General features: G+C 45.0%; 1 protein-coding gene across 4 annotated transcripts; it reads left to right on the top strand.

Annotated features, from left to right (window-relative positions):
- The first annotated feature begins 113057 nt into the window (after nt 1-113057).
- On the top strand, nt 113058-477625 carry CCDC9 (coiled-coil domain containing 9). 4 transcript variants are annotated; one of them, XM_069207570.1, is made up of 15 exons: nt 113058-113326; nt 160099-160125; nt 160756-160860; nt 171443-171589; nt 223114-224103; nt 232520-232603; nt 233696-233866; nt 239050-239231; nt 260094-260146; nt 272779-272899; nt 283331-283415; nt 337388-337874; nt 355297-355461; nt 416936-417007; nt 476830-477625. In XM_069207570.1, the coding sequence occupies exons 2-15, from the start codon at nt 160123-160125 to the stop codon at nt 476832-476834; spliced, it is 2670 nt and encodes an 889-aa protein (XP_069063671.1). In that variant the 5' UTR covers nt 113058-113326; nt 160099-160122; the 3' UTR covers nt 476835-477625. The 4 variants fall into 4 exon arrangements, with proteins under 4 accessions (XP_069063671.1, XP_069063673.1, XP_069063674.1 ...); XM_069207572.1 differs by having other exon boundaries at nt 416942-417007; nt 476830-476966; XM_069207571.1 differs by lacking the exon at nt 113058-113326 and adding an exon at nt 141637-141728.
- The last annotated feature ends 99091 nt before the right edge of the window (nt 477626-576716 follow it).

Here is a 576716-nt window from a genome sequence, read left to right as displayed (position 1 = left end):
AATTTGCAGCCCATTTTCCTTAAAGGAAAACGAGTTGCAAAATAAAAAAAATAACGAAACCATTTGGTTTCGGTTTTTCAGAGCAGGCAGTGGTCCATTGGACCACTGCCTGCTCTGAAAAACCCTTTTTGGCAACATTCACAAAGGGGAAGGGGTCCGAATGGCTACCACCAGTGTGACACTGGTGGTAACTGCGAATTGCTTTGTGACCGCATTTGCGGTCACAAAGCAATTTAGCATAGCGATGCGAGTTGCAAATAGGAAGGGGACACACCTTCCTATTTGCGAGTCACATTCACAATTTGTGAGTCGGTACCGACTCGCAAATTGTGAACGAGCATCGCGATCGGCATTTTGCATGGCGCAAACTGCGATTTTCACAGTTTTCACCATGCAAAATGCTTCCTACATCTGGCCCTTAGAGTGTTGTTAGCACCCGCTCTCACTCCTCCTGGAGTTATGGCACAGTCAGTAACATGAATCGTGGGACAGTCAGACAGAGGACATAGGCTCTGACCCAACATCCCTGCCTTAGACAGCATTGTGGTTTTCAAAATTTTCGTGCACGTTTTAGTGACCTGCTTAAACTTTTTCCTGCCTTTTGGAACACTGACAGTCATTTTGGATCTGAGTGTGGCATCACTATAAAAGGTGACCATACCCTGCTTCCCCTGCCAGTGGATCTGAGTGTGGCTCCACAATAATAGGAGACTGCACACTGCCTCAACTGCCGGTAATTGAGGCTCCATAAAGCAAAGCAACAGCACTCCGTGACTAAAGAGACACAAGATTTAAAGGAATTATGGTAAGCTTCTCTTGAAGAAAAATATGTTTTATTAAAAGAAAAAAACTCAGAACACCAAGACTTAGTGAGATTTCTTGGAGAGAGAAAAACACTTTGTTTAAATTTTCCCTGGAGAAAATTAATTTACACTGTTTAAGATAGTGAATGAGCCTACATGGGCTGTGACTCTGATATTTTGTTTGTGAATTATTAGGAAGACAAAGTCTATTTTAAAAAGGATCAAAAGATAACCATGAAAGGTGTACGACAAGAACCAAAGATTAAAAAGACAGATTACAAGCACAAGAGAAAGATTTTATTTTTCATGAATGAAGAGAAGAGCTCACTCACTCATTGCTACACTTGAGACTTCAGATCTTGTAAAGAACCCTAAGTAAAATACTTAGGGCCTGATTTGGATTTCGGCAGATGGGTTACTCCGTCACAATGGTGACAGATATCCCATCTGCCAAAATATAAATCCCATAGGAATTAATGGGATTTAGATTTGGGCAGATGAGATATCCGTCACCGTTGTGATGGAGTATCCTGTCCGCCAAGTTCTAAATCAGGCCCTTAATTCATTATGTTTGGCAAAAGTCTAAGCAGACCAGCATCCAAACGGTCTAGCTGATCATACCTCCTTCCATCACTACTCCAGGAAAAAAGGCAGAGTGTTCATTCTCCACTGCTGGCTTTCAGGCCCATCCATTAGGTGGGTGAGATCCTTAATTATATTTTACTTACCAATTTGAGAACTTATTCCAAAGACCACACTCTAATGAGTATCCACCTTCAACAGGAACTTCTCCCCGGTAGTCACTTCCTAACCCCCTTTCCCTATACTTTTATCCAGATTGCCGTCTGATTTTATCCAAGGCTGCTGCAGGAAGGTACAGGCAACGAGTGGTTGCATTCTGATACTGAGTTTACACAACATCCGAACTGGTTTCTGTCACATACACAATCCTCCCTTACATGTATGCACACAACCTAGTCCACTTGCCTAAATCCACTATTCAATAGAGATTATTTGCTCAGCTATGAATTCATCTCTATAATCTTGGTCATTCAGAAATGTAATGTATTCACTATATACTCCACCTGTCTACCAAGGATATGGAGATGGATTTGCCTCTACTACATCTATATTTTGCTGATATAACATTTTTGCAAGGGCATTTTAATGCATATAATCATTACACATAATGATAAACATATCCCAACAATTACAGCACATCCTATGAGTATCTTCCAGCCCCATTGCTTTATCCAGTCTAATATTTCCATTTCAAAATCTAATCTATGATGTGAATAGACTTCTTTTACTTTTCACAATTCATCCTCTATACCCTCATGATTATTATTGACCTACGCAGAACAACTGTTATACTTTTCATCCTTGGCATGGTGTCCCCTAACTTTTTGCCTCTGTTTCCCAGGTTGTTGATGTGTGCTGGACTCTGTTTTTGCTGTTTGAGTTACTCTGGGCACTTTACCACTGCTACCCAATGCTAAAGTGCAAGTGCTCCTGTATAATGTGTATGGGTAATTGGATTTCCATGATTGGCATATTTGATTTACTGGTAAGTCCCTAGTACAGTGCACTAGAGGTGCCCAGGGCCTGTAAATCAAATGCTACTAGTGGGTCTGCAGCACTGGTTGTGCCACCCACCTTAATAGCCCTGTAAACATGGCTCAGACGTGCCACTGCAGTGTCTGTGTGTGCAGTTTTAAACTGCCAATTCAACTTGGCAAGTGTACCCACCTGCCAGGCCTAAACCTTCCCTTTTCTTACATGTAAGACACCCCTAAGGTAAGCCCTAGATAGCCCTATGGGCAGGATGCAGTGTATGTTCAAGGTAGGGCATTTACTAATGTGTTTTATATGTCCTGACAGTGAAATACTGCCAAATTCGGTTTTCACTGTTGCAAGGCCTATCTCTCTCATAGGTTCACATGGGGCTCCCTTTAAAAATTATTAAAGCGTAGATTCCCTTTGGGAGCAGATAGACATGTGGAGTTTGGGGTCCCCGAGCTCACAATTTAAAAATACATCTTTTAGTAAAGTTGGTTTTAAGATTGTGTGTTTGAAAATGCCACTTTTAGAGAGTGGGCATGTTCTTGCTTAAACCACTCTGTGACTCTGTCTGTTTGTGGATTCCCTGTTGTTTTGCTTTACTTTTGAATGAGCCAAGATATACACACTGAAAGGAGTCGAAAAGATTCTTTCGAATGCACTTCTTAATCTGAAGAAGACATTTATTATAGCTTTTTGCAAGATTGGAAGGTTTGAACAGTAAAAAGTGTACTTTCAAAATATGCAACAACAATGTAAGACCATGTATAAAGAATCTTCAATCTATGAACAGCAGATGTACATGCAAGGATACAAACATTTATATTGATATATAGATATATATTCACACACAATGCAAAGCAAATAATTAATAAACATTTGTCACCGTAGGGCATGTCAGATGCTTCATCTTTCTCATGCCAGCAAGAAGATGACCCCGTTCAACTTCGAGAAAGAGATCTCCACCCTCACGGGACAAATGTCAGGCATTTGACGTCCAATCCAGGAAGAGGTCTCGGAATTCACCGCTACTGAGCAGGGCCATCTTTTTATATCTTAAAGAACCATAGAAAGGGCTTTCTGGAACAAACCCTCCCATACAAAAGAAGTATTAAAAAATGATGGCTGCTAGTTTAGGTAAGCTTTTAAAGAAACACATTGAGAATTGGCCAAAATCCCAAGGCATCCCTCCCAAAGTCAAACCGTTCCCTGCTTGTACTATAAACATCAGTCTGGTACTTTCTTATCGTGCTGACTGCTTACCTCCTACATATTATGTACCAGTCCTAGGTGATAATATGTCCTAGCTCTTTGGTGAGAAAGAAAACACGCAGAAATGGAAAACACATTGCATAACATGTTTGTGCGGAAAAATACTCACATCTTTAACGTGGCGGTGAAGTTAAGCTGAACACAAAATAGAGTCTATGCTGAATACAAAATGGAGCCTATAATCAGTGACCACTAAAGTGACAGTGGGCAGCTAAGCCGGGTGCATAGTGGTGCAACACGACATCAGTGGTCAACACACAAATATCACTACATTCCACCCTTTGACCAGTGAGTCGTGTAGCCTATAGGTTTAAAATCAACTTTTTTTCAGTTTAAACATTGCAAGCAAATTAGGAATACATTGTACACAGCAACATAATGATATAATAAGAACTAATGCTACAAATATTCCACCAAAAACTTTGTGTAATTGTCTGGAATCAGGTAACCATTGAAATAACCAGTCCCACTATCCCTGATCTATATCCTCCTTTACCTCTTTCACTAATGTATATAGGGTATCAATGTGGGCCTGGATAGATTTAGAGTGGTCAGAAAGATTTAAACAACACATGCCTTCAAATTCATTGCAACCATGGTTATGTTTTAGCAAAAGATATTTTATAGCAGCTCTGTTTTGTAATGCAGCTTTCCGGGTACCACGCACATCTAGTAAAACTTCAGATAAAGCAATAGAAGTGGGGTTAATATTTTTAACTATTAGACAAGCTAACTTATTGTTCACCCTGTCTTGTACACAGCTAAACCAGGCACGCCTACAATTGAAAGACTTAAGCTTAGATACTCTGATTGGGATAATAGTTGAATATCTGAATCACAACTTTCATCTAGTTGTGTAGTTTCTCTAGGATAGCGAGTATGTATAGAATTAGATGGAAACATCATGAGTCCCAGGCGTGTAAAAGTATACGGCCCGCCCGTTATGTTAGCTGGAATGTAAGTGAAAGTCAGGTTTCCACATGAAAATAGCCAGCCAGTTGGCAACTTGACATGTTTAATGTGCCTGGCAGCAGTCACTAGATGACGACAAACCATATGATTCGACACATTTTTGCAATGTCTGTCCGTGCGGTAAAAGCACAAAACTCTGTGTTCCCACGGTAAGTTCTGAGAGGTTCAGGTTTTCTTTTCTAAGCTCAATTAAATGCATTTTCCAATGTCACGAGAATTGCAGGACATGTAGTAACACTTGTCACCTGTAGTAATGTTGTAGGTAATTATCTGAGTGAGATTGTCCCATTTTTCATTGGTTGTTTCCTGACAGTCCCTGCAATACTCATAGGCACTAAAGTGGGTTTCAACATCATGTTCTTGAACATCTTTATCACGGTTAGTAACACTGAAAATTTCTAACAAGATGCTTGTTGGGGTTGGTATGGCAATCAAACACGTTGAAAAAACATCCACAGTGCTTCGCATCGCGCCCATGCAGAAGTCAGATCTGTTGCACACGGTTTGCCCAAATGAATCTAAATGTTGTCATTCAGATCCAGTAAAGGTGTTGCATGACGTGGTTGATGAATCAAGTTGAGATTGGGGGTGTTAGGTCTCTCCCGACCCCACATGCACATGCCTAAAAGTAGACCACATGGAACACTCGCGGCAAAAACAAACTGTGGTATGACCTTAAAAGAAACAAGTATGATCATTCTCGAAAATAACATTTATCAGCTGGAATATGTTCCCATTTTTCCTTTCCTGGTTTCATGATCAACAGAACATTATTGGGACCCTTTGCTATAATTTCTGCAGGTTCTGGAGAGACATTTGGGGATTCAACCCACACTTTAGCACCAGGTTTTTTATCAGTGGAACCGAAGCAACCCTTCCCACATACAGTAAGAAGGACTGGGGCAGTTTCTTCCTCACCAATCCTCCATACTCTGGAATTATGACAAGTTGGGCAATTCTGTCTCCAATTTGAATGAATAGGTTAACTTCTCCACTATTTAACAGAATAACTTTGATTTCTCCTTGGTAATCTGCATCATTCACTCCCCCTAAGATCTGAATACCTTTGACGGCCAACCAAGATCTGGGAACAATCAATCCAAAATGCTCGGGGGGAATCTGTACTCCAACACCTGTATCACACAATGCTATGTCTCGGGTTTTAAGTCTGTGAGCTTGTAAAGCATGTAAGTCAAGACCTGCAGATTCGGGTGTGGCTCTGTAAGGAGCTAAGGCTCCAAGTTTTATTTCCCAGTATGTGATGGTATTGGTGGCCACATGTGGTTGTATCTGCAAAGTTGGAGTTAACACTCGCATAACAGGTGTTTCAGCATTTGTTAACGGTATGTTGTTCAGAATCTGGAGGGCTTCATTTAAATGCTCTCTCCAGTTTTTCAAAGTTCCCTCAGATAATTTCTGCAATTAAGCTTTCAGTAAACCATTCATTCTCTCGATCAGTCCTGAGGACTATGGATAATAAGGAATATGATATATCCACTCAATATTGTGCTGAGAACAGTAGTCCTGCACCAATTTGCCTTTGAAGTATGACCCATTGTTACTCTGGACCTGGAGTGGTATTCCATAGTATAACATTACCAAGTCCAAATTTCTGATAGTATTGTGTTGAGTAGCACGTTTGCAACGGACAGCAATCAGGTATCCAGAATTAGTGTCCACTGCGATGCAGGCGTATTGACACCCGCGACTAATTGGTAGTGGTCCAATGTACTCAATTTGCTATATCTGTCCTGGTAACTTTCCTCTCCCCAATTGACCTTTAACTGTTTGTGGGACAGATCTCTGTTGTGTGTGCTGACAAATAGGACATTGCAAAATTACAGTATTTATCAAGTCTAGGGGAATGTGCATCCCTCTAATCTCTGCACACCTGTAAGTGGCTTTTTCTCCCTGGTGTCCACATTTTTGGTGGACCCATTTAGCCATCCCCACCAAGTCAGAATCCGGTATTGCCACTTCTGTCTCTGAAATTTTGGCTTTATCGTCTGCAAGGGAATTGAACCATCGTTCTAATGAGTCAATGGGACAATGAGCATCCACAGGATAAACTGTGAGTTTACTTTGTTCTAACAGTTCCCAAATTTCCTGCCACAACTCTTTGCCCCACATCTCCTTTGAGTGGATAAACCAGTTATGTTCAGGCCATGTGGGAAGCCAAGTGGCTAACCCATTGGCAGTGGACCAAGAATCAGTGTAAATATGACAAGTCCTAGGCAGCTCTTGTTTTAGAGCCTGATGAACGAGTTACTTACCTTCGGTAACGACTTTTCTGGTGGATACATTAGCTACCTGTGGATTCCTCACCTCATGAATACTCCCATGGCGCCAGCATTCGACGGAAATCTTCTTACTAGTCTCTGCACGTCGACGAGGACGTCACTGTCTCGCACGCGACGCCGTCTGACGTCATACAGGCAATAAGAGGTCCTCGACGACGTGCAGACGTCAGTACCAATCATTTTTTACGTGCATGAGAACAACCAGGCAATGCAATGAAAGAGCAAGGCAACATCCATTATATTGTAAAATACACCACATTGTATGAATAACTGTAAATCTTTTTATGTACATATATATATATATATATATAAAACTCTCTCTTTTAAAATATATACACACACCAAGTATATACATAAAGATATATACACATATACACATATATATATATAAATATATTATATATATACATCTATTGCACCCTCAAGGACCAAGAGGAGCGCACTCAAGGATTACTTGGCAAGACCATAAAGGCAACGGGGAGGCGGGTGGGACCGTGAGGAATCCACAGGTAGCTAATGTATCCACCAGAAAAGTCGTTACCGAAGGTAAGTAACTCGTTCTTCTGATGGATACAACTACCTGTGGATTCCTCACCTCATGAATAGAGTCCCAAAGCAGTACCACGCCCGGCGGTGGGTGCCTAAATGGTCAAACCAAGAAATCCTGCAGCACTGACCGTGCAAAATGGCCGTCCCTTCTAACCTCAGAATCTAAACAGTAATGTTTTGCAAAAGTGTGAAGGGACGACCAAGTTGCGGCCTTGCAGATGTCGACCACAGGAACACCTCTGGCTAAGGCCGAAGTGGCCGACTTAGCTCTGGTGGAATGAGCTCTAATGCCCTCAGGAGGATCCTTCTTTGCCAAAGAGTAACATATTTTAATGCAAAGAACAACCCACCTGGATAGTGTTCTCTTGTGGACTGCCTTTCCTCTCCTCTTGCCCACGTATCCAATAAACAGCTGATCCTCCAGCCTGAAATCCCTTGTTCTATCGATAAAGAAGCTCAACGCTCTCTTTGGGTCCAGACGGTGCAGTCTTTCTTCCTCTTTGGAAGGATGAGGCGGAGGATAGAACGTGGACAAAGTAATTGCCTGAGCCAAATGGAAGGGTGAAACAACCTTCGGGAGGAAAGCAGCCTTGGTCCTCAACACCACCTTATCCCCATAAAAAGTTGTATAAGGGGGTTTTACTGATAAGGCCTGCAACTCACTCACTCTCCTTGCTGATGTTATAGCTATCAGGAAGACTGTTTTTAAAACCAAATACCTCAAGGGGCAAGAATGCATAGGTTCAAAAGGGGACCCCATAAGGAAAGTCAGGACTAAGGACAAATCCCATTGCGGCATAACGAATGGCTTTGGAGGATATTGATTTAGAAGACCTTACAAGAATCTGATAACAATAGGGGATTTAAATAAAGATGGTTGGTCTGGAAGACATATGAAGGCTGACAAGGCCGATAAATAACCTTTAATGGTAGCCACTGCACAACCTTTTTGCGCCAGAGATAGAGCAAAAGACAAAATGTCCGATAGATGAGCATGTAAGGGATCAATCTGCCTCTCTCCACACCACGCAACAAATTTAGACCACCTATTAGCGTAGATAGATTTAGTGGAGTGTCGCCTGGCCGCTAATATAACATCCACTACCTCAGGCGGGAGAGAGAAGGAACTCAGGTTGCCCCGTTCAATCTCCAGGCATGTAGGTGCAGACTCTGGAGGTTGGGGTGTAGAACCTGCCCCTGCGACTGTGAGAGGAGGTCTGCCCTGAAAGGGAGACGGAGCGGCGGGCACGTTGAGAGTTGGAGAAGGTCGGAGTACCACACCCTCCTTGGCCAATCCGGAGCTATTAAGATTACTAGAGCCCGGTCTTGGCGAATCTTCCTCAATACTCGAGGAATCAAGGGTATGGGAGGAAACGCGTAAAGCAACTGGCCGCACCAGGTCATTTGAAACGCGTCCCCCAACGCTTCCTGCATCGGATACTGAAGGCTGCAGAACAACGGACAATGCGCGTTCTCTCGAGTGGCGAACAGATCTACCCGAGGAAACCCCCACTTCTGGAAGATTAAACGGACTTGATCTGGATGGAGACGCCACTCGTGGTCTGCCGAGAAGTGGCGACTGAGACTGTCCGCACGCACGTTCAAAACTCCGGCCAGATGGTTTGCTATCAAGCAAATCCGATGGTCCTTTGCCCAGGACCATAGTCGAAGAGCTTCTCTGCAGAGAAGGTACGACCCCACTCCTCCCTGCTTGTTTATGTACCACATCGTGGTAGTATTGTCCGTTAGGACCTGTACCGACTGACCACGAAGGGAAGGGAGGAAGGCCTTGAGAGCCAGACGTACAGCCCGTAACTCTAACAGATTGATGTGAAAAATCTGTTCCTCTGGAGACCAAAGACCTTTGATCTCCAGATCCCCCAGATGAGCTCCCCACCCTAGAGTGGAAGCATCCGTTATGACTGTTGTCACTGGTGGCAACTGCTGGAACGGCTTTCCTTGTGAAAGATTGTTGCTTGCAATCCACCACTTCAAATCCACAGCAGCATCTCTGGAGATCTTGACAGTACCCTCTAGATCCCCTCTGTGTTGAGACCACTGCCTTCGGAGGCACCACTGAAGAGCCCTCATGTGCCAGCGAGCATGCGTGACCAACAGAATGCAGGAGGCAAACAGACCGAGCAGACGAAGGACCTTGAGGACTGGAACTACCGCTCCATTTCGAAACATTGGAACCAAATCCTGAATATCTTGAATCCGCTGAGGCGGAGGAAAGGCCCGACCCAGTGTTGTATCCAGTACTGCCCCTATGAACAGGAGGCGCTGAGAGGGCTCTAGGTGAGATTTGGGCTCGTTCACCGAAAAGCCCAGGTCGAACAACAACTGGGTTGTTGACTGCAGATGACGCAACACAAGCTCCGGGGACTTGGCTTTGATTAACCAATCGTCCAAGTAAGGGAATACTGCTATCTCCTTCCTTCTGAGCTCTGCCGCAACCACCGACATCACCTTCGTGAAGACTCGAGGTGCTGAAGTAAGACCAAACGGAAGGACCGCAAACTGGTAGTGTTGCGATCCCACCACAAACCGGAGATACTTCCTGTGTGACTTGAGTATCGGGATATGAAAGTAAGCATCCTGCAAGTCGACAGACACCATCCAGTCTTCCATGTTCAACGCCAAAAGCACCTGTGCTAGGGTCAGCATCTTGAACTTTTCCTGCTTGAGGAACCAATTCAAGATCCTCAGGTCCAGAATTGGTCTCAAACGACCATCCTTCTTGGGAATCAGGAAATACCTTGAGTAAACTCCTTGACCCCTTTCCTGCTCCGGGACCAACTCCACCGCGCCCTTTAAAAGGAGGACTTCTACCTCCTGTTCTAGCAACAGGAGGTGTTCTTGTGAACAATACGAAGGGCGGGGCGGGATGAGGGGCGGAAACTCCCGAAAGGGAAGGGTGTAGCCTTTTCCCACAACACTGAGAACCCAAGTGTCCGACGTAACAGTCTCCCATTTGGTGAGAAAATGCTGTAATCTTCCCCCTACAGGAGAGGAGTGAGTGGGAAATGGTGGAAGCCTAAGGCTGCTTCCCCTGCTGCACCCCGCCAGAGGATGAGGAAGAGGCAGAGTGCTGCTGAGAAGCTCCCCTGGTGCGGACCCTACCCCTCCCCCTAAAAGATCTATAGGGATGGGAAGAGGCAGGTTGCTGATATCTTCCCCGAAAGGAAGAGGAGGAAGAGCCACGCCCAAATCCACGAAACCTCCTGAAGAATCTGGAAGAGGCCGTGGAAGAAGGAGCTTGGAGTCCCAGCGACTTAGCCGTGGCCCTGCTCTCCTTAAACCGTTCCAAGGCCGAATCAGCCTTAGCCCCAAACAGTTTGTCCCCATCAAACGGGAGATCCAACAATGTGGACTGTACATCTGCCGAAAAGCCCGAGTTACGGAGCCAGGCCTGTCTCCTTTCCACCACAGTTGTGCCCATTGCTCTGGCTACCGAGTCGGTGGTATCCAGTCCCGTCTGGATAATTTGGGTCGCAGCAGCCTGAGCATCAGAGACAAGATCCAAAAGACCCTGGGGAAGCTCTGTAAACGAAGAGGAGATGTCATCCATCAGAGCATGAATATACCTCCCCAGGATACAGGTTGCATTGGTGGCTTTTAAAGCCAGACTGCAGGACGAAAAAATCTTCTTCAACTGCGCCTCCAGCTTTTTTGAATCTCTGTCCCCCGGCACCGTCGGAAAAGAACCAGGCGCTGACTTGGACGAACAGGAGGCCTGCACAACCAAGCTCTCCGGCGTAGGGTGCCTAGATAGGAAACCAGGATCAGTTGGAGCCGTCCGATACCTCCTGGCCACGGCTCTGTGAACTGCTGGGGAAGATGCCGGCTTCTTCCACACCTCTAAAACCGGATCCAGCAGAGCGTCATTAAAAGGTAATAGAGGCTCCGCCGCGGCTGAGGCCGGATGCAACACCTCTGTCAAAAGGTTTTGTTTCGCCTCCACCACCGGCAAAGGCAGGTCCAAAAAACTAGCTGCCTTCCGTACCACTGTATGAAAGGAAGCAGCTTCCTCGGTATATTCCCCCGGGGACGAAAGGTCCCACTCAGGGGAAGTGTCCAGCCCACTGGCCGACTCCAGTCCACGCAGCCCATCACCCGAGTCCTCTAGCTCTCCTTCCTCTAGGGCTCGTTGGTACTCCTGCTCCTCTAGTACCCGGAGAGCACGCCTCCTTGAATGCAGTCGTTGCTCAATCCGCGGAGTCGACAATACCTCCGCCGAAGTCGGAGATCGGCGCCGATCTTCCGAAGCCACCGACGCCGCATCCGGCGCCACAGGTAACTTCGGCGCCGACTGAAGAGCAGATGAAACGGATGGACCCACCGGAGTCACAGGCCGAAATCTCGACGTCGACGGGATGGAAATCCCTGGGGCCAATCCCTCCGAAGCCATCGGAGCGGCCACCGGCGCCGACACTGGCGCCGAGCCCACGTTCCCAAACGGGAGAAAGGGCATAAAGGGTGCCGGCCGAAGAGGCGCAGGATCACCCAAAGAAAAGGCCAAAGGCCCAGCCGGAGCACCCCCTGGAGCCATCTGTTGGAAGATGGCATACATCGCATTCAAGAATGCGGAACTATCGGCTCCAGGGGTGGGAAAAGCCGGATACTGGGGTGCCTGACTCGGAGGCGACCCCGACGCCGGCCTCGGCGTCTGCGCCGGAGAAAACACTTGAGGCTCCAATACCTCAATCACCGACGCCTGTCCAGGCGAAGTTGGAGACGCCGGAGAGAGCAACGGCGTCGAAGGATGCGGCGTCACCGTGGGGCTGACCTCCCATGTCCTCCGGCGCCGATCCGGAGACCTGGAACGAGCCTCCCTTGAATGACGCCGAGATTCTCTACGGCGCCGGGAGTCTCGATGACGCCGATGTCTTGGAGAAGACTTTTTCTTGTGATGCTTCTCCTTTGACTTGGCCATAAACAGCTTCGCCTCGCGTTCTTTAAGGGCCTTCGGATTCATGTGCTGACACGAATCACAAGTTGAGACGTCGTGGTCGGAGCTCAAACACCAAAGGCAATCGGAATGAGGATCCGTCACCGACATCTTGCCTCCACACTCACGACAAGGCTTAAATCCAGACTTTCTCTGCGACATTATTTCCACAGAGAAAGAGTACGCAGCAAGATATACACTGTAACCGCAAGAGTAACAGTTGCTCCCTCGAAGATAACCGTTTCGAATGCACGGAAAAAAGGGAACTGACGTCTGCACGTCGTCGAGGACCTCTTATTGCCTGTATGACGTCAGACGGCGTCGCGTGCGAGACAGTGACGTCCTCGTCGACGTGCAGAGACTAGTAAGAAGATTTCCGTCGAATGCTGGCGCCATGGGAGTATTCATGAGGTGAGGAATCCACAGGTAGTTGTATCCATCAGAAACACAGTATATAATTCTGCATATTGGCTACTTTTTCCGTCTCCTGTGGTGGTCAGTAACGTTCTGGTAACTGGATTGTGTGACACTGCTTTCTAATGCCTTTTGGTACCCACATATTTGGATGAACCATCCGTGAACCATATATGTTTCTTATCCTCAGGGGACAAGGATTCAAATGGCACACCCCATCTTACTGGTGACTCTTTTACCTGTGGTACCTCCTGCACCCTTTCCTCATCTTGTATAGGGGCTTGTGACACCTTTTCATGTAGGGCTGCAGTGCCTGCCGGTCCCACTCGAGCCCTGTCTTGTATGTGCCATTTCCAGCGTATAATGCTAGCCTCTTGTGCACGTCCTATACAGAGAGATTTCGGTGAACTCATCACCCACTGCATAATTGGTATTTCAGGTCTCAGAATTACATTATTACCTAGTGTTATTTGCTCAGTATCTTCTAGAGCCCAATAACAGTCCGAAAGCTGTTTTTCAAAGGAGTATAGCGCTCCCCAGAGTCAGGTAGTTTTCTGGTCCAAAACCCCAGTGGCACCCTCGTCCTTCCCTGTTTTTGCCATATACTCCAATTTGCATATTGTCCCTGAACAGTTACATATAACTCAATGTCTCCCTCCTGCACTGGCCATAAGTCTAAGGCCTGTTGAATTGCTTCCTTTGCCAAATCAAAAGCACGCTGCTGCTCTTCACCCATTCAAACTTGTGCTTCTTCCTTGTCACTTTGTACAGAGGGGCCGAAATCTGACTCAAATGAGGAATATGCTGTCTCCAAAATCCAAACAATCCAATGAATTTCTGTGTTTCCTGCTTAGTGCGTGGTGTGGCAAACTCAAGAATCTTTTGCTTTGCTTGTGGCAACACCTCTCTGTGTCCCTGATTCCACTGAATACCTAGAAACTTCACATTTTGAGATGGTCCTTGTGTCTTTTGGAGATGGTCCTTGTGCCTTATCTGTGTTAATCATCCATCCCTTACTCTGCAAGAGTTCCACTACTTTCTTCAACTGAATCTGCACCTGTTCTTCTGTCTCTCCCTGAATCATCACATCATCAATGTAATGGGTCAGCTGCACACCCGGAATAACAGACGCTTCTTCCAGGTGCTCTGCCACCAGCCGGTGACAGATAGTGGGACTATGTAAGTACCCCATGGGTAAAGATAACATCTTCAATTGCCTGCCGCCATGGGAGAACAAAAATTGCTCTTGGCATTCTGGCGCCAATGGAATAGGGAAAAACGCATTGGCGATGTCGATAGTGGCGTACCATGTCCCTGTATTTTCTGTATCCGTTCAATCAAAGTGATGGTGTCTTGGACCGCGGCTGTCAAAGGAGGTGTATATTTATTCAGCTCACGGTAATCAATGGTCATTCTGTACCACCCGTCAGGTTTACGCACGGGCCATAGAGGATTGTTCCATTCAGTAGTAGTTGGAGCTATTAGACCAGCCTCAATCAAGTCTTTTATGGTTTCACTTATTTCATCATGCCCTCCAGGAATGTGGTACTGTTTCAAATGAATTACCTTAGTTGCCAAGGGCACCTTCAGCGGGGGAATTTTTAAACGACCCACTTTCATGGCAGCCACTGAAATGTATCTTTTTATTTCAAACTGATAGCAACCATCATCCAAATACAAAGTCATTCCTTTTAAAATGTCAATTCCAAGTATGTATTCTAAAAGAGGCACAATCAGCACAGTATATTCTCTTTTTGCTGTTCTCCCTGTTTTCATTTGTACTGTGGTTTGCACAGCGGGGGTCTGCCTTCTCCCCAAGCCTGTGATGGTGTAATGCGGTTCGTTAAACTTCTTAGGGTTTCCATAAATCAAAGAGGCCTCCGCTCCGGTGTCAAATAAGGCACAAACCTTTTGAACATTTTTGCGTTTCCAATGTATTTCTAAATCAACATGAGGTCTGTTATCTCGATGAGCCCAATGCTGTACCGGAGCTTGGGCAGTTTCCTAGTCTGATTTAAACCTGTCAACTTTTGCCCAAGTGAGATCTGGATATATGCTTTCATATTTGCGAGCAGGCTCGCCCCATCTCTGTTCTCAACAGTTAACCAGTCACTGTCCAGGTTTTCCTCACTCTCTCGTGAGGAAATATTGTTCTCCCTTTCCTTTCCTTCCATTGTTATCTGTGACTGACTCTGCGATTCACGCTTGTTATCTTGCTTGCTTATCTTTCTGCTGCTTTCCTTTCTCTCTAAGCCCCTTTTATGGTACATCTCCCACAAGCTTTTGGTATCTATCCCATCAATTTGTTATTTTTTCACACCATCTTTTAGTAGCGCCGTGAACATGTCTTTTCTAGACACTCTGTTGTTATCTGTCAGACCTTGAAGATCTCTCAGGTTTATCCCAAATTCCTAATTCATCTAACTCTCTGACTGCTTCTAGTACATCTTTCAAAGCCTGCCCTGTCTGGTTAATTAATAAAGTCATAATTACTTGCTTATAGGCAGGTGGAGCAAGGGGAATTATTTTGTTTCTTATTGGCACAGTAAGCTGTCCATCTAACAATTGGTGTGCAGTGCCCAAGAAAATGGCAGATTTAATTGCCTCTTCCTTAATTCTTTGCATTGCATCACGTAATGTATACCAGGGTTTCTTATTCGGAGGCCACACTGCATCAGTGGGGTACTTCAAATTATATCCCTCAACAACTGGTTGTAACAAAGTAGTCTGGTGTATTTTTTGAAAACCCCTGAACTGTTCCTGTATTACTGGATCAGAACTTAGAGTACAGAACTTGTGAGAGTCCCCAATATCTAACATAACACCGGAAGCACCAGTTTCAAACAACCTCACAACCCAAGCAAGTAGGGACTCCCCTGTTCTCTGTTTAAAACAATCCATGATGTCATTTACTTCTTGCTGAGTGTAATCTTCTAAAGCATGTAATGTAACTTCTGCTGGATCTTGTGGTGAGTGCTGCAGTTTTCATCTAAAAATTGGTTGCACACGCCCCACTTGTGCTCATGTGGGTCCCCCTGTTCCCTACCTTTTTCACCCTCCTCTTCACTAGAGTTTGACGGCTCACTGCCTGTCGAAACGCTATCTGTCCCAGACGAATCTGGGCACCAATCCAAACCAGCATTAGCAATGACTAAATTAACCTTTTTCTGATTTATCCTTCCTCTACGTTTACGATATTTGTTTTGAGCTATTTTGATCGCAGCTCATTCTGCAATGGTTTGATACGTGTCTGCCTTATCTTGTAATAATTTACTTTGCAAGACAACATATTAGCACTATTCTTTGAATCCACAAGCTGCTTTTCCATTGCTCATTCACCTTTTCTAACTGTTTATATTTTTCATGCATGTTTCTATAGGCAGACAAAAGTATCCACCCTCGTCTGCCAAGAACTGAAAGATCATTCCCTTCAACCAGTACTTTTCCTAAGCAAGACAGAACATCAACTGGCTCTGCTTCATTCAAACATTCGTCCCAACTTTCTGATAAATCAGCTGAATATGAAAATTCACTAGCTAACTCATCATAAGGTGCACGGCACCATCCAGGAATTTGAAAAACACTCTTTTCACACACATTCTTAGAAGCAGATGCCTTAGTCATCCTGCCAAACATATTTTCACTTTTAAATGTACACTTTTGACCTACAAACCCTTCCCTTGCTGACCTACGCCAAAGTGTTTTGCTTTACTTTTGACTGAGCCAAGATATACACACTGAAAGGAGCTGAAAAGATTTTCTGGAATGCACTTCTTAATCTGAAGAAGACATTTATTATAGCTTTTTGCAAGGTTCGTGAAGGAAGGTTTGAACAGTAAAAAGTGTACTTTCAAAATGTGCAACAATAACGTAAGACCATGTATAAAGAATCTTCAATCTATGAACAGCAGATATATACATGCAAGGATACAAACACTTACATTGATATATAGAGATATATTCACACGCAATACAAAACAAATAATTAATAAACATTCTTCACCGTAGGGCCTGTCAGATGCTTCATCTTTTTCATGCCAGCAAGAAGATGACACCGTTCAACTGCGAGAAAGAGATCTCCACCCTCACTGGACAAATGTCAGGCATTTGACGTCCAATCCTGACCGAGGTCTCGGAATTCACCGTTACTGAGCAGGGCCATCTTTTTATATCTTAAACAATCATATAAAGGGTTTTCTGGAAGAAACCCGCCCTTAAAAAATAAGTATTAAAAAATGCTGACTAGTTTAGGTAAGCTTTGAAAGAAACCCATTGAGAATTGGCCAAAATCCCAAGGCATCCCTCCCAAAGTCAAACCGTTCCCTGCTTGTACTATAAACATCAGTCTGGTACATTCTTACCGAGCTGACTGCTTACCTCCTACATATTATGTACCAGTCCAAGGTGATAATATGTCCTAGCTCTTCAGTGAGAAAGAAAACATGCAGAAATGGAAAACACATTGCATAACATTTTTGTAAGGAAAAATACTTGCATCTTTAATGTGGCGGTGAAGCTAAGCTGAACACTAAATGGAGTCTAGGCTGAATACAAAATGGAGTGTATAGTCAGTGACCACTAAAGTGCCAGTGACCAGCTAAGCCAGGTGCAAAGTGGTGCGACACAACATCAGTGGTCAACACACAAATATCACTACACCTCTCTGGGTCAGTTTGACAGTTGGGTTGTTTGCACCTCTCTCTAGACAGTGACACAAAGGGAGCTGGGGTGTAGCCTGCATATCCTGATGAGCCATCTGTGCTAGGAGAGAGGGGAGAAGTGGTCACTTACACCTGAAAGGGCCGTGCCTTCCCTCACACAATGCTGTCTCCAACCCCCTGGTGTGTGTCTGGGGCCTGGCCTGGGCAAGGCAGGGTCCTGTAAACAAGAGAGACTTTCCTTTGAAGTAAGCCTACTTCAAAGGCCAAAATGGGTATAAGAAGAGCACCCAAAACCACAGACTTTAGATCACTTCTGGACATCATGATGAACCTCTGCCTGGAGAAGTGCTGAAGATCTGAGGAGAAGTGTTGCCCTGCCTGTGACTGTGCTTTGTGGAGCTATCCTGCAGTTGCTGCTTCTGCCTGTGCAAGGGGACAAAGACTGGACTTTGTTATGCATTCCTGCTTATGAAGAAATGTTCAAGGGCTTATCCTGAGCTTGCCTCCTGTTGTTGAAGTCTCATGGCCATCAAGGACTTCCCCTCCCAGCACCTGGACTCTCTGCTGAGACTCCTGCTCTGCCAAGTGGTGCCCTATCCAGTTCCTGGGGCCTTGACAGGTGAAGCTAGCAGACCAGGACCGAACATCCATGCACAGACCGCCGTGCGGGGAACATATTGACACACCTTCCAAGGCGCGGCTGAAAAAAGATGCGCCATCGGATTTGCAGCAGAAATCAACGCTAAACCAGCATCATGGCTGGAAAATCAACGTACGTAGCTGGAAGAACAACGCACATTACCCGTTGACAGTGGCTGATAACATCGCAACCCACATTGCGCGGTTTTGCTGATACCGTGCGGCAGGATTTTTGACACAAACCTTGCTGGGTGTGGAAAAATTATGCAACGCTTGCCCAGACCTCAGTGCTGCCCGGATCGACGCATCGCTCGATGCGGGGAGGAAAAACGACACCCGCCGACCCGACCAGAGAAGGAGAAATGACGCACGGTCTCGCTTGCGGGTGAGAAATCAGCGCGCCGCTTACCTTTTTCGAAGCACGCTCACCCGTGTGTGTTATATTGATGCTACCCAGGTACTTTTCAACGCTAACAGTGTTTTTACTGTTTATTAAAGGATTTAAGACTCTGTTTGCTTTTTAATCCATAACTTGACTTGTGTATGTTGGATTTTTGTCGTTTTGGTCTTGTTTTGTTCAGATAAATGTTTTCTATTTTACTAAGCCTGTGTTGTGTCCTTTTGTAGTGTTTTCATTAAGTCACTGTGTGTGTTGGTACAGATACTTTACACCTAGAACTCTGAAGTTAAGCCTGCCTGCTCGTGCCAAGCTCCCAAGGGAGTGAGTGGGGGCTAGCTGAGGGTGATTCTCTGTTACCCTGACTAGAGTGAGGGTCTTTGCTTGGACAGGGGGCAACCTGACTGCCAACCAAAGACCTAATTTCTAACATTGGTGATCAGCTGTTGGGATTGGACTTGTATTTGTACTTGACATACAGTGATTAAGTGTACACTACTGTTTTCAGTGCAGATCACTACATGACTACATACTATTTGTCTTGTGATTTTGCTTTTTCTCTTTTTTGGATTTTTCCCTACTTCCATTTTGTGGTAATCCTTGATTGACTTTTGAACTTCATTGGGAACTTGTTTTCTGCCCTTCGAACTTTGCACTATTAACTCTCCATCATGTCTCAGTCTGCAGATGCATCAGCTGGAGCTGCTTTTGATTTAGGGAAACAGGAGAGTTACACAGTTGCCCAAATGAAACAGTTCCGTAAGGATCTTGCCTGCCCCATTAAGAGCTCCACCAGGAAGGACGAGCTGCAAAAAGCACGGAGGGCCTGGGTGGTAGCCAAGGAAGCTGAGGAGCACACAGGAGATGAGGGTGAGGCAGCCCATCAGGGTGATCAGGAGACCCTGGAGCCTGAAAGAATGGCCCAGGTGTCTGCCAGAAGGAGGAAGGGCAAGGGACGTGGGAAACCAGCCCAGAAGTTCCTACAGTCCAGGAGGAGGCTGAACCTAAGGGGGAGGCCCTGGAGCCTACAGGGGTAACAGGTGGCTGAACTGGTTGAGGTCCCTGAGTTGTCAAGATGGCAGCAGGAAGGGGGCCACCAGGGAAGCATTCTTTGAGGCATAGAAGTCATGCCCTACTCTGGAGGGTTTGCAACAGCAGGCTGCAGACCAGGCATCTGGCAAGGAGCATGGATCACATCTGATTTACTGGGAGGATGGCCTCCTATATAGCGAGCCTAAGGTTCCTGAGCCCGGGTGAGACAGTGTGCTGATGGTACCCCCGTGCTGCAGAGCCTTCCTACTGGCTCTGGCTCATGATGTGCCTTTAGCAGGTCATTTGGGGCAGGACAAGACCTTCGAGAGGCTTATCACCCACTTCTATTGGCCCCAAATGTGCAGGCACTCTGATGCTCATTGTAGGTCTTGCCCAACTTGTCAGGCAAGTGGCAAGAGTGGGAGGAAATGTAAGGCTCCCCTCCAACCTTTTCCTGTTGTCAGTACCCCCTTTGAAAGGGTTGGTATTGACATTGTGGGGCCTCTGGATCCCAAGACAGCCATGGGCAACAGATTTATCCTGTCTTGGTGGACCATGCCACCTGGTACCCAGAAGCCATTCCTTTAAGATCAATCACTGCCCCCGTAGTGGGCCGTGCCTTGATGGGAGTTTTTACCTGTATGGGGTTCCCCAAGGAAGTGGTGTCCGATAGGGGTACCAACTTCATATCAACATATATGAAGTCTCTGTGGAAGGTGTGTGGGGTAACCTACAAGTTCACCACACCTTACCACCCCCAAAGTAACGGTCTGGTTGGGAGATTCAACCGCACCTTGAAAGGCATGATCATGGGCCTGTCAGAGTCCTTGAGGCGGAAGTGGGACGTCCTCTTACCATGCATTCTGTTTGCTTACAGGGATGTGCCTCAAAAGGGACTTGGCTTTAGTACCTCAGAGCTGATCTATGGCCACCCTCTGAGGGGACCGTTAAGTCTGGTGAAGGAAGCTTTGGAAAAAGCTCCTAGTAAACCCCCCCAGGATGTATTCAGCTACATGCTGGCTCTGAGAAACCAGACTGCCCACTTCAGGAGTCTCACACAAGAGAAACTAGAAGCAAGCCAGGAGGATATGAAATGCTGGTGCGACCAGAATGCCACTCTGGTCGAGTTTCAACCTGGAGAAAAAGTGTGGGTGATGGCACCAGTGGAGCCTGGGGGCTCCAGGACAAGTCAACTGAGCCATTTGAGGTTGTGGGGCGCAAGAGTGAAGTCACCTACCTGGTGAACTTGCACACTCCCAGGAACCCTTTAAGGGTCCTGCATGTTAACCGGCTCAAGCCACACTTTGAGCGGACAGAGTTGTCCTACTGACAGATGACATGGTGGACAAGGTGAGTGAGCCTCTTCCTGGCTTCCTGTCTGCAGGAGAGAAGGATGGGTCTGTGGGGGGAGTGAATCTCTCCCCCTCCCTGACTGCTGAGCAGCAGAGGGACTGTCGGCAGGTGTTGGGACAGTTTGCCTGATGTTTTCCTTGATTCCAGGGGTCACACACTTGTGCACACATGATGTGGACACTGGGGAAAGTACACCCATTAAACAAAAGGTTTATAGGGGGACTGACAAGGTCAGGGCTAGCATCAAGGATGAGGTATCCAAGATGTTAACCCTAGGGGTTATTGACCATTCCAGCAGTCCTTAGGGCAGCCCTGTGGTTTTTGTCCCAAAGGCTGCTGCTCCTGGTGCCACTCAGAACTCCGGGTCTGCGTGGACTACCGGGCTCTCACTTCAGTCACTAAAACTGATGTGCACCCCATCCCCCGAGCTGATGAGCTCATAGATCGGTTGGGAGCTGCCAAGTACCTCAGCACATTTGATTTAACGTCTGGGTTCTGGCAGATTGCCTTGACTTAAGGAACCAAGGATAGGTCCGCATTTTCTACCCCAGGTGGGCACTTTCAGTTTAAGGTGATGCCATTTGGGATGAAAAATGCCCCTACCACCTTTCAGAGGTTGGTCAAACAGGTGTTGGCTGGGCTGGATGAGTTCAGTGCCGCCTACCTGAATGACATTGCTGTCGTCAGTTCCACATGGGAGGATCACTTGCAACATCTCTGTAGTGTGTTAGAGGCCCTGCAAAAGGCAGGACTCACTATTAAGGCAAGCAAGTGCCAAATAGGGCAGGGTTCTGTGGTGTACTTGAGACACCAGGTGGGGAGTGGCCAGGTGGCACCCCTACAGCCAAAGATTGATACCATTCTGACGTGGGAGCCCCCCAAGACCCAGACTGAAGTGAGAGCCTTTTTAAGTCTCACAGGATACTATAGGAGGTTTGTCAAGGGGTATGGCACAATTGTTGCTCCCTTGACTGAGTTGACATCCAAAAAGAAGCCCAAAAAAGTGATCTGGACTGAGTCTTGCCAGATGGCTTTTGATGCCCTGAAGCCTGCCATGTGCACAGCACCTGTGCTGAAGGCACCCGACTACTCCAAGGAGTTTGTTGTGCAAACAGATGCCTCAGAGCATGGTATTGGAGTAGTACCCTCACAGCTTAAGGAAGAGGGCTTAGATCAACCTGTAGACTTCATTAGCAGGAGGTTACTTCCCAGGGAATGTAGGTGGAGAGCCACAGAATGTGAAGCTTTTGCTGTGGTCTGGGCACTGAAGAAGCTAAGTCCCTACTTTTTTGGGGACTCACTTCCGGGTTCAGACCGTCCACAGGGCACTCAGATGGTTAATGCAGATGAGGGAGAATCAAAAACTGTTGAGGTGGTCCATTTCCCTACAGGGGATGGACTTTACGGTGGAACACCACCCTGGCACAGAACACGCCAAGGCTGATGGTCTGTCCAGGTTCTTCCGCCTTGGTGATGAGAACTCCCATGAGGTTGGGTAGTTGCTCCCCACTTAGCTGGGGGGGACGCGTGTTAGACTTTTCATCCTTGGCGTGGTCTCCCCTAACTTTTTGCCTCTGTTTCCCAGGTTGTTGATGTGTGCTGGACTCTGTTTTTGCTGTTTTTGTTACCCTGGGCACTTTACCACTACTATACAGTGCTAAAGTGCAAGTGCTTCTGTATAAAGTGTATAGGTAATTGGATTTCCATGATTGGCATATTTGATTTATTGGTAAGTCCCTAGTACAGTGCACTAGAGGTGCCCAGGGCCTGTAAATCAAATGCTACTAGTGGGCCTGCAGCATTGGTTGTGCCACCCACCTTAGTAGCCCTGTAAACATGGCTCAGACCTGCCACTGCAGTGTCTCTGTGTGCAGTTTTAAACTGCCAATTCGACTTGGCAAGTGTACCCCCTTGCCAGGCCTAAACCTTCCCTTTCCTTACATGTAAGACACCCCTAAGGTAGGCCGTATGTAGCCCTAGGGGCAGGGTGCAGTGTGTGTTTAAGGTAGGACATATACTATTGTGTTTAAATGTCCTTACAGTGAAATACTGACAAATTCGTTTTTCACTGTTGCAAGGCCTATCTCTCTCATAGGTTAACATCGGGCTACCTTTTAAAATGATTAAAGTGTAAATTCCTTTTGGGAGCAGATAGACATTTGGAGTTTGGGGTCTCTGAGCTCACAATTTAAAAATACATCTTTTAGTAAAGTTGGTTTTAAGATTGTGTGTTTGAAAATGCCACTTTTAGAAAGTGGGCATTTTCTTGCTTAAACCATTTTGTGACTCTGCCTGTTTGTGGATTCCCTGTCTGGGTCAGTTTGAAAGTTGGGCTGTTTGCACCTCTCTCTAGACAGTGACACAAAGGGAGCTGGGGTGTAGCCTGTATATCCTGATGAGCCATCTGTGCTGGGGGAGGAGTGGTCACTTACACCTGAAAGGGCTGTGCCTGCCCTCACACAACGTAGTCTCCAACCCCCTGGTGTGTGTCTGGGGCATGGCCTGGGCGATGCAGGATTTCACAAACATTAGAGAGACTTTCCTTTGAAGTAAGCCTACTTCAAAGGCCAAAATGGGTATAAGAAGAGCACCCAAAACCACAGACTTTAGATCACTTCTGGACATCAAGAGGAACCTCTGCCTGGAGAAGAGCTGAAGAGTTGAGGAAAAGTGCTGCCTTGCCTGTGGCTGCGTTTTGGAGCTATCCTGCAGTTGCTGCTTCTGCCTGTGCAAGGGGACAAAGACTGGACTTTGTTGTGCATTCCTGCTTGTGAAGAGATCTCCAAGGGCTTGTCCGGAGCTTGCCTCCTGTTGTTGAAGTCTCAGGGCCATCAAAGACTTCCCCGCCCAGCACCTGAACTCTCTGCTGAGACTCCTGCCCTGCCAAGTGGTGCCCTATCCAGTTCCTGGGGCCTCAACAGGTGAAGCTAGCAGACCAGGACCGAAAATCCATACACAGACCGCCGTGCCGGGAACATATCGACGCACCTCCCAAGACGCTGCTGAAAAAAGACGCGCCATTGGATTCGCAGCAGAAATCAATGCTAAACCAGCATCATGGCTGGAAAATCGACGTACGTAGCTGGAAGAACAACGCACAACACCCGTTGACAGTGGCTGATAACGTTGCAACCCACATTGCGCGGTTTTGCTGATACTGTGCAGCAGGATTTTTGACCAAAACCTTGCTGGGCGAGGAAAAATGATGCCACGCCTGCCCAGACCTGAGTGCTGCCCGGATCAAGGCATCGCTCCCCTGCAGGGAGGAAAAACAACACCCGCCGACCCGACCAGAGAAGGAGAAATGATGCATGGTCTCGCTTGCGGGTGAGAAATCGGCGCGCCGCTTACCTTTTTCGAAGCACACTCGCCTGTGTGTGTTGTATTGATGCTACCCAGGTACTTTTCAATGCTAAAAGTGTTTTTACTGTTTACTAAAGGATTTAAGACTCTGTTTGCTTTTCAGTCCATAACTTGACTTGTGTATGTTGGATTTTTGTCGTTTTGGTCTTGTTTTGTTTAGATAAATATTTTCTATTTCTCTAAACTGTGTTGTGTCATTTTGTAGTGTTTTCAATAAGTCACTGTGTGTGTTGGGGTGAGCGGGGGCTAGCTGAGTGTGATTCTCCTTTACCCTGACTAGATTGAGGGTCCTTGCTTGGACAGGGGTCAACCTGACTGCCAACCAAAGACCCCATTTCTAACAACATTCTTTCCCCACAAGTGCACAAATCTGCTTTTTGCGGCTGATATTTAATCTAGTGCTAAATTATTTTTGTAAGACTACCATAAAACTTTGAGTTTGTTTTGTGTTAATATTTTGATATCATATGTAATGATACTTAAAGCTGCATCCCAAAGCAAGGATAACTGTTCTATAGCTTGTAAAGCCATATATATACCCTTAAAGGAGGTATCTGTAATTTGAGATCTTTTTCCACTCCACCCCCCCCCCCACATTATGTATTTTCCCTTTGGGCAGGGTTTCCACCTGTCAAACTTCAAGAATCACACTGCCAAAAAGACAAGTTCCTATCCACTTTGGGGGCAACCATCTACATGTTTGATTGACACACAAATGTTGTATTCTCCTAGGCAATTCCCACTTTGTTTCCAAAAACCTATTTTGACTAATGAGAAGAAAGTGAGCATCAAACATGCAACCATCTTCCTCTTCTTTATTTTGTCCCTGGATTAGCGTCCCATTTGTAGTACGGTTGAAAGCCAGTATTACATTTTTGGTATTGTCACTATTAGCTTGCCCTGCAAAAATTCCAGTTACTCCTATTGCTTGAATTCAAAATATTCCTATTGGTCATGAATGCATTAAAGTCAGCAAAAGCAACTCTGTAACATTAGTGTTGGACCACAAATTCTTTTTCATCCAATCAATAACTTCTTATTCTTGTTTTGTTATGGTATGTCATAGAATTCTTGTTGTTGGTAATTCTTGTCCTTCACTTGTAGCACAAAGCATCACATTCACCAATAAGTTGCTTTCTGCTGCTGTCCAAACTTGTGTAACATCAGTAGAAAAGTATTACCACACCATGATGCTTTTATTCCGCAGGCAGATGTCTATAAAGTAGAAAATACACTGGAGCAGATTTTCCATGAAGCAACAATAGTTTATTTGCCCCCGATCCTTGTGCTACTATTTCCTCCTGCTGATAAGGGTTTCTCGGTCCCCGTGGCAGAACATATAACTTTTGACCTGAAGTCTCTATAGTAGATCTATGGATTTTGTGGAAGGGTTGAGCGGAAGCTGGAGGAGTCCTTGAAGCAACATCGGAAGTGTAAGCAGTGTCGGAGGAGTGTCTCGCAGAGTCGGAAGAACCCTCGAAAGAAGCGACCCAAGAGGAGCCGGAGAGAAGCTGCCCAACTTGCAGCAGCGCCGCAGTAACTTTGGAAGGCAAGCTAAGTGGAGGAAGCTGCAGCAGGTACTGGGTACTGGGTATCAACATGCAGCAGCGTGTGGCAGCGTGATGTCTGGAGGTGGAATCTGGCACAACGAAGGTGCAAGCTCAGCTCCTCGAGGCTCCTGTGGGATTGACCTTTGCCTGCCCATCTGCTTGCCTGCTTTGCCTGCTTTACAGTCACTCTTGGGGGATAAAAGAGAGGAAAAAGAGAAAAAGCAGCAAATTCATTGGCGGTGGCGGTGGTAGCAAGTAAGCTAGAAAGACACAAGACAGACGCGAGAAAGACACTGGGGGGAAGGGGCAAGACGCATCAGTACTCTACAAGGACAGCCATGAATATTGGGGTGTAATTAAGCACTCAAGCTTCCAAGCAAAATAAGACCAAATGTGTAGAGGAACCGACTAGCAGTTTTTGAGGAGCACAGGCTATATTAGACCTGAATGTTTTGAAAGCTCAAGGAGTTGGAGGGGAGAGAGGTTAAGAATAGAGCCAGTTGTGTGTAGTTAGAGCTGCAGCCGCCTCCTGGTGGTGGGACGGATGCGGCTGGTATTAGACTAGTGTGGCTTGCTTCCTGCATGGGTTTGCCCCCCCCTTTGAGTGTTTGAGTGTTTATTTAAGAACTAAGAACTTGGAAAACCTCTACAGTTGGACCTCGGAGTGGAGTGTACTGTGTTTCTACTAAGAATTAGAAGAACTAAAACAACACCCTCTTCATGGACTCCTGAAAAGTTCACTTAAGAATTAAATAGCCTGGCAGATCAGATCTTAGAGTGTGGAATGTGCTTTCGTGAGGAGCATTGTCCTAAGGAGTGGCATATGCAATATCTATACATAATCTCTATATCTATAATATATAGAATATAGTATACAGCATGCCGGCAAGCAAGGCACAATCATGTGGTGGCGTAAAAAAGGGATCAAAAACATGCTCTAAGGCAAAGGAGTTTATGGATGAGCATCCGTCTTTAGGGCTATCGTTTGGAAATCAAGAAGAAGGAGGTGGAGGAAAAGTACTTCAGCCGTCAGGACAGGAGGCTATTCAGAGAGCTAATAGAGTTGATAGGGATAACTATGAGAGACCTTCAGGGAACCCTCTTGGAGCATCAATTAGAGAATTTGTGGGGAGATATTTTTAAAAAAACTCATCACATGTCACAGATGTTAGAGGGGAACAATATGTTTGACTCTAACCAGAGCGAAATTGAACGATCTATGAGGAATGAGTTCCTGATCTCAGACTCTCTACTGATGGAGGACTTGTTTCTGGGGAGGGGGTCAGAGGAGGTTATTGGGCGTAAGGGTTTGTTGGAGCCCAGACAATCTTCATCCCCTTGCCTCCCACCCAAAGCAAGGAATAGTATAAGATCGGAGGAGATGATCCCGTCATACTCGGAAAGGAGGGAGGGTTTTGTAGGGGGGTTAGGGGTGAGTGTTGTCAAGGGTAAAAAACTGAATATACTTTTGCTGTCTTCCCCTTTGGGTAGACAATCTGCATTTGTCTTGGATACTACTGCCGTTCCTGCTGAGGCACTACTGGATGTAATATCCCTAATGCAAAAGACTTTGCAGGCGATCTTAGAAGTGCTGACAGCAAATAATAGTGTGGAGATTTCACCATTCATTGTAGTATCTCCTTTATGGAACTTAGAATGTGATGAGGTAGTAGGATGAGGTGTGAAATGGAATGATGGGAAGAGAGAAGGATCTGAAGGAAGAGAAAGAGTGGCTGGCTCTGTATCTGCTGAAGGTGTTGTGACTTTTTACGAGAATAAAGAGAACTTGAAAAAAGAAGAAGTTGTCTGTGGAGTGGAACTTAACATTGGCGACGAGGACCTGTGCAGGAGACAGGTTGAGGAACACCTTCACTCCTGGATTGTTTGGACAGTTGTGAATACTGATCTTCTAGGAAGCTTCGACAAAAGGTACTCAAAACAATAATATTTGGTATTACCTGAATACATGGGAATTACTTTGCAACTTTCAACTATTGACTTTTAGATCTATGGACTTCAAATTGCTCAAATCCTTTTCGAGTCGTTTATTGCCGTTGTGAATGTGCGCGCGTTGACACGCGCCTATTAATTTCTTGGCATTTAGCTCCCTCGTGCTCAACCGACTATCGGGGGTGCGCGCGCTAAGTAAACACGAAGAACTGCTAATCCATTCACATTTTCAAGAGACCGTGCGCGCGTTGACACGCGTTCATTGATTTTACTTCCATCACGCTTCAATAGCGTTAATTCAAAGAAAAATAAACACGAAGCAGCTGCGCGAGTTAACGCGTACTCTAGGATTTTAAACGAAATAAACATTACCATCAACTGTCTGTGTGTGCCGCGCGAGTGCTACTTTGAAGAAAAGTAAAAAGGAGGATAAACAAATAACGACACACACTGCGCTTGCAGCACATTTAGGAACATTTTATGTGCTCTATCTATCTTTAAAAGAAAATTAGAAAACTGGAATAGTTTTAAACTGAGTAATCCTACCTAGATTTCGATGAGAATCAAGGAATGGAGTTGAAGAGGGACTGAAAAAAAAAAAAAAAAAAAGGAAACTGAAGAGAGACTATTTCATTTGTGCAATGAATGCAGATTAGAGGGAGAAAGTGAAGAAATACTATTCATATTTCTTCATTATCAACTACACTTGTATAACTACTATAAATAAAGTTAAATGTTATTGGAGAATATAACGAATATTTAGTTTTTTTAGATTAGTATTTAGGAAAGAAAAAAAAAAAAAAAAGAAGAAGGGAAAAATGAGTGATCAAAGTATACTAGCGCCACCTCCGTTTCTAGCGACTCCAGGTGATCCACCCATACCTTGGAAACAATGGAAGAAAATTTTCAACACTTATATGTTAGCTATTGGCAGTGATCGATATGCTCCTCCTAGACGCCAAGCTATATTATTGCATCACCTTGGTATTGAAGGTAGAAGGATATATGAAAATCTACCAGAAGTATCGTTAGGAATGGGAGACGGTCAGCCTTCTAACATCTTTGAAATGTCTATGCAGATGTTAGATATACAATTCATCCCAAAAACAAATTTGGTATTACAACGCCATAAGTTTTTTTCAAGAATACAGCAGAAAGACGAAAACATTGCATCTTATGTAGCGAGTTTAAGGGGCCTAGGTCTATCTTGTGAATTTGATCATTTACTTGATTCTCTAATTAGGGATCAACTTGTAAGATGTGCAAGTGATAAAAGAATACGCGAAAAATTGTTATTGAGGGATCCGAACTTGGAAGAAGCAATACAGGTCGCTAAAAGAATGGAGCATGCAGCTGTATGGCTGCAAGAAATGGATGTAAAATCTGCACAAGCTGAACAGGGGATTGTAGCAGAAATAAAGAAGAAAGAAGAACCTCGCGGTGCAATACGATGGAATAAGTCCGATAAGGATGATGATGTTGTTAGAGTGAATAAAATTGAGAAACGGAAAATACAGGAATGGAGAGTAATAAAATGTTATCGATGTGATGCTCCAGGGCATATAGCTTCCAGTAAAATGTGCGCTGCCAGGAATGCTATTTGTCGCAATTGTGGAAAAAGAGGGCATTTTGCCAAAGTTTGCAAATCCAAAGTGGGTACCGATAACAAGATGGTTCAGGAGGTACAAGATATATGCGAAACCATGGAAGATATAATCTTGACGGTCCATGGAGAGTTGATTTCCCACAATTGTGAAGAGATTTCACTTCAAAGAATCAAAAAGGAGAGCACTGAGGCACTTGATAAACCGCATATCCAAGCTATGTTAGATGATGTTCCAGTTAGGTTATTAGTTGACTCAGGAAGCTTATTCACTCTTATTTCAAAAGAAGTGTTTGAGTCTGGATGGTCTAATTCCTTGTGCAAAAATCTATCAACGCCTGATATAAAAGCAGTGGGATATGCAGGAAGGAGAATAGAGATTATAGGAATGTGCTGCATGATGATTTCCTTCAAAGGAAGGATCATTCAGGGGAAGGTATATATCACAGATTCTGGTACAAATCTTCTTGGTTGGCGCCATCAGAAAGATCTTGGTATAATTCTGAATCCTAACGCAAAAGAACCTGTGTCACTCACGGAGGATGTTAATATTGGTGCTGTGACGGAATCTATGGAACATGGTTTAGTTGAGAAATATCCTGAGGTTTTCTCTTCTAAATTAGGACTTTTAAAGGGGTTTGTGCATAAAATTATACTGAAAAAGAATGCTACACCTATGGTGCATAAAGTAACAAATGTCCCAAACTTAATGAGGGAGCCATTGAAACAAGAATTAGAGAAATTATTGAAGGAAGATATTATCGAACCAATTGAATCTTCTGAATGGTTGGCTCCGGTCGTCGTCGCGCCGAAGGAAGATGGGAAGATTCGCTTATGTATTGACCTCAGAGATCTCAACAAGTGCATATGGGTTGACCGACAACCCCTTCCAAATATCACAGAGATGCTATCAGTGAAGGCGATGGGCAATACATTTAGTGTTTTGGACATGTCTTCTGCGTATCACCAAATAAACTTGCATGAGGATTCACGGCATTTAACATCCTTCGTGACACCGCTAGGGGCCTTCAGATATAAGAGGATGCCTTTCGGACTTGCCTCTGCGTCTGCGGTGTTCCAAAGGATAATGGAGCACATTTTTGGGGACATGGGTCGTGTGTTATGTTTCCAAGATGACATATTAATCATAGGAGAAAATTAGTCTGATCATGATCTTTTATTCCATGAAGTAATACATAGGTTGGAAAAGAATGGCTTGACGATTAAGAAGGAGAAGTGTCAGATTCGTAAACGGGAGGTGACATATTTGGGACATACAATAAATGAACATGGGATTAGGCTGAAGAAGAGCATCGTATCTGCAATCAGACATGCCCCTGAACCCGGCTCAAAAGAAGAGTTGAGGTCATTTCTTGGACTTGCAGAGTATTGCTCCAAGTTTGTTAAGAACTTTTCTGAGATTGTTGAACCATTAAGAAAACTGATGAAGAAGGGAGTAGTGTATGAGTGGGATGAAAGTTGTAGGTACTCTTTTCGGGAACTAAAGGATCATATTTCAAAGGTTCCCACGTTGGGGATATTTGATTCATGTGCCAAAACCTTTTTGACAACTGATGCTAGTAATGTAGGTGTTGGTGCTGTGTTAACTCAGGTTAAGGAAGGTGAGGAACGTGTGATTGGATTTGCGTCTAGAAGACTGCAAGGTGCTGAAGTGTCATACTCCGTAATAGAGAGAGAGGCCCTAGCTTGTTGTTGGGGAATAAACCATTTTAAATTTTATTTATGGGGTTTACCCTTTAAATTGAAGACCGATCACAAGCCACTTACCTACATTTTTAAAGGGGGACGTGGGCTGGAGGGAGGTATTACCCCGCGAATTTCTAAATGGTTGTTATCAGTTTTGAGCTACAACTTTACGGTGGAGTTTGTGAAGGGTATTAAGAATGTTATGGCGGACTATTTGTCTAGAGCGCCTGTGAGTGAAGGAGAGTTTTTAGAAGAGGAGTCAAAAGATGTAGTGAACACTATTTTAGGAGACGTGGCTATAACGGCGCAAGAATGGGAACAGGCAGAGGTAAGTGACCCAACTATGCAGGTTGTGAAGGAAAGAGTAGTTAATGGTTGGAGGAATGGTGATGAGCAGGATTGTGACTTAGTAAAGTATTTTAGAATTAGGGATCAACTAAGTATAGTCAGTGGGAGGTTATTAAGGAGGGACCAATTGGTTCCACCTGTTAGTGTACGTAAACACATTATTGAGATTACCCATCAAGGACATCTGGGTAGGGGAACAATGAAAAGGAAGGTAAGGCAAACATTTTGGTGGCCTGAGATGGACAAACAAGTGGAAGAGGCTGTGAGGAATTGTGTGGCATGTACCAACAGTGACAAGACCAAGGTGGTAAGGCATGTACCTTTGGCTCCTATAAAATTTCCTAATGGTCCATGGGAGAAACTGGCTGTGGATTTTATTGGACCTATATCCTGTCTGGGTATGGGGTGTAAATATATTCTGGTGTTAGTGGATTATCACTCTAAATGGTTCATTACTAAGGTGGTTGGGGATGTGAGAACTTCCGTAGTAATAGAGTTCTTTGAGGAGGTATTCATGGAAGAGGGCATACCAAAATACATTGTGTCCGATAACGGGGTGCAATTTACATCATCAGAAATGACTGATTATTTACGAAGAGTTGGAATCACACATGAGAGGGTAGCGCTTTTCCATCCGCAAGCCAATGGTCTAGTGGAGAGGGTAAATCGATTGATTATGGAGAACATACAGCTATCTTTGGCGAATCAACTTCCGTGGAAAAAAGAGTTGAGAAAAATGATGTGGACCTATCGAACGACTCCCCATTCTATAATAGGAGTGTCACCTTTTGTATCATTGAAAGGAAGAGAACCGGGTGTGCTAGAGTGTCCTGTGTGGTTGAAGACAAATAAGAAGGTGGTGGTTGATAGAGAGTCAATAAGAGCAAGGGTTGAAAAAATGCAGGAAAAGGGTGCTACATACTACAACAGGAGGATGTGTGTGAAATCTAGCATTATACGAAGGGGAGATTGGGTGGCAGTAAAGAAGAAAGGTATTGTTCTTAAAGGAGAAAGCAAATTTTATCCTCCTCAACGTGTATTGAATGTAAGGAAAAATGTGGTGGTTTTAGTGAATGGATCTACATGGAACTTGGGGAATGTTTGCAAACTTGATCGTTAAAAATTTCTTAGATGCTCTACATTGTTGTACATAGTTTATTATATTATTCTATTATTCTCTTTTTGATTTATTTGTTCCTATAGTGAAAGGGGGGAGGTGTGTGGAGATTTCACCATTCATTGTAGTATCTCCTTTATGGAACTTAGAATGTGATGAGGTAGTAGGATGAGGTGTGAAATGGAATGATGGGAAGAGAGAAGGATCTGAAGGAAGAGAAAGAGTGGCTGGCTCTGTATCTGCTGAAGGTGTTGTGACTTTTTACGAGAATAAAGAGAACTTGAAAAAAGAAGAAGTTGTCTGTGGAGTGGAACTTAACAAATAGTTTGGGGAAAGTACATAAAAATCAATTACAAGGGATATCAGAGGAGTTGAAATGTATTCATAGTAGTATGCCAGCACCAGTACGTCCTGTATTGAAAAAAAAGGGATCAAGAAACAGATGCCCTCGAACAAAATAAAGAAGGAGGGGAAACAGGTATAATACAGACATTAAATCAACCGTCAGTATATGTTTCCAAACAACCAATGCTGGTGATAAAGAGGAATCGCAGATGGGGGAGAAAGGGATACGTACCCCATAGTTTCCACTATAAACTCCAATGTAGGAAGCGAAGTAAGCAAAGAAACGTTAGGAGCAAAACATCAATAGGGAGAGAGGGAAAGATAGCTCAGGCAGTCCAGGCTAACATCTTAAGGACAGACCGTGGTCAAGGGTGGGAAGTAGTAGCCCTAGAGCAAGGGGTTACATCACAAAAAGTGCCTAGCATACCCTATAGAGAAGTTAGTCAGCGAGGAAAAATAAATAAGGGTAGCCAAGGAGTGGTAACGGAAGAAATGGAAGAAATCGAAGAAAGAGGGGAAAGTAGTGGTAGAGAGAGAGAGAACAACACTAAGAGATTGGTAAGAAGTAGGGGAAGCATAGACTTAGATAACCCAATTTGCCCAGTGAAGAGTACGGTTTCGTTTTCACCTAAAGGCCCTGGGAAAAAGAGGGAGTGGGAGAGTCCTAGTGGAAGTAAATGTAGGTGGATATATTTGGAGCCCTTGGGAAGAGAGATTGGGAGGAAACGGCAAAGGAAGTTAAAACTTTTGAATCGTACCCTCCTTTTAGAAGTTATGGCCTTGTGTCCAAGTCTATGGGAGATTGAGTCAGAAGATATAAAGCAAATAGGATTTATACTAAGCTCGGAGGGGGAAGAGGTGACTAAAGCACTCTTCTACTCTGAATGTATTAGACGATTGGTACTGCAAGCAGAGGCAGAGCTAATGAAGGAGGGTATAAGATTAGTGCAACGAAGTAAGTTAGAGGGTGAGAAACAAAATAGTAGAGTCCTCATGTGCCATGCAGGTCTGCTCCCAAATCAAGTGCAGTGTAATATGCTATATAATAAAAATAGAAGAAGGTGTGTGGATGGAAATAATGGTAGTCTAAGTGTAGCTGTATTTACTGAGTATTATGATCCACAGTGGAGGAATCGTTTTGAGCGCCTTGTAAACTCCTGTGATAATTATGGTAGGGGAGAATTGAGTGATGTGGACTAGGAATTAAGCCCTGCACACAGCCATTTGATCTTTTCCTGGAATCTGGGAGGTTATAAAAAACATTTAAAACAAGATCTATTTAAAGGAGAGTTTGGAAAAGTATGATATAAGGTGTTTCCAGGAAACTTGGTTGTTAGACGAACCTGAACCTGTAGATGGCTTTATGAGGCTTCTTAGGGGAGCAACACGGAAAGGGTTTGAACGCCCATCAGGGGGCCTAATAACTTTAACCTCAACTAAAATAGCGAACAAGTTTACAGAAATAAAAAACAAATGTTGCTGGTTATTGGTAGGCCAAGTAGATCTCTACAATATAATTGGAGGTTCTAGACAGCTTATGATAATTAATGTATATATACAACTGGGGAATATGCACGACTATGACATCCAGCGGGGTCTGTTTGAGGACGATTTGGAATTACTTTGTATTGGTAAACCTGAACCTGTAGATGGCTTTATGAGGCTTCTTAGGGGAGCAACACGGAAAGGGTTTTGAACGCCCATCAGGGGGCCTAATAACTTTAACCTCAACTAAAATAGCGAACAAGTTTACAGAAATAAAAAACAAATGTTGCTGGTTATTGGTAGGCCAAGTAGATCTCTACAATATAATTGGAGGTTCTAGACAGCTTATGATAATTAATGTATATATACAACCGGGGAATATGCACGACTATGACATCCAGCGGGGTCTGTTTGAGGACGATTTGGAATTACTATGTATTGGTAAAGCAGGATATTTGACTCTAATGTTGGGAGATTTTAATCAAAACTTGATCCCAATAGCAGTGACAAACTGTATAAGGTGCTATTGGTAGCTGCACAAATTCCAAATAGCATCTTTCCAAATGTAGAATGTTCCGCCCGTGATCTGCCCTTAGTAAGAACTTTAGGATCCTTAGGAATGTTCTGTTTAAACAGACGTAGGAATACGGATCGTCCGGCAAAACAGACTTTTCGTATAGGCAATCAGGCATGCCCTATTGATTATGCTTTTGTAAATACCTGTTTTTTTGGAGAAGTGCTGAACTTTGAAGTTGAGCATATAGAGGGCAGTGATCATTGGCCTCTCCGTTTAACAATACGGTCAGCCGATAAAATCCCAAAAGAAAGAGAATGGGCATTGATAGTGCTAATTGAGTACCCTCGTATGATAACGACCTGACTTACAGAAAGTAGTTTAGAAGCGCTCAATAAACTTATAGTAAATTATCCAAACCTTAGAATGGAAGAAGATCCCAAAGATAGGTTTAAAGGTTATAATAGGAGTATTGCGTTAATGGTTGACTGCTTAAAAACTAAATTAAAAATACAGCAAGAGGGAAAGATGAAGGGAGAATCATATCAGATTAATAATAGCAAAATATGGTTTAATTGGGAATGCAGGTGCAAAAAGCTAAAGGTGCAAAGATTAGAAAGGGAATATAAGAAAATACCCTCTGCATATACAGAAGAGAAGCTCTGTCAGGCAAAACAAAGTTCTAAAACAATCATAAGACAGAGGAAATGGGTATATATTAATAAAAATTGGGATACAATGATTGAGGTGATAAGAACACGGAATATCAGGGGCTTTTGGCAGTTGGTAAGGGACGGGAAATTGTCAGGAACTATGCGGTGTTTGGTTGGAGAAGAGGATTGGTATAAATATTTGTCTACTGTATACAATGGTACTGATGCTGAGGAAGAATATGGAGCTACTAGGAAGATTAATGAGAACATGAGATTAGCTTTTGTCCCACAAAAAATAAAAGAAACTATTGTAGCACTTAAACTAACCAAAGCGGAAGCCCCAGACAATCTCCCAGCAATAATAATAAAAACAAAAATTGATTGGTGGACTAAATTTTTTCATGCTACGTTTTGTAAAAATTTTTACTACGCCTGTTTTCCAGAGATTTGGAAGGGTGCCATGATAAGACTGATCCACAAAAAGGAGGACCCTACACAACCAAAAAATTACCGCCTGATAAGCCTATTAGACGTAGGTGAAAAGGTATTTACAAATATACTGCTGCGGTTAATTAAAGAATGGGCAGAGGAAAATGATCTGATCCCAGTAGAACAAGGCGGATTTAAAGAAGGGCACTCGACAATTGACCACTGCTTTAGTTTGTGGCCATTAGCAAAAAAATCTATTGAAATTCGAGGAAGCCTGTTTTGCTGCTTTGTTGATTTTCGTGCCGCTTTTGATTTGGTAGATAGAAAATCATTATGGGATATGCTAAAACAGTCAGGGATCAATTTGGATTTATTATTTCTCCTTCAGGGTCTGCACTCACAAAATTGGGCCCAAGTAATTTTAGACATGAGTGGTTCACTTTAAAAAAAGATCCCCATAAAGAATGGTCTTCGCCAAGGTTGTGTGTTGGCCCCAATATTATTCACATTATTTTTGTCAGACTTGCCAAGGTTGTTGAAGGAGGCTAAAGGCCTAAGCCCAAAAATGGACGGCGTGCATGTTTCCTACTTATTATATGCTGATGATCTAGTGATAATGGATATGACGGAGTTAGGGTGACAAAGGAAATTGGAGGTGTTTTACTCCTATTGTCAAAGTAAAAAAATTGTAGTAAATATGGATTAAACGAAAATAATGTCTATAGGGAAAGAGACAAGTGTATTTACGTGTCTTCTAGGTGGAGAAAAAATAGAGAAGGTAAAAAAAGTATAAATATTTAGGCATGTGGTCTGACTCAGATTTGAGATGGAAAGATCATATTGAAGCCCTAAAAAATAAAGCTCAATCATCGGTCTGGGGATTGAAACAATTTAGTAGCTCCAGCTGGTTATTTCTGCTTTTAATGCTATGGTACATCCCCAGTTTCAATATGGGGTAGAAGTTTTAACATTTTCTGGGAAACTAAACTGGGAGACAGAAGAAGGCATTTGCGTAAAGTGTATGCTATCACTGCCTCCCTCAAGTATGTTACAAGCTATAAGAGCAGAATGTCAAATGACGGCATGGACTTAGCAGGGACTGCAGCTGCGCTGAAGTTTTGGCTAAGCATAAGAGATGAGGGGCTTTGTAAGATCGCGAGATTGTATAAAAAAGAAAGTGAGTTATACTGGGCGTTACAAGTGAGAGGACGGTTAGAAAAGATCTGCGTCCTCTTAGGCTTACCCGGCAACCAGTGGTGTGGCGCCCAATTCTGAAACAAAACCTACGAATAATGGTGAAGGAAAGGGCAAGAGAAATAGATCTGAAGTATCTGGAGTGCAAAATTTCAACTCAGGCTATGGTAGGTGGATGGAGGAATCCGGAAAATTTCCCCTATATAGAGGCTCTACCTAACCCAAGATTAAGGGACTCAGTGCTACAGTTCAGCATTGGGTTAAACCCAGGCAATAGGGACCCCAAAGTGAAAGCATTTCTTAAGGATACCCAGGGCCTATGTACATGTGGCTTACAACAGAAATGTAGTACGCAACACCTACTTTTGTATTGTTATTGCCTTTTAGAAGTGCGTAAGAAGTTTTTAAAACCAATTTTTAAGGAAAATAATATAATTAATCGGGATCAAGCGCTAAGGTTACTGATAGACATGAGATTTTTTAATGTAACCTGTGCGCTAGGCCAATTTTTACTTGGATTAAGAGGGGTTTTAACCAGATTTATAGGGTCCGGCATAATGTAGGAAGTAAAGGTGAATAAACTTTTATAAATTGATTATTTTAAAACTACATTGATTGATGGTAATTTTAGAAAATCTACCACGTTACAGCGAGGCGTGAAGTAAAATGCAGAGCACTTTAAATTGGAAATTGCACTTTATGAAATTGTAAGAACTTGAGTCTCATTAGAATTATACGTGGGATAATTTGGCTGGCACTTTGCACTTTGAAGAATTAGTAGGAAAATGAAATTGGTTTAAGGTTAGAATAATTTAATGAATTATGTAAGTAGGGCTGGTCAACAAGAATTAGAATGAATTAAGAATTTCGTATGTGAATGTATTATGTAATAGACATTTTTTTTTTTATACATTTTGTATAATTCATTGTTTATGTTATAGGATTTTTTTTATAATGAATTTTGTATATTCTATTGTTTTTATACTTTTAAGGTTTAAGCCAAATAAAAGAAATGTATGACTGACTGACTGAGATCTATGGATGCATAATGCAATAATGGGGTGAATCTGGCTGAAGTGAACCTCACCTACCAGTGTCTCACTGTCTAATTTTGCATCCGATTGTGCTAGATTTATAATGACATTGGACCATACTCCTGTCTGTATTTCCACACATAAGTCACTACCACCCTCTTGTTTAATCATCCACCCCTCTGTTGAAAGTGTTCAGTTAAACTGATATTGGCTTTCAGTGCCTTTGGGATTGTATGGCAAATTTTTACTTTAACCTTGCCTACAAGTTCATATGGTTTCTCCACCTGCTGATATACTGTGAACCTGGCCAGGCACCCTTCTCTGGATATGACCCATCACAAATCAACTTCATTAGCTATGGTATAAATACATTCTAATCCAAATCCACTCCCTTTCTGTCGTTTGGTCAATGGGTGTGGGTATTTTAGCAGGAAGTTGTTTAGCAGTATTGGAACATGTTCCAATACTCCGCCCCATCCCTCTAACCCTACCCCTGACATCACTTTCTTTATTTGAATTTTCAGTAGCCCATCATTTTGTTCCACAAGAACTGCTGCCTGTGAGTGATAAGGAGTATTTAATGTCCATTTTACTCCTGTTTCTTCTGCCCACAATTGCACTTCATCCACAATGAAATGGGTGCCATTTTCACTTCGGATTTCATCTGGTACACCATATGCTTTCACTAAATATTGCAACATCTTCATGGTAGGAGATTAATTTGCTTGTTGAGATGAAATAGCTTGAACAGTTACGGAATATGAGCCTAATGCCACCATGCAGCATTGCAACACACCCCAAGCTCCAGGTGGCTTAATTAATTTAATCTGCCAGATCCATTGTCTCTCCAAAGCTGACAGGTGCTGGATTTCTCAATGGGGCAGTTGTAGAACTGAACACATTAGCCACATCCATGTTTTAAAGTATTTGCTATCACATGGGTGATAGGCACTCCCTTTTGTTGAGCTCACTCATATGTGCTCTTCCCTCCGAAATGCCCTCTTTTCTTGTGACCTAAAGTGTGTCAGCGTCTGCAACACCAGATGTACTGACTTCTTTACTGTTGTGGCAGCACATGCATCAATTCACACCATTAAGTCTTCGGCATCATTTATAAGGGCAGTGTGTGCATCCACATTCCCCACATCGATTTTTCTGTTTATTTATTTTGATGCTGATTTCCATATTTTGATCTATAGCCTCTCTTCTCCCCAGAATTAGCAGGAATGGATTTAATTTATCAATTGTCCTCGCCTCTAAGTGACCAACCAAGTTACCTGGTCATTGTAGCATTTTCAACTGCCTCAAACCTCTCGGAAGAACTATAATTATAGTGAAACATGTGTCTCTGGTTGCTGTTGCTCATTCCAGGTTGGCCTGGATGGTATTTTACCAATCCAAAGCTGTAATATTGTGCTTGTAGTGGAGAAAGGCTGTTGTCATTTTACAGATCGGCATGAAGGACACAGCGCTAATCCTACGCTTAAAGATTTTGCTGTATAAATTGCAAAATACTTTGTCACTGGGACTGATTTAGAGTGTGGCAGAGGGATTTCTCCATCACAAATGTGATGGATAAGCTGTGCGCCGTAATACAAGTTACATAGGCTATAAAGCAATTGTAATATGGCTGACAGGATATCTGTCACGTTTCTGACGGAGTACCTCCCTCCACCAAACTCTAAATCAGGCCCTTTGTCAATTTCTAGCTTGCGTGGATGGCACTGAGCTAATCCTGTGCTGAAAAACTTTCGAAGAAAAGCAAACATTTGAGATGACCAAAGTTAGCGTGTCACTGGTGTTGTAGGGTGCTCTGTACTGGAGCTGCTCTCCACCTATACTATAGATTTATCCAGAGTTCTTTCTTGTTTTTTGTATAATTTATGTCACTCTAAGCCTGAAAGGGTATTGTTTGGACTTATACTGGGTACTTCCTTGTGTCTGGACAAAGCTAAACCTCTCCGAAGAGCTATAATGATAGCAAAACATGTTTGAATAATTGTTTTTTCTCATTCCAGGTTGGCTTTGATGGTATTTTACCAATCCAAAGCTGTAATGCCGTGCTTGGAGTGGTGAGAAGCTTTTGTCATTTTACAGCTTCGTGTGGATGATACTGTGCTAATCCTATACTTAAACACTTTGCTGTATAAATGACAAAAGACTTTGGCCCTCATTACAACTTTGGCGGGCGGCGGAGGCCGCCCGCCAAAGTTGCGCGTCGTGAATACCGCACCGCGGTCGGAAGACCGCGGCGGGTATTCAGAGTTTTCCCCTGGGCTGGCGGGCGGCCGCCGAAAGGCCGCCCGCCAGCCCAGGGGAAAACGACCTTCCCACCATGAAGCCGGCTCGTAATCGAGCCGGCGGAGTGGGAAGGTGCGACGGGTGCTACTGCACCCGTCGCGTATTTCACTGTCTGCTATGCAGACAGTGAAATACATTTTGGGGCCCTCTTACGGGGGCCCCTGCAGTGCCCATGCCGTTGGCATGGGCACTGCAGGGGCCCCCAGGGGCCCCGCGACTCCCCCTCCCGCCATCCGGTTCCCGGCGGGAGAACCGCCAGGAACTGGATGGCGGGAGGGGGAGTCGGAATCCCCAAGCCTTGGAGGATTCCTTGGGGGCAGCGGGAAACCGGCGGGAGACCGCCGGTTTCCCTTCTCTGACCGCGGCTAAGCCGCCGCGGTCAGAATGCCCCGCGGGGCACCGCCGGCCTGTCGGCGGTGCTCCCTCGTGCCGCGGCCCTGGCGGTTCTATACCGCCAGGGTCGTAATGAGGGCCTTTGTCCATTTCTAGCTTGGTGTGGATGATACTGTGCTAATCCCGTGCTTAATGCCTTTGTTAGAAAAACAGACATTTGAGGTGAGCAAATTTAGAGTGTTGCTGGTGTTGTATGGTGCACGCTGCTGAAGCTGCTCTCCACCTAAACTTGGGAACTTCCCAGATTTCTCTCTTCTTTTTTTGCATAATTTGTGCAACACTCTAAGACTGAATGGGTATTGTTATACTGGTGCTTCCCTGTATCTGGACAAAGGAACATCTCTCTGAAGAGTACCATAAGAGTAATGCAAATCAGTGTGAAGCACTGCTTTGCGTTACTTAGATGTTACTTGGGTGCCATATGGGCATTCCCATGCAGCCACCCATGCTTTTTGATGCAAAACCCTATCTTACAAACAATAATGGACAGGGTTTTGTGCCAAAAGTTAACAACATGAGAAAGCAGGCATTAAAAGGAGAAACGTGTATCACGTCACCATGTACACAATCTAGGCAATTGCTGCAGCAGTCATAAGGCCAATGCCCCATGGGAGTACATCCTCGGACTTGTAGTGTCCTGAGCCCTACAGGGAAATAACCATTACTCTTGCATTTATGTGAAGAAATGCAATGCCAACACCATGACTGGTGAAGCAGGGGTCTTATCACTGCTGGGTGCAATGGAAAAAGGATGATCCAGACACTGTCCAGTGTGAGGTCAAGATGTTACATTTCTTTTGTCAGATGCTGGGACATGCATGCTTTTTGTGTGCCTCACACATCTTGGAACATAATTCCAGCAATTGCTGCAGCAGTCATAAAGCCAATGCCCCATGGGATCACATTGGAAACCCTAACTAAAGTGCAATCTGGGACTTGTAGTATCCTGAAAACTACAGGGGAAGCAAAGGCCTTATCGCTGCTGGGTGCAATGGCAAAGGGATGGTCTAGAGATTGTCCAGTGTGAGGTCAAGGGGTTGCACTTCTTGTGTCGGATGCAGTGACATGCATGCCTTTGTTGTGTGTAGCATCAGTGTAAAGTATTATTTCATGTATCTTGGAGTAAGTGCTGACTTTGGAATACTTGCCTCACACAAAATGGTTCCAACATTTCCAACATTTCCAAGGTCAAACTAATGCATGTCTTCACAACAGTGGCTTGTATATCTCATGCAACATCTAGCTAGCTGAGTCAACTTTGCACATGTGCCAACTGTTGTACAGAACCAGCAGGCAGTCTTGAACTGCCACATGTGGCACATGCCATGTAAATTGGCTGATAGTTTCAGGGATCCTCAAATACATTTACTAACAGCTTAGCAAAGGTCAGAGGCACGAGCTGGTTTTCACATGTGCACCCATTCAAGCATTTATGTGGAATCAGACCTGCTACACATAGATGACATGCAATAGTTTGAGACTATCAGGTCTGCACTTGACAAGTTGACCATAGACACATGACTTTGGGGCAGACAGGCTCATCTAGACTGTGTTCCATCTGCATTTGTAGACTGACTTGTGAATATAACTAGGGAGTGAGGACATGAAATCCTTGGCCCAAATTATTAAGGTAATTTTGAACTTCTGTCTAATCATTCACACATACAGCTTTTATGGCCCTTGTGAATTTGGCCTATATATGTAATCTTGCTTAAGGTTAGGGTTTATTACTACAGAAGGACATACGACCCACAATTGTGACAGATGTCAATGTGTGAGTTATGTCTGGATATCTCAGTGATAGTACACATACATTTGGGATCGAAGTCAGCTGGAATTGGTCAGTGAGATCAAAGGAGAGCAAAGTCAGCAGTTGTTTCTTGAACTCATGTACCTTGCCTTGATTTGGACGACTACATATTATTCTCACTTCCATTTCATTGGACCCGCCTGGCCAGGAAGACTAGTGAGAGGGCCGAGACCGAGAAGAGCTTCTTGGGGACGTTGGTGGGCACAGCCTCTTTCATCTACCAAAGAAGAGGAGGAGGAACCTTTAACATCTACAGGCAGAGGGAGTGCTCCCACCCGGACAGACTCTGAAGGCAATGGCCGGGTGGAGACTGTGGAAACTGTAGGGGGGGCCTTGAACTGGACACCTCTGGCCAGCAGGGGAGAATGTCACCTCTCCCCCGGACAATGAAGAACTGGACCAGCCTGAGGTGTCCCCAGAGCAGGACACATCAACACCTGGGCCTGCCTCTGACCCCTCCCTACAACATGAAGCCCACGGGCCATCCTGCTGCCACACCTGCCACCAGTCCCCCTCCATGAGCCTGCCTCAGTCCCACGAGGAGCTCACAAGTCCCCTCCCATATCACCATCCATGTGTCTCCCTGTAAATCCTCCCACTCTGTTTTCCCCATACATCTTTTACCCCCAGTGTATCTCAGTCCTGTGGGGTGTCAGGTACTCCAACGGACAGTCAGGAAGAGGGCACCACAGCAGAGGATCTTATTGTCGTCAAAATGAGGATAACCAAAATGACATTCGACTGAACATTACCCTTTGACCAGACTTTTCTTTGCTCCTGCAAATAGACTTATTTCCCTGATGTTTCCTGGTGTGTTTTTTTTGTCCAACCACCTCCATGTCCACTGCGCAAACTCAGAGTAATATTTGATTTAGTTTCTTCTTTCCCAAAGGACGATGTTTGTTTACTTCACAAGGATATTTATATGAAAAAGAAAAGTCAAGATGAACTGTGTCATGTAGTTCATTGTCTTTGCTGAACCAACGTATGGGAGTACACATCTAGAGTTCAATAGCTATGCCTTCCACACACAACTGTACACAGAGGGTTCTAGTGATGTCTTCCACTCGTTGTTGACACATATATGGCCTACAGCCACGTTAATCATTTGAACATCATCAACTAATGGCCAAGTCAGTTGTAATGGGGAATATGTAATTTATTTACATAGTGCTGTGCAAGCATATGTTACACCGCTCATGGGGGATTTCGCTTGTGTCTTATTAGTTTTGGTGATGAGAATCTTTGCGATGTGGTGCATTTCCTGGGGTTCTTAGTTGCAGGTGGGTGTGGTTCCTGTCCAGTGTGGTGGTCTGCCTGGACGGGGGATATCTCAGCCTGTACAGTATGGGGGTCTGCCTGGACAGGAAGTGTCTGAGCCTGTACAGTGTGGGGGTCTGCCAGGACAGGGGGTGATGGAGCCTGTCCAGTCTGGGGGTCTTCCTGGATAGGGGGTGTCTGAGCCTGTACAGTGGGGGGGGGGGGCCTGTTTGGACAGGGGGTGTCTGAGCCTGTACAGTGTGGGTGTCTGCCTGTACAGGGGTGTCTGAGCCTGTACAATGTGCGGGCCTGCCTGGACAGGGGGTGTCGGATCCTGTACAGGGAGAGGACGAGTCTGTGCGGTGGAGGGCAGATGCAAGTGGAGTGTTTCTGTCATGGATTGTTGGGGGCCCTGTGCAGGTTGCCTAACAAGGGGTTGGGGTGAGATGGTGCAGGTAGATGTGTTGGCTCCCCTCCATCCATTGACTGTGAAGGATTTTGTATCATCTTGAATATCCCCACCATCATCTTCATAGACTATGCATGGTGTCTTGCAGTCTCTTCCCTCTGTATGGCCATGATGTAATTGAGCTTCTTCTCCACGTCTTGCCAGGATCTATCCACAGTCTCCAACACCTGGTCATTCTGAGCACCAACTGTGCAAGTCAGCCCATGTCCTGCAGTGAGGCAGACATGTCAGACAGTGTAGCCTCATGTAACAAATGTCCTGCCTCACATCTGACGGCTGCTGGAAACAATCTTTGGGGTTTGTAGGGAATGGGCAATCCTTTGGGGTGTAAGATGAGGCACCATGCCAACCACAGCATATGTGGACTTTGTTAGTGAGCGACATGGGCAAAATAGAGTGGTCAGAGAATTGGCCTTCACATCACTTGAAATCAGCCCCTGATTCCTCTACTTCTTCTTCTTCCTCCTCCTGTGCTGTTCTGGCAGCTGACAAGGCAGCTTGGAAGAGGAGTGGGTTCTCCTTTCAGATTGCCCAGTGCCCTTCACTGCTAGATAGTCCTTCCTCCAGACTCAAGTCTTCACCCTTACCACCTGTGAGACAGAGGTTGCAACAAGCTAAATATTTGGCTTTCAACATGCAACACAGGGATTGGGTAAAATTATCTTCATATCAACGGATGTTCCACATGTGACCTGGTGTGTGTACCCCTACACAGGATAGCTCACTGTGGCACTGAGGTGTTCAATGCAGATGTGAAATGCAAAAAAAAAAAAACTCACCAGTTTCAACCACAGGTCTGTGTGGTACTGAGATCCCCATAGATGTCAGCTCCTGGACTGGGCTCCTTGAGTGTGTAGCAGAAGAACTGGGCTGCGATCCAGCAGCTTTGATAAGAAGTAAGACCACGGTTAACGTTCTTCATGTATTATATTTGATTATTCACACCTAACATCAACATCACTGATCTTTTAGGGTACAATTCACACACCAAATACTGGAGTGATGCTAAAATGGCAATATCTGGTAAGCCACTTCCACAAGGATTTGGTTCTTGTTCAAGGGTAGGGGATCAATAGGTTACAACAGTATATGGCACACTTACCTGATGGACGGATGTCAGTGGGTTTGACTGCTGCAGCCAGAATGCCTCCTGAACCCCTGGATGGTGTCATTTGTATCACTGAAGTAGTCCTGGTAGCAGCTATAACATAACAAACGTATCCATTGCAAAGGATGGTGGTGATGATTCCACATGTACATATCATAGGTATGAATCGATGATCTACAAGTTACCGGCTAACATGTATTTGGTGGTTACTGAGAGCTATAGGACAGAAATAACTAGTGTGTCCTGCACTGGCTACCTCTGGACACACCTAGATCTTAATTGGCATCCTGCATCCTATATATGATCTGGTATCTGCTAATTTGAAAAGGAGTCTTCCTGGTTAATCTTTGCACATCAGATTTTGTCTGCACATTGACAAGTACATGTTCGACATACACAATTATCAACCAAGATATGGGTAACATTTATTCACCCCCCCCCCCCCAAACAGGAAAACATTGCTAATTTTGAACTGTGAGGTAAGCTATTTCTGCTGTGCACTTTTCCTTACCTGTGTTTCCAATGTGCGTGTACAACTTCATGGTCTATTTTACCTGACCCTGAATATGGCTATGTACATCACACATCCTGTAGTCCTCTGTTCAGAGGTTCACTTATTTCTGATCATGTTGGCAAAGTGGAATGAACATTACTATAGGTTCCCACATTTTGGTCAAGTGGAAAAGCCGGGCTGATCCCCACCTTTACTGTTTTCACGTTGAGCAGTTCAACCACTAGATTTCTAGGCTTCTCCTCCTCTGCACTCAACTTGCCAGCCACTACCACACTCCCAAAATGCAAGCCTACTGGTATCAGTACACCCCTCACCAACATCATCACTTTAGCTTGATTCCTGGAATTTTATCAGCAAGTATCCATGTCATGAACTTCTAAACAGGTTGTGACTTGGGGACAAAGTTATGAACCACTCAAGGCACCAGAGGGCCACTCTTTGTGCAACTCCAGCTGCACACACCAGTAAATTATGTATATGAGGCCACAGCAAGCCACTTTGCATGGTTTGAAATGGCCTCCTGGAGTGTGTCAAGGCTGAACAAATCAATGTGCTGCCTTTCTCTCCATTGGAATGACACTCCATGAACAATGGGAACACTTATGACAGGTCCCCAGTGTGACAGAGCCATGTATATCTGGAAAGGCACAAACACCTTACACCTTGTGGGGTGAGGCATACTGACTTGTAACATATAGACTTGCAACAGTTATCCACGAAAAAACAACCTACATGAGGGCCCAGATGAACGCTTAGGTATGTACTGTACATATACATTTTTGGTTGACCTATCATGTCAGGATGGTGTGCGGTATACTGTGATAAGCCAAATATGAGTATATAGGGATGAGTGAGGATACTGACATTAGACAAACACCACATACTTCTGACATTTACACCACAGTTTAGGAGCATGAGCATTTTGTGTCTGACATCCACCCATTCCAGATGTCACACCCATACATGTTGCAGAGGTCACTTCAGGCTGTTCCTTTCTAGACAACCTCACAGGGCGTACTATGAGATGTGTGTGTTCAGCTAACATAATAGTTGACACATGATACACAGCATTACCTAGTTCCTTTCACATGAGTTGACTGGTAACAGTGTAGGAGATAAACCCCTTCCCTAACCATATTTACGTACCAGTTTGTGCTGATGGTATGGGCTGTTGTGCTCCGTGACTTTGCATCCCTGATAGTGCAGGGACCTGTGCTCCAGTGTGTGACTGTTCTCTGGCTGTATGTGGCAACAGATGGGAAAGGTTATCAGGCATGACCAAGATATTTGATTATTTGCAACTTGTAACATAACTACACAATTGCATTTACATACCAACCATACCAACAGCAGTCGTAAATGAATGAGGGATATTTTCTTTTGCCATGCACCAGTGTTAAGTGGATGAGGCAGCAGTGATGGGTCACTGTTTGGGACTGAGTTTGTTTTGCTTTGCAATTGCCATCACAAATAATTCTGGTACTTGTAGTGTTATGGACTAGCTGAGACACAGGGGGGTCTAAGTAACCATACAGATTGCACTTACTTGGACAACATTCATGGTCATATTTTTTGAGTATCACAAACATTAGTCATTTGGGCCCATATTTAGGAAAACTTAGCACTGCCTTTTGTGCCATTTTTTCTGACTCACAAGTGGTGCTAACCTAGCACCATATCTATATTTTGTCACTAGAACCGTCTAGTCTAGTTAGCGTCATTGTTTGGGAGCGCCAACCCACCTTGCGCTGTTTAGTGACATTGATATGCAAGGTAAGCGTTCCCTTCCAAAAAATGACGTTAGTCCTCCAGGGCCATATTCACTGCCTGACACAAAAACAACGCATGCTAAGGAACCAGTCCAAAAAAATGAAGCTACGCCTGAGTAGCGTCAAAATTTAACACCTGGTCAGACCAGGCATTAAAATGAGACCCACACACCGCTACATAAGTAAAACACACAGACGGAGCATTGGCAACCCCCGATCAACATGTATCTGTTATTGCTCCAGCTCGGCACACAACATCGACGACAGCAGCGACAACTTGTCCTACCAGCACCACCGCAGCAACCCCAAACACCACCACAGCACCCACAAAGGCAGTGCAGAAGGTGGGAGAGGATATTTTGACACCGCCCAACCATCCTTGCAGTCAAGGAACAAGATGCCATCAGAACCTACTACAGGAACTGCATACACACCCATTCTATAAATGTGCAGGCCATTGTGGACCACTGTGGGCTCTTCACAAACATCCTAGCCAAATATCCCAGCAGCCTCCATGATGCCTACATATTCCGGCACTCCATCATCATTGGTGGGCAATATGGCAATGGGCTGTTCATAGGTAAGCCACCATACCAATCATCACACAGATAACACACCAACCTTGTAGGACAAACAATACATGCACCACACTAAACACAATGGACTGCACCCATGTCCAGCTTGTGCCACCTGCTGCAATGGAACACCTCTACAGGAACGTCAAACACACCCATTCTATAAATGTGCAGGCCATTATGGACCACCATGGGCTTTTCACAAACATCCTAGCCAATTATCCCAGCAGCATCCATGATGCCTACATATTGCGGCACTCCACCATCAACAAGCGGTTACAGGTTGGGCAATATGGTAATGGGCTACTGGTAGGTAAGACACCATACCAATCATTACACAGACAACACGCCAATCTTGTAGGAAAACTATACATACACCACACTAAACACACATGGACAGATGTACAGACAACAATATATATACACATGCCACACTACACCGCATTCATCATCACACACACACACATGCACCCATATGTACATAATACAGGCACAATCTGACTGCCACACCACGTGCAGGACAGGTGGAGCTATGTCCCCTTTGCATAGAGAAGCTAGGCCCAAACCACTACACGTGTCCACTGGTTGACAACTAAATTCAGATCCCACATACATAACACCTAACAAGGAATAGCTCAGCTATCTAAATGACATTGGCCATGTTAATGTAAAGAAAGTCACATATAGACACAGCCCCACATTTGTCATGGTGTAGAAGCCTCCGGCTGCACCGATATCAAATGCCATCCAAGTGTTGCCATCACCAACTACATATTACCAAAACATACCAGACATACCCGTTATGTTCACCTTCACCTGTCTGGTGCATTGTGCTGCATACATAGGAATACAACATCACCAACCATAAAAGGCCATGTGTAGGGATGGAGACCTCACAGTACACCTACAATCATACCTGGTAATTCCACAACTCCCTAGCATGATACCAGAGTATCAACAGGGAACTATGGCAGCTGGACCTCTGACAATGTAATGGGAGAGGCCATAGATGCATGTGAATGAGGAGACTTTGGACTTAGCAGGTCTGGTCATGCGATGCAGGGCATTGCAGAAAAACACATCATTCCCTCTCCTGTCACACAGGTGTCTGAAAACACATGCATACATCATAAAACATACCATACAACTGTGCCACACTGTGCCCATGATCCACATGCAGATACATATGCCAGCCGGCAATTGGCAACAACACTTTGTGCAAGGGAGCTTTTCCAAGGGAAAAGGGGTGGGATTCACATGCTCCACACAGGGCACAACACCTGTGTCATGGCACACAACACACAAAATAGGTTCAAAGTCCCAGAACATTCCAGAACTGCATTGCTGCAGGTCTAAAGTGAAGGGACTGAGGGCCACATGCCAGGAAAGTGGTACAGCATTGACAGCAGTGACACTGTAACTGTCCCCCTTTGCCACACCCTACTGCCACCGTGTGGGTATACAATATATGGTGCACCATGGTGCAGAGTAGGTGTGATAGTGTCAAGATAATGGATGCCATAGATGGACTTTTTAGGAGTACTGACAATATACCTGACCATTTCATGCACAGTACATAGGGACCCATTCAAATCTATGGCGTGCCTCATAACGCCTGCTCTGTGCAGGTTTTGAAAGTAGCTGTGAAAAATCATATCTAGGAACCTTGGAGAATCCTCTACACCAATTTTGCTAGTCCTCTTATTGTGTGACTCTCCCCCTTGTGCACATGATGCTTGGCACAGGCATATTCTGCCACAAAGGTCACTAAGTGTTGCACTGCATGCGTAGTGCCAAATGTAAACATGGTGGCCTGAGTTTGGCCTTGTAGGGCTACCATAGTGTCAATACAAATGATGCAATTGCAAGGAGGTGGTAGGTTCCACTAACATTAGGACATAGCCTCAAATATAGAAAACACAACACATATTTTGCATGGTTGAACTGTCAGTGCAGATTTAATTTGACAATCGTCAGGTCCCTGAGGCACAACCCATGATAGTAATGTCCACCACCACACCAATGCAACCATTCAACAAAACAGGAACACACACAGGGGGTTATTCTAACTTTGGAGGAGTGTTAATCCGTCCCAAAAGTGACGGTAAAGTGACGGATATACCACCAGCCGTATTACGAGTTCCATAGGATATAATGGACTCGTAATACGGCTGGTGGTAAATCCGTCACTTTTCCGTCACTTTTGGGACGGATTAACACCTCCTCCAAAGTTAGAATAACCCCCACAATACCAGATGCAAGTCTGAGTCACCACTCCACCTAAAACTAACATCTGCCATAGCACATAAGAAACCACAAATATGCATGACAGACACATGTTCTCAAATTCCTTTGCAGCCCACCAAGGTTACGACATCCAGCCATGGGTGATGACCCCTTTCGGCAACCTGACAATGAAGGAAGAGCGGGCATACGATGAAGGCCACAGAAGGACACAAAATGTGGTGGAGAGGACATTTGGGTTCCTGAAGTCAAGTTTCAGGTGCCCGCCCTGACAGGAGGAAGCCTATTGTATGCACCACCCCTGGTATGCAAGATGATCATTGCATGTGTAATCTTGCATAACATATGTATTTGGACTAATATCCCCTGGGATGAACTGGTAGATGTTCCCAGTGAGGAGGAGGATGACAATGGTGCAGCACATGTGGAGGGGGAACAACAAAACACTACTGCAGGAGTTCGCTGGAGACAACAAATTGTACTGAACTTTGACACCTAGACACTGTACAACAAAAATCACTCTGTAAATATCATCATTAAATTACTTTGCACCAGATTGTCCGTGGCATACTCATTCTCTGCTTCATATACTATTGGAAAGTTGCTCATACCTCAGAAAACAGGGAAAAAAAGTATGTTGGAACATAGGTTGTGATTTAAGAGGATCTAGCGCCTCCATGCTGCACATCAGCATTACATTACTCAAACTCATGTGGCTCTCAAAGGCCTAGATCCATGCACCAGAAATACTAAGTGGTTTAATGTATGCATTGTGCCAATTCTGACCCCTTACACCACATCATGCTGATGCCAGGCAAGACAAGATGGATGCAAGGGGGCGTACATATGGTAGGGACTGTTTCAAAATGGTGTACTTGAAACTAAGGAACTAAACTGTGTCACATCTCAGGCGGGTAGCTGTAACACCAGCACTGAGCAGGTCTGACAAGGGGGAACACCTTTGTTACCAATGGACCATAATGATCTGGTGTGGGTTAGGGCCCAAAGTATGACCCTAACCCTGCACTGTATGTCAATGGTGTTACTTACTGTGAGCACTATCGGCCCCAACCCTGCTGCATGGTGTGCTGTCTCTCAAATACAGCAAACACATGTTGGCTGTGGAGTGCACTTGGGGTCGCAAGACAAGTGGAGCAGCAATGGGTACTGATCCACTCTCCACACATATGCCCCATAGCAAAGAATGATCAATAAAATGGGAGAATGCACCACCACAGGAATGTGTGGGTAGAATGTAGACTGTAGCACTTCCAATGTACATTCTTAGACACATGTCGCACAGTTGTGTTGTCTTGACATATAATTGCAGTTAATCTGGAAATACATGTACCGGTGAATGGCCTACATAGGAAAGGGTTAGCAATTACCTACAATGGTTGCTTTGTGCCTGCAAGGTAACCCAGTAAATACTGTATCATACAATCACACACAACATATGAAAACATACCTCTCATTTACACTCTCATGTCTGACCAAGAGAAAGGGGCCGACAGGGACCAAAACCCTAAAAAAGTCTTGGTCTCCCACATGCCAATCCGGTTTGGGATGTGCATGTAAGTCTGGCAATGTCCAAACATGTCACAGACCCATCAAAAATTGTATGGGTGAAGAAGGAGACAGAAATGTTGCATGTGGCATTTCACATAATCATAGCTGAGATAACTCCATACACTAACAAGATACACTCATGGTGAAAGTGACATAGGTTGTGGAATGCAGATGTGAGTGCATGCTCATGTACACTAAAGGATGTGGAAGAACAGCTGAGACACTCCCTCAGACACTTGGAGATACAACATGGGGAGGTCACTCTGACACTACACAAGTGCTGTGGCTGGTGTACTGTTGTGTGTGTAAGTCATGTAATCTAGCAAAGCCTGTAGATGGGAGGAGGGATACTATCATGTAGCCAGTAGAAGAAGATGTGTTCATCTACAAAGTACACACGTCTCATCCTGTCCATGTATGATGGGACAATGTTGCAGTAGAAGATGTGTACAAAGGGTAAGCAGCCTAAAGAATGCCAGCAATGAAGGACCACATCAATTCCAAATAAGATATGCCATTACTTTTGGAGAAGGAACACACATAGACCAACACTGACTGTACAACACAACAATGTTACCATGTGATCACCAAACATGTATCCACAGAGGATGTCTAGGTCAGTACATAACCCATTCATGTTTGCAACAACAAGAACAATGCAGTTGCCCATCACATACTATTGTGACAGATGGCATTATCTGTCCCCTGGGTCAGAAAACATAAGCTTGTTACACTAGAGATAAAAGCTCTAACCAACTTTCATATTGAAAATACAAACAATGTATAACCATTTGTGTCAAACCATGCAAAATGATGAGACGTGTCCTACACGAACAAGCAGCCAGTCCCCTGTACATGATAGGGCAAGCCTAACATCAAGTACCCCCAAAGGAAACAAAACATGCCATTACATTTGTGCAGGTGTCTGTGTGCAATGCACTGCTGAAGAGCAATCACGATGAAGGTAGATCCCCGCCTTACACCCACTAACTCCTCTGATGTGGCTGCATTGACTCTTGAAACAGTCAGGGGCCCTTGCTTGTGCACAGTGGACTGATCTGAGTGGAGCACCATCAACCTGCACACAAAGTGCCACAAGAGCAATGATGACTAGAGTGCCAACATTGCCTGACAGCAACCCTGCACTACAGTTGTATGCCATTGTATGTAACAGTCAAAACAAACATGTTTTGGTTGATTGTACGTACCAAGTATGTGCCTTTCACACATATGTCTGAATTCTCAGCACACATGTACCACTTCAATGGTTCATGCCTGGTTTTGTGAATTGGAATATGCACAAAAGTCTGCTTTTCACTAATGAAAATGTATATGCATCACATGATCATACATAGACTTATATGACCTTCAGATATGTTCCCATATAGGGAAACATAGGTGGCACTGATATGAATACACAGCCATGAAACAATGGGCAACATATGTCCTTTCTGGAAGATAGATTTAGAAAGTTTCATATCCCATGAACACACTGCTTTGGCATTCATTACACATATTACACTAACCATCTTTCCACACACATGTCACATACCGACCTTCATTGACACATGTCAGTACACCATCTCCTGCATCATATATGCATGGAGGAGCATATGTTACACATGTAGCATAGCATCATGAACACCGAACCATGCAACACACCACAATGCGGACACACATGTGCTCACATTGCCATGGGTTATGTGAAATCAACCCAGCCATTGTCAACTGCATCCTTTGAGTACAATTTGTCAAGGGTATCATATGCATAAACATGTATTGGACGTAGCCCATCATATCTAAAGTGGTGTTGTCAAACGAAAATTTGGAAATCAGACATGACATTGTGGTACACCCACAAATATGTGTCACATATTTACACCCCTAATACACCTGTGGTAACATGTATGATGACAAAGTCTACCAACACATGCACATTTGCAAACAGTATCAGTCACCACATGTATCACACAGACATACAAACATAAGGTAACACATTCCGATTTTACAGTTACATATATGAATGCACATGCACACACAAATAACCACACCATACTGACTACATACATGCATAGCCCTAGTAACAAGTAATATGAATCTGGGTGCACTGTGAGCCTTTCCAACAAAAATAAACGCATCCCCGTTATGGGTCAACATTTATGATGCGAACAACAGTTCTCCATACATCGCAATTCAATAAAATGACAGCTGGCCCCTGCGTGTGAGTTGCAAGGCAGCAGGTCTTGTCAGCCTTCATGGAAAAAAAAAAAACACTTTCACGTTATGCGTCAAAAAATTTCACACAAACGGCAATTCTCCATATATCACAAATCAAGAAAATGACGCCTGGCCCCTGCGTGTCAATCGCAAGTCAATAGTCCTTATCAGCTTTCATGGAAAAAATACCATGTGTAAAGAAAAACAACGCAAATCAGAAAACAAGACGCACATGCTCAGGAAGTGATGAAACAGGACTTCCTTGCTGCAAACATGGTACAGTGATTTCCCTTTTCTTTATAGTCTTTTTGTCTGTGATTGTGAGAAGGTGTGTGGAGCTAGTGCTGATCAAGCAGTGGTGTTTTATTCAGAGTTTGTGCTGTGTCCTGTTGCGGTCCTGTCAGATTTGTAATTTTGCTAAGTTTTGTGTAGTGTTTTTGTCCTGTCATAGTAATTGTTTTGTCGGGTGTTTGTCTTAGGGTAGCGTAATCTGTTGGCGTATTTGGGGTTAGGTGAGGTAGTGTTTGATTATTTTGGGGCTAATTTATTTACTTTGGAGGGGAACTGCAATATGTCAGGGAAAGGGAGAGGGCAAAGAATGAGTGGAGATGAACTAGGTGTGTCCATCTGGTTGGTCAGGCACTACCTCCCCATGATGTTGAGTATGGGTGGCCGGGTCATCCACTACTCCAACGGAGTCACAGGAGCTGCGGTGGGGCAAGGTGCTCCACCTCCAATGGAGGATCTTTGGTGTCGTGCGGACGGACCACCAACTCAAACACCGTTGGGCAGACCTCATTGCACGAGAGGGAGATCTTCTGGATCACCTGGTGATTCGGATTGGTGGACCAGTTGGTAAGTACCCCTTTTGCATTGCAACATCCTTATTTGCATGTCCATGGCAGGGGGACATATGGTTGACTGCAGCATGTTTTGTCAAGGGTTAGGACAGGAAGTTTAGTGTCTAAAGCAAACAGCATTTAAGAGAAATTAGCTATGCACTGGTTGCACACAAATTGCACATTCCTCTGTGTGTACATTGTGTATAACATATATCTCTTAAAGTGTCCAAAATCAGACACACATGTGCAATGGTGAAAGGGTACATGTTTCCCGTGCACAACAATTACATGTCCATCATGGTCATTACAACTGTGGAAATGGGGTAAGTAAAGCTAAAGTGATGGGAAACATAACGCAGGAGTATTGTCAGTCATGGGTGTGTGTGTGTGTCAAGAGTCATGTATGTGCAGAGTGACATGACAGTTACACAAAGGGAAGCAGGAGTGATTGCCTCATGATGTCTGTGTCTAATTTTTTCAAGGTAATGTTGTCAATGGAGGCAACTACTACCTAACCATATGTCAAATTTTGGCAAGTGCAAGCATTGTGGCAGTGTGAAAGGCTGGTGCCACATGACAGCATAACCAGACCTGAGGAATACAAGCTGTGTATTCCTGCTGTAGGTGGCACCCAAAAAATATAGCCCTAACATCAACTTGGTTACACTGGAGTCAACTTATATTTCTGCCTAAGGCTGGTTGATTGCATGACTGTTCCCTTGTCTTCAAGAAGCAAATTTCCACTTTGCATGTGTAGCATATTCATGTATGGTGTTAAACATGCCAAGTGCAACCATACTGACAGGGTTCTCAACATCAGTGTACTGACATCCATCATGGTGTGCCATATGTTACATGTGGCATGCACATGATGGAGGTTTGTGTTGGTGCAATGTGACTGAAAACAGGACAAGCACCTGAGTGGTTGCCTACTTCTTCACATATTTCAACTACAAGAGTCAAAGCCTTAGCCAATGGCCAGTATCCTGTCACCCTATTGTTATATATATGTATCTGAAACGTACATATATCTGCCATCCAAATCTGAGCATGCTGGATTTTAAACACAGGCCTTCCCTGTATTACCCAGAGTAAGGGACAGGCCTGCGTCTGCGCCTGCACTGGCACATAACTCTGCAGCCAGCACCAATGCAGGCATACTTGGACCACAGTACAAGTGTGTCTATGTTGAGGGGAGTGTCTACTGTATGTGCAGCAAAATATCCCTTCCTGGACATAAACACTTACAATGACGATATGCTACTTCTATGTGTGCTGCAGAATGCACCCTACATAGTAGTGCCGAAACATCCATTATGTTAGTTTGTAAATTTACAGGAAGGAACGCCTACCTGCACATAAGCAAATGTCAATGGCATTTTATCTCTACTGTGTGTGCCTTCAAAAGGTGCACACATATTAGAAGTAAGAAACAAAGAGGTATTAAACAGTCCTCAACTCTTTGCCATGTTAACACCACCCCTGGGTTGTTGTTACTCTTTTGGCGCTGCAGTAAGTACAATGCCTTGAAAATCTGGGGCAGCATCAAAAGCTATGGCTGTTACAATGGGAAGGCCATTGCAACAACCACTGCATGCTCCGCTGACGCAGAATACTGTGTCATGCTGCCCCATATGTACATGGAAGCGTTATGCTAAAAAAAGAGGCATAACAGATCCTTGTACATATGGTGCTGAAAGGCACCACAGGAGTGTCACAGAAAGTGACGCTCTGGTGGTGCCAGGGCCTCTTTAATCTGGCCCTTTGTCTTACAGATAGAAATGTATTGGTTGTCAGTTGTTCATTCCTAACACAAAGTTGACTCGCTTGCTCAACTTAACAAGCTGAATGTGTAACAGTTGTCCATGCTCATAAATGTGCAAAAACTACAAAGCTATGTGTTCCTATCATGCCTTGCAGGTGCACCTCCACCCTACATAATTAGAGAGGTGTCCCAGTCTGAAGCCCCTGATGCATTCAATAAGTGTCACCTTGTGCGTAACATGTGTCATTCCAAAGTTTTGTGTCAGAGGGTATGATGTGTGCAGTGTTGAAATCACATGTGTAACAAATAAGATAACATCATCTGAGTTAGGGTATTGACATCATGTCTGATGCAATGTTAAGGATATAAATTAAGATGATTGTTGCACAAGTGCCAACGTGCACTGCTATGGAATTGTGGTTGTTAGGAAAGGGAAAGCATGCCCACATACACAGTGATGTCAGTCAAGATATGTGTCAGAGGTGCTGTTTATCTCATTAGCATGCCTGTGGCCAACATATTTGCCACAACACATTTTAATGCATTGTGTGCTACAAGTTGCTTTAATTTACTCAAGACATCGTACAGATGGTGTACATATGTTGAGGTCACTAGGGGGCTTATCAAGTGGACACTTGCACCACCAGTGCCTCACTACTCTTCAGAAATTAAGTGAGGCAGTGCCGTGCAAGGAGCCTTACTGTGCTAGGCAACAATCAGTTGAGTACACAATGAGATTTCAACTCTGCTCCAGATGGATGTGGGACATGTCTACGGATTGCAGCAAACAAGATGTGTGCAGATTGACCAACATGATCTACCCATCATGATAATTATGAGTGACCTTGGTCACATAACTTGTGTATAGAATGTGGATGCTGAGTGCATACATGGTACTTAGTAGATGTAAAACATGCATGAGCACAGGTAGTTCAATAAGAAGGAAAACTGTTGCTGCACCCAGTACAGTGCCACTCTTCCTGTGCCCCTTAGGGCACCCATACCACCGCCATGTGTGCGCCGCATAAGAAATTTTGCACACCATGCCACAGAGTAAGTGGCCATAGTTACAAAATCTGTGGACAATGTAGATGTGCTGTTCAGGCTTAGGGCAAATGATATGGGCACTAACCCTGAACGGTACATAGGGGCCCATTGTAAGCAATAGTGTGCCCCCTTGTAACACCTCCTCTGAGCAGGTGTTAACCGAAGGAAACATAAATAATGCATTGGAATTCCATAGAATTCCCTGTGCCATTTTTCCTGCCCCTTACTGGGTGAACACCACCTTGCATCCATGATGCCTGACCAAGGCTTAATGTAGTGCAAGGGGTGTCAAAGTGGTGGAATGCATGCACTGCACTACTTTGTGACTATGGCACAGGGATTTGGGACTTGTTGGGCCACTTGATCCTCACAAGTATGATGACAGAAATGTGGTGCAAGGAGGCACTAGTCCACTTACAGCTGGGCCCTCATGGTAAACAATGGATAACCATTAACCCTGTGACATGAACAAGATACCGTAGATGTCTGGTAGGAAGTTTAGTCTTGATTTGGTAATTGACATTGTTGTGGAATGTCTGGTGGACAGCATGTGTCAGCTGAGGATGCTGTGTACATTTCATGTTTGTTCAACATCTACCCAATGCAGTATTTTATGCCATGTTCTCCTCATGTTTTAGCTGCCACTATGACCCAAGCACAGAAGCTTTCTTTTGATAAGAGGGCAGAGTGTTTACGCCACATCATGGAGGTACAGGTAGGGTACCAGAAGATATCCAGGAGATATTGGCGGAAAAAGTCATTGGGGGCTTGGCTTGCCTTCCCACTTGGGGGACTTCCTAAATAGTCCACAACAGTGCAGAGCACATCAGGCACCACATCAAGGGTCAGGGGTGCCTCAGCTGGTCCAACCCCTTCCACATCAACAACGCCTATGGCAACACAAGCACCACAACAGCCACCTGCAGCAGCCACATCCTCCAATTTTGAGGGGGACATGAGGAGGGACATGGCAGCTGTCATGGCCAGGTTGGACCAAATGGAACAGAACAATGCTCGCAATTTCAAACTCTTTAAATATTGTAAAAAGAAGTTGAAGAAGCTGTAATCCGGTATATGCACAGCCTCCCAGTTCCTTCCCCTCTCTGGTTGTATTTTGTATTTATTTTTAGTGGGTTTTAGGTGGGTAGTGATAGGTTTGGTAACAAAGATTAGGTTACTTGTAGGAAAGAGTAAGTATAGTTGGGGGGTGGGTTTTAGTATTTGTTTTTTGTTTTGGGGGGTTAGGTTGGGGGTTATGTATGGGGCTCTGTTAAAAATAAACCATAAAACAATTTACAAAAAAAAAAATACTTGTTTAGGATATTGATTAAGTTAGTATAGGTGTAGCTTTAGTTAATGTTGTCCTCCTCGTATCCTGTCTCTTAAGGGGGTGAGGGGACAATTTTTAGTGTGTGGTGTTAAATGTATAAGATAAGGGTGGATTAGGATAGATAGCTGTAGGGATAAGTTTAGATAATTTAGTATAGGCTAGCTTAGTGTAGTATAGTGTCTAGTTTAGGTTTTAATAGGTGTTGCTCTTAAGTACCAATAAATCCAGTTAGATGTAGACAAATAGGTGTCCGTGTTGATTGTCTGGGTGTTCTCATGTGTGCACTGGCCAAGTTACGAATACCTTATGGTATGCTTTCTGTATTTTGTTTTTAATTGTTTATTAATGCATAAGATAAACACATACAACTATGTACTACATTTTCGCATAGTGCTTTGGGGGGGAATATCAGTCCAATCGCACATTCTATGCCAATAACAGTTTAAAGACTCCAGTTCCAAGTGCACACATCTGCTCTATCTGAGCGTGCATAAAGAGATAAGGCATCCATGATATTAGATTAGGGCGACCCAACCAACATGACTTCCACAAGCAGACCGATAGAGCGGTGCCCACCCCTACAGAGACAGTGCAGTACATTGCAACACATTAACCAGCAACAGTACACTGTAAGTATAGTAAGCATCGACAGACCAGTGGATAGCGCTACTAATGACCGTTATTCATCCAGTGCAACAGGCAGATCCGGCCGGTGGGGGTGGCACCTAAGGAGGGATCACAGCAGCATCCCAGAACAACACAGAAGCCAGGGGGAGGGGTGGGGGTGGTCACTCACGGCGACTCCCCTTGCGTAGCAAGACTGGAAGCACGCCCTCCCATGATCACCAAAACACACATGCATGCCTCAGGAACCCTCGAACCCAGTACTCCAAGGCTCAACCACGACCAGGGCTCAACAAGCAGGCGCATCAGTCAAAGGACCCTCTCCCTCGCTCTCCTGCACGCCAGTCAACTCATTAATCATGGCACGCCAGAGCTCCAAATCCCAGTCAGCATGATCATCCAATCGAACCCTCCGCAAGAGGCATTCCTCCGCGGTGGCCCATTCAGCTAAATCACTCAGCCAGGTAACATGCCACCGGTGGGGGGGCAGGCTGGCCCAACCGACTGCAATGCGTCTTTTCGCCAATATAAGCCCCAACCGTGCAAATCTACATGCCATTTTACGACCCTTTTTAGGGACTGGGATCAGGGCCAGCAGGCAGTGCTTCATCATCACCTGCACTCTCATGGCCGTCACCTCCCTCAGCGTCTTCACCACTTGATGCCAATAAGGTTGGACAGAGCCACAGACCCATGCCATGTGATCAAATTAAGCCGATGGCTCTCCACAACGGTTACAACTGTCAGGCTTTGAGGGAAATATTCTATTTAAGCGTTGAGGTGTCAGGTATGCTCTTTGTAAGTAATAGAAGTGCGTGAACTTAAACCTAGCATTGCTAGTCGCATCTCGCACCAGAGAACAGGCCCTACTCCATTCCCCATCTGTGAGTGCCGTTCCGAGACTAGTGTGCCATCGGTCTCTAATCCCCTGAGTGCCAGTCAGTCTGTCACCCTTGAGAGCATTTTAAGTTCTGGATAGCAGGCCACGGTCACCTCCAGGATCAAGTATTGACACCAGGAGGCGAGATTCAACTGGCTCCTCCGGAAAAGACGTCCAAATGCCTCTGACTGTCTGCGAGACATTCGCATATTGTAAGAACTGCCTTGGACCTATTCCAAACAAGGATTCTGCCTCATCCCTCGTAATAAACGTGCCATTATGAAATAAGTCACCAGCATTATTGAAACCCCCTGCCCGCCACTATGCAAAATCCATTACCTCAGCAGCCTTAGCAAAAGGTCAGACCCACCACAGGGGAAGCAGGTGCGCGTATGTGGCCTTACGCAGGACCCGCACCACCACCCTCTCCCAAGCTCTCAACACCTGCTCCACCAAATAGGGGGTGCCTTGCGGAACCCCAGAGCCACCCATTGGTATATGTGGGAGGCGCTCCACACAGACAGAACCAGCTAATAAATCCTTCTCCCAATTGGGCGCATCCTCATACCACCGGGCTGCGTACTGTAGCAACCCGGCTAAGTAGTATAAGTATAAGTCTGGCAGTCCCAAGCCACCATCAGCCAGGTCCAATTTCAAAACTTCCATGCGGACTCAACATCTTTTGCCTGCCCAGACTAAGGATAAACGCAATTTATCAAGCTGTCGAATTATCAAAAGAGGGAGCTCACAGAGTGAATTCTGCATAACATATAGGTAGCGAGGCAGCAAGATCATTTTGCTGAGTGCGATTCTACCCATAACCGATAGTGCGAGAGAAGTCCAAAACTGAACAGAGGCACGGAGGCCCTCCAGTACTCTTCCCATGTTTAAATTGAATTGCAATTGCGGCGAGTGCGCAACCCGGATGCCTAAATATGAAAAGGACTCAGGGGGTCATTCCGACCCCGGCGGGAGGCGGGCACCGCCCGCCGGGCGGAGACCGGCAAAAGACCGTACCACGGTCAAATGACCGCGGCAGTCATTTTGACTTTCCTGCTGGGCAGGCGGGCGACCGCCAAAAGGCCGCCCGCCCGCCCAGCGGGAAAGCCCCAGCAACGATGAAGCCGGCTCCGAATGGAGCCGGCGGAGTTGCTGGTGTGCGACGGGTGCAGTGGCACCCGTTACGATTTTCAGTGTCTGCTTTGCAGACACTGAAAATCTTAATGGGGCCCTGTTAGGGGGCCCCTGCAGTGCCCATGCCAGTAGCATGGGCACTGCAGGGGCCCCCAGGGGCCCCACGACACCCGTTCCCGCCAGCCTCTTCCTGGCGGTGTAAACCGCCAGGAACAGGCTGGCGGGAAGGGGGGCGCTTGCAGCGCCGCCGTGGAAGATTCCCTGGGGCAGGGGAAAACCGCTGCGGTCAGAATTGCCCCTGAAGCACCGCCAGCCTGTTGGCGGTGCTTCCTCCGTCCCCGGCCCTGGACCGCCAGGGTCGGAATGAGGCCCTCAGTCTCCCAGGATAGGCCCAATTGGGGCAACTACGATGCCTCTATCACCGACAGACCTGCCATCGGGAATAACACAGTTTTGTGTCTGTTAATGCGGAGGCCCGACACCCGCCCAAAATTATCCATCATTCCCAACAAGAGGGGGTCCACCCGTTCAGGTTCTCTGACGGACACTAGAGCATCATCTGCATACAATGAAATTATGTGCGTTCTCGTCCCCACACGGATGCCCCATCTATCTAAGCCAGTCCATAATTGAATAGCTAGCGGCTCCATGGCCAACGGGAACAGCAGTGGCGACAAGGGGCAACCCTGTTGTGTGCCGCGTTCGATAATAAAGGAATCTGACACAATCGCCCCCGTACGCACCCAGGATAAGAAGACAGGACCAATGTCCATCCTGCGCATCACCTCTCATTGGTAGTCCCAGGACAAGGTGTGAAACACATTCTCCATATCTAGTGCCACTAGCACTGTGGGAAGCTCAGAGCTGTGAGTCTCGTGAAGTATATGCAATAAGCGCAGTATATTCATATGAGTCCCCTCCCCGGCATAAAACCGCATTGACCACCCTGCACTAAATGCGTCACCACTCGACTCAAACGAGAGGCCAAAACTTTAGCTAGTAATTTAACATCAACATTCTGCATGGATAACGGCTTATATGAGCCCGGGTCATCAACCTCCTTTCCTGGCTTTGGCAGCATAACTATTAAAGCTTCTCGCATATGCTCCGGTAGCAGACCCTCACTTCACGCCTCATGGATTATATCCAACAATCGTGGAAGAAGCACAGCAGAATATGTACGATAAAATTCAACTGGTAGCCCGTCCGGACTAGGTGCTTTCCCGGTCGCCATACCATTCAATGTCTCTCCCAAGTCTTCTAATGAAACCTCTCCCTCTAATTCCTCCACCTGGCTGCCGTAAGGCGAGGCAACCGGAGACCATCCAAGTACTCCTGAATCTGGGTCTCGCCCACTCTCCATGGCGAGGTAGAGATAACTCGCAAGTGCTCACGCAGGTGCACATTCACCCTCACCTGCCCTGAAATCCTTTCCCCAGAAGAGCCGCGGAGCATCTGGATAATGGGGGTGGGCCTCTCTCGCCGGAGGAGCCAAGCCAGCATACGCCCGGAGCGGTCTCCTTCCCGGAATAGCCGCTGCCTATAGTTCCGGCGGACATAATTCTCTACTCTATCCCAGAGGTGCACAATTCTACCTCGCACCTCAAGGCAATCTGCCTCCGAAGCGTCGCCACTATCAACTTGGAGCTGTATGGCTGCCAACACTTCCTCCTGCCATGTGAGCTCCCAGTCCAGGCACTGCATTTTACTAAGGCTTTCCCCTCTAATAACTACTTTCAGTGCCTCCCATTCTAAGCCTCGAGTCCCTGCCGTATCCCAATTCGTATGAAAGTATCCAACTAGCACATCCTGGAGATCTTTTTTGTATTCCGGATCACCTAGTAAGTCTGGACGCAACCGCCACAGGGGGATCGCATGTCTGGGCATGTGCGTTTCACACTCCAGAAGGAGGGGGGCATGGTCCAACAAAAACCAGGCCTGGTAGACAACTCGGCGAACGTCCAGAGAGCCATCATTGGCTAGGAGAAACCTATCCAAGTGGCTGTAAGCCCCATGGGTGGGCGTCTACCACGAAAATACTCTAGACGAGGGGTACATTTCTCTCCACACATCTACAAAGTGGAGATTCCTCATAACGTTCCACACATTTGGCAGTCATATTCATTTTCGTATTCATCTTCGGGGGGTCCCTATCTAGCACTCCATCGAGGACGCAATTAAAGTCACCAGCCCACAGGATGGGTAACACAGTATAAGATATTAATTCCTGTTGGAGCTGATGATAGAACCCCGCATCATCAGTGTTAGGGGCGTAGATATTCAACAGACAGATCTCATGGCTATCTAGTGTGCTGTGCAGAAATATGTAACGCCCCTGCACATCTGCTTTTAGGATTTGTAATATAAATGGAGTCCCAGGGGCCACTCAGACAGAAACCACTCTAGCATGGGAGGAATAGGTTGCCGAATATAGCTGCCCCTCCACTTTTTGTACACTTTTTGCGCTTCATTCTCAACTAAATGAGTCTTCTGCAGGAGAGGAATATTTACGCCAAGCCGCCTAAGATACATACGTACTCTATAGCGCTTCACAAAGGAGTTTAACCCTCTAACATTCCACGTAACTATGCGTGTCAAGGTACCCACAATAGTCTAATCCATCCCACACACCCCACCGCATCCCCGGGCCGTCCCCCCCACCCACACGCAGCCCCCACAACACAATCCCCCGGTTCAGCGCATGCGCAACCAGGTATCACGATGCCCCTAAGCAGAAGAACACCCACAGTGCTTACAGTGGCAAATACAGAACTCCAACTCAAACAAGAACCCACGTAAAAGTTCCCCATTCCACCCCGGGTAAACACCTCCCACAACTAGTGTCTGCCCAATCGTGTGTGTACCCCGCTATCACTTCTATAGTCCAGAAGTGGGAGGCGATCACCGTTCCCACTCAATAGCTAGGTTCAAGTTCAGACTATGCTCTGACACTCCGCCCCATGCCAATTGTCCGGCCTGCACACACACTGTACACACAAATATAACCAACAACAACAGGGCGGGTTAGCTCAGTTCCACCACTCCCCAGCAACCCCCGGAACAATCATGAGCCCGGACCCCCTTCACTTCTCATCCAAAGGCAGCCGCAAGAGGAGAGGGGAGGGTCAGAAGGAGAAGGAGGATTCAAGTGGGAAGACCTCAAAGAATCATCCAAAACCAAAGCACGTGGCTCCTACCACAACAGAAGGGCCAATGAAGTATTCAGGTGTCCTCAGGTCCCACATCTGGAGACAGTCTGCCTGCAACACAGGGGGACCCGGAGCGAGAGGACGCCTCCGACGTGACAGTTTGAACCAACAGTTTAGCCGCCTCTCGCTCCTGTCTCTCATGTTCAAGACTCAGGGTGCCGTCCGAACGAACAATCACTCGGCTTCCTCAGCCAGCGCGGTGGCGTCCGGTGCTCCTGCTGGCTGCAGTATGCACCTCTGCTGTCCCTCGGGGTCTCCTGTCACTCTCTCCAACCAAGGAGTCCAGCGTTCCCGCCACATCATTCCGCTCCAACCAGTCCCAAGCCACTTCAGGAAATTGAAAGAAATGCAAGCGACCCGCATGGAGAACTTTCAACTTGGCTGGATACAGCAGCATATAAGTATAACCCAGTTCTTTTAGCTTACGTTTAACACCAGTAAATGATTGTCTCTGGAGCTGCACCATCCTGGTGTAGTCAAGGAAAACACGTATGGTGTGATTTTCAAATGTAGGATCTCCATGTTTGCGCACCTCCTGCAAAATTATATCACGGTCTCTATAGTTAAGGACCTTGGCTATAATGATTTGTGGATGGGCTCCTGGCGGCGGCGCTGCTAAGGCCCTGTGCGCACGTTCCACCACAAATACAGCCATTAAGGGTGCTTCAGGCAACGTTTTATGGATCCAGTCTTCCAGGAAAGCCTCAACATTCGCCCCCTCCACCCCTTCGGGAAAGCCCACTATACAGAGGTTACACCGCCTCGCCCTACCTTTCGCATCTTCGACCCTCACTTCCAGTTTGTGCGTTTTAGCTTCAAGGATGACCACCGAGGCCTTCAGCGTGCCCATCTCAGACTGCAGGCATGTCACTTGATTCTCAGTGGCCACGAGCATTCCGCCACCACTCTTAGATCCGCTCGTAGCAGGTTGACATCAACCGCCATGGCTGCAATCTGAGTTTGCATTGCATGCCGCAAGGACAGCCAGGATTTGCACCCCGGTGGGTTCCGCACCCTTCTCCAAGTGGCTTGGGGGATCTTTTTGTAGCCGTGTATTGGTCCATCCAAGTTTGCTGAGTACCCTTATGCGTTCTATCCTTGCCCATGGTATCCACCTGATGAAGCAGCAGTTACGAAGGAACACACCTAATGCCAGGCTCAATCCTTCCAGGCGCAAGGCAGGCAGTCACGCTCCATATCCTCGCAACCCAACACCGCTCAGTCTCTAACCCCCTGCAGGAGTAGGGTGCCAGCACATGTAGGAGCAGCACAAGCGTCGCACTCGATCCGACGTATCCAATTCACAGATTGCTAGTCTTGCACTCCAGAGCTGGACAACCCAGGATCACTAGTCAGATCACCATCGCAGGGTAGTGTCTCCTCAAAAATCAGTCCAGTGATGACTCCAGCTGCCACTGTATGCCCAATGCAGCGCTGTAAGCCCCAAACGTCCAAGGCCTGAACGACCCCCGCAGGAGGCAAGCAACCGCACTCAACCGCTGCCCCAACCACAGCAACGGGCCTCCAATCCAGCGCGGAGGCCCAACTCCAGCTCTGCATCCACTTTCAGCGGGGGGCGCGGTGCCAAAATCCAATCAACACCTCACTTTGAGGGCCCCCCCTTCAGGATCATCCTCCTCAAAAACACACCGCTCCATTGCCTCATACGGGCAATTTTTGCCGCATTTCAGTTCGCGGCCACCATCTTGGGGTCAGGCGCTCTTCCGTTACACTCCCCTGCTGCCCGATTTCGGCATTTGCCTCCTTTTTATTTCCTCACCCGCTGCTCTCCACATCCTCTCCTCTGCTCCAGAAGACTCCAGGACCCAACTGCCTGGTCCGCGGGGGTCCAGGTTAACAGGATCATGTAGGATTAATTAGCCGGGGTCGGGAGCACTTGTCTTGTGCTGCCGATCGGTCATCTTGCCGGCCACACACCCCCATGCTTTCTGTATTGATTTACGTGTATGCCTATGTGTATCCGCTATTACCAAGGAACTGTATGATTTGGATGCAATCTGACATCAGCTACTCCAAACATGTGTCATCCCCACATCCTGACAATCACATTGTGTCTTTATACAAAATCTTTGACCAGTAAGAATTGAACATCAACTGTCATCTCTGAGGTATGTCACAAATAATATTTGTAAAGTGTAGCACATATTACTTCATCTTATTTGGGGCAGGTATCCTGGCACACTGACAGCAGCCTGTCATTAATCAATTTTGCCTCCACACAAATTAGTTGTACTGGTGCTCTCATCAGGGAAAATTCCAGACACTTGGTTCTGACCCATACATGACATATTTCAACTTGCATGGATATCTGTTCCATACATGCTTTTAAGGCTCTGTCAGTTGGTTGTAGCCCACAACACTATCAGTCACCTTTTTCATGTTAGAGTCCTGTTGTGTAGCTTTGTGTCTGACAATAAGCCACACGTGTAATTAGGCTCTGTTCTCATTGACATAGCTTCACACAATGCATACATTTGGATGAGTTGATGGATCACCTTAAAAGATGACATGATACATGTGAAAATGGAGATTCATTTACATGTACAAGTGTATTTTCCAATGCAGTACAATGTCCAGTTCACAGACCCCATGAGAAATCCTGAGCCATTTGTTGCACATTGAGAGTCCAAGGGTGAGGGACATGTCATGAGACATGGGTAGGAGAAGTGTACATTAGCAAGGAAGTGACCAAATTGACAATAGGTAGGAATTGAGATTATGACAATCTATAGCAGATACGTCAACAGTGGTTGAGTGAAGAGGGGACATTGCCAGCTGTCACAACACTGGCATGATCCTAAGCACAGAACTAAGGAGATACTCTCCATGTGGCACAGACTGGTGCTACCAGGTGGTTTTATGTGTGAATGTTGTTCCTTCTACATCTTCATCCTCTGATGTGTGCGGTGCCTCCTGTGCCATGGGTGGTGCTGTTATTGAAGTTGAGGGGGCTGCACACACATCAGGGGATGGAGATGTGGAATCAAAGGTCCCGACAGCTGTCATTTGTGGGAATACATAAGGCATCACTGCAGCACGGAGAAACTGTTGATTTCTCAACACCGCAGCTACGTCACTGTGGTAGGCAGCCATGTTTTCCCTGAGGGAGGCCACTTCCCGCAGTATGGACTCCAGGGCATGTTCTGTTCCCCCCAGCCTGTTATCTAACATGCTGCTGCCATTTTGGGAGGGCAATTGTTGAAGCCTCTGCCTCATGACGGCAGCTAAGTCAGACAGGGACTGCTGGAGTCCATGTAGCGGGGAATGGGTGTCTCTGTTGGCAGCTGAGTTGCCCTTATTTGGAGTGAGGCACCTCTGCAATCCCTCTAGGCTGCCTGCCATGGTCTCCATCCCAACTCACACCTGCTTGGCCAGCTCCCACAGGACTCCTACCCCAGTCTCTGAAAGGTGATGTCTAGGTCCTCGGCTGTCCAGGGCTGTGGCAGGACTGGTTGGTGCTGTGTGTTGGAAGTTGGATGGTTCATGTGGAGACCCCGCAACGCTATGTGTCCTCCCTGGGACTGTAGGTGGTGTCTGGAAGCAACCTAGGACATCCTGGAGAGTATCTGATGGTCAGCAGCTGGTCATTCATGTCATCTGTAAAACCCAGGACAGGCAGGTGGGCTGGAGGTAAGGCATCATCCTCCGCAATGGGATAGTGAAATGTCAATCTTTGACTGTTGTGGCTATTGACATTGTACATCATTTTCTTGCTACTGGTGGCTCAGTGACATGTTACAGACCCCAAGCCAAGTTGTAGTTGTTAATTATGTGTTGCATTGTGCATCCCAAATGGGGCAACCTTTCAAGGTATTTTGTGCATTGATCCCACACTGCCACATTCCTTGCAGGCCCCTTGCCTCAGCCACTGACACCATGGTAGCACATAATTTGCATTCCTATTCACCATGGTGGACATTCCCACAGTAGTGTAATGAGTGTTGTGACTATTTTGGTGCTTTACTACATTTCCACCATGAATTATGGCACTAGTGTAGCAAAGCACAGGGAGGTCCATTGCTTACAATGCTTGTGTAACTTTGTCATCTGCCTTTAGCAGGCCCCCACACGTGCTAATTGGATGGCACAGTGCAACCTTAATGGATTGTCAGCCTCATTATTTTGACTCTCCCTACATTAGGGACATTTCATTGCATACAGCATATCTGCCACAGACATATGTTGGTGTAAGGATGTACAATGTGGATAAATGCATGCATTTTAAGAGTTTGTTGATGTGGCACGAGGGGGATGGGCAGCTTGGATCCACATTGTCAACTATTTGTATGATGGTACTGCTGCATTACGGGCTAGTGACATTGTGCCCGTAGTGCAAGATTGATGCCACTTGTGCCTGTTCTTATGCATGAAGGTGTCCCTTTATGCACAACATCAACTATTCACACAACAGACAGCCTTGTTACATGGTGAAATTGAAGCTACTTCTACAGCAGCACAAATGATGATCACAAACATGTCCCATATGTTGTATAAGTTCACTTTTGTGCCCACTCCCAAATGGTGCATGGAGGTGTGTGAGAGTTGTTGTTGGGCCACCCTGTGCAAGTTGAGCACCACATGTTGCACACTGAGGCCCTGATTTTTTCTGAAGAGGGGCGCAGCTCGGTGCAGCAGCAAAAATAGTTGCACCACGCTGTGCCACTTTTGAAATGCAAAGATTCACCATATTTACAAGAATATGGCACACACCTGCAGTCCCCCAGCACCTGCACAGATTTCTCTAAACCTCTTTGTTTTGGCAGTCTTACCCCTTTCATGACTTAAGTCAAGCAAACTTTTCCTGGCTACTCCGGATGGAACCATTTTGTCACCCCTCAAAAGAAAACCATACTGTATAGAAAGTTCATCTTTGATCTTGCTGTTGAGTTGAACATTTACCTTAAGAGAGTTCTCCCTAGGCCACCCTTTAATGACCTACTCAATCACTTTCGTTAGCTCAATGTCCTTAGTGAGATCATTTCTCCACTCTCCTTCACTAACATGCTTGCTTTCCGACCAATATACACTTGCAACCAAACATTTATTGTCTTCTTCTTCCTCCTGCACATTCTCATCTAAAACGGGCAACTGAGACAAGCTATCTGCCTTGTAATTTCTCCCCCCTGCTATGTGTTCAATATCAAAATAATCCTCCTATAGATGGAGCTAAGACACACTAGCCTGGCTGTGGCTTTAGTAGAGTTGACGTTGCTGCCACTCAAAATGGACACCAAGAGCTTATGATCCCTAAGTATCAACAACTAGTACCCCAAACATAGAATTTAAATTTTTCAACAGTCTATGTACAGGCAAGCATCTCTTTCTCTGACTGAATATTGCCGTTCATGAACCTTCGAGGTACGGAAAGCAATAGTGTGATCATTGCTATCTCTTCCTTGTAAGGAAATTGCACCCAACCCCACACTAGTGGTATCAACGGTGATACAAATTTTCTTCCTGGGAACATAGGGGGTTAGCAAAGGAGCTTTGCATTAATTTGTTCTTAATGTATGCTCAAACAAATTCTTGACCTTTCCTCAAATAAGTTGTGCATTTTTCTTCAATAACCTGTACATAGATTCAGCTAAAGTGGCAAAATTCTGTATGAACCCCATATACAATGCACACATTCCCATGAATGCCAACAATTGGTCACAACAAGCTAGCTCTGGAGCCTTCTCTATTACCTCTAGTAAACATGGCCTAGGTTTAATTCCACTGCCAGTGATAACATGCCCCACGTTTTCCACACTGCTGATGCCAAATATGCATGTATCCTCCTAAGTCTTTTCTCTTTCATCTTAAAACTCTAAAGGACTCTTTCCAAACATGCAAAATGTTCTTGATCATTCCTACCATAAACTAGTATTTCGTCCTAAAACACCATCATCCCGTTCAAACCACACAATACTTGACTCATCAACCTTTGGAACACCACCACAGCAGATTCCGGACAGAACAGCATTCTTCAAAATTTTAAAATGCCGTTGGGTGTAACATTGCTGTGATTCCTCGGGTAACATCACTTGATGATAAGCTGACATAGGGTTGAGTTTAAAAAAAACATTGCTCCACTTATAGTGGAAACCATGTCATCCATTCTAGGTAATGGATAACCATCTACCCAGATAGCTTTGTTGAGAGAACTTAAATCTGTGCACATTCTCAATTCTTTATTCCTCTTTTATGCAGGCACAATAGGCTAAAGCCACAATGAAGACTGAATTGATTCAATCACTCTTTTTTTACACATCTTCAAAAGTTCAGATAGTTCATGTCTAATACTCAATGGCACATATCGCATATTGTGCTTGACATGTTCAACACCCTCTTTCACTTCAATAATGTGTTCAAAGTCTTTCATCTCCGCCAATTCTTCACCAAACACATCAGCAAATTGTTCCAACAAGTCTGTGGTTTCACCAGAACTGGGTTTTACTTCAATATCACTGAACCACAAAACGTGTTGCATACTTTCAAGTTTCAAAACAATACCTAGACAACCCTGGTGATGCCACAGAAGAATGTCAGGACCATCCACTGAAACCTACATGCTCCCATGTGCAGATATTCCTTGAACACTGATGACAGTTTCAAAATACCTCTCTAGATCGATCTTGGAACCATTGTAACCACTAGGGGTGATATTAGGTGGAAAGAGATCCCAATATATGTTCTTTTTCATTACAGTTGGCAGGGATGTACGGGTCATTTTCGAACTAGAGTCAGTCATAAGAGGAACTATAACACCATCCACACAGAAATCATTAATGGGATCTTTAGATATGGGTACACCCTCTTCATGTACATTCACACACAGCACAAGATTACTCACTTTCTCATTCAACTCATGTTCATTTTGTTCTTCAGATACAATATTAATATCACCATACCTCTCTTCATGTGAGTTGCAACACACTCTAGCAGAATGTCAAACCGCACCAAACTTCATACAACGTCTTTTTTTTTGCTGGGCACATCTTAAAAGAGGCAATATGGCTTCTTGATCCACAATGAAAACATATACCATCAAAACTTTGGCCACTTTTCTTTCTGAGAATAGGTTCTTTGTCACTCTTGCTATTCCTGACCATATACGCAGACTCTTTCTCTTCCTGCAGGTTATTTAAGACTTTGGCAAAAACTTTGAAGACTTCAATGCTGTTGGCAATTTCCAATGCCTCTTCCAAAGTTGGATTTTTGCATGTTAATAATCTTTCTTGGATCTTTCTGTTAAGACACCTTGGGGCATATTCACAAGTCCTTTTCGCCTCCTTGCCCCGCCCTAGCGTCATTTTTGTAATGCTAAGGAGGAGTTAAGGAGGCTCCACTGTGCACCATATTTGCACCATTTTGTAACCTCTTGCACCACAGTATACCTGCGCCAGGTATAATGTATGCAAGGGGGGGGCATTCCCTCGCAGAGATGCCCAAAAAAAATGGCGCAGTAAAATGTACAATATTTCACTGCACCATTTTTTCCATCATTTTTAACGCCTGCTCAGGGCAGGCGTTAAAGTGACGCTCCCATAATAAGCTATAGGCTTTCCTGTGCTTTGCTGGACTAACGCCCTAATTTATGGTGCTAATCCAGCAAAGCACCACAATAGCGTCATAAATTATGAGTTTCAACATGTGCCATGGTGCACTGTATAGTAAATACAGCACTACCATGGTGGCGTTAGAGAGACGCAGGGCGACCCAAGAAAAGTGGCACATGAGAGCTGATGCTCCACTTTCTTGGAAAAATGCCCTCTTCTATCTAATGTATCCCTTATAAGATCTGTAAAACTGCAAAACTCACACTAGGCCGCTAATACTCTAAGTGAGGCCACATATATACGTCAATGGATTCATACGCCTGCTGTTCTCGCAAAAAACATTTATGTCTTCTAACTACCAAGTTGGGTGGTATGGAAAAATGTCTTCCCAATCTTTCAAAAGCTTCCTCATACTCACCGTGTTCATCGTCATCATCGTCTGGATTGAACACTGGTAGATGTTCAAATATTTCTTGACCTTCCAATCCAAGAAAGTGCTACTAACTAAAGCCAATGTTTCCTGTCTGCTTTCAACTTAGAACCCTCAATTGCTCCGAAGTAGACATTGGAAGTTCTAAACCATTCTGGTTCACCAGGAGATTGCAAAAATGTAAGTGGTGGGTTTATCGACTGCATTTTTTAACAAGCACCCTCTGACCATAAAGAAAAAGATGGAAGTGTAACAGTTGCAACACATGGAAAAAATACCCCAAAACGTTGCATAAACCTTAGTACTATGCAAGTTGATTTGAATCTCCAGTAGAAAAGAGTCCTAGGAGCAGTAATCCAAAAACACAATGTTTCAGAACGTAGTATTCAAAGAAGAAAACAAGCCAGTACCTGTATCAACAGTAGTTCGTTGTTGCCCCTTCCCACGTGACAATGCCTAGACAAGTCCCCTTGACGTGATCTCAGCAGAACGTAATGGAAACTGTAGTGTTGGGGGCCCATGAGCAAGTCTGAACGTTGCCAGTCTGATAGCGGGATGAAGACGGATCACAGTATGCGTAGATAATTTACCTTATTCAAGAAATATATGTTGTAGAAGGGGCAACAGCTAAATTAAACATAGCGCACTGGCTGCTTGGCTCTCTAGCGTCCAACTGTTGCGTTCATGGTCTTGGAACCTCCGATTTCACACAGTTCGAAAGTTCGAAAGTTCGAAAGTTCCATTACTACATTCTACGACTACGGTCGCCATACCATTCAATGTCTCTCCCAAGTCTTCTAATGAAACCTCTCCCTCTAATTCCTCCACCTGGCTGCCGTAAGGCGAGGCAACCGGAGACCATCCAAGTACTCCTGAATCTGGGTCTCGCCCACTCTCCATGGCGAGGTAGAGATAACTCGCAAGTGCTCACGCAGGTGCACATTCACTCTCACCTGCCCTGAAATCCTTTCCCCAGAAGAGCCGCGGAGCATCTGGATAATGGGGGTGGGCCTCTCTCGCCGGAGGAGCCAAGCTAGCATACGCCCGGAGTGGTCTCCTTCCCGGAATAGCCGCTGCCTATAGTTCCGGCGGACATAATTCTCTACTCTATCCCAGAGGTGCACAATTCTACCTCGCACCTCAAGGCAATCTGCCTCCGAAGCGTCGCCACTATCAACTTGGAGCTGTATGGCTGCCAACACTCCCTCCTGCCATGTGAGCTCCCAGTCCAGGCACTGCATTTTACTAAGGCTTTCCCCTCTAATAACTACTTTCAGTGCCTCCCATTCTAAGCCTTGAGTCCCTGCCGTATCCCAATTCGTATGAAAGTATCCAACTAGCACATCCTGGAGATCTTTTTTGTATTCCGGATCACCTAGTAAGTCTGGACGCAACCGCCACAGGGGGATCGCAGGTCTGGGCATGTGCGTTTCACACTCCAGAAGGAGGGGGGCATGGTCCAACAAAAACCAGGCCTGGTAGACAACTCGGCGAACGTCCAGAGAGCCATCATTGGCTAGGAGAAACCTATCCAAGTGGCTGTAAGCCCCATGGGTGGGCGTCTACCACGCAAATACTCTAGACGAGGGGTACATTTCTCTCCACACATCTACAAAGTGGAGATTCCTCATAACGTTCCACACATTTGGCAGTCATATTCATTTTCGTATTCATCTTCGGGGGGTCCCTATCTAGCACTCCATCGAGGACGCAATTAAAGTCACCAGCCCACAGGATGGGTAACACAGTATAAGATATTAATTCCTGTTGGAGCTGATGATAGAACCCCGCATCATCAGTGTTAGGGGCGTAGATATTCAACAGACAGATCTCATGGCTATCTAGTGTGCTGTGCAGAAATATGTAACGGCCCTGCACATCTGCTTTTAGGATTTGTAATATAAATGGAGTCCCAGGGGCCACTCAGACAGAAACCACTCTAGCATGGGAGGAATAGGTTGCCGAATATAGCTGCCTCTCCACTTTTTGTACACTTTTTGCGCTTCATTCTCAACTAAATGAGTCTTCTGCAGGAGAGGAATATTTACGCCAAGCCGCCTAAGATACATACATACTCTATAGCGCTTCACAAAGGAGTTTAACCCTCTAACGTTCCACGTAACTATGCGTGTCAAGGTACCCACAATAGTCTAATCCATCCCACACACCCCACCGCATCCCCGGGCTGTCCCCCCCCACCCACACGCAGCCCCCACAACACAATCCCCCGGTTCAGCGCATGCGCAACCAGGTATCACGATGCCCCTAAGCAGAAGAACACCCACAGTGCTTACAGTGGCAAATACAGAACTCCAACTCAAACAAGAACCCACGTAAAAGTTCCCCATTCCACCCCGGGTAAACACCTCCCACAACTAGTGTCTGCCCAATCGTGTGTGTACCCCGCTATCACTTCTATAGTCCAGAAGTGGGAGGCGATCACCGTTCCCACTCAATAGCTAGGTTCAAGTCCAGACTATGCTCTGACACTCCGCCCCATGCCAATTGTCCGGCCTGCACACACACTGTACCCACAAATATAACCAACAACAACAGGGCGGGTTAGCTCAGTTCCACCAGTCCCCAGCAACCCCCGGAACAATCATGAGCCCGGACCCCCTTCACTTCTCATCCAAAGGCAGCCGCAAGAGGAGAGGGGAGGGTCAGAAGGAGAAGGAGGATTCAAGTGGGAAGACCTCAAAGAATCATCCAAAACCAAAGCACGTGGCTCCTACCACAACAGAAGGGCCAATGAAGTATTCAGGTGTCCTCAGGTCCCACATCTGGAGACAGTCTGCCTGCAACACAGGGGGACCCGGAGCGAGAGGACGCCTCAGACGTGACAGTTTGAACCAACAGTTTAGCCTCCTCTCGCTCCTGTCTCTGATGTTCAAGACTCAGGGTGCCGTCCGAACGAACAATCACTCGGCTTCCTCAGCCAGCGCGGTGGGGTCCGGTGCTCCTGCTGGCTGCAGTATGCACCTCTGCTGTCCCTCGGGGTCTCCTGTCACTCTCTCCAACCAAGGAGTCCGGCGTTCCCGCCACATCATTCCGCTCCAACCAGTCCCAAGCCACTTCAGGAAATTGAAAGAAATGCAAGCGACCCGCATGGAGAACTTTCAACTTGGCTGGATACAGCAGCATATAAGTATAACCCAGTTCTTTTAGCTTACGTTTAACACCAGTAAATGATTGTCTCTGGAGCTGCACCATCCTGGTGTAGTCAAGGAAAACACGTATGGTGTGATTTTCAAATGTAGGATCTCCATGTTTGCGCACCTCCTGCAAAATTATATCACGGTCTCTATAGTTAAGGACCTTGGCTATAATGATTTGTGGATGGGCTCCTGGCGGCGGCGCTGCTCAGGCCCTGTGCGCACGTTCCACCACAAATACAGCCATTAAGGGTGCTTCAGGCAACGTTTTATGGATCCAGTCTTCCAGGAAAGCCTCAACATTCGCCCCCTCCACCCCTTCGGGAAAGCCCATTATACGGAGGTTACACCGCCTCGCCCTACCTTTCGCATCTTCGACCCTCACTTCCAGTTTGTGCGTTTTAGCTTCAAGGATGGCCACTGAGGCCTTCAGCGTGCCCATCTCAGACTGCAGGCACGTCACTTGATTCTCAGTGGCCACCGAGCATTCCGCCACCACTCTTAGATCCGCTCGTAGCAGGATGACATCAACCGCCATGGCTGCAATCTGAGTTTGCATTGCATGCCGCAAGGACAGCCAGGATTTGCACCCTGGTGGGTTCCGCACCCTTCTCCAAGTGGCTTGGGGGATCTTTTTGTAGCCGTGTATTGGTCCATCCAAGTTTGCTGAGTACCCTTATGCGTTCTATCCTTGCCCATGGTATCCACCTGATGAAGCAGCAGTTACGAAGGAACACACCTAATGCCAGGCTCAATCCTTCCAGGCGCAAGGCAGGCAGTCACGCTCCATATCCTCGCAACCCAACACCGCTCAGTCTCTAACCCCCTGCAGGAGTAGGGTGCCAGCACATGTAGGAGCAGCACAAGCGTCGCACTCGATCCGACGTATCCAATTCACAGATTGCTAGTCTCGCACTCCAGAGCTGGACAACCCAGGATCACTAGTCAGATCACCATCGCAGGGTAGTGTCTCCTCAAAAATCAGTCCAGCGATGACTCCAGCTGCCACTGTATGCCCAATGCAGCGCTATCAGCCCCAAACGTCCAAGGCCTGAACGACCCCCGCAGGAGGCAAGCAACCGCACTCAACCGCTGCCCCAACCACAGCAACGGGCCTCCAATCCAGCGCGGAGGCCCAACTCCAGCTCTGCATCCACTTTCAGCGGGGGGCGCGGTGCCAAAATCCAATCAACACCTCACTTTGAGGGCCCCCCTTCAGGATCATCCTCCTCAAAAACACACCGCTCCAGTGCATCATACGGGCAATTTTTGCTGCATTTCAGTTCGCGGCCACCATCTTGGGGTCAGGCGCTCTTCCGTTACACTCCCCTGCTGCCCGATTTCGGCATTTGCCTCCTTTTTATTTCCTCACCCGCTGCTCTCCACATCCTCTCCTCCGCTCCAGAAGACTCCAGGACCCAACTGCCTGGTCCGCGGGGGTCCAGGTTAACAGGATCATGTAGGATTAATTAGCCGGGGTCGGGAGCACTTGTCTTGTGCTGCCGATCGGTCATCTTGCCGGCCACACACCCCCATGCTTTCTGTATTGATTTACATGTATGCCTATGTGTATCCGCTATTACCAAGGAACTGTATGATTTGGATGCAATATGACATCAGCTACTCCAAACATGTGTCATCCCCACATCCTGACAATCACATTGTGTCTTTATACAAAATCTTTGACCAGTAAGAATTGAACATCAACTGTCATCTCTGAGGTATGTCACAAATAATATTTGTAAAGTGTAGCACATATTACTTCATCTTATTTGGGGCATGTATCCTGGCACACTGACAGCAGCCTGTCATTAATCAATTTTGCCTCCACACAAATTAGTTGTACTGGTGCTCTCATCAGGGAAAATTCCAGACACTTGGTTCTGACCCATACATGACATATTTCAACTTGCATGGATATCTGTTCCATACATGCTTTTAAGGCTCTGTCAGTTGGTTGTAGCCCACAACACTATCAGTCACCTTTTTCATGTTAGAGTCCTGTTGTGTAGCTTTGTGTCTGACAATAAGCCACACGTGTAATTAGGCTCTGTTCTCATTGACATAGCTTCACACAATGCATACATTTGGATGAGTTGATGGATCACCTTAAAAGATGACATGATACATGTGAAAATGGAGATTCATTTACATGTACAAGTGTATTTTCCAATGCAGTACAATGTCCAGTTCACAGACCCCATGAGAAATCCTGAGCCATTTGTTGCACATTGAGAGTCCAAGGGTGAGGGACATGTCATGAGACATGGGTAGGAGAAGTGTACATTAGCAAGGAAGTGACCAAATTGACAATAGGTAGGAATTGAGATTATGACAATCTATAGCAGATACGTCAACAGTGGTTGAGTGAAGAGGGGACATTGCCAGCTGTCACAACACTGGCATGATCCTAAGCACAGAACTAAGGAGATACTCTCCATGTGGCACAGACTGGTGCTACCAGGTGGTTTTATGTGTGAATGTTGTTCCTTCTACATCTTCATCCTCTGATGTGTGCGGTGCCTCCTGTGCCATGGGTGGTGCTGTTATTGAAGTTGAGGGGGCTGCACACACATCAGGGGATGGAGATGTGGAATCAAAGGTCCCGACAGCTGTCATTTGTGGGAATATATAAGGCATCACTGCAGCAAGGAGAAACTGTTGATTTCTCAACACCGCAGCTACGTCACTGTGGTAGGCAGCCATGTTTTCCCTGAGGGAGGCCACTTCCCGCAGTATGGACTCCAGGGCATGTTCTGTTCCCACCAGCCTGTTATCTAACATGCTGCTGCCACTTTGGGAGGGCAATTGTTGAAGCCTCTGCCTCATGACGGCAGCTAAGTCAGACAGGGACTGCTGGAGTCCATGTAGCGGGGAATGGGTGTCTCTGTTGGCAGCTGAGTTGCCCTTATTTGGAGTGAGGCACCTCTGCAATCCCTCTAGGCTGCCTGCCATGGTCTCCATCCCCACTCACACCTGCTTGGCCAGCTCCCACAGGACTCCTACCCCTGTATCTGAAAGGTGATGTCTAGGTCCTCGGCTGTCCAGGGCTGTGGCAGGACTGGTTGGTGCTGTGTGTTGGAAGTTGGATGGTTCATGTGGAGATCCCGCAACGCTATGTGTCCTCCCTGGGACTGTAGGTGGTGTCTGGAAGCAACCTAGGACATCCTGGAGAGTATCTGATGGTCAGCAGCTGGTCATTCATGTCATCTGTAAAACCCAGGACAGGCAGGTGGGCTGGAGGTAAGGCATCATCCTCCGCAATGGGATAGTGAAATGTCAATCGTTGACTGTTGTGGCTATTGACATTGTACATCATTTTCTTGCTACTGGTGGCTCAGTGACATGTTACAGACCCCAAGCCAAGTTGTAGTTGTTAATTATGTGTTGCATTGTGCATCCCAAATGGGGCAACCTTTCAAGGTATTTTGTGCATTGATCCCACACTGCCACATTCCTTGCAGGCCCCTTGCCTCAGCCACTGACACCATGGTAGCACATAATTTGCATTCCTATTCACCATGGTGGACATTCCCACAGTAGTGTAATGAGTATTGTGACTATTTTGGTGCTTTACTACATTGCCACCATGAATTATGGCACTAGTGCAGCAAAGCACAGGGAGGTCCATTGCTTACAATGCTTGTGTAACTTTGTCATCTGCCTTTAGCAGGCCCCCACACGTGCTAATTGGATGGCACAGTGCAACCTTAATGGATTGTCAGCCTCATTATTTTGGCTCTCCCTACATTAGGGACATTTCATTGCATACAGCATATCTGCCACAGACATATGTTGGTGTAAGGATGTACAATGTGGATAAATGCATGCATTTTAAGAGTTTGTTGATGTGGCACGAGGGGGATGGGCAGCTTGGATCCACATTGTCAACTATTTGTATGATGGTACTGCTGCATTACGGGCTAGTGACATTGTGCCCGTAGTGCAAGATTGATGCCACTTGTGCCTGTTCTTATGCATGAAGGTGTCCCTTTATGCACAACATCAACTATTCACACAACAGACAGCCTTGTTACATGGTGAAATTGAAGCTACTTCTACAGCAGCACAAATGATGATCACAAACATGTCCCATATGTTGTATAAGTTCACTTTTGTGCCCACTCCCAAATGGTGCATGGAGGTGTGTGAGAGTTGTTGTTGGGCCACCCTGTGCAAGTTGAGCACCACATGTTGCACACTGAGGCCCTGATTTTTTCTGAAGAGGGGCGCAGCTCGGTGCAGCAGCAAAAATAGTTGCACCACGCTGCGCCACTTTTGAAATGCAAAGATTCACCATATTTACAAGAATATGGCACACACCTGCAGTCCCCCAGCACCTGCACAGATTTCTCTCAACCTCTTTGTTTTGGCAGTCTTACCCCTTTCATGACTTAAGTCAAGCAAACTTTTCCTGGCTACTCCGGATGGAACCATTTTGTCACCCCTCAAAAGAAAACCATACTTTATAGAAAGTTCATCTTTGATCTTGCTGTAGAGTTGAACATTTACCTTAAGAGAGTTCTCCCTAGGCCACCCTTTAATGACCTACTCAATCACTTTCGTTAGCTCAATGTCCTTAGTGAGATCATTTCTCCACTCTCCTTCACTAACATGCTTGCTTTCCGACCAATATACACTTGCAACCAAACATTTATTGTCTTCTTCTTCCTCCTGCACATTCTCATCTAAAACGGGCAACTGAGACAGGCTATCTGCCTTTTAATTTCTCCCCCCTGCTATGTGTTCAATATCAAAATAATCCTCCTATAGATTGGAGCTAAGACACACTAGCCTGGCTGTGGCTTTCGTAGAGTTGACGTTGCTGCCACTCAAAATGGACACCAAGAGCTTATGATCCCTAAGTATCAACAACTAGTACCCCAAACATAGAATTTAAATTTTTCAACAGTCTATGTACATGCAAGCATCTCTTTCTCAATGACTGAATATTGCCGTTCATGAACCTTCGAGGTACGAAAAGCAATAGTGTGATCATTGCTATCTCTTCCTTGTAAGGAAATTGCACCCAACCCCACACTAGTGGTATCAACGGTGATACAAATTGTCTTCCTGGGAACATAGGGGGTTAGCAAAGGAGCTTTGCATTAATTTGTTCTTAATGTATGCACAAGCAAATTCTTGACCTTTCCTCAAATAAGTTGTGCATTTTTCTTCAATAACCTGTACATAGATTCAGCTTAAGTGGCAAAATTCTGTATGAACCCCATATACAATGCACACATTCCCATGAATGCCAACAATTGGTCACAACAAGCTAGCTCTGGAGCCTTCTCTATTACCTCTAGTAAACATGGCCTAGGTTTAATTCCACTGCCAGTGATAACATGCCCCACGTTTTCCACACTGCTGATGCCAAATATGCATGTATCCTCCTAAGTCTTTTCTCTTTCATCTTAAAACTCTAAAGGACTCTTTCCAAACATGCAAAATGTTCTTGATCATTCCTACCATAAACTAGTACTTCGTCCTAAAACACCATCATCCCGTTCAAACCACACAATACTTGACTCATCAACCTTTGGAATACCACCGCAGCAGATTCCGGACAGAACAGCATTCTTCAAAATTTTAAAATGCCATTGGGTGTAACAATGCTGTGATTCCTCGGCTAACATCACTTGATGATAAGCTGACATAGGGTTGAGTTTAAAAAAAACATTGCTCCACTTATAGTGGAAACCATGTCATCCATTCTAGGTAATGGATAACCATCTACCCAGATAGCTTTGTTGAGAGAACTTAAATCTGTGCACATTCTCAATTCTTTATTCCTCTTTTGTGCAGGCACAATAGGCTAAAGCCACAATGAAGACTGAATTGATTCAATCACTCTTTTTTTACACATCTTCTTCAAAAGTTCAGATAGTTCATGTCTAATACTCAATGGCACATTTCGCATATTGTGCTTGACATGTTCAACACCCTCTTTCACTTCAATAATGTGTTCAAAGTCTTTCATCTCCACCAATTCTTCACCAAACACATCAGCAAATTGTTCCAACAAGTCTGTGGTTTCACCAGAACTGGGTTTTACTTCAATATCACTCAACCACAAAACGTGTTGCATACTTTCAAGTTTCAAAACAATACCTAGACAACCCTGGTGATGCCACAGAAGAATGTCAGGATCATCCACTGAAACCTACATGCTCCCATGTGCAGATCTTCCTTGAACACTGATGACAGTTTCAAAATACCTCTCTAGATCGATCTTGGAGCCATTGTAACCACTAGGGGTGATATTAGGTGGAAAGAGATCCCAATATATGTTCTTTTTCATTACAGTTGGCAGGGATGTACGGGTCATTTTCAAACTAGAGTCAGTCATAAGAGGAACTATAACACCATCCACACAGAAATCATTAATGGGATCTTTAGATATGGGTACACCCTCTTCATGTACATTCACACACAGCACAAGATTACTCACTTTCTCATTCAACTCATGTTCATTTTGTTCTTCAGATACAATATTAATATCACCATACCTCTCTTCATGTGAGTTGCAACACACTCTAGCAGAATGTCAAACCACACCAAACTTCATACAACGTCTTTTTTTTTGCTGGGCACATCTTAAAAGAGGCAATATGGCTTCTTGATCCACAATGAAAACATATACCATCAAAACTTTGGCCACTTTTCTTTCTGAGAATAGGTTCTTTGTCACTCTTGCTATTCCTGACCATACACGCAGACTCTTTCTCTTCCTGCAGGTTATTTAAGACTTTGGCAAAAACTTTGAAGACTTCAATGCTGTTGGCAATTTCCAATGCCTCTTCCAAAGTTGGATTTTTGCATGATAATAATCTTTCTTGGATCTTTCTGTTAAGACACCTTGGGGCATATTCACAAGTCCCTTTCGCCTCCTTGCCCCGGCCTAGCGTCATTTTTGTAATGCTAAGGAGGAGTTAAGGAGGCTCCACTGTGCACCATATTTGCACCACTTTGTAACCTCTTGCACCACAGTATACCTGCGCCAGGTATAATGTATGCAAGGGGGGGCATTCCCTCGCAGAGATGCCCCAAAAAAATGGCGCAGTAAAATGTACAATATTTCACTGCACCATTTTTTCCATCATTTTTAACGCCTGCTCAGGGCAGGCGTTAAAGTGACGCTCCCATAATAAGCTATAGGCTTTCCTGTGCTTTGCTGGACTAACGCCCTAATTTATGGTGCTAATAAAGCAAAGCACCACAATAGCGTCATAAATTATGAGTTTCAACATGTGCCATGGTGCACTGTATAGTAAATACAGCACTACCATGGTGGCGTTAGAGAGACGCAGGGCGACCCAAGAAAAGTGGCACATGAGAGCTGATGCTCCACTTTCTTGGAAAAATGCCCTCTTCTATCTAATGTATCCCTTATAAGATCTGTAAAACTGCAAAACTCACACTAGGCCGCTAATACTCTAAGTGAGGCCACATATATACGTCAATGGATTCATACGCCTGCTGTTCTCGCGAAAAACATTTATGTCTTCTAACTAACAAGTTGGGTGGTATGGAAAAATGTCTTCTCAATCTTTCAAAAGCTTCCTCATACTCACCGTGTTTATCGTCATCATCGTCTGGATTGAACACTGGTAGATGTTCAAATATTTCTTGACCTTCCAATCCAAGAAAGTGCTACTAACTAAAGCCAATGTTTCCTGTCTGCTTTCAACTTAGAACCCTCAATTGCTCCGAAGTAGACATTGGAAGATCTAAACCATTCTGGTTCACCAGGAGATTGCAAAAATGTAAGTGGTGGGTTTATCGACTGCATTTTTTAACAAGCACCCTCTGACCATAAAGAAAAAGATGGAAGTGTAACAGTTGCAACACATGGAAAAAAATACCCCAAAACGTTGCATAAACCTTAGTACTATGCTAGTTGATTCGAATCTCCAGTAGAAAAGAGTCCTAGGAGCAGTAATCCAAAAACACAATGTTTCAGAACGTAGTATTCAAAGAAGAAAACAAGCCAGTACCTGTATCAACAGTAGTTCGTTGTTGCCCCTTCCCACGTGACAATGCCTAGACAAGTCCCCTTGACGTGATCTCAGCAGAACGTAATGGAAACTGTAGTGTTGGGGGCCCATGAGCAAGTCTGAACGTTGCCAGTCTGATAGCGGGATGAAGACGGATCACAGTATGCGTAGATAATTTACCTTATTCAAGAAATATATGTTGTAGAAGGGTCAACAGCTAAATTAAACATAGCGCACTGGCTGCTTGGCTCTCTAACGTCCAACTGTCGCGTTCATGGTCTTGGAACCTCCGATTTCACACAGTTCGAAAGTTCCATTACTACATTGAGCGTGAGCCCACAGTAGCACAAGAGATAACGCATACCTACACCCTTGCTCAGGTTTGTGCAGCGTTGTTTGGTAGTGCTTGAGCAGGATTTTAACAGAAAATATTAAAAAACATTAATGTATTTCGAGTAATGGATTTGCTTAGAAAATGTAATGATCTAGAAAACATTTCCATGCATTTTAAAATGTGCCCACGTGAGTGGTTACCAACGTTCACCAAGTGTACTTATTAATGCCTTATTAATATGAAATGTTGAGTTTTTGTTTGGAAAATGTAGTAGTACATCATAATTAGTGTTATGCATTATGTATTAGCTTTATTAATTGAAAGCCCTAACTTACCGGAGGTCTTGGCCTAGTTGCACGGCCTCATGTCAAACTGTATTTATTAAATGTTTCATAAAATGCCTGCTTAGAAGAGAGCTTGGTGGGCGGCGGTAGCCGGCCGCCAAGCGGGAACCGCCAGAAGACCGTACCGCGGTCAAAAGACCGCGGCGGTCATTCTGGGTTTCCCACTGGACTGGCGGGCGACCGCCGAAAGTCCGCCCGCCAGCCCAGCGGGAAACACCCTTCCCACGAGGACGCCGGCTCAGAATGGAGGCGGCGGAGTGGGAAGGTGCGACGGGTGCAGTTGCACCCGTCGCGAATTTCAGTGTCTGCAAAGCAGACACTGAAATTCTTCGTGGGGCCCTCTTACGGGGGCCCCTGCAGTGCCCATGCCATTGGCATGGGCACTGCAGGGGCCCCCAGGGGCCCCGCGGCACCCCCTACCGCCATCCTGTTCCTGGCGGGAGACCCGCCAGGAACAGGATGGCGGTAGGGGGTGTCAGAATCCCCATGGCGGCGGAGCGCGCTCCGCCACCATGGAGGATTCTCAAGGGCAGCGGGAAGTCGGCGGTACACCGCTGACTTTCCGTTTCTGGCCGCGGCTGAACCGCTGCGGTCAGAATGCCCAGCGGTGCACCGCCAGCCTGTTGGCGGTGCTACCGCCGACCTCCGCCATGGCAGTAATTACCGCCAGGGTCAGAATGACTCCCTAAAGTCTTTTCATGAGAACTGCTTGCTAGATGTTGTTCCTGTTGAAAGAAACATTGTAAATGTAACGTGTAGACTGACTTTCTCAGGCTCAAACGATGGAGACACTGAATGGAGTATAAGCTGCAACAATATTGTTACCTGACAAACTGGATGATGAGGACATTACTAAAAGGACCAATCACAAACATGTGAACTCTTAATTAGCAGAAACTGCAGATTTGAAGTTTTAGTTTTATTGGCCAAAGTAGGAACATGCGATCCCTCAACCAATAGAGAATTGGGAAGTAGTTTTAGAAAATATAACTTAACAGGACTGCAGGGAAAAGAGTTGATTATTACGACACCCACTTGCCATTGTGCATTTGCACAGATTGCAGAGCAGAGTAGTGAGTGACACGTTGGAAGTGGAAGGAGAGGAGCCAGGACCCCGAGGCCAGGACCATGAGGCGATGGGAGCCACAATGCAACGCACCACGGCATCCCGCTCCTGCACCCACCCGCATTATACCCATCCGGGCCTGCTTGGAGGCCCTGACACAGCCCTGACACAGCTTCAGAAATAATGTCAAGAAAAAAAGAAGCGGGAGACCACGAGGGGAGGATCCATGAGGCGCTGGGAGGCGTTGGGAGGCGCTGGAAGGTGCAGGTAGCCAGGAATCGTATTGTGGTGCCCGCAGCGTCCCGTGCCCGCTCACATCCACATCTATCCAGGACCAGTCTGGTTCAGTAAGAGAAGTAAGAGGCAAAGAAGTGACGGGGACAATCCGGAAGGGCAGTGAGACGTTTATGTCTGCGCCCGTTGAATGTAGCAGTCCCACGAGACCCATGAGGTGACAAGATAACACAAGCCACCTTTTGAGTTTTTTTTGGAGCTGCATTGGGACATCCTAAGCCGCACTAAAGCCTTGCATACTCCCTCCCACACAAGTCTCGCCGTGAGGTTGTTGTGAGACTGGCACAAGTACTGACACAAGTACTACCGTACCCCATGCCAGTCTGTGCCCCCGCGCCTACCGCCCAGGTTTCCAGCTATCCAGTGCTATCCAGTGGTTCCCCCAGGAGGGGCAGGTAGTGGATAGCAGGGGGGACAGCAAAAGCACCAAACCCAGAGGGAGCTGAGGGAGGGGCCACGGCGGCAGCAGAAATTGGCAGTATTGGCAGTAGTGGAGAGAGCCACATCAGTGCAGCATGGTGGGGCGTGGTGAGGCGCGGTGCGATGACCTGGCCCTGGTCCACCTGCTGACTTGATTTGACTTGACAACCAAGTGACTAGCATCTAGTGGGCTCACTTTTTCAGTGGCCTTGCCCAGCCCTCTTTGCTCCCCCGGTAATTTGCTAGTCCAGCTAGCCCAGTTGTGGTTAGTGGCTAGTGGCTTCTTCGGCCCTGAGCCCTGAGACTTTCACCTGGACCCAGAAGCACTACTACAAATTTGGAAATCAAGTGCAGGACATGCAAAGGCAAGGAGTCCTGGTAGTACTAAAGTAGAGCCTGGGGACGTAAAGCTCAGAGCCACAGGCCTCAGAGGTGGTGCGGAAGCTGCTGGCATTAGGCAAGTGCAGCTTGCTCCTCTCAGGCGGCCTGCCCTCCCCGGCCCTTACCCAAGAATCCTTTATAGTCTGGAGATTGGAGCTTGGAGTATTCACTGTAAGTGGTAGATATGTAGTATACAGCATACAGCATGACAGCAAGCAAAGCTCGGTCGCGTGGTATGTGTGGCACAAAGAAGGGACCAAAGGCAGCTTGTAGGAGGCCTAGGAGGAGTACTAGGAGGAGGTATCAGAGGTGTAAGCAAAATGGATACACTCTCGCCTTCTTCCCCCTTGGGTAGGAAGTCTGCTCTTGCTTTAGACACCACTGCCGTACCTGCTGAATCCTTACTAGATGTAATGTTCCTAATGAAGAAAACCCTAGAGGCAATTCTAGAGGTACTGATGGCAAATAATGGCTTGGGTAAAGTACATAAAAGTCAATTAGAAGGGATAATGGAGGAGTTGAAACATATTAACAGCAGCATGCCAGCACTGGTACGAGATGTGCTGGAAAAAAGGGATCAAGAAACAGGTACCCCAGATGAAAGTAGAGAAGGGGGATTAGGAGCTATAATAAAGTTATCAAAGCTTCCGTCAGTATATGTTTCTAAACAACCAATGTTGGTCATAAAAAAGAATCGAGGATGGGGGCTGAAGGGATATAGACCCTACAGATTCTATCATAACCCCCAAAGAAGTAGGCAAAGTAAGCAAAGAAACATCAGGAGTAAAACGTCCGCAGAAAGAGGGGGGAAGGTAGTCCAGGTAGCCCAGTGTAAGAAATTAAGGACAATCGAAGGATAAGGATGGGAAGGATGGAAAGGATGACCCAACACAACCAAAAACTACCGCCTAATAAGTTTATTGGACGCAGGTGAAAATGTTTTCACAAAGTTATTACTGGGGCAAATTCAAACATGGGCAGAGATAAATGACTTGATACCGGTAGAGCAAGGCAGCTTCAAAGAAGGTGATTCGGTAATTTGCTAGTCCAACTAGCCCAGTTGTGGTTAGTGGCTAGTGGCTTCTTCGGCCCTGAGCCCTGAGACTTTCACCTGGACCCAGAAGCACTACTACAAATTTGGAAATCAAGTGCAGGACATGCGAAGACAAGGAGTCCTGGGAGTACTAAAGTAGAACCTGGGGAGGTAAAGCTCAGAGCCACAGGCCTCAGAGGTGGTGCGGAAGCTGCTGGTATTAGGCCAGTGCAACTTGCTCCTCTCAGGGGGCCTGCCCTCCCCGGCCCTTACCCAAGAATCCTTTATAGTCTGGAGATTGGAGCTTGGAGTATTCACTGTAAGCGGTAGATATGTAGTATACAGCATACAGCATGCCGGCAAGCAAAGCTCGGTCGCATGGTACGTGTGGCACAAAGAAGGGACCAAAGGCAGCTTCTAAAACAAAGGAAATCATGAATGTGTGTCAGCCTCTGGGGGTAACAGTTAGTAGCCACGAAGGAGTGAATATACTCCAGTTATTGGAACAAGAGGATTCCCAGAGAGATAATGGAGACAATGGCGAAATATGTAATGTAACCCCACTAGGGGCAGCAATTAGAGAACTTGTAGGGAAATATTTTTAAAAGACTCACTACGTGTCACATGTGTCAAAGGGAAATAATATTTTTGATTCTAACCAGAGTGAAATTGAATGATCCATAAGGAATGACTCTCAGACCTCAGACTCACTGCAGATAGACGATTTATTCCTGGGGGGGGGGCAGAGGAGGTTCTCGCTGGACCCTAGGCAATCCTCATATTCATGCCTCTCACCCCAAGTAAGGGATAGCGTTATGCTAGAAGACAGAAAGGAAGATAAGGAAGGCCTTGTAGGAGGCCTAGGAGGAGGTATCAGAGGTGTAAGCAAAATGGATACACTCTCGTCTTCTTCCCCCTTGGGTAGGAAGTCTGCTCTTGCTTTAGACACCACTGCCGTACCTGCTGAATCCTTACTAGATGTAATGTTCCTAATGAAGAAAACCCTTGAGGCAATTCTAGAGGTACTGATGGCAAATAATGGCTTGGGTAAAGTACATAAAAGTCAATTACAAGGGATAACGGAGGAGTTGAAACATATTAACAGCAGCATGCCAGCACTGGTACGACATGTGCTGGAAAAAAGGGATCAAGAAACAGGTACCCCAGTTGAAAGTAGAGAAGGAGGGTTAGGAGCTACACTAAAGTTATCAAAGCTTCCGTCAGTATATGTTTCTAAACAACCAATATTGGTCATAAAAAAGAATCGAGGATGGGGGCTGAAGGGATATAGACCCTAAAGATTCTATCATAACCCCCAAAGAAGGAGGCAAAGTAAGCAAAGAAACATCAGGAGTAAAAGGTCTGCAGAGAGAGGGGGGAAGGTAGTCCAGGTAGTCAAGTATCAGAAATTAAGGACAATCCTAGGACAAGGATGGGAAGGATGGAAAGGATGACCCAACACAACCAAAAAACTACCACCTAATAAGTTTATTGGACGCAGGCGAAAAGGTTTTCACAAAGTTATTACTGGGGCAAATTCAATCCTGGGCAGAGATAAATGACTTGATACCGGTAGAGCAAGGCAGCTTCATAGAAGGTCATTCGACACTCGATCACTGTTTCAGCCTTTGGTCATTAGCAGAAAAATCTATTGAAATGCCAAGAAGTTTATTCTGCTGTTGTTGACTTTCGTGCCGCATTTGATTTGGTGGATAGAAACATGTTATGGGATATGTTAAAACAGTTGGGGGTTGATTCAGACCTATTATTTCTCCTTCAGAGTCTGCATTCACAAAATTGGGCCCAAGAAATTTTAGATACGAGTGGCTCACTTTCAAAGAAGATCCCTATAAGGAATGGCTAATGCCAAGGATGTGTTCTCGCTACATTATTATTTGCAATATTTCTGTCAGACTTACCAGGGTTGTTAAAGGAGGCTAAAAGCCTATGCCCAAAAATGGATGGGGTCCATATTTCCTGCTTACTATATGCGGACGACCTAGTGATAATCGATATGACGGAGCTAGGGCTACAAAGAAAATTGGATGTGTTTAACTCTTACTACTGTCAAAGGAAACAAATTGAGGTAAACATGGATAAAATGACATTAATGACAATAGGGAAAAAGAAAAGTGTACCTACTTTTTGGGAGGAGAAAAAGTAGAAAAGGTTAAAAAGTATAAATATTTAGGCGTGTGGTTTGACTCCGAATTAAGATGGAAAGAGCATATTGAAGCTCTAAAGCAGTGGTTCCCAACCTTTTGATTTCTGTGGACCCCCACTTTAATATTAATGGAACCCAGGGACCCCCACTGAATCATCATGGGAATCCGGGGACCCCCACCTGAGTCATTACTGGAAGCTGGGGACCTAATTTGTCAATATTTGTTAATATTTTTTAATTTTCTAGGCTCTCGCGGACCCCGTGAGAAGGCTTCGAGGACCCACAGGGGTCCCCGGACCACAGGTTGGGAACCACTGCTCTAAAGAATAGTTTTAACATCGGTGTGGGGGTTGAAACAGCTTAGCAGTAAATATGGGGACCATCCCTCTGTCCTGTTGTGTCTGCTTTTAATGCTATGGTACGCTCTCAATTTCAATATGGGGTAGAAGTTTTAACACTGTCTGGGAAATTAAATTGGGAGGCAGAAGAAAGTAAATGTGTAAAATGCATGCTATTGCTGCCTCCCTCAAGCATGATACAAGCTAAAAGGGCGGAATGTCAAATGGCGGCATGAACCTACCAGGGAATGCAGGCTGTGTTGAAATTTTGGTTAAGCCTAAGAGATGAGGGAATCTCTAAGATTGCAAGACTGTGTAAAACTGAAATAAAGACAAGTGAGTTACACCGGGCATCACAAGTGAGAGGACGGTTAGAAAAGATTTGCATCCTCTTAGGTTTATCCGGAAACCAGTGGTGCAGAGGACAAATCCCGAAGCAGGCTCTACGTACAATGGTAAATAAAAGGGCAAGGGAAGTAGATCTGGAGTACCTGGAGAGAAAAGTTTCCACCCAGTTTATAGTAGGTGGATGGAGGAATCCCGGTAATTTCTCTTATATAGAGGCCCTGCCCAACCCAAGACTAAGAGACGCAATGTTACAGTTTAGAGTCGGGTTAGACCCCGGCTACATGGACCCAAAAGCAATAGCCATACTTAAGGATGATCAGGGTCTTTGCTTTTGTTTTTTTAGAAGTGCGAAAGAAGTTTTTAAACAATTATTTTAGGGAATATAATATAAATCGGGATCAATCGCTTAAGTTACTAGTTGATTTAAGATGTTTTAATGTACCGTGTGCACTAGGCCATTAATTGAAATACAAGGGGTTTTAACTGGGCTTATAGGGCCCCGCAAAAATATAGTAAGTGAAGTTGAACAAGAGATGGCACTTTCTCAGACGAATGAAGAGTTTACAAATTGATTGCTTTTAAAAGTATATTGATTGATTGTAATATAGGACATTGGTCTTGTTCTAATGATGTTTAAAGCAAAAGCATTGTCCCTTTATTTAGATTTGTGCCGCATGGAAATTATAGGAACCATGGGTTCATCAGAAATACAGTCGGGTTAAGCGGGTATGCACAACACACTTTGTAAAATTAACAAGAAAATTTAATTTGTATCAGAGGCTAGGAAAATGTATTGATTTATGTAAGGAGGTCATAGTAAATATGAAATGTTATGAATTAAGAATATTGCGTGGGAATACATCATGCAATAGATCAATTTTATGAACTATTGTATAGTTTATTTATGTTTTATACTTTCAAGGTTTTAAGCCAAATAAATAATTTGTACAACAACATTGTGCATTTGACTTTTGCCCACCGCACTTTCCCATTTTCTGCCTGACCGAGAGGTCGTTATGTTATTGACCGTCTTGAGACGTGCTTAACTTTAATGTTTTAAAAACATTGCAATTTTTCTGAACTTTAATGCTGAGACCTGATGCTTTGCTGACAAATCTGATGTCCTGAGGACAAAGACTGTTGCTGTATACTGATCCATTCTGAGGATAGGTATTAACAGAAAATGATGTTTGTTATATCTGCTTGATTTACTTTCTGGGTACCAATCGCACTATTTTTGTAGACCCATAGATGTTTTTCCTGAATTTGTGTGTCTAAATTCTTTCGCATGAAGCCCAACATGCTAATTCTAATCTGGGGTTAGACAGAACTTTCACTAATGAAAATCAAATACTTGGAGTAACGTCTGATGCTTTACTTTGCTGAATCTAAATGTATGTGATATCGTTTGCACAGTTGTTCTTATTAAAATGCACAGTGACTTTGGAATGTATAATTGCTCAAGCTTTGATTAGATTGCGTTTCTTCAGAAGGTTCAGACAGGCGGTATTATTTCTGTATGTCTATCATTTGATTTTGAGATTAATTTATGTGACTTTAGCATTGTTAATATAGGGAAATAAATATTCTAACTTTTACATAAAGGTGTGGTTATTCATGACTGCAAGGTCATGATGTGTGACAATTACTGACTCCTATTGATTATTGATTACTAATGTTACTGAGTGTTGTTGATTATTGATTTGTATGTACTGGATTTATGGTGGGAACATCTTTAAGGGAGTCAAAAGGTTCAGCGACCTATTCGCATCCCCTTGCAAGTTTACTTACCAAGGTCAGGCGCGCCAGCAGTTATGGTAGCAGGCAGATGGTTAGTCTCCTTAAGAGCCCATCATAGATGCCCGGTACAGGTTGAGAGTTCATTATTATTGGGATTTGGATTTATTTTTTAATGATACAGATTGGAGAGAAATTGTGCCCCTACGTTCTGAAATGACTTTCCTAGAATCTTGGAGCCTACCAATGGTGGTTTGAGGATGTTCTCTGCGTTTTAGTGATAAAGTGAATGAATTATGGCTTTTGCACTTGCACAGCTTATGCAAATCATAGGTGAATTGTGATGTTTGTGAGGGTTTTAGGGAGTTTGCGTACTCCAAATGAAATTCTAGAAGGAATGTGTGTACTCCGAAGTATGAGAGTAGGGAAGCTGTTGAGCTTCTCATGTGTGTGGCGCTTTGGGCTCAAACATTGTCCACGTGGTTGTTGATGAACGGACCCTGCATGGTCAGAGACTCTGGAGTATATTGATAAAGTGTATGAGACACTTGGGTTTTGTTGTAATTTGTCTGGTTTAGTAGGTCGATCAGGCATGGTTGATAAGTCAGGGTGTGAGTCAAAAGTGAGTGAACAAAATTTCGACTGAGATTTGGCGAGTCCTATGTGCACCACGACAGACCCCCTGATCAGTTGAAAGTTAAATTTGCGGGTCAAATTTTGCTTGCGAATCTGGAAGACTGAGAAAGAAGGAGTAGCTGTTAAAGCAAAATTCCATCAGTGAAAAATCTGTAAAGTTATTGAAGCAAATGAGTTACCTTTCTTGTAGTAAACCAGCAAATTGGGTTTTTGATTTTGGTTAAGTGCTCGCAATATTTTGCATTAGTCTAGTGTGAATTTGAGTTAGGAGGACGAGCCACGAGACTTTGTCAGCCGCAGTGTGTGAGTGTAACATCATTGGAGCCGGCCTATGATTGGTTGGTTAGAGAGAAGGGTCACTCACAGATTGGCAGCCATCCGTGTAGCGCAATTGGTTGAGAAAAGTAGGAGAAGAATATTCTGGGATTAAAAGTCACTTCCTGATTTAATTTTTGAGCAAGATAAAAGTCGAAAAGATTACATTTTTCAAGGCTTTAAAGAGTGCCTTGAGGGGAGATATTTACATAACAATGAGTATAGGGGAGGTTACACCACCAGAAGGAACACCAGCTGATTTTGTGATGGAAGAGAAGGGTGTCATGCCATGTCTTTGGCTAAAGCAGTGGTGCAAAGTGACAGAAAAGGATGAGAGCTTAGCGTTTCCTGTACATGGGACGTTTAATTTGAGGAGCTTAGAGCATTTGAGGAGGGTGCTGTATGAATTGAAGCCTCTTCCGAGACCAGCACAATTTGAGGCCTTAGCGATCTGGTTGCCATACAGCAACAGAAATTTGAGAGGAGAATGAGAAAAGTACAAAAGACATTAACATAGGCTAGATGGGACAGTGTTCAGAGGATTTGGAGAAACAAGAATTTGCAGAGGATTCAGTTGTTCCCAGCAATTACACATGATGATGAGAAGGAAGGAAGGAAAGCCTCTAAAAAGACTAATAAAAGCCCTTCTGAGAGTAAGAAAAATATGAAGTCTTCGACACATGAGGAAGATTCAGATGATGATGAGTTTCTTACCCAGTTATTGAGAAATCGTCCGCCACCATATGCAGCACATAAGAGTGGTCCAAGTACCAGTGCTGATCCTACAGCACAGGCTAATGGGACAGCGAGTCTGGTGCAGGTTAATTCTGTCCCGAGTCCAATGCAGAGTAGTCTTAATGTATCTACTTCTCCAGTAGTACCTACCCAGGTGCCCCAGCCAAATGTCCAGAGAATTTATCCTGATGTGCCTATTGTGGGGGGTATCACAAATCTAATTGTGCCCACAGAACAGGGTTTTCATGGACCGACGTTGGTTCAGACGGAGCTAACTCCACTCTTGTTGTCGCACGTGCAGCCGCATGTAATGCTGAGGTATTCCCCAATAACAGGGACCCAGACAGATATGTCTGTATTGATGGGTCAAATCATGGGGGTGACACAACCAAGAATTTGATTGTCAGACCAAAACCAGATGCTGTATCGGAACCTATTACTATAGCTGTGCCACTGTTCGAAACCCAGTGCAGGGGGACAGGGCATTCTGAATCAGAATCTAACTAGGGGAGGGCTTATTGAGAATGTCCAAGCTGCTTCCAATATGGGACAGACCTTTGGTAGGTCAAGATCATTGCTGGATTTTAGTCCATTTGGAGTTCCACCAGATACTACTATAGGGTTGGACATTAGTCAGAGCTTGAAATTACTGATACCACAGACCCCAAATACAGTTGTGCAACAGGTACCACCTGTCCAGCCCAGTAATATTTAATTGCAAGGTTTAAATTCTCAGCAGTTGACCGAATGGTTAGACAAATTGAATACCCTGCAGAATGCTCCGAAGGGAGAGGAGTACTTGAATTAAGCTAGATTAAGCAAGGAAGCAGGAGAGCTCCTTGAGGGAACCATGAGGGTAAGGGTTTGTGTAGGGTTTGAGACCTGAAATTAGTCAAATGATTAAGAATCATTTGATTTGCTGGCAAGCAAAGCCGATTGATGAGGTGTTGCAGTATGCAAAATACTGTACTGATGAGATTGAATTGAAACAGAGAAAATTAAAAGAGAAGGTGATGGTGATGCAAATTAAAGCAGCACCGACAGGGATGCAGGGAAATTTTTCACAACAGCAGCTGCAAAAGAGAAGCATAGTATTCCAGAATCAGGTGAGAGGCAGAGGTCGCGGAGGTAATGTGAACTGTGGTCCAGATATAAATACTGTAGTGGTTCAGAATGATGTGCAGGGAATGAAGAAGTTGTTACCTTGTCATCTTTGCAGAGCCGTTGGACATTGGAAACGGGAGTGTCTGTTGATGGTGCGGGAGGGTGTTGTTCAGCAAAGTAATGATGTCAATTCATTCCAAAACATGACAGGACTGAGAATGAGAGGTCCTAATCCAAATTTTCAGAATAATGTGAATCAAATGCAGAATTTTGAGCCCATGCAACAAGTACAAATTCCACGTGTGCAAATGACAGTTGCCACCGATGCAGCAGCAGGTTCACATGGGACCTGGACAGCAACTCCAAATACCTCAAGCCCCAATGGAACAGCAGCAGGTGATGCTTCCTCAACAGGTTACAGGTCAGAGGTCTAGTCAAAGTAATGACACAGTTCATCAATTCCAGTTACACAGTGAGAATGGAACAAATGTTGATTGGATGAGTGAGAGTTTGGATGAAGAAGCATGTGTGCTTGCAGCTTCTTTAGAAGTAGATCAGAGAAGTCCCTACGTAAAGGGAAAAGTCATGCGTCACCGAGTTTCATTCTTGATTGACACGGGAGCTGCACGCTCTACTGTGAGATCTTCTGAAGTTCCGAATTTTCCCCTGTCAGGGAAAACAGTTGGTATTGTGGGAGTAGCAAATCAGCAGTTGACAAACCCAATTACAGATCCAGTATAAGTGAAGATTGGTAATTTCCATGGACTGCAGAAATTTGTAGTCTGCAATTCAAGTCCAGTATCCCTACTGGGAAGGGACTTACTGAGGAAAACCAGGTGCTCAATTACTTGCTCAAATGATGGAATCGAAATTCAGACAAATAGTGATGATGGGGAAGATCCAGTTCCAGAACCCAAGTGTGAAACAACAAATGAGGAATATCCTCTGATTGATTTCTTTCCTATGTTCACAGTAAAAGAGCTTCATCCTGATTTGCAGGGAACGGTTAAAGAGAACGTTTGGGACCTGACAGGGAAAGAAATAGGCTTGATAAAAGGAGTTGAGCCAGTTGAAGTCACTGTAAAGCTGAATGCAGTTTTCCCTTAAATTCCCCAGTACAACATGCCACAGGATGTTCTTGCGAAGATTTTGTTGAGCAGCGGGTTTTGAAAGAAGTGTTGAGAAGCCCATGTAATTCACCAATAATGGGATTGAAAAAGCCCTGCGGGAAAGTTCGAATAGTTCAAGATTTTAGAAAAATAAATGACATTGTGATTAAATGTTGCCCCATGGTGCCAAATCCAGCCGTAATAATGTTTCAGATTCCATACAATGCTGAGTGGTTCACTGTTTCTTTTCTGTGCCTCTTCATGGGGACAGCCAGTTTCTCTTTTGTTTCAAATTCCTGGATCAAGTTTATTGTTGGTGCAGAATTCCTCAAGGGTTTTCAGAGCCACCTTCCATTTTCAATGAGATCTTGAAAAAGAATTTGGAGTTGTTGGAATTACCTTTCCAGTCAACATTAGTGCAGTACATTGATGACTTGCTGCTTGCGTCCAGAACAAGGGACACATGCAAATTCAATACTATTGACTTACTGAATCATTTGGGAAAGAATGGTCATAAGGTATCTCCACTTAAATTGCAGTACTGTCAGAAAGAAGTGAAGTATTTGGGTCACCAGATTGAGAAAGGAATGAGGAAAATATCCAGAGAGAGGGTTACGACCATATTACAGATTAATCCCCCAACCACACAGAGAGATGTGAGGATGTTTGTAGGGATGCTGGGATATTGCCACCAGAGCATCCCAAATTTTTTAGTCATTTCCAGGCCCTTGCAGAAGCTGACACACAAGGAGATTACTGACCCCATAATGTTAGGCCAGGCTGGAATGAAAGCATTCACCAAATTAAGAGAGAGTCTGTGCAAAGCTCCTGCTTTCGGTATGCCTGACTTCACTAAATCTCCCACATTGTTCTGGCATGTGCGTGATGCATGTTCTTTGTCTGTCTTGGCACAGGTCCATAGAGGTGTAAACTGCCCAGCAGCATATTTTCAGCTACTTTGGACCCAGTTAGAGCAGCCTTATCAGGTTGTCTGCGTGCAGTTGCAGCGGTTGGACAGAGCCTCACTCAGTGTGAAGGTATTGTGATGGGACATCCCTTAAAGATAATGGTCCCTCACTCCATTGAGATCCTACTCACTAGGACAAAAACCCAATACTTGACAGGTGCAAGATTAAGCAGATATGAAATCAATATTCTTGGGTCGCCAAATGTGTCATTGAAAAGATGTACAGTGCTGAACCCACCAACTTTACTCCAGAGCGAAAATATTGAAATTGAAAAATTGGAGGATGCTGAGCATGATTGTCTCGAGGTAACTGACTTGTGCACAAAATTGAGACCTGATATTAGAGATACTCGATTGGAAGAAAATGATCAAATTATCTTTGTTGATGGTTCTTGTCTAAGAGACAATACAGGGTCACTGAGAGCAGGATATGCCGTGTGCACAATTGCTGGTATCCTGGAAGCGTCTTGGCTTTGAGAGGTGTATTCTGTACAAGTAGTGAAACTGGAAGCCCTTACTAGAGCATGCCATGTCTCTGCTCAACTGAAAGTTACAATCTATACAGATAGTCAGTACGGATTCGGAATAGTCCATGATTTTGGCCAGTTGTTGTCACAGAGAGGTTTCCTGACCTTTTCTGGTTTACCAACGAGGAATGGCGAAATAATTAAAGAAATATTGCATGCTATTCAAATGCCTGAAAAAAATGCCGTAGTGAAATGCAGTGCACATCTGAAATCCCAAGATAATGTATCCTTGGGAAGTGGATATGCAGATCAAGTCGCAACGTTTTGTGCATTGAACTGTATATCATTCAAAGACAAGTGGGAACTGCTACCTGAAGATGAAACATGTCCAGGTTCTGCACTGAAAGTAATTGATACATTGGAAGAACTGAAAATGTTGCAGAACAATGTTGACAGGAAGGAAAAACTTTCTTGGAGCAAAATGAAATGTGTACAGAGACAAGATGAATTGTGGGTTTCAGAAGAGGGTCAATTGGTTTTGCCTAATAGTATGTTGTCTCAGATGGCTAGGTATTATTATGGTAAGGCACATGTTGGGAGGGATGCAATGATTTGTGCATTCAAACATGATTGGTTCAATCCAAAGTTTAGACAGGTTGCTGAAGCAGTTTGCCATTGTTGCATCATTTGCCAGAAAATGAACGCGGGGAAAGGGACAGTCGTTAATATGAGCCACATTGGAAGAACAGGAGGTCCATTCAGCAGAATGGAAATGGATTTTATTGAAATGCCTGTATGTGGAGGTTTGAGATACATATTGGTGATTGTGTGTGTCTTTAGTCACTAGATTGAAGCCTACCCTACACAAAGGAATGACAGCCTCACAGTAGCGAAGTTACTGCATAGGGAACTGATACCACGTTTCTGGTTTCCAATCTCTTTAGAGTCAGTTAGGGGAAGTCACTTCAACAACAAAGTAATTAAATTACTGTGTGCAGCATTGAACATTGAGCAGAAGTTTCATTGTAGCTACCGCCCAGAAGCATCAGGAGTAGTGGAGCAGATGAATGGTACCCTGAAGTCAAGAATTGCAAAAATGTGTGCGTCTTGGAATCTGAAATGGCCTGACACATTGCCTTTAGTTCTGATGACAATGAGAAACACACCTGACAGGAAGACAGGATTGTCGCCGCATGAGATCCTTATGGGACGAGCCATGAGGTTGCCAGCAGTGCCTGCAAATGCAGTTATCAACATTACAGATGACATGGTGTTGGATGACTGCAAAGGCCTAGCTGATGTGGTTCGCTCTTTCTCTCAGAAGGTGGAGGCAGTCACACTGCTACCGATCCCTGACCCAGGGCACAATCTGAGAGCCGGTGACTGTGTCGTGGTCCGGAAACACGTAAGGAAACGTTTTTGGAGGCTCGTTGGAAGGGACCATACAAGGTGGTTCTAACAACCACCACAGCTGTGAAGTGTGCTAAAGTGCCCAACCTGAATCCGTGCCAGTCACACAAAGAAAGTGGTATGCCCTTCAGAAGAAGAATCAGAGTTGTTGAGAATACCAACAATGACCGGATCAGTCTCAGGGCCTGAAGGAGAACAAAGGGAAACTGAGAGTGAAATTGGGCCCATGGAGGACGGTTCAGTCACTCCTGTGGGAGACGAAGGAGAAGAGCCCCAGGAAGGTGATATTGAGCCTATTTCAATTGAGGCAACAGGAGAGCCTAGTCAGAGGAGGGCTTTCCCAGAAGCACACAAATCTGAGAGACAAACAGAGCAGTTGCCAGACTCTGAGCAAAGAGAAGTTGAGGCAGATCAAAGCCACTGTGATCCAACCTCGTCTGAGTTAGTTGCAGGTCCGTCAAGAGAAAACACCACAGAGCAAGGAGAAGTCACAAGTACAACACTGAAAAGAACCTTGACCAAATGTCCACTGAGAGGAGATAAGTGGCTGGAGTCAAAAGCAAAGAGAAAGGAAATAGTTATTGATTCAACAATCAATGAAGAAGTGGATACAACAAGGAAAGAAGATCTAAGTGAAGGGGAACTGAATGGAAATCGAAAGCTGAAAAGAAAGAGAATTGCAAGTCGAAGGTACGCAGGCTCTGAATGGACGTACGTAACTACAAATGAATGGCAGAAATATTTTTTGTCTTTCTGTTTTGATTGGGACTTTTCAGGTCAATATTTTGGCACTTGAAGGAAGGTGATGAACTGAATGTTGGGAAAATGTTGAGAAAATTATAAGAAAGAAAAGAGACTGTTGAAAGTAACCGGAAAAAGACTTTGGTAACCTGATTTGACTTTTTTGAAACTTGATTTGACAAGCTGCTAAACCGATTTTGACAAAGGATCCTGGAAGTGAGACTGAGAGCTGTAAATAACTGCTAAAGAAAATTTAACATTTTTGTTTTTGATTTTGCTGCCATTTTTATAAATTTCCTCTTCTGCTTTCTGATTATTTACAGATCATGAATAACATTAGCAAGCAAGGTAGGAAGACTAGTTGCTGTAAATACTTGAGCATTGTTTTGGGAATTGTATGTATGATATTGTTCATGATGCTGATTGTAGGTATGACTGTTCTTGACAAGTGTAAAGCCAACATTGCTCCAGCTCTGGAGACAACTACTGCATAAACAGCTTTGGAAAGGCTCAGATTAGATGAGAAATACTTGCATGAGGGTACTAACGCACAAGGAGAACTATTGTCTAATGTTTTCTATTGCTTATTAAGTGAGTATGTTGAGACAATGGATGCAAAGAATTGTTTTGTGTGTACGCAGATTCATTTGACAGTCGAAGAAGGAGTTACCTATCATAGTTTGCCATTAACATATGGGATAACTTGTAGTCTGCGACTAACAAGGCTGTATAACCAAGAGTACATCCAGTATTTTCAATTCAAATCAAGATTTAGGCCCTCATTATAACCGTGGCAGTAAATGCCGCCTACTGTCGTGCTGACGGGCGCCAACATACCGTGACCGTGGCGGTATTCCACTACGGGTATTATGACCCACACTGAGAAATCTGCCACTATACAGACACCCACACAAGTCCGCCACACCAAAGGTCAGTGATAAACTGGCGGTACCAAAACCCACACCGTCATGCCAACAGGAATACGCCCACAGTATCACGATCCACGAATCACCGCAGCGGTCTTTCAACCGTGGTAAACCATTGGTGGTACACACCGCAGCGCTCAAAATACACACACACTTACAAAACTACACCACATTGGACAATTCAAAATACACACACCTGACACACATACCCACACCCACACCCCCACACCACTATAAAACAGACACCCACATTACCCACAAACCCTTAAACGGAAAAAAAAGATTGCTAACAGAGAGAGACACAAGCCAGGAGCATCCACTCAATCTGAGCCACAGAACACCATCACCCATACACCATCCATGCACCTCACACCACACACCCCAACACAGCACCCCACACATAACCCCACACACCCTCACACATACCACTCACACCACATCCATTGCACCCCAAAGACACCCCAGGTTTTCAGAAGAGGAGCTAAGGGTCATGGTGGAGGAAATCATCCGGGTAGAGCCACAGCTATTCAGATCACAGGTGCAGCAGACCTCCATTGCTAGGAAGATAGAGCTATGGCGGAGGATCGTGGACAGGGTCAACGCCGTGGGACAGCATCCAAGAACAAGGGATGACATCAGGAAGAGGTGGATCGACCTACGGGGGAAGGTGCGTTCCGTAGTTGCAAGACACCAAGTAGCTGTACAGAGGACTGGTGGTGGACCACCACCTCCTCCCCCACAACTGACAACATGGGAGGAGCAAGTCTTGGCAATCATGCATCCTGAGGGCCTGGCAGGAGTAGCAGGAGGACTGGACTCTGGTAAGTCAAACCTTTACTACTTTATCCCCCACACCCTACCTGCATGCCATCACAAAATTCTACCCCTACCCTCACACCCATCACTCCACCACCTCACATATACCCCACTATCATAGCCCACCCATCCCAATACCAAGCCCTGCATGCCACACCAATGCATGGACCCCCATCACCGACCTGCATGGACACCTATCACTAAAGCATAGCCAGTAGAGAGAATCACCTAGCCCACAAAATCACAATGCACACAAGGCCAGGCTGACAGGGAAATCACAATCATACAGGGAAACACACTGATGCACAAGATGGCACACGCAGATACACTAACACTGCATTTGCATCCCCACAGGACCCATACTCAATGTCACCGGAGAGTAGGTGCCAGCTACATCCAGTCCCCCCACCCCTGAAGAGGCCCACAGTGACGACAGCAGCTCTGCACTCCTTGATCAGGATGACCAACCTGGCCCATCCGGGACCTCTGGACAGTCGGTTCCCCTACCACAGTCCCAAACCACCACAGAGCCTCCTCCCTCAGGAAACACCACCACAGCACCCACCCAGCGGGCCCATGCCACTGTCCACAGGACACGTCAATCAGCAATGTGTCCACCACTACAGGGACCCCAGGCAACCCCACAAACCCAGGACTAGCATGGACCTGGGGTCAGTGGCAGTGGGCACACTGTTCAGGGGACAAAGGCACAGGACAACAGGGAAACTGGGAGAACTGCTGGCGACAGGGGGAGGACAGGCCCAGGGAACCTACTCTCCAGGAGGCACTCGCCAACATCCTGGGAGCATACCACCATTCCCTGGAGACCATGGGAACGGTACTGGCCAAGTTTCAGGAGACCCAGCGGCTGCAGGAGGAACACTACCTTGGGATCAGGGAGGACTTAAAGTCCAACAACACCACCTTGGTCACCATTGCAGGGGTGCTGGCAGACCTGGCCAACACCATGAGGGACACAGTGGGACACAAACGGGCCCCTGACACTAGCCTGGACGATGAACAGCCCTCCACCTCCACCGGCGCTAGTGGACAGGAGGCACCGCCACAGGACCAACAGGCCACCAGCAACCCACCCCCTGCAGATGGAGAACCACCCCGCAAACTGTCCCTGAGATCCAGGAACAAGACAGAGAACATTGCCAAGACCCCCGCCAGGAAATAAGACCCTCCTGATTGTCACCCTTCTGTTCCACTTTGTCACCCTGTCCACCTTGAACTGCCATTACTCCCCTTCCTATGCCCCATTGAACAATGCACCTGTGAGACCAAGTAACTGAACTCGACCATGGACATTTCTCCACCATCACCGCAGCCCATTGCACAGACCCCTCCACAAATTAGCACTGAAATAAACACCCTGGAATCACAAATCAATCTGGAGTCAGTCTGTACTTTCACAAATGTGTAATTGCAACCTATCTGAAATATAGCAATGTCAATGTTTATTTTCACATACCAATGTTAGACAGTTGTTGGGCAGCAGTAAACATAGCAGAGGTCACAAAGTGGAACCCAGATCTGTGAAATGGAAAGGCAAAGTGAAATGTCAGGGTCCATACACAGAGGTAAAAATGCAGATTTATGCTATGTCCTACAGTAGTATGAGATGTGTTAAGCAGTCTCATCCTCTTACCTGTGTCTCACTGGAAGTATTGCATGATGTTGTTTCGGTTGTCTATATCTTCTTCTTCTGCCTCCTCTTCTTCGCTGTCCACAGGCTCCACAGCTGCCACAAGACCAGCATCAGGCCCATCCTCCCACAGAAAAGGCACCTGGCGTCGCAAAGCCAGGTTGTGCAACACACAGCATGCCACGATTCTCTGGCTCACCTTCTTCGGTAGGTAGTATAGGGAGCCACCTGTCAGATGGAGGCACCGGAATCTGGCCTTCAGGAGGCCGAGGGTGCGCTCTATTATCCTCCTAGTTCGCCCATGTGCCTCTTTGTACTGTTCCTCTGCCCTTGTATTGGGATTCCTCACTGGGGTCAGTAGCAATGACAAGTTGGGGTAACCAGAGTCACCTGCAAATATTGAGGGACAACTGTTAGACATCCTCCAACCCTTAGGGACTCTCCTATACCCAGACACCTATTTAAACTGTGTGGGGACCTTGGGCTCACCTATTAGCCTATTCCTCAAAATGTAAGCGTCATGCACTGAGCCAGGATACTTGGCATTCACATGGGAGATGTACTGGTCTGCCAAACACACCATCTGCACATTCATAGAATGGTAGCTTTTGCGGTTTCTGTACACCTGTTCATTCCTGCGGGGGTGGGGGACAAATGCCACATGTGTTCCATCAATGGCACCAATGATGTTGGGGATATGTCTTAGGGCATAAAAGTCACCTTTCACTGTGGGCAGATCCTCCGTTTAAAGGAAAACGATGTAGCTGCGCATGTGTTTCAGCAGAGCAGATAACACTCTGGACAACACGTTAGAGAACATTGGCTGTGACATCCCTGATGCCATGGCCACTGTTGTTTGAAAGGACCCACTTGCCAGGAAATGGAGCACTGACAGGACCTGCACTAGAGGGGGGATTCTTGTGGGATGGCGGATAGCTGACATCAGGTCTGGCTCCAACTGGGCACACAGTTCCTGGATTGTGGCACGATCAAGTCTGTAAGTGATAATGATGTGTCTGTCTTCCATTGTCGACAGGTCCACCAGGGGTCTGTACACCGGAGGATGCCGCCATCTCATCACCTGCCCCAGCGGACGTGCCCTATGGAGGAGAAGGGTGAGCAGAGGGTCATACACCACATAGGTTTCAAAGGCTGTTTAGCACAATTGTGAAATTATGTCTATGTGAATTGTCTGTCCGTATTCCTGGTCGAAATAGCTGTGACGCAGTTAGTTGGCCTGCCATGTGGCCACCGGAAATGGCAGCTGCCTTACCTGTAAGAAGGGACAAGGGGAAATGAGGTAACTGTGCTGGCGTTCTGCTGCGTTGCGGTAGGCGGTTGAAGACCGCAGCGCAATTCAGCATTGGTTATCATTGGGCCCTATGGGTTCCAGGAGCCAATGACTATGTACGGCGGCGTGACGGTACGCACCGCTGCGGACGTGACCGCCATTTGCTATCTGTTCCCTCACTTGATACCTGATCTTCAACAGAAGAGGACCTACACTGCAAGTGCTGCTGTGACCTGCGTTTGGAAGTGACAACAGCTACAGTGTCTGGGGAAAGGGCTCCTGCCTTCACTGCAGCTGAGTTGGAGATACTGGTGAATGGGGTCCTCCCCCAGTATACGCAACTCTAAGGTCTTCCAGACAAACAGGTGAGTGAACCGTGTGCATGGTGGATGGGACATGATTGTATGGAGTGTTGTGGATGGAAGAGACAGGGGTGGGGGACAGACCAGCATGTGAGGATGGTGAGTGTATGTTTTTCCGGGACAGGGTGGGAGGTTTCTGGCCAATGTGTGAGCAGAACTGTGCGGGGGAGTAACATCATTTTTTACTTCACTATTCCTCTAGGTCAGCTTCCACCAGAAGAAAGGTATTTGGCTTGCCACCGCCAAGGGAGTGTGGACCCTGGGGGTCTACCATAGACGGAGAACCTACTGCCAGAAAAGATGGGAGGACCTGCGCCGCTGGAGAAAGAAGATGGCGGAGGCCAAGCTGGGGATGGCCTCCCAACGCGGAAGGGGTGCCGTCGCACCATGACCCCCCAATGTACCGGATCCTGGCGTTGGCATATCCTGAGTTGGATGGGCGCTTGAGGGCATCACAGCAGCCACAAGGGGGTGAGTACACTCTCATTCAGCTGACTCTGCACGCTTAACGAGGTATCTGGGTGGGGGAGGTGGGCTGTGGGCAGATGCGCAAATGTAGACCCATTAATTTGCAGGCTCAGTCCCACTCCAACGCCAAAGGTGGTAATTGCCCACTACGTTCCAGATGTGCATGAAATGGGTGTAGACAGAGTCCCCCATGGGCATGTGCTTTTCCCCTGCACTGTTAGTGCATGGCTTAGTGCATAGGGCTGCTCCCTGTGTGTTGTGTCTGCCAACGGTAGTGGTGTTGCAGGCATTGACCATGTGTCTCCTCTGTCTTTCCCCACCTTTTTGTTTTGTCACCCTGTCCTTGTGTGCATTAGCATCATCTGGCGGAGGAGCATTGGCACTGTAGATGGAGGGAGCTGCAACCCACATGGCCCAGGAGGGTGAATTTACGGAGTCAGAAGGCACCAGTGGGACTGAGGGCGAGAGGAGCTCCACGAAGGGGACAGGAGCAGACACCAGCGACAGCAACTCCTCCTCTGATGGGAGCTCCCTCGCGGTGGCGGGCACCTCTGTGCCCACCGCAACAACAGGTACAGCCGCCACCCGCCCTACCAGCATCGCCCTCCCAGCAGCCCCTCATCGAGTTTCCTGGACCCGCTCACCCAGGAGGGTGGGCACCTCCTTCACCCCAGGCACCTCAGCCCCGGCCCCAGTCAGCCCTGCTGCCCTCAGTGAGGAGGCTATTGACCTCCTGAGATCCCTCACTGTTGGGCAATCAACCATTTTGAATGCCATCCAGGGTGTTGAGAGGCATTTGCTGCAAACAAATGCATACCTGGAGGGCATTCATTCTGGCGTGGCGGCCCAACAGAGAGCATTTCAGGCTCTGGCCTCAGCACTGATGGCAGCCATTGTCCCTGTGTCCAGCCTCCCCCCTCCAGCTTCCTCTACCCAGACCCAATCCCCTGTACCTCAGCCTATCCCAAGCACACCATCAGACCAGCATGCACACTCAACACACAAGAGTGGACATGGCAAACATAAGCACCACACATCCCACAGGCACTCACAGAAGCACCATCCCCATGCAGACACAGCAACATCCACTGCCTTCACTGTTACCCAGAATCCTTTGCAAACCTCAAACTGTGGCTAAAAAAATACTTTTTCCTCGCATTTCTGTGACACAAAGTTGTGAAATCTGAGAGAAGCCATGAATTTCTTTCCACCCAGCTTTCCCCCAAGTCTCCCAATAAAAATGGTACCTCACTTGTGTGGGTAGTTCTAGCGCCTGCGAAAGGAAATGACCCAAAGTACAACATGGACACATCACATTCTCCCCAAGAAAACAGACCTGTTTTTTGCAAAGTGCCTAGCTGTGGATGTTGGTCTGTAGCTCAGCCTGCATCTAGGGGAAACCTACCAAACCTGTGCATAATTGAAAACTAGACACCTAGGGGAATCCAAGATGGAGTGGCTTGTGGGGCTCTCACTAGGTACTGTTACCCAGAATCCTTTGCAAACCTCAAAATGTGGCTGAAAAAACACTTTTTCCTCACATTTTGGTGACACAAAGTTCTGGAATCTGAGAGGAGCCATGAATGTCCTTCCACCCAGCATTCCCCCAAGTCTCCCAATAGAAATGGTACCTCACTTGTGTGGGTAGACCTAGAGACCGCGAAAGGAAATGCCCCAAAACACAACATGGACACACCACATTCTCCCAAAGAAAACAGACCTGTTTTTTGCAAAGTGCCTAGCTATGGATTTTGGCCTCTAGCTCAGCCGGCACCTAGGGAAACCTACCAAACCTGTGCATAATTGAAAACTAGACACCTAGGGGAATCCAAGATGGGGTGGCTTGTGGGGCTCTCACCAGGTACTGTTACCCTGAATCGTTTGCAAACCTCAAAATTTGGCTAAAAAACACTTTTTCCTCACACTTCAGTGACACAAAGTTCTGGAATCTGAGAGGAGCCACAAATTTCCTTCCACCCACCATACCCCCAAGTCTCCCAATAAAAATGATACCTCACTTGTGTGGGTAGGCCTAGCACCCGCGAAAGGAAATGCCCCAAAACACAACATGGACACATCACATTCTCCCAAAGAAAACAGACCTGTTTTTTGCAAAGTGCCTAGCTGTGGATTTTGGTCTGTAGCTCAGCAGGCACCTAAGGAAATCTACCAAGCCTGCACATATTTGAAAACTAGACATCTAGGATAATCCAAGATGGGGTGGCTTGTGGGGCTCTCCCCAGGTTCTGTTACCTAGAATCCTTTGCAAACCTCAAAATTTGGCTATAAAAAATACTTTTTCCACACATTTTGGTGACACAAAGTTCTGGAATCTGAGAGGAGCCATGAATTTCATTCTACCCAGCATTCCTCCAAGTCTCCCAATACAAATGGTACCTCACTTGTGTGGGTAGGCCTAGCACCCGCGAAAGGAAATGCCCCGAAACACAACATGGACACATCACATTCTCACAAAGAAAACAGACCTGTTTTTTGCAAAGTGCCTAGCTGTGGATTTTGGCCTCTAGCTCAGCCGGCACCTAGGGAAACCAACCAAACCTGCGCATAATTGAAAAGTAGACACCTAGGGAAATCCATGATAGAGTGACTTGTGGGGCTCTCACCAGGTTCTGTTACCCAGAATCCTTTGCAACCCTCAAAATTTGGCTAATAAAACACTTTCCCCTCACATTTCGGTAAAACAAACTTCTGGAATTTGAGAGGAGTCACAAATTTCCTTCCACCCATCATTCCCCCTAGTCTCCCGATAAAAATGATACCTCACTTGTGTGGGTAAGCCTAGCACCCGCGAAAGGAAATGCCCCAAAACACAACATGTGCACATCACATTCTCCCAAAGAAAACAGACCTGTTTTTTGCAAAGTGCCTAGCTGTGGATTTTGGCCTCTAGCTCAGCCGGCACCTAGGGAAACCTACCAAACCTGTGCATAATTGAAACCTAGACACCTAGGGGAATCCAAGATGGGGTGGCTTGTGGGGCTCTCACCAGGTACTGTTACCCTGAATCGTCGGCAAACCTCAAAATTTGACTAAAAAACAATTTTTCCTCACACTTCGGTGACACAAAGTTCTGGAATCTAAGAGGAGCCACAAATTTCCTTCCACCCAGCATTCCCCCAAGTCTCCCAATAAAAATGATACCTCACTTGTGTCGATAGGCCTAGCGCCCGCGAAAGGAAATGTCCCAAAACACAACATGGACACATCACATTCTCCCAAAGAAAACAGACCTGTTTTTTGCAAAGTGCCTAGCTGTGGATTTTGATTTTGACCTCTAGCTCAGCCGGCACCTAGGGAAACCTACCAAACCTGCACATAATTGAAAACTAGACACTTAGGGGAATCCATGGTGGAGTGACTTGTGGGGCTCTCACCAGGTTCTGTTACCCAGAATCCTTTGCAACCCTCAAAATCTGGCTAATAAAACACTTTTCCCTCACATTTCGGTGACACAAAGTTCTGGAATCTGAGAGAAGTCACATATTTCCTTCCACCCAGCATTCCCCCAAGTCTCACAATAAAAATGATACCTCACTTGTGTCGATAGGCCTAGCGCCCGCGAAAGGAAATGCCCCAAAACACAACATGGACACATCACATTCTCCCAAAGAAAACAGACCTGTTTTTTGCAAAGTGCCTAGCTGTGGATTTTGGCCTCTAGCTCAGCCAGCACCTAGGGAAACCTACCATCCTGTGCATAATTGAAAACTAGACACCTAGGGGAATCCGAGATGGGGTGGCTTTTGGGGCTCTCACCAGGTACTGTTACCCAGAATCCTTTGCAAACCTCAAAATTTGGCCAAAAAAACAGTTTTTCCTCACATTTTGGTGAAAGAAAGTTCTGGAATCTGAGAAGAGCCACAAATGTCCTTCCACCCAGCATTCCCCCAAGTCTCCCGATAAAAGTGGTACCTCACTTGTGTGGGTAGGCCTAGTGCCCGCGAAAGGAAATGTCCCAAAACACTGTGTGGACACATCAAAATTATCAAATACATAACGACCTGTTTTTGAAGGGGGGTGGGAGGGGCACCTGCATTTTTTGTCCTGGGCTCAGCAGCAATCTAGGTAAGCCTACCAAACCGAGACATTTCTGAAAACTAGACACCCGATGGAGTCTAGGGAGGTGTGACTTGCGTGGAACCCCCAATGCTTTTTTACCCAGACTCCTCAGCAAACCTCAAATGTAGCTAAAAAAATCACATTTCTCCCACATTTCTGTGTGGGATCACCGCACCGGGACAAATTTCTGACCACCCAAATTTCCCCTCAGTCTCCCTGTGAAAATGATACCTCACTTGTGTAGGTGGGCCAAGTGCCTGTGACAGGGAAGAGCCAAAAACATGTCGAAATTGAGGGGGAACCAAAGTGGGTCCAAAAACATTTTTAGGCTGACAATTGCTGCAGAATTTTTATCGGTGTAGATGAGACAATGCTGGGTGGTAGGATTTTTGTGGATTCCTGCAGATTCCAGAAGGTTCCATCACAAAAATGTGGGAAAAATGTATGATTTCCAGCAAGGTTGTAGGGCATTGTGGGTAAGAAAATGCTGCGGGTGCATGTGAAGTACGCCACCCTGGAATCACCCAGATGTTTAGTTTTCAGATGCGTCTAGGTCTTGTGGATTTTTCCACATGGCAGCGTCCCAAAGTCAAAAAAAGTGCAGCCCTCACCATTCCAAGTGGGACAATTTTGAGAGTTAGCCAAGCTCTCATGGCCCAAATGTAAAACCCAAAACCAAAATAATCAAATGTCCTCTTGCTTGCCGTGGGATAAGATGTTTTAGTGTGCGGAGGGAGAGCTGAAAGACTGTTACCCCCCTCAGTTGGAGTGGGGGCATAACCAGGCCCAAACTGGTTGGTAGCCACCACCCCACTATTTTTTTATTTTTTTTTATTCCCTGGCATCTAGTATGCTTTCTGCCCCTTCCCCCGCCCGGGAGTGAATCCGGGATAATTGCCCCATCTGCCCACTGCAGAACAACTTTGGCCCCATTTATTTGGGGTGGAGGTATGGCCATACTCCCACCCTCTTATTTTGGAAAAAAATCTTCCCTGGTCTCTGGTGGGTTTTCTGCCCCCCTTGGGGGAAGATGGGCCTTACAAAAATAGGCCGATCGACCCCCAGGGGGGCAGGTATGGCCAACAGTAATGTGCCCCCATGGGGAGTGACCCTTGCCCAAGGTGCTGCCCCCCCCAAACAAAACACACACATACACACACACGAATCCCTGGTGCCTAAATGGTTTCTGTACCCCCGGGGGCAGAAATGGCCTAAAATAAATTTAACCCCCAGGGGAGCGACCCTTGTCTACGGGGTCACTCCCCTTGCGTGAAATTGGCGCGAAAAAAAGAAATCCTTGGTGCCTAGTGGTTTCTGCTCCTCTTGGGGGCAGCTCGGACTAATAAAAATGGGCTGGCCTAATAAAAATAGGCCATCCTGCCCCCAAGGGGGGCAGAAATGGCCTACAATAAATTTGCCCCCCCAGGCGAACGACTCTTGCCGAAGGGGTCACCTCTCCTTCCGTGAAATTGACGCAAAAAGAAATCCCTGGTGTCTAGTGGTTTCTACCCCCCTTGAGGGCAGATTGACCTAACAAAAAGAGGCCGATCTGCCCCCAAAGAGGGTAGAAATGGCCTAAAGACAATTTACCCCCCAGGGGAGTGACCCTTGCCTAAGGGGTCGCTCCTCAAATATATAAAAAAAAAGTAAACATAAAAAAATATATATCCCTGGTGTCTGGGGGTTTCGGCCTAATTATAATAGGCTGATCTGCCCCGGGGCAGCAGAGATGGCCTATAAATAAATTGCCCCCCTGGGGAGCGGTCTTTTCCTAAGGGGCTGCTCCCCGTATGCGCAAGTATGAAAAATAAATAATTCCCTGGTGTCCAGTGGTTTCTGACCCCCTTGGGGCCAGTCTGGCCTACTAAAAATAGGCCGATCTGCCCCCAAGGGGGACAGAAATGGCCTTAAAGTAAAATTCCCCGCAAGGAAGCGACCCTTGCCTGACGGGTCGCTCCCCACATACAGAACACAAAAAAAACACAAAAAAATGATCCCTGGTGTCTAGCGGTTTCTGCCCCACGGGGGCAAATCGGCCTAATTATAAAAGGCCGATCTGCCCCCGTGGGGGGCAGAAATGGCCTATAAATAAATTGCCCCCCGGGGAGCGGCCCTTGCCCAAAGGGCCGCTCCCCTTATGCTGTAAACAAAAAAAAACAAAAAAATTCTCTGGTGTCTAGTGGCATTTCTGCTGCCCGATCGCGATCGGGCACAGAAATTCTGAGACAGACATTAAAGGAGAGGAAAGGCTTTTCCTCTCCTTTCCTGCCTCTCTGACCCCTCCACGTGATCAGAGGAGAAATCATCCATCAGCGCGGTGGGGGCAGGCCTCTGATGAGGTCAGCGTGCGATCGCACGCTGACGTCATCAGATGCCACAGGGGGAGCGGGGATGGAAGGGGAAGCGATTCCCCTTCCACCCCTGCCCAGGGGGGCTAGCGCTTCCCCTGTGGGCCTCCGTCTGGATGTAACGGTTACGTCCTGGGCACCCGAGCGGTGCTGCCCAGGACGTAACCGTTACGTCCACAGCACCCGAGGGCTTAAGGAAATACACTTTTTCAAATTTGAAGAATCTTTATTATCTTTTTACATGACGTGTGTTGCAGGGTTTGCATGCCAAACATATTTATGGCTCAGTTTGTGCAGGGGTTCTTAGCTTCAAGCCAGACCCTTGGCTTCTCTCTCACTTGACTATACATGTCAATTTGTTGGCTCACCCCCCTTTTATGCTGAGGCATCCAGTAGAAGGAAATTACATTTATTAAAAGAGGTAATGCATAATATAAAGTAATCTTTGCATTAAAAAAAAAACTCTTATAAGTGCAACACTTGACAGAAATTTTACGCACAAGAATAAACTTTAAAGCCGGTCTTGAACACAACCAAATTGTTAATTAGGGCCTCTCGCTACTCATGCTAACCGCAGACTCAATGCATAATCAAAGTTTCCAAATGTGGTTTGTCCAACAGCACAGGGGCCATTGAGGGAACATTTTTAAAAGTAGGTTAGCACTCTAGTTTTTAGTGGTTAGCTGGCTAATGTTCCCATTACACAGCATTACCGGGGTTTTCTCGCTGGTCCTCTTTCTATGTCTACATTTTTCTGAGCCCGGAGTCCTGTGTGTCAGCTTCCGGTCTTTCAGCATGGTCCGGAAGAGTGTATGCCCCAAGCGGCCTGCTGACGATCGAACAGGAAGATAGAGATAGAGAGAGGGAGGAAGGATTGGAATGGAGGTGTTTAGTTTGAGATAGGCAGCTGCACACATGCTAGGTGGCTGCAAGAAGCGCTGTACCCTTTTTAATTAATTTTTTTCCACAGCGTGTTTATTTTGTCAATTTACTTGGGAGAGGCGTGATTCCGTCTATCCTACAAACTCCATCTGGCGCGGTGAGTCTTGTGGGGTTTTTTTCGGTGTGTTTTTTTAAAGAGTACTTCTCTTGCTATGGGTTACTTACTATCCAATTGATTTACTTGTACCTTCTCTTTTTTTGAGAAGTAAGTTTAGTTAGTAAATACCGGGTGTGTGTAAGGCATTTTTGCCGCTACTTCGTGTCCATATTTTGTAGATATAGCTGTTTACTTTGTGGCGACGGTGCTTATTATTCAAAGGGAAACTGCGCTTGATGTTGCATTTCCTATAATTTGAGATTGAGGTCAAACTTTTTCATATACACCTTTTTACCGACCAGTACTTAAGTATACATTGGCTCAGCGTTCTGCTGTTCATTGCGACAGCCGATTTGACCAGGTTCAAAAGCATCGAGGCTGCATTTGTACATCTTTTAATCTCTTGCATCTGTTACTGTATTTTGCAAAGTTTGTTAAAGTGGCATAAATGAGATGAAATCTTTGCCCTGACAGTGTGAACATTAAAAAAAAACCAAAATAAAAGTAAAAAGTAGAAGCAGTTTGATAGAAGTAGATGTTGGGAGATGGGTTAGCAGACTGTAGCTGTAATGGGGTCACAAGGTAGTGAATGGGTGACGGAGTTGAGCAACAGATCACTAAATAAATGTTACTATGAATTGGTGAGAGAAAATTTGTACGAGACAGGAGAGAGCTGTAATCTAATGAATTAAGGCGGGCAGCAAGGAAATGTATGACTGGTGGGGTAACAGGAGTACAGAGAGATCTTAGAGGGCAAAGTAGTCCAACTGGCACGTTAAGAGGGAGTGGAAAACAGGAGGGGTGACAGGAAAGGACTTGAGATGCATAACAGGTGTGTGACAGGAAGCGTACAATTGAGGTGGACAGGCACAGGGTGTGTACCAAAGATAATACTACGAGAGCATTGCTCACTGGAAGATGAAGGGATGACTGACTGAAGAGCAACCATTTTTAATGTTCGGTACCATAAAAAGAGGGGGACAGACTAAGGAACAATGGGGAGAACAGCAGAGAGAGAGCGATCTGACCCGGGCACCATGAATTTTAGCCGTGGGCAGGGGATTGATGATGAGGGTAGGTGGACAAAGAGGCTGGGATACAATAGAAAGAAGTAACTGGGTAAAAGATGGATGTAAGGGATATGTGACAGTAAGATTTAAGTAATAGATGAAGATATTGTGAAAAAATTACGAGGGCCTTCTATGTTTTGCATGGAAAAACATCTGGTTTCCTGTTGTAACCATTGAAAATATTTTCATCTTCTACAATATTTTAACAGAGTTCTTGAGTATTCTTTCAAAATTATAGTCAGTTCACATTGCAGCAAAGACTGATATATGAACTGAGTGATTGGAGAGAACAGATAACGATGCCCTTTGAACAGGTCAGGTAAACAGGTTGTTACTTGACTTGTACTGTCTCCCGCCTTTAGCACAGACTATCTTCAGGTATGTACTACTTGACTGGTCCCTGTATGTGGAAGAGCACTCTGGTATCCTTTCGTACCTTGATCTGTAATCTTTAGACATACTAATTTGATAATCATTTCTTTGCGTTGTTCTCTCACTTTTTCCATTACACATAAATAAACGTCTGCCCAAGGTATTCCAATGCTGATTTACCAACACAAGCAGTCAGATGATATGGCTCTTGTATCTAGTGACACTGCTTTGTAGCTCCTAGAAGCAGGGACAGATGTCACCCCCACACTTCCTGTGCCTACCAAATAACAACTGATTTGCTGTGGGGACAGTTGTCAGCAACTCCACCCAATGCAATTTCTTTTTTCTTTTTCCACTTTTTTTTTTTTTTTTTGCTTTCTATTTGAAGGTTTTACTTGTTTCAGCCAGTCCATCTAGTCTTTGTCTTTCATGTGGAGCACAGCTGTTTAAGATCTCTGGTTCCCTTTATCCTTGTACAAGAATCTGCCTTTTTTATCCTTTTTGTAAAAGACCATCGTGAGTGTCTGTGTTTCCCTATTCTGTGTTTTCCCGCTTCTCCCAGTAGATTCAGGGTTTGGAAAATCCACTGGCGTTGGCGAATCTTATTTGATCAGGTTGAGCTACTTTTAATACTCAGTTGACAATGAACAGGTGTTCTGTTCAGTTGAAAAGTGTAGGGGAAATCAAAGATGCCTTAAAATCTTGTTCTTATGTCACATATGCTCTGGGTTCACAGACAGAGGTCAAAAGTCAGTTCTTCTTACAATTGATTTTTCTTCTGACTGCAGAGTTCCAGGACTTTGTAAGGTGAACTGTGTGACCTGCTGCTTGGAATTAAAAGGATACAGGGTATCAGGTTTTTCCTAACAAACAACATTTAAATGACAGTCAGCTGTGCAAACAATTCAAAATATATTTCAGTAGTTGGGAAAGCCCCTTTTTATATTTCTGTGTGATGAAATAATATTTTAATAGGATGAAAACAATTAAGAATACTTTAAATGTTGATGTGCAAAGGATACGTTTTCTGAAACCCAATTTTCACAGATTGTTAATACACTATATAGTTTTATCAGTAAAGCTGCCAGTTAGTGGAGAGGGTTTTGGACATGTCTTGGAAAGTTACTGTGGGCAGATGACAATATGTTACACATCATGGTTTAGTAATATATTTATTAAAGTTGAGTGTTCAAACAAACTGAGAAACACTCCTGCCCTGTTGGCAATGTTGTTAGTAAACTAAAACAAGTCCTAGGTTATGTGGGCTAGGTTCTTGTGATGCATGCAGCAAACTTTAGTCTTCTTAATCAAACAAGAGGTTTTTTTGTACTGCAGAAATGCTGAGCTCGCATATTTGAAGGTGCAATCATATGTGAGAATTAAGATAAAGGTGACTCTGTAAACTATTTGCTTAGGATCACACAATTTGAGACCCGTTCACAGGTCAAGTACATTAGTTAGGTCAAGTAGATTATTTAAGATACTCGACCTGCAGGTCTAGTAACATTTTTATGATTTTCCGAGCCATATATTTATTTTCATTATAAAAAAATATAATTTTCCACAATTTTGTTCTTCGAGCAGCTCTTGCATGCGTGTTCATTTTTATATAACTTCCCCTTCAAGCCACTCTCCTGTGCTCTTTAACTCCTTGTTGCATTCTCTTGTTTACTTCCACCCCTTCCCATTGCTCATTCTCTGCTTTGCTTCCTTCACTGTGACCTCAGAGTTACTTCCCCCTATGTCCTTTGTGTTACTTACACCCTCATAGTGTTTCCGATTTTATCGATCCATCTTGGACCATGCTTGGTGCATGAACCTCCAAAATGATGCAGCTAGCATCTAGGCTTTTTAATCCTGTTTACTAGCCATGGTTATGGTGCTGTGAACAGGCCAAAACCACTGACAAAGCCAATAGACCAAAAAGCGAGACATATTTTTTTTTTCTATAGCAAAGCAGGAATTGCCAAGGCTTTTCCCAGCCTCATAGAAAGTGTTTAAGGGTTAAATATGAAAAGAAGAGTGCTTCAGAAGAAATGGGTAGCCTACAATTGAAATTTGTACGGTTGCTAAGCATTCTACAGGGGGATGGCATTGAGCTTTGGTAAAAGAGTAGTTGATTGCAAATGTAACAAATTTATTTACACATTGTTGACATTTACAGCCCTCTACCACCCACTGCTAAAACACTGATGTCTGCAGTCAGCGCTGCATCGAGACACCAGTGCTCAACAGTTTTCTCTCACTTGCTTACCTAACAGTGCACCAGCAGAATGCTTTGGTGTTAAAACAATGGTGACCACCACAGAGTTCTAATAAAGAATTGTATTCCTCTCTTGAATTTGCTAGTGCTTTAGCTTTATCTCTGATTTTCTTGCTATCTTCATGTTGCTACTGGAATGCATATTAGAACACACACACTTAGAATAGAAATAGTATATTTTGATGAACATAACTTGCATCTGCTGGTCTTGATGTTTTGCAATCTAAAAATAGGAGTCATTTTAAAATGGGGATGCTTGCGATACAGGTATACCTACAATGTTCTCAAAGTGGAACAATTTTTGTAAACAACAGTTTCAAGCAAGCACATACTTAATTATTCATTTCACATGTGTAGCTAATTGAAGTGCAAACCAGTAGAATTTAACTGCACCCATGCATTAATGTTTTTGGGGACATGTCCATGCAGCCAAGCATTTTATTGTGTGCTTGGGTATATATGTCCAACTTTTTCAATTTGACCAAACCAGGGTTATTCCCAAAATGCCAGATTTTAAAATTAAAATCTAGTACTGGAAGCAATGTGTTCCCCAGCACAGTTCCTGCTCACCATCAACATGCTCTGCAGTCGGGTATGATATCCCTCTCTTCCCATCACTCATATGCACAACGCCACTGGCTCATTCCCCTTGTTACTTGCAACAGAAATGTACAATGCCACTCGTATCATTCATAGCCTCTTATTTGTTATACCAACCAACCACAGATATTCACAAAAGTAACATCACCCTTTAATCCCTCATATACAACCTTTCACACTACAAACTCACCATACATTCTTGCCTTCTGCATGTACCTCACGTAATGTTTCTCAGTTAAGTTGTTATTCCACTTGCACCAATATCCACTCATTATTTTCCCACAATGTTACACAGCAGCCCTGTTCTTCTGTGGTCACTTAGCACGAGTTTGGAAAGTGACTCCCAAGATTTCACCCTTAGCCTTCAGGCAGTTATAATACTTTACTTGTTATTACTCTGTCACAGCCACTGGGGATAACACTGAACCACTTGACACTACTTACTAGTATCATTCACCCATTTTCAAACTACTAACAGACTCAATCAGCACTATCCTTTCGACACATTAGTCACCCAGACCTTGCCGCACCACCCACCTAATTCACCCCACATCTCCCATGATGAAAGACACTCAATCTCCCACTCACCACCTCATTATTTGTTCACTTTTGACACTGCTCTTTCTCACCAGTTATTCATACCACTAGGCTTTCTACATACAGTTATCATCCACTCATAATTCCACTCTCCCCTTTTGATTTGTATTCACCACTTACTTGGCGGTCCACCTCTTCACTAACAGCCACTCATATCACAACTCGTCTTCACACAGCACAGCATTGCCACAAACAACTATCTGGTTGCAGCTTTGGTATCTGAAGAAATTGATCCCAGCTTTACCAGGCAATTCATAATAAACAGAATCGGAAAAATCGAAACAATTCAGAGAGGAATCTAATAACAGTACTTTGAGTCTATTATAAGACATGCAAATTGTTCACAAATGTAGGCGTGGTACTCGTTCACATCGAACTGGGTCAAGGTTTCCATCCTAAACGTTAGGGGAATTTTAAGTCACCAAAATCTCCTACGTTGACCAGCTCAGCTAGCGCAAACCAATTTGTATTCATCAAACACCTGAAACCAGAAGCCCTGGGGTTTGATCTTCTGCCGAGTTCCTGAACACTTAACTACGTTCCAATAAAAGACAACTCCTCAGATAGGCATGAGATATGCGATTTTTGTATATCAATATTGATGTTTTTAGCGCTCTCAAATATGTAAATAAATATGTTTTTCTAAAATCTTTAAAAAGGGTAAACAGATTTCACTTTCCTGTTTGAACCTTCAGTTTTCAAAAGATATTAAACCAAAACTGCGAGTTGTTTATATCCTGCCCCCTTCTTGTTTGGAAACACTTTGAACACCAGAAGAATGAAGGCCAAGGAGGCATAGATTGTATTCGCCAGCCATATTAAATGTTAGCTATCTAGTTTCTTTCCTTTAAGAAACAGTGATTCCTTTGAAAAGGGTGTCAAAATTAAACCCACTTTCCCCGAATACTTGTTGTTTTATATCCATGCCATTTTCCCATCACAAGATGGCCGATATGTTGAAACGATCTCCAGCAGTGGAGCATGGATTCCCAATTGAAGATGGTTACTTCGCCTTCTGTAAAGGAGTTGTCTGTAGTCCTCGTTCTTTGCCGCTGATTTCTTGAAAGGTTTATGAGTAGTGACGCCCTTGCATCGCTGGAAGTAGTGCTCACATGTGTGCTCTCTTTCTGGAAGAATTGGAAGTATTAAGAAAGGGATCTACAACTGAGTCAGGTAAGCAGAGAAAGGTAGAATTCTGCAGGGATCGCTGCTCACAATTTACTGGTGCTGCAGCAGACATATAGATACAAGGGTCATCTTTTTGGCGCAATGAGCAGAGTTCAGGGGGGGGTGTGTGGGGGTTGGGCGTTCAGAGGAGGTGCACTTGTGTGAGGTGATGTCTGCATGGCAGAAACTGCCGGTTGTCTTATTTAAGGACCCTGACACAAAATGAGGAGTACAGGGAACAAATAAAAGGGCTTTGTAGTAAGAGGGTGACACCTGCACAGGGGGAGGTGGCAAACTGCACTCTGGGAGGGTTACCCCTACGAGTATGCTGTCATCTGTACAGAGCTGATTGGAGCGTTTGATAGGGGAGATTGACGCTGCACAGGTGGTCGGTGGGTCTCTGCTTGCATGCTGTGGAACTATATTTTGTTATTCCTCATAGCAGAAATTATACGTTGTTCACGCATATGTAACTGTCCTGCTGTCTGCTAATTACTGCATTGCCAGATAATTCCATTCAAGCCACTTTTCGATTTGCCTCTTTGTTCTGTTTTTTTCTCTCTCTCTCTTATTTTTATTTTTTTAACATTTTTGCTAAATGCAGTCATTTATTTGACTTTGACCCATTTTCTGTGTGCAGCACTTTACATTCTGACCTTATTTATCGTCTGCAGAGATTTTGAGTTTCTGATTTATAGCGATTAGCCCTGAATTCAATGAAGCTAGCATAGTGTGCCAAATTTCAGTTGCCTGTTAAGAGAGCACTAGTGCTTCATTTGTAAAGAATACTAAGTCGAGGACTTGGAAATTATTGATACCGCGCTTAGAGATCATATGTTTCTTAAGCAAACTTTAAAAATTCAGCTACCGTCGATAGATTACTGCAGCATAAAGGGCGAGCACATCAGCTTTAAAGGGAAAAACAGGAGAGTGTACTGGTCACCCGCCAAAAGATCAACTGTGAAAGTACTTCTTGAAAATCTGGTGAGACATATTGATGCCTGGAGCGGGGACCCGTTAAAACACTTCTCCCAGTTCATGAATTATATCACCCCTAGTGAACAGCCAGAGCGAACTAACCCTCCCCAAATGAAAGTACAGCTTCCCATACTGAAGCTGAATAGAGAAATCAATAAACTGGTAAGGTGGCAGCATGAAGGCGAGTCCAAGGTAAGGAGTAGAAAGATAGCTTTTCTAAGGAGAAAAATAAATCGTTTGAAACTCGCTATCCGAAGGAAGGAGGTCTCTCTTAAGTGGATTGCACTGAGAGAAGCAAATTCTGGGCAATAATTTCTGATGAGTGTGGAAAGCGTAAAACTCCCACTGCTCCGCCAATAGCAGAGGTAGACTGGAGGGAGTATATACTGGCCCTATATGCTGAAAAACAGGTTATGGATTTCTGGAAAGTGGCAAGACCGTTTGTGGAGACAGGTAAGTGGCAATCAGTGACCCGTCCTCCCCGCTCAAGATAGAAAAGATTCCAAGCTCAATGCGGGCTTCCAGGGCCATGGGTTCTGACAAGGTCATGATGTCGCTCATCAAACGAGAGCCTAAATCATGGGCAAGAATCCTCCACCCTCTCTTTCTCGTCTGCTACCTACAATGTAGACTTCCGGACTCCTGGACTGGGGGTATTATACTCCTTTTATATATATAAAAAAAAAAAGTGATAGGTCAGCACCCATAAACTATCGGCAAATTGCCTTGTTGGATGCCTCGGGTAAGATCTTTGCGACGAGTATCCTAAAGCAATTAACTAACCGGGTGGAGGAAAATGCAATCCTCCCTGTGGAACAAGCAGGCTTTAGAAAGGTGCACAACACTTTTAATGACATCTTAATATTGGAAACAACAGTTGAAAAATATGTTCAGATTAGGGGTGGAGCAGTCTGTGCGGCATTCATAGATTACTCTACCGCATTTGACAAGGTGAATATCAAGATCCTGTGGAGGAAACTGCATGAGTTGGGTGTTCCGATTTGTTTGCTGCGTCTGGTTATTGCACTGCACTCTTCTACATGGTGCAAAGTCCTTATGGGAGGAGAGCAGGGGCTATCCTCAAAATTCCCAGCAAAAAATTGACTGATGCAGGGCTGCCTATTGGCGCCACTGCTGTTCTCCTTATATATTTATGATCTCCCTGATATTTTAAGGAAGGCTGAAGGTTATGCGCCTACAGTGGGTGGCCGTTCCAGTGCCTGCCTACTATATGCGGATGATACAGTCGTGTTGGATCTTACCCCAAGGGGCCTAAATCAACACTTGGCCACTCTACACTCCTATTCTGGGCAGCACCACCTGAAAATTAATACCTTTAAGTCTCAAGTGGTATGTTTTTCAGGGAAAAAAGTTGGAAAAAATGTAATTTTTACTGGGCCCTGGGGCAACACAAGTTTGGACGGGTAAATGCTCACTCTTTCCTGGGTAAAATTTTCTCTGCTGCACTTCGTGACCAGGCTCACATTTGTAATAATATCATTAAGGCCCTCTCCCAAGCACAATAATTGGTGGCTTTTTTAATGCAGTTGGGCAGTGCCATTTTTCCCGTTTACTGACCACCTTCCAAGCAAAGATCCCATCCACGCTCCTGTACGCGACAGAATGTATAGATTATGTCAAGTGGGATTTTATCGACAAAATAGAAGGCCCGGATCTTGAGGCGTCTAGCCTCCTGTAATAATTCAGCCTCGGCTGCAGCTTTAAGGCTCGAATTCGGCATCAAGAATGTTTGTGCAGGGTTTGGCGGCGGTGGTCAGGAGGGCACATTGCAAAGCACATAACGTGGAATCTTCACTGAGATACCTGGCTTTTCCAGAAATTTTTAATAGCTTGAGAGAGAAATCCAGGTTTTTTAGAAATTATATTTGTACCATCCGGGTATTAGAGCTAGACCCAGACCTTATCATGGAGATTCCGCATTTAACTCTTAAAAAGACACTGAAGGCGGTGACATGGTCTAAAGGTTTCATAATGGATCATGAGTCTTGCCTCTCAAAGAGAGGCCTTGCTGGTGAAATTAAGTGTGTGTCCTTTAAAGTGGCACAGCCTTACCTGTCATTGAACCTCCCACATGGGGTGAGGTGGTTCTTTATTCTGATTAGACTACATAGAGTGCCACTCAGGGACCTAACCTCTAAATGGGATGGCAACACTAATACCTGTGCTATATGGGGGGTGCAGAATCTCAAGCATATATTTTGTGTATTTCCGGCTCTAACCAGACTTCAGAGAATGTGGCTGAAACCTCTCTATCTCCAGCTAAATATTAAATCTGATATTTAAATCTGCTCCTACCTCATTCCCCTCCCTCTCTCGCATCCCCCTCTCTATCTCCCCTATCTAACCCGTTCACTATCTACCTCCCTCACTCCTCCTATCTACCTATCTCTCTATCTCTCTATCCCACTATCTAATCTCCCTCACTCTCCACCTCCTCCTATCTTCCTATCTCTCTATCTATTTCCCTATCTATTTTCTCTATCTACTTCTCTCTTTCCCCCCCTTCCCGCCACCCCCTCTATTACCTATCTTCCTATCCTCTCACTCTACCTCTCACCCTCACCCACCTCTACAACCCCCCCTCCCCTATCTTCACAACCCTACTCCTATCTTTCTCCCTAATCTCCTAAACCTCCTAACACTCACCCCCCTCCACCCTTAATCCCCCCTCCCCCAGCTCTTCTCACTCTACCTGTCCCCCCCCTTGCGCTTTCCCGCCGCGACCTCCTGCACGCCCCCAGCTCCCATTCGCCCCCAGCTGACCCCTCCCCCTCCTACCTCATATGGCGGCCGCTGCGCGACAGTGGTAGCGACCCTTGACCCAAGGGTAGGTCGCTCCCCCTGCCGCTGCAGCTCCTCCAGCTCCTCCAGGTTCCTGAGTTCCTGAGACCCACCTAACAGTAAGTACCCCAGACCTCCCAGCCCCTCGCTCTTCCCCGCGCTACTCACCCTCTCTCCTGCTCCTGCTTCTTTTCTTCTTCTCTGCTCTTCCTCCTCGCTCCTCGTCTGTAATCTTCTTTTCCCCGTCGTCTTCTCTTCTTCCTCATCTTCTTCTGTGGTCTTCTGCCTTCTGTTCTTCGTTTTCTGTATCTTCTTCTGTGTTCTTCTGTGTTCTTCTGTGTTCTTCTGTGTTCTTCTGTGTTCTTCTGGTCCTGTGGCCTTCTGCCTTCGGCTCTTCTGCCTCCTCCATCTTCTTCTCCCCGCGCCTGCCCTCCTGCTCCTACCTCATCCCCCTCCCTCACTCGCATCCCCCTCTCTATCTCCCCTATCTAACCCGTTCACTATCTACCTCCCTCACTCCTCCTATCTCTTTATCCCACTATCTAATCTCCCTCACTCTCCACCTCCTCCTATCTTCCTATCTCTCTATCTATTTCCCTATCTATCGATTTCTCTATCTATCTATTTTCTCTATCTACTTCTCTATCTTTCCCCCCTTCCCGCCACCCCCTCTATTACCTATCTTCCTATCCTCTCACTCTACCTCTCACCCTCACCCACCTCTACAACCCCCCTCCCCTATCTTCACAACCCTACTCCTATCTTTCTCCCTAATCTCCTAAACCTCCTAACACTCACCCCCCTCCACCCTTAAAACCCCCTCCCCCAGCTCTTCTCACTCTACCTTTCCCCCCCCTCCCTCGCGCTTTCCCGCCGCGACCTCCTGCACGCCCCCGCCCCCCAGCTCCCATTCGCCCCCAGCTGACCCCTCCCCCCCCTCCTACCTCATATGGCGGCCGCTGCGCGACCGTGCTGCTGGCGCGCCAGAGGCGTGCCAAAGGTGAGCCCGTCTGCGCCTGGCCCGCGCCCAGCGCCACGACCCCTGGTCCCAAGCCCCGCTGATCCGCTACGACCCCACCACCCTCCACGCCCTCAACCCAGGACGCTCCAACACCTGCTTCCAAGCTCACCCCAAACGCACCCATGGACCCTTCGCCTGCAATTCCTGCAAACGCATCTTCCACCACGCTTCTACCACGACCACAAGCCCACGCGCCATCAACCACCTCAAGTGCATCCTAGTCCACGCTCGCTCCGTCCACAAACGCGCCGTCGAACTCTGGGACCTCCTGGATTCCACAGCACCGGACGTCGCCTTCATCACGGAGACCTGGATGAATGCCTCCTCTGCGCCAGACATCGCCACCGCCATCCCCAAAGGCTACAAGATCTCCAGGAAAGACCGCACCAACCAAGCAGGAGGAGGTATCGCCATCGTCTTCAAAGACTCCATCAGCCGCTGAACACCTGCATTTTCAGATTCGCACCGACCCGAGGACCACCCTCAGAGGATCCCTCGTCTACCGTCCTCCCGGACCACGCGCCCCTTTCAGCGACGCCATCGCCGACTTCATCTCCCCGCACGCCCTCGCCTCACCGGACTACATCCTCCTAGGCGACCTCAACTTCCATCTGGAACAAAACAACGACCCCAACACCACCACCCTGCTCGACAACCTCGGCCTCAAACAACTGGTGAACACCGCCACCCACATCGCCGGACACACGCTCAACCCTATCTTCTCCGCCAGCAAACACGTCTTCTTCAGCCACACCTCCGCCCTACACTGGACCGACCACAGCTGCGTCCACTTCACATTCCGACGCGAGACCCGCCACCTCCGCACTCAACCCATCCCTCATCGACAGTGGAACAAGATCCCTGAAGAGCAATTCTTTTCCGCACTAGCCGCTAACCAACCCACCCTCACCACCGACCCCAACGACGCAGCCCTCAAACTCACAAACTGGATCTCCAACTGCGCAGACAACCTTGCTCCCCTCAAACGCACGCATCGACAGACCAACACCAAAAAAGCTCTCTGGTTTCTCTGACACCCTCAAAGAATCAAAGAAAACTTGTTGCGCCCTTGAGAAAGCCTGGCGCAAGGACCACACCGCTGACAACATGAACGCCCTCAAGAACGCTACCCGCGAACACCACCACCTGATCCGCGCTGCCAAAAGGAACTTCTTCACCGACAGACTGGACAAAAACAGCCACAACAGCAGAGAACTCTTCAGCATCGTCAAGGAGTTCTCCAACCCCAACGCCCTCACAGGATCTGTGCGAATCCCTCGCCACTTTCTTCCATTGCAAGATCAGCGACCTCCACGACAGCTTCGGACACCAGACCCAACCAAACACCACCGAACCCGCACCACCGGCCATCACCCTCAACAACTGGACCCACATCAACACGGAAGAAACCAAATCCATCATGAACTCTATCCACTCCGGCGCCCCTTCGGACCCTTGCCCGCACTTCATCTTTAACAAAGCCGACGACATCATCGCCCCGCACCTCCAGACCGTCATCAACTCTTCTTTTTCTTCTGCTACCTTAGCCGAATGCTGGAAACACGCCAAAGTCAACGCCCTACTAAAGAAACCTACGGCTGACCCGAGCGACCTGAAAAACTTCCGCCCCATCTCTCTTCTGCCTTTCCCAGCGAAAGTAATGGAGAAGACCGTCAACAAACAGCTGACCACCTTCCTGGAAGACAACAACCTGCTCGACCCCTCACAAACCGGATTCCGAGCCAACCACAGCACTGAAACCGCCCTCATCTCAGTCACAGACGACATCAGAACCCTGATGGACAACGGTGAAACAGTCGCCCTCATTCTCCTCGACCTCTCGGCTGCCTTTGACACCGTCTGTCACCGCACCCTAATCACCCGCCTCCGCTCCACCGGGATCCAAGGCCAGGCCCTGGACTGGATCGCCTCCTTCCTCGCAAACCGTTCCCAAAGAGTTTACCTCCCTCCGTTTCGCTCAGAACCCACCGAGATCATCTGCGGCGTACCTCAAGGCTCATCACTCAGCCCGACACTCTTCAATGTCTACATGAGCCCCCTCGCCAACATCGTACGCAAGCACGACATCATCATCACCTCCTACGCCGACGACACCCAACTTATACTCTCCCTCACCAAGGACCCCGCCCGCGCCAAGACCAACCTACAAGAGGGTATGAAGGACGTCGCAGATTGGATGAGGCTCAGCCGCCTAAAGCTGAACTCTGAAAAAACGGAAGTCCTCATCCTCGGCAACACCCCGTCCGCCTGGGACGACTCCTGGTGGCCCTCGGCACCGCACCGACCCCCACAGACCACGCCCGCAACCTCAGCTTCATCTTGGACCCTCTTCTCACCATGACTAAGCAAGTCAACACCGTGTCCTGCGCCTGCTTCCTCCCCCTCCGCATGCTCCGTAAGATCTTCCGCTGGATCCCCGCCGACACCAGAAAAACCGTGACCCACGCCCTCGTCACGAGCCGCCTGGACTACGGCAACACCCTCTACGCCGGGACCACAGCCAAACTCCCAAATCGCCTGCAACGCATTCAGAACGCCTCGGCCCGCCTCATCCTAGACGTACCCCGCAGCAGCCACATCTCTGCAATCCTGAGACACCTGTATTGGCTCCCAGTCAGCAAAAGGATCACCTTCCGACTTCTCACTCACGCACACAAAGCCCTCCACGACAAGGGACCGGAATACCTCAACAGACGCCTCAGCTTCTACGTCCCCACCCGCCACCTGCGCTCCTCTGGCCTCGCACTTGCTGCTGTCCCTCGCATCCGCCGCTCCACGTCGGGTGGGAGATCTTTCTCCTTCCTGGCGGCCAAGACCTGGAACTCCCTCCCCACCAGCCTCAGGATCACCCAGGACCACTCCGCTTTCCGGAGACTCCTAAAGACCTGGCTGTTCGAGCAGCGTTAACCCCCCCTTTTTTCCCCTAGCGCCTTGAGACCCGCACGGGTGAGTAGCGCGCTTTATAAATGTTAATGATTTGATTTGATTTGAATCTGCAAGGGAGGCTTTAGACTCCCTTTTTTTAATCCCCCAAGTGAAATGTTCTGTATAGGAACGTAACATTTTTTTCAAGGTTTTTTAAAGATATATTTTCTTATTGATAAGTGGCACCACGAGGTTTAGTACATTTAAGTTGATAAGCCAGTCGGCGGGAGGGAGGTATTTAAGGTCATGTTCAGAGAAGGCAGTTCGACTGTTCATGAGAAGGGCATAATTTCTTGGTGGTGAGAATTTTTTGTTGTAACCATTGTAAGAGGAGTGAAGAAATGTTTTTGATACAGTATTTAGAAAATTAATTGTAAGGAATGAACTTAGTTTTAGGAATTTGTATTATACATTTTTTTTACTTGTTTTATTGTTTGAATGTGGACCTCTTCGGAGTTCCAAATCATGAAAATAAATTATGCTATGTACCACTGAGTACTAAGTGCCAGGGCCCTTCTCATGTGGCAAGTGCAGTTTGCACCACCCAAAGCCCTCCTAAGTGCAGACCATCACAAACTAGCTGACAGGGTGAAAGATACAGAACTGGCCTTGGAGGAACTGCAACCTGTACACCAAGCCCTCAGGTCCCAGGTTACCCACTTCACTGAACGGCTCCAGAAACTCGAGCATCGCGCTGAGGATGCAGAGGGTCGCAGCTGGCGCAATAATGTGCATATTGGTGGGATGCCGGAGGAAGTGGAGGGGCCTGACGCGGTGACCTATCTGAAATCCTGGCTGCGCTCGCTCATGGGCGAGTGACCCCTCACGCCTTTCTTTGCTTTGGAAAGAGCGCATCCAGCCACGGCTCGTCAGCCAGAAACGGGTAGGCTGCCTCGACCAGTAGCAGCAAAACTCCTACATTATTGAGACTGAGATCTGCCGCTACAAAGAGCCCGCAAAGCGGGCCCGTTTCAAGTGGAGGGCAGTCGGGCTACCCTATTTCTGGACTTCAAAATGGCGGTCCAGTCGAGGCGGGCCACCTTCATGGGGTTGAAATGGGCTCTACGTGAGGATGGGCTCGAGTACTCCTTGATATTCCCCTCTAGGCTGAATAAAAGGCTAGAGGACACCACCCACTTCTTCCAGGAACCAGATGAAGCATGGGCCTAGCTCAAGTCATACCGCGCAGGCACAGAGGCCAAGCGCACGGATCACAGGCCACCATGGCAAGAGAAGGCATACATGGGATCCCATGGACAATCAGCGGGTGACAAAGCCCACACAGCAACAGGCTCGCCAAGGGAAGAAGGCAGCACTTTGGGCAGCGGCCTTCCTAGCGGAGGCGAGAAATTTGTGCGGGGACCTTGAGTCGGGACCCAAACCCTTGGACATGGAAGACTCCTCTGATATAGATTCTGTAGTTAGCGTTCTGGAGGGGCTCCCGCATGTGACACCCCAGACATCGGGTGACATTGCTTGAGATTACAAGGCCCTACCTTCGCCTATGGCCAGCTAACGAAATATTGATGCAGGCTGACCTGGTCTCTGACGGATCGCTCTCATGATCGTGGTGTCTACCCCAGATCATCTGCCGGGCAATCCAATTGGTTAATGACAATACACATGTACATAATAGATTTAATGGTTTAGGCGGGCAGCGGTTGATTGTCTGCTCTTGGGATGGGGAGTTGGGGTTTGTTTGCATTGCCTGTTTTAGCCCGTGGTCACTTTGGAGCACACAGCCCACTGTTGGAGTGCCCTTTCGGGAGGGTGAGGACTATGTGACCTGATGATTTCCTTAGATGGAATGGCTGCTACACACCTCCCCTTTAAAGTAATGTCTTGGAATATCCGGGGCATGGGTTTGAATGCGCAAAGCGCCACAAGATTCTTTCGTACATGAAACTCAGGGTGATACATATTGCCATGTTTCAGGAATCACACCTCATCAGGTAGAAGTAGACCGCCTCCTCAGGTGTTGATGTGGGCAAATGTTCACAACTACATATTCAGCCTTTGCAAGGGGGTGGCAATATGGGTAAAATCTTGGGTACCCTTCGAGGCCTCCACATTAGATGTGGACAAAGAGGGTTGCTATGCATTGGCGGAGAGACTTCTCCATTGCAAACTGTCAGTGCTGGGAAGTGTTTATGCCCCGAACCAAGACCAGATCCAATTTCTGCACTCCTTGTCTACCCAACTAGCGCGATTCACTGATGTTCCATTCCTCATTGGAGGGGACCTTAATGGAGTTTTAGACCCCCTTTTAGACCGATCAACCATACCGCTCCAAGGGGTGGCAACTGTTAGAGTGGCAACGGGTATGTCAACCTGACTGGGATATGGTGGATGTCTGGCGCCTTCAGAACCCTCTTGGTAGGGACTACTCCTATTACTCACCTTTACTGAGTATACACCAGAATAGATCGGATCCTGTGTTCTGCCTCCCTTAGTGGAACGTGAACGCAAGCGGAATACTTAGGCAGGACTATATCTGATCACAGCCCACTGTTGATCTCTGTAAAACTGACAGAGACTCGCCAACCTGTCGCGACATGGCGGTTGCACTCCGCTGTGTTGGAGGACGATGTTTACTGAGAAGCGTTGATCAATAGGTTGACTGAGTACTTGCCAATGAATCCTGGGTCGACATCTAGTAGGGGTGTCGAGTGGGAGGCCCTAAAACTGGTAATACGGGGTCATTGCCTAAGACAGACTGTGGGTATTAGGTGAGGACTTGAACGGGACATCACATGACTAGAGGACGGCCTGCACCGACATGTCATCGACCTGCCGGTACTCCAGAAACATAGGCAAAGTTGCTGGAGACCAGAGAGCAATATAATGTAGCACTGGAACATCTTCAATGTCATGTCCGGGGGACACCTATCACTCGACTGACAACCATGGAAGATGTTACAATATACGCGCCCATCCAGATAAATGATGAATTCACCACCTATAATAGACCTATAATACATCTTTGTATGGTCCCTTACAGGTGGACACGTCTGACAAAAGGGGAGACTTTTTGACCATACTACCGTGGAGTATTCTGTCTGTTATGAATAGGGATCCACTGGGTGTGCGAATATCAGTGGAAGAAGTCAAGGCAGCCATTAAAATGTTAGCGACAGGTAAGGCTCCGGGCACTGACTGCTTACCATCAGAGTTCTGTAAACTGGGCTGTGGATTCCTGGCACCACGGCTTGTAGAGATGTACGCTGAAGCCTATGACACCATGATGTTACCGGCCACGACCAGGGAGGCCATGGTGACCCCCCCCCCCCCCCCCCCCTTACCCAAATCCAAGCAAGATGACAGGAAGGTTACCGATTTCCGGCCCTTGTCCGTGCTTAACACTGATTTCAAGATCCTCAGCAAGGCACTCGCTATGAGATTGTTACCCCACATGAATAACCTCATACAAGTAGATGAGAATGGAGTCATTTCCACCTGTAGCACCTCTAATAACCTCCGTAGACTATACACCCTGCTTTACGATGATCTTCACCCCCTGGATCCGACTTGTGATTGTGTCGGTGGATCTTGAGAGAGCCTCTGCCCTCTGTCATCATTGTTATTTGCTATCGCCATAGAACCATTAGTGGCAAGATATAGGGAAATGGCCCCAGAAAGGGGAAGATGCTGGCGCAGGCAGTTTGACATAGTCTCCCAATACGCGGATGACCTCCTTATTTATCTCAAGAAAGGGCCAGCAACGCTGCCACGGGTGTTTTGACTGTTAGACGACTTTGACTGCACAGGCCTCCAGCTAAACAAAAGGAAGACCTATGTCTTCCAAATGGTCCGTGGAGTGAATCGCCCAGACTCCTGCCACGGAGATGTGATATGGGCAGCTCTCTCATTCCGCTACTTGGGTATTCAGGTCTACCATGAGTTGCAGGATATCCGCGAGGGCATTCAGGGGAGAGCGATTTGAGCACTGCGATCCGCTGTCAATTTCTGGTGCTCCCTCTGCTTGCCTACTGTGGTCCGCATCTCTCTCGTTAAACTTGTGATGCTCCCCAGGCTGCTTTATTATTTTACTAACCGACCCATTGCACTCCCGGCCTCCTGGTTTCACTCCTAGACGTACTCCTTAGGGAATTGTTGTGGAATGGTGGGCGTCAACGGGTGGGCTTGGCCACTCTCCACCTACCCCCTGAGGCTGGGGGGCTTGGGGTCCCTGATTTTGAGCTCTATTTCCTGGCGGCTCAGCTCCAGTGGCTTATGCATTGGCTTAGTGGGGTGGGGTTTCTGGAGTTGGCGGCTGATGAGGGGGACCCCAACCACAATAGACTCTTGGCCAGGATACTTAAACCTAACCTGCGTGGCCGCAAGTTGAGTATATTGTTAACAACGGCCCTGACCAATTGGCGGAGAATACCTAGGAAAACAAAAACTAAGGTATCCTATGTTCCGGCTACCCCACTGGTGGGGATCCCTCACGGTGACCCGCCTTCCTGTATCACAGAAAGACAGCTTAATCACTGGTCGGCTGTAGAAATACATACCTAAGGCGCGGAACATTGCTAGAAAATGCTGGTCCCGTTCGGGGACCTCGTGGCTCAGACCGGATTGCCTCAAGGGCAGTTTCTGACTTATGAGGCGCTTGTGGGGACTATTCAGGACCTCTGGAGCGATGCAGAGGGTGAACCACTTACACACAGGGTTCTACAGACTATGTTGTCCATTGGGGAGGAATCTCATTTGGTCTCCTGCCTATATCAAGTATTGTTGGGAATGGTGCATAGACCACTGGACGCCCTCTGGACCAGGTGGGACACTGACTTATGGACACAAACTAGAGCAAGATTTTAGCGTATGCGCCCTTAGTCTCCCTAAACACACGACTAAAACGGCTAAAGTACATACAGTATAACTATACCCAAATGGCCTATCTTACCCCACATCGACTTAGTCTCATATATGGAGGGGAGGAGATAGGTTGCCTCCGCTGCCTTCTGCCCAACGTAGGATTTGGCCATATGACACAGGGATGCGCACAGCTGCAAGAATTCTGGGATGTGGTCATACAAAGAATTAACCACGTATTGAGCAGACGACCTGAGAACACAATAGAGACATGCTTGTTAGGATTGTTTACCATACCACACCACAAGAAAATTGGTAATAGATTTGTAGACTTGTCACTGGCTAAGCGTAGTGTCAATGGCTTGGAAACCTAACAAGGGACCCAACTTCCTAGCCTGGACAATGGATGTAATGATATGGGGCAGAGCGCAGGAAGGGGCTCTGAGGAGAGAAGAAAGTAGGGGGATGAAGCGCAGGCCGATTGCCTCACTGTGGATGGTGGTAATCGATAGGTGAGAGAGCACAAGTATGAGAGAAGAGTTAGATTCCAGGAGTGACACAGGGAGTGCTGTGATAACCCGGTAGGAGTGGCCTGATGGAAAGGCGCTTCAATAGAAGCCAAAGGTTTAGATGAGGTGGGAGCGTGGACATAGTGATACCCCCCCATCCTCGCCTAGGGGATTACCCCCACGGAGCATCTGGGTGATATTGCATGGAAGATGCAATGTAATTTTAGTGCTGTCACCTGGTTGTTTGAAAAAATATCCATACCACGGGCAAGTTACCAGTTCCTTGTTTCTTTTTTTAAAGTTGATTAGTTTATCACTGCTGGCATGTGCTGACCAGATGAATGGTCGATCTGTGGACCTATATTATATGCTTGCTTATATCTTAAGCCTCACCCAACCATAGTCTCTAATATGTTATCCTGGACATTTTACCCTCACTGGACACCCTACTAGAGGGGTGCTATCATAAAGGGATAGTGAGAGTGCAACTGATGATACTCTTGGATCAGAATGCTATAAGCCCTGAGTACAGTTGCTTAACTTACTTCTAAATGTATGCACTGGTTGAAAAAGTTGAACCGCGCTTTGATCACTTACTTTGAAATGCCAATAAAATAAAATAAAAAGGAGTATCTGAGAGAACACTACTGCCATGAGCAGTTGACCTACTTTTGGAGCCTACCCATTGTTGCTTTGTCTGAATCCTTTCCTAGGTGGGATGGGTGGCTTCCAGACAGTTCGCCACTTCCATGTTAGTGTCGTTTCATTCAGTGCCTGGAATGTAAAATATGTAAGAATTGTTTCATTCAAAAAACAGATTGCATAAAATTCACTTTTCAAGCAACCTCTTTAGTGTTGAATTTAGCTTTTTGAATGTTCATGCACTCGGCTATACCAGACGAGGATTACCTTTTCCACGAAGGCTTACGAGCAGCATGAAAGGAAGTTACACATCTGCTGGGAGTGATGTGATTAACAGTGAGGTTGCACAACATTGGTAATGATGGGTGGCAAATAGAGAAGCTGGTATAGCTAGAACTGCTTTTTGAGAAACTATTTATTAGCAGTGGTGCTTCAAATGGAGCGGTATTCACTAATACCAGTATCTGCACTTTTCAAATTACTCCTCTTGCATACCGTACCACCTTCTTAGAAAACGAAGAGTACTGGTGCCTGAAGGCTGTTAGCAGTGCAGATGTGATGCTGCACAGTTAAACTGTCCTAGAAGTCTTACTTTCACCTTCTCAAACTGGCCGTGCTGAACAACAAGTCGGACTATGTTTAGCTGGGTAGAAGATGCAGACTGCCACACACACCTTCTGCTTTGTCTCGCACTGTCCTCTTATACCACTTATTCTTTGACATGGCCAGTTGTTTTTCTATATCATTACTTTGCAGCCCCAGTTCAGTTGGCTTGTCCCTGCCCAACTGACACCCGAACCCTCAAACAGCAGGGCTTCTCTAGTCAAAAGCAAATCAGAGCAAGTATGAGGCCTGACGTAGGCCCTGCCTGTCGCTCACATAACATTGTCTGAGCCTCAACCTTCCTAGAAATCTGCCCAGCTCCCTGTGTGGTGACCTTTCAAGGTCTTATTTATTACTACACCTCTCGCCCCTAATCCAATTCTCAGACCCTGTTGTCTGGCATAGATGGCAAATCAGTGGACTCTGCTGTTCCTCTCATCCATCTGCTGATTTATCAAACTGATTGGACTTTCAAGCTACAGTCACTAACTGCTGCAGGACCTAGATGAACACAAGAAGAAAGCCTTCTCGTAAGCAAGAGGAGACCTATGCATAGTTGTTACTATTGTCCTATGCATAGCTGATACTATTGTCTGTTTTTTTGTTTTTTGTTTGGGGGGCGGGGTGGGCTTTTTTTAGGGCCTCTGAGAAAAGTATCCAAACCATAAATCTTTACAGAGCTATACCCTCAGTAGACCATTAGATATGAAACAAGTAATAGGAATATCAATCAACTCTTTAACTTTATTATTGTGTTATTATTTATTTCTATTTTTCGATTCCTTGCTTTATGTACAGGCACACTTCCAATCTTCTCAGTGTTTAAATATTTCATGCAGTCATTTTTGTGCAAGCATTTTAACTGCGTGATGATCACAAACACTTGGGATGTTTTGCACTAAAAGTATTGCACAGAATATTAATGCATTGTTAGTAATAATAACGAGGGGGGTACCACAGTCTGAGCTGGAGCATGACACTTATATGTAAACTCTGTCACGAGCCATCAAGACCAAACCAATAAATGAGATTCAGGCCCATGCAGTTAAAAATAAACATCCATATGCCTCCCAGCACATTGGCCTTATTTGAACATCGCCACCTTAAGGGCAAAATCTTCTGTGGTTGCCCATGATTCCGTGTGAAACTCAGGACCTTGGGCTCTGCAATTCTCTATAGGCCAAAGGAAACCACAGTATTACAGTTAGGTTAATATTGTACGTCCTCCAGGTTAAGTACCCACATATTATTTATTTTTGGTGCTTCTTTTTTTTTTTTCACACTGTCTAGCTACTAATAATCAAAGGCGCATAGCACAGAATTCTTCAGTTGTGTGACATTAAGAATACTTAATGTCACGTAACTGAAGGAAGGAATTGACTATCATTCTCAAAGAGCTGAGTCCAGGTACTCTTGAGTTTATTCCAATGGTGACCTATTTTTGTGACCCTTGAAGGAAAAAGATGTGTGGAATTCTTGGGCTCTTTAAGATTAATTGCTTTATTATTTTTTCTGCAGAAATCCTTTTGTGCTGCGCACTAAGGGCTATATGTACAAACAGGTTGTCATCTGTCTCTCCTCTCATTTGAAGTCGGAGAAAGAAAAGTTAACACCAAGCTCCCTCTGGAGAAGAGCCTGACATTTAACCTCCGTCTTTAAATGCACATTAAGTATGACACAATAGGAATATGAGTTAAAGGACTGTTACAGAAATCAAGTACTGGTGGAAGAATACCATAAATAGGGCTTAGGCAACAGTTGGACAAACTCAAGCTGGATAGCCTAAAACAGAGACAGCAAAAAGAATGCAAACAAATGTGAGTTATGATCCACAAAGCCAATGGTAAGCAACAGGTAGGATGCATACCCAAGGAAGCTTTCCGAATGTCTCTAGGATATTGTTAGCTGCGCTGTCTGATAGGTTTTGACCCAAAAAACCTTATCTTTCTTTATCGTTGTCTTCCAATCTGTTTCAAATGAGGCACACCAGTGTCTAGGACCCTCATTACGAGTGACCTGGTAAATGCTGTAATATTTATTGCATCTGATTCAAATCAGACTCTCCTGGGTCACAATTTATCAGGTGTGAAATATAGAACCCGATTGAGTGTTTGGAGAATAACATGCATATTTTGATGCTTGTCATAACAAACCTTTAATATTAAGGTCAATATTGGAAAAAATTTCATTGATAAATATCACAGGTTCGACTTGCAAATACTTATAACAAAACCCTAAATTGCAATAAGTGCAGGAGCAATGGTTACCCCACACATTGTACTTAAACGGGCTGCTCGTAATGAGGACCTTTACCTGCTAGACGAAGCAGGTATGATTGAAATTGTTCAATACGATTTATATTTTAATAGGGAAACATATGGGCTAGTCTAGTAAATGGCAGGTTGACAGTTTTTTTTCATATACATTTTTTGTGATGTAGTTAGCATTTTTGAATACTAAGAGTGACCTCTGAGGAACAAAGATTCTGACATTATTTGATGATCTGTCTGAGAATACAGCAGCTCCTTGTAAGGTATTTGTGAGAAATTAGCCTCTTTCTAGCATGGTTACCCCCATTTTTGGCCTGTTTGTCAGTGTGTTTTTACTGTCTCACTGTGATCCTGCTAGCCAGGACCCCAGTGCTCATAGTTTGAGACCTATTTGTCAGTGTGTTTTTACTGTCTCACTGAGGTCCTGCTAGCCAGGACCCCAGTGCTCCTAGTTTGTGTCCCATGTGTGTTGTCAGTATGCTTGACTAAGTCACTGAAGTGCCCCCACGTTATCCAGGCCCATTTTCCCAGACTTCGTGAGTGCGGGGTCACTATTAAAAGTGTGCACTACATATAGGTAAATACATATATGTAGCTTCACAGTGATAACTCCGAATATGGCAGTGTGAGGTGTCTAGGAACCGGAAATTGTACCCCTAATATGATTCTGGTATTGGGGGGGCAATTCCATGCACTCTGTGGGCTCCACCATGGACCCCAGTACTGCCATGACAGTCTTACGAGGTTTTCACGGGAGCCCCAGCTGCTGCCACCTCACAGACAGGCTTCTGCGCTCCTGGGGCTTGGGCAGCCCAATCCCAGGAAGGCGGAACAATGCATTTCCTTTGGGTCAGGGGTGTTACACCCTCTCCCTCTGGAAATAGTTGCTAGAGGCATGGGAGGGGTTTCCTCCCAGAACCTCTGGAAGTGCTTTGAAGGGTAATCCAGTTACACCGGTTCAGGGACCCCAAGCCCCTGCTCTGGCACGAAACTGAACAAAGGAAAGGGGAGTTGACCACTCCCCTGTCCATCACCACCCCAAGGGTGGTGCCCAGAGCTCCTCTAAAGAGTCCCTGGATGTTGCCATTTTGGATTCCAAGGTGTTGGAATCCTCTGGGAGCATCTGATTGGCCAGTGCCAGCAGGTGACGTCAGAAACCCCTCCTGATAGGCCCTACCTGGTTAGGTGACCAATCCCCCCTCTGAGGGCTATTTGGGTCTCCTGTGGGTATTTACTCAGATTTGGTTTGCAAGACTCCACCAGGATGCCTCTGCTTCAGCTTTTGACTGTTGGATCAACTGCAGACTGCTCCAGGAACACTGCAACTGCAACAAAGTATCCAAGAAGACTACTGTGACCCTGCAACTTCAGCTCCAGCCAGTAACTGCAACAGTTTCCAGGTTGTGCACGCTCTGAGGGCTGCCTGTTTTCACCCTGCACCAGAAGAACCGAAGGAATCTCCAGTGGAGTGACTGAGTCATTTCCCTGCTTCAGCAGGCAGCTCTCTGCAGCGATGACCGGTACTCTGGGTCCCCTCTCCCGACGATGAGCGTGGATCCTAGAACACAGGTGGTGGACTAAAGTGACCCTGACTGTCAAAGTCCAGCTGTCCAAATTTGGTGGAGGTAAGAGCTTGCCTCCCCGTCCCAGACAGTACCCCTGTGTACTGAGTGTTTTGCAGCTTCTAGGGCTTCTGTGCCCTTCTCCAAGAAATCCTTCATGCACAGCGTATCCCAGGTCCCCAGCACTCTATCCTGTGACGCTCAGCTCTGTGAGTTGTTCTCCAATGGCGTGGGATCCCTTTATGTAGTGCTGCAACACCCTCCATTTGCCACTCCCTTGCCCCATGCTGTGGGACTCCTGTGCATGCTGCCTGGTCTTCTGAGGGCTCTCTGAGTTGCTACGAGCCTCCTCTGTCTCCCACTCCTGAGTAGAGTCAACCAGTCCTTCCTGGGCCCGAGTAGCTCCATTTTTCACAAAACACGACTTTTTCATTTACCCAGGCTTGTTGGCGGAATCCTGTGACGTAAACCAGATTGCATTCATCCAGCCGGCGGGGGACATATTCTGCACCAACCAGGAACCCATATTTGTCTTCTTTGGTGCAATACTGACTTTGTCTTCTCACAGGTGGTTCCTCTTTTGCACCTTCATCCGGGTTAGCAGGGGCTCCTGTTCTCCCTGGACTCTTCAGTGCTTCTTGGACCTGGTCCCCTTCTTCCACAGGTCTTCAGGTCCAGGAATCAATCATTGGTGTCTTGCAGTCTCTTCTAGTTCTTGAATTATCTTCTATCATGACTTCTAGTGTGTTTTAGGAAACTTGCTGTGTTTTACTCCTGCTTTCCTGGGCTCTGGGGTGGGGTATTTTACTTACCTTTGGTGTTTTCTTACACTCCCAGCGCCCCTCTACACACTACACTTGCCTAGGTTGGAAACCGACATTCACATTCCACTGTTTTAGTATGTGGTTTGTGTTGCCCAGAGCTCCTCCGCAGTGTTTCTGGGTTTTGCCATTTTGGATTCCCAGGTGTTGGGATACTCTGGGAGCATCTGATTGGCCAGTGCCAGCAGGCGACATCTTAAACCCCTCCTGATAGGTCCATTCCTGGTTAGGTGACCAATTCCCCTCTGAGGGCCATTTAGGGTCTCTCCTGTGGGTGTTTCCTCAGATTCAGTTTGCAAGACCTCAGCATCCTCTGCTTCAGCTCTTGACCGTTGGATCAACCGCAGACTGCTCCAGGAACACTGTAACTGCAACAAAGTATCCAAGAAGGCTACTGTGATCCTGCAACATCAGCTCCAGTCAGCAACTGCAACAGCTTCCAGGTTGTGCACGCTCTGAGGACTGCCTGTTTTCATCCTACACCAGAAGGACCGAAGGCTACAAGTAAGGCTCCTGGAGAAGATGGCTTTCCTATTGAATTTTATTAGTTTATAAAAACTCAAATAACCACACTGTTGCAAAATGTCTTTAATGAAGCATTAAAAAAAGGACATTTTCTCCAGAATTTGTGAAAGCATGTATCACTATAATTCTTAAACCTGGCAAAGATCCACTAGAATGTTTTAGCTACATACCTATTTCATTGATAAATTCCAATATTAAAATATTGGCAGAAATACTTGCGGCTCGTCTTAATTCAGTTATTACATCACTTATTCATCCATCTCAAGTCGGTTTTGTCCCATCCCGTTCTTCTTCAAATCATCTTCTAACAATTTTACACTTACTTTGGCAAGAAGAAAATGTAATATTGTCCTAGATACAGAAGAAGCTTTCGATAGTGGTGGGATGGGGATATTTATTTCTAATTATGGATAGAATGGGCTTTGAACAGATTTTATCACTTTAACCAGAGGAATGTTTCACTCCCCAACTGCAACAATTACATGCAATGGCTTTACATCTCCCTACTTTCACATTTTTTGTGGTACCAGACAAGGATGTCCACTCTCTCCATTGTTGTTTCTTCTAGCTTTAGAACCATTGGCTATAGCTATCAGACAAAATATCAATATAAAAGGTATTGTAATCCCTACAGGAGAGGTAAAAGCTTTCTATTATGCAGATGATATATTATTGACACTATCAAATCCTGATTCTTCTGCTAATACTTTTTTCTCCCTATTAAATCGCGTTTCGAAGTTTTCTGGGTATAAAATTAATTGGTCTAAATGTGAAGCACTACCAATGAACAATAGTACTACACTAGCTTCCCTAGGTAACTTTCCTTTTACATGGAGATATTCTCAATTTAAATATCTTGGGATTTTACTTAATCCTGGGCTGAAGAATGTAATGATGGATAATTTGAAACCTATGGTGGATAAACTTAAACAGGATTTTATACGATGGTCTCAAATCTTTCATTATGGGGTAGAGAACAAATTATTAAAATGAATACAATTCCAAAATTCAATTATGTGTCCAGCATGCTATCACTACCTGTAGTCTCTACTTTTTTCAAAAACACCTCATCTTTGATATCACGTTTTATTTGGGGAGAAGAAAAACCTTGTCTAAGTAGCTCATAATTATAGTCATCCTCATTAAAAGGAGACTTTAAGACTCCCACAATTGGAAAATTATTGGGTAGCCCAACAATTATCACATTCAACATATGTACTCTGCTAATTGTAATACTCCTTTTTGGGTGAATTTTGAACATTTTTTTTTTTTAAACTACTACCCCATGGCCGTTTTATTATACCAAAAATCCAAATTTTCCCAATTTTCAAACCCAGTTATTTATTCTTCTCAATTAGCATGCAAAAAGCTCATAGAATAATAAAATGCAATGCTTAAATTCATTTAAATGCTCAGATTTGGAATAATTCTATTACCTGCAAGGCTGAAGAGCTTAATTGGTACGTTTGGAAAAATCATAAAATAAACATCCTATTGGATTTATACACACAAAATAATTCCCTGAGATCATTCTTGCAATTGCAAGAAACATATCGTCTTCCAAATTCACAGCTTAATAATTTTATTTTATTGTTCATTTTAAATTCCAAAACAGACTCCTGTATGTATCTTGTAATGCAATAATCTATTGTTCACTATATTCGCATATGGAAAAATTTCAAAGGTACTGCATCTGGTTTATATTCCATATTAATTGATAGATCCTTCTCAATTGAAGCGTCCGATAACTTAAAAACTTGGTGGTCCACACAACTTAATACTACAATGTCGGACAAAGACTGGATTTAACTTTTCGACAATTATAATCAAGGTCTTTGTGATACGAGATTAAAAATAATTACTTTAAAATACGTCATTGTTGGCATTGGTCACTTGTCAAACTTTATTCTGCTAAACTTAGCCCAAATTCTAATTGTTGGAGATGTCAACAACCCAACTGCAATATTGTACACGTTTTATGGGAATGTCCCAAGATTCATCCTTTTTGGACAGAAATAGTAATGAATGGTATTTGAGGACACTACAACCTGATATTGTCTCTCTTTCACCCCAACTGTCCATATTATACGATATCTCTAATTTAAAAAAGATCTCTCTGCAGATTTTCAGATGGTTATCCTCAGCTCTTAGCCTGGCTAAATTTAACCTCTTACGTTTTTGGAAACTTAATGCTTTACCAATGATTCAATCCTGGCTGAAAGATATGTTTGCAGTTGCGCAATATGAAAGAGTGATATTCAAACTGAATGATAATTTAATTTAGTTTGATGCTATTTGGGGTTCTTTTTTAGAATAGTTATATTTTTCTTTTTGTAAATCTCATCTTGTATATTATGATGACCTCTTGAATTTTTCTTTTTGTAGAATGTAGTGAACAAACGGATACCTAATTTTCTTAAAATGTTATTGAATATTACTCTACCTTTGCACAATTAATATTTGAATAGGATTTCTCCCTCTCTCACCTTAATAATTAGTAATTGTGCCCTATTTTGTTTTCTATTATTCAATGTCAAATGAGTATGGAAATTCATTATTGGTACACTTTTAAAAAAAACTATTTGGTGTGTATTTTACTTCAATTAATATGTATTTTATGTATATCTGTTTTCAAAACTAATAAAGAATTGAAACACAAAAAAAAGGACCAAAGGAATCTCCTGTGGAGTGACGGAGCTTCACCAGGCACCTCTCTGCAGCGACGATCGATACTCTGGGTCCCCTCTCCTGACGATGAGCGTGGATCCTAGAACACAGGTGGTGGAATAAAGTGACCTTGACTGTCTAAAGGTCCAACTTTCCAAATTTGGTGGAGGTAAGAGCTTGCCTCCCCCATGCCAGACAGTACCCTGTATACTGAGTGTTTTGCAGCTTCTAGTGCTTCTGTGCGCCTCTCCAAGAAATCCTTCATGAACAGCATAGCCCAGGTCCCCAGCACTCTATCCTGCGATGCTTATCTCCGTGAGTTGTTCTCCGGTGGCGTGGGATCCCTTTGTGTAGTGCTGGAACGGCTGCCATTTGCAACTTCTTTGTCCCCGTGCTGTGGGACTCCTGTGCATGCTGCCTTGTCTTCTGAGGACCCTCTGAGCTGCTGAGAGCCTCCTCTGTCTCCCCCTCCTGGGTAGAGTCGACCTGGACCTTCCGGGCCCGAGCAGCGCCATTTTTCACAAAGTGTGACTTTTGCGTTTACCATGGCTTGTTGGCAGAATCCTGTGACGCAAACCAGACTGCATTCATCCATCCGGCGTGGGACATCTTCTGCACCAACCAGGAACCCGTGTCTGTCTTCTTTGGTGCAATACTGACTTTGTCTTCTCACTGGTGGTTCCTCTTTTGCACTTCCATCTGGGTTAGCAGGGGCTCCTGTTCTCCGTGGACTCATCAGTGCTTCTTGGACTTGGTCCCTTTCTTCCATAGGTCTCGAGGTCCAGGAATCCATCATTGGTGTCTTGCAGTCTCTTCTGGTTCTTGCATTATCTTCTGTCACAACTTCTAGTGTGTTTTAGGAAACTTGCTATGTTTTACTCCTGCTTTCCTGGGCTCTGGGGTTGAGTATTTTACTTACCTTTGGTGTTTTCTTACACTCCCAGCGCCCCTCTACACACTGCACTTGCCTAGGTGGGAAACAGACATTCACATTCCACTATTTTATTATATGGTTTTTGTTGCCCCTAGGTCCATTGCAACCTATTGTGATTTTCACTGTTTGCACTATTTTATGACTGTTTACTTACCTGATTTGGTTACTAGTGTATATTTTACGTGTAATACTTACCTCCTAAGGGAGTATAGCCTCTAAGATATTTTTGGCCTTGTGGCACTGAAATAAAGTACCTTTATTTTTGGTAACAGTGAGTATTGTCTTTCTTGTGTGTAAGTACTATGTGACCACATTGGTATTGCAAGAGCTTTGCATGTCTCCCAGTTCAGCCATGGCTGCTCTGTTACAGCTACCCCTAGATAGCTTAAGCTGATAGACACTGCCTACATTTCACTAATAAGGGATAACTGGACCTGGTATAAGGTGTAAGTACCTTAGGTACCCACTACAAACCGGGCCAGCGTCCTACAGTATTTAATACCATTATTAAAGGAATTTTGTTGCTTTAATAAAGCACTACCCACTGAAGGCTTATTATTTTTATATATGCATTTCACAAGTAATAGTAAAACACTCTTAATCACGTAGCAGAATAAAGGCAACCGTACCAGGTCATGAATAATCGCTCGCATGTATTTCAGGGGTCGAAGACAAAGATTCCCTACATCCTTCATGTTTAGTTCTCTTCCAAAGCCAGCAAAAGCTTATGGCATCTTCAGGCCACAAGAGCGCCCCACTAGGTATTTGGAGCAGGTTATTGCCTTAAGAACGTTTAAATGTAAGTAAGCTGTAGCTTCTTTAGCAACTCATTCTCATTGCATAAGAGAAAAACATTACTTGAAGATGTGCCTTAAGCTGGTGAATTCCATCCCCAAATACATGTACAGTCGATATTCAAACAGATAGTGATACAGTTCTTCTGCTTATGAGGAACACTCCAAACAAATGTTTCACGCTTATACCTGGGCTACATTGGCCCGAGTCCAGGGATTCCATATTTTTACACATTTCTTCTGTACCACACAAGCCTTATACACAAGTTCCTCGAATGAGGTACAGTGATTCATGCTTTTAGTCCACTCAGTCATCTTGCCAGTAACGCAGTACATCTTTCTTCGCTACTAAATAACCTAATGCCACTATGGCTTAAGTGCTGTGAGGTCTTCCATCTGTTGTCACGATGCCCAGTAGAATAATTGTTGGATCTAGTTACAGATGCCTGTCCACAAAACTGGCCAGGGCTTTGTTGAAGACCTGCAGTAACTACACATAGCCTGGCATTCCTAGACAATGTGATTAAAGTTGCCCCGCAAGGAATCTCACTGAAGGCAGCACACCCAATACACCAGAGTCGAGTTAGAGAGTAGTAACATTTATGGAAGTATTTTAAATAAAATGAGGCAAAATCACATTGATATCGTCATCAGCCTAGGTGCCGTTTTATCCTCCGTCCATTCATCATAGTAGGGAGCTCCCAGGTCTGCATCCCATTTTGCCCTGATCGGTAGTAAAGGTTTGGCTGAGTGGATTACAAGGGTATTGGTATTATATACCTTTATTCAAAAATTATAAATACTACAGAAAAATATAAAAGTATAGACAATATGTACATAATAAAAGGAATAAAACAGACCATATACATACAGACCAAAAAAATAATGAAGTATAGGGTTGAAGGACCAGGGTTAAGCAGATTTTAAACATTAACTATTTCCTATGGTGTAAGGCAAGTTTCAGAAATAGCACACACACTAAAGGGGAGCTGAGGGGGTTGAAGAAACAACAATGCAGGCATTCACCATACCAGCACTACTCAGGACAGGAATTAAAAATCTCTTAGTGTAAGAACAATCAAATTTACAGGAGAAGGTCAAATGTAATATCTATGTCTTTTGAAGACTTTCAGTGTGAGCAGCAGTGTTCTCGTCTAAGGGCCAGAGGAAGTGAGGATGTGGGGCAGCTGCACAGGTGGCGAACCATGTCTGCACGCGCCACCACCATTGCAGCTTCAATACACTGCTGTGGTGTGCCATGAGTGTTGAGCCTGGCAGGAGTGCTGCAGTGTGGAAGCTGGCCTCCGGACTAGGAGTCGATATCGGACCTCCAACGGCGTGGTCCAGATTCTGGCCCTGCAATATCTGCCTGTGTTTCAGCTTGCAACTCGGTCTGGGTGCAGTTTAAGAGGTGAGCCGGTTTGTAGGACTGTGGTTGCCTCTTTTTTTTTTTTTTCCCCAACCAGTTTCCCACTACCTGCCATTTGTCTCTTGTTTGTGACCTGCTACAGCCTGGCCTGCGCATATTTCACGTCTCTTGCTCGCCTGTTCCATTTGTTTGCCGGCCCACATCCGATCCCCTCCATGACTACCACACCACACCACTGGATTTGGAGGATGTAGCGAGCAGGCTAAAAGGAGCCAGGGCCAGAGAGGTGGGTTGTGGACAATGAGAGCACTGTTTCCAACAAGTGCTAGGCGCTGGTGGGCTCCACCTCCCAAGAGAAAGCGGGCTGCTTTAGGCCGGTGTGGCTTGCTGGGGTCGGTGGCGGCCCACCATCAGTATAGCTATTGCCTCCTCTCTCTAGCAAACACAGCTGCTGGGCTTTGCAGCAGCTCCCTGACTTCACCAACCTCCAAACCAAGGCAAAACATTCAATTTTCGAATTCTGCGGAGTAACCTCAGTAGAGTGACCTGATTTACTTTGACTGGCTTATTGCTGCTCACATCAACAGGTGGTAAAATTAGTAGGCCCAACCTGCAGGAGCAGATTTAGTTTTGGCAGACCATCTGGTCTCATGGCGACGTGGCCATGTGGATCCGGATTCCTGATTACTGGTCACTCAAGTGACATCATCCAGTATTTACTCAAGTAACTTTACTTGCAGAGAAGCCTACAGAGACCCATGGAGTTGGTGGGGGTGTGCGTTCCACGGCCTTTTGGAGTATTCTGGACTCTCTCCTTGTGTCCTTCCTCTTTGCCTCCTCTGGCACTCCTTGGTTTCGACCTTTGCAGTGGTGCCCTCCCCATCGTGCTGCAGGGGGGTTCGGGTGTTGCTGTTGAGCTGGGTGAGTGCTGTTTGGCAGCAAAGTACGAGTGCACAGGGAGTGGGGGCTGGGGGTTCAGAAGAGGTTGAGGCAGAGTTTGCTATGGGTGGGGTGTCAGCTGGTAGCTCAGGTGTGGCTTGCGGTTTGTAATCTGGTAACAATTTTGGTGCCCGAAGCAGGTGAGTAAAGTTGGTGAAGTTGGCAGCCAGGTTGCAGCAGTTGCATTTTTTTTTTTTTTTTTTTTTACAACTGTCACTGAATGGTGCTGGTACTAGAGCCATCATTGAAGATGCTCTGACACTCAGTGATAATTGCATTAGTATTACTCTTACTCTATTTGCGTAGTACTCTTACTCCTCAACTTACCTTCTTTCTTACGGAGATGGCCATTGGTAACGATCAAGTAGCTGACGTGCCCCTTCCCTCTTCATCGTCACATGGGCTTTTTCATGTCATGAAGCCAAATTGGCCAAAGTTCGCTCCATTCTTCAAATTTAAGTCCGCTTTGTAGATCTTCCTGTGTAACAGAAGTAGGGGTTGTATCTAGGGCAAGTAGCCCTTGTAGTGACCTAGAGATGGGTCCTGTGGACGCTGAGATATTGGTTTTGGTTCCAAACAGACATATTGTGATTGAACTTTGCAAGTGGCTCACCTAATGCACAGGGGCTTGGTCTTAAACCTGTTCCAGTAGATCTTTTGACCTCTCATCGTGGTCAAGATGTGTCTCCAGTCTTAAAAAAAAAAAACACATGTAATATGGAGAATTTTTCCTAGCTGTATGGTGATGAGCCGGGGGGGGGGGGGGGGGGGGGTAGCGTGCCAGGTGTGTTGGCGGACTTTACAGTGTCGGACATAAGTATTTTTAGTGACCAGAATCAGCTCAGGGAGGCATGTTTGAAATTGTCTGCTGTTTCGGGGGGAGAGGCTAACTTGAACCAGGTCTCACAGTGCTTGCCCAGCCACCCTTCTTTGCCTGCTTAGTATAGAGGTACTCCCTTTTTTAAGGGTCTCCTCGTGGAATTCAATGAATTGTGAATCATGTATATCCTCGGGGGTACAAGGTTTTGTGCAGTATGTTAATCAGGAAAGGGGATAGAAAGGTGAGGGAAATGCCTCATCTGAAATTGTTCTCTATTGAGAACGTTTTATCTTCTATTTTATCTTTATTGGAAAGATAGGTCTCTAACTCTGATCATGTATTAGATGTATTGTCTCCAGTTCTTTTGGGGGTCCAGCACCTTACCTTCTCTGATCTATGTCAAACAAAGGGGCAAGAGGTAAAAGTGGTGAAATTGCAGGTCACCCAAGCTAACCTGGTGGTAAATGGCAGATTAAAAGAAATTGGCATTCAGGTGGGTAAGCCTTGCGGTCTTGGGGTTTCTCCCTCTGGGGTAAAAAATGGAGAAACTAGAGACAAACAGGAGGGAGATCATTTGTATTCATTAAAATATTTATTTCAGGGGTGCTGTCATGATGAGCAAGAGGCAAAATCAACGGAGAATCCCTTAAACGTTTTTCTGATTTTTAATAAAGGGGTAAAGTCTTCTGGTGGTGCTCCTCCCCCTCTTGTTTGATCTTTTGTTGATCTTCCTAAGGTGCCCTTTTTACGGGAGCCCCCAGAGGGTGAGGACTATCTTGGGGTGTTACAGGGTAAAATGCTTCAGGGGGAAAAAGAAACAAATCATGAAATGCAGGTCAAACAAATAAGGTTTGCAGGTGTTCCGGACAAGTCCATATCTCTTGATCGGCCAACAAATAATGAAATGTTGAGTAATGATCCATTGCAGGAAACCTGGGTTTGTTCTGATTGTAAGTATGAGAATTATTTTGTTTTCTCTTGTGTAGCAAAACCTTCCGGAAAAAGCCATGTTAGTAGAGGAAACACTATTTTACTTAGCAATGATATCAATTGAAATCCAAAGGTATTTGTTCATCCCTCAAATCTTTGCCTGTGCCTAGATTTACCATTGCTTAACGAAAATGGAGGGTTGTCATCTTATTTTGCTTGTAACATGTATATATTGTCCCCGGGTAAGTCTCAGGATAGCCTGGTCAATTCCATGTTTTCATTTGTTCGTAGCATTAGCCTTCTGCAGGAATTTCCAAATTTCCTTTGGTTATTATTGTAGGGGACTTTAATGTTAAAGTATCAAATTCTGGTTGCATGTTGTTTGGTCATACTGAAATGGATGAGCTGAGACTGTTTTACCTGAAAAAGCTAGAACAGCTAGGCGGGGCTTATGTTTTTTATAAAGCCTGAGATTGGATGAATTTATTCTCTTAAATGGCAGATTTCCTGAATACTCTCCTGCTCTTATACTTTTCATTCCCATTGTAGGCAATCTTTAATTGATTATATGGTAGTGCCCCATCAAGTGTTCAGAGTTTGTACACCCTTAGAGATTTTGGGCACTGACTTAAGTGACCATGGTATCCTTTCAATGTCCATTGATTTAGAGCTTAAGGCCCTCAATTCCTGGAACTCTGGGAAAGATAACATAGTTTATAATATATTTAAAGGGTGCGCTTTATGATCACATGAAAACAAAGAATTTGGGCCATAGTATTGAAATAGCAAGTCTGGGCCATCCTGACCCTGTCTTCTTTTCCAAGAAGCAACTGACATTTGCCCAAACTTTTGGGAGCAAAGATGGAGGCAAAAGAGCCAAATCACCTATTAAGATCTCTTGGGCCATAAAAAAAGGTGAATTGTGAAATAAACTCCCCTGTTAGAAAGCAATTTAAATTTTATTTGATTATGAGGCAGGGGGATATTAAATTAAAATGTAATTTTAGGGAAGATGCTACTTAATTTTAATTCTTGTAAATACGGGGTTTTAACAGGCTAGTACTGCGATTCTAGAGTTCCAGCTGAGGCTATTCCAATATAGGACGATGAGTGGACGCAGTATATCTCACAATTATATGCCTGTAGTTAAAGTAGCAGTGGCGAGTTTGTGTTTGTGTTGAAGTACATTTGTTGGAATTATATGACCCACCAACCTGTAAGGAGATTGAGGGATTCATTAAAGGTGCAAGAACTTCGGGTACTGTGGGCCATGATGAACTCCTGATAGCACTTATTAAACAGTAGATTTCCAAATGGGCTGCTTTTTTATGTCCACTGTTCCAGTGTTGCCGTCTGTCTGGTAATATTCCTTTTTCCTGGAAGGAAAGTGTCATGGTACCCTTCAATAGAAAAGGTCTGAAGGCCTCTCCTACCAGTTTTAGACAAGCTCCCTTGCTGGACGCAATAGGCAAATTATTTGCCAAAAGTATATTACTTCATCTTCAGGACTGGGCATTCGGTAATAACCTCATGCTTGCTGAGGAGGCTCGGTTTTGTAAGAACCGTGGTACCCTTGATAATATAACGGCCTTACAAACCTTAATTAAAAAGTATCCCTTGGTATGCCTATTTACACTGCCTTTATTTATTTTCCCCACAGCGTTCAATGGGGTTGACCAAGGGACACTGTGAAGAAAACTGCATTAGGGATTTGTGCTCATCTTTTGAGGCTAATAATTGCCTTGCACTCCTCTACATAGACTTTGGTCTTGATGGGAGGGGAACCAAGGTCTGTCTAGTAGAGTGATGATGTATAATGGCTTAAAGCTGGGGTGCCAGCTTGCGCTTCTTTTTTTCTTTTTTCTTTCTGCTTTACAATCTCAAGAGTTGCCTCGTAGAGTTGGTCAGATAAAGGGGGATCTGCCTAAATTTGACTTAGTGAATGTTGGTTGTCTTCTTTATGCAGACAATGTTATTTTATTGTATTTAACGCCAATAAGCGTACATAGGCGTCTGAGCTGGTGAAGAATACAGAAGAACACTTTTTAAAAATAAACATTTCTAAGAGTAAAGTTATGCTTTTTAGAACAAGGGGGTGTAAAATTAGTAAAAATTTTAACTGGATCGTTGGGAATGCGATGTTGAAAGTGGTGCAGTTCTAATCTTTTATCGGTGGATTCTTCCGAAGCAAAGATCACATATATCAGTGCAAAAGTAAGTCGCTGCCCCGGGCCTTTGCTATTCACAGACTGTATAAGTGCTGTGGACAAAAAGCTTTTCGCACATATCCTCTGTTTATAAGACACAAATACCACCCTCACGGAGTTACACCTGTGAAGTGATGGACGAGCCGCACTGGTACTTTTTTTGAGAAAATTGAGGGGCGAGGATGTAGTCAAATTTGAAATTCTTGACTTCTCCATCTGCTCTTTGGCTAGAACTTGTGTTACCTTCCACCAATGGGCTTGCTATGGCATCAGTCTGAGGGAGTGGAAAGGTTTACTAGGTAGTGAAATGGGTTCTGTGCCAGCTACATTAAGCACAACATTTTACATAGCCTGAAAGGAAGGAAGTGCACGTTATTCTAATTATATAAAAGCTCTAGAAATGTTCTGTCAGAGTGGGGATGTTCTATTTGCAAAACCTCTCTTTAAAAATGTGATTAAAAAATCGTTGTACATAGTGAGTAGGAAAAGAGATATTTTGCTTTGTTCAAAGCAGGCAGGGAATGAAATTATAATAGTAGCATCTGTTAAAAAAAAAAAAAAAAACAACTGTATCTCCTTTGGAATCTTTTACGTGGTGTATAGAGAATTATCTTGCTATTAAGGTAACATTTGTTTCTGTTGTGAGTTATCACAGGAAAATGGGAAAACATTCCGAGAGATGAGAGGTTTTGTGATCTTTGCCTGAACCATGTTCAAGACTTAAACTATGTGATTTTTTTTTTTGTACGTCCGTCTCTTCTTTTAGCATGTCGTCACTTTTTGAGACCATTCTTTTTGAAGCATAATATAAATTTGATAGCTGAGGCTGGTCAATGTTTATATGCCCCTCAGCTCCCCAACTGAAATTTTTGGCACAAAAATGTTGACATTTTGTATTTTTTGAAAATGTTTTACATTTTGTATATACATGTGTAGTTGTCCTTTGTACTGCACTTGAATTGCAGAGAATTTTAAATGCTATTATGCAATTCCAAGTATTGTAATAGATTTGTCACTTATACAGATTTAGGCCGTTTGATGGCCATGCCTATGGATTTTGTATGTCAGTTTTAAATGGATGAAATAATTTATTTTATTATGGTTTTGATACATATTTTGTGAATGCTTTTAATGTTGAATTAAAGACAAGGATGAATTGTTGGATTCTTTGTGGGTATTTCTGTTGAGTTCCATAACACAAAAAAATGAATTGAATTGTAATAACTCTGTGCAGAGAGGTCATCATAAGAACATATGAAAATAGCTGAAGGGGTCATACTAGCCCAAGTGAAAATATAAATGGCTCCTATAATCCCCAGCCTGAATCCAGTCAAAAAGATATTGTCCCATGTTTTAGACCATATGGCCCAGAACCCAAGAGTAGAATAGCCTAGATGAGACCGCTGACTGAAGGACTAAAAGACCAAAAACTCTGTTTTCCTCAGCCTGTAGCGCCCTGTCTTCTTACAACCCCAAACTCTAGGTCCATGGGTTAATACTAGTAAACATTTGATGTTGTACACTTCTAGGGCTGTGGTAATAGGTTTCCTTCCTGTGGTAGACGCCAAATTAAACAAAAACCTAACGGTGTTAGAAAATCACTGCATTCTCTTGGCCAGGCACAGAGCCCATGGGCCCTGCGACTTGAAAGTTACTCCTGACCAAGAGAAGTCATAAGTTCTTGAGATTGCTTTACCGTGGATAGCCAGGCAGCGGAAATTACGATTTCTAGTGCTGCAGGCTGTTACAAAAGTTTAAGTTAGATTGGTTTCCAAATTTAACTGGGCCATAAAGTCATCAAAGGCATCCAGCAAAGTTTGAGCCAGTTCAAGGTTCTAGATAGCACAACTATGTTGGCGTATAATAAAACAGACTCCACTTTATTCTTAACAATGGCCATATCCCTGTGCTTTCCAATAAATGGTGCTTCTAGCCCATTAATGTACAATAGAAATAACTGTGCCAAAGTCACCAGGACAATTCAAAAGACTCTGCACATTCACAACTTGCTCCATTTCTAACTGAAACTTTTAGGTCACAGTGCAACGCATGTAAGAAAGCAACAATACCGTTAAGGATTAATGATTTGAGTCTGCAAGTCTTTAAAAAAAAAACGTAGGGAACAGTGTGAATGGATAGTAGTGAAGGACATATGAAAAACCTAGAAGGGAGTCCATTTTAAATAGTGCACCGGGGCCGACCATAGTGAGTGGCAGGGACACCCATTCCCTGAGATCATACTTCACTTTTGATGCAGTGGTATTCTGTTTAATTCGCAGTAACGCTGTTGGGAAAGGGCAGTTGTCATGTCAAGGGAACAGAAAATGTCTCAAGACACCAGTAGTCTGGTCTCCCTTGACCTCATCCTCGCATCTCCTCATATCTGGACCATAGTAGTTTTCCTCCATTTCTCCCTAAGTTTTGAGGCATCCCCATAGATGTGCAGAAGTGGATATGTAACTGAACAACTAGGTCCTAAACAACGATAGCCTAGACCACTACTGCGAAACAACTAAAAAGTCTCTACACCGAAGTACTGAACAACTACTGTCTAAACAACGATTTTTCCTGAATAACGATTGCCTGAACAACAAATTTTAAGGTAAGTATTTTTTTTTTTAATGGTTTATTAGTTGTTTAGAATTTTTATATACAAATATGTATATATACATTCTAAACAACTTATATATATTTATATATATTATTTATATATATATATATATATATATATATATATATATAAAATTCTAAACAATATATATATATAATATATATATATTTTAAACAACTAATAAAACATTTAAAAACAAAAAACAATACTTACCTCAAAATTTGTTGTTAAGGCAATCGTTATTCATGCAAAATCGTTGTTTAGACCGATTTTGTTCAGTACTTTGTTGTAGAGACTTTTTAGTTGTTTAGCATAGTGGTTCAGGCAAGTAGTGGTTTAGACCTCGTTCAGGATGTGTCCCGCAGAAGTTCCATCAGGCAGAGAATAGTGGTGTGGGGATGTTGGAGATAGAGTAATATGTCCCCTGCGTGAAGAGAGATTCTAACTTCCTGTCTCCCCTTCCACTCCAAGCTATGCCATTGTGCATCCACTTTTATCAGTTCCATAAGGGGTTCCTTCACGAGGGCAAAAAGCAAAAGAGAAAATGGGCAGCTCTGACTAGTCCCTCTGTCTATAGGGAAGAGGGGGGCAGTATACCATTGACTTTAACCTAGGCCCACAAACCAGTGTAAAGGGTTTCGACCTAGCAGAGGAACTGAGGGCTAAATTGTATCTTACAAAGGGACACCCATTAGAAAAAGCCAGTGTATGGTGTCTAAATCTCAATGTATATCCACAAGGAGTTGGGTGCTATCCTTCAGTAATTCATCCGCACAGGACAGGGCCAGATGTAAATGGTGTAGACAGTCATTGGTGCTACTGTTGCGCATAAAACCATTTTGGTCCGCGCTCCACTTTAGCCAGGTGAGTGGCCATAATCTTGGAAAGGATTTTAGATTAGATATTTATTACTGCTATAGGGTGGTAGGATGCACAGTCCACAGTCAATCTCTCTGTTTTAAGGATGACTCATATGGTTTTCCTCGTAAATCATAGGGCAACGAACAATCAACGTCTGTAGGAGAGGTGCAAGTAGTGAGGTGCATCTCTTGAAAAATTCCAAATGAAAGTCATCGAGGCCAGGGGGTTTATTAGAGGGCATCAATATTATAGCTTGTAATATCTCAGTTGTGGAGAGACAGTGGTCTAAATCAGCTCTTTTCTACTTTAGGAGGGCTTGTACTGGAAGGCTACATATAATGGGGTTATCTGTTGCCAATGAGCATATAGAATACTGTAGTAAGAGGTACATTCGGTTTCTATGGGTAGTGCTTTTCAAACCGTTTCACCAGTAATGGTGTGCAAACCTACTGACACTATTGACATGTGCAAGCAAGTAAATACATTTTCCTGCCTTGTCACCCATCTTGTAAACACTCCCTGGGAGTGAAACCAGCCTAGGTGTCTAGGAGCTTTTGCTTGAAAGCTGTTTGGGCCAGATCGTTGGTGTTAGCAGTATCTACATGCTCAAGGTGAGTTACGTCTTGTTCAAGTCGTAAGAACCTGCCACTTGTTCTCTAGTTTTGCCTCATATATAAGGCAGTGTCCCCTCCAAGCACTCCCTGCCCCGACTGTTCTGAAAGCATCCCAAAGTGTGGCCAGAGAGGAGACTTGTGCCTCATAAAAATCAAAATACTCTGGGAGTCTGTGTCAAATTGAGTGCTCATTATAACATTGAAATCTCCACCAATGACAGTCAGGCCTGGGGTGGAGTTAGGTATAAGCTGGGTGACCGTCTTCAATGTGGGGTCTAGCAACTGAGGGGCGAGCTACATACTGATAAGCTTCCAAATATGACTCTTGTAGATTCCTGTGACCATTAGATAGTGATCCTAGGGACCAGTTGATACATTATGTATAACGGGTGGAAAGGTTTCCCTTAAGAGGATAGCCAACCCTCTGGAGCCCACAGTGTATGAGAGTGGTACACTGAAGTAACCATGCCTGCCCAGACAGGAGCATTTTGTCCCCAGGAAGCTGGTCTCCTGAAACATAAAGACAGCGGGTTGGAATCTTTTAACATACAACATAAACACTCCCCTTCTGAATATCTGTAACACCATTGACGCTCCAGGATATTATACTATAGCCCTTAAGGGGTCCAAAGGCTAGGTCTGGGGGTCATCTGAAGTGGGTGTAGGTCAAACTGTACTTTGTGAGGAGGATTTAACCTCATGGCCCTGCAACTTGATAAAGAGGAGCCAACAGTAAAATATTACATACCAAAGTCCATAATGTGCAGTAACTGAACTACAATCCCTCCCCAACTGTATGCTTCTTCCTATGAAGCATCTGTCGCCCTAACTGCAAAATCCAACACAAGAGACCCAAACAGAACTAAATGGATGGTGTCAACTGTGGAGGAGGCGAGGACAGCCCATAGAGGTGGTGATTTGTGAGACATATCAGATAAGTATAACAGTGCGAGGAAGGTCTAGCAGGCCTCAGCCACTCAGCCTCCTCTACCGCAGCCCTACCTCTACCCCAAAGATACAGGGCTCGGGTGTCTAGGGCTTTGAGGAATTGCGTCCTCTGACTTGTCTTTCCTTCTGTTTCTCCAGATGTGGTGCAGAAGTTGCCAGAAAGCATTGCTCTCTTTCCCTCTGGTCAGTGACCCGAGGCTCTCTCAGGTTTCTTGGAAGAACAGAGATGTATCTTTATAGATAAGTTTAAGGTATGCAGGGAACTGTAGTATGTACTGTATTTTCTTGGCCCTGAGCTTTTCCTTCATAGTCAGAAACTTGTGGCTATGTTGTACTTTAAGGGTATAGCTGGGGAAGAGCATGACATGGGCTGGCCCACAATGGAGTTTACCTAGTTTACTGGCTTGACGTAGTATAACATCTCTGGCCACAAAGTTCAGGAGCCTGGCAATTATTGATCACGAGGGGATGGGAGTGTTTGTTCCTGCAGGCGGCATATTGCCATAGACCTATGTGCTTTATCCACTATGATACAGAACGACAATTCCTCTGCCACGAGACATGACCTCAGCCACTCAGTGTGTTGGGTGGGCTCCTCTTCCCTCGCATTTTCAGCCCTCAACTCCAGATGACAAATCCTACTTTGGAGAGCTTATATTCTGTCTGAAGTGTACAAGCACAGTCTTCTGTGTCAGATTGTCAACCTCTGCCTCCGTATTCAACCGTATTCCAGAGACACAGACGGAGCAGTGATAGTTCAAGACTTATCTCATCAATTTTACCAACAACAGAAGTTCTTGACTCCTGAATGGCTTGCAGTATGGAGGCTGTGGAGTCTGGCAGGGCACTAACTCCAGGTGTTCCCACATCACTGGACTTCTGGTTGTCGAAATTGGAAGTGGGCCCAGTGAAATTATCTATGTTGCCCTGTCCGGGTTGGTTAGAAATCTTGCCTTTGCCCAAAATCGGTGTAAGGTTGTCACAGTGGAAATGAAGAGGTCACAAAATGGGGAAAAGGAGACCGGGGAATATGGTGCCACCAGATAGATTTGGTGTGTGTCCAGCAAGAACGGGGAGACCGCACCCCACTTCTCCCTCCAGATGAAGAGGTTGAGAGGCCCCTGAACCATATTTCCAGAAGGGCAAGTAGAGTCCCAGTTGTATCAGGCCTCTGGAGAAAGAACTCTCCAAGGGTGTGATTGTTTCCTTGGAAATCACCGCAGCGTCCCCACTGCATTGCCTGAGCACCAGGAGCGCACCCCCATCTGCAGGGCATGGGAATGAAGTAGCTGCCGTCAGGGGCTGTGCTGCAATGTGCACAGCACATCAAATGCATATATGGGGTGCGGATTATAAAACGAGTCCACTGAGGCACAACACATCTGCAGATAGGACCCAAACCTCCAGATCCTGCCCGCCACTGATCACAGCGATGTAGCGGCCTACTGCTCCTATAGGAACCAGCCTGTGGTATCAGAACCACCACCAGGCAAGGGGTCCCGGGTACCCCCTCTCAGTGTTGCACGTTCATCATGTCTTCCCTGGAAATGGCCATCGGGGAGCACAGTCTCACACAGTCCCTTGTTGTGGGGGGGATCACTTACTGTTGGTGACATCCCCAGCTCAGATTAGAGGCACTACTGCTTCCCAGGACAGCTTGTCTCATCCGTCAGTATTTCTGACAATTCGCAACCACACAATCGCTTGGGCAGTGGGAAGGGCACAGGCCACGTTCCCTCATCTGGGCCGCTCTCCACTCTAAAGTTGCTTTTTGCGATGACAGGGCTGAGGGCACCTCCAGCCAATGGTCTGGGCGCTCCCAATAAATCGGACCATCAGACGTCGTCAGTCGCTGTTGGAAGAGGCCAGCAGGTTGTCCACTGTGATTGTCACCCAGAATTGCGATGTCACCGCAACCTGGTACCAGGGCCCCAGCAACAAGGTAGTCCCACAATGTTTACAGTTTGGGGAAGACTGGATTAGTTGCGCCAGTGTCTCTACCCTCGGGCGCCAATATGCGGATGGCACAGGACTGTGTGCAGAGCTCAGAATCAAGTGTTCTCTGTCTTCGGCCGCTGTCACACCACCTCAAGCTGATGCATTTTTAATAGATGCTCCCTGGAAGGAACATATACCATAATGTTACCTAGTAATATGGTACTTGGGATACAGAACTACAAACCTAACGTATTGGTATGGTATATGATGGGAACTTTTCTTTCCTTGCGTTAATCATTGACTGTAATATTCACTTAAGTGTAGTACTCTGCCCCTGTAACTTACGTAGGTGGCCGGTCAGTGTGGTGCCGGAGCAGAAATTCCCTTCCACTGTCTGGATATGGTTTGCTGCATCCTGCTTTTCCAATAGAGCCCGTGGGTGAATGGCTGTTTCAATCCTTAGGCACTCTGTCATTCTAGCTTGGATCCTTCATTGATTAAAAACTGATAACGTATGGACTGGTTTCAAAAGGACATGAGATCATCCAGTAATTACCACGTTCTGGACAGTCACTCCTAATGGCATCCATTTCAAACCAGCAATTTCCAATAGAAAACAAGTGTGAACAGCGCAATGACATACTTTCTTAAGATTTGGGATAAACTGTATATCCCAGCTTTGATAAACTAAATCATGTGCCTATCATGTGAGTGGTAAAACAGGTATGTTAGGTGTTTCATGATGGAAAACGTAGAAAAGTAAATGGAGTGAAAGTATTCTGAATCCAGCTGGGTCCTGTCTGGATCTGTCTAGTCATGGTCATTGAATGCCATCTTTACTGTTGGAGTGGGAGGTGGATCTGAGCTGATGGGAGCAAGTGCTTCTGAAGTGGTTGCCCACCTCAATTCCCACCTCCTCCTTTGTTTGTTCAGACCATGGTTTGTGATGTAGCATTTTTCACTGTTTGCAGGAATCCAATGCTCACCAAGGTCGACAGACCTTTTGACCCAGTTAGCAGCGTGGTAGACCCATCAACAAATGTTTTCATTGCCCCAAACAATTTAAACACCATGACCAATGTGGTCACAGAAGGAAAACTCCAATCAGGAATAAAGTTAAAAGATTTATTACAAAAACAAGCTCAAAGTCATGAAGACAATGCACAAAACCAAGTTATAAAGATAAATAATCACCAAGGGTTGTCCAAGGCGTCAGAATAGATTGCGGTGAACTAGCATCACTAAGACTAGGCATTCAAGAAAAATAAGACATAGCATCAATAAGAATATCTGAGACACTGATAAAACGCTTTGCTCAGAATTTACAATCATTAATCAATAAAATTTAGCAGAGTCAATAGTCTTTGGCTGGGCACAGGCCAACCCTACAACTAACCAAATCAGGGAAATAGATGTGGGGGATAAAAAACACATGTGGGCAAACGTAAAAAAATTACAAAAATAATTTGGAAAAAGGTAATCTCGTACTGCAGGTCACTAACTAAGTTTGGCAAAAGATAGGTTAAAAAAAGGAAAGCGTCAGCATCTCAGAAGCCCAGTCACGAGTCTTCTGAAAGGAAAATGTAAATTATCGTTTAATCTAAAAAGGGCATTTTAAAGGTAAGGACAAATGGCAGCGAGGAGGATACCTCTCCAAGGGTTCAACATTGAGGGAATCCTTATCAGCAACCCATCAGGTTCAACAAGCCATCTGCAAGCATCTGAGTCTGCACAGGTCTTCTCAGGAAATTGCTGCAGACTACTCAAGACTAACTATGGCTGCGAAAAGTTTAAATGTCCAGCAGTATTTTAAACTTCACAAAACATTCTGATTCATCAAAGGTATCAGTTCATTTCATGTCATATAAGCATGATCCATTGGGAAATAATCGTATGACTCCTGATTGAAACAGTCCGGTTTCTCTCCTGTGTGAATACAAACAGGGTTGAAACCAGTGTGCAAGCAAACTCAGTCCATGTTCCTGCAATGTACAGCTTTCAAGGACAAAAGAATACATCTTTCTGGGTTGAAACAAGAAGATCCATTACAAAAGATATTTGCTTCTCATGGGAACAAAATCTGAAAGAAGACTTCACTTCAAAAGAATAATTCAACACTTTAACATGACTAGAAAATGCAAGCTTTGCAGGCCTCACTTATGCTAACACAAAATCACAATAATAAATTCATCTAATACATTTTAGTAAAACACGTTCTACGCAAACTTAAAAATTCAACATGAACAGTATTTCATTAATATGAGTAATATATTTCATATAAATTGTAAAGCTTTTTTTACTGCATTCCTTAAGTACAACAGAGAAGTGTATTTTTCTCACTTACACATATTGTAAAACCCATTAATCATTTATTTAAAAAAATTCAATATTGTTTCTGTATACTCTTAGTCTAAAGTCTAAATTAGATTTTAACAGAAACGTTATCCTTCTAACATGATTTAATTCAAAATGCACTAAAGTAGAAGTCAGAAATATACACAATGGCACATATAAACTACGTGTCAGTGTAGCTTTCTACGTTAGTTTTTCACTCTTTTACTTTCATAAACTCAAACTGTCACGTCTTGATGATTTTAGCGACACGAGGGACAGCACTACATTTTAAGCTCTATCAACTGTATTAAGCGGGAAGGCCCAAGCTTGAATGTACTTCAATTCCACCTGCGAAGTGGAAGCAGTACCGTGACTTAGAATAGAATGATAGGGACTGTTTAAACATCAGCACTGAGCGGTGTGAAACTTTTCACAAAAATCTGCACATTGAAATTAGTTCACTGTCAGATATCATTCTGAAAGAGAAAAGTCAGTAATGGTGGTGACCGTTAAAGGCATCAGTTACACCTTTTTAGGGTCGACCTGCGTCACATGCGCTTGCTCATGCGTATCACTTGCGAGACGCTGTAGTAGTTAGAAAAGGGCTCGGAGCCCCGTCCATGTCGCGTCAGTGTCTTTCATTGGTTTGTGGGCTTGCCTTTTAAAATTTGCTTGCTTTCATTAGTGGAAGGCATGCATACGTCATGCCTTTTCCCGTGGTTAGCCCTCCTCATGCGCAGCGAAAAGTACTGAAAACATACGAGGCTTGCTGTTTTCCATCTGCTTGTGGACTTCTTTTTATCTTTTTTCGCAGTGCGATCTCGCTTGGCAGAAGTCGATCGCTTTGCATGACATCAACTCTGTTACATAGTTAATTGCACTTTTGCCGATAGGTTTCACTACGAGTGAACTGCAGCAGCACGATTGCGCTTTTTGTTTTCCATTTAATGTGGCAAGAAAAATCTGGTTGGGAGTTTACAACTGCTAAAAGCTCTAACTCTGAGAAATGCGAGACCCGTTGCATTGCAAATGCTTGTTGATTGTTATGATCAGTGACTTCAGTACCTTAAACTTCAATAGTAAGTTATTTGACATTTTTGTAATAGGTTTAATAATGCAAAGACATCTAGGAACATGTATGCAACTTTGCATTTACATCCACCTGTTTATTTTCCATTCTTTAATAGAATTGCAATGTATAGCATGTGGACATTAAAACTTTTTAATATTGTTTTTACAGGAGATAAGAAATTTAAAAGAAAATATGGTAAGTCATACTTGTTATATAAAACGTAACTATTTGGAGGATTGTAGAAATGATGGACTCCAGCATACCATAGTTCCTGTTTTCAGTGTCTTGTAGATTCTGTTTGCTGTACTTGTGCTACTCCCTTAAATAAATCTGATCATACCAACTTAGTTTTTGGCTTCCAACATCAAACTCCTTCACACTTACAGAGTGTTTTAAAATGTTCACTTTTGCTTTTTTTATGTATAAAAATTTGTTAATCTGCTAGAATTATTTATTTTTCTAAACTGTTGCGGACCCAGGTTAAGAACCTCTAGGTAAGGGTTACTGGCAACTTGGTATGAGAGTGTAAAAATTTGTAAAACTGTTTCAGGGAGAGTGATTTAGGAGTTCCACCTTTAAAATCACTGTCTTTTTTTCAGTAGTTCAGAGGGCATAATCTTTATGTTTAGAGTCCAAGAATATTAATCACATGCTTCGGAAACAGAAATTATTGAATGTTCTCCAAAATGTTTACTGTTCTACATATTTGATGCCACGTTCCATTTCTTTAATGGACCAGTGAAATGCTCATGTGCCTAAATTGCAAATTTCTCTTTCGAGAGCTTTATGTTTGGGATTTGTATTATTATTATTTTTTTATAAAAGTCTTCTGCAGTTGACCTGAAGTCCAAAGAGGAGAAAGATGCTGAACTGGATAAGAGGATCGAAGCACTACGGAAGAAAAATGAGGCCTTGATGAAGAGGTACCAGGTAAAAACAAGTGACATTCTGGAAATACATCTTTTCATTGACTGAAATGGTTGAACTTTACAGAGCCTGTACTGTTCTCTTCTGCATATGGAAATGTAATACATCTTTAAAACTGTGACAAAAGTGTCTTTGAGAATCATACTTTATATAGTCCCTTCCACAGTGAAACATTTTTTTTTAATTGGAAGTTGAATTCCTTTGATGTGGGCCACCATCCTGGGCGCTTCCTCATGCCTGCATGGAGTGACACGCCTCCAACGTTTGTTTGTCAGGTTTTGAATGAAGGAATGTTTATTGATTTCTTTCCGTACCTAATGTTGTTAAGTCAAGTGACAACACTTCTGTTCACCAGTTGTGCAACTCATTGGGGAGGGGAGAGGTAACCAGTGGTAGCAATGGCGGCCTCTAGCTTACCCCGCCACCCCTGACATTTGCAACCCTAGAGCTTAATTGTTAATTTCTGCTGCCGTTTATTCTGAGGGATCAGGATTGTGTTCCTCCAAATGGCCTGCTGTTGCCTGGCCTTTAAGAAGATCGTGTACCTTGCAGTAACTGTTATCGCTGTAGATGTGAGACGACCTCAGGGCATCACAGAGTGCAAGATTGTTACTCTGCTTCTGCTGCACAGGTACACCCTTATGTGTCGATGTGCCACGCATTAGCTTATTCAGCTGCGGCGGGCAGTGCATGGTATGGTGTATGCAGAGGAGTGGTTCTCACTGCTTGAGCAGTGCTGCCATCTCCCCAGGCCTCTGGGCTGCTCCACAGCCTATGCCTGGGCTCTTCTCAAGTGGTTTCTGTCCACCGGTATTATTTCTCAGGTTCCTGCAGCAAATGCCCATCCTTAGTTCCCCCCTGCAGGCACCTCCACTCCAGGTCTGGAGCCATAACCGACAGACCTTGCAGACACTGTTCTTTCAAACTGCAGGTATGGTTGTAGACACAGGGTAGTTTTGGGCACCTGCTTGGGCACATCATCATGCAGAACCCAAATGTGGCACTGGAATGAAGAATCAAAAAATACTGATACAAGTCTATTTCAAACAACTAAACAGTGTCTTTGTTGTTCATGCAGATTTAGTCAATACACACTTTTTAAAAATTGTTAGTAATTTAGTATCGACATTTAAATGTTAAACCAAAATAAGTGGCATTAGTTAACTATCTTTTATGACTCCCAAAAAGCGTGTGTGTTTTCTTCCACTCATTGCTTTGAATGGAAGAGTTCCCACGCAGGGTTCATGTCCTGGATATCTGCTAGGCAGGTACTTGGGCGTCCCTGCACACGTTTGCTAAGCACTACTGCCTGGACAGTCAGGTTCATCAGGGTTGGCTATTTTGGTCGTTCGGTCCTGCAGGACTTCCTAGTATGATCTTGGTTCGCAGCCCACCACCGAGGATGGCATTGCTTGGGTATCTATTCTAAGGTAAGGAATCTGCAACTAGAAGTCTCTATCGGATGTACAAGTTACTTACCTTCGGTAACAAAATATTTGGTAGAGACATATTCTAGTTGCAGATTCCTTACCCCCACCCATCCTCCCCGCTTGCAAACTGATTTCTAGGGACAGGTATTCCCTCTTTCAGGTCCTTAGCTCTGGCGCACCAATCTCAGTGTTCTTAGCGGCTCTGCGCATTGACGTGGAAAGTCGTTGAAAGAAACTAACGTCAATGTGTATTTTCTACGAATGCTGGAGACTAAACCTCTACCACGTTTACCGGCAATGTCCCAGACTGTAGCCTTGACTGAAGCACAGGACGATCAAGAATGCATTATTTAAGAACACAGTGCTGAGCTAAGCTAAACAGTGCGATAGAAGAAATTAAAACAAGACCGTAAAAACTGGTTATTGTAAAATAACAATGCGAAGCTGAATAAAATATATCTAGGTCAGAGTGCACCGCGGCCTAGTATGTTAAACTAACGTGCATGGAGCTATACTTGAAATGGCTACGCAACACTATGTATGGCACCATTAGGTAAGCATAAGAAAGGATGTAGCATTCTTTTGGGAAACAGGCCACTTGCAAGTTTTTTTATCTTGTGATGGAAAGTATCATGGTATGTGCTGTTGTAGGATATATGTCCTTGTAGATGCAGATGCTTGCACGTGTTTTTGCGCTTTACAAAGCGTTATGGTAATTGACTGAGGAAATGGGGGTGGCAGTCAGATTTTCCAGTTCTGGTATTGCAGAGCAGTGGGATAGATTGTGTTTGTAATGCACAAAGTCCGAAGGATCAGAATGACAGGCATGAGTATGTGGCGCCAAATGTTTCCTTCAGGTTTGTCATCTGATATTGCTGACCAGTGTGTGTGTGTTGACATTGTGGTGTCCAGACCATTTTGGGAACCGAAATGCAAGGATCCCGTATAGGCCAGCATCTGCAGCCATTCAAAGGAAGTTGAAAATTGTAGCCTGCCCCATTAATATTTACTAGACAGATCGATTGGTGGCCCTTTATGAATGTATAATTTGCAATATCGAGTATTAGTACAGAGGTCGCATTTTAAACTCCGTGAAAGCAAAATCGGTCAAGGGGGGCATTAAACATTTTCTACCTAATTAACCTTAAATATGCTTACCAATTGTAGTATTGTATCCTCTGTGTTGTATCTCAGTAGTGCTATATTTTATCACATAATATACAATTTACTTTAATCGTGTTTTTATTGTGATGCCATCATGTTTAAGGTCATTGAACATCGCTTCCAGGAGATCCAGGATCATAGATCATATGATGTCACTTCCTGTGATGTTGTTAATGTTAAAGGGTAGATGACATCACTTTCACTACCCCTGGAATATTTGGTGAATCGACACCCATGGTACAACTGATCTTGTAGTGTATTATTTAAATATGAGGATTGGCGTAGACAAAGTATATTTCTTAGCCACACGTCGAAAATTCTACAGAAGTCCCATGCAGCAGGTAGGAAATAGGCTTGGCTGGGTGTGGGTAGCCTTGTTGGTCTGTAAATGACCAAAAACCCATACGTTTGTGGAAATTCCCAAGCTGAAAACAGTGATTTCCCCAACCTGAAACAGATTTGAGATTTACCCTTCTACAACGGGGAGCAGAACAGATGCCCCCAAGATTTCGTTGGGATGTAGTGGGGAAAAGCTGTCTTCATGGGGATTTTTTCCCCTTACAAAAAAAATGTGCGTTTGTAAAGCATGCTACTTTTCCCCATGTGTAATTGTACACTTCATCAGAGGGAAAGTGGGATTCCATTGAATGTGTCGCATTAATTTTACAGTGGTATGCCTGGAACCCTGCATATGGCTCGACTTTAGGTATCCTGTGAAAAATGTTGGCGAATTCCCTAAAATCTGCATCTGTTTATAGGCATACATATACAATTGCAATTTTTTTTTTTAATGCCCCCTGTGGCTCTGCTAAAGAATGCTGATCTTCTCGATTTCCCACCGGAATTTCTGGGGTAGTGGAAGGCAGTAGGAGCAGGTTATTTTACCTAACTTTAATAGTGTGTCCAAAAACAGTGCAATCAATGTTTATGTTGGAACTGTAAAGGAGAAGCTTAAGTGAGGGGACATGAGTGTTTTTTTTCATACTTGAGGTGCCACCAAACTCTGAATACTAATAAAAAATGTCCAAGCTGTAGCAACTGGAAATTTCCCCTGTCCCATTCGGTTGTTGTAGATTTCATCAGCAGCAACAAAAAAAACTTAAGTGTTGGTGTTTTGTCTATGGAGAACAAAAAACGTAAAAGAAGCGCATAAGTGAACACTTCTAAACCACTGTGGGTTCTTTGAGGCTTCAATTTTCTAGTTTGTCTTATTAAGAAGAAGGTAACCAACTAACCTTGTTACTAATAGGAGACGCTTGTCCCTAACCAGTTGATTTTAACACTCCGCCCCATCCCTGAGAAAAATTTCACTCAACCCCACCAAGCATTGAACTTTTCTGGCTCTCGTTGCTGCGGTATTACTTGAAGGTCATCTAATCCTCATGTGGACATAACCAATTTACTTGGGCACAGACATTAGAGTAACAAGTGAGAGAAAGTAAAAGTCATCATAGGAATTCCTGTGCAGGGAAGAGATGTGGTAGAGTGCCCAACTTGACGACCTCAGTGTGATTCCTTCCTCTAATACTTGTGTGATTTGATTCTTGGCAAACCAGCTTATCACCCTGTATCTTAAAGTATACATATGTGGAATCTGAGCATGTATTTGCGTGCAGTATTCTGCTGTATATTTTGCACTGTTAGTATATTGTCCCATTCATCTTCATCACTTCTGTTTGTGCCCATTCTTTTGCCAACTGCCACTCTTGGATCTGCCATGTCACATGGTGCGCTATATGTGACACAATATCGGAACTCTTTTACACAGTCATACAAGGACGATCCAGTACCACATGTTGAGCTAATAACCGCTACATAGAATAGGTTTCCAGCTGCTGTGTTGGGGCTGTGTGTCGCCAGTGCACCGTCAGGTGTTTATATCTCCCCACGACACGGAAACGAGCTCAGAAGCTGTTATTGTATTCTGAAGAGGATAGAGAAAGTTTCATACACATTGTTGGTCGATAAGACATGCCGTTCTCTAGTGCCTCACACTTTTAAATCACTTCTTTCAGTTATTTTAGTTATTAATTTTCTGTGGAACATAATTGACGTGTACAGTTGGCATATTTTGTATCGCAGCATGGTTCAAATATGTTTTTTTTTTCGTGCATAACTCATTTCCTCGTTTGGATGACAACAGCTAATTCAAAAGCCCTCAGGCTGTTAGCAATTCAAAGTGATCTCACTAATATTACCACATTATTTGGGCACCCATCTGATCTATAGATCCTTTCGAGGGCCAGTTCTTGCCCCTTAGGCACTCCTCGTGTAGAGGGCTGGTCTCTAACTCCATTATCTGGCAGGGTTTCTTCTGGCAAAATATTTGCCCAGCTCCACCAGGATCTGTTCTCCTCATGCCCACAATCTTATCTGTGACACGCAGTAATATTCTCTTGGGTGAGAATTTAGTGGGTCTGGCTTGTAGGCTGGACAATATATAAATAATATATAAATAATGTTCCACCAGAATGCTTCACATATTGGGTGTGTCAATGCCATATATAGGAAGTCACTGATTCTTACCTGGAATCTGGCTCAATTTGGATACTGTAGCATATCTGTTATCCATACTCATTTAGGGGTGAACTAAACCCTGTGTAAATATTTCAGCAGTACACATTGTAATCTGCTGCATAGGACTAAGCTACTGAGTGCAAGTACTGAACCCTCCAATCAGCATCGTGTAACAGTGATAGATCCTCCTCCAGTTGTGCCCCAAGTGGTGAAGTTGATGAGGGGGTACTGGACATAAGGCTGTTGTGCTGGAACTCACTCGTGCAGTGCGCTGTGCACGTTCAGCCCATTGCACTGCACGAGAACAGCACTCTCGAGTGAGAGCGTTGAGGGGAGGCGGTTCGAGGAGGACGAAGCGAGAGGCAACAGTCTTTCCATCCCCATTATATGTGTGACGTATTTACCTGGAGTTAATTATTAATAAACGGTGAAGAATCCAGTTCCAGTGTGGCCCGTCCTTACAAATTAGCAACGAAGGTGAACGACACACATTCCCGGAACCCCGTGTGCCACTGTGACCTCTACATTTACGCTGCGCAGGAGTTCATTAAGAAGTAACAAGTACACAAGAAGAAGCAAGACGCATCCGTGGTATCAGGACATCACTACAAGAACATAACAGGTATACGGAAGGTAATTGTTATCAATTTGTTACCTCCGTTGCTTGCCGTCTGTTTCTCGCGCGCAATCCTCATTTTTCAATCTGTTGGGGCTGCGCGTGTACAAAGGAAAGACGTCCCGTATTGTGGTGGCGCGTACCGCGCGGCTGTGCATTATGGTTTACATTGCCTAGCAACGCTCAAGACTGCATCCCACGGTGCGGTGACGCATTGATATTTCAGGCTTTCTAGCAACGCCCTGTAAAGCGCTACTGAATGAAACAAAACGATGTGGATGGCCTAAGGAAATTTGGTGAAGTGTATTTATAATGGGGCTATTGCACACCTGATACTATACACTACCAAGTATATTTAGAAACAATTGAAGACAAATCTAAATTGAAGACCAGTATATTCAAAATAATACAAGATTATGGCATCTGTAAACATATATAATTTGTCTCCCCCACAAGCATTTATTCCAGGGTCTGGAGAACCTTTATTAAAATGGGAAGAGTGGTGAGAATATTTTGTCAGTTATATCTCCACATTCGATGATGATGATGAAGAGGAGCTAACGCCAGAAAAGAAAAAGAACATTTTGTTGCATTGCCTAGGTGCGGGTGGCTTAAAAGTGTACAATAAAATAAATAACAAAGTTAGACTTGCAGAAGATGGAAATGTCTACACAAACACATTGGATGATTTGGATAATTATTACAAACCAACTGTATGTGTTGCAGTAGACTGTTACAAATTTTTCAATACGAAACAGGCAAAGGATGAGCCTATAGAAGACTATGTCTCAACATTGAAGAAACTGGCTATCACTTGCCGGTTTGGAGCGTTACATGACGAACTGATAAGAGATCAAATAGTGATGAGAGCGTCTAATGAGCACATTCAGGAACAATTATGGGCGTAGGGAGAAAGACATCTCCAGGAGGTAATTGATATAGTGAAAAGAGCTGAGTTGACAAGGTGTTCAAAAGCTGTTTTGAAGGATGGTAATGACAAAAATACAGAACAGATAGTAGCGAAAGTGAGTGGTAGTAAGTACCCGACTCATGTTTTAACCAAGAAGAGGTATGGAGATCAAACTGCACCGGAAGAGAGAAGTAACCAATTTAATACTGCAAGGAAAAAATGCTATAGATGCAGTAGTGCAAATCATTTGGCAAATGATAAAAGATGCCCAGCAAGGAATTTGAAGTGTGGGAAGTGTGGTGTGATGGGACACTTCCAGAAAGTTTGCCAGAAAAAATCAGAAGGAAAAAAAAAACTTGTACACCAAGAAGATGATGCTCAAACGAGCTCCTCTGATGACACTGATCTGAATATGTGTGTTTTAAGTGTAAATGATGAATGCACATTATATGGGGACACTTGTAGTAATATGAAAAAATGAAACCTATATGTGATGTGTGTATCGGTGGTATTGATATCTCGTTTGTGGCAGATTCAGGTTCACCGTATACCATTATTAACAAAAAAGTGTGGGAAAGAAAATTGGAACATAAGGTGAAGGGTAATTTGGAACGGCCAGATGTATCCCTCAAAACATTTACGGGTGAACCAATTGAAATTATTGGCTACAAAATACTGAATTTTGAGATTTAAGACAGGATGAACAAGGGTAAATTATATGTTTCAGCTACTGGGCCATCGGTTTTGGGGAGGATTGATCAGGGCAAACTGGGCATAACCTTAGATCCTAATAGTTCAGAACCAGTTATGACAATACATTCTAAAGAAGCATGGGGAGAACGTGTTCAAAAATAATTTCCCTCAATTTTCGCAAGGCGCATAGGAAAGCTAAAAGTTTTTTGCCGTAAGATACAGTTAAAGCAAGATGCCAAACCATGTGTACACAAAGTAAGGAACATACCTTTTGCACTTAAAGAAGATGTAAAGAAGCAGTTAGAAGAGTTGTTAAGGGATGACATCATTGAGCTATTGGAATCATCGGAGTGGGTATCACCTTTGGTCGTAGTGAGGAAACCAAATGGAAAACTGAGATTGTGTGTTGCCTTGCGCGAGCTTAATAACAACATACTAATTGACCAGTTTCCATTACCTAGAATTAATGAAATGTTGGCACTCCCGAAAGGTGTAAAGTGGTTTTCAACTATTGATCTTTCTGCTGCTTACCATCAAGTTTGCTTACACCCTGATAGCAGGAAATATACTATATTTGTAACACCTTTTGGATGTTATAGATACAAAAGAGTGCCTTTTGGTTTGGCATCGCCAGCTGCGATGTTTCAAAGACTAATGTATGAACTTTTCAAAGGTATAGAGAATGTGTTGATATTTCAAGATGGCATATTAGTGTTGGGGAAAGACAGAGCTGAACATGATAGAAAGATGTTACAAGTGTTGTGTATTTTAAAAGAGAAGGGCTTGACAGCAGAGTTAAGCAAGTGTAAATTTGCGCAGGAACAACTAACCTACTTAGGGAATGTAATCTCTAGAGAAGGAATTAAACCGAAAAGAGAGTTATTAGAGGCAATCAAGGATGCACTACTCCAAAAAACAAGGATGAAGTGAGGGCATTTTTAGGTTTGGTGGAATTTTACGCTAAGTTTGTGAAAAAGCTCACACTTATGAACTGAGACAACTACTTAAGGTGAAAAATAAATTTGAATGGTCCACCTGTCATCAGAAGAGCTTGGAATTTCTCAAAATAAAGTGTGTAGAGCTCCTCCCCCACAGGGTTTTGATCTGGATTTATTAAGCATAATTACTACGGATACTAGTTGTTGAGGGGTAGGTGCGGTAATTACACAAAAGGAGGAGAGTGGTAAGGAGGTGTCCATTGCTTTTGCTTCCTGCTCTCTAACAGCTGCGGAAGAGAAGTACTTGGTTATAGAGCAAGAAGCACTGGCGTGTGCATGGGGTCTAGAGCATTTTAGACAATACGTGTGGGGGAAAAGAGTTATATTGTGCAGTGACCACAAACCCTTAATCAAAGTCTTATCTACAAAGGGGTTATATAATGCTTCCCCAAGATTGGCTCGTATATCAATGAGAATGTTTGATTTCAATTACCAAGTACAGTATGTGCCGGGGATAAAAAAATGTAGTAGCAGATTTTTTAAGTAGGTTACCTTTACCATCTAGAGTTTCTGGAGAAGACATTCGTGATGATTTTCTTATAGCAAATATAGTAGAAGAATTCCCAAGTATATGAAAGGAAGAGTGGTACAGTTCACAAAGTAATGATGAGTTGCAAAGCAAGTTAAGTAAAATGATTTTTCGAAGGATGGCCTTGCAAAAAGAATATTGAGGTAGACTTATTGCCTTATTGGGAAGTGAGAAATGAATTATCAATGGAAGAGGGGTTGATCATGAGGAATGGGATATTGATTCCACCTGAGAAATTACGGGAAAAGCTCCTAGATGTGTGTCATGAGGGGCATTTAGGAATTTCTAAAACTAAACAGAGGGTCAAAAACTGGTATTGGTGGCCAGGGTGTGATTTGGAGATTGAGAGGAAAGTCAGGAATTGTGTGGAATGTGAAGCAAATTACTCGTAAACCTCCACTTCATCCATTGAAAAGCCCCGATATGCCATGGGAAAGACTAGGTGTAGATATTGTAGGGCCCATTCGGGAACATGAAGAACCAGTATATGTTATTGTTTTAATTGATAATTTCACTAAATGGCCAGAATTGGAAATTATACAGAATGCCAAAACCAATAGCATAATTATGTTTTTGGATAGAATTTCCATTAGAGAAGGTTTACCTAAATGTATTGTAAGCGACAATGGAGCACAATTCACAGCAGTGAAATTTAAAGACTATCTGAGGAGGAATGGTATCACACATAAGACCACATCAGTGTACCATCCGGCAGGGAAAGGGGCTGCTGAACGTTTTAATCGTGTGGTCAAAGGTATTATTCAATTGGCAAATAATAATAACCTAATGTGGAAGAAGGAATTGTCTAAAGTGTTGTGGGCATACAGAATTACACCTCTGGAGAGTACAGGGTCCAGTCCATTTGAACTAATGAGGGGTAGAACAGCTGTGTCCAAGGATAATATTGGATGGATGCGGACGCCGAGGAGGAGTGATTGGCCACCTGATTCAGCAGTACACGTTGTAATCTGGTGCATAGGACTAAGCTACTGAGTGCAAGTATTGAACCCTCCAATCAGCATCGTGTAACAGTACTAGATATTCCTACATTTGTGCCCCAAGCGGTGAAGTTGATGAGGGGGGATTGGATATAAGGCAACATTTTAGCTTCAAGATTTCATCTCGCGCAGGCTGTCCAAGATTAGCCTGGCATCAAGGAGTGTGTAATCAGAGATCGATAACCCTCTTGTACGTTCCTTATTTTGAAGTATGTAAAAAAAAAAAAAAAAAATTGTAGATATCATATTCATCCTGTGGTATGGTGAAGGGCTTAAAAAAAACTATAATCTCCCACATCACCCAGTCGGGATATCTCAATATGAGCCCTCAAGTTGCCTCACACCTACAGGTGTCCCTCCACGGCTGGGTTAGTGCTAATGAACTGAAAGCTGTGCCCCCTCTTCAAGCCCCGCTCTATTTTTCAGTTGTTTTTTTTTAAACGTTTGCGTGTCTGCACCATGTTACTACGTAGAGCGTTGTTGGTCCAAATATTTTTCATTCATAAACACATGTTCTTAATAAACAATTTTGGTGTATTTAGACTTGGACTGATCTTTGCTCCTGCATCATTGTTGTCTGTGATCTACACAGTCTGGCTTTTAAAAATTGAGGATATGCTCAGAAATAACGTCCGCACTTTAGATTCTTGGTGAGAACTACAGCCATTCATGTTTTGTTTAATTCCACCCATACAGTGCTTCGTATTAACAAACATTTTCTTGCACTAAGGAAATAGAGGAAGATCGGAAGAAAGCTGAACAGGAGGGTATTGCTGTGACGACCCCCAGAAAAGTGAAACAGCCAGAGGCCGAGCCAGACAAGAGGCGGAAGGAAAAGGAGAATTTTTCAATCGCTGTTGATCTTGTCAATTCATCGGTAATTTGTTTCTTTTCATGTATTTTAAGTCTCTTTATGTATGCAGATCTAATTCCGATGACGGCTTGGAGCAGCAGTCTGATGGAAAATGTGTGTCCTGCCTCTGTTTATCATATTTAATTTGCCAATCTTGTATTTGGTCAAATGAGTTCTAATCACAACACTTGTAGATGGTCATGTGTGTGCGTTTTATAATTTATGTATTTATTTTTTGTTCAATCATCCTTTGTGGGAATGGTGTTAAAAGGAGTTTAACTGAGGAATCGGCTAATAAGCTGAACAGAATTTAGCACCAGACATATTTTGAGTTGCTGGTGTTAAACCTACAATTACCAGACTATGGCCTTTGGCCTTTCCCCAAAACCCCACTTGCTTGACTGACCTTGAGTCTACAGTTAAATCATGTACCCTCTATCTCTGTGCTTCTCCTCGTGCATATAAAAATCACTACAAACTCCATCCCCGTCTCACCACATATCAAATGTACCTTGCTGCTGTTAGTAGTGTTCCTACATAAAATTCTGAAATTTCTGTGTTATGGTGTATATAGAGAACGCCACAACTTCTGTGGCTACGTCTTCGCTCTTCTCTATATAAATACATAAATAAATGCAAATATTTCAATAAATAACCCAAGAATACATTTATATATTATGAATGTTGTGTGGTGTTATCGTTTTGGTCCAATAGTGATTTGAGGGTTGGATTTGCAAAGATCTTTCTTCACCAAACTTTAACTTAAGTATTCATAGTGACCAAGTCACACACACACAAATTCCCAGTCCCCTTTCATAAAATTAAGATTTGGTGTAATTTTAAGTGTGCAAAGTATAGTGGGATTTTCACATTGTTATATTTAGTGCTGGTACATTAGGATGGGTTTTGTGAGGGGGTGCATTTATAAAGCACATGAATCTCCACAGTGCAGTACATTTGTGAGTATTCACATGCAACTTGCTGGTACAATCCCACTCAGAAGACATGCTTTCTCTTTACTGCTGCCCAAGTATTAAGTGAATTTCCAAAGTGCATATGGAGAGAGTATAAGACAATATTTAAGAGGTGTAAGATAAGGCATTTCTGAGGAAGACCCACAGGTCATGGCTAGAAAACGCCTCTGGCTGCTACTTGGGGCTCCATTCCTGTCCATCATTTTCTGCCAACTATGCCACTGCAGACAGAGACCATCCATATGCACATCACACTGGTTCTTTCTTTAATGCAAATAGAACAGCCCAAATTGACCACTGAATACTTCTCTTAATGGTAACAAAAGCAAACAGAAAGCCGGTTTGGCCTCCGGCACAGTAAGTATGGGAAAACTTTCTGGGTCCCTGTCACACTTATGGTGACTCACTAAGGCAAACATAAAGGTGATCAGTGGAATGGAATGCTTCAAAAATATCTTAGCCAGTAACAATCACTCAGGGTTGCATTCTAGTCCATCATTTTTACCCACTGTGCCACTACAAAGATGGCCGCTGTATGCAAACCAAACCTGGCCCTGCTGTAAACAGACTGCAATGTGCCTTATAGCTTCCCAGTCGTGCAGCACTGCCACAATGATTCAGAGACTAATAAGGGTGCAAAGTCCTTAATATCCAGCTCTCCATAGGCCATATTGACAAACCAGCTGGAACTTCTTGCCTAGACTCTGAGATGTCAAGCTTAAAACTTAAAGAAAGTTTTTTGTTGGGCATGTGCAGGTGGGGTTTGCAGGAGTGGCTGTGACACAGGCAAATATGGGTGGAATAAATGACATCATGACATTAGGCCTGGAACATGCAGCACTCCACGGATTTCAGCACAGACTAGTGTCAGGACTTCAATTCTCACTCACAACCTGCTATACAGGAGCCACACAAATTAATTTCCATCTATGAGCTGGCAAGAACCCCATCTCCCATCCTTCTTTTTTGACCCTTTTTCTGACTGTTTCATACACTGTATACAGGTTCACCAGGATTGCAGCTTTTCTTTTAAACAATGTTGTGATGCCCTTTGTGTGCCCCTTCAGACAACTTGAGGTTGGAATTTGCCTATTGGCTAGTTCATCTCTTTTCTGAATGGACCTTCAAAGCAGTCCATGGGATAGGAGAAGAAGTTGGGGTCATGGTCCAAAAAGAGGCCCCGTTGGCCTGCAAGCATTGTTTGGATACTGAATGAAACCTGGCTAAGCAAAGAACAATCTAATATACTCATGTTAGGTAACAATAATGTTGACTTACTTTAAATAAGATGAAAGCAGTCTTTACTTAGCCTAGTACAATTCTGTACTAGACCTTCAAAATTTAAAATGGCGGATGCAATGAAATATGTGACTTTTGTCACCTGACACCACTCCACAGTCTGTTCTTGGACTCCTGTAGTCTTGCAATATTGTTGAGTATTATTGAATGTTTTGAAGTGGTAATTGATGATCATTTTTGTGAAATGATCTTCCTCGTTACAGCAGAAGACCTACTATGAATTAAAGTATTTTCTTGATTAGGCCACAGTTATTTTCCCCAATTCTCTTTTAATATTTGCATAATCTTTGCCTCCTGTAGTCTTGCAGTATTGAGTATTATCAAATGTTTTGAAGTGGTCAGGAAGGATTAATATTGTGAAATGGTCTTCTTCTCTACAGTATAAGACCTACTGGGAAGTAAAGGATTTTGTCGACTAGGCCAGAGTTCTTTTCCCCAATTCTCTTGTAATACTAGCATGATTTTTATGATGACAGTACGGGATAACTGGAGATGTCCCAAGTGTGTCTTTATAAGAATGGCAACTTTGGTTCCAGTGTCTTTGCTCTTTTGGTATACATAGGCAAATGGGTCCAGCTTGGTAAAAAAAAAAATCTACTTTGAGCTGAGTTACTGTTTGTACTCCCTAGTCTATATTCGGTCAGACCTGTCAGCATCAGTTTTAAATGGTCTGTCACCACATCCCCTCAACAGGTTTTGGGAGATTGGAATCAGCGACGGTCCTCTCACCTGTTCTCTGGGTTTCAACCTTGCTGGTCATTTCAGCTGTCTCTTAATTGATTCCATTTTTTAGTTGGAACCCAAACTGTAGTTTTCTTCAGGGATCTATTTAATCTCTTACCATTTAATGTCTACATAATCCCTTTAGCCTACCTGGCTCACTAAAATGGTTTTGGCCTATTTGTATAAGGAGCTGAAATTCACATTGTGTGAAGATAACTAGGGATATTTACGAGCTAGTATCTGCTTTCTACAGTTAGCTAACCAAGGTTGAATCATGTTGTCTCATGTCAAATGTGGACTAGATGAAGTTGCTTTGTTGAGCTAGTCCCTCTCCTTTCTGCAAATTTTCTCTTTATGTCCACCGTTCTTGGGTTCTAAACTAGTTTAAAAAAAACACTTTGGCTTAAAAACTTTACTTTCTCTGGTGGCTTGTGTCAGTGAAGTGCAAAGAGCTACTACTTTCAGTTACACTCTTTGAAGCGTACCTTACATCTGTTCACATTTTTCTCACAAAGTCCAGATTATCAATGCCTTTGTTTCACCACATCCTGATTGTAACATGATCCTCCTTGGTCACAGAGTACTTAATTCACCAGCTTCAACTAATTCAAAATTGTGCAGCTAGATTGGTGCTGAGATGAGTTGAGGAAATATATAAGCCCAGTGCTGGCCTCCTTACATTGATTGCCTTTTAAATGTATTTGTATGGTCACAGAACCATGTTCTCTTCAGCCTATATTTTGAGCACCCTGGCTCAGTATTTTTTAGGTAACTATATCATTAATGCCACAGAACTAACTTCCTTGCTGTTACTGATGTCCGCTGTCCAACTATTTGAGGTGACATTTTATTTGTAGGTTGCAGCCTACCAGACAGTGCAGCTATCTGGTTTGCTAAAGATATTTTTAGGACTTTCAGAAAATTGACGTAGCAATGCATTGTGCTTGTTGATTACCATTGGCTTTGTGGTATATAACTCAGTTTCTGGCTTTCCATTTGCTGGCTTTATTTGCTTTAGACTTTCCAGGTTTAGTTTGTCTCTCCTGTTTCCTAAACTGTGTTTTCTGTATTCTTCCACAGACTGTCTCTCTCTATTAACAGGCCTTTAGATCTTGTTCTTAGGATATCACATTTTCTGTGCATTCAAAGACCGAGGTTAAATGTCAGGCGCTGTCCTCCAAGGGCGCTTGTTAACTTTTCTTTCCCTGACGTAGTGAGAGGATTTATGTGACAATCTTGCTGAAAACTGGGGGTAGGAAAGAGTTTTTTTGTAGCACATGACAACCTTTAAATGAACTGTATAAATATTGCAGACTATAGCAGGATTATGAATTAAGAATCGAAGCACATTGTTTGTTATTTCTAAAGTGTGTGGGAAAGAAATACTTTAATGTGATCAAAAAGAATCCCTAAACTATGATGAAATGTCCACACATTTTCATCTGCAGTATATAGTTTTATTAATAGAGCTTTAGGTCTGTGCAAATGTAAAGGTAATTTCAGTTGAAAATGTGTTGTCTGTAATGGCATTGTGCTAAAACACCATGAATAGTCAACTCCATGCCACTGCGCCACTCCATGCCACTGCACTCTGCGTCACTTCAGGCTACGCCTCTCTACTCTACCCTGTACCACTCAACTCTGTGCAAATGCACTCTTCGCCACTGCACTCTTCGCCACTACACTCTTCGCCACTCCAGTCGAGGCCACAACAATCTACTTTACGCAGCTTCACTCTGTTACTGTGCTCTATGCCACTCTGCAACACTGCACTCTGTGCCACTACACTCAATGCAAATACAATCTACGCCAATGTACTTCACTCTTTAACTCTCAACTCTATGCCCCTGCACACTACGCCAATCCACTGTACGCCACTCTAATCCACTCTGCACCTCTGCTCTCTGTCATTGCACTCAATACCACTTTACTCTGACACCCCACTCTGTGCCACTCTACATAACTGTAGCTTTCCCTCCTCCACTCTCTCACTTCACTCTACTCTAAAACAATCTATACTACATCACTGCACTCTACCCACTATGCTCCAATCTGCACCACTCCACAAAACTGTATTCTGCTCTTAACAACAGCACATTACGCCAATGCACTCTTCTCTGCATCACTGTACTCTACACCCCTGCTCTCTACGCCACTCTACTCCACTCTGACACCCTACTAGGGTTGTTTAGAAGATCATAGTAATAAATTGAGGTTTTAGGTCGGCCAGGAGCGGTAGAGGAGGGAAGAACTTAGAGAGGGTTATTTTGGAGATCATAGTAGTAGAATGGGTTTGGGATGAGTCAGAGAGTGGGGATAGAGGACAGATTGATAGATGTATAGGGTAATGGAGAGACAGAGTAAAGCTTACAATAGAGTAATTATATTTATTTTCCCTCTTGTACAGTAAGACTAAAGTAAGAGATTTAAAGTTGTGTTGTATAAACATAGACTTTCAAGATTTGCAATATTTTAAATTAATTTATTTGTGTACTTTTCTAACATTATCTTAGCATTCCTCAATTTTCAATGGCGAAATGTTTGCTGATAACATAGTTAAGATAACATTTGCTCATTGTGATAGATAAAAAATAAAAACAGGGATTCATAAGTATCTAATCTAACAACTTATCTAGGAACTATGCTATGAACTATAAATATGTTAAGCATAGAATAATACATGTATATACATACACGTACATACATTGTATACGTGTGTGTGTGTGTATATATATATATATATATATATACACACGTACATATATGTATAAATATATATATATATATATATATATACATTTATCTGAGTAAATATACATTTGTTAAACAGGCTTAAAGAGTATGTATACGTTTTAATATTATGAAATAGTAATTAAACATATTTTGTCAATAAATTCACATATCTAGATATATACATATAATCTGATTATAAATGTTTACCAACACAGGCATATGCAGTCCATTGCTGTTTAGATATGGTGCTTGTAGGAGGCTGGCCTGGCTTGTAGTGGGTACCAGAGGTACTTGCACCTTGTGCCAGGTCCAGTTATCCCTTATTAGTGTAGAAGAGGAGTTTCTAGCAGCTTAGGCTGATAGAAGGTAGCTATGGCAAAGCAGCTTAGGCTGAACTAGGAGACATGTAAAGCTCCTACTATACCACTTATATCATATGCACAATATCATAAGAAAACACAATACACAGAGTTACTAAAAATAAAGGTACTTTATTTTTATGTCAATATGCCAAAAGTATCTCAGTGAGTACCCTCAGTATGAGGATAAGTTATATACACTAGATATATGTACACAAACCAAAATTAGGTAAGTAATAGCAAGAAAAGTAATGTGGATTGCAATAGGAGCACATAGGTATAGGGGCAACACAAACTATATACTCGAAAAGTGGAATGCGAACCACGAATGGACCCCAGACCTATGTGAGCTTGTAGAGGGTTGCTGGGACTGCAAGAAAACAGTGAGGGTTAGAAAAATAGCCCACCCCAAGACCCTGAAAGGTAGGTGTAAGGTGCACCTACTACCACCAGAGAGGACAGAAGTTGTGATAGGGGGATTCTGCAGGAAGAACAAACACCAGCAAGGCAACAACAGTGGATTTCCGGACCTGAGTACCTGTAAGACAAGGGGACCAAGTCCAATAGTCGCGACAGTGTCGAGAGTGGGCAGGAGCCCAGGAAATGCCAGCTGAGGGTGCAAGGAAGCTGCCACCGGGTGGAAGAAGCTTGGAGCTCTGCAAGAAAAAAGAGGTCTAGGGACTTCTCCTTTGGAAGACGGATGTCCCACATCGTGATGAAGCTTGCAGAGGTGTTCCCACGCAGAAAGACCGCAAACAAGCCTTGCTAGCTGCAAGGGTCGCAGTAGAGGTTTTTGGGTGCTGCTGTGGCCCAGGAGGGACCAGAATGTCGCTACTTGGAGGAGGCGACAGAGGGGCGCCCAGGAACTCAGGGAGCCCTCACAGAAGCAGGCAGCACCCGTAGAAGTACCCTAACAGGCACTTGGAAGAAGAGTGAACTGGAGTCCACGTGAAGTCACAAAAGGGAGTCCCACGACGCCGGAGGACAACTCAGAAGGTTGTGCACTGCAGGAAGGAGTGCCGGGGACCCAGGGATGGCTGTGCACGAAGGAAATCCTGGAAGACTGCACAGGAGCCGGAGCAGCTGCAAATCACATGGTACCCAGCAATGCAGTTTAGCGTGGGGAGGCAAGGACTTACAGCCACCAAACTTGGACTGAAGAGTCACTGGACTGTGGGAGTCACTTGGACATGGTTGCTGAGTTCCAGGGACCGCTCTCGTCAGGATGAGAGGGGACCCAGAGGACCAGTGTTGCAGTCTTTTGGTGCCTGCGTTAGCAGGGGGAAGATTCCGTCGACCCATGGGAGATTTCTTCTGAACTTCTGGTGCAGGGTGAAGGCAGGCTACCCCCAGAGCATGCACCACCTGGAAACAGTCGCGAAAGCCGGCAGGATGAGGCGCTACAATGTTGCTGGTAGTCGTCTGGCTACTTTGTTGCGGTTTTTCAGGTGTCCTGAGCATCCAGCGGTTGATCCTTTGGTAGAAGGTGAAGAGGGAGATGCAGAGGAACTCTGATGAGCTCTTGCATTCGTTATCTAAAGAATTCTCCAAAGCAGAGACCCTAAATAGCCAGAAAAGGAGGTTTGGCTACCTAGGAAGGAGGATTGGCTACCAAGAGAGGTAGGAGCCTATCAGAAGGAGCTTCTGACGTCACCTGCTGGCACTGGCCACTCAGAGCAGTCCAGTGTGCCCCCAACACCTCTGTTTCCAAGATGGCAGAGGTCTGGGACACACTGGAGGAGCACTGGGCACCTCCCCTGGGAGGTGCAGGTCAGGGGAGTGGTCACTCCCTTTCCTTTGTCCAGTTTCGCGCCAGAGCAGGGCTGGGGGATCCCTGAACCTGTGTAGACTGGCTTATGCAGAGATGGGCACCATCTGTGCCCATCAAAGCATTTCCAGAGGCTGGGGGAGGCTACTCCCCCCCCCCCCCCCCCCCCCCCAGCCATCACACCTATTTCCAAAGGGAGAGGTCTCTCAGAGGAACTCCTTTGTTCTGCCTTCCTGGGCCAGGGCTGCCTGGACCCCAGGAGGGCAGAAACCTGTCTGAGGTGTTGGCAGCAGCTGCAGTGGAGACCCCGGAAAGGCAGTTTGGCAGTACCCGGGTACTGTGCTAGAGACCCGGGGGATCATGGAATTGTCCCCCCAATACCAGAATGGTATTGGGGTGACAATTCCATGATCCTAGACATGTTACATGGCCATGTTTGGAGTTACCATTGTGACGCTATACATAGGTAGTGACCTATGTATAGTGCACGCGTGTTATGGTGTCCCCGCACTCACAAAGTCCGGGGAATTTGCCCTGAACCAGGTGAAGGTTAGACATATAGGTGACTTAAAAGCTACTTAAGTGCAGTGGTAAATGGCTGTGAAATAACGTGGACGTTATTTCACACAGGCTGCACTGGCAGGCCTGTGTAAGAATTGTCAGAGCTCCCTATGGGTGGCAAAAGAAATGCTGCAGCCCATAGGGATCTCCTGGAACCCGAATACCCCTGGGTACCTCAGTACCATATGCTAGGGAATTATATGGGTGTACCAGTATGCCAATGTGAATTGGTAAATTTAGTCACTAGCCTGTTAGTGACAAATTTGGAAACCAGAGAGAGCATAACCACTGAGGTTCTGGTTAGCAGAGCCTCAGTGAGACAGTTAGGCATCACACAGGGAACACACATAGGCCACAAACTTATGAGCACTGGGGTCCTGGCTAGCAGGGTCCCAGTGACACATAACAAACATACTGACAACATAGTGAAAACCGTATGAGCACTGGGCCCTGGCTAGCGGGATCCCAGTGAGACAGTGAAAACACTCTGACATATACTCATAAACAGGGCAAAAGTGGGGGTAACAAGGCTAGAAAGAGGCTACTTTCTCACAGTGCTTATGAAACAAAGAGCCAACTCTTGAGTAATCTTCTGAAGACAAGATAGTTATCCTGGATCTTATATTTGGGGGTAATGAATTCCATAGTTTGGCCACGTGAACAGAGAAGCATGTACCACCTATAGTCTTTTTCTTGTATGGTGGTGTTTCAAGGGGGAATGACAATTTTGATCTGAGGTCTCTTTCTTGAATGTATTTGGTGGTTTTATTCCTGATGAAGAGCTGTCCTGTTCCATGTATTGTTTTGTGGGTGATACAAAGCAGTTGAAGTTGGATCTTCTGGCAGCCTGTAACCAATGCAGTGCCCTCGAGGCAGCTGAGATGTGGGCTTGTGGCTTTACATGTAGTAGTCTGTCAGCTGGGTTCTAAATGTTTTGTCGTTTTTTTTATAGTAGATGGAGATGATTCATTGTAAAGGCCCTTGGTGTAATCTAGTTTAGATAATACAAGAGAGATAGTAGTCTGGATCTTGTGGGGGAAGATGCAATGCAGAATTTTCAAGATGGTGAGGCTTGATCGCGGTAATTTGTCCACTTGGGCATTCAATTGGTAATTCCAAGATGGACATTGTGATTTTCGCATAATTATAGATTATCTCTGTGTGCCATAATCTGTTGCATAATCAGCAGATTTTTAAAAAAATTGCTCTAAGTTCAAACATCACAACCTTTACTAAATATGCGACATATCGCTGCGCACCGGAAGGCCCTTTGCAGAGATGGACTTGCCACCTTTTTGTTGCTTATTGGTATATTTGGGTGTTAAATTGGTACTAATGAAGTGCACCAAATGCCCAGAGAAAGTTATCAAGTTTAAAACTGACAAAATGAAGTAGCATTACAGCAAAATGTGCTACAATTTGCAGCACAATTTGGCTCTTTTTGCCACATCTTTTGCCACATCTTTTACTCAACCCTGCTGCATAACATTTGGACCTCACCTGCTACATAATTCCAGCAGCCCCGCTGTTAGTTCATTAACACCATTGTCATCGGGCGGGGCAAGAATGTTTCCCTAATCATGGTTCAAAACGAGCCCTTTTAATAAACATGTAACTAAAGCATGAAGTTGTAGTGTACTGTGATTTACAATCAGCACAGTTTACCTTGAAGTAGCTACAAACTTTCCAAGTGACATGCAGGTTTACTGATACAACCATACAGTGTACAAACAGTAATGTTTGGAAATCGAGTTTATGCAAAAATGTCATTTGGACATCGCCAAGTAGTGTTCTGATTTGTTTTGCTCCTATTTAAATCTTTGCATCATACTTCTGAATTACAAAAACGTGGATGTGTAATTCCTGAATCCTATTTTGAAATATTTGTACTATTTATCAAGAAACCATTTAAATGTTGTGTTAGGAAAATAACTTACATCCTACCGCCCTTTTGTTTCACGATTGTCAGAAAGCTCACTTTAAAAAATCATCTAAGAGTAAAAAGAGGGGAAAAAAGTAAACACCATATTTTAGGATAAGATAAGCAGCACTTAGTAGAAAGAAACAGCTATCTGACCTCTGTCCTGGAATAGACACCAAATGTGTCAAGACAAAACAAGATTAAAAAACATAATTGCTCAATGATTTTCTGAATGAACAGAACACCTGTTACTTTCCAGCTCACGTTCACTCATCAGATTGGACCAATAGATCCTAAAAATAGCTCAACCTGATAAAATCTCACTCGCCATTGGGATTGGGCAGTAGATTTTTCAAGACCTGACAAGAATGTGGACTTACTAAATTTAAGAAGGTCCTGAAGACATAGTTGCTAAAATATCATTTCTACTGGTTCTTTCATAGTTCCTTCCCAATTTTAAATATTGTTCGATGTCCCGGTTAATTTCATAGCGCCTTGATACCGTTTAGAGTGAACACAGCACTTTACAAAACCTATTCTAATCATGTGTGTTTAGTTTTCTGCTTGGGTTTTAACGTATTAAAATGCTGGCATGCCAGGTATGTTGAATGGGGAGGTTTGAAGACACAAGCGAAGTACCGCTTTTTTCTCTTTTTTGTTTAGTTTTGTTTGTTTAACAAGTAGCTACTGTTGTCTGTATGCAAGGTGTCATGAATGAATGCAAATCGAAACGGTAGGAGTCTACATATTGTCTACGGCCCTTTTTCTACACTCGACATAGTCTAGTCAGTTATGTTTATTATAAAACGCCACTTCTTTCTGAAGACTTACTTTTAATAATCTGCTGCCACCTAGTGGTTCTGTAAATCAGTGAGTCGTTTTACCTGTATTCGGTAAAAAAAAAAGTCTCCGTTGTACTTAAGTCGTGTATGATTTGCTCGTTCGTTACGAAGTCTTTTGTGTGCAGAGCTTTAATACTATAATTTACGTATTTCGACACCATGGGTGAACTTTCTTCACACGAAGACATGATTTTCCTATTATCTCCGTGTGGTTGCGTTAAATTTGCAAAGAGATTACTTGCCATCGCTTCGGCCTAGTTATAGCATGTATTCGTATATACCACAATGGAAAAAAATTGCATTTGTGCCAGGCATTTACTAGGATTTTGTTAGTGCGAGTTGCCATATACGAGGGAAGTCAGCTCATGCTGGTTTTCCAGCTAAAAGCAATTTTAATGTTCAATTTGTGTTTTACCTTTTATTGACCGTCTATACGCAAGCACTGAGCACCTACCTATGCCTATGAACGTAGCTTAACTGCCTTCCACCAAACAATCTCAGAGTAGGTTTATGAATTCTCACTCACTTAGATTTATATAAATGTATATCAAAATAACCTTTTGTTGATTTTGAGTACTAAAAATGTGAAGATTTTTTTACCATCAGTTAATTTCGTAGATGGAACCTGAGTACCGAGTGTGTGCACTTTATTGGCTCACAAGGCTAGGAATGGATTTTGCTGGGTGGTCGTGAGCATGTAGCTTTACCTCCTAGATCCACAGTCGGTCCCTGTGATGCGAACCTCACCTTTTCTCCATCCGCCTTAAACCCTATCGCCTAGCCTCTTCTTTCCATTCTAAGGCTGCTTCTGAGCCGTGCCCTCTTTACTCCCAGCTATAAGTGAAGGTATGGTGTTAACTCTAGAAGCCATTAACCCCTTCGCTGCCAGGCCTTTTCCCCCCTCCTGTTCCAGGCCTTTTTTTGCCTATTTGGGGCAGTTCCCGCTTAGGCCCTCATAACTTTTTGTCCACATAAGCTAACCAAGCCAAATTTGCGTCCTTTTTTCCAACATCCTAGGGATTCTAGAGGTACCCAGACTTTGTGGGTTCCCCTGAAGGAGGCCAAGAAATTAGCCAAAATACAGTGAAAATTTTGTTTTTTTTAAAAAAAATGGAAAAAGTGGCTGCAGATGAAGGCTTGTGGTTTTCCCCCTGAAAATGGCATCAACAAAGGGTTTGCGGTGCTAAACTCAGCAGCTTCCCAGCTTTCAGGAACAGGCAGACTTGAATCAGAAAACCCAAGTTTTCAACACAATTTTGGCATTTTACTGGGACATACCCCATTTTTGCAATTTTTGTGTGCTTTCAGCCTCCTTCCAGTCAGTGACAGAAATGGGCATGAAACCAATGCTGGATCCCAGAAACCTAAACATTTCTGAAAAGTAGACAAAAATCTGAATTCAGCAAGGGGTCATTTGTGTAGATCCTACAAGGGTTTCCTACAGAAAATAACAACTGAAAAAGAAAAATATTGAAATTGAGGTGAAAAAAACATCAATTATTCTCTACGTTTTACTCTGTAACTTTTCCCTGCAATGTCAGATTATCGAAAGCAATATACCGTTACGTCTGCTGGACTCCTCTGGTTGCGGGGATATATAGGGCTTGTAGGTTCATCAAGAACCCGAGGAACCCAGAGCCAATAAATGAGCTGCACCCTGCAGTGCGTTTTCATTCTATACCGGGTATACAGCAATTCATTTGCTGAAATATAAAGAGTAAAAAATTGCTATCAAGAAAACCTTTGCATTTCCAAAAAGGGCACAAGATAAGGTGTTGAGGAGCAGTGGTTATTTGCACATCTCTGAGTTCCGGGGTTACCATACTAGCATGTGAATTACAGGGCATTTCTCAAATAGATGTCTTTTTTACACACACTCCTACATTTGGAAGGAAAAAATATAGAGAAAGACAAGGGGCAATAACACTTGTTTTGCTAATCTATGTTCCCCCAAGTCTCCCGATAACAATGATACCTCACTTGTGTGGGTAGGCCTAGCGCCCGCGACAGGAAACGCCCCAAAGCGCAACGTGGACACATCCCATTTTTAAAAAAAAAACAGAGGTGATTTTTGCGAAGTGCCTACCTGTAGATTTTGGCCTCTAGCTCAGCCTGCACCTAGGGAAACCTACCAACCCTGTGCATTTTTGAAAACTAGAGACCTAGGGGAATCCAAGATGGGGTGACTTGTGGGGCTCTGACCAGGTTCTGTTACCCAGAATCCTTTGCAAACCTCAAAATTTGGCTAAAAAAAACACCCTTTCCTCTCATTTCGGTGACAGAAAGTTTTGGAATCTGAGAGGAGCCACAAATTTCCTTCCACCCAGCGTTCCCCCAAGTCTCCCGATAAAAATGATACCTCACTTGTGTGGGTGGGCCAGGTGCCTGCAACAGAATAAGGCCCAAAACTTGAAGGGATAGCAGAGCGAGTTTATAAGGGCATATTCTTTTATACATCTTTAGACGGACTCTGCTTTGGGGACCCACATAAGTGAGGTGTCATTTTACTTGGGAGACTGAGGGGAAAACTGGGGAGTAGGAATTTTGTGCTGGAGTGGTGATCCTACTAAGAAAAGTCAGGAAAATATGCTTTTTTAATGCAAATTTTGAGGTTTACAGAGGAGTCTGGGTAAGAAAATGTTGGGGGAGCCACGCAAGCCACACCTCCCTGGACTCCTTGGGGTGTCTAGTTTTAAAAAATGTCTGGGTATTGTAGGTTTCCCTAGATGAAGGCCGCACCCAGGACCATAAACATAGGTGGGCCCTCCTCCCCCCCAAACACAGGTATTTTTGTAATATATCATTTTGATGTGTGCACATACGTCCGTGATGTGCCAAACACTAAAATTGTGAAAAGAAACACACTTAGGTTATGTGAAGAAGACCCCTCACCCACCAACCAAGTTGGTGGCAAGCTTCATCATCGGGGTCCCACCCGAGGCACCTAGCGTGTCACAGGTGTGCTGCGACGCCTGATTACAGCAGAGCAGGTTTTGTCATTTTTAGCACACATACAGGTTGGATTTGGCACGAGGGTGAGTGATGGTTCAGTGGATCAAATTTTATTAACAAGAGATTTCACAAAAATGAAATGCACTGCTAATAACTGAAAGGCAAAAAACTGAACCAATGACTCAGCTCGTGAGCTGTAAAGCCGCGACAAGGCACCAACCGCTTTACAGTCCATTCACACACCTTTCATACATGACACGCACAAGACCATTCACACCGCCAGCCATGGGCCCAGCACATTACAACACTCACATCGACAGACCGCGCCACTCAAGGGCCCATTACTTACATACGCCCACATGCCTGATACAAGAATCACACCAGCTGATGGGAGTATGGACTGCCGTTTGGCTGGCACCGCCAGCCAAGCGCCACCCCAGGGACACCGCCGGCCAAGCGCCACCCCAGGGACACCGCCGGCCAAGCGCCACCCCAGGGACACCGCCGGCCAAGCGCCACCCCAGGGACACCGCCGGCCAAGCGCCACCCCAGGGACACCGCCGGCCAAGCGCCACCCCAGGGACACCGCCGGCCAAGCGCCACCCCAAGGACACCGCCGGCCAAGCGCCACCCCAGGGACACCGCCAGCCAAGCGCCACCCCAGGCACACCGCCAGCCAAGCGCCACCCCAGGCACACCGCCAGCCAAGCGCCACCCCACGCACACCGCCAGCCAAGCGCCACCCCACGCACACCGCCATCACTATTTTTGTTTATAAACAACAAAGAAACCACTAATTATAAAATAAGCACAAAATTACAAACACAAAAGCTCTAACTAAATACATGACAGAGATGCCAACCGTGAAACATATGAAAATATAAAACAGACAGCTTACGCTCACGGTATTTCCCAAAAGTTTTTCCTTGTGTGGTAACTTCTAAAACAGCTACGCACACACAGCCCAGGCTTTGAAGGGCATTCGGGGCAGTACATCCGACTCTCCCTCCGGATTGATCTCCGGGCACATACTCTACATTTCTTTGTGGGCATGTCTTTTTTGGGAGTGGGAGGAATGTGATCTGGAAAGTGCCGATCTTTCAATCTAGCCACATCCTCCACCACTTCTACTCTAGGAACTCTTGCCGGTTCCACCACAATAAGGCTTTCTATCAGAGACTCCTGAAATTTAACAAATGTCATCCTTGACTCAGGTGAACAATCCTTGTATACAATAAAGGCATTAAAAGTTGCCAAATGAAATAAATGTAGGGCCAACTTTTTATACCACACATAAGACTTACGAAGAGCAGTGTAAGGTTCCAACCTCTGATCTACTCTATCAACACCACCCATGTGCCTATTGTAGTCCAAAATGCACGCAGGTTTGCGCACTTCCGCAACCTGACCCCAAACAGCCACAGGGGAAGTACTCTCATCATGGATGGTCGATAGCATGTACACATCCCTCCTGTCTGAAAATTTCAGAGCTAGCAGCTCATTATTCCGCAAGGCACTGCACTGTCCCCTCTCAAGTTTTTTTACAGACAAGCTCCCTTGGATAGCCTTTCCGGTTAGAACGGATTGTGCCACAAGCAACAGTGTCCACCCTAAACAACTGCACTCCAGTGTAGAAATTATCTACATACAAATGGTGACCTTTGTTAAACAGCAAGTTCCCACACAATTTTTTCCCTAACTTCAAAAGTGGCCAGACAACCAGGAGGGTCAATACTGGAATCCCTACCAGTGTAGACCCGGAAATTATACACATATCCTGTACTGCTTTCTGACAGCAGATACAATTTAATCCCATACCGTGCCCTCTTACTAGGAATGTACTGCTTAAAAACTAAACGCCCCTTGAAAAGGACCAAAGACTCGTCCACACTTATCTCTTTGCCTGGAACATAGACCTCTGAAAACCGATCCACAAAATGATCAAGGACAGGCCTAATCTTAAAAAGGCGGTCACAATCAGGGTGATCTCGTGGCAAGGCTAAAGCATTGTCTACAAAATGCAGCATACGAAGAAGAAGCAAATACCGATTACGTGTCATAGTTGCAGGAAATATAGCATTTGCCATCAAGGGACTAGTAGACCAATAAGAAGCCAGTGACGGCTTCCTGATCAACCCCATCAAAAAAGACAAACCTAAAAACCTTTTCATCTCCTCCAGATATGTGGGAACCCACTGAGTAGCTCCAGACTGAGGCTTAAGTCTGGCAGCGTTGTCCTGCAAATATTGCTCTGCATACACATTTGTCTGCTCCACAATCTCTTCCAAAAATACATCGTCCATAAACAAGTGAAAGAAATGGACAGGCAAAAAGTTTTCCATATTAACTCTACACCCTGGGAGACCAGTAAATGCAGGTAACTGTGGCTGCTCCATGTTTGGGGCAATCCAGGTGTCAGGTCTTCTAATGGGAAACCCTTCAGCCCCAGGCTGCTGCACTCTTGGCACATCAATGTCCTCCTCTAACACAGGCCCTTCATCTGCACTGAGAGTAGCTTCCTCATCAGAAGAATACTCTCGGACAGAAAACTCACTTCCAGAATCTCCTGCTTCCTCCTCTGCCTCAGATGCAGAGTCAGTGTCGTAATCATGGCCTGAAGACGACTCAAAGAGCATGCGAACAACCTGCTGAGCGGTCACTTTGCGGCTAGCCATGATCCTAACAACAAATGGATTGCCAACAACAACTAGCACTAAAATAAGTAATAAACAAAGTGTAGCTTTATCACAAAGAGTTATGTACTACAAAAAACTATACCACTCACTTGCCTAAAAAAGCTACTCACCAAGCAACTACTCTGCACAGACACAGCAATCACCAATGATATCCCACTAAAAAGAAAAAAGCAAATTAGACATATGACAACACAAACATCACTGTGCTCAAATCTAAGGACAACGTCAAACACACAATACTGCATTTAGTACACCACCTACAAACATGTCATTCATGCATGTCAACAATACTCCTTTGCAGTAAATTGCTTTCACTTACCTAAAACATGCAACTATGCAAACCGCAGGACAACTACTGCCAAAACCGCAAAGATCCACAGCAAAGGAAGCAAAAGCGTTGAACTAGAAGAAAAAGAAGAAATAAATTGTTATAATCACAAATACAAATACTTTGCCAGTTGACAAACACCCCACCACCAAGAACTTGGAAGTTGTCCCTGGTACCTAAGTGGATCCTGCCCCCCTCGGGGGTAGATGGGCGTAAAAAAATTGGCCAATCTGCCCCCAAGGGGGGCAGAAATGGGCAACACCTCTGTGCCCCCTTTAGGGGGCGACCCTTCCCAAAGGGGGCACCCCCGGCACAACACAAAACAAAACAATAAAATCCCTGCCGGATTGTTGGTTTCTGCCCTCCTTGGGGGCAGATGGGCCTACAAAACTAGGGGCAGAGATGGCCAATACGAACTTTCCCCACTTTAGGGGGGCGACCGTTGCCCAAGGGGTGCCCCCCAACACACACCACACACCACACAGTACCTGGCGCCTAGTGTGCTTCCACCCTCCCGGGGGCCAGATCGTCCAAAAAATGGCTGGTCTGCCATCGGGGGGCCGAAACAGAAAAAAAACATTTCGCCCCCCCCCCCTTGGGGGCAGATCAGCCCAAAAATTGGCAATCTGCCCCCGGGGGGGGGGGGTGGCGAAATACTAAAAAAATAGCCCCCCAGTGGGGTGACCCTTGCCCAAGGGGTCGCCCCCAAAACAAACTTTACAATAAAAATAAAGCTGAAAAAAAGGCGATCTGCCCCCAGGTGGGGGCGACCCTTGCCCAAGGGGTCGCCCCCAAAAGAAACCTAATTGAAAAAATCCCTGGGGTCTAGTGGAGATTCCTGCTCCACGAATCTTGTGAAAACAGGCACAGGGGGGAAGGAAAAACCCTTTCCTTTCCCTCCGTGTCTGTTTTCAACCCCGCCCCCCCCAAAAACGGAAAGGACTCACCTTTTCGGTCCTTTCCTCCTCGCGCGCTGGAAGCAAATGGCTTCCAGCGCGCCTAGCAACACTTGATGACGTTGGCGCGCTGTGCGCGCGCTGACGTCATCAGATTGCCGGGGGGGGGTCGGGGGTGGAAGGGGAAGGTCTTCCCCTTCCATCCCTGCCTTGGGGGGGTGGGGGGGTGCACGGGGGTGCGCGCTAGCGCTCCCCCAAGTTCCCCTGTGCCTTGGACGAGGTGATCTCGTCCAAAGCACAGGGGAACTGTAGCCTTGAACGAGATCATCTCGTCCAAGGCACAGAAGCGGTTAACGGGACCATTTTGAGCTTGCTTAACCTTCACTTTACAGTCATGATGCGCACCAATGTGTCGAATGATAAAGCGAGAGAATTGAAATCACCAACATATAGACCATGATTTTCATAGATTTTTAAATAAAGTTTATCCCGAAGTAATTCAGCCCGACCTAATAGATAAAAGAGCATTAGAAGAATGTGCACATGCACCAGATGGTGCTCCTAGAGAAGCACAAGTCTTTGTTTTAACTCGCTTCTGCTTTTAATGGAAATATAGAAGTGCAGGTACCTACTATTCGGAGTACCCGTTTGCGGTTGAGAAGTGCTGATATTCTCCCATTAAATGTATTGTAGGAGTGCTGAGAAGTGCAGGTACTCTACATTTCAAATTGATGAAGTGCAGGTACTCAGTAGGTTGCATCCAGTGGCACAGTAAGCACAGATCCCACGTCTGGGCACAACCTTCCCACTTACGGCAATTTTAGGAACACAAAAGGATGTGCCACTGTATTCAAGCTAGCCTGTCTGATGAAGGGTGATACCCTGAAAGCAGTCCCAGGATGCTTATTTCCGCTTCAGGGAGGGCCTAGCCTGGCAGTTCGGGGTGGACTGTTCCCATGGGGAACAGGGTCAAGACTGATTTGCATATGGCTGGGTCCAAACTGGGATGGCATGGTGAGCAAAAGAATGATGGATTAAATCCAGATCTGTAACTGGCGGTGAGTGTTTGAAACGTTTCAGCACTCTGTCCATCATCCTTTTTGTGTTGTTAATGTTTAATGAAAGCCATGGAGAAACAGTGCTGTCAGTGAAGCTCTTCAGCTGTTTTTTTGCCACTCCAACACAAAATCAAAGATTTCAGGCAGATTGCAACATTCTTGACTTTACATGCATTTTATGTTTTAATAGCTTATCTGTGTCTAGGGTTTTGTAATCTTGCATTTGTTAAAGTTAAAACAAATGTGCAAACCAATCTCTTGGGCACATTGATCAGTAATAAACACCAAAACCGGTGGCAAACAGTTGCAGTTTAAGATTACCTTCCAGGGAGTTTGCTAACCACCTCATCAGGGATAGTAATCTCTGTATAAAATGCAATTTCAATAACAATTCTCGAGCCACTCATAATTGTTTGGAATTCCTATGCAGTTGGGCATGTTGTGAGGCGGACCTAACACTACTTCACATAAAAAAAGAAAATCTCCAAAAGTCTGTATGACAAGTGGGATTCTAAAGACAGACTTTAAATGTTTCTTCCTCATCTGCAACTGGCATTGCCGTGGTTGTTGAGCAGAAGACATTTTCGATTTCATGTATGATGGTAATGGTTCATTTGGGCTGTGTTGAATGAACGCAGCTCCTTTAATATTTATTTGCTTTTGGAATTGGAAGAAGGTTATTCAAGTTCAGAACAAGGTCAGACTTTTTTTTGTACATTTCAGAAAGTTTTATTGGTTTTAGAAAATGCACAACAAAGTCTTCCAAATGCTAGGAAACCTTTGAGTCCAAATACAACCAGGCATCAATATTGCAGCTGGGTAAACAGTACAAAAATCGCCCAATAAAGCACCACAGAGAAATGTTAGAGAGAAAAATAACAGAAAAGAGGGAGAAAAGGAGAGGACTCGGGAAGGTGGTGTGTGGATTGAGTTAATAAGGTGGAACAGTATTCGCTATAAACAAAAATTAAGAAATATCTAGTGTTTATGGAGGGTTGACTTGATTAAGATAAAAGTTTAGTTTTTTTCAAATCGTTCTGGTGCAGGAGATTGTTGGAGTCTAATATTATCCACCCCGCGTGAAAAATAAGAGTTCCTCCAGGCTTGAAAGAAGTTCTTTTTTTGAACTTTTCTAATTACTGAGTATGGTTTTATAGCCACTTGTAAGGAGGAGGTTTAGAAGATATTTATCTTTCAGGCTTGTTAGTTGTGCATTATGAGAGCCAGAACAAGGTACGGGAAACATAAAGTAGTTTTAATTTGTGGGACATCCACAATAAACTTAACAATTTGTAACCAGAATTGCCAGAGCATGTGACAATAGAAAAACATGTGCGAGATCTCCAGTCATGACATGACAATTCCATCAGCATAACGGATCATCTTTTAAATTCACATTGCACATAAAACGTTGTGGAGTCTAAAACGTTCTATGTAGAAAATGAAATTTGGTTGAAGATATGGAAGGTATGATCTTGAATTTAAAACTCGAAGACCATATGTCTTGCCGTTTAAGAGCGATATTAGCAAAATCAGAATCTCGTTTCCATATGGATTGGATCGGTATCATTAACCAAAAGGACTTTGGAAGAAGGTGGGAGTAAATCCTGGAGATAAAACGACCTCCACGACTCTATGAGGCTATCTGGTCCAAAATAGAAGGAGCAGGAAATGAGAAGTTTAGTAATTGGCTGCCTTTAGAGTGAGAAATCGATAAAATTCCATGTTGTGTAAGTGGTATTTAGATTGAAAATTTACAAATGTCTATGTAGAGTTCTGGGTGGCAAGTACAATCAGGATAAATAGCTAGTGTCCATCTCAGCCAGAAAATATAAGAGCCGCCTAGTTTGATACGATAATTATTCCAAATTGAAGCCAAATTAGAGTTTTTAAGGTTCGTGACTGAATTTGTCAGTAGCTAGAATTACTTTTTTTGATTGGTGAAATATGTCTGCAGAAAGCGGAGGATGCACATTAGAGGAAGTTACAAAGGAAATTAAGGTGGAGCTTTTTTAAAAATCTGGCATTCTTCTTCCACATATATTGGTTGGCATAGATGTGACAGGTGTAGCAATGTAGAACTCTGTTTAAAAAGAAAGGTATTGTGATACAATAAAAAGTCACTATTCTAACACTTCCTAAATTTTTGCTAATTGTACTATTTTCAGGAAATTTTATAACCTCTTGTTATTCCTAAAAATAAAATGATTAAAAAGATTGTCTAGTTTATCAAAAATCTTTTGAAAGAAGGGGCCGAGTGAAGATGATGCCGAGGACGGACGTTCCTGGAACAAGCTCCGTCCCAGCCTCGGATAAATCCTGTGGTGGCATCCGTATGCCTCCCAGTTTGGGCCCCGGGACTGCGGAGAGGCGCTGAGGACCCGCCACGGAGACATTGCAGACGGGGTCGCCCGTCCGGACTTCCTGGTGATCCCAAAACCTGAGGCACCCCTGCCGCTGCGCTGTGCGGAGGACACCTGCTGAGTCCCGGGAGATGTCGGAAGGGTCTCCCGGGAGGTGAAAGCCTGAGTGCACACTTAGCCCCTGCCCGAGATGATCGGACGAGGAGAGGCAGGAGGAGATCAGGAGAGAAGGATGTCCCCAGTGAAGGCAGCGCCGCAAGGAGAGGTGCAGTATGTGGGACGGATGCTGCCCTGGGTTTGTCAGTGAGATCGCGCCAGAGGGACAAAGGGGGAGGCCCCTGGGACCTGAAACCCCAGGGTGGAGTGTGCAGAGGGAGACTGATGCTCTGGGTGAGGGCCTGTGGTGTTGGTAGTGGCGCCAAGGGGTGAGGTGAATTGTGGGACCTTCTCCCCCCTCTACTTCCCGATACTCCAGCGAGGCTTTGGATTCCCCTCCTCCCACCCACTGGTGTGGTGGGACAGTGAGGTGCAGCCCAGCACAGACTGTCCGGGCGCCCCAGTGGCTCTGGACCTGAAACCCAGCCCTGGTCAGACGAGGAGGGGCAGGATCAGAGGAGGCCAGGCGTTGCTGGTAACTGACTCCGATAAAGGCTGTGCCTGGTTAGAGTCTGTGCGCCCCCGCCACACCTCCGGCTTGAAGTCCAGAGAGAATGCGATACTGGAGGGGGTGGCCTGGCCAGACCCTGCTCTTGAACTTCTCAGAGACCGCGTTGGAGGTGATTGAGACTGGTGTGGATGGTGACCCCCTGGATTCGCTGGCGAGATTGTGCTGTGAAGGAAGAGGGCCTTGGGACAGGTCTGAGTGGACGAATCCCTCTGTTTTGAAAGGGGGTGGTGAGCTATAAATGACAGTACGGCGAGAGACAAGGCATTTAAGCCACCTAGACAGGGTGTATGGACCGCTTTACAAGGGTGGTGAACCCGCTGCCACCGGCCATGGAGACTCTGGCGGTGCCTGACAATGCTGCCCTTCCATTGGCAATTCAGTCCTCCAGGGAGGCCCTGGAAATGCGTGGGAGAGGTTCGTTCGGAGGTCTCCCTCTTGCGGCAAGACTCCGGAATGTAGCAGAACGGGTCACCTCAGCAGACGTGGCTATCGGACCTGGAGGACACACTCCAGGACCTCTGTAAGGAAATGGCGGGGACTAGGGTCCTTAACAAGTAGACGGTTGGAAGATTCAGAAAATCGGACCCTCAGGAACAATTTGAGATTTGTGGGTTTCCTGGAAGGAACCGAAGGTGCAAATGCAGGCCGGTTTCTGGATACATGACGAGTCTTGCCGCTAGAGAAGTTCTTGATCTTTTTTGTGACTGAACGTGCCCATCAGGCTTTAGGGGGTGTTTCTCCCCCCCCCCCCCCCGAGCACCTTCCAGGCCAATGATTACCCATTTCTTCAACTTCCAAGATTGGGATATGATTTTAACAGAAGTTTGTAAGCTGTCAGAAGTTAGTCATGAAAATTCAAAAATCCTCATTTTTCTTGACTACTCCAGAGAGGTCCAGAGGCAACAGCACACATATGACTCTGGGAAAGCAAAATTCCATAGCCTACAGTTACAATACATGCTCCTCTTCCGAGCCAAACAGTTATGTCCAGGGGAAAATGTTCTTCTAGTCCCCAGAGGAGGTCTGGGGGTGGCTGGAGGAGCACCTTCAATTGTCTGGGAGGGGTAGCCAGGATGCAGGCAGCAGGCCTGGGGACAACCGGGGCGCAGGATCACGGGACTAGTCGCACCCCACGAGGAGGGGCTGGAGGAGACAAATAGGGGATGGAGACACGCCATGGAGAAAGAGACGATCGACAAAGTGGAGTGGCATCATCCGACTCTGAAGAAAGTCAGGCCACGGTCATCTGGAAGAGTGACAGAGGAGAGCGCTTGGCCCCGTCCATAGAGGGGACGGCATGGACACTGACTGGGGTGACATCTGGGTCTCCTCATCCTTTGGTGGTAGTCCTTAATCAACTAGAAACCGAGGAAGCGGTCCTCTGGGCTGACTGGGGGTGACCAGACTGTGGTAGCAGCACTGTGATAAAGGGCTGAAAGAGAGTGGACTGTCTGCTTTTGTAGCCCCCCTCCTCCCATATATGAGGAGGAGAAGATGGTGGTGTTGGAGTGCTCTCCATACATAACGTAACTTTGCCTGTTTTGAGGGTGAGTCGGGGAGCCTTGTTCTTCGTTGAGGTGACCTGTGAGTTGCAGTTCTGAATTAATGAGGTGGTGAGGATGGATGGGGGCTGCAGACCTCTCGACTCATGAGTTGTTGAATGGGAGTTAGTACTCACAGGGGCCTGTCGGAGGTGGGGTGGTGGGTGAGGTGGAAATTTCTTTTGAAGGGATTTGTTCTTTGCTTGTTTTGGTTGACTGTAGATAAGCCACAGACACATTTGCCTAATAGGTCTCTCCTCACAAACTACTGGAATCTAGGTGTCCCGACCATGTGCCCGGGAGTCCTGGATGGGAGGTCCTCTTCCCGCTTAGTACACAGCTTCTTTGGTTACAATGGCCCCAGCATGTGATTTGGGGCCCCTCCGAATAGAGTGTTGGGTCTTTTCTGTCCTATCATGGAATGTAAATGGACCCGGGGACAGGGTCAAATGCGGTTTGGTGTCTCAATATATAAAGAGACTGCACCGGGGAGGAGGAGTTTTTTTTTTAACAGGAGCCCTGTGTCAATTTCTGGGTAGAGGGCCTTATGTTACGCTGGCACACGCAGACTATACTTCTGGTTCCAGGGGAGTGGTGATATTGATCCGCAAGTTTCCCCCTCCCCCCTTCCGTCTCAAGACAGTCGACAGACCCAGCGGGGAGATACATGGGGGTACTGGGGCTTTGGGGCAGACAAAGTATTGTTTTTAAGTGCTTATGCCCCACTCAGACTTCAGGCTCCTGTGCTGGAGAAGCTAGCAGAGATTCTATTGGAGGCGGTCTCCCGATCCATGCGGTCGGGGTGATTTTAATGATGTAATGGAGATGGAGCAGGATCGCTCTGGGATGTATGAGGGAGCTGACCCACATACTCGCATGTATCGCTTTGCGGCAGCACTAGGACTGTCTGACCTGTGGTGACGTGCCCATCCCACCAATAGGAAATACTCTTACTTTTCTGGGGCCCATTGGGTCTTTTCAAGAATGGATTATATTTTCGCCCCTGCGAGGGAAGTTGGGACTGTCTATCAGGTGGACTATCTGTCCCGGGGTTTATCAGACCATTCTCCTCTGATGGTACAGATTGAAAGAGACAGGCAGGGGGATCCCAAAGATGGAAGCTGGAGATCTGGAACCTGCAGGACCATGAGGTGGCACATGGGCTCCGAGTAGACACTGAACATATTTCCGGAAAAACTTGGTCGGTTAAATCCTCAGTGGTGCACTGGGAGGCATACAAGACAGTGATCCGGGATAGTGCTCAGAACTTAGTGGCACGGAAGAGAAAGAAGGCGTTGGAAACACTGGAAAACTACGAACTGTAACTTCTAGAGTTAGAAGAGGCCTTGGGACAAGTTCCAGCCCCTCCCGCCCTTCGCCAATTGGGGCTAGTTAGGGCTGAGTATAGGGAAACGGCGGAGAAGGAGAGTAGAACTCAGATGCACACCACCCAACACAGGCTTTATGAAACTGGTGGTAAAGCAGGGAAACTTCTGGCTTGGCTGGGTAGGAAGGAAATGGAAGCGAGGTGGGTAGATGAGGTTGAGACCGAGGAGGGAGTTAGGGTTTCCTTGAATAAAAGAATTGTGGAGGCCTTCGATGGCTACTTTCAGGCTCCATACCAAGCCAGTCAGTTGCAGGATCCACACTGGATTAGGGAATACTTACAAGATCTAGTGGTCCCAGGCTCAGAGCTCCTGGAGGCTTTAGATGGGGGTATCACCTTGGAGGAGGTTAAATCGGCCATGACAAGGTTGCGCTCAGGGAAAGTCTTGGGCCCTAATGGGTTCCCAGCGGAGTATTTCAAGAGGCTTGGAGATCTCTTAGCTCTCCATCTCCTTACTATGCTCCTGGAGGCGTCAAGCTAAGGCACACGCCCTCTGGACCTAAGGAAAGACGTAATAGTGGTAATCCATAAGGAAGGATGGCCTAATAGTCCTGTGCTTCATATAGACCGATTTCCCTCCTAAATGTAGATGTGTTGGCCACAGTTCTAGCGACGCGCCTCAAGGGTTGTAAGGAAATGCCTTCTTGGCATGGTTACCCCCTGACTTTTTGCCTTTGCTGATGCTAAGTTTTGATTTGAAAGTGTGCTGAGGCCTGCTAACCAGGCCCCAGCACCAGTGTTCTTTCCCTAACCTGTACTTTTGTTTCCACAATTGGCACACCCTGGCATCCAGGTAAGTCCCTTGTAGCTGGTACCCCTGGTACCAAGGGACCTGATGCCAGGGAAGGTCTCTAAGGGATGCAGCATGTCTTATGCCACCCTGGGGACCCCTCACTCAGCACAGACACTGCTTGCCAGCTTGTGTGTGCTAGTGAGGACAAAACGAGTAAGTCGACATGGCACTCCCCTCAGGGTGCCATGCCAATCTCACACTGCCTATGCAGTATTGATAAGTCACCCCTCTAGCAGGCCTTACAGCCCTAAGTCAGAGTGCACTATACCATAGGTGAGGGCACAAGTGCATGAGCACTGTGCCCCTACAGTGTCTAAGCAAAACCTTAGACATTGTAAGTGCAGGGTAGCCATAAGAGTATATGATCTGGGAGTCTGTCATGCACGAACTCCACAGCACCATAATGGCTACACTGAAAACTGTGAAGTTTGGTATCAAACTTTTCAACACAATAAATGCACACTGATGGCAGTGTACATTTTATTGTAACATACACCCCAGAGGGCACCTTAGAGGTGCCCCCTGAAACCTAAACCGACTATCCGTGTAGGCTGACTAGTTCTAGCAGCCTGCCACACACCAGACATGTTGCTGGTCACATGGGGAGAGTGCCTTTGTCACTCTGTGGCTAGTAACAAAGCCTGTACTGGGTGGAGATGCTTATCACCTCCCCCTGCAGGAACTGTAACACCTGGCGGTGAGCCTCAAAGGCTCACCCCCTTTGTTACAGCACCACAGGGCACTCCAGCTAGTGGAGTTGCCCGCCCCCTCCGGCCACGGCCCCACTTTTGGCGGCAAGGCCGGAGGAGATAATGAGAAAAACAAGGAGGAGTCACTGGCCAGTCAGGACAGCCCCTAAGGTGTCCTGAGCTGAGGTGACTCTAACTTTTAGAAATCCTCCATCTTGCAGATGGAGGATTCCCCCAATAGGGATAGGAATGTGCCCCCCACCCCTCGGGAGGAGGCACAAAGAGGGTGTACCCACCCTCAGGGCTAGTAGCCATTGGCTACTAACCCCCAGACCTAAACACACCCTTAAATTTAGTATTTAAGGGCTCCCCAGAACCTAGGAACTCAGATTCCTGCAACCTAAGAATAAGAGGACTGCTTAATTGAAAAACCTGCAGAGAAGACTGAGACACCAACTGCTTTGGCCCCAGCTCTACCGGCCTGTCTCCCCACTTCTAAAGACACTGCTCCAGCGACACGTTCCCAGGGTCCAGCAACCTCTGAAGCCTCAGAGGACTACCCTGCATCTAGAAGGACCAAGAACTCCCGAGGACAGCGGCTCTGTTCACCAAAGACTGCAACTTTGCAACAAAGCAGCAACTTTGAAACAACACACGTTTCCTGCCGGAAGCGTGAGACTTTGCACTCTGCACCCGACGCCCCCGGCTCGACTTGTGGAGAACAAACGCCACAGGGAGGACTCCCCGGCGACTGTGAGACCGTGAGTAGCCAGAGTTGCCCCCCCTGAGCTCCCACAACGACGCCTGCAGAGGGAATCCGGAGGCTCCCCCTGACCGCGACTGCCTGCTTCCAAGATCCGACGCCTGGTAAAGACTCTGCACCCGCATGAGCGACCCCCCAGGTGGCCCTCTCCCTTGCCCCGGTGGTGGCTACCCCGAGGAGCCCCCCCGCCGTGCCTGCCTGCATCGCTGAAGCGAACCCTTGGTCTCCCATTGAAACCTATTGAAACCCGACGCGTGTTTGCACACTGCACCCGGCCGCCCCCGTACTGCTGAGGGTGTACTTTCTGTGTGGACTTGTGGTCCCCCCCCCCCCCCCCGGTGCCCTACAAAACCCCCCCTGGTCTGCCCTCCGAAGACGCGGGTACTTACCTGCAGGCAGACTGGAACCGTGGCACCCCCTTCTCCATTGAACCCTATGCGTTTTGGGCACCACTTTGACCTCTGCACCTGACCGGCCCTGAGCTGCTGGTGTGGTAACTTTGGGGTTGCTCTGAACCCCCAACGGTGGGCTACCTTGGACCCAAACTTGAACCCCTTAGGTGGTTTACTTACCTGCAAAAACTAACTAACTCTTACTCCCCCCAGGAACTGTTGAAAATTGCACTGTCTAGTTTTAAAATAGCTATATGTGATTTATGTGAAGACTGTATATGCTAATTTGCTAATTCAAAGTTCCTAAAGTACCTACCTGCAATACCTTTCATTTGAAGTATTACATGTAAATCTTGAACCTATGGTTCTTCAAATAAACTAAGAAAATATATGTTTCTATACAAAAACCTATTGGCCTGGAATTGCTTTTTAGTGTGTGTTCCTCATGTATTGCCTGTGTGTGTACAACAAATGCTTAACACTACTCCTTTGATAAGCCTACTGCTCGACCAAACTACCACAAAATAGAGCATTAGAATTATCTCTTTTTGCCACTATCTTACCTCTAAGGGGAACCCTTGGACTCTGTGCATACTATTCCTTACTTTGAAATAGTGCATACAGAGCCGTGTCCTCCTGTGGGGCATACAACACTCATTTGTTGTACATACACACAGGCAATAAATGAGGAACACACACTCAGAGACAATTCCAGGCCAATAGGTTTTTGTATAGAAAAATATATTTTCTTAGTTTATTTTAAGAACCACAGGTTCAAATTCTACATGTAATACTTTGCATGAAAGGTATTGCAGGTAAGTACTTTAGGAACTTTGAATAATCACAATAGCATATATACTTTTCAAATAAAACACATATAGCTATTTTAAAACTAGACAGTGCAATTTTCACAGTTCCTAGGGGAGGTAAGTAATTGTTAGTTCTTGCAGGTAAGTAAACCACCTACGGGGTTCAAGTTTGGGCCATAAAGGCTAACACCCAGTAGAGGCCACTGACAGCTGTCAGTGCCCAGAACCACACCTTTAGCTCTTCACCTACAAGGGAAGGGGCTAAGTTACAGGTTTCTTTGGGTTCAGGGTGCCTGTCTGCGGTATTAGAGTGGGGGGTTACCACATCTTGTAGTAAACACCCTTCTTCCACTCTTTCTTCTGTTAGCTGAGGAGCCACCCACTCAGGCTTAACAGTTGCCTGACTAGCCAGGACTTCTTGTGGGTCAAGTTGGACTGTACCAGTGCCACTTTTGGAGTTCTCCCCTACTGGAGCAGAATCTCCTTGGCTTGCTGGAACCTTGGCTAAAGGTTGTCCACCTTTCCTACTCTGTTTTCTTTTCTTTTTCTTCTGGGGCCTACTTGCAGTTACTGCAGGGGTAGCACCTTCAGAATCCTTGGGAGAGGACTGGACCAGTTCCTCTCTTGGGCTCTGACTAACCTCTGGGTAGTCATTTCCAAGGAGACAATCAAGAGGGGGGGGGGGGGTCTGTACTGACTACCACCCTTCTCCAGCTAAAAGTCCCACCCACTTCTATGGGCACAAAAGCCACAGGCCTATCAGTGACCCTGTCTGGGCTAACTCTTACTCTGGCCATCTCACCTGGGATGTACTGGTTTGAGAACACCAGCCTGTCATGCACAATAGTGTGACTGGCACAAGTGTCTCTCAGGGCAGTGGCTGGGATTCCATTCACCAGTAGGTGGTGGAAGTGTCTACTTCCCTCTGGAATCTCCAACTCACCTGTTGGGCCCTTTTTCCAGTTGAAGGCTATGAAGACCTCCTCATCTGAGGAGTCATTCCCAATGGCTACACTGGTCACCCGTGGGATTTTGCTAGGGGGTTTGTTTTTGGGACAAGAAGTGTCCTTGGTGTGGTGCCCTGTCTGTCTACAGTTATGGCACCATGCCTTAGTGGCATCCCAGTTCTTACCCTGGTACCCACCTTTGTTTTGGGTTGTGTCTCGGGGCCCACCCACCTGGTCTGGTTTTTGGGGGCCTACAGAGGACTCTTTTTCTTTGTTTCTACTGTCACACACTTTCTCCTGGGGAGGCTTTGTAACCCCTTTCTTTTGGTCACCCCCAGTGGAAGTTTTGGTTACCCTAGTCTTGACCCAGTGGTCCCCCTTCTTTCCCACTTGTTGGGGAGAAATTGGTCCTAGGTCTACCAGATACTGATGCAACTTTTCATTGAAGCAGTTACTTAAAATGTGTTCTTTCATAAACAAATTATAAAGGCCAACATAGTCATGCACTTCATTTCCAGTTACCCAACCATCCAGTGTTTTCACTGAGTAGTCTACAAAATCAACCCAGGTCTGGCTCGAGGTTTTTTGAGCCCCCCTGAATCTAATCCTATACTCAGTGGAGAATCCAAAGCCCTCAATCAGGGTTCCCTTCATGAGGTCATAAGATTCTGCATCTTTTCCAGAGAGTGTGAGGAGTCTATCCCTACACTTTCCAGTGAACATTTCCCAAAGGAGAGCACCCCAGTGAGATTTGTTTACTTTTCTGGTTACACAAGCCCTCTCAAAAGCTGCGAACCATTTGGTGATGTCATCAACATCTTCATATTTGGTCACAATCCCTTTAGGGATTTTTAACATGTCAGGAGAATCTCTGACCCTAGTTATGTTGCTGCCACCATTGATGGGACCTAGGCCCATCTCTTGTCTTTCCCTTTCTATGGCTAGGATCTGTCTTTCCAAAGCCAATCTTGTGGCCATCCTGGCTAACTGGATGTCCTCTTCACTGGAGTTATCCTCAGTGATTTCAGATGTGCTGGTCCCTCCTGTGAGGGAAACAGCATCTCTGACTAGTATATTTGGAGTCAGGGCTTGAGCAGCCCTGTTCTCCCTAAGTAGGACTGGAGGGTGGGAATTTTCCTCCAAGTCACTATCTTCATCCTCTGTGTTGCCATCCTCAGAGGGGTTGGCTTTTTCAAACTCTGCCAAAAGCTCCTGGAGCTGTAGTTTGGAAGGTCTGGAGCCTATTGTAATTGTCTTTATTTTGCAGAGTGACCTTAGCTCCCTCATCTTAAGATGGAGGTAAGGTGTAAGGAAATGCCTCCTTGGCATGGTTGCCCCCTGACTTTTTGCCTTTGCTGATGCTATGTTTACAATTGAAAGTGTGCTGAGGCCTGCTAACCAGGCCCCAGCACCAGTGTTCTTTCCCTAACCTGTACTTTTGTATCCACAATTGGCAGACCCTGGCATCCAGATAAGTCCCTTGTAACTGGTACTTCTAGTACCAAGGGCCCTGATGCCAAGGAAGGTCTCTAAGGGCTGCAGCATGTCTTATGCCACCCTGGAGACCTCTCACTCAGCACAGACACACTGCTTGCCAGCTTGTGTGTGCTAGTGAGAACAAAACGAGTAAGTCGACATGGCACTCCCCTCAGGGTGCCATGCCAGCCTCTCACTGCCTATGCAGTATAGGTAAGACACCCCTCTAGCAGGCCTTACAGCCCTAAGGCAGGGTGCACTATACCATAGGTGAGGGTACCAGTGCATGAGCATGGTACCCCTACAGTGTCTAACCAAAACCTTAGACATTGTAAGTGCAGGGTAGCCATAAGAGTATATGGTCTGGGAGTTTGTCAAACACGAACTCCACAGCACCATAATGGCTACACTGAAAACTGGGAAGTTTGGTATCAAACTTCTCAGCACAATAAATGCACACTGATGCCATTGTACATTTTATTGTAAAATACACCCCAGAGGGCACCTTAGAGGTGCCCCCTGAAACTTAACCGACTATCTGTGTAGGCTGACTAGTTTTAGCAGCCTGCCACAAACCGAGACATGTTGCTGGCCCCATGGGGAGAGTGCCTTTGTCACTCTGAGGCCAGTAACAAAGCCTGCACTGGGTGGAGATGCTAACACCTCCCCCAGGCAGGAATTGTCACACCTGGCGGTGAGCCTCAAAGGCTCACCTCCTTTGTGCCAACCCAGCAGGACACTCCAGCTAGTGGAGTTGCCCGCCCCCTCCGGCCAGGCCCCACTTTTGGCGGCAAGGCCGGAGAAAATAATGAGAAAAACAAGGAGGAGTCACTGGCCAGTCAGGACAGCCCCTAAGGTGTCCTGAGCTGAGGTGACTCTGACTTTTAGAAATCCTCCATCTTGCAGATGGAGGATTCCCCCAATAGGGTTAGGATTGTGACCCCCTCCCCTTGGGAGGAGGCACAACGAGGGTGTACCCACCCTCAGGGCTAGTAGCCATTGGCTACTAACCCCCCAGACCTAAACACGCCCTTAAATTTAGTATTTAAGGGCTACCCTGAACCCTAGAAAATTAGATTCCTGCAACTACAAGAAGAAGGACTGCCTAGCTGAAAACCCCTGCAGCGGAAGACCAGAAGACGACAACTGCCTTGGCTCCAGAAACTCACCGGCCTGTCTCCTGCCTTCCAAAGATCCTGCTCCAGCGACGCCTTCCAAAGGGACCAGCGACCTCGACCTCCTCTGAGGACTGCCCCTGCTTCGAAAAGACAAGAAACTCCCGAGGACAGCGGACCTGCTCCAAGAAAAGCTGCAACTTTGTTTCCAGCAGCTTTAAAGAACCCTGCAAGCTCCCCGCAAGAAGCGTGAGACTTGCAACACTGCACCCGGCGACCCCGACTCGGCTGGTGGAGATCCGACACCTCAGGAGGGACCCCAGGACTACTCTGATACTGTGAGTACCAAAACCTGTCCCCCCTGAGCCCCCACAGCGCCGCCTGCAGAGGGAATCCCGAGGCTTCCCCTGACCGCGACTCTTTGAACCTAAAGTCCCGACGCCTGGGAGAGACCCTGCACCCGCAGCCCCCAGGACCTGAAGGACCGGACTTTCACTGGAGAAGTGACCCCCAGGAGTCCCTCTCCCTTACCCAAGTGGAGGTTTCCCCGAGGAATCCCCCCCTTGCCTGCCTGCAGCGCTGAAGAGATCCCGAGATCTCTCATAGACTAACATTGCGAACCCGACGCCTGTTTCTACACTGCACCCGGCCGCCCCCGCGCTGCTGAGGGTGAAATTTCTGTGTGGGCTTGTGTCCCCCCCGGTGCCCTACAAAACCCCCCTGGTCTGCCCTCCGAAGACGCGGGTACTTACCTGCAAGCAGACCGGAACCGGGGCACCCCCTTCTCTCCATTCTAGCCTATGTGTTTTGGGCACCACTTTGAACTCTGCACCTGACCGGCCCTGAGCTGCTGGTGTGGTGACTTTGGGGTTGCTCTGAACCCCCAACGGTGGGCTACCTTGGACCAAGAACTGAGCCCTGTAAGTGTCTTACTTACCTGGTTAACCTAACAAATACTTACCTCCCCTAGGAACTGTGAAAATTGCACTAAGTGTCCACTTTTAAAACAGCTATTTGTCAATAACTTGAAAAGTATACATGCAATTTTGATGATTTGAAGTTCCTAAAGTACTTACCTGCAATACCTTTCGAATGAGATATTACATGTAAAATTTGAACCTGTGGTTCTTAAAATAAACTAAGAAAAGATATTTTTCTATACAAAAACCTATTGGCTGGATTTGTCTCTGAGTGTGTGTACCTCATTTATTGTCTATGTGTACGTACAACAAATGCTTAACACTACTCCTTGGATAAGCCTACTGCTCGACCACACTACCACAAAATAGAGCATTAGTATTATCTATTTTTACCACTATTTTACCTCTAAGGGGAACCCTTGGACTCTGTGCATGCTATTCCTTACTTTGAAATAGCACATACAGAGCCAACTTCCTACATTGGTGGATCAGCGGTGGGGTACAAGACTTTGCATTTGCTGGACTACTCAGCCAATACCTGATCACACGACAAATTCAAAAATTGTCATTAGAAATTGATTTTTGCAATTTGAAAAGTTTTCTAAATTCTTAAAAGACCTGCTAGGGCCTTGTGTTAGATCCTGTTTAGCATTTCTTTTAGAGTTTAAAAGTTTGTAAAAGTTTGAATTAGATTCTAGAACCAGTTGTAGATTCTTAAAAAGTATTCCAACTTTTAGAAGCAAAATGTCTAGCACAGATGTGACTGTGGTGGAACTCGACACCACACCTTACCTCCATCTTAAGATGAGGGAGCTAAGGTCACTCTGTAAAATAAAGAAAATAACAATGGGCCCCAAACCTACCAAAATACAGCTCCAGGAGCTTTTGGCAGAGTTTGAAAAGGCCAACCCCTCTGAGGGTGGCAACTCAGAGGAAGAGGATAGTGACTTGGAGGAAAATTCCCCCCTACCAGTCCTATCTAGGGAGAACAGGGTCCCTCAAACCCTGACTCCTAAAATAATAGTCAGAGATGCTGGTTCCCTCACAGGAGAGACCAACACCTCTGAAATCACTGAGGATAGCCCCAGTGAAGAGGACATCCAGTTAGCCAGGATGGCCAAAAGATTGGCTTTGGAAAGACAGATCCTAGCCATAGAGAGGGAAAGACAAGAGATGGGCCTAGGACCCATCAATGGTGGCAGCAACATAAATCGGGTCAGAGATTCTCCTGACATGTTGAAAATCCCTAAAGGGATTGTAACTAAATATGAAGATGGTGATGACATCACCAAATGGTTCACAGCTTTTGAGAGGGCTTGTGTAACCAGAAAAGTGAACAGATCTCACTGGGGTGCTCTCCTTTGGGAAATGTTCACAGGAAAGTGTAGGGATAGACTCCTCACACTCTCTGGACAAGATGCAGAATCTTATGACCTCATGAAGGGTACCCTGATTGAGGGCTTTGGATTCTCCACTGAGGAGTACAGGATTAGGTTCAGGGGGGCTCAAAAATCCTCGAGCCAGACCTGGGTTGACTTTGTTGACTACTCAGTGAAAACACTAGATGGTTGGATTCAAGGCAGTGGTGTAAGTAATTATGATGGGCTGTACAATTTATTTGTGAAAGAACACCTGTTAAGTAATTGTTTCAATGATAAACTGCATCAGCATCTGGTAGACCTAGGACCAATTTCTCCCCAAGAATTGGGAAAGAAGGCGGACCATTGGGTCAAGACAAGGGTGTCCAAGACTTCAACAGGGGGTGACCAAAAGAAAGGGGTCACAAAGACTCCCCAGGGGAAGGGTGATGAGACAACCAAAACTAAAAATAGTAAAGAGTCTTCTACAGGCCCCCAAAAACCTGCACAGGAGGGTGGGCCCAGAGCCTCTTCACAAAACAATGGGTACAAGGGTAAAAACTTTGATCCCAAAAAGGCCTGGTGTCATAGCTGTAAACAGCATGGACACCAAACTGGAGACAAGGCCTGTCCCAAGAAAGGTTCCACTCCAAACTCCCATCCAGGTAACACTGGTATGGCTAGTCTCCAAGTGGGATCAACAGTGTGCCCAGAGCAAATCAGGGTCCACACTGAAGCTACTCTAGTTTCTGAGGGTGGGGTGGATTTAGCCACACTAGCTGTCTGGCCGCCTAACATGCAAAAATACAGACAGCAACTCTTAATTAATGGGACTAGAATAGAGGGCCTGAGGGATACAGGTGCCAGTGTCACCATGGTGACAGAGAAACTGGTTTTCCCTGGCCAATACCTGACTGGAAAAACTTACACAGTCACCAACGCTGACAATCAGAGAAAAGTACATCCCATGGCAATGGTTACTTTAGAATGGGGAGGGGTCAATGGCCTGAAACAGGTGGTGGTCTCCTCAAATATCCCAGTGGACTGTCTGCTTGGAAATGACCTGGAGTCCTCAGCATGGGCTGAGGTAGAGCTAAAAACCCATGCAGCAATGCTGGGTATCCCTGAACTGGTGTGTGTGAAAACAAGAGCACAATGCAAGGCACAGGGTGAACAAGTAGAGCTGGAGTCTGGAAGAATGGCCCAGCCTACCAAGAGAACAGGAAAGTCAGTTGGGAAACCAACTGCAACACAGCAAAAGAAAGGGAACCTCTCTTCTCAGGAAGAAGTTCTGCCCTCTGAGGGAACTGAGCCTTTGGAGCTTGAACCTTATCAGGTTGAGCTCTTAGGCCCAGGGGGACCCTCAAGGGAGGAGCTGTGTAAGGGACAAGAAACCTGTCCCTCTCTTGAAGGCCTTAGGCAGCAAGCTGCTGAAGAGTCCAAAGGCAAGAAAAATGGAACGCATAGGGTCTATTGGGAGGATGGACTCCTGTACACTGAGGCCAGAGACCCCAAACCTGGTGCCACTAGGAGAGTGGTAGTGCCTCAGCTGTTCAGGAAGTTCATCCTAACATTGGCCCATGACATTCCCCTTGCTGGACATTTGGGACAAACCAAGACGTGGGAGAGGTTAGTCAACCACTTCTACTGGCCCAATATGTCCAACATGGTTAAGGAGTTTTGCCTCTCCTGCCCCACCTGTCAAGCCAGTGGTAAGACAGGTGGGCATCCAAAGGCCCCCCTCATTCCACTTCCAGTGGTGGGGGTTCCCTTTGAAAGAGTGGGTGTGGACATAGTTGGTCCACTAGAACCTCCCACAGCCTCAGGAAATATGTATATCCTGGTAGTAGTGGATCATGCTACCAGGTATCCTGAAGCTATTCCCCTTAGGTCGACTACTGCCCCTGCAGTAGCCAAGGCCCTCATTGGTATCTTTACCAGAGTGGGTTTCCCTAAGGAGGTGGTGTCTGACAGAGGTACCAACTTCATGTCAGCATACCTAAAGCACATGTGGAATGAGTGTGGGGTGACTTATAAATTCACTACACCATACCATCCACAAACTAATGGCTTAGTTGAGAGATTCAACAAGACATTAAAGGGCATGATCATGGGGCTCCCAGAAAAACTCAAAAGGAGATGGGATGTCCTCTTGCCATGCCTGCTTTTCGCTTACAGAGAGGTGCCACAGAAGGGAGTAGGATTCTCACCCTTTGAACTTCTGTTTGGTCATCCTGTAAGGGGACCACTTGCCCTTGTTAAAGAAGGCTGGGAGAGACCTCTCCATGAGCCTAAACAGGACATAGTGGACTATGTACTTGGCCTTCGCTCTAGAATGGCAGAGTACATGGAAAAGGCAACCAAAAACCTTGAGGCCAGCCAACAGCTCCAGAAGTTTTGGTATGACCAAAAGGCTGCACTGGTTGAGTTCCAACCAGGGCAGAAAGTCTGGGTTCTGGAGCCTGTGGCTCCCAGGGCACTCCAGGACAAATGGAGTGGCCCTTACCCAGTACTAGAGAGGAAGAGTCAGGTCACCTACTTGGTGGACCTGGGCACAAGCAGGAGCCCCAAGAGGGTGATCCATGTAAACCGCCTTAAGCTCTTCCACGACAGGGCTGATGTCAATCTGTTGATGGTAACAGATGAGGATCAGGAGGCAGAGAGTGAACCTCTCCCTGATCTTCTGTCATCAGACCCAAAAGATGGTACAGTAGATGGAGTGATCTACTCAGACACCCTCTCTGGCCAACAGCAAGCTGATTGTAGGAGAGTCCTACAACAGTTTCCTGAACTCTTCTCCTTAACCCCTGGTCAGACACACCTGTGTACCCATGATGTGGACACAGGAGACAGCATGCCTGTCAAGAACAAAATCTTTAGACAGTCTGACCATGTTAAGGAAAGCATCAAGGTGGAAGTCCACAAGATGCTGGAATTGGGAGTAATTGAGCGCTCTGACAGCCCCTGGGCTAGCCCAGTGGTCTTAGTCCCCAAACCTCACACCAAAGATGGAAAGAAAGAGATGAGGTTTTGTGTGGACTACAGAGGGCTCAATTCTGTCACCAAGACAGATGCCCATCCAATTCCAAGAGCTGATGAGCTCATTGATAAATTAGGTGCTGCCAAATTTCTAAGTACCTTTGACTTGACAGCAGGGTACTGGCAAATAAAAATGGCACCTGGAGCAAAAGAAAAGACAGCATTCTCCACACCTGATGGGCATTATCAGTTTACTGTTATGCCCTTTGGTTTAAAGAATGCCCCTGCCACCTTCCAAAGGTTGGTGAATCAAGTCCTTGCTGGCTTGGAGTCCTTTAGCACAGCTTATCTTGATGATATTGCTGTCTTTAGCTCCACCTGGCAGGATCACCTGGTCCACCTGAGGAAGGTTTTGAAGGCTCTGCAATCTGCAGGCCTCTCTATCAAGGCATCCAAATGCCAGATAGGGCAGGGAACTGTGGTTTACTTGGGACACCTTGTAGGTGGAGGCCAAGTTCAGCCACTCCAACCCAAGATCCAGACTATTCTGGACTGGGTAGCTCCAAAAACCCAGACTCAAGTCAGGGCATTCCTTGGCTTGACTGGATATTACAGGAGGTTTGTGAAGGGATATGGATCCATTGTGACAGCCCTCACTGAACTCACCTCCAAGAAAATGCCCAAGAAAGTGAACTGGACTGTGGAATGCCAACAGGCTTTTGACACCCTGAAACAAGCAATGTGCTCAGCACCAGTTCTAAAAGCTCCAGATTATTCTAAGCAGTTCATTGTGCAGACTGATGCCTCTGAACATGGGATAGGGGCAGTTTTGTCCCAAACAAATGATGATGGCCTTGACCAGCCTGTTGCTTTCATTAGCAGGAGGTTACTCCCCAGGGAGCAGCGTTGGAGTGCCATTGAGAGGGAGGCCTTTGCTGTGGTTTGGTCCCTGAAGAAGCTGAGACCATACCTCTTTGGGACTCACTTCCTAGTTCAAACTGACCACAGACCTCTCAAATGGCTGATGCAAATGAAAGGTGAAAATCCTAAACTGTTGAGGTGGTCCATCTCCCTACAGGGAATGGACTTTATAGTGGAACACAGACCTGGGACTGCCCATGCCAATGCAGATGGCCTTTCCAGGTTCTTCCACTTAGAAAATGAAGACTCTCTTGGGAAAGGTTAGTCTCATCCTCTTTCGTTTGGGGGGGGGGTTGTGTAAGGAAATGCCTCCTTGGCATGGTTGCCCCCTGACTTTTTGCCTTTGCTGATGCTATGTTTACAATTGAAAGTGTGCTGAGGCCTGCTAACCAGGCCCCAGCACCAGTGTTCTTTCCCTAACCTGTACTTTTGTATCCACAATTGGCAGACCCTGGCATCCAGATAAGTCCCTTGTAACTGGTACTTCTAGTACCAAGGGCCCTGATGCCAAGGAAGGTCTCTAAGGGCTGCAGCATGTCTTATGCCACCCTGGAGACCTCTCACTCAGCACAGACACACTGCTTGCCAGCTTGTGTGTGCTAGTGAGAACAAAACGAGTAAGTCGACATGGCACTCCCCTCAGGGTGCCATGCCAGCCTCTCACTGCCTATGCAGTATAGGTAAGACACCCCTCTAGCAGGCCTTACAGCCCTAAGGCAGGGTGCACTATACCATAGGTGAGGGTACCAGTGCATGAGCATGGTACCCCTACAGTGTCTAACCAAAACCTTAGACATTGTAAGTGCAGGGTAGCCATAAGAGTATATGGTCTGGGAGTTTGTCAAACACGAACTCCACAGCACCATAATGGCTACACTGAAAACTGGGAAGTTTGGTATCAAACTTCTCAGCACAATAAATGCACACTGATGCCATTGTACATTTTATTGTAAAATACACCCCAGAGGGCACCTTAGAGGTGCCCCCTGAAACTTAACCGACTATCTGTGTAGGCTGACTAGTTTTAGCAGCCTGCCACAAACCGAGACATGTTGCTGGCCCCATGGGGAGAGTGCCTTTGTCACTCTGAGGCCAGTAACAAAGCCTGCACTGGGTGGAGATGCTAACACCTCCCCCAGGCAGGAATTGTCACACCTGGCGGTGAGCCTCAAAGGCTCACCTCCTTTGTGCCAACCCAGCAGGACACTCCAGCTAGTGGAGTTGCCCGCCCCCTCCGGCCAGGCCCCACTTTTGGCGGCAAGGCCGGAGAAAATAATGAGAAAAACAAGGAGGAGTCACTGGCCAGTCAGGACAGCCCCTAAGGTGTCCTGAGCTGAGGTGACTCTGACTTTTAGAAATCCTCCATCTTGCAGATGGAGGATTCCCCCAATAGGGTTAGGATTGTGACCCCCTCCCCTTGGGAGGAGGCACAACGAGGGTGTACCCACCCTCAGGGCTAGTAGCCATTGGCTACTAACCCCCCAGACCTAAACACGCCCTTAAATTTAGTATTTAAGGGCTACCCTGAACCCTAGAAAATTAGATTCCTGCAACTACAAGAAGAAGGACTGCCTAGCTGAAAACCCCTGCAGCGGAAGACCAGAAGACGACAACTGCCTTGGCTCCAGAAACTCACCGGCCTGTCTCCTGCCTTCCAAAGATCCTGCTCCAGCGACGCCTTCCAAAGGGACCAGCGACCTCGACCTCCTCTGAGGACTGCCCCTGCTTCGAAAAGACAAGAAACTCCCGAGGACAGCGGACCTGCTCCAAGAAAAGCTGCAACTTTGTTTCCAGCAGCTTTAAAGAACCCTGCAAGCTCCCCGCAAGAAGCGTGAGACTTGCAACACTGCACCCGGCGACCCCGACTCGGCTGGTGGAGATCCGACACCTCAGGAGGGACCCCAGGACTACTCTGATACTGTGAGTACCAAAACCTGTCCCCCCTGAGCCCCCACAGCGCCGCCTGCAGAGGGAATCCCGAGGCTTCCCCTGACCGCGACTCTTTGAACCTAAAGTCCCGACGCCTGGGAGAGACCCTGCACCCGCAGCCCCCAGGACCTGAAGGACCGGACTTTCACTGGAGAAGTGACCCCCAGGAGTCCCTCTCCCTTACCCAAGTGGAGGTTTCCCCGAGGAATCCCCCCCTTGCCTGCCTGCAGCGCTGAAGAGATCCCGAGATCTCTCATAGACTAACATTGCGAACCCGACGCCTGTTTCTACACTGCACCCGGCCGCCCCCGCGCTGCTGAGGGTGAAATTTCTGTGTGGGCTTGTGTCCCCCCCGGTGCCCTACAAAACCCCCCTGGTCTGCCCTCCGAAGACGCGGGTACTTACCTGCAAGCAGACCGGAACCGGGGCACCCCCTTCTCTCCATTCTAGCCTATGTGTTTTGGGCACCACTTTGAACTCTGCACCTGACCGGCCCTGAGCTGCTGGTGTGGTGACTTTGGGGTTGCTCTGAACCCCCAACGGTGGGCTACCTTGGACCAAGAACTGAGCCCTGTAAGTGTCTTACTTACCTGGTTAACCTAACAAATACTTACCTCCCCTAGGAACTGTGAAAATTGCACTAAGTGTCCACTTTTAAAACAGCTATTTGTCAATAACTTGAAAAGTATACATGCAATTTTGATGATTTGAAGTTCCTAAAGTACTTACCTGCAATACCTTTCGAATGAGATATTACATGTAAAATTTGAACCTGTGGTTCTTAAAATAAACTAAGAAAAGATATTTTTCTATACAAAAACCTATTGGCTGGATTTGTCTCTGAGTGTGTGTACCTCATTTATTGTCTATGTGTACGTACAACAAATGCTTAACACTACTCCTTGGATAAGCCTACTGCTCGACCACACTACCACAAAATAGAGCATTAGTATTATCTATTTTTACCACTATTTTACCTCTAAGGGGAACCCTTGGACTCTGTGCATGCTATTCCTTACTTTGAAATAGCACATACAGAGCCAACTTCCTACATAAGGTGTGAGGTCGAGTTCCTCCACATTCATCTCTGCACTAGACATTATGCTTCTAAAAGTTGGAATACTTTTTAAGAATCTAAAACTAGTTCTAGAATCTAATTCAAACTTTCACAAAACTTTTAAACTCTAAAAGAAATGCTAAACAGGGACTAACACAAGGCCCTAGCAGGACTTTTAAGAATTTAGAAAAATAGCTCAAATTGCAAAAATCAATTTCTAATGACAATTTTTGGAATTTGTCGTGTGATCAGGTATTGGCTGAGTAGTCCAGCAAATGCAAAGTCTTGTACCCCACCGCTGATCCACCAATGTAGGAAGTTGGCTCTGTATGCGCTATTTCAAAGTAAGGAATAGGATGCACAGAGTCCAAGGGTTCCCCTTAGAGGTAAGATAGTGGCAAAAATAGATAATACTAATGCTCTATTTTGTGGTAGTGTGGTCGAGCAGTAGGCTTATCAAAGGAGTAGTGTTAAGCATTTGTTGTACATACACACAGGCAATAAATGAGGAACACACACTCAGAGACAATTCCAGGCCAATAGGTTTTTGTATAGAAAAATATATTTTCTTAGTTTATTTTAAGAACCACAGGTTCAAATTCTACATGTAATACTTTGCATGAAAGGTATTGCAGGTAAGTACTTTAGGAACTTTGAATAATCACAATAGCATATATACTTTTCAAATAAAACACATATAGCTATTTTAAAACTAGACACTTAGTGCAATTTTCACAGTTCCTAGGGGAGGTAAGTAATTGTTAGTTCTTGCAGGTAAGTAAACCACCTACGGGGTTCAAGTTTGGGTCCAAGGTATCCCACCGTTGGGGGTTCAGAGCAACCCCAAAGTTACCACACCAGCAGCTCAGGGCCGGTCAGGTGCAAAGTTCAAAGTGGTGCCCAAAACACATAGGCTTCAATGGAGAAGGGGGTGCCCCGGTTCCAGTCTGCCAGCAGGTAAGTACCCGCGTCTTCGGAGGGCAGACCAGGGGGGTTTTGTAGGGCACCGGGGGGGGACACAAGTCCACACAGAAAGTACACCCTCAGCAGCACGGGGGCGGACGGGTGCACTGTGCAAACAAGCGTCGGGTTTGTAATAGGAATCAATGGGAGACCAAGGGGTCTCTTCAGCGGTGCAGGCAGGCAAGGGGGGGGGGCTCCTCGGGTAGCCACCACCTGGGCAAGGGAGAGGGCCTCCTGGGGGTCACTCCTGCACTGGGGTGCCGATCCTTCAGGTGCTGGGGGCTGCGGGTGCAGGGTCTTATCCAGCCGTCTGGATTTTAGAGTCAGGCAATCACGTCAGGGGGAGCCTCGGGATTCTCTCTGCAGGCGTCGCTGTGGGGGCTCAGGGGGGACAACTTTGGTTACTCACAGTCTTGGAGTCGCCCGGTGGTCCTCCCTGTAGCGTTGTTTCTCCACCAGTCGAGTCGGGGTCGCCGGGTGCAGTGTTGCAAGTCTCACGCTTCTTGCGGGGATTGCAGGGGTCTTTAAATCTGCTCCTCTGGAAACAAAGTTGCAGTCTTTGTTGAACAGGGCCGCTGTCCTCAGGAGTTTCTTGGTCTTTTGGAAGCAGGGCAGTCCTCTGAGGATTCAGAGGTCGCTGGTCCTGGGGAAAGCGTTGCTGGAGCAGGTTTCTTCTGAGACAGGTCGGTAGGGCTGGGGCCAAAGCAGTTGGTGTCTTCTTCTTCTCTGCAGGGGTTTTTCAGCTCAGCAGTCCTCTTCTTCGTAAGTTGCAGGAATCTGATTTCCTAGGTTCTGGGGAGCCCCTAAATACTGAATTTAGGGGTGTGTTTAGGTCTGGGAGGTCAGTAGCCAATGGCTACTGTCCTTGAGGGTGGGTACACCCTCTTTGTGCCTCCTCCCTGAGGGGAGGGGGGCACATCCCTATTCCTATTGGGGGAATCCTCCTTCTACAAGATGGAGGATTTCGAAAAGTCAGAGTCACCTCAGCTCAGGACACCTTAGGGGCTGTCCTGACTGGCCAGTGACTCCTCCTTGTTTTTCTCATTATCTCTCCTGGACCTGCCGCCAAAAGTGGGGGCTGGGTCCAGGGGGCGGGCATCTCCACTAGCTGGAGTGCCCTGGGGCATTGTAACACGAAGCTTGAGCCTTTGAAGCTCACTGCTAGGTGTGACAGTTCCTGCAGGGGGGAGGTGTGAAGCACCTCCACCCAGAGCAGGCTTTGTTTCTGTCCTCAGAGAGCACAAAGGCTCTCACCGCATGGGGTCAGAAACTCGTCTCTCAGCAGCAGGCTGGCAGAGACCAGTCAGTCCTGCACTGAACAATTGGGTAAAATACAGGGGGCTCTCTAAGGTGCCCTCTGTGTGCATTTTTTTATAAATCCAACACTGGCATCAGTGTGGGTTTATTATTCTGAGAAGTTTGATACCAAACTTCCCAGTATTCAGTGTAGCCATTATGGAGCTGTGGAGTTCGTTTTTGACAGACTCCCAGGCCATATACTCTTATGGCTACCCTGCACTTACAATGTCTAAGGTTTTGCTTAGACACTGTAGGGGCATAGTGCTCATGCACCTATGCCCTCCCCTGTGGTATAGTGCACCCTGCCTTAGGGCTGTAAGGCCTGTTAGAGGGGTGACTTACCTATGCCATAGGCATTGTGAGGTTGGCATGGCACCCTGAGGGGAGTGCCATGTCGACTTAGTCATTTTCTCCCCACCAGCACACACAAGCTGGCAAGCAGTGTGTCTGTGCTGAGTGAGGGGTCCCTAGGGTGGCATAAGACATGCTGCAGCCCTTAGAGACCTTCCCTGGCATCAGGGCCCTTGGTACCAGGGGTACCAGTTACAAGGGACTTACCTGGATGCCAGGGTTGTGCCAATTGTGGAGACAATGGTACATTTTAGGTTAAAGAACACTGGTGCTGGGGCCTGGTTAGCAGGGTCCCAGCACACTTCTCAGTCAAGTCAGCATCAGTATCAGGCAAAAAGTGGGGGGTAACTGCAACAGGAAGCCATTTCTTTACATCCACTCCTTCCCAAGTCAATTAAAATATTAGAGAGAGGGATTTAAATATCTGACACATGAAGCAGTCCTTTTCCATGCTCAAAATGTGGGGAGGGTGACTGGCATCTGCCGGGCTGATATGGAGCGGGGGGGGGTAGGGAGGGATCCCACTTACTTTGATGGTAGGATGGCTATGTTTAAGATGATCCGTCTACCGAAGTTGCTGTATGTCTTACAAAATACATGTTACCGGATCCCACTAGAAATTTTCCGGGCCCTGGAGCAAGACGTAAGGCTTTTTCTGTGGGAGAAGAAACACCAGCGAATTGCACTTAAAACGCTGCAGCGTAATCAATATAGTGGGGGCCTGTCCATGCCAGATGTAGAGGCATACTATTAGGCGACACATCTGATTAATGTTAACAAGTGGAAGTATGCCCCCGGAGACCACCCTACTTTTAGGTTGGAAAGAATGCAGTTGGAGGGGAAATCGTGTCTTAATTACTTATACAGAGGTGGGGGAGTGAGGGTGCTCCCACCTGCTACCCGGTCAGCTCTTGGGGCATGGTCCAGGGTCGCCAGGGTGCTGGGATGGATGCACAGGCCCACCAAGATGATCTCCCTGTGGGAAGGAGGCTGGCTGCCGGAAATCGGTAAATTGACCGGCTGCGAGGCGTGGGATCGCATTGGAATTTCCAACCTAGGAGATGTGTTAGAAGGGGGAGATCTCATGCCCTTTGAATCATTACGGGCTGCATATAGGCTCAACAAGGCGCAGTTCTTCTACTATGCTCGATTGAGACATGCTTGAAGGATGAAGGGCCTCCCGAGGCAGGGAATACTGGAATATAGTCCACTAGAAGGCACTGTTGATGAAACAGTTAAATATTAAAGCTGTCTCTATGGTGTACAGGACCATCAACAAGAATAGGCCTGATACGCTTTGCAGTCTACGCAGTCGGTGGGAGGCTGATTTAGGGGAACTGGAGGACACAGCCTGGGAAGCAGCATTGATGTTTCCACGAGTAGTAGTCATTAGGTCAAGTCTGTGACTAATCCAGTTCAAGATCCTTCATAGTGTTTATTACGACAGACTGCATCTGCACACTATGGGAAGGGCCTAACACCCAAACTGTATCCGATGCCAGGGGCAAATTGGTACCTTTTTACATACCATTTGGAGATGCCCTGTTACACAAGAATACTGGTCAAAGATTGTGGAAGAGTTGCAGGGGGTGGTCTCGTAGCATATCCCGTTAGACCCCAAATTTATTCCACTATGAATCCCCAACAATGTTGATTTGACCCAGGCCAAGCTCATATTCTGTAATCTTGGGTTGGTGGTGGCTAAGAGGTATGTCGCCCGTCTCTGGGGATCAGAGTTGGGCCCCATGGTGAATACACGGAGAAGAGGGACGGATGGATTTATGATGGCAGAAAATGTAATATATACAAACAGAGGCTGCCCACGAAAGTTTGAGAGGCTCTGGGGGCATCTGGATGGCGTACCATTCATTACATGTATAAGGCTGTATAGACTATGGATCCACTGGAGTTAGATTCAGACTGTAAATTATGGACTTTTGCAGGGTGGAGGGACTGGTACCCATGTGATTGATAGGGGAGAGACCAGTTATAGATAAGCTTAAGGATATGTTTGAGTGTCTGTGAGGGGTTTGAGGAGGGCGGGGGGGGACTACTGTTGTTCTTTTCCCTCAACACTGGTGCTGATGTAAAGTGCAGTTCTGTATACTTTCCCTGGATTTGGTAGGCACCTGTTGGAAATCTAATAGAGTTCAACAAAACATTTGAAAATGGAATCAGAGTCCTAGAGATCAAATAGTTAATCATGAGAGTGATCAACATTTTGAGTTTCGAGTCTGCCCCACCAAGATACAATTTTTGGGGACCAGCTTTTTAGGATCTTTGAAGCTTTCTGAAACACAATCACTTTGTTATGTTTCAGGTCGTAATTAAATTCCGTACTAAGGTACTTTATAAATTTAGTTTGCCAAAACAGTCCAGAGGAACCTACGACTCCTCTGTCTCCTAGCATGTTAAAAGCCATCACTTCAGATTAATCTTTATTTGACATATACCCTGATACTCAGGAATAGGAGTCAATAGTCTCTGACAAGGCCTGGATAGATGATTCAGCATACTCAGTGAAAATTAGTATGTCATCTACATAAGAAACTGCTTCAACCGTAAAGGTACTGAATTGAACCCCTGCTAATGTGTCATTATCTTTTATGGCTTGTAGAAGGGGTTCAAGTACTGAAAGAAAAAGTGATGGTGAGGGCGGGCAACTTTGCCTTTTCAGCATCCAGAGCTATCACTACAGTGAGAGAGGTCAGCTGAGCTGCTTTCTCAAAAGCATGGTAATATAGTCTAGTGTTGTCGCCAGAGAGCCTATTTTTAATGAATCACACTTGAGTTCGGTGAATTCATTTCTGCATTTATCTAGACATTTGGGTAGAGTTTGGTGTAGATTTTACAATCTATATTATTCAACACTGTTGGTCTGTCATTTTTTGCGAGAGAGAGATCCTTTACTCCTTTTGGAATTATGGTAATAACCGCTTCAACCGGGGTACCAGTTATTTCACCAGAGGAGGAGAATGAAAGGTAAAAGTCTAATGGAGGGGCATCCAGATCAGACAAAAATAGTTTATAAAAGGATGCTGTGCATCCATCGAGACCTGGTGCCTTGAAGGTTGTTAATTGTTTTTTTAACTGTCCAAATGTCCTTTAAGGAAAGGGGCACGACAAGAGACTCTCCTCATTGGTGATAGTCGCTAGCACATTTAGGAGTTCAGTACATTGATCGGTGTCAAATTGTTTTTTATCATGGTAGAGATCCATGTAGAAGCGTTTACAAATGTCTGCTATCCATTTAGACTTTGTGTGAATTGTACCATCCGAATCTCTTCTACTCTTAATCGAGGGCTTATTTTCCTTAAATTTTAAATAAGCAGCCAACATTTTGCCTGCTCTATTAGCTACATACATGAGACTACGTTTTTTGATTTTGGACCCAGACATCTGCTCTTACTTTCAATAGCCTGTTATAGGAGTACTTGATGTTAGTTAAATTGTTCAGCAATTGCGTATTAGTCACATATTTTCTGAACTGAAGTTCCTCTGATTTTATTGCTTTTTCAAAGGTATTCAGGGAATCATTCGTTTGTTTATTCATAAAGGATGTAATGCTAATAAGTGGGCCTCTGACACTTGCTTTCAGCACTTCCCATTTGGTCTCAGTGGTTGGATTTGCCTCAGACATTTCTAATTTAATTGCCGATTTTTACCTTATGTTTGCTATTTGTAATGATCTCATCAATCAGTCTCCAGAAACTACATTTGGTTGAAGGAGCCACCCATGTAAACAATTGGGTGATACAGAAATAGTCCAAGGTTCAATACTAGTATAGTCAATGTGTTGAGTGTGAGAACTAGAAATCAGCAAGTAGCCATTTCTGGAGTGGTAAGAGTGTAGTTGAGAGAAAAATGTAAAGTCTGGGTGTTGTAGTCTCCGTGCATCTTTTAAATTAAACCTTGAGCATACAGTTTTCAAAGCTGTGCGAGTCTTAGGAGGCCTAAAGGTACGTCTAGAAGATCTGTCAATTGTACAATCCATACGGAGATTGAAATCCCCTCCTCAAAATATCAGACAGTCATCAGGGACAAAAGCCATTTTCGAAGAAAGCTCTTCACAGAAACCGTGTCGGTCTCTATTTGGAGCATAAACATCAATGGCGTAAAAGGATTTCCCCTCTTTACTCATTTCCGAGATAGTCCATCTACCTTCTTTGTTGAATTTGTTAGAGATTATAATGCTATTGGATTTTTTGGCGACTAAAGGCAAGACCTAATTTTTTTTCCCCGAAGCAGGAGAAAAGGCACTTCGCTTATCCATTTATTCTTAAGAGGTCACTTCCCTCTCTTGGAGCTTAGTCTCTTAGAGTAGAATAATATCTTCCTTTAATTTATACAGATAGATGAGTGTCATGTGCTTGTGTAAAAAGGGTAGTGAAGGAGTTTTGGAACAAGGGCTCTAAAGTGAGTGTCAGAAAGCACCAGATAATGAACTTTGCCCCAACATTAGAGAGGGGGTTTACGCTTTATAGCTCAACCAACGATACCAGATCATGAAGTAAACATCTCCAAAAAAGATGAACAGTAAAAGAAAAGGAAAAATTAAAGACATCAGTGTCGAGAAATCCAGAGGCTTCACAAAGGTGAAGACAAGTTTCCACCTAAAACATTGATATGAGGAGATGGGCAAATTATCAAACACCTGCATTCCAAAATCCCTTCCCACCCTCCCCCTTCAAAACTATGGAACACCAGCATGGAAGAGGGAACAAGATACTCCTCCAACACAGGAGAGAGGTTTTTAACAGTGAGTACCCAAAAACCTAGATAACAACAAGGAGTTGTTATAGTAAATGTGCATTTGCAGCCATTTTAAATTTAGCTCAATTCTGCATATCCCTATAGCACCTGCTCAACAGCTCTTAGTAAACAAATTAAAGCCACACAAAATTAGAGTGATCATGCAGTTTAGAAAGCAGTTGATTTATTGATGAGAGTGAAATGAACATGGTTGTCATCAAACATGATCAGACCATATAATGAAACTATGAGCGACTAAAAAAATCTAAGTTACGAATTGTCTTTGCTCAGAGAGGCTTTAGGGTATTAAAAATAACTATCCCTATCAGTCATTAAGATCATCCAGAAACTTTTTCAGTTCTGTATTGGACAGGAAAATACCTGTAGAACCAATTAATGGGACTCCATATTTTGAGATACCTGCAAAAGTAAATTCCAAGTTCCTGGCTCTCAGTCTTGGTTGTAGGGCTAAGAAGGCTTTCCTAGTATCCTCTGGGGCTTTCGAAAAGTTTTAAGAAATGTAAATATTGTGACCTTTCCAAGTGAGATGATTAATTTTCCTCATTTAATTCAAAATTAGTTCCGTTTGTTGAAATCTAAGAGGTTTTCACAAAATAGGTTTTGGCAATTTCTTATTTGGATTGGGATGGGCTAGGGCTCTGTGTGCTCGCCCCAGTTCATAATCATTGTGAAAAAAAGGGCCAGTCATTTGGGGAATCCACAACTCATAAGAGTTTGATACAAGTATGTGAGTCTGAGCCCTCCGAGCCTTCAGGCAGACCAAAAATGTGTAAGTTGCCCCTTCTGTTCCTATCCTCCCAATTCTGCAACTTCTTTGCAAGAGAGCTAGACATGAGACTTGTGAGTTGTTTCACATGCGACGAGTCTGTCTTCTAGATTGGAGATCCGATCCACCGCTACAGTAATTCTGCTTTTGACCTGTTTTACCTTGTTTTTAATTATTGTGCTATCGGCTTGTATATTGTCTGTGTTATTCTTTGTTGAAATAGCCAGTTTGTGTACCTCATTGAGTTTCTTAAGTATTTCCTCCATTGCTAAAGTTGATTCAGATTTGGGCTGTATGGATGAATCAGGAACAGGAGGGCATTACTTTGGTCTTTTTGTGGTAATTTTATGTTCTTTCAAGACATTAGCAGACATTTTGTTTGTCAGACCAGTGATATTATTATACACCAGTATGTATACAGGCTGCTGATGAAGTCTCCAGGACGTTATGAGGGAGACAATTGAGTGCTACCTGTAGACCTATACCATAGCCTCAATTTTGAGAGTACAATGATACTTGCCAATGTAAATAACCGAATGTAAGTGAGAATCAAGCCCAGGTGGTATTGAAATCCCAACCGGTCAGATTGCGTAGGAAATTGTAGCCCTATTCTGAACTGACTCTATTAGTGGTACACCAAAGAATTTAAAGCATCAGGAGTCTCACCCACCTGTGGAACACAAAGAGGTGGAACACAGAGTTAGGGATGGTACTGTGCAGGAATAGGAGATTTACATTATATATATGTTGGGGTATATAGTCCCAGTTAAACCAAGAGTGGCTGAAGGTTGTAGGTTTACAAATGACCTGGCAAAAAGAACTCCATACATTATCAGAAGTCATCTGATGAGTATTGATGTAGAGATCACTCATTTTCTTATGCCACATCATTACATGCTGCCTAGTAGATTACATAGCCCAAGAGTTGCCCAAACTTGAGTAGCTCCCAAGAGCCATAACATGATTTGTTTTTTCTCTTAAGAGTGCTAAGAAACTTAAAAAATAAATTTAAAAAAAAGCAATGGGAAGCCCTCTTGTGACTATCAGCTGTGTGGATCCCTCCTCTCACCATGTCACATGGTCATGTCATTTCATGTCAAAGGTGCGCCAATCCCATGCGTGCAAGAATCTGAGTGTTGATGTCGGCGAGGAGAGCCCTCTGTCCTCTTTCCAATAGCAAACAGAGCAACCGTTGTTAAAAGAAGCCCTCTGACAAGTATTGGGTGTAGAGATCACTCATCCTTGTATATCACATGGTTACGTGCTGTCTAGTAGATTACATAGTCCAAAATAGCCTAAGAGTTAGCCCTAAGTCGAGTAGCTCCCAAGTGCCATAAAATGATTCTTTTTTTTTTTTCTTCAAAAGGACCCGAAAACGTATAAAGAAAAAGCATTGGAAAGCTGTATTGTGCTTCTCAGCAGTGTGGATCACTCCTCTCACTAGGTCACGCTGTTGCATGTCATAGGTGCGCTGATCGCCTATCCCATGTGGACAGGAATCAGTGAGCTGCTGGTGGCGAGAAAGAGCCTGCTGTATATGTAGGTTTAGAGCTGAAGGTCTGTTCAGCATGTGTTTCACCACTGTTTCACCCTCTCTGGGGTGACTCGGGTAATTTGGGTGCTTGTAGGGCTGATGTTTCTCCCATGTTGGAGTGGAGCTGGCGAGCTGCATGGCCGTCTTGGTCCGTGTCTTAGCCACGCCTCCCCAATTGTTTTTTTTGTGTGTGTTTTTAAATGTATTCCTGCATAGTTTTATTTTATTGATTTCAGTTTAGCTGGATTTGAGGATTGTCTGGAGTGAATATTGTCTGCTTAATTAGTTGTTGTTTGTCTATTGCTAGGATTTCCATAGGTTTCACTCTCCCTCCCCTCAACAGTGTATTATTGAAGTGACTTTCAAAGTAAATATCTGATTTGCCGCCTATTTGGTGCCCTAGTTAAACTAACAGTAACAAATTCAGGTCACTTTTTATTATCTGGACTCCTGCACTCCTCCAAAAGGGAACGGGTGTCTTGATTCCTCTGCATAAATAGTTTAGCTATCCATTCTTTCGATACAATGGGTAAACTCATTTACCAACGAGTTTTAGTAGAATATTTCTTTTTTTTAAAGCTTTTATCCTTTGTTTTTTTTTGTTTTTTTGTTTTAAAGCTGATTTCCTTTTTTGTTCTCTTTACAGGAGAAACGTGTAATTAATGAGAAGCGGTCTCCAGTTTCTCCCCGTGATGCACCAAGTGAACCATCGTTTCCTCGCAGTCCCCCTCACAGGAGCCCTGTTGGGACCGGACCGCATCAGTATGGGCGCTCGCCTAATTTAGAGCGATCTGATTTACCCAAATGGGAGGGCTCAGTAGGTTCAGGGGATGGTTTCCAGGGCGAGAGAGGACGCAGGAACAGAGGTGGGAGGAGCAGAGGTGGTGAGAGAGTTACTAGAATGGGTGGTGGTCAGAGGGGAGGCAGGTTCAGCGAGCGGCAGGAGATTGGGGGCAGATTCAGTGAGAGGGAGGCAAGGGGAGACAGGTATAGCAAAAATGAGGAGAAAGGGCACAGGTTTGATGAGAGGGGAAGCAGTGATCCCGAAGAGCGAGTGGGCAGGCTTACTGAGCGGGAAGAAAGAGAAGGTGTTGATGAAGGAGAAGAGCGAAGCAGTAGATTCAGTGAAAGGGAGCTTCGGGGATTCAGGGTAGGCCAGAGGGGTAGTAGATTCACTACAAGGGAGGAGATGGGAGGCCGAGTTGGTGACCAAGGAGGTAGACACACTGACCAAGAGGATTGGGAAGGTGATGAGAGGGTGGTGAAAAGAGCTGGACGTCTTGGGAAACAGGCTGGTCAAAGGGACAGGGGAGGCGAAGGCAGAGGCGGAGGCGGAGGTGGAGGTGGGGGTGGTAGTGCAGTACAGGAGAAAGGCAGTGGAAGTGATGGGTGGGGTAGTGGTGGAGCTGACCACGACGAGTGGGGTGTTGGTGGTGGTGTTGAGTGGGCCAGTGGAAAGGAGAGTAGAGGGAGAGCTGGGAGAGGGAGAGGTCGAGGGCTAGAGGGGAGGGGTGGCACTGCGAGGGCCGGGAAAGGTGGCGATATTGCCTACACAGAACAGAGAGGAGGTGAAATTGTCGGCATTGGATCTGGTGTTGAAGGTGGTGGAGTCGTTGGTCCTGAACGTAAAGTTAAGGTAAATCCTTCAAAGTGGAAAGTGCTTATAGAATGATTTGAACTGTTTTGATTCTTTTCTTGAAAGAAAGAATGTCTTTTAGGAATGGTTCAGCATGTTGGAGATTACATCAGCTAAGGCAAAAGGTTTTGTAGCAGCACTTGCCTTTTGTTTAAAGTACTCCTTTCAATACTTCTAAGTTGTGTGCCATTTTCCAGCTTTGCTAATCATGTGGTTAAGACTCCCTGCTGTCTGTGTCCTTGGTTTTCACTATGTAGTATTCATAAAAAGAATGAAAAAGATTTTCATAAAGACACCTTGCTTTTGTGGTGTGCTGAAATTGTTCCTTTTCAGTGTCCATACAGGCCATCCAGTTCTTTTAGATTTCTGCCTGCCCCTTATTCATTAGTGTCCTGTGCTTACAGCGTCAGCAGTTTTACACTTCCAGTTTACTAGATTGCCCATTCGTTTTGATGGAACTACAACAGGGCATCTATAACAAGTTAAAATGAATTTCAGGTTTTTCGTATCTTTGGCCGGTCTCGAAACATATGAAAATAGTCTGTTTAGATTGTATTCCTCCACTGTATACACGTATTTTTTTGTGTGTATTTGCTTAGTGCTAACTTAAAAGGCAGCACAGAATTGCACATGGTCAATAGCAAACCTGCAAGCAACATGTAATTGGAGGGCTCATTGAGTTTTGAAAGTGGGGGTGGATTGTTACTTCGTGGTGATGTAGGGTTCGTTAAAGATCCTTATTTTCAGATCTTTTCTAAATTGAAGGAGGGTTGGGACAGCGTTGTTGGATACAGGGATACTGTTTCAAATCCTGTCTGCATGAATGAAGCCTGTCTTTGTTTTTTTGCACTTACTTTGTCTCCATCATTCTAATTGTGTCCTTGCTGTTGCCGTGCTGTGAGTGACTGAAGGTGGAGAACTTGTCAAACGGATAAGTGTGAGGTTCCAGTTGCGACTGCTTTGTACGTGATGCAGCAGGTTTTGAATATGGTGGTTGCTGGCAGGTGGAGCCAATGGATCGCATGGACCTTCAGAGAGTGACAGGGAGAGAGATGCCCACAAACATCTAAGCAAGTGTACCCTGGAGGGTTGATTCAGTCCCCTGTTGTTCCCAAGAGCCAGTATGCTATCTCCTTTTTCCTTTTCTTACCCAGCAGATAACAAACTATGTAGCCCGTTGGTGAGATTTCATGTTCTTTGTAGTGAATTCTGATGCTCTTTTCCAGCGTTTTCAATGATTGCAAAAATCTGTCAGTGGTTCTACTTTTTTGCACTGAAAAAAGAATAGGGCATGATTTTTTTTATTGCTTCCAGATAATTTACTTTTTATTAGCCTGTTATACTTTGTGAGTTGTTTTTTTTTAAGTAGATTGGCGTGAGGTAGACTTGTAGATCAGCAAAACACTTCCTTGAATTGCTTAGTAGTGTGTTGAGTAATGTCCCAGCAACAAGTTGCAATCCTCCACATACATCATGCTTTTTGGTTTTCTTAATCTGGTTTCAGCCAGACTCAATGCACACAATACTCTGGTATCTCGAGTACTTTAAGCTTATAATGGTCCCGCCACATAAAACAGGTTAAACACAGATGTTAAATGTTTTGGAACACGCCCATACCACCCGGGAGGATATCCTGATGCCTAGCGAAAGGGATGCTGCCCTGACTATTGCCTATTAAGAGACAGGTTTTCAGTTTTTTTATTTTTTATTATAGAGTTCTAGGACTGCGCTGGCGGATCACATGCAAGGGGGGAGGTTGTTCCAGGATTTAGGAGCTAGGCATGAGAAAGCACGACCAGTGGATCTGGCTGTTCGGATGCATGGGGACATAAGCAAGCAGCAGGCTGGCGGAATAAAAATGTCTGGTAGGGATGTTAAAGCTGAAGTGTTCAGATATGCAGGTCCTTGATTGTGCTGTGTTTTGTAAGTGTGCTGGACATATGTAAGTCATTGAGGTATGTGGACTTGTGGTGGGAGTTTGCTGTGAATGTGGCTGCTATGTTGTGGACAACTGAGTCTCTAGGCGACGTTTGGCGATGCCAACATAAAGGGTGTCATATGAACTCGTGCTCTCTGAGACTGCTGGCTAAAGGGCGGCAGCACCTCTGCGTTGTGACTGAGTCACTTCCACTCCATTTGGCAGCTGTCAACCCAACCCTCCCGGCCCACTAGCAGCACCTCACCAAAACCCAACCAGTAAAGCTAATTTGTGGCAGCCTTGCATGTACTCTGAAAAACCCCTCTGGGAAAATCATGGTGAAACAAGCCTTACCCTTTTCTCACCACATACAAGTCTCTTACACTCACACACATAGGTAAGAAAAGCAATGCAGGACAGTTTTCAATACATTCATTGAAAAGACTGTAATCTATGATAAAATTAATGTGCTGCAATGATTAGAATAATGAGAAATAACTGAATCAGGATTGTGAAGATTAGGGATGTGAATATAAACAACTCCCAACATATTGTCATAACAGGAGTACACAATTCCTACCTAAAAGCCTAATCTACGGTCCCTAAGCGAGAGCATGGCGATGTAAGCCAAATATGTCCATGAGAGGCACACCACCCCGTTAGCTTGTTACAAGGTCAGACCACCAGTCTCCAGATCAGGTTCCGCAGAGACACAAAGGCTGAGCTGTACTGATCATTGGCATGCAGCATGGATGGAAATTCTGGCTGGAACTCCCTCTAATGCCCTTTGTCATACAAAATGTCTTTCTAGGGGGACATGTTTATGTTCATGTACAGAAGACTGATGCAGGTATGTACCTAAGCGCTGGACTATTAAGGCAGTCTTGGGGCCTGCAATACAAAATATTACTCTGTGTGCCTTGCATTCTATTCTTGTGATTCCTTGGAAAAGAACATGATGCAAAGTATGTCATCCATAGCACTGATAATGACGAGAATAGCAACTGCTATTGAAAGTAAAACAGTACCACTAAAGGTTTTAGAAGAATAAAATGAATACAAATAACAGCTTATGGTTTGAGTGTTCAACCGGTCTTAAGCAGAAGCCGTCTGAAGATTGAAGCCATCTAAGGATTTTCCTGACAAGCTTGAGGGTGAGGAAGCAGGAAGAAGCAGTTGAGTTAACCTCTTCAAGATTTGATTACGTTGTTGGTTATCAAGATTTGATAGTTGATAATGATTCATATGTTTCCAACTTGACTCGAGGAGGGTGGGTCGAATTGTGAGGGCCACCATGCTGTAGACCAGATTGAGGAGTCACTATAGTTTTTTTTTTTTTTTTTTATAGCTGTAGCATAGCTATCTCAAAATGTAGGAAAGAATAAGCATTGGCAAAGCCAATAGACCTTTTCTAGAAGAAAGCTATTGTCTTTGTCAGTGTCTTCTAGCCATGGTGTACAGCAGCACCACTACCGTGCCAGCATGGCTGAAAGTAACAACAAAAAAAAGTGCTATAAATTCTCCAGTGCTAGCTTCATCGTAGCTATTTGTAAGGTTTCTTTTTTTTTTTTATTTATTTTTTTTATTGTTGACGGGATGGGAGGCAACATGGATGGAGGAAGGGTGTGTGGGAGGGCATCACAGACAACAGACTGCGGGTGGAAAAGATGCTGTGACGCTGCCAGTGGTGGCCATGTTATGGTGTTTTTTTTATGTTATTGTGGGGTAGAAGGCAACAGGGAGGGGTGGAAAGCAAGAGGAATCAGAGGTGGAAAGCAACACTGAGGTGGAAGCAGGAGGCAACACAGATAACAGAGGTGGGAGGGAGGGAGGGATTGATACTAAGCACATGGACAACAGAGAATGGGGGCCAGCTGAGGGACAACAGAAGGTGGGAGAGGCTGGACCAATCAGCAATAAGGACAACAATGAAAGTATGGATGGCAGCTGGGGTAAGCAACAACATGGACAGGAGTGATAGGAGGGAGGTGGGTGGGTGGGGGACAAGCAACACACAGACAACAGAAAGAGGGAGGGTAAATGGGGCAAGTGACAGGGATGCGGGAGGGTGGGTGGCGTAAGGAACACGAGTGTGGACAGGTGGCAAGTTTACAGGCAAATGAGGGAAGAGGAACACAGAGAGGGAGAAATACATGAGGGAGCCAGTTGAAAAAGACACACGCTAGTAGAGTGTTTAAATACAAAAAAAAAGTGCCTAAAATAATGAGCAGTGGAAGAACACATGTATTGCGTCAATGCTCCAGGGTGGCAGAACGCTTTACATCACACAGTCAATAAAAGGTGCATAGTTGAGAGAAACAGAAAGTCTAGAATGTAATACAATTATGGTGTTTGTCTGTACTACCAATACTTTATTACTAGCCAAAAGAACCCTTCTTTGACAACTTGGAATAACAACAGATTAAGGGGGAAAAACGGTAAGGATCTAAACCCATGACTTGCAGTTTTCATGCAGCTCCTTGATGCTGGTTGTGCTATATTAGGATCTCATCTTATGAGTAACAAGAGGATAAATGTGTTACCCACGTACATAAAACACAAATCTGTGGTCTGCAGAATACCCAATCTCCTTTGAAGCTGGCACTTTAATGCTGTATGCTAATTTGTGTAACAAATATGACTGAAAACACACAGAAGTCTTCCTGTACTAAATTAACCACGAGAGTTCTGTTACCATTATTATAATCCCCTGAAAATTGCTGGGCACAAAAATCTGTGCAGCAGTAGATTGTTAAATGGGCAGGTACATATTAACTGTACTTAATTAAGAAGGGGTAGCACCGGCGATTCTCCGCACTGAACCAGTGATTTTAATGGGAGGGTTGGACCTGATGTCCTGGTCATGGTTTCCCCAACTTTTTGCCTTTCATCTTCCTCTTTTTGCTGACTTCATTTTTGTTGGGTTTTAAAACGCTATGCACTTTACCACTGCTAACCAGTGCTAAAGTGATTGTGTTTTCTCTTTCTTAAACATGGTAAAATTGGTTTACACCCGGTTGGCACACTTAATTTACTTGTAAGTTCCTAGTAAAGTGTGACTGTGTACCCATGTCCTGTAAATTAAATTCTACTAGTCGACCTACAGAACTCAGTGTTCCACCCTGAGTGGCCTTTTGGACATATTTCAGGCCTGCCTTTGCAGTCTGTGTGTGCAGTGTAAACCACCATTTCCCTCTGCACCGTGCAACAATCCTCAAACGGTATTTAGGGTAAAGGTAATTTCTCAGTGGGGCTAATTTGATACCTGTTTCCGGCCCGCTCTATATCGCGGTTGGCCCGAGTTTGTTACTTTGTCCCGATCCGACCAGATAACCACAGTTGGCTCTTTGTGCTTTTAAGCAGTATTTTTACCTTTATCTTTAAATCTGCATATCTCTGGTTCAACTAATTGTATTTTTGCCATTTGGTGTCAAAGTATTTATTTACTTTTATTATATTTTTCGAAATTAGTGTAGGAATTCTCTTGTGTTGTGTTCTCACGTTGTTACTGTTTGTGTGCTGCACATTGCCTCTAAGCTAAACCTGACTGCTTTTGTGCCAATCTACCAGGGGGTTAATTTGGGGTTTGCTTGTGTTTCACCCTGGTAAGAATTGTGGTTGCTGCTTGAGTAGGAGTTCACCCCCTTGAACCAATAACCCAATTTCCCACAGGGAGACTACCAGCTCTTCTCAGCAGCCGGCTGGTACTCTGGGACGAGTATCAGCACTTCTGCATTTCCACATTAACCATATTTCCATTTCAAGCACTGTGCAACCACCACTTTTCCTTTCTCTGCTGCACCTTGACTCCCGGTTTTTGGCTTCATGGGGTACTACATTTATTTCCAATTCTGGAACCGGAGGCAGCACATGCCCTGGCTTGGCGAGACCTAAATATTTATTCACTTCTGTTTTTAAGACTGTTTTAGGAGATAACACCAATCCACTGGGACAGGAGTTTTCCCTTTGCAAGCGTCCTTTTACAAATCTCGGTTTTCCTGTTACTACACGCCCCTTGAATTAAACTGAACCGATAATTTAATTAACATAATGCACTGCTATGATATCTGAAAACACTCGACTGAACCGGCATTATCTCTGTGACCTGGTAACTCGGTAACCATACTAAATTGTTATTATTTTAATGGGTAGTGCTTCATACTATGAGGGCTAAAATCAATTTTGTTGCAGAACTTGATTTATTTCGGTTTTCATTGTTCAGTGTAGATACATATATAGATCTGAAGGTTGCAGGTAAACTTTTAAAATCTCAGTTTATCTCTTGGCTGAAATTGAACCTGTCACATAAATGCCAACTGACTCGATTTAGGCAGGTGACTCTCGATTTCTGAAGCCAATAATGAATGTATTTTATACGTCTGTCCCCCAAAATTGCCTCTGCAGTCTCCCTCCTCCCCTCCTAAAAATTGCCACTGTAGAAGACAATAGACGTCAGTAGGGAAAACACATTCCCCTGATTTTGTTTTCCAAAGTCTCCGTATGCTTTTGGGGGGGGGGGGGGGGGGGGGGGGGTGTATGGTTTGTTCCCCCTGGTGTGCTGCTGGGTCTGGAGCTTATTTGTGGCAACATTCCCGTACGCACCCTCTTACTTTTGCCTGGCTGTACTCTCCGCAGTGTCGATTCAGAAGCTTGAGGGGGGGGGGGGGGAATCTGGCTAAAAAATGGAAGGAGCGAAAATAATTTAGTTTGCACCCAGTATGCGTGAAAGGACTACTTCGCGTCGAGTAGACCAGATTTTGTAAGCATGGGCTGACCAACTTTGGGTGGATGACCTTGTGCGGCATTTCGGGAAAAAATGTATAAATATATTATATCGAAATACCGTTCGATAGATTTAAAATGAAAACTGCTTTTTTTCATGGACCACGTTGGACATACTGAGCTCTGGGTAGTTTAAATTCATAAGCAGAGGTGGTAGAATGCATAACACTTACGCTTTTGCGTACTTTTCTCACCATCGGAATTAGTTTACGAGAAATTGGATACACTGAATACGGTTACAACCAGTTACTGTGTGACCTGTTCGTATTACGCCCAGTCACTGAAAATGTGCTGTTTTTGGACCGTGAAGCGAGCATGCAGTCGCAAACGACAAGGCTGGTCTGGCCGGAGCCAGTTTAACCACTCGCTGCATTCATTTTCTGCGATTTGGCTCCCCCAAGTGTCGATGTGGGTATTTGCAAAAGTGTTATTGGGTTTCTTCAGTAATGAACGAAACCGGAAACCCTTCCCATAAAAAACACAGCTAGAGACAGGATGTGTACTAACTCAGAGCGCCCCATGTTAATGAGGGAAAACATTGTGAACAAGAGTCCCACGAACCCCACCCCCCTCCCTCCCACCATCTGTTAGCTGCATCCAAGACCATGCCGCCTTTCCTTCTCTGGCCATGTGCACACTTTCCCATCTTAACAATATGACACCGTCCATGCAGCAAAGTATTTTATTGCTCAAATTGAATTTATAAAAAGCTTACTACCCACGACGTGGCTTGAAGTATTTTACGGCTGGCATCACTCTACCCTGGAACCTGTGGTTATACGTAGTTATGTTTTTTATTATTGGTTTTTTAAATTAGTCCTGTGCTCTGAAGGAACCATCCCATGCATTTAGTGCAGTATGCTTGTGGTAGATTAAGTTTATAGGTGGTAGATGCAATCGCTAGGGTGAGGGATGTTGAGTTTATGGCAGTGTTGGTGGGGATGATTACTCTAATTCAGAGCCACATTGCACTACTCATTTGGAATTACAATCGTTGCAGTCCTTCAGTTCCTTAAATTTTAAGACCCTTTCACAGAGTTTCGTCAGTGAATTATTGCCTAGTGGCTTTTCAGCTTTAAGTCACAATGGTCGGTGTCGTCTGCTTTTTGACATTATTTGAAAGCTCAGGACCTATTCACACGCTGACATGTTTCACAGACGTCTGGCTTGCAAAGAGAGCAAAACAGTTATCCTACTCTATAAGAGTCTGTATCTAGCCTAAGCAGGTTATTGTACATTTCAGCGCTCACAAGACCAGAAGAATAAATGGGGGAGATTTATTTTCTGACACTGGGCTCATGGTTCTTTTTGTAAAGTAGTACTTGCACTGCAGAACAACGTATTGGTGTGTAAGTTATTCCTGCATACAAGGGAAAAGGGTATGCGCTACATAGAGCACCTCGTAGGTAAATGAAAACGCTAAGCAATCCACACACTCTGAAAAGAAGGCCCATTTCTAGTAAACGGAGTGGTATTTTTACATGTGAACCTCTCCTCGTGCCAACCTGTGTGCAAAACACAGGTTTCATGAAGTGTTTGTCGTAGCGTTTTCAGTAAGGGTGTAGATAGGGAAGGCATAGGCGGGTACACCCCTTAACAATACGCTTGTGGCCACCTTAGGGCTTTTAATATTGGGTAAAACATTGGCATAGAAGTGTCATTGCATTTAGTGAAATGGCCGCAGACTAATATTGACCACCACTTTCCTCTTTTCAGGACTGGGAAGAAAGGAGGAGGCAAAACATTGAGAAAATGAACGAAGAAATGGAAAAAATAGCGGAGTATGAGCGGAATCAAAGGGTAGGGTTGCGTGCTGATTAACATTGTTGGAGGCTGAGAAAAACGGCCAAAGTCTGTTTTTACAAACTACAGTACATTTAAGCTGTGATACCCACTCACTGCACATCACAACATTGACCTTCTGGGAGCAAAACAAATAGTACCACACAAATATGCTTCTGGACCTCTTCCATATTCCTGTTTACTACACATGCAGACAACCATTACCTTACCACCATAAGAGTTCCTCCCAGTAATCGCTGCCAAAGGAGCCCCACTGCTTTTTTATTTTACTCTATTTCTCAGTTCTCTTTGACTTGTACAAAAAATGCCTTGATGCTTGATGAGACCAGATTAAATTTAACAAAATATACCGTTTTCGGCTAATAGAATAGAACCGATTCTGTCCCCTTCCTTCCACTCCCCACAAACACAAGTGCAACAGTACACATCCATTTTTAATCGTATTGCATCTTCTGCGTAACAGCCCTCTCCAATAAGGCCGACTACCTTGCTGTAAAACTGTACTTGTCCATCTGTCTTCCTACTGCTCTCAGCTGCTTTCTGCAGTATTTGAGATCAAGAAAACACACATATAAGTAACTAGGAAACATCCTTTGTCCATTAATTGTTCTTAGACGATGTAATGTTCTCCACGGACACTTGAACTCTCCTCTTCTTCCCAATGATTCTGACTTGATCTGCCCTTTCTAAATAAGTGACATGTGCCACCATTTAGGATCTTCCCCCTTTGACCCTAAAAAATCCCTAACGCTTTCAAGACAACCATTCATACCTTCTGAAGTTGCATCATTTTCTTGTGTGTTACGCCTTTGATTATCCTGCCATTACCTTTGCTGTGTAGTACTTGTTTTATTTTGCTTTGAGATTTACAGTGCCGGCTCACTTCCATGTTCTCACTGTTAGAAAACCATTCTAAATATAATTTTAAAACAAGAAATACAGTCCTAAAAATATGTACATTCTCTGTGCTTGTTTACCCATGCAATTCCCAAAAGATCTATGAGCTCAAATACATAAAGTACCTTCTCGTAATTTCCAAATTGTGATCATGTGTTTGACGCCGTTGTGCATGTTCTTATGTTTTTTAAGGATGGTGTACGTGAAAAGAATCCTTTTAGAAACTTCCTGGATGACCCACGCCGTTGTGGTCCCATTGTGGAGGTCGACAGAAAAGAGGGAAGCAGACGGCACGTTCGCAACTGGGGTGGAGCAGACTTTGATCGAGTCAAAACGGACATTGAGCGTGAGAAAGGCTCACATGTATGTTGTAAGCATAAAGCAGGTCCTCTCTTAGTATTTGTTGTGTGGGTGCACATCTACGCTAGGTTAGAGAGATTTCAGGTGTGTGGTAGGTATCTCCAGCATTCTCATCATCCAGGTTTTATCCAGTAGCAGCAGAATATGTCTGTTCACATCTAGGGTCTCTGGAGCCCTTTGTAAATATGTTTAACATCAAAGAGCCTTAAAATATAGGAAACACAACATAAGAGGCAATATTTTTTGGTGCAAAGACAAAATATTTAGAAGATCATCAAAACGCCTATGTTTAACAATTATTATTGTTAATTGAAAAACAGTGTTGCCTTCTCCATGATAGGATATTTCCTAGTATCAAAAATGGATCGAATTGTCACTGCCATAGAGGTGTTCACCTCCAAAGATCCCCATTGCTACTAAATTATTTCTCCCCGAGGTGTCAACGATGAGATAGCTCTACGTTCTAACAAGATATGTGACATTGACAGCACACCGTGCATCCAGAAATTCTAATGACTTCTTTTCGTGCTCCAGGACTTCTAACAAACTTGTTAACCCCACCTGAACAATAATGATCCTTCAGACGAAGATGTCCTAGGCTTCCATTGGAGTCATGTAGCAGGGATTCGCCATTGGACCTGAGCAAGATGTGACTCAGTTTACACCTCATAATACCCATTCCTAGGACAGTACGGTATTTTGTGCTAACCACTCATTACCTTTCAGGGAGAGAACCTTTATCACCAACAAACATGGAGCAGGAGAAATAGTCTGGAGCCTTTGCCTTAGGTGACCAGCCTTTTTTTTTTTTTTTTTTTACCAAGATAAGTTTTCAGCCTTCTTTTTTCTTCTACTAGCTTTGCTTCAACTTTGGTAATTGTGGGGACTCTATCTCATGACACCCAGGAGAAGCATACCGTTGTTTCTGTGTGAGTTGAAGCTTGTATTGCATATCTTCCTTCCAGTGGATTCTGTTCTAGTTTTTGAAACATGACCAAGATCCATATGTCCTTCTATGTTTCCTCTTGGCCTTCTGGCAAGGGCAGGAATAGGATAGATATATAAGGAAAATATCAGTCATCTGATTTCCCCCCCCGTTTTTTTTTAACGCCTTTAGCTGCTAATGGCCACTGATGTGGTAGGTTTCACTTGAAGAATTCAAGCAGTACTTGCCTCTAAACAGATTATGAAAACCCTTGAGTCTGTTAATGGACGAACAAGTTGTGCCAAACTACATGGTAAAAGCTTCAAAGGACTGGCCAGATCGAGACACTAAATAGATAATGTCTGCAATTTTTTTTTCCTTCAGTTTTCTAATGTTGGGGTACACGTTTTCAATCAGAGGTACAGCAGAAATGCCACGATTGTATTTGTCATGCAATACTCTTTTGTTGTGTGTGTCTGAGCATTTGATGTTTTAATGTGGGAGAAAAGTAATCTAGCACCCTGAGGCCAGAGGGAAAGAATGGATACTTGCCCACTCCCTGAGTCTTTGCTAAATCTGCATTATTTTCAATAAAAACTTATGCCAAATTCTGACCCATGTAAGGAATATCAATAAAGGTCCTTCGATCTCAGGAGCAAAGCACCACGCCAGCAAATGGGTGTGTGTGTGTGTGGAGGAGGGGGGGTTTGTTCTACGTGTAAAAACTATATTTGTACTTGCCACATTCGACATGAAGAGAGAGAATTTGGGACAGAGCCATAAGACTACTAAGTCCCATAGGTATATAACACTCAATCCATCATAAGGGAGCATGGTGAGGCTATAACCCATGTTTACATTTTAGATATGGAAAATTAAGATATCTCTTGACCCCTCAGCTGGGTGACTTACCCATTGTGATGTGCAAAGCAGGACAAATCGAGGTGGGGGAAACTATAATGGCACAGAAGCAGCAAAAAGTCCGGAGTGTGTAACTTAATGGTATTGCCTAAGCTAACCCAGGATAATATTAGTCGAGAAAATCTAGTTACTCTAAATAAATAAATATCATAACATGTTAGCTGTGGAATGTGATCTCAAATGATTAGGAATGTGTTGAGCACCTGTTGGTTTATCAAGAAACTACATTCAAATAAGCGATATATGCCAAAGGGCTAGTTTGTACACAGACCCATTTAAATCAAGGATCTTTGAGGTTTTTAAAGGTATTTTTGATGCTGCAGTACTATGGGAAAGTTCACCCTTAACAACGGAGTAAGTGGTAGATGCCTGTTTTCCAACATAGAAGTTAAAATGAGCTTTTCGCAACTTGCACGTGCCCTCTTTGAATCTGTAACTTTAGTGGGTGTTAAAGCATCAATAATGGAAGTAGATAGATCGAGAAATGACTTCAACATCGAACTTATAAAATACACGTTACCTGGAGAACAGTGTAACTACAAAACATAGGTAGGGGCATACATTGAGAGAAAAGTGGCTTATGACATAAATATCTTAAATTCATTTTTTTTTATCCTGGAACGTTGCAGGCTGGACCTCCAAGCAAGACGACGAGCTCCCAACATATATAGGTCGATTTAACCAGTTTTTATTGCCAGAAATGTGGCCATATTCAGAGAATAAAATAGAAGAATATTATCAGCTTACCCCAGGTGTTGCATCCATAGGAGTAGACCAAAGGGAGGAACGTCTGTACTGGTTAAGGAAGGCTCCCAAGTGACCACTTCCCTACTAGCTAGAGGCTCCTTTCGCCTGTAAATATGTAGTCTTGGTCTTAGTATACTGAAGGACATGAACATGTTAATTCTGGATGTATTTCTTTCTCCTACCGGAGATGTCTGTGCAGAAATGGAACTCAGGGGTGATTTTTCCTATGCTGTCTTTCATGTAATGAGTAAAAACATGAATTCTAGAGTGAACATTATGGGAGAGTCTAATGCAAGAATTCTCTGTTGTAAATGTGTCTGAGATGGAATGATTAGTAAGCAAAAGGAGGATTATTGGTGAGTGGATATTTTAAATGTGTGGTGTTGATAGAGGAATTTGTTCATATTGCTATTGGGAATAACTATTCGTTGGCGAATGGGTGATTTCTCAGAGATGCGCCAACAAATGAAACTTGGATAAGCCCCGTTTTCCTTTCTTGTATTGGCAATATCTTGACAAGGAGTGAGCTGTGACGACCATTTGCTGGATTTTAAATTGATAGTCCTGAAGACATCCAACTTAGACGTCAAATTCTGGGAGTGATGGGAACTGCAGTGGAATTAAATTATATGGGGCTGTGCATCAAATAATGCTCTAAGTGCAACAGTGAGCACATTAAACTGTAATTCACATGAAGAAAAGATTCGACGTGGATATCTAAAGGGTGGAAATGTACTTACTGATTTTGATAATTTAATATTTTTGATAATTGAAAATCTATATTCTCGCAAAACAAAACAGGACAAAAACCCTCTGGGGTTGCTTGTTTCTCTGTTGAAAATGTTTTCCCAAGCCAAGAGGCTATGGACTGAGAGATAAATATTGCCCTCAAAGAACCACATGAATATATGTGTTCCTTTATGATAAGGAAAGCTAAAAGAAGGTGCAGTAAGTACATATATGTCAACTATATATTCTCTGTAAGAATGTTGGCAGTAAATAGTGCTGCCCATCACAGAAAACAATCTGATTTGGCTTTTAGTGGCAAAATATATGGCAAGTGAGAACTAGACAGCAATGTAGAGTATCTGTTGAGAATTGGAATAAAGTATTTGCCTGTAGCAATGGGCATGTAATGCTGGAAACTCTTCATACATCCTCCTTGAGATGAGGTGCCCTATTACATTGGTCCTGCTCATAAACTTCTCTTAGTAGTTAATGATACTGGGTATCCCTTGCACATTTTCTGTGTAATTGTCACCAGAACAAAATGATTACCTCTAATGATGTGTGGAAGATATGTCCAGTTTAACAGCTTTTTCTAAAATCCTCCCTTTACCGGCCTTGAAAAATCATAAAAACGTTACTAGACCTGCAGGTCGAGTAGCTTGAACAATCTATTCGACCTAACTGTAATGTACTTGACCCGTAAACGGGTCTCAAATTGTGTGATCCTATGCAAATACTGTATTATACAGTCGCCCTCTTCTTCATTCTCACTTGAGTGCACCTTGAAATATGAGAGTTCAGCATTTCTGCTGTAAAAAAAAAAAAAATCCTCCTCTTTTGTTTGATTAAATACACTAAACGTTTGCTCCATGTATAATAAATCTAGCCCACAGGTAGGCCACACATGATCCATGCATTACTTGCCCCTTAGTTTACTAATCGCTTTTCCATCAGGGTAGGACTGTTTCACAGGTAGTTTAAACACTCACTTTTAATAAGTATATTACTAAAGCATGATGTGGTAGCGCACTGTTATTTACAGACAGTAAATTTCCAAGAAAGGTCCAAAAATCTTCCCACTAACCTACAGGTTTACGGATAAAACTATATAGTGTATATTAACAATCTGTGAAAATTAGGTTTCAGAAAAAAATATCATTTGCACATCAAGTAGTGTTCTGACTTTTTTTCATCCTATTAAAATATTTTTTTTCATCACACAAGTACAAAAAAATGGTCTTTCACAGATACTGAAACATATTTTGAAATTATTGTTAAGTTGACTTAGTTATATAAATGTTGTGTGTTAGGAAGGACCTGATACCCACAGCCTTTCATTTCACACAGGTCACACAGTTCACCTTCCAAAACCTGGAACTCTGCAGTCACAAGGAAAAGTATTTGCATTGCAAGAAGACAAACTGACTTTTGACCTCTGTCTCTGAACACAGAGCAAATGTGACAAGAATAAGATTTAAAGGCATCTTAATTGCTAATTCATTTTCAGTCAGAACAGAATACTTGTTCTTTGCCTGCTAGGTTCTAAATATAGCTCGACCTTATAAAAAATGACTCACTGTACCAAGTGGTCGAGTAGATTTTTCAAGCCCTGCATTACGGTCTACTGGCGATGCCACACTGGAGATCTTTTAATATAATTGTTTAAAAAAAAAAAAAACTATGGCTTGCATTATGGCAAATTTCCATAAATTGTTGCTTGTTAAGAGTTTGTGTTATGTTTTGTAATTGTTACCATTAATTTTCAGGTACAAAAGCAAAAAATGTGCGTTTTATTTTTTAATTTAAATCCACTCTAAGTGAAATACCCCTTGATAAATATAATCTGCATTTGTCTCTTCTTCAGGGTAGAAGGGCAAACCCTAGAAATGCTGGTGACATGACCCTGTCCATGACTGGCCGGGAGAGAGCAGAATACATGCGTTGGAAGACTGAGCGTGAGCAAATAGACCAGGAGCGTCTGGCACGGCATCGGAAGCCAACAGGGCAATGGCGAAGAGAATGGGATGCAGAGAAAAATGAAGCTATGTAAGTATTGAATTCTTTGAGAGCAAATAATCTACATGTTAAGTTAGGTTAAAGCTCCTGAAGAGTATTTGTTGGGTAGGGTGGCTTCTTGATGCTAACCTGGAGCTTGCTAAATATTTCATTGATTCGCAATCAATTAGATGAGTGTTGTGTGATAAAGTAACCTCTTTCAAGCAAGGTTACCCCCATTTTTGGCGTGTTTGTCAGTGTGATTTAACTGGGTCACTGGGAGCCTGCTAGCCAGGACCCCAGTGCTCATGGTTTGTGGCCTACTTGTCAGTCTGTTTCACTGTTTTTGTCAGTATGCTTAACCCCTTGGATGCCCAGGAAATAACGGTTACGTTCTCGTTTGTACTACTCGGATCCCGAGGACGTGACCGTTACATCCTGCTATGGGCCCTCGGGGGGAGCGCTAGCACCCTCCTCCCCTGGGCAGGGATGAAAGGGGAATCTCTTCCCCTTCCACCTTCCCTCCCCCCGACCTCATCAGAGGCTGCCCCCACCGTGCATCGAAGGAGAAATGCAAAAGCATTTCTCCTCCGATCACGTGAAGGGGCGAGAGAGGCATCAAAATAAAGGCCTGTCCTTTCCTTTGATGTCTCTCTCTGCATTTCTGCTGCCGGATCGGGATGCGATCCGGCAGCAGAAATGTGCACTAGACCTCAGGAAGGTTTTTTTTTTTTTTTTTTTTGTGTTTATGAATAAGGGGAGCGCCCCCTTGGGTGAGGGCCGCTTCCCAGGGGACAAATTATTTTTAGGCCATTTCTGGCCTAAGGGAGGCAGCCCCGCCCCCACCGCCACCCCAAATAAATGGAGCCAAAGTTGTTCTGCCCACCGGTGGGCAGATGTGCCAATTACCCCCCTCCCCAATTCACTTCCCGGGGGCAGAAAACTTACTAGATGCCAGGGATTTAAAAAAAAATAGTGGTGTGCTGGCTACCAACCAGTATGGGCATGGTTATGCCCCCACCCCAATTTAAGGGGGGTAACAGTCTTTCAGCTCTCCCCCCCAACACACTAAAACATCTTATCACACAGCACGCAAGAGGACATTTGATTATTTTGTGTTTTGGTTTTAAATTTGATCCATGAAAACTTGTCTAACTCTCAATCGGCTTGGAATGGTGAGGGCCGCACTTTTTGTACTTTGGGACGCTGCCATGTACAAAAATCCACAAGACCTAGACACATCTGAAAACTAAACATCTGGGTGAGTCCAGGGTGGTGTGCTTCACATGCACCCTACACCATTCTCTTACCCACAATGCCCTGCCAACCTCTAAATTTGCTGGAAATCACACATTTTTCCCACATTTGTGTGAAGGAAACTTGCGGAATCTGCAGTAATCCACACATTTCCTACCACCCAGCATTGTCTTAACTATACTGATAAAAATTCTGCCCTACTTGTCAGCCTAAAATGTTTTTTTTTTTTTTTTCAAACTGCCTTTTTGGACCCGCTTTGGTTCCCCCTCAATTTCGACAGGTTTTGAGAGACTGAGAGAAACGTTGGGTGATAAGAAATTTGTCCCGGTGTGGTGATCCCACACAGAAATGTTGGAAAAATGTGATTCTTTTTTTTTAGCTAAATTTGAGGTTTGCAGAGGATCTTGGATAAGAAAGCACTGGGGGATCCATACAAGTCAAACCTCCCTGGACTCCCTCAGGTGTCTCGTTTTAACATATGTTTGGGTTTGGTAAGTTTCCTTATATGGCTGCTGAGCCCAAGACCAAAAACGCAGGTTCCCCCGCAAAACAGTTAGCTTTGTATTTGATAATTGTGATGTGTCCAGTTAGTGTTTTGGGGCATTTCCTTTCACAGGCACTAGGCCTATCTACACACGTGAGGTACCATTTTTATCAGGAAACTTTGGGGAACGCTGGGTGAAAAGAAATTTGTGGCTCCTCTCAGATTCCAGAACTTTGTGTCACGGAGATGTGAGGAAAGTGTTTTTTTGCCCAAATTTTGAGGTTTGCGAAGGATTCTGGGTAACAGAACCTGGTGAAATCCCCACAAGCCCAACAGGTCACCCCATCTTGGATTCCCCCTAGATGTCTAATTTTAAACAATGCACAGGTTTGGTAGGTTTTCCTAGGTGCAGCAGAGTTTGAGGCTAAAATGCACAGCTAGGCACTTTGCAAAAAAACCATGTCAGATTTGAATGTAAAAATGTGATGTGTCCATGTTGCGTTTCCTGTCGTGGGCATTAGGCCTACCCGTGCAAGTGAGGTACAGTTTTAGTTTTTATCGGGAGACTTGGGGGAACACAGAATAGGAGGACAAGTGTTATTGCCCATTTTCTTTCACTTCTTTCACAGTGTGTAAAAAAAGACATCTATTTGAGAAATGCCCTGTAATTCACATGCTAGTATGGGGCCCCTGGAATTCAGAGATGTGCAAAAAAAACACTGCTTCTCAACACCTTATCTTGTGCCCATTTTGGAAATACAAAGGTTTCCTTGATACCTATTTTTCACTCTTTATATTTCAGCAAATGAATTGTTGTAAACCCGGTATAGAATGAAAACCCATTGCAAGGTGCAGCTCATTTATTGGCTCTGGGTACCTAGGGTTCCTGATGAACCCACAAGCTATATATATATGTTCGATGGCATGTGTAGCCTCAGATACACATGCTGTGCATATCCCGCCATCTAATGTTGGGCTCGGAGTGTTACAAGTTGTTTTTCTTCGAAGAAGTCTTTTCGAGTCACAAGATCGAGGGACTCCTCCCCTTTCGGCTCCATTGCGCTTGTGCGTTGACTCCATCTTAGATTGTTTTCAGATTGTTTTCTTTCCGCCATCGGGTTCGGACGTGTTCCTCTTCGCTCAGTATTTCGGTTCGGAAACTTAGATATCGGAAAATTCTACGATATTGTTTGCGTTCAGTATCTGGTTAGTTAACGCAGATTGACACCGAATCTTTAAGAGCTCCGGTGGCCCTTCGGGGTTTCGATTCCCCGGCGGGGCCTGGTCGGCCTGACCACGTGCGTCTTCAAGGCTAATGGAACGGACCCCATTCCGCTTCTGCCCCGAATGCCACAACAAGTATCCTTACACAGATCAACATTTGGTCTGTAATTTGAGTTTGTCTCCCGAACACAAAGAGGATACCTGCGAGGCCTGTCGAGCGTTTCGGTCGAGGAATACGCTAAGGGACCGGAGAGCAAGAAGGCTTCAAATGGCGTCGGCGCCGTCAGGACACCACGACTTGGAGGAAGAAGAAACTTTCTCCATTGCTGACTCAGACTCGGACGAGGCCGAAACAGAGCAGACGCCGAAAACCGTGAGTAAAACAGCCCCGGCCAAAACTCACGTAAAAACCATGAAAGCCCAGGGGAGGCCACCGCCGGCAGGCCATGGCTTAACCAGAAAAATCGGTGACCGTCCATCGGCACCGAAAAAGGGCACACAAGTGTCGAAGTCATCCGACTCCGGTCGAGATACCGGCACAGAACAGACTCAGCACCGAGACCCTGGTTCAGAGCAATCTTGACATCGGGATACCGGCACCGAGATGAGTCGGCACCGAGAGGTCGGAACAACGAAACCCAAAAAAGTGGCTTCGGAGCCAAAAAAGACTGTTTAAAAGGTTTCGATACGAAACATCCGGCTTCGGAGCCGAAAACAAGTTCCTACACAGAGGAACAAGGCCTTTCCGCACAAATGCAAAGCCATAAATTCGGACAAGAGCTAGAAGCAGGGGAGCCAGATAACACACAGAGAAGGCTCCATATTCAAAAGGAGACAGGGAAAATAATAACTCTCCCTCCTATAAGGATGAAAAGGAAACTTGCTTTCCAAGATAAAGATAAACAACCACAGGCAAAGGTGGCAAAACAAGTAACTCCGCCACCATCACCACAACGCTCACCGCAACCATCACCAATTGCTACCCCACCTATGATGCAGTCTCCAACGCACACAGGGATGAGCCAAGATGACCCAGATGCATGGGATCTTTATGACGCGCATGTATCAGATAATAGTCCCGACTGTTACCCAGCAAGACCATCACCACCTGAAGACAGTACTGCTTACACACAGGTGGTGTCCAGAGAAGCTGCTTTTCACAATGTGACACTGCACGCTGAACCGATTGACGATGACGTTTTATTTAATACTCTGTCGTCAACACATAGTCAGTACCAGAGTCTTCCAATGTTACCAGGAATGTTGAAACACGCAAAGCAAGTATTTCAAGAGCCCGTAAAAGGCAAGGCCATCACTCCTAGGGTGGAGAAAAAGTACAAGCCTCCCCCAACAGACCCTATGTACACCACGCAGCAACTGACACCTGACTCAGTAGTAGTAGGTGCAGCACGTAAAAGGGCAAATTCACACACCTCTGGAGATGCACCACCACCTCATAAGGAAAGTCGCAAGTTCGGGAAAAGAGTTGCAGCACAAGCAGCCAATCAATGGCGCATTGCCAAATAACAGGCTTTGCTATCAAGATATGATAGAGCTCATTGGGACCAAATGCAACACTTCATAGAACATCTACCCAAAGAGTTCCAAAAGCGTGCACAACAAGTGGTGGAAGAGGGCCAAAGTATCTAGAATAACCAGATACGATCGGCAATGGATGCAGCAGACACAGCTGCAAGAACGGTAAATACAGCGGTCACTATTCGGAGACACGCATGGCTACGCACCTCAGGATTCAAGCCAGAAATCCAACAGGCGGTGCTTAATATGCCTTTTAACGGACAGCAGTTGTTTGGGTCGGAAGTGGACACTGCTAAAGAAAAGCTAAAAAAGGACACAGATATGACCAAAGCCATGGGCGCGCTCTACTCCCCACAGAGCAGAGACACATTTCGGAAAACACAATTTAGAGGGGGGTTTCGGGCCAAACCACAGAACCCTCAACCTCACAAACCAGACCCACATAACAGAGCCAATATCAGAGAGGAGGCTTTCGGGGGCAATACAGAGGTGGACAGTTCCCTAAAACTAGAGTAAAGTTCCAAAGTCCAAAGACCCCTCAAAATAAACAGTGACTTCAGTGTCACAAATCACCAACACATAACACCAGTGGGGGAGGAGACTAACAGATTTTTACCAAAACTGGGAGGAAATAACAACAGACTCGTGGGTCCTAGCCATTATCCAACATGGTTATTGCATAGAATTCCTACAATTCCCACCAAATGTGCCTCCAAGAACACACAACATGTCCAAACAACACATGAATCTATTACAAATAGAGGTCCAAGCGTTGCTGCAAAAAGATGCAATAGAACTAGTACCAAATCATCAGAAAGGAACGTGTGTTTTACTCCCTGTACTTTCTCATACCTAAAAAGGACAAAACTCTAAGACCCATATTAGATCTCAGAACACTAAATCTTTACATCAAATCAGATCACTTTCACATGGTGACACTTCAAGACGTAATCCCCTTGCTCAAACAACAAGACTACATGACGACATTAGATCTCAAGGATGCGTATTTCCATATACCCATACATCCTTCGCACATAAAATACTTAAGATTTGTAATCCAAGGGGTACATTACCAATTCAAAGTGTTGCCATTCGGGATAACAACAGCGCCAAGAGTCTTTACAAAATGCCTTGCAGTAGTGGCAGCCCATATCAGAAGACAGCACATACATGTATTCCCGTATCTGGATGATTGGTTAATCAAAACCAATACGCAAGAACAGTGTTCTCAACACACAAAATACGTCATAGAAACCCTTCACAAACTAGGGTTTTCACTGAACTACCAAAAATCACACTTACCGCTGTGTCAAATACAACAGTACTTGGGAGCAACAATCAACACAAAAAAAGGTATTGCCACTCCAAGTTCACAAAGGGTACAAGCATTCCAAAACGTAATACAAAGCATGCACCCAAACCAAAAGTTACAGGTAAAATTAGTAATGAAACTACTAGGCATGATGTCCTCATGTATAGCCATTGTCCCAAACGCAAGATTACACATGCGGCCCTTACAACGATGCCTAGCAACACAATGGTCACAAGCACAGGGTCAACTTCAAGATCTAGCGTTGATAGACCGCCAAACATACACCTCGCTTCAATGGTGGAATACTATAAATTTAAACCAAGGGCGGCCTTTCCAAGACCCAGTGCCTCAATACGTGATCACAACAGACGCTTCCATGGTAGGGTGGGGAGCACACCTCAACCAACACAGCATCCAAGGACAATGGGACACTCAACAGAAACAACTTAATATAAATCAGTTAGAACTACTAGCAGTGTTTCTAGCGTTGAAAGCATTTCAACCACTAATAGTCCTCAAACACATTCTTGTCAAAACAGACAACATGACAACAATGTATTACCTGAACAAACAGGGAGGGACACACTCCACACAGTTGTCTCTTAGCACAAAAGATTTGGCATTGGGCTATTCACAACCACATTCGCCTAATAGCACAATACATACTGGGAATTCAAAACCAGTTAGCCGACAATCTGTCGGGATCACCAACAGATCCACGAATGGGAAATTCATCCCCAAATACTACAAACTTACTTCCAAAGATGGGGAACACCGCAAATATACCTATTCACAACAAAAGACAATGCAAAATGCCAAAACTTCCCATCCAGGTACCCACAACCTCACTCTCAAGGCAATGCGTTATGGATGAGTTGGTCAGGGATATTTGCATACGCTTTTCCCCCTTTCCCACTCCTTCCGTATCTGGTAAACAAATTGAGTCAAAACAAACTCAAACTAATACTAATAGCACCAACTTGGGCACGACAACCTTGGTACACAACACTACTAGACCTGTCAGTAGTGCCTCATGTCAAACTGCCAAATAGACCAGATCTGTTAACTCAACACAAACAACAGATCAGACACCCGAATCCAGCATCGCTCAATCTAGCAATTTGGCTCATGAAATCTTAGAATTCGGACATCTAGACCTTACACAAGAATGCATGGAGGTCATCAAACAGGCTAGGAAACCAACTACAAGACATTGCTACGCAAATAAGTGGAAAAGATTTGTTTATTACTGCCATAATAATCAAATTCAACCATTACACGCATCTGCAAAAAACATCGTAAGCTACCTACTACACTTACAGAAGTCCAAGTTAGCTTTTTCATCCATTAAAATACATGTCACAGCAATTTCGGCTTATCTGCAAATTACACATTCTACTTCACTATTCAGAATCCCAGTCATAAAAGCATTTATGGAGGGTCTGAAAAGGATTATTCCACCAAGAACACCACAGGTTCCTTCGTGGAACCTCAAAATCGTATTAACACGACTCATGGGTCCACCATTTGAACCCATGCAGATACAGTTCTTAACATGGAAAGTAGCCTTCCTAATAGCTATCACATCTCTCAGCAGAGTAAGTGAAATACAAGCCTTTACCATACAAGAACCCTTTATACAGATACACAAACATAAAGTAGTTCTACGCACGAATCCCAAATTCTTGCCTAAAGTCATATCACCGTTCCACTTAAATCAAACAGTGGAACTCCCAGTGTTCTTCCCAGAACCAGATTCTGTAGCTGAGAGAGCATTACATACATTAGACATTAAAAGGGCACTAATGTACTACATTGATAGAACCAAACAAATTCGCAAAACAAAACAATTGTTTGTAGCTTTCCAAAAACCTCATATAGGGAATCCAGTATCCAAACAAGGCATTGCCAGATGGATAGTTAAATGTATTCAAACCTGTTATATAAAAGCAAAAAGAGAACTGCCTATTACACCAAAGGCACACTCCACTAGAAAGAAAGGTGCCACCATGGCCTTTCTAGGAAACATACCAATGACTGAAATCTGTAAGGCAGCCACATGGTCTACGCCTCATACATTTACTAAACATTACTGCATGGATGTGTTAACAACACAACAAGCCACAGTAGGACAAGCAGTATTAAGGACATTATTTCAAACAACTTCAACTCCTACAGGCTAACCCACCGCTTTTGGGGAGATAACTGCTTACTAGTCTATGCACAGCATGTGTATCTGCAGCTACACATGCCATTGAACGGAAAATGTCACTTACCCAGTGTACATCTGTTTGTGGCATGAGACTCTGCAGATTCACATGCGCCCTCCCACCTCCCCGGGAGCCTGTAGCCGTTATAAGTTGATAAAAATTAAACTTGTACATTTATAAATTTGTAAATATATCACTTTTAGTCACATTATGTACATACATACTTACTCCATTGCATGGGCACTATTACTATATACACAACTCCTACCTCACCCTCTGCGGGGAAAGCAATCTAAGATGGAGTCGACGCCCATGCGCAATAGAGCCGAAAGGGGAGGAGTCCCTCGATCTTGTGACTAGAAAAGACTTCTTCGAAGAAAAACAACTTGTAACACTCCGAGCCCAACACTAGATGGCGGGATATGCACAGCATGTGAATCTGCAGCATCTCATGCCACGAACAGATGTACACTGGGTAAGTGACATTTTCCATATATCTATATATATCTTGTGGGTTCATCAGGAACCCTAGGTACCCAGAGCCAATATATATATCCATCCATTGCAGGAAATAGTTAGAGTAAAACGTGGAGAGAAATGGCTGTTTTTTATTTTAGCTGTTATTTTCTGTAGGAAAACATTGTAGGATCACAAATGACCCCTTGGTGAATTCAGAATTTTGTCTATTTTTCAGAAATGTTTAGCTTTCTGGGATCCAGCATTGGTTTCACACCCATTTCTGTCACTAACTGGAAGGAAGTTAAAAGCACAAAAAATTGTAAAAATGGGGTGTGTCCCAGTAAACTGCCAAAATTGTGTTGAAAAATTTGATTTTCTGATTCAAGTCTGCCTGTTCCTGAAAGCGGGGAAGATAGAGATTTTAAGCACCCAAAACCCTTTGTTGATGCCATTTTCAGGGAAAAAACTTTAAGCTGCCTTCTGCAGCCCTTTTTTCAATTTTTTTTAAACAAACAAAACAAGATTGTCGCTGTATTTTGTCTAGTTTTTTGGTCTCCTTCAGCGGAACCCACAAACTCTGGGTACCTCTAGAATCCCTAGGATGTTCGAAAAAAAAGTACAGAAATTTGGCGTGGGTAGCTTATGTGGACAAAAAGTTATGAGGGCCTGAGCGCGAACTGCCCCTAATAGCCAAAAACAGGCCTGGCACCTGAGGGGGAAAAGGCCTGGCAGCAAAAGGGTTAACTGTGTCACTTGATTCCTGCTAACTAGAACTCCAGTGCTTATGCTCTCTGGTTCCAAATTTGTAGTTAGATACTAGTGACCCAGTATTTCACTCCAGATTGGCATACTGGACCCCCTTATAAGTCCCTAGTATATGGTACCCAGGGCATTGGGGTTCCAGGGGATCCTTATGGGCTGCAGCATTTCTTTTGCCACCTATAAGGAGCCCATACAAAGGCTTCTACAGGACTGCCATTGCAGCCTGTGTGAAATAGTGCACTTTTTCACAGCCATTTTCACTGCACAAGGTCACTTATAAGCAACCTCTATGTCAGGCCTTCAGACCCTGAAGGCTGGGTGCAAAGTACCTGTGTGTGAGGGCGCCCCTGCACTAGCACAGGTGCCCCCACGCTGTCCTGGCCCTTTCTCCCAGACTTTGTGAGTGCGGGGACGCCATTTTAAGTGTGCACTGCACATAGGTCAATACCTAAGTACAGCCTCACAATGGTAACTCAGAATATGGCCATGTACGGTGTCTAGCAACTAGGAATTGTACCCGAATACTGATTCCAGTATTGGTTGCACAATTTCCATGCACTCTGGGGGCTCCACAGTGGACCCCCAGTAATGCATACCAGTCTTCTGAGGTTTTCACTGCAGCCCAAGCTGCTGACACCTCATAGACAGGCTTCTGCCCTTCATGGGGTTGAGTAGCTAAATCCCAGGAAGGCAGAACAATGCATTTCCATTAGGAGAGGGGTGTTGCACCCTCTCCCTTTGGAAATAGGTGTTACAGGCGTGGGAGGGGTAGCCTCCCAGATCCTCTGGAAATGCTTTGAAGGACACAGATGGTGCCCTCCTTGCATAATCCAGTCTACACTGGTTCAGGGACCCCCAGTCCCTGCTCTAGTGCGAAACTGGACACAGGAAAGGGGAGTGACCACTCCCCTGTCCATCAGCACACTAGAGTTGGTGCCCAGAGCTCCTCCAGAGTGTTTCTGGATTTTGCCATCTTGGATTCCAAGTTGGTGGGGCACTCTGAGAGGCCAGTGCCAGCAGGTGACATCAGATACCCCTCCTGATTGGTGCTTACCTGGTTAGGTGACCAATCTGCCCTCTCAGGGCTATTTAGGGTCTCTCCTCTGGGTGTTTCTTCAGATTCGGATTGCAAGACTCCAGCAGGAATCCTCTGCATCCTTTACTTCATCTTCTACCGTCGGATCAACCGCTGACTGCTCCAGGAACTCTACAAAACTGCAGCAAAGAAGCTAAGACAACTTTTTGCAACATTGTAACTTCAGCTCCTGCCAGCAGTTGCAACAGTTTCCAGGTTGTGCATCCTCCGAGGACTGCCTGTCTTCAGCCTGCACCAGAAGAACCGAATGAATCTCCAGTGGAGTGATGGAGTCACTTCCCTACTTCAACAGGCACCTCTCTGCAGTAACGACCGGTGGCTTGGGTCCCCTCTCCCGATAAGCATGGATCCAGCGACACAGGTGGTGGACTAAAGTGACAGTCTTAACATCCAGCTGTCCAGATTTGGTGGAGATAAGAGCTTGCTTTCCCTCGCAAGAAAGTACCCCCGTGTGCTGCGTGACTTGCAGTTGCCAAAGCTTGTGGGCATCCTTCCAAGAAGTTCTTCGTGCACAGCACAGCTTAGGCCCCCAGCACTCCATCCTGCGACGCACAACTTCCTGAGTGATTCTTCAGCGGCGTGGGAATCCTTTGTGTCGTGCTGCTTGGGCCTCCATTTGCACCTCCTTTGTCCCTGTGCTGTGGGACTCCTGTGCGTGCTGCCTGGTCTTCTGAGGGCTCTCTGAGTTGCTGAAAACCCCCTCTATCTCCCCCTCCTGGGTAGAGGCCACCGGTTTCCTCCTGGTCCCGGGCAGCGCCATTTTCCACCAACTGCATGTTTTGCATGAGCCAAGGCTTGTTGGCGGAATCCAGCGACGCAAACCAGACTGCATTAATTTCTTCCGGTGTGGGACATCTTCTGCACCAACCAGGAACCCGCATCTGTCTTCTTTGGAGCAATACTGACTTTGTCTTCTCACCGGTGGTTCTTCTTCTGCACCTTCATCTGGGTTAGCAGGGGCTCCTGTTCTCACTGGACTTGGTCCCCTTCTTCCACAGGTCTTCAGGTCCAGGAATCCATTGTTGGTGTCTTACTGTCTCTTGTGATTCTTGCATTATCTTCTATCACGAATTCTGGTTTGTTTTAGGAAACTTGCTGTGTTTTACTCCTACTTTCTTGGGCTCTGGGGTGGGGTATTTTACTTACCTTTGGTGTTTTCTTACACTCCCAGCACCCCTCTACACAGTACACTTACCTAGGTGGGAAACTGACTTTTCGATTCCAATATTTTAGTATATGGTTTGTGTTCCCCTTAGGCCCATTGCAACCTATTGTGATTTTCACAGTTTGCACTATTTTCTGACTAATTACTTACCTGATTATGGTTACTCGTGTATATGTTGTGTAATTTACTTCCCTCCTAAGGGAGTATAGTCTCCAAAGTATTTTTGGCTTTGTGTGACTAAAATAAAGTACCTTTATTTTTGTAACGCTGAGTCTTGTCTTTCATGTGTGTGAGTACTGTGTGACTACAGTGGTATTGCAAGAGCTTTGCATGTCTCCTTGCTCAGCCTTGGATGCTCTGCCTACAGCTACCTCTAGACATGGCTTCTAAACACTGACTAAATTTCACTAATAACGGATAACTGCACCTGATATAAGGTGCAAGTACCTTTGGTACCCAACACAAACCAGGCCAGCCTCCTACATCTAGAGGGAACAATGGAAAAGTTTAAAAGTAGTAAACACAAAGAAGTGGTAAGCTATAGAGAATGAAGTTTACAATGCTGAAGGTAAAGAAGAATCTTAATGGTTGTGAAATTTGATGACCATCCATAGAGGGACCAATGCAGAATTCATACTTACATCATCCATCCACTATCTTATGGGAAGCTAGTGTTAGGACGTAATGATAGGGTTGACATGAGTAAATTCAGGTGCATATTTCTTTAGCATGGCCATCCGGTTTTGTATTTTCTGAATTCTGAAGAGTTGTAATTTAGGAAAATTATGCCAAGGTCCTCTAACCAAGAAAATACAAGGCAAATACTGTTTTGGAGTGAAATCAATGTTTGAAGATTGGCATTTTATGGTAAAATTTAAGACAGCACTAAGATGAGGTAAAGTGTCAGTACTAACAAAATACATTTTGTAAAAGCAATATTGTGGTATCTGAGTGAACTATTTTCCTTTTTACCGCATTTATGATATATTTTAGTTACGTTTCTCCTTCAATTCAGCCCATTTCATGATCATACTACGAGTTGCTAAGAAACTATAGTTGACAAAAATAAATTTTCTTTCCCTCAGATCTGGGTTGTTGGAGCGCTATTGCTTGTGTTTGTAAAGTGGAGGTGTTTAGTAATATAGATTAGTTTTAGAAGCGTTTTGATTTATATCTCAGACAATATTTACTCGTAGTATACTAATGCCGTCACAGAATTTCAACGTGGTACATGAGTTTCCTGAGAGCAGCTTTATCCACTCAAGATCTAGATCTCGCTCCCAGATTCAACCGGCTTTAGAGCTGATCCCACAACTGTTTCTGGCACAACCTAAGTTTCCAGGCTTGTCAACCACTCACAGCAGATCTAAGAGTTCTGCACAGCTTTTTTTTGGCTCTTTGCCAACTTCCTCTGGTGTACCTGCAGGTCTGAACGAGCTTCCACCTGGAGTATTGTTGGCGGGTTCCTTTGAATCCATTATGATACCTCTGTCTGGACTCTGGCCCCGTAGTCCCAGCCAGTCCCCAGGCCGTCTCGCTACTACCTAATCCACCGACACAAGATGAAGGGGCTACCTAACTACTTTCCGAATAAAAGATGGTGCAGGTCTGAACCTGCACTGTACAACTCCCTATGACATTTGGGGCCATGCTTGCTCTGCCACTTCCACAGGGTCGGCCGCACACCTTGAATTCACTTTTTGACATGATCTCCGACAGTGATTATGTTGAGGGTGATGAGTTCACTCAGCCCTATCAAGACTAGAGTTGATCTGATGACTTGCAGGAGGCTAGCTGTATTGATACCCTGCCTGAAATGGGTCTTCTCCAAACCTGCACTCCTCCCCAACCAGCCACAGAGGAGTACTCTACCTATGCCATCGTAATACGTAGAGCTGCTAAAGTCCTTGACTTACAGCTCCCCAAGTATTGTCTGAAGTTCTGCAGCTGGGGGAAAGATTTTCTGTGCTCCACCTGTCATTTAACAAGGTCTTAACCAACACCTTATTGGGTGCATGTGCCACACCTTGCTCTGGCCCAGAGGTCAACTACCAAATTGCACAGCGCCTCTGCCCTTCCTGGGGCGATCCTGCTTTACTATCTCAGCATCACCCCCCCCCCCACCCGAATGTATAGTGGTGCAAGCGTCCACAATCAAGACCAATTCAAACACGTTCCCAATTACTTATCCAGAGAGAGAGTTTAAATGTATTGAAAACCTTTGGCAAACAATTTGTTTTTCATCCACCAGCTTAGCACTAAAGTCTGTGAATGCCTGCTGGGGTGCTATTCCACTTTGGGGTTCGGTGGCTCAAGTCCTTCCATATGTTGCTGAGTTATCCGACATGTCCTTGCCCAGGCCATTCAGGATGGCTAAGATGCTGCCAAGTTCATGATTCGTTGTGGTTTGAACACCACTGACTCTATCAGGTGGGCAGTGGTACCAGTTGCCACTCACTGCCACCCTGGACTGCTGTCCACCATTTTTTCAGGTGATGTCCAGACATCGATAATGGGCATGCCTCTTGCTGAAACTCTCCTGTTTGGTGACTGAGTCAACTCTGCTCTCTGGCTGTTCAAGGAGAGCAGGACCACAGCACACTCCTTTGGCTTTTATGCCCCACCACATCACCCTGTTGCATCAGCCATACCGCTCTTTAGCTGTTTCGGCAGAGGTGTCCCATACTGCCATCTGATCCAACCCCAGCATGGCACCCAACAGTTTCATGCCTGTGATGCCCACTATATCTGTGGCCAAGGCCAATAGGCCTCCCAGTCCACTACCCTTACAAACCCCCTCAAACTCTTGAAACTCCGCCCTCAAAACCCCTTGCCCTTGGTAGAGCATGGCCACCCTGTGGGAGGCAGGATACAACGAGTCTTGCCAGCACAACAAGTCAGAACATTAGACAGATGGGTCCTGCAAATTGTTCGGAAAGGCTGTGCCCTTCCTTTTCTTCCTACACCACTGCACCTTCCACCACCTCTCCAACAACAGACAGAGGACCATCATTCCGTTTTGTGGCAGGTAGTGCAAACACTTTTAATCAAAGAGGCCATTGAGAGAGTGGCTGTTCCAGAAGTAGGGTGTGGTTGTTACTCCTGATACTTCCTGTTGCCCAAAATAATTGAGAATTCCAGAATATTTTAGACATGTTTTCTCTGCCCTAGACCATGGAGACTGAGGGGGTCATTCTGACTTCACCAGTCTTTTCCTTAGACCACCGAAGCCGTGGGCGCCAGAAGACCACCAGTGCTGGCAGTCTTCCCACTGTTATATTATGAGTACTGAAGGATTTCCACCATAAATTGGGTGGAAATCCTCCAGTAGTCGTTCTGGTGGTCGAGGTGCAGAGGTGGTTCCACCACTGTCCCCGCCCTCCAAAAGAACTCCGCCAGCCTTATTACGACCTGGCGGTGTCCTGATGGCGGGACACTGCTGGCAGTGGGAGCGCCAGCTCCCATCCCTTCAGGGAGGAGCACCTTGTCGGACGAGCTAAGTGTCCTGTGCAAGGGGAAGGGAGGGGAGGGGCGGTGGGTCATGTGAATGGATGTGTGAGAGTGTGTGTATGTGTTTCATGAATGGGGGGGAGGAGGGGAAGTGTTAGTGCAAGAGTGTGTGTCTGTGTGTAAATTTGGTGATGGTGATGTGTGGGTGAATGTGAATGCTGGGTTGGGGTGTGTGCGCTTGCATGTAAACAGGGGTGGAGGTTGTGAGTGTATGTATGTTGAGGAAAGGAGGGGTAGCTGGATGGAGCCTGTATGCGTGTCAATGGGGGTGAATATAGTGAGTGCGTGTGTGAGTGGGGTTGTGCTTGTATGTGTATGGATTTGGTGGGAGGCGTTGTGCGTGAGTGTAAGGGTGTTGTGAGTGTCGGTGTTCATGTGGGTTCGTGCATGAATGCTGGTGGGGTAGGTACGGGGATCGGGAGTGGGGAGTAAGTACGTGTATGCGGGGGGTCACCACTGGGAGCAGGGGGCTACTGGGGGTTTGGGGAGGGGGGCTCTTGGGTAGACTGGGGTGGAGGAGTTATCTACCTACATCAGGAATGCAAAGTCCTGTAGCCTTTCCACCAGGTAGCACTGCCACGAAATCCCTGTCGGAAAGGGGACTCGTGATACTGCTGGCAGTATTGGGTGGATCGCCGGGTCAGGGATGCTTATCTCCGGCCCGCTGGTCCGACTGCCCTGGCGGTTTGGCACAGGTCAAACCGACACACTCGTAATGTGACGGTCTTAACCGCCTGCCCATCGGCGGTGAGGCTGCCACCATGACCACCTGAATGTTAGAGATGGACCTATAGGATGCCTATTTCCACATACCCTTCCTGCCGACCCACTGGCGCTGCCTGAAGTTCATGGTGGGACAGTAGAATTTTCAGCTTTCCGTGCCCCCTTTTGATCTCATCAGTGCCCCTCAAGTGGTCATGAAAGTGATGGTGGTGGCAGCGCATCTTCAGAGGTCAGAGGCGGCAGGCTTTGCCACCTTGCCTGCTCTCCCCAGGCAGTCATTAACCCCATTAGACTATAGTGAACCTCCTGTCAACTTTGAGGTTTGCTACCAACAGGCTGAACTCTTTCTCAGGTGCCCCACTTTATCAGAGCCATTCTGGACACAGTTTGGTTTTCTGTCTTTGCCCCAGGAAAGAAGGTCCAGGACATTCAGGCTATGATCCTAATCTTTCCTCCTCGATTTCAGTGAAGTTGACTCTGAGGCTTTTGGGATAGTCTCAGTGGGCATCAAGGGGACCTCTCTGGACATTTTCAGATTGAGAAGGAGATTGTAAAAGACGTGCCTTGGAGGTTACTGGATGGCGATTGGTTCGGCGGCAGTGGTTTCCTGCCCTTATGACAGCTGCTACATGGTGGCACTGTTTGTGTAGTTTAAAGATAAAACAACAGTTGTTTATTAATTCAATGTACTTTAAAAACAACTATAACATGGCACGCAAGCAATTCTTATAGCTTTTGGGGCCTCAAGCAGTCTGAATTGTCACACTTATAGCAGTGTAATGGTTAGAAGTTGAGTATATGCTGTCATTGGCAGAAGTGGCAATGGGTGTTGCAAGATGTGGTGGCACGAGGGTCCTAGTTTAAAAATTTTTTTTTTTACGCAAATCAACCACTGGTCACTGGAAGAACCCTCTCCATTCCCCACCCAGAGGTGACAGATGCATTGCTGCTTGAATGAGGTGCCCGTCTGGGAGAGGTGGATATCCGATCTCTGGTCTCTGACAAACTCCCGGCCCCATCTCAACCTTTTGAAGCTGAGGGCCATCCGCTTGATACTCCTGGTGGTGGACCACCTCGCAGGATCATTGAATGGTGTGTCATTGGCACCTAGTGGATCAAGAGTGGCAGTTTCACCTGGAGGTGGTGTGAGCTCTCTTCTGAGACTGGTGGAAAACCTTGGTTCCATCTGTTTGCCACTGCTGATAACTCTGTATTTTTTCCCGTTAGAGTTTCCAAGGCATCTAACACTCTGAGACGTGTTCCACCTTGAGTGGAACTCAGGGTTCCTGTAGGCCATTTCGTAGATACCAGCTCTGCCCTGAGTTCTCGAAAAAGTCAGAACCAAACGGGCCCAAGTCATACTTAGTGGCTCCAAGTTGGGCATTAAGAGTATCCAGAACTCCTGGGCTTTAAGCATCTGTCTTCTGGTCAGACTCCCACTCCAGGAGGATCTGCTGTTGCAGCAGAATAGACGAGTTCTGCAACTTAGCATTCACGCTGTCCTCCTTCATGCCTAGAGATTGAGCGGCTACAGCCGAACACTTTCGACCTTCCTCCAGAGGTGGTTGATCTCATCTTGGCAGGTAGACTTCCTTTGACTAAAACTGTATATGTCTGTCACTGGGACACATTTGTGGCTCAGGACGGTACTCAGCAGATTGGGCCCCCCCCTCCGTGACTCCCCCCACCCTTTCCGATCACGTTTTGACATCCATTTATCTGACATATTGTTTGTTTTGCCCCTGGCCCAGCAAGGCATTGCCCAGGGCACAGTTGAAGTGTACCTTTTGGCTTTCTTGTGGTTGCTGTATCAGCCCTCTTTGTTCAAGTCTCCTGTTATGAGTCTTTAAAGGGTTACAACATTTGTTTTCTCCCTCTCCCTTTTGTCATGCCACAGTGGGACCTTCACTTTGTGCTCATTTTTCTTATGTGCATCCCATTTGAGCTGCTTCACAGTTGTCCCTTGAGGCGCCTCACTCCAAAGACAGTGTTCTTCAATGCCATAACATTGCTGCGTGTGAGTGACCTTCAAGCTTTCTGTGTCCACCCGTCTTACATCACCTTCTTTCCAGACAAAATGGTTCTGTTACTCTGGTATCCTTTTTGCCAAAAGTTGTGACACCATACCACATTGTTCAAACCATCACTTTGCTGGCATTCTATGCTCCGCTTCACCCTTCTGAGGAAGAGGAGAGACACTATCGCTTGTAGGTGCTGAGTTTCTACATAGATCATTACAGAGACCAACAGGTGGATGATCAGCTGTTGTTGGATATACTGGAGTGAAAAAATGGCAAAGCTGGTGCAGAAGAGCACCGTCCCGTGATTAACCGTGCTCTGTGTTAGGATTCGGAAATGGCTAAAACAGCAGCCTCTGGAAGGACTGCATGCTCGGTTTACCAGGGCCAAGGCTGCTACCACTGAGTTAGCATGCGGAGTTCCCGTCCTAGACATCTGCCAGGAAGTTGTGCAAGTGTCCCTTCATACATTCATGAAGCATTATTGTCTTGATAATTGGGGCTATCGAGAGGAGAATTTCACCCCTCTCAGTTCTGCAGGACTTTCTGGTTTAAATCCATTTCTGGACCCACTTCCTTATAGGTACTACTTTGATATCTGCTCAAAAGGTTAGGCATCTGTGGCTAGAAGTTTCTTCCAGAAGTGCAAATTACTTAACTTCAGTAACACTCTTTCTGGTAGAGACTCTGTCTAGCTGCATATTCCTCACTGACCATCCTATTCTGCCCATTCTGTGATTAAACACTATCCATTAATAAGATCCCAGGTCTAGGAATCTGCACACAGGCTCACCAGTATGAAATGCCAGGTGAGGGTGCAAAGAAGCTACCACCGGATGGAAGAAGCTTTGCTTTCTGCAAGAACGAAGAGGACTAGGAACTTCCCCTTTGGAGGATGAATGTCCCACGTCGTGAAGAAGCTTGCAGAGGTGTTCCCACGCAGAAAGACCGCAAACAAGCCTTGCTAGCTGCAAGGGGCGCGGTTAGGGTTTTTGGATGCTGCTGTGGCCCAGGAGGGACCAGGATGTTGCCACTTGGATGAGGGGGCACCCAGCAAGTCAGGGAGCCCTCACAGAAGCAGGCAGCACCCGCAGAAGTACCGGAACAGGCACTTGGAAGAGGAGTGAACTGGAGCCCCCCCCGAAGTCAGAAAAGGGAGTCCCACGATGCCGGAGGACAACTCAGAAGGTTGTGCACTGCAGGTTAGAGTGTCGGGGACCCAGGCTTGACTGTGCACGAAGGAAATCCTGGAAGAGAGCACAGAAGCTGGAGCAGCTGCAAATCATGCGGTACCCAGCAATGCAGTCTAGCGTGGGGAGGCAAGGACTTACCTCCACCAAACTTGGACTGAAGAGTCACTGGACTGTGGGAGTCACTTGGACAGAGTTGCTGAGTTCCAGGTACCACGCTCGTCGTGCTGAGAGGGGACCCAGAGGACCTGTGATGGAGTCTTTTGTTGCCTGCGGTTGCAGGGGTAAGATTCCATCGACCCACGTGAGATTTCTTCAGAGCTCCTGGTGCAAGAAGGAGGCAGGCTACCCCCAGAGCATGCACCAGCAGGAAACAGTTGAGAAGGCGGCAGGATAAGCGATACAAGTTTGCAGTAGTCGTCTTTGGTACTTTGTTGCGGTTTTGCAGGCGTCCTGAGCAGTCAGCGGTCGATCCTTTGGCAGAAGGTGAAGAGAGAAGTGCAGAGGAACTCTGGTGAGCTCTTGCATTCGGTATTTGAAGAATTCCCCAAAGCAGAGACCCTAAATAGCCAGAAAAGGAGGTTTGGCTACCTAGGAAGGAGGATAGGCTAGTAACCCAGGTAAGAGCCTATCAGAAGGAGTCTCTGACGTCACCTGCTGGCCCTGGCCACCCAGAGTAGTCCAGTGTGCCAGCACACCACTGAATCCAAGATGGCAGAGGTCTGGGGCACGCTGGAGGAGCTCTGGGCACCTCCCCTGGGAGGTGCAGGTCAGGGGAGTGGTCACTCCCCTTTCCTTTGTCCAGTTTCCGCCAGAGCAGGGCTGGAGGATCCCTGAACCGGTGTAGACTGGTTTATGCAGAGATGGACACCATCTGTGCCCATCAAAGCATTTCCAGAGGCTGGGGGAGGCTACTCCTCCCCAGCCCTGACACCTTTTTCCAAAGGGAGAGGGTGTAACACCCTCTTTCTGAGGAAGTCCTTTGTTCTGCCTTCCTGTGCCAGGCCTGGCTGGACCCCAGGAGGGCAGAAACCTGTCTGAGGGGTTGGCAGCAGCTGCAGTGAAACCCCGGGAAAGGTAGTTTGGCAGTACCCAGGTCTGTGCTAGAGACTCGGGGGACAATTCCATGATCTTAGACATGTTACATGGCCATGTTCGGAGTTACCATTGTGACGCTATACATAGGTAGTGACCTATGTATAGTGCACGCGTGAAATGGTGTCCCCACACTCACAAAGTCTGGGGAATTTGCCCTGAAGGATGTGGGGGAACATTGGCTAGTGCCATGGTGCCCACACACTAAGTAACTTAGCACCCAACCTTCACCAGGTGAAGGTTAGACATATAGGTGACTTATAAGTTACTTAAGTGCAGTGGTAAATGGCTGTGAAATAACGTGGACGTTATTTCACTCAGGCTGCAGTGGCAGGCCTGTGTAAGAATTGTCAGAGCTCCCTATGGGTGGCTAAAGAAATGCTGCAGCCCATAGGGATCTCCTGGAACCCCAATACCCTGGGTACCTCAGTACCATATACTAGGGAATTATAAGGGTGTTCCAGTATGCCAATGTAAATTGGTGAAATTGGTCACTAGCCTGTTAGTGACAATTAAGAAAGCAGAGAGATCATAACCACTGAGGTTCTGGTTAGCAGAGCCTCAGTGAGACAGTTAGTCATCACACAGGGAACACATACAGGGCACACTTATGAGCACTGGGGCCCTGCCTAGCAGGGTCCCAGTGACACATACACTAAAACAACATCTATACAGTTAAATATGGGGGTAACATGCCAGGCAAGATGGTACTTTCCTACAGTGACCGATCAGGGACTTTCAGGCATAATGCTGTCCTCATAGAGCACACTCCTTTGTGGCCTAGCTTAGGGTAATTGCACACGTGCCATACTGTAAAGAGGGGCATTAATGACTGTTCCATTGAAAACCGCTTTGTCTCTCTTTGTTAGGTTCAAGGAAGGCGCTGCTCCAATAGTTCCACATGATGAAGGCAGCAGATATGGTATGTTAAGAAGCACATTTTGGATTTTAAATTCCACAACATTCTGTATTGTTAACATTTGCGAAATACATTATGGCCGTATGCTCCTAAATAACTGACGTTCTGATTTTAAAACAGTTTGCCTTTGGAAATGCTATTTTTGTCCTAGGTAAGATTGTGAACATGGCAAATTAATTCAGAGTCTGTCAGTTTCCTCTTTTATGCGAAACTGGAGCTTCTACAACTCTGTGCTTCTGACTCTAAAAAAAACTCTTGGTACACATGCAAGCTAATCTGATCTGCCTTTGTTGGAAGGGGATGTAACTTTATATGGATGCTATTTGATCAGTTATTTTGCGCGACCTCAGCTTTCATATTGTAATCCAATGGCATGAGTAGTGTTCCCTCCAAGATTAATCACACCAAGTTCAGATGTGCTCTTGAAGCCTCAGATATGAACCAAACCTATTGTTTGTAATCTTCGTGCAGCATTCAGTATGATCATGTACTGGGCGCCATAATTGAATAGCTTCAGACTTTGTGATCTAAAGTTCTCTATTTAATATCTTCGTTCAAGTGTTTATGATTTACAAAAATCTCACTTTCTACACTTTGTTGACCTGGTTTATGAATTTGATTATCAGTTCTTAGGATTTATGTGAACAAGCCAGTATTACTGACTGCAGTGGAAGGCAATTTACTATGACTGGAACATCCAGAGTCTTCTGCCCGTCCGTGTACTGGATGCATAGACACCCTTGTGGACTTAATCGCTTATTGTGACACGGAACCAGATTACTCAATATAATGTAAAACATTTTGAAACAGAAATGGTCAGCTCTGGGTAGACATTACTGAATTCTTTTTGAAGTAAACCTTGTTGTTAGTTAAAAGCCAGTTTTGTGATCTATGTGTAGTACTAATTGTGTTGTCTCTTTCTCTTCTTGTTTTTAAAAACAAATTGCCAGGAAGGGGATTTTTTAGAAATCCCCGCTCAAACTTCAAGTTTTCAGGTCTGTTTTGAGGGCATGATTGTTCATTAATGTTTGACAATTGTTACCAGTGTCATCCAGTCGCTAAGAATTTTACTGTCATGGTTGAACTTTTGTCCTTGATTACTAATGTGAATTTTTCATTAAAACATTTACATAAATCTATTACACACTAACCTTTTACACAAGATGTGTGCATGGTTCTGAGTGCCACATTATCTTTGGTTAAGGAACTAGCTGTACAGTGGGTGCTAACATGAGCTTTGCATGCTGCAGCCATGGCCAGGTTGACTGGCCTTTATGCATTGGGCTTTAAAATGAACACAAAACGTCTAAGAAATATTGCATTTTTCATAATGCTCCATAACTTTGGAGCTCCTGCCTTAAATTAGCTTGACATTAAATTTTCTTATGTCTCTGTTACCCCTCTTTAACTTTAGCCTTGTGAAGAGGGTGTCTTCCTTAAAAAGAGACGCTGTTGTGCTGCTTTCATTTTCTGATGCCCTCTTACACCAGCAGATTAGTAATCTTGTGAATCGTAACAAACTGAAAAATATCTCCTCTGTGGGAGGATTTTGCTATGGCCCCAACCAGATGCTGGCACTTTCCAGGATGTGATGTCACAGAGCTATTTATGGTCCCACCCTGGCACTCATGTCATTCAGTGGTGAATCGGAGTTACTTTCCACTCCAGAACCTTTTCAGAGTTGTCTTACAGTGATTGTGGACAATGCCACTGAAGAGTGTGTCAGGTCGGCATAGGTGTCGCTCCTGCCAATACTGTGCTTTTCTTGGAGTTCACATGACGTCTGCCTGTGGAGCCTGAACTATGTGTATGTGCCTTTAGACCCGTGTCAACCTATGTCCATTTCCATACAGCATCTGCCAAAGTGGAGCTGGGCGTTCTTTTTCTGTCTAAAAGTGACAGTGAATACAGTAGCCTCTTCAGAGCCAGCTGTTAAAATATGTTTTCTTACTTCCAACTTCAAGATTTACCATGCAGAGAACTTCTCTTCATATCAACATTGGCTGCTACTTAGGGACAGGTCTTCAGGTTGGTCGATCCCTTTCTTGACGTCTTATTCAGAGCAATGTGCTACCTTGGTTGACCTGAGCCATATGTCAGTCAAATGATTGGGCATAAACTCGATTGTGCAAGTGAGTCTATCCTTCACCTCCCATTGGTGGGTCAGAGTTTCTGGAGGAGGATTTCCTCTCTCAAATATTGTTTAGTGGCCAAAATAATGTATTTTGTTAGCCAATTGTTAGACAATGTGCCAAAAATATCTCAGTGGATACACTCCCTTGGGAGGAAAGTAACATACACAAAATATACACAAATAACCAAATCAGATAAGTAAAACAGTCAGAAAGTAGTGCAAACACTGTAGAACACAATAGAATGCAATTGGCCTATGAGCAACACAAACCATAAGTGGAATGTGTTGCCCCGAGGCCTATTGCAATCTATTGTGTTCTACAGTGTTTGCACTATTGTTTGACTGTTTTTTTCACCTGATTTGGTTATTTGTGTATATTTTGTGTATGTTACTTAACTCCCAAGGGAGTATATCCACTGAGATATTTTTAGCACATTGTCACTAAAATAAAGTACATTTATTTTTAGTAACTGAGTATTGTCTTTCTAATGATATGGTACCTATATGATACAGTGGTATTGCAGGAGCTTTGCATGTCTCCTGGTTCAGCCTTGGCTGCTCTGCTATAGCTACCTCTATCAGCCTAAGCTGCTAGAACACTTCTACACTATACTAATAAGGGATAGCTGGACCTGCTATAAGGTGTAAGTACCATTGGTACCCACTACAAATCAAGCCAGCCTCCTAAAGGGGGGCTGTTACTTCAGGAGGCAATGTCGCTGACACTAGGTACATACACCCATTTCTGTTCCCCTGCACCATCCCCAGGTCCGAAGAGCTAGACTGATAGGCTGGAGGAGCCTCTTGCCCAAAGCTAATTTTAAACCTTATAAAATGTACAGTAATACTCAGAATGGGGAGGTGAGTTGGGTTGATGTTAAATCTGCAGGTAGCTACAGTATCCACCAGAAACATTATTACCTAAGTTAAGAAACTTGTTCATTGAATATTTCTACCTGCACATTCCCCCCCCTACGAAACAATGCAGAGGTAATAAACCCAAGAGGAGCATCAAAAGTGAAAAACAGGAAACAGCTGTGCTTTATGTACCAAGAACAGAATGAGCCTCGCACAAAACTCCAGTGCATGCTCGTGTAGGCAGCACACATGGGGGAGTGGAGAAACATTCTCCATCCTGACAAGCGAATCGTTGCCAAGTTCCCACTCCATTTATGTGCCGCCATTTTCATATCCTACCTGGAGTGGAACCACCTGCTCCCACCACCCCATCTCCTGAATTATCCCAATGGAGCAGCAGTGTAGTAAGTGAGGTTGACATATCTCCTGTGACTCTCTTCCATTTCTTGTCACTGCCGAAAACATAGCCTCTCATTTCCAGGGAGCAGTTAGAGGCAGGAGTAAACATGTTAGAAATTCAGATTAATTCAACTGTGATTGTCCTGCTTGACCTCTGCAGTGGTCTGGTACCTAAGAGGCAGAGAAAGGAATTTTAGAGTAGTTTATACAGGGGAAAAAATGCATGTCATTCAGCTCACCCTCTGTATGCCAGCATCTGGGAACGTGTATTGTGGAGTCATTGGAGGGGGGAAAAGTGCAAAAATTTCAAAACCTATTTTAACAAAACTGCACGTCCACAAATTTTCTAAAAAAAATACCTATGCATCGGCTGGCCCATGACATCACTACTTCCTCCTTCTTCCTACATCTACACCTTACTCACACTCGTAGGATAGAGAAAAAGAATGAAGGGCAAAAGGACCTTCTGGGGTAATTATATTTCTCCAGCATTGGATCTTTCATAGATTCACATGCTTGAATCATCCCCGTCGTCGAGGTGGGAGCCTCACGGTAAATTTAAATATATAAAAAGCAGTAAGTCAGTAAAAATAAAACCAGTAGGCCCAAGTAGGCCTCATAAGGTATTTTACAGTCTATCCACTTTGTTTTGTGAAAAGACCCAAACTTGAGTATCAACCAATCAGGATTCAGCCCCTCCCAAACACTCCCAACAGAGGCTGAATTCCCTCAGATTTTCTACCGCACGTCGTGTGAAGGGAGTCTCCCTGAGCTCTGCTCAGTTTTTTTCCTATTTTCTGACTGAAGATTGTTTTTTCTCTCAGGAAACTAGTTACAACTTTACTATGTCTGAAAAGGCAAAGAAGGGTCTGTTCAGAGACTGTGACAACTGTGGGAAGAAGAGACTACATATTGATGACCCCCATAAGAAGTGTATTTACTGCCTTCATCCAGACCATAAGGTGAGAGACTGCAAAATCTGTCGCACCTTTAGTCAAAAAACCCTCAAAGACCGAGAGGGTAGACTTCTCTTATGGCTGCAAAAACAGAAAGCCTTAGAGCATCCTTCATCAGACAGCGAAGAGTCACCACAAACTTCTCGCCCTCAGAAAAGAACAGGTGAGAGAGATAGAGGTGCGGATGAACCACCAAGAAAAATGCACAAAAAGACTAAACAAGTCTTAACTGAAGAGGCAGTTAAACATGGACCAAAAAAGGTTCATTCAGAACCTACTACGCCGTTACACCGGAAAAGCACCTCAAAGAAACCATCCCTGTCTCTGTCACCACAAAAAGAGTCAGAAAAACTATTTTTGGTGAAAAAACAACCGTCGACGACCGTGTCGACGGTAACAGCGACCACGGTATCGTCGACGTTCACAACACCATCCTCACCGATGATTATGACGTCGTCGCCTTTGTCATCGACGACGATTATTACTGCAAAAATCTTCAAAAGAGCTTCGTCGGCAACCACATCGCCGACAGCGGAGGCCTCCTGGGTTCACAAATCATCCAGGGCACTCCCATCTACGCAAACTACGTCGGCGAAGCGACCGTCGTCGCTAAAATACCCGTCGACGAAGGGACCGTCGACTAAGGAAAAGACGCAGTCATGGACGGAAGCGTCGACGAGAGACCCGTCGACGAGAGACCCGTCGACGAGAGACCCGTCGACGACAGTACAGTTGACGACAGTACCGTCGACGAGGGAACCGTCGACGAGGGAACCGTCGACGATGGATCCTACGATCACCACAGCATTAACAGTTTACAAACCTTTGGACATTTCACCAGCTCATTCCTCATACCATCATGAGGACTCCACCAGATTCTTACCCCTTTCCCTTATTAATATAGGGGACAAGCCATCTGACATTTTGCCGATGCATACATCACCAAGTAAGGTGCTGCCATACCCACCGCAACATCTTTTAGACGATGAGGATGATGATGTTCAAGGCATGTTTGGGGCAGCTAGTAGCCCGTCCCAACTAAATGTCAAATGTCAAGAGTTTGATGAAGAAGAGGATCAACATTACCAGCATAGTTATGCTTCAACATCTTATCCACAGGCAAACCAACCATCGCCTCTAGCTATGCCTAGCACATTAGTGACAGATTTACAACATATGTTGAAGGACTACTATAAAAGGTTCCCACCGTCAACTCAGTCCACGCCACCTAGACCTCAGAGTTACCAGCAAGCTCAAACTACTAATGTTTCCGAAACGCCACATGCTAGTAGACCTGTAACTAGCCAAGCTCCGGAAGCTTACCTCTCGTCGGACGACGAAAGGGAAGAGGGCGAGCTAGCAGATTCAGCGGCTAGTGAATGGGACGACTATCTCGTTCCCACACCATCTCCACCTCCAGCAGCTCCAGTGGATTCTCCTCCAGAAGACATAGGAGGTTTCCATAATATCATAGAGAGAGCGGCGAAACGTTTTGGTCTGGAAATTGTTTCCCATGAAACTGAGTGTTTTTTGTATGACTTTAAAGAGCCATCAAAGAGATCTGTAAGAGCCATACCTATTGTGGATTTCTTGTGGCAGGAGGGTTTGAAGGCAATGAAAAACCCGGCAACAGTGCCTTCACAAATGCCAAGGCTAGAGAAAAAATACAAGGCCCCAGATGATTCTCCGGCCTGTTTAGTCTCACAACCGAAACCTGACTCGGTTATATCACAGGCGGCTCAACGACGATCCAAAAACCCCTCTACACCTATTGCGTCTCCCCCAGACAAAGAGGGAAGGAGACTAGACAATATCGGTAAGAAATTCTCCTCGGTTGCTGCAGTAACGGTCAAGGCGGCAAATTCCCTCGCCATCCTGGGAAGGTACGATCGGCAGATGTGGGCAGACATGTCCGTTTTTGTAGATTCACTGCCAGAAGATATCAAGGTGGAAGCTAAAAAGGTCTTGCAGGAGGGAGAAAGGGTTTCCGCAGAGATAATAGACAGTGCAATAGATATTTCCCTCACTGGCTTTCGACAATTAGCTGGAGCAGCAGTCCTGCGCAGACAAGGGTGGCTTAAAGCTACTTCATTCAGACCAGAAGTCCAGACTCGTGTTCTCGACATGCCCTTCGATGGAGAGAGTTTGTTTGGCAAACATGTCGATGATATGCTGCAGGCTATCAAGACGGATACCGATACGGCAAAATCCCTAGGTACCCTGCAATATAAAAAACTACCTTTTCGTGGAGCAAGGGGTAGAGGTAATTACTCCTTTCGAGGTGGATACCAACAATACAGGTCACAATATACATCTTCCTCCACAGGACCAGGACATCAGCACCATCAACAACAGCAGCATTATCGATTACCACCAGCCGCAGCTTACAAACATCCGGCTAGAGGAAGAGGAGCTGCCCGAGCAAGAGATACAGGCAGAAAGCAATGACCAGCGGATAATCTCAACACCTCCCCAATCAATATTGAAGGTCGGAGGTCGCATCAATTCTTATTTCCCCAAGTGGAAGGCTATAACATCGGACAGATGGGTACTAGATGTGGTGACCAGAGGTCATACTCTGGAATTCATCCAAACACCACCGAGTGTCCCTCCATCGGGTACACCGCCTCTGAGGTTGAGCCAACTTCTCAGGGAAGTAAGGATAATGCTAACAAAAGGAGCAATAGAACCAGTCCCTTTATCTCAAAGGAACAAGGGATTCTATTCCCGGTTTTTCCTTCTCAAGAAACCCTCAGGAGACTGGCGCCCCATCCTGGACTTGAGAGCACTAAACAAGTTTCTAAAGAAACAATCGTTCAGGATGGTAACGTTGCAGGATGTCCTGCGTCTCCTAAACACGGGCGATTGGATGGCATCCCTAGACCTCCAGGATGCTTATTTTCATATCCCCATATATCGCAACCATCGCAAATTTTTAAGGTTCAGGGTAGGAAGTATGCACCTCCAATTCCGGGTTCTACCATTCGGTCTCAAATCAGCCCCCAGAATCTTCACAAAAATGCTAGCTCCAGTAGCAGCACATCTTCGCCAGGCAGGTATCCAGGTCTTCCCTTACCTGGACGACTGGCTTATAAAGGCACCCTCAAAATTACAAGTAACAAATCATATTTCCTATTGCCTTCTTTTGTTACACAGCCTGGGGTTTGTAGTCAACTACCAGAAATCTCAGATATACCCCAAACAAGAATTGAGTTTCTTGGGAGCAATTTTGGACACAGTACGCAGCAAAGCGTACCCATCACACGAGAGGAAACAAAAGTTAACCTCGTTGGCAAACAACCTATCCAGAAAAAAGTTCGTTTCAGTCCGCATCTACAAATCATTGCTCGGAATGATATCATCGTGCATTCCGCTAGTCCCAGATTGCAGGCTCCATATGCGACCCCTGCAAGAGCAATTGGACATACAATGGACACAGGTCCTCGGCTCCTTCGAAGACCAGATTCGCATAACGCCTCTAATGAAGAACACTATGAGGTGGTGGGCGACTCCAACCAATTTCTCAAAAGGGCTGTCTTTTCTTCTTCAAACACCAAGTTACATAGTAACAACGGATGCCTCTCTCGAAGGATGGGGTGCACATTGCCAGGACCTGCAAATCAGCGGAATCTGGAATCAGCAAGAGAGCCAGCTCCACATCAATTATCTAGAACTCAAAGCAATACACTTAGCTCTAAAAGCTTTCTTGCCAAAGATACAATGTTCAAGCGTCTTAATCCGGACGGACAACATGACCAGCATGTTTTATATAAACAAGCAAGGAGGCACAAGGTCCCTACAACTCTCGCAGCTAGCCCAACAAATTTGGACATGGGCCATCAAACACAATATTTCACTAAAAGCGGAGCATGTGCCAGGACAGATCAATGTTCTAGCAGACACCTTGAGCAGGACAGTAATTCCTTATCACGAGTGGGAGCTAGACCAGAAAACTCTCAATGGCCTGTTTCTATTATGGGGCAAACCAAACTTAGACCTATTTGCCACTCTCGAGAACAAGAAATGCCAGTTCTACGCAAGTTGGCTTCCCCAAAAAGATTCGTGGGGGAATGCGTTTTCGATGAGATGGTCAGGAGTTTATGCCTACGCTTTTCCTCCGATCCCGCTCATTCCGAGAGTCATCAGAAAAATGAAGACGGAGGGGTGTCGACTTCTACTCATAGCTCCCAGATGGCCCAGACAAATATGGTATACGGAGCTCCTCATGCTCTCCGAACGACCACATCTACCACTCAGACAGAGTCCGACTCTTTTAACGATGCACCAGGGACAAGTCACACACCCACATCCGTCGTCTCTTCATTTGTCGGCTTGGCTCCTGAACACAATGAATACTTAAATCTCAAAATCTCCCCAGAGTGTAGAGACATCTTAGCAAAAGCTAGAGCTGACACTACCAACAAAACCTATAGACTTAAATGGAAACGGTTTTGTGTTTGGTGTGCAGCGGAAAATATACATCCTTTATCTTCTACTCCGGAACAGATACTTCCATATCTCCTGCTCCTGGCAAAATCAGGACTTGCATATTCTTCCATACGGGTACATCTGGCAGCAATCTCCAGATACCGCAGATCACCAGATAGACTCTCTTTGTGTTCCACAAGAATTGTCAAACAATTTATGAAGGGCCTTTTTCGGGTCTTCCCGCCAATTAGGAAACCCCCGCCTCTATGGTCATTGAATGTTGTGTTGATGCAACTCATGAAAGCTCCTTTTGAGCCGATCCACAAGGCTGACCTAAAATTCCTGGCATGGAAAACAGCGTTACTGTTAGCTCTTACTTCGGCAAAGAGAGTCAGTGACATTCAGGCTTTCACCATCAAACAGCCGTTCCTCCAGTTTACAAACTCAGGTGTCATCCTGCGGACAAATCCTAAATTCATTCCGAAAGTTCCCTCAACATTTCATTTAAATGAACCAGTCATCTTAAAAACCTTTTTTCCAAATCCGCAAACAGTGGCGGAAAGAACATTACATTCTCTCGATATTAAAAGATGTTTAAAGTTTTATCTACAGAAAACTCACGCCATCCGCCAGTCGGATCAATTATTTGTAGCGTTCGGCGGAACAAAGAAGGGACACGCGGTGTCCAAACAAACTTTAGCAAGATGGATTGGCCTGGCGATTCAATTCTGCCATTCAAAAGCAGGAAAGCCGCTCCACACCAAGGTGAGAGCCCACTCTACAAGATCGGTGGCCACTTCAGCGGCACTCTTTGCAGGTGTACCACTACATAGCATCTGTAGAGCAGCAACATGGTCCAGCCAACACACATTTACAAGACATTACTGTTTAGAGGAGACAAACCAGGTCGATACAGCAGTGGGACAAGCAGTGCTGAGGCATCTATTTCGTTAAGGTGAGCCTCTTACACATCCCACCACCACACTCGAGGTATGGTCATTAATGGTTCATTTTCTTCTACTGTTTAACGTGTCGTATTCTCCATAATAATAGCATAGACTGTGTCAGGATTTCTTGCCACACACATTTTCTTGCTTTTATATTCGTATGTTTGTGAATATAAATATAATTATATGTAAGTGCATATTTAAAACTGAACTAATGTGAATCACATCACGTATAGAATTACGATGGCATTACAGTCAATGTAATTCAGTAAGTAAGAAAACATTACTGCTCGTTACTCGGATTCAAGCATGTGAATCTATGAAAGATCCAATGCTGGAGAAGAAAATTAGTTACTTACCTGTAACTGCAGTTCTCCAGTATTGGTATCTTTCATAGATTCACATGCGACCCACCCTCCTCCCCTCAGAGGCTCCCCTATTATACAGATATTAAACTTCACACTCCTAATAGAAAATCTGAGGGAATTCAGCCTCTGTTGGGAGTGTTTGGGAGGGGCTGAATCCTGATTGGTTGATACTCAAGTTTGGGTCTTTTCACAAAACAAAGTGGATAGACTGTAAAATACCTTATGAGGCCTACTTGGGCCTACTGGTTTTATTTTTACTGACTTACTGCTTTTTATATTTAAATTTACCGTGAGGCTCCCACCTCGACGACGGGGATGATTCAAGCATGTGAATCTATGAAAGATACCAATACTGGAGAACTGCAGTTACAGGTAAGTAACTAATTTTCTTAATTTTTATTGCAGTAGAAAGGAAGATAATGATATAAAGAGCTATTTCGTGTTGAGCCAATTAACTCGGCTACATCTGAAGAAACAGCATTCCTTAAAGATGGTTTCCATTAGCTGTTATTTTCTCCTTAGAAATGCATTGACGGATGTATCAAATAGTTTTACATTAAGGCATCCTGTGTACTCACTCCATTGTCCTAATATTCACTTTCAGCCCCCCTGTTTCTACCCATCAGTACCTCATCACTGTTCCCATCTCTCTCTGCTCGCTTTCCTCCCATTCACCACAGCAAATGCCTAATCCATACAGTGCAGATAGCAGTTTTTCGGAATGTGAAAAGAAATATTGTAACACCATTGATAAACTGGAGGAACTGACTGAGGAAAAACAAGATATGCAAGTAGGCGCTGAGGGCTTGCCTACTGGAGACCACAGTTCAGTTCAGAAAGAGAAAAGAGATGGATAACAAATAACCTCTCGAGGAAGCTTTTTACAGGAGTGTTTATCTTAGTATTTCTTTAGATCTTTTTGGCTGCTTCAAAAGAGTGGTTGTTACACTACAGCTGTGAGCATTCTTTTTAAAGCAAATAGTGGCTAAGCGGTTAGCACATTTCTGCGTGTTGAGATTGAGATTTGGGAAACCCACACTGCTTGAGCTACTGCTGATAGTTATAAGATTGTTTTCTAGTCTACATCTTCACTCAGAGGTATTTTTGCGGGTCACTTTGCTCTGTCTAGTATATCCTGAGGTGTTCCCTTCTGATCACTACATCGGCACTCAACAAATGCTCTGAATTGCTCGGAGTTGCCTTCATCCCACACACAGTGATGTTATATTCATATAACTTGTTAAGTTCTTTGCTCTGAAGACTCAAACCAACTCATGTCAGATGAGGCTTACTCAGCCTGTTGCAGCACATAACAAAAGATGCACTTATCTGTTGGGAAAGGGCTGAGGGTAAAGCTTTTTTCATTAGCTAAAGTCAAACACACTGCCATAAGTCATGCAGCTAAAATCAAATCAAAACTGAACATAGACAATCAGAGTTTCAGTAGAAGGTTAACCTTTCTTATAATTGCTGCTTTCGCAAAACTGTAAGGAAAAGAAAACTTCAGTAATGGAGACAGGAAAGGGGTACCATTGGAAAATAGCAGTACCCGAGATAATCCATAAAGTTTAAATGCAATCTTAATGAGATTTAAGAAACTACAAAATGCCACAGAGAGGGAATACGCCTCTTTTATAAGACTGTAAGCACTGATTTCAATGGAACGTCTCCAAAGGTATTTCGATGTAGACGATCAAGACGGGAGAACAAAGATCACACGTCCATAGTTGATGCATGTCTTAAACGGTCGCAGCACCTAATAGGTCTGCTTCTTCTCCATCCTGTACCATGAGAGGCTGAAGTGGAATTTTGTGGAGCCCATATGTTTTTAAACAGGTCCTTGTTGCCCATTCCGCTCCACCAGCTCACACGGACTTTTCACATTTGGGTTTGCCTATTGCAACTTACTTATAAGGTTCCACAAGTTTTGTGCCTTGTTCCACTGTGGTCCAAGTGCAAACATGGAGATGACCTTCTCCTGAGGCCAGCCCTTCGGCTTTTGTTTCTTGCCTTTGGGCAGTGGCTAACAAGGACTTTTCCCGTGTCCCGATTATGTTTCTAGATAATAACCTATTTACTCCCAGCAAGCCTAGCAGCTGTTGTAGAATAATGTGGTGGGGGTGTGTGAAATGTGCCCTCCCGTCCTCTCTTGTTCCCCTTTTTCCGTGAAAAGAATTACTATGTACACGTGATAGAACTCTGAATAAAAATAGTATACTTAAAGAAACCCATTGATTGATATAAATAGCTGTTGTCCTTTACCACATGAATACTAAAGTACTAGAATTATTTGTGTTACCAACCGTAGGGGCATTGAATACATAAGCCTTGCTTAGATACTCAATCCTTGAGGCTTTAGTTTGTGTACAGTGGTAAAAAGTTGAGGGAGGCACTGCTATTTTTTTTAGAAAAGGCTTAAAGGACAGCTTACTCAACATGTGCCTTAAACATGAACTGGTGGAACGTTTAAAATGGCACCCATTTGGTTCCACAGTCCGATGTTTGTTACTTGAAATAACTTTTTTTTTTTAACCCTGACTTTCAGATGAACACAAGCGTCCACCTAAGCCACCTACAATTGGAGACTTCTTTTCTGAAAGCAAAGCAACCAAAGCCGGCAGGAAGAGAATCCATCCCAGAGAGCGAGGACCACCAAAGGGCTACAGGTTTGTTTTCTACTCCTTTTTATTTTCAGCATCTCACCAAAAAAAAAGTTTTGTTCCAGGTCTCAATGTTGGTGGCAGATGGAGGGTCTTTGAAAGTTTTATTTTTTTTGATCATTGACATCATTACTATTCATTATTTCTGCTTCTAGTACCCAAGTATAAACCCAGGACTTTTTTTCAAGAAATGTCAATAAGATACTCTGGTCGGTATGTAAATTCATGATCATTATTTAAATTCAGTATTGTTTTGGTAAACAGTATCACATTTTTGACATTTAAAAACCATGTTCTGCAGGGTCGAACTGCTCTTGCTTCATGATTCAAGGTAAGCAGTTCATTGGTATTTTATCAGACCAAATGCATCCTGGTCACACTGTTATGGGGGAATCTTTCCTTGGCCGTAGACAAAAGCGTTTTTTTTAACTAGTGCCCAAATGCAGAGTCCCTATGTCACTCTATATGATGATGCCTCAGCCTATCCAACAAGTTAAGGGTATACTATCCATAAGAGAAAAGACAAGGCCTAGGCCATCCTTAACAGTTGCACTTCCTTCATGGCATTTGGAGACCTGATTTCTTGAAGCACTATAGATTGTGTAAACCTGATTTTGTTACTCTGACCATTTGAAGTTTTGATGCTATGGATTTTGAGATTTTTTTGCTCCTGGAAACTTGTCCAGTTCCTAACAAAATCTATTTGATGGACCTAAAAGCTCCAGACTTTGCAGTAGTAGAGCAGGTGGAGTTATGCCGTGGTTGAGGACCTCGTAGGTTAGGATATGAGGACTTTGATGTTGGTGCAAGTTTTACGGGTGTTTGCAAATTTTCGTTTGTAGACACGTTTCTCAGTATAGCAGTACAGTGTACATCAGGGAATATATGGATGTTTCACCGCGGGGCAAACACAACCTCACTCTCGATGTTTGCTGTGCAGTGATAGCTCGCCAGTTTTTTTTAATTTATTTTTTAGACCGGTTGGGAACTTGCTCCATGCCGGTGCTCCCCTTCCCACCTTACCGATGGGCAATTAGTTAGCAGCAGCTGCAGTGCTGTTTAACTAGTAGCTGCAGTGGAGGTTGCGAAATGTCCGTCTGCAAGAATGACCCGGTACCAAGTACAAATACTACATCATTGTATCAATATGCAGCACATAAGATGTCCAGAGGTGTGCTCTTCTAGTATTTAGTTAGTTAGTTGAAGTCACACTATTTTACCTTTGTATCAAGTAAATGGTTAAAGGTTAGGTTCACATTTATCAGGTTGAATCATTAGGACTTAAACAAGTTACTTTTGCTCAAAGACGCACACAATTTGATTTAAAGAACTTTGCATGCTTTGTAGAGCTGACCTGGCAGTGCACACTAAACTTACAAAAAATGAATACCAATGGTTAGGACAGAAAGTAAGGTAATTCCAAGTTAAATAGTTCTATACCCGTTTAGCAGTTTTACAAAAGCCATATCGAATAATGCACATAAATGTACAAGTTGGTACATATTAAAATTTTACAATTGTGATACAACAATTTTCAGTATTTAAATTTCAGCACTGCGCCACCTATTGGAAAACAGAATCCTAAGGAATCAGCCACTGATATGTAGTTGGTGATTAATTAATCATTCCCATCATTAATTGAAGCAATGTCTGTAAGATAATTTTGCACAATGCATTACATTTTTTTTTCAAAAGAGCAACCAAACATATAGCAATAAATAGAAAAATATACCGGGATTTTAAATTGGACTTTTTTTTACCATTGGGTTACAAGTGACAATGTAGGCTAGGGAAGTTTGATTTTTGTATGATTTAATTTGAAACCTTGAGGTGGGAAACTTCCTGTTACTGCATGTACCCCATCTGCAATTGATTCACCCCACGAATGCCCCCTGAGTAAGGTGAATATGTGGATTAGCTGTGGAGAGGAAGAGGAGCTTTGTTTACTATCCTTAAATGATAGTGTTTCCTCCTGCTTCATCCACCTTTATTTTACAAAAAACAAAATGTGGTTTTCTTCAAACTTCCTACACCTTCCTTTGACCATTCATTTTGTAGTACATTTTAGTGACAAGGAAAAATAGCCTGGTCTCCTGCCCACCACCACCATCGCCCTTGGCAACACCTGCTGCCCATCAACTAAATTATTTGATAAATAATAATAGTAGATATAAACTGCTGTTTAGCCGCCCTCCTTAATTCCCTGTATGCGTTATATTCCCCGTCAAGCCTTAGGCCTTTTTTCACTGCTCTCAGAGTCGAGATCAGGTACTTACTAACTGCAGTGCTGTCAGACTGTGCCAGCGTGGTGAGAATTCCTCTCTGTGTCGTGGATATGAGCTGAAATAGGAAGGCAAACAAACATAGCTGGTGACACATGAGCATCATCTGCATTTCTCTACTTTCCTGAAGGTCTGCAGTGAATCGAAGGAGGAAAGAGAATGTGGATCAGAGGGTAGACTTTTCCAATTCCACCACCTCCTTTGGTTTTTGAAGACACAAGGGAGGGAATCTGTGGCTAAGAGCCTTTTGAAGAATTGCTTCTGAACCATGTTGTTAATCCCTCTTCTGCAAGATTGGTGGGAAATAAACTTAGTTCATCTCTGCTTTTACATATAAGCAAGGAATAACTGTTTTAAATCCTCTATTGTTTCTAATAGAAGCCTTACATAGTACTGTTATTCACAAGCTCTTCCTCTCTAGGCGACCTTGACTTCCAAAATAGATAGATGCGTACACTGGAACTGCTGTTGGCTATTATCCTCAGTAGTTTTCAAGAGGATTAAGAAAGGCAGCGATCTTCTGCACTATAATATGCATATGAACACCTTTCACTAAATCATTTAAAGGTAGTATGTGCTGCTGTTTTTAAAATCACAGTGGAATCAACTTGATTATTGATATTTTATCCACTAGTGTAGCAATCCCAAACGTTTGCATTCAGGCTTTTGATAGGAATAGTATATTCTTATATACTTAAGATTGCAAGGATGATGCCCTCCTTGATATCTACAGCGACTTAAGCTTCCTCCATGTTAGTCAGTCACCCTACTCCGATTCAAGAGAAGATCTGGTCGTCCTGCTGTCTAGTGAAAAAACGTATTTCAAACCGTGAAAGTTTTAAAAAACAAAGCATTTTCCCAAACATTCAACAATTAGTCATTTTACTATGTTTTATAAATTAGCCTTTATTGCCTGTGTCTGTACATTTCACCTTAATGTAGTAGTGTTCAGTGTGGAACCAGAGATTTGTTTTTCATTTAAGGTCACTTCCATGGTAACTGCCCTCTGATGTATAAATCATAATCTCATTTAAATAGAGTTTGATCTTCCTTAGGTCTTCAGGGTGATCAGAAGTTATGTTTGTAAGCTCTGTCTAAATCTCTGTACAATGGCCTGGATGTAAAAGATGAATTAATAGAATTCAAATGTGGCACCTTTGTCTACCTCTCTAAAACATCTTAAATGGTTGTATTTTTGGATGTTCATGTTGACCGAGGCTGTAGGCTCAAGATGCATTTGCCATAAACAAATAACTTAGACACACTACACAATGCTACCCACTAACAAGCCGACTGAAACTATAGCATTAAATCATACTATGTAGTACTCAGACAAGCTTGAAAATTTGTCGAGCAAACGTCCTCTCTCTGACTTAGTCATGAGAGAATTTAAATATTGAGTAAGCCTACAGTTTTGGTTGGGAACAGGTTTGTGCCTAACACAGGACCAATTTGGATCTTCTTTTCAGAAGAAGAATTCAGTGAGGACTTTAAAAATGGTGGCATTATTTAAAGTTTGGCGGATGGGATTTTCCTTCACAAACTTGACAGATATCCCGGCTGTGTATTTACAAGTTCCAAAGGATACAATGCACTTGTAATACAGCGGATAGGATTTCTGCCATGTTTCTAACAGAATATCCTGTCAGCCAAATTCTAAATCAGGCCTCACTGTGCTTACTGAATTATGTTAGCACTGTTCCATCTCCTCAAAATGAGTCATACTTTAATCCACTGATGGCCAGTTAACTTACACAGGGAGAACTTGAAGGTTCTAATTACCCTTAAAAAGCTACTGGTCCTCACTGGTGAACATTCAGGAGACTTGATTTTGTTTCAGATTTATTTCTCAACTAACCTGATTTAAAGGCACTCTATGCTTGGCTTTGAAACATTCAAGACCTTTGCTCATATACTTGAGCTTCTTTCTCAAAAACTGTAAACCATTACATCATTTCAACACTAACTCCAGCATCAGCTGCAAAAACCCACTCATGTTTGGTGTTTTCAACCGCAGCAATTCGTGACTGCGAAGATGCCAAACATCCCATTCAGAGGGATGCTGAAGAGGTTAACCAAATGCACTAAACACCCGAAGTTCAGCAAACTTAAATCTTTTAAAAAAAATATGGCTCTTGAGAAAGCATCAACATTTTCTGAGCAAATATTCAACCCCCATATATCACTAGCCTCCCAGACAGTAAGTTGACTCTAGTAATTCTTAGGATCCCGTTCTAGAAATCGCTCTGTGAATCAGTTCCCAATAAATACTTAATTCTAGAGCTTCACGGTTCTAATGAAGACGAGGCCTACGTCTTAGCTGACAAGAGAAGCCTATTGGAAGCTTAATGAGCTAAACCCCCTTTGAGCGAGTCAATAGTACAAATGTCCTTGCCATCAGTCTACAAACCTTTACATAGTGCTCATATTCACAGGGCATCTCACTGCTTATTTTTTAGGTCATCAGAGCTGTCATACTTGAAGGAACAAATTACCTGCATGTTCATGTTAAAAGAATTTATTGCACACACAACTTCTCTATGTCCGGGCTTCATGTTTTTTTTTTATCAGTTGTTGCTCAGCAGCTGTTGCAACATTGCCCAGTGTCTAAAGTAACATTGGGTGAAACACTAAATAAAAAGGCAAGTCACTGAAGGCACCACCGGAGACAGCCATGGCTGTGTACAATATGAAGTTAAGCTAAGTAACTCAACTGCTACATTAGGGATGTATGACAGAAACCAGTTGGTGAAGTGAAGGAAGTCTACGATCACCTCCTTAATGCATAAAAACAAGGCTCAGGCTATTTGCGTGATTCACAGACTTTTTTCCTGTGTGAAAATGTACCTGAGCAAGACAGATATTGGTAGGTGAGATAGCAGCTGGGTCTGTATGTAGAAGGAACTCCTGGCTCAGGGTTTCCATCTTCCACCCATAAGTGACAAATCTAAAATGAGCACTTGCAAAGATGTACTTATTAAAATGGGTAAAGCGTGTTCCATGCAAGCCCTTACAAAGAGAGGCCATTTGTAAGAGGTGTCCACAGTGGAAGTATTCCTTTTGTGTATATTACATGGATACCTACAGCTTGGTACCCATTGTAGGCAACCCAGATAAGCAATACTTCAAGACATTGCTGTTGAGGCGGCTCAAGAAAGACGATATCCAATACCAAATAACATGACCTGCTACCCTGGATGAGTTTTGTATAAAGGAAATATTTTACTAATGCCATACACTACAGGTCCTGAATACTGTAATGGCAGAATAATGTATGTAAGTCTTACAGAGACCAAAACACTTGTTACCAGTTACCTTCAAATGACAAAGTGCTAAAATATAGAATTCTCTTGTCATCTTGGTGGGCTTTAATCTGTGTGTCAGTTCACCTGTGAAAATGGCATGCTTGCTACGGTTTTTACAATCTCACCCTTAGCTTCAAGAGACACAGGTTTGATTTACATTTTGCCAAACACATTAAAATATTGCTAACACACCTCCAGATTTCTAGCACGGTGAGATTGTCAACATTTATTCTTTTTGTTAAAAGTCTGTTATTTAAGTACAACGGAGTCATGAAATTGCATCCAGGCTTACAAAACTAACTTAACTTAACTGACTAGATTGTATTTCTTCCTTCTTTAGTGCACTATCAAATCTACATTCTCATCACATCCAGATACCATATATTTCCTCGTTCTTGGTTTATTGTCACCCATAAAGATATTAAACAAGCCATCTGAGGCTGGAGCACAGATAGAGGAGAGCAAATGTGCACAGTAATTCACTGTAAAACAGGCTTTTCTCCGTCATAACATAAATAAACAAAAAAATAACATCTTATTGGAGATTGTGCAGTTTGTTTTGGATCAATCCAGTTTTTCAACCAGGGTCTTACCCTGCAACGGAAACTAAATGTGAACATATTGCATAGGTTTTATTTGTAACTGCTAGAAATCAATTTCTCTTAAGTAGCGTTTGCCCTCTCATCTTGACCTCGATGTAGCCTTAACTTGTAGGCCCCGTTCCCCTTCGCACTATGTCAAAACGTTCTCAAATGCAGTGTTTTCAGTTTCTGCATTACCATGTAACGAGGAGGCACTCGTAAGTGTTGCTTGAGTCATTGAAAATAAAGGGCCTATTACTTGTGCCAGCTTTCCCAGAGACCAAATATTGAGCAGGCACACTTCATAGCTATCTACAGATTTTCTTCAGGTCCTCTCAGGAATGTAAATCGGTCTTGTCTCTATCAAGAAAACTTCATACTTGTCTCCTGTGCTGGGACTAAATTGTAGGTTGGCACCACTGAAGAAACCACCCTCTCTGCTGAACTCATCTTTACCCGTCCTGGGTCATAATCAATATCATGCAGATTTGTTCTCTAGAATTCATTTACTAATGCTCGCAGGATGTTGGAGCGCTTTACAAAAACTGTTCCAAGGTAACGGTAGTCAAAATTTGTTAATGGAACAACACATGTAAAAGATAGAGGATATGATATTTATTTACATTAGTCATAGCGGAACCTAAAATGTACAGCAGTTATCAAAGTTACAGAGTTGAGCTGTGGAAGTCATATTAAATGATTAGGCTAGGAAGAGTGCGATAAGTGTTCTTGAGCTTGAAGATCTCTAGCAAATGAGTAAGACTCATATGGTTGAGGAGAGCATTCCAGTTTGTTTCTGGTACTGCCCAAAACCAGTGTTTGAGAGGGGTTACTTTTGTAGACGCAAAATGTTTTAAGAAGCTTTTCTGAATGGCTCTCTAGAACCTGGTTACCTCCCAATTCGAGTTTCTGTTGAAAGTTTTCGAGGGGGGATAAAAAGAATGGCTTTCTGTGTGATGCAGAGTTATGATGATTCTGTTGCTAACCATTTTAGGGCATCAATAGCAGATTAAATGCTGTTGACTTTTCTAGTGTTACTAATCAGTCTAGCTTTCGAGTAAAGTATATTTTTAATGAGGATAGGAAAGGTTTGACTTGGGTAGTCTTGTGAACTGTGTATTCCCAAATTAAATGTGTAATAAGGTTGCCTAGAAGCCAAATTTTAAGTTTGATGCTGTTCAGGAACAGTGGACATTTAATGATGTAAGTGAGTTGTGAGGTGGGAAGCTGATGGATTTAGCTGGAGATACAATCTTGGGTAAAATTGTGAGAAAAGGTCCTAAGGTCTTTCAATCCATTAATCATTTAAGAGGTAAAACCTGTGGACTGCTGGAAGAGAGAAGGGAAAACTATTATGGTATTAAGAGCGTAATCTGTGACATCCATGAGACAATATTTAGTGGGCAGAAGCTGTGTCCATACTTTCTTAGTTACAGGTCTTAAAGTAAGGCAAAGTACTGTCAATGTAGTGCTGGAAGTGGGTGTGTGATTTCGAAAAGATCTCACAAAATGCTTGTACGTAAAGCATGAACAGTAGACTTGCCCAGGGTGCGCCAAAAGGCACACCTGTGGAAGTGAATAAGGATTTACATAATTTAATTGTTTGGGCGCGGTTATAAACCTCCAAACTGATGCTTGCATGTAACCAAGTCACTCCTAGTCTCAATACCAGTGTGAAACCCCAAGCAGCAACAACTACATAGATGCAAGTAAACCATTTCCTTCCTTCCCAAAAGGCATAATTAATAGTGTAAGCAAATCTGTACAGTTTCCTATGCATTCTTTAAATTCTGGTCCTCCTGTTGGCTTTGTGATACACTTTCCTGAGACGATAAATCAACTTCAATTGCATTTGTCTGTAGAACACACAGCAACTTAGTTCTCTTACATGTTTTACCAGCCTCAAACCATTATCTTTGTTTTCTTCACCGAAATAGTGTTGAGATAAACCCTTGAACACCTTGCAGATTTTTCCTGTTCGACTTTTCTTGACAGTGCCAGTTCTTCCATAAAAACTATTCCTCTTACTGCTAGGCCTCTCATTGCTTTGCAATTCAGTTATTTTGCATCAATACTTATGCTTTTTTTTAGTTGAAAGTGCTTCTATGGCATTATTCAAAAAACAAATGTCTTTCTAAATTCACTGATGTAGCTATCCTGCATCCACCGGGCTCTTGACAGAGTTCTGTTTTTTAGTTCCAAGTGAAAGACATTCATCACTTGACTCTAAAAGGTTTAACAACCGGTTGTGTTGATTTTTCAATCTTTGACATTTCAATCTTCGATCATGCCCTTGGGTGCATCTCTTGTGTTCTATCTCAGAAAGTTCAGGGTAAAGTACCCCAAAAATGTAACCTCTTGGTATTTTCTTGTGGTCTACATTCTCCATAATCTTTCTCATGTTGTGCGTGCAGGAAACTGTTCTGACATTAAGTGATTGTTTATTGATAAAGGGGCAAATATTTAATTTCACAAAGTAGTCTTTGAATATTAAGCTTTTTCATGTTCCACTTCTAAAAACAATATTTTGGGCATAATGTTCTGTTGGTCTAAACTTGAATGTGCATCATATTCCGAGGAGAAACTTACCTGAACCTTCCTGATGACTCTTTATAGATGACAAACTGTCTAACCTTCTTAGGGTCTTCCTAAAATAAGTTTCATTTCCTTTGTATATCGCTGTCTTTGCAAAGTCTGAGACTCAAAATTTAGGAAATTAAGAGACTAAAGCTGTTGTACTTCACCTTCTACTAATCCTTCTTTTTTGCTTTAGTATGCAACTCGTCAATGTCTTTCTTACCCTTCCGTGGGTCATCATGTTTTTCAACTCTGTGTCCCAGCCTGACAAAACATTGCATCATCCATATTCTCCTGGGGACGTTCAATTCGTGTGGATTGAATCTGAAAGTACAAGAGTAACTTATATATTGCAGCCTAAAATGTATCACTGATTTCTTCGCTACCTTATCAATGTTTTTTTTTTCACTGCTTTTTAATTTTTCCATCAGTACACATGAAAATTGCTTAGGCCATCACTGACTTATCTTGCCCTAATTTCTGTAATATCATCCTTATCTGTCTCCCAACTGTGCTTGTTGAATGTGTCATACAAATTTTACCATAGCAACACCCTTGTAACTCAACTATCCGTGATTTTTGATACAAACTACTCATCTGAAATAATCACTGCTACCTAAGACCCCTAAAATGGGTGCCTGCAATAAGCAATTTATGAAAACTTACCGCCGAATTACAAGTTTGGCGGTCTGAGGAGTACCAGACCCGCAGTGGTGATCAGACTGCCACAATGCTGGTGGTCCGACTGCTAGATCACAACCCTGATGGTTAGACTTCCAGGGGACCACTCCCAGGATTATGGATCCCAGCAGGGTGGCAGCGGTTGAAGTCATGGTCAGCCATGGCAGCGCTGAGTTCATTGCCGCCATGCTGATCATGTGTCCTCTTTTTTGCCAGTCTTTTCATGCTAGGGTCCTCGCCATGAAAAGGCTGGTGGAAATCCAGTGCTGGGGGCAACAGGGGGGCCCCTGCACTGCCCATGGCATTACTACAGGGGCCCCCTGCCAGCACCTTTGGAATGCCCAACATATGCAAAGCAGACTGCGCATTCCGAGGGTGCTGTTGTGCAGCGGCATTTACCTCGGCACCCTTAAGGGAGCTGAGGCCAATGCCCCATACAGGAGCCTAAGCCAATGCTGTGGCGCTGTTTTCACCGGTCTGACCAGCAGAAGCATTGTAATATGTATCTGTTGGTTCACCCAGTGGCTTTGGCGTTCGCATCATTCTGACTGCCAGTCGTAATGTGAGGCCCTTAGTTCTTCTCCACTGACCAAGATGGCTGCAAAGGTCTTGCTTAAAAACGTTCCCAGTCATTAGATTAAGCTGTGCCACCAAGGTATTCATCTGTTCTTTGCAAAAAAGAAGAAAGGTTGTGGGGGGGGGGGGGGGGGGGTGTTCCGTCCATTTACCTTGAGTATTTCAGAATTCTTCTAAATACAGTGGCATTTGCTTTTGTGAGTTGCAGTTCCCTCCTGTCCATGGCACTCCAGTCTGATAAATTAGATAGTTTTGTAAATACTCATCAAGGAAACCTCATGCATTTGTGATTTTGACACTTATTTCCAAAGTGCTACTGCCAATGTTATAGTGTCTAATGAGCATGAGGCTCTGCTGGTGTTTGCAACAACGTGTTCTTACTAAAAAGTGTTAACGAAAATGAAAATTTTAGAATTGTATTTTTTTTGTCTTCAGCATGCACGACAATCGTTGGGAGGAGAAAGAGTCGGAAGTGGAATCGGTTGCTGTAGAGGAGAAGGAATGTAATATTGAGAACCCGGTATGTTTTAGTTAATTTTATTCCTCAGCGAACAGAAGAAAAATCAGTTGGTAGCCCAGTTTGCCTAGTCAAGTGCTATATGAATTAGCTTATGTCCAGCTTTTTTATTACTCTTGTGCAAATACATTAGCAAACTAATACCAATGGCTTGAGTAATGACATGAGTTTTCACTTGTACAACCTAGAGGGCACATCACTAACTGGCTGCCAGTAATATTGTTCTGGCAGGAGAGCCCGTTAATGATCTGAGTTTATCTTTGTAGTCCTTTGTGTAGGTAAAGACATTAGTTTGTTTCTCCAACTGTTCATTACATGCTTTCCTTATGCATGAGCTGCAAAACTGCAGTTAACTGGAATGTGTTCTCCCTGGTGGCGTTCCCCACCGACCTCACTTTTATCTGTACCGGATATGGGAATCAGTATTGAATGCCTGAATCAAAGGGCCTTTCAATAGATGGAAACTTTTCTTAACCTTCCAAGAGCTGTATATTTTAGACTTTGGAAAGAAATATAATGGATTTTGAAAGGTACAAAAAATTCATGTAAAGGAACGAAAATTGAAATAAAATAAAACCAAATTTATAAAGCTTGCATATACCAAAAGTGATCAACGCACTGTTCCCAACTAGAAATTGCCAAAGCTGGAACGGTCAAGAACACCCAGACTGAAAGTGGCTTAAGTACCTACGAAACTTAACCCCATTAGTGAATTTTGAAGTTGATTTGATTATCCCATTACCTGTTGAATATGATATGGAGTGTAGTTGGTTGTCTGTTATGGAGTTTGAACTTGGACAGCTGACTTGCCCGATGTGGGCGCATGAAGTGCAAATGAAAGGGAAAGAGGGACTCTGTGAGGGGATATTATTTGTTTGTTTTTGACAAAGTAATGACAAAGGCTAATAGAGGCTGTAATCCTTAGTATTCTTCAAATTTGCAATTTAATCTCTATAGATTAGGAATCATTTACTCCTCTCTGTCATTAGAATGTTAAATTAATGTTTTATTTTCTCATGTATAGTTTTTTCATAATAGGACATGGTCCACTGTTGGGTTTGTGGCGCTGCCAAAGTAACTGGGTTCTGTTGACTAGGTTAATTGAGAGAATGCTCAAGCCTTCAGCTTTCTTAAACGTGTTTTTGATGGATACTTCCTCACATTTAGAATATTGCCAGGCACCAGACTTGATCCACATTTTTCAACAGTTTTTTCTGCATGTCGATAGGTGGCCATGTTTCTCTGTTGTGACTTAGTACTGACCCACAAGTGACAGAGCAGACCAACTTGTAAGCACTGCCTCTGCTCATTAACAGAAGATCCTTTATTGCTCCACTCCCAACTTTGTGAATTTTCTGATAAATCCATACTTGTTTCTTGTCTGTTTGCCAGGGAAGATGTCTTCTATGGAAACAACTGGATTCAATTAATGTAGTGACTGAAGAAAGTAGTCATGGAACCAACACACCTGTGCTAGACCCTTCGGCTGTGGTTACTGTTAGAAGTTGTGCGATAAGTGCGCCCTCAGGCACCCAAAGGCTATCAGTTATCGGTGGGATGATAATTTGTCACTGAACATAAGATACAGCTGTTGAAGCAGATGTCTTGCTGCAAATCACTTATGATCACATCATGGTCGTGCGGTCGGTCCAGTGCAAATTTGTGTATCCACTCAAACGTTTTCCAATTAGTCAGTCATTAGAGCAAGAAAGCCTAGCGAACCTCAACCCCATCCCCCTAGTCGACATCTGGCGAGAAGACGTATGGACGTCACTCAGAGGATCCAGCACCTTCTGACTCTGAGCCAATTCTGTAATTTGTCTGAGCGTGCCTCAAATTTCTGTGGCCATTATCGACCCATCAGCAAATAGCAGTTTTCAAGAAGGCCATAATGTAGATATTCCGTTCCCCCTAGAGCAACTTTAGAACTCATGAAGCTGCATTGCAAGGACTTCAGTGAAATTTCACTGATCAGTCCTCCCCCAGTGCTGACTATTCTCTTGGGACCCATTCATTGGCCTGCAAGGACTCTGGTGAAGACTTTAACTCCAGCACCAAGGCTCACGCCAGTCCAGTCCATGCCGGCACCGATATGGACTCCACTCATGTTAGTTCCAAAAACAATTCTGCAACTGAACTTAGCCCGCGAAACAGCATTGTCTGGTGCCAGGCCCTATGTCATATTATAAAAGCACCTAAGTGCAACCTGTGGTTGTTCAACCACACCTTCTATCTCCTTTTCCTTTACACCAGTACTTTCAGTGTCTTAAGTCCTTATTCTGCTCAGGTTCTGACGTGGTCCAGGCCCTGATGCAAGGGTGTGAACAGTTTCCCCCCCACCCATATTACACTGACAAACTTAGACTTAGAAAATGCAGTTGGCTAGATACTTCAGAAGAGACAGAGCTCAAATCTCCACCTACTCACTGCAGTGTCTGTAAGTAAAAGAAAGTTCCTGTTTTGCTACAGTGGTGTGAAGGGCAGGAGAGGTGCTGGATTAGCAATTGTACACTCTAGAAACCAATACACCTGATGTCCCAAAGCCTTGTGGTGCAGGCATCTACAAGTGCAGTCAGTCCAAAAGTTTCTCCTTGAAACCCACTGATAGGGAGTTAAAACATATTGATGCCTTTGGAAAGAGAATGTTCTCCACAGCTAGCTGTACGTTCTTTGTAAGCAGTGCGCCATCAGGCCAGTTTGACTCACACAGTATGAGAAATGGCCAGTGAAATCTCGCTGGCCAATCCTCAGGACTTCTGGATGTCAGTAGCCCAAACTACATAAGGCTGACAGGATGCAGCAAAGTGTCTTAGCAGCTGGAGAGCTCACCATCAACCGCATAGGCTGTCCTATTGGCACCAATGTAGTGGTTAGACACACGAGGTTGAGACTAACCAGATTCAGGTGTTCCTATGGTTAAAAGCCTGATTTGGCACTCAAGTGAGTTAGTTGAGCCACAGGTCGACCTTACGGTTATGGTTCCAAGCCAGACAATTAAACCAGCAATACAGGAAGTTCATGGGCTATACCAGCGGTCTAGCCTCTCGGTACTCCAAAATGGTACAGCAAATAATCCAGCCCTTTCAGTGTAGAGCACATGGTGCCAGCAAAGGCTGCTTACATCGGAAGGGCAGCAGTTCACCAGCTCTTCCTCCTCTGCCGCAGCTCCCTCCGCCTGCTGCTTAAATGTGTCATTCCAGGGACTTAACCAGCCGGGAAGGCAGTGTATGGCATTCATGTCCCAGCTGACATGAGACTGCTAGGTTTTACAAATTGATCTAAAGGACTATGCCCCACCTTTAATGTTGTCCCCTCTTCGTATTCCCTAAACATGAGTGATTTTCAGCAGACCACACCTCTATCCTAATGTATGAACTCAGCCTCCTGCTGGCCAAGGGTGCCATGGAGTGAGTTCCTGATTTGGAGAGGGGCAACGGGTGCTAGTTGTGCTACTTCCTCATATTGAGTAAGGAAGGAGGCCTCAAGCCTATACTGCATCTCCAGCTTTTGAATTCCTTCCTGAAAAATCACACATTCAGATCCTTGAATGGCTCAAATCTTCTCTACTCTAGATTTTGGGACTGGGTGGTTTTCCGTGTCCTGTGGGACATGTATTTCATATACCAGTCCTGTAGTCCTACAGACGTTACATGTGATTCACGGTGGAGTTGGAACACTTCTGATTTACCGTGCTGTCCTTCGGCCTCTAGGGTGTTTAAGAAAGTGACCGCGGTTGCTGCAGCTCATCTTTGGAAGTTGGAGATACACTTACCTTTTATGACTGACTGCTCAAGCAAGGCTGTCTGCAGTCAGTCACAGACCACCTTCAGATAAGGGCTGACATCTTGATTCTGTTGGGACCTCCATCAACAAGTCCCACCAGAGCCCTACACAGAGAATTTCCTTCCAAGGGACTATTTTGAACACAGTTGCAGTAAAGACCTTCCCATCTCTACAGCGACTTCAGGACATTTATGATAAAATTGTCTTCAGTAGGTTCACCCGTGGTCCCCTCTGCTGCCAGGCTTTGACTAGGTGCCTGCCAGGCCTGTTGCCCAGCTCTGTTCAGACAGAGCCAAGGTCTCCTGGACAGGAGCCTTGACTGCTGGCCTGCACTCTCTGGTCCCCCTCCCCTGCACTCCCCTTTCCTGCACTTTTCTCACACCCCTCCCTCCTGCACCTCTCCCAGGTCCTATTTAATGGAGACTGTAGAGTGCGTCCAGTGAGTAGGTCAAGCCCTGCTCCCCCCCCCCCTGCTACCAAGCTCTGGCTTGGCTTCTGCCATGCCTGTTGCCCAGCCCTGCTCAGACAGCGTCAAGGTTTCCTACACAGGAGCCTTGACTTCTGGCCTGCACTGTCTGGTCCCCCGCGCTCCCCTTTCCTGCTCTTTTCTCCCGTCCCTCCCAGGACGTATTTAATGGAGGCCACTGTACAGGCAAGCCCATCTGCACCTGTCTATGTCTGGACCGTGCCCAGCACCAGGAACCCTGGATCTCTGGACCCTCTTAGGTACTCCGCTGCCAATCTTCATGCCCTGGACACAACTACTGCTGCTGGGAATTGCACTGCAGCACAGCAGGACCTTTCAGCTGTCGTGACTGCTGCCTCACCGCCACTCCAGCTCCGAACGACCCCGCAGTACCGTTCTCTTTGACGTCAGCACCAACCAAAGCAGGCAAACTTAGTTGTATCCTTCTCAACGCCAGATCCCTCTGCAGGCACGGCACCAAAATCTGGGACACCATATATTCCCTCTCTCCGATGTAACTTTCATCACTGAAACCTGGATCACCACAGCATTCGCGCCAAACATCACCACTGCAACACCCTCCAGATACAAGATGAAACACCGGGACCATCCCAACAAACATGGAGGGGACATCACCAACATACTCAAGGAATTGATCATCTGCACCACAACCGACGATCAGATCACGTGAATCATGGAACACATGAATTGCCAGCTCCACACTGACAATACCACCACCATTAAAGGCACCTGGGGCTACAGACCGCAAGGTCCACGGACAGGAATTAGCAGGGCCATTGCAGATTTAATGACTTATCTTGCCTTACAAATCCGAACTCTACATCCTCCTGGGTGACCTCAACTTCAACCTGGAAAAGCTCACCGACACACACTCCACGTCCCGTTTTCCACATCTAGACATCAGCTTCAAGCTGCTAGTCACCGACCCCACAGACATAGCAGGTCACACGTTGGACCCCATTTTTTCACCCTGCAACCGAATCTGATAAACCCACTCCTCGGATTTCACCTGGACGGATCACTCCATCATACACTTCACCATCACCGGACATACCTGCCCATCCTCAACCACCACAGCACACCCTCCTGCAGCTGGAGCAAGGTCATGCAGCACCAATGGACTGAGACCCTCAAAACCCCTCAGCCCAAATACCACACCCCCGCCCCCCCAACCTAGCCCAGGCAGCACAGAAATTCAGCAAATGGGTCACCATCACCGCTGACCTAGTCGTTCCCACCAAACCTGCAAAATCATCCAAATGGTACACCCTTGTGGGTGACAGGTTGCACTTTACAAATGATTGATTGATGTTTCAGGCTTAGTTCTGCTTCTCAACAATGTTGATTAGTGCTTCTTGGATGATTCAGACCCTGCAATGGAATGTCAAGTTCCAGTGAGCCATGAACCAGGGCTGCCACTCCATTTTCTGTCCATATCTCGTGGGAGATGGCCCAGAACCTCATATGGTGGCAGACGAGTGTCAACCTGACATTTGGCAGACCACTCTCCTTGCGAAACCCAGATATCACAGTGGTGACAGATGTATTGGTACTCGGTTGGCAAGATCACTTGGGAAAGATGAAGATCAGAGGCCTTGGGTCTCTAGCAGAGAACGAGCTCTGCATCAACCTTTTTGAGCCTTTGGGAATCTAGATAACCCCGAAAGCCTTCCTACAGACCATGAAAGGAAGGCTGGTAAAGTGAACTTGAACTGTATATACATGAAAAGTTAATTTCAATTAAAAGTTTTAGGTCAGACATACAAGTTAGCATTTTATATTTTAAAAACAGGAACTTTAGGAATGTTTTACAGATACCTAAAACGATTGATCCACTCATTAATAAGTGTGTAGATAAAAATTTTTACTTAGTGTATCTGAACAATAATCATCAAGTGATTTCATCCACAAGCAAATGTCTGATTTTGTAAACCCTGGATTGCAGCCTGAATTATCTTTTAGTAACTCTGTTCTTAAAGATTTGTCACTCTGTCTAATTAGAGATATACAATTTCATTGCCTAAAAGATTGAATATTTGAGCAATGAGAAGATCTGTTCAGAAGATCTTTTGGTGCAAAAGGGTCCCAGGAGCCTAGTTCTCACCATATTGCATGTTCCTCTCTAGTATTTTTAATATGCTTTAGTAAATTTTTCTCACCGGATTGTTTTCACTCGTACATGTCACTCTCCCACAACAATAAGTGAGTTTGCTGAGGATCTAATTCTTTGATAAACTATTACAACATCTCAGCATGTGAATGTCAACCACTATATTCCAGGGTGTGTGTTTTAATTCACAACTTATACCCGGAGTTATACCTCCTGATGATATTTTTGGTGATTTAAACAGTTACTCTCTAATATACTTTCCAAGGTACTTTGAAATCAACATATAAAAATTCTGTGTTCCATCATGGCATGGGTGAGTTTCCCTTTATAAACCATGATTAAAATAGACTAAGAAAATACACTATCATTTTTTGGCAAATTGCCGTAAGCCATCTGATGTTACGAAACATGAAATGTTAATGAATCTGAAGGTTCATCCCATTTTACATTTCCTGATAACAAAAGACCTACATTTTTAAAAGATATGACAGCCTCTAGCTTCTCATTTCACATGTACCATGTGAAATTGTGTTTCTTCTCCAAAAATCATGATTTGTTTTCTCAACATTGTTAGTCTGATTATCAATAGTTGGATAATGCATTCAGTATTTACTGAATTCCTTTTGCCATTTAATCAATGATTGCTATGCTGTCAGCATGTAAGAGGCAGTAAATTGGAGACCTGCTATTATAGATGAATATGAGTTAGTAATACCTACAAACTAGTGGGAGATGTGCCTAATTCAAACCACATATTGCTGAGGCTAGCACACAACACTTTCTTAAACCCTTTTTATGTTGTTCTGTTGAATCTCTGCTCAGTTACTTCTACAGAGTAATTTATTTAAAGACAGCAAAGCTGAAGACTTATTTGAGTTCTGTAATTTTTGCCAAAGGTTCCCTCTATTTACAGTATCAAAACAATACAGAATTTAATGAAACTGGTCCATTGTGGAGTGGTCCTCCCAGAATTCCTCTTGTTCTATAGGGAGATGATTCTTATCTGTTACTCCTTTGTTACCTTTGATATGACATCCGTCAGACAAGTAAATCTGTAATTAGATGCTGTACTTCTATTGTCCTTCTTATGTATGGGTTTAACAGTAGCACCCCATTTAGTATATACATGTAAGGAAATGCCTCCTTGGCATGGTTACCCCCTGACTTTTTGCCTTTGCTGATGCTATGTTTTGAATTGAAAGTGTGCTGAGGCCTGCTAACCAGGCCCCAGCACCAGTGTTCTTTCCCTAACCTGTACTTTTGATTCCACAATAGGCACACTCTGGCATCCAGATAAGTCCCTTGTAACTGGTACCCCTGGTACCAAGGGCCCTGATGCCAGGGAAGGTCTCTAAGGGCTGCAGCATGTCTTATGCCACCCTGGAGACCCCTCACTCAGCACAGACACACTGCTTACCAGCTTGTGTGTGCTAGTGAGAACAAAATGAGTAAGTCGACATGGCACTCCCCTCAGGGTGCCATGCCAGCCTCTCACTGCCTATGCAGTATAGGTAAGACACCCCTCTAGCAGGCCTTACAGCCCTAAGGCAGGGTGCACTATACCATAGGTGAGGGTACCAGTGCATGAGCACTGTGCCCCTACAGTGTCTAAGCAAAACCTTAGACATTGTAAGTGCAGGGTAGCCATAAGAGTATATGGTCTGGGAGTCTGTCAAACACGAACTCCACAGCACCATAATGGCTACACTGAAAACTGGGAAGTTTGGTATCAAACTTCTCAGCACAATAAATGCACACTGATGCCAGTGTACATTTTATTGTAAAATACACCCCAGAGGGCACCTTAGAGGTGCCCCCTGAAACCTAACCGACTATCTGTGTAGGCTGACTGGTTCCAGCAGCCTGCCACACTAGAGACATGTTGCTGGCCCCATGGGGAGAGTGCCTTTGTCACTCTGAGGCCAGTAACAAAGCCTGCACTGGGTGGAGATGCTAACACCTCCCCCAGGCAGGAGCTGTAACACCTGGCGGTGAGCCTCAAAGGCTCACCCCTTTGTCACAGCACCGCAGGACACTCCAGCTTAGTGGAGTTGCCCGCCCCCTCCGGCCACGGCCCCCACTTTTGGCGGCAAGGCCGGAGGAAACAAAGAAAACAACAAGGAGGAGTCACTGACCAGTCAGGACAGCCCCTAACGTGTCCTGAGCTGAAGTGACTCTAACTTTTAGAAATCCTCCATCTTGCAGATGGAGGATTCCCCCAATAGGATTAGGGATGTGACCCCCTCCCCTTGGGAGGAGGCACAAAGAGGGTGTACTCACCCTCAGGGCTAGTAGCCATTGGCTACTAACCCCCCAGACCTAAACACGCCCTTAAATTTAGTATTTAAGGGCTTCCCTGAACCTAGAAAAACAGATTCCTGCAACTAACAAGAAGGACTGCTGAGCTGAAAAACCCCTGCAGAGGAAGAACAGAAGACACCAACTGCCTTGGCCCCAGACTTACCGGCCTGTCTCCTGCCGTCCAAAGAAACCTGCTCCAGCGACGCTTTCCAAGGGACCAGCAACCTCTGAATCCTCTGAGGACTGCCCTGCTTCGAAAAAGACAAGAAACTCCCGAGGACAGCGGCACTGCTCCAAAAGAACTGCAACTTTGTTACAAGGAGCAGACTTAAAGACCCCTGCAACTCCCCGCAAGAAGCGTGAGACTTGCAACACTGCACCCGGCGACCCCGACTCGACTGGTGGAGAACAACCAACTCAGGGAGGACCCTCCGGCGACTCTACGACTGTGAGTAACCAAAGTTGTCCCCCCTGAGCCCCCACAGCGACGCCTGCAGAGGGAATCCCCAGGCTCCCCCTGACCGCGACTGTCTGAACTCCATTTCCCGACGGCTGGAAAAGACCCTGCACCCGCAGCCCCCAGCCCCTAAAGAAACGGAACGTCTGTGCAGGAGTGACCCCCAGGAGGCCCTCTCCCTTGCCCAGGTGGTGGCTACCCCGAGGAGCCCCCCCCTTGCATGCCTGCATCGCTGAAGAGACCCCTTGGTCTCCCATTGAAAACTGAAGGAAACCCGACGCATGTTTGCACACTGCACCCGGCCGCCCCCGCGCTGCTGAGGGTGTACTTTTTGTGCTGACTCGTGTCCCCCCCGGTGCCCTACAAAACCCCCCTGGTCTGCCCTCCGAAGACACGGGTACTTACCTGCTGGCAGACTGGAACCGGGGCACCCCCTTCTCTCCATTATAGCCTATGTGTTTTGGGCACCTCTTTGACCTTTGCACCTGACCGGCCCTGAGCTGCTGGTGTGATAACTTTGGGGTTGCTCTGAACCCCCAACGGTGGGCTACCTTGGACCAAAAACTGAAACCTGTAAGTGACTTACCTACCTGTTAAAACTAACAATAACTTACCTCCCCCAGGAACTGTGAAAATTGCACTGTCCACTTTTAAAACAGCTTATTGTGTTTTATGTAAAAAGTATACATGCTAAAGTAATGATTCAAAGTTCCTAGAGTACTTACCTGCAATACCTTTCAAATGAGATATTACATGTAAAATTTGAACCTGTGGTTCTTAAAATAAACTAAGAAAAGATATTTTTCTATAACCAAACCTATTGGCTGGATTTGTCTCTGAGTGTGTGTTCCCCATTTATTGCCTGTGTGTATGTACAACAAATGCTTAACACTACTCCTTGGATAAGCCTACTGCTCGACCACACTACCACAAAATAGAGCATTAGTATGATCTCTTTTTGCCACTATCTTACCTCTAAGGGGAACCCTTGGACTCTGTGCATGCTATTCCTTACTTTGAAATAGCACATACAGAGCCAACTTCCTACAATACACATTCAAAGGGTGCCAACATGGCAGACCACCAATCAGTGCCTACTTTAATTGTAGGTGCTGGGAGGGTGCCACTGGAGGCACTGGTTAGCTTCATCAACTGAATTTATTTCTTTACTGAAAATAAAGAAAACAATTGAAATAGAAAGCGACCCATCTCATGAATAATCAGATTAGAATCTGTTTTTGGGTTTCTTCAAAGTGTATCTGAAGGTCTTGGCTACTCTTCCAGAATAGTACACACCAAAGGTGAGGAAATAGTATCAAAGAAATAATTCGGCAACTTCCAGAATTTCCTCTGGTTTTGTAGATCAGTGGTTTTATTCACGATTTCCAAATTCTGTTTTAATAACATGTGCTTTTCCTTCTAATCAATTTCATATATTCCTTCAGAGGTTACTTATATATTTGTTTTGTAGTCTCCCATCATCTTTTGCCAACTGAATTTATATTTTTTTCTTTTAAAATGTTGGCAGGAGTTCAAAACCATTTTCTTGTGTTCTCTTGTATTGATCTTCTACTCTGATTATTTAACACCCAAAAAAACAGAGTTCTTGCTGTAGATGAATTCATCCTTTCTGACAACCAATGTGGTTAATCTGTTTCAATTTGCAGAATATTCTTAATCTATATAAGAGATTCTGCCAGTAAATGAACCTGGGCAGGCCTGTGATCACTGCCTTCTTTGTAAAAAAAAAAAAAAAAATGAAAAAAAAATCAAACATTATGTATTGGTGCAAATACTTAATCAATTAGGCAGGACTGAGATCTTTTACAGAAAGTTTGATGTTCAAGGAGATCCATCAAGCTGTTCTCATTAAGTCTAGCTAAACCATTTTTAGCCATCTAATTATACATGAGTATCTTCATTTGAGGTAATAATTGGAGGAAACGATGCCACAGGTACACTGAAAAGTTCCAATAAATGATCTTTTATTTCGTCAGTAGCAACAGGGACCAACATCAAGTTAGTCACTAGCTACAATTGTAAGTGTACATGGATAGTCCAATTACATTTTATTTTTAATGCTTCGTCCATTTGAGATATTAACCTCACATTTGAAAGTGTTTTCCTGTATACATACATATTGATTAATATTAGTACTAATATATTTGTGGCATTACTCTGCAAGATAATGGGGGTTATCATAAACAAGTCCTTGAAATTAACCTTACATTTTTTTTAATCTGAGTAAGAAGACCACACAAAATAAAATCATTTTGTTAGAAGACTTAGTTTACACAATGAGGTATAGCCACTTCAACCATGTTTCTAATAGAAAAACAGTTTCATAGTGCTTTAATACTTCATCTAAGAAACCAACCTTTCAGTATGCTTAAAACCATGAGTGTTCCAATGTATTCATTTTAGGTTGTGGGACATTGCCTCATACCATGAGACATTACTAAAACAGGAGGATTCCAAATCATTTTCGTGCAAATATAGACAAGTATCATCTCTGTAACACTTCTTAGCTTCACCATTTATCAGTACTACGTGAAGATTTTGCATCTCTCTTGGATTATCTATAGTACCCATTGCTGAGGCTAGAACCTCTCATTGTGGAGTTATGATCTCTCCTTAAATAGTTTTGGAAAGGTTCTAGACCTGAATGTTGTTGAAGAATATAAGGGCTGAATATAAGTGCTATTTACAGTGTTTGGGGAAACTGAACTTGTGACTACACTGGAATGTAATCTTGTGATAGGGAGGGCCCTTAGGGAAAGATGGCTGTACGACTTCCACAGATATCACTGCAAGTCCAAATTCATTCAATAATATTTTTGGCCTTGTTTCACTAAAATAAAGTACCTTTTATTTTTGGTAACACTGAGTATTGTCTTTTATTGTGTACAAGTACTGTGTAACTATAGTGGCACTGCAGGAGCTTTGCATGTTTCCTAGATCAGCCTAAGCGGCTCTGCTACAACTACCTCTAGACAGCCTAAGCTGCTAGAACATTGCCTACATTTCACTAATAAGGGATAAATGGACCTGTTATAAGGTGTAAATACCTTAGGTACCCATTACAAACCAGGCCAGCCTCCTACAAAATGTATGTCAGTTAGCTGGGGAATCAGTTTGAAGAAATTTACGATTTTAATCTTATCAAAGTGTGACTTATTTCTCTAGTTTCCCTTTTCTACAGATGTTAAAATATAAGACGTTGTCATCTTTTATACTTTATTTATGTCTCTGTGAAATTGGCTTACTAGTTGAGGGGGGTGGACCCCTACTCAAGCACAGCCACAATTCCTGTCAGAATGAAGTTAGAAGCAACCACAAATTAACCTGTGCTCACTCCTTTGGTAGTTTTGCACAAAACAAGTCATGCTTAATTTGGAGGTGATGTGTAAAGTATTTGTGCAGTCCTTCACGCAGTAATAAAGTTTAAACACAACACAGGACAAATCTCACAACTATTTACAAATATAGAGTACAATTTAATAAATAGTTTGACCCCAAAATGACAAAAGACTAATTAGTTGAACCAGAGCTATGCAATTTTAAAGATGTAAGTTAAAACAGTACTTAGATGTACTAAACGCCAATAGTACTTATCCGGTCCTGCCGGACTAGGACAAAGTCACAAGTTCACCCCTACTGCAATAGATCGTTGGCTGGGTACAGGAACCAAGCTAGGCCCATTGAACAAAGTATCTTAAATCTTGGTTGCAGAGTATTACGAGATCCCACGTTGAGGGTGCGTCATGTAGCAGCATTTTCAATGAGCTATTGGCAACAATGCGAGGTCCTGCGTCAACTTCAAGGATGACATTGACTGAGTCCTGCATTGGGGATGCGGCACACAGCAGCAGTTCTGATGTGCTGTAAAACGACGTCCTGCGTCTGGGATGCTTTGCTCTGCAGCAGTTCCAATGCAGAGCTGCAAGGAGATGGCATGCTGCATTGGTTCTGCCCAGGAGACTATAGCTAGGCTGCCAGATCACCTTCAGGCCCACTTCCGAGGGTCCAGGACTGGCATGGCACCACTTAGGGTGGGTGGGTTCAAGGTGGTTGAAGCCGCCTCTGCCCCTGAGGCTGTGATCAGAAGGCCAGACAGTTAGCCCTTGGAGTCACTCTGGTGGTCCTGGGTTCAAGATGCAAGTCCAGTGCTTCTCAGGCAACAAAGCAGCAGGACAGCAGAGTAGAAAGGCAGCATGGTAGCCGTCCTGCTTCCAGCAGAGCAGCACAGCAATCCTGAGTCTTCCACAGGTCCCGAGATGTACTGAAGAGTTGGGTCTGAGGGTCTAATATTTTGACCTAGTGCCAGCTTTGAAGTAGGACAGACTTTATAGGTTTCCACTCCCTGAAGTGTTTGAAATTTCTCTCGTCCTTGCCCCAACTTGTATGGGTACAGAACAGACTATGGTGAAGCCCTATGTGAGTGTGCTGAAGCAGAGCCTTTGTGATGTGCAAGTGTGGTAGGTGACAGCTCCTCCCTATTAAGTTAGATAGGACCCATCTTACGGAGACCTATCCACCCTTGTTTCATTGTCTGGGAGCAATACACAAAGAACAACTGCCAGCTGCACCTAGTCATGTGACCGAGGACACAAGCATCAAATGGTTGGGGCAAGAAAAGGCCACATTTCTAAAAATGGCTTTTTCAGAAATGTGACTTAAAATCCAACTTTACCATTAAAGAGGTTTTGAAAGTGCAATTCTTTAGAGACCAAACTCGACTTGCATTCTTGCTCGCAATTGAAAGTTAGCACTTAATAACTGTTATCCTATGGGAGAGGTAGGCCTTGCAATAATAAAAACAGTTTTAAGAGTTTTGACTATCAGCCCATGTAGAAGTTAACCGTACTTGTCTGTGTTTAATTACAGTGCACTCTGCCCAGTGGGCTGTTTAGGGAACATCCTAGAGTGACTTCTATGTATTAAAAAGTAAGGCTTAGGCCTGGCAAAAAGGTTATTTTGGCAGGTCGATATGGCAGCTTAGAACTCCACAGACAGTCTGCAGTTACAGGCCTGTGATATGTTTAAAAGAGCTACCTGAGTGGGTGGCATAATTAATGCTGCAGGCCTACTAGCAGCATGTCATCTATTGACCCTGGGTACATGCAGTAATACATTACTGGGGACTCACTGGTAAAATAGATCTGCCAATTGCGGGTAAGCCAATAATTTCACCATATTTAAAGGAGAGAGCACCACCATTGTATCACTGTTTAGCAGTGATAAAGTGTGCAGTGTCTTAAAAGCCAACAAAAAGGGGGTTCAGAAAAGAGGATGGTGAATGCAAAATATTTGGGGATGACCCTTTAATTAAAGGGGCAAGTTCAACAGTCTCCATGCAGAAAGTAGGGATCTTTCCCTTTGTTACTTCTGTTATTTTTAAGAATAGATTTACTTATTGAAGATTCACTAACAAATCTTAACCTGAAATTTCAATTTAGATTTCTTCTGTGAATATTGTGGTACACTCATAGACCCAGCAACTGAAAGAGACCTTTTCAGTTTCAATACAATGTTTATACTGATTTGATCTTTAATTCATATATATCTTCAAAGCAAGCAAAAGGCAAGGGTGGTAACACCTTTGGTGGAAAAAAGCTGTCATGTCCCTACCAACTCCCTGGTAGTCCACACCACATGTAAGCAGGCTTCTGTTCAGGCCACAGGTGACGCTCTGACACCTTACAAGGTGAGAAAGAAACCTAATACTTATGGGATGAGGGTAGCAGTGAGAGTCACCACTCACTGAAAGCTAGCCAAATTAGTTGGCCTCCCCCCACAGTATGACAGCGCTCAATGGAGCGAGATGCTGTAACTACTTAAGCATATCCCCAAGGAGTTCAGAAAGAGGGTGTCGGAATTAGTGGCAGAATGGAATACCCTCTCCAGTGCCGCTGTCCGCTGCACCTTGGATGCTGCCAACACAACATCTCTAGGAGCCAATACCAGCATCCTTATCAGATGAAATGTGCGGCTCTGTATTTCTGGTTCTAAACTCAGTCCAATAACATCTGCTCACCCTGCCCTTTGATGGCGAACATCTCTTCGACAGGTTGACCACATCTGAGAAACAAATCAAGGACACTGATCCCGCCAAAGCCCTTGGTGCCCTACAGACTTCATTCCCCAAAGGTGCCGTTCGAAGACACCAGTAAATGGCTAGTTCTAAAGTCACCTCCAGGACCTTCCCCTTCCTGCCAAAGTCGGCAACAGTTGTACCCTCAGCAGACACCATGAGGGTGCACCAGATGGACCCAACGGAGCAACAACTCCAGGTGCAAGGGCAAAGGATGTTTCAGCAAAGGAGCCTCCACTTCAAAACACTGACTCCTGATCACACTCCATCTGCGAAGAGCAGAGTACAGGATTTCCCCCTTCAGTGGTGAGAAATCCCATCACACAAGTGGTCATTAGTGGTGCTTCACTGCAGCTACTGCCAAGATATTTCCACACCTCCTCCCAACATACCGCCCAGCAACCACACCATCAGCAGGGAATATGTCAATCTTCAATAGGAAGAGCTACACGTACTCTTTGAAGAAAAATAACAAAAAGAAAAGGGGCCAGAGAACCAGTGCGTCCTTTCTCGCACCTGCAAGGCAAGGGAGTTTACTCTCTCTTCTTCTGCTGCAGGATGTCATCTATCTTCTTCAGCAAGGCGACTACATAGTGACGTTACACCTCAGATACCTACTTTCACTTTCATCCTGCCTACCATCACTACCTATGCTTTGTGGCAAGTGGCTATCACTATCATTTCAAAGTCCTCCCATTTGGCATCACTACTGCCCTAAGGGTTTTCACTAAGTGCCCAGCAGTGGTGGACTCCCACTTAAGGATGGGTGGCATCCATGTCTACCCCTCCACCTACCTCGACGACTGGCTGATCAAGAGCGTAGTAAAGCACCAGTACCTGATGCATACCAAGGCCACAATTTCAGTCACCCCACAGCCTCTGGTTCACTATAAATGCCAACAAGTCTCACTTACAACCTCTCAGAACTCAGCCCTTCTTACAGGGGGTACTGAACTCAGTCACAGGGAAAGCCTAACCCAGCCTGCACACGGGCGTAGCATTCTAGCAACTCTTACCCCTTTTTCAGTCAAATCGTAATCTCACAGTCACAACATTTGTTCACCTCCTGGGCATGATTGTCTCATGCATCCCCATAGTGCCCCACATCTGGCTACACATGTGCCTGCTGCTGCAGTGCCTCTTAGCCCAAAGGTTACAGGCGAGGGTCAAATGGAGGTTTTGGTAAAGGCCAGTGTACATCGCTGTCTGCAGTGGTGAAGCACCAACAACCTGTTGCAGGGCAGATCTTTTTTAGGCAAAATTCAGCAGGTTACCATTACTGTGGACACCTCTCAAGCCAGTTGGGGGCCATACTTCTGTGCAGGAATTGTGGGCCAATCATCACCAGCGGCACCACATCAACTATCTCAAGCTCCTCACCACACATTTTGCCCTCAAAATCCTTCCTTCTTCCCCTTCATGACAAAGTAGTCCTCATCAGCACAGACAACATCACTGCCATGTTCTACCTACAGAAATAGGGCAGCACTGTCTCCTTACCCCTCTCTCTGTTGGCACAGGACACCTGGCATTGGGCATCCTGCTATCACATCCACCTGATAACAGAGTACCTTCGGGTGAGTCAACAACGGCCTTAAGGATCTACCCAGCAAGATGCATCAACAAGTCCATGAGTGGGAACTCCACCCACTAGTCCCATGCCAGCACTTTCAATACTTGGGGCACTCTACAAGTAGACCTATTCGCCAAATGACAAGAAGGTGATGCTTTTACTGAGGAAGACCTAACTAGCGGGGGCTGTAAAATTCATTTAAATCACCTTTGTTTAATTACACAAAATCTCAAACAAAATACACAAAATCACACCTAACTTCAAAATGCAAATATGTCACTGAATATCTTATTTCAGTGCAAAATGCTTCCTTGTGTCAATTATTTACATAAGGATGCATTTTGCACTAACAATAGAGTGAAAAACCCAATTGCTACGATCAACATCTTCTTGCATTCTTTGTTTGTTATTCCAGCCTTCCGGTGCCATCATTTTGGCACAAATTATGGCGTATTTGTGTGACGTGGTTAAATAGTGTAACCTGAATTTTCTGAATTTACACTACTTAAACCAATGTAATTTAAATAACGCAACTCCTATGATTTGAACTACTAACGGATATGAAATACAGCCATTTTAGAAATGTCTATATACTTATAACTTATGTAATGCCTTGAATACACAAAACACTTTTACCCAAACGTTACTACTATATTTTCCCACATTAAATAAGCACAGATACCTACCGAACCATAAACATAATTCATAAAAGGCATTTAGGGCAGATGTACTAGCATTCCCTCTGAATCGCAATTAGGAAGTCGGTATTCCTAATTTATGAAACTCTTGAGTTTCATTATCGAGTCTTAGTGGGTTGCAAATAGACCTACCTCATGCATATTCATGAGGTAGGTCGCCATTTGCGACTCATTGGGAATCGCAGCCATCACACGGATGGTGGTTGCTGAAGTCAGCAGGCCAATATGTCTGTGATTGTATTTTAATAAAGCAGTCTTTTTTTTATTTTGTTTTTTAAAATGCAGCCCATTTTCCTTAGAGGAAAATGGAATACATTTAAAGAGAAAAAAATGAAACTTTGCAGTTTCATTTTTAAAGAGTAGGCAGCGGTCCATGAAACCACTGCCTTTTATTAAAAATATTTGTTAACATTCTCAAAGAGGTCCCTTTGCTTACGGTCACACCGTTTTTAAACTGGTCGTAAAGTATTACTGTTTTGTGACTGGATTTGGTCGCAAAACAGTAATACATACCATACCGGTTCGGTATTTGATGGGACACCCTAAACACGCCCTTTCCAAACACTGAATCACAAATGCAAAATGCGATCCAGTTACAAGTTACTGATCACATTTTCAATTTTGTACATTAGAAAAAGCATGTGAATCAAGCCGTTTGCGTTTGGAAAAATGCTTTGTATATCTGGTCTCTTATTTGGTATGAAAGAGTCTTTCAGATAGGGTCTACAGGTTATTCCTTCCCCTAAATTCTTCAATTGTGTTGCTGGAGAGTTCCATTTCATCCAAAGTACACAAGCATTAGCAAAGCCAATAGGTCTCAGCAATGCAAGAGCTATTAGTGTTGTCATTTTAGCCATGCTGAACCTGGAGCAAAAGTAGTCAAAAAGCTGCTTTAATCCAAAGGGTCGCTTGCTAAAACTGAGGAACAGGCATCATCAATAGCGTTTGAAATCCAGCGCCACATGTTCCCTGAAAAAGAATGCAAACGCCAGCCCGGGCACTATCAAAAGTAGCTGAAAATAAGCACCACCCCAAAATGACTAAAAAAAGGACTAAAATAAACATGCTCTTGTAGTCTTATTTCTCTATCTTTGAAGAGTTGTCGATTTTGCTTTTGAAAATATGTTTATCCTTAGCCTTGATAAAATATATCTGAACACTTCTGTTTCTGGTTTTCCTTGAACTACATGTAAGGGGAGAGGGCACCAGAATCAGAGCTGCCGACTTTTGAACTGGGGAACCAGATTCCAGTCTGTGTCGGCTCAACATCCTTTGATTCTGTGCCAATCACTTAATCTCCCCTTGCCAATACGGAAAACCTGAACATGTGCAGGTGAACAAATGGTAAGCCTGAAAGTCGCCTGTAGCCTACTAACAGTAAACAAGATGTCTTCATATGTCTCGGAGACAGTGCATTTTCTGGTTAACCGAGACCTTATAACGGAGGGGGGAACGCAGGTATTCTAGAGGGGATGGTGTGGATGTTTGGCGAGGGAGGGACAATGAAGTTTTTTGTTGGTGAGATTTTCGCCTTTTGTTGGTCCTTATCGTACTGAACTGCTCCTCCCATCCCCCACACTGGTGGAGACCCAGAAGCATACACTCAACATCAGGGGAACAGCACACATGCACATCCAGAAACTCACATATAGCTTTCTACATAGAGAAAGACATATAAACACAAACACTTGTCTATACAGCCTTGCACACACAAAAATGGACATGGGCCGATAGTCGTGCTCACGTTTAGACAAACATACATAAACTCACATACTCGTGAACGTATGTACACACAAACGCGCTGTGCCAACAGGCACACACACAGAATTAAACTGCACTAAATGCCCACAGCCAGGCTAACGCTCACGTTAAATCAAATACAGACAACAGAGACCAATAAAAAGACGTGGGTGCACAATCACATACCTCAGTTACAGAGAGGCTCACAAGAGAGACAGCCAGGTGCAGACAGACGCTCAGGCACACCCTTATAAGCACTTAAATCCACTCACATATCTTTCTGTACACATAGACGCATATTAGGACATAGAAGGAGATAAATCGCACATAGAAAAAGTAATGCAAACACACAGACACATACAGATACACAGGCATAATAACACATATCTAATTTCCACCAAAGTTGACATAAACACAAACGTACATACCCATCATGCATTTTATTCACCTATATGGTAATCCGTAAATACTCGTGCGCCTGCACACAGAGGCACACACACGTTATTTACACCCATGTTCACACTGTCATGCACACATGCACATGATTACCAAACATAGGCCTTTTCTTCAAAGGACACATTTTATATACTTAAAATGTACAGACGTTTAGGTAATTGTTTGCCATTTTGGTAGGTTTGGGCTCACAAGAGAATGAGGAAGCTTGTCGCTCACTAGGAGATTACGATGAGGTCTGGCAGTCTCGGGGGCAGGGAGTAGACTGTTGCCTTTCGCAAGATCCACTGGCAGGTTCTTTTTTTCTCCTGGTGCACTTTCCAAGGTCGGCCTATAGGGAGTCAGTTCAGACCCAAACCTTGAAAAAGAAAGGAGGGGGGAGAAGAAAAGCGTCAGGAGTTCTGCTGGTGGTGTTCGCAGACTTACTGAAGTTGGCTTTATCTGAAATGATGCTTCTGGTGTATTTAGCTGAACACAAGCAAGGATGTAGGGGGCGAGGGGTGGGTCAGTATGGTGGTAGTAGAGTTTCTGGGGGAGGTAAAGAGGAAACCGGGGCAGGGTGTGAGACAGAAAAGAAGTAGCAGGTATGGGTGGGAAGGCAAAAGAGTGAGTGAAAACACAAACACTTGTATGGAGTGTTTAAACACAGTTAGAAAAGTAGCTCCAAAAACGGGAGCAGTGGATGGACACAAGTACTTGATCCATACTCAAGGGAAGGCCAAACCCAAGAAGAGGCATGCAATGACAAATGAGAACGAAGGATATGAGAGCGACGTTGAAGCAAACAAATGGTAAGCCTATGTTTGGGCTGTATCCCACTAGCTCTAAACATCATATCTTGAAAAGACAGTGCATCCACTATCTAGCAGAGAACTAAAAACCTATTTACCACTGTATTTATCTCTGCATTATAGTGTGTGGTATCATAAAATGAGCCACAAGGGTCCAGACTACACTAGAAAATGAGGAATACAAATTCAGAATGCCGAAATGGTGTACACTTATTTAAAATTAACTAAAGGAATATTTTTAAAAAATCCAAAAACTTATTTCAGAGGTTCAAAAAGGATGTGACTGATAGCAGGTTTTAATCCTTTATGCATTCAAGGAGCAGGGCTTCTCTATGTTAAATTGCTGAAGCGAAAGGCCCTTTCTTGCTGGGCTGCTTGGGGACGAATTTTCTGACATTGCTCGTCATTCTGCACCCTTCCTTACTGTTGCCTCCCACCCCACTTCCCCAGAGCAGGGAAGGTACAATCATACAGTAGTGCAGAAGATTCTCCACCAGAAGGTCGCTATGGTCCCCTGCAAACCAAGAAAAGGCACAACAGGGCGCAGACAACCACTGTTTACCACTGTCACCGGCATCCATCAAAAAGAGCAGTATAATTCCTCTGTTCGATGGCATCTGTCGCTGTAGATACGCATGTTCTGCAATAGCTCGCCATCTGGTGTTGGGCCGGAGTGTTACAAGTTGTTTTTCTTCGAAGAAGTCTTTCGAGTCACGGGACCGAGTGACTCCTCCTTTTGTCTCCATTGCGCATGGGCGTCGACTCCATCTTCGATTGTTTTTTTTCCGCCATCGGGTTCGGACGTGTTCCTGTTGCTCCGAGTTTCGGAACGGAAAATTAGCTAATTTCGGAAGATTTTCGTCGGTATTGTTGCGTTCGGGATCGGCGTACTTACATTCAACACCGCATCGAAGATCGAAGAGCTCCGGTGCCCTTCGGGGTAGTTTTTCGATCCTCCGTCGGGGCCTGGTCGGCCCGACCGCGTGCTGAAGAACGCCGATGGAACGGACCCCGTTTCGTTTCTGCCCCAAATGCCACAATAAATACCCCTACACAGACCAACACTTGGTCTGCAACCTGTGCCTGTCACCTGAGCACAGCGAAGACACCTGCGAGGCCTGTCGTGCGTTCCGGTCCCGAAAAACACTCCGAGACCGTCGAGCCAGAAGACTTCAGATGGCGTCCGCACCGACAGCCCAACGGGAGTTCGAGGAACAGGAAGAGGAAGGTACCTTCTCGATCCAAGACTCAGACTCCGAAGGATTCGACGATACACAAACCGTGAGTAAGACGTCGAAAACCACACAGAGAAACATTTACAAGGCCCAGGGAACGCCACTGCCACCAGGCCATGGCTCGACCCATAAATTCGGTGACCGACCGTCGGCACCGAAAAAGGCCCAAACAGTGCCGAGATCGTCCGACTCCGGTCGAGACACCGGCACGCAGCCTTCTCGGGACCGAGAAAGTGCTGGAGACAAGCCTCGACACCGGGATGCCGGTGTGGACACGGCTCGACGCCGAGACAGCGGCACCGAAACAGATCGACGCCGAGAGGTTTCGGCCCCGAAAAGGAAAAAAGTCACCTCGGAGCCGAAAAAACACGCAGACAAAGTTTCGATGCCGAAACAAACTGCAAGCGACCCAGCTTCAGGCTCTTATACAGAAGAGCACTCGCTAACCTCCCAAATGCAGAAGCATAGGTTTGAGGAAGAGCTACAAGCAACTGATGTGGACCATACGCAAAAGCGTATCTTCATTCAGCAGGGGACAGGAAAAATAAGCACCCTTCCCCCCATTAGGAGAAAGAGGAGGTTGGAGTTCCAGACGGAACAAACACCACAACCAAAAGTGGTGAAAAGAGTTACACCACCACCCTCTCCTCTGCCCGTGATTGACGTTTCACCAGCACAAACTCCATCACACTCCCCAGCTCACACCACCATGAGCCAGGGTGACCAAGATCATGACGCATGGGACCTATACGACGCCCCAGTGTCAGATAACAGCCCGGAGGCATACCCTACAAAGCCATCTCCACCAGAAGACAGCACCGCGTACTCTCAGGTGGTGGCTAGAGCAGCACAATATCACAATGTAAGCCTCCACTCAGAACAGGTCGAGGATGATTTCTTGTTCAACACACTCTCCTCCACCCACAGCTCATACCAAAGCCTGCCTATGCTCCCTGGTATGCTCCGGCACGCAAAAGACATATTTAAGGAGCCGGTCAAAAGTAGGGCAATCACACCAAGGGTGGAAAAAAAGTATAAGCCGCCTCCTACGGACCCGGTTTTCATCACTACACAGCTGCCACCAGACTCTGTTGTTGTAGGAGCAGCTAGGAAAAGGGCCAACTCCCACACATCTGGAGATGCACCACCCCCAGATAAAGAAAGCCGCAAGTTCGATGCAGCTGGTAAGAGAGTCGCAGCACAAGCTGCAAACCAGTGGCGCATCGCGAACTCCCAGGCACTACTTGCGCGCTATGACAGAGCCCACTGGGACGAGATGCAACATCTCATTGAACATCTGCCCAAGGACTTACAAAATAGGGCAAAGCAAGTGGTCGAGGAAGGACAGACCATTTCCAACAACCAGATCCGCTCCTCCATGGACGCTGCAGATACAGCTGCACGGACAATTAATACATCTGTAACTATCAGAAGGCATGCATGGCTCCGAACGTCTGGATTTAAACCAGAGATTCAACAAGCAGTTCTCAATATGCCTTTTAATGAAAAAGAACTGTTCGGTCCAGAAGTGGACACAGCGATTGAGAAACTCAAAAAAGATACGGACACTGCCAAAGCCATGGGCGCACTCTACTCCCCGCAGAGCAGAGGGAATTACAGCACATTCCGTAAAACGCCCTTTCGAGGGGGGTTTCGAGGTCAAAGCACACAAGCCAGCACCTCACAAGCCACACCGTCCAGTTACCAGGGACAGTATAGAGGAGGTTTTCGGGGACAATATAGAGGAGGGCAATTCCCTAGAAATAGAGGAAGATTTCAAAGCCCCAAAGCCCCTACTACTAAACAGTGACTCACAGGTCACTCACCCCCTCCACACAACACCAGTTGGGGGAAGAATAGGTCATTATTACAAAGCATGGGAGGAAATCACTACAGACACTTGGGTTCTAGCAATTATCCAACATGGTTATTGCATAGAATTTCTACAATTCCCTCCAAACATACCACCAAAAGCACAAAATTTAACAACACACCATTCCAATCTCCTGGAGATAGAAGTGCAGGCACTATTGCAGAAGAATGCAATCGAATTAGTGCCAAACACACAAATAAACACAGGAGTTTACTCACTGTACTTTCTGATACCAAAGAAGGACAAAACACTGAGACCAATCCTAGACCTCAGAGTAGTGAACACTTTCATCAAATCAGACCACTTCCACATGGTCACACTACAAGAAGTATTGCCATTGCTAAAACTGCACGACTACATGGCAACTTTAGACCTCAAGGATGCTTATTTCCATATACCAATACACCCATCGCACAGGAAATACCTAAGGTTTGTATTCAAAGGAATACATTACCAATTCAAGGTACTGCCTTTCGGATTAACAACCGCACCAAGAGTCTTTACCAAATGTCTAGCGGTAGTCGCAGCACACATAAGAAGGCAGCAGATACATGTGTTCCCATATCTAGACGACTGGCTAATCAAGGCCCATTCGTTAATAGAGTGCTCAAATCACACAAATCATATCATACAAACCCTCTTCAAACTAGGGTTCACCGTCAATTTCACAAAATCCAAAATTCTGCCACGCAAGGTACAACAATACCTGGGAGCCATAATAGACCCATCAAAAGGAGTAGCCACTCCAAGTCCACAAAGAATTCAAAATTTCAACACCATCATACAACGCATGTATCCAACACAAAAGATACAAGCAAAGATGGTATTACAACTCCTAGGCATGATGTCATCATGCATAGCCATTGTCCCAAACGCAAGACTGCACATGAGGCCCTTACAACAATGCCTAGCATCACAGTGGTCTCAAGCACAGGGTCACCTTCTAGATCTGGTGTTAATAGACCGCCAAACTTACCTCTCGCTTCTGTGGTGGAACAACATAAATTTAAACAAGGGGCGGCCTTTCCAAGACCCAGTGCCACAATACGTAATAACAACAGATGCTTCCATGACAGGGTGGGGAGCACACCTCGATCAACACAGCATACAAGGACAATGGAACGTACATCAAACAAAACTGCATATCAATCACCTAGAACTTCTAGCAGTTTTTCAAGCACTAAAAGCTTTCCAACCAATAATAGTTCACAAATACATTCTCGTCAAAACAGACAACATGACAACAATGTATTATCTAAACAAGCAGGGGGGGACGCACTCCACGCAGTTAAGCCTGCTAGCACAAAAAATTTGGCATTGGGCAATTCACAACCAAATTCGCCTAATTGCACAGTTTATACCAGGGATACAAAATCAACTCGCAGACAATCTCTCTCGAGATCACCAACAGGTCCACGAATGGGAAATTCACCCCCAAATTCTAAACACTTATTTCAAACTCTGGGGAACACCTCAGATAGACTTGTTTGCGACAAGGGAGAACGCAAAATGCCAAAACTTCGCATCCAGATACCCACACAAACAATCCCAAGGCAATGCCCTATGGATGAACTGGTCAGGGATATTTGCTTACGCTTTTCCTCCTCTCCCTCTCCTTCCTTACCTGGTAAACAAACTCAGTCAAAGCAAACTCAAACTCATATTGATAGCACCAACTTGGGCAAGGCAACCCTGGTACACAACGCTGCTAGACCTATCAGTGGTACCCTGCATCAAATTGCCCAACAGGCCAGATCTGTTGACACAGCACAACCAAAAGATCAGACACCCAGATCCAGCATCGCTGAATCTAGCAATCTGGCTCCTGAAATCCTAGAATTCGGGCACTTACAACTTAACCAAGAATGTATGGAAGTCATAAAACAAGCAAGAAGGCCATCCACCAGGCACTGCTATGCAAGTAAATGGAAGAGGTTTGTTTGCTACTGCCATATTAATCAAATACAACCATTACACACAACTCCAGAACATGTAGTGGGTTACTTGCTTCACTTACAAAAATCTAACCTAGCTTTCTCTTCCATTAAGATTCACCTTGCAGCAATATCTGCATACCTGCAAACTACCTATTCAACTTCCCTATATAAAATACCAGTCATTAAAGCATTCATGGAGGGCCTTAGGAGAATTATACCACCAAGAACACTACCTGTTCCTTCATGGAACCTAAATATTGTCCTAACTAGACTTATGGGTCCACCTTTTGAACCCATGCACTCCTGCGACATACAGTTCCTAACCTGGAAGGTGGCATTTCTCATCGCCATTACTTCCCTAAGAAGAGTAAGCGAGATTCAGGCGTTTACTATACAGGAACCTTTTATACAACTACACAAAAATAAAGTCATCCTAAGGACCAATCCTAAATTTTTGCCAAAGGTTATTTCACCGTTCCATCTAAATCAAACAGTGGAACTTCCAGTGTTCTTTCCACAGCCAGATACCGTAGCTGAAAGGGCACTACATACATTAGATGTCAAAAGAGCATTAATGTATTACATTGACAGAACAAAAAACATCAGAAAGACTAAACAACTCTTTATTGCATTTCAAAAACCTCACGCACGAAACCCAATTTCAAAACAAGGTATAGCCAGATGGATAGTTAAATGCATCCAAATCTGCTACCTTAAAGCTAAACGACAGCTGCCCATTACACCAAGGGCACACTCAACCAGAAAGAAAGGTGCTACCATGGCCTTTCTAGGAAACATCCCAATGCAAGAAATATGTAAGGCAGCCTGTAAGGAAATGCCTCCTTGGCATGGTTGCCCCCTGACTTTTTGCCTTTGCTGATGCTATGTTTACAATTGAAAGTGTGCTGAGGCCTGCTAACCAGGCCCCAGCACCAGTGTTCTTTCCCTAACCTGTACTTTTGTGTCCACAATTGGCAGACCCTGGCCTCCAGATAAGTCCCTTGTAACCGGTACTTCTAGTACCAAGGGCCCTGATGCCAAGGAAGGTCTCTAAGGGCTGCAGCATGTCTTATGCCACCCTGGAGACCTCTCACTCAGCACAGACACACTGCTTGCCAGCTTGTGTGTGCTAGTGAGAACAAAACGAGTAAGTCGACATGGCACTCCCCTCAGGGTGCCATGCCAGCCTCTCACTGCCTATGCAGTATAGGTAAGACACCCCTCTAGCAGGCCTTACAGCCCTAAGGCAGGGTGCACTATACCATAGGTGAGGGTACCAATGCATGAGCATGGTACCCCTACAGTGTCTAAACAAAACCTTAGACATTGTAAGTGCAGGGTAGCCATAAGAGTATATGGTCTGGGAGTCTGTCAAACACGAACTCCACAGCACCATAATGGCTACACTGAAAACTGGGAAGTTTGGTATCAAACTTCTCAGCACAATAAATGCACACTGATGCCAGTGTACATTTTATTGTAAAACACACCACAGAGGGCACCTTAGAGGTGCCCCCTGAAACTTAACCGACTGTCTGTGTAGGCTGACTAGTTCCAGCAGCCTGCCACACCAGAGACATGTTGCTGGCCCCATGGGGAGAGTGCCTTTGTCACTCTGAGGCCAGTAACAAAGCCTGCACTGGGTGGAGATGCTAACACCTCCCCCAGGCAGGAGCTGTGACACCTGGCGGTGAGCCTCAAAGGCTCACCCCTTTGTCACAGCCCAGCAGGGCACTCCGGCTTAGTGGAGTTGCCCGCCCCCTCCGGCCACGGCCCCCACTTTTGGCGGCAAGGCTGGAGGGAACAAAGAAAGCAACAAGGAGGAGTCACTGGCCAGTCAGGACAGCCCCTAAGGTGTCCTGAGCTGAGGTGACTCTGACTTTTAGAAATCCTCCATCTTGCAGATGGAGGATTCCCCCAATAGGGTTAGGATTGTGACCCCCTCCCCTTGGGAGGAGGCACAAAGAGGGTGTACCCACCCTCAGGGCTAGTAGCCATTGGCTACTAACCCCCCAGACCTAAACACGCCCTTAAATTTAGTATTTAAGGGCTACCCTGAACCCTAGAAAATGAGATTCCTGCAACTACAAGAAGAAGGACTGCCTAGCTGAAAACCCCTGCAGAGGAAGACCAGAAGACGACAACTGCTTGGCTCCAGAAACTCACCGGCCTGTCTCCTGCCTTCCAAAGATCCTGCTCCAGCGACGCCTTCCAAAGGGACCAGCGACCTCGACATCCTCTGAGGACTGCCCCTGCTTCGAAAAGACAAGAAACTCCCGAGGACAGCGGACCTGCTCCAAGAAAAGCTGCAACTTTGTTTCCAGCAGCTTTAAAGAACCCTGCAAGCTCCCCGCAAGAAGCGTGAGACTTGCAACACTGCACCCGGCGACCCCGACTCGGCTGGTGGCGATCCAACACCTCAGGAGGGACCCCAGGACTACTCTGATACTGTGAGTACCAAAACCTGTCCCCCCTGAGCCCCCACAGCGCCGCCTGCAGAGGGAATCCCGAGGCTTCCCCTGACCGCGACTCTTTGAATCCAAAGTCCCGACGCCTGGGAGAGACCCTGCACCCGCAGCCCCCAGGACCTGAAGGACCGGACTTTCACTGGAGAAGTGACCCCCAGGAGTCCCTCTCCCTTGCCCAAGTGGAGGTTTCCCCGAGGAATCCCCCCCTTGCCTGCCTGCAGCGCTGAAGAGATCCCGAGATCTCTCATAGACTAACATTGCGACCCCGACGCTTGTTTCTACACTGCACCCGGCCGCCCCCGCGCTGCTGAGGGTGAAATTTCTGTGTGGGCTTGTGTCCCCCCCGGTGCCCTACAAAACCCCCCTGGTCTGCCCTCCGAAGACGCGGGTACTTACCTGCAAGCAGACCGGAACCGGGGCACCCCCTTCTCTCCATTCTAGCCTATGTGTTTTGGGCACCACTTTGAACTCTGCACCTGACCGGCCCTGAGCTGCTGGTGTGGTGACTTTGGGGTTGCTCTGAACCCCCAACGGTGGGCTACCTTGGACCAAGAACTAAGCCCTGTAAGTGTCTTACTTACCTGGTTAACCTAACAAATACTTACCTCCCCTAGGAACTGTGAAAATTGCACTAAGTGTCCACTTTTAAAACAGCTATTTGTGAATAACTTGAAAAGTATACATGCAATTTTGATGATTTGAAGTTCCTAAAGTACTTACCTGCAATACCTTTCGAATGAGATATTACATGTAAAATTTGAACCTGTGGTTCTTAAAATAAACTAAGAAAAGATATTTTTCTATATAAAAACCTATTGGCTGGATTTGTCTCTGAGTGTGTGTACCTCATTTATTGTCTATGTGTATGTACAACAAATGCTTAACACTACTCCTTGGATACGCCTACTGCTCGACCACACTACCACAAAATAGAGCATTAGTATTATCTCTTTTTGCCACTATCTTACCTCTAAGGGGAACCCTTGGACTCTGTGCATTCTATTCCTTACTTTGAAATAGCACATACAGAGCCAACTTCCTACATTGGTGGATCAGCGGTGGGGTACAAGACTTTGCATTTGCTGGACTACTCAGCCAATACCTGATCACACGACAAATTCCAAAATTGTCATTAGAAATTCATTTTTGCAATTTGAAATTTTTCTAAATTCTTAAAAGTCCTGCTAGGGCCTTGTGTGTTAAGTCCCTGTTTAGCATTGTCTTTTAGAGTTTAAAAGTTTGTTAAAAGTTTGAAATTAGATTCTAGAAACAGTTTTAGATTCTTTAAAAAGTCATCCAACTTTTAGCAGAATAATGTCTGATACAGAGATGAATGTGGTGGAACTCGACACCACACCTTACCTCCATCTTAAGATGAGGGAGCTAAGGTCTCTCTGTAATATCAAAAAAATAACCATTGGCTCCAGACCTACCAAAATCCAGCTCCAGGAGCTGTTGGCAGAGTTTGAAAAAGCCAACCCCTCTGATGATGACATCATAGAGGAAGAAATTAGTGACTTGGAGGCCAATGTCCCTCCTCCAGTCCTAAATAGGGAGAACAGGACCCCTCAAGTCCTGTCTCCAACTGTGTTAGTCAGAAATAGTGAGTCCCTCACAGGAGGGTCCCACATTTCTGAAATCACTGAGGATGCTCTCAGTGAAGATGACCTCCTGTTAGCCAGGATGGCCAAAAGATTGGCTTTAGAGAGACAGCTCCTAGCCATAGAAAGGGAAAGACAAGAGATGGGCCTAGGACCCATCAATGGTGGCAGCAATATAAATAGGGTCAGAGATTCTCCTGACATGTTAAAAATCCCCAAAGGGATTGTGACAAAATATGAAGATGGTGATGACATCACCAAGTGGTTCACAGCTTTTGAGAGGGCTTGTGTAACCAGAAAAGTGAACAGATCTCACTGGGGTGCTCTCCTTTGGGAAATGTTCACTGGAAAGTGTAGGGATAGACTCCTCACACTTTCTGGAAATGATGCAGAATCTTATGACCTCATGAAGGGTACCCTGATTGAGGGCTTTGGATTCTCCACTGAGGAGTACAGGATTAGGTTCAGGGGGGCTCAAAAATCCTCGAGCCAGACCTGGGTTGACTTTGTTGACTACTCAGTGAAAACACTAGATGGTTGGATTCAAGGCAGTGGTGTAAGTAATTATGATGGGCTGTACAATTTATTTGTGAAAGAACACCTGTTAAGTAATTGTTTCAATGATAAACTGCATCAGCATCTGGTAGACCTAGGACCAATTTCTCCCCAAGAATTGGGAAAGAAGGCGGACCATTGGGTCAAGACAAGGGTGTCCAAGACTTCAACAGGGGGTGACCAAAAGAAAGGGGTCACAAAGACTCCCCAGGGGAAGGGTGATGAGACAACCAAAACTAAAAATAGTAAAGAGTCTTCTACAGGCCCCCAAAAATCTGCACAGGAGGGTGGGCCCAGAGCCTCTTCACAAAACAATGGGTACAAGGGTAAAAACTTTGATCCCAAAAAGGCCTGGTGTCATAGCTGTAAACAGCATGGACACCAAACTGGAGACAAGGCCTGTCCCAAGAAAGGTTCCACTCCAAACTCCCATCCAGGTAACACTGGTATGGCTAGTCTCCAAGTGGGATCAACAGTGTGCCCAGAGCAAATCAGGGTCCACACTGAAGCTACTCTAGTTTCTGAGGGTGGGGTGGATTTAGCCACACTAGCTGTCTGGCCGCCTAACATGCAAAAATACAGACAGCAACTCTTAATTAATGGGACTAGAATAGAGGGCCTGAGGGATACAGGTGCCAGTGTCACCATGGTGACAGAGAAACTGGTTTCCCCTGGCCAATACCTGACTGGAAAAACTTACACAGTCACCAACGCTGACAATCAGAGAAAAGTACATCCCATGGCAATGGTTACTTTAGAATGGGGAGGGGTCAAAGGCCTGAAACAGGTGGTGGTCTCCTCAAATATCCCAGTGGACTGTCTGCTTGGAAATGACCTGGAGTCCTCAGCATGGGCTGGGGTAGAACTAAAAACCCATGCAGCAATGCTGGGTATCCCTGAACTGGTGTGTGTGAAAACAAGAGCACAATGCAAGGCACAGGGTGAACAAGTAGAGCTGGAGTCTGGAAGAATGGCCCAGCCTACCAAGAGGAAAGGAAAGTCAGTTGGGAAACCAACTGCAACACAGCAAAAGAAAGGGAACCTCTCTTCTCAGGAAGAAGTTCTGCCCTCTGAGGGAACTGAGCCTTTGGAGCTTGAACCTTATCAGGTTGAGCTCTTAGGCCCAGGGGGACCCTCAAGGGAGGAGCTGTGTAAGGGACAAGAAACCTGTCCCTCTCTTGAAGGCCTTAGGCAGCAAGCTGCTGAAGAGTCCAAAGGCCAGAAAAATGGAACGCATAGGGTCTATTGGGAAGATGGACTCCTGTACACTGAGGCCAGAGACCCCAAACCTGGTGCCACTAGGAGAGTGGTAGTGCCTCAGCTGTTCAGAGGGTTCATCCTAACATTGGCCCATGACATTCCCCTTGCTGGACATTTGGGACAAACCAAGACGTGGGAGAGGTTAGTCAACCACTTCTACTGGCCCAATATGTCCAACATGGTTAAGGAGTTTTGCCTCTCCTGCCCCACCTGTCAAGCCAGTGGTAAGACAGGTGGGCATCCAAAGGCCCCCCTCATTCCACTTCCAGTGGTGGGGGTTCCCTTTGAAAGAGTGGGTGTGGACATAGTTGGTCCACTAGAACCTCCCACAGCCTCAGGAAACCTGTATATCCTGGTAGTAGTGGATCATGCTACCAGGTATCCTGAAGCTATTCCCCTTAGGTCGACTACTGCCCCTGCAGTAGCCAAGGCCCTCATTGGTATTTTTACCAGAGTGGGTTTCCCTAAGGAGGTGGTGTCTGACAGAGGTACCAACTTCATGTCAGCATACCTAAAGCACATGTGGAATGAGTGTGGAGTGACTTATAAATTCACTACACCTTACCATCCACAAACTAATGGCTTAGTTGAGAGATTCAACAAGACATTAAAGGGCATGATCATGGGGCTCCCAGAAAAACTCAAAAGGAGATGGGATGTCCTCTTGCCATGTCTGCTTTTCGCTTACAGAGAGGTGCCACAGAAGGGAGTAGGATTCTCACCCTTTGAACTTCTGTTTGGTCATCCTGTAAGGGGACCACTTGCCCTTGTTAAAGAAGGCTGGGAGAGACCTCTCCATGAGCCTAAACAGGACATAGTGGACTATGTACTTGGCCTTCGCTCTAGAATGGCAGAGTACATGGAAAAGGCAACCAAAAACCTTGAGGCCAGCCAACAACTCCAGAAGTTTTGGTATGACCAAAAGGCTGCACTGGTTGAGTTCCAACCAGGGCAGAAAGTCTGGGTTCTGGAGCCTGTGGCTCCCAGGGCACTCCAGGACAAATGGAGTGGCCCTTACCCAGTGCTAGAGAGGAAGAGTCAGGTCACCTACCTGGTGGACCTGGGCACAAGCAGGAGCCCCAAGAGGGTGATCCATGTGAACCGCCTTAAGCTCTTCCATGACAGGGCTGATGTGAATCTGTTGATGGTAACAGATGAGGATCAGGAGGCAGAGAGTGAACCTCTCCCTGATCTTCTGTCATCAGACCCAAAAGATGGCACAGTAGATGGAGTGATCTACTCAGACACCCTCTCTGGCCAACAGCAGGCTGATTGTAGGAGAGTCCTACAACAGTTTCCTGAGCTTTTCTCCCTAACCCCCTGGTCAGACACACCTGTGTACCCATGATGTGGACACAGGAGACAGCATGCCTGTCAAGAACAAAATCTTCAGACAGTCTGACCATGTTAAGGAAAGCATCAAGGTGGAAGTCCACAAGATGCTGGAATTGGGAGTGATTGAGCGCTCTGACAGCCCCTGGGCTAGCCCAGTGGTCTTAGTCCCCAAACCTCACACCAAAGATGGGAAGAAAGAAATGAGGTTTTGTGTGGACTACAGAGGGCTCAACTCTGTCACCAGGACAGATGCCCATCCAATTCCAAGAGCTGATGAGCTCATTGATAAATTAGGTGCTGCCAAATTCCTAAGTACCTTTGACTTGACAGCAGGGTACTGGCAAATAAAAATGGCACCTGGAGCAAAAGAAAAGACAGCATTCTCCACACCTGATGGGCATTATCAGTTTACTGTTATGCCCTTTGGTTTAAAGAATGCCCCTGCCACCTTCCAAAGGTTGGTGAATCAAGTCCTTGCTGGCTTGGAGTCCTTTAGCACAGCTTATCTTGATGATATTGCTGTCTTTAGCTCCACCTGGCAGGATCACCTGGTCCACCTGAAGAAGGTTTTGAAGGCTCTGCAATCTGCAGGCCTCTCTATCAAGGCATCCAAATGCCAGATAGGGCAGGGAACTGTGGTTTACTTGGGACACCTTGTAGGTGGAGGCCAAGTTCAGCCACTCCAACCCAAGATCCAGACTATTCTGGACTGGGTAGCTCCAAAAACCCAGACTCAAGTCAGGGCATTCCTTGGCTTGACTGGGTACTACAGGAGGTTTGTGAAGGGATATGGATCCATAGTGACAGCCCTCACTGAACTCACCTCCAAGAAAATGCCCAAGAAAGTGAACTGGACTGTGGAATGCCAACAGGCCTTTGACACCCTGAAACAAGCAATGTGCTCAGCACCAGTTCTAAAAGCTCCAGATTATTCTAAGCAGTTCATTGTGCAGACTGATGCCTCTGAACATGGGATAGGGGCAGTTTTGTCCCAAACAAATGATGATGGCCTTGACCAGCCTGTTGCTTTCATTAGCAGGAGGTTACTCCCCAGGGAGCAGCGTTGGAGTGCCATTGAGAGGGAGGCCTTTGCTGTGGTTTGGTCCCTGAAGAAGCTGAGACCATACCTCTTTGGGACTCACTTCCTAGTTCAAACTGACCACAGACCTCTCAAATGGCTGATGCAAATGAAAGGTGAAAATCCTAAACTGTTGAGGTGGTCCATCTCCCTACAGGGAATGGACTTTATAGTGGAACACAGACCTGGGACTGCCCATGCCAATGCAGATGGCCTTTCCAGGTTCTTCCACTTAGAAAATGAAGACTCTCTTGGGAAAGGTTAGTCTCATCCTCTTTCGTTTGGGGGGGGGGTTGTGTAAGGAAATGCCTCCTTGGCATGGTTGCCCCCTGACTTTTTGCCTTTGCTGATGCTATGTTTACAATTGAAAGTGTGCTGAGGCCTGCTAACCAGGCCCCAGCACCAGTGTTCTTTCCCTAACCTGTACTTTTGTGTCCACAATTGGCAGACCCTGGCCTCCAGATAAGTCCCTTGTAACCGGTACTTCTAGTACCAAGGGCCCTGATGCCAAGGAAGGTCTCTAAGGGCTGCAGCATGTCTTATGCCACCCTGGAGACCTCTCACTCAGCACAGACACACTGCTTGCCAGCTTGTGTGTGCTAGTGAGAACAAAACGAGTAAGTCGACATGGCACTCCCCTCAGGGTGCCATGCCAGCCTCTCACTGCCTATGCAGTATAGGTAAGACACCCCTCTAGCAGGCCTTACAGCCCTAAGGCAGGGTGCACTATACCATAGGTGAGGGTACCAATGCATGAGCATGGTACCCCTACAGTGTCTAAACAAAACCTTAGACATTGTAAGTGCAGGGTAGCCATAAGAGTATATGGTCTGGGAGTCTGTCAAACACGAACTCCACAGCACCATAATGGCTACACTGAAAACTGGGAAGTTTGGTATCAAACTTCTCAGCACAATAAATGCACACTGATGCCAGTGTACATTTTATTGTAAAACACACCACAGAGGGCACCTTAGAGGTGCCCCCTGAAACTTAACCGACTGTCTGTGTAGGCTGACTAGTTCCAGCAGCCTGCCACACCAGAGACATGTTGCTGGCCCCATGGGGAGAGTGCCTTTGTCACTCTGAGGCCAGTAACAAAGCCTGCACTGGGTGGAGATGCTAACACCTCCCCCAGGCAGGAGCTGTGACACCTGGCGGTGAGCCTCAAAGGCTCACCCCTTTGTCACAGCCCAGCAGGGCACTCCGGCTTAGTGGAGTTGCCCGCCCCCTCCGGCCACGGCCCCCACTTTTGGCGGCAAGGCTGGAGGGAACAAAGAAAGCAACAAGGAGGAGTCACTGGCCAGTCAGGACAGCCCCTAAGGTGTCCTGAGCTGAGGTGACTCTGACTTTTAGAAATCCTCCATCTTGCAGATGGAGGATTCCCCCAATAGGGTTAGGATTGTGACCCCCTCCCCTTGGGAGGAGGCACAAAGAGGGTGTACCCACCCTCAGGGCTAGTAGCCATTGGCTACTAACCCCCCAGACCTAAACACGCCCTTAAATTTAGTATTTAAGGGCTACCCTGAACCCTAGAAAATGAGATTCCTGCAACTACAAGAAGAAGGACTGCCTAGCTGAAAACCCCTGCAGAGGAAGACCAGAAGACGACAACTGCCTTGGCTCCAGAAACTCACCGGCCTGTCTCCTGCCTTCCAAAGATCCTGCTCCAGCGACGCCTTCCAAAGGGACCAGCGACCTCGACATCCTCTGAGGACTGCCCCTGCTTCGAAAAGACAAGAAACTCCCGAGGACAGCGGACCTGCTCCAAGAAAAGCTGCAACTTTGTTTCCAGCAGCTTTAAAGAACCCTGCAAGCTCCCCGCAAGAAGCGTGAGACTTGCAACACTGCACCCGGCGACCCCGACTCGGCTGGTGGCGATCCAACACCTCAGGAGGGACCCCAGGACTACTCTGATACTGTGAGTACCAAAACCTGTCCCCCCTGAGCCCCCACAGCGCCGCCTGCAGAGGGAATCCCGAGGCTTCCCCTGACCGCGACTCTTTGAATCCAAAGTCCCGACGCCTGGGAGAGACCCTGCACCCGCAGCCCCCAGGACCTGAAGGACCGGACTTTCACTGGAGAAGTGACCCCCAGGAGTCCCTCTCCCTTGCCCAAGTGGAGGTTTCCCCGAGGAATCCCCCCCTTGCCTGCCTGCAGCGCTGAAGAGATCCCGAGATCTCTCATAGACTAACATTGCGACCCCGACGCTTGTTTCTACACTGCACCCGGCCGCCCCCGCGCTGCTGAGGGTGAAATTTCTGTGTGGGCTTGTGTCCCCCCCGGTGCCCTACAAAACCCCCCTGGTCTGCCCTCCGAAGACGCGGGTACTTACCTGCAAGCAGACCGGAACCGGGGCACCCCCTTCTCTCCATTCTAGCCTATGTGTTTTGGGCACCACTTTGAACTCTGCACCTGACCGGCCCTGAGCTGCTGGTGTGGTGACTTTGGGGTTGCTCTGAACCCCCAACGGTGGGCTACCTTGGACCAAGAACTAAGCCCTGTAAGTGTCTTACTTACCTGGTTAACCTAACAAATACTTACCTCCCCTAGGAACTGTGAAAATTGCACTAAGTGTCCACTTTTAAAACAGCTATTTGTGAATAACTTGAAAAGTATACATGCAATTTTGATGATTTGAAGTTCCTAAAGTACTTACCTGCAATACCTTTCGAATGAGATATTACATGTAAAATTTGAACCTGTGGTTCTTAAAATAAACTAAGAAAAGATATTTTTCTATATAAAAACCTATTGGCTGGATTTGTCTCTGAGTGTGTGTACCTCATTTATTGTCTATGTGTATGTACAACAAATGCTTAACACTACTCCTTGGATAAGCCTACTGCTCGACCACACTACCACAAAATAGAGCATTAGTATTATCTCTTTTTGCCACTATCTTACCTCTAAGGGGAACCCTTGGACTCTGTGCATGCTATTCCTTACTTTGAAATAGCACATACAGAGCCAACTTCCTACACAGCCACATGGTCTACGCCTCACACATTCACCAAGCACTACTGTGTAGACGTGTTATCCGCACAACAAGCCACAGTAGGTCAAGCCGTATTAAGGACATTATTTCAGACTACTTCCACTCCTACAGGCTGATCCACCGCTTTTGGGGAAATAACTGCTTACTAGTCTATGCAGAACATGCGTATCTACAGCGACAGATGCCATCGAACTGAAAATGTCACTTACCCAGTGTACATCTGTTCGTGGCATCAGTCGCAGTAGATTCGCATGTGCCCACCCGCCTCCCCGGGAGCCTGTAGCAGTTTGGAAGTTACCTTCAATTATTTATATATGTATCATCTCAACCTTAAATAGGTGCGTACTTAGTCACTCCATTGCATGGGCACTATTACTACAATTCAACTCCTACCTCACCCTCTGCGGGGGAAAAACAATCGCAGATGGAGTCGACGCCCATGCGCAATGGAGACAAAAGGAGGAGTCACTCGGTCCCGTGACTCGAAAGACTTCTTCGAAGAAAAACAACTTGTAACACTCCGGCCCAACACCAGATGGCGAGCTATTGCAGAACATGCGAATCTACTGCGACTGATGCCACGAACAGATGTACACTGGGTGAGTGACATTTTCATTATCTTTGCTGAGGCTTCAGTGGAGAGCCCTGATTCTCTTCGTTCTGCTGGATCTTTTGCAGTTGCTTGCAAGCAACATCAACTGTCTGTAGGAATGCCAGAGTTGAAGACTACTGACTGCGTGGGAATGAGGAAGCAGACATCAGAAGCACTAGTAAAACACAAGAGAGTTGTTTACATCCAGACTAAAGGGTTGATGGATACTAGAGTGGGTGTCAATTCACATATTCATGAAGCACTACTGCCTCGACTATTAGGCCCAGCGGGAGGGGCATTTTGCTCGCTCAGGCCTGCAAGGCTTTCTAATCTAAGTCCTCTCCTCGGATGCTTCATCTTGGGAGGTACTGCTGTGGTATCTATTTTAAAAGTGGGTAATCTGAAGTTAGAAGTATTCATCAGAAGAACAGGTTACATACCTTCAGTAACACTCTTATTTTTTTACCACTATGATCTCTGTTTGCAAATGGTTTGGGCAAAAGTTTCTGAACCTAAATTCATCAAAGAGGTAGCAGGTACTGAGCCAAGGAGGGACTTATGGAGTGATAGTCTAGGGTTTTGCCTATAGCATTTGTCTGTAAGTAATTTGTATAGACCAGATGAGAAACAAAAAGTTTGTTAAGCCTGGGACCTATTCTAATGGTAGGAGAAATAGCAGTTCCTTGAGGATGCTGCATCTCAACTTCCTTGAAGTGATTTAGTAAGGAGAGAGCAAAACAATTTCCAGTGGTTGGTTCACTAGGAAGGCACCAATCCAGGCCAAAAAGCATTACTTACAGTCCACTCAACTATTCAGAAATTATGGGTGATGCGCAGGGCTGCACTGGCCCTTACCAACACCAGCTTGGTTTTGTCATCAGCTTCTGCCTTCGGACAGCTCTCCGTTGCACCGCTGATGACATTAATACAGAGCCATGACGTTACCTGGATGGTTTCACTTTTAAAATTGATGTCTTAAGTCGTTGCAAGGACTATGGCTTGCAAACAAACTGCACCAAAACCAAATGTATGGTATTTGGTGCCCCAAAATTTAGATCAAAGAAAAAAATAGTTCTTGATGGTGAGGTCCTTGAACATGTTAGTGATTCTGATTATTTGGGAATTAGGTTAGAAAACTCCCATAACTGGACAACACATCTGTCAAAGTCCGTGATGTCCCTTAAACAAAAGACAGGAGGCATCTTGATATTTGCTTCTAAAACACCTGCCTCTCCCATTACACCTGCAATGGATATTTACAAAGTGCAAGCTAGAGCAGGTGTTGTGTATGGTGCTGAGCTCTGGGGGCATGTCAAACTCCATGATATAGAAAGAGCAGAAAATCTCTTTATCAAGGCCTTGCTAAAAGTTCCATCAAGTTCTCCAACCTTGCCTATCCGAATGGATCTAAATTTGCACTCTATTGTAGATATTGCTGCTCTGCGACCGCTTCAATACTGTATTCGGATTTGGTCCACTGTGGCGCTGGATCACTATAGAACATGACTAACAGGGCTTTTTTATGAGACTATCAGCTTGACAAAATCCCATGGAGCAAGTATGTAATAAGGGTTTTTTTCAAACTTGGGTTGGGGTCTTACTGGGTGGACCCCTTGCATCTTCTAAAAAAAAATGCCCCCCAGATGCTGAAGGATGCATACTGGGAAAATGTACATACTTCAGCTCTAGCAGCTGTCTCGTCAGGAAGTATGACAGACAGCTTTTTATATTTTAAGTGTCATTATGAGTTTGAGCACTTTGTGGACATTATTACACACCCCGTGGCGCGGGCACTTCATCTAAGATTTAGACTGGGAGCTTTACCAGTGTGCAACCTTACCGCTAGATCGAAGCAACCTTTTAGTTTGTCAAACTCTTGCCCGATGGGTTGTAATACCAGGGAAACTATTAGTCACCTTTTATCCCACTGTCCAGCATTTAATAAGCAAAGGGCTTGATGGATAAGACCCCTTTGCAAGATTATGGGCATCAGAGACCATCATTCGGCCCTTAGGACCTGTAGTACAAATACCCATGGGCTGGTGGTGTGTGCTGTGGCAATGTGTTTTGCAGCTATCTGGCGGTATGGAGCAGGTTTTATAAATTGATACAATATGTACCTAAGGGTGGCAAATGTGTTCTCGATCGCCTACTATTCCAAATGTTAGATGAAATGGTGCCAATCGCCCACTATTTTAAATTTTAGATTTGGAATATATGTTTTACTTTATTAAATAATTCCAACTTTAGGAGGAAACTCATAGGTTTTGAGAATTTTAGATGTATTCGCTCTAGTCTGATTTTGTGTTGTCTGTCTCAGAATCTAATTCTGGTCAATCATTTACTATAGCTTACCTAAATTATACGGGTACCGATAGAGACCTTTGGGGTGTGATCCTCACACCCTGGATTTTGATATTACGCAACAGTCTTAGTTTGAAGATCCCACCATTTTTTACTGATTATTTATTATCTTAATTTTATATGTGCTCTGATTTAGGTTTTATGTTGTATTTGTATTGCTTTTATGGTACTTGTTGCCGAAATAAAGCTTAAATGATGATGAAGTTGTAGGTAAATGGGATGGGTAATATAGTTCCTTAAGTGCATGGAGTGCCACCCATTGGCCACTCATACATTATAAGCGCACATGCAATCCTGACTCATTGGCTTTGCCATTGCTTATTTCTAAATGTAATTGTTAGCAGAAACCTACTCCCTTTTTTACTGCACTACTCTTCACTGACCCAAAGAAAAACCTTATCTGTTGTCAGCTTCCTTAGAGGAGTGTGGGCTGATCTTCAAGGAAAGATGATCTTTTTAACACCTACAATACTCTTATCAGTTATGTATACAGTTTATTATACATTTCTCCACGGCAGTGACCATCACTTCTGAGGGATTCCTCTAACACAAATTTCCTAGCTTGTTAATCTCTCTCCACTGCCAGACCGGATCCAGAAAGCTCTTTGCAATAGCTCCTGTGCTCTGGCAGTTGGCACCATGGACATATTCCGTAGCTCCGTCCCACATCCGTATATTGCAAAATGGACACCCATATAGGTGCCACGCATGTCCACTGAAATCCTTTTCACTTTCTCTGTGTACTTTGACACCTATCTCAAACTCCACTTCCACTGTTTCCATCTAAGCTTTTGACACTGCAGGCATGTCTCTCCCCAGCACAACAGGTTTTAAGCAGTATTGCAAGCAGATATTGGTCTAGAACCCTCACATCGAATGTCTTCAGGGTCTTGACCCCAAACATGACTTCAGGTCCTGCAATAAATGCACTGATGCCGTGAGGGAGCCTGAAACCAGACTTTGTAACTGATCAAAAGAAGCATGGTCATTCCTGGTCCCATTTCTGTGCACCATTTTTTGCTTAGATCCAGGTGTTTTGCTTTCCTTCTCTTATCTTATGACTGAGCTTACAAAACTTCTCTGGAATGCACTTCTTAGTTTAAAGAAGACATCTATTATTATTATTACTTCACCACGAGGTTCCTGAAAGACGAGATTAGTCAGTTGGAAGCACACTTTTAAAAGTAGTCGCAGCAATGAAAGCGATATATATCAAAGTACTTCTCAATTCCAATGTACACAGCAAATACATGTGATTATATTATAGTATAACTTCAAAGCAAAGAATAAAAGTCAAAATTGCATCACCGTAGGGCCTATCACTGCTTGTCATCTTTCTCCTATCTTCAAGTTGATGACTCCTGTTCAACTGCGAGAAAGAGACTTTCAACCCAAACGGGAGCCAGGCAGCTGACGTCCGCTCCTAACTGAAGTCCTGGAAGATCTCCCCCTGCTGCTGCTGAGGGCCACCGTTAAAAAAACCTACCCCTTTCTCTCAGACCCGGGAAATAAAACAAGCCATTGGAGATTGGGCAGATCTCTTAGGCCTCTCCTCTTCCCAAGGCCGAGCAAAAAGGAAAACACCAAATATACGCTCTTATCATGTTAGGGTTTGGTGTGAATTCAGTTTGAAAAACACAGCTTGGTCAACCATGTGGAAAAACACAGCTTGGAAAAACAGAACTCATCTGCAATGTCTCAACTACAATGTCTAACTCCATGTTAAAGCCAATAGGCAGCTAACCTAAACACCAAATGTAATGTCTAATGCCATGTTAAAGCCAATAGGCAGCTAAACTGAATACAGAATGTAATGTGCTACTGGTGAACATTGAGCAACTAATATGCGCAGTGGTGAAACACAAAGTCATTGGTCAAACACAATTAATAGCATAACACCAGGTCAGAGGTGAAGGACAAGCCCAAAAGACATTCTAAAATCAAAGTGAGACTCTTTCCCCTTGCAACGCTCTTGCTCCACTGTGAAGTCACACAATTAGCTCTTGAATGGGCCTACTCTGATTTCATTCTCTGATTCGGGCAAAATTCCAATTCTGGAGTTTCATTCCAAAGTTCTTTGAGTGATTGTCGACTTTGTGGCAGTTTGTAGCCTTCAAGATAGCTTTGCTCCAATATTGTTCCAGATTCCTCTGGTGGACCTTCAGGCCCTATGGATCATTCAGCACCTTCAGTTGACTTCTGCCTGTGGGTCCTTCTTCATGCCAGAGTATACCCATTTGGCCTCAGTCCATTCTGCCCCCAATGACAGACTTCATTGGTTGCTCCTGTTTTAGCATCGGTTCCAGCTCTGGAGATGTTGATTCCGGATTCCTAGCTGACTCCTTTGGGGGCTCCAGAGTGACACTCCTTCTGTCTTCTTGCCCCAACTACATTATTTCAGCAAGATGAAGGCACTCTTTGGCTCTTACTCTGATGCTGTTCAAGGGTGAGAGCCTGTTCCACATAGTTAAGACAAGAGTGAGGAGGTGAACAACTTGCTCCACTCATTACACTGATGATGGCTTACGTGTTAAACTGCAGAAATGCTAATGGCTCAGACAGTGGAACAAAAGCCAGTATTTTACAGCCTTTGCCATTAACATATAACACCTTACTGTCTTTAAATGAAGCTTTAACTTGGTCCCCCCTGATACCTTGTTCCAGATCTTGCTTGGCATTTTGCTCAGCTGCATTGACTTTCTTCTGGTTATTTCAGTGTCTTAAGGCCCTTGAGAGATTTATAGTTCAGGCCTCAACAAGTAAAGTTTAACCAAATGGATTTTCTACTGCACCCTAGGACAGGGAGTCCAAGAAACTGATGCTGTGTTCAAGAGTCCTTTCTGTGCAAAGCTTAGTGCTTCAGTCTATGAACTCTGTGTCCATTTTGGGTTATTACACCCATGTCCTATTGGGTATGGCATGTTAGATTTTGCCCGCAGTGCCTATGGTTTTCTGGCACGCCTTTACCATAGCCTGGCCATCCTGCTCAGTTTGGACAAAATATACTTTGTGGTCCAGCTTGCACACCACAGGCTGTTTTGCTTGGGCTGTGGGCACCAATTTTGAGATTCAACACCATGCTTGGAATTGCGCCCCCTGAGGACATTCTAGGTCTCTCATCAACATGCTCTTTGACGGTGCCATGCTGTTTGGTAAAAATCAAGTTGTGTGCTGGGCTGCTTCAAAGGAGTGCTCTATCTTGTTTTCTGTGGAAATTTTACTCTACTCTCAATTCCTCCAGCAGTCTTGGAAATGTAAAGGTAATTTAAAGGAACTTTTCTACCGTCCGAGGCAGCCCTTACAGAATATCACGGAACCGGCTCAGCCTTGTTGTTAATCCAAAAACGGGAATGGTAGTATGGGATGAGGCTACTAAAGATTGTTCAGCCCTCCTACTTCACTTAGACTGCTGCTGCCACCACGCCACTAATTCTCCATCCAGTTGCCTTCTGGTCAGTAGTAGGCAGAATTTAAAATTGTCTTTTAGCTTGTGTGCGATTACCTAGGACCAGTAGATCCTGCAGAAAGTTCTGTTTGGTTAAGTTCTCCCTTTCTACTATCTGCCCCAGCCATTTTTTCGGAAAACATTGTCATTTTTAGACCTCAGACTCTACAGTGCCTCAGCTACTGGCTCCTAAAGTCAAGCCTGCCTCGAGGACTACCTGCAGAGGTTTGTTTTCTGGTTCAGAGTCAACGAACTGAAATCCCACATTCAGCTTTTTCTTAGGATTCCCTTGATAGAGACCATTCTGGAAACAGTAGCTTCAACTGCCTTTTCACCCCTGCATTGAGTCCATGACATTGAAGCTTTCGGAGTGAGCACTTGGTCTGACTCTGCAGGTTTTGAGGCTACCTGGGCTCCTGGCTTTGTGCACCCTGCAGATGCCTCACTTGTTGCACTTCTTTAGAGGAACTTTCACCTTAATTTAGCCCATCACTTGGGGTGCCTTCTGGACAACCTCCTCATTTCTGACAAAGTAACCCACGATCTGGGATCACGCATGTCCGCTTTGTGTGCTGCAGACTGCACTTCTTGCTCCAGCTAAAGCTTATAGTTGTGACAGACGTCTCTTCTCTTACCTGAGTCTAAATGGACCATGTAGCGATCGGGGGACTCTGGTCATCAGTCATTTGGAGCAATGAGCTATCCTGTTGGCCTTCAAGACTTATGCCTTTCATCAAGGGTAGGTCAGTCCAAGTCTTGATGGACAGCATGACCACCATGTGGTACTGCAACAGGCGGCCCAACTTGTGTTAACCCTGGACTGGGCTTGGAGGTTCCGGTATTAGGAGCTTTTGAATCTCCACTTATGCCCTCTGCTTCGGCTGCCTCTTCATGAAAGTCTGCTATCCCAGAAACGGGGCAGGCCCTGTATCCGAACTTCCAAAATCTAGACCCCCTGGCTTGGAGATTGTTGGAAAGGGCCTATTCTGCAGGGCCCAACTTTTTGCCAAACTTTTTTGCCTTACTTCTCCTATTTTTCAGACCCTCTTTTTGTTGGCTTTTGGCACTTTACCACTGCTCATCAATGGTAAAGTGCATATGTTCTCTCCCCTAAAAACATGGTATGATTAGCTTACGCCTGTTTGGCATTTAATTTATTGTACGTCCCTTGTAAAGTGGTATCCCATATAACCAAGGCCTCTAAATTAAATTCTACTAGTGGACCTGCAGTGCTGATTGCACTGCCCACATAAGTAGCCTTTTAAACCTGCCTCCAGCCTGCCACTGCAGTGCCTGTGTGCCTAGTTTAGTGTCACTTTGACATGGCACTTCAAACTACTTGCCAAGGCCTAAATTCCCCTTTTAGTACACCCAAGTCACTCCAATGTAGGCCCTAGATAGCCCTATGGGCAGGGTGCTGTGTACATACAACGTATGATGTACATTTATGTTTTGCATCTCATAGCGATGCCAAACAGGCTATTTAGTTTTTCACAGCTGAGAGAGCTGCTCCTCTCATAGGTTCATATTAGGTATTCTCTTGAATATTTTTAAATGGTAATTTCTTATCTGAAAGGAGTAGTGTGGACATGTTTGGTATGTTTGGAATGGTAGTGAGAAATCCTGCTTACTGGTGTAGTTGGATTTTACAATACTATTTTAGAAATGCCACTTTTAGAAAGTGGGCACTTCTCTGTGCTTTTAACGCTAGTGTTTTGCAGACTGACTCAAATCCATGTCTAGGGCAGAGTGACAGCTACACTTTGTGCATAATTTCCAGACAGCCACAACACAGTAGGGCCTGGGTGTGACAGAAGAGGCATCTGCATACTGAGAGTCGTCTTGGGCTGGGGAGAGGGAGGGTCGTTTACACCTTACATGTCAAAAGGCTGTGTTCTACCCTTACACAAGGGGCTGATTTACCCCTGCTGATGTCTGGAGCCGGGGCTGAGTTATAAGGGGTTGTGTTACACTTGAAAGAGTTCCTTTGAAAACACCCCCTGACCAAACACATTTTGGAGTCTAAGTGCAGGGGCTGAGACCCCATGATTTCTAGAGCACTTTTGGAACTGGGACTGAATCTCTGTCAGAAGGGCTGCTGCGCTGTGCAAGGGACTCATCCGGACTGTACTTCTGCTGTTGCCCTGCTGCCTGCTACTTGCTGGATGACCTAAATGACTCACTGGATTTTTTTTCTTCTGCTTGTTGCCCTTCTTCCAGCTGCTCCCCGGCTCTTGCGTCACTGGGCCCTGATGAACTACAAGGGGAAACCACCATTATTGTTAGTTGCTGAACTGTGTTAGCCTACTTACTGCTGGGCTGCAGAAGAGACTACCACTTTTATGCATTGGATTTGATAAGCTTGCCTCCCTGTTGTGGGTACCCACAAGTGTCCTCCCATGAGCTCATCACAAGGAGAATACTGTTCTGCTGCCACCTGTATTCACCGTGTGCCTCAGCTTCTTGATCCCTGAAATGGCATTGTTTGTTTTCAACTAGCACCTGTTGAGCACTTTACACCTTTACACTGCTAGTGGCACTAGATTGGTGTGAGCTCTCACCCCTCACTATTTTATTTCCTTCTTGCCTATTGAGTGTTCCACGCTCTCAAGGTACTCTGCGAGCAGTACTAGCCAAACCCCAGCAACATTAAGCATCTCTTGCTTACAGAGGCAGTGAGGATGGCAGTGCTGCAAAAGACACACCAGTCCAGCCACCCACAAGGCCAGGGAGGTCTCACACGCCCCCTTCCTGCAGTACGAGACGCTTGCGTGGCCACTGCACTCATCCCTGGGCTCGTTGATGACCGACACGCTAACTTTGCTACTAGGAGCAGGCCAGGTTTCCGGGGCTCGTTCGTCCATCAACATCCATTTTGTGTAGGCATTCCCCAGATGGGGTTGGCTGTCAGAGGTCGGCCCTATCCCCGGCAGGACTGACAGTGGGGACATTGTGTCGGCTCTGATTGGAGAAGGATTCGACCTCCTTGAGTGGATGCGTTGCTGAAGGGATGCAGGAGCCACCCCTTAATGATCCCGTACTTGTGGGACCCATTGAGGTCTCCCTGCTGCTATTTGCAGTGTGTGGGTAATCTCCCCCCCCCCCCCTGCCCCTCTTCCCCCCCCCCCCCCCCCCCCCCCCAAACCCATTGTGGGGAGACATACCTGGGGGTGGGGTGGGGTGGGGTAGGAACCTGCCCTTTGGTTCGGCAGTACAGGGCGAATCCACACCAGAGGTCCCCATTTACCACCTGGCAGTGGCTCCATGTTTCATCCCAGGAACTTGCCCTGATTACCGAATTAGAGGTAGTAGGCATGCAGGAACCCCTGTGCCCTCCTTTTGTATGTCGAAGTACACTGGTTTCATTTAGGCTCCCCAAAAGTTTCTGTAACCCTGCTGGTAGGAGCGGAGGGTCCCTGTGCCCATGTGGACTTACCATTACTGATAGGTTCATGGTAATATTTTTGGGAGTTATGTACTTGTGGTGATCCCTGATGTTTTTATGTGTTTTGTCTTAACCAAACTGTTGCATTTTATGCCGTAATTAACTCACTGGTGTACGTTGTGTTGCCTTGCATTGGTCAGGGTGTAGAAAATGTGATACAAGTGATGGCCTAGAATGCATAGGAGTTATGATTCACGTCATAGTGGTCTATGTTATATGTACAATATACACTATATATTTTTATATCTTCTGGTGTTGAGTCTCTTTTGAGGTGTATTTATTGTGTCACTGGTGTGAGTGTGTTGCACAAGCGCTTTACACATGACCTCTGGGGATAACCCTGGTGGCTTTGTTCCAAGTACCGGGGGTGAGCACAGGTTATCTTTGATGTGTTAGTTACTTGGCCTGACTAGAGTGGTGAGTTCTGCCAGGCTTAGGTGCATACCCTAGCCAATCAGAAACCACATTTCTAACAGAGATTGACTTCAATCAACTGAGAAATTTTTATATGTGGAGGCAGTACTTTTCATTTTGGCTGTTCAATGACCATTCACAAAGTAGATTTTTCAGAAATTGGTCTAATTGGTGTAAACATACACCCAATATGATTAGAAGTGGGTTGATCCTCCACAGGCTAAGCTGTCTGATGTAATTTTGTTTGAGTCTCTTGGCTCTGAAGGTCGTGTTATTAATTGCCTTCATTTCTATGTGCCATGTGACTGAGTTACAGGCATAATTGGTCCAGCTTCTGACTACCACCTTTTCCCTGAATAATGGTTGTTTTGGAAGTGTATATCTTTTATTAAGAAAGTAGTGTCATTTTTTCATATGGAGCAGTATATTAGGCTCCCTGCATTTTTCTCCTAGCCCTTTCTCTTTTAGTAGGTTTCTCCTGGCCTCTGCCTTGTGCCTGCACCCTTACTTGTACTAGGGCAATTGACCAGGCCCAGCCATTTCAGGCTCAGCTCCATCACGGTCATAAGGCTTCCTGCCTCAACCTCCTCCCTCTTTTATCAACGTTATGCTTTTCTCTTGCTTATTTACAGCTCTCCATTGAGTTTCACCACTTTCTCTGCCTCGTTGTCCTTTGACCGTCTTTGCCACTTTCTGAGCTTTTTCTTTTTTTATTCTCTGTCGCTTTCTTGTTAATTTCTCACCCTTTCCTTACTATTTTCTGAACATTTTCCATTCTTTCTCTATCATTCTATGCCACACTTTGTGTATTTCTTAGTCTTTCTTTGCCACATGTCTATGCATTTCTCACTCTTTATCATTCGTTCATTGCCTCTGTCCTTTACCACCATTTTCTCTGCCCTTTGGCACACTTTCTGGGGGTTTTCTCTTTTCTTTCTTTTATTTTCTTCTTCTTCATTTAGTACTTCTCATCCTTTTGTTGTGCTTTTCTGAGTAGCTCTCATTCTTTCTCCTTCATTCTTTGCCACTATTATGTGCTTTTGTCTTAAATCATTTAACTATTCTCACTGTTTTTTGTTTTTTTTACGCAGTCCTTCCTGCGTTTTGCCCTCTTTTAGTGACAGCTTTTTTTGCCCTTTATTTAAGCTTCATGCTCTCAAGTGCTCTCTTATTAGTACTACTTCTTCCTTTTGACTTCTCTTTTGCTTTCCTTCGTGCCCTTCTCCCTCAGTGGCAACCTATCCCACTTTGACTCCTTGGCTGCTCTCCCTTCCTGCTTTCCGCCGCTCTCTTAGCACTTCTAGCCACCACAAAGCTCCTCCCCTCCTGCTCCTACTTAATTGCGGCAGCAGCTGCCGTGCCAAAGGCAAACCAGTTTGCACCCATCTGCATCGCACCTGGCCCCAGGGCTCCTAGTCCTCCGCACCACCACCACTTCCCTGCTTCGCAGCTGACTATGAAACCCGGACCCACGTCTCAGTGGTTTTGTCGAGTCTTACCAGCCGACATCAACGGCGCCTTCACCTTCTCCACTTGGCAGTTGTCCTGCACATGCCCACACCCTCAGGCACATTACACACTTCTCGCTCACCCATGTTCACCTGTTCCCTCACATCTCCTAGCCCTTACCCACACATCTCCTGCGCCTTACTCAACATCCACCCAAAATCTGGGACCTGCTGCACAACCACACACTGGACCTGCTCTTCCTGGCAGAAACCTGCTGACTCCCACTTCAGCTCCCAACATTTCTAATGCCCGCCCCCCCTCCATTGCCTCCAATCCTACCTACCTCTCCCCCCCACCACCACCCAGGTACAGTGTCACAAGACAGGACTAACAGACCCGGAGGAGGGCTTGCTCTCATTTTTACAGAACACATCAAGTGCTTCACTACCTCTTCTAGCACCAGCAGCACAGTGGAACATCTGATTTTTAAACTCCATATCACTGCCAAATACACCCTGAGCGGCACTCTGTTTTATTCCCTACACCCACCCCCAGGACCCTGAACCAACTCTGAAAGTACACTCGTGGACTTTGTTGCACCCCATTGACTGCCGCCTTCCCTGCAGTACTCATCTCCAACACCTTCATCCTCAGCAGCTACTTAAGTTACCACCTGGAGGACTCCACCAACCCCCAACACAGTTGACCTGACAAACCTTGAACTCACTCAGAGAATGGAAGGCCCCACTCATGCCACTGGACACCTACTGGACCCAATCTTCACTAGCTTCTGAGAAGATTACAGTGGACAAGCCCACACCCATCATCCGGTCCAACCATGCTGTAGTCCATTTCTACATAGTTATCTGTCACTGTCGCAGAAATGAATCACTAATCCCTCACAATGGGACTGGAGCAAGTTCTCTGAGGAATCCTGGACCTTGATGTTCCTACACATCGACTAGAACACCACAATGACTGTCTCTCCAGATCTATCTTCAATGCCTGAATGACCGCCTCCACCATGGCCCCACTCAATACCACCAAGGCCACCAGAACCAGACCACTAGTAAGCTCAAACTCCCTAAGCACCACTGAAAGCAGCTAGACTACACCGACAAGAGCAACTACAAATCAGCCCTCGATGATACCATCAACAAATCAGAGCCACAAAGTGCCCTTTTCCCAACGATAGCATGGAAAGCAGCACAAAGGAAATCTTCATCATGAAAGATTTCACCTTGCCAACAACAAGCTCCACTGGCGTCACTCACTAGATCTCTGCACCCAACTATCCCTCTTGTTTAGCAGCAAGATCGGCAACATCTACGGCAGCTTCAAATCCTAACTGAACACTTCCACCCTCGCAGACATCCTACCTGTCTCTTCCAATGCCCTGTCCATCTGGCTCACCATTCAAGAAACTGCAGCGGCCATGCGCACCATGCACTCCAGAGCACCATTGGACTCCTGTCTTCAGACCTAACCACATCTCTGAAACTACCCTCATTGTCATCAGGGATGACATCTGAGTTATCATCTATCTGATGCAGTCTCCCACTCCATGCTTATTCAAAGCCTTCACAATGTTGGCATTCAGGGACTGAAGTATACAAGAATGTGATAGGTGAAGTGCTTGAATTAATCTCTGCCACTGGTAAGTACTCAGGCCTCATTCAAGTATATCGTTATTTTGCACCCTATGCCGCCTCACTTTGGACCCGGCCATATGTAACTCAATCTTGACCCTTCTCCAGTAAGAACAGTCCAGTCGGAACTGCCAGACCAGGTCCTCCTTGAAGCAGAACATGAGCAACACAACCAAAGACTGGTTTTGCCTTCAGTGGGGCTTTTAAGTCTAGTATAGATAAGTTCCAGAGGCATGGTGAACAAGCATCATCTGACTCAAGATGCTCAAGATGTTTAAGGTTGCTCCCTTCAGCACCCTCAGAACTGACACAAAAGCCCTCATCACCAGCAAGTAATTAGGGCAATACACTCTACATAGAAATCCATGCACAAATGACCAGAAAACTCCAGACCATACAAAATTCCACTGCCAGACTCACACTCAGACGTCTCCTTAGCACCCACATCACCCCTACGTCTTATATCTCCTCTGGTTTCTCATACACAAATGGGCCCTCTTCAGACTCCTCACACATGCGCACACACACACACACACAAATTCTTGCACAATATCTTCCCCACCTACATTAAAAATCACATCAACTTCCACACACCCAACATCTCCACGTAGCCGGACTCCTACTCACAAATCCCCCTCTTATGCATGCCCAGACATGGCTGCCAGGGCCTAATCCTACCTCACTCACAAAGCCTGGAATGACCAGCCCAGCACACCAAAGCTGCCTTGTCAGTTCTTTAATTTTGCAAGAAAATGAAAACGTGGTTGTTCAGCTGACTCAGCCTACATCACTCCTGCTTTTCAGCATGGGATACAATCACGGATGAGTTGTGCAATCTACAAATACCCACAACATCACAAGGAGAGGAGGCTTCATTGAATGGATCCAAGCCAGCCCTTAGTTTTGATATTGATAGAATTAAGCTGTACCAAATGCATGATCAGCTCTTTGTTGGATTTGCTTGCGGGAAGAAAGAAAGTTGTTGCAAAAACAGACCTTCTCTCATTGGACTGTCCTTTGCATAAAGTGGTAATATGCCTTAGCCTGGACATCTGCCACGCTGCGATGTGGGCATCAGTCCTTCGTTTCACCATGCACCACTGTATTGACTCATGTCCACAAGGAAGTCATGATACCTGTTCAGTTCTACAGAACCTTGTATAAGTCCCCTCCTCCTCAAACCCTTCTACAGGGAGTGCAGAATTATTAGTCAAATGAGTATTTTGACCACATCATCCTCTTTATGCATGTTGTCTTACTCCAAGCTGTATAGGCTCGAAAGCCTACTACCAATTAAGCATATTAGGTGATGTGCATCTCTGTAATGAGAAGGGGTGTGGTCTAATGACATCAACACCCTATATCAGGTGTGCATAATTATTAGGCAACTTCCTTTCCTTTGGCAAAATGGGTCAAAAGAAGGACTTGACAGGCTCCGAAAAGTCAAAAATAGTGAGATATCTTGCATAGGGATGCAGCACTCTTAAAATTGCAAAGCTTCTGAAGCGTGATCATCGAACAATCAAGCGTTTCATTCAAAATAGTCAACAGGGTCGCAAGAAGCATGTGGAAAAACCAAGGCGCAAAATAACTGCCCATGAACTGAGAAAAGTCAAGCGTGCAGTTGCCACGATGCCACTTGCCACCAGTTTGGCCATATTTCAGAGCTGCAACATCACTGGAGTGCCCAAAAGCACAAGGTGTGCAATACTCAGAGACATGGCCAAGGTAAGAAAGGCTGAAAGACGACCACCACTGAACAAGACACACAAGCTGAAACGTCAAGACTGGGCCAATAAATATCTCAAGACTGATTTTTCTAAGGTTTTATGGACTGATGAAATGAGAGTGAGTCTTGATGGGCCAGATGGATGGGCCCGTGGCTGGATTGGTAAAGGGCAGAGAGCTCCAGTCCGACTCAGACGCCAGCAAGGTGGAGGTGGAGTACTGGTTTGGGCTGGTATCATCAAAGATGAGCTTGTGGGGCCTTTTCGGGTTGAGGATGGAGTCAAGCTCAACTCCCAGTCCTACTGCCAGTTCCAGGAAGACACCTTCTTCAAGCAGTGGTACAGGAAGAAGTCTGCATCCTTCAAGAAAAACATGATTTTCATGCAGGACAATGCTCCATCACACGCGTCCAAGTACTCCACAGCGTGGCTGGCAAGAAAGGGTATAAAAGAAGGAAATCTAATGACATGGCCTCCTTGTTCACCTGATCTGAACCCCATTGAGAACCTGTGGTCCATCATCAAATGTGAGATTTACAAGGAGGGAAAACAGTACACCTCTCTGAACAGTGTCTGGGAGGCTGTGGTTGCTGCTGCACGCAATGTTGATGGTGAACAGATCAAAACACTGACAGAATCCATGGATGGCAGGCTTTTGAGTGTCCTTGCAAAGAAAGGTGGCTATATTGGTCACTGATTTGTTTTTGTTTTGTTTTGTTTTTGAATGTCAGAAATGTATATTTGTGAATGTTGAGATGTTATATTGGTTTCACTGGTAATAATAAATAATTGAAATGGGTATATATTTTTTTTTTGTTAAGTTGCCTAATAATTATGCACAGTAATAGTCACCTGCACACACAGATATCCCCCTAACATAGCTAAAACTAAAAACAAACTAAAAACTACTTCCAAAAATATTCAGCTTTGATATTAATGAGTTTTTTGGGTTCATTGAGAACATGGTTGTTGTTCAATAATAAAATTAATCCTCAAAAATACAACTTGCCTAATAATTCTGCACTCCCTGTACTTGAAGGCATTTGGTACTGATTCACATGGCGAGGAATGTATGGCTAAAACTATACATCAGAAGAACAAGTTACTTACGTTTAGTAACTCTCTGGACCTGATTTAGAGTTTGGTGAATGAGTATTCTGTCACAAAAGTGACAAATATCCTGTCTGTCTGATTGCACGTGCATTTTATCCTAATACAGTTGTAATAAGGCAGATGAGATTTGTCATATTTGTGACTGAGTACCTGTCCCCAAACTTTGTCTGACTAGGTGTCTATTTACAGATTCTTTACTGTCCTTTCCACTTTCCTCCATGTTCCTTAAAATGGACATTTCTGAAGCAAAAAGATTCCAGGTTAGGTCATTGACTGGGTCAGTATTCTCATTTTGTCAGCCATACTCCCTATCTGAGGACATGGAATATGTAATTGAATAAACTGCAGTCGACATGGGGGTGATACCTGTATGCAGCTATGTGACATCATGTCTGGAGGCGGGATGGAGTCATGCCAGAGACTCATGTCGCCACCTGCTGGCCAACAGCAGCTATAAGTAAAGGGTTTTCTGGATTCAGTCTGGCACCTGGGGAGATTCACATAATGCGGAGTCTGCAGCTAGACAAAGTATCCCTGGTTAAGAACATTATAAAAGTAACTTATTAGTTTGAATTTTTCAAGAGTCGTTTCCATCTTTGCACTATGCTATCCCCCTTCTTCTTTAGTATTTAACAATTTAAACCAAACCATCGCTTTTAAACCCAGTTCTGGGTTTGTTTTGTATTACTACATTTTGTAATGTACTTTGGTTCCCTAAACTTACCACATCTCTCCTTTGCCATTCTTGTAGCTGTTAGTGGCCATTGAAAATGCTCCACATTTGTTGCTGTGGATTACCTTGGTTATTTCCTTCTTATATCATTGGACAACTTTGCAAATTTTCAGTGGTGTTGCTTAATAAGTTTTGGGCTCCAAATAATCTATAAACAGTGTAACTTTGCAGTGAAAGATAACTTCCACTAAAATTAGTTTGTTCTCATCTAATACAGAAAGAAGTAAAAAGTGCAGAGATTCCTACAGAAGCGGTTGCTCCAGATGGTGATGATGATGCTCAGTGGGAGGATGTCAGTGAAGAGGAAGAAGAGATGGTCGGTGAAGGAGAGTATGAGGAAGAGGAGGAACTAGAGGAGGAAGAAGAGGAGGAGGAGGAAGAAAAAGAGGAGGAAGATGAAGAGAATGCTGACCCTAACATAGTTACTACAAGTGAGCAGTTCCAAGGCCACTTGGGAGATGCTGGGGAAAATGAAAGGACTCCTGCTCCAAAACTAACTATTACAATTCCTGAGAAGTGTATGGTAGAAAGGAGCCCTGAATGCAAACCCCTAAGTCCCTTCTCCCCAGAAGAGGGGTACTGCCCAGTGACAGACTGGGGAGAACAAATGGACATGGAGCTGCAGACCCCTCAAAGCAGCAGTGAAGACAGCCCTCCCCAAGCAGATAACAGAACCTCTCATCCAGCAAGCAGTGAGGCCTCTGGTAAGGAGACTCGAGGGTGAGCTGTTTCCATTCTTCCTTTAGAGCTGATGGTTTGAGGCTAGATAAAGGTCTCTTTGCTGCAAATATGCACCCTGTTCTTGTCAATATAAATGTTCAAATTAGAAATGTCTGTCTTATTGCCAGTTTTTTTTCCAGATATGTGGAATTGATTATTCAAACCGTTGATCTTATTTTAAAAGCTGCTCCAGTCAAAGTAGCATTCAACTGATTTTATGTGAATGTGTTATCCACCGGCTCATTTGTGAAGCATACATTAGTGTGTTACCTACCCTCTTGTCTGGAGGTGTGTATATATTATGTCAATTTGTCATCATTGGGTGCTCACAAGCTGCCTTCCAGTGAATTTGCACTCCTCACCATTGGCATTTTGACTTTTCTCTCAAATTTGTTGCAGTTGTAAGTTTCTTTTTGTTCCTTGACCAACTTTGCTATGGTCATTTTTTTCAAGAAGCATGATTGTAATACTCCTACTGTTTAACGTAGTTAGCCTTAGACGTTAATCACAGAACTGTGGTGTGATTACCTTTTGGTAAACCTTTTAATTTTTTTGTTTTGTTTTGTTCTGTTTATGCGTCCAAGAAACATGGTTCGAAACTGATTTTCCCCCAGTCATGTTTTCAGGCTTTTCATAAGTATGCAAAATGGAATCTAGAAAAGCCCGACCAATGGGCAGCTTGGCCACTTACATAAAATTGAACAATAACTAAAAAATAATGTACCAAGAAATAGACATTCATTTTATACAAGCTGTACTTCTTGAAATTTGGCTTTTTAGTGACAGATCTTCACCTATATTAATCCTAAACATGTATATCAATCCAACCCTGAAAAATAAAAGAACATCCATAAGGGAAATGCAAACATTGTATCAGCTAAAAAACAAAAATGCAGTCCGGTTGATAGCTGTTAGTTACTGGAGAATTTAATGCAAACTTAATGACTGCGCCATGTGAACATGGAATAACTCTAATACAGGATGAATTATGGGTGATTCTACAAACAATTTCAACACCTCAAAAAAAAAAAAGATAAACAAGGAGAGATACTTGTCGCCGATTTCCATTCAATGGACATAAGAGCGCCCTAGATGGTAGATTTGGCCACAGTCAACCAGTTAACTCTAACTCGTCTCTGTTTTGAAGGAAGCCATTTTCGACTATAATTAGTTAGCATTTTGATTTTCTCTCAGTAAAAGGTGACCATCTTCAAAGTTTTTTTTTGTAGCAAACTTTCATACTCTCATACTCTTGTCAAGAAAATAACACCTTTTAAGGGCAAGACGGGGACTGAGAACTTGAAATGTCCAAAAAGGGGCGGCTGTGCACAGGAAAAATTATCCAAGTCTGAGCTGCTACTTGAACTCCGGCCAGTTATCAACGAAAAACGAGGTTAAGTAGAATTAATCAAATGGAAAACTGTCCACAATCAACGATAAAACTAAAATACGTAGTCCTCTCAAAGGGAAAACCCCTGCAGAAATGTATCGTTCAGCGAATAACTCAAACCGGAAAAAGCTGTTTACTAATCGCAATCAAAGTCTTAAACACCCATCAGACCTCAGATTGGTCCAACACGCAAAACAAATGCAAATCGTGTAGCAAACCAATTGGAACACTGAAATATAAGCAGGGGTCACGTTCTAGTCTGTAATCATACATGTAATAAAGGCATTTCTCCAGCCTTTTGAGCCTTCCTCAGTAGAATGGCTTATAATGTAACATTACAAAGCCAAAATGTAACTGAATATCACTGGATCATATTTTTAGAGGTATTGTTTAATGACAGAAGGCTAAGGTCCATACATTTGTTTTTGTGTCAAAACGAAGGACATTGAAAAAACATTGTCTTCGTCAACTAGTAATCTTCAGTACCATGTCGGAAGGGATAAGGAATAATTTTACAGTTTCCATCATCAAAAAAGAACGACAAAACAGTGCTCTGGGTCCCAACAGCACACAGCTGCCCTTTTTAATTGCAGCTGTGATTTTTGAACATCGGTTCTTACACCACTTTTAAATCAAAGTTTGCTTACACAAGCTGTTCTAAAGTTGTGGCACAATTCCATCCTCCACCTGAAATAGAAAAAGGGAAAAGTCTCCAATCCAACAAATTACCTGCTAATTGCCTTAATGGACATTGAAGACAAATGCTTTGCAAATTGTATTCTGCATGACCTTGAGTTGCGGGACCTGAATCCCTTTTTCACAAACAGACTTTTTTTTTCAGGTATTGCCAGAGATCTTAATTAACATCCTTAACCTCTCAATCTTAACTACAAAAGCTAAACTCTCAAAAGCATTACTTTACAAGTGCTTTTATTTTAGAGCTGGCTTGAATAAAGTGCTGCAACGTCTGCTTTGGGGGAAAACTGTATAAATGGGAACACCATTCCTCCCTCCCCCTCCACCTAACGTCTATTGAAGGCTATTAACAATATCATACAGACATGTGGTGTCGCGCCGCGCGGTGCGGCGCGAGCCGAGAGCTCGACTTCGGCCGGGCGTTCGGCTCGGGCCGCGCACCGCGTTATTAAGACGCGGCGCGCCCCCAGCCTCTCCTGCGCGTTTCGAGGCCCCAGATTTGCTTGGGGCCTCGTTCTTCCTTCTGCCTTTCACTGTCCCAGGGGTCTCTGAACCCTCTTACCTGTTTTTCTTCGTTTCTTTGTCCTTTCTTCTGTTTGCAGTCTGTTGTGTGCCTTTCTTTATGTCTTTTCCTCCTTCCCAGATTCCTGTGCTTTCCCAGCATTCCTTGTTCCCTATTCTCTATGGTCCCTCTACTATTCTGTTCTATATATTGTTTCCCTATCTAAGATGGTGTCCTTTTACTTCCTGTGGGTCACTTCCTGTTTGTTGGTATATAAGGGCTGTGTTTTTCCTCTTTCCTTGCGCTGCAACACTTTCTGCTCAGTTGGTGTCTTCGCTCCTGATTTCCTTGCCTTTTGGTTTTGGACTCAGCATTCTGTATTTTCTGATTTTTGCTCCTTTTGGATTCCTGTTTGTTGTTCTTGTTTTTCTCCAGGACTTTTCCTGTTTGGAGGTTTTTCCCCTTTGGAAGGGGTTTTTCCCTCTGGCGCTACTTTCTGAAGGGCACGGTCTGTTCTTGGTGTCTCCATTGCCTACAGCACCGTGGCTACCAGAAAGAGTCGCCCCTTTTTGGGCCAAAGCCGAACATTGAAGATTCACGCCACCAGATCTGCAAAATCCAGGCGCAAGCAGCACGTGAGTCGTGACAGATTGCAGCGCCAAACCATTCCGACGTCCTCAAACACCATGGATAATACAGTGGCGGCTGCTGCAGATCCGGAGCAATCTCTGTTAACCACGATTCAGCAACAAGCCCAGGAGTTGCAACAACTACGTAATGAAAATGCTGCGTTACGACAGGCTTTGGCCCTCCGCACCAGTGATGTTCCGACAATCTCCGCTTCTACCCCTTGTTTCTCTGGTGAACCAACCAAGCTTCGCGAGTTCTTGGATGCTTTAACGGTGTATTTCGCCTTCCGACCTACTCAATTCTCCCACGACAGGACCAAGGTGGGTTATCTTATCAGTGCCTTATCCGGCCCAGCCTTGGCCTGGGCAACCCCGATGGTGTCCTCCGACGACCCTGTATTGTCAGACTATTCCGCCTTTGTGAGTCGCTTCAAACAAATGTTTAGCCGTCCTGGATTGGAAGCCTCCGCTGAAGAAGCCTTGTGCGACATCCAACAAGGCTCCCAAGACGTCCTGCAATATATAACCCGTTTTCGTCAGCTGGCGGCAGAGACCACTTGGGTGGAACGTACTCTGGTAACATTATTTCGTAGAGGACTCAAAGAAGAAATAAAGGATGAACTAGTGCATTCTACCAGAGCGGAAGATCTTCGTGGCCTGATGGATCAAGCACTGTCCATCGAATATCGTCTTCAGGAACGGAGATCGGAAAAGAAAAGGAGTAGAGGGTTTACCCAACCAAGTAGCTCCCGTGCATACCTGCAGCGTTCCGAGGAACCTCGCACTCCTGCTAGAGACATCGAAGGGGAACCCATGCAGGTGGATACTACCCGAGGTCCGCTCTCTGCTAGTGAACGAGAAGACAGACGCAAGAGAGGGTTGTGCCTGTATTGTGGTTCTGCTGGTCACATACTCCGTACCTGTCCAGTACGTCCGTCCAGACCTTCGGGAAACGCCACCTCCCGTCCTCTGTAAGAAGGGAGGGGACGGGATCTACAGCTATACCTTCCATCAGCTCCTTTAATGACAATACAACTGCCTTGTTCATCTTTCCTGTCCTGTTACAACTTCCTGACGGTCGTCAAGAAAAGACTATGGCATTACTAGACTGTGGTGCTAGTGGTATATACATGGACAAGACATGGGCTGCTGCTAACCTAGTTCCTACTCAAGCAAAAGAAGTACCCGAACAGGTACACACTGTGGATGGATCTTTGATATCCTCTGGTCCTGTAGACACCACTACCCTGATGTTAAGTCTACAGGTGGGAAACCATCAAGAACACATCTCCTTCGATCTTATTATGTCCCCTAACCATACCATCATTCTTGGAATTCCGTGGCTCATTAGACATAACCCATATATAAATTGGGTTACCCGGACAGTCTCTTTGTCTTCGCAATTTTGTCACGAGAACTGTTTTACTTCCGACAAGTATTGGTCTCCGAAAAGATCCTTAGCTACTGAAGGTGCCACTGGTATGTCCATTAATACGGTCCAAGGGGTCCCAGACCACTATTTGGAGTTTCAGGATATTTTCCAAAAACCGTCAAAACCTGTGCTACCTCCACATCGAGAATATGATTGTGCAATTCCATTAGAACCCGGCACAATTGTTCCTTTTGGGAGGATGTACTCCCTCACGGAACCCGAAAGGGAAGTTCTAAAGGAGTATCTGGACGAAAATATACAGAGTGGTCTTATTGTTCCATCGTCGTCTCCGGCTGGGGCCCCTCTCTTTTTTGTGCCCAAGAAGACTAAGGATCTTCGTCCATGCCTGGATTTTCGAGGTCTGAATAAAATCACCATTAAAGATCGTTATCCTTTGCCTCTCATCAGGGACATACTGGAAGCAATCAGAGGGGCCCAACGTTTTACTAAATTGGATTTACGAGGAGCCTACCACCTTTTACGCATAAGAGAAGGCGACGAATGGAAGACAGCATTCAGGACCCCATTTGGCCATTTTGAATATAGGGTTATGCCGTTTGGTCTTACTAACGCCCCGGCAATCTTCCAGAGATTTATGGACTCAGTGTTTTCAGACCTACTTAATCAGACAGTCGTGATCTACCTAGATGACATTCTTATTTATTCTAGAAATCCTGAACTCCATACTTCCCATGTGAAACAAGTTCTTCAAAGACTTCGTGATCATCAACTATTTTGCAAACCAGAGAAATGTGAGTTCGACATAACGGAAGTCAAATATCTGGGCTATCATTTAAGTCCCACCGGCATAGCTATGGACCAAGAAAAGGTACAAGCTATCCTAGAGTGGCCTTCTCCTTCTACCATAAAAGAAACACAATGTTTCCTAGGTTTAGCAAACTTCTATCGACAATTCATTCTAGACTTTGCCAGACAGACTAGCCACATAACTCACACCTTAAAGAAGGACAATTTAAAGAAGGGGTTTGTCTGGACTGAGGCTGCTGAAGCAGCCTTTCAAAGCTTAAAGAGAGCCTTCACCCAAGCCCCCATCTTAAGACATCCAGATACCACCAAGCAATTTATAGTAGTAACTGATGCTTCTGAGAGAGCCATCGGAGCTGTCTTACTCCAACGACAAGAGGATGATGGCCTTGAACATCCTGTTTTCTATTTGTCTCATATCCTTTCCACAGCTGAACAACATTATTCCGTACTTGAAAGGGAATTATTGGCTCTGAAAACAGCCTGCCTTGAGTGGAGGCAGTTTCTGATGGGTTCCAAGGAACCATTTGAGGTGAGGACAGACCACCGTAATTTACAATGTTTAAGAAATTTTGTATGCCAGAATAGTCGTCAGGCCCGCTGGGCCTTTTTCTTCAGTCAGTACGATTTTTATATTACATATATTCCAGGATCCCAAAACATTCTGGCTGATGCTCTGTCTCGCCGATATCCAGAGTGTTCTCCTTCCTCATCCCAGTATCTTCTAGAACCCAGTAAGATCATTGGAGTGGCTCAGTCTTTCCTGGAAGAAGTACAACAAGAATACGCCAACCTATCGGACCATGACATAGAAGAACTAAGACCATTATTGTACAAGAAACAAGGATATTTTTATTACCAAGACCTGATATTCCTCCCTACAAACAAGGTGCAAAAGAAAGCATTACAAATGTGCCATGATTCCCCTGTAGCTGGTCACAGAGGCATCAAAGCCACACAAGAATTACTTTCACGATTTTTTTGGTGGCCTACCTGGAAACTGGATGTGGAAAGATACGTTCAGGCCTGTCCCATATGTGCCCAAGTCAAAATACCTCACACCAGACCGGCAGGATTACTACAACCTTTGCCTGTTCCATCGGCCCCATGGCATACTATCTCTACTGATTTTATGTGTTCGCTCCCACCATCAGCAGGAAACCGGGTTATCATGGCCACAGTGGATTCTTTCACAAAGATGGCTCATTTCACTGGCCTAAAAAAGCTGCCTACTTCCCAAGAACTAGGTCAAATATTCATAGATCATGTCTTCCGTCTCCATGGACTTCCACATACCATAATCTCTGATAGAGGACCTCAGTACATCTCCCGATTTTGGAAGCATTTTTGTAAAACACTGAATATGAATAGAGCCCTGTCTTCAGGGTTCCATCCTCAGACCAACGGACAGACTGAGCGTCTGAACCAAGGACTAGAGCAATATCTTCGATGCTTTTGCAATTCTACCCAAAGTAACTGGAGCACTTACCTCTCTTTAGCTGAATTTTCCTACAATAACTCAGTCCATAGTGCCTCCAAGGTCACTCCCTTTTTCTGTTCCTATGGTTTTCATCCTACCTCTTTCCCTACTTCTCCACAATCCAACTCTCCTCTACCTGCTATTAACTATTTCTCCAAACGCCTTCTCCAACTCCATAAACTAATTCGATCTAATTTGTTACATACCAAGAGGTATATGAAGAAGGCTGCAGACAAGAGACGTACAACCAATCCAAATTATCATCTACAAGATAAAGTCTGGCTCTCCTCCAAATTCTTGCCCTCACGTCTCTCTCAAAACAAGTTCACACCTCGTTACTATGGGCCTTTCCGTATTCTCCAGTTGGTCAATCCTGTCACTGTCCGTCTTCACTTACCCCATACATGGAAGATCCATCCGGTTTTTCATGTTTCTCAGCTTAAACCTTATGTGCCTGATCCTTACTCACGTCAGTTTCCTTGTCCACCTCCTGTCCTTGTGAATGATGCTCCTGAATATGAAGTGCAGGAAATCTGTGACTCTCGTCTTTTTCATAAACGACTTCAGTATCTGATTCATTGGAAGGGTTATCCTCTCAGTGAATGTTCATGGGAAGATGCCTCTTCCGTTCACGCTCCTCTCCTGACTCAACGCTTTCACTGTTTATTCCCTCTTAAACCTGGGCCTTCGGGAGGGGGACCTACTGTCGCGCCGCGCGGTGCGGCGCGAGCCGAGAGCTCGACTTCGGCCGGGCGTTCGGCTCGGGCCGCGCACCGCGTTATTAAGACGCGGCGCGCCCCCAGCCTCTCCTGCGCGTTTCGAGGCCCCAGATTTGCTTGGGGCCTCGTTCTTCCTTCTGCCTTTCACTGTCCCAGGGGTCTCTGAACCCTCTTACCTGTTTTTCTTCGTTTCTTTGTCCTTTCTTCTGTTTGCAGTCTGTTGTGTGCCTTTCTTTATGTCTTTTCCTCCTTCCCAGATTCCTGTGCTTTCCCAGCATTCCTTGTTCCCTATTCTCTATGGTCCCTCTACTATTCTGTTCTATATATTGTTTCCCTATCTAAGATGGTGTCCTTTTACTTCCTGTGGGTCACTTCCTGTTTGTTGGTATATAAGGGCTGTGTTTTTCCTCTTTCCTTGCGCTGCAACACTTTCTGCTCAGTTGGTGTCTTCGCTCCTGATTTCCTTGCCTTTTGGTTTTGGACTCAGCATTCTGTATTTTCTGATTTTTGCTCCTTTTGGATTCCTGTTTGTTGTTCTTGTTTTTCTCCAGGACTTTTCCTGTTTGGAGGTTTTTCCCCTTTGGAAGGGGTTTTTCCCTCTGGCGCTACTTTCTGAAGGGCACGGTCTGTTCTTGGTGTCTCCATTGCCTACAGCACCGTGGCTACCAGAAAGAGTCGCCCCTTTTTGGGCCAAAGCCGAACATTGAAGATTCACGCCACCAGATCTGCAAAATCCAGGCGCAAGCAGCACGTGAGTCGTGACATGTGGACAGGTTAAAATTGGGAATGAGTCAGTAATTTCCAGAAAAACCCTCACCACGAATAGCATCAAACAAGGATGGCTACCATCCTGTTTAATTACCTTTTAGCAGATCTACACAATCCTCTTAGAAAAGTGACTGCACACTCTGGGGGTGGAACAGAGTCACCTACCAGTTTTACACTATGCTGACAACACAGCCCTTCTGAGCACAACACCCACGGGTGTTGATGTGCTGCGCACATAATTGTGTCAATAATAAGCTGAAAATAAACTTTGGTAAAACAGAGACTACGATAGTCGGCTAGGCAATCAAAAAGGTACATGAATAAAGTAAAAATTGCAACTCTAAAATCTTACATAAATATTTGTACCATCTTGGACCATTGCAGTTCTTTTCAAGTTCATAGGTCATCATTAGAACCAAAGGCTAATTTCTTTGGGCCATGCATTAAAATAATTTCATACCAAAATGTAGGGTCTTTCGTTTGAGCCTTTAATTGAAGACAAACTGCAACCCTCGTTATCCTGCGGATTGACAGTACTGCCAGAACCCTTTGCTTCTTCTTTGAACACAATCTTTAAAGTTTACAGCTACATTTTTCTTCTCCTCCTCCAAACACATCACAGTCACAGATCAGCTTGGGGTTGGACTGTGCAATCTGAAGACTGAAAGGCATTTGTCATATGTCAAACTTTTGCCTAAAATAATTAAAATTCTCCAATGTACATGAGCTGATCTACCAAATTTGATTAGACATGGCACACAAGAACCCAACGATCAAAAACCCTGGCTCGACTCCCTCTCATATTCATTAAAAATAATGAAAGTAGATCTGTGTAAAGAAAGAATAATCCAGTTAAAAAAAGGCAACAAAAGTGGAAGAAATATTGCTTTTGTAGAAAAACAGGGCCTTTAAAAAAAAAAAAAAAAAAAACTTTAACATGCACAGTCGGTTATCAACTCTAATTCTAGATCAACTTCCTAAGGATTTTGACAATACTGCTTGGTAATATTAAATCAAAATTCATCCAGTACCGGCTAGGGACTTTTTTTTTTTTTTTCCTTTTTGCAACGATCAAGCCACACCATGAATACTTAAGGGTCCCAACACAAGCTGCCACTTATGTGGTTATTGTGTGCTTGTCCGGGTCTATTTTCTGAATGAAGGATGCTATTAAAACTACTCCTTTAGCCATGAAGATTAATACGTCGTCATCCCAGAATAGCGTTTTTAAATGGTGCTCAGCTCAGTTGGAGACTTATCAAGTTCATGGTTACAGTGGAAAAGAAACGTATTTTGTAGATACATATTTTATAATTGGTACTTTTATACCAGATATATTTTTATATCCTGCTTTTGAAGTGTCTCCCTTCTCTTTTTTTTCTATTCTTTGAATTGTATCATTTTGTAAATAATCGAACAAATTATTAGTTACTGACTAGGTGTGCTCCACATTTTTGGCTGAGAGTGTGTGTGTGTACATTCATGTCAGTTTATCATCATTGGGTGCACCCTGTTTGCCTTCCAGTAAAAAGGCTTTCCACCTTTATCAACATTTCAGATTTTTCCCCTCAAATGTTTTGCAGGCGCAAGCTTTGCTCTTTCTGCTACTTGACAAACATTCATTCCTATAGCAGCAGCTATTTATCTTTTGAATGTCTCCTGAAGTCTGTTCCCCCAAATTAGAGCTTTTTCAAGTCCAATTGGCTGCACTGCCTTTTTGTTCCCAGACCTAGTAAATTTAATTTGTAAAGCTGGTAAAAATAATTCCAAGCATGGAAGCATCTAAACTTGAAAACATGAGTGATTTCCTTTTTTTTTTTTTAAGGCATGGAATGTTTCCATTGTTTCTGCACATCCAATCCCAGTTTCATACTAAAGCTTCTTCTGAACTGTTTTCTGAATGACTGAAGGGATGGTATTGTGATCATGTAGGAGATCCATGTGCTAGAAATGATAGCACAGATGAATTGAATATCTCTTTTTTTTCTCTACCACAAGGACTTTTGTTGTCATATGCTTTCACTGGATTAGACAATGTAGCAGGAATGGAAATGTTAGTAATGAACCTTAACATAGAGGTTCCATGAATGTTCATTTTAACATGCATAGGACAGATTGACTGTAGGATATAGGACAAGTTGGCAAAGAATGACTCAAAACTCACTCGCCCTCAAAACACCATTGTATCTTCTATAGCCAGACTCGCATCTGCAGCTGTTCCAGCAATCTGTTCCTCCTTACACTGGATACTGTATGATGCTAAGATATGCCTTCTTACTGAGCTTGTTCTTTAAGATGTCATGTGATCAAAGCAGAAGCTGTTTGTACCTAGAAGTAATCAAGTTTTGGACACCAGAAGCCCAAAATCATTATTTTTCTGAAACCGCTGATACTTCCCTGAATAATCTTCCAGGTGGCTTAAGGACCGAGGGCCTTGTGGAAAAAGAGTCTTCACATTCGTAAACCATCTGATTCAGTATTTCTGATAGAGCTAACCATGTACAGTAGTGAGAGGTCTAACCACAGAGTCCTCAGCTGTGTAATATTCACCAAGCATCAGAAAGGATCTGACATTTTATTTTTTAGCACTACCTCTGCACACTGGTAGGTGGCACAGATTCTGTTCCACCTCAGAAATTGCATGTGGTTTCCTTATAGATGCCACATCTGCATGCTGCCATATTTCATCAAAAAAATTTAGTGTGCAAGAAGGCGTCACTTCCCAAGACGACAGGATTCAAACCCTGAAATACTCTCCTAAATAAATTAATGTGACAGATGCTCATCCGATTTGCCTGGGGTCAAGCCACAACTCCAAGTCATGCAGTGATCGTGTGTCTAAAATAAACAAAGGTCATATGGAACCACAATGTGAAACACTAAGTTTCCAAGCACTGTAAGATGCTGCGACAAGACTGGTCCAAGTTGAATCATCAGTCCTGGGCCCATTCCCAGTACAGAAGTGGAAGGAGTCGCCATTTCGCTCCAAGTCTTCTGGTAAGTCGAAGAAACAACATAAAAAATCCCAGCAGGACTCTGCCCATTCCTGCCACTCACATTATCCTGAGAAAAAATAGAGTATCGCCATGCCTCTCGATTCCACTCCTGAAGTCAGTTTGATCTCAGAGCCCATCTTGCAACTTGTCCCAGCACAACCCAAGTTTCCGAGGCCGATCGAAGAGTTCCACAAGGTCATGGTCCAGCTCTTAGGCTTATACTGAAGCCCTCTGGTATGCCTTCAAGCCCCAAGGAGCTGAGAGGTCCCCTCCCCTGATATTGTAGGTCAGTTCACCTTCGGTGCCTGTTGGACCCTCCGAATCCACCACTGGGCCTCCTCCGGCTCTTGTACTAACTTCACCTCTGGTGCCACACTCAACTCAAGGTCCAAGAGTCTCAGCGCCGATGTCTACTCCATTGCCAGAGGATGAGGTGCCCATTGTGGTTTTCGAGTCTGAGTCAGTCCTGTTACAATCTAGTCTGAAGCCACCTTCAACTGCTGTTGAAGCGCTGCCTCCCCCTTTTGACTTGCTGCCCTTGCAAAGTACGACTCATGTTCCATTCCTTATTGGGTACGTATTGGGACAAAGATCACGATGCAGGTTAATAAAAAGGGTAACCATTCCTCGAAGAAAATTGATATGATTTACCTTCAAGAAGCCAGTGGCCTTGACACTTCCCCCTGAATTGGGACTTCTCTAAACCATCTAATCCCTCTATCCAGCATAATTTGCTCTCAGAACATCACCACCCTTTCATTTGCCAACAACCCTTAACTCATTCTCTCTCTCACGGACGAGACACCCAAGATCAAGATTAATGCCTGCATGACTGAAATCACCTACTGAATAAAGATTAACTGTATAAAGGTAAACAACGACAACACCGAAATTGTGATCTTTGAAGCAGCACATCAAGTGAGAGTCCACCTAGTAGCCAACAGACCTAGGACCAACAACCTCCCCATCACCCACACCAAAGACCGCAGGGTCATTATCAACAGAAATCTCAACATGATCGGCCATGTCAATGCCATCACCACCTCATGCTTCTATACTCTGAAGATACTGAGGACGATTTTCAAATGGCTTCTAATCAGCACCCAGAAAACCATCACACATGTCCTGGCCACGAGCAAGGTCGACTAGAGGAACACCCCCAATGCCGGGATCAAATAAACACAAGAAAGCTGTAGACCATTCAGAAATCAGTAGCCAGAATCACTCAATCTCCCACGCTGCACTCACATCACAGCAAACCTGAAGGAGCTACATTGTCTCCCCATTCACAAACTAGCACAATTATAACTCCTCACACACACTTTCAAGGCTCTACACAACTCTGAGCTAGCATACCTCAACAATCGCATTTCCTTTTACAAACATTTAAGACACCTCCGCTCAGCCGGTCTCCTACTTGCACAAACTCCACCCATATGGAAAACCAGATCAGGCAGTCAAGCCTTCTTTTACATTGCGCCTAAAGCGTGGAATGACCTGTTGATACACATAAAAGCATCCTCCTCACTTTATGAATTCTGCCTAAAGCTGAATACCTGACTTTCCAAGTAGACCCACCAAGCCCTAGGTGTGGCTGATCTCGCACCTGTTCAGCGCCAGGATATCCTCCTGGTTTATAGTGCCCTCTACAAATCTGCATACCATTATTTTTGTTTTTGTGTCCATGAAAACCAATATGTCATTACTGCATGTGTTTTTGCCATGTAACTCATAATAATGATTTCCCTGAACACTCCCATTTCTTCCTAATCAGAATTAACAGGGCACTCAAAAAGGGGCCCTGGTAGAAACTGGCTTAAGAATAGACACTCTGAGTGTCATGGGCCTTTCCACCAGTGCCAAGAGAAGAGGACCTTAGTAGCCCTCTCCAGGTAAATTCCATAGAGTATCCATAATGGGGCCATTCTTCCCCATAAATGTTTATGTAGACTTACATTTTATTTGGATGAAGGTTTGCAGATGCAAATGTTTAAAAAAGGTTGAAAGCAGGTTTTATTCTTTGCTTTCAAAATAAAATGTTCTAAAAAAAATGTAACTAAGAAAAAACGTTTTGGAAAAACTACTGTGATGTTTTAGGTTCTATTTCTTTGAGTAAAGTAATTTGGTCAGATATTGGTGGTCAGCCTTTTGGTTTTGTCAAATCGTGTCTTTGCTTTCCCAAGGTTTTCGTAAAACTTTATTGTTGTGGAAGCTACCCGGCCCGCACCCTTATGACAAACGTTGGCATAAAGAATAATGATTTTGTGGCCTCAAAATGCAAATGTTGCTCAGTAGTCCCTGGCAGTTAACAGAACTTTGTGTGCAGATATGCTCTCTTACTGTGAAGCCAGCCAATAGATACATAGATAGAAATACTTTTTTTTAATAAAAACAAAAGGTCTTAGTTAACGTCCGGCCTAATTAGGGGACCAAGTCTTAATAAAAGTCACAATAATGCACCCATATGGTATATGTCCATTCATTACTGCATATTTGTGGCTTCCATGAATTCACAAGAATTTATAGAAGTAGGCCAGGAAGTCATACTGCTAGAAAATATTTTTGAACTGCATTCTAGCTCGAGCAAATACGCATGCATAGATTTGCTCATGCGAATATCTGTTGAACGTTCACAAGTATGCTTTCCTCCAACCACTTTTTTCCCCAACCCCGGAAGAAGCTTTACTTCTGCCTTTGCCAGGAGCAAATTTCCAACCTTTCTTAGTATGGAAAAAGATCAGAGAGGTGCAGGTAAAAACCCCTAAAACATGCAAGTTAGTAGGTCTTCACAGGTTCAAAAGGGCACTCCATCCCTGGAACTATTGCTTCTTCCAGCCCCGGTATGTGATCTGTGGAAATCTTTAAAAGAAAGAAATTGCTATTCAAACCGTACTGTAGTATGAACCCTGGCAAAATCAGAGACGCTATTGTCAGAGCTCTTATATAATGAAATTGCTGCTATGATTTGTTGCCGCACTTACTGGCACCAGAGGGACAAGTGGATTTTTTGTACACAACAAGTAGATTTATGACACAGCCTGTCCTATGGACAAATATTTATTTTGCTAAATTCCACACCCCTGAAGACCTGAAGTCTCAGTGGGTCCAGCATCAACCTTACTATGTCCAGATTTCCGAGGAGCTTGCAAAAGATCTGCAGTGGGGGTTATTGGACCGTGATTGGGTCAACAGCAGACAGCTCTTGATTTCCCACCCTGAGTTCACAGTGGTGACTGATGCATTGCTACTGGATTGGAGGTGGTCATCTGGGAGAGGTGGAGATCAGAGATCTCTGGTCTCATGTGGAATCCAGGCTTGGTACCAACCTTCTGGAGCTGCAGGCCATCTGCTTGGCGTTCATAGCCTTCCTTCTATCCATCAAAGGGACAGGTGTTACAGACAACACCACCGTTATGTGGTACTGCACCAAGCAGGGCAGAGTGGCGTCCGGGGCCCTTTGCCAGGAGACACTTTGCCTCTAGAAATAGTTTGACCACCTCGGGATCCTCTTGGTGGTAAACCACCTGGCTGTATCCTTGAACGCCAGGACAGATGAACTCTGTCAATGCCTAGCAGATCACAAGTGCAGTTACACCTAGAGGTGGAGCAAGGTCTCTTTTGTGAATGAGGAGAACCTTGGCTTGATTGGTTTGTTCCTGCAGAAAACAGTAGTGTTAGCACTTCTGAACATAGGAGTTTCCAGCTTTCTCATGAGTGGTCCCTGCAAACCTGTCTGCCTTCCTGTTGATATATCTTTTGTCTCAGGTTCAGAAGGTGATCAGGGCTACCCACGCCCAAGTCACCCTGTTGGCCCAAGATTGGGCATGAAGAGTATCTCATGATCTGCTATGCTTAAGCATCTGTCCTCGATCAGGCTGCCCATCGTGGTAGACCTGCTGTTGCAGAATAGGGCAGGGTTCTACTCCTGGCCCCTTTCAAACTGCAGCTTCATGTATGGAGACTGAGTGGTGACAGCTGAACACCTTTGACCTTCTTCTAGAGGTGGTTGTTGTCATCTTAGCAGCCAGGCATACCATGGACAAAAACTATATATGCCTGCCATTTGGACAAACCTTTGATTTAGTGCAGCACATGCTAGATTGACTCTCTCCAAGCCAAGTTATCTAATGTTCTGTTTGGTCTCTCCCCCAACAAGGATTTGCTTTAGGCACAGTTAAAGGGTAGCTTTCGGCCTTCTAACAGTTGCCAGACAAACCTTCATTGTTTAAATCACATCTACTGATGTGTTTTGAAAGGCCTACAACACTGGCTTCCTCCCTCTGCCTTTGTCATGCCACACAGTGGGACCTTAGCTTCGTCCTCACATTTTTGTTGTGCACTCACTTTGAACCCCTTCACAGTGGCCCTCTGGAGCTTTAAGACCCCATTCCTTGTCGCCATAACATTGGCGCAGCGAGTGAATGAGCTACAGAGGCGCTCTGTGTACACCCTTCATACACCACATTTTTCCCAGATAAACTGGCTCTGCAGATGTGAACATCCTATTTGTCAAAAATTGTGACGCAGTTTCGTGTTGGGCAAAACATCCCCCTGCCAGCGTTCTGTGTTCCGCCTCACCCCCTGTAAGGAGGAGGAGAGACTCCAACCCTTGGACCCAAAAACAGCACTAAGCTTTTATATTTATCCTACCAAAGATCCCTCTATGGACAATCAACTCTTTGTGGGTTCACTGGAAAGATTAAAAAAATAGGCAAAGATGGATCATTCTGTGACTCAGTATCTGCTACGCACTGGCCAAATAGCAACCTTCGGAAGGACTGCAAGCTCATTCCACTGGCAACTACCACTATATCTTCAGGTAGCTCTGGGGACATCACTCCATACATTCAGAAAGCACTACTGGCTGGCCAGAAAAGTTCACATAGAAGGGCATTTTTCCCGCTTGGTCCTACAGGACTTTTTGGTTTGAGCAAATTCACAGACCCATCTCCTAATAGGTACTGTTCTAGCTTCCTTTGAAAAGGTGAAAAATCTACAGTTAGTCTTTAGCAGAAGAACAAATTACTTATCTTCAGTAATGCTCTCTCTGGTAGAGACTCCATGTAACCGGAGATTCCTCACTGACCCTCCCATCCTCTTCGTTCTGTGAATTGGGCTATATCCATTCATAAAATCTCAACTCTAGGAATCTGCACACTAGTCAAATCCAAACTGCTGTTACAGTTCTGCATCTGGGGATGAGGACAGCCTGGAAAGAAACTGATGTCCGTGTGCAGTAATGGTGCCTACACAGACCCTGTGCTTGATTTCTGGAGTAGAATGGTGCGCAGAGGTACTGCTCAAATGTTTCCAGATCCAGTGTGATGCATGGGAACGATTCAAAAGGTGTGGAATCTGTGTTGAATGTCTATCAGAAAGAGCGTTAACAAAGGTAACTTAACTTGTGCATAAAAGGATTTGCAAACACTAAAAAGCTTATTAAAATGTGCTTACCTCATTAAACCATTCAGAAAAGGTTTTCAGATTTGTTAATTGGGGTTAGTTAACCATTAGGACTCGCTGTTTAGAAGGGGCATGTTAAGGGACTGCATTCCAAAAACTGATTCCTTATGGTATGTTTTGCAAACAAAATCCAGCCAGTTCTTGATGCCAATCCCTATGCCCAACCTAATGCCTGACCTATTATTTCTACTGTGTGGAGGAAGGGGAACATAACTGAACTCTAACTTTAAGCTCCCATTTATGGCTTTATTTCTTCGTTCTATGTTTTTCGAATACATGCTATATTCATAGGGTAAACATTAATATGCTGGCTCAGTGTATTTCCTAGTTAAAATGGAGTCTGCATCACGCTCATAAGATCACCATTGATTCTCTGTGACTAAGTTAATATTCAGAGTCAAGATCAGGAGATAATTAGCATGAAAATAGTGTGTTCTGTCAATAATCGAAGACTGCGCAGAATCTTTTTGCTACTGCTATACATGCTCTTTTTATTCCAGTGTTTCCTATTTGGCACAGGACCTGTGGTTAAATAACTCCTGTTGCCCTCATATTGCTCCTTTTAGATTCTCATAAGGACCCGATTGAAAATTTGTCTGCTGCCATTGAGGCTGCACAGCTTGGATCATCTGACCAGTCCGTAAGAGTGATCTATCCACAAGAATCAAAAGCACATGCAAAGAAAGATAGAAGTTCGGCACGATCCCAGAGAATGACGCGATGTTCAAACGGTAAGAGAAACTAAACGTAAATCGATTAATCTGTTTTTTGTTTTCTTTTATTTAAGGGTATAGACATTGAGCTTGGAGGGGGTGACAGGCACTTTTTTAAAGTTGTTGTTTTCTTATAAACCAAAACTATGTCCCATTAATTAAATTGTCTTTCATCAAAAAAATACAACTTTGATCAACCAGCAGCAGTCTCATAAATTTCCAGCCCTTGCACATCCTCGCTAGCCAAGGGAAGAAACTTGCTAAAATGTTGAATGCTGAATCCTGCTTGCAAATTCCATTTATTTAAGGTACTGTCAGTGTTAAACTTACTGACTGCAGGACAAGCATGTTTGGCCTTGCTCTCAAATCAAGTTTCCCAGATCCATGTGCAAGTTGTTCATTTTGCCCAGTTTGTTTTACCGTTGCAGCTCGGGATGAGTAGATCTAGTCATTCCGATATAATACCAGAGCTGAAAGTCCAAAAAGGCACAAAGCAAGACATTCACTGGGTGAGCTGCTCTTGCACATGGACCTAGGAAATTTGAGAGCTCTGTGCTATTTAGTGCTACATATCCCAACAGCCCAGCCCCAAAAATTAGATATAAAGTGTGCCCAAAAGTTTAAATAGCTTGAGGAGAAACTGCAGCAGCGCAGGCTTCCCTCATGCATACTAGATAGTCTGAGCACAGAGCAGGTATGCAAGTTACTGCATGTTGAAGCATAGGCTACAGAAGTGCAATCTTTCCATCATAAACAACAGGCTGAGCAAACGTAACAGCATTTAGAGGGGTGTGAGGTTCTTCCTAGGGTGTTTGAGCATTTGCGTGTGTTAGAGTATTATATTCAGAAATAGCTATTTTTATTTCTGCCATTTATTATGCTCCCAGAGATATGGTGTAATACTGTGCTGTATCCACAGATAGTAGCACTCTTAAGTCCTGAAGTAAATTGATTCCAGACTAATTGCGATTGGCTCTCGCACAACTGATAGGATTTACACTTTTGCGACTTGTACATTCTCTTGTGATATTTTTTTCTTCGCTCCTGATTTATAATAACAATAAAAATATTGAAATGAAAAGTGCTCCCTGTGTAATAAACAGTAATGAAATGGGGAAAACACTTGGAATTTGTAATGTTTACATGGCACTGTCAGAATGTTGAAGTTCAATGTAGACCCTCACTGATGCCCTCCTCTGAAAATTGTATTAAATATTTTGTCAGCATTGTAGGTACTACATTGACACCTTTAAAAATTATTATTTGAAATAATCTTACCCTCTCCCCAATCAGCTGTGTAGTATGGGTTCCCATGAATCGTGATTCTCCTGCAAACATTCCCTTTTGTTTGCTTTTTCATTTTAAACAGTCACTCATTTGCAATTATTACCTCACATATTAAAACTTATCACTGTGTCAGGACACAATAAAATAGCATCTCCAGCTCAAAAATGAAATAATACCTTATAAAAATAAAACGGATTGGATTGGGGCGGATTGGATTGGATTGGGGCGGATTGGATTGGATTGGGGCGGATTGGATTGGATTGGGGCGGATTGGATTGGATTGGGGCGGATTGGATTGGATTGGGGCGGATTGGATTGGATTGGATTGGGGCGGATTGGATTGGATTGGGGCGGATTGGATTGGGGCGGGCGGATTGGATTGGGGCGGGGTGGATTGGATTGGGGCGGATTGGATTGGATTGGGGCGGAGCGGATTGGGGCGGAGCGGATTGGATTGGGGCGGGCGGATTGGATTGGAGCGGGGCGGATTGGATTGGAGCGGGCGGATTGGATTGGATTGAGGCGGATTGGATTGGATTGGATTGGGGCGGATTGGATTGGGGCGGATTGGATTGGAGCGGGGCGGATTGGATTGGGGCGGATTGGATTGGATTGGAGCGGGCGGATTGGAGCGGGGCGGATTGGAGCGGGGCGGATTGGAGCGGATTGGATTGGAGCGGATTGGATTGGAGCGGGGCGGATTGGAGCGGATTGGATTGGAGCGGGGCGGATTGGAGCGGATTGGATTGGAGCGGGGCAGATTGGATTGGAGCGGGGCGGATTGGATTGGAGCGGGCGGATTGGATTGGATTGGAGTGGGCAGATTGGGGTGGATTGGAGTGGGCAGATTGGGGTGGATTGGATTGGAGCGGGCGGATTGGATTGGGGCAGATTGGATTGGGGCAGATTGGATTGGGGCAGATTGGAGCGGATTGGAGCGGGGCGGATTGGAGCGGGGCGGATTGGATTGGGGCGGGTGGATTGGATTGGAGCGGGGCAGATTGGATTGGGGCGGATTGGATTGGATTGGAGCGGGGCGGATTGGATTGGATTGGAGCGGGCGGATTGGATTGGGGCGGATTGGATTGATTGGAGTGGGCGGATTGGATTGATTGGAGCGGGCGGATTGGATTGGATTGGAGCGAGCGGATTGGATTGGAGCGAGCGGATTGGATTGGAGCGAGCGGATTGGATTGGAGTGGGGCGGATTGGATTGGATTGGAGCGGGGTGGATTGGAGCGGGCGGATTGGATTGGATTGGAGCGGGCGGATTGGATTGGATTGGATTGGAGCGGGGTGGATTGGAGCGGGCGGATTGGATTGGATTGGAGCGGGCGAATTGGATTGGATTGGAGCGGGCGGATTGGATTGGATTGGAGCGGGCGGATTGGATTGGAGCGGATTGGAGCGGGGCGGATTGGATTGTATTGGAGTGGGGCGGATTGTATTGTATTGGAGCGGGGCGGATTGGATTGTATTGGAGCGGGCCGGATTGGATTGGATTGGATTGGAGCGTAGCGGATTGGATTGGAGCGTAGCGGATTGGATTGGAGCGGGGTGGATTGGATTGTATTGGGGCGGATTGGATTGTATTGGAGCGTGGCGGATTGTATTGGAGCGTGGCGGATTGGATTGGAGTGGGCGGATTGGATTGGAGCGGGGCGGATTGGATTGTATTGGAGCGGGCAGATTGGATTGTATTGGAGCGGGGCGGATTGGATTGTATTGGAGCGGGGCGGATTGGATTGTATTGGAGCGGGGCGGATTGGATTGGATTCAAGCGGGGCAGATTGGATTGGATTCAAGCGGGGCGGATTGGATTGGAGCGGGGTGGATTGGAGCGTGGGCGGATTGGAGTGGAGAGGGGCGGATTGGATTGGAGTGGAGAGGGGCGGATTGGATTGGAGTGGAGAGGATTGGATTGGAGTGGAGAGGGGCGGATTGGATTGGAGTGGAGAGGGGCGGATTGGATTGGAGTGGAGAGGGGCGGATTGGATTGGAGTGGAGTGGAGAGGGGCGGATTGGATTGGAGTGGAGTGGAGAGGGGCGGATTGGATTGGAGTGGAGTGGAGAGGGGCGGATTGGATTGGAGTGGAGAGGGGCGGATTGGATTGGAGTGGAGAGGGGCAGATTGGATTGGAGTGGAGTGGGGCGGATTGGATTGGAGTGGAGAGGGGCGGATTGGATTGGAGTGGAGAGGGGCGGATTGGATTGGAGTAGAGAGGGGCGGATTGGATTGGAGCGGGGCTGGGCGGATTGGAGCGGGCGGATTGGATTGGAGCGGGGCTGGGCGGATTGGAGCGGGGCGGATTGGATTGGAGCGGGGCTGGGCGGATTGGATTGGAGCGGGGCTGGGCGGATTGGATTGGAGCGGGGCTGGGCGGATTGGATTGGATTGGATTGGATTGGATTGGAGCGGGGCTGGGCGGATTGGAGCGGGGCTGGGCGGATTGGAGCGGGGCTGGGCGGATTGGATTGGATTGGATTGGAGCGGGGCGGAGTGGATTGGATTGGATTGGAGTGGAGCGGGGCAGAGTGGATTGGATTGGAGCGGGGCAGATTGGATTGGAGCGGGGTGGATTGGAGCGGATTGGATTGGATTGGATTGGATTGGATTGGAGCGGGGCGGATTGGATTGGATTGGAGCGGGCGGATTGGATTGGAGCGTGGCGGATTGGATTGGATTGGAGCGTGGCGGATTGGATTGGAGCATGGCGGATTGGATTGGAGCGTGGCGGATTGGATTGGAGCGGGGCGGATTGGATTGGAGCGGGCGGATTGGATTGGATTGGAGCGGGGCGGATTGGATTGGATTGGATTGGATTGGAGCGGGGCGGATTGGATTGGAGCGGGCGGATTGGATTGGGGCAGATTGGATTGGATTGGGGCGGATTGTATTGGATTGGGGCGGATTGGATTGGGGCGGATTGGATTGGATTGGGGCGGATTGGAGCGGGGCGGATTGGATTGGGGCGGATTGGATTGGATTGGAGCGGGGCGGGCGGATTGGATTGGAGCGGGGCGGGCGGATTGGAGCGGGGCGGGCGGATTGGATTGGAGCGGGGCGGGCGGATTGGATTGGAGCGGGGCGGGCGGATTGGATTGGAGCGGGGCGGGCGGATTGGATTGGAGCGGAGCGGGGCGGATTGGATTGGAGCGGGGCGGATTGGAGTGGAATGGAGCGGGGTGGATTGGATTGGAGCGGGCGGATTGGATTGGAGCGGAGTGGAGAGGGGCAGATTGGATTGGAGTGGAGAGGGGCGGCATGGATTGGAGTGGAGAGGGATTGGATTGGAGCGGAGTGGAGAGGGGCGGATTGGATTGGAGTGGATTGGATTGGAGTGGAGAGGGATTGGAGCGGATTGGAGTGGAGAGGGGCGGATTGGAGTGGATTGGATTGGAGTGGAGAGGGATTGGAGCGGATTGGAGTGGAGAGGGGCGGATTGGATTGGATTGGGGCGGATTTTATTGGATTGGAGTGGAGCGGGGCGTATTGGATTGGATTGGATTGGATTGGAGCGGGGCTGGGCGGATTGGAGTGGAGCAGGGCGGATTGGAGTGGAGCAGGGTGGATTGGAGTGGAGCAGGGCGGATTGGATTGGATTGGAGTGGAGCGGGCGGATTGGATTGGAGCGGGGCAGATTGGATTGGATTGGATTGGGGCAGATTGGATTGGAGCGGATTGGATTGGATTGGAGCGGGGTGGATTGGATTGGAGCGGGGTGGATTGGATTGGAGCGGGGTGGATTGGATTGGAGCGGGGTGGATTGGATTGGAGCGGGGTGGATTGGATTGGAGCGGGGCGGATTGGATTGGATTGGGGCGGATTGGATTGGATTGGAGCAGGGCGGATTGGATTGGAACGGGGCAGATTGGATTGGAACGGGGCAGATTGGATTGGAGCGGATTGGATTGGATTGGAGCGGATTGGATTGGATTGGATTGGATTGGAGCGGGCGGATTGGATTGGAGCGGGCGGATTGGATTGGAGCGGGCGGATTGGATTGGAGCGGGCGTATTGGATTGGAGCGGGGCAGATTGGATTGGAGTGGATTGGATTGGAGCGGGGCGGATTGGATTGAAGCGGGCGGATTGGATTGGAGCGGGCGGATTGGATTGGATTGGAGTGGATTGGAGTGGGGCGGATTGGATTGGATTGGAGTGGGGCGGATTGGATTGGAGTGGGGCGGATTGGATTGGAGTGGGGCGGATTGGATTGGAGTGGGGCGGATTGGATTGGAGTGGAGCAGGGCGGGGCGGATTGAAGTGGAGTGGAGCCGGGCGGATTGGAGTGGAGCCGGGCGGATTGGAGTGGAGCCGGGCGGATTGGAGTGGAGCCGGGCGGATTGGAGTGGAGCCGGGCGGGCGGAGTGGAGCAGGGCGGATTGGATTGGATTGGAGCGGGCGGATTGGATTGGATTGGAGCGGGGCTGGGCGGATTGGAGTGGAGCAGGGCGGGCGGATTGGAGTGGAGCAGGGCGGGCGGATTGGAGTGGAGCAGGGCGGGCGGATTGGAGTGGAGCAGGGCGGGCGGATTGGAGTGGAGTGGAGCAGGGCGGATTGGATTGGAGTGGAGCTGGGCGGATTGGAGCGGGGCGGATTGGAGCGGGGCGGATTGGAGCGGGGCGGATTGGATTGGGGCGGGCGGATTGGATTGGAGCAGGGCGGGGCGGATTGGATTGGAGCAGGGCGGGCGGATTGGATTGGATTGGAGTGGAGTAGGGCGGATTGGATTGGAGTGGAGCGGGGCGGATTGGAGCGGGGCGGATTGGATTGGGGCGGGCGGATTGGATTGGAGCAGGGCGGGGCGGATTGGATTGGAGCAGGGTGGGGCGGGCGGATTGGAGCGGGGCGGGGCGGATTGGAGTGGGGCGGGGCGGGCGGATTGGAGTGGAGAAGGGCGGGCGGATTGGATTGGAGTGGAGCGGATTGGATTGGAGTGGAGTGGAGCGGATTGGATTGGAGTGGAGCGGGGCGGAGTGGGGCGGAGTGGAGCGGGGCGGATTGGAGTGGAGTGGAGCGGGGCGGATTGGATTGGAGTGGAGTGGAGTGGAGTGGGGCGGATTGGAGTGGAGTGGAGTGGGGCGGATTGGAGTGGAGTGGGGCGGATTGGAGTGGAGTGGAGTGGGGCGGATTGGAGTGGAGTGGAGTGGGGCGGATTGGAGTGGAGTGGAGTGGAGTGGGGCGGATTGGAGTGGAGCAGGGCGGAGTGGAGCAGGGCGGAGTGGAGCAGGGCGGAGTGGAGCAGGGCGGAGTGGAGCAGGGCGGAGTGGAGCGGAGTGGGGCGTGTTGGAGCGGAGTGGGGCGTGTTGGAGCGGAGTGGGGCGTGTTGGAGCGGAGTGGGGCGTGTTGGAGCGGAGTGGGGCGTGTTGGAGCGGAGTGGGGCGTGTTGGAGCGGAGTGGGGCGTGTTGGAGCGGAGTGGGGCGTGTTGGAGCGGAGTGGGGCGTGTTGGAGCGGAGTGGGGCGTGTTGGAGCGGAGTGGGGCGTGTTGGAGCGGAGTGGGGCGTGTTGGAGCGGAGTGGGGCGTGTTGGAGCGGAGTGGGGCGTGTTGGATTGGAGTGGGGCGTGTTGGATTGGAGTGGGGCGGATTGGATTGGATTGGAGTGGGGCGGATTGGATTGGATTGGAGTGGGGCGGATTGGATTGGATTGGAGTGGGGCGGATTGGATTGGAGTGGGGCGGATTGGATTGGATTGGAGTGGGGCGGATTGGATTGGATTGGAGTGGGGCGGATTGGATTGGATTGGAGTGGGGCGGATTGGATTGGATTGGAGTGGGGCGGATTGGATTGGATTGGAGTGGGGCGGATTGGATTGGATTGGAGTGGGGCGGATTGGATTGGATTGGAGTGGGGCGGATTGGATTGGATTGGAGTGGGGCGGATTGGATTGGAGTGGAGTGGGGCGGATTGGATTGGATTGGAGTGGGGCGGATTGGATTGGATTGGAGTGGGGCGGATTGGATTGGATTGGAGTGGGGCGGATTGGATTGGATTGGAGTGGGGCGGATTGGATTGGATTGGAGTGGGGCGGATTGGATTGGATTGGAGTGGGGCGGATTGGATTGGATTGGAGTGGGGCGGATTGGATTGGATTGGAGTGGGGCGGATTGGATTGGAGTGGAGTGGGGCGGATTGGAGTGGAGTGGGGCGGATTGGATTGGAGTGGGGCGGATTGGATTGGAGTGGAGTGGGGCGGATTGGATTGGATTGGAGTGGGGCGGATTGGATTGGAGTGGAGTGGGGCGGATTGGATTGGATTGGAGTGGGGCGGATTGGATTGGATTGGAGTGGGGCGGATTGGATTGGATTGGAGTGGGGCGGATTGGATTGGAGTGGAGTGGGGCGGATTGGATTGGATTGGAGTGGGGCGGATTGGATTGGAGTGGAGTGGGGCGGATTGGATTGGAGTGGAGTGGGGCGGATTGGATTGGAGTGGGGCGGATTGGATTGGATTGGAGTGGGGCGGATTGGATTGGATTGGATTGGATTGGATTGGAGTGGGGCGGATTGGATTGGATTGGAGTGGGGCGGATTGGATTGGATTGGATTGGAGTGGGGCGGATTGGATTGGATTGGATTGGAGTGGGGCGGATTGGATTGGATTGGATTGGAGTGGGGCGGATTGGATTGGATTGGATTGGAGTGGGGCGGATTGGATTGGATTGGAGTGGGGCGGATTGGATTGGATTGGAGTGGGGCGGATTGGATTGGATTGGAGTGGGGCGGATTGGATTGGATTGGAGTGGGGCGGATTGGATTGGATTGGAGTGGGGCGGATTGGATTGGATTGGAGTGGGGCGGATTGGATTGGATTGGAGTGGGGCGGATTGGATTGGGTTGGAGCGGGGCGGATTGGATTGGATTGGAGCGGGGCGGATTGGATTGGAGCGGAGCAGGGCGTATTGGATTGGAGCGGAGCAGGGCGTATTGGATTGGAGCGGAGCAGGGCGTATTGGATTAGATTGGAGCGGAGCAGGGCGTATTGGATTAGTTTGGAGCGGAGCAGGGCGTATTGGATTAGTTTGGATTGGAGCAGGGCGTATTGGAGCAGGGCGTATTGGATTAGATTGGATTGGAGCAGGGCGTATTGGATTAGATTGGATTTGAGCAGGACGTATTGGATTAGATTGGATTGGAGCAGGACGTATTGGATTAGATTGGATTGGAGCAGGACGTATTGGATTAGATTGGATTGGAGAAGGGCGTATTGGATTAGATTGGATTGGAGAAGGGCGGATTGGATTAGATTGGATTGGAGCGGGCGGATTGGATTGGAGTGGAGCGGGCGGATTGGATTGGATTGGAGTGGGGCGGATTGGATTGGATTGGAGTGGGGCGGATTGGATTGGAGTGGGGCGGATTGGATTGGAGTGGGGCGGATTGGATTGGAGTGGGGCGGATTGGATTGGAGTGGGGCGGATTGGATTGGAGTGGGGCGGATTGGATTGGAGTGGGGCGGATTGGATTGGAGTGGGGCGGATTGGATTGGAGTGGGGCGGATTGGATTGGAGTGGGGCGGATTGGATTGGAGTGGGGCGGATTGGATTGGAGTGGGGCGGATTGGATTGGAGTGGGGCGGATTGGGGCGGGCGTATTGGATTGGAGTGGAGCGGAGCAGGGCGTATTGGATTGGAGTGGAGCGGAGCAGGGCGTATTGGATTGGAGCAGGGCGTATTGGATTGGAGCGGAGCAGGGCGTATTGGATTAGATTGGAGCGGAGCAGGGCGTATTGGATTAGATTGGAGCGGAGCAGGGCGTATTGGATTAGATTGGAGCGGAGCAGGGCGTATTGGATTAGATTGGAGCGGAGCAGGGCGTATTGGATTGGATTAGATTGGAGCGGAGCAGGGCGTATTGGATTGGATTAGATTGGAGCGGAGCAGGGCGTATTGGATTGGATTAGATTGGAGCGGAGCAGGGCGTATTGGATTGGATTAGATTGGAGCGGAGCAGGGCGTATTGGATTGGATTAGATTGGAGCGGAGCAGGGCGTATTGGATTGGATTAGATTGGAGCGGAGCAGGGCGTATTGGATTGGATTAGATTGGAGCGGAGCAGGGCGTATTGGATTGGATTAGATTGGAGCGGAGCAGGGCGTATTGGATTAGATTGGAGCGGAGCAGGGCATATTGGATTAGTTTGGAGCGGAGCAGGGCGGATTGGATTAGTTTGGATTGGAGCAGGGCGGATTGGATTGGAGTGGAGCGGGCGGATTGGATTGGATTGGATTGGAGTGGAGCGGGCGGATTGGATTGGAGTGGAGCGGGCGGATTGGATTGGAGTGGAGCGGAGCGGGCGTATTGGATTGGAGCGGAGCGGGCGTATTGGATTGGAGCGGAGCGGGCGGATTGGATTGGAGCGGAGCGGGCGGATTGGATTGGAGCGGAGCGGGCGGATTGGAGTGGAGCGGGCGGATTGGATAGGAGTGGGGCCTGCATTTGGTTAGATTGAGGCCGATTGGATTGAATTTGGTTAGAGTGGGGCGGATTGGGTTGAATTTGGTTAGAGTGAGGCAGATTGGATTGAATTTGGTTAGAGTGAGGCAGATTGGATTGAATTTTGTTAGAGTGGGGCGGATTGGATTGAATTTGGTTAGAGTGGGGCTGATTGGATTGGAGTGCGGTGGATTGGAGTGGAGTGGGCTGGACTGGGGCTGATTCGAAAGGAGCAGATTGTTTTTGATTAGAGTAGGGCAGATTGGAGTGGGGCAGAGTGCCTGGGTTTGGAGTGGGGCAGAGTGCCTGGGTTTGGAGTGGGGCAGAGTGCCTGGGTTTGGAGTGGGGCAGAGTGCCTGGGTTTGGAGTGGGGCAGAGTGCCTGGGTTTGGAGTGGGGCAGAGTGCCTGGGTTTGGAGTGGGGCAGAGTGTTTGGGATTGGAGCGGGGCAACGTTTTTGGGATTGGGATTTGAGCGGGGCAGAGTGTTTGGGACTGGAGCGGGGCAAAGGTTTTGGGACTGGAGCGGGGCAACGGTTTTGGGACTGGAGCAGAGTGTGTGGGATTGGAGCGGGGCAGAGTGTGTGGGATTGGAGCGGGGCAGAGTGTGTGGGATTGGAGCGGGGCAGAGTGTGTGGGATTGGAGCGGGCCAGAGTGTGTGGGATTGGAGCGGGCCAGAGTGTGTGGGATTGGAGCGGGCCAGAGTGTGGGCCAGAGTGTGTGGGATTGGAGCGGGCCAGAGTGTGTGGGATTGGAGCGGGCCAGAGTGTGTGGGATTGGAGCGGGCCAGAGTGTGTGGGATTGGAGCGGGCCAGAGTGTGTGGGATTGGAGCGGGCCAGAGTGTGTGGGATTGGAGCGGGCCAGAGTGTGTGGGATTGGAGCGGGGCTGAGTGTATGGGATTGGGATTGGAGCGGGGCTGAGTGTATGGGATTGGGATTGGAGCGGGGCAGAGTGTATGGGATTGGGATTGGAGCGGGGCAGAGTGTATGGGATTGGGATTGGAGCGGGGCAGAGTGTATGGGATTGGGATTGGAGCGGGGCAGAGTGTATGGGATTGGGATTGGAGCGGGGCAGAGTGTATGGGATTGGGATTGGAGCGGGGCAGAGTGTATGGGATTGGGATTGGAGCGGGGCAGAGTGTATGGGATTGGAGCGGGGCAGAGTGTATGGGATTGGGATTGGAGCGGGGCAGAGTGTATGGGATTGGGATTGGAGCGGGGCAGAGTGTATGGGATTGGGATTGGAGCGGGGCAGAGTGTATGGGATTGGGATTGGAGCGGGCATAGTTTACGGGATTGGGATTGGAGCGGGGCAGAGTTTACGGGATTGGGATTGGAGCGGGGCAGAGTTTACGGGATTGGGATTGGAGCGGGCAGAGTTTACGGGATTGGGATTGGAGCGGGCAGAGTTTACGGGATTGGGATTGGAGCGGGCAGAGTTTACGGGATTGGGATTGGAGCGGGGCAGAGTTTACGGGATTGGGATTGGAGCGGGGCAGTGTGTTTGGGTTTGATTGTTTGGGATTGGGATGGGGCAGATTGTTTGGGATTGGAGTGGGGGCAGATTGTTTGGGATTGGAGAGGGGCAGATTGTTTGGGATCAGAGGGGGGGAAATTATTTGGGATTGGAGTGGGACAGATTAGAATAGGGCAGATTGTTTTGTAGTGCAGAAGATTAGTGACCCAGATTGTTTTGGTTTGGAGTCAGGTGAATTGGAGTGGGGTGGGTTGGGAAGACGGGATTGATTGATGTGGCTTAGATTGAAGTGAGTGGTTTGGATTGAGTGGGGTGGGGTGGATTGGTGTGCGGTGAGTTGGAGTGAATTGTAGTGGTGCAGAATGAAGTGGTATGGATTGAGGTGTACTGCACGAGCATGGGTTAAAGCATAATTTCAATGATTGCACATAAAAAAGAAACAGTGCTGCTTTGTAATGTATTACAACAAGATAATCCTTATCTTTTGAAAACTGTGACCACGGGCAAAAACAAAAGAAAACATGAGCGCACTTTGAGAGAAGACTTAGCAAAATATAAGAAAGTTCATTATAGAAAATACATCTCAACCAGAAAGAAAGGCGCTACCATGGCCTTCCTAGGAAATATTCCAATGCACGAAATATGTAAGGCAGCCACATGGTCTACGCCTCACACATTTACCAAGCACTACTGTGTAGACGTGTTATCTGCACAACAAGCCACAGTAGGTCAAGCCGTGCTAAGAACCTTATTTCAAACCACTTCCACTCTGTCGCTGGAGATACACATGTTTTGCATAGCTCGCCATCTGGTGTTGGGTCGGAGTGTTACAAGTTGTTTTTCTTCGAAGAAGTCTTTCGAGTCACGGGACCGAGGGACTCCTCCTCTTTGTCTCCATTGCGCATGGGCGTCGACTCCATCTTCGATTGTTTTCTTTCCGCCATCGGGTTCGGACGTGTACCTGTCGCTCCGAGTTTCGGAACGGAAAGTTAGCTAACTATCGGAAGATTACGTCGGTATTGTTGCGTTCGGGATCGGCTTAGATAAAATCGACACCGCATCGAAGTTTGAAGAGCTCCGGTGCCCTTCGGGGTAGCTTTCGATCCCCCGTCGGGGCCTGGTCGGCCCGACCGCGTGTAAAACAACGCTGATGGAACGGACCCCGTTCCGTTTCTGTCCCAAATGCCACAACAAATACCCGTATACAGACCAACATTTGGTCTGTAACCTGTGCCTGTCGCCTGAGCACAGTGAAGAGACTTGCGAGGCCTGTCGTGCGTTCCGGTCCCGAAAGACACTCCGTGACCGTCGAGCAAGAAGACTTCAGATGGCGTCCACGCCGACAGCACACCGAGAGTTCGAGGAACAAGAGGAAGAAGAAACCTTCTCGATCCACGAATCGGACTCCGAGGAATTCGACGATCAAAGAACTGTGAGTAAGACGTCGAAGACAACACACAAGAAAAGTGACAAGGCCCAAGGGACGCCACTGCCACCAGGCCATGGCTCGACCCATAAATTCGGTGACCGACCATCGGCGCCGAAAAAGGCCGAAACAGTGCCGAGATCGTCCGACTCCGGTCGAGACACCGGCACGCAGCCTTCTCGGGACCGAGAAAGTGCTGCTGAAAAAGATCGACGCCGAGATAGCGGTGCCGAAACGGCTCGACGCCGAGACAGTGGCACCGAGGAAGATCGACGCCGAGAGGTTTCGACTCCAAAAAAGAAGAAAGTCACCTCGGAGCCGAAAAAGAATACAGACAGGGTTTCGGTACTGAAACAACCCGCAACCGACCCAGTTACCGGTTCCTATTCAGAGGAGCAATCACTGTCCTCTCAGATGCGAAAGCATAGATTTGAGGAAGAGTTGCAATCCACTGAAGTGGACCATACGCAGAAACGTATTTTCATACAGGAAGGAACAGGGAAAATAAGCACCCTTCCCCCTATTAGGAGAAAAAGGAGACTGGAGTTTCAAACAGACCAAGCACCACAAACAAAAATGGTGAAAAAGGTAACTCCGCCACCCTCTCCTCCACCTGTAACTAACGTTTCACCAGCACAAACTCCATCACATTCCCCGGCTCACACCACCGTGAGCCAAGGTGACCAGGACCAAGACGCTTGGGACTTATACGACGCCCCAGTGTCGGACAACAGTCCAGAGGCTTATCCCACAAAGCCCCCAACACCAGAAGACAGCACAGCATATTCACAAGTGGTGGCTAGAGCGGCAGAGTTCCACAACGTAAACCTCCACTCAGAACCAGTCGAGGATGACTTCTTATTCAACACCCTCTCCTCCACCCACAGCTCCTACCAAAGCCTGCCTATGCTCCCAGGAATGCTTCGGCACGCAAAGGAAATCTTCAAGGAGCCGGTCAAGAGTAGGGCAATAACACCAAGGGTGGAAAAGAAATATAAAGCACCTCCCACAGACCCTGTTTTCATCACCACACAGCTGCCACCAGATTCCGTCGTAGTAGGAGCAGCTCGCAAGAGAGCCAACTCCCACACATCTGGGGATGCACCACCCCCAGATAAAGAGAGCTGCAAGTTCGATGCAGCCGGAAAGAGAGTCGCAGTACAGGCTGCAAACCAGTGGCGCATCGCTAACTCTCAAGCACTACTTGCGCGCTTTGACAGAGCCCATTGGGACGAGATGCAACACCTCATTGAGCATCTACCCAAGGAACTACAAAAGAGGGCGAAGCAGGTGGTTGAGGAAGGACAGAACATATCTAATAATCAGATACGCTCCTCTATGGACGCAGCGGACACAGCTGCGAGAACAATTAACACATCTGTGACTATAAGAAGGCACGCATGGCTACGAACGTCTGGTTTTAAACCAGAGATACAGCAGGCAGTGCTCAATATGCCATTCAATGAGAAACAACTGTTCGGACCAGAGGTGAACACGGCAATTGAGAAACTGAAAAAGGACACTGACACTGCTAAAGCCATGGGCGCACTCTACTCCCCGCAGAGCAGAGGCACTTACAGCACCTTCCGCAAGACAACCTTTAGAGGGGGGTTTCGGGGTCAGGCCACACAAGCCAGCACCTCACAGGCAACACCGTCCAGCTACCAGGGACAGTACAGGGGAGGCTTTCGGGGCCAATACAGAGGAGGACAATTCCCTAAGAATAGGGGAAAATTTCAAAGCCCCAAAACCCCTACAACCAAGCAGTGACTCACATGTCACTCATCCCCTCCACACAACACCAGTGGGGTGAAGAATAGGTCATTATTACCAAGCATGGGAGGAAATAACTACAGACACTTGGGTCTTAGCAATTATCCAACATGGTTATTGCATAGAATTTCTACAAATCCCTCCAAACATACCACCAAAAGCACAGAATTTATCAAAACAACATTTCGACCTTCTGGAAATAGAAGTCCAAGCATTATTGCAAAAGAATGCAATCGAACTAGTACCAAAGACACAAATAAACACAGGAGTTTATTCACTGTACTTCTTAATACCAAAAAATGACAAAACACTGAGACCAATCCTAGACCTCAGAATACTAAACACCTACATCAAATCAGAACACTTTCACATGGTCACGCTACAAGAAGTGTTACCATTGCTAAAACTACAGGACTACATGACAACCTTAGACCTCAAAGACGCGTATTTCCATATACCAATACATCAATCGCACAGGAAATACCTAAGGTTTGTATTCAAAGGAATACATTACCAATTCAAAGTATTGCCGTTTGGTTTAACAACCGCACCAAGAGTCTTTACAAAATGTCTAGCAGTAGTGGCTGCACACATCAGAAGGCAGCAAATACACGTATTCCTGTATCTAGACGACTGGCTAATCAAGACCAACTCACTGACAAGGTGCTCACACCACACAAATCAGGTCATACAAAACCTCTACAAACTTGGTTTCACCGTCAACTTTGCAAAATCACACATTCTGCCGTGCAAAGTACAACAATACCTAGGAGCCATAATAGACACAACAAAAGGACTAGCCACTCTAAGTCCACAAAGAATTCAAAATTTCAACAATATCATACAACGCATGTATCCAACACAAAAAATACAAGCAAAAATGATATTACAACTCCTAGGCATGATGTCCTCATGCATAGCCATTGTCCCGAACTCTAGACTGCACATGAGGCCCTTACAACAGTGCCTAGCATCACAATGGTCACAAGCACAGGGTCACCTTCTAGATCTGGTGTTGATAGACCACCAAACATATCTCTCGCTTCTATGGTGGAACAGTATAAATTTAAACAAAGGGCGGCCTTTCCAAGACCCAGTGCCACAATACGTAATAACAGATGCTTCCATGACGGGGTGGGGAGCACACCTCGATCAACACAGCATACAAGGACAATGGAACGTTCATCAAACAAAACTGCATATAAATCACCTAGAACTGCTAGCAGTTTTTCAAGCACTAAAGGTTTTCCAACCAATCATAACTCACAAATAGATTCTTGTCAAAACAGACAACATGACAACAATGTATTATCTAAACAAACAGGGGGGGACACACTCAACGCAGTTGAGCCTTCTAGCACAGAAGATATGGCGATGGGCAATTCACAACCACATTCGCCTAATAGCACAGTTTATTCCAGGGATCCAGAATCAACTTGCAGACAATCTCTCTCTAGATCACCAACAGGTCCACGAATGGGAAATTCACCCCCAAATTCTAAACACTTACTTCAGACTCTGGGGAACACCTCAAATAGACTTGTTTGCAACAAGAGAGAACGCAAAATGCCAAAAGTTCGCATCCAGATACCCACACAGGCAGTCCCAAGGCAATGCCCTATGGATGAACTGGTCAGGGATATTTGCATACGCTTTTCCCCCTCTCCCTCTCCTTCCTTATCTAGTAAACAAATTGAGTCAAAACAAACTCAAACTCATATTGATAGCACCAACTTGGGCAAGGCAACCCTGGTACACAACACTGCTAGACCTATCAGTAGTACCCCACATCAAATTGCCCAACAGGCCAGATCTGTTAACACAACACAACCAACAGATCAGGCATCCAGATCCAGCATCTCTAAATCTAGCAATCTGGCTCCTGAAATCCTAGAGTTCGGACACTTAGAACTTACCCAAGAATGTATGGAAGTCATAAAGCAAGCCAGAAGGCCATCCACTAGGCACTGCTATGCAAGCAAATGGAAGAGGTTTGTTTGCTACTGCCATCATAATCAAATCCAACCATTACACGCATCTCCAAAGGATGTAGTTGGTTACTTGCTACACTTACAAAAATCTAACCTAGCTTTCTCTTCCATTAAAATACACCTTGCGGCAATATCTGCATACCTGCAGATTACCTAATCAACTTCACTATATAAGATTCCAGTCATTAAGGCATTTATGGAAGGACTTAGAAGAATTATACCACCAAGAACACCACCCATTCCTTCATGGAACCTCAACGTTGTATTAACAAGACTCATGGGTCCACCATTTGAACCCATGCACTCTTGCAAAATACAATTTCTAACCTGGAAAGTTGCATTTCTCATCGCCATAACATCTCTACGGAGAGTAAGCGAAATTCAAGCGTTTACAATACAGGACCCTTTTATCCAAATACACAAAAATAAAGTAGTCCTAAGAACCAATCCAAAATTTTTACCAAAGGTTATTTCACCGTTCCACCTAAACCAAACGGTAGAACTACCAGTGTTCTTCCCACAGCCAGATTCTGTAGCTGAGAGGGCACTACATACATTAGATGTCAAAAGAGCACTAATGTATTACATCGACAGAACAAAAGACATCAGAAAGACTAAACAACTATTTATTGCATTTCAAAAACCACATGCAGGAAACCCAATATCAAAACAAGGTATAGCCAGATGGATAGTTAAGTGCATCCAAATCTGCTACCTTAAAGCAAAAAGACAACTGCCCATTACACCAAAGGCACACTCAACCAGAAAGAAAGGCGCTACCATGGCCTTCCTAGGAAATATTCCAATGCACGAAATATGTAAGGCAGCCACATGGTCTACGCCTCACACATTTACCAAGCACTACTGTGTAGACGTATTATCTGCACAACAAGCCACAGTAGGTCAAGCCGTGCTAAGAACCTTATTTCAAACCACTTCCACTCCTACAGGCTGAACCACCGCATTTGGGAAAATAACTGCTTACTAGTCTATGCAAAACATGTGTATCTCCAGCGACAGATGCCATCGAACTGAAAATGTCACTTACCCAGTGTACATCTGTTCGTGGCATCAGTCGCTGAAGATTCACATGTGCCCTCCCACCTCCCCGGGAGCCTGTAGCAGTTTGGAAGTTAACTTCAACGTTGTACATTTGTAAATATATTATTTAGACCTTAAATAGGTACATACTTATTCACTCCATTGCATGGGCATTATTACCAACACACACAACTCCTTCCTCACCCTCTGCGGAGAAAACAATCGAAGATGGAGTCGACGCCCATGCGCAATGGAGACAAAGAGGAGGAGTCCCTCGGTCCCGTGACTCGAAAGACTTCTTCGAAGAAAAACAACTTGTAACACTCCGACCCAACACCAGATGGCGAGCTATGCAAAACATGTGAATCTTCAGCGACTGATGCCACGAACAGATGTAAGTGACATTTTCATTTTTAATTTTGTGTGTTCTGCTGGGCAAGTTTTTGCCAGTCTGACGCCTTCTGTTTGAATGGTACTAAAAGTTGAAAAGAACAAAATAGTACCTCAGTCACGTTAGAAGCAGTGGCCAGGCACTGATTAAGTTGAATCAATCAGTGCTTGGTTCCTACTCCACAAAGAGGAACGAAAAAGATGCTTGGCCTGCAGTGACGAATTACAAGGCTGTAAAGAAGAATGCGGAGAAAGCCAACACATGTTAAGTGAAAGGTAAGCTTCAAGCACTTTTTGTTAACAACAGAGACTCGCTAGCAAGACGCATGTATAGCACATGCTCTCGCTGGCTCAACCCTAAAAATGGAGAAACTAACATCCCTGTTAGGACGTACTAAACGTGACAATGAAAAACTTTCACATCTCGGGGCACCTCAACCATTCAACACAAACATTCTGAACTCATTGTAAAACTCACAACCTTACTTGTCCAGGTTTAACAAAGTTATTTATTGTGATCACAGTGTCTCAAGTCAGGATTTGATCCATTGTTTAACTTTTGCCTAAGGATAGCTTACATTTCTCAGTTGGAAAGTAACCCAAAAAAAGACAGCCCACCTTATGATTATGTGGTTATTCATATTAAGACTGATTTGACCTTCAAACTTAATATGACAAATAACAAACATTCATTTCACTTTGTCACAATTTGCTAAACAAATGAAATAAGCCGACATTCAATAACCTTCTGTGAAAAAGGGAAAGTGCATTCATGATTTAGTAATGGGCAATCCTGGATAGCAGTAGTAACTTGAAGTAAACATTTCCTGTAAGAATTATGTGTCTCATTTTGTCCTGGAGGAATTCTGGACCACTTCACCTTGCAAAAAAGTACCCAAGTTCCCTGTATGCTCAGCTGTCTTCAGGTCTTCCACAATATTTCAGTTGGGTTGATGTCTGGACTTCAACTTGGCAATTCCAAAATCTTGATTCTTTTCTTTTTCAGTCACTCAGTCATAGATCATAGTCGTGTTGGTTGGTCCAGAACCACTTTCAGCAAAGCATTAGTTGTTGAGCAGATGTTCTCAAAATTTCCTATAGAATGCATTTCATAGGGAGGTATTCATGGTGAACTCATTGATTAAGGTGTCGTGAACCAAGAGGAGCAGCAGGCTCAAATCATCACCCCTCCACCCACGTTGGTTATCTTCAAACATGTTATTTTGAATTACAGCCCAACATCTCCACTTTGAAACACTGTCTTCTGAACAGATAAGGCATGGCATTTTTATGTTCCTTCACTTGCTGTTTTTTAAACCTAAGCCATGCAGCAATATTATTTTTGGACAGTAAGGGTTTCTCCTGTCTACCCTTCCACGAAAGTTGTACACTCCCTTTGATCCTCGAGCTGCGTTGTAGTTTTTCAAGCTGATTACTGCCATGACTCCCATACCATAATCCATCCTACATAAAGTTAATTGCCATCCTCATGTATTTGATTGTCCGATAAGGGCTTTCTTGTTAAAATTAGCTGCATCTAACTCGTCCTTTGTCCTTTAGACCTTATTCAATGATTTTAACCATAGACTTTATTTTTCTACACCTGTCTGAATGATGTATTATTTGTATAGCAGTTTATTCTCCCAAATAGTGTAAGCTAGCCTCTCCAAGACAGTCAGTTATAAGAGACACTAGATGTGTTCCTCCAAGAACAACAGACAGTTTGCCTGATGTCTGTGCTGCTGAACCTCCTTGTATTATTCCTCTGCTATGAGCAGAGCATTAGGATGTTAGAATGCCTGTCCCAGTTTCTCCTTGCAACTGCTGGTGATGGTCATACACTCCCAGTCTTTGTGCACTAAGCAGCAATCTTCTTTTCAGATGGCTTGGGGCTAGGGGCAGTATAGGCAACTACTTAAGCATTTTCTGTGAGACATGAGCAATAAATCTTTCTTTTTAATGTGTTTGTGTCTTCCTGGTCTTAAAATAGTATGCACCAGTCTTAGCACTGCACTTTTTTAAACATTGTGTAACCTAGTCGAACTCTCCTGCTCTTTGCTGGCTGGCAACAGATGCCTCCCAGGGCATTTTTTTGTGATGTCTCATACTGTGAATGTGTTCAGCTAGGGCATAGATAACTATCAGGGCAACCCTATAGACAAAAGGCTTTTTCTTCACTCAACAGGGACATTTTTCTAATTTGTTTCACTATAAAGTGCATGAGCATTGCCAAGCAGGATATAGAGAGAACCACAACGGCTGGAGTTGGTTTCATAATCAAATGATCAGGAAAGTGTACCCACACCTTTAACAACTGCCTGCCAAACACCTTTCCCATACATTGATAGAGAGAGCCACCCAGGTTGCTTGATTATCTTAATATGTAAAAAACATCCTTGTTAGTTTGTTTTCTTGGAGCTCCTTTATCACCCTCAGAGGGAGACATTCTATCCTCCCCAGCCCGCCATCCACTTCCTCAAACAGAAATGTTTGATAGTGAGCAACTGGAGGATACGCCACCACTCCCTGCGACTGCCCAGCTTGGGCATATGCTTCCTGAAATGTTGCCTTCCACGCATCTGACCTTGCCACTGAAAATCAAGATAATCTGTCGGCTGCCAGGAAGAAAGTGACTAGGTTTCAGAACCTTAGCAATCGACTGAGGTTTTGACTTTGAGTTTGTCCTTGATGAGCTCATGAGAAGCACTTGGTGGAACTGGGCATGTTGTTCCCTTTAAAAATACTGTGGCAGGTTCATGCACTTGGAGATCTTTTTCCTACTAAGAAGCCATCAAATACCCACTTGATTGGTCTTTTCAGGTCATCTGGAAAGGGGTGTGATCTGAAAGCCATGCTTGCCTGACATTTTGAACCACAAGCATTGTCTGACTCAAAATAAAATTCCATCTTAATGAATCTCTTTCTTTTTACTTCAACACATTTCCACATGACCTATATAGGCATGCATTTAATGCTTGTCTTGAAAGGACCAACACTTTCTTCAGTCTGGCCAGCTTCTTGTCAACATTGGTGGTGTTGTCAGTAAGGTAGTCTTAAACACCACCAATGACAGATTTGTATGTCTCTTTGTTGCTCCTTAAAGCAGATGTCTCCTTTCCCCACCAAGGTTCTTATACACTCCATCTGAGGCATCACAGCTTCAGTTATGTTTTACAGGAACGTGCCTCCTTGAGATTCTGCATGGGTGGTATGTTGGTGCACACTCCTACTGCCCCATGCCCATACAGCCATCTCTTATTTTCTGTTTGCTCTGGAATATATCCATTAGTTTTGGGATATGAAAGAGGCAGAACGTGGTCTGCAGATATTATATCTCTTTGAAAACTTAGGGCCTGATTACTATCTTGGCGGATGGAATATTCCTTCACAAACATGATGGATAGTCCATCCACAAAATTACAGTTTCCATAGGATATAATGGAATTGCAATACGGCGAACAGGAAATCGTCACATTTTTTACAGTTACCACGTCCACCAAGATTGTAATCAGGCCCTTCATGTCAGATATATTATTTAATGGTTGCAATTTGCAACTAGTACTATTGCCACCTATAATTAATTTAAAAAACAACCATTTATAAATTGATTCTTTAAATTCAGAATCATAGTTGTTCTTAATGAGACCTATCTCATGAATATTATTAAGATAAGTTGCAAATTGTGACTCGCTATGATTGAAGGGAATCACAGGGACTGAGACATGCGAGGGTTAGCAGACCATCATGTTTGTGATTGCTTGTCAGTGCAACCCATTTTTCTTAAAGCAAACTGGTCTCCGTTTAAAGTAATAATACGTTTAATGGTTTTTATTGGTTTGTTTGAGAGTTTTCAGTGGTCCCTTAGGCCACTTTGTACTCCTAAACAAATCTTCTTCTTTTTAACATTGACAAAACGGAGTGGGTCCCAAAGGGACCTCATCCCTTTTGTGAATGGGTTCTGGTAACCCTTCAGTAGTTTACAACATCTATTTCAGTGTTAAACAGTTGGTACACATTGATATAAATTATTTGGAAGGGAATCCTACAGCATGTTGTTTCCAAATAGCAATTCCTTTTCCACTTGTAAACTAATTTTAGGAGTCTTTAAAAAGTTATCCACTCCTAAAATGTGTTTAGTACATTGCTAAAAGCAGTTTTTCAGTCACAAACTCCTATTTGGTGTGTGCGACCAAAAAACTGCCCTGTGCATCTGGCCCTTACTTCTGGACTAAGGCTCTCACCTATACCCAACATCCTTCTGCCAACCTCTCCATTTTAACGTATTTTCAGAGCAATCATTTTGAATCTCCAGCCTGTGGGGCTTTTTTGTGTTTGGCTTTCTTTTCATCTAATGAGAATTCTAAGGTCCTCATTACCCCAGTGTTGGATGTAGTACTTATTGCACCTCATAAAATTAAAAACTGAGGTGTTTGGAATTTATTGTGTGTGGTATTTAACACTTCTTCTGATATTTACACTGAACATGTGGCATAACATACACATTTTGGGTTTTACTTTAGAAAAACTCTCTATATCCTGGCATTTACGCGCTGTATTTCTCCCTATAAATTTTGGCAAGCCAACCCTACTGAAATTTATTGAAAACTGCATGATTGTGGTGTTTGCTGCAAAATTCACTATAATTTCTGTATGTAACAAGGCACTTTTGATGAGGGCTTACGTGTTTTGAATTCTAGTCTGGAATATGTTTGAGCGGGTTTTTTAGAATTGGCCTAATCCAAAGTACGGATGAACTGTCTCAAACTACTCCCGTGGTACCTCCAGCGGAGAAGGGTGGTCTAGAATACCTGAAACTGAAAGTTAATAAATGACCTCAAAGGTGAGCAGCATCTTTCCAACTATCTCTTTAGAGAACTTGCCTACAAAACAGAGGACATCTATAGAGGCTCACTTTAGCAGCACAGTGCTGTTTCAGAGGCTTGGGAGGCACTGCTGTTTTGGAGGCTTACCATGGTCATCAAACACTGACACATACTCCTGTTTCGTTGACACATAATGGAAGCATTCTTGACTACATTTCTGCCTGCTCTTACTGGAACTCATCCTGTTACTACTTACACTGACTACTTTGATATCCTACTATTACATCAGTTTTATCAGCCTTGAGAAAGTCCAGAGGACGAAAAAAGTGTCAACTGCTGTTCTGTTGACGATATTGTGAAACTTTGTTCTGAATAATAAATCAGCACTTCAGTCAATCATGAACAATTGACTGCTGGAATTGTCTTAATAGGCATTCAGTGTGCTCTGGTATATGCAAATAGCATCCAACCACACAATCACTTATGCATCTTTCAATAAAAAGGACGCCAGTGTAAAAACTGCATACACAGGTCCAAAGTCCTGGAACAGCCTGACTCAGCCCTTAGACAACTGCAAGTTCAGAATAAACAGGTGGCTTCTCAGTTCCAGTCATGCTATCTGTTAGATCAGACCCTATTTCGCACTGTCTGATTTGACTGTTGTTTCAATCTCCAGTAACACACCTATCCGTGCCAAGCCTGTTTGAACAACTTCCAGTGACAATTTTGGAGCAAGTAAGTATGTCTTAGTTCAGACTACTCATATATTACAATCTTCCTCTATATTGCAGGAAATGAAATGGAACCTTCAGGTGCTGTTTTTTATTTTGCTGTCTTCTACATTCTCGGTTCTCTCCACCCTATCTACTTTGCTTCCTCATTCATCTAAAAGTGTCTTAACGGGAGTTGCTAGTGTCTAACAAGTCACCAGTAAATAAATGAACATCAAGCACTTGAGTCTATTGTGGTCAAAAGTGCATGTTGATGTGCAGGATTCTTTGATATCAGGTAGTATCTCTACATGTAAGGTTTTGAATCTCTACTTGTATGGTTTTGAAAGGCAAGACCCTTGAAATAGGACATTGGTTATTGTTTCAGATGAGCAACGTTACCCCAGCTTGTAAGGTTTGTTACTATTTATAAAGGCTATTTACAAGTGACTGCACTGACCTGCAAGAGATGCTTGTGTGTGAGACACCTGAGGCCCATGTTTTATCTTCCTCAGAGTGCACAGTAGTATGTCTCAAGGAATCTTGACTTACAGGTCTATTTAAAGGAATGCCTTGTCTTGCCAAGGTGAAGTTGGCTCCATATGACCATCCAAGTGTGATTACCCTCCCAATAATGTGCACCCCGTATCACTTTTTGAAATAAGTCTCCAAGAATCGTGACTTACTGGTCTGTTTAAGGTGCCTTGGACTGCCTCGGTCAAGATGGGTTGATATGACTGTCCAAGTGTGATTCTCCCCCTGGATTATGTTGCCTAATGAACAATACCAATTTCTGGCCCTATAATTGTAATTTAATTTCATATCACCTAGTTATTCATGTAGTTTTCACATAGAAAATATCTGAAAGAAAGCTTAGTGAGTTGAATGTTGAAAGGGATTGCTTTTCCACATTCAATAGGAGAAACCCTTGTTTGTTTGCACACTTTGAGTATAGTAAATATGTATGTCTGAGATTACCAAGGCTTCAGCATTGATTGCTTAAGGCAGCGTTGAACGTGTCTGGTAATGTACACATTGAGAAAACACGTCATTTCCTGGGAGGTAAATTCTTTGCTATCGTCAAAATCAAATCTTTGGGGTAAACCCTCCCTACTGAAAACTTTTCTCATGAAACGTATGAGTGATTCAATGGTTGCTCTTTCTAGAATCTTGACCTCGAGCCATTATGAGAAATAATCCACCATGGCAATGGCATACAGTATAAGGTTCGGCAGTCCTGTATACAGGCCAGCAATATCAAAAGCCAGTTTTTGCCATGGTAGTCATGGCCAGGGCACAGTATGCATGGGTGAAGTAACACTTCAGACTTTTTTCACATTTGAAACACTTTACTCAGTTCCTCACATATTACCCAACTTGGCGGTCCATATCTGGCCACTAAAACAGTGTTCTCAATGTGTTCCTTAAAGCTGACATTCTCATGTGTCCCGGGTGGCAAGCCTTCATTATAATTTCCCTAACCCCTTCTCATGGGACACATTTGTCGTTCCTAAATAGAGTGTTATTGGTTACACTTAATTCATTTGTGACTTGGGCTAACAAATGTAATTCTCCTTGCAGATGCTCAAGTGAGGGCCAGCCTGACAGAGTGTACTCCATTACTTTACTCAAATTGTCATTCTTAGCATCTTTGCAGAACCACATCTCGGTTCAGTGGGATATTTTGTATGGCACAAATCTCTCTCAAACGAACAACCACATCAAATTCATCCTCCACACAACCAGACTGTGGGCAAGGAGATTGTGATATAAAGTCTGCACATTTGTTACCTTTGCCTGGAACATGCAACACTGCATAGCAATTATCTTACAATTTTGAACTCAGTCTTGAAATATATTCATTTGAATTAAGAGAAAATATGTTTACCAGAGGTTTTGTGGTTTGTCTGCAGTTGGAACTTTCTACCACGAATAACGTGTCTGAAATGATTTACTGCCCAACCTCAAGCCCACAATTCTCCATCAATTACAGCACAGTTTCTTTCCATGGAATACAGTGTTCTGGAGGCATACCCCACTACCCATTCATCATGACAATGTTTTTGAGGCAGAACAGCCCCTAGGCCGTAAGGTTTGGCATCCACTGTTACAGTGTATTCCTTTCCCACGGTGAATTGTTGCAGTGTGGGCACATCAGTTATGTTCTGCTTTATCAGGAGGAAGGCCAGTTCTTGTTTTTTTTTTTGTTTTTTTATCCCCCACACATGCTTTTGTTCTTTCCTCAGTCATTGTCCCAGGGCCTCCATGAGTGTGGCTGAGTTCTTAGTAAACCGTGAGTAATATTTGCACAACCCACAAAAGGATAATAGTTTTTTTGGGGGATATATAGTTTGTGGAGGTTAATTGATGGCAGACACTATAGGATGCTTAGGGAACCACACCTTCTGCTGTCAGTTTGTGGCCCAGGTACTCCACTTGACTTTTAGATAACTTGCATTTGTCAGGAGAAAGTGTCAGGCCATGTGCTCTCAGTCTTGAACAGATGGCACCTAGTATCTCCAGATGTTTCTGTGAGTCTTTGGAGAAAGCCAGAATGTCATCCTATAAGCATCGTACCTGACCCTCCATGTCCTCGAAAATGTGTAAAGTTGCTCTGTAAAACTGAGGCGGATGCCAAGCCAAATGGCATGCATTTGTACTGGAATAGCCCAACCCGTATAATGAATGCAGTCAGAGGTTTCAAAGCATCTGTCAGCTCAACTTGACGGTAAGCTTCTCTTAAATCCAATGGTGAAAACACAATAGCTCCATTTATAATTGAAAGGAGCTTATTCACCTTTGTTGGGTGTTGTCTATCAATGGTAATGATATTGCCATTAAGAACTCAAGTCAACAAAAAGGCTTAGGTTCCAATTGCTTTTTTCTTATCAAGACGATAGGCGTTACCTACTCACAGTTCCGTTTCTTTTATTATTCCTTGAATAAGAAGATCATGCAACACATTCTGCAGCTCTTTTCTTACTTTTTAATTTTACTGCTCTCAACGTTTTGTCTAACCTTAACGTCTCCCTCCTTTAATTTGACATAGTGTTTGAAACCTGACAATTAACCAAGATTCTCACTGAAGAGTTATGGAAACTCTCAGACAAGATTGAGAGTCTTATTTATCCCCTTGGGTGGCCAACATGGGATCAGGTGCATTTGGATTCAGTGCTACTTGGAGAAGCCTTTGGTCCTTCCAACAGTATATACAACCTCTTTTGTGAGTCACATAGATCTTTGTCTGCACTCCTTCCTTTGAACTGAGTTTGGTGCAAAAGAACCCATTGAATTCAGTGGTTCTTCCATTAAAAGATGGAACTATTAGGTCTGGGTCTGTTAATGGCCCAACAGTATGTGTGAATTCCATTGAAAATAACTCCATGATGATATTGGTGTATGGTGACCCAGAGTCCATTATCACCACTAAATCAGTGTTAAGTACACGTAATGTGCATGTCAAAGGTTTGTCAACATATTGTATTGGCTCTTCCATGACTTTCTGCCTCGCATTAATCCTTGCTCAGATTCTACAATTCCCGTTCATTGCACCCCACGTCTTCTGAATGGGTGCTACTCTTGGTCTCTGGGTGCAGTGTCTTTCCTTGCATATGCAACTAAAATGCCGAGTGCACCCACAGATCTTGCAGTCTTTGCTGGGAAGTTCTTAAAGGAAACAATATATGATAAACTGCTGCATCTAAAACACGACAATTCAGTTTAACTTTTTCTGGACTTGTTAACTTCTGATCTTCCTTGTTTAGAGATAATACTACACACCTCTCCTGATTTATTCATGGGTTTCTCATCATTTACTTCACATGCCATAGAGACTGACTGTTCAATGGCCTTCGCTGATTTGATGACTTCACTAAGAGTGGGGTCCCCTATCATCCATAGCTTTTCCTGTATGCACATGATGTTTGACCATCAGTTGGTCCCTAATCATTTCATCGGTGAATGCGCCAAAACTGCATGTTAGATAATTCTTGCATTGCTATTATGAACTCATCAAAAGATTCTGCCTCTTTCTGTAAAAAATTATAGAGCTCAAATGTAATGCTAATATTAGGCTTAAACCTTCTCTCCAGCCTCAGCAGTGCCTCCTAGAATTAATCAGTCTGATAGAGACATCTAGTTGCAGATTCCAAACCTTAGAATTTCCTCCAGGTGTCAGCCTGGATCCAGAGATTTTTTTCTAGCAGTATCCCTGCGCGCTGTTAGGTTGCGCCTATTAGCTCAGCCGTCGGCGTCATGCATGCTGAATATGATGTCGCAGATCTTATATATGCGCCACCCCGGCGTGCTGACATCAGTTCTTTTCTTTCCACCCCAGCCAGCGCTGATCTGAAGAAAGAGCTACCCCTTAGTCACTTTGTGTCTGTTTTTTTTTCTGACTTTTGTTGAAGTTTTTTTGAGTATTTCTACTCTTGGTCCATTGAAGGATGTTTTCGTGTAAGACCGGGTTCAAGCCCTGTGTATCCTGCCATGGGGCGATGTCCGTGACTGAGACGCACCTCGTGTGCCTTTGGTGTCTGAAGCACGACCATGACCTAAAGTGGTGCTGGGCAATGAATCCAAAGGCTTTTAGGGAATGGTCCCTGAAGCTGAAGGCGGGCCAGCGTATGATTGCATAAGTTCTGATCTCGGTTGAGAGGAGGGTCTCAGGATCGGTGTAGGAAGTTGGCTCTGTATGCACTATTTCAAAGTAAGGAATAGTATGCACAGAGTCCAAGGGTTCCCCTTAGAGGTAAGATAGTGGCAAAAAGAGAATACTAATGCTCTATTTTGTGGTAGTGTGGTCGAGCAGTAGGCTTATCAAAGGAGTAGTGTTAAGCATTTGTTGTACACACACAGGCAATAAATGAGGAACACACACTCAGAGACAATTCCAGGCCAATAGGTTTTTGTATAGAAAAATATATTTTTTTAGTTTATTTTAACAACCACAGGTTCAAATTTTACATGTAATACTTTAAATAAAAGGTATTGCAGGTAGGTACTTTAGGAACTTTGAATAATCAAAATAGCATACACAGTTTTCAAATAAATCACATATAGCTATTTTAAAACTAGACACAGTGCAATTTTCAACAGTTCCTGGGGGGAGTAAGAGTTAGTTAGTTTTTGCAGGTAAGTAAACCACCTACGGGGTTCAAGTTTGGGTCCAAGGTAGCCCACCGTTGGGGGTTCAGAGCAACCCCAAAGTTACCACACCAGCAGCTCAGGGCCGGTCAGGTGCAGAGGTCAGAGTGGTGCCCAAAACTCATAGGCCTCAATGGAGAAGGGGGTGCCCTGGTTCCAGTCTGCCAGCAGGTAAGTACCCACGTCTTCGGAGGGCAGACCAGGGGGGTTTTGTAGGGCACCGGGGGGGACATAAGTCCACGCAGAAAGTACACCCTCAGCAGCACAGGGGCGGCCGGGTGCAGTGTGCAAACACGCGTCAGGTTTTCAATAGAAAGCAATGAGAGACCAAGGGGTCTCTTCAGCGATGCAGGCAGGCAAGGGGGGGGGCTCCTCGGTGTAGCCACCACCTGGGAAAGGGAGAGGGCCTCCTGGGGTTCATTCCTGCACTGGATTTCGGATCCTTCAGGTCCTGGGGGCTGCGGGTGCAGAGTCTTTTCCAGGCGTCGGGATCTGAGGAACAGGCAGTCGCGGTCAGGGGGAGCCTCGGGATTCCCTCTGCAGGCGTCGCTATGGGGGCCCAGGGGGGGCAACTCTGGCTACTCACTGTCTCGCAGTCGCCGGGGAGTCCTCCCTGAAGTGTTTGTTCTCCACAAGTCGAGCCGGGGGCGTCGGGTGCAGAGTAGCAAGTCTCACGCTTCTGGCGGGAAACACAGGTTGTTTTAAAGTTGCTCCTTTGTAACAAAGTTGCAGTCTTGGATGAACAGAGCCGCTGTCCTTGGGAGTTCTTGGTCCTTCTAGAGCAGGGTAGTCCTCTGAGGATTCAGAGGTCGCTGGTCCCTGGGGAAAGCGTCGCTGGAGCACTGTCTTTAGAAGGGGGGAGACAGGCAGGTAGAACTGGGGCCAAAGCAGTTGGTGTCTCCGTCTTCTCTGCAGGGTTTTTCAGCTTAGCAGTCTTCTTCTTAGGTTGCAGGAATCTGAGTTCCTAGGTTCTGGGGAGCCATTAAATACAAAATTTAAGGGCGTGTTTAGGTCTGGGGGGTTAGTAGCCAATGGCTACTAGCCCTGAGGGTGGGTACACCCTCTTTGTGCCTCCTCCCAAGGGGAGGGGGTCACATTCCTATCCCTATTGGGGGAATCCTCCATCTGCAAGATGGAGGATTTCTAAAAGTCAGTGTCACCTCAGCTCAGGACACCTTAGGGGCTGTCCTGACTGGCTAGTGACTCCTCCTTGTTATTCTCATTATCTACTCCAGCCTTGCTGCCAAAAGTGGGGCCGTGGCCGGAGGGGGCGGGCAACTCCACTAGCTGGAGTGCCCTGTGGTGCTGTAACAAAGGGGGTGAGCCTTTGAGGCTCACCGCCAAGTGTTACAGTTCCTGCAGGGGGAGGTGTGAAGCACCTCCACCCAGTACAGGCTTTGTTACTAGCCACAGAGTGACAAAGGCACTCTCCCCATGTGGCCAGCAACATGTCTCTAGTGTGGCAGGCTGCTAAAACCAGTCAGCCTACACGGGTAGTTGGTTAAGGTTTCAGGGGGCACCTCTAAGGTGCCCTCTGGGGTGTATGTTACAATAAAATGTACACTGGCATCAGTGTGCATTTATTGTGCTGAGAAGTTTGATACCAAACTCCCCAGTTTTCAGTGTAGCCATTATGGTGCTGTGGAGTTCGTGTATGACAGACTCCCAGACCATATACTCTTATGGCTACCCTGCACTTACAATGTCTAAGGTTTTGCTTAGACACTGTAGGGGCACAGTGCTCATGCACTGGTGCCCTCACCTATGGTATAGTGCACCCTGCCTTAGGGCTGTAAGGCCTGCTAGAGGGTTGACTTATCTATACTGCATAGGCAGTGTAAGGTTGGCATGGCACCCTGAGGGAAGTGCCATGTCGACTTACTCGTTTTATCCTCACCAGCACACACAATCTGGCAAGCAGTGTGTCTGTGCTGAGTGAGGGGTCACCAGGGTGGCATAATACATGCTGCAGCCCTTAGAGACCTTCCCTGGCATCAGGGCCCTTGGTACCAGGGGTACCAGTAACAAGGGACTGACCTGGATGCCAGGGTGTGCCAATTGTGGAAACAAAAGTACAGGTTAGGGAAAGAACACTGGTGCTGGGGCCTGGTTAGCAGGCCTCAGCACACTTTCAAATCAAAACTTAGCATCAGCAAAGGCAAAAAGTCAGGGGGTAACCATGCCAAGGAGGCATTTCCTTACACAACCCCCCCCCCCCCCCCCACCCCCCAAACGAAAGAGGATGAGACTAACCTTTCCCAAGAGAGTCTTCATTTTCTAAGTGGAAGAACCTGGAAAAGCCATCTGCATTGGCATGGGCAGTCCCAGGTCTGTGTTCCACTATAAAGTCCATTCCCTATAGGAGCATGGACCACCTCAACAGTTTTGGATTTTCACCTTTCATTTGCATCAGCCATCTGAGAGGTCTGTGGTCAGTTTGAACTACAAAGTGAGTACCAAAGAGTTATGGTCTCAGCTTCTTCAGGGACCAAACCACAGCAAAGGCCTCCCTCTCAATGGCACTCCAACGCTGCTCCCTGGGGAGTAACCTCCTGCTAATGAAAGCAACAGGCTAGTCAAGGCCATCATCATTTGCTTGGGACAAAACTGCCCCTAGCCCATGTTCAGAGGCATCTGTCTGCACAATGAACTGCTTGGAGTAATCTGGAGCTTTTAGAACTGGTGCTGTGCACATTGCTTGTTTCAGGGTGTCAAAGGCCTGTTGGCATTCTACAGTCCAGTTTACCTTCTTGGGCATTTTCTTGGAGGTGAGTTCTGTGAGGGCTGTCACAATGGATCTATATCCCTTCACAAACCTCCTATAGTACCCAGTCAAGCCAAGGAATGCCCTGACTTGAGTCTGGGTTTTTGGAGCTGCCCAGTCCAGAATAGTCTGGATCTTAGGCTGGAGTGGCTGAACTTGGCCTCCACCTACAAGGTGTCCCAAGTAAACCACAGTTCCCTGCCCTATCTGGCATTTGGATGCCTTGATAGAGAGGCCTGCTGATTGCAGAGCCTTCAAAACCTTCTTCAGGTGGACCAGGTGATCCTGCCAGCTGGAGCTAAAGACAGCAATATCGTTAAGATAAGCTGCATTAAAGGACTCCAAGCCAGCAAGGACTTGATTCACCAACCTTTGGAAGGTGGCAGGGGCATTCTTTAAACCAAAGAGCATAACAGTAAACTGATAATGCCCATCAGGTGTGGAGAATGCTGTCTTTTCTTTTGCTCCTGTTGCCATTTTGATTTGCCAGTACCCTGCTGTTAAGTCAAAGGTACTTAAGAATTTGGCAGCACCTAATTTGTCAATCAGCTCTTGGAATGGGATGGGCATCTGTCTTGGTGACAGAATTAAGTCCTCTGTAGTCCACACAAAACCTCATCTCTCTCTTTCCATCTTTTGTGTGAGGTTTGGGGACTAAGACCACTGGGCTAGCCCAGGGGCTGTCAGAGTGCTCAATGACTCCCAATTCCAGCATTTTGTGGACTTCCACTTTGATGCTTTCCTTACCTTGATCAGACTGTGTGAAAATTTTGTTTTTGACAGGCATGCTGTCTCCTGTGTCCACATCATGGGTACACAGGTGTGTCTGACCAGGGGTTAGGGAAAAGAGCTCAGCAAACTGTTGCAGGACCTTCCTACAATCAGATTGCTGTTGGCTAGAGAGGGTGTCTGAGTAGATCACTCCATCTACTGAGCCATCTTTAGGGTCTGAGGAGAGGAGATCAGGGAGAGGTTCACTCTCAGCTTCCTGGTCCTCATCTGTTACCATCAACAGATTCACATCAGCCCTGTCATGGAAGAGCTTAAGGCGGTTCACATGGATCACCCTCTTGGGGCTCCTGCTAGTGCCTAGGTCCACCAGGTAGGTGACCTGACTCTTCTTTTCTAGCACTGGATAAGGGCCACTCCATTTGTCCTGAAGTGCCCTGGGAGCCACAGGCTCCAAAACCCAGACTTTCTGCCCTGTTGAAATGCAACCATTGCAGCCTTTTGGTCATACCAAAACTTCTGAAGCTGTTGGCTGGCCTCAAGGTTTTTACTTGCCTTTTCCATGTGCTATCCTTGAACGTAGGCCAAGTACATAGTCCACTATATCTTTCTTAGGCTCATGAAGAGGTCTCTCCCAGCCTTCTTTCACAAGAGCTAGTGGTCCCCTTACAGGGTGGCCAAACAGAAGTTCAAAGGGTGAGAACCCTACTCCCTTCTGAGGCACCTCTCTGTAAGCGAAAAGCAGACATGGCAAGAGGACATCCCATCTCCTTTTGAGTTTTTCAGGGAGCCCCATGATCATGCCTTTTAATGTCTTGTTGAATCTCTCAACAAGGCCATTAGTTTGTGGATTGTATGGTGTAGTGAATTTGTAAGTCACTCCACACTCATTCCACATGTTTCAGGTATGCTGACATAAAGTTGGTACCTCTGTCAGACACCACCTCCTTAGGGAAACCCACTCTGGTAAAGATACCAATGAGGGCCTTGGCTACTGCAGGGGCAGTAGTCGACCTAAGGGGAATTGCTTCAGGGTATCTAGTAGCATGATCCACTACTACTAGTATGTACATGTTCCCTGAGGCTGTGGGAGGTTCAAGTGGACCCACTATGTCCACACCCACTCTTTCAAAGGGGACCCCCACCACTGGAAGTGGAATGCGGGGGGCCTTTGGGTGTCCACCTGTCTTACCACTGGCTTGACAGGTGGTACAGGAGACACAAAACTCCTTGACCTTCTGGGACATGTTGGGCCAATAGAAGTGGTTGACTAGTCTCTCCCACGTCTTGGTTTGTCCCAAATGCCCAGCAATAGGAATATCATGGGCTAAGGTCAGTGTGAACTCCCTAAACTCCTGAGGCACTACCACTCTCCTAGTGGCACCAGGTTTGGGATGTCTTGCCTCAGTGTAAAGGAGTCCATCTTCTCAGTAGACCCTATGTGTTCCAGTTTCCTTGCCATTGGACTCTTCAGCAGCTTGCTGCCTAAGGCCTTCAAGAGAGGGACAGGTCAACGAGCCCTCCTTCCTCATCCCACACCAAGTCCGCAGGATGTTGGGGTAAGCGTAAGAACAAGTCTAAGAAGGGAAAATGTCCTTTGCCTACACCTTGTCCGTTGGCCGTCGAGAAGAGTGAGTGTCCTAGATCGAGACCTCCATCTGCAGAGCCTACGTCTGGGTCAACTTTGAGCTTCCCCGAGTTTCTGGGAGCCAGAGTGACCCCTGCCCAGCTCAAAAAGTTTTATGACGCCATGAACCTAATGTTTGGTCAGTCTGACTCCACTGGCACACCTTCAGGCCCACAGGATTTAGAAGAGGCCCTTTCGGATTCTGCGCCGGTGGCTTCGGCATTGGCTCCGAGGGGCATCGAGGGATCCATTCATGGGTCCGATTCAGCACCGGTCATACCACTTTGACCTTCCCTGGTGCCGGTCCTGACGACAACGCGCCCATCATCATTACCAACTCCATCATGGAGCTGGATGGGAGTCGCACAACGCTCACTCCGGCATCAGCATTCAGGGGCCTTGCCCCCTATATCATATCCTGAGACTTATTACTATGGGCTAGGTTATGGTAAGGAAGGGGAGAGGTCTCTGGACCCTTTAAATTACCAGCTCCAGGACCCCATTGACTGGTGAGCGCACCTGGGTGAAGCCATTCGACTAGATACCTCCCCATATACTGGCATGCTCTTTTTTCCTTCCATGGCCATGGAGAAGGGAGCCGGGTTCACAATCCAATGTGGACTGGACACGACGGACTCACTGGGTGGATCGGTTGCTTTGACAGTGGCCTTGAGGCGCCACGTCTAGTTGAGGACCTATGGCTGTCCAAACTAATCTTATGGACATGCCCTTTAATGGCACCTGTCTCTTCAGAGAGAAAGCAGACTCGGTGCTCGAGCTCTTCAAGGATTCTCGTGCTCTGGCTAGGTCCTTGGGCCTCACGGCAGCCCTTTGTCCCCTCAGTCTGCTTTTCGCCCCTTTCATGGCTACAGAAGAGACACCCAGCCACATCCGTTACGTTCCAGCCACCGTACCTGGCATGCGGACCTCATTGAGGAGAGAGCCAGCGGTCTGGCCAGTAGGCCACCCCCTCCCTCTACAGCTGCCTCCAAACCTTCCTAGTCTGATAATTCCCCACCAGGGATCAGTCGGAGGCAGAATCTGCCATCACCTGCTCCACTGGCAGTCCATCACGTCAGACAGGTGGATTTTGTGGGTAGTCCGAAGAGGCCACTCCTTCCCCTTCGAGACTACCCCTCCATCCATGCCACCATCCTACGGTGGGATGACGGAGGATCACTTGGCACCTCTGAGAGAGGAAGCTATGGCTCTCTTGGCCCAGGGAGCAATAGAGAGGGTCCCTGTGCCAGAAGTAGGTCGTAGTTGTTATTCCCGCTACCTTCTGGTGCCCAAAAAGGGCAAGGGCCTTCGCCCTATCCTAGACTTCCGGTCCCTCAATCTCTTTCTCAAGAAGAAGTTCAAAATGCTCACTGTGGTTCAGGTTTTATCTGCCCTGGACCCACAAGACTGGATGGTAGCGTTGAGCTTGCAAGACTCATACTTCCATATACCTGTCTTGCCTTCCCAAACATTACTTGCGGTTCACAGTAGGCCACGACCGCTTTCAGATCCCCATATTTCCTTTTGGCTTTACCAGTGCCCCCTTGGGTGTTCACTAAGGGGATGTCGGTGAGCGCAACTCCTGCGCGGATCAGGTGTTTCAGTCTCCCCCTACCTTGACAACTGACTGCTGAAGGTAGGCTTGGCCTAGACTGTCATCTCCCACCTCCAGACTGTGGAGGACCTCCTGCATTTGCTGGGGTTCACTATAAATGTGCCAAAGTCACACACCTGACACCATCTAACACTCCCTTTCATCGGAGCTCTTCTGGACATTGTGCAGTTTCGGGCAAATCCTCCTGAAGGGCGAGTCCAGGATATTCATACTATGATACCAAAGTTTTATTCTCTATCGGTGAGATTGACTCTGAGGCTTCTGGGCCTCATCGCCTCCTGCATCCTGCTGGTGATATGCAGGCTCTGCAGGGAGACCCTGAAGTTCTAGTGGGCGCAGCATAAGGAAAATCACTCAGATGTGGTCTGTATCTCGGCGGGAACTGCACAAGATCTGCAGTGGTGGTTAACGAACTGCGACCGGGCCAGAGCCCTTTCCCTTCCCACAACCAGATCTGACAGTAGTGACAGAAGCGTCACTCCTGGGATGAGGCGGCCACGTGGGAGAGGTGGAAATCAGAGGCATCTGGTCTCCGGCAGAGTCCAGACTCCACATCAAGCTGTTGACGCCCCGGGCGATCAGACTAGCAATAAAAGCATTCCTTCTCTCTCTCCCAGGTAAGGTAGTGCAGTTGTTTACAGACAACACCACTGCCATGTGGTACTGCAGCAAGCAGGGCAGGTTAGGGTCGTGGACCCTTTGTCAAGAGGCTCTGCGCCTCTGGGTGTGGCTGGAACAGGGCTTTTCCCTGCTGGTTCAACGTCTGATGGGCTGTCTGAAAGTCAGAGTGGACAAACTCAGCTGACAGTGCTTAGTCGATCACAAATGGCATCTCCATCCAGAGTTAGTGCAAGGTCTCTATCAGAAGTGGGGAGAGCCTTGGTTATATCTGTTCGCCTACGCAAAGAAGCGCAATGTCATCAGCATTACACGTTGGGAGTTGTCAAGGCGGCAGTTACTCAGTGACAGTTTTGGTCTTGAGTGGAACTCAGGCCTCCTGTACGCCTTTCCACCCATACCACTCCTGCCCAGAATTCTCAAGAAGATCAAGAACGACCGGGCCCAAGGAATCCTTATGGCACTGGACTGGGCACGAAGAATCTGGTATCCTGAGCTATTGAGCATGTCCATTGATGTCTGTAATGTAATCTTGGCGGCCAGCCGCCCTTCCACCCAAATGGTGTATGCCTATTGTTGGAAGAAATTTGTGGCATGCTGTTCAGACAAGTCTGTTGCCGCCCCATCCTGCCAAACCTCCCCCCCCTTTTTGCCCGGCTTTCTGAAGTTTTGATTTTAACCCTTTCTCTGCCCCAGCAGGACCCTGCTATGGGCACTCTCAAAGGTTATCGGTCTGTCATTTCAGCTTTTTTGTGGTTGCCTGATCAACATTTGTTTAAGTCTCCATTGTAAATACCTTCCTCAAAAGCCTTACTCATATGATTCCTCCATCTCCATTCATTACGCCCCAATGGAATTTGAATTTAGGTTTGACATTTCTGATGTGCAGTCCTTGCGAGCCTCTCCACAATTGTCCTCTCAGGCTTCACACTTTGAAAACAGCCTTTCTTGTGGCTATTACATCTGTCCGCAGGGTGAGTGATCTTCAGGCATTGTCATCTAAGTCCCCCTACCTTTCTATCTATCCTGACAAAGTGGTGCTTCGCCGTAGGGCTTCCTTTTATACCAAAAGTGGTTATGCTCTTCAATGTAGGCCAATCTGTCACCTTGCTTACTTTTTAAGCACCCCTGCATCCTTCTAAGGAAGAGGAGAAAGACCACCACTGGGACCCAAAATGAGCGTTTGTGTTCTTCCTTGACTGTACTAAAGAATTCTAGGTGGGTGATCAACTTTGTTGTTTATGTTGGTGCGAAGAAATGCCGGGCAGTGCAGAAGAGAACCATCTCCACATGGGTCGTTCTCTGCATTAAAATGTGCTACAGCCTGTGTAAGAAGCAACCCGAAGAGGGTTTGCGTGCTTATTCCACCAGATCCACTCCATTAGCATGTGGAGTTCCAGTTCTTGACATCGGTCAGGCGGCAATGTGGGCATTTTTGCATACGTTTACCGAACTCTACTGCCTTGACAGTCCGGTCCATAGGGATGGTCACTTTGCCCGTTGAGTCTGCAGGACTTTCTAGTATGATTTTAGTTTGCAGACCCACCTCAGGAGGTGGTATTGCTTAGGTATATTTTCTAATGTAAGGATCAGCTACTAGATGCCTCTATCAGATGGACAAGTTACTTCCCTTTGGTAATGCCTCATCAGGTAAAGACAATTTCTAGTTTCAGATTCCTTATCAACCCACCCATCCTCCCCGCTCTGCGAACTGATTTCTAGGGATAGGGACTCCCTTTTATGGCCCTAGTTTTGACGCACTAGTGGTCATTCTTCTTCATGGCTCTGTGCTTCTCGCGTGGAAAGTCAAGAAAAGTAACTGATGTCAGTGCACATGAGTGTTGACTGTATAGGAACTTGCGATATCCTATCTGGGCCGCACAACACTGACAATAGACACCGTGCCGCTTGACATCACCTAAAGGCGCACAGGGATACTGCTCGAGAAATCTCCAAATCCAGACTGATGCCTGAAGGAAATTCTATGGTAAAGGAATCTGCAACTAGATCATGTTTCTACCAGACAAGGTATTACCGAAGGTAAGTATCTTGTCTGTTATTTTCCTCATCCTGGGTTGTCTCAGCCTTAGGCAAAGAGTTAAAGATGTCTTTCCCCTTGCATCCTAGGCAGTATAGAAGAATGGCCTTCATTCTACACTCTTCTTGTTGGCATCAATTACTAACTAGTACTTCTGAAATTCCTCCTTCTGCTACTTCCTTGGGATTTGGGGGATCTCCCTTACTTTGCAGGAATTTTTTAGGCAGATTAAACTACATTTTAGCACTTCAAATCTCAATTATTGTAGGAGTTATGTCTGATTTACTCCAGTATTGGAACTTTCATAGATTCACATGCTTGAATCATTCCCCGTCGTCGAGATGTGAGTCCCCGGTGTAATACAAAAGCCATGCTCAATTGCATATAAAGCTCAGAGGCACTAGGCCTCTTAATTTAGTAACATCTTAGACGTTTTGCAAAAAAAAAAAAAAAAAGGACCAAACTTAAAAGACAAGCAATATGCTCTCACCATCTTCTAGAACCCTCCTATGAGGAGCTGATTTCCCCCAGATTTTCCACCGCACGTTGTGCTATGGAGTTTCCTCTCAGATCTACTCAGTTTTTTCTCTCAGAAATCCTTTCAGAGTAGATTTGGATATTGTTTCTCTTCAGAAATCATTCAAGGTGGTTCAACCTGGCTACCATGTCAGAGACACCTAAAGAGGGCTTTTTAGAGCCTGTGCTACCTGCATGAAGAAAAGGGTGCATGTTGATGATCAGCATAAGGACTGTATATTTTGCCTCTATCCTAGCCATAAACAGAGAGACTGTAAGGTATGTAGAACCTTTTCTACTAAGACACTTAAGGACAGAGAGGGTTGTCTTCTCATTTGGCTACAAACATTTAAATCCAGAGACAATCCTGTTTCTGATGAGGGCAGTGCCTCTTCTGTTTCTGATGTGAAAACACCTGTCAAAAAACAATCTGAAGTTTCTTCAGAGGAAAGACCCAGAAAAGTTTTAAAAAAATCTGCTGAGGTATCCTCAAAAATTGGTAGCCCTTCAAGGATGAAGACTAAAGCTGCAGACTTAAAGTAAAAAAAGAAGCCTGTTTCTGAGCCGTCGACACCACCACTCAAGGTAAAGCAAACCTTCAAGAAACCAACTTCTGCGCAGTCGACAGGATCATCATCATCATCGTTGACGGCGGCGCTGTCGGCGGCTCAAGTCCTGATGACGACTTCCACTTTCGCCACACTGTCTGTGTCTGTGGCAAAATCCGGCTCTTCGTCGACTGTATGCTCATCCTCGTCGACGGCACATCCTATATCTTCACCATCAGCATAGATACCGTCGACGCTCTCATCAACGACCCCGCTGGCGACGGCCTTGTCGACGCTGCTTTCACAGACGACGGCTTTGTCGCCAGACCAACAACCGTCGACAGCATCGTCGACGATACTCCAACTGTCGGCGACATCTCTACCGTCAACGACAACTGATCTGTCGATTCGCTCGCGATGCCACCACCGTTGACGGCACATCTCTCGTCAACGATAGACTGCAGTGAAAGTACAGAGACCATGTTCCTTGCCTCTGTTTTCATCAACGGACCAGGATGCACACAGGAGGGCAAAGAGGTATGACCTAACACCCTTAGTCACGTCCCCTAGCAAGGTTTCCAGCCTTCTACCCTCACATCTCTTAGATGATGACTCGGATGAAGGTATTTTTGGACTGGCCAGCAGCCCTTCCCAGTTAAGGGTTAAGTGCCTAGAATACTCAGATGACGATGCTTCAAACTATATGCAAGACTATTATGAGCAGATGGGGCTAGTAGATCTTCCCCCATGGCTTGTTTCTGACTTACAAACAATGTTGTCGGACTATCGGGAACGTTTTCCAGCTAAGCCTTCGTCAGTACAACAGCCCATACATCCGCCTCAGCCAACAACTCCTCATTTGCAGCAGCCACATCATGCACCTCAGCCAAGATCACGGCATTCTGTTCTTTCTACACCAAGGCATCAGGTATCCTCCGATGAGGATGCTGAGGAAGGTGGGATACAGCCTGACAATGATGAGTGGGATGATTACATCATACCGGCACCTGCTTCTCCTACAGCACCCATGGTAGAGTCCCCACCTGAAGATATAGGTGGTTTCCATAACCTGCTTGAGAGTGCCGCCACGCGGTTCGATCTTCCAATGCCCACAACTCAGCAGGATTGCTTCCTCTATGATTTTAAAGAGCCACACAGGAAAATGGTCAGAGCTATACCCATCATAGACCATGTTTGGAGCTAGGACCTGAAACGTATGCACAATCCGGCAACGGTCCCTGCAGTTCTGCCAAGACTGGATAAGAAATATAAACCCTCAGAGGATGCTCCGGCTTGCCTCTCAGGACAACCGAAGCCGGAATCCGTGATATTGCAAGCCGCCGAACGTCGCTCCAGGAACCCCTCTACGCCATTGACATCACCGCCAGATAAAGAAGGGAGACGCTTAGATAACATCGGCAAGCGTTTCTCCTCCATGTCCGCTATTGTAGTAAGGGGCGACCAATTCCCTTGCTCTACTGGGCAGATATGATCGACACCTCTGGTCAGACATATCCCAATCATTATAGGAGCTTTCAGACGCTTCCAAATCAAAAGCTAGGAAAGTACTTGTAGAGGGCCAGCGATCTTCAGCAGAGATCATCGATTGTGCACTGGATATAGCAGCAATGGGCCTCAGATTACTCGCGGGTTCAGTTGTGTTGAGACGTCAGGGTTGGCTCAAAGCCACCAGCTTTCATCCTGAAGTACGGACAAAAATTCTGGATCTTCCATTTTGACAGGGAAGCACTATGTGGCAGGTACATCGACGCCGCCCTTCAAGCCATCAAGTCTGATATGGAGGCGGCAAAATCCTTAGGCACTCTGCAATACAGGAAAGTGCCCTTTCATGGTGCTAGGGGCATAGGTCAACCTTCCTTTCGTGGGGGATACCAGTAACATAGGTACCCATCCTATTCCTCCATGTTCCAGCCTTCTAGGACACAATACCAGCTGAGGCAACCCCCTCCCCAGCCTATACCAGGCCCTACCACAAGAGCAAGTCGGGGCAACAACCTAAAGAATCCACACGTAGACAATGACTGTCTAACGACCCTTCCTATACAGTCTCCTCCTACAATTTATCACAGAATTCTAAGACATCATATCCAACGCTGGCAACAAATAACCAAAGACAAGAGGGTGCTGGATGTCGTCTGCTTCGGACACCTGTTGGAATTCACCCAGATTCCCCCTTCAATGCCTCCATTCCAGATTCATAAAAAAAAACTTTGCCTACTCCGCTTGGAGGTAATAACCATGCTGAAGAAAGGGGCTATAGAGTCTTTCCGACATTCCCAGGGGGGAAAGTGTTTCTACTCCCGCTTCTTTCTCATCTGAAAAAAGTCTTGCCTAAGGAGGGCAATTCTGGGCTTATGGGAGCTAAACAAGTACAAGAAACAATCATTTCAGATGGTCACCCTACAAGACGTCCTCCAGCTTCTGAACAGAGCAGACTACATGGCCTCTCTAGACCTTCAGGACTTCCATTCATCCGCTCCACAGAAAGTACCTGAGGTTTGTGGACACCGGCAAACATGTCCAGTTCAAGGTCCTTCCCTTTGGCCTACGTTCAGCACCATGAGTCTTCACCAAATGTCTAGCGCCAGTGGCGGCCTACCTAAGGAGAAACAAACACCAGGTTTTTCCCTACCTCTACGACTGGTTAGTAAAAGCTCCAGATGTCCAGTCAGCTGAAAGCTCAGTCAAGGCGACTCTGCACCTTTTCAAGGAATTAGGCCTTACACTCAACAAAGAAAATTGTTCCTACAGCCATCCACTTGATTAGCCTTCTTAGGGGCTATCGTAGACACTCAACGAGCCAAAGCCTATCCAGTGCTGGACAGACAAACAAGGTTAATACGGCTGGCAAGGCGCTTGCAAAGAAAAAAGTGTCTTTCAGTTTGGACGATACAAGTCCTTACTGGGCATTATGTTGTCATTTATAAGCCTCATTCCATTCTGCTGCTTGCGAATGCGCCCAATGCAGGAGGAGCTGGACAGGCAATGGATGCAAGCACGAGGATCCTTCGAAGATACCATCCTCGTAGCACCGCGCATGGTCCATTCTCTCGATCGGTGGACAAATCCTGAGAACATTTCCAAAGGACTCGGCTTTTTGGCACGAGTTCCTCCAATGATTGGAACTACGGATGCATCGCTCACAGGATGGGGCGCATGCTTGCAGGACCTTTGGGTGAGTGGCAAGCGGCCACCCTCTCACCGTCTGTTCCACATAAATCTTCTCGAGCTGAGAGCGGTCTATTATGCCTTGCAAGCCTTCCTTCCAAGGATACAAGGGTCAGCAGTGCTGGTCAGGACAGACAATGCCACCACAATGCACTACTTAAACAAGCAGGGAGGAACACGTTCTCACATACTCTTGAGAAGCACAAACCATCTGGAAATGGTGCATTCACCACTCAATCCACATTACTGCGGAGCATATCCCAGGCCTACAGAATACCATTGCGGATTCGCTAAGCAGGTTGGCGACATCCTCCCACGAGTAGGAATTAGACCAGAGATCACTAGATCGAATCTTTGACCAGTGGGGATAACCGAATATGAACCTTCTTACATCCTCCCAGAATGCCAAATGCTGACATTATCCAAGCTGGCATCACCAACAGGGATCATGGGGGATGCATTTTCGATTGTATGGTTAGCGATCTATGCGTATGCTTTTCCTCCAATCCCTCACCTCTCAAGGTTGATCAGGAAGATGAAGTCGGAACCCTGCCAGCTGATCCTAATAGCTCCAGTGTGGCCATGTCACCCTGTCCACCTATCAGACTCATACCAATTCCAGAGCTGCTTACCATCAACCGGGGGCAAGTGTGGCACTCGGATCCTCAGTTTATACGCATGGCTCCTGAATACTACAAATTTGGACATCTAGACTACCGACTGAGTGCAGAGAAGTGCTAGCTAGTGCACGTGCAGGTAGCAGCAACAAGTATTACCGCCTAAAATGGAAGCGATTTTGTGTATGGTGCGAAATCCAAAACATGCACCCTCTCTCCTCCACACCAGAGGCAGTGTTGCCATATTTCTTACAGCTGGCACGTTCCGGTTTGGCCCATTCCTCAATTAGAGTCCATTTAGCGGCCATCTCCAGATACAGAAGAGTACCAGGCAGACCGTCCTTATGCTCTCTCAGATTAGTAAAACAATTACTAAAAGGTCTCTTCAGACCTTTTCCTCCAGTAAAGCCTCCGCCGCCGGCATGGCAACTTAACATCGTCCTTGGCCAGCTTATGAAGCTTTTTGAGTCAATCCACAGGGTGGACATCAAGTACCTCACTTGGAAGGTGACTCTCCTTCTTGCCCTTACTTAAGCATGCAGAGTTAGTGAAATTCAAGCTTTCACTATACAAGAACCTTTTTTGCATTTGAAACAAGATAGTCATTCTGCGCACCAATCCCAAATTTGTTCCTAAAGTGCCTTCGGAATTCCATATCAACGAGCCGGTGGTGCTCAAAACTTACTTCCCGAACCCGCAAACTACTGCGGAAAGAACTCTCCATTCACTCTCACATAAGGTGCATAAAATTCTATCTGGACAGAACAAAGTCGTTCAGACAGTCCACTCAGTTATTTGTAGTTTTCAGTGCCGCTAGAAAAGGTCACTCTGTAACAAAACAGACTATATCCCGATGGATTAAAGACACAATCATATTCTGTCATCAAAAAGCAGGAAGACCATTGCACACAACAGTAAGGGTGAATTCTACCAGAGCTATATCTGCGTCCTGTGCGCTGTTTGTTGGTGTATCAATTAAAGACATCTGTCGTGCTGGGACATGGAGGACAACTCACACCTTCACGCAGCATTACTTCTTGGACACGGAGTCACTTCTGGATGCAGCTGTTGGTCAGGCAGTTCTTCGTAACCTGTTTCAATGAAGGTGAGCTAAGTCATTATTTCCCTCAATCCGCTTGTTTTCTGTTATATCACATTTTCTTTATAATAAAGCTGTAGATCATAGCAAGAAGTGTATGTACGTATTATCATGCCAGTTTGCATTTCAGAATGCTATGCTGCTATCTATAGGAAGAAAATGTGTTATCCACTGCTTACTATTCTGATTCAAGAATGAGTCTATGAATGTTCCAATACTGGAGTAAGAAACAAGTTACTTACCTGTAACTGTGGTTCTCCAGTATTGGAAACTTTCATATATTCACATGCGACCCTCCCTTCCTTCCCTGAGGATATCACCTTCATTTTTTCTCAGTCCTAGATCCATTATTGCACTTGTGCTTGGGAAATCAGCTCCTCGCAGGAGGGTTCTAGAGGGTGTGAGAACTGATTGGTTGTCTCTTAAGTTTGGTCCTTTTTTTTATAAATCGACTATAAGATGTTACTAAATTAAGAGGCCTAGTGCCTCTGAGCTTTATATGCTATTGACCATTGCTTTTGTATTACACCGGAGACTCCCATCTCGACGACCGGGAATGATTCAAGCATGTGAATCTATGAAAGTTTCCAATACTGGAGAACTACAGTTACAGGTAAGTAACTTGTTTCTTATGGCTGAACGGGCTGCACCTTCAATTAACATAAATGGTTTTCCTTAAATGAAGAACAAATGTAACTGTGCATTAATTTGTCATGTTTGGGAATGTTCAATTTGAACACAAGGAACATGAAGGGTTGACCAGATGAGGTGGTGGAAATTGTTACCATTTAGTTTCCTCAACAGTATCAGTGGGCTTCAGCCGGCTAGTAGCCAACATTGAAGGTTTGCAGAATTTCAGCCCTGTGATGTGTGTTTGACTAATCAACTGACGTCTTGGCCCACCCACAACATGTTTCCAGCTGGGATGAAGCTCGGTTACTCCCAGGGAAGGGAAGGTGTGTTGAGAAGGCAGGTACATGGCTGGCTCCAACTCGGAAGACTCAACAGTAATGTCGGACAGTGAGAATCCACACACAGTGGTCAGTGAGGATTGCTTCAGACGCTTGCCTGAAAGTAGCACTCCATGATTGCAGCTCACGATATACCACAGGAGGACAACTCAAACCCGTCCAGCCAAGTACCATGCATTTCAGTGTGGTGGTCCGCATCACCACACTAAAATGCAAAGTCACACATTTACAGCACCTTCTGAAGCTGTCGTGCCCGAGCATTGCTATTAGCATTGAGCAAAGCAGCACACGGTCCACGCTGCTCTCTGTGTGACTGAGATACTGACTGTTGCAGGCCTGGCTTGCTGGCTCCAATCCCCGCGGCATTATGATAAACCTGTCATCAGGGCATTGCGGAGGTTCACTACAACATTGTGTCCCATGATTTGCCTCATACTTGTTGCCGAGACCAGACTTATAGGCAGGTCGCCCAAAGCACTTTGGGCAGCATTTACGTGTCTTTAATGTTTGGCTGGAGCATGTCGCAGCCCCTGAGAGTGGTGCCTGCAGCCTCTCATCATGATGCCGGGTGAGTCCTGAACAAAGCCACAGCTGACGGAGAGAGTTTGGTGACTGCAGAGCCTCATGACGCTGGCCCATACCGTGGCTCACTTTCTGCCAGAGATACTGTCACTACTAGTCACAGGTAATTTATCCTAATATATTTCATTATTTTAGAGCATCATCATCATCACTGCTGACTGAGCCTGTTACTGTGCACTGGCTGCTCAGGCTGCACTCAGGATGGTGCTGGAGCGGCTGGGCTTCACTCTTATACCATTCTGAGCGCTCTACTATTCGTTAAATGCATCGCGTCCTCATGGTGGGTCCAACTTTGACTCACAGTATTACATTTTAACAGCGTCACAGACGGCCTTTGTCTAAGCCTGCCTGTAGCTCTCACTGCTTTCAGACTGCTCTGTTGCTGCAGCGGGGCTAGGCAGCACTGCGCAAGTCAGCTGACAGGTACTCTGATTAAATTGATAGCATTTCCGAGATCTGCGCTGGGGCCTCTCAGCATGTTTGGTGTGGTCGGGTCCCACGGGACAAGAGGCCTACAGACTGTACTGTTGCTATGCATTGCTTATAACCTGCTCTGCTAGTAATCTGTGTTACACCTTACAAGAAACACATACCTAAAGCACATTTGCTTTCAGGGCTCTCGACTGTACAGCAGTGGGAATATACATCAGCTTCAAATTAAATATTTGATTCTTCTTATAGTGATTGAAGTTTATTGTAAAGCCAGGGTTTGCTCTTCGGCATATATTATTCTCCAACTGTTTTACTATTTTTGGATTATAACATTGTTGGTAATTCACTTTCTGTTAGGCACCAGTAATCAACTTTCATATTTAGATACTTTGTTCAGAAATTACAGTCATGTTGTTTATTATCCTGGGTGCAGAAAAAGATTGCTCCTGTGGGTTATTACCAATGTCTGAACTAAACACAACGTGTGAAAGAATGTACATGTAGTTATGTTAACTTTAAAGTGCAGTAGCGAGAAAATCAAGACTGCCTTTTAGGTCTTGCCTGTCTCTTGGAGATATGCATATCTATTCTATGGGCTTTAGGCACACCCGTCGCTTTTCATTGGTGCCTTTCAAAATGTCTTTCTTTTGTTTGATGAATGAGTGCCCTTTGTCTTCCTTTTGGTGTGTTTGCCATGCCCATTCAGACTGACCCTGTTACATGGATCATTTTGCTTTGGCCCATTTCTCTTATTTTCGACACACTATTTTTACGGGGGAGCTCAAAGCGTTCCGTCAGGTGTTGTAATCTCTCTTTAGGCTTCAAAGCACACCCATGTCACGTCAGTTTCTTTCAATGGTTTGTGAGCTTGCCTTTTAAAATCTGCTCGCTTTCATTAGTGAAAGGCATACATAAGTCATGCCTTTTCCAGTGTTTAGCGCTCCTCGAGCTCAGTGACCAAGTACTGAAAACATACGAGGATCCATGTGTTCCGTCTGGTTTCTGGACTACTTTTTCTCTTTTTTCCCAGCACGATCTAGCAGGACAGAAGTTGAGCACTTTGCATGACATCGACCCTGTTACATAGTTAATTGCACTTTTGCTGGTTACATAGATAATTGCACTTTTGGCGGTTACGTGGACAATTGCTCTTTTGCCAATAGGTTTCACTACGAGTGAACTTTTATTTCCCCTTGTGTGTCTGCTTTGCACTGATGGGGGCCGTCAGCTCGCTTATGTGAAACTTGTACTTTTCATTTTATATGGCAAGAAAAGTCCAGTTAGTTATGTGAAACTGTTTTATTCCCATTTTCAATTTATGTGGCAAGAAAAGACCGGTTTGGAGTTTACAATGCTAATTACACCAGCTCAAGCAAACTCGAGACCGATTGCATTATAAATGCTTGTTTTTTGTTGGTTTCTGGCTAGAGCGTAAGCACCCGTATTTTGGGGTGCTGTTGGTTTTTGGTTGTAACAGGAGCGCTCATGGGGCATCATCTGCTGCCTAGAACCACTGGGCCAGATCCACTTCACAAGCGTATCACTTTAGTTTCTACACTAATTTTAGTTAAGGGCGTCAAGATCTGAGCTGCGTTCTAGACTTAAATTGTCATTTAAATTAGGAGGAGGATTTTTGTCTGTTATTTTGAGACTTTGGTGGGGCAAGTTCCTATGATTAAAGAAACTCTGAATGAAAATTACACTCCTGTCAGTTGATCCCAGAGTCATTGTTAAAAAGATTAAAGTCTGCCAGGTGAGCATTTGGAAATGTGAGAATCAGAAATTTTCTAGCTGTTACACAATAATTTTCAATTCTAGCCTGTTCACGTGGATTCGATTCCGGGTGGCTCAAGACCACAGATGGTCCCAATGAATTTAGTGTGGGTGGAGCAGAACGGTAATTCCAGTCCACTGAGCAGGCTTCGAGAGGAGTCTGCTCTCGCCTGCTCTAGTCCCTTGTTAACTCCCAGAGTCTACCGACTGCCTGAGGACCAGGCGCTGGCTCAGTGAAATGGCTGAGCAAAATCATCCAGTGAAGAACCAGAAATCCCCCCACTGATGAAACGGGGCAACGTGCAGCAGGTAAAGTCAGGGCTAAAGCATGTGCTTTTTTTAGTGGTACCGCATCAGCCAACGAAAGCCTGACAAACGTTTCTCTGCCAACCGCAAACTGCGGAGCCATAGTAGAGTTCAGAAACCACAGTGCCAATGCGCAACCAACAGAAAATGTTATCAGAATTTTCCAACCAATCAGAAGCCCACCAGAGCAAAATAGACAGTTCTTTCTCTTCTTGATGATGAGCACCTGCTTGCCATCGCTGTCGCTCGCGTTGTGTGCGTCATTAATGTTTGTCTGATGTCGCTTATAGCTTACCCTGTTGAGTGTTAAGATTTCTTATGGGTGTACTAAATCCACCAATCGGAGATAGGTTTCTCATGGAGCATTTTACGAGCGCAGTCCCACTGTCAAGGAGGTGAGATAAATCTTCCAAATTGAAGACTCTGACCAAAACTAAACAAGCATTTGCAATGCAATAGGTCTCACATTTGCGAGAGTTAGAGCTACTGGCCTTGTAAATGACAATGCCTTTTATTTATGTGTTTTGGTTTGGAGTGTAGGGGATGTATGTGGTGTGAAATAGTAATTTGTGGTTTACATTTCAATTGTGCAGTGTGTAATTGTGTGATACCAAGTGTATTTGTGTAGTGGAATTATGTGACATGGTGAATATATATGGGTGAGAGCTGCATAGAATAGATAGAAAAGAAGATAGAGAAGGATAGGTAATTTAGGAACTGGTGCAAGCTTCCCTCACACAGAAGGTACAATGCAAGCTTCCCTTACAGAAAAGGTACAATACAGGCTTCCCTCACAGGGACGGTCCATCACAGGGAAGGTACAATGCAAGCTTCCCTCACAGGAAAGGTACAATGCAAGCTTTCCTCACAGGAAAGGTACAATGCAAACTTCCCTCACAGGAAAGGTACAATGCAAGCTTCCCTCACAGGAAAGATATAATGCAAGCTTCCCTCACAGGGAAGGTACAATGCAAGCTTTCCTCACAGGGAATGTACAAAGCAAGCTTTCCTCACAGGGAAGGTACAAAGCAAGCTTCCCTCACAGGGAAGGTACAATGCAAGCTTCCCTCACAGGGAAGGTACAATGCAAGCTTCCCTCACAGGGAAGGTACAATGCAAGCTTCCCTCACAGGGAAGGTACAATGCAAGCTTCCCTCACAGGGAAGGTACAATGCAAGCTTCCGTCACAGGGAAGGTACAATGCAAGCTTCCCTCACAGAGAAGGTACAATGCACGCTTGCATCACAGAGAATGTATAGTGCAAGCTTCCCTCACAGGGAAGGTACAATACAGCTTTCCTCACAAGGCAGGTACAATAAAAGCGTACCTGCAAGCATCTCTCACAGAGAAGGTACAGTGCACGCTTGTGTTACAGAGAATATACAGTGCAAGCGTCCCTTACACGGAAGGTAAAATGCAAACTTTCCTCCCACTGAAGATACAATCCAAGTTTCCCTCAGAGAAGATACAATGTAGCTTCTCTCACAGAGAAGGTAGGATGCAAGTATCCCTCACACAGAAGGTACAATGCAAGCTTCCCTCACAGAGAATGTACCATGCAAGTTTCCCTCATACATAGCAGATGCAGTAGAAGCAGCAGCAGTGCATGCTTCCCTCACACACAGCAGATACAGCACAGGCAGCAGTGAATGCTCCTTCACAGAAGAGGTACAATGCAATCTTCCCTCATACACTTTGCAGCTACAATACAGGCAGCAGTACAAATTTAACACACACACAGTGCAGATGCAGCACAGCAGCAGTGCAACCTTTCCTCACAGCAGAAACCGCACATGCAGCAGTAGAGCAAGCTTCCCTCTCACACACACCTGATACAGCACAGGCAGCAGCAGTGCAAGCTCCCCTCACACACAGCAGATAGAACACAGCAGTAAGGCAAGCTTCCCTCAAACAAAACAAATATAGCACAGCATCCGTGCAAGCTTCCCTCACATACAGCAGATAGAGCACAGCAGCAGTGGAAGCTTCCAGCACACACAGCAGGTGCAGCACAGACCGCAGCAGTGCAAGCTTCTCTCACAAACAGCAGATACAGCACAGCAACAATGCAAGCTTCCCTTACTCAAGGAACAGATACAGTGCAGGCCGCAGTGCAAGCTTCGCTTACACACAGCATGTACAGCACAGCCACAGTGCAAGCTTCACTTACAGAGAAGGTGCAGTTCAAGCTTCCCTCACAGAGAAGGTATAGGGCAAACTTCCCTCACAGGGAAGGTACAATGTAGGCGTCCCTCACACAGAAGATAACATGCAAGCTTCCCTCACAGAGAAGGTACCATGCAAGCTTCCCTCACAAAGAAGGTACCATGCAAGCTTTCCTTACACAGAAGGTACAATGCAAGCTTCCCTTTCAGTGACGGTAGAATAAAGACTTCTGGGGACCCCCACTTAATCACTACTGGAAGCCAGAATCCCACTGAATCATTATTGGATTCCGGAGACCCCTACAATTCATTACAGGGACCCCGACCTAAGCATAATCGATCATTTGAACCACAAAACACATTTAAAAAAAAAAAAATGTATCAAACAAACAATTGCTGACACATTTTATTTGATTTGCAAACACAAATAAATTAAAACAACTGTAATTTTGGTTTGAAGCTCAGTAAGGTATCTTCATAGTGGATTTTGCCAATGTATAGAAGCATCTAAAATCGACTGAGACAAGCCTGACACAGAATATATAACCCTGTTACCCAGGACTATGTGATTATGTGATAGAGAATATGGATAGTAGGGAAGCATTGGGTACATAAAAACATATGTAAATTGCACAAAAATATGTTTTGTAATCTACTGAGGGAACATAATCTCTGATGGATTAAATCCCCATTTTGCAAAAAAACACAATGCATCAATAATCTTTGGTATAAAATGGCCAAAACCGGAAGTGGTTGCTTGTATTCCCCTTAGAATGTGACGCTTCGAACCTGATTGATCATGCTGGAGCACGGCCAAGGCTGTGTCTGGCCTCTGTCTGGAGTGACGTAGTGAGAAATGAGTAATTACCAGTGACTGAGGTTAAGTTCAGCAATCCAACCGTCATGTGTTTTCCTAACCATGATAACTATCAGCGAAGCAAAGAAGTGTGTGGTTCTCACATATTTAAGCAATGGAATGGGTCAGTAGTGGCCACTTCCCTTTGGACTTAAGAGTTCCACAGATGCCCTTTCCTAGGTGGCTCTCAAGGATAAGGAGATGTTGCCTGGTGGGTTAAGAGCCCAGTGTGACACCACTTTCAAGTATTTACGATGCCAAGCAGTCAGCGCCATGTGTGCAGTGGAGATAATTTCCCCAGTGTTATTCCTGGCTCACAACATGTAGGTAAGGGTGATGTGGAGGGAGGGGGGGAGGGTTAGGACAGAGGAGCTGAGAACTGATTGCAGAGTGAGGGGTAAAATCTTCAAACCTGTCATAAAAAAAGCAAACAACACCGGAGAATGGCGGGGTGAGGGTAAGGAGCACACAGTGGCAGAAACAGAATTATATGGAATGTGAGAGGGCATTTAACTGGCTGGCAAGACTATGTGAAAGGTAGAGAAAGAGGGAGAGTTGAAGAAAGAAGTGAGAGAGTCAGGAGAAGAAAGATGCAAAGAAAACGATTACCAGTACTATCATGGCTGATCAAGGACTACCGGGCCGATTCAGCCATGCATAGACTGTGCCGCTGTGCACTACTTCCAGACACCCTACACGCATGTCCAAGATTAGGTGGTCAGGTTTTTATTTTTTGAAGTTTTATATAGCGCTAACTCAACCCAAAGGTATTGAAGCGCTTTACATGAGCACCAGTTACATTACACAAGGAGACATTCATTTTTTGGTAGGTATAGAAAGATTGTTATTTGCCCAGAATCACAGTATGTTGAGCCGGCACCAAGACTCGAAACTTGTTCCTCAGCTCCAAAGTCGGCAGCCCAGGCCATTGTTCTGTTGCAAAATGGTGAAGCATTAATTTGCATAAAGTGAAAAAATACACCACCGCTGCACACAATTGCCAGGTCATCATGCAAGCACTACAGCTGAATCACTTCCATGACACGGCAAGGAAATGACTGATTTAGTCAAACTCTTGAAAATAGCACTGCAGTTTTTTTTTACCCTGTGCCAATAAAAAGTGGTGGATTAAAAAAAATTAAAAAAAACAATATCCAAGTTGGCAGAGGCCTGAAACCCTACTAATAGATTAATTGAAACTTCTTAATCCCACGTTGTTCCCAGTTGTGGGCAATTCAGTGAACAGCAACTTTGTTAGTCAGGCATGGATTATTCCCCATTCAGTTTGAACAAGATAAGGTGACAGTTGCTTTCTGGTCATATACACATGGATGCCGGAGTCGCATAAGAGAGAGGGGCGGAAGGGGTTACACATGATTGAAAGCAAATGCCCGGATCAGGCCTGCTGACTCTTGTACAATCCCTGCCTGCACTTTCCGGGCTCCACTGAAGCAGAAAAGAGGCCGAATTCCTGATTTTAATTGAACGCAGGGTAGAGAGGGAGGGCCCAGCACAGCTTTCTGTCTCCCCTGTCTCTTCAGGCAACAGCAAGAAGAGTTATAGAAAGGCTGGAAAATTATACATTGTCTTTCCAGGCAAAGGAGAAAAGTGTGCACATTCAAGATGCTGAAAGGCAGAGTTTGGGAAATACAGGATGCACCATTGATGGCATTTCTAGTGGTTGAGATTGACGCCAAGGGGAGGGGGCCAGTAAATGTGACCAGATAAGATTTACAGCCCTGTTTTTAGCAGAGCTCAGAAAGATGAGCGCTCCTTTCCAGTGCTCTAGATGAAAGATCAAAGTAGTCACTGAACACATTTTAAAATGGTGAGCAGTGTATTTAGATAATAGTCAATCCGATCTCCTGGGAAGAGACAAAAAAGAAACAAGCATTTGCAATGCAACGGGTCTCTCGTTTGCTCGTGTTAGAGCTGATATCGTTGTAAACTCCTAACCGGACTTTTCACTCGTAATGAAACCTATCGGCAAAAGTGCAATTATGTACGTAACCAGAAAAAGTGCAATTAACTGTGTAACAGGGTCGATATTATGTAAAATGCTCGACTTCTGCCAAGCGAGATCGTGCTGGGAAAATAGAGAAAAAGTAGTCCACGAGCCGGACGGAAAACAGCGAGCCTCGCATGTTTTCAGTACTTGGTTGCTGCGCTCGAGGAGGGCTATCCACCAGAAAAGGCACGACGTATGCATGCCTTCCACTAATGAAATCAAGCAGATTCTGGCAGGCAAGCCCACGAGCCAATGAAAGACACTGACGTGACGTGGACAGGGCTCCGAGCCCTTTTTAATTCCTAAAGCGTCTTGCTTAGCAAAATGCATGCGCAAGCGACGCAGGCTCGACCCTAAAAAGGTGGGACAAAGAGTAAGATTGCCGAGTAGCAAGCAAGGATATTAAAGGACACTGGCATGCACAAATCACAATGACTGGGTGGAGCGGAAACTCACAAACCATCTACAACAGGTCGCAAAACAACAGCGCAAGCACTGTTTAGGCTCATCCTAAAAAGGGCTCAATGGGAGGATACAGCTGTGTCCATCTTAGAATGGCGGATTTTCTTTTACAGGAAAATATGTAAATTACTAGTGTATGCATGATTCTTGAATTAAGTACTTTGAAAAGTTTGTGCATGCATCCCATCATATTAATAGTGATTTTAGGAAAATAGTGAAATTAACTAATGAACCCGTTCTAATCGATATACATCATGAAGGGAAATAGGCAAGAGTAGGTACCCAAAAACCTTATTTCTTGATATACAGACATTTTGAACTGTCGTCTTCACCTGTGATGCTGCATTTGCAGATTCTTCAAAGTCATAATTGTAAAGGATGGTTATTTATTGTTTTTCAGAGGCTATCGAAATATTTGAGGTTGAGCTAGTAGTGAACTGGTTTCGGCAGGAACTGTGCATGTTTTGGACTGCTTTTTATTGGGCATTGGGTCCCTTGTCCTTCATTCCCAGTGAACTTATTCATATGATAAAGTAATATTTAGCCTCGTTATTAGCAAATGTAATCCACACTGTCATGATGTAGTCACTGATTTTACATTTCTGATTATTTCCGTTTATTTCCAATATTGTGCATGCCTCTGGTTTGCCCCATAAAAGCCTTTAAAATGGGCATTTTCTTGGTGTCATGTACAACATCCCGTTTCTTGCTCCTATATTGATTTTTTTTTTTTTGTGATATGGAGACAATTTGTCACCAGGGGATAACATTAGAGGTGTTAACTTGCTAATGGGTGATGCAGTAGCGCTTCACATTGATACGCCATTGTGGCTAAGGTGGTCCAGTTTGTGCTAAGGATTACAGAATTGTGCCTGGTCTTCTGTATGTCTCCCTAAGCAATTACTTGATTTTGGTGTACCCAGTTTCCTTCCGCACACTTGCTTGAGTTATGATTTTTTTGTGTTCGTTTTTAGTCACACTGGTATAGCCATTCTCATACTCGGGTATTTTTTATATCCAACTGGCTGGCTTTGGAATGAGCTGTTAACCGATCCTTGTAGCTTTCCGTATCCTAGTCCATTAGAAACGCCTTTGACATGTGGCTAGCTGCTGCTCAATTTATGTGCAGCCTTTGCACATTCTAGTCTTGTCGGATGGAGATAAGCAGTGACTGACTATCCCAAAAGCTACCATACTGTTGAGCATGGGCAACGAGCGCCAGACAGCTGTGTAGTGTCCGTTTTTTGGTTGCTGTAATGGTTATTGTTATTCCCTGAACAACATTGTGATCTGGATCTACAAAAGACAGCTCTGTTGAGTGGCCCTAGTATCACAACACGTGTTTTCTATAAGGAAAACAAAAAGGTGGTGGGTTGAATGTTTGTTACTCAGCTTTTGGTATTTACTTAAGGCTGCATTCCAATCTATCATTTTGCTTTTTGCCTCTTTAGTCAGAGACTGGCTAGAAACTCGGTTGAGGCAAACATGTATTCCTGAATCAGACTGCATGATCCAGTGTGTAGTAATTTTATAGCTGTACAATTCCTGGCAGCACGGCACCCAGGATAGTGTGCTGCATGGCCAACCCCTTATAAGGTCCCAAAGGCGAGGCCTGTTGGCTATGCCAGTGATAGGTTGTACTTGGGCAAAGCACATGGAAAACAAAGTGGTGCTATACAGGACTCTAGGAAGTGATGGCACAGCACGAAGAACACAGGCCCTGGCACTCGACCGGCAGATATGGTAATCCAAATCTCTGCTTCTGACAATCCGACACATTTGGAAATTTATAGGCACTCATGTGAGGGAGTTCGTCGTTTTATTAGCACATAGGCAAAAGCCACACAGGTAGAATGCTCACCCAAAGTGTGCATAACTGTTTATTAACAGCCAGGATGCATAATTATTTTTTATTTGATATTTGACCTCACTGCTACTATTTACACCTTTGTATTGCTGTTTTACCATTGGTTTAATTGCAGAATATATATTTTTTTGCTTGAGCCGCCCTCTTTTGTTTATTTTTATTAATTTTTGAACATTATGTAGTTTGTGGGGTGTTCACAAAAGTAGCTAGTGTACCTTAGGCTTGTAGTACTGAACTGCTGGTTGCTCCGCTGTGCACAGCCTCTCTGATAAATTCTTGCACATTTAACCCGTGTCTGGCTGGGTGGACAGTAGGTTAGTGACCTTCCTTTTCAGAGTTTGGCAGCAGTTTTTGAGATCTTTTACAGCTTTTCCTTGATCAAAAGGGTACAATTTTTTTTATATTTATCTGTTTCCGTGCACTTCATTGCTTGGTTTTATCGCAAGAAAGTGTTACACTAAGTGTCACAAATGTGGTTGTTGAATGTCACTCATAAGTACACTGAAACCATGGGAATGCCTCGAGTCGTGCAAGGGAAACCGAACTTTTTTAGGTCCAGTCATTCGGGGAAAGTAAAGACGTCTGCATCTCTGCATTATTGCTACAAAGCACCAGGGCCTACAGCTTTCAGCCTGATCCTCAAACCTATCTCAGTGCCACTCTCCTTTGAGCCAGAAGCAGCGCATGTTTCATACATTACTTTAGAATTTCCATTATATCACCCAGCCGCGCCACTTAGGGGAACATTCTAGTACTCATGCTGGTTAGCACATTCATGAACAGATTTTTGTTCAGTCGGAACACCCACAGTTTTCCATGTCTCATAGGAGCATAACGCAAGGTTTTTCCCCCACATGGTGCATTCCCTACTCTATATTCCAAGTCGAATAAAGTCCGTATTTCGTTGTTGAATTAGTAAATATTTTATCATGGCATTTGGCAGTGTACTGAAACGGCCAGGGCTGAACTCGGACATGAAGATGTGGGCATTGAACCAGGGCTTATTTAGTGCCCACATTTCTGTCTTTTGCTGACTGGAAAAAAAAGTCTGACCTGCCTGTCATATGCTGGAGCTGCAAATATATGTCACTGGAAGTGGTCTTTGTGACACAGGGATAAAGCAGCTCAGTGGATGCTGCTGCTTACTGTTGGTGCCCTCGGCACAGATATCATTTCATTCTTATTCAGTGAATAAATTAACCACTTTGTACTCTTGATTCTCCAGAAAAGCAATAGCAAGTAGTCAAGGCGCCACTTACTTGCATTTAACAGTTTGAGTAAAAATGTAAATGTAGATTTATGTAGCACCGCTTATCACTCACGAGGATCTCAAGGCGCTGTTCACGGGCATAGGTTAATTAAGTGATTTGCCCAGAATCGCAGGACTTTGCACTGACGCCAAGGCTTGAACCTGTACCTCCAGCTCCCGAGGCGGTTGCTCTGACTGCTGCACTACATCCTTGTTTTATTGCATGTGAACCAGGATAATGTGATATATAAAATGTTAACTATCATATTTCCTACTGATTTTGTTTAATTTTTGTCCAGTAAGGCTGTAGTTAAGAATCTTCCAAAGGCAGGATTAATTTCACGTATATTCAGAGGCCCATGCTTCTTGTGCTAGTTTCTTCAAGTGTTTCTTAAGCCTCATCCATCATGGAGTGCCTCCACTTTTTACATCCCTCTTCAAGGTATACTTTGTGACTCTCCGCATTATGAGAATGTACTTAAACTGATGTGTCTGTATTTTTGGAAATTAGATCTGTTCCTCACCTTCAGCTATATTCTTGAATTTATCATTAACTTGATTTGGCGTTAATTCTGACGTACTATTTCTCATGGCTTGTAGAGCTTTTACATGTGGTAATATGAAAGGGACACAGCTTGGGAAAACCGGCATTGGAAAAGGTAATGGATTTCAGCCATGGATTGGCCAGTGCATTTTCTCCTCCTAGTTAGCCGCCACAATTTGCTCTCATCTGCAGCAGCTGTGTTTGAATGCATAAGATATAAAGAGCTGTCCTCTGGGTACTCGTCCATTTGAGCACACAGTGGAAGCACACAGCCTTCACCAGTGTTTTTAATGTACTTAACCTTGGCATAGTGCCATTCAGTTGCCTTCCCTGTACCCGATAGCAAGGGCGTTTATGGTCTAGCTTTTAACATATAACATTTTATTATTTAAGATGTGGATCTATAATAAAGATGGTTGCATTTTAATACAAATGTAAATAACTTTAAAGAAGTTAAAATTTAAAACCTACCATTTCATTTTCTGGACACAGCAACAATTGTTAGGCTTTTTCAATGGAGAGTAGGTTAAAAACTGCTAAAAAGAGCTTTCAGGTGCTGTTGGTGCATAAAGTGCAATGCTGGGCAGATAGAAATCACATGGTTAAGACATTGTAGATCATTATTACAATGATCACGTTTCATATCATTAACATTTATTTTTTGCCTAGCATCTTTTACACTCTTTAATGGAAGTATATTCATTTTTAATAAAAGAATCGAGCGACAAATTTCATGATCTAAATTCTATGTTAAAAAGGGATGCGGTTTTTCGTAATACAAGAATAGAAAATGGGATTGTATTTAACGTTCTTCGAGCAAAAGTCAGTGTCTAACCTAACGCTAATATTACCTGCATATTGTTTAAAAAAAAATCTTTTAACTGCTCATTAAACAAAATTGGAACATCATTATACTGATTTGAAATATAACCATCACATAGTAACATTTGTATGAAAAACACTATTGTCTTCCTTATTGTGGAACATTTCTGTGAACATTAGTTTTCACAAGGTATCTTCACTACGGATTAGATGATGTTCACAGCTTATAACGGCTGCTAATCCATGTGCAAACGTGCTAATTACCTCCAAGCTCCAGCCTGATAGCCTGCTTAGCAGCAAGGGTGTTCAAATTACACAATGTGTGCAGAGTTGTACCCTCAGTGATTTTCATAAAGGACCAGTTCAATACCTCAGTGGTCTTCATCACATACATGATGCATGGAGTACCTGCAATCGATAAATCAACAAGAGATGAGAGAAGTGTCTATGCTCTAAAGCATTACGAAAAGTTCTCAAACCATTAGCAAGAGATGTTGCTTTGTCAACTGCTGAATGTGCTCCTTTTCACTGAAATTAGTGGAAAAGATTTTCCTTAGATAAGGATACGTTTTTGTTTTTTTTATTTCAAGAGTGTTTTATTTGGATTTTATTCAATAGGAAAAATAACATAAATAAAAAGAAACAATACATTGTATGATAAACGTTTTTACAACATCCAAAATTCTTTGTCAAGGTGCCCTTTATATTTTAAAACTTGACTTTTTATCATATTTAACTTTAAAAAATGCCCTTGTCTGTATTGTTGGAGGTTAGTCACATGTTTTTGTAGGCCCTTAGGTGTAGTGTCTAAGATTGCAATATTGTCTGCGTAAAGTAGACTCAGAATATTCCAGTCCTCTCTTCTTGGATCATCACCCTCTTGAATAGATAGCGCCAAAGGCGAAGGAAACATAGATGTATAATGAAAACAAAAATGGAGAGTCCATAGATCCCTGCTTTAATCCATTATTAGTAACATTTCTAGGTGAGACCTTGATCTTCTCCGAAAAGGACATGGCACCTGTGTGGAAAGCAGTCGCTAACCACAAGAGATTATGAGGCACTCCTACACATTGCAGTTTTGGTCCATACCTTGATCTCTCTGCGCAGTCAAAAGTGATGGAAAAATCAATAAAGACTGCATAAACAAATTGTACACGGATAGAGAGACATTTCTCTAGAACTAATTGGAGCATTGCAATGTTATCTAATGTCAAACTATTGCCCTTGAAATCTCCTTTCTCTATAGGAACAATTTCATTGTCAACCACATAGCTATGGAGATGCTCCAAGATACTTTTAGCAAACATTTTCCCAACTCTGTCCTTTGAGATTATGTGTCTGTAATTCCTAGGAAGGCTTTGATAGTCTTTTTTTTTATACAGATAAACACCAATCTCCCCATTGCAGGACTTTGGGATCATACCATTTTCATAACGATATTTAAACACAGGAAATAAACATATGGCCCAAAGGGATGCTTCACTTTTTATTACAGACATTAGAAATTCATCGGGCCCCATAGCTCCTGGTGATCTAGTACCTAGAATAAAACTCTTTATCTGAGTAATTGTGGGAGGACCATAAATATTCCCTGTAACTGGAGTGGGATATTCAGAAAAAGGAGTGTGAGCAAAATCAATAAAACTAGACAGACATAATTCTGAGAAATATTTAACCCATTCTCCCTCAGTAATTAGATTTGATATTGATCTAACCCCATTACCACAAGAATTTGCAATGACGTTAGGAATTTTCTCAAGTTTATTTTAGTAGGCTCTCTGATTTCTGTCCATTTAAGAACAGACTGATGCTTTTAAGTCCAATCTTCAGTCTAATTCCTCTCCTTTTCTTCTCATTTTCATAAGCTAAATTATCTTTTTTCTTAGAGAGAAATATAAGATGTGCATACTGACTAATCTATCAATTTCTCTAGTCTGGATAATTTAAGTGGGGAAGGACTTCTTATGCAACCTACTCTTGAGTTGTAGGCATCGCTCCAAAAAATGTCTTCACATGAGATCTGTATGGGTCAAGAAAATTTTGTTCAGAAACAGGGATATTGCGGTTTGTGAACGCACTTTTAAGTTGGCAGTTTTCCTAATATTCAAATGTGCTCCTGAGTTAGATTTATTTAACAACGCAGTATTACCCTGCATGTTCCAAGGCTTTCAGGTACATGGCAAATCTTTCATTTTACACCATCCATGGAGAGACATCCCAGTCCTCTCCTCGAACAGTCCCTTACCACCCCCCAAAAATGGTGTAGCGTATGGCCAAATATTTTTTCACCAGGGTCACAGCACGTTAAACCTAGACTCCCCACTGTCTCGGCCAGCTGCTGACCTAGGTACTTTCTCTCAGGCTCTGGAGTAGGAGTAGCTGCTGGAGGCAGCTCAAATTGAGCCCCACTGGAACCATTGAAGTCAGTGAGGCGAAAGGTTGAATTGATCATGCTTCTTGGGCATCTGTAGTTGTAGCAGGTAATGAAAGAAGGCGGACAGTGTGCAGTACAGTATGGACTGTTCAGGGCCACATAGATTAGCACTTTTGATTGGAGACAGTGAAAGAACTACAACCCTCAGTGCCACTCCTAATATACATTAACCTGGAAGGGGGAGACTTAGGACGGTCGAGAAAGTGAAGTTGCAGCCAGTGGCCTCTACCCGACCCATTACTCCACCCGATGATCATAAGCGTGCATAACAACAAGAGATAGCCACAGCAGAGGTGGCATAGCGAGTGAAACATTGCTGCAGACGTATACGGATACATAAATGATTTTCCTGAAATTCTGTGGTGAAAAATCATAGGTTTCTCACTCTGTGGCATATGTTGAAAGTTTTTGTTTGCTGCAAAATACCAGAATGTATAACCTTGGTGAGTGCAGGCACAGTGCAATTGACTAGGCTCCAGTCTGCGCACTGGTTGGTGGGGGGAGGCGGGGCATTGATTGCGGTGCCAACAGCCCTTGGCCGTGTTGGAAAGGCCGACTAATAGAGAGGGAGTTGTGGAGAGGGGAACGGGCAGGTTGAGAAAAAAGAGAAAATAGTCACTCATATGCACTGCATAGAAGGGTCTGACGTCAGCAATAGAAGGATGCATCATGGATTCAGATTATTTAGGCCGAATATTCCTTGATGGGACAAACGAAAAGCAAAGCAGGAAAGCTATTGCATCAGGAATTATACAACTTAACTATACTATAATAATGCACAAGGGCTAGACCTAAAACTCACTTTATATGTGATCATTTGGAAACAACAGGTCTCCAAGTCTGTAGCTGAGATCTAAAAAGAAACTGTAAGAAAATGAACCAAATATGATACAAAATTGGCCTGCCTATTCTCTTCTGTAGGTGAAATGACGAAAATTGAGGGAAGTTGGGACTGCAGATACCATGTGAGCAACTGGGCGGTGGTTATTCATAGTGGGTGAGAAGAAGTACAAAATAGTTTTTACTTTCACTGGTGGTAATTTATCAGCAGCATAGGAGAGTGATGGGGAAATGCTTTGTGTGTGTGTCTTCACAAACTGTGTGACAAAACATCTGTTTCTTCTACCTGTCCAATAAAATATTTCTTTCCTCTCTAAGAACCAGAGTGCACCACATCTCCACAGATGAAGGAGACTTCAGCGACTGAGGGGGAGAGACAGCCTGTCCCTGGTGCGGTTCAAATCACTAACTTTGAGACTGTTTGCTTTCGCAAAGACTCGCTCTGAAGTGGGCACTAACCTTCTTGCAAGCTTCTTACTGCATTTAAGTTTTCTTTCTTTTGTGTTCTGGCTGCTCCCTGCTCGACTGTACTAACAGCTCAATTCCCAAGTTTTGAAAAGCACATACTTTAACACAAGATGTCGGCCTACGTTGTACTCTGGAAATGGCATTGTGTCTTTCTGCTGCTTACAAAAGGAGCACCGAAGGCTGCCTGAAGCTTTGCTTTTCACTTTCATTTCTTGTTCATGTTTACACTGTATTTATTTTCTTTGCTGAAAATCAGTGTTATGTATGGAACTGTAGTCCAATCTTTCCTGGTAATGAAACACATTACTTTTCTATCTCATGAATTGTTTCTGCATTAGTTTATTGAAGTGGCGTTTTCATTGTCGGTGTCAACCACACTTGAAGCACTCAACTTTTTCCCCGAAAAGCCGCCATTTCATGTGCAGCCTATGAGGTTTTAAGTGTCTGCTTTCATGTGTATAAGTTAAAACATCTCCGTGAAATTGCGCTGTAGCTGATTCAGGCACGTTCTACCTCATTTCCTCACTGTAAAAGAAGAGACTGTGTGGCTGAGATGCAGCAGCTTTTGTGTGATTTTAATAGATTTTTTTTTTTTTGTTTAATTTAGCATGAACTTGACCCAAAGGCATTAGTGCGCTTGATCATCATATTAAGTTACACAAGGTTAGATTGTTTTGTTGGGGTTTTTTTTTGTATTTTTTTTTTAGGCACAGGGAAATTAAGAGTCAGATGTACGACTGTCAGCTTTTGCAACTAACAGATTGCAATTTTTAGCAACTCACAATTTGTGTGTCGCAAAAGCTGATGTACAGGGTCTCAAACACTGTTTGCGATTCCTAGGTGCGTCACAAGGGACCCGCCACATTAATATTTATGAGGCAGGTTGCAACTTTCAACCCATTAGGAATGACTGGCACTCACAGGGATGGTGACCTGCTGGAAACAGCAGACCACTGTGTCTGTGACTTTTCTTTTTACTTATTTAAAAAGCAGACGATGGACGGACTGCTGAACAATGCAAACATTCACCCCAAGTCACAAAGATCTGGGTTTAATCCATCGTTCTATTGCCCACCACACCACCCCAGATGAGCCCAGCCATATGCAGATCAGTCTTGACCCTGTTCCCCATGAGAACAGTGCAGCCTGAACTGCCAAGCCAGGTCCTCCCTGGACTGTAAACCAGCATCGTAGGACCAGTTTCAGAGTATCGCCCTTCATGAGCCTGGCTAGCGTGAATCTAGTGGCACAGTGAGCACTGGACCCCACATCTAGGCTTACCCTTTCCATTTAGGGCCAAAAAAGCAAAAAGAATAGATAATGGACAGAATGCTGAACAATGCAAACATTCATCCCTAGTCATAAATACCTGGGTCTAATCAGTCATTTTGTTGCCCACCACACCACCCCAGTTTGGGCCCCGCCATATGCAAATCAGTCTTGACGCTGTTCCCCAAGGGAACAGTCCAGCCCAAATTGCCAAGCCAGGTCCTCGCGTGACCAGAAACCAGCATCATGGGACAGGTTTCAGGGTATCACCCTTCATCAGCCAGGCTAGCTTGAATCCAGTGGTGCAGTTTATATAAAGCAGTTTTTTTAAATGCAGTCCGTTTTCCTCAAAGGAAAACTGGATGCATTTAAAAAATAAAAATTAAAGAATTCTGTTTCATTTTTAACAGTAGGCAGTGGTTCGTGGGACCACTGCCTGCTCTTAAAAAAATATTTTCACTACCATTCCCAAAGGGGATGGGTTCCCATGGCGACCCCTTCCCATTTGTGACTGGCTTACCACCTACTTGAAGTAGGTGGTAAACTGCAATTGTTTTGCAACCGCATTCTGGTTGCAAAACAATCGTACATCTCCCTGCGACTTGCTATTAGGAGGGATGCCCTTGACATGCCCCTTCCTAAAAGCGACTCGCAAACCCTATTTTGCAAGTCAGTAATAGATTACAGACTCACAAAATCGAGTTTATACATGCCAGAGGCCTATTTAGTGGTCTCAAACGGGCCGAATCGCCATTTGCGGCCGCTAAAAATAGTCATACATCTGGCCTTAAGTGAGTTAACCAGAATTGCAGGACGTTGATCCAATACTGGGACTCTGACCTGGTTCCCCATTCCCAAAGTTGGCAGCTGTGGCCTTTAGGGCAGTCTCTTATACACCTTAGAAACACCCACCATTTGTCCAGCCCCTCTGAATGTTGCCTCCTCCTTCTTACACATGCTGGTAAATCCTATCCTATTCGTAGCTGGTGCTGTTACCTCCTAAGCTGTAGTAAAAGTGTTGAATTCTCCTTTCCTTGCCTCAGTCTCAACCAGTGCCATCTCCTCTCCTGGGTCACAGAGAGCTCTGTAGATCTGTAGGTGATATTGCTGCAAAGATTCTTTCACATTTGGAGTTCTCAGTTTTTTAATGCTCAGCCCTACGAAGTACCACGTGTCAGGGGTTAGACTAATGCATTTTAATGCTGGTGTCTGCATCACACCATTAAAATGCTTTTGCCACACATTCATAGCTCTCTGACACACTTTGGGGATCATGAAGTGCTCCAAAAAACAGCCTTGTGCACAGCACATAATCTCTTTATTGCTGCACTGCCTGCAAATCAAGTTATCCTGCCGGCGGACATCTTTTGGTGACTCAGCAGTGGTATGCATAGTTTTTTGAGCCACAAAAACAGAATTGTGCTCCTCTAGCAGCACTACCCAGCCTCTGTGAGACACACATGTTCCCCCTTGTATCATCCTTTGTGGGGGGACCTTTTAACGGCAGTGAATGGGGGGAGTATTTCCTGTAGTGCAGTGGTTCCCAACCGGTGGTCTGTGGACTGCTGGGGGTCCGCAAAGCCTCCTTAGGGCTCCGCGACTGCTTAGAAAATTAAATAATATTAACAGATTAGGTCCCTAGATTTCAGTGATGACTCAGAGGGGTCCCCGGATTCCAAAAATTATTCAGTGGGGGTCCCCGGGTTCCAATAGTGAAAAAGTGGGGGTCCACAGAAGTCAAAAGGTTTGTGAGCCACTGAGAGTGGCTGGCCATAGTGTGTGAAAAACATATTGCAATGCATGTTGGTCAGACATAAAATATTCACATATTTAGGCCACTACTACCTGTCAGCCAGATTGCAACACTCCCGAGTGAGGGGAGGAGAGCTGCCTGTAAATCTTAGTCCACTGAAACCAAGCCTAGAACTGCTGCCTTCTAATGCCGTTTCCCCCCTGACCAACCCGGCACAACCGCACCCCCAAGACTCCTCGCAGGTCAAGAGAAAGGAAACATGCAAAGTCTCTTGTAAAGTGCTGTAGCACCTTTGGGTAGCGATCGTTGTATATAAGTATGCACAAATAAATAAATATTAGGTAATATCACCCATCTGTCACTTCTCAGAGAATCCGAGTGAAGCGGTTGATTAGCCTGGTATTTCCCTCCCACGGGCCTCAAGCTGTGATGACTGTCCCCGCCCCTAAAGGTTGAGCAGCTTGTGCACAAGACAGGAAGTGAGTATTTATTGTACACTTGGTAGAACTTCCTGCTTTTCGGTGGGACAGTCGTCTGTTAAAAAATTACTTAATGTGACAAGCCCAAGAAAACACCGCTTGCTCATGCGATCAAGGCTGGACTATAGTACTCGAGTCTTCTGGTTTCTCAGCCCACATGTCCTATTTAGAACATATCTAGCGAGCCTGGATTGTCACTTAAAATTCAGGAGAGCCTGCGATTCCAGGACAGAAGGCAAGAACAAATCTCAACTTTTCTGTCGCTTCAGCAAACCCTATTCTTCGACTTGCAGAACATAATTTGTCTCTGCTCTAAAGTTCTTAAGTGTCTAATTCCAGGCACTCCTGATTTAATCAGTTAAGGAGTCTGGGAAATAGTGAGTTAGTTATGCGTCTGTGATCATTCAATGCATTCAAGTGAGATTGTCGGAATAAGAAGTGGTATTCCGGTCCTGGCTCTGCTGTGCCCTGGCACTTGCATCTTAAAGAAATAGGCCCAGATTTTTGAAAAGTGGTGCAGCACCACTTTTCTTGCACCCCTTAGCGCCCCATAATGCCACCACGTGTGTGCGGTATTTAAAATATGGCGCACCATAACAGTAGTCCGCTGGACTAGCGTCATAATTTTTTATACTAGTCCAGCGCTTTGCAGGACTAGCGACAACAATTTTGATGCTAATCCTGCCAAGCACCCAGAGGCCCATGGAACACAATGGGAGTCTCTTTTTAACGCCTGCACTTAGCAGGCGTTAAAAAAATGCCGATAAAATTGGGGCAAAGGAATCTCATAGATTCCTTTGCATCATTTTTACGGTCCCCCTAGTGCGGGAATGCTCCCCCTTGCATCCATTATGCCTGGCGCAGGCATAATGGGGCGCAAAGGGTTACAAAGTGGCACAATGCAAGCATTGCACCACTTTGTAAATATTGCACAGCTTTTTTTTTTTTTTTTTTTTTTTAACTTTCAGCACCACATTAGTGTAAAAAAAAAAAATGCTAATTTGGCATTGGAATTGTGATAGGCCACTATAAATCTGGGCCATAGTGTTTTACTACTTATTGGAAGGTAGCTGACAGGGTTGGCTCCTCTGCAGTGGCGAAGAAGCATCGCCCCCCGGGCTAAGCCAGGAGCTGAAAGATAAAACAATATTTCCTTAGTTTTATCTTTCAGCTGCTGGCTCAGCCGTCAGCAGGTGCAGGGAGGGGTGGAGCTGGGCCACGGGAGGGGGCACAGGGGAGCGGAATCTGTGCATTAAGTGTGCATGTGTGTTTGGTCGTCTGTCTCAGGCCTACCTAAGAGAAACTGCACAGACCCCAGAGCAGTGGCTGAGCTGCAGTCCAAACCGCACAGCTCAATCCTGACGATGCTCTCATGCTAGTTTTAGCATGGGAGCAGGGCTAGGATTGCTGGAGAGCCTGTGCTGGTGTCTCAGTGAATGCTGGGACTCCAGAAGAAGAGCAGAGTAAGTGTTTTTTCTTTCTTCTTTTTTTCCTTTCTTTTTCTTTCAGTTACACCCCTCCCCTTGAGGTTTGCTGCCACTGTTAACCGATCTCAGCAGTGGGCATATGGACAAGTTATCACTAACCCAGACATTCACACAATCAAACCCCGCTTCCTAACCATTGCTCCCCCAGCCATATGCTCCTTCTAGACTTTGGCTGGAAAACTAGCCCCCCACCTCATCCCCTCCAGTAAACCCGCACACTAAGCAGGTACCAGGAAGGAGCACATACTTCCTAAGGCCGTCTCATCTGAAGAGAGCACAGCGACGTGCTGCACAGTAGCATGGCTTCCGATAGCATGTGCAGTAATGAAACTTCATTTATATTTGAGAAAGTTTCTGTTTCAAATATGATGGATTTTAAATCCAGAGAACCAACTTGAGGTGATTTTTTTTCATGTGTCTGCCCAGGCTGTTCCCCACACATACAGTACATGTGTACAGTAATGCTCCTTTGTGATCAGCAGAGACAAAGAGTGTGACCACCTTCCTCTCGCATGACCCTTACAACCCACCCACCCAGCTCTTTGGCCAATATCACTTTTGCCCTTCGTGTCTCTGGGCTTAGTCCCTAAACCTTTGTCTCCCTTTACCTGTGCCACATATTCTTTTCCTGTTCCCTCGTTGTTCTTACCCTGTGGTGCAGTATAGTGTCACACACAATGCAGTAAATGTCACACATGGGTACGCTAAAGACATAACAATGTCACTCTTAGGCATACAAAAAACTTGACAGCTATAAATGCTTCAAGAACTCTAGTTGACCTAAAACTGAACAACTGCCACAAAAAGGGAACAAGTGAGTGAAAAAAAAGCAATTGAGGTGCAGTTTCCTATTAAATTGGGACTTATTCACAGGAAACATAAATTTACCCCACTTCAGAGACACGGACCATCAGCAATTCGCGCATCACTATTATATTTTTAAGCAAACCATTGTGTATAGTTCAACCACTGTTTTACAATTGGGCATTTGCTTCTTAGTCCAGCAGTTTTCTTTGACATTCATATACATACAGATACACATATATTTACACACATCATGACACAAACTGTAAAAAACTGTCACTACACACAATATATAAAAGCGTAGCTTGAATCACTGATGGTCGGCATCTCTGAAGTGGTTTAATACATTTTTCTCTGTGAATAGATCAGTCATCCTGGATATTGCATGTCTATTGTTTTTTTTTCCCTTTCACTTGCCCCTTTTGGCAGCCATTTTTCACTATTTAGTCTTTAGTATCCCCTAGGCCATTGGTGTTATGTGGGCAGACCCCTCAGGTTTCAGTCAAAAGCAGCAGCCGGTAATAAAGGTTGGGTTTTGGAACAGGATTTCAGTTCTTGGTCAAGTTTTCATTCCATCTAACTCCCTGTCTAGTCTTGGAGGCTGGATTGTTAGAGTACCTTTGTAAGCTAAAGTGAAGTAGCAAAAAGACAAATTCTGTGTTGTAAACTATGCAAACAGCTGTCTTATCAGAATACATATTATAATAATTGATTGATGGGAAATAAAGGATGTAATAGAAACCTCTATGTCCCCAACCTTTCGTGAATTCAACTGGTGCAAGTTTTATTTTTTTACCATCAAACACATTGTGATACAAAGCACCATAATTTGAAATAAAAAATAAAACAGTAGCATAATCTGTAATCCCCCAAATCGTTTGCAGATAGGATGGTGAGACAGAGTATTCCATCCACAAAAAATGAATGGAACACACTCCCAGCTTTGGTTGAAGAAGTGGGTGGTACAGTCTTCCAGTTGTGGTGAATGAAGGGCGGTCTTTCAATTGTGGAATGCAGATGTGACAGTCTTCATTGGCTATGGTAATTAGAAAGCTCTTCTATTAGTTCTGGGTTAATATTTCTTTTTTCTCACCTTTGATAAATTGCTATAAAAGGCTTGAGGAGTGATGAGTAGCTAGATGGACAACTCTGAGGTATTTGTAGAACGGAGTCCCACCTGTTGATGAACAGATAGAACAGCCTTCTGCAAGATGGACTTAATAGAAGAGCCTACTGGTTGAGGTCGGTGGGTTGCTTGCATGGGTGACTGAATGAAAGTCTTTTAGCTGATGCGCAGAGATTTGGGACAGGAAGAAGGTGCCACATGTATATAGTTTTCCTTTGTTATTCCTCCGTGCCATGCAGGATTTAACTTTTTTCCCTTTGGAATGTCTTGCTCTTTGATACTGAAATTACTCCATCTTCCTGTTGTTGTCACCTTCTCCAAGTTCAGGTGAAAACAGTTCTGTTAGTGGGTGCAAGTGGCTCTATTAGGAGAGTTGCTTGTCCCCATTTCACACAGTCCTCATAGTGGGAATGGTTTTCCTGTTAGGGTAGTAAAGGTTCAGGAGCCCTCTCTAGGACCCTTGAATATGGTCACCGTATGCAATGAGAAGCCCCTGCACAGGGCATACTGACAGATTGCTTCCTGAATCTGTTATGTGGTAGGTGAAGGACCAGGCAAGGTGAGTCTTTCAGAGTATGTGGACCGTCTTAGTTCCAAGAGAAACTAGCTATGAGTGAGCTGCCATAGGTGAAGGTTTGTTGGATACTGGATGTGGCTGTATTTGAACAGTTGTTACCTGTGGTCCACACTTTACTGGGTTCTTGATCTGTATGCAAACTGTTAGGAAACATAACAAAAAATGTTCAAAAAATTCTTACTATTCTCGTCGCCGTTGCTGCATCCTCCTGCATCCTCCTGCCGCCTTGCTCCGCTTCTGGTGTCCCAGCATTCACTGGAGCACCAGCACAGGCTCCCCAGTAACCTCGACGCTGCTTTCATGCTAAACCTAGCATGAAAGCAGTGTCAGGATTGGTCTGAGTGGCTTGGACTTGGACTGCCACTCAGACACAGTCATGGGGGTCTGTGCAGTTTCTGGAGAAACCTAAGTGCGCATGTGTGTTTGGCCGGCCTCAGGCACCCCCTCCACCCCCATCTCCAGAGGCCCAGCCACCCCCCTCCCTGCACTGCTGTTTTATTCTCCATCTTCTGGCTCTTAGCCAGTGGGCGAAGCACCTCTGCCATTGCGAAGGAGTCGCCCGCCACCCCATCCTATCATTACATATATGTGTTCTAGTCTTCATCATTTTCACATTAAAGTTTCTAAATTGAATCATGCTTTTTGGCTTCCTTGTCGTGGTTGCTCAGTTTACCCTGAAGTGTGTATGTGCACCAGTGTACCAATAGTTTCTTAAATTTCTAAAGGAAACATTTGTCTTCATCCAGTATTTTGTTACCAGTCACACAGCAGTCCATAGACCCTTGAGCTAGCTCTTTACCTTTGCTTGCAAAGGGTCTTTTCTTGTCTCTAGCATAGGTGTTACAAGCAACTAGGATGAACTTGTACCAAAAATCACTAAAAGCAAACAGTGGTAATAGTGATATTGGCCTCTGACAAATGAGCTGTTTTTCATGTTCCATCTGCTGCTCATAATCATCCATACCAAGCGTAAAATAGGAGAACAGAAATTGTTGTTACGCAGCTATTACGATGTACTGAAACACCCATAAGCAATATCTTTCCTTGCCCACTCCATTTATTTTTAAAAGACCTTTTGATTGACAGAACTTGTTCTCTCTGGTTGACCCATGTTCCTCTTTTTCATCCTTATTTCTGCTTTTCTATGTTTAGAATTCTGGCTAAGTTCTCCTGCAAGAACATATGTAATCTCTGGTTTCTTTGACTTTATGCCTACTACTTAAGATTTTGCACATAGTCGTCCAAAAACAATTTCACATATCCCTATCAAGCAAGAGATAGTTCTCTGTCTATTTGCCGTGCCCCAAGAGATGCAGAGATACTGGCTTTAAAGGGGAGCACTATCAGTGCAAGAAGATGTTGTATGTACAGTGGCGATCTCCAATAGCAAAAGTTGCCATATGCTTAAAACTAAAGGGGAATCATGACATTAATCGCATAGGCATACATCCCGGCACTAACTGTGGAATCTGGTATATATTTTAAGAACAATTGATGTGGTGATGATTGTGATATAACTTAGTGATTCTTTTTGATGGTTTTAATGTTGATGGATTGCTCACTTCTACACTTAATTCATTTTGAGGGTAATTCATTATGCTTTTAACAGCATGATTTGTAATGAACATTATTGGGTGTAGTTTATCTTAAATGGAATATTTGAAGTCTGTTTACTTGACATGCATTTTGAGGCAAAAAGGGAGTTCAGGGGCATTTTGACCTGATATGTTAGATATTTTATGATTTAGGTGAGTGAAGCATACACATTTTGGCAACATTTGATTGGCCATGCATGGGGCTTTTGTGAGTGTACTAGTGGGGAATTCCGTTGGACATACAGTGGAGTCTATTTTCTGCTAAGACACCGCCCCAGTCTTTCCTCCCCCCCTTGACTGTGAAGCATTAAAAAGGTACCCAACTCTCTGTGCAGTGTGCTTTTTGATGTACCTAAAGAAATTCCAGTTGATACCCTGACCGAGGCTTCACTGTACCGCAGCATTGATACATACTCAAACATAGCATGTTTGTCTCTGGGAAGGTTTTGACATTTTACTACCCAAGTAGGAACCTCAGATTGGGGATTCTGGCTCAGCAGCTGATTTGTGTTCTCTCTACCTATCTGATTCCAGATTCTAATTTTCCTGATGCTCTCTGATTAACCACCTACCTGACTGCACCCACGGCACATCCTGGTGTCCAATTCATTCTCCCCTCTGTTACCTCTGGGAGATTTTACTTCTCCTATAGTCTCTAGGATCAAGTTGTAAACTCTCTATTGTTAGTATACATTTAGATTTCCCCTCCTCTCACTATTGTTTAATTCTCTTTAACAAAAGACATGTTTACCCATTATAAAACATATCTGAAGCTCCCATCAGTTTTCTACTTGATGCCATGTTTATGTCCCTTCATCCTGAATCTTGGAGGGTTCTAATATTCTCTCATAGTTTTTTTTTAGATAGCTTGCATGAAAGATGGATATTTTCCCTATTTGGGTGCACATTGCTACCCTCAAGCCCTTCTGGGGAAACCGTGGCTATGTAGTAGTTTGGCACAATTTATGGCACGTATTAGCGCTGCACCACTTTAAAATTTAACCAGCCGTTATTAGATGTGGTTCCATAAGTAAAAGTCATCTTGGACAGTTGTTAGGTTTTTTTTGGGTACTGTTTCTGAAGGGGACAACAAGGATTTTTCTAAAACTTTTTAACATTTGAGTTGCCAATCTTAACCTAAAGCTAGAGAACTATGGAATGGCTAGACAATAACAGATTTATGTATTTAATGCTAAAACCACTTCTTGTTGATTTGTTAAGCTGTATCTTATTTTGGCCCAGTCAGAGACTTCATAAATAAATAATGATGTTATGATGAGTGCTTCTAACTACATATACCTCACTTTTAGAATATTCCTAAGGTGCCAGAGTGGATCCAACTGTTTTCAAAGCAGTGCTCCCTTAGGCCTTTATGCCAGTAGGCAGCTATGCGTTGGCCTCCCTCTACCCTGGAAGTGATGGAGCTGAGTTGTATAGACACAAATACCACTAAGCATTGACATCTGTTCCTTTCCTTCCACACCTTCAAATGGGGATCCAGTGCTCGGCTCTCTTTTTTATCTGTTTATGATTTTGTCCATATTGAACCCTTACAGTGTTGAAACCATACTCTGACTGTCAGAAACAGATGTTTCAAACAGGCCTGCATGAGGGTGTCTTGGGTGTTTGTGCTCAATTCCACTCCGTGAGAAGATTGTGCCCTTTTATGCACCCAAAAAAAGATCCAGGACTGTGAAACACAGCTGTATGCTGCTGTACATTGAAAGTTGATAGACTTTGCGAAACTCCCACTGTTGTGCTTCCCATTCTTGAGGCCACTCCTGCAACAGGTTTTCTTTTCGGTCAAAGTTGTCCAGAAGAGAATTTAAAGATTCTCTTCCAGGGGATCCTAATCAATAGTCATAAACACTGAATATTCCCACCCTCGTGCGGGGACCCCGGAGCATATACAAACACACATGTATATGTATGAAATATATAAATAAAATGCAACATTTTTAGTAGAGAATTTCCATACAAATATATACATGTGTAAACAGTAGTGCAGTCTCTGTTGAGAAAACAGGCAAAAATTTTTTTTTTTTTTTTTTGTTTTGTTTTTTACATTAATTCAACTCTTCAATTAAAGGTAAAAAAAACTTCTTACAGTCAAAGTAGAAGGCGTAGAAAGTAAAAACAGTGCATTGTAAAAGAAAAAACTACATTGAAAATAAAGGGACATTATTAGCCAATAGGCTGCTTGCAGGTTAACACAGCAGAACCAAAAAACTGTCCTGGTGCCTTTAAGACCCTGAGCACCTCCAGTATCCCATCATGCCTCACTGGTGAGAGTGAGGTGACAGTTGGTTCTCAGTTAGGTCAGTTCTTCCTTCTGTGAGGATCCTGGAGCATTGAGCTCTCATTTGTCTGGGTTTTTTTGCTAGAAAAATATTCTTTAAACCTTTTTTCTCAACTTTACTCAACGGTTTTATCTGATTACTTAAGTAAGGTAACAACTTTCTCAGAAAAATGCCTTCACTTTTTGTTAAATGCCCTTCTTGTGGAAAAAAGAAGGCCCAGTCACATCCACACTGTGTGCATAGTGTGTTTGCCACAGAGTCACTGCCCTGACACCTACAAGCACTGTAAGAATCTGTCTAAGTGAACTCTGAAGGACAGAGAAAGGATTCGTCTACATGGGCTTCATAAGAGAGGTAAAACATCATCCTCCTCTCGTCCTAAGAAGATTTCAGAGACAGAGACTCTTCTGACAAGCGACGAGCCAGATCAACGTCAGCTGGTAGGAAAATTCCTGTTTGTTCACCGTCTACATCATCGCTTCCGTCATCGCATCAACATCGCCAACAGACGTCGAAGGGTACATCGCCGTTCACAGCGATTCAGACGGGGTCGAGGGACATGGCGTTGAGGAAACAACTCCCTCATCGGGATAGATCTCTGTCAACAGCCGCCCACTGATCGATGTTGAGTAGGCACAGGAGTGCTCATACGCTGTCGAAGGCAAGGCAAGTCAAGATCTTTCGACGTCGAGACATCCAACTTCAAAGTCGACCTCAAGGGCAAGGTCGAGATCTCCATTCTCAAGACACGCCACTGTTGGGCCATCTCTCGACGTCGAGGCATACCCCTCCATTGGGCCATCAGTCACCGTCGAGGCATTCAACGTCGAGACCAGTCAGGGAGGTCAGATTTGACGTGAAGGGCTTGTCTATCCCCGTCGACATTACATTGTCGGTCGAGGCAATCATCACTGTTGATGACCGTATCACAAAGAGCGACTTTACATCCCAGCCCTCTGAAAACACAACAACAGTGCCTGCTGAGATGACTTTACCTTCTCAGGGCCCTGTGGTCGCTATACAGAGTAGATCCTCTGGGACGTTCTCAAGAGCCTCACCTCAAGGACAACTTTCCCCCATAAACCTGTCTCCGAGGTGGCTGGAAAGCCTTAACAAAACACCGGCTTCTCCAGATTCACAATATTCACGCCTATATTCTCTTCTTTTCCATGAACGCCATCTCCAACAACTCCCGCCAAACGGACAAGGCCACCATCTGATCAGCCCACTCCACAACAACGGCGCAGCCCTTCACGATCGCACACCAGAAGTAGGTCGCAATCCAGGCGACGGTCAAGATCCCGAGCCTCAAGGTCCCGTCAACAAAGAGGCAGATCCCCTTCATGGTCTACAGCATCAGAGTCTTCGATTAGAGACTATTCACATACTTTGACAAATACTCCTCCGGGAGGAGTTTCTCCAGTGGACGATATAAGCCCTTTCAACAGAGTGTTGGTTAGAGGGGCCCAGAAGCTCAATATAGACATTCCGGAACCAACAGCATCATTGTTTGTAATTTTTGAGACACTACACCATTGTGTGTCTTCCAGGCAGCTGTTACTACTAGTTCCTGCTCTTCTGCAGCCAGCTATGGACACTTTTTTGACTCCAGCAAGCCAGCATGCAGCTCCGGCGTGGTCCTAAAGAAATATAAGGCCCCAGACCAGGATCCTTTATTTCTCAGAGTTGATCCCCCACCGGACTCTGTCATTCTAGCTGCTGCCTGTAAGACCCATTCGGTGGCCTCTTTAACAGTCCCGCCAGATAAGGAGAGCAAGCATTTGGAATTGTTGGGCATGAAAATGTGTGGTACCTCGGCAGCTTTCATGAAAGTTTCTAGTGCCTCTGCACTTTTGGAGAGATAAAACCGTTCTTTGTGGGGCTCTCTGAACTGGTTTGTAAAGAAATTGCCTAGAGAAGACTTCCAAGAGATCCTTCAGGAGGGAAGTTTGGTGGACAACCAGGTGATCAGTGCGGCTGCAGATGGCTTGGACTTAGCAGCTCATGGCTATGCACATGGCATTTGTGCAAGGAGGTCATCTTGACTGCGCCTTACAGGTTTAAAGCAGAAGGCTCAACAGCACATCCTGAACCTGCCATTCAATGGAAACTCCTGGTTTGGGACACACACCGATGATGAGATGGACAAAATTAAATCATACGTGGACACGCTGAAAGCCCGGGGTCTAGACAGACGCAAAGAGTATCGAAGAAGGTACAGGCCATATGATAGGCGCCCATATCAACAGAGGGTTCAAACCCCTCATTGGTTTCAAAGACCCAAGCAGAGGCAATGGCAACCGTTCTTTCAGTTACTCAAGACGGCAAGAGCGCTCGGTTCAAGTAGGCAACTTCAGTCTAACCCCAAAACATCGGGTAAATAGTGATGATTCCCTTCCCCCTAATTCTGTCCACCGCTCCAATGGGGGGGAGGTATTGCAAATTATGTAAACGAGTGGCACACCATAACAAACGACAGATGGGTGCTGAATATTGTCGGGAATGGATATTCTCTTTGTTTCAAGTCTCCTCCTCCGGTGCTTCCAACAAAAGTAAAGTGTCTCCACCAGTCGTTGCTAAAAACAAAAAACAAAAAAAAAAAAAGGTTATCATTCTGTTACAAAAACGAGCTACAGAAAAGGTTCCATCTTCTCAAAGAGGAAAAGGAGTGTACGCCCACAATTTCTTAGTGAAAAAGAAGGGCCAAGATGGGGTTTCCAGACCCATTTTAGATCTGAGACATCTGAACATGTACATTCGAAAAGAAAAGTTCAGAATGCTGGCCCTTCATCAAATTTTTCCGCAGCTTCATCAAGGGAACTGGATGTGTTCCATAAATCTACAGGATGCATATTTTAACATCCTGGTGACCGCGAAATACTGCAAATTCCTTCGCTTCGTGGTTGCATCCCAACACTACCAATTCAGGGTGCTGACCTGTGGGCTAAAATCAGCTTCTCGGCCATTCCCCAAATGTGTAGCAACAATAGCGGCGCACTTGAGAGAAAAAAGAATATCTTTATCCTGTATCTCAACGATTGGTTACTGAAAGCCAGCACTGCAGAGCAAGCATTGAACCACCTCAACATTGTTTTGGACACCGTCAGTACTCTAGGACTGCGGGTTAACTGTCAAAAGTCCATACCCAATCTAGCACAGACTCTCCATTACCTAGGGGCAATGCTGGACACCAGTCTAGAAAGAGTGTATCCTTCGGAGGAGAGACTATTATCAGTAGCACAGAAGTGTCACACACTTCTTCACACTCTAAGACCTACAGTCAGACAAATAGCATTGCTACTGGCCTCCATGGCTTCCTGCATTTTCATTGTCCTGAACGCCAGATTACACATGAGACCTCTTCAGGAGAACCTGGAAGATCAGTGGAGTCAACTCACAGCCAGATGGGAAGACAGAATAATCCTTTCAACTGTGGCAAAAACATCGCTGCATTGGTGGACTCGTCAACAGCATCTGTTGGTAGGAGTTCCTTTTCATCAGAGCACACCAGCCGAGACCCTTGTAACAGGTGTCTCAATACAGGGTTGGGGAGCTCACATGGGGCTTCTCCAAGCACAATGCCTATAGTCAAAAAAGGAGCAGAAATACCACATCAATCTGCTGGAACTGAGAGCGGTTCATCTGGCTCTCAAGTTGTTTTACCCATCCATCAAGGGCAAATCCATTTTAGTCCAAACATACAACATGACCTCGATGTACTACTTGAATAGACAGGGGGGAACAAGATCTCGTCTGTCTCCAGAGTCACAAACCATCTGGCCCTGGTTACTAGCGAGTAGGCTGTCCATCATAGCGGTTCACCTTCAGGGGGAACAACATTCGAAAGCAGATTTCCTAAGTCGAAATCTGTCAAGACTCCCACAACTGGGTGCTTCACGACGACGTTATAGCAGACATTTTCCATCGGTGGGGTCATCCTCAATTAGACCTGTTTGCCGATGAAACCAACAAAAAATGCCCAGACTCCGCATCCAGGTTTTACTGACCAGGGACGAAGGGGAATGCCCTGTTGATAGATTGGTCAGGGACATTTCTCTACACTGTTCCACTGACCTACGGTGATCAACAAGCTCTACAGGTCCAAACCAGGATGATACTAATAGCCCCAGAGTGGCCTCGACAATACTGGTACCCAGATCTCCTCCAGTTGTCAGAAAAACCTCACTAGAGTCTGCCGTGCAGACCGGATCTTCGCCACAGATTGGAGAGGAAAATTCTGCATCCCAACCTTCCCTCTCTGAGCTTAACGGCATGACTCCTGAATTCCTGCAGTATGGACATCTAGGTCGCTCGCAGGAATGCATGGATATTTCAAAGGAGTCCTAAAGACTATCGATGCGACGCTCCTATGCGTTCAAATTGAAGAGGTTCTACATATGTTGCAGACAGAATGATTTCAATCCTATCCTGGCTCAGGAGGAGGTTATCTTGCCTTATCCCCTCCATCTTGTGAAGTCAGGACTGCAATTTTCATCCATTAAGGTACATTTGTCTGCCATTACAGCTTATCGTAAATCGCCCTAAAAAAAAGTCATTCTTTAATATGCCAGTGGTTAAGGATTTTTTAGAGGGCTTGAAAAAAGTTTTTCCACCAATTCATACACCTTCACCTCCATGGGAATTGAATGTGGTCTTGTCTAGACTTATGGCCGCTCCCTTTGAGCCAATCCACAAACCTTCTTTGCAACACCTTACGTGGAAGACCGCTTTTCTTGTGGCCATTACTTCAGCTAGAAGGGTCAGCAAGATTCAGGCTCTTTGTTCAAAGGAACCCTATACAGTTTTTCACAATAACAGAGTAGTTCTAAAGACCCTCCAGGGGTTCTTACCTAATGGGGTTTCGGACTTCCATATTAATCAAACCATATAATTTCCAACATTTTTTCCCAACCCTGTTACTCCGGCAGAGAGAGCCTTGCACTCCCTGGACTTGAAGAGGGCGCTAAAAGTTTATCTTGATAAGACTAAGGCCATCAGACAATATGATTGCTTATTTGTAAATTATGGACATATGAAAACCGGGAGGGCGGCCTCAAAACAGACAATTTCTAGATGGATAGTTTCATGTATTGTGACTACATTCCAGTTAGCTAACAAGCAATTGTCTGCCAAACCTAAAGCTCATTCTACAAGAGGCAAAGCGGCAACTACAGCCCTTCTTAAGAATGTACCCATCTCCGGAATTTGCAAAGCTGCAACATGGAAATTGGTGCATACGTTTGAGGCATTACTGTCTAGACTCAGATGCTAAAACAGACACTCAAGTGGGTCAGTCTTCTTTAAGAAATGCATTTAACTAAGACAAATAGACTGCCTGGGCTTCTATCACCCTGTCCGCAGGGGTTTGGGATGAGCTTGCTAATCTATTCAGTGTTTATGACTATTGATAAGGATCCTCTGGAAGAGAAGGATAAGTTACTTACCTGTAAATCCTAGTTCTCTTCCAGGGGTATGGTCATAAACAACCCACCCTCCTCCCTGGACGTGACTTTATAAGTACGGCAGTATTCATTGGTCTAATTTTTTTCTTCGTATCACCGGAAAAAAGTACTTACCTAACTGTGAACCATCTGTCACCTCACTCTCACCTCTGAGGCATGGTGGGATACTGGAGGTGCTCAGAGTCTTAAAGGCACAGATCCAGTTTTTTGGTTCTTCTGTGTTAACCTGCATGCAGCCTATTGGCTAATAATGCCCCTTTATTTTCATTGTAGTTTTTTCTTTTACAATGCACTGTTTATACTTTCTACGCCTTCTACTTTGACTGTATAAGGTTTTTTTACCTTTAAATGAAGAGTTGAATTAATATTAAAAAAATAAAGCATTTTTAGCCTGTTTTCTCAATAGAGACTGCATTACTGTTTACGCGTGTATATATTATATTTGTATTAAAATTCTCTACTAAGAAGTATACATTTTATTTATGTATTTCATACACATACGTGTGTTTGTATATGCTCCGGTGTCCCCGCACGTGGGCGGGAATATTCAGTGTTTATGACTTTGATGAAGATACCCCTGGAAGAGAACTAGGATTTACAGGTGGTAAGTAACTTATTCATGTGATAGTGGGACTCAGCCCATTCCCGCTACTCTGTCTAAATAGATATCATGAGAGTATCAAAATGCCTAATGATCTTGCTCCCAACCACCAATTGAGGAGCTGATTCCAGGGTCCCTATGTGTCCCGAATTCCCTGGGCCATCAATGAAGGACATGCTGTATATTTTTCCACTCTTCCAGCTCCCTTTCGCTTGCCATCAGGCTCCAAGGATTTGCAGTGGTCTCCAGCTGGATTACTGCCGGTAAATCTGTCCTGCACTGTCTGAGCCTCTGGAATCCACTTTGGGTTTGGCACCGACTTTGGTGCTAACTTCCATTCTGGCTCCCAAACCGCCTGGACCTTCTTTCATTAACTACTGTCTTGAGGTCACCAGAGGGGAATCTGGTGATGTCTGATCTTTGGCTCCATTCCAGTGCACCTTGTCTATCCTTGTCAGCCAATGCAGCCTGTCTACAAGGTGGTTATAGGCATGTACTACGATACTTGGCCAGGGAATCATGCCAGTAGTCCTTGAGGAGTTTGGAACATCCTTGGCTAAAACCATTCAAGATGGGCAAGCTGCAGCCTGATATGTTATACGGCTCGTCAGAATACTACTGATTGTTTGGGGTGAGCGGGTTGGCACTAGTGTGGTGCTCCCTCGCCATATGAGGATGTGATCCACAGGCTTTTCTCATGATATACTGGCTTCTTTTATGAATAGGACTTTTGATGGATCCTCCTCTTTGGTGAAAATGCTGATTCTACTCTCAAACAAGTACTGGTTTGTCCCATGGGCCTTTTCATCCCTGCCAAACAGTTTCCTCATCTCTTTTTTTACCCTTCCGAGGCTACACCAGAGGGTTGGCATAAACGCAACACCAAACCGTCCCATCCTACCGCAGAAAGTCACCCAAGTCCTTCCGTGGCCAGGGGAGGATATCAAGCAGACAGCGCAGGGCACCAGGGACACAGCTCTACTCAATCCCCTTCCCTTCGGCACAGCCACCAAGCTGCTTTAGTTTGCTCTTTGCAGTGCGTGACCACCCACATTTTCTCGAAGGGTGACAATAAATCACATCCAACAGATGAGTCCTCAGGATCAGCCAGTGGTGTTATGCCCTGCTGTGCCTTTCCAATCTGCTGCTTCCTCTGTCCATATCAGATCATCTTTTTGAGGAGTACCTAACCATCATATTTCAAGAAGTGCAACCTCTACTGTCCAGGGGTGCCACTAAGAGGATTCTGGACCTGGAAATAGGGGCGAGATGTTCCTCCCACTATTTCCTTGTGACAAAGAAAGATGGAGACATCCGTCCTATTCTACATCTTCATAGTCTAAATGTCTTCCTGAGGAAAGACAAATTCAAAATGCTCACCCTGGCCTCAGTTCTGCCTGCCCTGGATCTGGGCGACTGGATGACAGTCTTGCACCTGCAAGGCGCCTACTTTCATGTGCCTGTCTTGTAGGCCCACAGACATTACCTAGAGTTCAAGGTTTGTTTGGAGCATTTTCAGTTTGCTGTGCTCCCCATCGACCTTACCAGTGACCTTTGGGTGTTCACAAAAGTGATGGCGGTGGTTGTTGCATATCTGAGGAGATTGAGGATCCCAGTTTTCCGTTACTTTGATGACTGGCCATTGAAGGCGGGCTTAAAACAGTCAGTCATAGACAACCTTGCTGAATAACCAACCCTGCTTATTCTTCACCCTCATGCATGGAAATTGAACAACGTCAGTCGACTGTTAGGTCTACTACCTAAAATTGTGGAGGTCATTGTTGTGTCCAGGTGTCCCTTCAAAATGGCCACAGATTAATTTTTTTCTGGGTATGGAGTCCGCAACAAAGATTCCTTACATGGCAGTCGGATGCTTTATTGTTTGTTTTGTCTTTGGCCCAGCAAGGTCTTGTAGTGAGCTCCTTTAAAGGTTATTTGTCAGCCTTTTTGTGATTTCATTGCCAACCGTCCTTGTTTAAGTCACCTTTTAGGATGCACTTTCATAAAGGTTTAACAAAGGTTCACTCCCAAACCATTCCTGAAGGCTGGTCCTGACAAGCACCCCCTTCAAACTAAGCTACTTATTGCATCTGATGACTCTCAAAACTGTTTTCCTCATTACAGTCACTTCAGCTCATCACATGAGTGAACTCCAGGCTGTTTTGGTACAACTGCTGTATAGTACTTTTGACACATTTTTGGACAAACTGGTGCTGAGGACCCAGACAGCCTTCCTGCTGAAAGTTGTGAGACTGCATTAAGATCTGCTATGCACTGGCCAAAAACTATCTTCCAGGTGGGATCTGAGAGCAGATTCCACTACTGCTAAGGCTGCCCCTACTGCACTGGTAATCATAGTGTCTGTCCTGGACATCTCTGACCCCAGTGTGGTTTTCAGTACACACGTTCATGAAGCAATACTGCCTTGACAGGAAAGTCTGACGTTAAGGGCTTTTTGCCGGTTCAGTCCTGCATGATTTTTTGGTCTGATGCCTCTCAACAGACCGTTCACCTATGGCAGGTACTACTTTTGTATCTCTTCTTTAGGTGAGGAATAGGCGGTTTGAAGTATCCACCAGAAGAGTAACTCCAGTAATGCTGTTTCTGGTGTATACTCTATTAAACTTCAGATTCCTCACTGCCTGCTCCCCCGTTCTGTGAAATTATCTCTTTTTATCATTTAAAAAACAGTCCATAGTAAACGATCTGTACACTGGCGCCAACAATTGTTTTGTGATCCATATTTGAGGGCATGGAAAAAGTCAATCAAGAAACTGATGATGAACAGTGATTTCACCTATGTGTATAGCGGCACATGGGGGCACTGCTGTGAAAACCTCTGGATCCAGTGTGTCATCTGCAAAATATTCTAAAGGTAAAGAATCTATGGTTCAATAAAGTATCAGTTGGAAAGAGCATTACCAAAGTGATGTCACTCTTCCTTTACAGCCGTAACAAGTTTGGGTGATCCTGGTAATGAAAATAGGACTTGTGCTGTTAGTGTACTTAACTGTCAGTTGTAGCAGTGGTTGAGCTGCTTCTTCTGTTGTGTGTAGTTTTATTTATGAAGCCCATCTGTGGAGCTGTTATGGTTCTTGTGCTAGTCATCACCCTTTGTGTTCCTTGATGGTGTAATGAATGTGTGAGAATGTTTCACTAGAGCAGTTTAGTTAGAAAGATAAATTTGTCTTGGGTACATGTGATGGGGTCTCTGAGAGAAAAAAAGATCAGGGAAACCGCTTGCTAACACTGTTACCAGATTGTAAGGATGTATATAGGTTGGCAGTTTCTATAAAATGCCACGGAGAGAGATGAGCGGACGAGGCTTCAGATGGTGGATGGGAAAGGGTATGGGGGACTCGCTATAGTGAAACTGTTGATTGGACTGGCCTGCATACTATGTAGGTCATTCTGTGGTGACGTTCTTAGCCTGGTAGTCGAGATGCAAAACTATATCTGGATAAAAACTACCTATGTGATCATTCAACATATTGACAGTAGCTGGAAACAATCATAAAATATCCCGATCAATGTGTTTTTCCATCCTAAACATTAAATGCAGTGTTTTCCATCTCCGACATGCTTCTACCATTTTCAGGCAATTAGGGCAGCAAAAATGCTTCACCAGCTGATGTCTGAGCTTTAAATATTTAATGGAAGACTTCTTTTAAGAGGAAATTGCACCAGTTGCTTAAAAGCATTACTTACACATTGAATCACAGCTGGTTTGATGAAAAATGATACTTTGTATTTAATTTGAAGAACTCCGGAAATTGAAGTGAAAAACTTGTGAATTTCGCGAAATGGCTAGCTTTTGTAGAGGTATTTTGTTGCCATACAAGGCACGAGTCAGAAAAGATGTTTGGCATAAGTTATGCAAATTACTAAATTATGCTCACCTACAGAAGTTCTTCTAGAGGTGCAGGAAAAAAATTGCTAAATAACCTTCTCATCACTGCGCACCTAAAGCATGCAAACGTTTACTATATGTGTAACTGATGTGGCATATTTGTAATGTAATTACGAAAGCACGTTACTTAAACATACTTCACGAGTATGGAACGTCACGTACCACAACTTTACTTTCAAATTACAGAAGAGAAATGAGTGTAGAGTGTATGCAGCATTAACATTTCTCAAACGGGAGTAGTTTTGCCTCACTGATTTTGAGCTTCCTATATCCAGGTTTTGAATTTAAATATAGTTTCACAATTGTTAGGAGTTTGCATATAGAGAAGTGTTCACCAATAACGTGCCCTTTTAGACCTTTTGAAGCGTCTTTGAAGATGGCCCTCTGCAACTCTTGGTTGATGTTGTTTACTGGTGTGATCTGTTGTCTAGTTGGTGAAATTAAATTTTCTAGGCAAAATTAGGCGATCATTTTTTTAAATAGGTCTTTATTTGAATTTTATCAAGTGGTCACAATAATAATTCCCGCATCTCGTCCAGTAATAACATTTCCGTGCTCCCATGTCCCAGCATAAGAATCACAAAAGTGTATCATCAGAATATGGAGAATAATGGAGAAGCAAATAGTGCACATGCATACCACATTGTTTAGTCTATCAATAGCTCCTGTGTCCTGTGGGTGAACCAGGATATTACACCTTCCAGATTATCATCCTCCAGACATATTCAACTTTATAACGATAACCAACACTATGTAACATCATAACCAGTGTGAGGAAAGAAATTAAAACAGGATTCTGGAGCAGCGGTGGTAATATTTCAAAGTGGTGAATTTCTTACTGTCTAGAAATGAATGTTGGTGGGGGAGGATGATGCCCCATCTTCACCCATCGGGTACTCCGGTGTGTGCTGTAGAAGGCCTTGTGGGATCATCTAGTCTGTCTTGCAGCCTAAGTATGTAAGTATCCCACAGTGTGGCAGCATCCCCTTTGCTGCACATATGTTCATCCCGGGCCATTGAATCTGCCTCTGCAGTTGCTCATCGCAACACAACCCAGAGCCTGCAGTCCATCATGGGCGGCTGCGTTGCCTTCCAGGACGTGGCAATCAGTAGTTTAAAGAGGACCATGGAAAGGTCAGCCAATTTGAGGTAGTGTTTAATATGTTTTGTGTGTTGCGTAACACCCAGCAGGTAATATTAAGGTTCAGGGGTCAGTTGCACGTCAGTCACCGCAGATACATGCTCCATAGCCTTCACCTATACCCGGGATACCGGAGGGACATCTCACACCATGTGGAGGAAAGTTGTGTCCTAATGCCCACATCTGGGATACACTGGGGCCACCCCCGGAAACATGCTATGTAGATAGTGCTGCGTGAGATAGGTATGGTGTAGATAGTTGGTTTGGGTAAACTTTAGCCGGACATTATGGGGCACTCATTTAACCTGATCTAGCACCATCTTCCGCTGGTTAGTGGTCAGTTGTCCCTAGGCAAGCGTCTCAGCATGGCTTACTCCTCACCACAAACCCTGCATCCATGGCCTGCAGTGCTGCATATAATACCATAACTAACTTACGGCTTGCCCCATGTGTCAAGACACTGCAGTCTGCAATGCAGGTTTGGGGCCTCCCAACTCACCGTCCAGGTGTTTGATTTCATTGACAAGAACATTCAATTCTCGGAACTGACCAGTAGGATCCCGTCATGTCATACAGAACCCTCATTCTAGGCATGCCCCAGAGCTTCAACTGCGGGGCGTAAGGCAGCATTCTTCTCTGCAGTTTTATGCACCTATCCCAGCAGCACTTTGCAATGAGTGCCAATCTACCTAATCTCCTAGGTGGGCCTCTGGGCATCAGCAGCCTCTCCAGCAACTCCACATCTCCAGGTTCTTGACTGATCTACCCTCGCCCACTACACCACCTGTTAGCCAACGCAAAGGCTACTGCAACTGGGCCACCGCAAAATAGAGTTGGACATCACGCACTCCCAGGCCACCCTTCCATCAGGGGGCACTAGAGTATGTGAATAGCTACTCTGTGTGCGCGCCCCAACCCAGATGAGGTCAGATGTCAATTTTCCATAGGTCTCCAAGGAAAGCCCTGTTGGGGACCACAGGTACTGCTGCAAAAAAATAAAGGAGCCACATGAGTACTATCATTTTTACTAACACTGAGTGATCAATAGGCAATAGAGGGGGGTGTGTCCAGAAACCCAAGGATTGCCGCAAAGATGTCAGGGCCCTACTATTGGTGTCATCTAAGAGATCTCAATCTGTATGGTAAATATTCACCCGGAGGTACTAGAATGTCTTGAACTGCCAAGACAGCTGGTCAGTAACCGTCCCCGCAACATTCTCATGCTCAACTCGCCCCAGGGATAATACACAGGATTTCCCTAAGTTCACCTGCAGACCTGCAATGTCTCCAAAGATGTCCAGTAGGATAAAGAGACATTTCCAAGGGTCCTGCAGATATATTGGTACATCATCCTGCATATAGCAAGACTATGAGCATGTTGGGCCCCACCCCCATGCCTGACTCTGGGCCCTTCGCTCAAAGCAGAGCAGCCACGGGTTCCATGGCCAAGGCAAAGATCACAGGGAAAAGTGAGCAGCCCTGCCGTGGGCCTCTGTGTATGGCAAACTGCTGAGATATCTGATGGCCCATCCACACCTGAGCTCTGGGTTCCGTGTAAAGCAACTTCGCCCATTTCAGAATTTATGGCCCCATCCCCAACTCCTTCAGGATAGCAAGCAAATATGACCTCCCTAGGGTGTTGAGGGCTTTTTCAAAGTTCAAGGAGACCACCACTGGGAGGCCGGGGGAATCCCACTACCATCCCCAGTACGTGGCACAGCCTTCATGTGTAATAGTAGATGGCTGTGTTGGGGATGAGCCCACATTGGTCCGGGTGGACCAAAGTCGGGAGCCATCGGTTTGTCAACACTTTGCTTAGTATTTTGTAGTCAATGTTCAGCACTGATAATAGACAACAGGAGCCAACCTCCAGTGGGTGACTGCCTGGTTTGGGCAATACCACCTTGAGGGCCTCTAACAGAGATTCCGGTAGTTGCCTTTGCATACTCCGAAGAAGAGATGCCCATTTCCCCCATGAGGTTTTGCTGCAGTGTCTCCCTCATGACCATTTTCATGGCATCCCATTCTGCACCCCTGTTGGCCTCAGAGCCTTCGCTTTCCTCAAAGCAGTGTAGTGTCGCTATACACAGTTTATGAAGGGTCTCCGGCCTCAGTCACCATGTCGGGATTGGAGCCCTTTTGCCCCACCCCCCCCTCCAATGTATGTGTCTGCATCTGAGGTATGCCTATATTCGATGGCTGGGTACAGGGGTCGTCATACCTTTAATGTTCCATGTTAGCGTGTTATATGCGACAGCCATACTAAGTGTATAACATCCCAGCCCGGGGGCACCCAACTTACATGCCCCTCGTCCCACAGGTTCATGCCCTCCCCTTGCCTCCTCTCCACCCAGTCCCTGCAAATAATAACAATAACAACAAACATAACCAGATCACCCACTCCCCTGGCTTGGACACCAATGGGCGTCACACCAAAAATTCCCCTACAAAGTATTTAGAGGCTAAAGCGTGACTTGAGTTCTAAACAGTCCTTGCACAAATCTCTGCAAGTGGTCCTCGTAGTGCTGTCCTGGGTGGTCCATTCCTCTGGGCCAGAAGGCATATATAGGAAGTTTGAGAGGGTCCTGAGCCGCCCGGGTCCCTCCTTCGAACACGGCTGTCCCAAAGTTCACCCCAGTCAAATATGTTCCATTAGGTGCCTCAATGTGCACATCCCATATCCCATCCCGTCACCCGCCTGCACATATACAGTGCCGTGCACTCACCAGCATAGCAAGAGTTACCGTTCAGGCATCTCCTTTTGAGGCAGCTGCATTAATGAAATAGTCCATCAGAGATCACCGATCCGGACTCATTTGCCACAGAGTTCTGGTCTGTGTCAGGGGCCAGAACTTGCAATCGATTGGTGCAATGGAGCAAGACCTCTGCCACCACCTTTGCTTGCTCCTTCACCGCCAGCTCCTCCGATGAACACAACCTAGGTCTGCGTGGGCAGGAGCATCACTTGGGTCCCCCATCAGACCACCACGCACGTCCTTGTACTCCAGACTGACTGGTCCTGCACACCTTTAGTGCACAGCCATGTCCAAGTCTCCTCCCCAGAAGAGAAAAGTGGGTCACTTCAGCATCCACCATCCTGTTCTATGCAGGGAAAAGTAGGGCATATGCTAGCTCCAGGTGTTGTAGTTGCACCTTCACTGCTTCAAAGTATTGTGACGCCACTGGACCCCCTGCTTTATAGTCAGGGTAGGCTCTAATGGTGGTTGTATTATATGTCCAGGGTCACTTCCCCCGGAACAGTTGTACAAGGAGATCCCTATCCCCGTAGTTAAGCAGGTGTGCAATCACCAGGCACGATGGGGCCTTTGGGACAGGGGGGCGGCCAGGAATATTGTATGCTCTTTCTATTGAGGAAAACATAGGTAACCTGTTAGAAAATACTGTTTGAGGTAGCCATTTTTCCAGAAATAGCTCCATGTTGGACTTTCCACCCTCTCAGGGAAGCCTAGGAAGTGGATGTTATTTTGTCTTGGGAGCCCTTTTGCATCTTCAGCCCTCTCCTAGCGGTTTTGCACCTCCATCTGCAAGATCTTCAGTTGGTCTGTACTGCCAGAAAGGAGGGCAGCACAGGCGTCCGGGAAGACTCCACACCATCTACCCTCTCCGTGAGCTTGGCATGGTCCGCTCGTAGAAGCCATGTCGCCATCTGGATAACCCCAAGTTGGGTCTCTATGGCAGTTTTGGAGTCCTGGATTGCTTGGAACACACGGTCAAACATTGTAGTGTTCTTCTCAAGAGTACTCTCCATTTGGGGGATTGGGTCCCCTGGTGCTGGAGAAACCACCAGCGAAGCCATTACCATTTTTTTGGGGAGGGTGAGGGGGGAAACTCTCCAGTTGGAGGATCAGGTCCCCAGGTGCTAGTGAAGCTGCCAGAAAGCAGTTACTTAGTTTTGTTTTTTAGGGGGAGGGGGTGTGCTTGGGAGTTTTTCGTTTAACCATGCCCCACCAGCAGCCGTCCTCGGTTATCAGGGGCTGTGTTTTTTTGTTGGCAGGGGTATCCAGTGCCATAAGTCCGCAGGTGAGCAGGATGGAGGATATTTGCTGGACCGCACAGTTCCCCCAGACCATGGAGAATCAATAACTCCTGCATCATCACATTGGATCAAAGATGTAGTGCCCTTCAAAGGGCTGTGCCAGGGGTTGGCACTTGTATAGTAGTCTCCTTTCAGCTGTTTGTGTTAGCCCTGCCAGCCCATGCACCACACTCAAGGGAGACAGAAAGGTGAACACCCTAGGGGGCTAGAGGCACACCTCTCCAACCACACCCTGCTCGAATCTGAGGTCTCCTGCTGTCGTCCAGGCCCCAGTAGTTGCCTTTTTAATGCTGCCATCAGTCCCCCTTCTCCCCAAATGGGGAAGAAAATTAATCTGCTGCGAGGAAGTAGCAAAAATCCATGCTAGGCAACACTGATGAGTTGTATGTGGCTCTTCCTTTACTTTCCTGGATCTTCAATTAAGGTAGTGACTCAGCAGTAGCACCATCTCTCAAAAGCATCTGTGGGCAGGTGTGGGGGTTTTCTCTGGACCCCCCCCCCATGGCATATCAGGCAAGGTGTATTTAGGCCACCTTGCAGTCATGAAGTTACATGGTCAGCCTTGCTGCTTTAGCAGCTCTCAGGGCGCGTCTTGTAGTCCACAATGGCATGCTGCTGAAAGGGGCATTGGAGACTGTCCCTCTGTTAGACCTTTACTAGCTCAAACTAATCATTTCTACCTCAAACTAATCATTTCAACATCTAACGCTTCTATAAGTCTTAATGTTGCTCCAAGCAGGATGCTTCATGACATCACTGAACTTAGAAGACAGTTACTTTCATGCTGCCGTCCATCCAGATTTCTGCAAATTCCTGCACTTTAGGCTGGTCTAATGTTGTTGTCTTTTCCAAGTGTTTTTGTAATGTCTTTACAGAGTTTTGTAGTTTTTTCCATAGCCATAAATATGTGGCATCATGTTACACAGGCATGCAAGTTTCATACATCATCATTAGCGTATATCTTGTAAATCTCCTTGTCTTCTTTCTAATGTGGAACAGATCAATTTGGTTATGGCAACATCTCAGACTATATTGTTTCCAATGTAAACAAAGTGATATTCATTTATTTTACCCCCAGTATCCTTCCCATCTCTCCCTGCTCTTAGTGTTTATTGGGAGAGATCCTGCATGTATATATTGGAATGTAAATCATAGTATAGAATTGGAGTTACCTCATTACATTTAATAAGCTGTAATTTCCAGCTAGGAGCTGATACCCAGTTCATGTTTGATGTGTTTGGAATTGTAATAGAAAATCCTAACTGACGGTGAAGTTAGATTTTAAATGACAATTAAAAAAAAATGCCACTTTTAGAAACTAGGCATCTTCCTGCCTTAGCCATTCAGTGCCTGCAGCCTGTCTCTGAGTCACTTGACTGAGTGTAGTTGACAATTTGGCTTTGTATATTCTTCCTAGACAGTAACACACATTAGAGAGCTTAGGTGTGGCTGGATGGTCCATCACTAGCAGAGTGAGAGGGAGAAGCTGGGCAGAGCTCCACTAAAACTTGAATAGACTGTGTCCTGACTCAACACAAAGGGCTGCATACCCCCTGTAGTTAATCTGGGCGCAGGGGAGACAGGAAGCCTGTGCAGTTCAAAGTGAATTTCTAGAAGCTTCCCTCACTTCCAGAGGGAGGGCACCAAGTATCAATATTGGAGCTTAGACACCACCTCTTCAGTATGCATCTGGACATATGGATAATCTGCCAGGAAGAATGACTGCTATACTGCTGAAGGGAGTGTCACTCTGAAGGACTGCCACTCTGCTGTGCTGACCTGCTTCTTGCTGAAACCTATGCCTGGATGAAAGGGACTGGACCTGTATCTGTTGAACTAAGGACCCCAGAGTGACTCCAGGGGTTAGTTGGCTGGCCTCCTGACTTGAGCCTCTGGGACTGAAGGGCTAAACAACCTCTACTCCAGCAACTGGACTATGCCATCTGTGAGTCTACACTGCCAAGTGGTGCCATCCCAGTTCTGGCCCCTTGGAATTTGGGCCTATGGTGCTCTGCCATCCACCTGAACTGACGCGTCTCCTCTGTTGCATGGCGCGAACCCTGAGCAGAACCAATACATCACCGCTGCTGCGTAGATCGGTACGTCCGCAAAGACTTTCATTGCCGCCTGTCACCGAATCAGAACTCCAGCTGCTCCACACATCTTCACTTGGCAAGCCCTTATCGACGGACTCCTTGACTGCAACTCAGGACCTTGCATTGCAACCTTGTTGCACCTCAGAGCCAGTGCATCACCCCGGCTGTGTGACATATCTTTTTGGATCCTTGCAACGCTTTGCTAACCAGGATTTATGGTACTTTGTTCAGGAGGCCTAACTGGGGCCCTGTAGCTGGCACATGCTGAATCACGGTCAGCCTCAACTTGTGACTTTATCCCGGTACGGTGTGACCAGATATGCACAGTTGTCGCTTTTTGGAGCTATCTTTAATGAAATTTTTAAACTTGCATATCTCTGCTTCTACTGATAAGATATTTGCCATTTCAGTCTTGTTTTATTTATTAAAAATAATGTGGTTCTTTTAACTTGGTATGAGGTCCTTTTTGTGTTGTATTTTTCACTTTATTACTGTTTGAAGTGTTGCACAAGTATGTTTTTTCAGATGCAGATTTATTTGATCAATTAAAATCATTATTAAAAATAAAAGATATATTCATATCCCCCCATTCTTAGTGGCACATAATTTTTAAGCATCTATTGATTTATGCAGATACCCTCAAAGTGCTTAATATTGTTTTTATTGACATGTCAATGGGAACAACAAATAGACAATATCATTACTTGTGGCCAGTAGTGCTGTAACACAACCTAATAGTTGTAGCAGGGGAATAGAAACCAATAGATATCAAAAGATCAACAGGTATTATTCAACTCCAAATTATCCCTTGCCGACCCTCTACCCCAAGACTTCTTCCCCCTATGTATCACTCAAAAAAAAGAAAAGTATCAAGTATGCTCGTCGGTCACCAGTATGTCATCCCTACCGGGGATAGTCACCTTGATGGTAAAAAAAAAACGTTTAGCCTGCTGGTCTCTGACAAAGCGTGATCTAGGGTTCCCTGAGCATATAGTGATCATCCAGGAGTACCGCCCTCTGCAGACTCGGTCAGAACCAGCTTCTTAACGGAGAACGGCATCCACCACTTTATCATCTCTGCGTGTCTTGCTCATATGTGCTTTCTCCGCTCCTGCCCATTCTATCAAGTCTTTCCTCCAGTCTTGCATCCGGGGAGGTCTCGCGCTCAGCCAGCATATGGCAATGCGTCTTTTTTGCAACTGTGAGATTTAATATCGTGAAGTACCCGTTTGGTTTATTTTTAGGGTCGAGCCTGCGTTGCATGCGCTCGCGCATGCGTATTGCAGCGAGACTCTTTTGTATTTTGAAAAGGGCTCTGAGCCCTGTCAACTTCACGTCAGTGGTTTTTATTGGTTCGTGGGCTTCCCTAATAAAATCTGCTTGCTTTCATTAGTCGAAGGCACGCATATGGCATGCCTTTTCCAGTGGCTAGCCCTCCTCGAGCGAGCGCAGCGACCAAGTACAGAAAACATGCGAGGCTCGCTGTTTTCCATAGGGCTCGTGGACTTTTTTTATTTCTCTGATTTACGAACGCGATCTCTCTTGGCAGAAGTCGAGCGCTTTACACAGTTCATTTCACTTTTTTGGGTTTCGTACATAAATGCACTTTTGCCCGATAGGTGAAAAGTCGGGTTAAGAGTTTACAACACGATCAGCTCTAACATGAGCAAACGCGAGACCCGTTGCATTGTAAATGCTTGTGTTTTATGTTGTGCTTTCTATGCCTGAGTGCGTGTGTGGATTGCTTAATCACCTTTACTTCGCAGCTCGCGTTCCAAACTGATAAGTCTCCAGATAATTGGGTGGATTTAAGGCTTGCATTTTTTTTTAAATCACGGAGGATCGTTTACGGAATCTTCTGGCGCAAACCTCTTCTGCTCATCAAGTTCTCTGGGCCCACGGAATAAGCTTTTGTCATTGCCCATCAGTATTACTGAAACTCCTCGCACATCTCACCAGTGCTGGAGCTTCTTGCACTGGCCACCTGGGCGCATCCAGCTTCAGACTGCTCGTGACTGTGGCCTGATTGCTCACTGTTCAGACCCTTCAGTTGCTGGCCTCTAGTGTATGTTTAGTTTGCCACACTGCACGCCAAAGAGACTCCCAACTTCGCACCCTTCCCATCTGTGAACATGTAGCATCTTGTGCTGCCGACCAGTTTTCTTCTAGGTATTACCTCTGCCCACTAGTGAGCATCTAACTTCTGCCTCTGCCCAGCAGCACACACCAAACGTATTCCACAGGTTTTAATTCTCTGCGTTCAGTGTTCTGAGCACAAGTAACAACTGTTGTTTTATGGGGACATGTTTTTATTGGTAATTTTTTTCTAATGTGTTTACCGTCCATATCACCCCTCACCCTCTCCTCGCCACCCACTGCTCTCCTTATTTAATTTATTTTGTTTTATTTAATGCGTTTTTATATAGCGCGGACTATACCCGAGGGTGTCAGAGCGCTTCACAATAGGCAAAGTAGAGATACAAGAGGAGAAGAATTACAAGTGAGCCTGTTACAAAAACAAACGTTACATTACATGAGGCAATAGTGAAAATTGTGCAAGTATCAAGAGCAAAAAAGTCCACGAGGTAGCAAACGATACGTTACGAAAGGAAAAGGTGATGTGTGCAGGTTACAAGAGCACATAAAGTACGAGTAAAGGTAAAAAAAAATTCACTAAATGGTAGACACTCAAACAATAGTTCCGTTACATGAGGCAGTGGTGGCCGTTGTGCATGTATCAAAAGTAAACAAGATATAAGAGGTAGCAAATGATACGTTGTAAAAGGAAAGGTGCCGTGTGCAAGATACAAAAGAGTACAAAATACAGGTAGAGGTATAAAACTGCACTAAATGGCAGACACTCAAAACACAAAAACACCCTGGGAAGGCACTTCTATAGGCGTGGAGAACAGAATTTCCTATAATGGAAGGACTTCCTTCAGGAAACAGAGAACTAGAATTAAATTTGGAAGTGTCTTTGAAGGAGGAGAGCTTTGAGGTCAGTTTTGAAGGCCTGGGAAGAGGTGGTGGTCCGAAGCTGAGGCGGAAGTGAGTTCCAGATTCTCACCGCGTTGCCTGAAAAGGATTGGGCCATCGATCTTTCCTTCTTGAAAATGGGAGGTTCAAGCAGTAACTTTTCTGCATTACGTGATGGTCTGGAGCCCCCAGAGAGTTTCAGTTTATTCACCAGGTAGCGAGGGGAGGAGGAGTGCAAGGCTTTGTGGGTGATACATGCAGTTTTGTAGATAGATCTTGCCTCTATGGGAAGCCAACGGAGGGTGGATAAAATGGGTGTGATGTGGTCGCTTCTTTTGGCCCCATATATGAAACGAGCTGCTGAATGGAGAATAGACTTCAGGGGGGAAAGGTGGGATTTGGGAAGGCCAGTAAGAAGAGAGTTGCAGTAGTCCAATCTGGAGAGAACCAGCGATTGGACCAGGGTTTTAAGGTCATGCTCCGGGAAGAAGCGACGAATCCCCCAAAGAAGGCGCAGTTGGTGTCGAGCAGACTTTGCAATGGAGTCGATGTGGGAGAGTAGATTGAGTTTTTTGTCGAGAGTGACACCAAGGGATTTTGCGCTCTTGACAATGATGGGCTTATTGTTCATTAGATTGATCTGATCCATCCATGTTTGCACTGGGGGATGAGAAAGTGAGGAGGAGAGGAGGAGGAATTCTGTTTTGGAGGGATTCAGGATCAGTTGATGAGTTACCATCCAGTTTTGAATGGAGTCGAGAGTAGAGCTAAGGAAGGAGAGATCGTGAGTGGAGGCCACCTTGAGGTAGATCTGAGTGTCATCCGCATATAGATGATAGTGGATCCCGGATTTACTCAGGAGATTTCCCAACGGTTCTAAATAGAGATTGAACAGTGTGGGTGCAAGTATGGAGCCTTGAGGAACACCTTGACTGACCGCTAAAGGAGCTGAAAGACTGTTCGCTATTTTGATCATTTGGGATCTATCAGAGAGGAAGGAGGCAAACCATTTGAGCACAGTGCCCTCCATGCCCATTCTCTGTTGAAGAGTGTTAAGGAGAGTGTTGTGATTGACAGTGTCAAAGGCTGCAGAAAGGTCGAGAAGAATTAGAAGACACGACTCCCCTGAATCGAGTATCCGCAGCGCGTCATCAATCACTAGCAGCAGGGCTGTTTCAGTGCTGCAGTTTTGAATGAAGCCGGACTGGAAATTGTCAAGAAGATCATTTTCCTTGATATGGCGAGAGAGTTGTTTCGCTACACATTTTTCTGTGATTTTTGCAAGAAAGGGTAGGTTAGTGATGGGACGGTAATTGTTGAGGTCGTTCGCATCAGCAGTGGGTTTTTTAAGCAGAGGGGTGACCTGCCCAGTTTTGAAGGAAACAGGAAGGGAGCCTTGACTGAGGGAGAGGTTGACCAGAGTGGTCCAATAGGAAAGAGAATTAGTATAGAAGTCAATGGCAATGGCACTAGGGATGGGGTCAAGAGAGTGGTTAGAGGGCTTTGTATCGAGGATGCATTTAAGGAGAGCATCGTCAGAGATGGGGTCAAAGTTTTGCCAAATGGTTAAGGATTTGCGCTCCTCTGTAGGGGTAGGATGAATGACCTGATCTACAAGTGATTTTACTTTTTCGTCAAAGAATACAGCGAATTCCGCTGCTTTCTTTGTGGAATCTTCCAATTTGGAGGTTGGGTGAGAGCTGTTTGGGTTCTTGATGAGGTCGAATAGTTTTTTGGGTCTATTTTTGGCTGAGTCAAGGAGGGATTTGTAGTGCGACGCTTTTCCAAGGAAGATGAGCTTGTGGTACTTGGATCTTGCTAAACGAAGTGGCCAAATTTTCAGTGGAGGGCGCTTGTCTCCATTGTTTCTCAAGGGCTCTTAGGAACTTCCTTTCTTGATAGAGGGATTTGTTGAACCAAGGTGCTGAGGGAGTGGGCCTTTTCTTTTTGCTTTGGAGCGGAGCAACATTATTGATTTCGACTGCAAGGACTGTGAGGCATTGGGAGGTGAGTTCGTTAACATCTAGGTCCGGGTCTAGCCTTGGAAGTGATAGCAAAGCAGAGTCACAGAGGGTGCTGAGGTCAATATTTTTAGTGTCACGGAACCAGGAAGTAGCCCTCTTGGGCTGGCCAAGAGTTATAGAGTGTGATAGGTAAATAGAGAATGGGATGAGGAGGTGGTCTGACCAGTCTACATGGATAGGGGTAGCGATAGTCAGCAAGCCTGCTTTAGAAATAACAAGGTCCAGGATTGAGCCTTTAGAGTGTGTTGTTTCTGTGCAGTGTTGGCTAAGATCGTTTGCAGAGAGGAAGGTGGCCAGCAGATTCGCATAGGTGTCTTGAGGCGAGCCCCAATGGACATTGAAGTCACCCACGAAGATCTGATTGTCACTTTGCGTGTATTGGTCGCTGATGCAGTCCGTGAGTTCCTCCATAAACGAAGGGCTGCTACCAGGTGGGTGGTAAATAACATGGAATCTGAGAGGTGAGCGGTGGTGCAATTGAAGCTCAAGAGATAGGCATTCAAAAGTGTGGAAGGAGCTGTTAGGAAGAGCCTTAAGTTGAAGGGAGTTTCTAAAGATGACTGCAACACCTCCCCCAACTTTGTCAATTCTGTCATTTCTAAGTATAGAATAGCCTGTGGGTACCAGGAGATCAAACATAGAGTGAGAGGTATCGTTGAACCAGGTCTCTGTGAGGAAGATCATGTCAATATTGTGCAAGTTGATGGTATCGGAGATTTCAAGTTTGTGTTTTTATTGCAGATCTGCAGTTGTGGAGCAAACAGCGCAGCTCTGACACAACTGTTTTGGTGATGGGGGCGCTTGGGCTATGAGGGGTGATAGGGATATTGTACTTATATGAGGGCGCTCGGGATTTAGGTGGGCGAGTGGTTCTGACAGAGGAGATGGTCGGAATAGAGTAGATAACAGGGTTACTGGGAAGTGAAAGTGAAGGAAGGGTGGCATTCGAGTGCTTGTGTGGATTTGCAGACGACAGGCTATGCTTAGCTATAATGGGATGTGGGGGTGAGGTGCATCTCGTGGAAGGGTGAGTGGTTGTCAAAGGAATTGAGGTGTGTGGGAAAGTCGAGATCTTGGAGCTTAAAACTAAAATGGTTGCTTTAAGCTGGGAGATGGCGGTGATTAGAGAGCCTAGCTTATTTTCCAGAGAGAGTGAGGGAGAGCACGGCATGTTGGGTGGCTCGAAGGAAACAGGAGGGGGTGCACTAGGCAGTGTACGGCAGGGAGAGGTGGGGGAACGGGAGGGGAGTAGGGGTATAGGGTTCAGAGGTGGGGAAAGGTTTTGGATGAGAGCAGGAGTTGGTGCATCAGGGGTGAGAGGAGAGTTGTCGTTGTTGGCATTGCAAGAAGGATAGGAATTAAGGGCAAAATTAGGGGGCGATAGGAGAGGAGTGGGGCGGAAGGAGAGGAGTGGGGCGGTGGGGCGGAAGGAGAGGGGAGGAGTGTGAGGAGTCATAGGGATTAGGGAGGTTTGGAAGGAAGGGAGGGGAGGGGGTTGGATAGGTCCTGGTCGCTAAGTGAGGTGGCTGTGAGGGAGCGGGTATCAGGCAGAGTGGGGGGGACTGGGAGAAAGGGAATTTAAAGAAAGGAGGTGATTCTGCTCGGACCGAGGGAGGGAAGGGGTTACCCGGGGAGGAAAGGGGGTAGTACAGCATTGCTGAAGGAGAGTGGGGAGGGAGAGAGAGGGAATGTAGTTGTGGGGAAATCGGGGAACATAGTGAGGGGAGGAGTGGGTGGAAAAGCAGAGAGGAGGAGGGAACAAGGGGAACGTAGGGAACATAGACAAGGGGAGAGGGCTGGAGGAGAGGTGGTCTATGGAGGGGGGTGGCCGAAAGGGATAGGGGGGAGGAGATGAGAATGGAGTGCCGGGACGGTGCAGAATGGACGAGGAGCGTGTTAACTAGAGGTAATGCTGAAGTGAAGAGGGGAGGGGCAAACTGTGAGGGGGGAAGAATAGGAGGGGAGGTCCGAGGGGAGAGAAGAGGGTCGACCTGTGCCTCCCTAGGGTGCAGCCTGTTGGAGAGTGGGGGGGTCAAGGGAGGAGAAAGGGAGTAATTGGTGGAGCTGGATGGAGAGTCAAAGGATAGCCCGGTCGCAGGGGAGGGGAGTAGGGAAGGGAAGAGGCGGTCAAAGAGAGAGAGATAGGTGTCTTTGGCTTGTATCATAACAGTGCCGTTGTTATAGAGTGAGATAGTGAGGGAGCCGTTAAAGCCCGCAGAGGGGGAAATTTTTAGCTGTTTCCCATGAGGGACAGAGGAGGAGGAGGTGACTTTAAAGGAATTGTACTGGAATTGAATTGTTCTGGATTGTGGGCTCTAGTCTAAGCTGCAGTTGTTTAGCTTCACGGTTGTTTATCTTTGGGTGACAAGAATGATTAATATGGCATCTAAGTAGGAAAGTGAGTTCAAACTCCCCGGGTGGCTGGCTTCATGGAGTTTGTGAAATGTGCAAGCCTGTCTTCATTAGATGAGTTTCCCTCCATCGTTGTCAGCGTACGTGTCTATCGATTTAGTTAGCAGCAAGTACAGCTTTGCTAATGCAAACTCCGAAATTGTGACAGGCCCTGTGGCGCAACGTTTCATTTGTTCTGTACACAACATACTTTTTCACCACGTCTAAAGGCATCCAGTTATTCCCCCGCCGACGGGATCTAGTTATCCCTCCACACAGTGCTCGCTGGAGCACGGATAAAAGCTGTCGTCTCCCAAAAGGGAAGACTTTACGGCACAAGAGAAGCGGCTTACTCAGCAAAGAAATATGAGTAAATTCCGAACTTTTACTTGTTGTAGCTATTTTTTATTTGATCAGGGATTCAATTGCTATAAAAACTAATGCTAAAACCTGCTTGTAGTGACTTGGCACTTACAAAGGAAAAACTATTTTCAGGTCACTATAATGGGCAATTTGGCAGCCACTATTCTTTAGCTAAGTTGTACAGCACAGTCACATGTATCTGATAGTCTCTCAAGATGTGGGAAGTAGGGCACTGCTGACACACACAATTCAGTTTGGTAGACGTATTTTACATATGTAGCATAAACGGCAATGTATAACACTTGTTTTTTTTAATTTTATTTAGCCATACCTCCCAATTCTTTCTCTTATACAACACCATCATGCAGAGTTACTGATGCATGCAGCATGATTTTTGTGGCTGTAAACATACATAAAAAAATATTATAACTCATAAAAATACCAACATCATTTGATCGTAGAAGGCCCTTTTAGGTTGAGCATAGCAGCGCGCAAGCTCTGCTTTTCCGACGTGCTGTTATCTATTTGGGCTTTTAGCCATGGCCACCTCATGCTCATCACTATCGCTCGTTCATGGGCTTGCCCTTCAAAAAGCCTTTCTTATAATTGGTAAATGCTTTACATTTGTCCCTCCTTGGGGCGGCTTGGTTACTGCCTTGGACATGGACCCTGTTACACTTTTGCCCATACGTTTGAGCGCAAGCAAACTTATTTTTCCTTTTGTGTGTCTCCTTCATGCTTATGGCATGGTGCTCTGAATCGGTTCACTTATGTGAAACTGTATTACTTTTCATTTTCAATTAATGTGGCAAGAAAAGTCCGCTTAAGAGTTTACAACGCTCATAGCTCTAACTCGAGCAAATGCGAGACCCATTGCATTGCAAATGCTTGTTTGTACTGTTAGGGAGCAAGCCCATCAGACATTGCTTTATCGTAAATGGGACATCCCAACCCATCACACATCGGAGTTGGGCCAGAACTTTCACCATATACTGCCCGATTAGAGGACAAACTCCATACCACATGTAGAAAGTATGCCACGGCGGCGCCACACCGAGGTCGGCCCCTCTGGTTTATCTGCGCACAGCGCCCAGTATAGATGCATGATCAGCCTGTGTTCCCTCCCCCCCTCCCCCCCGCTGTTATGAGAGCAGGGCAAACAACGTCTGTGTGGACTGAGCTTTGTCAGGAAACGGCGGCCATAATTGTCAGCCATAGCCTCAATCTAAACATATTGTAAAAATTGACCCCTGCCCAACCTAAACGTCTCAAACGTGTCATACTTGGTAACAAAGCGACCCTTGCTGTACGGGTCTGACAACATTACACACACCCCTTTGCGCCACTTGTCAACCACCAGACTGCGCAATCTGTGCAAAAGGCTGCAGTATCCAGAAGTCTAGGTCCAGGGTGTACAGAGCCCTCCCTAACACCCGTTGAACCCCCCTGTCCCAGATCCGGCACAACAGCCTGATCACATGGGGAAGGGATTTACCCCCCCCCTCCCCCCCCACACGCCCACCCCCCCCTTCTCATCAGCAATGCCCCTTGTTTGTAGCCCTCCTGTGTACCGGGCAGAAGCAACCATCCCCAGTTATCTTCGCTGTCAAGCAAGTGAACTCCATGTTGAAAGTGTGCAGCCGGTTAATAAAGTTCGAGGCCAGGGACCACAAGTCCTCCTTTGTCTCATTCTCTCAAGTGTTTACAGACTTTTCCTGCATCGCTTCCTGCCCATAGTATTTCTAATAATAAACCGTCTGGTTCAGTAAAGACTCATCTGGGGATTTCCTACATTGCGCCTTGTACAACATAAAAGCATCATGGCGGTACCACTATGTTTTATAATCGATATTTTGTCCATCAGGGCCAACTTTAATGTGTCCGGAAGTCTGTAGAGGGGCGCAGATTGCAGATCACGCTGCCTACGTTTGTCTTATGATCGCTGCACGTCATACATCACTTGCATTTCCAGGTATCTGACGTTATCTACTGTTCAGGGTAGCTCCGACTCAGGCAGACAGTCCACAGGTAGCCAAGCAGAAACAGGATTAACATAGAGTGATTAAGACAAAGCCGCAAAAGGTCACCAAATTCCTGCAGAACATTAAGCAGGATCAGGACAGAGAGGTCAGGCTGTCTTAAATAGTGCATGGCTTTGTCAGCATACAGGGAGACTACATGGACAATTTGCTCAACCCAAATGCCCCAACCTTGCAACACCTGACAAAGTCGGCATGCCCGCACCTCCATTGCTTGGGCAAAAATCAAGGGAGACTATGGGCAACATTGACGGGTGTCTCTCTGTAATAATGTCAGGTGAAACATATCGCCTTGAGCGGATCCTCACTATCAGGCATTTATAAAGCAGTTGTATCCATTTAATATAACTGTGGCCTAGCCCTGCTGTGGTCTGTACTTGCCAGAAGTAGTCCCAGCAGACGAAATCAAAGGCCTGTTCAGTGTATAGAAAGGCTAACGCATACTAGTTGTTGCCATGGCCAAGATCATGAAAGACATGGGCTAGGTGCAGGTTGTGCAACTTATTACATTGTGGAATAATCCTGACTGATCCGAATGGATCAGCCATGGGAGATGAGGCAGCAGTCGCTCCATTAGTGTGTGACTGAGGATCTTCTGGTCTCTGTTAAACATAGAAATCGAATGGTAGGATCCTGCTTCCATGGGGTCCATCCTTTGTTTCAGTATCAGCACTATAATGGCCTCTCGCATAGAATCTGGGAGGACCCCTTTCTCAAGTGCCTCATTATAATCTAACAGCAGTTTGTCCACCAGGGATACTGAGAAGGTTTTATGAAATTCTGCCGGCAGACTCTTACTCCCTCGAGACTTAGCAGTCTTCAGCTTGCCTATCACTGTAAGCAGCTCAGTTTTAGTAAGAGGAACCCCGAGTTCTTCCCGGTCTTCTGGCGTAAGTCACAGTAGGGGCTACTCTGCCAGATAGGCAGGAGATGGACAAATGACTGTCATGGCACGGCATACACCTTTTGGAGGTGATCCTTGAAAACGTCATTAATGGTTTGCTGTGTGGAGACAATGGTTCCCATTCCCCCCCCCCCCCCCCCCACGACCTCCTCCCCCAGCCCCACGACCCCCCCGAGGATTCAGATTTTATAAGGCATGCCAAAAGCTGCTTTGCTCTATCTCCTTCAATGTAGAATCATCAGCGATTAACATGTTGAGTGTGTATTTCTAATTGGGACCATAGTTTGGATATGTGCCTGGCCTGTTCCTAATCCCGGAGAACCTCAGGGTGTAATACCAGGTCCTTCTACAGGTTCAGCAAGGCCTCCTCACTACTCATCAGCTTCCTCTCTAGTGTCCGACATGTGCCTGTCGACGTGGCCTGACAGACTCCTCGGATGACCACTTCATGGCTTCCCATTCCACTGCTTCGCTGCTGGCACTACTCCAGTTACCTTAAAAATATTGATCGATTGTTTCATTCAATTTCTCCTGAAAACTGGGTGTGTCAGTGCCTCTACTCAGAGAGATGCTACAGAGGCACCCTAGACACCACCCTATGGAGAGTGTATGTAGCCAACAGGGGTGCATGGTCAAAGATATAGTGGCCAGGTGCGCGAAGCCTGCTACGCTCTGTGCTGCATCTGCTCGTATGAAAAGGTAATCTAATCTACTGCATGTGCCTTTTGCAGGAGTGTAGCAAGAATAGGGAAGCATTTGCGGATGATGCACGCAATATACATCTATTAGTATAATACTTGTCCTGGTCTGCTCTAGTGCTGATGTCATATTGGGCTCGGTGCAACACAGTGGCAGGGATCTATCCAAGATTCCATCCACTGCATCCACTGCTTTTTAAAGGGGACTCAAGGAGCAATCCAAATTAAGGGTCCTCAAGCATAGCCTTAGTAGGATGTGGCATAAGCCTGTCTCCGTCATCTCTTCTTCAAACTGGGTATACAGTTCCTTCATAGATGAGATCTTGGAAAAATGCATAACCACATTATATCGTCTAAGGAATGCATGCAGTCTGTCTCTCCACTGGGTTGTTTAGTCCTCACGCATTCCAAATAAGGGTTTTTTATCCATGAATGTCCTGTTTCTGGGGAATGTCCCTTGTAAAACTGTGACCAACATGTGTTGCACAAATACTTTACACATTGCCCCTAATTTAAGCCTGACTGCTCTGTGCCAAGCGATCAGAGGGTTGAGAACAGGTTAATTTAGGTTTGGATTGTGCCACTTTGGCCGCTCCTCAGTCTATTCTCAGGCCTCCTTGGTGGACTTGGAGAAGAAAGTACGGTTCTGAAAATTCACTTTTGGTGGAATCTGCTCCACACTGCTCGTTAATAGAGACCTTCACAGCGGAAGCCCGTCACAAGCATTCCTTCCATATGTGCCTGCCCTCTGTTCTCTGGAAGCATTCCCTGGTTGACTCCGGTCAAGGTCTCCAATGTGCTTGAGCCCAGTGTCTGAGTAGGGGATCAGGGCCGTATCAGCTGCTGTCTTATCCATGGTGTAGTTATCCACTTAGGTGCTTCTCCGTGCCTTGGGTGTCAACCAAGTCATTGCCAACTCCACCATGCACCCGGGCCCTTTTACATTTAGGTGTCTGTTTTCCGCCAGAAAATGGGCTCGAGAGCCGCAAGGCTGCTACAGGCTCTGCAGCAACGCCTTCTGAGGGAGCCGGCTCTCCCACGATGTGCCAATGCTCTGACTTAGTGACTTCTAAAATTGGTGTACTCAATCTTCCCTTCTGAGGATTATTTAGGATTTAACAGGTTCTATGCAGAGCTCTACAAGGAAATGGTTGCCATCTTGGTTCATCCCCGGTTCAGAGTTTTATCAATTGGCCTAATCAACGGTACAGTATTTAACAAAGATGTAGTGGTAGCGGTTCTCAAAGACACTTTCAACAAGTCATTCCTTTCATAAATAACTGGCTCATTAAGGACAGAACATGGCTGTAGGTCAGTTTATTCACCCAGGTCTGCCTAGTCCTGTTCATCAATTGTGGCTGACGCACAATGACAAAGTAAACTCTTTTCGCTGAATGAGAATTCTGTTTCTGGATACACTGTTGATTGAACGCTTTCAAAACTAATGCCTGCACTTCAGAGCAATGGCTGCATTGTAGAAGGTATGGGAAGTAAAAAAAGGCTGTGAATAGAACAGGAAACACAATTGCATGTCAATGTCCTGGAGTTAGGGGATATTCAAGAATGCCTACAGTTATTCTTTCCAAGATGTGGGGTTGTTTATGTTGTACAGACATCACCAACTTTTTGTTGTGTGTTGACACAATTCCAAGATGAGGCACCCTATCTTGTAGAAGGCACAGCTGCTTGAAGTCTTGGCTAATCATTATCCTAAGTGATACACTTAAGAGACATAAAAAGAAAAAGTTGACTGATGCTATTAGCGTGAACTACAGAAGAGTGCCACAAATGGGAGTTGGATCAGACTCTGCTGAACAAGGTTTTCCACTACTGGGGCATGTCACATATGGATCTTTTTACCACCAAGACCAAAAGAAAATGTCAGTTCCATGCCAGCAGGCACTGGTGTCTTGAATCAAGTGAGGACGAGTTTTCAAAATGTTGCCATGACTCTTTAGAACAGCTTTTCATTTTTTTCCCCCTTGTACTGCATACATCAGTAAGAACAAGATGGAACAATGTAATATGCTTCTAATTTCCCCAACATGACCAAGGGGGTATTGGTTCACGTATCCCTACACCTGTCTGAAGCGCCAATGTCCCTTTTTTTTTTTAGCACAACAGTGCCTCCTTACCTGGCCCGTGATCATGCCATGGCATCTCCAAGTTTCAGTCTGGCTCATGAACAAATCTAATTCACATGCGTGGACATTCTATCCGATTGTCTACATGCCTTTGCTCAGACCATGGCCATCTGCAAACACAGATATATCAGATTAAGTGGTAATGTTTCTTGGATTCACCTTTAGCTCCCAATTCCTGCTTTGAGTTAGTTCTGTGATTACCCGTCCTTCAGACAACTGCACGTTTTTTTGCCCTTCAGCATCTCCATCTCTTTTTACACAGAAATTTCTCAGGGGTACTGTTTAGGGTTTTTCCATATTACTTCTGAAGGCGGAGGTGAAGGCAGCTGAAAAGCCTATTCAAGCCCATCCACCATGCAGTCCCAGGGGTGGGGAATGTAATAAAATATCTACTTGTCTGTGTGACAAGCTTCTTCATAAATCTACTTGTCTTGTACTACTTGTTCCTTTGGTGTCATGTAGAGTTGGGACAAATTATGGCAGCAATCTCATTGTATTAGAGCTCTGATAGTAGCCTCTCTGATTGTGCCAGGGCTATATCTACAGTAGGATGTGAATACTAGCAATGTATTCATTTTGCCACCCTTCCGCATATCTAGATACTGGGGCTGGAGGTAAGGGTAAGCAAACGATCCAGGGTTGGGATGACCTATTGAGTCTGTGCAAATCTACTAACTTGCATGTTTTAAGGGTTTTTACAATCTCTTCACTAATCTTTTCCCTTACTGAGAAAGGTTGGAAGTTTACTTCTGACAAGAGCAGAAGTAAAACATCTTCCAGGCTTGGGAAAAACTGGTTAGAGAGAAAGTGAACTTGCAACGGCTCAACGGATTTTCGCATGAGGCAGAGCTATACATCCATATTTGCTCAAGCAAAAATACAGTGCACAATTATTTTCTGGGGGATCAATTTACTGGTCTACTTATACAAATTCTTGTGAATTTATGAAACACGTAAATCTGCACTAATGCAAATACATGTACCCTTGGTGCACCTTTGGGCCTTTCTTTAAAAACTGGGCATCTAATTAGGTCTGGCATTAACCAAGACCTTTTGTTATTGTCTCTGTCTGTCGACTGGCTTCACTGTGAGTGATAGCAATCTGCTTTTTCACAAGGAGTATTTTTTATTCAGTGCCGGGAACTACATTGTGCTTTTTGAGATCAGAAAATATTTTTGCTGTTTGCCAATGTTTGTAACAATAGTGAGGGCCCAGTAGCTCCCACAACAATAACGTACAAACACCAAGTCAACACAAGACATGCATTCAGAAAACCAAAAACTGACCAGCACTGTTGACCTATGCCTTTGCAAATTCTTGTTTATTTTCATGTTTTTCATAATCTTGTTGTAACTAGTTACACTGTTTTCCCATTATGAATAGTTTAGTTTTTGGAAACACTAGTGTGCAAAAATACGTTTTACAAATTGATGCTTCAAAGAAATGGTATCTACAGTTTCACAGTAATTTAGCAAAAAAAAATTCAGAGTTGCATTTTTTGTGAACATTTTAATTGGAAAGCAAAGAATCATCAGTTTTGCTTTAAGTTTCTTCAAATATATTGCATCTAATCAGAGCGCATTCTGGGAGCATTATAGATAGCCTCATATTGTTAGACTTTGCAAACGTGTGTACTCTTTTTTTTTTTTTTAAACTGGAACCATTATCATTAGTACAGTCCGAGCTTACAACATTAATTTAGAGTGTGTGCCCTAATAATAAAGGCTTTACATTAATGAATAATAAATACAAGTTTGAAAATAATTACAAAATGGACAGAAATATTACCTCAACTGCTAAGTCCCTTCCTTGCTTCATAATGTGGTGGTATAAACTGCCAGCCAAAGGGTTTGTGTTGCAGCGGGTTGGGCCTACATGTCTCAAGGACAAAATAAACATGAAAACATGTTGTCCTTGGCATCAGGGTATAGGAATTCCACACCCATGACACCTCAATGAAATTTCCTGAAGAGTGGTGCACTTTCTCACTTCTGCCAGTTGGGTTGCTGAAATTCAAGTATTTTGCTTCAAGATACTCTTCCTTAGGTTTCACAAGGACAGTAGCCCTTTGAACAAATCCCATGTTAGTTCCTTATTTTCTGTTGGACTTTCACCTTAATGAACCTGTAGTCTTAAAATCATTTTTCCAGGATTCTACCTCTACACTGGTGAATGTGCTTCAGTCACTGGATATTCACAGATGATTGACATTCCAAATAGCTATGATGAAACACTTCAGTCACTTGCACACCCTTCTCCAAAGCAATTGAAAGCAACAGCCATCACCTCTGTCATGCCAAAAGCCAACCTCTTCTCCTCAAGGCAAAGTAGCAACACATAAATCAAGTGGTGCAACAGCAGCAGTAACTCTTTTATGCAGGAATGCTTCTTGTAGACATTTGCAGAGTACCACATAGAAGAGCCAAAACACTTTCAAGAGACACTACTGTCACTGAATGTCAAGTCACGTAGATTTACTTTGGACCACAATCTAATCCTCAAAGAACATAGTGCCGAAAAAAACAAAAGATGTCCTGGTACCAGGTCTAATTTCTAAAGAAAGTGAAATAGTTTCTTTCAGAACGTGACTTCAGAACTTCTGTTCGAGCCATCATACTCTTGCATCTGGATGGTTGTAACGCCCTGCCCCATGGTCTTCCAGACTTCGCACTGTAATCCGTTAAGGGCATTCCACCCAAACTTCATGTCTGATCCAAGGATGAAAGACATATGACCACATCACTCTCATCTTGATGGAGCTCTGTTGACTCCCCCTACCGGCCCTCATCATGTTCCTAACCAGCTGCATCTTTTAAAAATCCATCACAACCTGGAACCCCACTTACTTTGAGGGTAAGCTCACCATCTGTTATGGCACACACACAGCCAGACTGGAGACTAAAAAATGTAAAAAGAGAAAAAAGGGCTTTTTCCGCTTATGGGCCAGGATCTGGAACAGTATCCCAGTATCCCTTAAAGACTTAGCCAAAGCTTCTTAAACTTAGCTAAGAATTGAAGAGACGCCTCTTTAAAGTACACTACAGCACAACACAGTAGGTATAGTGGCCTTCCAATAACCATCTACTTCTATTCTTACGTATTGACGGCATGCTTGCCTTTGACTGTGTACAGTGCTCCACTGCCTTTTTGGCTAGGTTTGCGCTTCATAAATACCATAAACATATATATACATACGAAACTCATTGGACACAGAAGTAGCAAAATAATCTGATGTGGAACTGGCAGTTCTGCTCCGCTTTTTCCAGTAAAGTCAATGCCTGTGCCCCACCTTTCTCTAGGAAATTTTCAAAACAAGAATATACAGCTTGTCATGCTGGCTCAAATATGTGAATCTATGAAAGATCCATTGCTAGGTAAGGTACATGTAACTACATTTTGCTAGCATTATATATATATATATATATATATATATATATATATATATATATATATATATTTTTTTATAGATTTCCTGCGTGATCCTCCATTCTCCCCGTTGTGATTCTCACCTGCTTGTTCATCTTTCATATTTGTGCTTTAAAATCTGAGCTGTGTTTATCACCGAGTAGTGGAGTTGAAAGCGCTTTCAACGCTTTGAACCACGTTTGGGTGTTTTTCATTGAGGTGAATGTGCACCATGTTTTTTTTTTTTTTTTTTTTTTTTAAATAAGCTTCAGGCATGCTAAAATTAAGTCCGGGGAGAATTCCAACTTGTGGCTACAGAAAGGAAACTTGTTTAGTCCGCTGCACTCACTGCAAAAAGAGGTTCACATGACTAGTGTTCCTTTTACCCGCAGCGAGAAATTGCATTGAAATTGAGACACTGGAGTCCGCCACATTTGATAAACTGGATACAGAGCCGAAAAGCACCCTGGGACTGTTAGCTCATCCCGGAGAAAAAAACAAAGATTGCTGATGTGAAATCACAATAGTTGAAGCAACATGATCATAGGCACTGGGCGGCTCTAGAAGGAATGCAGAATTTTGTCTTAAACCTGAATAGATGCAATTTAGCTGGAACTGCTACTTACACGTTTCCTACTGTAACTATACATTGTTTGCACTGTCTAGCTCTAGATTACTAGGCAGAATTGAAGATGGAGTGTGCGTTAATTGGGTTTGCCATTTCCCCCGAAACGTCTGTTATGTAGAATCGTTTCAGTTAGTAGTATGATGTATTATTTTTAAGGCTCCCACATTTCCTTTTTTCAGAAGTATGTAGATAGGCTCAGACAGAAAATCATCTATCACTCTACCTGTATTTAGTTTTAAATGTGGGTAAAAACAATGAAAAGCCATTTTTAATGGTAGGGCTGCCTACCAAGGCTGTCAAACCAGCAGCTAGTTGAGTTAAAAGAAGGTTTCCTAATTGAAGTTTAAAACCGTTGCATAGATAATTGTGTGAGATACCATACTCATGTTTTCTTTCATGAGTGTATTGAAGTATCTCATATGGGTATACGTAACAACAAAACCCATTGGGCACTCAAGTATCTTAGGTTAAACACATGCACACATTTATTAGTTGCAGTTTATTTTTAATTTTTTTCACGAAGCTCAAAATAAACATGGGCAAACAGACAAAATATAAATGTGTATGTTCTTCCTGGTCTCAAGGCTCAAAGAGATTGGAAATCAAATCCATGCCGCCAGACAACTTTTGAAGGACAGGGGCGTAGCTTTAGGAGGTGTGTGGGGTGTTACACTGCCCTAACAAATGTATCTTGTGATAAATAGTTTGGTATAGGGGCTTTTAGTCGGCTATGGTGCGCTGTCTATCGGATTTCACTACGAATTACACACACACACACACACACACACACACACACACCACACACCACACACCACACACCACACACCACACACACACACCACACACACACCACACACACACTCTCTCTCTCACTGAGATGCCCCTGCCTCTCTACATGCTTATTGCCCATATGGAACCTGAAGTGTTACTTCTCTAAATGTATTTCTGAAGTTCTTTAGATGCAGTCGTTGTATGACTTCTGCGTCACTCCTCGAAAGTTTAGGAAGTAGTTGTCGCTTCTCAGTGGCTACTTAGATTCTCCCCCCCCCCCCTTTTTTTGCAGCTAATTGTGAGATTTCTGTGTAGATGAGGAATCTGGGTGGCACTGATTAGATTTCTCTACAGGTTAAAAACCTAGTTATAGCTCAGATCTGCGTTTAATGGCAACGTCGAGTCAATTTGTGGCTAACTCGTGTAGCGCTCATGGCAAAACGGCCATGTTTTTCCCAAAAGGCGTATAAAGACATAAGATCTCTAAGATTCACTGACTGTGCGGTAGGAGTCGAAAGAATATATTGATGTTTAGGTTTTTTTTTTCAAATGTAATAGCGGTATCTGGTTCATTCTTCTGTGGTGTGTGTTTTACAAAATTCAAATTAAAATAATTGACTCCGTGTGCCAGCCTAGAAGGCAGTATGTTGATTTGTAATATCCCTCGCCCCCAACAAACACACACACGCATCACGCCTCTTCCCCCACCAATAGTCTTGCATTATCTTGAGGGAACTGGAGCGAGTTGAAGGCACTGACCACTGAAAATTATGAGTTTCGCAAATACATCGAATTGCATGAAGCAGGCTCCACAAACCCCCAACGAGGGCACTACTAGGGCACAAAAGAGGTATTGCCTTTCTGCTCCCCAAAACATTTCTTTTTAGAAAGTGGAGCCCAATGCTACGTTTTATAGCACAGTGTAAATAAATGGACTAAAAGGCACCCAGTAATACTGGGTTATCCAAGCAAACCAACACCCCCTTAAGGGCATTTAGGCAGCCTGCCTGGGCCCAGAAACATTTTTTACAAGGATTGGCAGAGCCAGTTGTTCTCGCAGACACATGCAAACACAGACGTTCACAAACGATGTGAAGATGTGTAGCATGAACAGATGTTTTTAATCTCTTTAAAGCCAGCCCTATTTGGCTTTGCCAAAGTAGGAAAGACATGGCAAAAAAGGAAGATTTTCTGTATGGAGTGGTTATAGTAGACCAGAACTGAAAATGACAAACATGGTGATTGAGTGTACCTTTCAGATGTCCAATAGTCCCTCGTGCATTCCATTAGAAGCAGTTTGTGGAAGTTGAAGTGGTACCCAAAAAAGCTGATTTTATTAGATGAGAGGGTAATACTGCTCTAGGTGTAGCTAAATCCCACTCTCTTTATATTTCAAGGAATCTGTAACAGTACCTATTGCGGACAGCTGTGCTGTCAAGCCAGGCCTTAAAAGTCAACCCAAGCTGTGTTTTACAGAACTATTTACCAAACAATTTGATTCAGAAAATAATAGGTGACATATTTTAAGTTCAATTAATGTAATTTGGAAGCTGAAATATCTTACAACCGTTTTTCAATTTTTTTGTTGTTCATTTCCTCCTCCTGCCTTATTTTTTCCTATAGTGCTCGTTTATAGTGGATTATCAATCGTATCATATATTTACGCTAAAAATCTAATTGGCAATTGCAGTATCTGGAGAACTACTGATATCACATTATCCCAGGCATTAGAGATCAGGGCAGTGCTGCAAACAGAGGAGGTTCAAAGAACACATTTGCTGCTTAAGTTGCATCAATATAACAGTTTCCGAACTCAGATGGCAGAAATATAGTTTGATGATATTTCCATTAAAAAGTTGTTATAGATCAATGCATCCACTTGAGTAATGAAATAGCTACCCTAGCATCAAGTAACTATTCCCTGGCACAGAAGAAATGCTGCATTATTTTCAACAATACATGTAAGTTCAGTATGATTTATCTAAAAAAGAAGCAGTTAATATAATAAAGAAACCACTATCTTTTCACCGACTACAAATACCAGCTTCTAATTTTCTGAAAATGTCTATTTTGCCTTCTTTAAATGTTAACTTTTCATGTTTAGTAATCACATTCATGTACTTTCTAAGTATTAGCTTGTCATTTTAATCATCTTTTCATAAATACTGCTCCATCTGAACTGATGTTTCCTCAAATTCCTAGGTTCATCTACACATGTATATCTCATATGATTATGTGCTGCCACATTATTCTTGGGTTGTATGCTGAGGTGTAGGATAGATAGGTAGAAAAATGGAGCAAGGGTACACATTGTCTAACCCTACTTTTGATGTTAAAGCCATGAGAAGCAGGGGTGGCTCCTCATCCTAGGCGGAGTAGCGTCACCACCCCCCACGCCAGCAGCAACTGCTGCAAATTCTCTCACAAAGAAAGGATAATAAATTCTGTTTAGTATCCTTTCCTTGTGAAAGGGGCAGGGCATTGGGGGTGACGAGCAGAGGGGAGAGTGCACTGTTCTCTCCCCACAGAACGCATGTGTGTTTGGCTGGCCGTCTCAGGCCGGCCAGACACACATGCGCACAAGACTCTCTCCAACCCATTAACACCATTGCTGGGATGGTGAGAGCCTGCACAGGCTCCCAGTCTACCTGGGAGCACCCTGGCTGGGCACTCCCAGCCAATCCTGATGCTGCTCTGAGCAGCGCCAGGATTGGCCGCAGGGCAGGCTGGGAGCCTGTGCCTGCTGCAGCGACGGGAGAGGAGCAGCGTGTGAGCAGCACAGGTAAGTGATAAAAAAAAATATAGATATTAATTTTCTCCCATGCTCCTCTCTGCCTGCCCCGCCAAAGCCCTCGAGCTGCCCCTGCTGAGAAGTGCTACCTTTCTGCTCCTATCTCACAGAGGCAGACATGTTCAGATGAATATCTCTATAATAATGTACGATATCATGGTTTACCTTCGTGTGAAATCATGTCTATGTTTGACCCTGTCAGACATGGAAGTAAAGCCCATGGAGGATATGTGAATTTATTCCTTCTTGTCTGCAGTGTATTTACTTATAAGGTGTAAATAGAGACCTTTGTCAAGCGAGCTTAATCCAGACCTGAACCCATAATGGATGTCAGAGATTGAGGTCTTTCTCTGCCCAAAGAGCTAACTGGTTAAGTACAACCTGGCCTAGCACCGCGACCACAGAAGTCAAGTACATGAAATAAGCCTATATCATTGCAGATCATTTTTGTCACCTTTCTTGAAAACGGGACATTAATGTAGTGTGTAGATAGAATATCATAGTTAACAGCATTGTTTAACACCGAAGTCAGAAGCGCGGCCTGGAAAAGAGCACCCTGTTTGTAAAATCTGATGACACACTGTTAGAAATGGGGTCTCTAGTAGGCAGTGGTTTGCACCCTGTCCAAGTAGGTACCCTCACTCTAGTCAGGTAAGGGAGCCACACAGCTAAGATAACCCCTGCTCTCCACCTTGACAGCTTGGCACAAGCAGTCAGGCTTATCTCAGAGGCTATGTGTATTCACACCACCACTACCACCACCACCACCACCACCTCCTCCTCCTCCTCCTCATCCTCATATTCATCTGGGTAAAATAAGACCAAAACAACAAATTCAACAAACACCAGTAAAGATGTACATTTTCAAAGATTAAATCTTATTAAAGCACTTAGAAACACAATAACTCCAACTGGAGCTAACACGGCTTCTTGACGGAGTCATTCCCAACAGCTGACGCCACTCATGAGGAAGTGTGGGCCAGTCACAGAGTCGCACAGACCACAGGCACAGTACCTTGGAAAACAATGAGGAAACAAAGATGTTGCATGAAGCCTGGGAGGTGAGGCGTCTCTGGAGCCGGTGCGGTGTCAGTTCCTGTCTTCTACCGGGGAGGTGATGCCTTGGTTCCTTGCTGCTAAACAGGGAAGGTGTGAAGTCAGTTCCTTGTGGTTGCAGGGATGTGTTGCAGCATCAGTGGTGAGGCGTCTGTTCCTTACAACAGTGTGGGGTCAATGAATCCCGCAGGTCAAGATGAGAGGCATCAACTTTGCGGTGTTGCGATCACACCGCGGGGCCACAGGTGCTGCATCTGAGTTTGGTGACATTTATGTCGGTGGCACAGCATTCTAGACTCCTGCATTGGCGGGCTTCAGAGGCACTGCAGCAGTGTCGGCCCTGTGTTGCAGGTCACGGTTGTTGCGCTCAGCGGGGACCACGGCTCCTGTGCAGGCAGCGGCACAGAGTCCGACATTGGTGTCAGTTTCGAAGCTGCTCTGGAGTCGAGGTGCTTCGTTTCTTCTGGGTTGCACCAGAACTTACCACCAAAGGCCCAGGGACTGGATTTGGCACCGCTTGACATGTTAGGACACTCAGCAGGAGAGCCCAGGTGCTGGCAGATGAAGTCTTTGATGTCACTGAGACTTCTTAACAGGAGAAAAGCTCAGTCTAAGACATTGGACAACCTTTGTTTTCTACATACTGCTTCCAAAGTCAAGTTTCACTCCCAGGGGATTAGCAGCAAGCAACAGTCCAGCACAGCAAAGCAACATGTAGAGCGGGAGTCCCTCCTACAGCATCAAGCTCTTCTTCCTGAAAGAATATCCTCAGTCAATAGGGAATCTAAACTTGTAGGGTGAAAGGTCCAGTACCTATACCGTTTCTGTCTTTGAAGTAGGCAAATTTCAAAGGGAAGTCTTGTAGAGCACAAGACCCTGCCTTTCCTGCCCTGCCCTGGCCCCAAACACACTCCAGGGGTTGGAGACTGTTTTGTGTAAGGACAGGCACAGCCCTATTCAGGTGCAAGTGTCAGCTCCTCCCACCACTCTAGCTCAGGAAGACCCATCAGAAAATGAAGGGCACACCCAGCTCCCTTTGTGTGACTGTCCAGAGTGAATTCACAAACAGACCAACTGTCATCGTGACCCAGGCGTGTATTCCACGGACAGGCACAGAATGGTTAGGCAAGAAAATGACAGCTTTCTAAAAGTGGCATTTTCAAACCTACAATTTGAAAAACAACTTCACCAAAATATGTATTTTTAAATTGTGAGCTCGGAGACCCCAAACTCCATATCTTTATCTACTTCAACAGCAAATTACACTGAAAATATATTTTAAGGCAATCCTCATGTTACCCTATGGGAGAGATAGGTCTTGCAATAGTGAAAACTGAATTTAACTGTACTTCACTATCAGGACATGTAAAACACACCAGTACATGTCCTACCTTTTGAATACACTGCACCCTGCTAATGGGGCTACCTTGGGCCTATCTTAGGGATGACTTACATGTAGTAAAAGGGAAGGCTTGGACCTGGCAGTTGGGTATACTTGCCAAAATGGCAGTTTAAAACTGCACACAAATACACTGCAGTGACAGGTCTGAGACATGTTTACAGGGCTACTCGTGTGGACGGCAGAATCACTGCTGCAGGCCCACTAGACTCATTTGATTTACAGTCCCTGGTCACACATGGTGCACTATACTAGAGACTTAACAATAAATCAGATATGCCAATAATAGATAAACCAATCACCAATACAATTTAGACAGACAGCATTTGCACTTTAGCACCGGTCAGCAGTGGTAAAGTGCCCAGAGTCTAAAAGCCAGCATTGTAAAGCCAGCAAAAATGAAAGTCAGCACAGGAGGTCAGAAGAAACATGTTTGGGGATAACCCTGCAAAAATGTCCTTTTCCAACAAACACCATCTAAACCATGTGCTTTATTTACTAATAATATAATATTTGCCTTGCTAACCTCATCCAGGGTAAAAGTGATCTTATGGCCCTCTTTAGATATGGTATGTCAGAAATGGGTGATGGAATATCAATGCAACTGTAAATTCCTTCAAAATGGCTGACCTTTCTATCTTCTGGGATATAAAATGACATGGTGAGGGCTTATGCTATGGATAATAATGGGGAATGACAGTTTCTCAGAATAGGGAGCTATATAAAAGTCTGTTTCTTGAAGTAACTGCCCCCATGCTTCCTTTTCAAGAGAGTGTTGGCCTTATTTTGTTTTAATTTTTTTTTTTATTCTTAGGGACATCCCATCACTTCATCTCCATGGTTCCTATTTGACGCCCTCCACAAATCTAAGTGTGCCGGAGTACAAACATTGTCAAAAATTGGAACATAATTAGTTGCACCCAAAACAGTTAATCTCTCATTGAACTTCTCACAGATCGGACTAACGGAAGATAGAATTGCTGTAGCCTCTGACTTAGTATTCAGCCATTATGCAAAATGCTGGCCACTAATGTAAGAAAGCTTGCTACAAAATTACTCTGATATCACCTTAGCCCACCTCAATATACATCCCTGATCCGTTACATTGCGAGCCATGCTTGAGCTTCTACTGTGTGGAGCTTTTACTGTTGTTTTCTTACTCCACCCAGAGGCTGATCGGGTTATGATCACTTAATAGACTGCAGATGACCATAAGGTCCTTGATCTGGTGGCCAAGAGAAGTTGGCACAATTCAATAAAGAATAGCACCCTATCCCCATGAAGGTTAGGCAGGCAGAATTTTCATTGAAGACATCACATACTGAGGCCTAACCACTACATAAATGTTGCAATATAATACAGTACAATTGACCTCTAACAAAGCCCTTGAAACTTAATTTGCTCATTTTTAAGATTGCATACAAGCAAAGTTGTGTTTAGGTGGCAGTTTGTGTTCCCTGAAAGATCAGTTATTCAGTGTGTCAGTGTAACACAATTCATGAAATCCTTTAGAATTAGCTGACTTACGCCTGGTGGTGTGTTTGCTTTCACAGTCAGTCCTCTGGTTGGTTCCCAACACACCATCTCTCAAATAGTCAGTTTAGTCATCTGATTGTTTCACTTCATGGCTTGTTAAAAAGATGCTTCACAGCACAGTTGCTATTTTACATTCTTCTCATATACTTCTCAATACGTGGTTGAAAAGAGGACAGTATAGGCTTCTGTCTACACAGCGCACATCTCTGTAGGCATTCCTGTTTTGCAACCACCATCTGTTTTTAGGTCCCAACCTATCATACAGCCAGCTCTCGGGTTTGCTTAAAACATCTTGGGACTTTAAGAAAGTTGGCCTAGGAATGCACTCCGCTCATTGATTACTATTGGCTTTGTGGTTTCTAACTCATACTTTCTGGCTTTCTGTTTGCTGGCTTTATTTGCTTTAAGCTCTCCAGGTTCAGTTGGTCCCTCCTGTTGTCTAAACTGTGTTTTTTGTATCCTTCCACAAACTCACTTTTGTTAACAGGTCTGTTCTTATCCCGTCTCATTTGCTTTGTATTCAAAGACAGAGGTCAAATGTCAGGCGCTGTCTTCAAGGGTGCTTGTTTACTTTTATTTCTCTGACTTCAAATTGAGAAGATTTATGTGACAATCTTGCTAGATACTTTGGGTAGGAAAGAGGTTTTTTTTCTACCACACAACATTTAAATGAACTGTGTAAGTATTTTAGAATATATCAGAATTATGAACACGCAAATGAAGTACATTTTTTTTTATTTATGAAGTGTGTTGGAAACACATACATAACATGAGCACAATGAATCATTAAACTAGGTGAAGCAATTTCCTCTAATTTTTGCCTGTGCACTGCATAGTTTTATTGGTAAAACGGTATGTCTTTGCAAATGTAATAGTCATTTCATTTGAAAATGTGTCTGTAATGGCTGTGTGCTACCACACCATGAATACTCTAATCTATGCCACTCGACTCTGCACCACTCCTCACCACTGCATTCTCCGCCACTTCATGCTATGCCTCCCTACTCTACCCCTTACCACTCTGCACTGTACCAATGCACTCTTCACCACGCGACTCTACAATACTGAACTCTTTGCTACTGCTCTCTACACCTCTCCAGTGTAGGCCACACCAGTCTACTCTGCATAACTCCACTCTAGGCCACTATACTCCATGCCACCTCTGCAACACTGCACTCTATGCCACTGCACTCTATGCCAATTCACTCTGTGCCACTCTAATCTACTCTGCACCACTGCATTCTCTGCTACTACACTCTACACCACTTTACGCCATTACAGTCTATGCCACTCTATGCAACTGCACTCTATTCTGCACTGTTTCAATCTACACCACTTCAGTCCACTCTGAAACAATCTACGCCCGCCACTCTGTGCCGCTCCACTCTGCCCTCTACACCGGTGCACTCTGACACTGCATTTTATGCCACTGCACTCTTCTCTGCATCACTGTACTGTGGGTCACTGTAGGAGGCTGGACTGGCTTGTAGTGAGTACCAAGGGGTACTTGCACCTTGCACCAGGCCCCAGGCCCAGTTATCCCTTATTAGTGTATAGGGTGTCTAGCAGCATAGGCTGATAGATAATGGTAGCTTAGCAGAGCAGCTTAGGCTGAACTAGGAGACGAGTGAAGCTCCTACAGTACCACAAGTGTCACTTGCACAATATCATAAGAAAACACAATACACAGTTATACTAAAAATAAAGGTACTTTATTTTTATGACAATATGCCAAAGTATCTCAGAGTGTACCCTCAGTGAGAGGATAGCAAATATACACAAGATATATGTACACAATACCAAAAATATGCAGTATAGTCTTAGAAAACAGTGCAAACAATGTATAGTTACAGTAGGATGCAATGGGGACACATAGGGATAGGGGCAACACAAACCATATACTCCAAAAGTGGAATGCGAACCACGAATGGACCCCAAACCTATGTGACCTTGTAGAGGGTCGCTGGGACTATTAGAAAATAGTGAGGGTTAGAAAAATAGCCCACCCCAAGACCCTGAAAAGTGAGTGCAAAGTGCACTAAAGTTCCCCAAAGGACATAGAAGTCGTGATAGGGGAATTCTGCAGGAAAGACACAAACCAGCAATGCAACAACAATGGATTTCCAGTCGAGGGTACCTGTGGAAGAAGGGGACCAAGTCCAAAAGTCACCAGCAAGTCGGAGATGGGCAGATGCCCAGGAAATGCCAGCTGTGGGTGCAAAGAAGCTGCTACTGGACAGTAGAAGCTTAGGTTTCTGCAGGAACGACAAGGGCTAGAGACTTCCCCTTTGGAGGACGGATCCCTCACGCCGTGGAGAGTCGTGCAGAAGTGTTTTCCCGCCGAAAGACCACCAACAAGCCTTGCTAGCTGCAAATCGTGCGGTTAGTGTTTTTGGACGCTGCTGTGGCCCAGGAGGGACCAGGATGTCGCAAATTGCGCCAGGAGACAGAGGGGACGTCGAGCAAGACAAGGAGCCCTCTCAGCAGCAGGTAGCACCCGGAGAAGTGCCAGAAACAGGCACTACGAGGATGCGTGAAACGGTGCTCACCCGAAGTTGCACAAAGGAGTCCCACGTCGCCGGAGCCCAACTTAGAAAGTCGTGCAATGCAGGTTAGAGTGCCGTGGACCCAGGCTTGGCTGTGCACAGGGGTCGGAGTAGCTGCAAAAGTCACGGTTCCCAGCAATGCAGTCTGGCGTGGGGAGGCAAGGACTTACCTCCACGAAACTTGGACTGAAGAGTCACTGGACTGTGGGGGTCACTTGGACACAGTTGCTGGATTCGAGGGACCTCGCTCGTCGTGCTGAGAGGAGACCCAAGGGACCGGTGATGCAGTTCTTTGGTGCCTGCGGTAACAGGGGGAAGATTCCGTCGACCCATGGGAGATTTCTTCGGAGCTTCTAGTGCAGAGAGGAGGCAGACTACCCCCACAGCATGCACCACCAGGAAAACAGTCGAGAAGGCGGCAGGATCAACGTTACAGAGTTGCAGTAGTCGTCTTTGCTACTATGTTGCAGTTTTGCAGGCTTCCAGCGCGGTCAGCAGTCGATTCCTTGGCAGAAGGTGAAGAGAGAGATGCAGAGGAACTCGGATGAGCTCTTGCATTCGTTATCTAAAGTTTCCCCAGAGACAGAGACCCTAAATAGCCAGAAAAGAGGGTTTGGCTACCTAGGAGAGAGGATAGGCTAGCAACACCTGAAGGAGCCTATCAGAAGGAGTCTCTGACGTCACCTGGTGGCACTGGCCACTCAGAGCAGTCCAGTGTGCCAGCAGCACCTCTGTTTCCAAGATGGCAGAGGTCTGGAGCACACTGGAGGAGCTCTGGACACCTCCCAGGGGAGGTGCAGGTCAGGGGAGTGGTCACTTCCCTTTCCTTTGTCCAGTTTCGCGCCAGAGCAGGGCTAAGGGGTCCCTGAACCGGTGTAGACTGGCTTATGCAGAAATGGGCACCAAATGTGCCCATGAAAGCATTTCCAGAGGCTGGGGGAGGCTACTCCTCCCCTGCCTTCACACCATTTTCCAAAGGGAGAGGGTGTAACACCCTCTCTCAGAGGAAGTCCTTTGTTCTGCCATCCTGGGACAAGCCTGGCTTGACCCCAGGAGGGCAGAAACCTGTCTGAGGAGTTGGCAGCAGCAGCAGCAGCTGCAGTGAAACCCCTGGAAAGGCAGTTTGGCAGTACCAGGGTCTGTGCTACAGACCACTGGGATCATGGGATTGTGCCAACTATGCCAGGATGGCATAGAGGGGGCAATTCCATGATCATAGACATGTTACATGGCCATATTCGGAGTTACCATTGTGAAGCTACATATAGGTAGTGACCTATATGTAGTGCACGCGTGTAATGGTGTCCCCGCACTCACAAAGTCCGGGGAATTGGCCCTCAACAATGTGGGGGGCACCTTGGCTAGTGCCAGGGTGCCCTCACACTAAGTAACTTTGCACCTAACCTTTACCAGGTAAAGGTTAGACATATAGGTGACTTATAAGTTACTTAAGTGCAGTGTAAAATGGCTGTGAAATAACGTGGACGTTATTTCACTCAGGCTGCAGTGGCAGGCCTGTGTAAGAATTGTCAGAGCTCCCTATGGGTGGCAAAAGAAATGCTGCAGCCCATAGGGATCTCCTGGAACCCCAATACCCTGGGTACCTCAGTACCATATACTAGGGAATTATAAGGGTCTTCCAGTAAGCCAATGTAAATTGGTAAAATTGGTCACTAGCCTGTTAGTGACAATTTGAAAGAAATGAGAGAGCATAACCACTGAGGTTCTGATTAGCAGAGCCTCAGTGAGACAGTTAGTCACTACACAGGTAACACATTCAGGCACACTTATGAGCACTGGGGCCCTGGATGACAGGGTCCCAGTGACACATGCAACTAAAACAACATATATACAGTGAAAAATGGGGGTAACATGCCAGGCAAGATGGTACTTTCCTACAGTCACTGCTCTCTAGGCCACTCTGCTTCACTCAGACACTCTACTGTGCAACACTGCACTCTCTGACACTGAACGCTACACCACTCTACCCTGCACTACTACAGTCTGTGTCACTGCACTCTATGCCATTGCAGCCTATGGCACTACACAGTGCTCTGCGCCACTCTATGCCACCACACTCTGCCATTTGACTCTATGCCACTGCACTCTAAGCCACTCGACTCTACTTTGCGCCAATTCCCTCTGCATCACTTAACTCCACTCTGTCACACTACTCTACACCACTACACTCTTCCACTCTAATGTACGACACTGCATTGTACACCACTTAATTTAGTGCCACTGCATTCTACACCACTAGACTCTGCAACACTTTATGCCAATGCACTCTACACTAGTCCACATTTCTCTGTGCCTCCCAGTGTATGCCACTGTATGAGACTCCACACTATGCCCCTACAGTACGACACTTTCTGCCACTCCACTCTACAACACTCTACTCTTTGCCGTTCCACTCTGCGACACTATGCACCACTCTCCTCTATGCCACTAACTTTTAGCCATGCTGAACAGCAGCTACGCTGGTGAACAACATGGCTAAAACACATTGGCAAAGCCTATAGCTCTCGCTTAGGCAAGGCCCATTGGTTTGACCAGTGCATGTTTCCTTAGCAAACGTCAACAGGAAATTAAATCTATTATGTTGTTCTTCCAGTGTTTGTACAAGCTATTTATTATACTTGTTGCGTTTATAAGCCAGTTTAAATGAATCACACGTGCAACAGGCTAATTAACAAAAACACAATGTTTACATGAAGGAAAATCCAAAATCAGAGAGAGACATCAGCTATCACTATTGCAATGAAACCCACCATCTTACCAGTTTACCAACCCTTATCTCCTCCGACCCCAACACATTTGCTCCTCAACTAGACTCTTCTGTGTCCTATGTGGACAAATATATTGGCACACCCCTTGCAAGTTTTGTCCCACTGCAGATCGCTGATCACAACTGGTGACAAATGCTCTATGCTGCCTCAATTGCTTTCCTTGTACCTTTCTCCTTAAAGGTGGACACAACCAAACTAGTCTTTGCCGACAAAGGGCAGTTTAATGATTATTGCGCACAGTCACGGGTCTTTTTGTGGCGTGCTCCCGCTCCTGGAAAATCATACTGGTAAAGTCGATTTGGGAAGAGATGCATTGCAGAATACACGAGGGAGCGTGTAATGCTCTGCCCCTGCCAGGCAACATTCTCCCCTTTGTCTACCCACACCACCCGAAGAGCCTCTTACCTGGAAAGACATCCTCACACACATTTACCACCTGCTCAGAGCTGCGTCGGGCTTAGGGTACGACTTTGTGTAGACCAGCTCTAGACAACTGATACTCTGTAGTTCTTAGAAGCAAGATGCATTCTCGCACTTCAACTCAGCATGATGGTTTGTGTTTGGTGCGAACTCTTCGCGCTCATGAAAAGTATTTTCAATGAGTCTGTGTTTTTATTGTTTTGCAGAATGATGACAGACCTTGAAGGATTTTTCCATGTGAACATCCATCCAGAAGCCTTCCTCTGCTGTCTGTACTCTTAATCCATCACACTGTGTCAGCTGCACTGTATGGACAAAACCTTTGTTCGTTTTGTCAGACCCCCCTCCCACCACCTCACCCCCATCCTCCCTCCTTTCCCCCGGTGAATGTGAGCAATTTATTTCCAATGCATTGGCCCTGAATAATGCATGGCACCTCCTCCACAAGTCTCCGGTGCTGGGGCCTTTTAAGCTTTTAGTGGTTTGTCTGATGGGATTGAAACTAAGTCATTAAGAAGCTGGCCAATCAACGAACTGCACTTATCCCGCGTTGCTGTACCACGCACATTGTGGCTGAGCACATAATCAGGAAAAGAATGGAAAAGTGCCAAGAATGTTATTTTCGAATCATGAGGTTTTTTTTTTTTGGTCTGAAAAGAATCATACTTCATTGTATTGTCACGTTCAAGACTGCTTTCTTTCCCTGATAATAAACATCGATAGTTTGGGGGAAGTTCCAGCTGCTTGAGTGAATTGTCGCACATATATTTAACTTATCTAGTGTTGTCTTGGGTGTCTGAGACTGAAATGGAAGTGCAGATTTGAAAGAAGTGCTAATCCCAATATCTAGCGGGTGTATTTCTTTCAGAAGCGTTTACCAGAATACCCAAGTCAGCAAAACTTCGATTTAAACCATTATGGGTCACCTTTCGTTCAATGGAAAACCAATAAACTGAGTTCCACTGTCTGCACACTTAATAAATATATATTTTAATTATTGAAGCTCTTGTGCTTTGTGTCCTTGACTGCGTCAACTCTTGAAACCGACAGGAATCCCAAAATGTCCAGGTACACGTGCCGTCGTAATTGAGCAACCTGCTTTGGTAATCACAAAACTGTGTAATTTGAGACACCCATGTCGAGATCTTTCCACCGTTTGTGAAGCCTCCATCCAGTGGTTACTGCAAATGCACTGCAGTGTCTGGATGCCTTTTTGCTGCTTTTTAAAATGAACCAAAATTAAAATGTGGTTTTAAATTAAAGTTTTATTTGCACAGCAAAAGCTGGGATAAAAACCTGTTGTGTCTTTTTATTAGTTCAAAATGATAGTGTGTAACCATAGTGTATTATGTTACTAGTGTTGTGATAGAAGTGTGTAGGTACTGGAAGTCATATTTGTTTGAGGGATGAAACGAGCAAACCTTCACTTGGTTGATGTTTTTCTTCAGGTAAATGTTCACTTATTAGATGTAATAATGATGTATTGTGCCAAACACACTCCCACCCGACTCTGAGCCCGCTCCTCTGCATGCACACACATAAACACAGACACACACAATTGACACCCCATAGATATAGACATCTATACGCCTCTTGCACACCCAGAACTCATACCAGAGGTACCAGCTGGCCATCCGCAGCGCAAGTTACCTACACCCAAAATATTTGGTGGAGATTAGGGGGAGCTGGCATAGAAGATGCAAAGGAACTTGCAGCGAGGGAGTACAAGGTACAGAGGGGATACATGGGACAAGGGAGAACCCAAGGTGCTAGGGGTGTACAAAGTGCAAGCTTACAGCTACTGCAATGGTATTATCCTTACTATCTTCCCCATCGTTAACATGAACAGCATGAGCAAAATCGACTCCCTGCAACAGGACAGAATGGCTGAGCAGCTCTTTGTGGGATTTGCCGGAGCCGAAAGGGTGTGGCAGTGACTAAAGACACCTTCTGATGATGTGTAATCTTCTGTATCATTATCGAGCTGATACACCCTGGACATGAAAGATCCTCTGGAGGCTATGCATGCCCAGTCCATAGGGCAATGGCTGCTGCCATGGCTTTTTAGCAAGGCATACCGGTTCCTGACATCCGCAGGGCAATTATGTCATCCCTGATACTGCCCCCTTCCTCATTGTCCTTTAAGCTCTTGATGTTAAAAAAGATGCTGCTGGATTTTCTTAGTTCATTGACTGTCCTCATTCAAGTTAAAGCTTTCTGGCTATAATGGATTTTTTTTCAGGATGGCTCATGTCCCCTCTATGCTACCCAACAAAGGGGAACACGATACTGTGAATATGGCAACAGGGTTGAGACCAATTCCCAAAAAGGAGTCCAGATCTGCCTAGGCATAGTCCCCTGTTAGTCCAGAGGCTCCTATTGTACCTACACAGATACCATCCTTACGCCAACTACACAGCATCCCCTGAAGTATGAAGAAATTATGTATGTAACAAGAGGGAAAATGAAGGCAAACGTATACGATGTTCCTTGGGTGGAGCACCTTCCTTGGGTCCAGGTTCTCCCTGATGGTAAAGTTTGGCTCTGACTCAGATGATATCACCACACCTGATGAGGATCGTGCTGAACAGAAAAGAATGATTCAGAGGCTGAAAACTTTCTAACCCTCTCTAACACTGATGCTGGCCTGTATCTGGATTTACAAAATGCAAGTGTCCTGGGCACTTCATCAAAAAGGGACATCCTTTAGCTCTCTGGCCAGAAAGAGACATGCTTTAGCTCTCTTGCTCTGCCTTAGAGAACGTTTGTTAATTTACTACTGTAGCAGGAAAAGCAATGGAAGTCTTGGAATGGACCTTGCGCTCTGTGGGGGTGAAGTCAAAAATGTTGACAGAGATTTTGTAACCCTCCTTTATAGTGGTGGAACTCTTACTGCTGTTTGATGATGCTCTTTTAGATACTGTAATGGTTTTGTGTGAGAAAGCCTTTTCAGGGTTTGCTCTTCACGCTGCACTTCCTGATAGTCAAAGAAACTTGACTGTGGAGCAAACACTTTTCACTTCTAATTGCCTTGCCCTCTACACTGTGAATGCAAATAGTCTTCTGAGTCTGTGTGTTCAAGCACTATAGGAGCTGGTAAAACCCACGTTGATCATTTTGCCAGACCACAAGAAAAATCCTCTCATAGATCTGTTCATTGATTGTTTGGATGCATCCAAACAGGTCATGAAGTGCATCATGAATTTGGTAGGTGTACCGAGATGCTTGGATGTGTTCTGCTCGCTTGACTGGAAATTTCCAAGCCAAACTTGTGCATGTGGCCTTTGATGGCAAGCTGCTTTTCAGAAAGGAGGTAGACTCCTCTCTGGAATGTTTCAACAGCAGAGCTACAACTCACTCACCTGTCTTAGCCTTCATTGCAAGGCAATTTCATCAACATTATGGGAAATTGCCTTTGTAGCTATATCTCTTTCCATGAAGTGGGGGCAGAGCTAGGGGATACCAGTAGCCGATCCAGTGTGCACCATCCTCTTCCACCTCAAGTCCTCTTCCTCCCCGTCACACATCACCTTCTTTTGGAGGTGGGGAGTAGGTGCCTCCCTGTTTTTTCAGCAAATTGCTGTCACTCAGCTAAACTGCAAGGGGTGTGCCCTACCCTTCCTTCACTCCAGATCACCTCTGTGATATTGATGGCAGACGTCCTTGCCTTGCTCAGTAAAGGGGCCACAGAAGGGGTGGCTGTGGAAGAAAGGTGCACAGAGTTCTTCTCCCTCTTCACTAAGAAGCACAGAGGTTTAAGAGCCATCCTGGCTGTCTTCCTTCTGACCATGTTCGTTGAGCAGGGAAAGTTAAAAATAATTTCTGTGACACAGTTTATTTTTGCCTGGAATGATGTGTATTGGTTGGTATCTCTGTATCTCCAGGATTCTTATTTCCTTCTCGCACTTCTGCCAGATGCTACTTGAGGTGTCCTGTGGGACCACACAGTTCTAGCTTGGGATGACAACTGCTCTATATGTTTTTACGAATATGCTGGTGTTGTAGAGACTTCCCTTTGACGGTCATACTCAGATGACTAGGCAGTGAAAGCATCTACCTCAGCACTGGTCAGGGAACACCTTCAGCAGATGAAGGCTGCCCCCCATGACCCGGGCTTTAGCGCCACTATCCAAAAGTCTCGCCTCTCTCCAGCTTGTAGATTGACTGTCATAAGGGCACTACTGGATATTACTCGTGCCCCTCTCTTCAACACCCTTTCCCTTACTCCTCCCCTCCTCAGACGATTGCAGATATTCCATAGATGATGGAGAGATTTCGACCCTGTTCTTAGTTCTGCAGGTCTTGTGCCTGGTTGGTGTCACTTGCCAGGTGATAAATGAGGGCCCTTCAGAGGACCACGAGGACACAGTGGTTTCAGGTTTAGGGGAATATCCCACACAATGCAGATCTTCCAGTGTTTCCCTGGTGGATGGATCCTCCAACCTTTGGCCATCCCGTCAGCCCTCCACAAATCTAAGATTACTGTAACCAGAGATTCCTCGTTTGCTTTACTAGAGTGCCCACGTGGGTATCATGACTTTGTGGGGTCTTAGGTTTGCATCAGGGCAGTGCAGGCACATAACTAAGCTAGAGCTGTCTGTGGTTTGCTTTGCCACCAAGGCATTTCTAGCCTTCATCTGAGGTAGCAACTTTCAGATTATGTCAGTGAATACGACCACTCTCGATTATATGAACGGAAACCGAGGGTTGGGAATCTTGACCGTCATAGGAAGCAGTTTGTCTGTGGCAGTGGTTGCAGGATTGTTCCTGGATGTGAATCCTCTTGCAGGTCGCCTCAGCTCGAGAGCAGCCACTCTGTCACCTCTTCGCTGGGGAACTACAAGTTGGAACTACCCCCCACAGTTATTGAGGTGATATTCTCCAGAAGGGCTTCCTTACATGGTTCTCTTCACCATTTACCACAACAGGAAATGTGCTTAGTTCTGTTGCATGTTTTTCCCTCTGAATGTTTCCCTGGAGATGCCTTCTGTTTCAGTTGGTTTCGGGGCTGCTTGTATTTTTTTTTTTCCACCCGTTCCACTTTGTCAAAAAGTCCGGCAGAAGGTGTAGGAGAATCAAACACAATCTGGTGTGGCAGTCGGTTAGCACTCTGCTTTTGGCTACTTTTCCTCTCCCTCACAAAAATACACCACACTGATATTTTCATAAGGAAAAAACCATTTTAAATTTAAGTTGTGGAAAAATGGTCTTTTGTTTTATAGCCAGGGTCACAGGAATGATGCGATTCTTTGGCTTTTTTCTGCACATCTGTGGGTGTGCCACATAGTCCATCATCTGCTCCATCATCTGCTGCCTAATCTGCAGTATTTACCCAAAGAAATTTGTTTGAACTCAGTGGAAGGCCTTTAGCAAAGGTTAACTGACGTTCTTTCAGCTGCTAATTTCTGTATTTGGTTGTTAAACTGATAGTAATGTTGTGAAATATTTGCCCGTACAATACTACCATGTGTTAAACTGACAAAATAATAAACTAATACGGTCAAAAAATGTGCCGCATTATGCTGCATCACTTGCCTTTTCGTGCTGCATAATTTTGTCAACCCTGGTGCATAATTTGGTGCATAATTCCAGTGGCCCTAGGTTTAACTGATTAATAAAACAACCCTAATTAACGTGCATTTAAAAAGTGCACTGATGAAATTAATCTCAAATTTCAATAAAGTTGCTCTTGGAGAAGTGTGTATCAGTCAGTGCCTTTGAAAACCCTATAAAAAACCATGGACAGCAAAGCTCGAAGGCATTTGTATATCTTCATTACTGACCTGTCTGCAGCAGCTCCATTCTTCAAAGGGTTGCAGGCATGTATGGAAAGGCAAAAATAAAGCAACTGGAGCATGCACTCCACATCCAGTAGCCATGGCATTAGTAAAAAAAAAAAAGGGGGGGGAATGACTATTGTCTGATAAGAGTGCAGTGGATCAATGGCTGAGACACAAAATCACAGCTGTTTGCTATTGCACCAACTCTCTTCCTTATGGCCACGTGACATAGTAACAACTGCGAGCAATGTGGTCCACTAGAACCTGCCTGTTTTGATGGGCCTTCTGGCTTCGAGTGACATGCTAGTTTTTGACTGCTCCCCATCCTCTTCCTTTCCATCTCCCCCTGACTCCACAGCCCGCAACCAACACCCTCAATGGGCCTCCCAACAGAAATTCAGCCTCTTATTCTTCGTTCCTGTCTCTCCAACCTGATCTTTTTCCACTCTATGTACATTCTATGTTGCCATATCTAGTTCCTGTACCAAGCTCTGCTAGGACTACTCCTTCACCCGAGCCTTTGCCCGACTCTACATTCTCTCCCCATTTCTTTATTTCTACCATAGTGTGGCTCTTAAAGTTATCCTTGCTACCCGCCCAAATACATCACAAGCTCTATTGTTCAAAGCCAGCCCTTTTCCCCTGAAGCAAAAATCTCTCCCATTTTCCTTGTCCCTTCATCGCTACTTCTACCTCTCTTCTTCAATTCAGATGTTTAATACCATTATCTGAATCTCAAGCTTTACCCACTGTTTCACCTTGTGTCCATTCCTGCGCCCAACTCTCAACTGTTTCAGTAGGTAAGTTTATTTGTAAATGTATACTGATACCCCCCCCCCCCACCCAAGTGGTTTGAAACAACATACATATTTGAAATACACAAATGATCCATGGTGTTCTAATATTGGATTAGAATGTATAGAATGCATGCCACACCTAAATCTCAGCTGTGATGGTATCAACCAGTTGAACTCTTAAACAGGACTGAAAACATTGTTCTACGCGTGAAGCTCAAAACTCTGCAATGGTTCACGAGTTCCAATTCGGTACCTGTCTTTCGTTTTAAACAGCACTGCTCCTGTTTATTTTCCCTCTATTGTTTAAGATTCTCATTCCTTTTCATGTATTCTTCTCTCTCTGTCCCAGTATACAAGTTTGTTTCTTTTTGTCTGCTGTCTCGTTTCATCAGTTTTAACTTAGGGTTTATTTTTCGGTTGTCTTCGGTATTGCTGTTTTCTTTCTCACTGCCCTCAGCCCCCAAGAAACCGTAGCCCTGTACTCCTGTTGTGAGAGTGCAGTCACACAACATCACAGGCAGTTCTGGCCAACTACCACTATGTGCAAGTCGGTGGGCCGGCCGTTGATTGTGAAACACACGCATCTTTCTCAAGCTGTGAAAGGTTTTAGGTTGTGGATAGTGTTCGGGCCTAGGCAGATGGGAAAACAAATCACAGCATACAGCTGGGCTTCATCCTTATATCCGTTGCCCTGTAACCTACAGGTTACCCCGCCAATGTGAAGTGTCCTAGCAATGGAGATGGACATTTCAATTATGTTTTCTTCACCTTTCTTCACTTTAATGCTCAGCAGCATTCACAGTTAACATATCAAATAATCATAAAACGCATTACTCCATTCTTTTATCTACCATTATTGTATTCTCAAATCAGTATAAACAATCCCATCAAATAATAATTACTTCTTCATTAAAGTGCATCCAGTGTTGGATAAATCATCTATCATAGAAATCATTGGGTAGGATAACGCAATGGAATCAAAACTTTGCATCTCAACAGGTAAGGAAGATTACATGTATCTCCGAACCAAAGGCGAGGATTATGCTTGCCTTAAAGCTTACTATTCACCAGCAAAGCCACGCTTGTTATCCATTCAAAGGTAAGTTTCTCCTGATGGGCATTTCTAACTACAGATTCTCCAGTATTGAATCTTTCGCTGTAAACTTCACCTGCAGGCTTTACTTACGACCCAGCACACCCTGCAGACTTTGTGATTGGGGAGGGACCAGCTGCACGAAACGTGCTAAAAAAAGCGCCTGTCAACTCCTGCGGCGTTAGCCGTCATAGCCCGATAGAGGCGAGCTGGGCCCCCTTTCTTGGCTCCAGCTCCTGACCCTCCTGTTATTGATGTCTGCTCTAATGGGTTTTTTTTGGACCCATGACCGCTTGGAGGGAGATGATTTTACGGTTCAAAACTTTACATTCTTTTTGTGACATTATTTTGTATTGTCCCTACCGGCTTTGTTTTGTTTCATTTTTTTTTTTTTTGTGTAGTCATGGGGAAAAGGAAAGCAAACCTGGCACACAATTCAGATTTCCTACAAAAACACCAGTGTACGACCATTGAAAGTTTTCTGGTCAGAGCAGTGGACCTTGTGACCAATGAGATAGTTAGTGGAGTGCCGTCTTTCTTTATCAGCTGATTAAAAGATGAACTCCCGATGGTAGATCCAACGGTAAGAAGCAAAAGCTTAGCTGTAGAGGCCCAGGTTCGTGTCTGGTTCTCCCAATGTTGTACCAGGGCCACTTTCAAAGAGTGTGAATTTGCCCATATCCCATTCTCCAGAGAGGCTGGGTCTTACAGATCTTATCCACGTTCACGCCACCAACTCCTTTGAATGTAGGTCGTTGTCATAACACAGGAAAAAAGTGTTAACAACCAAGCAGAATAAGCCGAACTCCGCTGGCCTATCTGAAACAATATCAATTTCTGAATCTCTTGATTCTTGGGCCACCATAAGGTCCCTTTTAGGTGAGCTTCTGGACACCAAATTGCGTCCTATTTATAATCGTCTTGTTGCCATACAGTCTACTCTTAAGCAACATCAGTAAACCAGGTGGTAATTACAACAGAGTGGAGTGGCCAGTGTTAGCGCGTCAGACGTTATTAAGTAAACTTACAAGAGGACGCAAATAGGTCGATGAACCTTTTGACCATCGCTTTAGATGTTCCCACCATATAGACCCTGTACCAATGTCGGTAAGTAAACAATTGCCAATTATTAACTTCAATTATCAACAATAATCAATAATATTAGTAATTAATGGGAGTCAGTAATTGACGCACCATGACCTTGCAGTCATGACTAACCACACCTTTATGTAAAAGTTAGAATGTTCATATGCTAAATTCACGTAAATTCATCTAAAAATCTAATGCTAAACATACAGAAGCAACACTGGCTAGCCAAAGCGTCTAAAAAAACGCAATCTAATCAAGGCTTGAGCTACTACACATTCTGATATTACAGTGCAAATTAGTAACAAGAATAACTGCGCAAATTATATCACATACATTTAATTTCAGCAAAAAAAAGACTTCAAATGTTATTCCATGTACGAACTTCATCATTGAGCTCCTAGCTAACATCAGATTAGAATTAGCATTTTGGGCTTCATGTAAAACAATTTAGTCAACATTAATTTGGAAAAACATTTATCTCTGGCTCTATCAAAATAGTACGGTTGGCACCTAGGAACAAAAGAAAATAGACATAGCAAACATCATTACAATTAGTACACCTGTCCTCAATATGGAGCAGCAAGCAGTGTCAGTCTTCGTCCTCAGGACATCAGTCTGGTCAGCAAGACATCAGGATTCAGTATCAAAGTTCAGAATAGGCAACTTCTTTTAAGCAGTAAAATTAGGCACGTCTCTTCTCAAGAGGGAATATGGGCAAATGCAATGTTTTTCCCTGGTGCAGTCCCGCTAAGGTAGATTTCCTAAAACTACTTCCCAAGTCCGTAATTGTCAAGGGATCGTACATTCACACTTCGTCCATTAAAACTAAAACATCCGATCTACATTTCTACTAGTACATGGTTCACATGTCATTTAGCCCCTTTGCTGAACGTACCATTATGCTCCGTACAACTTGCAACCCAAGACACTGCATCATCGATCTCTGTACTAGCTTCTGTATCTTTTACTGGGGCAGGGAGTGGGGGGAGCCTTGTTAAAGCACTAGAGTTACCTGTTATTCATCTCCCCCCAGCTTCATGCCCGTTTGTTGTTATTTTAGGTAACATTCCTAGATTGTGTGCCAGTTCTTATGAAACAACTTAGAAATAAAGTTTTATTCTGGTTGAGGAACACAGTACCTTGATGGTATCTGACTATAGAAATGTTATTCTTTCGGCCAGTGGGCAGAATCGGGCCATTGCAAAGGTGTTACCCGGGTGATACAGTTATTGTAAACTTTCATAGACTCAAAACAGTTGAAGACATACATCTTCACCCAAGCAAGTGCTGGTAGGATAAATCTAAGCCCTGTGAAAATACTCCCTCTTGGATACTTTTACAGACATTTAGATCAGATGGCACCACCGCTCAACTGGGTGTGGTTTCCTTCTAAAATATTCTACCAAGTTTCCCTGAACCCTTGAGGAACAGGTACCTGGCCCTGTCCTATATGGACGATATGGATTGACTGCAACCAAGGGATGGAAATGGGATCTTATCCCCTATAAGTCTTGACCCTGACATTGGGATAGGCTGAAATCAATGCCATCTGAATACCATTGATCCCAAAAACAATAAAGACATCCGACTTCTCACCTGGAACATAGCAGGGATAAGACTTAAACTTCAAAATATGGATTGGCCATCTGTGATTGAGGTTTTTGATATAGTTTGATGTGATGAGACTTGGTCTTTTAAAGATATTGCTATCAATGGTTTTAAATCTTTTTATACAAATGCCATTCTGTCTGTTGCTGGTAGAGGGAAGGGGGGTTGGCCACATTTGAGGCATGCATTGTCAATAATGTGGACGTCAAATTTATCGCTTCTGCACCATGTTACCAGCTTTTAACTGTTCGCTTTTCAAACTATGTCAATATACTATTAATTAATTTTTATATACATTTCTTTACCGAGCTGACAAGGGACATTTCAGAGTGCCTTGAGAAAATTAATATGCGTACTTTTGTTGTATGGGAAGGCAATTTTAATATTACTAAATGCCCTTTTGATGGCGACAAAGTATATGGCTGCACTATTAGATATTAGTCTGGAACATTTTACGCACTCACCATATAAGAATTCCTGCCCCATTAGCTATATGGTAAACAGGGAGGTGCGCTTAAAGTGGGGCACCATCAGCCCAAATACGTTTTTCATTACTCTGGTGAATACCCATCGCAAAGGGTTTTTGTGATGCCCCTCCTGTGTAGACGATCCTACAAAATTCTAGGTGATTAATAGACAATCTCGAATGGCATATTGAGTGGAATTATTCTAAACAAACCCTTTAGAGAGAGGCCGGGTTGCCCATGGTTTAGTCATCAGAGCCCTGCAGCTTTAAAAGTTCTAAAAGCAGTAACAAATATCACCCCGCGTAATATTAGCAATGTTAAAGCCGCCAGGCTAAATTATAAATATGCCCTCCAGCAAAGAAAGGACAATACTAGTAGGAGAGCCTGGGAGGACCTTTCAGAGGCAGCCTGACTAAAGGATACCAGTCTATTTTGAGGAATAGTTAAACGTCCCTTTTTCTCATATAGTAGTTAGTAGAGGTGGTTTGCCATATTCCAGGATGGACTATTTTATTGTTATTTTTAACCCTGATGTTCAGAAGGAAAGTGGTGATTTTGAAAAAGAGCTGGACCCGTTTCCTCTGGGAGAAGCCTGGGTAGAGTTGCGTATTGATTTACCATCAGTTACAGAAGCTATTATGGGCGCTAAGAATGGGAAGGCCCCTGGTCCAGACTGGTTCCTAAGTAATCTGTTCAAATCAAATGTCGAATTCTGGGCCCCTTTGCTTACCAATGTTTTGAGGGTAGCATCAAAGTGCCATGTGATCGGCTTGTGGAGAGAATCTGTAATTGTTCCTATCATTAGAAAAGATAATTGGAATTCTCGCAAGTGTTATCGACCTATCTCACTGATTGACTCAACATCAAAGATTCTCGGTCGTGATATTGGGAAGATTAGAATCCTTGTTAGAGGCCAATTCTTTTTTTTTTTTTTTTTTTTTGGTCCTGTACAATATGGGTTTCGCCCAGGTTTGGGCGCTGTTGAGCAAGCCCTAAACCTTACGCTAATAAAAGGCAAATATGTCAGTGCCAGGAAAAGAGTTTTGCACATGGCCTTAATGGACCTCTCCTGTGCTTTTGACCTTGTGGACAGGGAAATGCTATGGGATCTGACGAGCGAGGCCTGGGTCGAGCCCCCTTAATCAAATTTAATCAGGAGTCTATATTGTGACTCTTTAACAAGTGTGTGTTATTCTCAATCCGGCGACTGCACTGAGCAATAAGGGTGACCACGGCAGGCAGACAGGGCTGAAGCCTAGCCCTTTTTCTTTTTTTTGTTTATATAAACTCACTGAAAATAGCTCTGAAGACCTGTAGTGAAAATGCTCCTAGGATAGGCACTCAGGCAGTTCTTGTGCTGCTCCACACAGATGATGCAGTTCTTTTAACAAACACTGCTAATGGGTTACAAGATCGGTAATTGTTTGGTCTGAGATCAAAAAAAAATATAGGAGACTTTTTTTTATTTTTTATTATGTCATGTGGCCCGAGGTATAGTAAATTGCAAATATTTTTTTTATAGAAGGGAGACTTAAAAGTCACCACTCTCAATTATTTAGGTATTTTACTAGTTGTAAATGGGCGTTGTGATAGGCTCCTGGCTAGCAGGGCACAAAATGGAGGCAAATGATCATGCCATTTTTAGGTTAGCAAAAAGGCTGGGCCAAAAGTCGGTTTGGGAACTGGTCTAAGTGTATATTAGCAAATGTCTGGCGGTGGGCACATACGGAGCAGGAGTTTAGGGTCATTAGGCTGTGGGGAAACTCCAGGCAGCTGAAAATATCTTTTTGTGTAAGCGCCTGCCTATTCCTAGAGCCATAGCAAGTTTTATTACACATACAGAAGTGGGCCTGAAATTCATAGAGGATCGGATTAATTTTACGCCACTTTTATTCTGGTTAAAACTTTGGAATACACCGAATGCCACCTTTTCCAGGCAGGTCCTTGCCGACTCTGTTACTCTGGTAAATATGTCAGCTTATCCCTGGCTGTCTTATGTTTAAAAAAAAAAAATCCTTCTTACGTCTAGAGTGTGAAAACGTCTTTAATAGCCCTGAAACGATTGGCCCAAAGTCCCAATTGCTGCTCAAAGAAGTTTTTGAGTCCCATAGAGAGAAAAGACTTGTGAGCCTTTTGGACATGCCCTCAGAAATTATGTGCATGCAAATTCCTTTAACAGCAGGCCTAGAACCGTAACTAACATGGATACATAAGCCCCCACATAGATTCTATCTCGCATATTTCAGGGTTATTAATTTCTAGTGGCTTTTCCCATTGTAAACTATTGGTACTTTTCTCTCCCATGTTGTCCCTGTGAATCCAAGACTACTCAATCTACTATGCACTTTATACTTTTTTGTACTTTATACAAATTGTTCCAGCTGTGCTTCCTGCGGCCAATTCTATTATACAAACTGCTTACCTCTCACAAAGATGGGCCTAAATATTTGCAGTCTCTTGCCTCCATTGAAATGTGTACAGCTGTTTTACATTTTGTTACTGCTTATATCAATCAGAGAACATTTTATGTATTTTAAGTGTTACTGTGCTATTTAAAATGTGCTTTTATGGTCAAAATCTTTGGCCAAAAAAGATTACTTTGACTTTGAATCTTTCATAGTTCTCCAGCATTGGATCTTTCATAGATTCACATGCTTGAATCATCCCCGTCGTCGAGGTGGGAGCCTCACGGTAAATTTAAATATATAAAAAGCTGTAAGTCAGTAAAAATAAAACCAGTAGGCCCAAGTAGGCCTCATAAGGTATTTTACAGTCTATCCACTTTGTTTTGTGAAAAGACCCAAACTTGAGTATCAACCAATCAGGATTCAGCCCCTCCCAAACACTCCCAACAGAGGCTGAATTCCCTCAGATTTTCTACCGCACGTCGTGTGAAGGGAGTCTCCCTGAGCTCTGCTCAGTTTTTTTCCTATTTTCTGACTGAAGATTGTTTTTTCTCTCAGGAAACTAGTTACAACTTTACTATGTCTGAAAAGGCAAAGAAGGGTCTGTTCAGAGACTGTGACAACTGTGGGAAGAAGAGACTACATATTGATGACCCCCACAAGAAGTGTATTTACTGCCTTCATCCAGACCATAAGGTGAGAGACTGCAAAATCTGTCGCACCTTTAGTCAAAAAACCCTCAAAGACCGAGAGGGTAGACTTCTCTTATGGCTGCAAAAACAGAAAGCCTTAGAGCATCCTTCATCAGACAGCGAAGAGTCACCACAAACTTCTCGCCCTCAGAAAAGAACAGGTGAGAGAGATAGAGGTGCGAATGAACCACCAACAAAAATGCACAAAAAGACTAAACAAGTCTTAACTGAAGAGGCAGTTAAACATGGACCAAAAAAGGTTCATTCAGAACCTACTACGCCGTTACACCGGAAAAGCACCTCAAAGAAACCATCCCTGTCTCTGTCACCACAAAAAGAGTCAGAAAAACTCTTTTTGGTGAAAAAACAACCGTCGACGACCGTGTCGACGGTAACAGCGACCACGGTATCGTCGACGTTCACAACACCATCCTCACCGATGATTATGACGTCGTCGCCTTTGTCATCGACGACGATTATTACTGCAAAAATCTTCAAAAGAGCTTCGTCGGCAACCACATCGTCGACAGCGGAGGCCTCCTGGGTTCACAAATCATCCAGGGCACTCCCATCTACGCAAACTACGTCGGCGAAGCGACCGTCGTCGCTAAAATACCCGTCGACGAAGGGACCGTCGACTAAGGAAAAGACGCAGTCATGGACGGAAGCGTCGACGAGAGACCCGTCGACGAGAGACCCGTCGACGACAGTACAGTTGACGACAGTACCGTCGACGAGGGAGCCGTCGACGAGGGAGCCGTCGACGAGGGAACCGTCGACGAGGGAACCGTCGACGATGGATCCTACGATCACCACAGCATTAACAGTTTACAAACCTTTGGACATTTCACCAGCTCATTCCTCATACCATCATGAGGACTCCACCAGATTCTTACCCCTTTCCCTTATTAATATAGGGGACAAGCCATCTGACATTTTGCCGATGCATACATCACCAAGTAAGGTGCTGCCATACCCACCGCAATATCTTTTAGACGATGAGGATGATGACGTTCAAGGCATGTTTGGGGCAGCTAGTAGCCCGTCCCAACTAAATGTCAAATGTCAAGAGTTTGATGAAGAAGAGGATCAACATTACCAGCATAGTTATGCTTCAACATCTTATCCACAGGCAAACCAACCATCGCCTCTAGCTATGCCTAGCACATTAGTGACAGATTTACAACATATGTTGAAGGACTACTATAAAAGGTTCCCACCGTCAACTCAGTCCACGCCACCTAGACCTCAGAGTTACCAGCAAGCTCAAACTACTAATGTTTCCGAAACGCCACAGGCTAGTAGACCTGTAACTAGCCAAGCTCCGGAAGCTTACCTCTCGTCGGACGACGAAAGGGAAGAGGGCGAGCTAGCAGATTCAGCGGCTAGTGAATGGGACGACTATCTCGTTCCCACACCATCTCCACCTCCAGCAGCTCCAGTGGATTCTCCTCCAGAAGACATAGGAGGTTTCCATAATATCATAGAGAGAGCGGCGAAACGTTTTGGTCTGGAAATTGTTTCCCATGAAACTGAGTGTTTTTTGTATGACTTTAAAGAGCCATCAAAGAGATCTGTAAGAGCCATACCTATTGTGGATTTCTTGTGGCAGGAGGGTTTGAAGGCAATGAAAAACCCGGCAACAGTGCCTTCACAAATGCCAAGGCTAGAGAAAAAATACAAGGCCCCAGATGATTCTCCGGCCTGTTTAGTCTCACAACCGAAACCTGACTCGGTTATATCACAGGCGGCTCAACGACGATCCAAAAACCCCTCTACACCTATTGCGTCTCCCCCAGACAAAGAGGGAAGGAGACTAGACAATATCGGTAAGAAATTCTCCTCGGTTGCTGCAGTAACGGTCAAGGCGGCAAATTCCCTCGCCATCCTGGGAAGGTACGATCGGCAGATGTGGGCAGACATGTCCGTTTTTGTAGATTCACTGCCAGAAGATATCAAGGTGGAAGCTAAAAAGGTCTTGCAGGAGGGAGAAAGGGTTTCCGCAGAGATAATAGACAGTGCAATAGATATTTCCCTCACTGGCTTTCGACAATTAGCTGGAGCAGCAGTCCTGCGCAGACAAGGGTGGCTTAAAGCTACTTCATTCAGACCAGAAGTCCAGACTCGTGTTCTCGACATGCCCTTCGATGGAGAGAGTTTGTTTGGCAAACATGTCGATGATATGCTGCAGGCTATCAAGACGGATACCGATACGGCAAAATCCCTAGGTACCCTGCAATATAAAAAACTACCTTTTCGTGGAGCAAGGGGTAGAGGTAATTACTCCTTTCGAGGTGGATACCAACAATACAGGTCACAATATACATCTTCCTCCACAGGACCAGGACATCAGCACCATCAACAACAGCAGCATTATCGATTACCACCAGCCGCAGCTTACAAACATCCGGCTAGAGGAAAAGGAGCTGCCCGAGCAAGAGATACAGGCAGAAAGCAATGACCAGCGGATAATCTCAACACCTCCCCAATCAATATTGAAGGTCGGAGGTCGCATCAATTCTTATTTCCCCAAGTGGAAGGCTATAACATCGGACAGATGGGTACTAGATGTGGTGACCAGAGGTCATACTCTGGAATTCATCCAAACACCACCGAGTGTCCCTCCATCGGGTACACCGCCTCTGAGGTTGAGCCAACTTCTCAGGGAAGTAAGGATAATGCTAACAAAAGGAGCAATAGAACCAGTCCCTTTATCTCAAAGGAACAAGGGATTCTATTCCCGGTTTTTCCTTCTCAAGAAACCCTCAGGAGACTGGCGCCCCATCCTGGACTTGAGAGCACTAAACAAGTTTCTAAAGAAACAATCGTTCAGGATGGTAACGTTGCAGGATGTCCTGCGTCTCTTAAACACGGGCGATTGGATGGCATCCCTAGACCTCCAGGATGCTTATTTTCATATCCCTATATATCGCAACCATCGCAAATTTTTAAGGTTCAGGGTAGGAAGTATGCACCTCCAATTCCGGGTTCTACCATTCGGTCTCAAATCAGCCCCCAGAATCTTCACAAAAATGCTAGCTCCAGTAGCAGCACATCTTCGCCAGGCAGGTATCCAGGTCTTCCCTTACCTGGACGACTGGCTTATAAAGGCACCCTCAAAATTCCAAGTAACAAATCATATTTCCTATTGCCTTCATTTGTTACACAGCCTGGGGTTTGTAGTCAACTACCAGAAATCTCAGATATACCCCAAACAAGAATTGAGTTTCTTGGGAGCAATTTTGGACACAGTACGCAGCAAAGCGTACCCATCACACGAGAGGAAACAAAAGTTGACCTCGTTGGCAAACAACCTATCCAGAAAAAAGTTCGTTTCAGTCCGCATCTACAAATCATTGCTCGGAATGATATCATCGTGCATTCCGCTAGTCCCAGATTGCAGGCTCCATATGCGACCCCTGCAAGAGCAATTGGACATACAATGGACACAGGTCCTCGGTTCCTTCGAAGACAAGATTCGCATAACGCCTCTAATGAAGAACACTATGAGGTGGTGGGCGACTCCAACCAATTTCTCAAAAGGGCTGTCTTTTCTTCTTCAAACACCAAGTTACATAGTAACAACGGATGCCTCTCTCGAAGGATGGGGTGCACATTGCCAGGACCTGCAAATCAGCGGAATCTGGAATCAGCAAGAGAGCCAGCTCCACATCAATTATCTAGAACTCAAAGCAATACACTTAGCTCTAAAAGCTTTCTTGCCAAAGATACAATGTTCAAGCGTCTTAATCCGGACGGACAACATGACCAGCATGTTTTATCTAAACAAGCAAGGAGGCACAAGGTCCCTACAACTCTCGCAGCTAGCCCAACAAATTTGGACATGGGCCATCAAACACAATATTTCACTAAAAGCGGAGCATGTGCCAGGACAGATCAATGTTCTAGCAGACACCTTGAGCAGGACAGTAATTCCTTATCACGAGTGGGAGCTAGACCAGAAAACTCTCAATGGCCTGTTTCTATTATGGGGCAAACCAAACTTAGACCTATTTGCCACTCTCGAGAACAAGAAATGCCAGTTCTACGCAAGTTGGCTTCCCCAAAAAGATTCGTGGGGGAATGCGTTTTCGATGAGATGGTCAGGAGTTTATGCCTACGCTTTTCCTCCGATCCCGCTCATTCCGAGAGTCATCAGAAAAATGAAGACGGAGGGGTGTCGACTTCTACTCATAGCTCCCAGATGGCCCAGACAAATATGGTATACGGAGCTCCTCATGCTCTCCGAACGACCACATCTACCACTCAGACAGAGTCCGACTCTTTTAACGATGCACCAGGGACAAGTCACACACCCACATCCGTCGTCTCTTCATTTGTCGGCTTGGCTCCTGAACACAATGAATACTTAAATCTCTAAATCTCCCCAGAGTGTAGAGACATCTTAGCAAAAGCTAGAGCTGACACTACCAACAAAACCTATAGACTTAAATGGAAACGGTTTTGTGTTTGGTGTGCAGCGGAAAATATACATCCTTTATCTTCTACTCCGGAACAGATACTTCCATATCTCCTGCTCCTGGCAAAATCAGGACTTGCATATTCTTCCATACGGGTACATCTGGCAGCAATCTCCAGATACCGCAGATCACCAGATAGACTCTCTTTGTGTTCCACAAGAATTGTCAAACAATTTATGAAGGGCCTTTTTCGGGTCTTCCCGCCAATTAGGAAACCCCCGCCTCTATGGTCATTGAATGTTGTGTTGATGCAACTCATGAAAGCTCCTTTTGAGCCGATCCACAAGGCTGACCTAAAATTCCTGGCATGGAAAACAGCGTTACTGTTAGCTCTTACTTCGGCAAAGAGAGTCAGTGACATTCAGGCTTTCACCATCAAACAGCCGTTCCTCCAGTTTACAAACTCAGGTGTCATCCTGCGGACAAATCCTAAATTCATTCCGAAAGTTCCCTCAACATTTCATTTAAATGAACCAGTCATCTTAAAAACCTTTTTTCCAAATCCGCAAACAGTGGCGGAAAGAACATTACATTCTCTCGATATTAAAAGATGTTTAAAGTTTTATCTACAGAAAACTCACGCCATCCGCCAGTCGGATCAATTATTTGTAGCGTTCGGCGGAACAAAGAAGGGACACGCGGTGTCCAAACAAACTTTAGCAAGATGGATTGGCCTGGCGATTCAAATCTGCCATTCAAAAGCAGGAAAGCCGCTCCACACCAAGGTGAGAGCCCACTCTACAAGATCGGTAGCCACTTCAGCGGCACTCTTTGCAGGTGTACCACTACATAGCATCTGTAGAGCAGCAACATGGTCCAGCCAACACACATTTACAAGACATTACTGTTTAGAGGAGACAAACCAGGTCGATACAGCAGTGGGACAAGCAGTGCTGAGGCATCTATTTCGTTAAGGTGAGCCTCTTACACATCCCACCACCACACTCGAGGTATGGTCATTAATGGTTCATTTTCTTCTACTGTTTAACGTGTCGTATTCTCCATAATAATAGCATAAACTGTGTCAGGATTTCTTGCCACACACATTTTATTGCTTTTATATTCGTATGTTTGTGAATATAAATATAATTATATGTAAGTGCACATTTAAAACTGAACTAATGTGAATCACATCACGTATAGAATTACGATGGAATTACAGTCAATGTAATTCAGTAAGTAAGAAAACATTACTGCTCGTTACTCGGATTCAAGCATGTGAATCTATGAAAGATCCAATGCTGGAGAAGAAAATTAGTTACTTACCTGTAACTGCAGTTCTCCAGTATTGGTATCTTTCATAGATTCACATGCGGCCCACCCTCCTCCCCTCAGAGGCTCCCCTATTATACGGATATTAAACTTCACACTCCTAATAGAAAATCTGAGGGAATTCAGCCTCTGTTGGGAGTGTTTGGGAGGGGCTGAATCCTGATTGGTTGATACTCAAGTTTGGGTCTTTTCACAAAACAAAGTGGATAGACTGTAAAATACCTTATGAGGCCTACTTGGGCCTACTGGTTTTATTTTTACTGACTTACAGCTTTTTATATATTTAAATTTACCGTGAGGCTCCCACCTCGACGACGGGGATGATTCAAGCATGTGAATCTATGAAAGATACCAATACTGGAGAACTGCAGTTACAGGTAAGTAACTAATTTTCATTCACATGCTTGAATCTTCCCAACCATTAAGGTGGGCTTCCCACAGTAATTATAATAAGTAGTGAATAGTAGAGTATTGTCAGCAAAGCCTAAGCAAGTAACATTGTTAACCAATTCACATCTCTTTAAAACTAACAAAAGTTCAACTAATTAGAAGCTACTGAAGCACTCTTCCCTTGCAGGTCTACCATACCTCAGATTTCTTACCACACAAAGTGTGAGTGGGAGTCCCCTCAGTTAATCTGTGTTCCAGTTGGTTTACTTCAACTTGTGACCGCCAACTGTTTTTGAACTACAAGCAAGCTTATGGTAACACATCTTGTCAATTTATTTCTGGCAGAAGGTTCTAAGAGGGGCCTATTTAGGCCATGCAAGTGTTGTGGCACACTCATATTATTTTCTGAGGATCGTCATGGGAAATGCATATATTGCCTTCGCCCCCCACAATAAGCCTAAAGACTGCAATCACTGTTGTACTTTCAGCAAAAACAGTGAAAGATAGTGACATGAGGAAAAAGTCTCTGAAGAACCCTCAAAGAAAATGATTAAGACCAAACATCCTGAAAAGACCGTAGAGGCTGGGAAACCTCTGAAAAATAAGAAATTCTCCTCTCCTGACCGTGGACCATTTAAAACAAGGTACAAACCTTCATCTCCTTCAGTGAGGTAAAATCTTCAGAGAAAAGGATAGAGTCAACAGACCAGTGTTAGACCAAACGTGCCTCCACGAAAAAAATCAACAAGATTGTTGGCAGCAACAACAGCAGCAACACTGGCTACCACAACAACTACTTTGTTGACAAAATCATCTACAATAAAGATGCCAGTGTCAAAGAGACAATTGGCAACCATACTGTTTGAAGAGTTCAGTAAAATAGACATTGGCAGTTTTGTTGACCGAAGACCCATCAAAACCAACCACTTTGTTTACACAAAGGTTCATCTTCAACTACAGCTCCATTGACTGGCTCATCAATGGTGCAAACTGATATAATACATATGACTGAAGAAGTGATTCCCATCTCTAGTCCTCCAGATCAGATGTCACAGAATAAAGTTTCTCCTCTTCCACCAGCACATGTGCGAGAAGTAGAGGAATTGGACAAGGAAGGCATTTTTGGCCTGGTTTACTGTTTTATATTCCAGCCCAACTCTGTGTTAAGTGCCAAGAGGATGATGAGTACTTGGAGGGTGACCTCATTCCAAAACAGACCGCAGGTGAAGGCATGATGTTAGGAGGTTTTTAAAGAGCAATACTCATATAAAGAGGATTAAGATGCTCACATTCACTACCAGGAACACCTAATACAGGCAACAATAGCATTAGTACTGTCCTTTGACAAATGCTGACAGATTACATCAAAAAGTTTCCAGGGTCAGGTAAATCTCAACCCGTGCAACAACCAACTGGTACTCCTTGGCACACTATGTCTCAAGGGAGGACAACCCGTACACAACAGAATCAGTCTGTGCCCCCGAGAACCCTAGCAGCCATTGCAATTTATGATGACTATGTGGAAAGTGATGGGATAGAACCTAAGGAAAAAATGCACATGACCATACTCCTAAAACAGGGGAAGACTGAGATAATTACATCACCTCACTTCCTACACCTGCTACACAACCACAATCTAGTTCTGCTCCAAAGGACATGTGAGGCTTCCATACCCTCCTAGAACAATAATACAAAATGATCTTTCAGTCACATAGACAAAATGTTTTGCTATTCCAATTGTAGACTATTTATGAGAGGGAGGCTGAAAAGCCGATAAATTATCCAGCTACAGTATCGGCGGTAATACCTCACATAGATAAAAAGTACAAAGTGCCAGAGAATTCTCCAGCATGTCTATCAGAGATCCACATCCAGATTCTTTAGTCATGCAGCCGTCTCTGAGGAAATTCAGAAATCGAATTACTCTTTGCTCTGCACCACCCAACAAGGAGGGTAGGTGTTTAGACAACGTGAAGAAAATGTTCTCCTCAATGACTGCCACAACCATCAGGGCCTCCAAATCACTTGCTAATCTTGAAAGTTATGACAGACAAATGTGGTCTGAGCTGGCATATTACTTAGAATTTTTGTCTGAAGACAAAAAGGAAGCAAATGCAATAATACAAGAGAGAGAGTATCAGCCGAAATTATTGATACAGCGACGCACATTGCCTCTACTTGCTTTTGACAAATTACTGTAACAGCGATCCTAGGAAACCAGGTTTAACGACAAGAAACCTCTTTTCAGCCAGAGATTCATCTACAGTGGCAAAAACTTCGTAGGTAAACATGTCACTTACGCCTTCCAGTCTATTAAAATCGACACAAAGACTTCAAGGTCTTTAGGGGTGCTACAACAGTGTTGTTATCAACGCGATAGTGGCACCAGAGGAAGGGGACAGTTCCCTTACAAATTTGCAGGCATATTTATTTCAGTCCAACCTTAGATCACACCATGGTTTACGACAATCATTCTCACAACAACATTACAGGCCACCACCTACAACAACCTATTCAAGAAAAGCTTTCCAAAAAAAGGCCCACATACATTTTCAAAGGGCAAGAAACATGGAGACCCCAGTGATAACCGTCAGGCTCCAGCATCCTCAGCCTTGCACCTCATTGTGGATGCTATAACCTTTCCAGTTACTCCAACATCTGGAATTCTATTTACTCAGAGCATTGGGAGTTGTATGTAATTCTACAAGGTCACACCCTAGAATTTATTCTAAAACATCCTTGAAATCACATCAATATCTTCATTTGTTAAAGGAGGAAATTCTATCAGTCCTACGGAAAGAAGCCATAGAGCAAGTTCCTCTATGCTCTTCGAACACACAGGTTTCTATTCAAATTCTTTCCTTATCACAAAAAATCAAGTAAACTGAGAATGGTGTTAGATTTGAGTCAGCTGAACAAAGTCCTAAAGAAACAATCTTTTAGGGTGGTTATACTCCAGGAGATTCGTCAATTGCTTAACCTTGGGGATGTCATGACACCCCTAGTCCTTCTGGATCCTTACTTCCTCATCCCTACCCATGTTTAACATCTGAAGTATCTAAGGTTTATGGTGTACAGATGCCATTATCAGGTCAAGGTCCTTCCCTTTGGACTCCAGTCCACTCCCAGAATATTCACCAAATGCATGGCACCAATAGTGGCTTACTTGAGAAGGAATAGTCACCAGATCTTTCTACATCTGGACAGCTGGCTCATAAAAGGTCCTTCACAGCAGTCAACAAAAACATCTATGGAAGCCTGCCTTCACATCTTTCAGTATCTGGGCCTAAAATGGAACAAAGACAAGTCTTGTCCACAGCCTTGCAGGTCAATAAAGTTTTTAGTGGCATTCCTCGATACAGTTTCATGCAAGGCGTTTCCCACAATGGAAAGAATCCTGGCAACTAACAAATCTAGCATCTTCCCTTTCAAAAAGACAGGCCACTTCATTTTGGATATTCAAATTTGTGTTGGGGATTGTTAGAAAGGAAGCCTCTAGTTGGCAGTGGTTTGCACCTGTCCAAGTAGGGACACTCACACTAGTCAGTGTTATGGAGACACACAGCTAAGATAACCCCTGCTCACCCCCTTGGTAGTTTGGCAAGATCAGTGAGGCTTATTTAAGAGGCAATGTGTAAAGTATTTGTACACACACACAGTACCACAGTGCAAACACTGCAAACATACTCCATACCAGTTTAGACAAATAGCCACTATTTAATCTGAGTACAGTAAGACTAAAACAACAAAATTCCAGCATACACAAAGATATCACTTTTAAAAGATTAAATGTAATTGTAGTTCCTTGAAATGAATGAGGTGTTTGACTGAGGCAAAGTACCTGAGATGAGTAAAAAAACAAAGATGATGTGGGCCACAAGGGAGTTGATGCGTCCAAAGAGCCAGAGATGTGTCAGTTCCTTACTTTTGCAGGGGAGGGGATGCGTTGGTTCCTTATTGCCAGGCAGAGGATGTGAGACGTTGGTTCCTTAGTACCACAGGGGAGGTGATTCCTCATTTGTGGCATGAATTGTCGGTTCCTTACTGCAATGCGGTGTCAATTAAGAAAATGGTGCCCAGGGATGATGCATTGAAAGTCAAGTCGCGATGCGTTACACTCACAGTGAATAAGCAGATGCTGCGTTGGAGTCAGGTTGGTGCCTCACGGACTTAAGTGATGGAGTGCTTGAAACTCACCCAGCGGTGGTTTGTCTGACATGCTTCAGTGGAAAGCTGGGGTCTGCATTAAAAACTGTGGTCATTGCATCAAGCGGGGACCATGCTCCCGTGTGGGCAATGGTGATGCGTCGAACCCTTACAGTGATGCGTTGGTTTAGAATGACACAGTAAGTCGAAGCATAGATTTTCATCTTGTAGCATCCAAAAACTCCATCGAGGGCCTAGACTGGCTTTGGTTCCACTTGGCAGGACCAGGATCTCAGCAGATGCTGGCAGATCAAGTCTTTTATGCCCCTGAGACTTCAGAATACAAGGATGAGCTCAACTCAAGCCCTTGGAGAATCTTGGAAAGCAGGATGTAGAAAGCAACATCCAGTCCTTTCACTCCCAGGACAGAAGCAGCAAGCAGCAGGCCAGCACAACAAAGCAATGCGTACCGTGTCCATGCCTCCTACAGCATCCATCTTTTCTTGGCAAAATGTCCTCAGTCCAAAAATGTTCTAACTATGCGGGGTCAGAGGTCCAGTTTTAATTAGACAAACTTCAAAGAGAAGTCTTTGTAGTGCACAGGGCCCTGCTTTTTCCTGCCCTGGCCCAGACACACTCCAGGGGGTTGGAGACTGTTTTGTGTGAGGAAAGTAGGAAAATAGGAACCCTATTTAGGTGCAAGTGTCAAGTCCTCCCACCACTCTAGCTCATTAGCCTGGAGATGGGCCATTAGGAAATGAAGGGCACACCTCAGCTCCCTTTGTGTGACTTTCTAGAGTGAATCCACAAACAGCCCAATGGTCATCCTGACTCAGACGTGTATTCAGCAGACAGGCTGAGGCACAGAATGGTTAAGCAAGAAAATGGCCACTTTCTAAAAGTGGCATTTTCAAACTCACAGCTCAATAACCAACTTTACCAAAAGATGGATTTTTAAATGGTGAGTTAGAGACCCCAAATTCCACATCTCTATCTTCTCCCAAATAAGAAGTTACACTTAAAAGACATTTCAAGGCAATCCCCATCCTACCCTATGGGCGAGAGAGGCCTTGCAATAGTGAAAAACAAATTTAGGACATGTAAAACACACCAGTGCATGTCCTACCTTTTAAACACTGCACTCTGCCCATGGGGCTGCCTCGCACCTAGGTTAGGGGTGACTTACATGTACTAAAAGGGAAGGTTTAGGCCTGGCAAAAGGGTGCACTTGTCAGGTCGAAATGGCAGTTTAAAACTGCAATCACAGACACTGCAGTGGCAGGCCTGAACCAAATTTAGAGGGCAACTCATGTGGGTGGCACAATAAGTGCTGCAGGCCCACTTGTAGTATTTGATTTACAGGCTCTGGGCGCACACTGTACTAGGGACTTACTAGTAAATAAGATTTGCCAATCGTGGAGAAACCATTTACCAATTCATTTTAGACATTGAACATATGCACCTTAGCACTGGTTAGCAGTGGTAAAGTGCCCAGAGTCCTAAAGCCAACAGAAACAGGTAAGAAAAAATAGGAGAAAGAAGGCAAAAAGTTTGGGGATAACCCTGCAAAAAGGGCCAGGTTCAACAGGGACGTTATCATCATGCATCACTTTAATTCTAAACTATCAACTTCTAAGGAGACCGTTATAGGAGGAATGAACAAGCAGTGTGTCCAGACCCAGGGGACTTTGAAAGATGCAATTCAGATCAACATGACATCTTCTATGGAGTGATGGACGCATGTGAACAGTGTCTCACCAGGCCTGAGATTCATCTCCACTCAACCTCCTTGCATCTCTGGAAGGATGATGAGCACACTTCCAAGACCAATAATTCTTTGGCAAATGGACATCTTGAAAACCAAAAATGCACATTAATCTCTTAAAGCTAAAAGTCTTTGCTCTGGGTCTTCAGTCATTTCTCCTGAGAATAAGGTATTCAGTAACACCGATCTGTATAGACAGCACTACTGCAATGCTTAACCTAAACAAAGAAGAAATAATAAGATAGTGTCCACTATCCAAAGAAGCTCAGAAGATCTGGAGATTGATTCTTCTGCACCAAATTCACTTGAAAGTGAAACATGCTTCTGGACTAGGCAAGTAGTGAACCATTCTCTCAGTAGCACTTAAAGAGAATGCTACATGTCAGCACTTGACCAAGGTAAGCAATGTAAAATCTTTCAGGTAAGGGGAAGCCCAAACATAGACTTTTTGCATCAGCTCTCAACCGAATTTGCCATTCTATGCCTGCAGACACCCCCAAATAGGCTAATGGGGAACTGCATTGCAGGCAGTGTGGCCCAGGATATTTCCTTACGATTTCCTTACAATACAGTTAACACCAAGGCCCCTAAAATAAGATAAAGACAGAACCATGTCAATTAATTCTTGTGGCCCCAGCTGGTTAAGGCAGTTTGGGTACACAGAGCTACTTCTCCTATTGGAGCAAGAGCATATTCTACTCAGGCCCTTGCCAGTTGTATTAATGATGAGTAAAGGCCAAATTGTTCATCTAACACCAGAATGTATCCATGTGGCTCTTCCCTACAATGAGTTCCATTTCCTGAACATCTCAGGATTGCAGAGAAATCCTGACCAAAGTTAGGGTAGAAACAAAAACAAAACTTACAAAGCAAAATTGACTTGGTTCTGTTTATGAATCCAATAAGAATATTCATCCTTTCAAATTTAATCCAAAATAAATTCTATCTTGACACTTTCAGGTTTTCACATAATTCAGTGACGGTCCACCTTGCAGCAATCTCATGATTTTGCAGATAATGAAATCGAGCATCAGGATGGGCTAGCAGAATAATAAAAGATTTTTTTAGAACAGCCTTCAGGGTTTTACCACCAAGAAGAAAATCCCCCTACCTCTTGGCAATTGAACATGGCACTCTCACAATTAATGAGTACCCTATTCACACTCATTCACAGTGGTATATCTAAAACCTCTATCCTTGAAAATAACTTTATTATCAGCTCTCACTTCTGACAGAAGGATCAGCAAAATCCAGATTTTTACTGCTAAAGAGGCTTACATGCAATTCAAGGATGCCTAAGTCATTTTGAGAACCCACCCTTTTTTAAAGCTCCATCTAGCTTTTGTCTTATGAGCAAATAATCCTAAAGACTTTCTTTTTAAAAAATCAAACGAATGCAACAGAGAGAGTTTCATGCATTGGATGTAAAGAGATTCCTGAAGTTCTGTATAAAGAGAGCTGAAATGATTAGAAAATCAACTTCTCAAAGCCTTTGCACCTCTGAGGAAAGTTTATGCTTTATCAATAAGTAGAATAGCCCACTGGGTCTGTGGAGCTGTTGTCTTCTGTAATGAGAGAGCTGGAAGGCCATTGTTTGGAAAGTTGAGAGCACACTCAACATGAGGTGTATCCATGTCTACTGCCGTGTTTGCCAGAGTATTCTTACCTAGACTTTTGCAAATTCACTATTTAGACTAAAACACACATGTTTACCAGACATTACTGTCTGCATGCAACATTGAAAGTGGAAAAAGCAGCTTGTCTGTGTGTATATTTGTGTGTGTGTGTGCATATATATATACATATATATATAAACACACATTTTATTTATATATGGCTTAAACACACATTTTATTTATATATGGCTTTTGTCATTTTACAGTTTGGCAAGGATGACACTGTGTCCATCCTATGCTTAAAGATTTTGCTGTACAAATCGCAAAAGACTTTGTCCCTATCTAGCTCAGGGTGGATAGCACTGTGCTGCTCCTATGCTTAAAAGCTTTGCTAGATAAACAGACATTTGAGGTGAGCAAATCTAGAGTGTTGCAGGGTGCTCCTTACTGGAGCTACTGTCCACCTAAACTTGGGCACTACCTAGAGTTCTGTCCTATTTTTTGCATAATTTATGCATCACTCCAATCCTGAAAGTGTTTTGTTTTGACACACACACACACACTAGTGAGATGACTCTAACTATAATAGGTGAATTTCTTTGAAAACATACAATTTTTGGATTTAATATAACTAGTTCAAGTAAAGAGTTTTAAAACTCTACCTGAAAGTTGCCAACCTCTGCTCTGTAGTTCCCTTCTCTCATTGGCCAGCCTCTGGCAGCCTGGCCAGGCTGCATTGATGAGGTGTGAACTGGCCTGGGCTGAACACAAAGGATGTGCCTCGGGGAGGAGCAGCCAAACTGGTCTTCAAAGGTAAGGAAGGACATTTGGAGCAGCTCAAGGCCTCCCTCACTTCCTGCAACCCCAGACAATTAGGTGCCCTCTTGACTAAATTAGGAGAGGGAAGGAGAGGGGTGTGTTTAGGAATTTTAGCCACACCAGTGGGTGAGCTCAGCCAGCTCTCACCTCGAAAAGTTACTTTCAGCCATGTTGGATTTTTAAAGAATGTTGCTCCCTGGGATTGATTTTTGCCACACTTCCTAGGAAGTCATCATCAAAGGGGGAAGTAGCCTGCCTGTGATTGGAAAACCAGGACTTCCCCTACTTTCCACCCAGGAGCAAGGATAAATATGGCACAGCTGCACCCACACCTTAGATCCTTACAAGGATCAAGACACAGAAGAAGAAGGACTGCCCTGCTTGACCCCTGACCTGCACCAGAACACTGCACTGTGAAGGACTGCACCAGCTGCGCACTTGGGCTTCACCACTAAAAGGACTTTGCCTGTCTTCTACTGCTTCAAGAAGGGACGCCCTGTTTGCTACAGGTACAAAAGAGCTGCCTAGAGTCTCCTGCAAACAGAGCCCAGCTGACATGTGTCCAGTGGGCATTTGAGGATTCTGACCAGGTGCATTATGGGAATTGTAGTCCCAACTCCCAAGGAGCAACTCAAAGGTTCTGGAACTTTGGATCAAGTTGCGGATGCTTCAAGGACCCAAAAAGGACTCTGGAAGAAGACGTTTGCAGCAATTCAATAAGATGAAGGGGTGCATTGTGGGAGTTGTAGTCCCAGACCCCAAGAGGCAAACCAGAGCCTCTGAACCCTTGGCTGGTGCTGTGGACCACCTTCCTGAATCAAGAAACACTTCTGAAAGTAGGTGTAACAATGTTACCTCTTGGGTGGCATGAACTCTGGACTTTGTCCCTGTCCAGTGTGACCTTTTTTAACCCTTTGATCGCTAGTTGCTTCTAAGCTCCATAAAACATTAATTCTTTGAAAATTCATATCTCCAGTTCTCCTTATCCGATTTTAATAATTTTGGTGTCATTTTAAAGATAAAAATATAATCTATTATTATACATTGGTGCTGGATTTTTATATTTGTTTTATTTTTTGTTATTTACTGTTTTGTGATTTTAAATGCTTTACACACTTGTCTCCTAAGTTAACCTTTGTCGCTCGTAGTCAAGCTCCCAGGGGTTGAGCTGAGTTTAATTTATTGAGACCTAACTGGACCTAAGTGGAGGATAGCAGCTTGTTGCTAAGTGTAGGTACTTACCTGCCCTTATCAATAATCAATTTTCCAACGTGTGGATGTATCCGTGTTTTTATGGGACCATGAATGGTTGTGTAAGTAGCTATACTGGTTATTCCCTGGATATATTAGTTTGTGTGTTAATGAGAGAGTGGGTGTATGAGTTGTATGGGAGAGTAAATGGATGTTTGAGTAGTCAGTAAGGGAGTTGGTGTGTTAGTGTGTGCATGGGTGAATGATTGGGTGTGTCAGTGATTGTACAAGTGAGTGACTGGGTGTGATAGTTGCTCAGGTGAGTGAGGAGTTGTGTATGTGACTAGATAGGTGACTGTGGGTGTGTAACTGCATGCATGGGTATATTAGTAGTTGTGAGGGTATGTTATTTGTGTTTTTGGTAGCTTTACAGGTGTATGAGTTGGTGTCTAAGTGACTGAATCAGTGTGTGGGTGTGTGAGTAGCTGTGTTGATTTAAGAGTAGCTCAGTTAGTAGTGTATGGTGAGTGAGATGTTGTGTTCTTGCCTGTGTGAGTGAATGTATGTCTGTCAGTAGTGTTAGTGTATGAATGAGTGTGTGAGTAGTTTTGGTGTGGAAATGCAATTGCTTGTATGGGAGTATGAGAGAATGTTTGAGTTCGTTTTTTAATGGATGATGTGATCAGTGATGTTCTCAGTGTCATTTGAGATGTAATCAGTGAGTCACTGATCATGTCACGAGTGATGTAATATGTGAGGTCATAAGCAGTGCATTACAGGAGCGCAAGTTATAGTTAGCTGAGGTAACTATATCTGGGCAATTTCAGTGGTTTTGTATGTCTGAAATGTATTCCTAACTATAATGTCCATGTAACCTTTATTTTTTTAGTGAATTACTGTATTCATTTATAGCCCATTACCTAACTATAACACCCCAATAACCTTTGGCTTATTCTGTGAATTTCTAAAGTTTTTTAAAAGATGTTGATCTATGTATATCATGCCTGTCATTTTTTATTTTTCTCAATTATTTTCAATGTCTTCTAAAAATTATTCTTTTTTTAAAATAAAAAGATAAACCACAGACCATACACGTATCTTCGTGCATAATACAGTGAGTTTTTTAAAATGCACACATATAGATATAGTATATATTAATGACATTTTACATGAGTGCATTAACATTGCTTTTGTTTTACTTTGATACTACTAATTGTCAATGGGTTCAAATTAGTTTTAAACACTTTTTTGAAAGACGCAACAGCGTTGTACAGCATCTGTACAGGTTTTTCCGGATTCACAAAGCAGACAGTAAATATTGCGAGGGTGTCTAAATCTTGCATCTTCTGGGTATAATCTTTTTGATCGGTATTCAGATGCTGGTATTTGTATAGGCTGGATCATCATACCGGCCTCCTACTCTTGTAAGAAACAAGTTTGGAAAGCAACGAGCCTCCAAACTCTTTTCCCACACACTCAATGGAGCTTCCTTATCTTGCTTCATCTGGTAAAGGTCTATAGCATCACCAATGACTTCTTTGGAATGTAATGGAAGGATGTTGTAGTGCTCATAGATTTTTTAATGAATGGGATGAATCTACCTTTTGATTTGTCCCCTTGCAGGCAAAGTCTCATCATCAGCAGCAGCATTTTCAATATCATTCTGAACATCAACATTTGTATACATGATTTTGTACCAGGTATAATGTGGATTGTTTAATTTTATTTACATCAACCAACTCTTGCCAAATTGTCTTATTCTTAGTAGGTACACCATTTACCAAAATAATAACTGGTTCTTCATTGTCTTTCTCTACTCCTATAGGTTCAACATGTTTTTAAAGTCTAATGGCAAATACACTACTCTTCCTTTAAGGCCTTTCAATAACTCTGTTGGATGCAATTTACCTATCTTGGGATCCAAACGTATAATTGCTTTAAATGGATGTACAGACTGTATAAGGATAGATTCATACACATTTAACTCTTGTAGTTGTTCTGGAATATTTATAAGTTCTAGCCCATTATGAACTGCTCTAGCTGGTGTTCTCTGATCCTTTAACTTATCCTAGCAGTATTTACAAATTACTTATTGAATTGACTAATCAAAACATTCTTTTACAAATAAATAAGCAGCAAGTTCTTGCCACTTCTCCTTGTTTTCCCCTTCTGTTTTCAAAAATGCATCTATATCTTATATTGAGTGCGTCTACAGCAAATGCAAACATAGTTTGGAATCTCAGAACTAGCTGTATTGAATTTTGTAATCTGTACCTGGAAGTTCTCAGTACCAATTCCTGAACTCTTGTCTACAATAGCTCTTCCTACAAATTCCTCATTCACATTACAATCCTCGTCAGGACCAAAGAACTAAAACTGAACATCTTCACAAACGTTTTCTAGCTCTTCTAGAGTGCTATGCAAAAGTACCCTATTCGTCTCTCCTAAACATGCTGCTGGAGCCTTCACATCCCATAGTCTCCTAACTAAATTTCTTATTTTCGAATGGTGGACTGCTAACATTCTAAAGTGATGAATGGTGCTCTGGATAAACATCCTAAAGAATGGCCTTGTAAATGTGTTACATTTCTTACTTTGGAAGGATCTAACCCTTGCAAAATTGAAATTTTTCTCTCAAGAGTTCCACTTGGAAATTCACAAACAAAAGCTTGTAATAAATCAATAGATTGTTGCCGAATGGTACAAATACTGCTACACCTCCACTGGTAAACAGGAACCTGTGTATGTCTCCCCTGAACATGTTCTGCTATCAACTCTTCCTTAACTCTAGGAACAATCTTCTCTTTTTCAATTGAGCTCAGCTTCGACCAGTTGAATCCACTGCATGTACTAATGTGTTCCCTTGCAAAAATGCTTCCTCATTAAAGTAAGATTCTGCGCTGGATGTATGCTTCCATTCTCCACTAAATAGTTTACAAAATTACTTTTATTACCAAGTCTTTTCCTTTGGCTGCATCTTTTCATACCCGCCACCATTTTGTCCAAGGCTCTCATCCTATTGATTATCAAAATTAAAAGTTTTCTTTTCAAGTCAAATGTCTTATCAACTACATCCTCAAGAAGTTTTCAATACTTATGTTCTCCTTCTGTATTTCTTCATAGTTTAATAATATTCTACATTACTCTAGCACAAAACATTCTTACTCTAATTTCCTTGAACTGTTGCTGCCTGCTGGTTGAGCTGTTGGCTTTTTTGTTTGACTTCTTCCCTCTATTCTAACAATCTGTTTTCTTTGTACGAATGATTTAGATGTTTTCTGTTTTTTTTCTTCATCGCGCAAATATTTTGGTTTGGCCCATACAGTTTCTACATTTTTGTTTGGTTCACTTACCAGCAGATTCTTTCTGTCTACTGACATTCTCCACATGTTGTTTTTATTTTTCTTGAGTTGCAAGTAGATCATATAATTTGCACACTTTCTTTTTCTGCTGTGTTTCCTTTTGCAATTTTCAAATTACTTCCACTGCAGAAATAGGTCTGTGCAAAAAAAAGAAACGTATATATATGTATACACACACACATGTGTGTATATATATATATATATATATATATATATATATATATATATATATATATATATATATGAATTGCTTCTTTATAGAATAGTCTCATTTCCTCCATAACAAAAATATTAATTTCCACAACCCATACACCATGGTGAAAGATTCTCTCTATTAGAACTACCCACAAACATCTACATCGCCACAATGGCAAACTAGACAAAATAATTTTAATTTTACAAATACTTTTCCACATGTTATAATAGAGTTGGACAACACACATCAGTACCTACACTTCTTCCCAGCATGCTCCTAGAAAACTGCACCTGCATTTCTTTTATGATAATCACATACTATATCCAGGGCCACTGAAAATTTGTGATTCTGCCGCTGCAGCGATTTTTGCATAATTACACATTTGCCACCTAATCCATCATCTGCCACTTAATCTGCAGATTTTAAGAAAAATAATAGTTTTGTTTCTAGCTCAAACGGTACAAAACTTAGTAAAAATGCAGCAAATGCGTTGCCACTCAGTGGAAGACCCTTTCTATAGTTATATTTTTGTTGCTATATTGCTATATTTGGGTGTTGAACTGGTACTAATTAGGTCCAATAATATCCACACAATGTTTACAAATTTGAAAGTGACAAAATAATGACTTAATAGTATCACAAAATCTGCTGCATAATTTCTATTTTCTTGCCACATAATTTACTCAACCCTCTCTGCATAATTTGGCCCATCCCTGCTGCATAATTCTAGTAGCCCTGACTGTACTACTATACCTAATATACCTCCTATTTCAAGCATAACCTATATAAAAAAAAACTTTAAACTATAATTCCTCACAACCCTTTGCACATAAGTCAATTTTTATTTTCAAACATTGACCAAAAATGCTGCCATATTATAAACATTTTTATGAAATAATCAACACCTATCTCAGTACACCTTACTTGCAATAGTTTTTTACGTATTACATACAGTTTTTTGTTAACTTTTATTAACGAACAGAGCTCGCTCTAAAAATAATATAGAATTTAAATACCTGTAATTACCTTTTGATGATAGATAAAATATGTTCACAATGTCACTTTCCCTTTTTTTTTTTTTAAGTGAAGAAAAAACTCAAACTAAGAATGGTAGCCCACTCTCGCTCTAAGCAACCAGTAATGGCAACCTATTCACCTTTGCTCTCTGTGATACTGTGATAGTTATCAAATGACAAGCTCTGTTGGATCTTTTATTTATATTAGCCTACTTTTCAGTGGTTACTGTGTGTTAAACCTATTGTGTGCTCTTACTCAGAAACCCAATTTCCTACTGTGTGCGGCAGGAGTCGCGACTCCTTCACGTCACCCTGCATGGACTCCCCGTGTAACTTCACAACAGAGTCGCTACGCCGGTGCGGGATAAAAAAAATATTTCTTATTAATTTCTTCTGCATTTTTCACTACAGTATGACAATACACATCATATTTATCTGGGAAAAACATTTCTTTCACAACCTACTCCACCACAATCTCTATTTAACTCACAAATGTTTGTCTCCTTTGAAAGCTGCTCTTCCACCTCAGTGAATGTCCATAGGTGCCATAGTAATCTCCTCTAGACCACTGTACTGTACCAGGAGTTCAAAGGTTCACTATATTTATTGCTAGCAGCAGCCTAGCTTTACAGTGTGCTGCAACAGGTGTGGTTTACAACTACTAAATGTAACCATATCAAAAATTAACGTACTGGTGTTACAATATTAGAAGCAATCATAAATTGACTAACTTCTATTTGTTAGTCGCAACCTACTTTAACCTAAAACTCTTTTTACAACATCCAATCAAATACATGCATTTTTTCATTATGTGCAAGTCCCTCCATTTTAATCACCTCACATTTTCAGATTTCCTTCATTCAGCTGTAGCCTTCTCTTGTGTGCAACATCTCCTTTCCGTGACAATGTTCAGAGTGTGGATTGTAGATTACAGCTATGTTTTTAGGCTAGTGAGTATGCAAGAAAAAGTGGCATTGACATGGACCTGGGTTTGCCTAATGTTGAAATTACTTTGGTTGGCCAGAGAGTTTGCATGTGGCAGCAATTGCTTACATTGGTTGAAAGCATTACAGCAACCCAGCCCCTTCACCTCATTGTTGTGCATTGTGGTGGTAATGACCTGGGGACACTGACTGAAGTAGGACTGGAAATACGAATGAAGTATACCTTTGTTCAATTAATGCACCTTTTCCCACTCACTGCCTTTGTGTGTTCTAATATATGCCAGAGGCAGAAATGGTAGTGGTCAACTGAATTCTGCCCACAAATTACGCTCAGTGTACAATAATAACCTCCACTTTCACATGGATCGCATATACAGAAGAAATCATTTATGCTTCACAGATTATTATGCAACAGAGTATTTCTGAGTAATTTAAAACTCTGGATTCACACATATATGTACTAAGCCTATACAGTCTACAAACAGAAAGGTTCTTCATAGAGCCACCCCACATTCCAAACACTTTTTAAAATTAAAAGCAACTCTGATTTCTTTTTTTTACATATTATTCATATATTTTTATTTTCAATCTAAATGTAAGTACATTTTGGAATACATCACAAGAAATAAAATTACCTTTTATTACTCAATGCACAAGTGAGTGGGTGTATGATTGCCAGTGCGTCTCTCATTGGGTGCATCTCTGTCTGACCAGTATCTGACTGGAAAAAAGAGTCTCTGAGTGGGACATGACTGTCTGAGTGGGTCTGTGAGTGGGTGCATGGGGGTCTTTGTGGATCTGTATTTGCATGATTGTCTGAGAAGGTCGGTCAGTGGGTGCATGAGTGGGCCTGTGAGTGGGCGGAAGATTCTCTGAGTGGGTCTGTCAGTGGGTGCATCAGACTCTAAGGAGGTTTGTCAGTGGGTGCATCAGGTTCTGAGTGGGTCAGTGAATGGGTGCATGAGTGTCCGAGTGGGTCTGTGAGTAGATACATGAGTGTCGGAGTGGGTATCTGAGTGGGTGCATGAGTGCCTTAGTGGGTCTGTCACTTGGTGCTTGACTGTCTCAGAGGGTCTGTGAGTGGAGGCATGACTCTCTAAGTTGGTCTATGAGTGTGTGTGTCATTGTTTGAGCGGGTCTGTGAATGGGTGCATGACGTTCTGAGTGGATTATATGAGGCTGTACCTGAGGGTGTGAATAGATTTGTGTGTGCATGAAGGTGTGAGAATTTCTTTCAGTGGGTGTGTGAGTGGGTCTGTGAATGAGTGGAAGAGTGCCCAGTGGGTGTGTGAGTGGGTCTGTCAGTGGGTGGAAGAATGGCTGAGAGGGTTTGCCTGTTGGTGCATGAGTCTCTGAGTGGGTCTGTGAGTAACTGCATGAGGGTCTGAATGGATTTGTATGACCTTGAGAGTCTAAGAAAGTCTGTCAGTGGGTGCATGCATGCATGTGTGAGTGGGCCTGTGAGTGGGTGGAAGACTCTGAGTGGGTTTGTCAGTGGGTGCATCAGTGTCTGAGTGGGTCTGTGAGTGGGTCTATTAGTGTCCAAGTGGGTCTGTGAGTGGATACATAAGTGTCTGACTGGGTATCTCAGTGGGTGCATGAGTGCCTCAGTTGATCCACTAGGTTTGTGACTGTATCAGAGGGTCTGTGAGTCTCTGAGTGGATCTGTGAGTGGCTGTTATAGTGTTTGAGTAGGTCTGTGAGTGGATGATGAGGGTCGGAGTGAGTCTGTAAGTGGGTGCATAAGGGTGTGAGTGGATCTGTGTGTGCATAAGGGTGTGAGACTCTCTTTCAGTCGGTGTGTGAGTTGGTCTGTTAGTAGGTGGGTGAGTCTGAGTGGGTCTGTAAGTGGGTGCATCAATCTCTCAGTGGATCTGTGAGTGATTGTATCAGTGTTTATGTCGGTCTGTGAGTTGGTGCATGAGGGTCTGTGTGGATCTGTGAGTGGGTGCAAGAGGGTCTGAGCGGATCTGTGTGTGTGCATGAGGGTCAGAGAAGGTCTCAGTGGGTGCATGAATGTGTGAATGGGTCTGTGAGTGGGTGGGTGAGTCTCTGGGTCTGTAAGTGGGTGCATTAGTCTCAGTGAGTTTGTTAGTGGGTGCATCTGTGTCTGAGTGGGTCTGTGAATGGGTGCATGAGTGTCTGAGTGGGTCTGTGTGTGGCTACATGACTGAGTAGGGATTTCAGTAGGAGCATGAGTGAGTGGGTCTGTGAGTGGGTGCGTGACTCAGTGGGTCTGTGAGTGAGTATCTGAGTGGGTCTGTGAGTGGGTGCATGAGGGTCTGAATTGATCTGTGTATCAATAAGAGTCTGAGTACATCTGTGGCTAGGGGTGTGTGTGTGTGTGTGTGAGTAGGTCTGTGAGTGGGTGGAAGAGTATAAGAGTGGGTCTGTGAGTAGGTGCATCAGCATCTCAGTGGATCTATGAATAGGTGTGTCAGTGTCTAAGTGGGTCTGTAAGGGGGTAAATTAGTTTCTGAGTGGGTCTGTTAGTGGATGCATAAGTGTATGAGTGAGTTTGAGAGTGGGTGTGTAAGCCTGTGAGTGGGTGGAAGAGTATAAGAGTGGCTCTGTGAGTAGGTGCATCAGCATCTCAGTGGATCTATGAATAGGTGTGTCAGTGTCTAAGTGGGTCTGTAAGGGGGTAAATTAGTTTCTGAGTGGGTCTGTTAGTGGATGCATAAGTGTATGAGTGAGTTTGAGAGTGGGTGTGTAAGTCTGTGAGTGGGTCTGTGATTGGGTGTGTCAGTGTGTGTGTGACAGTATGTGCTTAAATCTGTATATATATATTTTCTTTAATTGGCAGGGTTTGCGACTCTCTCATGACGTTACATGGGGGGTCATGCTGGGCAGAGATTTTACTGTTTTTAGTCATAATTCATCCCTCACAAATCCATACATTATCCCCATGGGGTCAGAGTACCTCTACTCTGACCCCATCTAGCCAGATGTGAAATAAAATCCATCCCCCAGGACCGTTGCCGGTCAATAAAATGGTGGCTGCAACTTTCTGAGCAGCTACCACCCAGCCAATCACACCCCTCTGTGTTTTTGCAGCACTCCATGTCGGATGAGCGAATGATTTACGTCCCTTTATATACAAATTTGTTTTCCCTTTAATTTCTCAAAGACTACTTAACGGATTTACACCTAAACAAATAAAAGGTCGGTTTCTGGACCAGGACTTACCTTTCGGCCATATCTGGTGTAATTCTTTCTAGTAGTTTTTGCGCTTTTCTCTGTTCAAAATCCCTGTGGAAAAATGAATGAAGAGAAAGTGTTTTGGGATGCCCCTTTTTCTTGGGTGCCCTTGGACAGATCACTCCGAAACGTCCCAGTCAGCAGCTGACGTGACTGGCATATTTTTTTGAGAACATTTTGTGAAGATTCGTCAAGCAGTGCCAAAGATATAGGCAACTAAAAAAAAGCTTTTCATATACAAACTAGGTCCTAACTATATCTAGGGGTGACTGCCACTAGATAATATCTATCTATCCATCTATACCTATGTATATATATATATATATATTCAAACGGCAAAAAAGGAACATTGCACTCTGTGAACCTCTTTTCATGTTATTTTATTGACCATAATTGCTCCACCAATGTGTTTCGATCTTCTCGGTCTCTCTCTAATTTCCTTACATATTCTTTCCATGCTGCCATTTAGGAAGTATTATGGCAGACCTAGTTCATAACATTAAAATCACAAATATGCACATTTCTCCCCAATAGTTTTCTCAATGTAAGACCCACACACAAATGGCACATTATTGCATGTCATAATTATAATGGGATCCCTGTTTCTGTTCTCAATATACTGTGCAGAGAGACCTGCTACCAATGTAAGCTAGTGTAAGCACTCAAACCCACTTGCAGTGAAATTATTGATGAGAAATCTGTGCATGGTGGAGGTACAAGTTATTGTTACCTTATGGCACGAGTTATAGTTGCTTGAAATAGCTATAACTGCTGAATTTCGATGGTTTCCTATGTTTGAAATGTGAGCCTAACTATAATGTTACTGTAACCTTTGGTTGTTTCAGTGGAAAAAAATGTGTGTGTTTAAACAATATTGTAGTAATGACAATGTTTATTACTTGTGATTTGCGATGCCCACCTCCACATTATCACTGCTCATAATTGAAATTCAAGCATGTGAATCTATGAAAGATTCAATACTGGAGAAGAAAACATGTTACCTGTACACTGTGGTTCTCCAGTATTGAAATATTTCATGGATTCACATGTGACCCTTGCGCCTTCCTGATTGAGGCTAACCTCATTGAATACCTGCACACTCAGGCGGAGAAATCTGAGGTATAGTGGCACCAGTTTGGAAGATTGCTTTAGAAACTCATTTCTAATTGAACTTTGGTTCTTTTACAAATGATGTGAACTGATTAGTAATGTCACCTGTTTAAGCTTTGCTGACAATGCTCTACTATAATTACTGTGTGTGAGAAAGTAGCCTCTTTCTAGCATGGTTACCCCCATTTTTGGCCTGTTTTTCAGTGTGTTTGACTTTGTCACTGGGATCCTCCTAGCCAGGACCCCAGTGCCTATGGTTTGTGACCTACTTGTCAGTATGTTTCACTGTTTTATCAGTATGCTTGACTGTTTCACTGGGATCCTACTAACCAGAGCTCCAGTGCTTATGATCTCTCTGTTCCCAAATTTGTCACTACATGCTGGTAACCCAGTATTTCATCCCACATTGGCATACTGATGCCCCTAATAAGTCCCTAGTATATGGTACCTAGGTACCCAGGGCTTTGGGGTACCAGGGGATCCCTATGGGCTGCAGCATTACTTTTGACACCTACAGGGAGCCCATGCAAAGGCTTATACAGGACTGCCTTTGCAGCCTGTGTGAAATGGTGCATGCACCATTTCACAGCCACTTACACTGCACCAGGTCACTTATAAGTCACCTATATGTCAGACCTTCCAACCCTGAAGGCTGAGTGCAAAGTACCTGTGTGTGAGGGCAACCCTGCACTAGCAGAGGTGCCCCGGCGTCTTCCAGGACCATTTTTCCCAGACTTCGTGAGTGCGGGGACGCCATTTTTCACGTGCACTGGACACAGGTCAATACCTATGTCCAGCTTCACAATGGTAACTCCGAATATGGCCATGTAAGGTGTCTAACATATGGGAATTGTACCCCAATACTGATTCTGGTATTGGTTTTACAATCCCTTGCACTCTGGGGGCTCCACAGTGGACCCCTAGTACTAACATACCAGCCTTCTGAGGTTTTCCAGGCAGCCCCATCTGCTACCTCACAGACAGGTTTCTGCCCTCTTGTTGCTTGAGCAGCTCAAGCCCAGTAGGGCAGAACAAAGGATTTTCTTTGGGAGAGGGGTGTTACACCCTCTCCCTTTGAATATAGGTGTTACAAGCACGAGAGTGGTAGCCTCTCAGAGCCTCTGGGCTTTGAAGGACACAGATGGTGCCCTCCTTGCATAATCCAGTCTACACCCGTTCAGGGACCCCCAGTCCTTGCTCTGGCACGAAACTGGACAAAGGAAAGGGGAGTGACCACTCCTCTGTCCATCACGACCCCAGGGGTGGTGCCCAGAGCTCCTCCAGAGTGTCCCTGGATTTTGCCATCTTGGATTACAAGGTGGTGGGGCACTCTGGAAGCATCTGAGTGGCCAGTGCCACCAGGTGACGTCAGAGCCCTTCCCTGATAGGTGCTTACCTGGTTAGGTGATCAATACCCCTTTCAGGGCTATTTAGGGTCTCTCTCCTGGGTGTTTCTTCAGATTCAGATTGCAAGACTTCATCAGGAATCCTCTGTGTTAGACCTGACAACCTTAGGGTGGTCACCCCTAACTTTATGCCTGCCTCCCTCCACTTTTTGGACATTGTTTTTGTTGGTTTTAGGATTCTGTGCACTTTACCACTGCTAACCAGTGCTCAAGTGCATATGCTCTCTCCCTTTAAACATGATGACATTGGATCATACCCAACTGGATTATTTAATCTACTTGTAAGTCCCTAGTAAAGTGCACTATATGTGCCCAGGGCCTGTAGATTAAATGCTACTAGTGGGCCTGAAGCACTGATTGTGCCACCCACTTACGAAGCCCCTTAACCATGTCTCAGGCCTGCCATTGCAAGGCCTGTGTGTGCAGTTTCACTGCCAATTCGACTTGGCATTTAAAAGTACTTGCCAAGCATAAAACCCCTCTTTTTCTACATATATGTTACCCCTAAGGTAGGACCTATGTAACCCTAGGGCAGGGTGCTGTGTAGACAAAAGGCAGGACATGTACCTGTGTAGTTTACATATCCTGGTAGTGTAAAACTCCTAAATTCGTTTTGCACTGCTGTGAGGCCTGCTCCTTTCATAGGCTAACATTAGGGATTCCCTTATATACTGTTTGAGTGGTAGCTGCTGATCTGAAAGGAGTAGGAAGGTCATATTTAGTATGGCCAGAATGGTAATACAAAATCCTGCTGACTGGTGAAGTTGGATTTAATATTACTATTTTAGAATTGCCACTTTTAGAACGTGAGCATTTCTCTGCACTTAAATCCTTCTGTGCCTTACAATCCACGTCTGGCTAGGTTCAGTTCACAGCTCCCTAGTGCATCCACTCAGACAAACCCTCACTTGCATACATCTGCATATTGAATGGGTCTTTCTGGGCTGGGAGGGTGGAGGGCCTGACACTTACATGTCAAAGGACAGTAGCCTGCCCTCAGGCAAAGGACTGCCATACCCCCTTCTGGGACCCTGGCAGACAGGATTGAACTGAAAGAGGACCTTGTGCACCTCTAAGCCACTCTTTGAAGTCTCCCCCACTTCAAAGGCACATTTAGGCTTTTAAACAGGGCCTCTGCCCCCACCAACTCAGACACTTCCTGGAGAAGAACCTGAACCAGAACCTGCAACCTGCCAAGAAGAACTGCCTGGCTGCCCAAAAGATTCACCTGACTGCTTTCTGAGAAGGACTGCTGCTTTGCTGTTACCCTGCTGTCTTGCTGCTCTCTGTCTGTACTGTGCTCTCCAAGGGCTTGGATAGAGCTTGCCTCCTGTTCCCTGAAGTCACAGGACCAAAAAGGCTTCATTTCTGCAAGAAGAACTCCCTGTACGGCGGAAATCGATGCACAGCCGGCAGAAAATGACACACAGCCTGCATCGCGGTGAAAAATTCCCCACACGCCAAACCGGAATGATGCAGCCCGACTTCAAAGGAGAAGATCGACGCAGCGCCAGCGTAGTCACCGGAAATTCGACGCACGGCCCACTGGATCGACGCACAGCTGACCCGGAACGACGCAGCCCGACTTCCTGAAAGGAATCGACACAGAGCCTGCTGTGTGGTAGAATTTTCCACACAACGCCCACCAGTTTGACGCAGCCCTTGTGACTTCGTCCTGCCAGTGCCGGATTTCAATGCATCGTCCCCGGGTCGTCCAAAAACCCCACAACCTGAAGAGGATCCAAGACCAAGTGCCGGAAATCGACGCAAAGCCTTCCCTGTGTGGAAAATAAACAACGCATCACCGTGTGCGGTCCGAGAATTAGACGTATAGCTCCCTGTTTTCCACGCATCTCCTCCTGTAGTGAATCCTAGTTTGTTTTAACGGGATAACAGGAGTTAGCTTAGCCGTAGGCTTGTAAACTCGTGCCCCCGTCACCCAGTGACTTTTAACCTGCTTAGCTTGCTCTGTCTTAGTCCATTTAATTATTTATTTCCTTTAAAATGGCGGCCTTGTTTATAGTTAGGCCACTTGTTATGTGTTCCCTTATCAGTGTCACTGCGCCAAGGCGTCAAGATCAAGCACGAAAGACAAACATACGGTAGGCATTCACACTTAGGGATTTTCCCTCTCTATACTTTTAAGGGATTGTTGATATTAATTGCCGTCCCAAGTATGCCTGTTATCTATTGTTATGAATAACACTTATGTCAGGGGACCTTGTAGATCTGTATAAATACAACATACTTTTAGACAGATAATCAGAGGGATTCCGACCAGAGGGCATCGCCACCATCGCTGATACCGATGCTGCAGTCATCTTGACGCTGACCCAGTCTTCGTGTCCCTGCGGAGTCTGAGATAGAGACCTCATTCCAAGGTAACAAGGGTTGGGGGCTCCTCTCATGGACACGGCTTTGGCAGATTAGGTTTAGCGAACACAGCTCTCCTTTTTTAGGTAGGAGGTTAGACCTACTCTCCTTAGGGTATTAGGGCTTATTCCATTTTATACATATACATATATTTCTTTCATATATTGCATAATGGTGGGGGTCTTTATAACAATGACTCTCCTCTTCACAATACTGTTGCTTGGTATATTCATTATCCTAATCATTGCAGTTCATGCAACTTATCACAAATTGCAGTTATGTTGAATAAAAACTATTATAACTTCACTGCATCTGTGTTATTGCCTTTGTTTGTATGAGACATAATAAATCTGTGAGAAAAGGGTAATTTCCGTTTAACCATGACAACCCTGAGAGATCTTATTTTGAGTCCATGCGTAAGCGACTGCTACAAATCACCTTTTACTATTGTGTTTCTGGTGAAGTACTGCTAGTAAGCCGGTAAGGTTTGGACAACAGTTACAACTAGTTGTAGGAAGAAACTTAGTCACCTACAAACGAAAGTACTGTCATCCTGAGACCAGCAGTCTTGCTCAGAGCAAGAGTCCAAACTACGACACTCCTCTGTGGTTCCTTGCGGAGATTTTGAACGCAAACCAGGTACTTTGTGCTTGGAAGAGACATTTGTTGCTTTTAAGAAACTAAAGCCACTTTTTATCATTTTTTACAGTGATATCTCTACATATAATTATTGCATCTTAATTGGTTTGACCTGCATTTTACCAGATAAATATTATATATTTTTCTAAACACTGTGTGGTGTATTTTCGTGGTGTTCTACTGCGTTATTACACGATTTATTGCACAAATACTTTACACATTGCCTTCTAAGTTAATCCTGACTGCTCAGTGCCAAGCTACCAGAGGGTGGGCACAGGATAATTCGGATTGTGTGTGACTTACCCTGACTAGAGTGAGGGTCCTTTCTTGGGCATGGGGTAACCTGACTGCCAACTTAAGACCTCATTTCTAACACTCTGTATCCTTTACTTCATCTTCTACCGACTGAACCACAGCTGAACCTCCAGGAACTCTACAAACTGCAACAAAGAAGCCAAGACAGCTTCTTCAACATTGTATCTTCAGCTCCTGCCAGCAACTGCAACTGTCTCTAGGTTGTGCATCCTCCGAGGACTGCCTGTCTTCAGACTTCACCAGAAGAACCAAAGGAATCTCCCGTGGAGTGACTTCAGCAGGCACCTCTCTGCAGCGATGACCGGTGGGTCCCCTCTCCAGATGACGAGCTTGGATCCAGCAACACAGGTGGTGGACTAAAGTGACCCCGACAGTCCCAAGGTCCAGCTGTCCAACTTTGGTGGAGGTAAGAGCTTGCCTCCCGACGCAAGACAGTACCCCTGTGCACCGCATAGCTTGCAGTTGCCAAGGCTTGTGTGTGACCTTCCAAGAAGTGCTTCGTGTACAGCACAGCTCTTCCCCCAGCACTCCATCCTGTGATGCACAGCTTCCTGAGTGGTTCTCCGGCGGCGTGGGATTCCTTTGTGTCGTGCTGCATGGGCCTCCATTTGCACCTTATTTGTCCCCGTTCTGTGGGACTTCTGTGCACTCTGCCTGGTCTTCTGAGGGCTCTCTGAGTTGCTGAGAGGCCCTCCTGTCTCCCGCTCCTGGGTAGAGGCCACCAGGTCCCTCCTGGTCCCGGGCAGCACCATTTTCTGCTAACCGCAAGTTTTATGCATGCCAAGGCTTGTTGCGGAATCCAGCAATGCAAACCAGACTGCAGTCAGCCATCCGGTGTGGGAAATCTTCTGCACCAACCAGGAACCCGCATCTGTTTTCTTTGGTGCATAACTGACTTTGTCTTTTCACTGGTGGTTCTTCTTTTGCACCTTCATCCGGGTTAGCAGGGACTCCTGTTCTCCCTGGACTCTTCAGTGCTTCTTGGACTTGGTCCCATTCTTCCACAGGTCTTCACGTCCAGGAATCCATCATTGGTGTCTTCCAGTCTCTTCTGGTTCTTGCATAATCTTCTGTCATGACTTCTTGTGTGTTTCAGGAAAGTTCATGTGATTTACTCATGTTTTCCTGGTCTCTGGGGTGGGTTCTATTACTTACCTTACCTTTGGTGTTTTCTTACACTCCCTGTGCCTCTCTACACACTACACCTTCCTAGGTGGGAGACTGAATTTCACATTCCAATATTTTAGTATATGGTATGTGTTCCCCCTAGGCCCATTGTAACCTATTGTGATTTTCACTATTTGCACTCTTTTCTAAGTGTTTTTACAGCTATTTCTGCATTCTAGTGTATTTACTGTGTATATTACTTACCTCCTAAGGGAGTGTAGTCTGTAAGATATTTTTGGCATTGTGTCACTAAAAATAAAGTACCTTTATTTTTGTAACACTGAGTATTTTCTTTCATGTGTCTGCGTACCGGGTGACTACAGTGGTATTGCAAGAGCTTTTTATGTCTCCTAGATCATCCTTGGCTGCTCAGCTACAGCTACTCCTAGACAGCCTGGCTTCTAGATACTGACTACATTTCACTAATAAGGGAAAATTGGACCTGGTATAAGGTGTAAGTACCTTTGGTACCCACTACAAACCAGGCCAGCCTCCTATACTGTGGCACTTCTATTTCAACAACAGGAACAATTTACGCATGTGAATCTATGAAAGATTTGAATACCGGAGAACCACAGTGAAGAGGTATGTGACTTGCTTTTTCCTCACCTTTAGAATATTCTCAGGAGTGGGACTGAATTTTAAACATTTAAACAGCATTGCTTCTGTGCACAGTCGGTGGCATTGTGTGGCACTGTGCTAACTTTGTTCCACCCTTGGAGGTAACGTTTGAAGTTGCATATAAGTGCCGTCTTTGCTTGCTGGTGGTTGTTACTTTCTTTCCAATCCCTCCCAACTTTTTCCTTGTCAGTCTTCAAAATTCTTTTTTACAGGATGCAAGGGAACTATGTCCCCTCCAAAACCTACAGGTTTATATCTTGAAGGTACTGCCTGGCAATTATTCATGCAGTCCGCCTCTGTTGTTTGGATTTGGCACCCAACTCCAAGTCCTAGGAGGTGCACCTTATGAATCTGAAGGTGATCCTGGAACAAGAAGCAAAGCTGTATATCACTGAACACCGAACAAAGCAGTAGAAGTCCCACTACCCCTTGAAGTAGAGGTCCTGAATGTGTTCTTGTTCCTGCGATAGGTAGTCATCATGGGCCAAGTTTTCTGCTAGATTGAAATCAAAGTGAAAGCACAAGGAGACCAAGTGGGTTTTTGTCTCAGCCTTGCCATTCTCAACCTGAGAAATTGCAAGATCATCAAGATGCCTAGAGGTCTTACTCTATCTCCCACTAACGAGCGGATTCCAGGCCCATTGCTGACATCACAACTGATTGAGGCCTTCAGAGAGGCCATGTTGTGAATTTTTGCCATGCTTCCGGCTCTCTCTGGTAAGCTTTTGGGCCGTAAGGATCCAGAGAGGCTTCCAGTCCAGATACAGCGAGTGGGTTCAACCTCTGCACTGTCAGTCCCTCTAGAACCCCTTAGGCAGAGTAGTTGTCATTAGGTTGGTGGTTCAGCGGCATGCTTGAATGTGATCCACAGGCTTCTCTGGGAATATGCAAATCTCTCTAATGGACATGCCATTTGCTGGAACTTGACTGTTTGGTGAGAAGGCTAATTTGACATTGGAACATTTTAAGGAAAGCTAAGCCACGGTACATTCCCTAGACCTTTCCACCCCTGCGAACCAATATCTTCAACAGTTTCTCCCCTTTCGAGGCTACTCCAGATGATTTTCATACCACCCATACCATTGCCTACAACATCTATCTGATTGCATTTAGATTTAGACTGAGACTGTAAAGTACATGCAGTGGTAACTCAATGAGAAATGGACCAGTGGCATACCTCTCTCCCTTCCCCACCCAGAGCTGACGATGACAGATGCAATGCTTCTAGGATGGGGAGTTCATTAGGGACAACAGCAGGGCAGGGTTCTGCACCTGAACCAGCACAATATACCACTCCATGCTTGGAGTCTAAGCAGCAGCTGTCATTTTCATTTGTTCTTCTGAGGTTGTGGATGTCATCCTTGCTGCACTATGTTCCTCTATATATTCTGTTTATGCCAAGTGCAGAGACAAGTTTGTAGCCTAGTATGGCACCCAAAATACTGACCTGCTACTGGCCTAACTGGCTATAATGCTCTTGCTTAAACTAAGAGGAAACAATGCCAAAGAATGCAGCACTCTTAGTCTGAGTAATGAATTTATTAAGGCACATCCCATATATCAAGTAAAAAGCACATGAATATATGAATATAGGCATTTAACTCAAAGTAAAACGTGTCTATACAAGAATAATCATAGCACTTAAACAATAACAGACAGAAATGTGCAATGCATCACCAGTGGAACACACACATATTATATGCATACACACACTCACACACTATATATATATATAAATATATATATATATATATATATATATATATATATATATATATATATATATATATAAAATCAAAAGTTAAAATGCATCACCATGGGGGTTAAATCCATCATCCTCACCAGCAACACCGACTGGGGAACCCTCAAATGCCTATGGCAGGAGACCCCCCCCACATGGGATAAAAATATCCTGGGCAGTGTGTCCGTTCCACAGTTGAGTTCTTGTCATAGTGCAAGGTCTCCCTTTATTTGATACATTTAAACAAGTTAGGAGAGTACTCTAGAATACCCTCCCCTCTGTTATCAAATTAAATGCTGGGTGTACTTGGTCTGTGTCGAAAACATGCAAAAGAACTGGCCAGGCCCCATTGCACTTTCCTGAGACAGTGTTGTACCTTCCTCTGATGATACATTTTCAGTCTTGTGCACTTGTATCTCCTCCACATCCCCCATAGCATGTTACAGCACGGTATGACCCTGTTCTGGTGAGAAAAGCAAAAACACGTTCTGTGTGGAAAACAACTGAAGCAGGGCACAAAATGGAGTCAATGGTCAAGATAGAGTCGGTGGTTAAATACACAAAGCATTACACTGGCCTAACTGTCTGATGTTCTTTTATTTGTTACATCGTTGTCCCAGCAAGAACTTGCTTTGAGAAGGGTTAAAGGTTAAATCTTGGTCCTTTGAGCCTTCTTACGTTTACCGGACCAGCTGTTTAATCACTTGTTGTGATGAGGTTTCTAAAATTTTTGACTCTTTTGTTTCCTCCCAAACTCTTTGTGATGCCACAATGAGATCCTATTTTGGTCCTCACTTTTTTCATGCACACCAAAGCACAGTAGACCTTTATGTATTCCTGATTCTGAAGACTGTGTTCCTAGTCTTGGTGACCTCGGCTCATCCAGTTGGCGAACTCCAGGCTCTCTCAGTACAGCCACCTTAAACAATCTTTTTTCCTGACAAATGTTACTGCAGACCAAAGCAGCCTTTTTGACCAGAGATGTTATTGCTTTTCAGGATTGACTCTTCCAATGTTCATGCTCTGCCTCAACCTTGGAAAGAGGAAGAGAGGCTTCAAGCACAATTTAGATCTTGGCGAGACTCCTGTCATCCCTCCGTGCTGGAGTTTACTAGTACTCCACCAAGCTGATGGCATCCCGCCAAATATAGATGTGTGCTGGCTGAGTCTCCAATTGCATCAACAGAGTGTTTTCCGTTGTGTAAGCGGTTCATCGCTGCCAATGTCTTGGACTGATCGAGAATAGTACTCGGCTTATAATGGCATGGAGGAGAAATTCCCGCTTTACAGAGGGAGAATTGTAAGTAATGGTGGATTGAATTATTACGGTAGAGCCACAATTATTTGGAGCACAAGTACAAAAATTCAAATATAGCACAGGAAAGGTAAATGTGGACCTGAATAGTTGAAAGAGTAAATGCTGTAGCAAACAACTGTGCACACAGGAGGAAATTAAGCAGAAGTAGAATGACCTACAGTGGGAGAGTGTGTTTCCCGGCCTTCAAGCATCACCTGGAGGCCCAGAGGACTGGTGGTGGTTCAACCAGCTCCCCAACCCCCCCCTTACAACTATTTCTCTAGGAGGTGAAGGTCTTCCGGATCCTACATCCTGAAGACTTGATAGGAATACCTGGTGGAGTGGAGACTGGTAAATTATGCTTTTGAAAGTCTCACTAAAGCTTCATCTCAATTTTGCATTTAGTTTAGCTTTTGTTAATGTGTTTGCCACCTTTTATGCATACATATAAACCTATGTATACATTTTGTGTTGATTAATTTAGGAAATCTGTAGCATGATTGTTGTTTCTCTTGTTCAACTAATAGTAAAAATGTTTTTTAGCTCCTTATTTAACATTTCTTATTATCTTGTTTGTGTGTATGAGTGTATTTTTGGGAAGTTAAGGTTACAGGTTTCAATCTCCATCAATTGTTTACATGATGTCATAGTACAAGTAAGTGTTTCAACACCTCTTAACAAATTTGTGATATCTGATCCATATTTGAAAATTCAGTTTATTTCTAATGCATTCTTTTACTAGGTATGTTTCAGTCACAAATTTGCAAGTGATGTCTAAGTTTGATTGAAATGACTACAACTACCATTATGCCTCGTGTTTGGCTTCTCCTAAAAATATTGAATGTGATTGTCATCAATCTTTCTTATCTTACATATTGTCATAGATGGTAAAGTGTAATGTTTCTATCAATCTCCGTATTATGCTGTGCATTGAAATGTGATGTTGTTTAATAGCGTTTGTTCTCTTCTACATGACATCTAAATGATTTGAGGGTTTTTATCTCACTAATCAAATAATATTTTTCTCTTTAAATGTTTAATGTATGTTAACTTGTATGCTGAATAGGCAATTCTTTTTTTTAAATTATTTTTCAATATTGATATGATGTCTCATGCAAACAAACAAATGAAAGGTATAATATTGGCATCAGATGTATTTCACCTTTCACCTTGCTTTATTTTATTAACACAAACTACTTTGATGTACAATTCAGACTTCCAAAATAATTGTATTTTTTAATTTATCCTTGGTCAAACACCAAGAGCACGTGGACCAACATCTGCCACAACAGCAGAGGATACCTGCCCTCCAGATCAGGAACAAGCCTTCAGTGAGGATTCCACTCCTGCAAGTCCGGATAATGAGGAGCAGCCTGGTCCATTTGGTCTGCCTGGGCAGACAGCTCCAGTGAATCTCAAATAGTCCACACCTACACCTCCCACCCCAGCAGTTACATCTCAGGCCTTGGATACATCCACTTTCTCTGTCCAAAAAAAAGCACACCAATCTAGTGCCCTCCAGTCGTGACAGCTGTTGAGCTAACACCACCAGCTCCAGTTCAGCTAGGACCCATAGGAATGGAGCACACTGGATCAAGGCCAGAGGGTAGTAGGGGTAGAGTCCATGGCAAAGTAGCTGTGGGTCAGTAAATGATGATGAAACACAACAACAGCTTCATACATGTGAGTAAGTAGTCTCTTTATAGCATGGTTACCCTCACTTTTGGCCTGTTTGTGAGTGTGTGTCAGTGTGTATGTACTGTGTCACTGGGGTCCTGCTAGCCAGGACCCCTGTGCTCATAGAAAACCCTATATGTCAGTGAGTTTTGCCTCTCTCACTGGGATCCTGCTAGCCAGGACTCCTGTGCTGATAGTTTGTGGCCTAATGTGTGTGTTGTCAGTAGTGCTTAACTGTGTCACTGAGGCTCTGCTAACCAGAACCTCAGTCCTTATGCTCTCTCTGCTTTTAAATTTGTCACTAAGGGCTAATGACTTCACTTACCAATTTCAATTGGCACACTGGACCCCCTTATAAGTCCCTAAAATATGGTACCTAGGTACCCAGGGCATTGGGGTTCCAGGAGATCCTTATGGGCTGCAGCATTTCTTTTGCCACCCATAAGGAGCTCAGACAACCCCTTTCACAGGACTGCCACTGCAGCCTGCGTGAAATAGTGCACACCATTTGACAGCCATTTGCCCTGCACATAAGTAACTTATAACTCACCTATATGTCTAACCTTCATTTAATGAAGGCTAAGTGCAAAGTTACTAAGTGTGAGGGCACCCTTGCACTAGCAAAGGTGCCCCCACGCAGTCCGGGGCCAATTCCCCGGACTTTGTGAGTGCGGCGACACCATTACACGCGTGCACTACATATAGGTCAATACCTATATGTAGCTTCACAATGATAACCCCGAATATGGCCATGTAAGGTATCTAAGATCATGGAATTGTTCCCCATTCCAAATCAGGTATTGGGGAACCAATTCCATGCATCATGGGGGCTCCACCATGGACCCCAGCATTGCCAAACCAGCTCTCTGAGGCTTGCACTGCAGCTACAGCTGCTGCCACCTCACAGGCAGGGTTCTGCCCTCCTGGGGTCTGAGCAGCTCAGTCCCAGGAAGGCAGAACAAAGCGTTTCCTTTGAGAGCAGGGTGTTACACCTTCTCCCTTTGGAAATAGGTGTTACAGGCTGGGGAGGGGTAGCCTCCCCCAGCCTCTTGAAATGCTTTGAAGTGCACAGATGGTGCCCTCCTTGCATAAGCCAGTCTACACTGGTTCAGGGACCCCCAGTCCCTGCTCTGGCCTGAAACTGGACAAGGGAAAGGGAAGTGACTACTCCCCTGTCCATCACCACCCCAGGGGTGGTGCCCAGAGCTCCTCCAGTGTGTCCCAGAATTCAGTCATCTTGTTTTCCAAGGTGTGGGGACCCTCTGGAGGACTCTAAGTGGCCAGTGTCAGCAGGTGACGTCAGAGACCCCTTCTGATAGGTCCATACCTGAAAAGGTAGCCAATCCCCCTCTCAGGGCTATTTAGGGTTTCTCTAGTGGGTTCCTCTTCAGATTCTACTTGCAAGTTTCCAGCAGGTATCCTCTGCAAATACTACTTCATCCTCTGACCTCGGATCGACCGCAGACTGCTCCAGGAACTGCTGTAACAGCAACAAATTATCCAGAAGGGGTACTTTTCCTCTGCAACTTCAGCACCAAACAGCAACTGCAACATCTTCCCTGGTGTGCACGCTCTGAGGACTCACTGTCTTCACCCTGCACCAGAAGGACCGAAGAAATCTCCTGTGGAGTGACAGAGTCACTTCCCTGCTCTTGCAGGCACCTTCTAAGTCAATGACTGGTTCTCTTGGACTCCTCTCCTGACGATGAGCGCGCTCCTTAGAACACAGGTGGTGGACCCCTTCGACACAGACTGTCCTAAGGTCCTGCTGTCCGAATTTGGAGGAGGTAAGAGCTTGCCTTTCCCAAATATGACAGTACCCCTGTGCACCGCATCTTCTTCACCTCCTGAGGCCTCTGTGCACTATTTGCAAAATTCCTTCATGCACAGCCTGGCCCAGGTCCCCAGCACTCTGTCCTGTGACGCTCAGCTTGCTGAGTTGACCTCCGACGGTGTGGGACCTTCCTTTGTAGTGCTGCATCAACTGCATTTTGCACCTCCTTTGTCCCCTTGTCCTGGGACTCCTGTGGGTGCTGTCCGGTCGACTGAGGGCTCTCTGAAGTGCTGAGAGCCCCCTCTTCCTCCTCACACAGAGTTAAGCCCCCCAGGTCCCTCCTTGGTCCAAACAGCGCCACTTTGACGCAAAACATGACTTTGTCAGAACCAAGTCATCCAACATCTCTTCGTGGGACATCAATTGCATCATGCATGAACCCCCTCTGAAATCTTCCTTTGGTGCATTTCTGCAGTCTTCGTCCAACCGGGGACTCTTCTTTTGCACCCTCTTCTGGGTTGGCAGGGGCTCCTGTCCTTCCTGGAACTTCCGACTTCTGGACTTGGTCTCCTTCCTTTGCAGGTCTTCAGGTCCAGGAATCCACCATTTGTTGTTTGAAGTCTTGCTTGGTTCTTGCAATAACTCTAATCACGACTTGTAGTGTGTCCTAAGGAAACTCGCAGCACTTTACTCCTACGTTCCTGGGCTCTAGGAGTATTTTACTTACCTTTGGTGTATTCTTACTCTCCCTGAGATTCTCTACACACTACACTTGTCTAGGGGGGAATTCATGATTCGCATTCCACTTTCTTAGTATTTGGTTTGTGTTGCTCCTAGTCCAATTTTCTCCCATTGCATTCTTTAGCATTTCCTATTGTTTGCACTATCCTATGTCTAATTACTAACCTTATTTTGGTATTTAGTGTATATATTGTGTATAATACTTACCTCCAGAAGGAGTATTGCCGCTAAGATATTGTTGGCCTTGTATCATCCAAATAAACTACCTTTATTTTTGGTAACACTGAGTATTGTCTTTACTTGTGTATAAGTACTGTGTAACTATAAGTGGTATTGCAGGAGCTTTGCATGTTTCCTATTTCAGCCTAAGCTGCTCTGCTATAGCTACCTCTATCAGCCTACGCTGCTAGAACACTACTACATTTCACTAATAAGGGATAACTGGACCTGGTGTAAGGTGTAAGTATCCAAGGTACCCACTACAAACCAGCCCAGCCTCCTGAAATACAGTTTCCACAAAATGATGTGTTTGCCAATGTGAAGAGAGATTTTTATAAATCAATAACAGTTTGCCTTTCAATCTGAATGCTTTGATAATATCCCAATCTTCCATGGTTGCAAAGTCTGGAAATGGAAGAAAAAATCTTCTATCTCTCCCTGGATTCATATGTCTGCATTAAAAAATGAAAAAAATATTTTAAAATATTTACAAAAGCTTTCTTTGATAATTAACACAAATGACATACATTTGTAAAAATCTCATTTTTTATGAACATATCAGCACATAACATTTGTCAGTAAATATATAATAAAAGTTATATAAAATTACATTTTTGACATGTCTATTAATTTTTCAAAGAAATGTGTAAATAATATATTTTAAATGTATCATGTACACATTTTATTTCAATTTGTTTCATCAAAGATTCTGTCAACTGAAGTATAAACGAAACAGAACAATTATTGTATTTAACTACAGTAACACATTATAATACTGTTACAAAATAATGAACATTAGCATTTTGTATATGTAAACAAACCATTTTGAGTAATAGTGACACACTTAACATTCACAAATACACTATTTCACAATGTAAAATGGCGGGCACCTGACCTTGCTGTCAGGACATTTGCAATCAGGAGGCCATCGGTGGAAGTTGGCCAGGCAGTGGGTGTGAAACAAAGATGGATCACTTTTGAGAGGGAGGCATTTGCTGTGGTCTGGTCCCTGAAGAAGCTGAGGGCAATACCTGTTTGGCACTCACTTCCCTGTTTAAACTGACCACAGATCTCTAAATTGGCTCATGCAGTGCAGGTGAGAGAGGAGAACCCTAAACTGTTGAGGTGATCCATTTCCCTACATGGGAAGGACTTTACAGTGGAACATAGACCTGGGAGTGCCCATGCCAACACAGATGGACTTTCTAGGTTTTTCCAATTAGCTGATGAGGACTACCAGGGTATAGGGTAGTACCCATCAACTTTCATCTGGGGGGGGCAGTATGAAAAAGTCATCCTTTTGGGCCTGATCCCTACTTAACTTTTTGACTGATACTGGTGGTTACTGACTCTGACTCTGACTGTGCCCTGGACACTGCTAACCAGTCCCAGGGCCAGTGCTCTGTAAAATGGTGTATGCAAATCAGGCATAATTATAATTGGCTCTCACAACCTACCTATCAGTCCCTGGTATATGGTAGGACATGTAGGCTTAGGAACCCCAGTGTAGTTAGGGCACCGTTGGGTGCACCGCAGGGGTTTCTGGTGTCATTGTTAATGCAGGCCTGCTGCTTTTAAATTAAAGTTAACCCCAAATTCGACTTTGGAATTAAAAGTACTTCTAAAGTATCAAACTACCTTATTTTTACATATGTCGCCACTAAGGTCTGCCCTAGGTGCCTCAAGGTTAGGGTGCTGTGTAACTATAAGCAGGGACATTATAAAAGATGTTTTATAAGCCCTGGTGAGGGAAACAGCCAAATTAATTTCCCCAGTTGTAGTGCATTGTCTCCATAGGCTAACTTGGGGGGCTTTATTTAAAAATAATAAAGTCTCTTTTCCAGCTAAATGTGTCATGTTTTATATCAAATTAAAAGTCAGAATAAATCCAACAACTTAACTGCCAGCGAGACTGGATCCTCGGGGTTTGAGCCTGTTCCCAATATGTCCACCTCTTGGCAGCTCCAAACTCTACTAGCTATCATAGTGCAGAGTTAAAGAATGGCCAAGCGGGGATGGGGTTTAGGTTGGGAACAGCAGGGAAGGAGACCTGTGGAAGCAAAAGTTAAAAACACAATAGCAAGGTCATTCACATTATTCTTCATGAACATTGTTTTAATTCTTTATACTCTAATAACATGAGAGGTCAAGAACTGTTCAATAACATGACCTTTTTATACTCATATGCTCTGAACATTGAACTCTCTCAAGTTAATCCTTAGAATAGCAATTACATCACAACAAGAGTCAATGAGCACATTCGTTCCCAAAGAATTAACTGCTATAGGATTCATGAATTATACTGTAGAATAGGCAAACTGACTAAACTTGTTTTGTCTAGAAAGATCACACTCTGTTTGATCTAAGTTTCAAGATTCAATTGCCCAGAAATTATTGCCACCCTATTGCCAGACTGCACATCAAGACTCAAGTACCTGGAATGATCGCTCACTCTGCCGATACGAACTGCAAGGGTTAATTGCCAAGAATGAATCAACACACTGTTGCCGATTCAACCATCAAGATTAAAATGCCTCAAAATGATCGCGCACTCTGCCGATCCGAACTGCAAGGGTTAATTGCCAAGAATGAATTGCGCAGACTGTTGCCGATTCAACCATCAAGATTCAAATACCTTGAAATGATCGCACACTCTGCCGATCCGAACTGCAAGGTTTAAGTGCCAAGAATAAATCACCCACGCTGTAAATCACAAAGCCAAAAACTCAAATGTTTCTAGAAACGGAGTAGATGGCCTACCCCAACCTCCGTCTTACCGCCCTGCTTGAAGATTAGCAAGATAATGAGGACAGGGCCAGGAAATGTCCAAGTAGGGCTCCGGGACAGGAGCCCAGGAAAATGCTGCTGCTCTGCACTGGGACCTCTGAATAGTGAGCACGTGGAGCTGGACTGGGTTCCTTAAATAGACCCAAGCCCCGCCCACATGCCACACCCAGCCAGGCTGCAGGAAAGGATTGAAAATGAACAATACATTACAAACAGCATTAATGACATTTCAAGATAAATACCTGCAATGCAAAAAGTTAATATGCAATATCAACACACCATGCATGAATTATTACATTGCATAAGGTTTGTCATTTTGCATCATGTTGCCCGTAGAGTGCGCACTGTCCTGGTGTTGACATTAACAATTGTTCTGCTTTCCTACTTATCTCATATCAGAGCTTACAGAACCTCTCTGGAATGCACTACTGAGTTCAAAGAAGACCTTTATTGTTGTTAATTCTTCCCCACCCACAAGTTCTTGAGAGACGAATTAATAGATTTCAAGCACAAAGTAGTTGCAGCAAGAAAACAAAATATATCACAGTACTTCTCAGTTGCAATGTACACAGCAGATATATATTATGTGATTATAGTAGCAAATCATAAAAATTTAAATTCATCACCGTATGAGCAAGTAGGACCTATCATCAGCTTCATCTTTCTGGGGTCTGCAAGTTGATGACTCCGGTCAACTGCGAGAAAGAGATTATCTACCCACACGGGAGACTGGCAACTGACGCCTAGTTCCAGCCTGAAGTCAAGCAGATTCGAATCTAACTCACTGTAGCCCCGAGTCATCCTTACAAAAGCGTGCCCCCTCCTCTCAGACTCGGGAAAACTACACAAGCCTTTGGAGACTGGCCTGATCTCCTAGACTTCTCCTCTTCCCAAGCCTGAGCAGAAAGGAAAACACCAAATGTACCTATCTCTTATCAGGTCTAGACTGGTGTGAAGAAAACAGCTTGGTTCATCTTGTGGAAAAACACAGCTTGGAAGAATACAGACATCTGCGATGTTTCAACTGCAATGTCTAACTCCACGTTAAAGCCAATAGGCAGCTAACCTAAATATCAAATGTAATGTCTAATATCATGTCAAAGCCAATAGGCAGCTAAGCTGAATACAGAATGTAATGTCTAATATCATGTCAAAGCCAATAGGCAGCTGAACTGAATACAAAATGTAATGTCTAATATCATGTCAAAGCCAATAGGCAGAATACAGACTGTAATGGCTAATATCATGTCAAAGCCAATAGGCAGCTAAACTGAATACAGCATGTCAAAGCCAATAGGCAGAATACAGAATGTAATGGCTAATGCCATGTCAAAGCCAATAGGCGGCTAAACTGAACAAAACATATAGGGCCTGATTCTAACTTTGGAGGACGGTGTTAAACCGGCCCAAAAGTGGCGGATATACCACCTACCGTATTACGAGTCCATTATATCCTATGGAACTTGTAATACGGTAGGTGGTATATCCGCCACTTTTGGGACGGTTTAACACCGTCCTCCAAAGTTAGAATCAGGCCCATAATGTGCTACTGGTGAACATTGAGCAACTAATATGCGCAGTGGTGAAACACAAAGTCATTGGTCAAACACAATTAATAGCATCACATTCCACCCTATGACCAATGAATTTTTGTTTCACATATCTCTTGTTTCAAACAAAAAAAACAAAAAAAAATCAACACAAAAAAAAACATTATCAGCAAATCAGATTTGAATGATAAAAGCAATCACTGTAAAGCAATGGAAGTGGATTAACATATAGATCTCATAACCTTTCACATCAGATACATCTACACAGAAAAGACTGAAACTTTTATACTCTGAATGAGATTATAGTTTCTCTAAAATAGCAATTTGATGTAGCATGAGTTCTACTCATGTAAAGGTGCACGGTCCACCTGAAAGGTTTGCTGGAAGGTAAGTGAAAGTCAGAGTTCCACACGAAAAAACAAAGACAGTTAACTTTTAAGGTTGCTTAGTTCCAGTGGAAGAATGCAATCAAACAAGTTGAACTTGAACTGAAGGCGCCATTTGCGCAAAATGGATCCATGGTGCTTGCACTTTACTCAGTCAGGTTCAGGTTGCAGATTCGAATCTGCTTGACTTCAGGCTGGAACTAGGCGTCAGTTGCCAGTCTCCCGTGTGGGTAGATAATCTCTTTCTCGCAGTTGACCGGAGTCATCAACTTGCAGACCCCAGAAAGATGAAGCTGAAGATAGGTCCTACTTGCTCATACAGTGATGAATTTAAATTTGTATGCTTTGCTACTATAATCACATAATATATATCTGCTGTGTACATTGCAACTGAGAAGTACTGTGATTTATTTTGTTTTCTTGCTGCGACTACTTTGTGCTTGAAATCTATTAATTCATCTCTCAAGAACTTGTGGGTGGGGAAGAATTAACAACAATAAAGGTCTTCTTTGAACTCAGAAGTGCATTCCAGAGAGGTTCTGTAAGCTCTGATATGAGATAAGTAGGAAAGCAGAACAACAATGTTGGGAGGAGACTTACTGCAGCAGATGGCAGAGCAGGATGAGGGTAGAGAGTCCAAACTGGCTTTCAATGGATGGAAAGCTACCTGGAACAGGAACTAGATGTCTCCCATTTCATGCTCCCCCAGTCAGAAGGGAGCCCCAGTAATTAGATTAGGAGAGGGGCTGAAAGGGGTATGTTAGGGAAAGTTAGCCACACCAGTGGGTGGGCTCAGCCAGATATAACCTCCAAGGAGAGATTTTCTCCATGTTGGATTGTTAAGGAAAGTTGCTTTCTGTGATTGATTTTTACCACACTTCGCTGGAATTGGTCACCCCAGAGGGTGGCACCCTTCACCGCATTGGTCAGGGGTGCCCCCCTGCTTGTTAACCGAGGAGCAAGGATACATATTGAAGAGTTGCCCAACAATTCAGATCCCTGCTGGCAGAAGATACTGGAGAAAAAGGACTGCCCTGCTGAACCCCTGGTCTTCACCTGAAGGATTGCACCCAAAAGGACTGCACCAGCTGTGCACTCTGCTCTCCACCACAAGAAGGCCTTTGCCTTGCTTCTGTAATTCCAGGAGTGGACTCCCTGTAACTTAAAGGAACAAAGGAGTTGAACAGAGCACCCTGCATCAAATCTTACAAGAAGAGCCTAGTTGGCCAGCCTCCAGTGGCCATTTGAGGATCCTGACCAGGTGCCTTCTGAGAGCTGTAGTCCCAACTTCTAAGGAGTACCTCAGAGCTTTTTGAACCTTAGATCAAGTTTGTGGACACTTCAAGGAACTGGAAGACGATCCAGAAGTTTGGAGAAGTTTTGAGAAACTTTGTGAAAAAGCTCCATAACATGACCAAACCGTTGATGAGAGGCAAGTTTGCAATGTCGAACCGCAACCTGACCTAAATTTCAGATTCGTTCCGCTGAAGCTCCAGAGCTTTTTCTCATCGATGAGACTTCCAGGAGTTAACCAGGAACTCAAGCTGATGACGTCGCATCACAAGCCGGCCTGAAGAGGTGTCTCGATCAACAACGAGAGAAAAAGCTCCAAAAAAGAGAGTGAGTCAGAAGGTAAAACTTTTGACCAAGGCCTACCGCTCAGTGTATCCGACTTGGGCTCCATTGCGGTCAGCCTCAACTTTTTACTATGCCCAGGTCAAGCACGACCAGATGTCCCTGATTGGTGATTTTTTTTTTAAGCACTAGAAAGCACATTTTAACAATTCATTTTTAAAAATTAATTTCTCCGGTTTCCTAGGGGGGGAAGCAGCTAGCCACTGTGTGTTGCTTTGGTGTCATTTTAAAGATAAAAATATGCCCTATTTTTATAAATTGGTGTTGGATTTTTATTGTGTGTTGTGTTTTACCTATTTACTGATTTGTTGATATTAAATGCTTTAACAACTGTCGCCTAACTGCTCGTAGGCTAAACTACCAAGGCTTGAGCAAGGATTAATTTATTGAGACCTTGACTGGACCTAGGGGGTCATTACAACTTTGGCGGGCGGCTACTGCTGCCCGCCAAGCTGTAACCGCCGGGCAGCCGCACTCCCGCGGTGCCCATTTGGACATCCCCGCTGGGCCAAGTTTCCGCCCGCCGGACCAGCGGGGATGTGGGCCGCAACATGGGAGCCGGCTCCAAATGGAGCCGGCGGTGTTGCGGCCGTGCGACGGGTGCAGTTGCACCCGTCGCGCTTTTCACTGTCTGCATAGCAGACAGTGAAAAGCCGCATGGGGCCCTGTCAGGGGGCCCCTGCACTGCCCATGCCAGTGGCATGGGCAGTGCAGGGGCTCCAAGGGTCCCCACGACTCCCTGTACCGCCAGCCTTTTCCTGGAGATTCATACCGCCAGAAAAAGGCTGGCGGTTGGGGACTCATAATCCCCTGCAAGCAGCGCTGCCCAGGCGGATTATCACAGCTGGGGCAAAAGTGGCGGAATACCGCCGGCCCCGGCGGTGCGACCGCAGCACTTACGCCGCGGTCGTAATAGGCCAGGAAGAACCGCCAGCCTGTTGGCGGTGCTTCCGTCATTTTAGCCCTGGTGGTCTCGGACCGCCAGGGTCAAAATGACCCCCCCTAGTGTCAGATTGGGGCTTATTACTATGTGTAGGTACCTAACAGCCCTAACTAATAATCAACTTTTCAACAAAATGTATCAAGCCCTATGGTGTTGCTGTGGAAGTCTTTTGAAAATACCAGCAAAATTGTTTTTGAATTTCTTCAGCAGCAAAAGTAAATACATAGGGCATGATACATTAATGAGGAACGTAAGTACTGGATCCATAAAATTAATTTTGACATTTGAAAAAAAAACGTAAGTTAGTTGAAGTAAGTATTACCATTGTAAAAAGCCCAAATAAAAGAAACAGGCTTTCATTTCATCCAAATATTGGTACAACATTGCCAGAAATATTAACACACATTGATTCATGTTTTTTGTATAAAAATAATTCAGCTTTTTTGCCTTGTACATACAATGTACAAATGTTTGTTTGCTTTATATTGATTTGTATGACACAAATTCACTATTCAAAACAACAAATCAGAACCATTCATAGATGTTAAACAGTTCCTTGAGAAAATTGAAAATGTTTAAGAGAAATCATAACAAAATGATATAGGAGCAATAATGGGAAATTACAAAACTGTGACCAAAAGTTTTCTGAAGATGTTCCCTACATGCATGAGATAATGGTAAATTAAACCTAACTTTGAAAGCCTCAAAGGTGCTACAATATGAAAATTGGAAAATGTTTTGTGAAAAAACTTCATGATCTGTTGTGTTTACATAGATACAATAAAACTATTGTATATGTCTTTTCAGCATCTTCAGAAGCAGGAGAAGGGGACATTGGCCATGAATGTGGGGAAGACGCTGGCCACTGTGTGAGACCTTGGGCAGTGATGCACACAGTGGCATGGAGGGTGAGGGTACTGGAATGGAGGCCACCAGCTCATGATCTACTTCAAAGGCTACCAGAACCCTAGTGGTGGCGGACCATGAAGGAACTATCCCAACTGCATGCATCCTTTACTGCCACCCAGAGACCCATTTCCACCCTCCTTCTTGCTCCCCCCACATGGCTAAACCCAACCCCCTAAAAGTGTTTGTGGCTCTTTCGCCACAGGCACCTCACCCCATGCCTCTGTCCCCCCGGCTGCACTGAGTGATGAGCATATTCGCCTGTTACACACCATCTCTGTAGGCCAGACTGCAATTGAGAATGGTATCCTGGGCCTTAGTTTCTAAATGCAACAAATGGTTGCATTTTTAGATGCCATTCACAGTTCAATTTCTAGCATGCAGAGATTTCTTGATAAGACAGCCCCCTCACTGAGCGCAACCTCCCAACTTGCCCGACCTCCTGCCCCAACTCAGGTCCCTCGCTCATCCCAAATCCCAAGTCCCACCCCTATCTCAAGCACACTCACTTCTTTACAGGCACCCACTCCAACAGATACAATCAGCTCTCTCTCACACACACATAAACATAAACATAAACTGACAAAAAAACACAAAGTCCAAACAACATATATACACTATTGACACTACACCCACAGGCACCCCAACTACCTTCACACCCACAACCACCACACCCACAATCGCCACAACCTCCACCACACCCACAATTGCCACAACCACCAGCATAGCCACAACTACCATCACAACCACCAGCACACCAACAAGTATCACAACCTCCAACATACCTACAACTACCAGCACACCCACAAGCACCGCAACGTCCACCACACCCACAGCACCAGCACACACAAGCACCAGAACCACACCAACCACCTCAACAGCACACTCATCTCAACAAACACACTCACACAGAAGCACACCTACATGCAAAACAAACAACACCCACTAAACCCAAACACGTACACTCACTTGAATACCAAACAACTGCCAAAGTACACACACCCAAACATGCACCAGACCCACATGCAACTGCAAAACATACAGAAACACACACCACAACATCAACCACCTCAACAGCACATTCATCCAAACACACTTACACACAAGCACACCCACAACACCCACCAAACCCAAACACACCCACTCACCTGAAAACCTGCAAACCCCCCCAAACATACACAACATACACCAGACCCACATGCAACTGCAAAACATACAGACACAAACATCACCTACTCCAGCTCCCTTTCAAACCCAATACCCCCACCCCACCCACCTGTACTCCTCCTTCCGATTTTATGTCTTACCTGTCCCTAACTCCTGTCAAGTAAAATACCACCCCTTCTAAGAAAGGTCATTAAGGTGCCTTCTCTGTGCCCACTAGATGCCCCTTCCTGAGTAGGTTATCCTTTGACAGTCTGTTTAGGAGGCAAGTTCTGGGCAACAATCCCACGGGCTGTTGCTGTGCATAATCTTTATTCTCCCTTTGTATATTTTTTTAAATAAATTTGATAGAAGTATCTCATTTGAAAATCTTTTTTTTTTCTAAGTTTGTCCTGATATTTTAATTCATTTACAAGTCATTGATTAGTAACAATGTTAATGTTGAAAATATGAGATACATATTCTTACTTACATTTATGACAGTGTAGACAAAAACTTTTTTAAATAACATTTGTATTGTGCAAACATTAGTGATTGAAAATTTGAATGGGCATAGAAATTTTGGTGCAAGCATTCCTCATGATAATGGACAGTTACACCAAAATTGACTTTTTTTCTTAAAGTGTTAATATATGTGTGTTTGGTTTCACCTGATAAGTGATAGAAAATAAACACATATGCATTATACCTAAAAAGAATTAAGAGTAAATTAATAATGTTCAGAAAACGCTCTAGACAAGGGGTAATGTGACATTAATGAATATAAAGGATGTTTTGAGTTTAGAAACAGTGATTCTAAATTTGTTATAAACAAACATCTTGTCTTGTCTAGTGCAATTTCAACATTTTATTAAATTAAATTTTGCCAAATATGTGTAAGACATATATATGATTTGATAGTTTATGAAAAATTATTAAACACACATGTATGGACACATTTCAAATTTAGGATTCATGTAATTTTTTTGTGTAGGTGTCCATTATCATGAAGGCAGCTTGCACCAAATTTGTAAATAAAACACAGTTATACAAGTGTGTTTCTTTAAATTTCTTAAATGACCACATTACACACATATGCATTGCACATTAGTAAAATATTGCTTCTAAGAATTAAAAATAATAAAAAATGCACGAGTCCAGAGCTAATGGAAACAGACAATTCAAAAGTTAAAGTAAAAAAGTAGGTTCCCTTCGATTCCAGCAATAATGGGGTTGATTTGCTTTGTGGTCAAGTAGTATGCATTATACCTAAAAAGAATTAAGAGTAAATTAATAATGTTCAGAAAATGCTCTAGACAAGGGGTAATGTGACATTAATGAATATAAAGGATGTTTTGAGTTTAGTAACAGTGATTTTAAATTTGTTATAAACAAACGTCTTGCCTTGTCTAGTGCAATTTCAACATTTTATTAAATTTAATTATTCCAATAATGTGTAAGACATATATATATGATTTGATAGTTTATGAAAAATGATTAAACACACATGTATGGACAAATTTCAAATTTAGGATTCATTTAATTTTTTTGTGTAGGTGTCCATTATCATGAAGGCAGCTTGCACCAAATTTGTGAATAAAACACAATTATACAAGTGTGTTTCTTTAAATTTCTTAAATGACCACATTACACACATATGCTTTGCACATTAGTAAAATATTGCTTGTAAGAATTAAAAAGAATTAAAAATGCACGAGTCCAAAGCTAATGGAAACAGACAATTCAAAAGTTAAAGTCAAAAAGTAGGTTCCCTTCGATTCCAGCGATAATGGGGTTGATTTGCTTTGTGGTCAAGTAGCAGCAGCAAATGAAAGACTTGTGCTTTTGAGTTCATAATGGAAAGGGAAGTGGGAATAAAGAAAAGACAAGTTTTGAACCTATATCCGTTCCAGTCTGCCAACTCAGGTGTGTAGGTTTCCGTGCCACAGTTATGTCGGCAGGAAGGCAGACCGTGATTGGCCTGGCAGAAAAACTGGCTGTACGCCCTCCAACAGTCACTTTTTCCTATGGCGCTTGGCGCTGTCGACGTGGGAGATAAATGTTGATAGGGATGGTTGCACTCAGACGGGTTTTCATCCATCGATCCACCAGCATTTAAATTGAGTGGGCGGACCACCTAGTAGGCGGAGGGAAAACCGATGTAAGGGCAATGGTGGGACTAGATCCTCCAAGACCTAATCAGGCCCTTCATTGACTGGACCCTAAAAGAGCTTTCAGATTCTACACTGATCACACCATGGAGCACTGGATGGAAGATTAGCTTTTTGTAGGGTTACCTGAAGCAAAGAAAGACAGGGCAGTGCAGTAAAGGACTCTGTCATATTGAATTGTCCTCTACATCAGAATTCTCTACACACTGGACAAGGAGTAGTCTCTGGAGGGGTTGAGGGCCCATTGCAACGGAGCTAATGCTGCTGCACTGTGCTAACACATAGAGTACCTGTCATTCACACCTGTGAAGCTGTAACATAGGTTCATGAAGCACTGCCTTGACTTGAGAGCCGGGTCTGACAAGAAGGTCATTTTGCTAGTTTGGTTCTGCAGGACTTTTTGATTAGAACCATTCCGAAGATCTACTAACTTTAAAAGTATTACTTTGACATCTATTCTAAAGGTGAGGAAACTGTGGTTAGATAGAGAGTATCAACTAGAATGAGTGTCTTCGAAGGTAAGTAACTTGTTCTGGTAGGTGACTCCAAAGACCAATCAGCTACATTTGTAGTTTCTTCTAAGTATCCTAAAAACAAAGGCCTTGGATGCCACTGTCTCTCAGGCCTGCCGGGCTCCAAAACATGAGACATCAATTCCAGGATCTTCTATAGTACAACGCACCCACTTTGCAATGATATGAGAGAAACCGGTTTGAAAGGCTTCTTAAGTGTAATTAAGAGTTGGTTCCCCTGTGCTGATCTGCTGTTTAGTCAGAAAATACAACAGGTACTGGTCTTTGTATTTAAGGTCACTCAAAGTTTACCTCAGGTGAAGGAAACATCCTGCCAGTAGGATCTGGTGCTCTACCATCCAACATTGTTCTGCTAGATATCAAACAAAGAAGCAGTGCAAGCTTTGACAACCCCTCCTTTCTTAAAAGAATCTCATCTTGCCAAGACAGAAAATGGTTTATCACCAGAATAACCCCCTGGAGGTGCAAATAACCCAGTTACAGTGGTCTAGATAACTAGATCAGTTTCCACCTTAAATGCTGTTCCCCCACAGGAACTATAATTTTCTGAAAATAACCTCACTAAATAATTGGCATGAAGGTATTAACTATCCTGTTACCACAATCTTCTCATGTCATTTCTGGGAGGAAATTTAGAATATGCACATTTTAAAGGAACTTGATTCAGGTTCCTTTCACATGCAAACATAGTGCTCGCCTTCATACTAACTGAAACCTCTTGATGGTACCCTTTGACCATGCCTGTTGGATAAGGTTGAATACCTTTTGATGGTACCTTCTGGCCATGTCAGATATCTTCAGAGAGATATAAAGTGAAATGATCAGTGAAGAAGATTTTCAGTGCTCGTTTCCTTCCATTTCCAATGACATGCAATCAATGCACACCAAATCAGTGGGAGTAGTGCTGTCTAAATGTGCTGCTGGTGCAGTTGTCCAGAGAATAGTTTTCAAAGCAATGAGTATCTTGTTTACAGTTAGTCTCCCCCTCTTGGCACACGTAAAACCATTGAAATGTAACTGTCATCTTCTAAAGGATCTTAACAATGTCCAAATGTCCATTACTGTCAAATAGGGCATACAGTACTTTTTTTTCTGTATTTCTTCAGTAATACAGACCTGTGGATTTCCTGGCTGACTGCACTGAATGTTTCACTATGATGAATTCCTTCACATTTTATTTTGGTCAGCTTGTCACCCATGGTTCCTGGTGTTAAGTACACCAGCTGGCCTGAGATCAGACATTTTTGCATTGCCCATGGTAATCTGGTCATTTCCAGATTTACCAAATCACAACAGGTGTCAAGTACAGCTTTCAGTGTTCTACCAATTGAGTCTATGGATCTGAGATTAGTTTTGTGTTCTTCTGCAGGCTGTTCAATGAAGAGCTTGATTTCATTCCTGATTTTGTTATCTGTTTCCAAGTCTCTTCTGATGTGCATGAATGAGCTCTTGTCTGAGCATCTTCATTAATGTTAGACTTGCCAGGGTGGTACTTGGTTTGAAAGTCACATAAGTGTGGTGGGCCATGGGTGCCCTTTTGCACCCAATTTTACTTTATAAGTGCCTCAATCAATGGATAGTATCCCTTTGCACTATAAACTTTATCCATAGTAGTCACAGAACATTTTGGACACCGCCCATTTGAGTGTAGCGAACATAGTTTTCTGAGTTGGGTGCTTGTAGGAAATATGTCTTTTCTGTGTGGTTATCCCATATTTTTCACTTTTTTCTGGTCCCTATATTTTTTCTAGCTTTGGAACTCTGTGCACTTTATCACTTTATCCCTGCTGACCAGGGCCTGGAAGTTAAATGCCCCAAGTGGACAGAGGTACCTATTGTGCCATGCAATTCAGAGGAAGGGCAAACATGGCTTTAGGTCTAACAGTGTAGCCTATTGGAAGCAGTGTAAAAACTGCATTTCAGCTTGTCAAAAGAAAGCCTTTTGACAGGTAAAAAAACCCTCCCTTTTATATAGTACTAAGGCCCGTATTTATACTTTTTTTGCGCCGCATTTGCGTCGTTTTTTGACGCAAAAACGGCGCAAACTTGCAAAATACCATTGTATAAATACGGGCCTAAGTCACCCATGTAGGCCTTGTAGTCCACAAGGGATAGTGTATTGTATTTAAAAGAAGATGTAGAAATTTAATGTTAACATATCCTTACTAGCACTAGTACCAAAAGCCATTTCCCTGTGGCAGGCCTAGCTGCCCTATGTAGAGATTACAGATTAAAATCCTAATACTGTACTCCTAGAATGAGACTAACTAGAATAAAATAATTAGCAAACTGTTTTTAATAGTTATTAAGCATTCAATTCAATGTTGAGGTCAGGCTTTCAATTAAGGTTAAGGAAAAGTACCTTTTAAAAAGTTACCTTTTCCCTGTCTGAATATCCTGGAGGCTAATTTGAATTTGCTCTATAACTTCTCCTAGCCAGGGATTAGCATTTGTTTTTATTTTTTTATATTTTATTTTCTACTTTTGATAACAAAATCAGAACAATGAGCATAGCAATATGGCAAAATAGGGCACAAAGGCTGGATAAAATAAGCTGAGAAAATTAGACCTCTAGTACACAAGGTTGACAAGTGTAACATTGTGAATACAAAGACTCAGCAGTGGTTATCAACGTACAATGAAAGTACAGTATTTCACAAAATTGATACATGACATCTCATTATCATATAATAATCACACATCACAGCACCCCTGGTAGGAACAAGCACAGTGCTCCACTACAAGTGTGACATGTCCATTCAGTCTGGATCCAATTTTAATAGGTAAGACCTCAAGGGATCCCTGAAGTATTGTGTACAGGCCACATGGATTTGCATTTGAATAGGTGTGAAAAGGGTGTAAAATGATTTAAAGGAGCAAACAATAGGTTGATCTGAATGGATAGAGATGACTTCTGTGAACATCACCAAATATGTAGGGTGGAGGCTATAAGCATCCTATTTGGCATTACAGTGTCAAATCTGGCTTGACAGGTCTGCTGGGTCTATATATAACACTTGGGGTTTACTTGGAAGGCAGAAAACAGGATGGCAACCTTCCTTTCTCCTACCAGACTTTTGTCTCTGGGTGTTAGATATAACACTGGTTGCGCATTTGAAAGAAAAGGAAACAGGATGCCAAAACAATTCTTGTGTATCCGCTATCTGGGTGGAGGAAAATCTCACTTTTGTTCAACCAGACCTTTGTCTCTGAGATTATTAAGGGAACGTAGGAAGCTGGCCTGGTATGCGGTGGACACCTATGGTGTTTGCACCTTATACGAGGTCCAGGCAACCCCTATTAGTTAGTGAGACAGTGTCTAGGAAGCCAGGGCTCTCTAGTGGTATCTGTGGTAAGCAACCAAGGCTTATCTAGGAGGAGTGTAAAGCCCTTGTAATTCCACAGCAGTCACACAGTAACTTAACACACATGAAAGGAACCACACAGTGTTACAAAAACAAAGGTACTTTGTTACAGTAGCACTGAACTAGATTTCTTATAGGCAGTCGCCCAACAGGAGGTAAGTACACACTATATATGCACAGTAAATATTAGGAATTAGCATACAGAAACGACAAGCATTGGCAAGTACTAGTGTAAAATAGAAAGGGCCATATGGGGGGCCAAATCATATACTAAAATAGTAGAATGTGAAGTGAGGTCCCCACCCAAGGATGTGGAGTAGTTAGAAGGGAGCTGGGAGAACTTGTGACCCCAAGAAGTGAGTACCTAGGTGAACCCCCGCGACCAGATCCGGGTCTCCAAGGGAAGATGAAGATCGTCTGTAGAGCCCAGGAGCTGCAGGTAGTTCCTTGGAGTCATGCAGATGATGCCCTAAGCCGGTCATCGGGTTGCAGATGGTCAGGAGGACCACATCAAACCTTGGTAAATGCAAATCTGGGCCGAAGAGAATTTGCAGAGAAGAAAAGGACCAGCAAGGTTCAGGGGATTCAACCTTTGGAGGTGAGTCTGGACTGACCCTTAGCAGTTGGGAGAGCCAGCAGAAGCAGTCACAACTCCCACAGGCAATCCACTGGCAGCAGGCACAGTAAGTTGCAGTGAGGCCTATCAGCACACCTGGAGTCCCACTTCCCTGGGCAGCAAAGGTGAGACTGTTCTTGCAAGAATGAAGTGCTGGACAGTGGGGCTACTTGTAGCCTAAAGATCCCTTGGAGGAGGAGTCTACAAGCCTTGGTTACTGCTAGAGTTGTGAAGCACGGGGTACTGTCCTGCAAGGAGAGGCAAGGGCTCACCGTCTCCCAAGTTGGACAGCAGGTGGAGAGGACCAAGTGGACCACTCAGAACCACCACCTGTGTTGGAGATTCTTCCTGAAGCTGGATGGCAGAAGATCCCAGCAGCTGGTCATCATTGCCTTAGGTGCCTGCGAATGCAGGGGAGTAACTCCTTCACTCCAAGGGAGTTTCCTTCTTGCTTCTTTGGTGGTGCTGAAGTCTTGCTGACTCTAGAAGATGCGCAGCTGTGGAAATGTTACTGGAAGTAGCTGAAGAAACAATGTTGCAAGGCAAGGTCATCTTGGGATTTACAGGCTTGTCTGGTTCCTGTGAAGTCCAGCAGTGGTTCCAGTGGCCAGGAGTAGAAGAGGTCAATGCAGAGGAGTCCTGGTGGAGTCTTCTTGCATGCTGAATCTGGGGACTGTCCCACAAGGGAGTCCCTAAATAGCCCTAACAGGGGCTTTGTCACTCTGCAGGGTGACCACCTATTGGAGGGGGTCACTGACGTCAGTCACCTGTCCTGACCAACCAGGTGCTCCCAGGTGCCTCTGCACATCTTGTTTTCAAGGTGGCAGAATTAAGTGGCCACCTGGAGGAGCTGTGGGAACCACCCCTTTCCTTTGTGTTACCCCTCCCCAGCCTTTCAACACCTATTTCCAAGAGAGAGGGTGTTGCATCTCCACTTCCATGGGAAATCCTTTGTTCTGCCTCCCTCTGCTTGCGCTGGTCATGCAGCAGAAGGGCAGAAACCTGTTTGAGGGACTATAGCAGCGTGGGCGCCCACAAACCCTGAAAGACTAGTAGGAGTATTACTGGGGGGTCCTCTAAGGAGCCCCAGAGTGCATGGAATCATGCCACTAATACTGGCATTAGTATTGGAGTATGATTCTGACATGTTTGATACCAAACATGCCTAGGTTCAGAGTCACCATTATGTAGCTGGACCACAGGACTTACCTGCACTTACGAAGTCCAGTACATTGGAACTGGAGTTCGTAGGGGTACCTCTGCTCATGCAGGGGTGCACTCACACACAGAGACTTCCACTCTGCACTCTGGGATAAGAGGGCCTACCACAGGGGTGACTTACAGTGACCCTCAGTGAAAGGGTGCATGCACCTTTTCACACATGCTGCAATGGTAAGCCTGCAGAAATAGTTTGCATGGGCTTCCGTTGGTGGCATAATACCTGCTGCAGCCCATGGGGGACCCCTGGTGTACCAATGCCATAGGTACCTAAGTGCCATATACTAGGGACTTACAGGGGTACATCACTAACCCATTTGTGGGGTGTAAAGTGTACCAAAGTAACCAAATGTAGAGGAGAGCGCACAATCACTGGGGTCCTGGTTAGCAGAGTCCCAGTGAAAACTGCCTAAACACACTGATAGTTAGGCAAAAAGTGGGGATAACCATGCAGTGTCTTTGCTACAGGGTACAGAAGCTGCCTTAAACTGGAGTATGGTTTTAGATGGGAGAGGACACTAGGATTACCATAGTACAATCCCCACACTCACCCCCAGCCCTCAGAGCCAAGGTTTAGTGTGGCTGAAGTCTTTTGCCATCTTGAAACTACCGAACAGTGGTAGGGTTGCGACTGAGACATTTTACCTCATTCCCAGAAGCTCACTCCAGGTTTAAATGTGCTGTCTCTAGGCACCCACTTCAGAACACTTCCTGGACCTGAGGAAGAACTGGAAAAGGAATGGACCTGCAATCTGTGACCTGGGAGGAGCCCTGAAGGGTTGGACCTGCTCCTTCATGTGCTTAGAACAATGAAGTGGACTCCAAGAGCGTAAAGGCTGACCTGTTTAAACCAAAGAGATACAACAAGCTACAAGATACTTTTTTTGCAGCTGACCAATGGTAATAGGACCTGGACTGGACCCTGCTGTTGGCCCCTGCCTGACACTGTGAATCTCTAAATGCCTTCCCTGAGGTCCTGGGGGGCTTTAGAAGTGTACTTCTGTGATGGGTTGGGACTTAAAAGTCACAAGGTAAAATCTTTGATGAGGACAAGCCTGGTTGGTGAATCAGACCTGTGCTCCATCGTGGTCAGCGTCACTTTGGTCCCAGTATAGTGCAGCCATTAACTATCATTGGCACTTTGTGCTTCTTGGTGCCATTCCTATTTAAAACTTTCAAAATACATATCTCCGAACCCCCTTATTGTATTTTTGGCACCTTTGTGTCATGTTGTTTATTGAAATTCACTCTATTGTTAAATTCTGTTTGGGATTATTTATGTCTTGCCTTTGACTTCATTACTATTTTGTTATTTTTCAAATACTTTACACATTGCCCTAAGTTAAGTCTGTCTGCCATAGCTACAAGCATTGTGATTATTTCTTGATGTACTCATCCAAAATAATAATCCAATATCCCAAAATGGTGTGTTTCAGAAACATACAATATTAACCTGGCAAAGCAACTAGTTTCTTTTTTTTGTCTTTTCTAGTTCTAGGCAATCCCAAGACCTTCTTGCACAGGGTAACTGTACTGTGGCTTGGCAAAGGACAACACTGGGCCAGCTGTGTGTTTCTTGATGAGTACATTAGAACCATTTTGGCATTTAAGAGGCCACCTGAGCCCAATGGGTTCTGAACTTTGTGGTATGGTATCTCACACTACTTGACATGTTTTATTTGTTTTCTTAGTGTTTGGAAACCCTGTGGTCAATTCATTTAGAGGTTTATGAAGCTTGACAAATCTGGGAACAAGTCTGTTTTTAATGGGTTTATAACAATGCCTTGTCCTGACATATTGTACTCATATATTTCATACTGCTTGTGCAGAATTAGCATTGGTCTGGTGAAGATTGGAGTCCTTCTGCTTTCTATTTGTTCAGGACCTTCAGGTAACTGTGGTCCTGTTCTTCCAAATGTGTGGTCATGTTCTTCCAATGTTCTCCCAAATACAATGATGTCATTAAGGTAAAACAGCAACTATGTCCCTAACAGTTGTTTTTCCATTAGTCACTGAAAGACGCTGTGGCTCCTGATATGCCTTAGAGCAACTGGTTGAGTTTGTAGAATCTGTGTGAAGATGTGAAGGCAGTGTTCTCTTTGTCTTGCAGGCTAATAATAGCCACTGTGCAATTTTAAAACAGAAAACTATCTACTGCAGGATGTCATTGAACACTTTTATTGCTGTGTTTTGGTCTGGCATAGTTCTCCTTTTCAACTACCATAATCAGCATAAAAGTGAACATAATTTTCCTTTTCTTCCTTCTCTCAGAAATCAGAGAGGTAGTGGGCGACAGCCATCCTGCTAGGTACTCTTGTACATCTTTAACATTAGTGGATGCCAGCCAGCACAGTGGCTAGAAGAGAAGAGAGTCGCTCTCACAGTTTTATGACTCTGCTTCTCTTTCTCCTACTCTGACAACAGTGGGGTACCATAGTTCAGGTCCCTAGGATCCAGGGTTTATTGTACTCTGAAAACTTGAGCTACAGCGCAGGTTAGATGGATCTCAACAATCTTTACCCCTCTAAGCAAGATGTTCTTAAGGTCAGTGATCTTGGTCATTTGAAATTAAATGCTTCACAATAATCTTTCTTTGGGTAATAAGTAGGATTATTGTACCTGACACTCTCCCATTCTGGCTCTATAAATATCCAGCAGCTGGGACTGATATTGATCGGATAGAAATACCATTCATCATTACTTGGGGGTGTACCTTCTCAAGTGTCAAGCTTGCTGGGCTTTGAAGGCTCTTGATGTTTATTTTCCTCTTTTCAGGATCTTAATCTGTCTTGCTGACACTTTCAATTCAGATAGGACTTGGGTAACTATTTTGAAACAGACTTACTCTGTGGATTACCACCGACAGAGCAGAAGGAATGGATTCCACCGCTTGATTGATGGAATGAGAATCTGAAAACATAAGCATTCTCAGAGGACCTGCTCTTCGTGGTATGATCAAATGCAGCAGCAGCTCCTCCATTAGGGCAGAGGAGCGTTGCCTCCCCCCCCCCCACCAGCAGCAGCTGCAAAACCTTTTCAAGAAAACGATAATAAACTGTGTTTATTATCGTTTTCTTGAAAAGAGGTGGGGCACAGAGCACTCCCCTCAGAGCGCATGTGTGTTTGGCCGGCTGTCTCAGGCTGGCCAAACACACAAGCGCAGTAGGCTCTCTCCAACCTGGCACTGTGTTGATGGGCTGGAGAGAGCCTGCACAGGCTCCCAGTCTGCCTGGGAGCACCCTGGTTGGGCGCTCCCAGTCAATCCTAATGCTACTTTTAGCAGCATCAGGACTGGCCGCACCCTGGAGCGACGAGGGACAGAGGAGCGGCGCGGCAGCAACGGAGGAGGTAAGGTTTTTTAAAATTATTATTATTAAATGTTCCCCCCATCCTCCTGTCCCCCCGCACCACACCCGCCCCTTTAGAGGTCAGCGAGCCGCGACTGATCAAATGCATTTTTTTATGCAGTGTAGGCAAAGGGTTGCGTAAATCTGTGTTCTTTCACAGAACATGGAGCTCCAGACCCTTGTCTCTCATCAGAAGCTCAATCTCAAATGTTTTTGAACAAATACAAGAGGGCCTTAAGGTGTGATATGACGTCACATTCCTGGTCACAAGTTTCCTGCTCCGCAATTTACCCTTTTTCCATGGTCTGCAATGAACGTCAATTTACCCAAAAGCCTGGGGTAGTGAAAATGACATCACATACCATTTTACCTTTCATTCACTCACATACACATGTTTACATATACGCACACTCTAACCTGCACACATTCACACAACATGCATTTAAAAAATATTTTTAAGTTACCTCTGCTGCCAGGAAGGGCATATTCCATCTAATTGTACTTCCTTTTTTATTACATTAACAGTGAATAACATATTGTTATTCACTGTTAGTGTAATAAAAAAAAATGCAAAGTTTGCAGCCACCACCAATGTCCATAAGGAGGAGCTTCCCCTGAGTTCCTGGCACTGATTTTGCCATTTCTGAGGCCAGAGGTCGCAAATGCACTGCTATGGATAGCAAGTAGCGGGACGCGCTGTTGGAGGAGCTGCGGGGGCGGGACAAAGGCCCCTTTAAACATTTTCGCGCGCCCGCTTGCCTCGCGGGACGCGCTGTTGGAGGAGCTGCAGGGGCGGGACAAAGGCCCCTTTAATCATTTTTCGCGCGCCCGCTTGCCTCGCGGGACGCGCTGTTGGAGGAGCTGCAGGAGTGGGATAAAGGCCCCTTTAAACAATTTCGCGGGCCTGTCCTGCGCCCGGAGGAGGCTGGGCTGGGCCACATTACTTTCATCTTTGTATTTGTGGTTGGCGACCAGCCATTGAACCCACAGCAGGCCTGAGGATTACAAACTGTTGCAGGTGATCTGCACTATTTTAGTGTTTCAGCAAGGCCCCAGTAGGGCAGGAATAGGGTGGGAATAGAGGAGGCAAGTGCGTATAGTAAGAGGTTGATCAATGAGTCCAAAACACGTCTGTTGGTTAAAGGAAAACAAGAAGGGATAAGATGGGCAGACGGAAGGGCGTGGCACCCTTGGAAAAGGCTGGTAATAACAAGACCTTAGATGGATTTCTTCAAAAAGCGGTTGGAGCCTTAGAAAAGGAAATTGAAATGGTTGAGCGTCGTTTAACTGCCCCTCCATTGTTGGCAGCTCACTGCCAATCCCTATCCCCACCGCAAATTTTAATACAACCTCCTCAGTCACACGATTTACAGACCGCTCCAGCTATCCCACCCTCAATCTTTTTAAAAACTACCCAGGAGCCTATTGCGGTGATTCAGGATGATGCCACTGAGCTATCAGAACTGGCACAGCCGATTTTAGGCAGGTCCGTACCCAATCCAGAGTGCAATACAAAAGGGAAAAGGAAACAAGGGGAGGCAAATCTAAGGAATAAACGGGCCCGTCTTTTGAGCTCCCCCAAACGTGGCGCATTAACTGGGAATAAGGACCACTCACCAGTTCAAGCATGTACTGTTGATCGTTCAGCAATTGATTATATAATAGAACATATAAAAGAAGAGCTTTCTGAGAGGCTACACCATATAGTAACCCGCCTACAAGCTATTGAGGAGAAACTGGGAGGCCTCCCAGCAGATGGTTACTCCCCCCTTAGCGGACTCGCAACTTCACTGCCAAACTCTTTCTCCGAGTTCACTGGGCAACAGTGACAGTAGTCTCCTTTTACCACTGGGCATGGATCAAAGGCTTTCAATGAATTGCCCTGATCCCCTGCATCAACCAGAGAGGGATTCAACTGGCAGGCTGGCCATTGTTTCAAAGGGCAAGTGTTCTAAGGTATCCGCCTCCTTTTCGAGGGGGAATAGAGGAACAGTTCTTCCAACTATATGAGAAAGAAAACCTATAAAGCTACTCCTGATCAAAATTACCTACAAATAGACCCCCTGGAGATGGTGCAGATGGATGGAGGAATTAAGTTGAGAACTTTACATCTTCCGCCGGAATCCTGCCCATACGTTCTTGTCATTGCAAGTGTTCCTAAACTCAAAACCAATACCTCTTAATCATTTACTGAATTGAAAAACAAGGTTATACGTTGGCTACATATCAACGCCAGATTTGCATTTCACATGGTACCTTCAATATTAATGGTGAGGAGGGTGGGTTGGGTGGGTCCATTGAAAAAGCCTGGCACGGGGGATTGTATTGTTATTAATTTTGATTCACCTGCCCTCGTTCAGCAGCTTTCTTCAAATGTGTGAAAATCTAATCCTCTAGGGGGAGAAGTATCTCTGAGCAGACTCCAAGCTTTTTATCCTCAACTAGTTACACCAGCCATTAATGGGGCGTTGATGCCAATTGGAGGCTCTACTTGTTCTCAGACGCAGCTTGCCCCCCAGTTAGGATGTAGCTCCCTTTCACCCTCTCTTTCCGAAGTCGATTGACTAAAAGCCAGCCCCACGCAGGGCCCACCTAAGTCCCTAGGAATCAGATATTTGGACAGGGATTATCTTGTATCGGAACTACTGGAACACGAGGACTAGGAATAGGTAGCCCTGAGGTTGATCAGACTCCTATTGCAGCCATTAGAGGCTTTACACTAATTCCTCCACCTGCTCAGATTGTAGGATGGAAAACAGCCAGCCTCCATTCTTTTGTGAACAGAGTGGGGAGATTACTACTTGGGGAGCTAGTGAGGAGGGCGAGGCTCAAGTGAGCAATCCAGCTCCGGAATCAATAGGTCCCATTAATTGTGGGACTATCCTACCTGCCCGGGTATTTGATCTGACCACCACAGGCTTCGATCTAATTGGGGTGAGCGATCCTTTGGGTGACAAAGCAGCGGAATGTGTAACTGAGACTAGTCTAGATACGATTGCAAGGGGTACCAAGCCTTCTTATGGCATTACACTTGTTAGAGGGCAGTCCCCGGCTAAAACACTGCAAGGTAGAGCAGATGTGTTAGATACAGTTCTTAGTTGGAACATTGCAGGGCTGGAGAATAAAATGCACATCCCTTAATGGGGTAAATTTATAGATGAACATAAGATATGCCTCTTTCAAGAAACATGGGCACTGGAGCCCAAATATAGAATTGAGTTTAAAAGCTATTGGGTCTCAGCATGGAAGGCGACCTCTGGGAGACCTTCAGGTGGACTGCTCATATGGCTCAGCTGTTCCCTCAAGTGTCGGGTTGAAGTAGTAGACATGGGTTGTCCCGATCTGATGGGTTTAATAATACCAACCCTCAAGGAGAAACCGCTCCTAATAATTAACATCTATAATAGGAGTCGGGTAGTAAATATGAGTCAGATGCTTTGACTATTTTGGATAGCTTTCTTTCCTGCAAAACCTCCACTTACTTCATTCTAATTGCAGGGGATTTTAATGTTACCTTCGAGCCCTATTCGCTGGCTCAGGAACTATACAAAGAAGAGGACGCATATTGGGGCATCCCACAATTGGTGTCGAGCCAAAGACCGAGAATGAATAGGTTAACACATCAAGTTGTGGATATCATACTGGCATATGGTCTTTGGGCCTGTAATAGTCGCTCCCGCTCGGATGCTAATCTCCATTCTACCTTTAGGCGTGGAGCCCAAAAGAGCCAGATAGATTATATTTTGCTTGACATTCGGTTGTGGGGTCACATGGCTGATATGAAGGTTTTAGAACATGAGGAAAGTGACCATGAGCCACTGATTTTATCGGTTAGGGGTCTGCTACTTTTACTTGAAGCCCCTTGTCCTAAGATTTATGATCAACAGCTTGTATTGACAAATAATAGACTTAATGTCAAATGGGAATCTGTGAATACTGATTTAGGTTCTATTACATCCATATATAGCTTATTGGCTGACCAAATGGAGCATATGTCCCTGCTTTTAGAGGATGGTGAAGGGCTTATAGCAGCCCATAAAGAATTATTTAATTCCTTAAAACATTTTTTCACCAAAGAGATTGTTAGTAAAGCAAAAAAGAAGTGCAACGCAAGGTGGGTTAGCATTTCATGTAGGGAAGCACAGCATAAACTATTGAGAGCTCTGAGAGGGGGACAGACAGAGCACATAAGACAATCAAGGAAAGACTACAAACAGGACCTTAGCAGGGCCCGCAGGAGCTGGGATGAGTCAAGATGGGCTGCCCTTCTGGAGTCTGCAAAAGTCAATCATACTTAGAGGTTTTGGAAACTGGTTGCCGAAGTTAGTGGGGAATCTTGTCTTCAGCCTGGTACTTCAATTCTTCTCGTAGTGTGGGGTGAACATTTTGGCCGATTATACTGAGGGCCTGCAGAAGCTACTACTAGGGAACTGAATGATATTATGACCTTTGAGGCCTCCCCAATCAAATTTACCTTGGCAGAAACCAAGGCTGCGATTGTTTCATTGAATTGGGGAAAGGCCCCAGGTCTTGATAAAATCCCAGGCGACCTTTATAAGACAAGACCGGACATATGGGCCCCATATCTGAACTTGGTTTTTAATGTAGTTGCAGCAGGAGCGCCTGTCCCGAGCTCCTGGAAGGGAGCGGAGATAGTTCCTATTTTTAAAAAAGGCAGTCCCTCTGACCCCGCTAACTACCGCCCAATATGCTTACTTGACAATTCGCAAAAAATGTTTGCAAAGCAAGTCTTGTCCCATCTCGAAGAATGGATTTTAGAATCCAAAGCCATCTCTAATTTGCAAGCAGGGTTTAGACCTGCAGTCAGTACCATAGATCAAGTCCTAAGATTCCTAGCAATCAAATGGAAGACCGTGGAAGTAGGAGGGGGAAATTTGTATGTGGTTTTCATTGACCTCAGAGCCGCATTTGATTTGGTCCCCAGGAACCTGTTATGGTTGACATTAGCCAATATGGGCATTCCTAAAGGTCTTTTGAAACTTATTGTTCGACTGCATGAGAACACCTATGTACAAATTAGGAGTGGAAAGGAAGGCGATCTAACAGATCCAGTTGCCATTAAAAGAGGAGTTAGACAAGGTTGTGTTCTAGCCCCTACCATTTTCCTCCTATATATAAACAATTGCATTAATTACCTAGCAAATTGTACCAATGACTCACCTAAGTTGGCAGGGAAGAAAGTGCCATGTTTGCTTTACGCTGATGATACCATTTTGTTGGCCAAAACATCTATGGGAATTCAAAATTTGGTCAATCAATTCTGTGCATTTTGTAGAGATTATGGGCTGGATGCCAATGTCAAGAAAACAAAACTTATGATATATAGCACCCCGAATAAGAAAACAAAAGCAAATATAGTGATGGACTCAGTCCTTTTGGAGAGGGTCACAGAGTACGATTATCTGGGCATTAGGTTATCGGATAGGGGCAGTTGGGATGCAACCATTAGAAAAGGGGCACTTATTATTAGTCAAAGAGGTGGAGTGTTAGAACGAAAGGCCAGAGCCGTAGCGAGCCCCCCTCTGATTCCCATTTCTGAAATTTACAAAGTCCAAGTCAGTGCTGCTGCCCTGTATGGAGCGGAACTCTGGGATTCTTACAGACAATTGGATACCCTTCAAACTAAAGAAAATAATTTTCTCAGACACATATCTAGGTTGGGGAAGGGCACACCGATGATCCCTCTTAGATTAGATCTGGGTATAAATAGTATTAAAGATACAGCGGGTTTAAGACCACTTTTATATTGGGTTCGATTGTGGAAAAAGGAAGAACTTGAGCCTTTCAGGGCAGCAATCAAAGATCTTATAACACCTTATCAGGGATGGGAAAAAGTTTGTTGGTTGAGGGAGATGAAATCAGCTTGGGTTAAGTTGGGCTTCCCCCATTATTGGGAGAATCCTGAGATGATTCCTGCTAACGCCAGGTTGCTGACCAAAGAGAGATATTGGGGGAAAGTTCATGATGAGTCTCTTCACTGTAACGGGTCAGGTCGGTTGACAGCAGAGTTTTTGCTGGTTAAACACGAACCCCGGCCCGAGAACTTTCTGGATCTCGCTATACCAGCACGTGCCCGAGCCCTATTCCTTCAGCTCAGATACGGTACATTAGCAGTTAATAGTTTCACGGCCTGTTGGTCGACTAACAGCTCCATGTCTGATAAATGTATTAATTGCCACTTATGTAAGGAAACACCTGAGCATGTTCTGTTTTTCTGTCCCTTGTACAAGTGTCCTAGAGGAAAGTGAATTATACCTCTGTGCAAGGTTTTGCTATTGCATGATCGAGTCAGTGCTTACAGATTATGCAAATACAATTCTTCCACGTTGATAGTAAGCTCAGTCTCCAAATATTTGTCAGCAGCTTGGACCATCCGCAGTAGGATTATCTTAGACTCTGGTCTATTAGTTGGAGAGAGGTCTAGCAGCTAATGGACGAGGATTTTAAATGGCCATGAAATTTAAATATGATTATCTATGTTGTTTTATCTCTGGATTAATTTCAAAGATATTAGGTTTTATTGTTGTTTTTTTTTTTTATCGGATTCTTCACCTAATTGATCTATAGTACTGTAGCACATAGCACTTTGTAAGTAATAAGATGTAACTCCTCTGAATAATTTATTTGAGAAATGAGTCTTACTCTGCTGTACTTTTTTAATGTTTGGTTCATAGTATTGAAGCACGAAGTATTTTTTGAAGCACTATGAACTATTTTCCATGAATAATTTATTTAAGAACAGTGTTTTTAAAAAAATGTAAATTTATGTATGTCTAGATTAAAATATATGGCATTCTGTAGTTGATATAGGCAAGATCAGAAAAGATTTAGTATATAATTCGGTTCTTTCAATTTGTTCTGGTAAATGGTATCCATCAGGGCGAGGAGGCACCAAGTTAGGAGTATCATTTAACACCTGTTCTGTTAGACAAGGAGTGTATTAATTGTTTTTGTTTTTTTGTGAGGGTCATCATCTTTGTTTTATCTTTTATGTAGGGTTGTTTTTATGCACTTTAATGGTCTAATTTTAGACCGATTAAATAAATTAAATAAATAAAAAAGGAGCAAGCCAGTGGTCACAGCTGCGATCCCTGGTGAACCCTAAATGACGTCCATGGCCTGCATGTAATCACAATAGAATTCATTGTGAAGTGTTTTACAAAAACAAAAACACATTTGTTTTCACATATTTTCCTTCTGTTCTGGCAAATAACAGTGGTTGAAGTGTAAAGCGAGTCGACACAGTTTGTAGCTTTGTTCCGACTGTCATTCCTGCATCCGAGCCAGATTGGAGTTGGCTTCCTGGCTCCCCAGGGAACTTTTCCTGTGCAAATGCAGGAATGAGAGTAGCAGCTGGAAACGGAGTTTGCAGCGTTGTCCTGGAATAACCATAAATCCTATAGATTTTCCCTCTACAATCCATGGTATTTCATGCTCCCCGGCACCCTATACATAAGTGAGGTATCTTCATTAGCATGGCCTGCGCCATTCTTAGCATTCACTCCCTGTGAGATCATTTTCTAATGTAGCTGTTTTTCTCAGATTGAGAACAGAGGCACTTGGGTGTGGTCCATCATGGAAGGATTTTTTTTAAATTAAAAATATTATTTGTACATGGGTAAGATATGTGGCAGTTTCATACAGTATTGGTTTGCTTCCAGTGTCCAGGGCTGCCAGAGAGCAGAGTTTCTCTTCATGACTTGATTCTGATCTAATCAATATATAAGTATGGAGTGAGCACGTATCATGCTACACGATATACTGAGGTTGGTATGCAGTGTGCCTATGCCACTAGGAAGTAGAAGCTTATGTTTTAGTGTTGCTTGTATATCTAATGTGAGCAATTTTAGAATTGTGGTCTGCCTCTGTAATCAGAGCACTAGGTCTACTTTTGTGATATCAGTGGAAGCTGAAGCTCTTAATAGCCATCCCACAGCCTCACTTGCCTTTTCGATGAACGCTGTGAGCCCTCTGACTTCCGGTCCCCAGACCTTTGGCCTTCATGGGGTCTTGAGGCAGACAAGTGAGAGACCATCCAATTCATCAGGATTACAGGGGCAGATGAATCGAACTTTTGAAGACCAGTTCCAACATTCAGCGTGTGGGCGCTTGATAGAGATCAAAGTTTACTAATCAGTTAGAGGCATAGATGGAGGTATATGCTATTCTTAATATTGGCACATTTAAAAGCCTAACTAAGAAATTGAGAATGAAATGTAAGATGTGCACGTTTAAATTGTGGTGGACATGAGGCCGCCAGCATAGAACATTGAGTGTACCCATGTTAAATGTCATGCCTTTTTAGGAACAGACTAATGATGAAAATTATTAATGGAAACAATAAATAATAATGATTGAAGTACATTAGAATGGATTTAAGATGATTATTGAATTAAGCGTAATTACATTGGTTTATATGATTATGTTAACATGAAGGGAACAATGTGCAAAAATTAAAATATATGCCTCAATCTAATACCATGCAGCAATAACGATTATTATTATTAAATGATTTACTTATGCATATATGAATTGAAAATTGGAAGGTGCGCAGTAGGCCTTGGTCATATTAACTTCTCATTGTGGTGTATTAGAAGTGGATAAAGTAAACTAGGCCTTTAGCTCATTTTGCAGTAGTGAAGTGGAAAATGCCGTTTCATCATGTTCCCTTTGACCTGAATTCTTTCTTAGGCTTGTTCATGTGTTAGTGAATCTTCCATTGTATTAGTGGCTGGAATTAGTGCCAATTGACCTTGCAAACTGTAACTTATTTTCTTCTTACTGCTGTATTCACACTATCCATTCATTGTGGAGTGGGAACTGTCAGACTCCTCTTTTTGTCCCCTGGGAAAGTAATGGGTTGTTTCAGTTTTGTTTAAATGTTAGTTATCAACTGAACTAAGGAAGTGAATTGTGTTGTCTTCACACCATCCATTGGAAGAAGTGGGAAAGTTGCGACCTAATGGAAATAATTTGACATGATTGGACAGTGATCGTTTCACCTGGTATGAAGCCATCATCTCTGACCAATTGGACCAATCATCTGTTTTGTCTGCTCCTAATATGTACAGAGCAGCATATTTTAATCATCCTGTATGTTTAAGTTCTTGACACTTGTTTAGTTGCCCTTATGCTAATGCTGTTCAGTATTTCATGCCCAGCTTAATCTGAACTGCTTCCTTTCCCCATGTGCAGCTTGTGTTCTGCACTCCCCCGGAAAACTGAATGCTGATGTCCCGCCACTGTTACGTTCTGCTATAACGAATCTTCTTGCCTGCTGTCGCCTAAGGAGAGGTACAATGGAATGTGTTATTTTATGTCTTCCTTTACTGCTTAGTTGTCTCACATCAGACTGTTAATTTGGTTAGCTCCTTAGCTAGATGATTTTTCAAATTATTTTTGTCTTCTTTTGTCTTTTGCTTTTTGTTGCATGTGTCCCCTGCACATGACCATCCAGATTTGTGGTACCAATAAGGATGACCCAGCCTGCAAATTAATCATTTGTGTCTAGGTATTGATTATGTGAGATACATCGGCTCTAATCTTGAAATCAGTGTCTATTGCTCATATAATTATATTGCTATTTTGTGAAATTCTGTTAGAATGCTTGATTGTATTAATGTTGTCTAGATTGAGATTCTTTAGACGTTTTGGTCAGCCTATGGTTTTCATTTACGTTTATAACTTAGTTCTGCACACCATTTATGTCACTCTAGCATTGTGGTTATAGGGAATAAATCTCAATTTGGAGTTGGGTTTCCTTGGCCAAATAGGTCAGGGTGTGTCCAAATTCTTGACTCATTGCTAATCACATTGTTGTTATTGTTAAATTGGTGTTAATGAATTCGATTACCACACTCCTGGCTGAGTCAATAGAATAGATCCACCTCTAAGGATGGTGGATGTTAACTACCCTTTACTCGTTTCTGAATCACAAGTAGGAGGAGGTCACGTGCCCACATGTGTTTCTTCCTCCTAATAAGCATTCAGAGACGTGTTAGCGAAATCATCAGGTACCACCCTATGAGACCAATCAGATCTTTTGACTCATAGAGGAGTATTTTAATCAAATTAACTAAAGACCAATTAAACTTCATCAACAATTTAAACAATTTGGACAGAACTAAGGTATACACATACACAAAGATCATATGCTTATCTAAACGTCTAAAGAGATTAAGCCTACTAAATAGCAACACAATTAGGCACTCTAACATGATAACACAAATCAATAAAACAATTAATTGTGCAACTGAAACAAATTTCAAAGCAGTTGATGGTGACAGTTGAATGGTCAATCTCAAACAAGGGCAAAACATTTCACCCGCCTGGAGGGCGGCTGTACACCCACCCCTCTTCTGTGGTAATCCCTGGCTCGTGCAATCTGCTCCTGGTAAGGACGCGCTGCTATAGCTACCTGAAGCCACCAGGATAGGCGCTTTAGTTTTATGAAGAGTGTCTGCACGGCAGTAACAGTAGAACGTTTTTAAAATTCTCCTTCAGTGTCGGGGGTGGGAGGCATTATGGGCACAGGTGGGCCTTTGGGTACCAGTAAAAGGACAGCTGTTGCCAGGAAGAAACACGTGTTAACTTTGTGAAGCCTGGTGCTCTGCAAAGGGGGTCGGAGTTTGTGACCTCTTTAGAAGCTCTGGGGGGTTTCTACCAGCAGTAGCTGCTGGGGTCTTTGTAGGTAGCCTCGGCTGGAGCCTTGGAAGCCCTCCTACTGCTCAGGTTTGCCAATTGTTTGGTGTTTTTAGCCCCTATCTGGACAGCAATTGCCCACCCTGGGCCCCCGTTCCCCGAGGGGACCCACCCTGAACCCCCGCCCACGGTGGAGACCCACTCTCACCTACTCCGGACCCCCACCAACTAAGGAGACCCACCCTCGCCCAACCTGGACACCCACCCACTGAGGAGACCCATCCTTGCCCACCCTGGACCCACCCCGCACCCCGCTCACTGAGGGGACCCAGCCGAGCTTCTTGTCCAAGGACAGGATCCGCTTGCTCTTCAGCTTCTCCAGCACCTGCTGCAGCACCTCGATCTGTAAGGGAAATGCAGCATTGAGCGAGGCGCTGGATGGAAGCATGAGTGAATGAACGCACAGGAGATCTTAGGCATGGAGGAATGATGTATGAAGAGCGGAGGGAAGACGGGCAGTCATTCCGGATGAATAGGTGGATGGATGCATGGATGAATAGGCCGGTGGGTGCATGGATGGACACGTAGGTGATTGTGGGAGATATTAAATGAGTAGCTTAAAGGGGAGGCGATTGAATGGGTGATTGAGTATCTCAGTAGGTAGTTGACTGGAGATTGTAGATGAACAGGTGAATGTCTGCATTCATGGATAGATGATGTGGAGATCAACTGGTGTAAGAGTAGAAGGGTGAGTGAATGGATGGATGGGTGAATCGGAAACCCACCAGGGCTGATTCAGTCTCTCATCTTTCCAAGCTCGGTGAATCGAGCATCTTTATATTGTATAGCAGTAACAGCTGTTCTGTGTCACAAATTGTGGTAATAAGTGTAACACACTTCTTGGAAACAAGGATGGATCCCAATGGGTGGAGGGATGCTGGCAGTCCAGAGAGCCCTGGCGGCCTAGGTGACTCAATGGAAAAGAGTTTGGACAATGAAGCAGAGTGTGTTTGGAGCCCTGACATTGAGCAGAGCTTCCAGGAGGCACTGGCAATCACCCACCATGTGGACGCCGCAAGATTATACTGTCTGATGAGGGGAAGATGTATGGTGAGTTTCTCCAACTTGGGTTTGATTTCTGTTTCAAAAACGATGAAAACAGAACCCTGTAGTTTTTGTCAGATATGGACTATCAGGATAATTCCTATCTGTTCAGTCGGTTTTTTCCCTCACTTGTGTATTCAAGCTATAGCTAATCCAAGATTGTTGTGTAAACTTTCTTCTGATTTTTATCATGCACAGTCTGTTTCATTACCAATTTATTTTCCTAATCCCAGTTTAATTACTGATTGAGTTTTGAATGCCCTTTATATAACATATCTAAATATATCCGATAGCATGTGTGTAAAAGCTAGGAATTCACACACACTCTCTTTTTGCTTTGGAATGCATATGTAAGTAAAATATAAGCAAATATTCCCCGATGATTAGTGCTTTCCATTAAGTTTTGCTCTCAGGACGTTAGTCGTCTTGCTACAACTGATTGCCTTTGGTCTGACCGGGCAAGAGGAAAGAATGCCATTGCATCAGTCTTTGGTAGGGTACATCTAGCTAAGATATACTACTCAGGAACCAAGAAATTAATTCCTACCTCATTTAAGGAGCTTGAGATGAAGGGCCCAGCGGAGCGGTGCTTGAGATGAAGGGCCCAGCAGAGCGGTGCTTGAGATGAAGGGCCCAGCGGAGCGGTGCTTGAGATGAAGGGCCCAGCGGAGCGGTGCAGAGACGGCGCTGCCCAGTGGAGCGGTGCTTGAGATGAAGGGCCCAGCGGAGCGGTGCTTGAGATGAAGGGCCCAGCGGAGCGGTGCTTGAGATGAAGGGCCCAGCGGAGCAGTGCTTGAGATGAAGGGCCCAGCGGAGCAGTGCAGAGACGGCGGTGCCCAGCGGAGCGGTGCTTGAGATGAAGGGCCCAGCGGAGCGGTGCTTGAGATGAAGGGCCCAGCGGAGCGGTGCTTGAGATGAAGGGCTTGAGATGAAGGGCCCAGCGGTGCTTGTCTTGAAGGGCCCTGTTCAGCGGTGCTTGTCACGGCGGTGCCCCGTTCAGCGGTGCTTGTCTTGAAGGGCCCTGTTCAGCGGTGCTTGTTTTGAAGGGCCCTGTTCAGCGGTGCTTGTCACGGCGGTGCCCCGTTCAGCAGTGCTTGTCACGGCGGTGCCCAGTTCAGCGGTGCTTGTCTTGAAGGGCCCTGTTCAGCGGTGCTTGTCACAGCGGTGCCCCGTTCAGCGGTGCTTGTCTTGAAGGGCCCTGTTCAGCGGTGCTTGTTTTGAAGGGCCCTGTTCAGCGGTGCTTGTCACGGCAGTGCCCCGTTCAGCGGTGCTTGTCTTGAAGGGCCCTGTTAAGCGGTGCTTGTCTTGAAGGGCCCTGTTCAGCAGTGCTTGTTTTGAAGGGCCCTGTTCAGCGGTGCTTGTCACGGCGGTGCCCCGTTCAGCGGTGTTTGTCTTGAAGGGCCCTGTTCAGCGGTGCTTGTCTTGAAGGGCCCTGTTCAGCGGTTCTTGAGACGGCGGGGCCCTGTTCTGCGGTTCTTCACATGTGTCTCCAGGGCACCAGATCCGGCCAATAGATGGTGTTCACTCGCCATCCGACTTCTCGCTTGCTGGGCCCTCCTGTGCTGGTGTCCCGTGCCCGTGGCTGTCCTCCTTCACCCCCGGAATGGGGCTGGTGGGGCCCTCCTGGGCAGTTCGCCTGCTGCCGGACTTGTCGGCCGTGCTGCCCTTGCCATCCTTGCCTGATCCTCTGTGGCCCTTGCCTCCCTTTGGAGATGTGCCATGTGGCACCCCACTCCCTGACGGTGCCAGGGTGGTGCCTGTGGAGGCTGCCGTCTCTGTCCTCTCGCGCCGGCCCTTGGCTTTTTTTGGTTTTTTCCCAGGGGGTGGGCTGGCTGTCCCTTTGCTGCTGGCCGATGTGGCTGCCCTCGAAGGTGGGGGACTCCAATATCCCTGGACTATGGTCCTTGTAGGTCCAGGGGTTGTGGCGGCTGAGGTGCAGATTGGACTTTTACGAGATGGAGGGGGTGGGTCAGGTGATGGAAAGAGGTTAATTTTGGAGAGGAAAAACTTTTTAGGAGCAATGGGAAGGGTAGGTGCAGTGGGTATGGGAGTGGAGGAAGAGGATGTGGTTGTAGGAGAGTCAAGTGTGCTGTCTTTGGGTGCAGGTGCTTGTGACGGAGGCTGTCGTGAGGTGGATGGCTGTTGGGTGGGTCGCTGCCTGCGTTTGTGTGGTTTGGAAGAGGGGGTGACAGACACACTGGGAGAGGACACAGGGGACGTGTAAATGGCAGTGGGGGTGGTGACTGCACGTGTGCGGAGTGTTCTGGTGGGTGTGCTGGTGATGGACATAGTGGCTGATGAAGTGGTGCATGCAAGTGTGAGTTGGGACGTCACAGGGAGGGAGGAGGGAGACGAGGAGGAGGGGGACACAGAGGAGGCAGTGGCTGTTGGCATGTCTGCATGTGGATGTTGCTTGTGTGAATGCTTCTGTGATGTGTGGTGCTTATGTTTGGATGAGCTGACCTTGGGTGTTGAGGTGTGTGCAGGCTGGTCTGTAGGTGTGTCTGGGATAGGCAGAGGAACAGGGGAGTGGGACTGGGTGGAGGGAGTTGGAGGAGGGAGGCAGGAGACAGGGACAATGGCTGCCGTCAGTGCTGAGGCCAGAGCATTGAACGATCGCTGATGGGCAGCCTGACCCGAATGAATGCCCTCCAGGTATGCATTGCTCCGATGCACCTCCCTTTCCACCCCCTGGATGGCATTCAAAAGGGTAGACTGCCCAACAATGAGCGTCCGGAGGAGGTCAATGACCTCCTCACTGAGGGCAGCAGGGGTAACTGGGGCAGGGCCTGAGGTGCCTGGGGTGAAGGAGATGCCCGCCTTGGTGTGCGAGCGGGCACGGGGCGAACGCTGAGGGGCTGCTGGGAGGGCGGAGCTGGTGCACTGGGTGGCGGCTGTACCTGTTGTTGCGGTGGGCACGGATGTTGCCGCCACCACAAGGGAGCTCCCTTCCGAGGACGTGTCGGTGTCGCTGATGTCTCCACGTGTCCCCGTTGTGGAGCCCCCCTCGCCCTCCGTCTCACTGGTGATATCAGAGTCCGTTGCATGGCCCTCCGGGGCCATGTGAGATGCAGCTCCCTCGTGCTCCAATGCCACTTCTCCTCCGCCAGATGATGCTAATGCACACATGAACAGGAAAAGCAGACAAAAAAAGGGGGGGGGGAAATAAAGACATGTTGAGTGCATGCATTGGCAACACAGTTGGCGGAGAGGACAGACACAGAAGCCCCCTGCACTACGCCACGCACTTGGGGTACACTACTCAATCATTGGGACTTGGCCTACAAGCCTATGGACGACAACTGCACACATAGGTGACACAGGGCCATGGATAGCTGTACTTGGAACCCTACAGAGGTGGGGGGCGGGGGCACAGGGCCATGCCTTACGGAGGGGCCTAGCCTACAGAAATCGCCCTGGCCTAGGGATACCCACAGCCCTCCTCCCCCACCCAGACACCTCCACTGCGCGCATAGTCAGCAGAATGATAGTGTACTCACCCCCTTGTGTCTGCTGTGATGTCCTCACGCGCCCATCCAAATCTGGGTAGGCCACCGCCAGGATCCGAGACATCAGGGGGGTCAATTGACGTGTGGCACCCATCCTACGTTGGGAGGCCCTCCCCAGCAGAGCCTTCGCGGTCTTTCTGCTCCCGCGGCAGATGTCCTCGCACCTCTTGCGGCAGTGGGTGCCCCGTCTGTTGTGGACCCCCAGGGTACGGACGTCCTTGGCGATGGCACGCCAAATGTCGACTTTCTGATGGGCGCTGACCTATGTGACACGTACAGGGAGCGAAAATACAATATAATCATTTTCTGCATGCTCGATGTGAGTGTCCCCCCATCCCCACCCTTGCCATGTGGCACATGCTCTCATCTGTCCTTTGATGCATGCCTCATACGCTCCCCTCCGCACCATCGTTCATTCACCCCACTCAACCCAGGCATTGCCCACAAAGCATGGTCCCAGTGTACTAACCTGTTGGTCTGGAGGACCGTAGAGTAGCGCATACTGGGGGAGGACCCCATCAACAAGTTTCTCCAATTCCTCAGAAGTGAAGGCAGGGGCCCTTTCCCCAGTCGCAGCAGCCATTGTCTCTTCCAGACCGAGGTCACAGCAGCACTTGCAGTATAGGTCCTCTCCTGTGGATGATCAGGTCTCGAGTGATTAAGCAGATAGAAAATGGCGGTCACGCCCACGGCGGTCACGCCCACGGCGGTGCGTACCGCGGCGGTGCGTACCGCGACCGCCGGCGCACATCGTCATTGGCTCCTGAGACCCATAGGGTTCAATGTTAACCAATGCGGCTTTGCGCCGCGGTCTTCGACCGCCTACCGCCACAGTGTGCCACGCCAGCGCATTGACCTCACATCCCATTGTCACACTTCAAAGGTCAGGCAGCCGCCATTTCAAAGGCCCACATGGCTTAATTTCTACTACGTCACACAGGCCTAGGCCTTGCATTGCCGCTCATACAAGCCATTCAATGCATAGCGAATCGTGTTCTGTGCAAGCTGTGGTTACGTACCTGTGGGTTGCTTGACTCTGTGCTCCATGTTGTCCTTCCTAGGCACCGTCCGCTGGGACTTGCGAGGAGATGGAGGAATGTTCCCGTGTACAGACCGCTGGTGGACCTGTCGACAATGGAAGAAAGACATGTCATACTGACATACAGACTTGACCGAGCCACTATACAGGAACTGTGTGCCCAGCTGGAGCCAGACCTGATGTCACCCATTCGCCAACCCACAGGGATTCCCCCTCTGGTGCAGGTGCTGTCAGTACTCCATTTTTTGGCAAGTGGATCATTCCAAACAACAGTGGCCATATCATCAGGGATGTCTCAGCCTATGTTTTCTAAGGTTTTGTCCAGAGTGTTGTCTGCCCTGATGAAATACATGCGGAGCTACATTGTTTTCCCTGAGGTGGGTGATTTGGCTACAGTGAAGGGTGATTTCTATGCCCTTGGACATATTCCCAACATCATTGGTGCCATTGATGGGACCCATGTGGCTTTGGTTCCCCCCAGTGAAAGTGAGCAGGTGTACAGGAACAGAAAAAGTTATCATTCGATGAATGTCCAGGTGGTCTGTTTGGCTGACCAGTACATCTCCCATGTAAATGCCAAGTTCCCTGGGTCAGTGCATGACGCGTACATCATGCGAAATAGCAGCATCCCTTATGTGATGGAACAGCTACAGAGACACCGTGTGTGGCTAATTGGTGACTCTGGTTACCCCAACCTGTCGTGGCTACTGACCCCAGTGAGGAATCCCCGGACCAGGGCAGAGGAACGGTACAATGAGGCCCATGGGCGGACTAGGAGGGTGATCGAGCGGACCTTCGGCCTCCTGAAGGCCAGGTTTAGGTGCCTGCATATGACAGGTGGATCCCTAATGTACTCACCGAAGAAGGTGTGCCATATCATCGTGGCCTGCTGTATGCTTCACAACCTGGCTTTGCGACGCCAGGTGCCTTTCCTGCAGGAGGATGGTCCAGATGGTGGTGTTGTGGCAGCTGTGGAGCCTGTGGAGAGTGAAGAGGAGGAAGAGGACGGGGACGACACAGACAACAGGGACACAGTGATACAACAGTATTTTCAACAGCACACAGGTACGAATCAACACCGCCATTTTACATGTACTTACAGTCTCCTGCCTCTCTACTGTCTGTGTTTCCCCCCAGTTTATGTTAACTGAGTTGTGACTTTCCCTTCCGTTTTCAGAGATGTGGGCCCACTGCGTGACCTCTGCTTTGTTTCCCCATGGACTACAGCTGTGTGACAGTGGTATGTTGTCATCACAATGTAACTGTACATTTTGGCACCGTTATGTCTAATACATTTGTTCAAATTACAAGCAGACTCCAGATATTTTTAGTGCAATAAGTGATTTTATTAAAGTGCTAAATTTAGGGACATGGTTGAAAAACGGTGATGGGTGATGGTGGAGTAATGTCCATGGCAGAGTCCAGTTTTCAGTCTCAAAGGTGCATTGTCCATATGCCTGTGGAAGGATGGAGCAGGGGCAGTTTAAGGTTGGACAGGGTGACAATGTGGGACAGTGGGATGACATCAGGGGGTATCCTTTGCTGGCGGGGGTCTTGGCATCCTACTCTGTCTTCTTCTGAGATCTCAGGCCCCGCTTGCGGGGTGGTTCTTCTTCTGCAGGAGGTGGGGTTCTGGTGGCCTGTCGTTGTGTGGGGGCCTCCTGTCCACTAGCGCCGGCGGAGGTGGTAGCCTGGTCTTGGTCCATGCTAGTGACAGGGGCCCTTTGTGGTGCCACATGGTCCCGCAATGTGGTGACTATCTGGTTAAGAGCCACGACGATGGTCCCCATTGCGGAACTAATGTTTCTCAGTTCTTCCCTGAACCCCATGTACTGTTCCTCCTGCAGTACCTGGATCTCCTGGAACCTGATCAGTACCGTAGCCATCGTCTCCTGGGAGCGGTGGTATGCTCCCATGATGGAGGAGAGGGCCTCGTGGAGAGTGGGTTCCCTGGGCCTGTCCCCCCCCTGTCGCACAGCAGCCCTCCCAGTTCCCCTGTTTCCCTGGGCCTCTGTCCCCTGGACCGTGTGCCCACTACCACTGCCCCCAGGTCCCTGTTGTTGTTGGGGTGGTGGGTCAACCTGGGTGCCCTGTAGTGGTGGACACACCGCTGATTGATGTGTCCTGGAGACAGAGGCATGGGCCCGCTGGGTGTGAGCTGTGCTGGTGTTCCCAGAGGGGGTTAGGTCTGCTGTAGCCTGTGGCTGTCTGAGGGGAACCGACTGTCCCGAGGTCCCCGATGGGCCGGGCTGGTCATCTGGGTCCAGGGAGACAGAGCTGCTGTCATCACTGGGGGCCTCTTCTGGGGGTGGGATGGACATTTCTGGACCCTCCTGGGCGGTGTGGTGGCGTTCAGGTCCTGCAGGGGTATAAGAGTATGGTTATTGCTTCTGTGTGTGCCATATCGTGAAATGGGTGGGTGGCCGTGTACCCCAGTGCTGGCATTCCCTTGTGGGGGCTGTTGTGACGGTGGCTTGTGTGGGAGATGGGTATGTGCAGTGGGCATGCTTTGGTGATGGGTGTCCATGCTTTGTGGACGCATGCAGGGCTAGGTGTTGGGATGGGTGGGTTGTGATGGTGAGCCATTTGCAAGGAGTTGGTGTGATGGGGGTGGGGGTATGATTTAGCATGCAGGTGGGGTGGGGGGAATGAAGTAGTGAAGATTTGACTTACCAGAGTCCATTCCTCCGCCTACTCCTGCGAGGCCCTCAGGATGCAGGATGTGCAAGACTTGCTCCTCCCATGCTGTAAATTCTGGGGGAGTAGGTGGGGGTCCGCCGCCAGTCTTCTGCACCGCGATGTTGTGCCTTGATACCATGGAACGCACCTTCCCCCGTAGGTCGTTCCACCGCTTCCTGATGTCGTCCCGATATCGTGGATGCTGTCCCACAGCGTTGACCCTGTCCACTATTCTTTGCCATAGCTCCATCTTCCTGGCAATGGTGGTGTGCTGCACCTGTGTCCCGAAGAGCTGGGGCTCTACCCGAACTATTTCCTCCACCATGACCCTGAGTTCTGCGTCAGAGAACCTGGGGTGTCTTTGGGCGTGCCATGGGGTGGTGTGGATGAGGTGTGGGGTGGGGTATGTGTTGTAGATTGTGGTGAGTGTGTTGGTGTGTGGTGTTTTGTGCATGGATATTGTGTGGGTGATGTAGTGATTTGCCTCTGTGTGATGGTCTACTCTATTCTGTGCTGTCTCTCTCTGGCCTTCAGTCGCAATTGTGGTCGTAAGGGTTTGTGGGTGATGTGGGTGTGTTTTTTATATTGTATTGGGTGTGTGTGAGTGGTGTGTGTATGTGTATCAGGTGTGTGTATTTTGAATTGTTCAATGTGGCTGTGTTTTGTAAAGGTGTGTGTATTTTGACCGTGGCGGTGTGTACCGCCAATGGAATACCGCGGTTGAAAGACCGCTGCGGGGATTTGTGGGTCGGAATGGAATGGGCGTATTTCTGTTGGCGTGACGGTGGAGGTTTGGTCATCGCCAGTTTTTCGCTGGCCGTTGGTGTGGCTGACTTTTGTTGATGTCGGGTTTTTGGCGGTTTGCCAGTTGCGGGTCAGAATGACCGTTGCGGTTTACCACGACCGCGGCGGTGTTATGGCGGTCTTCTGACCGGCGGTAAGTGCCTTTTACCGCCGAGGTCAGAATTACCCCCTTTGTCTACCCATCACCATATGTCATGCCTCTATCAATCTATCCTCCATTCCCACTCTGACTCATCCCAAATCCATTCTACTACTTTCATCTCCTAAATAACCCTGCCTAAGCTCTTCCCTCCTCTTCCACATCTAACTCACCCAAACCTCACTTTACTACCATGATCTCCCAAACAACCCTAATAAAGTCTCCCTCATTTATCTCACCTTGACTCATCCAAAACCCCTCCTGCTCTTATGATCTCCCTAACCCTTTCCACAGACTCTTCCCTCCTCCATCTCTCCTTTACTCATCCCAAGCCTCATCCTATTACTATAAACTCCCAATTAACACTTCTGGTTTCTTCCCTCCTCAACCCCTCCATTGCTCTAGTCAATCCAGCTAACAAACTCACATATCCTCTGCTCAAATTAACTCATAATAATACTAAAACTGTACTCAGATTTCCCGATCCTAATCCAGCACTAATTCCTTTTGGGTTCCAGAGTAGAGTGCTACTTGCCAATAAGCGCTTCAACGCCTCATCAGGGGTAGTAAGCGCTATATAAATACTATTACAATACAATACAATTAATTTCAGGGCTGGGTCCTCACTAGTACTATCACGAATGTGGACTGGCATGTGTAGGGAAAGGATGGCACATGCTACAAAAGACAAAAGAAGCCAAAAGTAATTTGGAAAATCATCTAATAATATGGCGACATCTATGCCCCTAATTGATTAGTACATTTTGATCTCTATCAAGCGATAGCAACGACATGACCTGTGACTAAGGCCCTCATTATGACCTTGGCGGCAAACACCGCCGACCGCCGTGCTGACAGCCAACAAAAGAGCGCCGGTGGCGGTAGATTGCACACCGCCATATAATGATACCAAAAGGACATACCGCCAACAAATTGACAACCTTCACCCACGGTCAGGGCCAACGACAGCGGAAGCGCAGTACACATCACCCCGCCACCACCATGCATACAAACCCCCCACCCACCAAATAATGATGCACAATCAGCGCGGCAGTCAGTGAATGTCGAACGACCAGTGGGGGTACCGACCGCCGCAGTCAGCTATGGGAACCGCCAACAACAAATGCACACATTAGCAAATTTGAAAAACACACACCTGACACACATTCACACCACTATAAAACATACACATACACATCCCATAATCCTTTGCAATGCCAATAGCACAACAGATATTGATACCTCACCACGCCTACACTGAACTAACCATTACACAAGTCACACACACAAAACCACCACCAAATCTCAAACACTGCATACCCACCATCACAAACCACACTCCCAACGCAACAACAGCACCGACACCAACTCTCCTACAACACACCACGCACAACACACACCATGACACCCCGTAATCACCCCCGCTTCACTGACAGGGAGCTAAGGACCATGGTGTATGAAATACTGAGGGTCGAGCCACAGCTATTCGGGGCACAGGTGCAGCAGACGCCCTTGGCCAAGAAAATGTAGCTCTGGCAAAGGATAGTAAACAGGGTCAATGCTGTGGAGAACAATCTACGCACAAGGGATGACATCAGGAAGAGATGGAACGACCTGCATGGGAAGGTTCGTTCCATGGCATCCAAGCACAGCATCGCGGTACAGAAGACTGGAGGTGGTCCCCCACCTCCTCCCCCCGAATACACTGACTGGGAGGAGAAGGTTTTGGCTATCCTGCACCCGGAGGGCCTCACTGGACTCCCTGGAGTACTGGACTCGGGTAAGTCAACTACAATACCCTAACAGTCACCACACCTGTAATGCATGTATCACCCCATCCCTCTCACTACCACCATGCCCCCATCCCTACCCAGCCCACAACACCCAGATACTCCTATCCATGTTTCCTGCATGCCCACAACCCCCCATACAAATCACTATCCAGCCCCCTGTGCACAGTCACCAACCCATGCATGTAATGTCAGGAGCACTACAACACCCGGAATGCACCACTACCCTCTCACTAAATGCATCAAAAAGAACACAAAGGGACCCTGCATGCTACTACATGGGAATGTAACCACCAATTACTGGTGAGCAGTGCTGCAAAGGACAAGAAAGTGCAGGACAACCACATCTCTATTCTCTCACACACAGGCACCACCACCCATGCCACCCAGACGGAGACGTCAAGGAGTGCCAGTCCTCCACCTGAAGATGAAGGCCCCACACAGGAGAGTGCAGAGGGATGTCTGGACACAGAGGAAATCCCTGGGCCATCCCACAGTCCCGGACAGGATCCCTCCAGAATCCCCACCCAGGACATCACTGACACCCCACCACTCAGCCACCACCATCAGCTCTGGCCCAACGCCCCTAAACCAGTGTCTCCAGCCCACGGACTGGCTGCCCACAGAGGCCTGAGATTTCACCCACCACCAGGCAGGATGGTGAAGGGCCCAGTGCAAGTGGGACTGCCAAACCTGTGCAGGGGACACAGGCACAGGGGGCTAGGGCCAGTAGGAGGCTATCAGTGGCCCAGTGGGGTGTCTGAAGGAGGCATGCTGCTGCCCAGGAGGTCATTTCTGAGGACCTGGGAGCATATCACCATCCCCTGGACAGGATGGGCCAGATCCTGGCCACGTTGGAGGAAATCAGCGGCTGCAGGTAGCACACCACCAGGGGGCCATGGAGCAATGGAAACAGCTCAGTGCTACCGTGGCCTCCATTGCAGGGGTGCTGCAGCGCCAGACCAACATCCAGCCTGAGTCCTCCACCCACCCACAAGCCCCTTCCACTAGCCAGGGCACTGCCCTGCCAACTACACCTGCAGCAGCTAGTGGACTGGTGGCACTGCCAGAGGACTCACTGGACACCAGCACCCCTTCCCCTGCAGCCCAGGTTCCCCCTCTCAAGCGTGTCCTCAGACCCAGACATCACAGTGAAACACCAGCCAAGACCAAGACCACCACCAGGGAGTGACTCTGCCCTGAACTGTCTCCCTTGTGTGCCACTGAGTTACCTTGTTGACATGCCACTGCCATTTCACTATCTTCCAATGGCCCCATGGACTTTGTCTCTGTGCTACCAAGAGCTGTGGAAATGTACCTGAGTACATTGTTCACCATGTGCCCACTCCCTTCCACTGTCCTCAAATAAATACACTTTTACACACAAAATACCTGTCCTTATTTAATATAAGCAATCAAATGTTAATGTGTATGTATTAGCCAGTTTTCATCATAATGCCGTCTTTATTGCAGGAGGAGGTCTAACAGACTGTAGTGTTTGAAGTATGTCACACTCTACATTCCATTGCTGTAACACACATCTTTTTCTTCATTCATAAAGGGACACCACAGCACCTAATACATAAGTCACCCTGAAACAATGCAGTAAACCCATTTGCATAATAATTTTTTTACCTAAGAGTCACTGAAAGTATATCCGGATTCGCTGGGCTCTGGAGTTGATGTCTTCTCCCTCTTCTTCTCCATCACTCTCATCCATCCTCTGAGGTGGTAGGGGTGGTTGGATAGCATCCTCCTCTTCCAGAATGGGATAGCTTTCCTCACAGTCAAGTTGTGCAGCATGCAGCAGGCCACCACTATCTGACACACCTTGTCAGGGACATAGCACAGGGATCCTCCAGAGAGATGCAGGCAACAAGATACTGCCTTCAGGAATCCTATGATCCACTCAATCACCCTCCAGGTGAGACCATGTGCCTCATTATAACGGATTTTTGCATCTGTCCTGGGATTTCTCACAAGTGTCAGGAGCCATTGCATGTTTGGGTAGCCAGAATCCCCTGGAAAAGTGGGTGAAAGAGGGTTAAAACACACACTTTCTACTTGCATTCAGCCTGCCTGTCAGGTATGTAACTAATACAGTGTCATACACACTCACCTATGAGCCAAGCTCTGTCCCCCTGTAGTTGTACCATCATGTGTGGCACACCACATAGCTGTTTATCAGGACAAAGGAATCATGGGCTGATCCTGGGAACCTTGAATTGACATGAGAAATGGACTGATCAGCAGAACACACCAATTGGACATTCATGGAGTGAAAGTTTTTATGATTTCTGAACACCTGTTCATTTACTCTTGGGGGTATGAGGGCTATGTGGGAACCATCAATGGCACCTATCACATGGGGGATATCTGCAAAAGCATAGAATCATGATTTTATTGTGGTGAGATCAGCCCTTTGGGGAAACTGGACATAACTTTGCAGGTGTTGCATGAATGAATTAAAAAAATTAGACAGGATTTGGCTGAACATTGGCTGAGATACACCGGCTGCCATGCCCACTGTCACTTGGAATAAGCCTGTGTCAAAAAAATTTAGCACAGATAGTACCTGCACAGTTGTAGGTATGGCATGGGGATTCCTATTAGCTGGCATCAGAACAGGCTCCATTTGTGCACAGAGTTCCAGGATTGTGGCTCGATTCAGGTGGTAATTGATGATGATGTGACGTTCCTCCATGGTGACCAGATCTACCAGAGGTCTGTAAACAGATGGGGCCCTCCCTCGCCACATGGGCCTGTACTTATGGGGGAGGAAGAGAGACATATTGAGTTGGGGCATACTCATCCATAACAAGGATCCACTATTCATTGTCCCTCACACAGACACAATGAACGTGGTAATCCTGTCAGGGTAATGTGCAGTGAGGTGTGTATGTTATATTGCATCACAGTGTAGGCACACTTCCCACCATTATTCTATGAGGAGGACCAGTAATCATAATAGTACTCGACGAAGGGGAGAGGGAATGGAGCAATGGACTTAGACCCCGGCCAGACTTTGAAGGTGTGATGGATGCAAAATGGCAGCCCCCTGCCCTACAGGTAGTGTAGTGTAGGAAGTGACCTCATTACGCTGGCGTTAGTTGTCATGGCGGTAGGTGGTGTTCACCGCGGTGCACCTGATCATTGGATAACATTGTTGTCAATGGGGAAGCAGGGCCAATCATGATCGCCACCGGCGGTGACGGTGCACACCGCTGCGGTATATACTCGCCATTTTGCCATGCTCTTGGCACTTGACTCCTGCACCTCGAATAGGGAAGAACTCCACTGCTTGTGCTTCTGTGTCCTGACTCTGGTCCTTGAGATGGTACGTGCTACAGGGGAACGGGCCCCGGCCTTCATCACAAAGGAGCTGGAGAAGCTGGTGGACAGGGTCCTAACCCTGTATGCAAAGCTGTATGGGTGACCAGAGGCCCAGGTGAGTTGCTATTTGTCCTCCTTGAATGTGTGTGAATGTGGCGGATGTTTGTTGGTGTTTTTGTTGGCTGTGTGAAGGCTTACCCGTAGTGTGTCTTGCAGTTTTTGGCTTGGCTATTGTCTATATGTATGTCTACATGGGCTATGTGAGGTTAAACTGGCATGGCATTTGTGTATGGGGCACCCACACTGACATCTGTTTCTTTACTCTGTGTGTCCCATGCAGGTCAGCGTCCATCAGAAGAAAGGATTGTGGCAAGCCATCACCAAGGAAGTGCGGACCCTGGGGTCTACAACCGGCAGAGCACACAGTGCAGGAAGCGGTGGGAGGACCTGAGGGGCTGGGCCCAGAAGACCGGAGAGGCCCAGCTGGGGATGGCCTCCCAACGAGGGATGGGTGCCCGTCGGACCCTGACCCACCTAATGGCCCACATTCTGGCGGTGGCCTATCCAGTTTTGACGGGCGCTTGAAGGCAGCACAGCATCCACAAGGGGGTGAGTACCAACACTGTTACGATGCCACAATGATGAGTATATTTAGGTGCTATGGGATGCATGCATTGTAGTGCCAGGCCCATAGACAGGTGTGTCCCTCCAGTCCTGCCCCCCTCTTTGTCCATGGGATAGTGTCCATAGGTAGATAGGGCTGGGAATGTAGGCCAGTGAGGTGTCCCCTGTTGGGGCTATTGGTTTTAATGTAGCCTCATGGATTTGCAGATTTGTTGTCTTGGCATTGTCTCTCATTGTTTCTTGTTGCAAAGTGTAGCAGTGTAGAGGGCCAGGATGGTAATGTAGGGTACTGTGGGATCATGCCTACCAGTCAGGGGCACATTCATATCATATATTGTGTCTGCTGAGGGTTAGTGCCTGAGATGAGTGGGAGTGTATGTGTTCCAATATGTATATTTTT

Source organism: Pleurodeles waltl, chromosome 9 (genome assembly GCF_031143425.1).
Source record: "Pleurodeles waltl isolate 20211129_DDA chromosome 9, aPleWal1.hap1.20221129, whole genome shotgun sequence".
In the NCBI taxonomy this organism is placed as follows: Eukaryota; Metazoa; Chordata; class Amphibia; order Caudata; family Salamandridae; genus Pleurodeles; species Pleurodeles waltl.
The sequence above is the reverse complement of the archived record's forward strand: the minus strand, read 5'-3'. Positions and strand labels throughout refer to the sequence as shown.

Coding starts and splice junctions, on each gene's coding strand:
- CCDC9 (XM_069207570.1), top strand. Junction 160,861..171,442: donor CCTTGATGAAGAGGTACCAG/GTAAAAACAAGT, acceptor TCTTGCACTAAG/GAAATAGAGGAAGATCGGAA. Junction 232,604..233,695: donor AGTATGAGCGGAATCAAAGG/GTAGGGTTGCGT, acceptor ATGTTTTTTAAG/GATGGTGTACGTGAAAAGAA.